General features: G+C 40.7%; 35 protein-coding genes, 3 long non-coding RNA genes and 1 pseudogene across 88 annotated transcripts in view; 17 read left to right on the top strand and 22 right to left on the bottom strand.

The window, feature by feature from the left end:
* Window positions 1–31,913: 31,913 nt before the first annotated feature.
* Window positions 31,914–35,763, bottom strand: LOC135169009 (transcription factor HES-4-A-like). Its single transcript, XM_064133674.1, has 3 exons — window positions 35,399–35,763; window positions 35,106–35,201; window positions 31,914–33,474 (listed from the first exon to the last, which is right to left on the bottom strand). Exons 1-3 carry the CDS (start codon window positions 35,489–35,491, stop codon window positions 32,317–32,319), a joined length of 1,347 nt encoding a protein of 448 aa, XP_063989744.1. The 5' UTR covers window positions 35,492–35,763; the 3' UTR covers window positions 31,914–32,316.
* A 54,419-nt stretch (window positions 35,764–90,182) lies between these two features.
* Window positions 90,183–97,781, bottom strand: LOC135169055 (odorant receptor 22c-like). Its single transcript, XM_064133750.1, has 8 exons — window positions 97,593–97,781; window positions 97,265–97,531; window positions 96,397–97,181; window positions 95,636–96,337; window positions 95,388–95,529; window positions 93,968–94,504; window positions 91,952–92,060; window positions 90,183–91,789 (listed from the first exon to the last, which is right to left on the bottom strand). The coding sequence occupies exons 1-3, from the start codon at window positions 97,653–97,655 to the stop codon at window positions 97,122–97,124; spliced, it is 390 nt and encodes a 129-aa protein (XP_063989820.1). The 5' UTR covers window positions 97,656–97,781; the 3' UTR covers window positions 90,183–91,789; window positions 91,952–92,060; window positions 93,968–94,504; window positions 95,388–95,529; window positions 95,636–96,337; window positions 96,397–97,121.
* Window positions 97,707–103,668, bottom strand: LOC135169053 (calaxin-like). Of its 4 annotated transcripts, none has more exons than XM_064133746.1 (4): window positions 103,291–103,664; window positions 102,874–103,226; window positions 102,379–102,649; window positions 97,707–97,833 (listed from the first exon to the last, which is right to left on the bottom strand). In XM_064133746.1, exons 1-3 carry the CDS (start codon window positions 103,415–103,417, stop codon window positions 102,464–102,466), a joined length of 666 nt encoding a protein of 221 aa, XP_063989816.1. In that variant the 5' UTR covers window positions 103,418–103,664; the 3' UTR covers window positions 97,707–97,833; window positions 102,379–102,463. The 4 variants fall into 4 exon arrangements, with proteins under 4 accessions (XP_063989816.1, XP_063989818.1, XP_063989815.1 ...); XM_064133748.1 differs by lacking the exon at window positions 97,707–97,833 and adding an exon at window positions 101,460–101,900; XM_064133745.1 differs by lacking the exon at window positions 97,707–97,833 and adding an exon at window positions 101,460–101,891.
* Window positions 98,907–100,773, bottom strand: LOC135169028 (uncharacterized; annotated as a pseudogene).
* Window positions 103,669–110,681: 7,013 nt separating the features above from the next.
* LOC135168986 (uncharacterized) lies at window positions 110,682–112,277 on the top strand. The gene is made up of 2 exons (XR_010300130.1): window positions 110,682–111,892; window positions 111,987–112,277. It is a non-coding gene; the product is annotated as an uncharacterized LOC135168986 (long non-coding RNA).
* Window positions 112,278–129,697: 17,420 nt separating this feature from the next.
* Window positions 129,698–131,185, bottom strand: LOC135169166 (uncharacterized). Its single transcript, XM_064133903.1, has 3 exons — window positions 130,669–131,185; window positions 130,151–130,587; window positions 129,698–130,095 (listed from the first exon to the last, which is right to left on the bottom strand). The coding sequence occupies exons 1-3, from the start codon at window positions 131,183–131,185 to the stop codon at window positions 129,808–129,810; spliced, it is 1,242 nt and encodes a 413-aa protein (XP_063989973.1). The 3' UTR covers window positions 129,698–129,807.
* An 843-nt stretch (window positions 131,186–132,028) lies between these two features.
* Window positions 132,029–133,219, bottom strand: LOC135169165 (uncharacterized). The gene is made up of 3 exons (XM_064133901.1): window positions 133,112–133,219; window positions 132,544–133,015; window positions 132,029–132,480 (listed from the first exon to the last, which is right to left on the bottom strand). The coding sequence occupies exons 1-3, from the start codon at window positions 133,217–133,219 to the stop codon at window positions 132,029–132,031; spliced, it is 1,032 nt and encodes a 343-aa protein (XP_063989971.1).
* Window positions 133,220–152,253: 19,034 nt separating this feature from the next.
* LOC135169018 (uncharacterized) lies at window positions 152,254–156,760 on the bottom strand. The gene is made up of 4 exons (XM_064133683.1): window positions 155,688–156,760; window positions 155,293–155,423; window positions 154,975–155,215; window positions 152,254–154,656 (listed from the first exon to the last, which is right to left on the bottom strand). Exons 1-4 carry the CDS (start codon window positions 156,457–156,459, stop codon window positions 152,465–152,467), a joined length of 3,336 nt encoding a protein of 1,111 aa, XP_063989753.1. The 5' UTR covers window positions 156,460–156,760; the 3' UTR covers window positions 152,254–152,464.
* A 7,538-nt stretch (window positions 156,761–164,298) lies between these two features.
* LOC135169004 (uncharacterized) lies at window positions 164,299–167,313 on the bottom strand. Its single transcript, XM_064133670.1, has 9 exons — window positions 166,652–167,313; window positions 166,433–166,586; window positions 166,206–166,364; window positions 165,836–166,074; window positions 165,609–165,691; window positions 165,438–165,551; window positions 165,068–165,366; window positions 164,840–164,987; window positions 164,299–164,761 (listed from the first exon to the last, which is right to left on the bottom strand). Exons 1-9 carry the CDS (start codon window positions 167,222–167,224, stop codon window positions 164,410–164,412), a joined length of 2,121 nt encoding a protein of 706 aa, XP_063989740.1. The 5' UTR covers window positions 167,225–167,313; the 3' UTR covers window positions 164,299–164,409.
* A 29,646-nt stretch (window positions 167,314–196,959) lies between these two features.
* LOC135169256 (uncharacterized) lies at window positions 196,960–384,264 on the bottom strand. 9 transcript variants are annotated; one of them, XM_064134082.1, is made up of 8 exons: window positions 310,943–311,076; window positions 287,146–287,236; window positions 249,078–249,151; window positions 248,826–248,924; window positions 231,785–231,988; window positions 230,433–230,695; window positions 198,296–198,419; window positions 198,179–198,193 (listed from the first exon to the last, which is right to left on the bottom strand). In XM_064134082.1, exons 1-5 carry the CDS (start codon window positions 310,993–310,995, stop codon window positions 231,895–231,897), a joined length of 411 nt encoding a protein of 136 aa, XP_063990152.1. In that variant the 5' UTR covers window positions 310,996–311,076; the 3' UTR covers window positions 198,179–198,193; window positions 198,296–198,419; window positions 230,433–230,695; window positions 231,785–231,894. The 9 variants fall into 9 exon arrangements, with proteins under 9 accessions (XP_063990155.1, XP_063990156.1, XP_063990152.1 ...); XM_064134087.1 differs by lacking the exons at window positions 198,179–198,193; window positions 310,943–311,076 and adding an exon at window positions 345,811–345,947 and having other exon boundaries at window positions 198,285–198,419; XM_064134081.1 differs by lacking the exon at window positions 198,179–198,193 and having other exon boundaries at window positions 198,285–198,419.
* Window positions 212,572–215,207, top strand: LOC135169252 (protein hairy-like). The gene is made up of 2 exons (XM_064134074.1): window positions 212,572–213,133; window positions 213,383–215,207. The coding sequence occupies exons 1-2, from the start codon at window positions 212,885–212,887 to the stop codon at window positions 214,211–214,213; spliced, it is 1,080 nt and encodes a 359-aa protein (XP_063990144.1). The 5' UTR covers window positions 212,572–212,884; the 3' UTR covers window positions 214,214–215,207.
* On the bottom strand, window positions 222,004–224,252 carry LOC135169351 (uncharacterized). The gene is made up of 3 exons (XM_064134295.1): window positions 224,137–224,252; window positions 224,014–224,053; window positions 222,004–223,782 (listed from the first exon to the last, which is right to left on the bottom strand). Exons 1-3 carry the CDS (start codon window positions 224,250–224,252, stop codon window positions 223,432–223,434), a joined length of 507 nt encoding a protein of 168 aa, XP_063990365.1. The 3' UTR covers window positions 222,004–223,431.
* On the top strand, window positions 295,922–298,790 carry LOC135169249 (uncharacterized). The gene is made up of 9 exons (XM_064134068.1): window positions 295,922–296,584; window positions 296,651–296,804; window positions 296,864–297,019; window positions 297,140–297,375; window positions 297,437–297,534; window positions 297,594–297,707; window positions 297,776–298,050; window positions 298,156–298,303; window positions 298,368–298,790. Exons 1-9 carry the CDS (start codon window positions 296,018–296,020, stop codon window positions 298,693–298,695), a joined length of 2,076 nt encoding a protein of 691 aa, XP_063990138.1. The 5' UTR covers window positions 295,922–296,017; the 3' UTR covers window positions 298,696–298,790.
* LOC135169248 (uncharacterized) lies at window positions 299,019–301,953 on the top strand. Its single transcript, XM_064134067.1, has 9 exons — window positions 299,019–299,692; window positions 299,759–299,912; window positions 299,972–300,124; window positions 300,264–300,511; window positions 300,611–300,708; window positions 300,768–300,881; window positions 300,948–301,222; window positions 301,341–301,488; window positions 301,550–301,953. Exons 1-9 carry the CDS (start codon window positions 299,123–299,125, stop codon window positions 301,878–301,880), a joined length of 2,091 nt encoding a protein of 696 aa, XP_063990137.1. The 5' UTR covers window positions 299,019–299,122; the 3' UTR covers window positions 301,881–301,953.
* Window positions 348,382–349,009, bottom strand: LOC135169013 (uncharacterized). Its single transcript, XR_010300137.1, has 2 exons — window positions 348,790–349,009; window positions 348,382–348,619 (listed from the first exon to the last, which is right to left on the bottom strand). It is a non-coding gene; the product is annotated as an uncharacterized LOC135169013 (long non-coding RNA).
* On the top strand, window positions 356,416–358,470 carry LOC135169172 (doublesex- and mab-3-related transcription factor 3a). Its single transcript, XM_064133907.1, has 3 exons — window positions 356,416–356,887; window positions 357,385–357,627; window positions 357,850–358,470. The coding sequence occupies exons 1-3, from the start codon at window positions 356,690–356,692 to the stop codon at window positions 358,468–358,470; spliced, it is 1,062 nt and encodes a 353-aa protein (XP_063989977.1). The 5' UTR covers window positions 356,416–356,689.
* Window positions 359,081–360,507, bottom strand: LOC135169023 (trypsin-like). Its single transcript, XM_064133685.1, has 4 exons — window positions 360,232–360,507; window positions 359,790–360,136; window positions 359,443–359,700; window positions 359,081–359,231 (listed from the first exon to the last, which is right to left on the bottom strand). Exons 1-4 carry the CDS (start codon window positions 360,341–360,343, stop codon window positions 359,088–359,090), a joined length of 861 nt encoding a protein of 286 aa, XP_063989755.1. The 5' UTR covers window positions 360,344–360,507; the 3' UTR covers window positions 359,081–359,087.
* Window positions 360,998–364,626, top strand: LOC135169019 (probable RNA-binding protein 19). Its single transcript, XM_064133684.1, has 8 exons — window positions 360,998–361,129; window positions 361,203–361,407; window positions 361,527–362,522; window positions 362,582–363,557; window positions 363,626–363,742; window positions 363,865–363,970; window positions 364,194–364,317; window positions 364,440–364,626. The coding sequence occupies exons 1-8, from the start codon at window positions 361,094–361,096 to the stop codon at window positions 364,505–364,507; spliced, it is 2,628 nt and encodes an 875-aa protein (XP_063989754.1). The 5' UTR covers window positions 360,998–361,093; the 3' UTR covers window positions 364,508–364,626.
* Window positions 365,569–382,669, top strand: Cht6 (Chitinase 6). 3 transcript variants are annotated; one of them, XM_064133664.1, is made up of 15 exons: window positions 365,569–365,852; window positions 370,543–370,603; window positions 371,108–371,290; window positions 371,378–371,637; window positions 371,731–371,985; window positions 372,072–372,257; window positions 372,464–372,729; window positions 372,866–374,110; window positions 374,196–374,387; window positions 374,669–374,758; window positions 374,833–376,558; window positions 377,944–379,998; window positions 380,751–380,835; window positions 380,909–381,043; window positions 381,213–381,679. In XM_064133664.1, exons 1-15 carry the CDS (start codon window positions 365,844–365,846, stop codon window positions 381,245–381,247), a joined length of 6,783 nt encoding a protein of 2,260 aa, XP_063989734.1. In that variant the 5' UTR covers window positions 365,569–365,843; the 3' UTR covers window positions 381,248–381,679. The 3 variants fall into 3 exon arrangements, with proteins under 3 accessions (XP_063989734.1, XP_063989735.1, XP_063989733.1); XM_064133665.1 differs by lacking the exon at window positions 381,213–381,679 and adding an exon at window positions 381,687–382,669 and having other exon boundaries at window positions 365,570–365,852; window positions 374,833–375,304; XM_064133663.1 differs by lacking the exon at window positions 381,213–381,679 and adding an exon at window positions 381,687–382,669 and having other exon boundaries at window positions 365,570–365,852.
* Window positions 384,265–384,350: 86 nt separating the features above from the next.
* On the top strand, window positions 384,351–447,313 carry Wb (wing blister). Of its 2 annotated transcripts, XM_064134047.1 has the most exons (25): window positions 384,351–384,503; window positions 385,138–385,766; window positions 397,120–397,418; window positions 404,958–405,197; window positions 406,422–406,652; window positions 408,269–408,505; window positions 408,578–408,736; window positions 408,900–409,196; window positions 409,897–410,157; window positions 410,371–410,618; window positions 410,694–410,925; window positions 411,486–411,712; window positions 411,951–412,138; window positions 412,324–412,605; window positions 438,799–438,905; window positions 439,099–439,282; window positions 439,411–439,766; window positions 439,937–440,134; window positions 440,274–440,444; window positions 440,637–440,800; window positions 440,899–441,033; window positions 441,150–441,405; window positions 441,701–445,633; window positions 445,703–446,672; window positions 446,802–447,313. In XM_064134047.1, exons 2-25 carry the CDS (start codon window positions 385,649–385,651, stop codon window positions 446,942–446,944), a joined length of 9,636 nt encoding a protein of 3,211 aa, XP_063990117.1. In that variant the 5' UTR covers window positions 384,351–384,503; window positions 385,138–385,648; the 3' UTR covers window positions 446,945–447,313. The 2 variants fall into 2 exon arrangements, with proteins under 2 accessions (XP_063990117.1, XP_063990118.1); XM_064134048.1 differs by lacking the exon at window positions 408,269–408,505 and having other exon boundaries at window positions 384,352–384,503.
* LOC135169255 (uncharacterized) lies at window positions 419,041–420,114 on the bottom strand. Its single transcript, XM_064134077.1, has 2 exons — window positions 419,705–420,114; window positions 419,041–419,616 (listed from the first exon to the last, which is right to left on the bottom strand). The coding sequence occupies exons 1-2, from the start codon at window positions 419,735–419,737 to the stop codon at window positions 419,116–419,118; spliced, it is 534 nt and encodes a 177-aa protein (XP_063990147.1). The 5' UTR covers window positions 419,738–420,114; the 3' UTR covers window positions 419,041–419,115.
* On the bottom strand, window positions 421,081–422,270 carry LOC135169254 (uncharacterized). The gene is made up of 2 exons (XM_064134076.1): window positions 422,131–422,270; window positions 421,081–422,023 (listed from the first exon to the last, which is right to left on the bottom strand). The coding sequence occupies exons 1-2, from the start codon at window positions 422,176–422,178 to the stop codon at window positions 421,493–421,495; spliced, it is 579 nt and encodes a 192-aa protein (XP_063990146.1). The 5' UTR covers window positions 422,179–422,270; the 3' UTR covers window positions 421,081–421,492.
* Window positions 447,314–447,937: 624 nt separating the features above from the next.
* Window positions 447,938–479,337, bottom strand: Patronin (patronin). Of its 16 annotated transcripts, none has more exons than XM_064134055.1 (22): window positions 478,945–479,336; window positions 477,260–477,680; window positions 465,174–465,269; window positions 463,346–464,016; window positions 462,985–463,100; window positions 462,076–462,186; window positions 461,077–461,158; window positions 460,743–460,959; window positions 460,137–460,656; window positions 459,886–460,022; window positions 459,088–459,255; window positions 457,557–457,693; window positions 457,314–457,470; window positions 456,781–457,206; window positions 455,056–456,039; window positions 454,762–454,942; window positions 454,022–454,141; window positions 453,501–453,596; window positions 452,673–452,771; window positions 451,379–451,573; window positions 450,944–451,226; window positions 447,938–450,829 (listed from the first exon to the last, which is right to left on the bottom strand). In XM_064134055.1, the coding sequence occupies exons 2-22, from the start codon at window positions 477,512–477,514 to the stop codon at window positions 450,685–450,687; spliced, it is 5,196 nt and encodes a 1,731-aa protein (XP_063990125.1). In that variant the 5' UTR covers window positions 477,515–477,680; window positions 478,945–479,336; the 3' UTR covers window positions 447,938–450,684. The 16 variants fall into 16 exon arrangements, with proteins under 16 accessions (XP_063990125.1, XP_063990121.1, XP_063990122.1 ...); XM_064134051.1 differs by having other exon boundaries at window positions 459,886–460,052; window positions 477,260–477,762; window positions 478,945–479,335; XM_064134052.1 differs by having other exon boundaries at window positions 459,886–460,052; window positions 477,260–477,750; window positions 478,945–479,335.
* A 133-nt stretch (window positions 479,338–479,470) lies between these two features.
* LOC135169257 (uncharacterized) lies at window positions 479,471–483,959 on the top strand. Its single transcript, XR_010300183.1, has 4 exons — window positions 479,471–479,882; window positions 481,933–481,982; window positions 482,066–482,142; window positions 483,315–483,959. It is a non-coding gene; the product is annotated as an uncharacterized LOC135169257 (long non-coding RNA).
* On the bottom strand, window positions 479,955–488,315 carry LOC135169251 (protein 60A). The gene is made up of 6 exons (XM_064134073.1): window positions 487,589–488,315; window positions 485,429–485,615; window positions 483,953–484,107; window positions 481,513–481,698; window positions 481,311–481,387; window positions 479,955–481,051 (listed from the first exon to the last, which is right to left on the bottom strand). Exons 1-6 carry the CDS (start codon window positions 488,007–488,009, stop codon window positions 480,791–480,793), a joined length of 1,287 nt encoding a protein of 428 aa, XP_063990143.1. The 5' UTR covers window positions 488,010–488,315; the 3' UTR covers window positions 479,955–480,790.
* Window positions 488,316–489,565: 1,250 nt separating this feature from the next.
* Window positions 489,566–490,884, bottom strand: LOC135169253 (protein CWC15 homolog). The gene is made up of 3 exons (XM_064134075.1): window positions 490,629–490,884; window positions 490,073–490,373; window positions 489,566–489,939 (listed from the first exon to the last, which is right to left on the bottom strand). Exons 1-3 carry the CDS (start codon window positions 490,757–490,759, stop codon window positions 489,697–489,699), a joined length of 675 nt encoding a protein of 224 aa, XP_063990145.1. The 5' UTR covers window positions 490,760–490,884; the 3' UTR covers window positions 489,566–489,696.
* Window positions 490,885–491,016: 132 nt separating this feature from the next.
* On the top strand, window positions 491,017–495,860 carry LOC135169250 (high affinity cationic amino acid transporter 1-like). Of its 3 annotated transcripts, XM_064134072.1 has the most exons (5): window positions 491,017–491,290; window positions 491,382–491,501; window positions 491,585–491,767; window positions 493,883–494,113; window positions 494,242–495,860. In XM_064134072.1, exons 1-5 carry the CDS (start codon window positions 491,239–491,241, stop codon window positions 495,762–495,764), a joined length of 2,109 nt encoding a protein of 702 aa, XP_063990142.1. In that variant the 5' UTR covers window positions 491,017–491,238; the 3' UTR covers window positions 495,765–495,860. The 3 variants fall into 3 exon arrangements, with proteins under 3 accessions (XP_063990142.1, XP_063990140.1, XP_063990139.1); XM_064134070.1 differs by lacking the exons at window positions 491,017–491,290; window positions 491,382–491,501; window positions 491,585–491,767 and adding an exon at window positions 492,828–492,936 and having other exon boundaries at window positions 493,852–494,113; XM_064134069.1 differs by lacking the exons at window positions 491,017–491,290; window positions 491,382–491,501; window positions 491,585–491,767 and adding an exon at window positions 493,363–493,604 and having other exon boundaries at window positions 493,852–494,113.
* Window positions 495,861–496,328: 468 nt separating this feature from the next.
* On the bottom strand, window positions 496,329–504,805 carry Zdhhc8 (Zinc finger DHHC-type containing 8). The gene is made up of 9 exons (XM_064134287.1): window positions 503,984–504,805; window positions 503,210–503,328; window positions 502,872–503,029; window positions 502,497–502,669; window positions 502,179–502,373; window positions 501,926–502,070; window positions 501,061–501,272; window positions 500,772–500,951; window positions 496,329–499,067 (listed from the first exon to the last, which is right to left on the bottom strand). The coding sequence occupies exons 1-9, from the start codon at window positions 504,073–504,075 to the stop codon at window positions 498,395–498,397; spliced, it is 1,947 nt and encodes a 648-aa protein (XP_063990357.1). The 5' UTR covers window positions 504,076–504,805; the 3' UTR covers window positions 496,329–498,394.
* Window positions 504,806–504,927: 122 nt separating this feature from the next.
* LOC135169346 (uncharacterized) lies at window positions 504,928–508,375 on the top strand. The gene is made up of 2 exons (XM_064134286.1): window positions 504,928–505,157; window positions 505,278–508,375. Exons 1-2 carry the CDS (start codon window positions 505,086–505,088, stop codon window positions 508,200–508,202), a joined length of 2,997 nt encoding a protein of 998 aa, XP_063990356.1. The 5' UTR covers window positions 504,928–505,085; the 3' UTR covers window positions 508,203–508,375.
* A 971-nt stretch (window positions 508,376–509,346) lies between these two features.
* LOC135169349 (neuropeptide-like 1) lies at window positions 509,347–518,281 on the bottom strand. 5 transcript variants are annotated; one of them, XM_064134288.1, is made up of 5 exons: window positions 518,084–518,281; window positions 512,944–513,383; window positions 511,784–512,505; window positions 511,090–511,261; window positions 509,347–510,126 (listed from the first exon to the last, which is right to left on the bottom strand). In XM_064134288.1, the coding sequence occupies exons 1-5, from the start codon at window positions 518,159–518,161 to the stop codon at window positions 509,925–509,927; spliced, it is 1,614 nt and encodes a 537-aa protein (XP_063990358.1). In that variant the 5' UTR covers window positions 518,162–518,281; the 3' UTR covers window positions 509,347–509,924. The 5 variants fall into 5 exon arrangements, with proteins under 5 accessions (XP_063990358.1, XP_063990359.1, XP_063990361.1 ...); XM_064134289.1 differs by having other exon boundaries at window positions 511,090–511,255; XM_064134291.1 differs by having other exon boundaries at window positions 509,920–510,126; window positions 511,184–511,261.
* A 1,068-nt stretch (window positions 518,282–519,349) lies between these two features.
* Window positions 519,350–522,295, top strand: LOC135169387 (2-phosphoxylose phosphatase 1). Of its 2 annotated transcripts, XM_064134344.1 has the most exons (5): window positions 519,350–519,537; window positions 519,617–519,743; window positions 519,814–519,978; window positions 520,129–520,694; window positions 520,966–522,295. In XM_064134344.1, the coding sequence occupies exons 2-5, from the start codon at window positions 519,653–519,655 to the stop codon at window positions 521,698–521,700; spliced, it is 1,557 nt and encodes a 518-aa protein (XP_063990414.1). In that variant the 5' UTR covers window positions 519,350–519,537; window positions 519,617–519,652; the 3' UTR covers window positions 521,701–522,295. The 2 variants fall into 2 exon arrangements, with proteins under 2 accessions (XP_063990414.1, XP_063990413.1); XM_064134343.1 differs by having other exon boundaries at window positions 519,350–519,743.
* LOC135169386 (golgin subfamily A member 4-like) lies at window positions 522,211–533,715 on the bottom strand. 6 transcript variants are annotated; one of them, XM_064134336.1, is made up of 10 exons: window positions 533,396–533,715; window positions 532,992–533,102; window positions 530,343–532,793; window positions 529,965–530,099; window positions 528,913–529,849; window positions 528,685–528,812; window positions 528,446–528,499; window positions 527,969–528,136; window positions 527,642–527,707; window positions 522,211–527,342 (listed from the first exon to the last, which is right to left on the bottom strand). In XM_064134336.1, exons 1-10 carry the CDS (start codon window positions 533,453–533,455, stop codon window positions 522,972–522,974), a joined length of 8,481 nt encoding a protein of 2,826 aa, XP_063990406.1. In that variant the 5' UTR covers window positions 533,456–533,715; the 3' UTR covers window positions 522,211–522,971. The 6 variants fall into 6 exon arrangements, with proteins under 6 accessions (XP_063990406.1, XP_063990407.1, XP_063990410.1 ...); XM_064134337.1 differs by having other exon boundaries at window positions 528,446–528,496; XM_064134340.1 differs by lacking the exon at window positions 527,642–527,707.
* A 419-nt stretch (window positions 533,716–534,134) lies between these two features.
* LOC135169001 (procollagen C-endopeptidase enhancer 2-like) lies at window positions 534,135–535,806 on the bottom strand. Its single transcript, XM_064133668.1, has 2 exons — window positions 535,577–535,806; window positions 534,135–535,283 (listed from the first exon to the last, which is right to left on the bottom strand). Exons 1-2 carry the CDS (start codon window positions 535,642–535,644, stop codon window positions 534,194–534,196), a joined length of 1,158 nt encoding a protein of 385 aa, XP_063989738.1. The 5' UTR covers window positions 535,645–535,806; the 3' UTR covers window positions 534,135–534,193.
* A 479-nt stretch (window positions 535,807–536,285) lies between these two features.
* On the top strand, window positions 536,286–538,471 carry LOC135169000 (pachytene checkpoint protein 2 homolog). Its single transcript, XM_064133667.1, has 6 exons — window positions 536,286–536,556; window positions 536,652–536,811; window positions 536,903–537,103; window positions 537,195–537,422; window positions 537,647–537,994; window positions 538,065–538,471. Exons 1-6 carry the CDS (start codon window positions 536,510–536,512, stop codon window positions 538,350–538,352), a joined length of 1,272 nt encoding a protein of 423 aa, XP_063989737.1. The 5' UTR covers window positions 536,286–536,509; the 3' UTR covers window positions 538,353–538,471.
* A 135-nt stretch (window positions 538,472–538,606) lies between these two features.
* On the top strand, window positions 538,607–554,366 carry LOC135169331 (autism susceptibility gene 2 protein homolog). 8 transcript variants are annotated; one of them, XM_064134231.1, is made up of 17 exons: window positions 538,607–539,758; window positions 539,844–540,387; window positions 545,898–546,080; window positions 546,200–546,313; window positions 546,441–546,476; window positions 546,571–546,597; window positions 546,732–546,789; window positions 546,900–547,102; window positions 547,237–547,614; window positions 547,749–547,999; window positions 548,098–548,211; window positions 548,339–548,565; window positions 548,792–549,015; window positions 549,091–549,252; window positions 549,457–549,739; window positions 550,244–550,388; window positions 550,513–554,366. In XM_064134231.1, exons 2-17 carry the CDS (start codon window positions 540,028–540,030, stop codon window positions 551,546–551,548), a joined length of 3,801 nt encoding a protein of 1,266 aa, XP_063990301.1. In that variant the 5' UTR covers window positions 538,607–539,758; window positions 539,844–540,027; the 3' UTR covers window positions 551,549–554,366. The 8 variants fall into 8 exon arrangements, with proteins under 8 accessions (XP_063990301.1, XP_063990302.1, XP_063990305.1 ...); XM_064134232.1 differs by having other exon boundaries at window positions 538,607–539,770; XM_064134235.1 differs by having other exon boundaries at window positions 538,607–540,387; window positions 548,101–548,211; window positions 548,342–548,565.
* On the bottom strand, window positions 553,455–556,002 carry LOC135169335 (RNA-binding protein with serine-rich domain 1-B). 2 transcript variants are annotated; one of them, XM_064134243.1, is made up of 6 exons: window positions 555,861–556,002; window positions 555,597–555,751; window positions 555,379–555,507; window positions 554,818–555,111; window positions 554,162–554,733; window positions 553,455–554,066 (listed from the first exon to the last, which is right to left on the bottom strand). In XM_064134243.1, coding segments are annotated over exons 2-5 (981 nt in total). In that variant the 5' UTR covers window positions 555,599–555,751; window positions 555,861–556,002; the 3' UTR covers window positions 553,455–554,066; window positions 554,162–554,177. The 2 variants fall into 2 exon arrangements, with proteins under 2 accessions (XP_063990313.1, XP_063990312.1); XM_064134242.1 differs by having other exon boundaries at window positions 553,455–554,733.
* A 7,543-nt stretch (window positions 556,003–563,545) lies between these two features.
* LOC135169336 (uncharacterized) lies at window positions 563,546–564,599 on the top strand. Its single transcript, XM_064134244.1, has 3 exons — window positions 563,546–563,736; window positions 564,089–564,388; window positions 564,479–564,599. The coding sequence occupies exons 1-3, from the start codon at window positions 563,706–563,708 to the stop codon at window positions 564,535–564,537; spliced, it is 390 nt and encodes a 129-aa protein (XP_063990314.1). The 5' UTR covers window positions 563,546–563,705; the 3' UTR covers window positions 564,538–564,599.
* A 2,869-nt stretch (window positions 564,600–567,468) lies between these two features.
* LOC135169334 (opioid-binding protein/cell adhesion molecule homolog) overlaps window positions 567,469–576,716 on the top strand; it is a 97,309-nt gene continuing 88,061 nt past the window's right edge. Inside the window, exon 1 of one of the 2 annotated variants that reach the window (XM_064134240.1) lies at window positions 567,469–567,672. In XM_064134240.1, the coding sequence (XP_063990310.1) occupies window positions 567,603–567,672 (70 nt within the window). In that variant the 5' untranslated portion in view covers window positions 567,469–567,602. The remainder of the gene's footprint in view (window positions 567,673–576,716) is intronic. The other variant, XM_064134241.1, reaches the window with a different exon arrangement.
* LOC135168995 (uncharacterized) overlaps window positions 575,485–576,716 on the top strand; it is a 4,445-nt gene continuing 3,213 nt past the window's right edge. Inside the window, exons 1-2 of the mRNA XM_064133660.1 lie at window positions 575,485–575,743; window positions 575,836–576,051. Coding sequence (XP_063989730.1) covers window positions 575,485–575,743; window positions 575,836–576,051 — 475 coding nt within the window. The remainder of the gene's footprint in view (window positions 575,744–575,835; window positions 576,052–576,716) is intronic.

Here is a 576,716-nt window from a genome sequence, read left to right as displayed (position 1 = left end):
TTACACTGTATATATAACTGTACAGCGACGTATCATCCCGCGTTTGCCTTTCTCGATGGAATTGGATCCGTTCGGCCGAAGGTGAAATTTATGTGCATCAATTTTGGCGCTCCGGAGCGTGGTGGCAAACGAGTCAAAAAGAGTATAAAAAATTGTATTCAAGAGCATAATTTTAAAGCCCGGGATGCACTCCTTTTTTTCACTTCAAATATTTTTTTTTATATATTTTTTTAGCTCCAACATTTTTGACGATATCCAATCGCAATACCCGAGGCCTCGCGCTGCTAGCATTCGCCGATACTGAACTTTTCACCAAAGCGACGCAAATATTGGATGCCTTTTTTTCAAATTCAAGAATTCAATCAACGAGTTGATGTTGATTTTTGTTTTTGAGAAAAAAAGAGTGAAACAATGCGGAAATTCCAGTGTTTTTGGATAATCTGCAAGTCAATGAGAAATTGTGAAACAATATTTTGTTTCCTCTTTCTGCTGTGGTTTTTTTATCGGACGGCAGCAGTGGGATTTCTTGAAATTTTTTTTTTCGTCTAAACTCATTTTGAATCGGTCTTAATGGCTGCGAAATTAGTTGGCGCTCTCCGGGGGGTTTTAAATGCGTCGGTTGATAACTGTAGAATACCATGGAATTGTGGGGGATTGGGTCGGAGCGAAAAAGGGGATTCCCATGTGTCCGGGGCCGTTCCTGTCAAGTGGAGAATATCTGTGTGTTGGTAGTACAGCGTCTCCCCCTTTCTAATACTATTGATTTTGGTGCTTAGCATAATGAGAACAGGCGGTGCTGAATAACTCCTCTAGTTTGGTCTTCGTGAATGGGAGTGTTCAATTTCAGTGGAAGGACAAAGGATTCGTTTTTCGCCGGCGTGAAATTACGAATTCGAAGATGAAAGCGGCCCTTTACATAGAATAATTCGGTGTAGAATGTAATCCAGCGACGCTAAATATTTATAAAATTCCTCTCAAATTATCCCGGCGCAATTTAATTGGCAATTAATCTAACGACGGAAAACGGAATTTAGAATGTTTGTGCCCACGTGTCAAGATTTTATTTCGAATTCGGTCAAACTTCATCGACGGGGCAATTATATCAGATAAATTAATAGAAGAAAATTTCTCACATAATTAAAAGATGATGAAGCCTCAAGGCGTTGATTGCCTGATCACTTTACCTTCCTTATAATCCATGAATTACCTCATAAAATCGCCTGCCAGTTTCTTCGAGTCGCACGGTTGTCAGGTTTGCAATTTATCGATTGCATTAATCTGTCGGTTACCCAGAAAAATAAGAGATCAAGACGTGGTATTAAATAAGTAATTATCCCATGATCTAAACATTCGCCCGATATCATTTCGCGTATGGCTGAGACGCACGAGTTTCCGGAGGACTCACAGTGAAATTTAATTGATATAATTTTGCCGAGCGAGGAGGAGAGCCCGGTATTAATAAGATTTTCACGATTTTTGTGGAGACAGGACGGAAAATGTGGTGTTAAACATGGGAGAAGAGCGATGATCAGCCCCCGGGTTAAGTGACAACGACGAAAGAGGAGATAAAGTGGATAACGCTTGAGGCTGTGAAATTGAGGAAGTGCAGGCGTGCTCTTCCCCGAAGGCACACACAACACGACACGGTGGATGCTTGCACTGAGGCACTTTGCATAATAATTTTGAGATTATCAAAACAATGTTTGTGATTCTTGTTTTAGACAATTTATTGACCAGGCATTAATGGAGTCATTTGTCGTGGACGGATATTTGCTGGGGAAAAGCAAATACAAATGCAGTGGTGCGTTGAAAAATAAGTTGCGATAGTGAAAGAAAATAAATGACTCATAACCTTCAGATGTTAACGAAGGAAAAACTATTTCCTACTTGTTGAAAGTGGCGAGGGAGAGTGGAACAATATCCTGCGAGTAGTTGAGTAATTTTCTTCGAGCGGTCAAAAAACAACGCGATAACCAAATGGTTCGGTAATTTCTACCGTGCAGCGTGTAATTTTCTCTTCGTGCAGAAAGCCCTCCGCATTAAAAATGTCCGATAGCAAAGGAAACATCTGAATATTCAACAAACGTCAATATTTTTTAAAGACATTTCGCAAAGTTTCTTTGAAGTCATTTAAAAATTCAGTTCTGAATTTTAATTTTTCCGACTGGAAAAACCTCTCAAAGCAATTACCTCAATCCTCGAACGAGTGTCGTGATTCTGCAGATAATTTTCTGTTTAAAAAATAAAGTTCTTAGAAAATTCTCCTGTCGCATCCTTCTGCACTCGTATTTTCGCCCTGCGCATCCCCCCCGGCTTTATTATTGATTCGTCAAAAAAATATATTCGTTGGCCGTCGTTTGCGGATCGCAAATCTGTCGGAAGCGGAAGGGAAAAGCCCGTGGTGAATTGGAAAGACGAAAAAAGTAAAACCGAAAAAAAATAAATAATATTGAAAAATGAAAAGAAAAAAAAAATTGACGACTGGGTTGTGCACTCTCAGGCCGAAATTCAATTTATAATTTGACAGGGGCTAATCGATTTTAAAGTCGATTATTCGTACGTTCTTCCACGTTTCGTGTATTGTCTGGACGAAATTTATTCCCTTGAATTTGAATAAAGAATTAATAAAAAAAACATCAGTGGGAATTGGACCTGAACGTGCCATTTCGCTTATCGCATGGCGAAAGAGAAATTGTCTGCACTCGATTCCGCTGATGAAGTGAATATTAAATAATGAGACTAATTTACGGTTTGTCGTGCTTTTGAGAATGTTCTTTGGTGATGATAAGACTCCTTAGCTCTGTACTTACAATCAAGTCTTCATTCATCTCTTGAATTCATGTAATTATCCGAGGGAGTTTGTATTAGCTGTTGGAGTTATATAATTATCTCGAATAATAGGCAACTAACGTATTCTCAATGTCGTTAGGAAGGTAGAAAGTTGTGATAAGGGGAGATAGTCCCCACACGAGGAGAAATTTTAATATAAAAATCCCATCTCCTCCTTTCACTTCAACTGTATCACTTTATCGCTCACAACGACCCACTAAATAAATACATAATTATCCGTCCGTCGTCCATCCCATTCTGTCAGACCACAACAAATGAAAACACGAACGGTAAAGAGTTCAATAAAATATAAAATCGACTTGAAGTTTTCAATTAAAACATCAACGTGAAACACAAACGCCGGTGATAACGTGCATCTCTTCACGTATTGTTCTCCATTGCTGCCATCTGCCAACCTAACAGAGACCCATTCTCGTCCACTTGTGACTGGTATTATCCCTTTGACTTCCTCCAACGTTAATTCATCTTTAACGAATTTACCATTCGTAATTACGAGCTGTCGAGAGCTCGGTAGACCAGCGGACTTGAATCTAAATACCACTGAATCCGACTGGGCATTTCTGTTACCCGTACCACTGGAGGTAAAAAAAAATAAATAACACTCCATCCGGACCCACCAACCGTTATCCAGCCATTCAAAGGTCTCATATCAACTACAAAAACGGCCAATGTCCATCCGAGAACGTTCTTCACCTCAAAAATCCACCAAGAACTGCAGTAAATATTTACCAAGACCCTCTGAAATTCCACCATCTCCACAAACCAGTTTATCATCCACCAATACGAGGGATGAACCAACGTGATAAGTCAACAGCGTCAAGATGACGACCCAATGCCTCTCAGTTTGATGCTGAAATGATAGTTACCCAGGATAACGTTTGATTGTACCCTTCCGTATGTCTCCGTAAGTGAGAAGGGTGCCCCCTGGACTCCAGATACTGAAGATCATTATGAGGCTGTGTAACCATGGTTACCACTGTTCACTGATCCTACGACTGTTCTCCCTCTTCCCTCAACACCCCCTCATCCAGCCCCCCCCAGCCACCCTTACCACTCCCGGCCACGAAAACAGGGGAAGTCCCTCGTGAAATGGTCAGCCAAGTATCGCATTTGACTTTACAACTGATTCGACCATTCCGATTGTTATGCTTATGCCATTCCCAGAGGTTGACTTGCCCCAATGTACAATCCACCAAGAATTTTCATTCTCCCTCTGGCGCGTATACACTTCACTGGTATGACGCTTTTCACTCACTTCTCTCCTCCCTTTCTCCTCATCCCAAAAGCACTGACGGTGGCTTGTGTGAGTGGAAACTCCTTTCGAGGATCAATATACTGTATATAGATAGAACCAACGAGTTTTAAAACTCCACAGGTGTCTGACATTGAACTCAGACCCCAAGACTGTGATTCCTTTTTTTTTTTCAACCTATTTTCCGCGAGCTTTCAGGGGTTCTATTTATTTGCCTTCGGTTTGGTTAATCTGTTCCTTTATTCTTTACCCCCGGGGAATAAAGGATTTCCGAGGAAGCACAGGGGTTAATTTCGTCCTTCTCGTTGTTTTATTTATTTTTCGGTCGAACCGGGGGGAGGTCGTGGAGGTGGCGTAATTGTTTACGGAATTTTGAAAATTGGGAACAAGATTTTTAATTCTTGTTGCCATCGTTAAGTGGAAATATCTTCGCGGAAATGACTCCTAGTCCGTCACTTCCATCGACTCCCAAACCAATCGGCAATTCAAAAATGATTTTCAACCCCTCCTCCCAACCCCTCATAACCCAAAAACCACAAGTGCCTGTACCAGCATTCCGGCAAGTTGTTATACTCGTGTCCACAGCGAAATGCATACTTTTAATGTCCACAGCAGATGGACGATGGGTACAGCCTATAAAACTTATTGTTCACCCTTTACGGCCGGGTGGTGTATGTAAATCAGCGCTAAAAAATATATTGAAAAAAGCACAGTGCTCTTTTCGTGGGGAAAGGTATTGTGAATGCATCGAGAGCTTTTTCGTTCTCACTCCGTTGAAAAGTTATTCATTAACAAGCCTTGATTTTCATCCCTTTTTCATCAATTTTATTTTCTGAAAGCATAAAAGCCCCATTGCTCCATCAGTTTTAGTGCGGCTAGAACGAAAAAAAAAACTAATAAACAAATGAAATTATTGTTGACGGGATGAATTGAGAGGTCGATGCATTTATTGTTCTCAAATCTTATTGTACTCAAGTTGAACATGTTCGGGAGGTAAAAAAAAAAATACTGCGAAAAACAGGGAGAAAGGGCGCGAATGCCGGGGGGAGGAGGAGGAGGGGGAGGTATCTGCGAGGGTGCATGCCCAGTTCAATCTGTATGCCCCTCTGTCGATGCTTTGTATGCACTCGAGTGGTGGAGGTGGACGGTACGGATTCACGGGGGTGGAGGGAGAGAGGGGGGAGGGAGAAACATCGGGCCTGGGTTACTCTCTACGAATCGATAGAAACGCATCCCAGGCAGGCGTTAGCCAAAAGAGAGGAGCGAGTGTATGACGAAAAAAAAAAAATTGCGAGTGGGGTTAATGTGCTGATCATGTCACGTCACACGTAGACTGAGGGGGTCTGCATCGGCAAGGGCTGTTGCGACGGATAAAAACATTCTGCCAAAATGAAAACGCAAGAGATTAAAACTGACTGGTTAAACTGAAGAAAATCATCAATTTACACGAAGAGATATTTTTTATAAAAATTCTACAGTTGGGTTTAATTATTATTAGTGGAAAATGTTTGTTGTTGATGATGAGAGATGATGAAATTCAGAGAAATACATGATTTTTTAAGGGTATGACAGGGAAATTCCACAACTCATTGAAAAACGAGATGAATTCGCCTGAATCAGCAATTTTGACGGTCAAATATCCCCAGCTCCCAAAAATTGCATCGGCTCATACGATCCCTGAAGACACCCGAAATGAACTCACATCTGCCAAGAAACTCTGCCACCCCGAGGTCATCCCTTATCACCTCCGTCAGTGTAACGATTTTCCCCGAGGTTTCCGTATATCTCCAATGTAATAATATTTCCATCCAATTCGACTGGACCCCCACCACGAGTGAAAAAAAATGCTCCCTCTCACCACCGTCTCGTGCATCGCGCCTACCACCCACCCACCACCCTCAACCCCCCTTTCAGCTATTTTTTTCCTCTCCATCTCTCTCTCACGTGGGTGGCACGTCGCTCACTACGTCATCTGTCCCCTCGACCAATCGACGGGCAGCGTGCGATTTTTTCCCCCGCATTGGAAAAAAAATAGAGAAAGAATGAGAGGCAAGGCCGGCATTACCTCGTACCCGTGGACCAATCGCCATACGTAAAGAGGCATTTTTTATGGGCGCTGCTCGCGCGCCCGCCCGGTCGGTTTGTGTGATAAAAATTGACCTAAGTTTTTTCATTCTTTTTTTTTCGTTTCATTTGACTTTTTTTTTTATTCCACGCCCGACTATAACTGCCTAACATTAAAAAAGATGGGTTGTGTACGAGCTGGCGGGGGTGAAAGAGAGACAGGGGATGAGCGCGACGGCGCACACACTGCGTGCGGGGGTGTAAGGGAAGAGAGTGAGAGAGAGAGGGAGACAGGGCTTTGGGAAAAATAAAAAAAACGAAGAAGTCCATTGGTTTGATGGTGAACGAGTGAGAGAGACAGCCAGCGGTGAAAAAAGCGCGAAAGACAAGAGCGTGTGGAGTGTACATGTGTGAAGGAGAGATGAGAAAGGGGTGAGAGAACAGCTAGGGAAGGGGGGGTGTATACAGCGGGGGTTCGCACGTCCGGATAGGGAAAGGGGAGACTGTCGGGGTGAGGGAAAATAATGCGCATAAAATGTAGCGTATTTATCATGGAGATAAAATGATGTACTCGAGTCTCGGCCGACCGACGTTACTGGAATTCCGCGGGTACTTTCTATACCGAAATCCTGAGGCTACGGTGAGCGGATTATTTTAAATAGATGTTTATCTCATTTATGTATCCCCTCACGACATCACTAACCACCACCTCCCCCTGTCCCCCTCCCCCCTCCCACTCTGACAATCACATTAAAAACATGAAGAGTCGTTATGCAGTGTCAATCGCGTCAATCATTCAGGCATTAAAACAAACTCCATCGGCCACCCAATGACTGTTAAATTAAAAAAAAAAAAAAGTGAAAATATCATCGAACATGAAATCCCGAGAATATAGCATTCCCACCCTAGTGTTACACAAGCTATTTGCGAAACGTTACTGGAAAGCCCTTCAGTATCGATAGCATCATCAAATCACTGGGTAACGCCACTCGTAAATTCATCGCACGAAGATTACGTTTTATGTCGAGACCCTAAAATCCAGGTGGACATCGGCGAGTGATGGAGGGCGGAGGGGAGGAAGGGGATGAAATAACACAGGGCATGTTGACCAGTTGAAAACAGTTGACATTTGCACTACTGCCATATATCATGGAACACCCAAATGCAGTAACTTGGGTGTAAATCCAGGAGTATATTTACTCCCACCCACCCCCTAACCCCCTTAACCCCCCTCATCGCCATCGAATGTGCGTAATGGTTTGAAAATTGCCAATAAAATTATGAACTCCCTGTCCCCACAAAAATTCGAAGGAAATTGGCGTGAGTGGTATATTGGGGAGGTCTTTCAATTTGACTGAAAATTCTACCCTCAACCCCCTCGATGTACGATTCCCCGGTTACCTTGTAGACAAATTCCCTTCAATCGGTCCTTCAGTCAGATGATCTTGAGTTTCATATATCGAGCCCTCAAATTGCTTTTCAGAAATGAATTTATAGGAGAGTAAATGCACCAGGGAAACCTCATAAATTCTTGTATTCTACGGTGACTCGGGAAAAATAAATAAAGTTGACGGTACTCTGGCATGTATGAACCAGCAAAGTCCATTCTTTTGTCTTTATCAGCACATTGTATTTTCGTTGGACGGTGGGGGGGCGGTGAATCGTTTTCCTGAGGAAAACCGAAAGCAGATAGGGTCCGACGTTGGTAATTCAATCAGAAGCCAATCATGTCCGGTGAGTGAGGGATGGTTGGGCTTGTCTCTTTATATTCTCAGTCTCGTCCTTCGTCTTATGAAAATAGATGACGATTCGAGGATTGGAAATACCACATGTGCACGGTAAAAAGAGTTATCTGCATGTGATGTAATTTTCTGTTGAGAATTGTCTGGCTTTGGGGAGGGGGATGATTTTTCCAATGGTTTTCAGGACAATTGAGATGATGGATAAATAGTGGAGGAGTGTGAGTGTTTCGTGCGCCCATTGAAGGGAAGAATAAAATTTTCGGTTGAAACGGGAGGGGATAACCGAAAAAAATTAACCCTAAGAAGACGAATGGAGCCACATAATAACGTTTTATCTGTCCGGTGTCCGGTGGTATCATTTATCCCCGGAATAATTAACTCTTCTAAAACAATGAATTCAGAAAGCCGTTTGGAGAGGTTGTTAAAATTTTCGTATCATTTTTAAACCTCATCTCCCCATCTCTTTACAATGTGTCGCACCACCAGTTTTCTCCTATAACACGTGGGTTACGAAAAACAGCTACGCGTCATAAATTTTTCGGGTGCATTATCTTGTACGGAAAAGGTGGCAAGTATCGTGAAAAAATAAAATGAGAGAGAATGATACGTGCGAGGCAACATACACCAATGCTTTTCATTTCCGTAATATTTTTAAGTTTATCGTGTCACGTTGAACAAATTTATACTCCAATAAAGCTTTTTTCGCTTTAGTTGGACGTTACACATGGTAAAATGAAAAAAATGAGGCTCCCTCATCCCCTCTCCAGTGAGAGAAAAAAAAAGGAGATCAACAGAGACAGTACACTGAAAATATCTTTAAACTCATTTCACGAAAATTTGACGTGAGCAATATAAACTCAGTAAAAAAGTTTGTTTAATGAAATATGAATGGGAATATCACGTTCTTTTTCCCTCTATTTGGTGCATCAGTTTCTCTCAGTTTTCCGGTATTTGACGGTTCATTCCCTCACCCTCCGTTCTCATCCTGACAGTTGTCAGTAATTATATTTTATACGACCCTAAACATCACTCCAGCAATATACGAATCGTAAAAATTTTCCCCTTTATTTTTTCACTCTCGAAACAAAAAGATACGTCGGTGGAGGATGAAGTCTGGGGTTGAAAAGGAGGAACAAAAAAAAAAAGGACTGTAATATGGATCTCCGTTTGAAATAAGCCCCTCCTTAACTTGTACCTAGTTTGTTGCTTTTGAATATTCAACGCAAGTTTTTTTTATTAGCTCAGCCACCACCTCCCACCCGGCTCCTCTCCCCCCCCCTCCCCCTCCTCGCTCTCCCTACCCGCCCGCTCTCCTCACCACCTCGCCAACAACCAGTACATCTTTATTCATTGCCTTTCCAAAGATATAATTGAGTAATTATTTATAATATATCTCGAATATGCATGCTTCACTTCTCTGACTGAATACATTACTGCTTACTACCCCTTCTATACCCCCTCCCCCACTCCCCTCGACGACCTCAGTGTCTCTCTTACCCTCTTCCATTTTCCCTAAACGTTGAGCTCTTGAAGTTTGATTTCTAGATTCGGAATTCGCTCAGTGATTCTCAACCATGACGAGGGGTACTGCTTCCCTTTTTAAAAATCTCAGATAATTGTCTCCAAAAATTGAAGAATGACTTTATCTCACGATTAATCAAAACTAATGAACCCCTTCTCCGAACAATATGAAAAGTTATAAAATAAATTTGGCAGCCAGAAATGATTTCGACTCACTCATCACTCTGGTCGTTTCAAAGTTAAAATCATATCCCCAAATATCTGCCAAGTGTCGTTGAAAACTTTCCCTGTTTGTCAATAATTGACCCATATCCTCAGTATAATTGTTTGCAGTTGCCAACTGGACGCCAACATTCTCCAGTTACCCAGGGAAAATCGGACAAATGTCTGGTTTAATTCCACCATTTCGAAAATTATAAATTCCAGAGGAATCAATTTTTCAAAAAAATCGAAGATGCCCAGGTGGGAGTCGCACTCACATCACGATATATTAACCGCAGTCGAAGAGATTAAAAAAAGGCGGCAAATGAGAGGGATTTGAAATTTTCACTTGCATGTACAGCATTGTTTCACATTAGTGTTAGGGTGGTCGCGTGTTGTTGAGCAGTTAAGGTCTCTCATATTCTATTCAGTGGCACTAAAAACCCCAGGTCCTCAGCACCTTTTTCCTCTCTCCTTCTTCTCCATGTACCATCAGCATTGAGCTATTTATCGTCACTGGTTGCGCTATAAAACCTTCTTTTCTCCTGCCCTGATTTTATTATACGAGAGAGGCAAGTAGTAATTGCTAGGTTGCATCGTGGTGCACGGTAGCCAATGCAATTTTTAACTGTCAATAATATCCACGCGGGCACACGAATGGGTTAGATATCGTTGAACTGCCGGAGGCACTCGGCAACATTTTCAATCGATCAGCACGACGGTTTATAATGAAAATAAAATTTCTTATAATATTTAAAACCATTAAGAGTGATTGAAGTGTCCATTCGTGCATAATCGCTGAGAAAGTGGTCTGTGATTTTTTCCCTCGACTACTCCCTATTATTTATTCAAACCCCTGAACATTTCGTGAGCCATTAAATAACATTAACTGACAAAACACAAATCTTATATTTGTAAATTATTCAGAAAAATGGCGAAAGGACGGAAATAAATACAATAAAACTGTGATTTTTATTTGCCTCAAATGAACTGCAATTCCGGGTATGCGAGTAGTTCAATAATTCAGATGTTGATGTTTGAAAAATATTTGGCCATAAATTATCCCGCCATTTCTTAACCAGTACCAGCAGCATTTATTCCCGAGGTACTGATTTTGCATTCGCACTTGGTAGCATTATGCCGTACGTAATGGTAGTCAAAGCGGCTGATATTTGTGATATACGATTCGAGTATATCCTGTCAGGATTTGAATAAAAATTCCCTGATTTACACTGACCATTGTTAATGTCCAACGTTGGAATATCTATTGTCCCCCCTCCTCACTCACCCCCTGTTACGTCCAGGGCGAAAGATACACTCCAAACACTGGTGGGTCAACAGCACCAGATAATCTTTAACAAGTGGAACTTTGTGTTTATCATGTAATCCCCGACTTGTCGTGGCTTTCGGCTCTGCCGGATATAATGGAAACAAGTCAAATATCAATTTATATATCGAGAAATGTTAATACAGGACTTGAAACTCGGTTAATGCAATTTTACTTTTATTTTTGGGGACCAGTGGCTCTCGCAGCAGCAACTGAAACACTTGTTCTCTCCTCATTGGACCAGAATGTTAATTAGAAATCAGCTGGAAGTAATTTTCTTCGTCGTAATGTAATTGCGATGCTACTCTTAACATCGTCCAGTCACGAATGCAACTGGTAAGCAGATAAATTAATGAAATCACCGCTTCGATACTTTGGTTTATAACCACTGATTGTTATGCGTATTCAGTACCATAATCCAATGTTGCCAAGACGCGTGAATTGATTAACAGCGAACTCACCTCGCACTGGGCACCAACAGGTACCTGTTTTAATTAAGTTATCGATTTATTTTCAATATTCAACGCCATAAAGAAGGGGAGGGTTTTGGTTTTTTTTATCAAACTGTATTACTTTGAGGTAAAGTGAACATTTGTATGTCACGTCACGTTCAGCATTTACAAGTGGATGGGATCGGCAAGACCATCTCGTTTGGGTTGACGTGTATGAAGAGACTTCACCACATTTTGGTATTAAATTTTTATTAAAATGTCCTCGTTACGAGGCCATCCATAATCACCAGCATCAGGTGATTACAACGATCTCCTGTCGGTTGCCTATCAAAGTGGAGACTCAAAATATTACCCCAAATGATCACAACAAATTATACGACAAAAACATAATAAATGTCCTAATTTTTGCTCCAATTTCTTTTACTCGGTCGGTCCCTCTGGATTATTTACATGATCCTCCAGACAAGACAGTGAATTTTATTCGAGTTCACTGACATCGGACAGTCGATACCAATTTCCAAATGGCATTCCACTGCTCTAAATAAACAGCCACAATTTGGAATTTAAAAAAACAGAACGGGTTTGTTGAAGTTTAAAAACCAAAGGCGGAATAATACAGTTTTGGAGGACAGGCACTCGGTTGCAACGCAAATCGACTAAAGTGAGTAGCGAGTCGATTGTGAAGAGGAGTGAGGAACGGGGAGAGGATAACAGCTTTACGAGTGCAGAAAGTTGGCATTGGGTAGGATATAAAGCAGACGCGTCGCATATAACTTACAATCAGCTCCAGTTGATTCTCGGCGATGGGGATCCTTCGGGCTTCATTTTCAAACTCGTTGGACCGCTGAGGTATTCACCTTGAATTGTGCATCAGCTTCAAGGCTCTTCTCCACTGAAGCAATTGAAGGGACATCACATGAAGTCCGCGGAAAATATTAAACACGAATTTTGATTTTCATTCAAGACGATAATTTACCAGAGAACTAGAACTTGAAGAGTCGAGTTCCGGTCCAACCAGAGGATCTCACGCACTCGATGATGATGTGACCGAGGTCTTCCTGAACTCCACGAAACAAACAACAAAATATATTTTCGCTCTACATCCCCGTCGCAATTGCATGGAAAGTCCAGGGCAATAGAATTTTACCGCTTCTCCATCGCATCAACGCCATCCACATCTTGAAATGACAATTCCCTCCATTCGCGTTACTATAAATTGTCATTCCATAGCAAGAAGTGAAGCAAGGATGTGTTATTCTTCCGGTTCAAAGACACTTCCTTGGACAAACAGCGCCAAGTTTTCGGGTTGGAGAACGGTGGGGTGTTGGGGTACAGTGTTACTTCGAGATCGTCCGGGTCGTTGGTTGATGGCCATAATCTGGAAGGGCCGATTCCAAGGGCTTCAACCAAGAGAGATTCATCCGGTATACGGAAAAGAGACAAGGAGGAATGAGAAATGCCTCCGCTGAGGGAGATGTGCAAGGTGGACAGTGGGTGGGATACCGTGTCTACGATGGAGGGAGTTAACTTATAATAACAGAAGTTGTTCGAGAGTTTGGGTGACTGGTCAGTGGCCAGGAGAGTCCCCGTTTCGATGTTGCCTGGGTAGCCAAGAGGGCTGAGGGCTGAGGGATGGGCCGTCGCCAAGTGTCTGGGAAACAGAACGTCAACTATGAAAACCAACACAAGACGCCCAGCGTCCAGCTTTCCCTGGTACTTCTTGTCCTTCTGCATCCCTCTGCAATTTACCATCGCACCCTCCTTTATTCCAATACCTAACCAGCCTGTCCCCCAACCCCCTGTCCTTCCACCCTGTCCTCTTCCCGATAAACTAGCTCCGGCTCCTCGGACCTCGTACAACTTTGGGGCAAATCCAGAATTTATAACTTTAATGGAAAACGTGGATGCTGGACTATCTCTATCCATCTTTGGATGTGTTGGAAGGTGGCGATGAACCGCATGCAAACTAACAAAGTCATTGACAAGAGTTAACCGTCAAAATTGCATTGATGCACAGCATTTCAAGTATCTGGGGATGGACCAACGATTTTCACCGACATACATTAATGATCAAGTGCAGTTCAGTCGAGTGAATAAATATTTACCACTTGATTTTGGGGGTTGGGGGAGGTGTTTCATCAATTATATCATCTGTGAAGGTGTTGGTATTGTTGGTGAACTATTTTTGAAGTGTTTGAGGGAGGGGCGGTGATTTTTCCGAACGGAGGAAATTTTTTGGTGAACATTACCCCGTCGTTCGGGGGAAGTGGCCGATTTTCTGTCTGAAAAATTGGGGAAAATTAATTTATGATATTATTTTCACCGTCAGTGTCTCACAAAGAAGTGTACCATTCACTCGAGACTAGTGTCCAACAAAGACTGTAAAATTCAATGGACAATTAACGTGTGCATGTAGCTACCCCACGCGAAGACACTGATGAGATTGTGAATGTACTTTTCAGTGTTTATAATGCCTCGAGGAAATGTCTTGTTAAGTGACAATTGGAGAAGTCGAGATAAAAGACATTTCTGTACTGGTGTTGAAGAAAACCAATCGATCCCTCATCCAAGATTTTCCAAAATAACCTCCCAATTTTTTAATTATTTTTAGACTGCGTTCATTGTTAATTACTGTCGCACAAAAATAGGGGAACTCAGCGCTGATAAATGCCGAAGCTCCCCCTCGATCGAAAAAATAAAAATACTCATATTATCATTATCTTGAGTATTTTCACCTGCACAATTGCACCGAGTACATGCAAACATTAAGTACGGGAACCGACGAGGGTACGGCTAACTTCAGCACCAGTGACATTGCATTATAAATGGCTATTGGATCGCACCATAATCCAAGTTTAGCCGGAGGTGATTTAAATACTGGATAAAATCTAATTGATAGATAGGGACAAATTGAATTAATTACGAAAAAAAAATATATATATTCACCAGCGATAAATACACCATAATACTGAACAATTTTTTAACGAGCCAAGATTGCTCATCTGCATGAAATATCGATACATATTATCGTTTTCATATCAAAATGCAATTAACACATATTAAATATGCAATTGAGGAATTTTTTTAATTGCCAGTGAATTTGATACGCGAGGTTAAAAAATCGGGAGAAAATAACGTGGGCTTGGCCTTCTTGGATGACAGCTCTTTGGCCATATGTCACTCGTGCTTCTCTGGCAACTACCCGAGGGCATTTTTACACTCGTTATAATGTCCCCAGTCACACTGTTATTACACCGTGATATTCGAATAACGTTGCGAGATATTTGCGCATAATGAAGTGGCTTCTGGCATTTTGCACATTTTTTTTTTCGCCCAACGACCGGTCTTTTCCCACCGTCAATCCCTGGATGGCTAGTGCCTACCACTTGTCCGACTGACCGTAATCATCTACTGGAGTTCGCTTGATAGGGCATCCGCTACTGGGCGTGGATAAAATCAGCGGAAGGGATACTAAAAATTTATTATTAAATGATGAAGCGTGATGGGGTTCACCTCAGCTGGGGACGAGTCATCGTCGCGGGAGAATTTGGAATGAATGGGGAAAAGTCTGGGCTCCAATTACATTCCAAAAAGTAATTAAATTAAGGGAATTAAATAATTTGGAATTAATTTTATTGAGCACTAAACAGTTCAATAATTTCTGATTTTTCGTGAGTGGACAAAGAAATTTTACGACTCCTAAAAATGACAAAATACCGAATTCCAGTCGATTCCATCCATTTCCCACCTCCATAAAAATTAATCTCAATATTTACGGCTCGACGGACGGAATGAATGACCTCAAACCCAACAATTTCATGTAAATTATATAACCTAATAACAACAATTATCCAAATGAAAAAAAAATCATTTTCATCGTAATTTACCGATATTTCTAGCGGTATAATCATCCACTTGAGGCTGATAACCTCATAATAATGAGTAAAAGTGTATAAATTCGCCGGCGAGAGCACTAAAAATTTCTTATCGATCGGAGATACTGCCGCTTAAACCACAGCTGCCATTACCGTGTCAAAGAATTATTTACCCATTCGCGAGCTCCTAAAAATCAACATACCACGCATTCCCGTCCCTCTAAAATGATCCCTCAAAAGAACAACAACCGAAAAGTCATTATGAAGTTGAGTACAAGGGCCCAAAGTGGGAAAAAAGCCTAGTTTTTGCCGGAGAAGGCCCATTCCCGTGGCGGTCACGTCATTAAGACGACGATTAAAAATTCTCAGCGTAATAAAATGGCACATTAACGTAATGAATAGCCAGTGGTGGCTCATCACCTACGAAGACCCCACGTGCATTCGTGAAACATTGGTTGTTATATTTATTGCATAACCACAATTGGGAACCCGTCCAACTAAAACGTTCCAATGTTGCCTGAAGATGGTTCGGCTCTCGGTGTTTCCCTTGCTTCTCGCATAATTAGCACGTCTCGGGTACTTCCCCCCCTGCCCTTCTGCAAGGGTTTCTTTGTACTTGTGTAGAAATGCCGGACAATCCCAGTGCATTTCTTCACAAAGACTCGGGGATACTTTTATCGGCACATATTCCTTCGGCCCTTTGGTCGTTGTAAATCAAATTTAATCGCAGACGTGATGGAATGGTTCGGAATATTTTTCGAATTTTTACACGGGGGAAAAGGTCCAATACAAATTACCTAGAAGTTCTCGTAAAGAAAATATATTGACAATATAATAATACGGATAATAATCGAAACTAATAATTCACTTGCGAGGTTCGACAACATTTTATTTCTCAGCGGCGCATTGGGGTGGGATAAAAAATTTAATCGAATTCAAACTGATAAATATAAATGTATTTATGTCATGTAAATGTGGATGAATATTGAGGGTTGTGTGGTGGGGGTAGAGCGGGCGAAGATGAAGTTGATTTTGCAGATTTTAATGTAATGTCAGGAACCAACGGAAATGGCAGTTCGGCGGGAAATTCAAACGCGTCCTATGCTCCATTCGATTTCTCATAAATCATTGTTTTTTCCACTCGCCAGGTTTAATCATGTGCATAAATTTCAACACGCAAACAAACTGAGGAAGAGGCTGTCGCTCATTCCAGGTTCATTAAACAGTCTCCAGGAAAATAAACCGAGAATATCAAACCGCCTGATTACCCAGACTAATGCTCCAAAGTAACGAGCCACCGGGGCCCCGAATGTGAATCTGATACTTTACAGTCGCGTTATTACGAGATTCTGGTGGACCCTTCCGTACAACCGTAAAAGTCAAATTTAGGTTCAATGAAGCGGTAGGAATAAAAAAGAATCGAATGGCCATGGGGTTTGAGTAATTAAACTTCACCCTGATTACCCGACTTCGTTTTGTTTGGTAAGAAAACATTCGGAAATTATGCGTACCGGCAAATGTGAGCCCCATCCCCTCGTCGTTTTGCTGATCGGACCGCCAACAATGTATAATGAAGAATTATCGCTGACTGGGAATAGTGAGCACTAACTCGTTAGTGCTCGTAAAAATCATCAGAGTTAAGTGTATGTAAATGAGAAGTTGATTCTGGAATTTTCATCGGGCGAGGAATTTTCTTATTTGTTCAACCTTCGCGGAAAAAATACTCAATTTTTTTTCCCTGTCACAGCAGTAATTTTGCGAGTAAGAAATTTTAAGTAGAATTATATTCTCCGGGATTCATCAATCATTATCCAAGAAAACAACGATTAATAATAAAAATATAAAAACATGATAATTAAGAGAGGATTTTCCTTTGGGTACGAGAGAGACTATTTCCAATAGACTCACCGAACCGGAGGGTAATTTTCATCCAAAATTTTTCTCCCCGTAAAAAAATGTCACATAGCTCTCGTCAGGATGGGAAAAACTACTCGGCTAGACGAAGACCTTCAGGTAAAAAAAAACCGATGGAAGATGGCACGTGCAGAGCTCAAGTGCCTCCGGATGAAATGTCCGGCGTTGAATGTGTGTCTCGATTTTGCGGCAGCACGACGTTGACGGTTCCAGGGCGATGAGTCTCTCACGTGTGTGGCCATCACAGTTGGGCTTTTACGGGGTTGTATCAACGCCATCAGCCGCCCCCGTCGCCCATCCAAGGGTATTTTTTTTTCCACAGTTTCCGCAGTGTAGACGGATTAGGGGCAGTATTTTAGCGGTACTTTTAATTTCGCTGTGATCGTAAACATTTCGACGCGCACATACACACAACATTGAGGAGACAAGAAGGGAAGAAACAGGCGTAACAAAATACTCCGAAGGGGGTTTATATTTGCATATTTTAATGAGGCACTGGGACACCAATGCCTCGAGGTGAATTGCAGAGTAACTGAGTAGCATTAGGGCTTTGTAGCCTTGAGGTAGCTTTTGGTTTTGTTAAGTGTGCGTTAATAATGAGTAACTCGTGGTGAAGATGAGCAGTAACGGGTTGGACTTGTGATTCAGGTAGTCCGGAATATTTTGGGAATAATTTACAAAATTTTGGTTCCCCAAAATAAATGTAACAAGAAAAATTCGATTTTTTTGCCCACTGGACATTTAAAAAATAATAATAATTGTCGAAAATCATATTGTCGTGGTTCCTCACCTCCTGAAATCCATGACTCACTGCTCGCAATCTCCAAAATAAATTAATTATCACTCATGAAATGCATTACTCGTAATGCAATAACACAGGTGTAAAGCACTACGAAATTCCCCTCTCCTCCGTCTTTTCTTTCTCGTGGAGTGAAAACCGACGGCTGTAACGTTGCGTCCACGGGGCGTTAATTATAATTAGTAGCAGGGAGATTAGTAATTAACACTCGAGGGTGATCGGCAGTGTTGCGTATCCGTGCACGGCCACTCCACACACCTCCACTACTCTCTCGGTTTCATCCCAATCCGGCGATTACACAGTCACACACACATATACGAACGTGGGTGTTTTGTGTCTGTACGAGTGGATGGCATATTATAACGTGTATAGATGCATTCAGGGAAGGGGGAAAGGTAGCACCCGAGAAGGCCGCCGAGGCAGCAAGTCACCCCGATTTATAACCCAGATAATAATTGCAGACCCAACTTAATATTCATGAGCCAATCGGATTTGCGTTTCGTGCGACGGTGAATTCTTATTCTTTTCGATCGCTCCCTTCGTACAAAAGCGATTCATCCTCACCGGATGCATTCTTATGTACCAATGAATTTTTTAATCAATACGGGTAATGAATGTTTGATTAGTGAATGGCGTAAAATCTCTCGTTACCAGTTTTATGAATTTTTCATGAGCCCAGGGTGTTAAGAATTTAGAAATTTATACATCTGTCATTGATACGTCGGTGAAAATTTGTAACTGAAGCTTCCGGTATAGGTTGGGGAAATTGTTGGCACGTTCGATGAATATTTGATGCGATTTTCGGGTTAAGAATTCAAAAGTTTAAGAAATTTGGTCGATTAGCTTCGTAGTTTCACATTTTAAAATAATTTTTTTTATTTTATTCGCTCCAACAAATTTACTTATTCAAATTTTCTCACATACTCCGAACTCGCCGATCAATTTTGCCCTAGAATTCAATCAAAGCGCCTCCCGAAAGGGATTGGCTTCTTTCTTCATCGCCAAATTTCTCAACTTCATTTTTCTCTTCACTTTTTGATGCCGTCGACTAGTTGAGCGGCGTCCCCTTCCACCCCTTAAAGAACCCCCTCGACGTATACGATTACACGAAGATATATTCGAAAGCATAAAATTGCATACCGAGAGGAATACATAAACATTTCCCGCATAACGGCAACATAAGTATGCTTGAGTGACATTAATTGTGCATAATTTTCTTACCCGTAAGGCCAAGTTGAGTATTCAACTGCGTATCAACTGGATATTTTCGGCCCTTCCCTTTGTCAAATCAAATGCGTATGTATGGCGACATCATCGCAATTTTTTTCTCCTCGCATAAAAAATCAGCCGATCGATTTACAGATGACAATGTACACGTTTTTACCAAATACGTTATTTTCTGGAGCGGAATATCGGAGGGATGACGCGACATTTTAAATTTCAGACGCCACGTCAACGTGATCTAATTCTTATTTATTAATACTCCCTCATTAATTCAATGAAATCGAAAAATTCTAGCCCCACCCAAACCTTAAATTTCCCCCATCATCATCCCCCCAAAATATGGCCTCCCCCCAACTCCTCCATAATTTCCGAATATCATATTCCAATTTCAATAAGTCCATTCCATTTTTATTTACATTCCTCTGAAAAAAAATCGAAAAACTCTTCAATATCCATTAAAAAAAATTCTTTTCATTCCCCCGGATAAACTAAAAAATACTGACAGCACACAGCCCCCATTAGACTATTGCAGTTTGTTATTCCATCCCTCTCCCAATCTCCCCTCACAACCTTCGTTCCCAAATTACCGGAAGTGTGGATGTTTTTAAGTTTCAGTTAATAGAAAAAAATGATTGCCAACCCCCGTGTGTTAGTGGCTATACTGTCGTGAGTATCTGAACCGTTGGTGCGATGAGGTGTGCTACGGAGGGTTGGAGGGGGCTAGGGGGTTGGTTTGCATTTTCGGCCATTATTTTTATTCCGGTGCGCTTTACCAGGGATGACCGTTTTCGTCGCTCTACCGGCTCGTTGATGGTCGCTGCACTCGCCGGTCGCTCCACAGATTTACACTTTTTTTTTTCCCTCGGCAACTGTCTGTCATTAGGCGCAGCACGCGAAGCGTTCTGTATCCAGCTGAAGGGTTGGTCGAAGGGGGTGAAAGGGCGGAAGGGATTCAGCCGGAGTGAGAGCCACTGGGAGGAGGCGGGAGGCTTTGACTGAATGCTAGAGGGTGCCCCCTCCCCCACCTCACCCCAATAACACCAGCGAGGGGCAGAGGGGTGGGTGGAGGTGGGAAAATGCATTTAACAAGGACAGATAGTGATTTAATTTTAAAAAATTGACGAAACGGCTCTCTACGTTGAAACTAACCATGTCTCCCTCTACCACCCTCCAGTTCCACCCCTCCCGCCACCCACCTCGACCGCCCATTCCAGCATTGATTAACTTTCGACAATGTCAAATCGTTGAGGACGTGGTGGCCGCGTTTTTTAACTCATTTGTCTGCATTTCGGGCACGACCCAGGGTAACACAGACGCGTATAACACATACACGCGGTGTACTTCGGGGAAATGGTCGTTGCCGTATAACGCGGACAAATTACTACGATGCTTTTCCATTCGGCCATATTTCGGTGGAACTGGGAAAAATAAAAATTCGGGAGAATGGAAAAAAATTTTGAGGGTTGAAATTTGAAGAGGTGATTGATTTGGATTGCTGAGATCCTTTGTTGGTGCAGGGGGTAGTTCGGGGTGCTTGGGTGGACGGAGGGACCATTCGAAGATGCCATGAAAGCTACTGGGAAGGATATGAACAAAAAATTAAAAACAATTTCATAAATAGGGGAGAAAAATGGTGAAACGCTGTCGATTCTTCCAACTCATTATCTCAAGATAACTCGTAAACATGCAAATTAATTTTACCCCATCCCCGATGTCCCTCTCGGACCCCTTGAAACCGAACTCGAATAAGCGAATGAATAACGACTCCCGCAATATTATTCTCACACCGAAAAGATGATTTTTGTGCGATTATAAACCCAGACCACCCACCAGCGAGATAAAAACAAGAAAGACCGAGGGGTTGAATTTACCATGTCAATGAGTTCATTAAACACACCCCAATCCGCTGGAAAATCCCATTTTATCTTCTCATTCACAATTAAATACAAATAATAATTATAATAACGGGGGAAAATATAATGAGTCGAAGGGCATTGGAGGTGGAGGGGGAAGTTTTAAGTAGCTCATACAAATGCAAACATCAAAATGCAATATATTTTTCAATTCAAAAATATTAAAGCCCGGGAATACGTACTCTTTTAATTCGGTGAAATCCGCATTAGCGGACAAAAATTTACCGATTCATGACTCACAATGTATCCCCCTTCCTCCACTAACCCCCCTCCCCCCCTGTGCTTTTTTGTACCTACTGTGAATGTATTAAATTCGATGGGTGAATTCAACTTTCCATTAACGAAAATGAATGATAAATTCGAGGATTTTTAACGTACACGGGGAGCAAATAAAATTGGCGTATGTATAACAACTCGTAAAAACTCTTTTGTTAAATGTAATGATTTTCAACAGTTGTAATTATCTTTGTTATCGATTTAATTGTGGATCGAGAGGAATTCCAGTTCGAAGAAAATATTGGAGGCGCTTCATCGAGGAAATCAAGTACTTGAGGAGTGCAATCGACCTTCTTAGTTCGACTATCTAGGGGAGGAAGGGCAATCGATTATTTTTTTAATGTCTTATTCGAGTCAGTCTAACCCACCCTTCACGTCGACCCTTTACCCGCCGTTCCTCAGACCACGGTATGGCCGTCAATAAAATGGCACTGTAACGAAATGTAGTATGAAAATTTGACGGTACTATGAACTACAATATACATCATAACGAAGTTTGTTAGTTTATTGTGAAAATACGATTATACATGAACTCACTCACTCACTCAACAATTGAGGGAATCCCTGGTCTAGTGCGTGCCGGCCAATTCATTTAACGAAGGGAAAAAATTGGTTTATTCGTACAGCGTGTGTTTACCATGTTATGAGAAATAAAAACATAAATTCCGGGTGGGTGAAAACAGTGGGTGTTGTTGAAGGGTTAATACAGTGGAAAATATCAGCATTAAGGGTGGGAGATTTCCTAGAACTTGCGATCGGCGAAGTTGGTCTTCATTTCCCTAAATATTTATTCCCATAAAATAATCTGTTATTCACCAGAATAAAGTGCGGTGATATTTCATTAAATCCGCAATCTCGTGGATGACAATTCACCATCGCGAATCCACCTCAAAGTAAATATGTAAAAGGTTAAATATTCGGATAATCAGTGCATCATCCGGTTCGTAGATGAAATGAAAGATTGAAGAACTCGATGGGGCGAAGGTTTTACGGATGATTAAACCTCCCTCTGTCCAGGAACGATAATTTTTCATGTCCGACCATAAATCACTCCCCGAGGACGTAAGGAAGGGGTTACACGGTGGGTCGGCGAGGTGGTGGCCAGGAGGTGGAGGGTCCAGTTGAGAGACTGGAGTGCAACAAAGAAGAAAGTAGGAATCTCCCTTGCCTTCGGTTTGCACTAAGAGCTGGCCATTCGAGTAACATGAAAAATTCCACCCAGTATTATAATTAGCTATGTTAATTATGCATTAATTTATTATCCTGGCTGCGCGACGTTTTAATTATAATCTTGGTGGGCTGCCCAAGCCCCTGCGGGGGCAGCTTGAAAAGTAGCTTGGTAGTTTCATGCTACTTTATTCATCATGTTTTTTTTTTTGGTTTCGCGATTCTTATAATTTCACTTTTTTAATCATTCTCATTTTGTTGTCTTTTTTAACCTCCACTTAAGTTGCTTTATTCGTTTCCTTAGCCAGTCTCCCTCCCCCCTCCTCCTTTCTCTGGCACACACACTCTTTCTCTCTCGCACTTTGTGTCTCGGTTGAGGAATAAAAATGTGGTGAAAATAATTTAATTCCAAAGGCACACCCAAGAGAGTTAATTAGGTTCCCACTTGCACCGGCAACTTTATTGCGGTTTCGCCGGATCAGAAGACACCGAAGAAGGATTTACTGTGGGCACTGCAATTCCGGGATTTTAATGTTAATGAACAACAAGACTATTCCAGAGATCCAGAGATCCAGAGATCATATGAGATGAGATGAGTTATTACGATTTATTAATAGTATGAGGAAGGCTAATTTGAGAGGATTTGTAATGAGCAAATCATTTATTTTACTCCGTGTTGGTGGTTCAATTAATTTTGTTTATCTGCAATGAAGAACATATTGGAATATTTACGTCCTGAACTATAAGGATAATTCACCCCGGTCGATAGTTGATCACCCGCAAATAAAACCGTTTTTCAAAAACTTTCCAATTACGGTAAAATGTGTGTGAGGATGAACTCTAATGGTCGAATTGGAAAATGCTCCATCCACCCCGTGAGGGACTCCTCCACTTCCCTGAATAGTGAAATTGGATTGCATTGTACATAAGTATTCGACAAATGAAAATTGATTCTGACGCGTTGCCATTAATATCCAGATATTCATTCGAGTATGGGGTGAGGGGCTGGAGGGGAGGGGTATTTAGTGGTCCAACTCTATTCCATCTAAATTAATGCAAGGACTGGATTGGAGTTTCGACCCTCCAGACTTGTGTCACACATTTTGTTGTATCACAGAGGCACCTGAAAACGTCCGAGTGACGTTAAAAGCAGTTTAATTGTCAGTTAATGCCGGCTCATTAATGGAGTATTATCAGGAGGAGGTGTTTGCATTCACCCCTCGATCTATCGGGAGCATGAAATATACAGTAACATTCAGCAAGAATTAGTTGTTTGAATCATTTAAAATTTTGATAAATAAATGCGCTGATTTATTTATCAAAATTTATTGGTTGTTTGGTCTCTAATAAATAAATAAGAAAATACAGATAAACATTTGTTTTCACGCCCCCATGTTTTCAATATTTTCTGAAGTACAAAGTATCCAAGAAAAAAAATACTTTCTCCAAGTTGATATCAATTTGACTACCTCAGTATGCGACCAGTAATGCTAATCCCCAATTTGCAATTCTTTTCCGCATTTTCCCCCCTGAAGAGAGAGAACCCCCACATTCAATTCACTCTGAAGACGAGTGAGGGTGAAAAAAAGTTAAAGGAAGGGAAGAACTTGAAAAAAGAATCTCAGTGGGACAGTGCCACTGGCCCGGGGATTTCTCGCCGACTAACACCCGTACGACGCCTCTTGATTACAAATTGCTTATTATCCCCCCCCCCCTCGGTGCACCTTGAGCCACCGCAGCCTCAATATTTGGTACTTCTCGTCTGTAATTTTCGATGCATAATTTATGGCAAATTTAATGAGCCATAGGAGAGTGAGGAGAGTCCAGAGCGCTGGGGGAGGAGGGGTTATAGAGTTTGCGGAATTATTTTTAATTATTGGGGATAGGGGAAGGGGTTCACCATCACTTTGGCGGAGAAATAGGGGAGAAAATGATGAGACAGACGGGTAAGGGGAGTAGCCACGGTATTTTTGAATATTTTTTTTTCCTCGCTATCGTCCCGTGTCTTCTCAACGTCTGTATACTCTCTCATTACCCACACTCTACTGGCAGAGCGTCGTTATACGGTGGAACACCGGGTTTCCACCCTCCAATCATCCTGTCATTCCGAAAGATCCTCGAGGATTCATGGCCCACGGAGCGGCTCTTTTCGCCTTTTTCGGGGAGAACGATCGATTACACTGTTGGAATAATTTAACGAGGATTTAATATCACAAATGTGAGGATGTGGAGGAATTCTCACTGAGTTTGACAGAAATGTCAAGGTGGAAACCGTCATTATCAGGCTGTTCCACCACTTAATGGTTCCCAATAACATTGAGATGAAAATATTTTTTTTCAAGTTCACTCACTCGAGAAAACGATTGACTTCTTCAGTCCCATTCGCTCAATAAAATTTTGATCCCTTCAGCGAACGTTAGATAACAAATGGTATTTATTTCTACTATTAAAAACCTAATTCTATCGCACCTCATCATCATCCCCAAGCGCACCCCATCGAAATTCACCGGGTGAGGAACAAAAAATTCTCACCGTCGAATAAATATTTATTTTTCTCAATACCGAGTGCAATGTTTGATGTCGATTGCTCAGATAAACCGAGTGACACATAAGTATACACCGGATGAGCAATGGACATCGCCCAAGGGTGATTTTTCTCTCTTTCCCTGTAAAACCCATTTCCACCCCCTAACCCTCTCATCTCGTGAATCCCCGTTGTACGGCTCGTGAATTCCATCATTTTTTTGTCAACTGTTATACTTCTATTTTCATTCGGCTCCGGCGTTCCGGCATGGACGATGGGGTGCGTCCTGGGGAAAAAAAAATATTCAACGGGAGAAAAAAAAAAAAGTTAAAATAGAAATAAAAAAAAAACAATACACACATAACACCCAACCTGAAACACGATTGATGGGTGAGGCTTGGGGCATTGGTAGAGATGCAGACACGTTTTCGTTTGGATACCGGGTAGCACGCGCACTTCTGCAGCCGTGTAAACGCATCCAGTGTCGTATGACGCGGGTGTTGTGAGGCTCCGGACACCAAGGGAATGTATCTCGAGGCATGTGTGAAGGGATGGATGTACACAGCAGTGACGTGTTTGTATTGGAGTGTCGCCGGAAGGTATGGCCTCGGTGGAACTGTTTCAATGCCGAATGTGTGTCTCCCCCAATGCATCACCGAGCCACCCCCGACCCCACCACCACCCGCTTCATCCTCTTCGCTTCTCTCGTTTTTCTAGGTGTTCCGGTCAGGAGGGAATGCCCACTGGGGTAGGAATCATACGTCAATCTCAAGTGGTTGCATCAATCGTCGGATTATTGGGGGATGGCGCGACGCGAGGAGGCGAAGGCAATAGGGATAATTAAGGGGTAACTGCATCCCCCAGGTTTGTATTAATTACATATTAATTTATGATGAGAATGAAAAAATCCGTAACTAAGAAAAATCAGTCTCGCCGAATAAACCTGGAGTTCGCCCCTCGGGCTGGTCACCCCGCCAGTCCTAAATCACCTCTCAATTACCCGGACCCCCTGGCCACCTCCCAACCCCCTCCACCCTCCTATCAGCCACCAAACAACCCCTAAAAAAAATCCTAAAACCCGTCGACACCCGAAGCCCCTCTCTCCACCCATCATCATCGTTTCCTCGACATTTACGACCGCCATTCTCCACCCCCTGTCCCCTTCCCCTCGCAGATCTCGCCAACAAAAAAGCACATGAAACAGGTAAAAAGCTATAATGCCATCGGAACTCGCGGATAGCCCCGTTACTGTACAACTCTGTTATACAACCGCTCCCCCACACATGCATAAATTTTTTTTTCACGCACGAATCGGCCATTCTTTTGTACACCCTATCTCCCACCCCTCTCGATGCAATAGACAGAGAGACACCAATGGCTTGGGTACAAAGAGGGGTTTGGGTGGCTTATTGGTATTGGTAGGTGGCCGTTTCATCCTCGGCCCCGTGCATCAATGTGCGAGTTATATTTTTTACTCTTTTCCAAGCCTCCAAACGTTATACCCTCAACCGTGTGAGAGGGCGAACGATCGGGTGGTGAGAGGGTGGCGCAGGGGGTGGCTCAGGGTGCCTCTCTCTCGCGCCTACAATGAACAAAAAAAATAAAATAAAAATTCACCACCCACTGCCCACCCTCCGTCGCCCTCTTGTCCAACCTCGAAAAAAAAAGCCTTCTCTTCATCCTCCCTCTTCTACCCCACCGTTGGCGTCCCAACGATGTCGACCACTGCACCAGCATTCGTACGCGTGGGTTCGATGGGTATTGATATATTATTCCCAATAGTTCGTGTTCCTTTTTTTTTTTATTCCCCCAAACCATCGCGCACTCTCCCCGGGTTTTTTTCAATTATAATTCTTTTTCGTATCCAATCAATCATTAGTATTTCCATTGTCCTTCGGTATTTTCATTTGCCGTCGCACTTTCAAGCCGTGTGACTCCACAATTCCCTGAATTTGTTTTCTCTCTCTTGTAGGATGAGGAGAGCGCTACGTGTATGCGCTTTTTTTTTCACAATGAGTGCATGCGTGTGTGGTGGAATGGTGTGAGGAGGGAGGGGGGATGGAAAAAAAAATGAGTGGGTACGTTGTGTATGGGCACCCGTCCCTGTTACTGATGGCGTCGCCACCGATTCGTTAATGCGATTGAATATTAATTTTCACTTTGTCCGGTATAGTGATGCTGAGGGAGAGGGTAGGGGGAAGGGGTGGGTGTACCTCTTCTCTATTGAGCTTTTTCCGGGCTTTTTGCATTTCCGACGCTGTGTGCTGACGGGGGTGAGGGGCGCTTGGTCCACTGCTCACTCTTTTGGGGGATGTCGATGCCTTCCGTCTCTCCGAAAATTCGGAACTATAAATCGTGGGCGGGGGCGTCAGGGGGGAGGGGTGAGTGAGGTATTCAGTTGGGTTATTGTGTTGTCGATGAAAGACGAAGAGTTTTTACGTAACGGGGTCTCGTGAGCTGATGAAAAAAAAATTTTGTTGACAGTTTTTAATTTTGGGGTTTGTATAGGACGCGGTGAGAAATTTATGATGATAATCATTCCACCGATTCAAAAAATTCACCCAAACTCAGTACATGATGATCGTAGCTCCAGGGTAGAATTTTTCCAAACATGAAAGTCATAAAAAAATTGTGGGGTAGAAAAAACTAAAAATATCCTGCACTTCCTTTACTGGAAATTGCCTTATTTCCTTGCTCCACCGCTTCGTCGGTTTTTCATTCAGTCACCAGGTCCCACTTAATAAAATCGTACTCCCCTTCTGCTATCCGATACAACCTTCACCCCCATGAACTTCACCGTCTTCCGACCCCTCTTACCTCCCTCCCTCGATCACCACTTTTTTCCAGCTGTCACGCTTCAACGCCTGTCTACTCTCCTCGTTCATTGCCCACGAAATTTCATTTCACCCGTCTCCGCCATCCCCCTTCCACCCCCCTCTTGTGAAAGTTTTCAGGGTGGATTTTCGCCTGTTGGAGAATTCCCACGTGCGCGATGCGCGCGCCTCGTGTGTTAACTTCCTTTCTTACCGTTCTTTCTGTCTCTTATTCCTAGTGGCCTGATTCGTGGATCACCAGCTGGAGAAGTCCCGTGACTTTCAAATAGTCAAGGCCTTTCCTCCGCACCAATAGGATGACCATCGCCCCGCCAAGAGAGGAATTAGCCCTTTGAAAAGGGGCTCCTTAAGGTCTCCCCAGGAGCGACAGCCGACGTCCGGCGATTTCTCCCTCCGCATCCCTCGATTTTCCAGTCCTCCTCATTAAATTCATCCCTTCAGACATCAATTACCACCCCCTCCCTTTCACTAATTAACGCGCGCACTCGTCTAAACGTATTATCAGTTATTATTGAATCACTTGTTCGCCCTGATAAGCAGCCGATTGAACAAAAAGCGCAGCCGGTTTCCGAACGAAAAAAACCATTCAGCCCACGTCGGTAAAAAGAAAAACAATTTTCGTATTTAATTAGCTCTCAGATGCAGAAGCCAAATATACACTGAACCTAGGCACACACCCACATACAAGCGCAAGCCAGAGTTGAATCGTCGAAAAAAAAAAAAAACCTAAAAACGACCAAATTCGTTCAGCCTTTCGATTTCTCACGTTCGCTTGCCGATACCAATTTGCTCGGGCGAATAAAAGCGCCAGTGGTGCGGGCTGTTGTGAAGAAGAGACAGAATGAAGAGAGAGCTTTATAAAAAAACAAGAAATTAAAAATAATAAAAAAAATGCCCAGAAAAATGCGCAGGAACCAGTGGGATGCAGTCGATCGCGTGTACAGGTCCGCTATTTCCTCCCGTGTGCATTAAACAATGCGACTTTTTCTCCTCGGGGCTGTCTCCTCTCTCTCCCTCTCTCACATTCTCATTCTCCCTCTCCCTCTCACCGGTTTAGCCTCGGGAAAATGACGTACGACAGGTAAATACGCGGGAGCCACTGCAAAAAGGCGCTGAAAGAGGAAATACAAAAATGAACGGAGGGTTTCATAAAAAAGATAAAAACAACGCAAAACAGAACATACCAACAAGATAAAAAACATTTTTTCGTGAATTCCAGATCCACATAGGTGAGCCTGGGTTGGCCGGAGTGAGACATTGTGAGAGAGAAAGAGAGTGATGGGGCGTGGACAAACGAGCGGAAAAATGGCGAGGTTTGGAAATGAGATTTGCTTGGTAAACCGACAATTTATCGTAGGTATCTGGCGAGATCGGCCAGCCCTTGACGTATCTCTGACCAGAGTTATAATTAATACGCTCCCTCGTCACACAGTCCAAACGGCCAATATTCATCCTCTTTTCCCACTCCCCCCCGAATTTTCATCCAACCTCGTGTTTTCCTTCTCACTCTATCACCGATTACCACCGATACACGTGTGGGGCTACGGTAAAACGTAGAAAGGACAGTCCCAGGAAACCATATTCGTACGACACACAAATGGACGTACGGTAACTGGCTCGGCTGATTAACTTTGAATGACTGACGCCGCAAAAACACATTAAAACCTCGAATGAGTACAGATGCAAAATTTGGTTGTTGGGAATCAAGTGACCACAGAGCAAATGGCCTGGCGGTTGCACTGCTCTGCCCATCGGAAGCCCATCAAAATATCGCGACACTGGATTCTATAGAAAAAAAAAAAAAAAAGAAGAGGATAGGGTCAACCAGTGATGTTGGTATTTCGAGGGAAAGGGGTGGATGGATTTCGTGGTCACAATGTTGGTTTTCGTTTCGATGGTTGTTGCGATTTTTACGGTCGTCTTATCACAACTGTATTGTTAGTCAGTTTGTTGGAGTGATTGGAGAATCGGTTATTGAATGAGGGAAAAGAGTTTTGGGAATTTAATTTCTGAGGTTTTTATTCGATAACTCGTCAGGGTGCTCCGACCATTACGAAGGTGACGGGATTTTTTATTTATTTATTGCACGATGATGTCAACTGGGGACTTCCGGATGTCCCTGGGCTGACAGAACGAGACGGTCATCGTTGATGAATCAATTTGACTGGAGCTCCGTTAATTATCAGCAAATGATCATCTTCCGATTGTTCGACTCGCCCCGTAGGCATTCGTTCCAAAATTCTGTTCCCCCTCCTCCACGAGGACCACAAATTTCTTAAACGTCGACGGCTCCACGTAATTGGACAGCTGCCTGAGACCCACCGACGTTTTCCCCGTCTTTCACCTCTCCCGCGTAATAAATACGTCAGGAAACGAGAACAGGACGAATCACCTCAGCTCCCTTAATGTCCTTCTCCTCTTATCCGAAAAGATCTCACCAAATTGGACACCACAAAATGAAGGCTCTCCCTTTCAATATTCCGCAAACCTGTTTCACCCGTCATAAAACAATCAATCGCCCGAAGGTTAATCCCTTATTGAACTTGGTAGATCGTAAAACCTTCACATATTCTCAAAAAAGACAGCGGCGATATCGGAAAAATCATTGGAATTCGATTTACTCGACTATCGAGTGCACCTCAGGATACCACTGGGAATAGCTTTTAGTGTAACCCAAGACGATACGTATTTTACAATAAAAATCGTCAACCAGATCGTAGCTCACGTACCGATACGGCCATGTGCAGCCACTTGGCTCTCAACCAATCAGAGTTCAGCCAACGACTAATGTATTCAAATGTAAGCGGTAGCAGTGTTTATGTCTTGACATTGCAAATTGTAGCGGCTGCACCATAACTTATAGTAATTGCTTCGAGCCAGAGTAATTATTTATACTCTTGATATAGGCGAAAGGTCTTACGGTTCGCTAGATGCTTGCCAGGGTGGTTTTCAAGGTGTACCTCTCTTCGTCTTCATTCCGCGAAAATCTTCGTCTACTTTATTTTTTATGATCAACTAGTGTTGATGAGTCCCCTGGGACCTGACGTATCCCCTCCACCAATCGAAGGCATTTGGCAGTGGACCAGATCACGGCACAATCGGTAAGATAATACAGTCGATAATTAAAAGTCTGACGTCAGTCCTAATGAGATGTCATGGCTTTTGCTTTCAGGAGAAGAACCTGAAGAAGAAATTGAATTCCGTCATTTTTTAGCCGCTCTGAAGCTAGTGCTGCCCTCCGTCGAGCTAACGGTGAACTCCTTGCGGTGCAGTGACGTCACAGCTCCGTTGACTGCGATCGGTAAGTGAGAGATTTTTTCCAAAAGTTAATTTGCAAGCGTTGGGTTCCTCTCGCTACGATAAATAATTTATTTTTCCGGAGAAATGTTATTGATGTGGTTTTGTTTAGTCGCGGGGCTGTTTCCTTGGTGGATTTAGCCCCCTCGTGCTATTCAACCCTTCTTGCTCATGAGGTAACGATCAGTTACTTCTATGATAAATCATACATTCGCGTTGGCGCAGAGCAACAACACGCGGGTTATTTCATGAGCTTAGTCGATAAATCAGTGACGGTTTTGAGACGGGGGTGGAAATGCGTTGGGGGTAGTTGTCAGTGTAACAGGTGGTTGAAATTCTTGCTCACTGGATCTTTTTTATTCCTTTATCGGGTGGCATAAGAAAAAGAGAGCAATCACAGCTCAGCTAGTGGGGCACGTTTAACGCCTCTTAAAAGAACTGTTGAGACTTTTTTTTTCGGACTTTTTTCAGTGGAAAGAAAAGAGAGAACTTTTCCCCGGCGAAGAATTTAATTCCCCGAGTGGAAGATAAATACACCCCTTGGTGTTACTCAAAAATTACTTTATTATCAACGACAATACATTTTTTATCACAAACTTGTAATACTAGGATGGCGTTTAAACTGACCCCAAAAAAATTGTATAGAAAAATTACAGTCATTTATGAAAGGAACATATAATTTATGCAATGAAACGTTAATTACGATCAAACATCACATATTTACAGTTGTGAAAATATACATAACTATGGATGACATTTACATTAAAGCTTAAGTCAAGTTTCAGTACTTTGGGAAATATTTCATGTACAAATGATTGAAAAAATACAAAAAATTCTAATCAATTTAAGATTAAATACACAGTTTTGACAACGACAATAATTAATAAATTAGAATATACCAGTCGCATCGCACCTCTGACTGTGTGAAAGAGCTTAAAATCAATTTATCCCAGAATTAATCGGAAAGAAATTAATGAAACCAAGACGAAATGCCAAATAAAAGGGTTAATATAAAAAAAACAGTTTTCAAATAAGTCCTAAATGGGAATGACATAATCGTTAAACACAACGAGTCCCATCACCATCACCATGGTCTCCACATGTCTCCACCCCCCTGTGACGATCCCCCTGGGCCCTGCGGGTGTCCACTACCGAATCCCAAAAAAGCCCTAGGTCTCCCAGACAAATCTTCCGCGGAGGTGGCATATTCATCCCTATTTCTAAAGCCACTTCCACTGGACGTGCTGACCGAGACAGGGGAGCTTGACGCCTCTTGGTACTTCGATCTTTTATCCGAAATAACCAGAAGACCATCCGAATGATGTCGTTTGAGGCCCTCTCTCTTAGTCGGTACCGAGCCTCGATTGTACGCCTTATCGGTGATGACTGACAACGGCTGCCTCAGGTTCGAAATTTTATTACCAGACTCCCCCGACTCATGAGGCCCCTCCCTTCTCGAAGTTGTGACGTCACTCTTTGGTTCAACGAACACAGCGATCGGTGATTTGCGATCGCTTGTGGAGCTTATTTGGGACTTTTGCGTTTCCGGGGAGCTCTTCGACGAGGCAGGACTAGCCTCGGGTATCTTGAAGCTGTGAGGATTGGGGGATTCCGTGTGTCTGTACTGATGGGCCTCAGGATGATGGGCCTCTTCGCCGAAGCTCGAGGTTGATGTTGTGGGACTGAGGAGAGGACTGTGGGCTCGATGGACAGCTGTGAAGGCGGACGTGCCGCTGGTTCTTGTGGGCTCGGCGGACGGAGGGAAGAAGGGAAAATTGGCGGAGATCCTTGCTGACTGCGGTACCAACAGAGCAAGCTCACCCGTCGGTAATCTACTCGGGATAAGCTGTACCCCGGATGGTATTTGAATTCTCGCACTACCATTGTTATTCTCATCTCCGCTGTGAAAGTCATTCTGAAAGCCGACCTTCACCTCCGGAAACAATCTGTCCGGCATGTAAGGGACGAAGTGACTGTAGAAGGGCGCCATCTGTTGGAGGTTAGTCACACAACCGTTGAGGTGGTTCATCAGACGCTGTTTTACCACGGAGTCGATGTTCTCGAGGTGATTTACGTAGCGGGAAACCTCGCCGGCGCATTCCGAAAAACCAGAGCGAAATTTTGATAGGACAGCGGGATCCGTTGATACCGCTGTGCTCAACTGTTGACGTTGGACTGTCTGAAGGTGCTTCACTGTCATCTCCAGGATGTCAGCTTTCTCCAGCTTGGAATGGCGAGCTGGCTGCAATTAAAAAAATAACACCAATTAGTCATTAGTAGCGCTTTGGAGGGTAGTCTACAGGTCATGAGGGTGCGTAATCTTCTGGACATGTTTTGATCCGGAGGAACAGGTATACGATGAGCTAGGATGAATACAATCTATCGTGGGAACCCGTTAAGTTTTTCATGGGTCTTGAGAATTTTTTTCCCCCCCCCCTAGAAACGAAAACTGGTCCATACGAAAACGAGGTTATTCTTTAAATTTCCGAAAAAACTTGGGACAGCCCTTTGGCTACCGATGGATTCAGCGTGGGCGCATGTCCCCTCTGGGATTTTTGTGGTGTTCTATTGTGTCCTGAATACTTCTCACTGACACGGCTTAAGGTATTCCTACACGTATAGATGTTTTCACGATGAACCTCTCGGATGGCCGTCCACCTTAACAATAGGCGTGGGAGATGGGCGCTCGTCTCGGTTACACACGTTGCTGGTGCGTTAAAGAGTTATTGTCTGTGGGAAATATTCCCGACTTGTGGGATTCATTCATAAAAGAGTGGGCGGTTGTCCACTAAATGTGTAGCAGTCTCATGACATGTTCAATGATTTTACTGGGTTCTTCGGTTATTTTCGGGGGAATTAATTGACCCCGGGTTTCCTCATTTCCGAGAATAGAGAATTAGGATTAATTCGGCTGATTAGCACTTGTGAATTTTAATTGAGAAAAGCGCAGGAAAATCGGAACACATTGGCAGTTATTTCCTCGCGATTCTCATTGATAACGTCATCTAAGAGCGATGATGTACCGTAGCAAAAGGACACGAAGAATGCCCTTAAGCACCTGCTAATCTCCTAGAAGGTTAAAACTGGGCGGGCACCTTCTCACCGACAAATCGATGGGAGTCCTTCGAAGGATCTCTTCAAAGATGATACGGTCAACAAAGCCCCAATCTTACTCGTAACCTGAGCCAATTTTTTCATCCCTCTTTGCTCTCAATCTCCTCGGTCTTTCATTTTTTTTTTTTAATAATTACATTGAGGTTCCCACGAATGTGGGGGGCGTTACGTGCGGATCTGGCAGGTAGCGGAAGTCATCTGGATACGCATAACAGAGTTCTGTGGTGTACCTTCAGGGCCCGCTCGGGGAATTGATTCCCGGGGCATTTGAATAATCCTGAGATTCCGATGCTCAAGGGGTAAATTGTCAGATTGATTTTTGATTTTTTTTTTTTTCGCTCTCGGTGCTTCGAGGGAATGTTCCGGCAGTGGTCAGACGACCATTAGATGGAGATCCACTTGAATATTCTTAGCTCCCTTGTTACGCGCTCGAGTGCCATTGTTGGGCCGACGGAGAAGAGGTGGGGGATTGCGGACGCGCATGGGAGAGGAAGAAAGTGAACGATGGGTTCCCACGGCGTGTCATCGAAAATATTAAAAACAAAGGGATGCGGTGGCAGCCGCTACCTCTAGACTCATCACTTGATCTTTGCGGAAAGTCTTTCCGCAAATACAGTATAAAGGGAATGATTTTCGTTTTTGAATTGTATTTAAGATCTAAAAACGAAAAACGTTTTGAGACAAGTGATATAACAGTTTGGTGTTGCGTCATTATTTTTTAAGGGATTATTTATTGGGGGACAATGCAAATACACTTACGTCCTTCTTCATCGCCTCGAGAATTAAACTCTTGAGCTCTTCGAGACACGTATTTATTCGGGCCCGTCTTCTCTTCTCCATTATTGGCTTATTACTCTGAAAAGAGAGATGGGGAATGAAATTATTTAATTTTCAAGAGATGATCGATCGATGCGAGTAATCACAAGAACAAAGGACTTGATTATTGCAATATGCCCGAAGTGATTAAGATTTATTTAGGGGATGATTTTGGAAAATGTTTCTGGAAAGTGTAACTGTAGCTAAAAAATGCTAGAGATCAAAAATTGTCTCACCCTGCGCAGTTCTGCCTTTGACATTCCCGTCTGGGTCTGACTATCGAATTCGTCATCGCTTCCTGACATCTTGTAATTAGCGTAATCCACCATTTACCGAAATAACACGATCACAACACAATTCCAACACTCGATGCGATAATCCTCAAGCGCAGTTACTGCGATAAAAATTTATAAATAAACTTGGGATAATTTTATCAATTTAATTGATTAAATTGATCGGCACGATTGATTCACTTTGCACGTTGTCAATGGTTTGGCACAGTTGAATATTATTTCCTGGTGGACACAGTAATCCAGGGTGAGACCTCGGGTGCTGTTGTCGCGTTGAACCCGGGGGTTCGCTCGTCTCTGGAGGGTTTGGGGTTGAGTGCTGGAGGGTAACTGTTTGACGTTTTCGAATTCGTTGAGGAGGCCGCATGCCGATGCATCCAAGAATCACTGGGGTGGGGGAAGCGGTATTTGGCGTGGTGGAGGGGGAGAGAATTAAGGGAGAGGGGAGCCCTTGGCCCTAGTCAGACCTGTTGATGTGTGGGAATTCGCACCGAGACTGGGGGGGCATTCCATCGCCACGTGTGCTAACAATGAATCTTATCTTTTTGAAAATATTTTTTTTAATGGACAAATTACGAAAACATCTGCAGTCAAAAATCGAGATAATTCAATTGTCAGAAATTTGGGAATTTTATTTTTAATTTACATTTACATTTTAATCGATGACTGCTGTTACCTTTTGCAGTCAGTCTTTGGCCGAAAAATATTTTTATCAGTTCAAGAAGTAAAATGAATGGAGTCACTAATTAAAACCGTTCGCCTATTAAATTAGAGACTGATGAAGTACTCAGGGAGTCCTGAGGATCTTCCAGGGACAACTGCGGGTCTAGTCACGATCCACTTGGATAAATAAATAAATAATACTTTGTAACGTGAAATGTAAGAAAAATATTTATGTGATGTATCTCACAAAAGTGAAGTTGATGATTTGTACATGTGTTGGCGGATGTACATGTGCGCACGCCAGCCACACGTACGGCGTGCGCAAGGCGGTATTCAATGAAATACAAATTCACTCGTCTACGAAAAAATTCCCACAGTCCGAACAATCGGTCTAATTCATCATTTCGCTCGGAATTTTTTCCCCTCATCTTCGGAGGGAAAAAAACAGTGAAATGTGAATGGAGATTCCTGAATAATTCCAGATGTTCTCATAATATTTTTGAGTTGAGTAATTTAGGATACGACTAATTGACGTCGTTTGACGAGATTAGATTTATTGTATGGAGCACTTTGTAATCGATGATCGAGATATTTACTTTGATAATCGATTGGGTGATTGGATTTTTGTTAAATAAATTTAAAAGTACAAATGTTAGTGGCACGCTTATGTTTTAAAACACTACCCTAAAATACTAAAAATATAAAAATATTCGAAGTGTAAAACTGCGTCGGGGTCGGGGCTTTCTGTGACAATAGGAATATTTACGCTATTTTAGAGAATCAATGACTGGCCAGTTTGAAGGGGCATTTGCCGCAATAAAGTGATAAATTTTTACAACCGCGGGATTATAGGACAGTGAAAAACTTGAAGTCGTCTAGGCGCCCCATGTGCCTAGTCAGCCTCTAGCCGCCCACCGACAATATTTTTTCCTATTTTATCTTCACGTTTTACCCTCCTCACAAAGCAAAATGATTTATTGTTGGGACAACAAAAAAAATATTGATATCAATATTTGCACCCATTTCAACTGAGTCGCTGAATTATCACAGCTAACGATCACTTTTTCCTCTCCCCGCAATCTATTTTTTTGTTTTCGTCAGACTCGAACTTCCGGTGGGATACACAAAGAGTTATTGGGGCAATGCAGTTTCTATTTTATTTATTTATTTTTTTCGAGTTTAATCTTCCGATCGGTTTTACGGAATTTCAATAGTTTATTCGACGCTGAATTTTTTCGGCCAAGCACTTGATTCTTTACGGGGAGATATCAATCGCTGGTTTTTTGTTAGCGAAAAAAAATTATTTGCGCAGCTGGGATTTTTCTATTAGCGAGTACTCGACGAAAAATAATCGGATTTATTATTTATTGTTGTAAAATGACTTCAGTCGGGGGAGTTGACGTCGAAGTAATCAACGAGATGATCCGATAAGAAGTTGAGGGAAGGAATAGAACAGAGAGCGATAAAAAATTATGAAATAATTCTGGATATTTATTTCGTGGCGTGAAAAATTTGCAAAATTGTCATTTTTACAAGAAAAACCTTGAGTAGATTTTTCTCGTCTGCCATTAGCTCGTATCGATCGTCCGTCATTCTCCAAAAAGGATATCCCCGTTATGCCGAAATAGTTTATAGTTTTATTTGGGGTACCTCGCTGTAAACTCATAATGCCCGACGTTAAACTGCATCTTTGTCCCTGAGACTGGTATATTATTGCACGAGTTCAGAGGTGGCCCGTGACGAGTCCCTGAAATTTGGCCAATGCTCATGCTCTCTGCATCCCACAAACTGCTCGTCGTAAGTCCCTCCCCATTGCGGCCTCATGAAAATTTTCAGCTCAGAGTAGGTGAACAGTAATAAGTAGTTTTTGAAACCTTGAGGGCTTGGTAAGTTTACTTAACCTTCGTAATGAGGTGAGGAAAGAACTCGGGTACGTTTGACAACGTCATCATCACGATTTAACGCAGATTCAAGTGGGAGGGGTCCTGCGGATCGTAAACAGCAAATTTCAAATATTGAAAACCAAAGAAAAAATATTGCCAGGTTACCATCGTTTTATTTATAATATTGGACACGAGTCTGGTTTATTCAATTGTTAATTAGATAAATCTTATTAAAATTTGCGGACTGGTATGGGCTTTTTTTCGGGGAAAAATGCGTATCAGTTCGACTTTGTTCCTTCCAAAATTAATATTTCAGTTCTCATGATCTACAATTTCTCATAAATATCCCGCCCGAGCTGTCACAACGGAAGGCCCATGGTCAGATGTCAGGACCTTTCTCATTAACCCGTGAGAGAAAAAAATCCGTAAGACCCTCTCACTTGACCGCAAGACTACATCAAGAAGGCCCGAAGGGATCTCATGCCTAAAAGATGTAGCTCACACTCTAAATTTGGAACGCCCACCCCCGCGCTTGTCTGTCTCCCTCCTTTCATAATTTCTCTCTGTCCTCGGGAAAAATTCTCGGGAGATGCACCTGCAGGGTGCACCCACGCTCCCCAGACCCCCCCATCGCCCCGAAAAGATGAGATTCTGGCGTTTCTTCATAGAGGAAATATCCTTCCGATATTCATTGAACCTCAACTTCCGCATTTTTTTCATCATATCTCCATTCCCATTCTTTGGAAATCCATAATTTCCCACGTGACTACACGCAACACTCTTTTATCCTGCGTTTGGAGAAGGGGTGGCGCTCGAAAATTTTTTCGCTGAAAAAAAAACAACCCCTACTCGACATCTGGGCATAACCGGGAATAGTTCATAATAGTGGAAATTTTAACGGGGTTCCCATCGAATTTTCGGGGTAGAGGACTATTAGCCTTCGATTTTTTGATTTACCCCATGTGGGAGTCTATTTTTTAGAGACAAAAAATTAACCGATTCGTGTGAAGAGGAAGTCGAACAGGGGAAGACAAATAGTCCACTAAAAATTCAGCCAAAGTTACGTAATTTTCAATTTCTCTCGACTTTCAATTGCACCCCCACGGAGAACGTACCCAACGAAACCCTCTCCCTCCACCCCCGTTCGATCGTAAACCCGATACCCTGTAATTCCCCAATAATGCTAAATTGGGTCAGTAGGGCCCCGAGCGATATGGGAATGAGGTCGTGTGCTGGACACACGAACCAAAAAAAATACAATGGCCTTATCCTTGCGTCCAACTAAATTACCACCCTTCAGCCCTCTATTAAAAAAACAGTTTTAACCCAACGGAAACTGCAATTTTTTAAATTTTGCTTCTCACAAAAAAAATAATTTAATTTCCAACAACCAATTAACAATAATCAACAATTGAAAATGCTCCATTTTGCCCCCTCCCCCCCAACAAAATAAATTTTCTCATCTATCATCACCGCATCCCCTGCAATTCCTTCATCCCCCTCGTGCCAGCGCACGACGCAATATCTCGTAGAGAGGGCGAATTGAATCGACGACTACCCCCTTACCGGAGCGACTCTTACGTCCATTCCTTCCCTCCTAGTCGATGGTAAGAGGGGGGAGGTAAATCACCTGGCTGAAGTTCCCACGTATCTGCAATTCACATTGGCTGCACCCTTTGGCTTATTCCGGATCGTGATGGTCATAATGCCGTGCATACGACGCAGCGAGAAAAAAAAAGAAACGGAGAGAAGAAAGCGAACGTGGAAGTAAAAACGGAAAACCAGGGAGTCCCAGACCCCCTTGACTACCTCGTGCGTACATCCATTATGACCCTGACCGATGGAGAGAGAAATGCGCGTGGCCGACACACGAGCGCACCCCACCGTATTCCAATGTTTTATTCGGACGGAGGTAGTAAAGGAGTCGAAAAATACCGTGTCAGGTATTTACATAGCGAGAAGCTCAAACAGTTGCGGGAATCCTGGTAACTGTTTCCTCGAAGATACCGTGGGAGGTTTCGAAAACCACTCCAGCTTTGTAGGAATTTTTTCCTCGAGAATTTCTCGACTATTTGACCGACAGTCATTCATGGAAATCACGTAATGACACAGTAAAATAAATTTTTTATAAAAATTTGACCTCCAAAGAGCAAAAATTGGACTTGAGAGACGAATTTTTGTTTTTTAAAATTTCTTTTCGTACACTCTTGATTTTTTGGGGTTTCATGTAAACAAATGAAGAAGTGGCTTTTTGCGAAGCATTTTAAGTGGTAAAACCTTGAAATAAACTCCCGAAAAATGAAAATAATTTAATGCCATAATTATGCTTCTCATTTTAATACGATCCATGACATAATATTAAGTCCCAAAACGATAATATTCCCCTCGAAAAATGGTCCTAAACGTTTTCCCGTATCTCGCCTCGTAATCTAATCTCCCCACCACGTTGAAGTAACTCAGTCTGGGTGGAACGTAACAAACCCCAGATTTTTTCACCCACCAGTAGGCCCCGTACACGAGAATCTGTCCGCAGGTCCGTAAAAATCATACGTCGGTGGATCGTTTGGGAAACACGATATGTTTAGTCTCAGGCCTTATCCAAAAACCTCTCGGACCGTAGCGAAGCCGTGGGACCTCCACTACCCTGACCCTCTCTGTTTTTAAATCCTAAAACCGAGTGATTAACGCTTCTCCCCGTCCGCCCAATTTTTGTTTTTCAATTGCCCTGTTCACTGCCATTAACACCAGTACCAGGCGTCAACACGAACGGGGTGTGAGATGCAATTGATCCGAGTGCAGCTTTCACCCCGAGTCATTAAAGAGGTGATTCGAGGTGATATACGAGGGAGCAGGCTTCACGAATATCTCAAAACCTCACGTAAACTACATTTACACGCACATGCGATGAAAAATCAATTGAAATAACATTTCCATCTATTTTTAAAATCTCCAAAATTTTCCCTCCCCTTTTTCCATTAATTTGCGCCCTCCTAATCCTCAAGTTTGTCAGAAAAAGGTTTTTATCTGTCTTCAGCTCTTCAGACATTCGCCGAACAATTTTTTTCCCATCCACACGACCACAGTCCCCTCATCCAACCATCGGTCCCTCCCAAAAACCCACGTGTCCCAGACACAAGTCCCCTCATATTTCTCATTCCTGAAAAATCAGCAAAACTGACAAAAGCATTTGAATAAAAATTCCCTGTTGTGACCACTGAATCACCAATCTGCCCATTAATCCACGCATGGTCCCCGGCGTCCATTACCTCCTCCCAACCCAACAAATCCCGTTTGGGCCTAATCTCCCCACCACAACATTGCAAGCCCGATGGATAGTGATCTTGCTGAGGTACTGCAATGCCTAGCAGGTTGCATCGGCAGCTCGAGCAGTAGCATTTTCGCCCCAGCCACCTTGCTTTTAACAGTATAGAAGTTGTACGAGAGGGCCCAATGCGCTTGGTGAGAACACTGGGCGCTGCGCGTTCCCACCGGACGCCTCGTGCATCCTCGGTGGAGCTCGGGTTGGGCCGATCGCGGAGGAGCCTGCGCGTGAATGCTAGTCGTCGAAGAAGGGGAATCGCCACTATTGGGGAGCGCGGAAGAGTCCCAAAGGACCCTCAAGTTCCACTGACCCCTGGAATGTTAGTATGTGGAATCTTGATGGGAGAAATTAAAGTGGAGGATCCTATAATTTTCGAAAATGTCCCAAAAAAATTGCAAATTGAACAGTCCGACGGGAATTAGACGACAGATGCTGGATGGACGCAGAAAATTATGTAATGGGCCGTGGGGTGGGCCTTTTATGCTCATCGATTGACAGACCCAATTTTTAATGTCCGAAGGGAGGAGGCGAGGCTCACGTAATCCCTAGTTCCGGTGGTAATGATCGGTCTTCATTAGTTCAATTAGAGTTGGAGTTCGGCAGGCGGTTGACGGCTCTTTCAACAGCGGCTTCGGGGGCAGATTCTTCTTAAAGAGACCTAAAAACCCCTTGGCAATGGCCGATCAAGGAGTCCTTGTACTGGGGGTCATCATTCCTATTGTCCTGGTGTCCTGTTCCCCTCATTTCGCAGGGATTCGATAGCGAGTCACACGGAAAATCCCATAATTTTATATTTTCACTTCCATCCTGGGAATCGTGATCACTAGGAGGTAACGGAAGTCATCATCTGCTGGTCTATCTGTCTTTTTACCCGGAGTTCCTTGTGATCCTCCAACACTGAAAAAACAAAGAGTCGTTCACTAGACTCCGAGATCATCTGTTCGCCTACAATCGAATACATCGAGTACATTTAACCTCAAACATGGACTGAAAGGTAACCATTCAGTAAATTTGAAAACTGAAGAATCTGGGCACACGCCAGACATCACCTGTTGATCGATTCATCGACTCGGAACAGCTGAATCCATTGTCGTCTGTAAATCCAATATTTGCTCGAGGTTTTCAATTCAAAGTCATCATCTTCGAAGGTCTTTCAGACCTCTGTGTCTATCTGCAACTCCATCCGATCCATTGAACAATTACTTCATTGAAAGTAACGGAAAATCAATCGATAGTCAGAACAAAGAAAGAACAATCGAACGCGTCTGTTCAGTCATTCAATCGTAGATAAAATTTTCTTTCGATGTAAATTGATCAGAAATTCTCAGGATGAAAAAATAAACGATTTCTCCCTCCACAACCCTCGTGTTAAAGGGACCGTAACAGTGTGAGCAATGGGGAGCGAGCAAGGAGGGACAATGCATTGCGTTGGGCCCTTTTCTTGAATTCCGATGTAGAGGGGGAGAACCTGGCACGCGACCAACGTCACCTGCCTCTTTAATACGTGCATCATAGAGACTATTTCTTCACTCATCGATTCCCTTATAAATGCAGCTGCAACGTCACGGTAACATGCCCTCTTGGGCCAGCGGAGCGCGACTGTCTTCGCGACATATGGCAAGAACGTTGAGATTCTCACTTGGATTTTTTTTCCACCTCAAATCTACTCAATTACCGTAATCTATAGCTTCACATTTGTAACGCTTTCAACGCTGGGTGAACACCAAATCGTCGTCTTCAAGTACTCGTTGTGATGTCGAAAATTGGATCTACTTTCACATGTCCTGACGGAGCAGGTCAGCTACTGTCAACGAGCGGATTTGGGCCTCACCAATCGGGTTCCATTCGACGTTTTTTTGTATCAAAAATGATAATTATGTTAATCGCACCAGAAAAGATCATAAATTGTATGACTGGTGTTGGTCAAATATGTGGAATTCAGAATCCGGAATTTCAAAAAATTACAAAAAGCCTCTGAACACACCGCAATATCAAATTCGCCGGGCCCTCGTCTGGACGATTGTGGGCCACGTGGACAATCCACCCCAGAGATATAGGACCCAAAAAAAGATGATACCATTGCCATATCGCTCTCACATCATTCACGATAAAAGAAAGCAAAATCCGGGGTGAAGGAATCCAGGTGCACAATCGAGCGGGTCTGAGACGCGTGCCGATTTCCCACGTGTGTGTGTATAAGGCCCCTCCCCACCATCATCGCAATCCTACGTATTATTCTTCCTCGGCAATCTGGTTTTCAACCTTGGTTCTCGCCACGAGTATCTTGGATTGTTGGGGGCCCTTTACAATCTTCAACCCTCCTTTTACGAACCCCTCGAGGCAGTTTTTTTCGGACCCCAATGACGAATTTCGGCTCACGACGTTACAGCCCCTGGGGGTCGTCGTGTGCGAGGGCTCACGTCATCAGCATATGCTCGAGGGTGAGCATGGGAGTTTGCGCGGGAAACGCGTGTGTTTTTCACGTACAATGATTGGAGGTAACAGAGGGGTGGGGTATTTTCGCGCACCTGAAGGAGGGAATTGTGCGAACCGTGAGAGTATCGGAAATTTTCTAGGCAGATGGATAGTCTTTGCAGATGTCACGTGCCGATTTATCGCGCAGCTGAGGGCCAGGGTTGTGAGGGTATGCGCAGGGGGAGGGAGCGATCGATCCTCGATGTTGCGGAATAAATAAATAAAAAATTTGGTCCTTGAAGACTGTCCGAACGTCTGACACCAAAATTAGTTGTCCACATTTTCCTGAGATCAGAACTCATGTCCTCTTGTTAATAAAGCACTGGCGGAAACCCATTACCCTCCTTCAGGGAGAGCTTCGAATCCCCCGGGTTCAGTTCTCCTATTCATCAACTGGGTGTCCCGTCAAGAACAGCTCAGAGACAAAAAAAAATCAGCAGGAAGTGCCTCAACATATCTCCCCCCATTACCATAACAATCAGCGCTCACTCCTCATTCTATCTAAACAACTGATGCCAACAATCACAAACTCGAACTGCCCAGTGGTCGTTCCAAAAACCAACTTAATCACCAGTCCATCCTGAAGTTGTCCTGGAATTCAATTACGTTCATGTTTAAATTTACCTTTCATGCACGTCTGGTTGAATGACCAAAAGAACCGTGGACGATGCAGCAGAAGGTTAATTAGAATGAAATTACTCATGATACCTCGGCATCGTGGCTAGAGGGTTGGTATTGACCATGAGAAATATGAACGTTGGCAGGCCAACGCCCAGCTGGCTCAGACTATCCACCACGACATGCGTCTGATGACGGTGCTATCGTTGTGGGAAAGCGCTCATTCCGATACCACGCAGGGAGCTTCAATCATGTTGCTTTATTGAATCGTCATGCACGATGTACCTGCATATCTCGGTGGAGATAATCGATGGAATGAGGGTACGAACCCACCGGAGAAGACATTTTTTTGATAATAATTTTGCCCATCACCTGGCGCTGGTTGAACTTTCCAAATCTGGTCCGCAAAAGATAAATAAATTATAAATTCAGCGAATTCTCGAATCGTGATTTTATTTTGTCAATTTTAATCATCGATAAGTCTATCCATCGTACTAATTAATTCTTAATTAATGCCCCATTGTGACATTGATATCAAATGCAATCAAACGTCGATGATTGTGGTTTTACTGTCTCATTTGTTGGACCACCGTGAGAATTGCGATGGGTTATCAGCATAATTCCCATGGATGCTCCAACACCTGGTAGAGCGTACCTGTAGCGTAGGAAAAATTGTCCACGATGAAGGGCGGAGCTGGGGAAACACCGGCCTCTCGGGGGGTCAATATTTTTTCAGGAGTGACGTCCGGTATGAGGAAGCACATGGTGAGGCCCTCGGTGCATTGTGACAGATGCTTTTTCAAATATTGGACTATTGCGAGGGTATTATTTTATCCTCTCTATGTTTATTTCATTAGGGCTGGATTAGGGCCGTGGGTGGTTGAAAAACAATTCAAGTATTTGATTGGAGTTCGAGGGAATTACTCGGGGTTCATTCAATTATTTGTTAGAATGTTGATGGGAGGAATTCCGCGATTTTTTTGTGTTCCCGACAGATGCCCAGGCAATTAAAGAATTCGTTTATTATAATTGGGCTGTAGTTAGTTAGTATATTTTTAATTTATAATTTTGTAAGGAAGTTTGTGGGATTTTTCAAACACTTGTTTATCGGAAAATTCAAAATTTTGATTCTACACCGGCTCCTGGTAAAATCCATCGTCGATCAGGAAGGGCTCTGGCTGATTTGTGGTGAGGCATATGTTTGAACGTCGATAACTTACCGAACCGCCTGTACCGATTGATGTTAGCGCATAGGGTGAGTCGAGAATTAATTTTAAAATAATTTAGTAGCTCCTTTGTTGAGGAGATGCCGACACGGATGATTTCTAAAAATAATTAGAAATGTGCGAAAAAGGTTTCAGGCACTTCCGTATTTTTTTTTCGAAGATAAATTTATGGTATAAAATTTTATATTTTACAACTGAACAATTCTAGTCTCCGGAAGGTCACAAAAAAATATAATTTATAGTTTATAGGATTTTTTTAATGATATCATAAGTAGTAGAGGATTACTAATTATGAATGAGATCTGATTTCCCACAAAAAGACCCTTATTGATATTAAATCTGCCCTTAACTGCTCGTCTCCCGCAACATATTTTGACATCATGTTCCTGACATTTCCTGATTTTTTGCTACCGGCCTCTCCATCACTTTTTTTAATACCCCTATTAATCGCCGAAGACAGCACCTCATAATTGCCACCCTCCGACGAAAAAAGGGCCGAACATCACGCCGGCACCAAATGTTTCAAAGCCCCATGTTTTGAACACGAAACCCAATATTTGGTGTCATAACTCTGAGCGTTTTTTACGACATTTCCAAAAACTCAGGACGAATTTCTCTTTCAAGTGAATCGACCTTTGCTCATTACAAACGGGAAGACACTTTTTTTTTATTCCTCCCCCCATAAAGAATTTTGCCCCCATTGACTCTAACAGAAGGCTTTCCCAGTCCTCATTAATTAAAACCTCTACTCCCTGACAATTAAATCCCGAGAAATTAACCGCCCGTTATTACAACAAAATCCCCTCACATAACTCTCATTAATTTCAAGATATTTCCGGACTCATTTGGCTTTCGTTATCTCCACGATTGTTTATCACACACCGTCAGCAATTTTCCACTGAAATTTTCCACGATAGCGGGATTTCCTCCGAGAAAATTGAACTTCAATCGATCGCTTTCCAATAAAATCAGCAAAATTTTATCTGCAGCGCAACCGGTTGCACCGCACCATATGATACCCTTCCTGTGTCATCCCAATACTCTCCCGGTTCGACGCCAGATCTCATCCCCGGAAAGGATTTCTTTCCGGTCCATTCATAAGTCCAGTTACACCCAGAAATGCCGTTATTCATCCCGCAAACTCAATGACAGTATGCATGCAATAAAAAAAATAACAGTAACACAGGAATCAATAAACTATCGACACGTCCACCTGTCCCTTCCGTCGCCTCCAATTCCTGGAGTGTGAAACACCTCACACCCTGCAGCCCACAATCCCCACCTGAACATTATCGAAAAAAGCATCGACCTGGCAACACACTGTGCGGCCCCATACAATAATGAACACCCCAACCGCGTATGATTACCGGTATTTTTTTCCACCCCTTTATAATGAAAACGTGTATTCCAACTTTAGCACGTATTCTCGTTAGGATAAATTTTACGATCTAAGTCGCGCGTAGTCTCCACTTTTAGTAATTTTTGAGGGACCCACCGTGATGCTACTTTCAGGGTAAATGCTCCAGAAGTTGAACTTGTTTTCAACAGCTTAATCGTTCGAATTAACTTAGCCAACCGCACAAATGTAGACCAGTTCATGGAACGCGTCTTTCGTATTCAGAGTGAGGAATTAACATTTTCAAGCGCTTGAATTGTTCCCAGAAATTTTATTCTCCCGGATGAATAGTTCCCCGGAATGGCTGATGATGCTGAGGGATTATTAAGAGGTATTTACTGTTGAAATGATTATGCAAACGACGAAAAGACGTCGATCAATCGCGACAGTACATGCGAATCTATTTAAAGAATGCAGCGGGGGCCTAAATTTAAGTCCTTACTCGATCGGCTTATTTTTTAATCCTTCATGAATATGTGTGGGTTCATATGTAATATATGTATATAATGTAAGAGGCAGAGAAATCTTCGAGGAGGTCGTGTGCGCTGCACGATCGGCGGGTCTGAGCCACGTGGAAGGCATCGTTTCACGGCCCCGGCCGACGTCGTCCGAGCTGATTCCGAAAGGAGGACGCGTGATCCACGTGGGGTGAGCGTGCCACACGTGACTGGCCACCAGTCGAGAGAGGGGATATGCATCGCAAAATCTATTACACGAAATAAACAAATTTCATCGATCAAATTTCTCATCATTTCGATCGATAGAACGACATTCGCCGGTTCACAATTACTTTAACTCCATCAATTAACTCAAATTCGATTGAGGTTCGACCTGGATCTAACGATTTGATATTTTCATGTGCACTCGATGAACATTAATTTTTTTCCAATGGAATTAATAAGAAAATACTGAGTGCTGGAGTGGATTTGTGTGGCCCCTAGTCACCTGTCATTTCCACAGTTAATTAATCATGAAAAATGCACTGGTGTACGAGATCGTTATTGACATGATAACCGTGTGACGGATGTCAAGGGACGAAGTACTCTTACCACCAGTTAAAAATACCAATTGACAAAAACTTGTAGAATGATTTAATACGAACAATTTGAGCAGTCGTCGGCGACGACCTTGTGCAGCACATCACCTTTTTCCCGTAATAAAAGTTAATTATTTTTTCAGCCCCCCTGGGGAGTTGCCAACAACGCCATGTGTCTGACGGTATTTTGATGAGGAGACAAACCGACTGACGGGCCGCACGTTGGCATTGCAATTTGAATTAGCCGAGAAAGCCGAGAGCCTAATGATTCTTAAAGAGCAAAACACCAATTGCAGTGTAAGAAACTCAACGAAAAAACACAACCGCCGAACATATCTCTTGATTTTAATTAATCTCTGAGAGACCAGCGAACGAGAGCTTGAGGAAGACACTTAGCGATAGATCCAAAATGGTGGAAAACCAATTTTTTGAAATCCCTTGAAAAGAAAATATCAAAAAAATTGAACGGAAGACAAAATTATGTAAAAATTCCTAAAACAAACGTCAAATATTTTTAGGACTCAGATGAATCATTAAGACAGTGTTGAGAGGTTATCACATGCCCATTAATAAAAAATCATATCATATCACTCGCTCGTGTTGTGGACCTCCCACGATCCACAATAACTTTTCCGCACTCGTTACGAAATATAGTACTTGTTTTAATGAAGATCGTTAGTACTTCTTACAAATTGCCAATTTGTTCCCGAACGGTCTCTTTTTCCTGATTGTTATTCCCCTATTTTATTTTGTGAACGCTGTACGCAATCTTCATTAAGCCATTTTATTACGTCTAAATTAAGTCTCCATGAACTCTTTATGTTTAATTACGGCCTCAAGCTCCGGTCGTTGCGCAAAGCCATAACAAATCATTACATTGATTGATACAAAAAAAGTCAGTGATAAAATCCGGCGACATTTCGCTCCTGAGAAGACCGCAGATACTTAAACAACAACGAAATTCCCAGTTAGACCCTTTGACCCTCCCTCATAGGGCATCGGTCCTTTGATGTTCCCATCGAACGGTATCGTAACCGGGGAATCCCCAGATTTTCTGGAAATCATCAGAAGAAAGTACAGACAGCTTTCTCAGTCCGGATCAAAATGACTCGCCGTCTCTTCCGATCTCCAACTTTTTTACTCCCCCCCCCCCCTCTCGGCCCTTTCAACATTCGTTCAAAGTTGGCGATGCCGTAGAGAGCACTCGGTAGCAAGACGCATCGTCGTAAATTCATCTTTTAAGCCCTCACCGAGCGTCTCGTGAGCGTCTCTTCTCGCTGAGTCGGGGACTTCTTAGAGGCCGTTGGGACTCATTTATTATTCAGATTTATAGCCATGCTTGGACTGACTCCCACAGATCGGCAGGTCTTTGCCAACCATTGCGGTTAGCTTCTCTCCTCGCTAACGTTTTACCTTCTTCACTCGTCTCTGCCAACTCTTCCCCAGAAGGCACAAAACTCTCTGCACTAAAATTCGACGTTTTGCATACGACACGATCGTGTCGTCGTGTAGCATGGGCTGTTGAATGAAAAGCGGCATGTAACAAGCCATCTACGGAGGTCCATCTTGCCCGGTCCTAGCCTACAGTGTCCCGAAAAAATAACGCCGGCCATTACTCATGAACAGGACGAAATATATAACTAGAAGAGTCCCTTCTGCATACGCCGAACACACCGAGACAAAAGAAGAATTGGACACGAGTTTTTCGTGAATCGTTGGCACCAGCTGTTCGGTGAATTTGAAAAATCCTCACAATTCTCCGCAAATCAATATTCACCAACAGAATTCTGATACATTTTGCACTGATTCGCGGACGGACTCTGAATGTCCACAAGTTGAAGCGCAAGAACCTCCAGTTGTTTCACCGTGAAACAACGAGTTGAGATGGACGGACACGCGATAGACAGTATCGTATTGATCTTCACCGAGTGAACCCAATTACCCGCAGAAGGGCCAGATTTATTGTCCTGAACGGCGCACAGACTGAGGCCCCCGAGATGGTCAGGATGGTGGCAGGCAGGCTCTTTAACGAAATAAAAGAGTCCTTCCGAAGGTACTCCAAGACAGAACCGTTTCATTGTAAAAAAAAAAAAACCCACCACTGGCCAGGTATCAGAAAGGAGTATTGATGGTGTTGGTGGTGAGTTTTGTGTCACTTTGTTCACCCAATTATCAACAGCTGTCAATGACTCTTCTCCACCCGACAATTTCTCGGAGTTTTCTATGACGTGAATGAATCCCATTCCGGGCAGATTGTGAAGCTGAATTTTTCCGATCATAAATAATCCATAATTGACATGATTTACGTTATCTCTGTCTCACTCATCATGACGGTCACGCAAGATTCATCAGAGGTGATGAATCAACCCTATCACACTGAACAATTTCCTCTCCTCACCTCAACGTGTCTTCAGTTCTCCGAATCAATTCCCTGAAATCAGTGAATCCCAAAAACCGAAAATTGTCTCGCCTGTTTATCGGCTGGTCTGGGACCAATGTTGGGAAGTAAAGAACCGTCGAGGGTATCTCCTACGCCCGAGATATGCAGATCAACGAAAACTGAACGGGCCCCAGGTGGCTGTCACTAGGAGCAAACATACTTTACCATAAAACAGAAGTGAAAAGACGTGCGACGTCTTTTGCGAATCGCCGACTGTCTTCAGAAAGAGGGAGTTGCACATTTACCGCCATGAGATACTTTAACTGACGCCTTAGAGGGCGCTGATTGAAGTATTTATTGCTGGCCAACGATGGTTCAGAATCCTGGGGGCTTTTATGCCCGTGTAATGATGCGTTTTGCATTGGCGAGGCCATTTTTGATGGGTTAAACTTCTTTTTCCACAGTTGGTTAACCATTCTGCGGATAAATGCCACTTCTCCACCAATCGCACACCTCCAACACCTCCAATCCACCCCCCCTCCTCCCTCCCACCCCTGCTGTTTGCCTTCTAATTATCGTGCAAACACCGTGAGGAGGAGTTTTTTAACGCCCCCCAGTGACTTCAATGTAAATTAGATCATGCAGACTTCTCATCGCTGTCTGAACTATCATTCATAACGTGTAATTTGAATGTTCACTCAGAATTAAAAGATAGGCGGAGCTGATCAGATCGGAGGGGTGAAAAATATCGGCCATTCTGGGGGAAAATCGAACGGCCGTTCATGGGTGATCGGTTATTTTTCAATCATTATTATCAGCTGCAAGGCCAAAACAATTATCTACCGGTGTATGGCCTCCTGGACATAATCGAACAACTTCCCCCTCTGAAATCACAGCATCCTTTGTCTTCTAACTCCACGGTCCTCTCCGAGGCTATATTTCCTCCCCATTCAGCTCGGTAATTAAAAAAAAATCGGGACGATTATAAATGCATTTGCCCGGTTGTACTTAATAGCCGGTTTTGAGCAAAATTTTTACAAATAGATACGTCTCAATTAGTTTGCCTCATTTTTAATTGGAGCTGTTTCAGTGGAATGCCCAAGCCCAGTGTCCAGATATATTGCTACCACACCAATTTCAACGTATAATACATACGAATCGACCAAACATCTCTCCAACCACGAGAGAAATGAGTAATTACCCTGGAATTAGAGTAGGTAATTTTTCAGTGTGCGAATTGTCCGCTGAAGAAGGCCCATACGAGAAGAATGTAAAGAATACAGACATAAAAATTGACCTTTTTGTGGTAGTTATGGGGAATGAGTGACCACAGAATTCTGCTCGACCGTCCAGTGACAAAGGATTAAAAATATTTTTTTATATTTATTTATTTCAACGTACCACTGAATTCCCAGTCACTCTGGATAATTGATGGATGGTTAAAATAATTTCTTATTTTCAGGCCTCGCTGCAGCCAATCATCATTATAGAAATTAGATTGCAATTCGTGGATATAAAGACGAATAAAACTGAATCGTCACGAGTGAAGGTTCACCGGTGGCCCCCGAGGTGATGAAGAAATGAATCCCGAAAGTCCGTGTGAGTATACCACATGGTCCAGACCAAGTAATTAACCTCCATAATTCTTCAGCGACTATAACTTAAGTCTTGTCTGGTTGAAAATTGCCGAGGAAGAAATTAAAAGCAATCTTTTCGCTTTTGCAGAGACCAAGCGGCAATTCTAGGAATTCGATGGTCGTTTATTTCCGACGTTACAAAGGAGCCACTTTGAGTTAGAAATCCGATGGAAATTGGAGGACGTGAGTGGACGTGACCAGCCGGTGGTTTCTGGTTATACGTGAGAGAGAGAGAGAAAGCATCAGTTGCAATTAATCGTTTGAACGAGCCCAATTGTCCGCGTCTTGATCGACTGACCTGGAGACGCTGAATACGTTTAATGACATCTTTGCGTAATTAAGCCAGGACTATTTGGCGTTTTTCTGATCCTCCGGAGGTTGCTACGTAGGTGGATGTTAATATATTGGTACGATAGGAATCTGGAGAGATATAAATCGCACGTGTCGATCCTGAAGGCCAGTGCAGTGTAAGAGAGCAACCGGTGGAGATGCTGTTAACGACGATCGCCAGTGGTTTTCTTGCCTCTCTCATCCTCGATGTGGATTAATTTAATCTAACCAATGGCAAAGACACACTTGTTTGGGAACACCAGTGGACTGGGGGTTGATCTGAAGATATTCATTGATGTTGAGGAGATAACTTTGTGTACGCCGTTATACGATTGCTCGATAATTGGCTGATTACTGGGTGAGATTGATGGAAAAATGCTGAAATCAAGTGGGGAAACAATTCATTGGAGACGGGGAGTCTTTGTGGGGATGTCTTTGGGCGACCAATTCCATATCATTATCTCATTAGGAGAATGGAGTGACTTCTTGGGGTATAGCTGGAATTAATTAACGGTTATTTGACAGCAGGTTACACTGCCTTTCCATTTTCAAATTCAGGGAATTTCTGCTGACTTTGGTCCCCTCTAGATACCCTCCCCCTCTTTCTCCTCCTTTTTGATTTTTTTTGGGGGAAATTGAGTGCCCCTTCTCTCCTCGTCCTGTAAAATAATTGTTATGGTAAAATTCTCGCTGTGCAGAGCACATTTTTCCTGTCAGCGAGCGAATAAAAATCGTAAAGTGCAATCAAATAATCCCCGGATGATTACAATGCACTGAGTGTACTTTTGGTACGATGTTGAAACTTGAACGGAGCGTGCACAGTTGTTATTACCGAAAATTAAGGGCACAAGTTTCGAAGTTCAGGTACAATGCAAGTTAAAAGACCGAGGGCCCGAGCATGTGCGGGCGAGGCTGGGAGGTCGTTAAAAAGAAATTTGCCAGAAACTTCGTGATGAAGGAGGGGAAACAGATGATGGTGGGTAACCCTGAATGAGTATAATACCGCACACACGACCGATGATAATGGCGCGTGCCTGGGGCTCTAATTTTGAAAAATCCTCGAGTTGACAAAAAGGTGGGTCAAGACGGTGGGAATGGGACGGTGCCACCGTCGATTTACATTTTTATGCACCTCCGTGAGGATCGTCCACTGATATTTCACGTGGGGATTATTTCTCTACCTCCTTATGGTTGAAATTGCTTTCGTCGCACCAGTGGATGAGATTCTACTGCAGCCGGAGAAGGGGCGTTGCGTATCACTCAGAATTTTGGGTTTGAAAAAGCTACCCCGTGATTTTAAATTCATTAGCCGATTCTGAACGCGAGTTAAACGATCAAGGAGCCATGACGGCTGCGTCCCAGTAAAAAAAAGGGGAAATCATCTCGTCTACGGTTCTCCAGACCTATTTTTTGTGAATTCCCTGCACTCAGGAAAAAATTCATTGCACCCGAGAATTTTGAAGAAACTTTTCTGGAGAATATTTTGCAAAATCAATTAGGAAAAATTTGATTTGGGTAGATGACGACTGGACACCCCCTTGGGCATTGACAGACGAATATTAATCAATGAAGAACCCCCTAAAAATGATAAGACGAAGAGAATCACGATGATTGAGGTGGAGCTGTGCTTTCAAGACTGACCCCTGACCCCCCGCAGTAACTCACCGCCTACGTTGCACCTGCCCCGACATCTCCCGCTTTATTGGTTTATCACACGGGCCCCACGTCTCTTACGCATGAATTTATCGACCCCTGACCCCCAAACAGTCCCCGCATCACACCTGCACACCTAAAAATCCCCCCCTCCACCCCCAGAATTAAATAACCACTATTCTCCATCAATCAAATAACCGTTCAATTTATTTTCTGATAAATATCGAAGATATTCCCATCGTGAATGCCATCCCCCATTATTTATAGACCCGATTAATAATTAGCAGTGATGCTATTTCAGTCTGGCCATAATCCTCACCGTAAACGATCGGGATCTCCGCCTCGGTGGACTCCACAGTGAAATTCTCGAGATAGTCGTTGCAACGGCGGAAACTATCTACCCAGAAACACCAAATGTCAGTTTTATCGATTAAAATGAAAATTAATTGCCACGAGAGAGGTCAGATAAGAGCAAATGCCAAACTAACTGAATGGTATTCCGAATTCTGGGTGTTCTGGTTGTCCTTTAAACGTTAACATGAAACCATCCTATACTCACCCGGGTCCTTATCGTTTTTATGGATTTGCGTGAAACTACGGGAAAATTCCAACTGCAGTCGTTATGGCAAGTGCACACTTGGGAGAAATGTCCTCTTGGGAATTTTTGTTTCGCATTACCGTATAAGGATTGTTTTGCCGGAGATATTTGTTAAGGAGCCGTTAAGTGATTTGAATGGCGATTCCCGATTGCAGGGACGTGATGTAATTACTCGAACGGTCTTCTGTTAATTTTTAATAGAACAACATTGAGTGGCAGTCAGAATTTATGGCGTCGGGAATAAATTAAACAAATTATTGGAGCCGTAATTGTGAGCGCGCCTGGAAAATTTGTGAAATTTTTACGTCTCGATTTGAAAATTCTCGTGTTGCCACTGTAACGCCTCGGAAATTCCCCTTTCCCGCATATTATTCACGACCTAAATTACATGGTCGATCTCCCCATCATCCACTGCATCATCCAAATGTGTCTACATCCACCAGAATGACTCTGCAGCATCGCCATAAGCCATGAAACCACCAACATTGTTAAATGAATATGCGCGCGTGTACGCGCAATTATCGATCACATGAGGCCCGATACCATTACACAAGGGCGGTCCTTATCTCGTTGGCATCGCGATATCGCGGATTGATAATTAAATTTTAAAGGATTGACCACACGTGCACCGCAACATTCTCCCTCCCCTCGTTGCTTCGATTATACACGTCATCCGGGTAAGCAGAAATACGTTTATACCCTGGGATGTTAAGTTGAGTCATGGAAAAATTGTATTTAATGTCTTGTATCATACGCACGAGTGGACCCGCGCATTTATCGGCAAGATGTAATTAGCTCGGGGCTTTTAATTGAAAACTTTCACCTCCCACTTCGGCGACTTAATTAAACCTCATTGGCCATTCAATTTCAAGATATCTAGAAAAATTAGGGGGATATTTCTTCAGTCGGTTCATCACTAAAGATTTATAATAAATTTGTGGTCTCTAAAATAGTGAATTTATTCCGGGAATTCATTTGCGTAATTTGTCTGTTACAAATCTGTTCCACTACGTCGGACATTTTCACGTTGAAAATTCACTTTTTCATCGAAATTACTCTCTCCTCCCAGTGCTATGGTACCAAAAAAACTCTCAACCATATCCTCTTGCAAAATGAAATAATTTCCCTCAACTCCTTTCCGCCGTTATAATATTCGGCTTCCGGGCGAATATGCGTCTGCGTTGAGTGAGGCATTATCGAATTTTAGATTCGACTCGGACCCCCTCACCCCCTCGACTCTCGTATGCAACTCGACAACGCAACCTAGCGTGTGCTTCGCATTTATAAATATTTAACATCTCCCTCCCCATCACGGCCGGGATAATTTAATTTTGTACTCTGAATTACGGGTAATGAAAAATTTATTTTTTCGTTAGTCGGGCAAATGGAGTACGCTATCCAACAGTAGTACACCATGTACATAAAACTTTGTTGTTGTATTGGTGTATTTTTCAAGCGCAAGTTTAAAGCCCGGTGTATACCCTGGCACTCACCGTTGCCAGGATCGTTACAGCATCCAACAACTCCATTTCCCAAGTAGAATACTTACATCCTCTCCAGGATATGCTGCACCACCAGCGGTTAGCCTGAAGTACGTAAGAGATTTTGAAGGGATGGAAAATTGGTTGGTGCACGAACGATGTTACTAATAGAAAATAATTATTCATCGGGTGCTACTGTCTCAGAAATGACTCTATCATCCGGGTGATTTTAATCACAAAGCCTCGAACCTTGAGGGAATGTGCGAGACGTTGGTGTAAGGACGACCTGATTAATTATAACTCATGAATATTGAAAGCCAACAGATGGTAACATTCGTTCAACGCCTGAATTTTTTCATATTTTCCCGCGGATATTAATAAATTTTCGCTGATGCTTAACACGAGGGATTTCAATGTTGCGTCGAACAAATGACTCTGAACACTGGCATAAATCACACGAATGTTCGGGTATTGAATATTCGGGATGATAAATGTTTTTGTAGTAATCGCTGAATACCGTTTGCGTGCCAGGAGAATTTTTTTTCAACTGAATGGGCGGCGATTTTTTTTAAATACTCGAAGTGGGAGAGGAAATATTCGTAAGGGATAAATGCTAATGCAGTTTAGATGAGGTATTTTCGTTGGGCAAGTGACTGAGGGGAAGGGGTGAAGGCGACTCGGTGATAAATTGTGACACGAATGCACTTGCCCCGGTCACACCTTGTTTCGCATATCTCTTAACCCCCCCAGGTTTTCTTAAATTAATTGAAAATTAAGAACATCTGACATCGAGCTCGCGTGCTAAGGGTCACTTTACGATATCTCGTTGTGAAATTATCAACGTAATTCGAGCCACGTGGATTGGTCTCTAGGACAGATGAGGGATGGTTACGGGGAAAGAAGTTAAATTTTTTTTTCATGGGCGAGTGAAGGGCGAGACCCACCGTAATCAATGGATGTGTAATAATTTAACCCATGTCAAGTAGAGACTGTACTTCTAGTGATTTAAAAAAAATTTCTTCTTGAAAAAAGTTCTATTTTACTCGGGTGAAAATGGCAGATTAAAATTGAGTCGTAATTTACTTAGTCCGGAGCTTAAAAAACTCTGTGAAATATAATTCCTTCAATTTATTCATTCAATTTACTCGGAATGTCTCTCCAATTTATTAATTCCCCTCGGAATTGAATCACGCACATGAATGAAATGCAGAAGATTGTAATCGAGTCGAAACAATTTGCTGGTGAAATTTTTAACTCGTAGTTAAATGGCCTAACTGATTACACCGCTCAACTGTCCTCGCGAATGAAATATTGTCATAATTGTAACGGGCCCTTAACACCCATCAGAATGACTCTGATCATTCGTTGAACCTGAAAATTCAACGGGGAACGTCAGACACTATCATTAATTTACACTGCGAATCACCGTATCGTAATTAAAGTATTATTGATGGATATCACCGGACAGCCTTCGATTTTCGTTCACCAAAAACATCGTACGCAAAAAATAACAAGTAGTCACCCCCTAAACACCTAATTAGACCGTTCTCAACAATAGTTTTTCCCAGAAACCAAAAAAAAAAATCATCTCCGACCGGTTTTAAACCTCACAATTTGATGCTGCAAATGCTTGAAATATCCACCCATTTGACATAAACATGGCTGAGATGGGCCTATCCACCACCAAAAAAGGTAACCCCAGCAATCGTGAATGCAAAACCGGTCGTCCCTCCTAAGTCTTTCACTCGTACACACCAGACCATTTCTCAAAATCATAATTGCATTTTTTATCCCGAGCTGTCTCCTTCTCTCGGCCAACACTTCTCCCCTCCACCCCTTCTACCCCATACCATGGCATAACTTCAAATGTATATATGAGATTCAGCTGAAAATGCTGGGTACGTGGTACTGTGGGCCCCGCGAGGCAGGCATCCATATTCATGTGGAATAAGGTGCAATTAAACTTCGCAAGGTGTCAGAAGCGAAGAAGCATTAATCAACCGACAAAGCTACATTTGATGCATTAACTGCCATGGCGATACCATTACATCCTCCCTCCCCTACCCCACCCATCATAATACGAGGAATTAAGGTGAAATTTTAATTTCAACGAGGAACCGGTGCCTCACAATTTCGTGGAATACTTCGAAATTGAATTACCCAATTTACTCATTATTATCGTTCTAGGTTATCAACATGGTGCGAGAAGTGAAGCTGCACATCCACCGATGCCAAAAGTGTCGGACGACCTAATTGATCAGCAATTTATTGCGCATAAATACCTCATTATGCCACGGCAATTCATCATTAAAAAAGTATCCATGCAACAAGCTCGGCTCAGTGGTTAATTTGTTGGAATCGTATTTTCCAAGATGATTGATAACGACCAGCATTTGTGGACTAATCCTCCCGGGTAATGCTCCGCGAGGACAGAAGTAAATCAATTTTTTTTATCGGGTCAATTCATCCAACTCCCACATTGTCCTGAATTATTACCGATTTTATTGTAATTCGGGGAGTTTTTTTTTTAATTGCAGATGCTTTGTCTATACTCACGTTGGATGCATGTGGAACATTGGGTGTATGTTGGGGGAACGGCATTCCGAAACATGTTTTTCTAGTTCTCATCCCTGGATGTGGGCCTCTTCGGGGCCCAGCGCGTATGCAAGAAGCGTACAGGGGAAGCAACTCTCTCCCTCGTATCTTTCTCTTTCTCGAGTCTTAATTTATTGCTGGCAACAGAAACCTCACGCAGGCGGCGATTTTGAAAGAGTAAAGCGCGAGCCTCCGATGTATATACGTATATGCCCTGTAGGATATACAGGGATATTGCCGCCAGGTGAAGGGAGAAGGATTTTTGCTGAGATAGAAGTGTGGGGCTTCACTCAAACTCCGGTTCGTCTATTCGATTTTTATTTTTATCCTCTATTACCATCATTTTTTGCGTCATTTGGGCCAACTCGTTGGTGATGGTTCTCGTGGATACCTTTCCTCCGATGGAATCTAATGATTCCATCGTGACGGAAGAGTTTTTTTTTGCAGATTGAAGCGATTTTGGGTCGCTCTTTTGTCGGTCCATCATTCCTAATGGATTCCTAGATCACCTCTTCGGGTGTATGTGACAATAGGGGGACTTTTGGGGGAGTTGGTAAATATCTGGGATTTTTTTTTCGTGTTTTGGTCGAGGAGAGTCCCGATACAAATTGATTCGTAACGTCATGATCCTTTGATGAGGGGTATTCTTCTGCTTTGGGATTCATGCGGATTGTGGGACTGCACCTCTTTCATAGAAATCGGAGAGTTGATCATCAAAGGGGATACACTGCCGACAGAACTAGGTGGAGGTTGATGACGTGGCGGTTCGCTATTTTCGGAGAGGGCTGGTGGCAATTTGGAGGATATGAACGTTGGAGTGAATGGATAGCGTGGAATGTCCTCTTTGAGGATGTGCACAGCGTGAATTGATGGACGGGTTGTGGGTTCCTTAGGCAAGGAATTCTGTCCTTTTTGGGGATCGGAGAACGACGTCATCTTCAGGCAAAAATTCCGTCTCGATAAAACGATTCCAATTGAAGAGATCAGAGAAAGTTTACTGAATTTTGAAATTAATAATTAGTCTCTTCGGAATAATCTTTGGGAAATTTTTGAAAACAATTCCAAAGACTGGTATCTTCGTGAACAGAGAAGATTTCCCTCGGATAACTATCGTCTATCCAATAATCATTTAATCTCTATGCTTTCGACAATTCGTGTAACGGTACTCACTCCGGCAAATTTAATATCCCGCGGTGTAATTAAATGTTTGAATTTTAATAAAATTCTTGTTTCCAAGATTATTATCAATTTTATGCAGCACTTTCGTTTATCTCACTTCATTTCGCAGAATCATTAAAAAAAGTTGGAGTTTCTGGTTTTAAGTGCTACTTTGATATTGCCAAATAGGTAATAAGACGATTTGTGAGGACGTATCTAGTCGGTGAGTGGATGTTACGTGGAAAAATAACATCGAGATTATCTTTAATTGGCATTAATGTGGATCTGGAAATATTGAGGCTAATGATGGTATTGGAAGATAGTTTGGACTATCCTCTCGAGAGATTTCTCCTCGAATTTTTTCCCCCTTTCCCCCGGTGGTATCAACCTATCCACCATTGGACCATGGAATTCAGTCTATACCCAGCGAATCCAGTAAAAGATACGGATTCATCTCGATACAATTGGGCTATCGCACCGATAATTTCAACCTCATAATTGGCCTCTCGTTGGTACTTGAGAAATAAAGGAGAGCTAGTTAACATCGATACAGTAAATTCATTTCAAAGATAATTTGAAAATATATTAACCTCACCCCGATTATTTTCTTGAGTACTCATAAACAATCCCTTTCCATTCTCCCTGTCCCCGCTTTCTTCCTCACCTCATCCCTTCCATCTGCCAGACTCGTTATCTAATGGCTCATATACCCCGATGTATAATTGATCGCGTGCACCTGAGGCTGTGGCTGAATAGACGTAGCCTTATTAACAACGATGGTTTGTTGTGTTTTGCAATCGGTAGCCCAAGCGCACCCTAAGAATCGACGTTATGTATCGATTCTTGATTAAAAACCAGCCGCAGGCGGCAGCCTCATTACGCCCACCCTTCTGACCCTCTCTCATCTACTCCAATGCACTTCGCCCTTCGTCATTCCTAACCACTAAAACTGACGTTTTCAGCGTGAACCCGAAAATAAAAAAGAGCAAAGACGATACGTTATTGGGCCGAAAAATTGGGCCCATTAATTATTATTCACGAAGAGAGAAAGTTTCGATTTATGGACATGAAGTCTAGGACAGTCTTCAAGTTTCTCATGTTTTATTTCTTTTCATTTGCTCAGTCCCTCTCCCTCTCTCTTCATCTGCATAATTTTTTCCTCATGTTTCACCTCCCCTCGATAAATGCAGAACACCCCATGATCGTCCTTCCCTGCAATCCGATAATTTACCATTTTTCATCCCATGTTTCTCGATCCCACAATAAAAATCGGAAAATGAGACACGACCTGTTACATCGCACACAGTACCATGTTCCAATTCGTTAATTTCTTACCTTCCCCCACGTCAGATTCCCGCATTGCGTATAATCCGCGTGGGCAGGAGAACACAGGATAAATAGCCGGAAAATAGTACATGAGATTCGTAGATAACGATTTAGCAGACTTTGCCAAGTGAACTTTTCGATAGCACAACACACCCTATTCATTAACGTAACATGAGACATTTTCTCCAGCAAATAGTTTTTTATTTTTATTCTCATTTGGGTATATCCTTTCCACCCAGTGGTGCTTCTTTGACTTTTTATTCGAAGAAAAATACGAGGCAATGTTCCTGGGTGTTGAGCGTGGGCGACATGTACACGCTCGTAATTATCGTGGAAACAACGGAATGGTATTTACAATTGTAAATATACGCGGTCGTTTTCATTCGAGGACACCTGCGCCCCCCTCTCTCTCTCTTTTTGCATCAAAATCCGCATCATTATGAGAGTACGGGAATTTTTTTCTCATATGCACTCGAGACTTTCATAAATTGCGATGCTTTCATGGTCCTTCTAGCGTGAAGCAATTCACGTCATGTGTGCTGGAATGGTATATAGGTTTTCACGCCGACTATGAACATGTGCGAATGAGAATAAAGACACCACCGAAGGGATTGAAACTCGAAAGTCTCATTTCCAGGCTGATGCCATGAGGCTGGTTATATCGATGTTGCCCCCCTCCCTCCAGGTACATCTTCAAGATGTAAATCGTTCCGTCCTGACGACTTATGACGACAGTCACTGGGGCCGTTTAAACCCAAATGCTCGAGGGTCCAATCATCGTGATCTCTAGGGGGCTTCCATTCGTAAATTACAAATTAAAATTACATTCTCCTGTTGATAAAGTTCCACCAATGTGACTCTAAGCGTGACTGAATCCGGGCCCCATTAACTGAGCAGAATGGTATAAATTTGAATTTTGATAAATCAGTGATTTTGTCGTTTCTCTGGCCTCTTTTACCTTTCGGATCGACATCAAAGAGAGTAGAAATCCAATTTTGCATGGTCTCCCCCCCTCCCTTCCTCGACATATGATCCTGAATATTCCGGGAATTGATTCAAACCCTTTTCAGATGGTCCCCAAGTTATGATAATCCAATAAATCCAGTCGGACCTATTGGACATGCCATTTTACCCCAACTTTATACTGAACCTCCTCTCATTCGAAGCACAATCGACCAGTGCCATGTTTACGATTGAGTTGAATCGAAATTTATGAAAATTATTCGCGACTACCTCGAATTTCACGTATTCAATGCTGCACACGGGCCAGGGGGAAAGGGAGGGGGGAGGGGAAGGCCCTAAATTGTTTTGCGATCCAGATTCGAAAAGCCGTCCCTTCCCCCCATTGTTCGGCACATGTGAAACAACTTGAATGTGGGCCCCACCTCTTCTGAAGAGGCCCGGAGTATTCACTGGTCTGGCGTCCGAATTTCCATGTGCCCTGGAGATTGACCAATAAACTCTCGGGGATTGAATATACCCAGCTACCCGGAAGCCCCTTTACTCCACGATTTCCCGCAACCGCCAATTATCCGAAATATAAAGTACTTACAATGTATTTTGAAAAAGAAAACCGGCGGCACCATAAACTGAACCGGGAAGACAGAATACAAATTGTCATTTTCACAACATCATCAGGAACGTAGATAGCAAAATCAAAAGCTTCTTTACATTCAACTTATTCACACCGATAAAAACCGTCTCAATTTGTTGGAGAAAAACCTGATATTTCCATGTACCGCATTGCGTACGATGTTCAATGTTAATCATTCGATTCCCAAATTGGAGAGAGCCCGAATGCACCTACGAAGCCGGTGATTGCACGAAATGATAACCCATACCTTGCCGAGAACGACTGAAGTAGGTGGAGATATAAAGAACCAAAAATAATCGCGATCCACGCTCGCAAACATTGCCGGTGTTCCTGGCTGGTTGTCCTCCACTGAAATTCAGACCACGAACATCTTCAAGAGCCAGTGGTGAACCAGAATGTGAAGAGGGGACTGAGGGGGAGGATTGAGAGTGGTGTACACGGGTTTCTTTCCTCTTTCCCCCAAAAAAGTTGAACCTGCGTGATTCGCACGGCTCGTGTTGTCCCCGGGTCTCCACGGTTGGAAGGCCCAGATAACACTAATGGTGCCCGCTGAGTTACGCGCATCCGATGAATCCTCTGAATTTTTAACATGCATGTGAATATACACCGAAAAGGATGTGGAGCGCACGAGCCAGGGAAAAAAATCCCTCCCCAATATTCACATGTGGATAAGGACCAACGGAGAGAAGTGGAATTCTCCAGCCACCTGCTGTGTTCTCCAGCCCAGGAGGATGGACCCTAAATCCCTGAAATAAGAAAAATGATCATCTCCCTGGCGAACACTTTACGTGATTCGAAATTGTATATTTCTCGGTAAAAATACAACCTTTCGTGTTGAACACTGGTGATCCCTTATACCTGATGTCTCCGGGTAGTTATCAGTCTCAAGGAGCATTGCGTGCGGTTTTTGGATCCAAAAAAAAAAACGTAGAAACGGTCTCAGGTTCCAGACGAACTCGTGACACGTAGAACATCTGACTGGAGACATTCAGAGGTGCAGTCTCTGGACATCTCCATGGTGAGCACTGGTGGTCCCCTATTCCTGATGTCTTCTGGTAATTATCAGGTTCAGGGAGTCAGAAAACCAGAAAAACAGTCATCATCTCCATGGGAGATGATTTCTCTCCTCCTCGTACTCCTTCAGCATTTAACGACTGGTCCCTTCGAACACTGAACACACTCGTCTATGTCCATTACCAGGAGAATGACGCTAAAGAAAATAGGATAGTCTAGATGATAGAGTATGATCATGTCGATGACGATAATATATTGCATGAGTAACGAACGGGAACGGAGGTAACGAGAGTGCTGTATGTACCAGAGGCAATCACCTTATCTCTTCTTCAGGTCGTCTCATACAATCGTAGCTCTCTAGATCCCCGCAGAAGAATATATGGGGATGTTAAACTGGAGAAAGAAATTTTGTTTTCTATCTCTTCAGTTTCGCTCGTAAAGACCAGTTAAATATTTGAAAGATAAAATTTTCCATTATTCTACAACTCGTCTATTCAAAACTCCATCTCAATGCAAAAACTTTCAGTATCAGGACTCTTCAGGAAGTCCTGATGACTCAAGTTTGACGAAGTGTTAAATTTTGAAGCACTTGCCCTTCCGGAAATACATAAATTATCCTATCATAAAATTGAATACAATTAAATTTTTCCCTCGGTATTTGCTTCCTGGACTTTTACTCCAGGAGACGCTCTAGTATGGAATGAAGTACAGAAATGTCTATTCAGGACATCTAAATCAGACTTGGCAAAATGGATCCAATACAAAGGACGTTTCTTCCCTCATTAACAGCGAGACCTCCCCCCCCCCTCTCTCTCTTCAGGACAATATTTTATCCCTCCCCAGTCTCGTCACAAATTCCAGTGAAATTATCCAGCTCCAGCGGCTCGTTTGTCGTTTTTCCGCACTTGTGTTTCTCAGGAGGTCATCACATCATCAAAGCCTGCATTTAATTTACTTATTCCGTCGGTATGTATGCAATCGAGTCAGCCGGCTGGACGTCTGTAACTTTAAACCGATTGGCCATGACACTAATTGAACGTAGAAGATAATGCTCTCGAAAATACAGAGTTCCAGCGCATGATCCAGAGGTATATGTTCCTCGTGATCGTCTGCGGAAGCCAATCAGACGTTGGATGAGGCAAAAACGCGGATTTATGACCCGTAGGCGGTCCAAACATCGCTGAAGAGGTACAGAAACTTTGGAGTATGCCTATTGTGTGTGTGTATCTGTGTGCTTTTGATACTCAGCTATAATTACATTGCTCCATGGAATATCCACCAACTGGCGTTGAATTGTTTTTTACCCACCAGCATGCCATTCCGAGCGAATGCCTTAATTGAATATCCACTCATTTAATATGCTTTTCAGCTACTCAGTACTCAGGATTACTCCAGTGGTCAGCAAATCTGAATGTTGGAATTCCTGGAGTGGCCATAAATCTCAATGGAGGTTTCTGATTATGCTCGGCTTTTCATTAAGCAAATTGAATCCGTGACGATGGCAATCGCTCCGGACTAATAAATAGCTTGGGGTATTCCATTTGGTGGACAACATGGAATGGACAGCAATGACTGGATCAAATGACCAACGAGATGGACACTGGAATGGCTCGTGGATTGGCATTACATATTTACGGGGTGACGGTAAATACCTCATTTTGTTTAACGAACGAGACACCAGTAAATAAGCTCATTCCACTCGGGGGACTTTCAGTTGTCTCTAATTACCTGCGAGTAATGAATATTGGGATGCATTCTGTGTCGATCGTCGCATACATTTTGAACAGTTGGCATTGTTGTTCGGGAATTGATGAGGATCGTTGGCATAATTTTTCGAAGGGTAGTTGATGCTTGTGTTGGGGTAGGAAACGTGACATATATCAGGGTAATGTGATTGTGCTATCGTTGGAGATATTGATTTTGTTTGGGGGACATCGGGAGGTCTGGTGATAAGTCAGAAAAGGGATCAGTGTTTCGTTGCTGAAGTTGGGTAGTCGATTTCCTAAAAATTGCAGATGGGGCTCGGGATGAAAGAGCTTCGTCGAAAAAGAGGGCTTTTGTTATTCAGTTTCAATTCAGCTGTCAGGCTTATAACACGCAGAGATGCCAGGGCAGGATGACACTCAAAGGCGCACGTCTCGTTAGTGTCTGCAAACGGCAGAAATCAGGAGAGGTCGTAGTTATTCCAGAGGGATCTTGAGAAACGAATGAAGTTCAATTATGACAGAGTCCCTTAAGTTACGTCTAACATTTTTACATTATTCATTTTACCCGGGCGAGACAGCATGTGAGTGATCTATCACGTCATTTACCCCAAGAAGTGGATCAATTAAAATTTCCAGTCTTAACCCCCGAATGGAGGAGACAATATACATTTTTTCTGGGTGGGATGGACTCATTTTGAAACTTTATTCGATCACCTGGGTTAAATGACAAATTCTCCACGTTCACTATTGTTTAACAACTCATCCCCATCCTCATTTCCACCCTCCATTGTTACGTATGAAGCGTCGCGATGTTTATAAATTCATTCTCCCGTTCTCTCCGTTGCATTTTATTTTTCATTGTTTACTCAGACCTGGACACGCGATGCTGCACGCACGCGCCATGTTTACATTTCCATGTACACATCATAACGATGAAGGACCTCCTGGGACTATGCAACGATACTCATCACCCGGGTACCAAGTTAATCTGAGAGCAAACACGTTTGAAAGAAAGTTTAACTTACCTGGCACACTGAATGCTCTCCGAGATTTTCTCTTCACTTATTTTTTATTCCCTTCGCTCATTGGATTATATGCTGTCCCGGAGATATCGAATAACACAGAGTTATAAACCCTCGTCACTTGCAAGTTTTATATCGAGTAGGCGTTTCGTGGAATACAAATTAATAATTTTTTTTACTGCGCCGGTCAATAAAAAGTATTTTCAACTGATCCGCAATTTTGTTTAGATTTTTTTTAAATGTTTATCTTTACGGTTGCGGGGGAGTTCATGCGATGAAAAAACCCGGATAATATTCCCGTCATATAATGTCATTTTTTTCGCGGTCCGATTCCCTGATAATTAAGCTAATTAATTGATAATTTTTTTTCAAATATCAATGAACCAGGGACTCTACACATGTCAGCGGAGGCGACATCAGATAATTGAAAAGCCTACTTTTTACCCTTCCATCTCACCTTTTTTCCACTCCCCCTGGCCCATCCCACGAATGAGTTTGGGGCGCCTGAGAAGAATTATAGCGTTGTACCCCCATCGTACCTCTCCCAGTCGGCGCGCTCATTACGCAGGCCACGCGGGCCAATTAAAATTTGGAACTCCCGGGACACGCGATGGTCGGGTTTTGAAAAAAAAAAAAATCAACAAAGATAGCAGGTATCCAACTTTTTTGGAGATATATTCGCTGTAAAAACAAGCCCCCATAGACCAACTGCCTGGCAAAAAAGGGTATTTTTGTGGTGACTTTATGCGAATATCTCCTCGTCTTTTCGTATAAATTCGAGTGTGATGGGCTCGTTAAAATTCGACACTGAGAAAGGGGATGAATTTCAGCGGGGGGTAGAACGCCAATTACGTGAATAAGATACTGAATAACTTTTTATATCTCGGACCTCCTATTTCTCGAGTGAATGATCATCTTTACCACTTGACACTTTCACGATGATTATCTCTGGGCCATCAAGGGGTTGAATAATGTCAGTTCTATTTCCACACGGGCTCTTTTACATCCTGGGAAAGATATATATTTATATATATGGGTGGGAATCTCTCAGGAGGACCGATATTTCATTTTCAACGACTCGGAGAACGTCTCTGGAGTCGCCTTTTTATATCGTGGTGGAGAAATACCTTTGATGAACGAGGGATTGTACTCATGAACGTCTGCTTCACTCTGATACGACGAATATCAATGATTCCGGGGCCGGATAAGGATATTATTATGCTCAGCATGAATTTTTCAGACTTCCGGCTGAGCATGGATAGGATATTTAAGAGTGTTACGGCTTCGTCGACTGCATTCTAAGGGGGATTTTTTATTTTCGAGGGGGTCGATTAGAAGCCAGACGTTCATTGGGGAAACGTGAAGACTATTTATGCACTTCAACATACAGAAGAGGTTTCACCAATTAAATAATAAATACGGATACACTGGGCGCATTAAAAATATTATGATATCAAGTTTAAGTTCCACTCTTCACTGCTCGTGACTCCGTAATCCCCCGTCAATTATAATTCCCCCCGAATACTGGGGCTCATTAAAATTGAGAATAACATCCCACCGTTGTGTTCGAAAAAGCTGTACTCTCCACTCAACAATGACGGCAAAAATGAATAACGAGAAATTATTGTTGTTAATTTACAGTGCAAACACGATCGTGATATTTCATGATTTATTGTCAAATATAATTGCAGCTGAATCCCCCACCACCGAAATAACACTTGAAACAGGCACGAGTGAGTTTAACAAGATATCGTAACAAGTAGTTTGAACGACTAGCTATTAATTACCAGGACACACACGTAGGACGTGTAACGACTCTTTGTACATTCTCCATAAGACGTGTAATCCACCTCCACCCTGAGGCTGTGGGAGAGGGAAGAGGGAGCTCATCGATTCCTTAACACGTTACCAGTAACGAACATCCATGGAGAAATGTTTGTGAGTTTAAACCATCCTGTTATTCCTGTATACATGATGAAATAAGAACATTTAAAAAGTATATTGAACTACTAACATTACAGGGCTTTTCCATTAATGAATATTTCATTTACAATTCATTTTTTCCTCCCCCAAATGGCCAATAAAAAAATTTCCACTCGATCACTTCTGGATAGGGGTGCGACTGATGGGGAGAGGGGTCCCATCTCCACCTGGCCCAGAATTTCTCCCAACATCTCAATAACCCGAAACCATCAAATCTAAATCAATGCTCCTAATTTCACGTTCGAATTCATCATCACGTGCGAAGAAAAATTTCAGAGAAAATATTTCCATCTTTTTCCCAATGAACCCCCCAGTCCTCCGTAATCCTCCCCCCCCCCCTCTATCCAACTGTTTGTGTACAAACTAATGTATTGACATATTCACAAATGGCTATTATCCGGAATTTAGAATGGCCACCTAGTGGATCTGCTTATGTGGTGACACGCTTGTTGGAGATCCCCGATTTACCTAGGATTCCACTGAGAATTGCATGTCAGTGACGTGTGTTATATGCTGACTTCAAAGCCCATTATCGTAGCAGTAGAATTGGCTGGGAGTTGGAATGCAGTCACGTTTCGAGAATAAACCATTTTGCCCTTCCCTGTTGTTGCAGTATCGATTAAGCCCTGGCTAATGGGGCAAAACATCTCTGTTGTATCACAAGATGTTGAACTCGAGGGTATAATGAAAAGCCATAAGAAATTTCTCCATGACATGTAATTTTTGATAATTGCATTAGCTTTACGATTATGAAGGCCAAAGAATTTATGTTTCATCGGTTTATGTAAGGGAGCACGAAATCCCAAATATTACCAGTGAACAATTACGAGTGGTAGGTGTTTTTGGTTTCTTTTTATCTCTTTTTTATCCATTTCGAGAGAAAATGTGGAACCATTTGAACGTGATCCACAAGTTGTATTCTGTGGAGGTACATCCCGGTCTACTCTCTCACTCAGTTGTGTACGTGAGCGTGGCCAAGACAGCATGCCATGAAGTACTTAAATCTCGAAAGCCTTGAGGGGGATAAAAGTGAGTGTAGTGAGTCCAGGGGAATCAGAATTATTGGGATATTCTTCGTGGTGGGGGCCAATTACAAAAGCCAACTTTCAACGTGGCTTTTTAATTGACCTGTGGATGAGGGGTAAAAATAATTCGGTCATTTTGACAATTCCACACGGTAAATACTGGAGGAATGGGGAATTCTCACTGGGGATATCGAATTAAATGTCTCGAGACTATTAAAATTAATCGCTCTTTCTTACTCGATGGGTCATGTGGGTTTACACACCTGTTTCGCGAATATTTTTCCTTCGGGGCTTGAGATTGTTTTTGCGAGAGCCAACGACGAGCCGAGGATTGTGGTAACGAAGATAATTTTGTTGGATTTCAGAGGGAAAAAGTCGAGGGGGAGGGGTTGCGATGTTGATGAGCGAGGGGAGGGGATGGAGTGAGAGGAGACAGTGGTTTTAGGGGAAAAGATATTCTGGGATTTATGGTATGATTTTATGAGGAATAACAGGCAGGTTCTGGTGAAAGGGATTGGGAGGGGGTTTTTTAGGAATTTTTTGGGTGAAATTACCCTTCCCCGCAAAAACATTCTCCCTGGAAATTAATTTTGCTATCGGCGCAAGGGATAGTCGACGACCTTTAGGCATTTTTTAACCAGCTCTTGATGTGGTCTTCCACCACAACTGGAAGGTACGTCATCCCACGGAGTGTCTGGAAAAATATCACTGATGCTTTTCACAATCTCTTCCACACGATAATTCCCACAAGAAAACGTGACATTTGATGCTTGAAATGAATGATTAATAGAAATAAATGAAGTTATGAGGGAAAAATAGTTACCTGCCACTTTCACCTGCACATGAAGATGGTTTTACCCGTGATTACGACGAGACGTGGGCCGTTGATTTCCCGATTTTATTGGACCCGGTCCCAGTTCGATGGGGAATTTAAACCGGATTAGTTGACCCCACTCGGGCATTATGAGGAGAAACTCGAATCGTTGACATAAAGCAGGAAGTGCGAACGAGTCTTCTCGGCAATAGCCAAATGATTCGAGAATTAACGGTACGGTGAATGATGGTAGTTATCGTGAGGTCATTACGGGGGATTAATTATCGAGTTTCGCAGTTTCTCGGGGACTTTCAGTGGCCTATTCCAAACGGAATTTTGTCAGCTTCATTCAGGTTTCAGTGGAATATTTTAACGGTACGGGAAAACAAATTTGTGATGAAAATTCTCCAGTCACTGGAAATTTTATCGGACCCCGGGTAAATTCGTCGAACTCGTCCAAAAAGTGGGCAGTGACAGTTAATTAACGAGTTGGACGAAAAATTCGTCTCTTTCGTCGACTAATTATCCGGGATGTCTCTAAAATTAACCGGTCTCCAGCGAAATGAACTGCTTTCAACCAAATGTGGGAAATCCAAATCGCCTTACCTCCCACATAGTTCAGGCTTCGGGGTGGTTACTGTGGTCCCCAGTGCGTTCGACAGTCTCGTAAATTCCCCCAGGAATACCTCGAGGTCAAACTCTGGGTTAATCTAGCCGCAAGATATCCCTCCTCGAATTTTCCACTCGTCCGCCATTTAAAATTTACGACCGCACGATTTCGAGAAGCACTGCGACCTACCCTGGCGTTTATATCGAGCAGAAAATTAGAAGAATGTCTGATAGACGATAAAATTCTCCCACAATCTTTGAATCGTACCGCCATTGTCGAGTATAACCGTTGAATTACGCCGTCAACGTTCCTCGAACCAGAAAATCCAAAAATTTTCGGAAAAATTTTGGATTTGACGGACAGTGACAACAAATTACCCTTCAGTGGTCGTTATAAACTTCCAGAACTCACTAAATCACTTCGGATTCAATTTTTTCCCCTCCAGTCTATTCCCATGACGATAAAACATAAACAATGAATTGTTTGAGTAATCATTCGACGTAATCGTGAACGGCAATTTTATTATCTCCCTCTCGGTTCTGGTAAATATACGCAATTTCTCGTGGTACCATGAGAACCTGTATAAATCACTGTCAACGTTAAGTAGAGGGCGGTTTTGGTGGTGGATATTTCTCAACTTAAAATCGCGCGCACGAGCGCTTTACCGTTCACCTACCGCCAATAAAATTCTGGTTGTAATTGATCCTTAATAATCTCGTCATGATACGGAATTACCCAGTCCAGCCAAATGTGGTTTTCCGTTCACGTACTATGTTATTACACACAGCGATTTAATTACAAAATTAATACCATCCATTAAACATCCTATAGTTCCCACCCCTTATTTTTATTTTCTACGCAAAAGGATTGAATTCTCAGAGGCAATAATTTTCGATTATTGGCTCGCGGATGTGGCGTACGATATTTTTCATTTTTCTCACGCGGTAGGTAGCCGACGTTGGCACATGAAATTGTCCACCTCGTGGGTGAGATGATACCTGTTTTCTCTTTAGAATTCATGACGTACAGGAGTCTCTCGTGAATGCCATATCAACTGATAGCTTGGGTTAATACGCTTGGAGGTACCTGGGAGCCCAGCTACCCCCAGTGGTCGGCTTTAATTAGCCGGCTGATTTGTCGGTGGTCTCCTGGCACAGCCAGTCCCAATTATGTTCGCGAGATAGGGATTCCCTCAGCAATACCACAATGGGATCAGTTGATCCCATGATTTACACTTTCTAATCTACCAAGTGTCACTCTAAGAGTCCGGACATTCGGGCGGTTGTTACCAGTGAGATCCGGTGATCAATCCATCATTTAGGGTTGACAAAATCGGAGGGGTTGAGGTTGTTCTGATGTTGGCACTGGCAGTATTCGGTTTATGCTGCCCCTAGACGAGTTCCACCACGAAAACTTGATGGGAAAAATCGGAAAAAAATTGGAATTCTTCAAGTCCCTGGAAAATTATCCTTCCCTCAGCATAAACTCGTTGTTGGAACTGCTGGAGAAATAAAATAATCCCCGACACAGGAATCCACTTGCCTTTTGGTGGACTATTTGATGAATGAATTACAAGACAACGTCCCCCTGGCCGATGAAATTCCCGAAAGGTGATCGCTCACCCAAGATTTTCCATGCTCATCAGTGTCAGGTACAGGTGTAGGGTCGCGTGGCGGGTTTGTGGATGTGGAAGGTGAAGAAAAGCGGCGAGAAGCGTGACCGTAAGGGCAGAGCACTCACCTCCCAGCGGCCCTAAAAATAAATAGAAAAAATAAATGTTAAGAATAAAAGAGGGCTCATTCTTCTTTCTCCCATGCATCAGTCTTCTCACCCTCACCGCTGACACTACATTCAGGCAGTTGAATCTCATGGCGCTCGTCACCCCCTGGGAGTTGGTCGTCCACGCCCTCGTAGTTTCTCTGCTGGTTGGAGAGCAGCCATTAGAAGCACCCCCTTCCATGTAATTTGACCACGGACAATGTACACCACCGAGAGCTCACGGTAATTTTCCTGTAGCACGTTGTGTTTCTCACAGCATCTCGACAACAATGAGAGTTAACAAATAATTGTAATTAAATTTTATCATTAATATCTTATGAAAATACTTGAGAAAAGCAAAACAATTACCAGTTCACTGCTGTTGAAATATTTCTCTCCGTAAATCAAGTACTCCCGTGAGATAATGAGGAAGTGAATTACGTAGAGAATATGCCAGGGGAGACCATCTGACTGAGTTAATTAATTAATAACCATCTAAATTATTCATTGCTACTCATTTTTTGTGGTAACCACCACCGACATCTGCGGATTCTCTAGGCAGATGAGAGGGTAGTCTTCTGAATATTCCTTGAAGTCTCTCTCCTCACATACGCGCGTATAATTAAGTAAAGATTATCATTACTGCGATTCCAGTGATGCAACTACCTCGGTGGCTCGCTGGGGTCTCATCCAGGAGGTGGATTCATCACCTCAGGCTACATCTGTCCGAGATGTGCCAGTGTAGCTCGATGTAAACATGTTTGCTCGGTTGTTGTTTACTGGTTTTTTACTTTCGAATGGTACTTTTGCAATCAGACAATTTTTCAATCCCCCGACTGGAGATAAAAATGCTGGAAAAATTCTCCAACGGTCCAATAAACTTCGAAACGTTTCTAATAATTAATTACCAGTTCTTAAAAATATCCTTCGAATTTTTCATGCGACTAAAACTTCGGATTTCATCACATGGTATCAGTTTGACCCAGTTGGGGCGATCAGATGATTGGGAGAAACCTTTGAAGTTGTGCTATTAAAACTTGGCGATTTTTTAATGATAAAGTCATGGAGAATGATGTTATGTTGAAGTTGACGATGTTCTAGGGACAAAGGTAGGCCCAACGGCATGAAGGACTCGAAAGTAGAATCGACTCGTCAAGTGCTCCAACGTAGGGAGCCAAGTGGCGCCAGGACTTCAAATTATTCTCGTTTCCGCCTCTCTCCAACTGTACCTACCCATATTCGGTGGTATCCACCATTCAGACTGTCGGTGAAGACCAAAAACGGTAGCCCTGCGTGGAATTTTTATCGCTTCACTGATATTCTAATATACTCAATCGTGTTTTCATTAAAGGAATATCGTTTTGGAGGGCCGGGGTACGTTGAATTGTATCAAATGAGTGGAGGCAACTTCGGTGGTCCGAATAGCTGGGGCCAATTAATGGTCAGTATTATGCTGAAATGGTGATCTGAATGAGAAAGATTATTCTGTGATTTCTGGACTGATAGAGAGCGCTCTTAGTTGACAGACAATTTTATCTCGTCTGAATTAACTTTTTTAAATTATTGAGTTCCTCATTCATTCATTTACTCACTGATTTTCCAGTTACAAGGAAAACTAACTTATCTTCAACTTAGATAGGTAATTAGGATTTTACTTTCCTCCCCGACTTCTTTATTAATCCACATAGAACCATAACCCGGAGATCAAATTTCTAACCGAAGTCTGTTCTCTTAATTGGGTTCGCAGAGGCACATCTGAACTGCCGAAGTCAATCTCGAGAGTTGTTTACGATGGCAAAAAACTATCGACTGAAATTGGAGATGGGTTGCCTATTATTGGAACCCAATAGTGTTGCAATTCTCATTCGCTGAGATATTACTGTCGGCCTTGTCTCAAAAGACTTCTCCTGGAGTCAAAACGTATTAAAAATAAATATTTTTCAAATCGCTCTATCGGCGGACAATTTCATGTTTAAATGAGTTTTCAAAATGGTGAATTCGTTACGGTGATGATGCCAAGTTGGCTACTGGGTTTATTGAGAACGACGTGGCTACATGAGTAACTCGATAACCATACGTGATGAGGGATCAGGTGAGGCTGATAGAGTGGCTGGAGTTTATCGGATACACTTCAAGCATGACTGGATACGTGCATTCATAACAAATAAATAATCATTTCCTCTTAGCGAGGCGATGGAAATGTAGATGTTTTCATCTGCGGTGTCAGGGTAATTATCAGGAATTACCATGGGATTATCGTATCATCAGTCTGGCGAGTCTCGACATCAGCTGATCCATTTTCCTCTGGGGAAATGACGGTAGAATTTGCTGGTGGAAACTCATCAAGGAACAATAATAATAAGTTACCTAAACGCAAGTCCTGTCACCCCGAAACAACCTCGACATATCGCAAAACAGTCTAGCAATATTAATCAATTAATTAACTGACTTGCTCCTCATCTCCTCGACGAGTGCGTCGATTCCTAAAAATTATTGATATTTCCCTGGCAATCGAATAATTAATTTAATGGAATCGAACAACTTCCAGACTGGTCCCCATAAATTCCAAAAAACCCTCCCGTTATCACACTCAAAGTGACTAAAAAATACGATTATTGTTATTGGTTAACGCCTCTCCGCAGCATCACTTGAACGTTCACCAACAGATGGGATGCAGAAGCGAGACAATTGCTCTTTCCAATAACTTAAATTGCCCATTTTCAACACAACCACATCCCCCTCCCTCCCGCCCCTCACACCAACTCCATATGTATTTTTTCTAAGTTACGAGGCAATCTAACCATTGTCCAGAAGATGCTACGGTTTAACGCATTTACGTTCAGAGGCAAACGTACCACTTTTCCAGGACATAACTTAGAGCCACCCCAAGGTTTTTCCCCTCTCTCTCATACACCGCCTGGTCACACTCCATATATATGTGCGGTCGAATGTGTTGGAGGGTGGAGAGGTGAGGGAGGACACGAGTTATATAATTTTCGTAGGCTGAGCCGACTGGGCAGGTAGATTTGCTAGGGCGGACAACACAATTTTTTTCTTTTATTGTGGAACCACCGCCGGGTGATTAAATGTCACATAAAGTATGAAAATGCATTGTTGGGGTAGTTTCCAATTTTCGGGAACAGTATCAGAGCCCGTGGGTTCCTCGTACAAGACGTATTACCGATTTTTTCACTCCAAGAATTTACGAGCCAGGAAATTATCCCCCAGGTGGCCGGCAATTTTTCGGAAAATCAGGTCCTTCCGATATTTTCCCTGGAGTATCCCCTGGATGAGATGGTTTCACGCTATTAGAACTCAAAATTTTCACCGGCGTCCAACGAAAGCCCTCGGCCACGCGTTTTGCGCCGTTTGACGCTGCGAGCAAAGAGAATTCGGCGCTTTTTGGCATCAAAGGGCTTCACCCTGAAGAGCTGTCTGTAATTACAGACACGAGGCGTGGCTCCCACCGACCAAGAACAATGGAAACCGCGCTCCCGATCCCGATGGGATCGGGTACTCTTTCGGCTCTTCCATACACCCAGGGCTCACTCCTCCTTCCTTTTCTCTTTCAGGAATGATCGGATCTCGTGGTGCGTGCTCTCCTCGGAGCTGTGGAATATATTGATCCGATGGATTTGATAGAGAGATAAAAACCATTTAGGCACTAAAGACTCTCAACTTGTTGCCGATGAATTAATACTTTCGAAATGAGTGATAGGATATATAATTGTGGCTGGAGCAGACACTGGAAATTATATTGTTCCATTGGTCGTGCCCCGCAGTGATAGAAGAATTTAAATTTCCCAATTCTATGACAATCCATTTGCCAAATTGTTGAGTGAATAATAAATGAAGGGGCCAAAATTACCCGGCTAACTGATGAATTTTATCCCCCAATTTGCTAATGATGAATCAAAAAAACAATTCGATCAAATTCCCGACTCATCAAGGCGTATCGTAAGCCCAATTTAGATACCAATCACCGGGTAAAATGAGAAAATAAATTTTTGAATGAAATTCGAATGGTGTAATGCACAACCGCATAATAATTAATCAACTCGCACTACGCATTTTGCGTTATATGAGCCCCTTGATGATCCTCATTTGCCACGATGAGCGTTATTACATATTGTCTAACACGACGCGATAACCCAGGGTGAATAAAAAATATATCCTCATCACGGGGGATGAGAAGAAAAGGTGCGGAGTGCGCGTAATGATGAGAGGCGAGAGAGGGCTCCTGATTGACCAGGGGATTGCATCCGAATGAATAAAAAAACTAATGCAAAGCGCTTCGCTGGATTTAAATTGAATTTATGGCCATCTGTATTCAAAGGCAATTTAAATTTTGTGAATGAGAGTAAAAAAATTGAATGGGATAAACTCACAAAAGTTGGGTAATTAGTATTCGCGTTTTTACATTTATCATTTCGACGAGAATTATTACTTACTCGTGTTGATTTAAAAATTCTGCGACTCACCGGAGCAAATTACTCGCGATAAAAAAAAAATAATGGAAGAGGTGAGTCAATGATAATGAATGGCACGGTTGGTGAGAGAAGATTCATCTTCCAGTGAAAGTCATTAGTGCATAAAAATCATCAGAATGAAAACGTGAAAATTACTTTCCCAATAACGTCACCAGAAATCTGTAGATAATTTATTTGCTGAGCGATTTTTACGGTAAATGACTAGTGTTTTAATGACAGATTAAAATGGAAGGGAGGCAGAATAATTTCCTCAATTATTTCCATGAATTTTCGCGATTATGTCGTCGGGTCAGGTAATTCGGGTCATATCACGCATCCTCCTGGCATCCAAATAATAGTATTCCCGCACGGACTCCATCAATTACGTCAATACCCCAGCACGAAGGCGAACGCTTGTCACAACCCAACAGCCGTATATCCTCACCCTAAACGACAACACTGATCACGTATCACTCAATTACCACCGACATCAGCAAGATATATCAACTCATTTTTTACCACCGCCTTTCCGATTCAACATTCACCCCAATGTATCTCTCTCACCGTGACACTGTAATTGCGGTCCGGGTATGAATACCAGTACTTCAATTGATGCGACTGAATAAAAAGATTTTTTCCTGACCTTGTGCTGTAGTTGGAAGCCGACACTTCCCGACGCCAAGTCGTTCAATAATACCCCGACTAAGTACTCACGCATCACCTGCGCTCAATTTTTTGGCTGTCGTCTATTAAGTCTCGTAAAACTCTTCTCACTAGAGTTCGCATCACCTGTCGCCGGCATTGCGCCAACAATTCGGAAATATTTCTCAGCAGACGATTGCAGATCAGTTCGTTCAGCTTCATCATTATCACAAAATGACTTTACAATCGCACTAATAGTCCTTGAATCCATTATATCCCCTACACTGTTGTCAGCAACTGATGATGACATAAAATAAAACTGGTCTGAGATGAAACCTTCGTCTCGAGGTTAGCCCTATCACAACTATTATCGACGAATGACGAACCACACCTGCCACCACTTGGGCCAATTATCAGCCTCCACACCCAGAATTCCTAATTGAATGAAGTCAACGTGTGAATTTACCATTCACTGGAGTGTCTTCGAGGCACAAATCATCGAGTTCCTGGCGTTCCAAATGACCGGCCATTATGTGAAAATATACGCCGTGAAAAGGTGTTATAATATCATCGATTCATAACTGGTTTGTTCTCAATGATTTTAACTCGACTTGTCACACCTCATGACCAAGTGCCACAGAGTATTATCTGATGTACTCAGTCACGCGATTCTCAGCTCAAGGGAGGCCCAATCGATCATCCAGCGATTTTAAATCGGGTATTAGAAACATGATTTGATGGGATAACCAAATTTCACTGTTGAGAGGAGATTGGAAGAGATGGGTGAAATTCATTAAAAATAGTGATCAGCCTCACGGCTATTTAATTAAACAAAAACAATTTGCGCAATTTCTCAGACGATCTTCACCGTGAAGCAGGAAAATCTGTACTTCCTTCATAACATAATTTCCAAATTACCGAGTTCATTTTTCATGAAAAAACAAAATCTGTATTTTCTCATTAACATGGCGCACCTTCTTCCGGGGTTGTTTCGACTGCGTCGTCGAGATGGGGTGGCCCATACCCTGAAAACTGCTGTGGTTCATTTGTTTTCATAACAGTGAAACTCCCGCCCCGTTTTTGCAGATAACAACGCACCTTCCACCTTTCCCTCTTTTCTCCACCATAAAAACAGTGGCACAGAATGATTTACCCAGGAGGTAGGGTATCCTCGTAATAACGGCTAAGTAGGATCTTTATATTCTTAGCCGTGAGGCAGGAGCGCCCAGGCATCGGACAGCGAGAAGTCTCGAGATGGAAAAGAAACGAGCGAATGAGAGTAAAAGATAATGAAAAAAAAAAGTAACCAACTTTTTGAGGGAACGAAAAAAAAAAAAGACCGGGGAAAAAAAATGAGAATGAGCCACAACCAAAGTGAGTCTCATTTTAATTAGCATCAGCTGGTGCGACGTGTACTTAACAACTCCTGGAGCTCCAGTGCTGCCCTCGGAAGCTCAGGCACTGAATCTCACTCGGTCTTTATCTGCAGCGTCTACTCTCTTTCTCTGGAGAGCTTAAATTCCAGGCTAGTGGATGTTTTATTCAGAGACACCCGCGGGCCTCTGGCCAACGGCTCTCTCCCTCTCCCGCTCTTCAATCTCCCAACCTACCCCCTCCCCGTTCCACTGGCCACTCAGATGGGCTCTGCGTTCAAGTAGCCGCTACCGTAATTTACATACAATCCACACGGATTCGGCACGAGGTAGAGAGATGAAAAGAGATGAGAATGAGAGTTGAAATAAAGAAAGAAAAGTGGATTATGATGAGATAAATAAAGAAATGAGGGAGAGGTGAATTCACGTGACGAGTTCACGTAGTTCTTCACGACCTGAGAACATCCCACCTTGAGGAGACCTAATAAGTTTAATTAGATTTTATAAATGGGAATTTCATTTGAATTTTGGATGTGTCAAAGGGGTGGAGAGAGCCTTTGGCCACTGCCTTTGGGGTCGTGATTTTTTTTGGAGTTGTTTTCTCTCTCTGCGGGTCGGGTGACAAGTGCAACAACTTTTTAAAGTGTCGAGATCGGGTGAATGATGGCCAGATAGGAGAGTTCCTGAAGAAGATGCGAGCAAACAAGCCGACGACGGAGCCAACGAATTCCACCAAAATTTGGTCCACGTGTTTACAGTTGATTCCAGTGGAAGATTTCGCTGGTGAAAAAACAAGGTGAGGAGAAGTGATGAGAGCCAGGATCAGAGGACATCAAGCCAAAATGCCGCGACACCCGGGATGACTTGCCGACGTCAAGCGGTCGCGTCCGAGAACCGCGGAATCTCGCGTTTTCCTGGTGAAGCATTCCTCACGGTATCGATCCACCAGTATCAACAGTATCCGGTGGGGCTGTTCCCTGCGTCATTTCATCTCATCCATGATTACACAGGAAGAGGTCCGTGTGAGTGATCCACTGGGATATTGTATATAATGTAACCGACATTTGTGGTTGAAGTCATTTCGGATTTTGGCTTGCTCTCCCCTGCAGGGGCCGCGTGCGAGGGGTTAATTTCATTCTGAATGTATGTATCTGGCCCCTCGTCCTCAGATAGTGCTATCCAAAAGTTACATTTGATGTTTGTTGAGATGGCTCCCCAGGGTAATCACGCTCACTCCAACTTTTGTTACCTGCGTTACTATTATATCTCGCTTTCCGGCTCGAGCTAAGCTGTTCTGTTCACATATGGCAGACGGCTTCCTGAGCCTTTTAAATGTCGTAATTAGTAGGTACACCCCGTCCCGTGCAGACCACACTAACATGTCAAAGTAAGAGACAGGATTTTTCTTCTCCGATTTTCCACCTCTGACTGGACGCTCATCATTTCTCCAACTTCCCCATTTAAGACCCATAAAATCCCATCGGCATGAAGTCTAAGAGACCGTAATTATCGGAGAATCAATACAATGAAGTCCAGATAAGGATTATTCTACTTAATTCTTCTTTGTGAGAATGAACCCTCTGACTATCTCCCCTCAACATCTCATCTGGTTCGGGCAGGACCTGTGTCAGTGCATCTCATCGTTCCAATAATCGATTTGACGAATCACAGATAATCCCAATCAGCCATATTGATCGATTAATCAATCATGTGGCTCATTGTTAGAATCGAATTCAATCCCACTGATGGTCACAATTTTTATAAGATAAAGCCGATCGAATATACCAAAAGTACCGCCGACGATGACCCGACTATTTTCCCAGCAGGTTTATAGTTCTTCATTCCTCTCTCTCTAGCCCCACGCTATCATCATGGTGTTCATTTGATTCAGTTGATGCGATGCTTCTAACTTATAGCTGCACCCAACTAATCAAGCCAATTGAATTAATCGCATCAAAATAAATCATCTGGCAATCTCCCTGAAAAGGAGGGATGGTTTCCATTTATGAATGGGGTCATACGGCTAGGTTTACGAAAGGAGTGGGATTCCAGGTACCGTAGGGGTGAGATCCACCGAATATAACAACCCCCCTATCCCCCCCAACTCCAGTATACGACGTGGCGTGCTATGCATGCATTATTCATTGGCAGAATACGACCCAGAGGGGCAGTTAGAGTGAACACATTCAGGTGGATTGGATTTTGATGAATTTAATCTTGAAAATTTGCTCAGGGCATTTGTACAACTACCGAGTGGTATTAACAAGTTTTTTTTTTTCTACCGTCACATATTATTCCCGCTACTTGCCCACACACTTTGGCATCACAGGCCTATCACACTGATAAGTCCTTGAGGGTTGATTGCTCTACGTAATTCTGCAGCATCAACATTGAAAATGAGATACAGGAGCAAGACATCATCAAGAAATCTCCCCTGCCTCCAGGGATTTTATCTTCAAGCACCATCCGCGAGTATCTTTTGTTTAAAATACCTTTTGAACGAGTTTCAGAATTAATTATCGAGTTTGCCAGCTACTTCACCTCACGTTCATTCCCTTCTTAGTTTCTTTCAGCCACCCTTCTTGTGACAATGATGCATCGGACGATTCGTCAATAACTCCTTGGGCCGAAACACATTCGCCTTCAGGCGTCGAGGAGAGACAAACGGTCCGTCATTACTCCGAATCATCGTGAAGAGTGCCACTCGGGGATTTCGTCTCATCCACCATCCATTTTATATTTATTTTATTTTCAATTCACCATTTTGTTCATTCGAATTCACTCATTGGTTATATATCACGAGTGATGTTCAACGATGCACGTGTACAACGTATCCCGAATATGCAATGATGACTGCATATGTATCACGGAATACATATACGCAATAATAAGCATTGCGCAATATTCATTGGGCCCGGGATCCGATAAATCATTGGGTAATGGGTTTCTGGTGAGTAACGAAGCCAGAAGAGCCCACCACTACTTTCCTCCCAGCGAGTGGGTGAATTTTACGAGTTCTGGCTTTTGGATTACCCCACGAACATCTGTTGTCCGATCTAAGATGAATACCACCGAGGATACTATCTGATTACCAATTAGCTAAATGAGGTCAACCCTTCAAATTCAAACAATGTCGTGAAATCACATCGATTCGGCGAGAGAGAATATATGTGATGCTGTTGAAGTCAGCATGAGGGTAATTGGAATGGATATAAATCTCGCCGGAGAGGACAATAGTTTTTCCAATGGCCCGCGTATATTTACAATGCATCTTGGTATCTGCAGCTGCCGCATACGTCTCATTAATTAAGCCTCCACTGGCCGCTTCGTCTCTCTTTCACCTACCGGCGATTCATTCGGGCCCTTCGGGACCCTCACCACCTATCCTTCTCTTCCTGAATACCGGTATCATCGAGGGCAACTGAGACACTAAACCATCCACCCACACTCGTATCAAACATTCAAGCAACACCTCTTGTCTTCTCTTTCTCTTTATGTCTCGTTTTAACTCACCACGATCCCTCAGAATCTCCATCACCGAAACCCGATTAAGTATATGATGTTAAATCTCGCACATGATGCATACGAACCGCGGGTGTTACGGGTGTAATTCAATGACGCTACCGCTGCGCGGCGCCACGATGTCGTGTCACATAATGTCACCTTTAAACATCACCCCTCCATAATGGTGGACCGATGTAAAGGGGTAATTCCATAGCATTACACGCAGCCCTCAATACTTCACGTGACACTCGTGTTTCATGGATGCGTAACATTGATTTTAGCAGCGGTGCATGGGGAGGGAGAAACCTGGTAACTCCTCCGAGTGAAAAAGAAACAACTTTGTCACGTAGAAGATACCTATTTCACTGAGGGAGACCGTGACAAAAATACTACTGTCTGTACGTAAATCAACTTTCCACCGGTTTCTTCGTGAAAGCCACATCTCGTCTCTGACAACTTCCGTCCAGACTCGGCAAATAGTTATGAAAAAGTTGTCTGCACAGGTAGGGAAATATAATAAGAACGAATTTTCGATGAGACAGAAGAAAAAAAGCTGTTAACCCTGATGTTGCTTCAGACTTCACGCAGTGAAGACGGTAACAACGCCAGGTAGAAATTGAAGATAAGAAGCGAGGAAATGAACAGGGGGTGAGTGAAAAAAAAAGAATATTGTGGATATAGATGCCTCGTATTTTATCACGAGTTATGATTGCTGCTGGTGAACAGCCGAGATAGAATTTATCGCAGTCTGCCAAGACTGCCGATGTGAAATCATTTTTACAGATAGCTCTCGTTGGATACTTTAGCACGCCTCACCGCGTGAGAAACTGCAACCACTTGTGCAATATTTTTTCTCTCCTCTCCCGCATTATCCGATATACTATTCAAGTGGTTGATGTTGTTATTCAATTTGAATGCACCACCAGTGGACGAGGATTTTTCTCTCGCTGGGGTGAAAAATTTTCATATAAATATTTTTTTATCGTCACCATTAAAACGCCCTGGACTACGGGCCATCTCGTGAAAAGTGTATTTACGACGTCATCAGTGTGATTCGTCGTAAAACCTGATAAATGAAAAAAAAGGAGGTATTCCAATAGTCGTTGGAATGTAAGTACAAGAAGCTACTAAAGCAAGTACTTGATGGAGAGAGAGAAGTAACAGCCCAGCAGCTGGCCTATAAGACGTCCAAGTGCTCCCGTTATTGATTTACGTTGATAGCTTCTCTCTCTCCTTCTGTAACCCACCCTGAAAGAGGGATTTCCAATACTTCCCCCAGTGTGCACACATGCGAGAGTGAACTTTGCACAGTTAATACAAAGTTGTGTACTGGAGTACTGAATGTGTGGCAGTTTGAACGCCAGAGTCAATGTAAACAAGTGAAATTTTAACAACTTGAGAACGGTGAGCTGGCATTTGAAATATTAAATTTATGATCCTCTACTGGTTATATCGTTATAACCTGACAATAGTGTGTGTACGGTGGCTCGTTAGGTTTTTCATTTCAATCTTCACTTCCTGCTATGAATATTTTACAAAGTTCATTCGTACACTCGTACGTACCTTGAGAGCTTGCTGGTATTCATGATGATGAAAGAATATATTTTCAAGTTTCGGGCTTTTTTCAGGGGCTGATGAATTTCTAACAGCTGGTCTAGCCGCAGTTTAACGAATTTTCTGGAGTTCCAACTAATTGCACCCTGTACAACAACTCGGGCAACTGGAAAATTTACAGTGCACTCAAACCAGAGGGACCATCTATATATACATATGTATATATATACGTTGCAGGGTAAAGGGAGGATTTTGGCGGTATCGCCGGAGCTCCTGGACTGGCAAGCAATTATGCAATGTTACGGTTACTCCGTTGTCTATAGAATTCACTGGGCAACTGTGCATCTGCCTCGGTGAGTTTTCCCACTTCAACAATGCCAACCTGTCTTGAATTTTACATTCGCATTTTGGATTACCATTGTCGATTCAATGTTGCGACGGAGCTCGATTTCCATAGTCCATAGACCACTTTCAACGTGTCAGTTCAATACACGTAAACCGAGAAAGCCACAATTTTGATGTCCATTGTTCTTAACAGAACTGTTGACATCACCGGGGCCACCGGTAATTTTCATAGCGAAAGAAATTATCTCGAGTGATGTCATCGTTATTGTCCGGTATCACCAGCACTTTTCTCCCCTCGAAAGACCGCAAAATCCCCAATGTCTGAATTTCGATGGCCGAAAAGTATAAATCTCATCGAAAGATGTAACAATTACCAGCGGTTCCTTTCACGCTCCCAGTTGGTTCATACATCAGCCAGTGGTAAATTAGCTCATACTATAAATTCTCCAAAGTCCCATTGGGTTTTCAGTCTTTTTTATTTTGCCATTTTGCAAGAGCTCGCGGAGGTTTTACTTTCACTGGTAGCAGTCATTCTGTATGCATAGGGTAGCCAACTAACGGTTGTGATATTTCTTTTTATCTGGTGGGTTGAGTGTAAACCCCAGGCGGGCCAATGGAATGAAACACTCTTTCATCGTACCTCTGGGCGTTGGATATCGCATCTTTTGATTCCAGAGAGATACGGACGCTAGGCCATTTCCAATATCATAATGCCCCGGTCTTAAGAGCCCCGCTGGCTAAGTATCGATGAAGATTATACGGATTTTTGCACCTGTGGTAGAGGCCTTGAGCCGGTCCAAGGTCAATTTTTGCTTCTGTTGGAATAGAAATAGCGCCTCTGGTAAAATATTGTGGCAATAAATAGCCCATAAAGTTTATACTTTTTTTATACCACTTTGGAATGCTAAATCTACTGATTGAGACGTGATTTTATGGAGCATTTTTCGACAGATGCTCTGCGTGACCGTCACGAGCGCTCGTTAGAACGTATTCTCTTTAATTTCATCTCGAACCATTTGGGAAAAAAAATATAATTTTAAGAGAAACGTGTTCTCTAAAGAGATGGCTTTTAAAATCTCTTTTGCACACATTACATTTAAATATATATATCGCGTGAGTGGCAACTGTAACACCTCACCCAGTACCGCAAACTGACATCTGGCACTCGGCAACCTCGTTTGTCCCGTTTGAAATCGATGTAATTGGATAATAAGTCTGGAACTTTCGCGCCAACAATCGTCGAAACACCCTCGGGTGAAGATAAACGGTGTCATGCGCATTAACGTATCGAGGAGATTGCGATTGGCGCCCTCTGGAGTGACGCTGACGAGACGTTTACGCTATGCGAGAGGAGTTGATTGAAAATTGCATAGAAAATTACCCCAGATTTTGCTGTGCGAGAGAAAAATTGAGGAGCAGAATGTAATTTTAAAAAAACCTGTTTCCGCAGGATATTTTACGATTCGTTTGGTTGGAAATATAAATTAATGGATGCGAAAATTATTATCTGGTGCGCAGTTGTAAAATTTTCCAAGATTTCCGGGAAAATACGGCTGTTATTTTGCTACGGTTGCTATTAATTGAGAAAATAATTCGATCGTTAGATGGAATTTCTTCTTTTTTTCACGCGCTCAAGTTTATGCACCACCTTTAATGCTTCGATTCATCACGAACATCGATCGGTGATTTTGTTTCGCTTGATTGGTGGTGTGTTGTTTGGTGTATGGTTACACACTCGCATAATTTTACGTTCTCTAATCCTCGAGTCAGGGTGTAGCATCAATACAGAGACGGTGGCCGATAAATTAACGGCGATACTCCTCCTCGATAAAGCCCGATCGTTCGGCGTGTCGAAGGTATCTTTTCAATGATGGCATTCAATGCTGCGCTGGGGAACACCAGGGGAATGAGAGAACCAGAGACGCGTGCTGTTCTTATGGTTCTCGGAAGAGGATTGAGGCACAGGTGGCGCACCAGGACAAGCCGATGAGTCCTGGCCAATGCCCAATGAATCTTCCAACTGATTCATAAGCGGTGATCGGCATTGCCTTCAATGTCACGTCTGCACACGCGCTATTCAATGAGACGCGTGGGAAAGCCGCAGTGGCGGGAAATTCAAACGCGGAGAGGCACTTAATAAGTCGGTATTTAAATTATTCCAGTAAAATTCATCTTCACTGAAGGGAATAATTTTTTAAAGAAGGACCAATCGCGAATCTGCATCGGAGGATCACATCGGTCTCAAGATAAATCTATTAGATCATTATTAGAGTAGTTTAGAGTATCGTAGGGCCCTCCCGCCTGTCACGCAAACCCATAACCAATGACATTAGTTTCACTGGGTCATTTGATTTTTTTTTCTATCGACTACCGATGTAACAGACGATGATGCGGAAGAATAGGTTAAGCACGGATTTACCACGCCTCTCCATCAAACCTTTAACCTCTCCCAGCCGCGCCTCATATTGTTACCCCCCGCCCCTGCGTCGCCCATCGCTCTGTCAATTCAAAATCATTTTCGAAAGTCCCGCGAGGTGTCGAAAAATCTCTCAACTCCGGTGGTCCCTGGGAAAGATTAAACTTGATTACCACTGATCACTCTGCGTACTCATCAACAATCCAAAAATAATTCCCATCCCATGAATCGGATTGAACTGTCCGGGTGGTGGTCCCATACTCAATGATTTAATTTGAATAAATTTTTTAATAGTCAACTCTCAATTTCACGAGTGATTACTCAGAGTGGGCGGCAGAAGCATCCTCGACTCGTACACGGGATTTCATTAGCCTTTGACACGGAGATTGGAAGCTTCGTACGCGTTTATGTTACACAGAACCGAGGGAGAGAGAAACTGACACGATATCAGTGGGCGTACAAGCGTAACCTTTGAGGATATCCCATACACCTGCGTGACCCCAACTGCGACAAGGTACATCAGATGGACGAATGTTGGCATTTCCCCTCCTTCTCCCCCTGTATAACCCCCTCTCCCCCCTCGACATCCCATTGGGCTTGTGATTTTTGATGCGCCTCGCCCACGCACATCTTTACAACACTCCGCATTTTAATTTTTGCGCAATACACGGGAATAATTTTTTCTCATTTCAAGGAGCTATACAGTAATGAAAAAATGAATTGAATTAATTAAAAAAAATAATATGTTACCAGAAAAAAAATTTATTGAAGGAATTAGAACTTGGAATTCTGGAATTAAAGTTCCACGTTGTTCTTATTTGAGTCGATTCCATGATTTAAACAAATATTATTTAATAATAAATCATTAATAGCGTTCGTACGATGTTATGTATTTCAAATTAGTTGTAGTAATTGATACTTGTCGCGAGAAAAAAAATATCTCAATAAAAATGTGTACAGAATTACTTAGTAAGTGCTCATGATTCATTTCGTGTAGAATACATATTATTTTATATCGAGCAATAAAATTTATTGCACTCATGAAGTTGAAAGGGAAAAATGTTTTATTATTCCCCCCCTCCCCCGTGCCGGTCGACAATTTTTTCCGTCCACCGGTGGGAACTGCGTGTTGAACAACAACGTGAGAGTCGAGTGAGATAAACAAAATTTAACTGAATTTTATGCCCTATTAAGTTTGTTATTTTATTATGATTGAAATTTTATGAGACTACTTTGACGTATTGTAAATCTCGGTCAGGGGATCTTTGAATTCAAATGCACCTCCGTCAAGTGATATGAATTTTTTGCAGTCGTTAATGTCTAATGTTAGTGAGTAATTAGAGAGTGCGTCGGGGAGACGGTCGGCGAGTTGATTAAAATTTTATAGGTGATAATTTCAGGGGACACGTGATGCGATTACCAACTGGGTAATATGGGGGTATTGTGAATAATTTATGGGGGATGAGGGTTTTTTTGGTTTCGTAGAGTAATATGGAGCCCGAATGGAAATACTCATGAAAATTATTTTTTTTACGTAACTTTGAATAATTCTTTTGTTATTATAAAAAATAGTTTTGTAATTGGTATCGGACTAATCACAAAACTATTTTTCCACCTCTCGTGAGCCGCCCATGGTGGATCATTAAAATATTTTCGGATGAATGGAAGGCCAAGTTCATTCCGATCAAAGGCCCTCCACAGGTGTTCGAGTCGAATTGTCTCTAATTCACTACGAAATTACATTAGTCCCGGATGTAACGCTTCGTTATGCATCTCGCTAGGCGTTTAAATAACCTTTGGTGTATCTCCTCGGCTACTTCAATTCTTTAGAAATTTTTGATTCCACTTTTTATCTCATTTCTTTTCGTGCGTCACAGAGCGCCGATTTACCTCCCACGTGAGACAGATAAAAGATGACTGAAAACAAGAAAAAAGGGCCCACGAAGGCCCCCTCGTGATTTATAATATCGTAATGGGAACGCTCGGATGATACGGTTGTTATTGCTGGCTCTCTGAAAAACCTGGATGAAGGGTTATTGCTGACCCCTGAATGAGGCCCTCACGGAACAAACACACGGGACGTACTGGTTTACTCCGCAAAAGTTGACCGCATTATTCGCCCCGGTATTTTTCCCTGACCCCGGGACCTCGTACGTGAGGTCTCTTTCAGGTACCTCGTGAGGGACAATCGATTTGAGAAGGAAATAAAAATTTCCACTCGATTCGAGAGTATTTTCGGGCGCCGGAGGGGAACGAATGGGACAGAGGGAACGACAGATTTGTTAATTCTCCGGATAACATTATTTATCTACTAAAGTGCACCGGGAAAAATTGAAAAAATTGTCCAAAAGTGATTTTTATCGGGCAATAGATAACTCCGGTAGAGTGTGCTTCAAAAAATGTTGCACTGTATTTTTAAAATGGGGATTACATTTCTCTCTGCTATTACCTCTCGACCTACTAGTTCCTCCCCATTTTCTATCGCGAAAAAAAAATTATTTAAAAAATATAATGCATGTGAGCGTGCTTTACCGAGTGAAATGGAATGAGGAAGTTGAACGAGGTCATATTTGATGGTAATAACTGGCCACGGAAAATGACCGATTCACCCAGTGTATGTGTACACCATTCGCCTCTCTCGTTGTATTATTGCCCCGAACTGTAATTGATTGTTCACCACCGCCAAAATATAACCATGATCGATGAGAGCACCATGCAAACTGCTGTACCCTCAGTCTACTGCCACAAACCACCATTTACCATCCTTGTTTTTTAAACTTTCCAATTGCACTTTCCCATAAAGTGGGCGCGAACATTTGCACGATTACACATTCGATATGAATTTAATATGCATTGAAAAACGATTGTAAATCAGTATTTTATTTTCACACGCTTTCTTGAATTTTTACCCCATCATTTGGAATGATATTTTTCACTTACCACAGTTCGCACGGTGAATACTATTTACAAGTTATATTTTTTCATTCTGGAAAATATTTATTGGAAGTTGGGGAAAGAGGAAAATTTGTACGTCAACCGTATAAATTCCTATGAATTTATTCGCATGACTTTCATTTTATTTCATAAACGTTACCATTTATTCCAATTGAATTTCTGTGTTGCATTAATTGAAATGTATAAATTCTCCGGTGACTTCAATACACGTGTGTGGACCACTATTTCATGCGTGAATTGCGAACATAAATGAATTTTTTATTGCTTCACGAATACAGTATTTTTTATAATTAACTCAGTTGACAAAACCTTTGACCTATCACTAATAATAACTTTAGAGTTGGGCCAGTTCCCGGACGATTAAAATTTTACTCAATTTCCGATGAATAATACAGTCGAAACCGGACATGTGTGAAATTTATCCCCGAAATATTGACTTTACAACTGGAATAAAAATAAAAAATTGTATAGCTTCACCTGGATTAGATGAAAATTGATTTCGAATGCTCTGACGGAGTCCAATATTCCCTGGATCGTCCAGCGAATATTGGACTACTTTACCACACATCAAGAGAGGGCACTCATCCCCTGCAGGTGATATTTTTCAAAATTATTTCCAGCGTGTTGAACATGGCCTCCACGTCCTTCAAAAGATTCCATAAATATCCAGCGGCTTTGAGATGACAGTACGGTATTCTATTCTCTCCTTCCAACACAAATAACATCCAAAGATCATAATTTCACGATACGGTAGATTGAGTTTTACGAAATATCATGTCCGCTGTCACGTGTCATGTCCTACGTCAACAGAAAAATATTCAGAACCTTCGGAATGGTAAGAAAAATATTGTATGGCTAAACACTCACGGTCGATTGCGTTCTTTTATGAGATAAAATTGAAGGAAAAATATTTATGAATAACACCGACAGCTGTTTTGGTTTGAAACTGAATTATCGAATTATATTACATGGAAAGAAAAATCAAAGTTCTGCAATTCGATAATATTTTCATGAATATATAATTTTTATTTTCAGTTGCGTCCAACCGAATTTTTTACGATTCCTGAAAATGATTTCAATTCGAAGGTTATTATTCATAAATCAAATGGTTTTTATTTCTACGTGCGGTGTTCTCCAGTCATAAGGAAGTCATCAGGGGCTAATGTGCAAAGGCCAACCCCTCCCTATCACGAAACGAAGTAGCAGACACAATTTACCAAAGAGATATCCAGAAATATATCGTCAAAGTGATCGTTCCGTATATTTCTTTCAATACTCAACGGCCAAGCTCATGCCAATATTTTGCCTTTTTACACGGGCATTATGCAAGTTACATATGCCAGTTAATGGCGGTTGAACTCCCGAGCGGATACACATCATTTTAAAAAAGTACCTTCGAATCGTTTTACGATTATTACCAAAAATGTTTCGTTGGCTTTCACGATTGACGTTAGTACGACCTATTTCGTTAACTGCCCGGAGAATTAGCCAATTAATCATATAAAATTATATTACCTGAATAGTGCGGTGGGAAGGGATTTCCATGATGTTGGAGTAACTGCCGGCGGCACAATTATTGTTAAAAAATTATTCAAAATCTATTTATTTCACCTGCAGCGCCGCAGTCGATTAAATGCCTCTCAGGTTATCTCCCAGAGCTCGAAATTCACTTTCGTCACATTCTGCTGAGACGTCTGCTCACGGCCCCCTCGGTAACTTCTCCCTCGTCAGTCTCTCATTTTGGAGCTTCCCTTCGAAATTATACATTCCACCTTCCTGCAATACACACCGAGGTCACCGGGACTGCACGCACAACCACAGGGAAAGTTAGCGGAGAGGTGAATATAAAAGACGAGAAGGTAAAAAACAACAGATAAGGATAAAACGTGATAGCTCGTATTATAACATTGCAGAGTATACGGTAGAGCACGTGATTACCTGGTCGCTCACCAGCCTCCGTACAGCGCCCAAGGGGGTCAAAGGGTCGTCCCCGCCTCGACTCACCGCATCAAGGGTACCAAGTAATTGCTGAGATGGAGTCAAGCAACTCCGGGATAAAAAACAGAAAATTTCTGGTCAAATAAAAATTGCAATGAAAAATATTGAGGAAACCCATTCTGTCCCGAGCCCATCAACCACAGGGTATTTTTTGGATTAAGACAGATTACCGGGGCAGTTATCTTGATGAAATATCTCGTAATCGAAGTCAATCATCGCTGAGGGAGTTTGTTGATATAACATCCTCCGGTGAGATTGAACTGATAATTGAAACGACGGTAAATGGCGCTGGGAATTTTTCAGAAATCCGGGAATCGAAAAAAATTGCGGCGACTGAGGTGATGATTTTTTCAATCGAAAGTCAATGGAGGTGAGAAGATCGGGCATTTTTTAATATTATCAGTTTCTAAATCTTCTAATGGCTTCGCTACAACTCCATTAAATTCCCCGGAGATGATCCCCGATTCCCACCGAATCAACCGCAGTCGAGAAAAATTCCTTTCCCCTATTCCACCCTTCGCCCTCCCCCTTCCCTTATGTCCCGGATATTGGCTCGGCCTCATAATTTACCCCGATAAGTACCCGATCGGCGCAAAGTCGCGTAAATAATGATGGTTAAGTAATGAGAGTTACTTCGAAAGGGAAAATTGAAGAGTGCATGCGTATGTGTATTGTAATCATGCAATTCTCGCACACTGCCAATATTCGCGAATAAACTCCACCTTCCCCTTATCCCCTGTATCATTACGCGGTATGGCTTAATCGGCCCTTAATGATGTCCCTCTTTAACCCGTTGCCATGAGTACTTCACTCGTATCTCCCTCCCCCCACTTCTATTGAATATAACCAGCGGCGAATATCTCTCGATGATCGAGTCGGATTTTTTTAGTTCATTTGTGATGGACCCCCTCATCGATGCTTTCACGTTTCGATGGGTCAAGTGTTAATGCACATAACACCTAAGTCATTTCAACGAGCATCAGTGTACTATTCATCGACGGGGGACGAGCGGAATTTTAACGGTACATGAGAGAATTATTTTCAAATTTCACTCGGTGATTGCACCATAGAAATCGCTATTCAATGAGCGAGCGATCAGTGTCAAACGGATTGGAAAATATTTTGGAAAATACGGGGGAATGATCGAATTACAATGAAAAAAATTAATTCTTTGAAAAGTTCACGTTTCGGTCAACAATAATAATTAATTATTTTTTTTTAGTCTTGAGATTTTTTTATTTCAACTGAAAGTGGTTTTTTTCGAGAGGGATGATTTTGAATAGGAGTTTTCATGGAAATAATGTCAGTCAAGATGACACGCGTTTTTATTCATTGTTAGAATGTTGGGGCGGTATTCACTCCTTATTTTCACTCAAAATATGAAAATGGGATAATTTTTTTTTGAAATGCGTGACGATTCTGGCATAATGGGATGCTAACGACGGCGCGGGTTGTGTGACATCTGCTTTCGGGGAATATAACCATTTTGCTGGATAAATGATGCTGGAGGTGCATCCTTCCGCAAGTTGATGGTGGCATCACGTGCACCAGTCGGATAACATTAATTTTCCTAAATAAATTTTCTTTCCTGACATTACGGAGCGTCTTAAACTTTCAGGATCGATAGTTAAAGGTACAAGACGATTAAAGAAGATGGACCAGTGCGGGAGTTCACCGACGTTTCATCGCACCCTCAAAAAAATGTTTCTTGAATTTTTTTGAGGAGATCTACAACTTGTTTGGTCTAATTTCCTTTTCTAGAAGAACATCTGAAGGTTCTAAAGGGGCAACACACCCTAATGGTACTAAAACTGTAATTGATACTCATTCAGGAGACGATTAATGATCGGTTCCAGGGAATACAATTTTTCGTGGACTATTTTCTTCTCTCCGGGCATTCGCCAAAGAATTTTAACATTGAAACGAACCCGTGGAATTGTCCTCGTCCTTACTCACCGGAAATGCCCCCGCCGGATATCGCTAAAAATTTGACGTAAAAAACTGCATGAAGTCCATCGCATCCTGATTGATATGCAAATGTTCCTGCGGCCATTAGCACCAGTGGCCGGACGCTCAAAGGAATAAAAAAAAAAGGTAACGATAGTGACCCCTCAGGAGGTGTGACCATTACCGTCCACACGGTATTGAAAAGGGTGGTCCTTCTCACCCATATGCATTCATCGACGTCTGTCTACCCTACCTGCAGTGTGAAAGAAAAGAAGGTGTGTTGCGATGAGTTGATCGTCATCGCTCGTTAAAATGAAAAATTATACTTTCCACCGCGCGCGCTGTCCAGTCCAAAGTCTTTCATGTCCCAGATTGAATAAAAAAAAAGGTACATTTATTTTTTCGAATTCTCTTCCCTTTTCCACAAGTTGCATCTGCAAGTTTGGATGGGCTGTATAAATTTTTTGCTCAGCTGCCCCGAGGTCGAGGGCCAATTAGACTCTTGTCTCGGAAAGAAAGTGGTACAGAGTCCAGCTCGGGTTATGGCTGCAACGGAGATATACTTCAAACAATAATTATTATTATTGGCATCATTTCGTGCCATAACCGACCTCTGTGCTGTACCAAACGGTGAAAGTATGATTTTTCAGGGGGGCGGGTGGGAAGGGGCGAGTCACAATGAACAGTTTCTTCCCATAATTTTTTTTTTTCATGTGTCGATATGGTTCAGTTACAATTACCGTGAAATTTGCTCGCGGGGGAATGAGGCTGATGCCAATTCTGTAAATTCTGTATGAATTCCCGGAATTCCACTTTTGCTGTGAGTTCACAGTGAGCTATAATGCGGATAAATTAGAAAAAAACATCTTATAAATTCAAAGCAGCTGTAATTTATTGGAACAATATATCTCCGAAATGTAAACCCACAATGCGAGGCTTATCCGGATCTTAGCCGACATTGGAATATTGCATAATGTTTGCAGAAGCCTGTACAAGCAGTTTCATTGAACATCCGCTCTCGTGATATACCTCAGCACACGACGGATTAACACCAAGACACAAACTTTGAATTAAATTATAATCAACTTACACGGAGTGGAATTTATGTTGCCGTCATTAGGAATGATAAATGAATACGGTAGATAATCCGGGCGAAATTCTGATTAGGGGATAAAACTCAGTCGTAAAATTTATCATTTTTTAAATCACTTTTTCCTGAGGTGGAGACTAAAATAACAAGGAATGCGCATTAAGAAAAAAATTCTTCAAAAGAATTTATTTCCCAGTGTACCATCTCTCCTCGATTATCCATATTTCACTGTTGTTGTTATTTTTTACTCTTTTGTGAGATTCTCTAGCCTCTGAGGAGGATTTCCCTCAGGGAAAATTGTTTGAACTACTTGGATATTCTTAATTTATGGATCCTTACCCCCTGACTTCCCTGGACTACCCTCCTCCACCCCTCCCAACAACGATAATTACTAGCGCACGTTCCACCGTAGAGTGGGCTGTCAGTCGTCAGCACGATTTCTCTCTCTCTTTCTCGGTGTATCCCCTGGCCTTTCTGGTAGCTGAAGGGAATAATTGGTAGGTTTCGTTAATGTCAAAGGTGAAGACTCCGTTGTTTGCTGTTTATATTCTTGGAATGTGTCTTTAAAAGCTTCAGTCAATTTTTACCTCACTCGTTCGTTTTATCCCGCATTTGGAATTCAGTTTTCTGGTTATCTCCCAATAACCTATTAGTGTGCGTTAAATTTCTGTTGAAGTATGATATTCTTATCTCGGGAATTTACATGTGGAGCCTCAGGAATGGCGAGTCGAAATCATCGACGGCTTTTTCTCTCGTCTCTTTTTTATTCGAAGACCACGAACCGGAGTCTCAATCACTCCTGTCACTGTTAATCCGTCATATTTCACGACTAACCTTTGACCATTGCCCTCCCCTCACCACCCCCCATTCACTGAATTCCCGGGAATCGTTACTACTGTTGGAAATCATGGATTAAAGTTCAATAAAATGCAATCGTAAAACTCGCGCGCTCGTTTTACGGTCAAGGAGGTATTTTTTTTTTATATTCCTGGATTCTTATGGATTTCGCGTATCTCGGATTGTATGAGGATACTTCACGAGGCAAGACCACTTGAAATGTCGTAAATGTTCGAGTAACAATACTGCAATATTCAAATCGAGATGAATGTTTGAGAGTTTTTATTCTCTTGCAGTCACAGTTTCTCATAAAATCAATATCAAATATTTGCTTCCAAGATTTTAAAGGAATTTCCATCAAATAATGTGAACTTTTGGACTGGTTTCTGGAATTGTCTTCAAAGATATCGTTCGTGGAAAGGAATTTTCAATAAAAATGGTGCTAGAGTTCCCTAAAGTGCGATGAAATTTATTTATTGAGAGTAAAAAGTCTGAACGGTGTAATTTTTACCTGAATATTCCAAGATATAATGGGTTCCATGTTTCAGCCCCGAAATTTCAAATTTTCCTCGCCGTCTGTATGACAACAATGGATCAATGAACCACTCGATATGACATTGATGAATGAATAGGCCACTTCACATGTTTTTTTCCCTCATAAAAAAAATATTAAACAAAAATCACCGGATGTGGATAATCCTGTCTGTTGCAGTGGGCACCGAAAAACTATAGCTAAAGAGAAAATACCCAGGGGTCCGACGAAAAAAAAAAACGCGAGAAGCCCGTGAAAAATGGCCCCGAGGATCCCCTGACAATATTTAATCCTGTTGTGGAAACTCGGTGTTGCGTGGCTGCGATGAACACGACACCCTGAGACATTTTATGGCGACTCTCGTCATATCTCGACTCCTCTTTTTCCTCATTCCTTCATCATATCTGACGATAAAAGCGCTAGTGGAGGAATCGACTGCGGAGGAAGAGTCTCCTATTCACGTACGCAAATATCTGTCTGTCCAGGATCTTTGAAAAATCTTCAGAAGAATATCTTCGGACATTTTTCGGAAGGAGGAGTCTAGTGAGGATTATTACGGTAAGAGTTTGACTTTAATATGATTTTCCAATTGTTAATTATGTTGCACACTTAGTTGAAGTCATAATTCAATCGTCAATTCATCTATTTAACACTGACTGAGGCATAAACTTCACTGTCACTAGTGAAAACTACCACAAATACCTTCATTGACGTAACTTGATATTGACCAGCACTGATAGATACGACGTCGATGTGAAAACGTACTGCAACATAAATAAAATATAGCAGGATCAAAAAATCTCATGACTGAGTAAGTGCATTTAATCAAAACCAATGACAAACAAACCTCTCGGAAAAAACTGAGGTCGAGGACAAAAAATTTTCCTGCCGTAAGTTTGAGGGGAACTCTCGAGTAGAGAATAATGAGCATCAAATTACGAGCAATTTTTGGGTCTCTCCTGGTCCATTCGGTAGAGTAGACAATATCACCGAGGGACTCACTCGTCTGTTGGACGATGTCTGCCATCCAACAGTACAGAAGAAACGTCGGAAAGTTCATTAACATGTAGAACGCATATTGTATGAGACGTGGATAGTTCTGATTAACAAATGCCTGAACAGAGACAACATTAAAACATGTAAAATTATTTTCTTTCATTGGTTTGAGTGCTCACCTCTGCAGCAATAAATCCAACAATGGAGACTTGAATAACAGATTGACTGAGCTGCAGGAACATGGTCTTGTGAAAATAACTATCTATGCGTACGACAAAATCGTGAATTCGCACGTGAGTATTAACAATACACTTTAAACAACTGCATCCTGGCAGGATATCTTCTCCTGCTGAGTGACGGATTTTTCCGTCATGCGCTTGTATTGTATTACCCAGTTGGACCAATTGTGCACAAGCATGGCTAGTCAACAAAATAAAACATAGATTGAATCCTATCTCGGTGATCCGAGCTACCAGGACGACTATGTATGAGTTGAGGAACATCAGAATCGGAAGAAAAGTGTTACTGGAGGACTCGGAGTCCTGGTAATCAGTTGATTCTATTGATTCGTGTCTACGAGTGTAGTAATTGAACAGTTCAGCCCCAACTGGATAAAGAAGTGATGGATTATTGCGAACAGCTCATATGGTAAGTTAATAATCAAATGTACGTACTGTTCAGAATAACCCCTTTTCCGATAATTATTATATACGAAATGTATCTTGAAAACGCAACATGTTGACGCCTGATTTCGATGTCCCTATCAGAACTGGCTCTCCAGTTTTCGCGCATTTCTTTTAATATAGATTGCAAAATGTTTCCGTTCAAATAGAGTGAAATTAGAGATGCTGAGTGGATTACAATAAATACCCATGGCGAGATCATTTGCTTGAATTCAGTATTATTCACTACTACCCAACTCTGAACCACAATTATTGTCAGCAACGAATAAAAAAATCGGAAGTGAGTAAATTTTCCCGGCTCTGGCCACACTCCACTTGGCCAAAGAGCCAAACGAGCAAATTTAATTTCACGTTCGTAATTATCATCGCTGGAGTATTCATGAAATAATATATTCCCCAATCGAAGAAGCCGGTGCATTTTGGTATTGGTTTTTTTGCAAATCAAGCGAAGGTCTTCTTCGAACTTCTCACTTTGTAACGTCAGTTTGATGACTGAACCATGTCGTCACGTTGAAGTTTGTGCAGGTAACGTGAATATAATTATAACGTTTGGTATTTTCTGGTAACTAGGTAATTACGAACTCATGAATTGCATTGTGTTCTGGCATTTGTATCGATTACTTCATTATATTTTGTTCAGTAAGTGTCATTGATTATAGAGGACAAAGAAAGGTTTCTATGGGTTTTCCGGAAAATTCTACCCATCCTACTTCACCACATGTCAAAGTGTACATTACTCTGTGTAAATAAAACCGAAGTAAAGTGCTGAAAATTCCTGGGTCTCGTCCTAGATATGAGAGACGTCTCAAACTCATTGACGAAGTTTGATGTTTAGTAGCACTGATATATACGATATTGAGGTGGAGCAATACTGCAACGCAAATAAAATACAGCAGATAATTAGAGAGTTGCATTTCCAGGGGAAGTTAAATGTAGACGAACCTCTTTGAAAAGCTCCAGAGACAGCACAAAAAATTTTCCTGCAGTGAGTTTGAGGGGTATTCTCGAATGTCGAATGATGAACATCAGATTACGCGAAATTTTCGGATCCTTTGTCGTCCATTTAACAGAGTATGCAACATCCCCAATAGCTTCGCTTGCCTGCTGGACCCTATCTGCCATCCAGCAGTATATAAATATGGTAGGAAGGTTCATCAGTATGTAAATCAATTGATGGACAAGACCTGAATAGTCCCTGGCAACAAATGCCTAAACAAAAAAAACCGTTAGACATGATCCTCCCCTATCAGTTTGCATTTTTACCTCTGTAAGGAAATATCCACAAATGGCGAACTGAATGACAGATTGACTGAGTTGACAGAACATAGTCTTGTGGTAATAGCTGTCTATGCGCGCAACAAATTCATAAGTTTTGATGTGCGAATCCACAATGCACTTCAGACAACTGCATCCTTCCAGGATATCGTCTTCCCATGAATGACGGATTTGTCCTTCAAATCCTCGGAGTCGATTGCCCAGTTTGGCCAGTTGTCCACAGGCATGGACAGTCAGGAGGACGAAACACAAGACAAATCCTGTTTCTGTTACCCGTATGTCCCAAATTCCTATCTTTCCCATAATGTGGGTAGTCCAAGACCAGATATTACTGATTGATAAATTTTGGGACTCATCATCTGCCAGCGATTCATTGTTCGGACGACGTCTCTCAACTAATAGAGCCCCAACTGAACAGTGAAATAAAAGCTCGATACTAACACTTGTTACTTAAAATAACTGACCAAGCTTACTGTTCAAAACACCAGCTTTTCCGATAAATACGGCCCAGGAAATGCGCCTCGAACGTCGAGCATAATAATGCATGATTTTCCTTTCCTCAGTTGAATTAGTCTTCCAATTTTCACGCATTTCCTCCAATATTGATCGAAGAATATTTCCATTCGCGTAAAGAAAAGTTATGGCGAATGTGAGGCCGAAGAACACACTCCCCATAGCCAAAATCAGTAAGGGGGGTGGACCCCTTATTATCAGTTTCAAAAACTGCCCAACCGCGGCTAGAACCAACAATAATCGGACCAAAGCCATTTTCCCAGATTCCGGCCAGATTCCCGCTGGCCAAAAAGCGAAGTGAGCAAATCTAATTTCCCATTTAAAATTATCTTCATACGAATAATCATCAAATGATCTGTCCCACGTCTGCCGGAGCCAATTCATTATGACGTTCTCTGTCCAGTTCTACCGAGAGTACTCACTTTGCCATTTCAATTTGGCGACTGGCGTGTGTTGTCGATCTTCAAGCTCATGACACTGAGCTGACGTGCTAATTACGCTAATTAATTTTACCATGTATTTAACTAAATTGATATAACAATTAACGAATGCCAGTTCCGAGTATTGAGTTCTGGATCGATTCCCCCAGTAGTTATTTTGTGAAATAAATGTTGCTGGTTATAAACAAGAGGAAGCGGTTGCTATCGATAGAATTGCAAGTCGTTCACTATTTTACGATTGAACTTTGACAAATAAACAAACTTCTCTGAATTAATGACACTCACTCACCTGTATCAACACAGACTAAAACCAACCCCTGAATTACAGTTACCGGGTTGTCTCACAAGGGGCTGATGTTTGACATTGACGCATAAAATATTCCAATGATCGTTCGAAATTATAATTAAAACCACGTAATTGATCTACACTAATTAATTCTCGAGTCATAAAATTTATTTTTCATTTATTATCACACGAAATTAGTCTACAAAATCTTGACCTTTTTTTCTCGATTCCTCTCATCGTCTCCCATTATACTCCCTAAAATCTTCACCACCAATCCCTTTCCCTCCCCCTCCCCACCCTCTCCTTCCTCCCGAACGAATACCAAAACGCGTGATTACTTCAATTATTCCAGATTCGAATCCCCTGGAATCTCCCCTTCCAAATTTCATCCTCCCCGTCTGGCTCCTCACACACGGATTATCACATGACAAAGAGCACACGCGCACGTGGAATATCTCCACATCCATAATCCTTTTTGGTTATAATAAAAAAACGTATAAAAAAAACCGAGATGAAGAAATGAATCGGCGCGGTGCGTAGCCCTTTGATGCTAGCGCTGGTTGCGTGGGCACACACAGATCGAATTGCCTTAGCGTTTCATCACGTAGTAGTTTACATTTTGAAAGAATAAATGATCCTGGAAATTGTGAGAAAAGAGTATCGTCGGCAGTTGGTATCACGAGAGGTGCGAGACTGATTACAATTTATGTATCAAGTCACCAAAGCCCACCTCCCCTCCAATCGCTCCCCACTGTCTACTCATCGTTCAATTTGAGACGCGAGTTATCATGACCAGAGGAAATATCCTAGTGAAGAGGATAATACATCCCGACGTCTCGTTTACATCCAGTGAATCCACCTCCGAGGGATTTTGCAAACGAGAGTGCGGTGGAAAAATGAGAAATAAAAATGGCGAAATGAGGGGATTATGTTAGCAAGATGATTGACATTAACAGAGGTGCACAGTAAATTTCAACCAGTGAAGATATATATGTGAACTTAAAAATTGATCGCACGTACAAATTACAATGTGCATATGGATACGCCATTGGGGGGTGTTTCTATCCTATGTCTACTGCCTTCATCCGATCCCTCGAAGATGCTGTTGGACGTTGAGCGCGTAAAACGCACGTCGTCGACATGCCACAGGCCTGTTTTCTCAGCTGGCGCCCTCCAGAGTACATATTCTTAGCAAGTTGATCGGTGCACTGGCATCACCGGTTGAAAAAGCCTGAAGTTCCTTTGAGCATCACGCTCGGCTACCCACAAAGAAGCAAATGCCTGCGATCCCTTCAGCCACGTTATTATGCTCTTTACACAATATCCCCGCAATTTTTACCAACCACTGATTTGATCTTTAACCCGGGATTTTATTTAACCCCAGGTACTACCTGGAGATGACTGAATGGGGGCGAAGGGGGTGCAAGGAGCCCTGGAGCTTGTGATATTTAATTGTTTACATGAAAAGCCATGAGAACAATCCCGGGGAGGTCAATCAGAAAATTTACTGATCAACAATTTCCCCAGGAGTCGACAAAATGGAGGAGTGATTGCTTGATTGAATTGGAAATTCGAAAAGGGATTGTGTTCTTCATATTTGATATTTCAAGTTAACTGTTCCGAGTATTATACCGCATCATTAACGATTGCTCACTCATAATAGACGTCCCGATGGTTCGGTAGATCGTGAACAGCGATCGACAGGTATTTTTCAAAATTTAATGGGCCGTCATCGATTCGAGAAAGGAATAACTTCTGTTTGATTTACCTTGTTCAATGCTGTGAACATTCCATTGACTGGGGGACACACATTGGCTGAATGGATTCTGTATCCCTCCCGTGTATTTGCCTCATCAGAAATCCCCCAATTGATCGGTGAACGTCGTTAAAAATGTGTGCTGGGCTTCCCTGGAAGGAAACACCGGTCCCATGCACTCCAACACCAGTGGATTCCTCTTGACAACAATCCTGAACTCGTCCTCATCGACTTTCCCATCACGATCGACATCGATTGTCTTCAGCATCATCTCTATCAGATCCTAATTGACGAGATGAAGCAATGTCAACAGTCTTCGATATCGGTTACACTAATGGAGGAGAAAAATAACTCGGGTTTCTCTGGCTATTGGTACCACAGCCCGAGCCCACGAGGAAATTATTTTTGTTGGTTTCTGTACAGTACAGGGAGGGGAAATTACATGAAGCCATAATCCGGAATATTACGGCACGTAACAACATGAGCTACTGATGGATCGAGATTTACCCTGACTGCCTCGTCGAGATCCCCCTCACCCTCGAGTTTGATCAGGCACCCTCTCATCATCGGAAATATCTGCTCTTTCTTTATCTTGTTCGTTCTCATCTGATCGTACACTGTGTAGGCAAATTTTATGCGTTCGTCCAGAGTGCCTCGAAGGATTATGGACAGACCTTCAATCCACTGGTCCACAGGTAATTGCAGGGATGTGCGTGTATCAATGACTGAGAAGACTCTGTCTATCAGCAAATGTCGGATGTTCTCAGTGTAGTCCAGTCCCGAGTGCATTATGTCTCGAAAGACTTTGATCGTCACTGGGCCCATCTCCCCTCGTATTTTTTTATGAATTACGGCCAATCCTGAACGAAATTATAATCGAAAAGTGCAGGGGAGAGGAATTGGTGGGTCTCGTAGGTTAAATACCTTCAACTTCCTTCAGATTAAAATGCGTCGTTCTCGCCAATTTCTTGAAGAGGGGTTGATTCTTCCTGATGTAGACAGTCTCCTTTGCGGAGTCATTGAGCATATCGATTGGCAATTGCCTCGGCATTTTGTCATTAAAAATACGAAAATTTCCAGCAAAACAATTCACGAAAATACTAAGAGAACAAGTGAAAGTTGACAGCAGTCGTGATGGCTCACGTTGTCCGCTTAATCCTTCGAGAAATCATCATAAAAGTCCTTCGACTCCTGGACTTCCCGAAACAGTAAAGTTGCCCGGAGTCTGCCAAATAATTTGAATAAGCCCCAGTGGGCTATAATCTCAGAAAGGATGAAAAAGAATGTTGGAATATTTTTGTCTCCCTTCAGACGGTAGTTAACCAACCAGATGAGACAGCCCCCGGGTACATTGACAGTCAAGACGGTAGTAAAAACCCGGCGGCTGTAACACCACGAGAATGCGTTTGCCAGTGGTAATAAAAGGACACAGTCGTATAATACGTCGTGATAACCGATGAATTGTCTTTGAATCCCGAGAAGTGTTACGAAAAGCGTTTCAATGTGGAAGACCCAGAGGTGTCGCTGGGGCCCTCGGTTGTACCTCTCCCAAGACCTTCCACAAAGAACGACCAATAAAGTCTCACCTAAGTATATCTAATGACATCATTCCGCCGGTTGAGCGCAATAAACCGGCACAAAAGCCCGCGGGATCCGGACGACTCTGGTCAGGAAGAAACAGTTGATGATAAAAAAAATGTTGATTCACCAGTTAACAACGAATATGATCATCACAAGGCCGACCGACGACATTTTGTTGCTAATTTCCTGGGAGGCAAGAGGAGCCGGTGAAAGGGCGCAGAAATGTCTAGTATAAATGACAAAACTCAAGTTCCCCTGAAATTTGTCACTTGACGTCATGTTTCCATCCTCTCATTAATTTTAATAACAATCACGGGAAATTACCAGACCCCTAGTCATGTAATTTCAATAATTTCGGACTGAGGGAATAAACTTTTAGTAAATCAAAACCGACCATTGCATCAACGAAAATTGTTTCCAATTCCGATCTCAATAGCTTCCCCCAGAAAAAGTTGAAACTGAGAAGACATAATTGTTAAATGCCTGTCTCATAAAATTTTTCACCACAATGGTTCTGTCTGTGGTCTAATAGATGGTACCGTGGACCATCGACTGCATAAACCTCCTTTCTCTTGAGTACCCCAGTGTATTAACAACCTACTCATTACGCACGGTTAAAGATAAATTACTGGCATACGCATTTTGCTGAAGAGCAAACAGGTTGGACGAAGGATCTGCCGCATTGTTTCGCATAAGTGGGCAAGCGAGGAGTACTTTGGGTGGTATTTTATGAGGCAGAGGGCAACGCTGGTGGCTTGCACATGGCATGTGGGGGTCCGGTATGTTCTAAGTGTGCTAAGCCCTCTCCAGAGTTTTGAATATTTAGAAAAATATTTATTTACCACCCACTGATTAATCTACAAGGACAAGCCTCGAGCTCAGGTGACAAGAGAATCCGCAAAATAATTGATAACGTTCGGGGGTGACTGAAGGGGTGCTCGTGCATGAGGAGATAAATAAACTATAACATTTTTAGATAGTACACACCCTAAAATATCAGAGTACATTTCAGTCGAAAATATTCAACTCTTCTTCCGTCACAGTCCAGCGATTTGAGTTTGAATAATTTATGATAAAAAAAAAATCACACTCAGTGGAGATAAATCACAAAAAATAGTTATTCGGCGCCCAGTGTTGTTTGATTTACAACCCGTCACTCCTGTTCCCGAGATTTTTTAACACGATTACAAATAGAATCCCAGACATATTATATTTCACAGCTGATGCGAGATGAGAAACCTCTTTCTCTAATTTCAACCGGACTCCCACTGGCACGCGCGTTGTTCTACACCCATACAAGTAATAACTTTGGGATTTGATTACCCCCAAAGTTAATGCCCAAAAAAATAATTCAAAACTCATTCACCAAGGTTTGAGGTGAAAGATTGGGTAGGGGTGAGTGTTGGACAGTCTAGCCGCAGGGTGGAGTAACAATAAATGACGGTTAAACCCCCACCTCAAACCCCGTGGCATCAACACCCACGCGCCCCAGTGGTCTTCCCCTGGTTATAATGGGTTAGAGCCAACGGAGCCGTAAATAAAAATGAAATTTGTTGAACGGTCCAGGCGTTGTTTAAGGATAAACAAAGACCCTGCAGGACGTCCGGTCCTTATCTTCGAATCTTCGCGAGCCTCGTCCATGCGCCGACAGGATTGGACGAGGGGCTGAAATATTATCGAGAATAATTATTTGTTAGATAAATATGATGGGGAGATAATGGAGGATTTATGGATTGGCCCACTAGCGAAATACAAATGGCGGAGCGTGATCGCGCATTAATTTCCAGGGATTTTTCGGCGGTTTATGGGGTCGCCTGATGAGGTGATAATGCACGGCGAGAAATTTTCGGGAATAATTACCCTTCCACTCGGTGAATGTTTTCCCTGAAAGTTACAGAAACATCTTGACCTCAAACAAAACCTCATTTTGCACGATTCAGATAATATTATTCATCCCCTTCGAATGATTATTTTGGGCGGGAAATATTTTAAATGCAGTATTTATCGAGGCGAACCCATATTTATCCAACTTGAGTTTTCTATTTTCTATCTGTCACTCGACACATGATTACTCACATCATCGTGGCAGCTGAAGCCATTGAAAGAACAACAGCCAGCACTTTCTTGCTTAACCACAACCGATGATTAGCGAGACTAATTACCGGAGGCTAGAGTTGGAAGAAAAAACTTGGTGGAATGTTGAAAAAAAAAAACATTAGAAAGCAAATATGAAAATATTCTCCGGGTGAAATCACAGTGTGTCCCAGTCTTTCGACTGAGGCTGATTAATTACCGAGATATGTAAATACTCGAGTTGTTTCTTTAGGCGTTGCATTGAAAAACGTCTTGCCCTGTTGGATGGTAACAAGACACGGTAGTGTTGTATTCAAAGTGTGTTAAATTCATCACCAGAGAAAACACTAATCTCCAACTGTGTTTTTCAACCCAGGACTTAATGACTCCATTTCGCACTGGCCGACGTGTACCAGTGACACGCAAATTTCAGTGATTGATGGTGGGTAAGTGAATTAGGTGTGGGGAAATTGGTCTCTCAGCTGTTCGTTAATCGTTTTGCTCATTCACGAAAAACATAAATAAACTGCTGAACGATAATCGATTACTGAGGGACAATCTGACTGTTTTTATCGTCAGGAGGACAGTGGATTCGATTTGACAATAACGAGGAGGTAATGAAGTGAATTTATTTGCGAATAAATGGACCCAGGACAATATAAATAAATAAACATCGAATGAAGACATTCACTTCCCTCGTGATGAGCCTTCCAGGTACCACCCAGGCCGCCAAAGAATTCGAGATCCTCAGTTGCAGATCATGAATCTTCGGGAAAAGGTGTTGCACAATGAGCTGCATGAGATCCAAAGGTGTCCCATGACAATGGCACCCCCTGACAGTTCGAATAATAAAATCCTCACAAATGCCCAGAATTCACGGTTCACTTAGTTCGAGCCCTAGTTCGACATTTGTCGCACGACTCACTATGATATTGTTACATAACAATCCTCCTTGTTCGTGAGATCCATAAACTGGGTCTGCTGGTCAACCAGAACTATTGTCCCTCTGACGACGGGTGAATGTGAGATACATTCTCGATGCTTTATTTATTTTCAGTCTATATTCTCCCTCTTAGTGACTGATGATCCTCTTCCCGATTTCCGAATTACTTTTCTGCGTCCCTGAGTGAAAAATATTGATTTCAATGGGCATTTCAGACCTCTGGTACCACATCGAGACATTTGTGTATCAGAATTTGATAGTGCCACTTCTCCTAGAATTCCAGGAGTAATTTTAACGATCAGGACTCATTTGACGAAATAAATATTGAATTATTTTCTGTCTCAACGTCATCCTGGAGAGCTCCGTAACAAATGATCCTAAATTTCCGATAAAACACGATGTGGGGTGTTGAATGTCTCGTGTCTTCGACCTGTCTGGCCTCTCGACGCAGCAGCTGCATCATCCATTCACGCCTTGACGAGGACGTCCCTATCGTCTCCTATCACAGTATGAATGCCTCTGAAAAATCGTCGGGGCTTTACCCTCCAACGTCTCTCTCCACTTTTCGGCCCTAAAATATTTTTTAATTTTTCATTTTCAGGGTTTTCAAGGCGTCAGAACTCACACGACGAGAGAAACAACCAGGGCACCTCACAGGATTAATGACGAATGTCACTGGGAGAAATAGTCGAGCTTCTGGAGGAGGCAGAAGAGCCACTTTGTTCTGAGTATTCAAGAGTCATTATTTAACGGTGTAATTTTTTTTATTTGACTATTCGATGTCGCTGTTTATCCAGAAATTGCCCGCATCGAAATCTGCAATTCCACGTGGATTTAACCCGGCAAATCCTTACTGATATGTTACTCGTGTAGGAGTCTCACAATGTCACTCTATTTTCCTGACGCGTATACAATCACGTCAGAGTAATCCTGTTAGGTGACGCTCCACTAGCCTCCAGCTACCCCGCTGAGCCGAGGGCGGTCCATGTTCTCGCATATAACTGGAATACATCAGACTACCCCAGTCCCCTTTATCCCGGTGACTCCCCCGACGTCCGTTCCCTCGAGAGCTCCTTCATACACAGAATTAATTCAATATTCTGATGTTTATTCGGGTACATTCGCGGGATAATATGGAAATGGTGATTAGTTTGGGTTTTCAGGTGACTCCCTTTTTCCCCAATTTCCTCGACAGCAAAAGGTCCTGATGAAAATCTCTCTTGTCTCCAGGATATTGAGGAAAAACTCCCGAGAATGTATTGGAAACAGAATCAAAAATGGGTAAAATGTACCGGATCACATTTATTGCTGTCGTATCGTCTTCGCTGATCCCCAAATCCTAGCATAATCCTCTCGGTAGTAAATCACACCATAAGCAGTGATTTTCGTTGAAGTATCGGAAAAATCCGTGACAAAAGTCGAGCCGCCAAAATCTGAGAATTTGCCTGTAAACAAGATTTAAGGATTGCCTCATCGAAAGAAATAAAATGAAAAATGTTCATAAGCCGTACCATCCTGCCCTTACTTATTTTTTTTCATGTTTATGAAACATAAAACTGCGAAAAACTTCACAAAGAGGATTCGAAAACTCGCCTCAAAATAATCGGCAAGGATTTAACATTCCCTCTTTATTTTTTATCGTAAAAAGAATGAAGAGTAAAAATATGAAAGTATAATATCCCGGAACTAAATCCCTTTAATCCGTCTCGTGGATTATTATTTGCCATTTTTTTTTCTCTCTCATTTTTATTGAACATCAGAAACATTAACGTGAATGCATGATATTCAATATTTGATTGGATGGAGTTGGGATTGTATCGGTAAGGACTCGTGGATGGGTATCCAATTCCCCTCTCATTCGCATATTATTTTTCTGCATAGGCATGAGGCAGATTAACTGGAAATTTCAATGTATATTTTATAATCCTTAACAGGTTTCTCACACGAAATTGGATATTCGATGCCTTCAGAACGAGGTTTTATCGATCTTAAATTACTGTATCAGGGTCGAATATATTTAAGCCTCGGATATAATTTTTTTTATCGACGATAATGCGTCTGAGGCGCTAGAAAATGTGCGGAGAGCGGGAAAAAAATCGGTTGTGCAAGTTGTTGCATAATTTTTCACTTCAATCAGTGAATTTAAATTATGCAAATTAATTTCATTATAAATTAGGCATTTATTTATTCGGCGTTGATCCTGGGAAATATTTTTTGAATTAACCGAGAACTGTAAACGAGGGTCAAATTAGATTGCCAATTGGTGGATAAATATTTCGATAATGATATGGAATCTTCTCGCCACCGACTGATTAATCAGTTATGCGCGTGACCATACCCTTAATTAACTCAGTGCATACAGAATAATGAGAAATGCCAGTTTGTGTACTTGGCCACCACTACCCGGATATCTCACAATGGCCGAGAGGGAACTCGATGGGGTGGAGTGATAATCTATCTTGATTTGAAATTCCTGAATGTTCGCGCCATAGCCACCAGCCGTGGAGGAAATATAATCCAGCCGGTAGCATTACACATCTGGTGGGCTCATATCGGCATATGAGCATCGATTATAAACCTCAACTGCGAATTTAACGGCGGTACATTGCGGAGCCTCCCATCAGTTGGGGGCTCACAAGTTTTCAACGCTCATTTCCAATTAAATTCGTGAGATTAAATAATTCACATTCGCCTATCGCTGTGAAATGAAATTGTCCTACCGATTGCTGAATCCCAGATGTGTATTTCCCTGCCTCCAGGTGACATTCATCTGGAGGGTGCAGGGGGCTGGATTCAATCGGTGAGAAATAATGTATTCGTCGCGGTAAAAAAGTTATGCGACGCGACGAGCCATTCCATTTTTTTACCCCGTCGTAAATAAATAATATTCGGTAAAAACTATGGAATATGTTCCGGAAGACATTTCCTGAAAATTTTACATAAAACCTCGGGACAATTGAAATTTTTCTCCAGTCTTTTTCACTCCCAACGAATTTTTCCCGAATTTCCCCATCCGCTCACGTTCGAATTTTCATTTTTGATTCGAAACATTGTCCATTTTTTTTAGAATGAAAAATGCGGATGACGAGGCGCGCGGACGGGGTGGGTTCGAATTTAATCGTCAATCACCGTACGCTCAGTCTCCCGGCTTCGCTGATGGTGGTCAATATACAACCCAACACCACCTGGCCATCTCGATAATATTGAATTAATGTTTTTTGATTCACTGCGATGGAGATACCGAGGTGAGAATCACCGGTCTTTCCTTGTGCGTCTGAGGGTGCGCCAGGGGCGCTCACGTATCGAATAATTGGACAAATAAAAATTGCAACGATATCGGGACTCGAACCGGTTGAGATCCTCTGGTGCACAACCGTGGAATTACGGTGCTGGGATTCGTACTTTAATGCCGCGTTATTGCTCGCATTAAACAATAATAACCTCCAATCTTGACGGCATGTGCGGTGGGCGCACCGAACAATGTATTTCAATTGGTTCGCAGGGGGAGGGCTCAGCGTGGGTGCAAGCCAGCCATTGTCTTGGCGAAAATTTCATGTCTTGGGGGGGAGTCGGGAGGGAGAGATGGATATCGTAATATCGTAATACGTATCCTGGTTCAAGAAATTTTCCGAAAAGTATTTTTGCGGGGGAGTGCGGAAGGCTAGCACTGGGGTGGGGGGGGTTGGGGTGGGTTCCGCGTCGGTCTAAAAAAATTCTCTTGACTGTGATGCACTTCATAAGACCGGTGAACTAGTAGTACAGTAACGTACACTAGGGGAATACAAATTATATACAAATGAACGTGAGAATAAATCTTTTCGAACGGAAAACTCCTCGACAAGTTCAAGGAAGATGCGTCTCACTCGCGTGGCTTTCGTCCTGGAGATCTGGACCACCCGTTGACTTCGCGGAAGCTCTGAGGAAGAGAAAAAGAGAGTGAGTGCACCCCATGACTACGAAGATTCGAGATAGGTAACGTGGACAATGGATTTGCGATTGGAAGACGAGGCGTGTGCCAGGTCGCTCCTCGGGCGTGCGCCTTCCCCTTCCCACCTTCTGATCTCTTTGTTCTCACAGTTGTGGATTTTTTGTTGGGCCCAGCATCAACTGCATTAGAATATAAAGAAAACGTAATAAGGGAGAGCGGAAAACCCCGGGAATTACAGCGCTGCTCGAGCTTTCTACGGGTCCATTGTATCGTCTTTTGGTTTTTATAGCCGACGGGACAATGAGCCTGTCACTCTTAACAAAATCCACCTCTTGGCCACACAAATCGGACTTTTTGTTCTCTAGTAGGCTTTTCGGAAATTTTTTCCTGTTGTTTCGGTGTTCTAGCAGTCGAAACTGCGCTTTGATACAGTAATATTTGGATATCTAATTTCATATATCGCAGTCCAGAGAGTGAAACGAGGGATGAATATTAGTTTTATCACGTAAATTTCATCCCGTCCAACCCTCGTCTGGTTCCATTATTTGCGGATTTTTTGCGGACAATGAAGACGAGAATTTTTACCACTGCAGTGTATATATATGTAACAACTGGATGTGATAATAATGTCGTGATTCATAAATTTGTGAGAACGTGTTCTAATATTTAAATGACCTGACAACAACGAACTCCGACAACGCGATTGTGGAAAAACTATTCCACTTATTCTCTCATAATTTGCACCTTGACGTGCATATCAGTTGATAAAACTCTGCACATGTATATAACTCCATTTCATATTCCCTTACAAGTATTCGCAGTTGGTGGTAGTCGAGGAGACGTAGTAAAACTTCTTGCAAAATGTACGCTCATCAAGTAATCAATATCGCAATTATTCTAATTATCGCATTTGGTTCTGGAGAATTGGCCGAGTGCATGTTTTGTCCACCGGCCTGTCAGAAAGCTTGGCATGAAGGTTGTCCCGACATATGTGGCATGTGGTAAGTTTTAATGGCGACGGGTACGGGATCAGGTCAGAATTTCCAGGCACTTTTTAATGACTTTTACTCCTCACATAATTTTTTAATATTACAGAGCTGCAGCTGGCCAGAGGGGGGATTATTTATGCAACTGCTGGAGGATTTAACAATTTCAGTTGATCACTAAATTCACTGGATATTCGAAATATCACCGAATCAGGCCTTCAGTAAATATGAATGGATTCCATTAGGATTACATGGATTCACACAGACAACAGTAGTCCCTCGTTATCGGTACACTAATATCCTATAATCTACTTGCAAAATGCTTTCATCCTATTGAATTAATCACACATTCATTCAAAAAAAATAAACAGTAATGCGTGAATGTTATTGTTGAAATATATTCCCTGCAATAACCGATTTTCCCCAAACAATTTTACTGCGAAAAAAATACCGAACGATTTACGATAGAATAATTTACGCCATACGATTGATCATGTTTGCATGACCAATCGATGCGGCGCAATGGAATTGCCACGAGAATATTTCAACGATTTTACGCAATTGAAATGGCAGAAGTGCCCGGTGAATAAAGCATTCGTCAAATTTTTATTCGAACATCACTTATCATCGGGATTTTTTGATTACACCGATGGTACACTGACTATTACATCACCCGCATTGAAACATTGAACAGAAGGTACATTTTACCATGTGATTAATGATGACTTTCTCCACTCCCGTGACAAATACTGATTATCTGCACTGATAGAAGAATTCAGTTGATGTTAACGAGGTTCGATAACTACCGAATGGCGCCGTTCATGTAGAACAGCTCAATATTCATTAACGATTCGACTTTTGACGATAATAACAATCTTCCCTTTTCGTTATTAAAGTTATTCAACATAAACGCAAGTCCGGGAAAGAAAAATATCCGGGAAAAAATGGTTCGATAAATATTTGTCGAGACGGAAATGACGGGCCAATGTTCGTCCTCCTGGACTCAAACTCCTCCCCTGTAAATACATATATAATAAACCATTTCCTTTTCTGGACGTTCCTAACGAGCGTAAAAGATCCTCCGTATTTCATTAATCCTTAATTTCCCTTATTCATTCAGTGCATTCATCCTCAGCTCTTCATCTCAAATGCAGAAAGAAAATGGAGAAGCGAAACAAGAAAAAAAAATATAAAAATTAAAGTACGAAGTGAAAGTCAATGAGCTCGTTAAACCTTTTATCCTCCCTGATTTACATTTACCTTAGTCAGGAGGTAGGATTCAAAGGGGTTGGAAGAGCCTGTCGACTTGTATCAAAGGACATCAAGAGAAGGAAAAAATTGGGTAAAATATCGGAGTAACAGGAGTCCAATATTTGAATCTGTCGACGATGATCAGCTTAATATACAAACTTTTCTCAATCGAACTCATTAATCCACGATTATCATTATCCCCTACTTACTCACCCCCCCCCCTCCACCCCGGCAAACTCACCGACTTAATTGCGGTTGCATGACTCGGAATCTTCAATCATAACTATAAAGCCCCGTAAAGTTAATTCTCAACGTTTATTTCTATTTCACGATGAGAACCAGTTCTCAAGGCAGACATTGGGACCCAAAGTGAGAGGTGTGTACTGAGCGTGCGCCGCGCGTGCCACTCGCGTGTGTCACGTGTCTCTTTCTTTCACTTATAGAAACTGTAGACAGTGTAATCTCGGCTACACACCCAGAAATATTTTTTTTTTCTTACTTTCAACGAGTGAGAATCATGAAGTCGAGTGCATTATCCTCTCGAGGAATTAATGGTGTCATTCACTGATGCGGTGAACCCTGAGAGACTCGAAAATATTGTTGCTAAATATTCATTTACTTGAGAAAAGTATCTACTTCAGGTTTAATTTATGATAATCACATTACAGTACGTGACCTTGAACGCGCTCCATTCATAATTATCTCGTTTTTCTAAAGTTCGGAGTTTCTTGAGAGACGAATTTCGATGGATTATTTACTGCTCATAATTACCGCAGCACGTCAGTCAACGTTATAATTAACATGATTATGTTATAGAACAAAATAAGTCGCGCAATTCAAACGTAATCACAATCGTCAGGGAATTACTCGATTTCGGAAATGGAGGATTGAAAAAAAAAAATACTTTTCTCTGTGACCAATAAAATAAATCGTTGACCCAAAGAAAATTGAGGTCAATCATTCTGTGAACAATCAACGCGATGGTCGCACATGTTCGCATCGTTGAGAAATCCTCACTCCCATTCTATCTCATTATAATTTTTTTGGACTTCCTAGAATCGAATAATCTTCGCGTCTCCGTATCACATCCGGTCATTTCCGATAGGCTCAAAGGTCTCTCCCGCCTCTGGATAATCCAGGGATGCTTGTTATTATTCCCCGAAGCCGGGGAAAAACGATAGGTGGCAGGTACTCCACCGTGGGAAGCCAGGGGCACGTACAAGCAAATGCTAATGCCCCATGCGATACTCCACCCCTTCACCCCTCGCTCTCAGGTCTTTATCTATCGCCGCGAATAGCCGCTACTATATACAACCTGGCGTGCGATACATACGCCTGCGCACGTACTCATGCAAAGCCAGGGAGTTAGTGCGCCTGCGCCCATGCGATAATTGTGAGAACGTTACCGGTTGGCGCGAGTAAATCGGCACGATCGAACGATTCGACGCGGACTTATTTATGGTGCCTCGTGACGCTTAAGAGATCGGAAAGGAGAAGTACTTGATGGCGAAGGCGAGCTGTTTTACTTCGTTTCCATTGTCCGAGATTTGTGAGAGAGATTTCACGATATTTTTTATAAAATATAATTCCGTCATTTTGTGCGATAATTTTTTCAAAGAAGCTCAATACATCGTCTTCAAGTACCTGAGATGGAATATTTAATGGGAACGATCGTCCTGTCAGGCCCATAATTACTCCGAACTACGAATTCTCCGCATATTCATTCCCCCGAAATTTTATCAAGTAATTACATCCGGTTTGCAATGAATACTTTCCATGAGTTAGTGCACGGAAAAGTTTGCTTACCTATGAATAATCCAGAAGTTGTGGAGCTTCTCTCCAACTGTCTTCCCCAGGACGTCGTCCTGTCTCCATTCGCGCTTGCCTCATCGCCTTCTGCTGTCCTCAAAATATTAACAAAATCTCAAGTGATATTATTGCAACTGTTGAGACGTCCCGATTATCCGTCGTCTCATTCCGAGTTAGTATTGCACCAGTGTCACGAAGCTCGAAAGCTCCTGGCTGCGGAGCTCAATGTCTCACCGATTATCGCTGCCGACTCTCAGGTGGACAAATATATTTGTCAGCCGGATTACAGCAAAACTACGAAGTTAATCGTTTACTTAACATTCGAGAAGGGACGATAATGCAACGAGTTTTCACACTTATGTCTTGAGTGTCTGATAAATAAATGTCGCAATGGCGTGAGGACGACTCCTGCTCGCGTCCAACGAGATAGATGAATATTCATGGAGTTGAGGTCTCGTGTGATGATCATGGCGTGAGCTTATCGGGCTTTCCAAGCTTTTATTTTCATTTATTATCTAATAGCGGCTTCATGGCTATGCAAAAGCCTCTGGCTTCTTCCCTCAGCCCGTTGGCTTGTTCTTTTGCAATGGAAATTTCTTACATTACAATATTTACTCGACTCTCTAACGTATTATCAGATTATTCTTGAGAGCTCGAAAGGTATAAAACGAAGGACGAATTATTATCCTCGAAGGTGACTACAACCAACGGAATTCATCGTTAACCAGCAGACGTTCCGGTAATATTTACCCATCCGACAATATTTATTTCTCAGGTCATTTTTGTCCGCATAATTTATTCGTTATAACTGTCCACATTTCTGAATTAAAATGTGCGTTCTATATCTCCCTGGAATAATCAACAAACCATTGAAAATAATCGCATACCGAAGTGTGCACTTCTATTATGTTTAATAACAGTCTTTCCAATCACCTCAGCCCACTCAATTATCAAAACTTCGAATCTCAACTTCTCACGTTGAAGGCTCGAATCAACGCCTCTGGTTTTAGCACTCAGAATGATTTTATCAGATCATTGAGTGGGTGATTCTTTCATTTTTTTTCTCCCGTCTCGACTGACTGTTATTTCTTCCTGAAAATTAAACCAACCGACAGGTGAGACCCAGCCAAGTGGGCCTTTCTCTGTATCCACAGTGTCCTAATAACTGGGTTTGTGTGAAACGATCGCGATATAACTCATGGATGGTCCCCAGTGATATCCAAAGGGGTTTAATTACTGGCTCTAGGATTCCGGCCCTGTCCAATTATTTGAACTGGCTGATTGCATGTCACGGTGGGTGTCTTCCACACGGGGTGAGAAGCCCAACGCCATCATAGTTAAGAGTCTTTATCCAATCAGCGATCTACACAAAAGGTATACAGAGTGAAGTAATTTTCATCACTCATTCTTTTGTAAGAGGTGCTTATTCGAGTTGACGGGAAATTGAATTTGATTGGTAATGAAGTATATTTTTGATGAATATATAATTATCATAAATCATGTCAGCTTTATTGACGTCTCGACATTTCCAAGTTGCTGTGGATTTTAGTTTCTCGGTGACAAAACAAATGCATCGGACTTGAGCAATTGCCAATGACATTTGGGTATGAGTATGAGGTCCCTAGATTGGGCTGAAAGTTTTCTTGACCTGTCATAGTCTGGCAGCTAGCCGACAATGACATGACTGATGGCAGTAGTTTGATAGCACTGTCACTCCGAGTTTCCAATGGTTGCCTTATAAATGTGTCTGAGGTATTTCGAGGTGAATTCCATCAGAAAACCGTAAGACCAGGCACTTACCTGTCAAGAGCCTGAAGAAGCTTGAATTACAGGCAAACCATCGTGTATTGACAATAACATTGTACAGTTTATTGTTTCCTCCACTAGTTCACAACCTCGATTTTCCGATCTTCGCATTATCTCGAAAATCATTTTCTCCGAGATGTATTCTACTTATCCATAAAACCAAAAATTCAGACACATCATCTTGAGCAACGGCCTCAAGCATTTACCACACCATTTTGCGGCGTTGAATGCATCACATCTGAGGACAACAACAATTCAACCACCCGGCAGTTTATTTTTTATTTTTTATTTCCCCCGTTGTGAAGAGAACACGTCATCAATCTTCACCTGGTAGACCATAAATTCACAAAACGCTTGCACACGCACTGATGCTGTACCAACACTTACGTTGGACATCAGTTGAAAATGATTTGTGCGTTGAGTTGTGATAAAAGACAAACCGCAGTGGACTGGCAAGAAGAGCGGTTAACGCCTACTGTTTCACATCACGTACAAGACCTGTAAAATATCTCACTATTTTGTAATAGGTATGTTGATACATATGTGCCTTCACACCTGACAATCACAGGCACTTGAGAAGACAACACCCCGGTATCTCCAATCTCCTCAACTCAACACCTCCTCTTATCGATGCATTATCTCGCAGCTCGAGTGGTAATGACATGTTATGGTGCCTGGCTCGGGGCTGTATTGGTTTTAAAAAGACCTGGTTTGCTTAGTAACCCGATACAAAACCGCAATATCCCACCCTTTGACGCATTAGATCAGAAATTTTGTTTTCATCTGTCCCCCCCAGGGCTCCTCTGGTCATATCCCGGATCAAAATTTGTCTTTCTCCCCCCCATCGAAACAGTTCATTAGCATTCAACTGAGAAACCAAATAAAATAATTGATTTCACTAGATAAGGTCAAGTTCATGGGGTGTGTGGGGTTATTTCAAGTGGGGTGAGACCAATCTCACAATTTTATAGTCCCTTCTTACCTAATTTCTTACTGCAAAAGTAAATTGAAATTCCACGGAGGAGTGATGCCGAGTTATTGGCTTGTGGCTAATTCCCATCACGTCTTCAGGAGCTAATTTCTATCGGCGGCACGCCAGACTCCCCCCACCCCGTCTTTCTTTGGTCCACCAAGTGTAGAATTAAATCCAATACCAAAACTACTGGCACACACGCATATCTCCCCCCCTCCCCACCCTGTCTCTTCACCACACTCACTGTCGTTTCTAAAACCAACACGTAATTATCTCGCTGGCGGGTATTTGTGGTAATTCCTGTGGGACGAAAAATCTGGAGCTGAGAGAAGCAAACACTAACAGGTCTAACCGATATTTACATGGGCAGGTGATATCAATTAACTTTTTTCTCGGTGAATTTCTTCTGCGAGAGCCTGGGAATACTGTCAAATGACATCATAAATATATTTGCATTTTTATGTTCTCCAAAAGTAAACAGTTCCTCCATAAAACGAATTTCATGGAGAACAAATGTTCAATATTCGTGATCACACGAACGAAAAAAATGACTAGATCGATCCTTCAATCCTGTGAAATAAAATAACTGAGGGGTTCATCAGGAAAATGATGACTTTAATTGAAAATTTGGGGGAAAAGATCGAAGAAGTCGTGCTATTCTTCAATTTTTTTTATTTCAAAAGACGATTCCATCGATATTTATATAAAAGGACCTCCGGTGGCCACCTGACGATGCAAAGCAGGTCCTCCAGTGCCTAAAAAATAAATTAAAAAAATTTTCATTGACCGTAACGGCAGGTGATCCGAATCGTCCGATAAGTACCTCATGGGGGATGTGATCGCACATAGTCAAAAACAAATAATAACGTCTGCTGTGTCGAATCCCCAGCGGGCAATCTGTCAAAAAGATGATTGCACCCTGAACCATTCCCAAAAGCCCCAATCTGCTCTCATTTCGACTATAGGTATATCGAGGGCCAGCATCCTATCCCAATTTTGAAAATGCTTGTCCCATCATCGACAGTCCTGGGCTATGTTGATTACAGGGCGCGTAAAATCCCCCACGTATTACGGTGTTGGTTTTCGAGCCTTTTGTGTTGAAAAAGACACGTGTAATCATTCCCCCTGCGGTGCCCCCTCCCCTCCCCCTCGTTCCATCAGGGGTACCTGTGCATGTTTAGTCTGGCTATGGCCTCGAGAGTCTCCTGCCCATCTCGAATGGGGGTTTATCCTTTTTTTTGGGCCTCAGGGCTGATGGTCAGGCCCCACTGTTGCATAGCAAACGATTTTTTTTAAAAGCACCTCTTGTTGATACTTTGCATAGGAATCCTCAGTGTCAGACGGACGTGGTTGGGTGGTCAGGTGGTTCCGACCAGTTAACGTAATTTTTTATGATCTCTCATATTTTTCAATCGAAAGTTTAGGGAGGAGACTCGCTCTCCTGCGATTTTTTAAATTAAATTCAAAGATTTTTGCTGTGTCAGAGTTCATTACCCTTCGACCGTAAAAATATTCCTCAAACCCTTTCCAGAAACTGATTCGTTGTAACTTCAAATTCAATATTGAACGGACCCCAGTCCCGTCAATAGAGATTTCCAATTCATCACCTAAAGTGATAGAAAATCGTTATTCCTCCAATTAAAGTCTATGCGAATTGGATCGGATGATTGAATTTGTCAATATGTCCTCGAAATCGAAATTCTCAATAAGGAGATTACAATTCAATTTTCTTCCCGTGGATTATTTTTTATTCTTTATGGAAAAAAATCAATCATAATTTCTGTGGCAGTGATTGCACCACAGGGTATTACGGTATTTTTTTTTCATCCATTTGCGAACGAATGAAAAACATTTGTCGAACGTTTTTACCAGATTAAATCAGTCAGTGGTTACTTACTCATGATTTATCTTCCGTCTGATGAAACTCCTGTGGCGGCACGCACATGAGTATGACAAAAGCCACAACCCACCTCGTTTGCTCGGAAATTGCCAGAAATACCATTTTTTTATAATGGTGAGTATGTTTTTGAAAGATGTGATTCGTTTTTGCTGAAGCACCTCAAGCACATCATTTTGTCGGCAGCATCTACCCAAATGTGTTGGGTCATTTCGGGAGCAGGGGAACTCCTAATTCAACTTGTCTCGCTAATTCATTTTCGCCTGAAGATGACAAATAAACGCCTCGGCAAACCTCTCATTCTGTTCAACTCCATTCAACTCCACAAACTAAAACAAAACATTGAACTAATATTTCTTGGAGAAAATGAATTATTTACTCAGACGCAGATGCCTTTGCGGACGAAAATCATTTCGACGAGGGCGTGGCCAGAAGTATTAACCGTTATCTTCCCATACTTCTGAGAAGGGCTTAAATTTTTTTTAATGCAACTGACGTAAAAAACCCGAGTAGTTTTCACCGAGAAATTTAAACAATTGTTTGCTCTAAACCATATTTATTGCGAAATTTTGGGAAAGAATTTCAAAAATATTCTGGTCGTCCTATCGAGGCCCTCTCAATGGGGTAAAAAAATTGATGGGGTTCCTATTCGTCAGAAAATTGAAGGGCACTCTCTCTCCCTCCAACCACACATCCTCTCTTTTTACATCGTTCTCTAACTAATGAGATGCGATTCGTTGGAGCATGAAAGATGCCGGTTGGCATATAACACCCGTAGGCCGAGTACTTTCTCACGATCGCACCGCAGACGAGCTGTTGCTTAAGACGCCTTCCAGCAAAACTAGACGGCCTGTAGAATCACGATCTGCCCATTGGCCCTCACCCCACTCTATGATTTTTGTTTCCATTCATTGTTTGCAGAATAAAAAAAATAAAGACCATTTCCGAGAAAACCGCAGGCATGATTCAAATGGCTGCACGTGGCTGAACACCTTTCAGAAACCGTTTTATGACACCCAATACCTGACGTCGGTGTTGAGATGATTCTGACTCAGAGTCAAATCTCCCTGACGAGTCATTCGAAATGAAAAATACCTTTTTCAAAATGCTCTATCGCACTTCATCGGAAATATTTTATGATTACTCCAACGGCCCTTATTACCGAGATAATTCAACAGGAGGAATGTATTCAAGATAGCAAATGGCAAGTAAATTGGAATCAAATGTAATTGGCTTCACCCCAACCTTTCCTTATCATTTTCTCTCATCATCGTTCCTGGCTCAATACTTTCCTTTCATTATAAAAGAAGTGATTGTACAGAGCGTATCGTAATGGATATCATTGTAATCCTCCAGTCTTCACTGTCTGAGTGGTAAACCCAGCAAACAATCATTCCCATCACTCCCAAATCGGGCTAAAACCCCCCGATCAATTACCTCTCACAGAAATAATTTTAAACGTTTCCAAATTCGATGAAAAACGAGGGAAAAATTCCATTGAACTCCACTACAATTTAATACTGGATGAGCTGATTTTTTTCATTTTAAAATTCCCCATAAATACCACAGTGCGATCTGTATCTCAATATTTTTTGGCACGTGAACAATCTAACATCTCACACCACCCATCATTTATTCTTACACCCAATTCCCCACAGATACCTCGGGGATGTGAATTTGTTTGAGATACAGGACTTAACAATTTTCGCTAACCACGACGTGCAAGCGTGTGGTTTCAGCGATTCAAAGATTTTAGGTGGTGCAAGGTGGTTTCCAACGTCGACTGTGAGATGCATCTCCAGTGGGCTGAAACCCCAGGGCCCATCTACCCACACAAACGCATTCACCTCTCGTTCATGACTGATTTTTCGCGAGAAAAAAAAATATTCAAACGAAATATCAACTTTAATTACAAATTTTCTAATTTAAAAATAACTTGAGTTATTAATATCCCTCCCCCGACCCCCTGGACACCACTATCTACTCTATTATACTTATTACGAGACCCCAGCTCCGCATGAACTCCAAAATACCCTAATCGGGGTATATTCACCTGCTATTGAAGCTGCCCTTTCATTGAATCCCCAACTTGGCCGCCTGTATTTAACCACCTCAGTTGAGCCCTCCTCATGTTCCAGCTAATTCCATCTCATTGGCAACATCACCCAAACTTCCCCTCAAACCACCAGCCAACCCCCGAGGAAGTTTATTTATCTTAGGTCCAACGTTGGAAGGCACTTCGCTCCAAAACGTAAGCATTCCCCTACCCCCCGAACACCCTCCGCAAAAATATTTTTACTGTCCCCCTTTACCGCCCCCTCCACCCCTGGGTCTCGTCTTCTGGGCTTCTGTTCTGTAAACCAACACTGGAATTATCACGGCTGCCTCCACCTCTCGAGCCCCCACAAAGCCCTAAAGAAATCAAATAAGAGATCTCCAGAGGTGCAGAAAAAAAGGTTTTGAGTTATAATTTAAAAGATTTCCGAGTCCCTCTCACGAATTCGATCCTCGAGTGGGGTTGTGTACATGAATTGTGTGGTATCAAGGTGCCGACAAGGCACTGATGGATGTTTCATAATTGTAGGCCTTGGGCAAACACAAACGTTGTTGGAAAAAAAAAATTTTTTTTCCAGCTCGAGGTGTATGAGTATATGCATGAATAGCTACCCACCCCCTACCCCTCAAGAGGGCATAAATCCATCCTCTTCAATATTGGCCCGACGAGCCATTGCTCTGAAGATTAAATAAGAGCGCGTCATAGACACTGGAAGACCATTTAAAAAGGGTGAATTTTTTTTCTTCCAATTATCCACAACCATTTCTGACTCGAAAGAAACAACCAGACGATGCGTGATAAATCTTCCACTTGGACGAAGGTGGATGAAAAAAAAAATATATTGAGAGCCTTCTAGCTGACCAAAATATGCACAGCGAGATGGATGGGTGGAGTAGCAAGGGCGGTGCCGACCGACTTTCGTCTCAGAGTTTGTTTCTCAAGCCCGTATGTGCCTTCAATACATGAGTATATATATTTTTTTTTGTTGCTGTTTTCTCAAACCATCGTCCCTCCATTTCGTTAATTTTTTTCACCGGTGATTGAACGATTAGAAGGGGGCGGCCACTCGTCAATCAGTTCGACGTATGCAGATGTCTTTTGTCGGATTGATGAGGGGGGGGGGGGGAAATAAGGTTGGAGATGAATATATCGTGGTTGTGATGGTGGATGGTATTATCGATTCCCCGAGTTCATGTAGAGTTGGAGAAAATTCTGATTTCAAACAACACTTGCACCATTGCATTTCAATAGTTCTGAGACGATTCGAAAAACAAATGTTCAACTGTCAGAAAGTTTTTCAATTACATCTCGAGAAATACTGAAGCATAATGGAGTTGCCGGAGGTAACTTTGGAGTTGGGGATTTTTCCGGCTTTTCAATAAAGTTATTTTCACAAGTTTTCTTGTGCTGTTCTCAGTGAAAATTGTGTTAGGGAAATTCTTTCGTTTGATTTTTTTTTGCTGTGAAACAGACAGACATTTTGCTTTTCCATAAACATATGCCACCTGTATTTACACACGAGTTATTTCAAGGTCCAGCAGAAGATGCAGCAGGCCGCATCCAAGCTGTCCATCCTAGCAAAACATCCCGGTTCGGGTAATAACTCTTTCCGGCTGACTTCAACTAATTTCACTCTTGTACGTACAAATGAAAGGCTTCACCGCTTCTACTGGATGTAGCCAGGCGGACGGTGACTGTTTACATCCGTCAAATATTTATTATTCCAGAGGCCCGGATGTCCTTACGAGGACCCCCGAAAGAATTCGGAGTGCACACAGGCACATCACCTCTCGAGGAAGAGCTTCTTCTGACGCTCCAAGTGACAGCGAATTTACCGAGTGCTATTTAAGCAGAAGAAATTATTTCTGATAAATCGAAAATCAAAAATCGTCTCCTGGAGATCATCTGGACGATGTCTTTGGTGTCCCGAAAATCCCCGAAATTTAACGGAGACACCAATGCCTTGAAAAATCAAAAATCCATGTGATCATCTAATCCTGAAGGTCTCCACCACCTCCACAACGTCAGGACAGAATCTCAAATTTTTCTCTCTATTTATCAACTCAATATTTGGCTTTCGCCAGATTGCACCGTAAACGTGTGTCCCTTTCCCGTTAAACGAAGTGCCTTTCCACCGTTGTTTGCCATGAATCTCCTCTCACTTACGTTGATTTAGGCTTTACGGATTTACTTCTTTTTCGTTTGTTGCTCACCGATCACGTGGACAAATACACTCAAGACTTACTCAAGGCTTTGCCTCCATCTCCACCAAATCGCGCCCAAATACATGACTCCCTCGACATTTGATAGATTCTGAACAGCTTCGTGCGTCCCCCCAACCAATTCACAAGTTTTTTTCTCCAGACTATCATTCTCACATTCTCAATCTCCCCCCCTCCCCCTAGTTGACCTGAACCTTTCAGCGCTTGTAACATGAATCGAAGTGTAAAGATTCATCCGGTTTTTTGGTCTGCGAGAGGGACAGGGGGAAGGTATGTGTGTACACAGTAGGGGCATTTAGGATGGTCTTCAACTGACCATTACACCTGAATGACCAGGCCCAGTAAATGATGAAAAGACCAGCCAACAGCCCTTGATCTGCCCGGCCCACTTCCGGCCCTGACCTTCAAAGAGAAAACGGTGTCTCTTTCCCATAAAATACAACGGACACAAATGCAGTAATGACGAATGTTTCTTTCATCGTTCATGAAAAAGAAATATACAGGTTTGCAAAGGATGTTATGCAAATTGAGGATATGAAGGGGAAGTTGAGAGGATCTTATCTTCGGTGGATTTTACCTACAGGAGGAATCATGTGCTACAGGCAATTTACGTGAAGAGGGTTGCACTTGTTTCCGGTGTTTTTCTTGAGTGACTCTTGACGAATCAACCCCCAGGTGGAGACGATGCTGAAATGTTCAACTAAACCAGCCGTAGAGATTCAAGATGCTTCGACAAGAGTGAGGAGCAATCTCCTGACACTTGGGTGGAAGTTTTTCCAACTCAGGGAGGTTTTATCCCTCGTGGGGTGCGATCTTAGATGTGAAATGCAGCGGTAACAAGTTCTGCGGGGGTGAGCAACATTTGTCTTGTCATTGTTGAATGAGGAGGGGTGGATTTGGCCAGGATATCACGCAGATTCGGGGTATTTAGGGGATGGTGGAGGCATCTTGGGCTCTGAGGATATTTTGGCAGGAGTCATGCTCTAGAGGTAATTTAGGAGAGAGGGTGCACTTGTTTCCGGTGTTTTTCTTGAGTGACACTTGACGATTCAGCCCTCACAGATGAAGGAAACGGTGGAATGTCTGGGACAAGCCAACTATGCACCTCAAGATCTCTCGGTAAGAGTGAGCGGAGCAATCGTCTGACACTTGGCTTCAAGTTTTTCCAATTTACTGTCGACCTTTTACCATTCAAGGGCTTGATAAGTGTCAAAGCACTGAACTGTAATTGGCCTTCAGTATTTCGATGATCGGACTGTTTTTGTAGGATAAAAAAAAAAAGTTACTTTCACTTTGGCCTTTGTGGATGGGCTATCAGCCAGATGGGAGCTCGGCTTTTCAGGGCTTCGATACTTCGTGTTGTTACTTCATGATCACAAATTGGTTTGCTCGATAAAAAGTGGCAGGCCAGTTAGTGAGAACGTGTGTCAAGGTACGGTGAGTTTCTTTATCCTATCACGATCAATCATCTGACCGGTATTTCTTTTTCACCGGGTTTGCACTCGTTTCGAGCATTTTATTCTCACTCGCTGTAGGTCCAAGTGTCACTCGTGTCCCATTCAATTCAATCCCTTTATCGAGGGTTTTTCGGGCGAGAATTTTTAATGTTCATTCCTTTGTTGGATTTTGAGCGAAGGCAGCGGACGAATTGGAAAATTGCTCTGGACTTTAGAAGTGGATTTTATGGAGTGACGTATGCACAAGTGACATAACTGGGGAGAAAGGAAACATCAGTTTCTATTCATGTGTTTTGGGGGAGGGTTTGGGCCCGCACCTTTTACGCCCCTTCTTTTTTTTTTATGCACATGAATTCATCCTTTTTCTGGCACCCGTGCAGGCTCTCGTGGGATTTTTAGAAAACGCTTCGGCATCCACCTACTACTGGAGGAGTGAATGCCGTGTATTGTTGATTCTTGTTTGTTCAAGGGCTGGTTTACTGGGTGAATTGAATGTGTGGAGGGTACGGGGGCCTTTGGATGTGTCCGGGGAAATTGAAATAGTGGGGATACTGGTCGTGTGGCTGTCTGTGGTGATGTTTATTTAGGATCCGGGTGAGGAGACGGGTAACAGTAATTCGGTGATCCTTTTGGTAGAGGAAGTCCCCCGCGGATTAGGATGTTTCGGGGCGAGGATTTCGACCTGTCTATCATTTTCAAATATGGAATCAACGGTTATTACTTTATTACTGTTCGTTGAGGAAAAAATCGTTCTCTGGGGCGGGAAAATTGTGGGGAATTGATGGGAAATTATTTTTTACTCCGCGAATAGGACAACGGTGGAGTGCGATTTTCTACGTTGCGCAGCTGTCGAGCTTTCTATTGTGCGATAAATAAAATTTATGGTAATTCATCGGACCCTCGGGATAGATTCAACCGATGTGCCAATCTCCAGATATGCCAGCGAACCCACAGAACTGCCTCATTAAATAAATTTTCAAATTGTACTTGTGGCTTTTTCTCGATGCGGTTTTCCGGTTTTTGTTGACTTCATGGAACTATAAATATTACAACACCAGATGGAAAATCGGATTTCTGAAGCCACAGTTGGCGCTTCCTCGTGTTCAGAAATGAATTTGAATTTGTATGTCTGTGGTTTCGTCATTTTTATTCGTTTTACTATGAAATTGAAGTGCATTGCATCGTATCGAACAATAACCGAGAAATTTCATGTTGTTTCTTATCGAAGCTTTGGGTTTTTATCGGAATTGCTTCGATATGTACACGAGCAATGTGTTTTGTACGATTTCCTCGTAACTGTCTCGAGTGGAGCTGTAAAATTCCTCGTTCCATCCTTCTCACTTTAATAAAATCAGTCGTCGCAGAACTTTTCTTCCTTTCATATTCATATTTTATTTCCCCTCAAGTTTTTACTTTTACGTCGAAATAGCGGGAAGCCCCTGCTTTTATGGGAGAAGTTCGCTGTATATGAGGTGCTCCACGTTGATCTATCTCGTGGCGAAGGGGTAAAAAAATGAGACTCGGTTATGAGGTGACATCAATTACTAGACTGTTCAAGTATAACTATCACATCGTAATTTTGCAAACTCATCTTCTATTATCCGAAAGTGGGAAGTATATTCTCAGGTCATCTCCGAGGGCAGGGGGAGAAGCCCAAAATTTTGTAACGAACCCAATGATTTTTTTTTGGACGTAAAAAATCTGGTCGAAGACTTTCAAATGTGAATTTGAGACGAAATTTCACGCTGATGAGCCCAGCAATTTTCAGAATGAGTGAATGCTGGCCACGTGCCAGTAAACTGACAGCAGTTTCACACGTGTGACCCACTCAAGCGACATCGGGAAAGTTTCCAGTGACTTTTCCTGAAAAATAATAGAGTCTTTTTTGGAAGTAACTCCCAGGGGGACGATAGTGCACTCTCTTCTAGTTCGAAAAGTGGGTGGCACTGGGTGGGCTACTGCACTTTCAAGTTTATCGGTCAACTGTTTCTTCCCCGATTTTTTGGGCGATATATTGACTCTCGACTCACAGGAGATTCGATAAATAAGCGATTGTGGGTGGAGACGACACGTGGAGACGAAACCTTCAGTAACAATTCGGTTAAATTTTTTTTTTAATTATAATTTTGTCAGGACATTCAGACAAAAACTTTTAACATCGTCCGGATGCTTGACAGTCGACTGTTGGTGAAATAATTTTTTTTCCACTAGAATTTCTTCGGATATTTCTTCCCCCAATGGCCTCAGGAGAACTCAAGTGGCGTAAACAATTTCTGGAAATCGCAACCTCTCGATTTCCTGCTTACGCAGGGTCTTGCATCACACGATTCAACAGCACCCGAGCTCAATGCACCAGTGATTTCTTTTCTCGTTGGAATCTCCGAAAAAAAAACACGTGAATGAACTATCCAGAATTTTCTCAAGCGAGAGGAACGCGCATTGCTGCGTGGTGCGCTCGTTATTACGGAATTACGGATATCGAATGTCCTTTTTCGTCGGTGGAATACACGCATAATGCAGTAGAGTGGATTCTCGAAGTAGGGGGAGCAAAATTCGTGAGTTCACCAGGGTACAATGCAGAAGCACTGTCTGGCTGTTCCGCCCACTTCCGGGCGCCTTAATGCATCCTCGAGTCGTTTAACTACTCGGCAACAGCTAAACCACGTGAAATGCAGACATTTAGTTTTTTTTTTCCAGGACTCAAATTCTTGGAGCATTTCCCATTTGTTGTGCGATGAAATTACGAAAAATTTGGTACTGAAAGTCGAGAAAATGTCCGTCGAATTAATTTCCCCAAGAAATATCACGAGAGTTACGGAATAATTGGGAAATTCCAGATTTCCTGATTCTTCCAGTCAAAACGATTTTCAAAACGAAGTTAACTGTCGGTAGCGGTTTTTTCTTTGATAGAAGAGTCAAATAAAAATTTCGGAACACCCAATTGCACTCTCACCATTTATTTGTATCGACAGACCGCAGAGGATACCATACGGTTTATTTCCTCCGTTTTTCATCTGACGTTTGAGTGAAAGTTGACGTCATCTCCGTGAAAAATACCGTTACTGAGTTGCACCGTTACCAGATTGCATAAGATTCTTAACAAAAGGAGAAATGATATATCATTGGTGAGGTAAGGAACTGTAACGGAATTTTGAAATCATCTCCCAAGTTTCACTTTCAATTGTCCGCAGATTTGTCACAATGGAAAACATCCTGACATTTTCTGCGGTATTTTCACTTTTGGTCCTGACAGATCGTATTGCAATCGACAGCATTTACCTTCTCAACATGACATAATATTTCGAATTTCTATATTTACCGCAGCTGCAGAAAAATTACTTCTTTCCCCAAAATTACCTCTTTCGTGATTTTCCTCAAAAGTACTAGATAAATTCCAACGATATTTATTCCATTTCTTCTCTCAAAGTCTGCAATCTATTCCTAAAACTGAACAAAAGCTGACAAATATTATGACATTTCCATTACTCACTGACTGAACCTTCAGCCCCACTGGGTCCAGCCTAATACGTCCTAAAATCCCCACACGAGATAATCTCAAAAACTCATTTCGAACCCGTTTCTTTACACACCAATTTGCTGAATGGCACCCTGCTGGCATCTCCCAAGCATCGGAACAAACGCCTCATGCAAAAAAAAACATGGAACATCAGTAAACGGATTCGTAGAAAAGAATTCTATAACAGAGAGTTTGCATTAGAATCCGACGAGACAATTTTTTCATTGTCCCAGAACAATAATAGAAACCCCAACAATGAAAAATAGAGCAAAGCGAAGACTGAACTGCAAAAAGATGCGTCAATATCGTTTTAACCCAGTGCTCATTACCCTCCAATGTCCATAAAGCTGTTTCATCCCATTCAATGTCCAGTTGCTGCTTGTGATGAGGATTTCGGCATAGACCCGGTCAAAAAACCGTTGAACAATGTAAATTGAAATTGAAAAATCGGATGAAATTTGTTCTTCCGACCGAAATTTCTGTTTCTGCACTCGTGGAATTAATTACGAGAAGACGAAGGGCTGTTAACACTGTTAATATTACCAGCCTTGAAAACATTAGCATAATGACACGATAATATTTGTATGTCATGGAAGGGTGTGACAATGCAGAAGGTCGACACGTCATGTATTTTCCATAAACAACTAGAATTATAATCGATCGTCATGACATGGAGACTCGAACTGCAATACCCAACTAGTCTGGCAGCTCACAGCAGTCTCCAGTCATTTAACTTATATTTTATTAATTAAACAAACAAGTGCCTTGCTATGAAAATTTAAATTGTTAACACTGGTTAATGCTCCACCCTCATCCCCTTCATTTCCCTAATTTGATAGTTACAAGTGTTGAGATGTATGACGCCGTTGTGAGGCACAACTGCAATTAAAATTGATTCCACATAAAACATAATCATCTTCCTGACATAAATATCTAATTCATTCAATTAATTAATGAACTCACGTCCTTAAAGTGCCCCCGACAAACCACAAAATAATTTCCTGTAGTAAATTTCAATGGCATTCTCGCGTAATTAATAATTAACATTAAATTACGACGATGGCTCGGGTGTTTTGTCATCCAGTCAGTGGAGTACGCAGCATCACCAACAGCATAACTCGCTTGTTGGCACATGTCCGCCAATGAACAGTTAATAAACACAGTCAAGAATGGGATGAATGAGAAAATGAAGAACATCATGAAATCTGCGTAGCTGCTCTTCACAATTGCCTGAATACATACAAATATTGAGCTATCGTTTTCGTCTATTACTTTAGATTCTCACCTTCGATACCTCGAATCCACTACAAATCATAACAATCCCTCCTGCAATCAGCCTCATCAGCATAACGACGTTGAAATGGCTGTTGATTCTCCCAACAAAATCACCGATTGCAACGTGAGAGTCAACTATGCACTTCAGACAGCTACACATCCTCGGGATGTCATCTCCAAACTGATGGCGAATTACTCCTTCATATGCAGCTACTCGATTTCTAAGTATAACTAGTTGTCCACAAGTATGACTAATGCAAACTGCGTAGAATATCTCGATTCCCGCTGTTGGGGCGCAAGATATTGCGGTAGCTGCCATGAAAACTATGATACTCAGAGCATCGAAGATTTGGCTCGATGGTAAAAATGGATAATTCATCACGTCTGCTCTAGCACGCAAGTTCTCGCTGCCCACTGTTGTTGCAATGATTATATTGAGCCAAGTGACTAAATTAAAAAATAAGCTCCGACGTTAATTCAACGATCTTCAGGGAGAAAAGTGTTTTAATAAATTTGTTAGATACTTACTAACGAATATTCCCACAAATGCGGCGAAGATAATGATTGAAAGCTTCCTCGAATATGCGGCGTAGTACCGCATAACTTCTCTATCCTCCGTGGAACGAGAGCTTTTCAAATTACCATACATCGCCGTGAGAATGGATTGAGGAGCTTTGGGACTGAAGCGAAGCAACAGCATTAGCACGATCACATAGAACCGATAGGCGGTTGAGCCGATGTAATAGAAATATTTATTGTCGTTTACGATGAAGAAAAGTGCGATGAAGCGAGATAGGAAGCTGAAGAGCGTCACAGCAGTCATCGAAATGATAAATTTGATTGTATTGGACCCTCCAGGCTCTGGCCAGACACCAACGCTACTCAGGAGGAAGCGAGGGATTTGAATTTCCCGGTTGTAATCATGATCACAAAGCTGATCAAATTCTCGGTTCAATATTTGCCGGAGGCGGGACATGGTACCGTGACTCCTGGTGTGTCTCGACATTCCAGGTTCAGTAGCGCAACTGAAGGATATCCACGACATTGAGGATCTCCCAGGTAACAACCGCTAACACCAGGACTTCAATTCACGACTTTGGAGACTCATTTCAGGGAATTTGTTAATATTTTATTCGGAATTTTGTATTGAGTTGCGGGTCGATTATTATGGGAACCGTTTTTCCAAGTAAATATCGATGATAACAGGGAAAAGGGAATCATCCTCACGTATAACAAAACCCGTACGTTATCTACAATAGCAGACTTTCATACCCACATTTTACGATTCTCTCGATCGATGGAAAAAAAAAATTACAAGAATATTCCTGTTAGTGGATCCGAGATAGAAGTGGAAGAATTCTCTCGTATTTATTTATTGAAAGTTCTGGGTGTGGTATTTACATATTTCTTCTATATACCTGTGTCTATTTGCATCAACTACGTAATCCTCATTTGTTTAATTTCATCGTTACAAGTGTTGAGATATATGACGCCGATGTTAGGCACCACTGTAATAACAATTGGTTCGATACAGAATCCAATCATCTTGGGGACATCAATATCGAATCAATGAAATCGAATCCTGGCCTCACCTCTTTAAAGTGATGTCGAGAAGATACAAAATATTTACCCGCAGTAAATTTTAAGGGACCTCTCGAGTAATTAATGATGAGCATTAAATTCCGACGATCTCTCGGGTGTTTTGTCATCCAGTCAGTGGAGTACGCAGCATCACCAAGAGCATAACTCGCTTGTTGACACATTTCCGCCAATGAACAGTTCGTGCAAATTGTGAAAAATATGATGAACGTGAAAAGTATAAAAGTCATCAGATCTCTGTACTCCCCCTTGACAATTGCCTGGATAAACAACAGCAGTGGAGTATCGATTATTTATTATTGTGGATTCTTACCTTCGATACCTCGAACCCACCGCAGACTACCCCAACGACCCCCGCCACTAGTCTGAAGAATAGGACGACGTGGAAATGGTTATCGATTGTAGCAACAAAATCACAAATTTTCACGTGAGAATCTACGATGCATTTCAGGCAGCTGCACATCCCGGGGGTGTCTTGCTCAAATTGATGACGAGTTACTCCTTCATATGCGGCTATTCGATTCTTCAGTAGAGCTAGTTGTCCACAGGTATGACAGACGCAAACTGCGAAGAACGTCTCAGTTCCCATCGCTGGGAGGAGCGATATGAAGCTCGCTATCGTCACGAAGATGATTCCCAGAGCATCGACTAATGGCTGGGATTGAAAACTCAGCGCACTTAGTGCAGCATGTAGTTCCATTTGGCCTGTTGCTAGTCCAAGGAGTAGACTCAACCAAGTGACTAAATGCAACAATAAATTCTTTGATAACAACATTTGTTGTACTGAATTTATTCGATACTTACTGACGAACGTTGCAGCAAACGCTGCAATGATAATCCATGAAATCTTTCTCGAATAATCGGCGTATCGACGCATGACTTTTTTATCCTCCAGGGCCTGAGTAGTTCTCCAGTTATCACCCATTTCCTCGACAATTGATCGACGAATTTTGAAGTTGAAGTGGAGCAACAGAATCACTACGATGATATAAAGTCGATAAGCGACTGAACCCAAGTGATAGAAAAATAGTCGATCATTTGCGATGTTGAATAGCCCCAGGAACCGGGGGAGAAAGTTGAAGAAGGTGAGGAGCGTAGCAGAAAGGGCACATTTCAGTCTGCTCATGGGTTCAGGCTCTGACCAGATACCCAGGATACCCAGGAAGCAGCGGGGAATGTGAACTTCCCGATTGTAGTCATGATCACTAAGACAACCAAATGCGGTATTCCATATTTGCCGGAGGCGGGACATTGTACCGTGACTCCTGACTGGTGACTGTGTTGATCATCCGGGTTCAGTAGCGAGACTGAAGGATATTCTGGGCATTGAAAATCCCCCAGGGAATCACCGCTGTCATCAGCACTTTTATACGTGACTTCGGGGACTCATTCCGGAGAACTCGTTAATATTTGTGGATCGATTGCCGTATGGGCCATTTTTCCGGGTAAATGTCGGTGATAACAGAGAACAAGTTGTCATCTTCACGCGTAAAAAAACCGTACGTTATCGGCGATAACAGACTTTTATATTTATATTTTACGATTCTCTCGATCGATGGAACAACAGAACGCCCATAGCTATCCTCTTCGAGGGTGTGAATCAAACCCATCAATACATAGAAACATAAACCCCATGATAGAAAACACTAATTACCCCCCAACACACCTTGAGAATCTAATTACCTTCGTGTGATTCTCGTACTCTTCCGCTGAATGGAATCGTCTCGCTTCATCGGCGCACGCCACATTCCCACCTCCAGGTTTCTAGCCTCCTGAGCTCAACAATTAGAAGTCATCTTTCACCAATTAGCCCTTTCTGCTTTAACCCCACCCTCGGCCCTTTCATTATATCACCGACAAAAAACTCACCGGTCATTCTCAAAAAACGGCAAGGCAAAAATGAATTAACGCCCGTCCCTAGTGTTCCTCTCCAATTTAATTTCGTATATTTTTTTTTTTTCCTTCAAAAATGTTTTAGGTGTTTACGTCTCCTCCTTTTGGACTTTCTGGAAGGAGCGGATATCTCGGGTAATTACCAAAGTATTTTTCAACGCGTGACGAATTACAGATGGTGAATTTCACGCGAAGGATTTTTGTCCACTGGGTGGAGCAGAGTGAGTGAGTGAGTTTCGGGATGCCGATGAGCCCATGGGAAAATTTACCCAACATCGTCACCTACCGACAATTAAGGGGAAATATCGGTGTTAAGTATCGGAGGTGTGGCCCCACTTTGCAAGGAAAAAGTACTTTTTTACTTTGACGAGTCGAGTGCCGAGACGTTCGCCATATGGCGCACCTGTAATTATCAATTATTCGTTCATTTGGAGCTCGAGAGCTCGTCCGGATAAACGTCAGCCGTGAGTTCCGTTAATTAATTCATTTCTGATAATAAATAATCGAGACTGGAATGAACGTTAATTTGTAACTCGTTCTGTTTATTTTCCACGTATTATTTATCGACGTCATTATACCCTGAGGATTTGTGGGGCCAGCGGGGTTCACGGGGTCGCGCACGTCCCAGCGGGTCTGGAATTAATATTTTCCGTTCGGTCATTAATAATTAATTGATTCGTTATATTGAATACGAGATGGAAACATGTCGGATGTCTTATTATTTATCTGTTTAGTAGCAGTTGATCGTCTGGAGAATCTGTCGGAAGGGAAAATGGCTGTATTTAGCCAGCGGGAATAACGATAATTACTCGCCGTTGTATCAGGATAAAAATCCGTGCAACTCAGGGATCGATTGTTTTTCTTGTCGATCATAAAAAGAGCCGACAAGAAACAGTGAGATGTGCACTGAGGTCCCTGAAGGCTCCTCTTATAAAATAAAGACTGCCAGGGAGCGTGTCTCATCTAAAGTGAGGGCAGGTGTATTCCATTTCACCAAGAGCGCAATTTAGGCCCTCGGGACATGTACACAAAACGCACACACAGATTTATCATCGGGTCAGTGGATTTTTTTTTTTTTTTGCAAAGATTTTTGGGTTGAGAATAATAGGTGGTACACAGGGGGGGAGTCCCTCGGGGATAGAACTATAAGAGGCTCTTTGGTGGAATCTTTTGTGGTGTCCCGCTGTCATTATCTGCCTCGAGAAACCGGAAGCCAGTTGTCGTTGGGGTCACTTACCATTGGCAGAACGAATCGAGGAAAAAAAAATTTGAAAATATCGGAGTGGAGATGTGAGGCGAATCGTGGAGTGAAACTAATCGGTGATACTACCTCGGCCAAAACATGGGACGTCCAGAAATTGGAATTGGGAGGGTTTGATTGGGGGATTATCGCTGTTGGTGGCATTGATTTTTATGAATTTGGGTCTCTATCATCAAAACCAGCGCCATTAGCTGGAACTGAATTTTTTATTTTTATTTGAATTTGAATTTCTTGAATTTGAAGGACAGAGGAGGTAATGGGATTCAGGGGGTGGAGTAGGGTGTAATATAAACGGGTAATATTTTCCCAAATCATCAGAAATTTCTCTGAGTAAATTGGAAATGTGCAAACATTCGTTCATTTATTATCCAAACATGGGGATCTTATAACCCCAATAGATCGATAAAATTAATAATAAAATTAGGGATCGAGTCAGCGAGTGAAAAAATTCAGTGGGCGAGGGGAGCCTTAAAAAAACAATGAATCCATTAGTAGCCATAAAGGATGTGCAAGAAAGAAATAACACGGCATCCGCCCAGTTAAAAGTTTATTTCTCTCATCGATCACAGTTTATATCGTTTTGGGTCGAGCAACCGCAATCGATTCTCCCCGCGGCATCGCCCACTCGTGCCCAGAATTCCTCCCCGTCGCTCCCCTCCCCATCGAGCAACTGAAACCTCCGACAAAAGAAAAGATCTAAAAAACGAGTCCTCAACTGCCTCAGTACTCCACCTCATTTGTACACTCGACCAGCGATTTTCAGTTTTTGTAGAGTCGAAGACTCAGACAACTCGTAACCCGATTCAACCAAAAAAGTGAAAATAAATACCGAAAAACCTTTTATTTATGACTGAGTTGAGATGACTGGACTTGAGTCCCCGGCTCTGACGAATGCCGATTTCTTAAAAAATTGAAGAGCCATTTAAAATCGAGCGATCCTCTGATCGTCGAAGCTGAACGACCATCGAGGGAGTGACGGGAAAAAAATTACGAGGCACGAGGTGCATTAAATCGCACTCTTTATGACACCGAGTGGAGGGTATCGTCAGGAAAATTACAAAAAACAAAAAAATAAACTACAAACTTTCTAGTCCCTTTCCTAATCGATAATCGAACCTGAATTTCGTCATTTCGACCGATCGTGTATTGGCTCGACGATTACAATTCACCTTTGGAGGGGTTGGTGGTGATCACGAGGTGATGATGTGGCTCACCAGACTCGTACTTTGAGAGTCCATCACATTAATGAGATCGAACCGCAATTAGAGCAATGAGACTGCCCTTCGTGCGATATTCGGGGCTGTCTAGTGAGGGCTGATCGATATTCACGGAATAGTAATTGGTTTTCGGGTGCATAGGTGTTAGCAGGAAGTTGGAGGTAGCAGGTGAGTGTTGCCCTTCCGCGTACCCCTAATCTCCCCATTAACATTAACATTTATCGTCTAAAAATTCACTACTTATTCTGCATCAGTGCGATTCATCCACAGGGGGGGGGTGGGGTGACGAAGGGGGGCAACTTTCACACGGGCACGCGCTTTGATTCCGGCTGCGCGTGCCTCCTCGATATTCCCTCATGGTGCACACCTGCGTATATATTTACCTCTTCTCTGCGTGTGATCACTCCCTCCTCGCCGACCTCCACCGCTCTCCACCGCGATTTAATGCACTCACCGGTTTTCTCGATGCATACACTCGAGCTTCACACGTGTGGCGTTACCCCCGGATGGCATCTGAGGAAAGAATATAAATTACGCGAGAATACATTGAGAAACGCGAAGGTATATAACTTCGATACTCACCGGGACCGAAAAATACAGGAAAAAGTACGTGACTCCAGGAAGCGAAATTTTCTATGAAAAAACTCCTACGAAAATTGGAAGAACCGCAATTCCTCGGTGCCGGCCCCTCAGGTGGGGTGAAAATCCTCAGGATCTCCGGGAATATTTCGGGAGATGTCCAGACAACCTTCACTCGTCCCAAATCTTTGGAAATCCCCAGGTGATTTCCCGCTGACGATGGATTTTCCTGAATATTCGTGTCGTCGTGTTCCAAAGGACGAAAAAAAAAATCGATAAAACGAAGGAAGCGATAAGAAGAAAAGAGACGAGAATTCCTCGGTGAATGGCACTGCCCGGAGCGATCAGTCCATATGGCATTATTCATCTCCGAGGAATTCCCGAGAGTGACTGGGCGCAAAAGACGGAGTTTATTCGCCTTTGGGCAACAACGCATTCGGCCAGGAAGGAAAAAAAAAATACTTTTGCAAACGTTTGTGAATATGTACACTGTGGAAATACATGGGACAAGCAAATATGTATCAACGCCCGTGAATCTCCCCCCTCTCCCTTCTTCCCTCCCCCATGTGCTGCTCCCTCGCCCCCGTGGACTCACGGGTTTTATGTACCCTTCACTCGCCGCAAGGGCATGAAGCCAGAGGAAGAGCCGAGGAGGCAGGTGTTTTCACTGCGGACTTCAGGTTCTCTCCTTTAACGTTTATACTCGCGCACGTGCTTTATATTGCCGTCTCGGTGACTCTTCCTCGGGTGTGTATACGCCCTGGCTCGTCAATCAGCGGTGTGGCATCATGGACCCACGAAGACAGAGATGAGAAGACGCCAAGGATATTCACTGGTGTAGATGTACGTGTGGGGCGTGAGTACACGAGGTGATGCCCCGAGGGGTCGAAACCCCGTCTCCCCGACCCCGAGCAGCTGCCCAAGATAACCCTGGCCACGTTCTGAGTACTCGATCGTGAGGGGGGCCGTCTTTTTTGGTTCAAGTGCTCCTCCGGACCTGCAGATCAACCTGCAGAATCATTCTCATGTGTTCATTGACATGTGAAGGAAAAATTTTTCATTGACAAATCAATTTTTCTGGGTGGGATAATTTTTGGGAAAAATCGATCCGATAGGGCCCGGTCTTCGCCTCAATTTTTCAACTCTGACGATATTTAGTGTGAACTTACTTAGGCTTGGATGGGTGATGGAAGGGGGTGGGACGAGGGGGCGGCTTGAGAAATGGTGTTGCCCGCGTTTCAACCATTAATCAGCCTCGAGTGCTCTGAACGCGCGGTAACTTGATTACGTCTATGCGGTTGGAATGGGGCTTTCCTGGAGAGAGACTTAGAAGTGGATTTAGAGGGGGGTGAAAGGGGGGAGGTGATTGGTATGAATGACGCGAGCGAACTGATGACGGATGAAGGTTGTGCGAAATATAGTTTTTGATTGAAGAGAAATTTTTCAGAAATTTATTGAAATAAATGATTCTGTCGGGGATATTACGAGCAGTCAATTCATCATACCATGAGGAGGTACTATCAATCGATTTTTCAAGATCGAAGGGCAGCGAAGCGGCTCCTGATAGAGTCTTCACAAGAAACTAATTGCAGACAGCAAAAGTTTTTCGTAAATTCTCGGAGACGTCTCACTGGGGGATCAGGATTGGATTTCGATTATGAGAATCTTATTGTCCTTGAGTTGAACTTAAAAATCTGCCTCCTGCGCCCTAAAAAACCTTAAATGACCGTCATTTCCAGTCGCCTCACTGTAACCACTATCGGAGGTCACACCGTCGCCCAAAAGCCCACCCCATAAAACCGGCAAAACCGAGTGCACCATGAAAAACCCGTCCCAGTGAAGCAAAAATGCGAAACCGTTTGAAAGGAGCGGGACAGAGAGAAGTGAATCCTCTCTCGTGCGACTCGAGATATAACGCCCACATATATATCTTCGGTGTGCGCATTAAGAGGTCACGCTCCGGCAGGTGGCGTGCGCGTGATTCACTCCTTTTCCCTTTCGCCTCGGTATATCCCCCTGGCCTCCCCTCGTCCCTCCTCCACGTCCCCTAACCCGCGCCTAACGTGATTCAACTTCCCAGACATTATAGCCATCTATTCACTCACACTCGCCGGTTAATTGTCTCAGCGGACATTGATTTAAACCCTCTCCTACCCCTGCAATCCTCCACCCCCGTGCAGTCCTATTCTGACGATGAAAGGTGCCCAGAAATATAATAACAAAAATGTTGATCACCAAAAAGATTGCGGTGACGCTGATTCGACTCCCGGCCAGACGAGAATAATAACGAATGCCCGAAAATCATGAGTGATTACACAGTTCGGATGGTATTATTAAAGCCCTGAACAATTTCATGATGATCTTCTCATTTCAGAAGTTGAAAGCAGTTAAATAGTGGGTTGAAAACCCGGTGAAAAGTTCAGTTTTATTTTCCAAGAGAGTGAGCCTGAATTTATGACTTTTCTTTCCAACTTTCATTTTTTATTGGTCATTAAATTTGATCCCCAATTCAATAGTTTTGTACGTTTTATCGCAGTGTCCTCATCCCCCATTTGATACGATCTGTTTCCTCATAAACTTATTAATTAATTAAATCGATTTTCCTGCAAAAAATCATGTCTGCTAAACGCTAGAAATTTTTTTTCCGACCACATGCCCCCTCCTGCAACCAAAGTCAGCATGACACACCTCATGATCCCCATTTCGTTAAAATGCTCATGAGTTTTTCGTCGCAGAAGGGCTCTGGATGTAGCTGGTAACGCACCGTGGTGAGTCCCATAAATCTTCTTAAATATCTCCTCTATATCTGGTCATCATTCTCTTTCACATTGGGGCGTCGAATAAGGCGCCTTTAAAATATCCCTTTTCAGCTGCTGCACCGAGTGCTCGAAGGCTACACCAGTAGTTGTAATGAGCATTCAGGTGAGTTTGTGCGCGGGAGGTTGGCAATCAGGCGTAATCTCGTTTGAGTTTCTTCTCCTTCCTCCTCTATCAGCTGAATGGCCCTTCCCCTCGTGCATATCATCACACAAGTGAATGAGAAGAATTTATCCTCATTGTTCTCCAGCTCGACAGCACAGGGTATGGTATGGATTATCCCCTGGAAAACGTGATGAACGTCAATTTGTCTCCCTGGACTGGTGGGAAAAAGGGAATGAGAGAAGGAGGAAGCACGCTATTTCTTCGATATACTCTCCAGGGAGGGTGGAGGGAGGGCTTTCAAGGCTATTCCCTGGTACAGGCCAACTGGCGATTCCTCGGGACACAGTTGCAATTGCAACGCTCACGGATCTCCGTTGCCTTTATCTCATTCTTCGTGAATGCCTTTTTTTTTTATTCTGCAACTCGTTTCTTCGGAGAACAATCACGACCCCTCGATTGCAGTCTCACTGGGCACGAGACAGACGCAGCTGTGTCCCGCTGAGAGATTTTTCCGTTGCTTTGCATTATCAGGTTACTCTCGGGTTCAGTAACGACATTCGCGATAGAATAAATATTGGGACTGGTGAAGTTGTTCGGCGACACTCTTCAGGGAAATAACCTTCAGCACGTCCTGGAGGAGATTCGGTAGAATACACAATTAATTTAGGGGTTGGAAAAGGGCCCGGATGGAAGCACAATTTTTTTGACAGTGTTGAGTCCCATTGGATTGATGGTGGAGGGGCAGCTAAGGCCCAGTTAACCTGGAATCTCGTGTTTTACATCTCTGGGGGAGAGATACATCGTTTTGCTGGGGGACCTGGAAAACCCACGTTATCACGAATTATTGGGGGAGAACACAACGTTGGGCCTGATCGGGTGGAGGTGGGCATGTTTGCAGGTATGATGTCGTGGCGATACCGGGTGGGGCCCACCAAGGGCTGCATTGGCTGATTGTCATCCGACTTTTGTCTCCTTTTTTAATCTCACTTTCACCTGTTCCTTCTACGATTGGAGGTGTTGGGCGTCGGGCACACCGTAAAATGGCTAATGCGTCAGGAAATGGGTGAGTATATCTCCAGACTACCATCTGGTACCATCCTCACACCCTGGGTGGTTGATGTTTTTAGTGAAGATATCAAAATGGACGATCTGAGTGTTGTCGAGGGACTTTATGCCGAGATGTTCTTCGAGAATGAAGGCCAGAGTGGTTTTATCGTGAGTAATTGTATGGATGAGATGCAGAGAGTCGGCCAGTGGTGTTGATAAATAAATGGTGAAATAGGGCGATGAATTAAAATTTTTAATGAGAAGCTTTACGTTCAGGGGATGAACGATGTAATTAAAAGACCCTGTGCCAGTGAAGATCAGGCAAATGATTTGATCTCCAAGAAAATGAAGGACAAACATTTTTTAATTTTAAGAAATTATATCACACAGATGAATTTGGGGTGGAATTAGTTTCTTCGCTTGTTGATGTGACCCTGGGGGGATGGGGGGTGGGTGAGGAACGATGACCATTTTAATTCTAGATCTGGCGTCTCTCGGTTCGTCCTTCTGTCGAGGATTTGCGATTTTTACGGACCAGCGGGCGTCCACTCACTAATTCCTCGGAATTGTTGACTATTTTTCATGCTCCTCCGGTGAAAAGTCCACCCGGGGATATCGGTCGACATTTTTTTACGAGGGAGAATGCATCGGTTTAACGGAATAATTTTTCGCCTTTGAGGGGTATGATATGAAATTATTTAAGCTTCGTACTTTATCGGGAACGATAAATTCCGGGGATTCATTCCTTCACTCGATGGACTGGAAAACTGGGTTTCGAAACGCCGTTCCTGAAAATTGGCTGAGGGATGAAAAATAAAACTAGGTCGATACACACACGAGAGAAACACAGAACGGGAGGATCTCCTTTGCGGGGGGTGGAGGTTAACATTTTATCATCGATCAATTTTTTTAACGCTGCGTTAAAAATCCTGGATATAGATAACATAAAAAAATTAATTATCCACTGTCAAAGTCATTCGATGAATTATCGTTCCCTACAAACTCCGGATCTGGATAATTTTCGTAGAAAATTTCTCGGTGGGTGGGATGACCTACACTCGACTGCAAAAAATTCTGGACGATCTCAAGTGGATATTTCCGATCATCTCTTCTCATCAATGAGAAAATGAAATGATAAAAGTTTACATCATCACGATGTACAATCGTAAAGTCTCAAGGACCGCGATATAAGACCAGTAAAAGCCAGTAAGAAGCATCTTGTCGGCGCAACTCCTTGCACTCTATTCTTAGACCTAGAAGATGGGACAGGTGGTCGAGCCAGCACTTTCCACATATAAGATTTTTTCAACTCTTCCCTTTGCCATTCCAGCCATCTCGCTCTTTCCCTCTGCACAGCATCACTTGAACGATATTTCGGTCTTCGTTCTACACCCGTACATTGGCCTCGTCTGTGCCATTTGTGGGACGGGAGATGCACATGCCCCCCACCTACGTAATACGCGGAGGAATTCTCGAGTGTATATACCATCCAGGATCTTCAATGATCCCTAGCTATTCCAAACGAGGTGCGGCTAAGCATGGAGTAGGATTACGGAATCCCAAGCAGACAACGATCCTCCCAACCGCACGCACGTGATCTTTATTGGCACATGTTTATGATGGTATTTAGATTTTGTATAGATTCCCGGCTTAATGAGAAAATACTCGAGAATCATTGGAGTATATTGTGAAAGGGTTCAGCGAGAAATTGTGACTGGAAAGTTTCTCAGAAATTAATTACTCAAATTTCCAGCCGGAGCAACACAATTTTCCCCGGGTTTTTATCCGCTTCAGAATGTTGTTTATAATTTTAGTATGCAAACCACTCGGTAATATTTGCATACTCCGTAATTTTTGCATTCCCATTTGTAATTTTAATGTCTCTTCATTTGCGGGCATTTTTCTACCTGATTTACGGCGGGCGGTCACGAAGGGGAGAAAATCAACGATCTTGGGGGTCATCACCGGGTTTTCATGCATCCCAACATCCTGGAAAGGTTCTCCCAACGTGCACTAGCCGGGTGGCCGTACGGAAAGCCTGACCAATGCAAACATTCAACATTTTCCCGCACCCCACACTGAGTCCATCCGAAACAGGGAAAATTTTTCACAATTTTTCCTGCGTCCCCGAGGAAGACATCACTCCACAATAATGGAAATTCTCTTCACCAAGTCAATGGATTTCGGTTACCGTAGACAATTAGATTCACACAGTTGTCAAAATGTTGGGGAACAAACTTTTCGTTGCTGTCTCTCGTGAATTTTCATTGTTGTCAGTGCCAGCCAACCATGTTTTCCTGGTCCACTGTAGGTTCATTGTCGGGACAAACTCTCGCTGCATGGTGTCCAATGCACACTTATGAAACCCATAGCGTTGTTGTTGAGGAAGTAAAAGTCCACAACAATCACGTTGAGATGGGATCGAGCCCTTCCAACGTTCAATGGAGAGTAAATTGCGGTGCGAGTCAGCCACACACTTCGACGTCGATCCGATGTACACGTCACGTCCATCAATCGTGACGTTAATTACCCGCTGATTATAATTACTTTTTCCCGGATTTTTAATTGAGGAGAAGAATAATACAAGCGTCTGCTCAATGGCAATTCGTCGGGCTGAACGACGTGGATGAAGAGGCTGTCATATGACTTCTGCAGTGAAACAACCAATTTTCCTCATCAGTTTATTGTAATAAATAATTTTCGTATTGAGTATTTTCCAAAATTAACCATCTGATGGCACATGCAGGAAGTATTTTCCTCTCCGTCATAAATAACACGTCGAATATATCTTTCGTCAATGGTAAATGCATCAACGGAATTCCCCATGTATTTTCGAAAAAGTCTTAGATTTAATTCCGAAGCCTTTTACACGTGGGAGAACCTCCCATTTTGATTTATTCATTCATTCCTTGTCAGCTGGGCGTGTTTTTCCCTTTTCGATCATGAGATAGCGGTTATGCTGGCATTTTCAGGGCTGAAGAGCAACTCTGGGGGATTCCAATGTTAGACCCAGGAGTTATGCTACTGCCTGACCCCTAATGTTAATAATAGACAACACAACACAATTCATAATCATTTTTTGGGCAACTACATTCCTCAACTTGGGGAGTTTCATTTATATTCTGATGTTTAGATAATCATCCGTTATTATCCCAAGTGTGAGGATATTTATTTTCCTCTGATGGAACTTCCTAAACCCATCATTAACTCGAATTAATTAAATGAACCGTGAAATCGCTTGATAAATGTTTGGTTTTTTCAACCAAACGTTTAATGACAAGAAACACATAGTAAATTACAATGGGACTCGGTAAATTGTGTTCATCAACACAAACATTGGATGAGTACACAACCGTCAAGATTGATAATAGACAAGCGAACAGAATCCATTATTATTTCTGACAAATACATTCGTTAACTCGAACTTTTAATTGACTTTCTCATATTCAGGTGATTATCCACTCCATCCAGCCTCCGCTCAACCCCATCATCACCCCGAAATAATTAAATAAACAATGAAATCATTTACTAGACACCCGATTTGACCAGAAATTCGAGGTATTGATTTTTATCTAATTAATATATTTTTAAAATTTTGTACAATGTGAATGGGTTCAACATCACCGTTCAGTAATCAGTAATTTTTAAATAATTTTTTATTTGTCCTGCGGAAAAAGTTCTCAAATGCCGAAGCGATAAGGGGGACCCCACGCAGCGAGTGAGAAGAGCGTGTGCACAAGACCCCATCTTCTCCAACGGCGACAGAAAGGCGCGCGCGTGACGCTGCACATCCTCGTGTGGTCATTGTCCAGACATTTTACGGGGTGCTGCTTGGCACACTGTCTGGAATACCATGGAGAACGGGGAGACACAATCCAGCTCCAGGAATATGTCTGAAAACGGACCTCACGCCGTGATCGAGAGCTTGTCAAGCGGGTCGGGACCGTGACCGCGCTTCCAATGAACACCGATGTATCACTGGTGATTGCCGACCGGAGGGGACAATAAAACAAGTGATTGGAGTGGGTGAGCTGTGTTTAATCGATGTCATTTATATAACAGTATTATTCCGAAGGGTGACGAGGAAATATTCGACAAATCGCGCCAAGATCAAATACTGCCACAAAAATTACAATAATACGGGGGTAATTATGCGCGGGTAATTATGCGAAGAGCAATTGTCAACACCGAGGGGATGATGGGGAGAATTCCCAGTATTTTTTTTTAAGACTTCAGGAAACCACCGGAAACCCTTTACAACAATCATAAAAATCCGGGATTAAGTCGAAACAATTAGCACTGACCATATGGAGACTTGTCTTATGAAGAATTCATTAAAAAACCCCAGAGAGGACACATTAAAAACACTTTTACAACCTTCTATTGGAAACGAAGTCGGTAACAGGGAATGGAGGAGTTGTAAAAGAACGAAGGTGGTTAGGAACCACTTTTGCATGGGAGGGTTAAAGGACCATTGGCGATATAACGACGTGACGACTGTGTAGGTGGACAACTATCCCACGTACAGTGAGGACCCAACTTGGTGGGACATTCATTGAGGGCCAAGACAGTCATCCAATGCCTTGGCACAGCGTGACTTTGGATTATTTGGTGATAGTCAACGCCATGAAAAATAAGAAAATCCACCGGAGCATTCATTGACAAAGGAATTCGAATCGTTAGGTCCCCCATTCAGAATCAAGTAGACATTATTTTTGGTACCAAATTCTCACAATTGCATTCATTTTTCATACCGAGACGGCATCAATCAGATGCGGAGATAAATAGAAAAAAGTGGCGGGATTTTTTGAATGCTCTCTTTGGTTTATCCGTCGGTTTATTAAAATTCCTACGAAATGGCTGGATGTTTATATCCGGGGAATCACAGACGATCTATTCATCCTCAGACACATCATTATCCACTGATGAAGGGGCACATCAAGTGCAGTTGACGCACTGGCTGATGGGCTTGTCCTCGACAGACAACGCAAGCCTTTGAGCTCTTTCCTATCTGCTCATTTTTTTTATTTTTCCGAGTGAAATGGAAAGTCATTTGGAGGGGGAGAGACTTATTGAAGATTAGGTCTAATGTAATTTTTTAAAATTAAACAAGTCCACTCATTTTGTCCTTCATCATCACCATCAATTTAATTTTCTATCGATTGAAAATCCGAAGAAATTACAGATCGTAAAAGTTTAAATATAAAATAAATAAATCGATGCCATGATGCCACTTGACTTTGAGCACTTCCAATAAAATCTGCGCAAACGCATCTGTTCACATTTCATCCCAACAAAGTCCGCCGATCCCCATTAAATCGAGAATATCGACTCAATATATAATAATAGTTTGTCTAGCGCACGTATTCCTAGAAATAATGTAATAGCAGATGCAGATTCACATTTGTAACCCGTATAATTGAAGTGCAGTGGTAATAATATCCACAGAATCGATGCGATTAAGTTCAATTCACGAAGATTCTATTTCCTACCCCACTCGGTCGGTTCTATTCATCGAAAAGAAATTGGATCCAATCTCACTCCAATCTAAGCGGCTTGAGTGTTGTTTGGGATGGAGCCTCCACGAGACCGTGGCGAAATGATGCGTAGAAGAATATATAAGATATTATTCATCCTGGATTAATGAAATCATGGTATTGTTGTACTCCCCAAGGATTTCTTTGCCAATACAATCGAATGAGTGCCACAACCTATTGTGATGAAGGCAATTCGTGAATAAAAAACATAAACCTTTCGCTTCGAGATTAGAATCAGAAAAATAAAGGTCATGAATTTCAATCGCAGCAAATGTAGCATAAAAATTCAAAATGTGCTGTAACTAATGGAATTCTTGGCTGAAAAACATTCATTGTTGATGCAATTTGGCGAATTAATTAATCTCTTCCTCAAGATTTTTTTTAATTGAATGAATTGTTGGGGTAATGAGGCTGGATTAATTTTTTTATAATGAGCACAACTGCATTGATGACAGTGGACGTTCCCCCCTAAAATTATGTTCACCCCTAAAAAATAGACAACTCCTAGCGAAATTTAATTTATTTATTTCGGTCGGTGTTTCGTATCTTCAACGTCGGCTGTACCCGAATTATCCGTCGTCCTTGCTCACGCATTCTCGGAGGTCAAGTCCGGTTGGTGGAGTGAGCGTCAACCGTCGTTTATCAACCCCTTCTGTACCATAAAACCAGCGATTTTATTTCACAGTCGAGGATCACATTCATATTGGTTATGGTTGTCCACCGAGGTTGGGCAGTTGGGCTATTCAGTGGGCGCAATTTCAGAACAATCTTGGGTGGGGACAATGCGCCCATTGGGTCCACTCGAATTCTCATTGAGCCACCTGTGCCCGAGACGGGGCATTATGTTGGGGAAAAAGGGAATTCATCCGTGTGTGTGTGTGTGTGTGTGTGTATGTGTGTGTTTAGAAAAAACGAGATGTAGAGAATGGGAGAAGGTGAATGAGAGAATGGGATTCTCAGGGTGAAGTATAGCTGTGCATTGGAATCAGTGAATGTTTCCTCAACAATGAGTGTGTATGTCTTGGATGAGTGAGCCCCGAGGCGTGTAGAGGGGCTTATCCAATGGACCACACGCGTATCATGGATCGAAATGCTATCCAAAGGGGTTTAATTCATCCCACAGATCCTGATTCATCGGTCCCACAGTCAGTTCATCTTTTTGGGGATTTGTTTTTTTGGACAGGAAATCGAAGCCGTTTCTTTGCGGATGATCTAGGATTTCCTTTGTCGGATTTGGAGGGCGAATTGGGAGAATGGAAATGGTCGAGGTGTGTTAATACATTTTTTTTTTGTTGCATTACACGGTGAGAATGTTCATAAAAGCAAAAACCGACATTCGCTCGGTAAAACACTCAAACTTCGAATGATTTTCAGCAAAATTAACGAATAAATTATCGTCATCGGGGATTTATTTTTTTGCATTAATTAAAATTAAGCGTCTCGTCTCTGGTAATGTCCCGAAACATTTGGTGAAAGCTTCAACAAATGAAATTAATTTGGCTTCCGGATTTTACGATGATCCAAAGACACCGCTCACATGCGATGCTCCCTCATGCCGAATAAATACAGCAATTAAACTTTACCGGTTTTTTTCTCCTGTCCCCGTGTGCTTCACACCAACAATCTTCGAAATATCCATCGCATGTTAGCCGAGTTGATTAACTCACCCAAATCTTAATACATTCATCTTGACAAGCTGCGCATATCCTTTGAGTGTGTGAGAACCAACGAAATAATTATCCGGTGGCTTAAACTCCTTGAGTTTCTCAGGCTCATCGGTTACACTCGCGTCAATGTCGGGTATTTCGAAATTTCCTTCGAATATGAGTTGATTGCTACAACTTCTGGTACTCCTGGACTTACGGTTATTCATCGTCTCAGGGGACTGGCCTTATTTTCGGAATCGATGAGATCTCGGTGAGTCTTTCCGGTTTTTTAATTGACGGAATCAAATATTTTTAGTTGGCTGACTCCTGCGCTTTTAACGTTATTAGTAATTGTTAGGTGAATTCATAACTGTTTAATAAAATATGTGGATGAGGGATTACGGAGTGGGGATTAAAAATTCTACGTGAAGATGTGAGATCATTACGGGTAATACACGGAAACATCTTTCTGCAAACGATTTCAGTCCGTAATTGCATCTGCGTCTGAGAGAATAATTTTTTCTCCTTAAGTGAGGGATATTCCATAAATGGTGTTCTGAGTTCCGCTGACAAGAGCAAATCGTATTTGGCAAAGAGCCTCCGACAGATTTGCGTGCGAAAATACACATTTTTCTTGACTTTTTTTTCACCATCCACTTTAGCACTCTACCTTCGATGTTGACTTTCTTTTATCGCTACACCATAGTGATGGCTTTTTTATGGCAACTACCTCGAATTTTCTCTCATCTTCATGAAAAATCCAAAAGAGAAAAGAGAATTTTATATGTTTTGTTTCCGAATGGAGAAAATTACAGCTGTTACTCACGAAGAACGGTCTCTAGACCCAAAATTCATTCCCGGAATGAGCAGCGAGTTATCGCGAACACACAACAAATTTTTTTGGAAATAAAAATAATAATATCAAGAATTAATTATCAAAAATTTCTACAAAAGCCCTTTCACCGTATACAGTGGTAATTTCTCCGGAAATTCCCTCTCCTCTAGCTCCCTTAACATTCGAGGCATGTATTGTGCTCCACGTTTACTTTTTTTAATAATTTTTCTCCAACTTTTCACTGCTGAAAATCCCATTTCGCTTTTTGGCTAACTCTGTGCTGCCGCTGGTTCCGCAGCGGTCATTATCCCGCCATGTTTGGCGAATAAAGTGGAAACAAAAACTCCTCGCCGAGAGAAAGAGTAGGAAACTGGGAATTCAACAGAGGTATATTCTCCAGGTTTATTGAAATATTTGGCTGTTGTGAAAAAATAAAAAAAAGTGCGAGGCGGTGTTAATGGCTACCGAGCACTCTCGCCCCAGAAAAGGTGGGCTGATTACAGAGCGGCGGAGAGTGGCGAATGGCTCTTACCCGAAAGCGCAAAACTGGCAATATAAAGGAGTTGAAAGAAGGAAAAATGGCGAGGAGAGGCGGGGGGGAGAGGAAAAAAAAATTGAGACCACCTATTGGGACCCGGGACCCGTGGCGTTAGCCCACCGTCAAAATCTCGCGCACTGATGAACCGAGTGAACGCTTCAACACCTCGGCCGGATGTACAGACAAAATTTCCTAGTGTCATAATCGTGGGATAAGTTACCGGCTTCCGACGAATCACTGAGGCATGAAACTCATCCATGAGAGAACGTGAATGGGCGACATTGGTGAATGTTTTTGAGTATTCTCGAGTACAATTCGACTCGAAGGGACACACCGCTCGGTCAATACTCGGTAAACAACCTCTCCAGGGGCTTATGATCATTACTGGAGTCTTATACCTGCAGCAGATGACAGGGAGATATATTTTTTTGTATTTCATCCCGAATCAGCTCTCGGAATTTTCCCGGTAACAATCGCGCATCGGAAAAGCTGCGAGTAAATTCTCGAGTAATTTTCTCTTTACCCTCACCCGTAATCACCTCTACATTATAATAATAAAATCGATTTGACTTCTCCCATTACAAACGTTAAAATGTTTACGAAATAATCTTTGAAATTCTCTTCCTCAGATTTTCCAAAAAACTTCCCCCAATCCAACGAATCGGACTAAAGCCCCCGCCATAAGCAAGAAGTACTCACTAAAGGTAACTAACATTCAGTAAAAACACTTTCGTGTTTTCTCCACCTTGTAATTTCCTCTTTCCCATTTACTTAAAACCCGCGGAATTCCAGTATTTTTATCTCGAAGAGTTTTTCCACCTCAACTCCCCGAGGAGCGTATTTTCTAAACCCACCTGGCGTTTACGTGTCTTTTTCTCAGAATGCCACCTTATTCCCAGGTTTTTTCGCGAGAAACTGAGGGCGAGGGGTGGAAGAAGAAGAGAGAGAACAGCAAATGGCAATCTTGGATGAGATCTCACTCTCCTGGGAGACGTTAAGAGCGGGAGGGTTAAAATGGCCATACTCAAGTATTTCCGGAAAATGGTTGTGATTCTCCTCGCCTGAGTTGGCTTTTGTCGGCCGTCCAACGGCCAACCACTGGTCTGTCCCCTGGACATTGTCCTCATTTACGCGCGTCCTGAATTGAATAAAAAAAAAGAAGCGAAAAAGACCGGTTGCATTGAACTGCCTGAATATTGTATCGTTTCCAATCTGTCCCCGTGACAACGCGACATGTCTCTATGAACTCTACACTACTACTTCATTCATGGATTTTAAGCCAGGACAATGGCGCACGCCTTGCCAACCCCACCACGCCCTATCGACCCGTCTCAAGGCGAGAGTGCATCTAGGCAAATCCTGTTGTGAGATGTAAAGACCGTTTGCTCATTGATGAAATATAACTGGACAATTTTTAAGACGCTGGAGACCATTCATTGATGGAACACTACCATTGACACCAAGTGAATTGACAGGAAGCCCGCTTAACTCCACTCGGTGTAGATGGTGTTGCTTCAATGAGATTATCATCAAAGTGGTGGGTTAAGAGCCTTCGGACACCTCGGGAATTGCTCGGAAATTCATTCGTCTTGTGGCTTCTCTTTTCACTGTTCATTCATGATTTCCGTAGCGTACGATACGCGGAAGAGACGTTGGAGAAAAATTACTACACAAGAGAAATCATTCGGGAGCAGCCCCGATGTCCAGGAGAAGATGACAAAGGATGTGCGGTGGGACTTTCAGTCTGGGATCGGGTAAATTGACTGAACCAGTTCACAATGATTAGCAATCGTCGATTAGTATCAATTACCTAGAATTTACAGAGCCTCCGTTATGAAATCATCTAAATGAATTATACCATTACGTGTATGAACATGCTAATGACCCACGTGCATTGAAACGCCGTTGATAGTCAATCCCAGTTAGATATAATCTCCCGTCGATTAAAACCCACACTATCGTGAGGGTAAAATATCCGTCACAATTCGGAATCAGAGGATTTGCAGCGTAACAGCAGCTCCATTACATCACTTTTTCAGTCGAGATATTTTCATTGATTTCGCTGGGCCCCTCCCCCCAACCCCTACACCCCCTCCCCTCGTAATCGTCGCTCTGACGGTAAAAGGATTTTTTTTTAATACTCAATACAAACCCGTTAAGATCAATGTGTGCGGGTGAAGGGGGCGGTGAAGAGGGGTGGGATTATCGGTATAAAATGAAAGCTCATGTACGAAAATCGCGTATCATCGATTCCTCCCATGTTTTAAAATCCCCAACCCCACCCCAGCAATCTGCCAACGTGTCCACCCATTTCGGATGTGTTAACGAGTGCACCAGTGTATCCGCACGAAGTAGCTCCAGATGATATCGCCATTTTTCTTTTTTTCCCTCCATTTCAACTCTCACGTTTATCTTCTCCTCTCGTTTACCGTATCCACCAACACATTTCAACCCACTTGCGCTTTATAATTGGCTCGTAATTAATGAAACAGCGACTGTTTGACAGATAAAATTCTGTCTCTCCATCTGAACTTTTTTTTAGTGTTCCCTCCACGTCGAGGAATTACGCACTGATGCATGCGCGCGATTAATGTTTATAACCACACCTCGAGTTATTTTCGAAGTCAATTATGAGGAGGTGTCATTAAGTGGGTGCAGTTGACCAACGATATTGTAATAATATTTATACCGAGGTAGTCTCCATTTTTTTTTCTCTTAGAACCGCACGCCTACTCAATATCATTTGAGTATCGATGTTTAATGATACGTAAACTCGGTAGCGTCTACAGGAGTAAGTGTAGCGTGTCCGAGCGATCGATACACGTCCAGTGTGGCAAATGTCACTGTGTTGTGAGATAATTACGGTGCGTGAACTCGCGATAACGAATTCGGTGATGTGCCCAGGGAGAAATGATTTTCTGGGATTTTTTCGAGAGGAGCATTTGTTGTAAACATTATTTAAATAGTACTTACCTAGTGGATCGATGAGGCTTCATCCCTGGCAACAATCGAACAATGACTGGAGACCCCCGGAAAATCTCTCATTTAGTTCCCATTTTTATTCAAAAAAGCAGTTATACACGTTACAGTGTTGGAAGGTGAAAGGATTAACCATCAACTATTGTATAATATTGTGTATAGTCACCTAAAATCATTCATTTTCATTCGATAATTGGTAAATGTTTTAATAAATTGTTTTTGAATTATTTTGTTGATTTTTCTTCATAATATCACAAATAAATTATTCTCCTCACTTGATCGAATAATGACCGAGATTACCCTTGCGACGCCTCAGAGCTGTCCAATTAGCGCGTCCACTGTCCTGTGTAATCGAACGACGAACATTCGCCCTGTATTCGTCCTCGTAAGCATTTAGATAAAGATTCTTAAGGAATATTTGATTATCCAACTCAGATGGTGGTAGGAACCTCTTTGTGCGGCTCTGCTGCTGCGCATCGAGACCATTCAGTGTAAATTGCTTTGATTTTGATAATTGGGCGCTACTAGTGTGTGACGATATCTTTGAGCTGCTCAACGGTGAATTTACCGACAAGAGTTTGCGATTTTGATGGGGTGCACTTGTTGTCTGTTCACTGGCATTTCTTATTCTCTTGGTACGATGTTTAGCTACTTCGCTTTTATTTCCCGAATTCGGTATCTCATTGTCCAGATGAAATTCAGTGGTTGATGATGGTGCAGTTGATGAAATTATTTCATTATCGCTTGTACCTGGACTTGTGGATGTTGGGGGTGATGATGTGGGCTGTGGCATTGTCACGATATCCTCGGAATGCAATTTATTATCTATGATATGTTTGAAGAACGCGTATATTTCGCCGACGGTGAAGGTTGTCCCGTTGCGTACGGTAAATTTGTCAATGTTCATTTTTCTCATGAGCTCGTCAGTTCCATTCTGTGACTCCAATATTGATAATTTTTCATTGACATAGCCATTGATAAACTCGTAGAAACCGCGGTAATAACTTTTCAATCTGGCTCCCTTCTTTCGTTTCTTTTCTTTGGAAACTTTATTATCATCACTGTGTTCAGTCTTTCGTCGCTTGGAGTCTTTTCTACTCTGTTTCTCACTCCATCTGAGTGATTTGTTGTAAAACTTCATTATCCTCTCGAATTCACGTTTTAATTTGCTGAATTCCCGTTGATTACGGATTTCAAAGTTGTCGTGATTGCGATTTGTATTGTTACGACGAGACTCAGCGAGATCAACGTGGAAGAAGTTTTTTGTCATGAGATTTAGTAGTTCGTGCATGGTTGTGTTAACACCGGTGTTGTTCCTCTTTGAATCAATACGCTTAAGTTTACGATAAACAATCTTCAGGAAGTCTATCATCTTATCATCCTTGGAGCGTGATTTATTACGATGAGGGGAATGCTTCTTCCTAACAAACAAACTCTGGATAGTATTGGTGGAATTTATCGGATGAATCTTGATATCGAGTTTATCGGAGCTATTCTGCGGTTTATTATCAACTAACTCCAAGGGTTTAGTTGTGAAGTTGGTGAATTCTTCAGCCTCCAATTCACGTCGTTCAGCTTCTTGTGCTTTATCCAATTCCATATGTAGCAATTTCTTGCCAACACGTCGAAAGAACTCAATGAACTTTTTGAAATTCGTCGTTGAGTTGCCTGTCGCCTCCAGTTCATTAATGGATCTTCTTCGCCGGCTCCATCGAATTCGTGGATGTTGTCCGGGTAAGCATTCCGGTAATTCTCGTGGACTCCAATTGCCACCGACGCACGTTGCACCAGGAGGCCCCTCACTCAAAACATATCCCTTGTCGCAGTCGTACATAATCTGCTTGTTGTTGGGCACCTTCTTGACGTAGGGCCGGTAGTCGTAGACTCCCATATTCCCGACGAGAAGAACCTTTCCGTTGGGAACGTACCCTGGAAAGGCGCAGTAGACTTCCTCGCAATACGGAGTGTGACCAATCCAGGTGCCGTAGTGACACTCCACATGGAAGGAATCATTCTTAGGGCCACCGATCAGTACAAACCCATCCTTACACTTGAACACAGCCTTCATTCCGTGATTCATTTTCGGGGCAATCACCATGCCGTTCTTCGGTGTTCTTGGCAATTGTTTGCATCTCGCTGGTGAACATGTTGGAATAATACTCCAGGTTCCATTGTTGCAGACAACTGGTGTACTGTTCTGCGCAAATTCATAGTTTGGTATGCAGAAGACTTTGAGCTTATCCCCGTGTTCAACAACCGTAACATTGTTTATATGATCGGGTGATGTATCGTGATGGTCCACAGTAATGTGGCCTTTCTCAATCTGGGGAATGATACATGGTGCGAGACAGTGGGGCAAAGGATATCGCCATTTGCCATCCTTCTGACACACCGACGATGTGTTGCCCTCGAGCTTCATATGAGTCTCACAACGAAAGATTATACTTGCCCCGAGACCGGTCCCTTTGAACAGAAAATCATAAGAAAAAGGTAACATCTTCATCATGAAAAAGGTCAGACAGTTCACGTGAAGGAGTTTATCTCTGGATGATAGTTTTTTGCTTCGCTCGGATGAATGATAAAACTACCTTTCAGACACGGCAAAGGGATGTGAAAGAGTTTGAAGCAGATAAGTGTGAAAGTTTAAAAAAAACAAGTGGAAAAGAGAGGTGAACTAGGAAAAAAAAAGTCTATATTTTCCGGGACAAAGAGCGACTGATAAAGGTTAACGTTGTGGAAGCGACGGGATCGATCAGTAGTGAAAATGCTTTTCAAACTCACCCCCATCAATACCCTCGATCCATCCGTTGTACAGAATTCCGGGTGAGCCACAGTCAATTTCTTTACACATGGGAGCTTGCCCAGACCATTTCCTATCAGCCTGACACTTCCTCGTTCCCTGTCCCACTAATATGTAACCATATCTACATTCGTATGAGACAATCGCATTGTAAGCGTAGGACGTGTAAATGGCTTTGCCATTGGTTGGATGATCGGGTAATGGGCATTGAACGGCCGTTACCTGTGACAGATTTCAGGACGGGATTTGCACTCAATCACTCTCAATGACGGACTACGGGCATGTCAATGGAAACTTACTTGAACGCACTGGGGAAGATCCTTCGGTGTCCAAGTGCCGTCAGCTAGACAAACTTTCTCCGCTTTGCCGACTAGTTCGTGCCCGTCAGCGCAGTGATAGGAAACTCGACAATTGTAGGTATGACACTCACCTTAACAGAAAGGTAAGGCAATGACCTTAATGCAGTTGCTCAGAGGGCGGAAAATGCATGAGAACTTGACAAATGGCATGCTGAAGACACCATCAGTGAGCATGACGCTTCTGACTCGGAACTGATTGATTGACAGTTGATTACCAAGTGCCGGACAGAATCGTGGTGCTTACTGAATGTGCTCGCAGCACTTCAAGGTCATAATCTATTGGGGAAATCCACCTATGGGCTGTCCTATGATATACTTCCCCGACTGAAACCTACCCGCGTGCCATCCGTTCGGTATATCCGGAGGTGAGCCGCAGTTCTTCGGGCTGCATGCTATGTCCGGTCCAAACCAACTGACCTTTCCATCCATCATCAGGCATTTGGCCTCTTGGAACAGCGTCATCGTTTCATACCCGTGATCGCAGTAATACTGAACCGTATTCTCCACATCAAATGTCGTCTGATCCTGGGGTGCACTGTTCTTCGCATTAGCAATTTTCGGTGGCTCAGTGCAGAAGGAATTGGTATCCTTCTTGCAAGCCGGCACGGTACCACTCCAAGTCCCGTCGCCCCGGCAATTTCTCTCCCCGAGTCCCACCATGAAGTAATCCGGATCGCACTCATAATGCACAGTATCGCCGAAGAAATTACCAGTAACTGTCATTCTACCGTAAGATATCTCCTGCAGGATAGGACACATTTTCTCGGGTTTGAGACAGGACATACCGCAGATACCATCGCACCGGCACTTCTTCTTCGAACTCTTGCAATCCTCATCCGTCGAGCACTTCCTCAGACACTTTTGCCCGAGTAATTTTGCCTGGCTCTCATCCCTCGGGCACATAGCCGAGGGTGAATTTCGGGGATTTTTGTAGATTCTCCCGTCGTCATCGATCTCGGGCTTTGAGTAGTCATCGTCGTAATCATCATCGTCCTCATCCTCCTCGGTCACGTCGATCGTTGCCTGTTGCTGGAGTTTGGCTTCTGTGATAACAACCCGAGTGCACACGAACAGCACGAGCACTGGCAGAATGACACTTGGTCGCATTGTCAGACTATATCTCTCTCTCTCTCACTACTGAATTTGTTTATCAAATGACTTCAAGATTTACCCTATTCAAATGTTGATTGTTTACTACGTTCACATTTTACATCAACTTGGATCTTTGCAATCAGATATGTTTCGATTTAGGACGATAACATTGCAGAACTGAGTGATGATGGAAAATTTATCGTTCAAATTTTCATAATTTCAAATGCAATTCTCCCGCTCGGAGCACACGACGATTGTAATCGCGCTCAGCTATGGCTCCCCGGGCGTACTAACGTTTTTCTGCAGACTGCGGTGCGTCGAGAGCGTCGACTGACAGTTCATAGGGGTTGGAAAGGCGCAACCCCCGTTGCGCATTCGTGACTGTTCAATACATCTTCGCGAGTTTAAACCCAACATTCGCCAGATGGCGTGAGGATTGTTCAACCCCTTTATCAACACACACTCCCCAACTGCAACGATGAAATAAAATAAACGCAGATTCATAACACGATTTCCATTTTAAATAGTCGGGGGAAACTTGCTGGTTGAGTAAATAATTGGAAATGCTGATTGGATTGAAAACTTTCATTCTGTGTTCCACTCGGTTGTATTAGACAGATGGGAGCGAGGGATTATCATACTGCGCTTGCAGCACTGAAACTTTCAGATATTACGATTGAACGGCTGCGAGTCGGAGATACTTCGATTTTCCTACCGATATCACCCTCTTCCGTACTATTTTTAGACAACAAATTTAGCCCCTCTATTCTACATCATCGGATAGATGCACTGATGGGAGTTCCAATTTCCGATGCTCTGTGTACCCCACCATAAATTGTTTCATCGAAACTGCGCCCCTGGAAACTATTCAGTTCCACCGAATTTCCTGGTAAAGGAAAAAATGAAGAACTCCCTGAGATCCCAGTTTCCCTGTTTTTTCAAGTTACATACTTGTCCACCGACTATTTGCATAATAAAATAGTGAATTTACCGTGCCCTATCGCAGTGAACCCTTCAAACTACTACGGATCCCCCAGCTTTTTGCCGATCGCACAGACCGGTAATGTGTAGCGAATTATATATGAAGTTTGCGAATCAAATTTCACCGGATACAAGAAACTTCGAGTAGCAGAACCCGATGGCGATGCCTCTAAGCCGATTTAATCCGGATAATCTTGAGTTTGTAGCCCACGTGAAACAGGATCGTTAAGGTAGGTCTTGCCTGCCATTGTCTCGTAACGATTTCAATCAATCGATCTGATGGATGCGTCGTAATTGTACGTTGTGGAGATGTTCAGGGACACAGGCGCGATAATGCGTGGGTTTGGCTATCGGTGGGACATCACCATCATCCAGCAATCGTCATTCCCTGGCAGAATGTCTTCATTTGTCTTATTCAAATGAGGGGAAACAGCCTAGGGCCACGGAATGCATTCAGCATTGTGAGCAATCTCAGAGACGTATTTGGCAGACAGATTCGAAAAACGAATGTATCTTTCCAGGCCGTCGAGTCAGTCTCGTCTTGATATTTTTCGTTGGATAAAAATGAGAGACAAAAGAACGCGGGAAAGAGATGTAATATGCGAAATTTATCCAAGCATCGTTGACGTCAAGTGATTCAGAATTGCGACAGTTGCATGGGGATAAGGGGATGGAGGATCCTGCTCGGAGAACCTCTGACAGCCACTACAGGAGGTGAGTCTGAGTCTCAGGAGTTACCCTGAAAAGTGGGAAGAGTTGGTGGAGAGACAGGGGACAGCTCTGGCCCGACGACATATCTTTCTGCATCTCTTTTGCTTGATATCCTTGGAGATGTCCGGAAGAAGGGGACTCGAATCGTTTCTATCATCGTGGGGATGCGTTGAGTTGGCTTTGACAAATATATCGTGACTGATGGGGTTATTTCCACTGCTGCCTATTGATGAAGAACAGGATGGAGACGTTTTTTAAGTCTCCGTTGACCAGCGAGTTGTTTTAAGTCAGATTTGATTTATCTCGCGGGGTAATCAGATTAAATAATTGTTTTACGTGAAATTCTACGGATATACGAAGTCAGGGGATAATTGAGATAAATGATACGAGAGCTGAGAAGTGGCTCCATCATTTAATGACTGATTTGAATCATCATCTCAACCACCAACAGGACGACAACAGATCAATAGGATATTTTTAACCTGAACATCCACCTCGTCACCACGGAATGTGCTTGATTGCAATTCAGCAACATGGTGAAGTGTTATTGGCACGTGCATAACGAGGAAATAAAAGACGATGCCCTCTGCCATTCACTGGGCTCGAGTGTGCGAATAAAACCTCACTTTTATCGTCACTTAAATGGCACAACGAGAAGACGTTGAAGGCACACCTCCCACCCATGAGTTGGACTGACACCAGTGCCCCTCATTCCCCATCAGCATTGGCCCAGTGGACAGACTACCATCGTAACTGGTCGTTGATCAATTAACTAATGTAATTCAGCTCTTCCTCCGAAATGAACGAAGGACACCTCCTGATCGTTTATTGATTGAGTCCCAAAAGATCCCCAGACCTGTCCCTCCTGGCCGTCAAAAAATGTCTGTTGTCTCTTGAACTCCGATTGACATGTGGCTTCCCGCAACCGACTCCAATCCTCTCCCCTTTTGCAATGGAAATTTTCGTAAACCAAGATTTGTTTATACGTTTGATGTTAACAGTGCTGGAGTTAAATGCTTCGTTTTTTTTTCTACCTCTCGACTCGGTAAATATGTACATGGCAGGGTGAAAGTCTCCGGGTTTATATGACTCGAAGATTGGTGGCTTTGAAGGCGTTTGTTACATATACTCGAAAATCTCGTCTCCCCGGTTTCATCTCACTCGCTCTTCCTCTCCTAAGCCCTCTCTGTTTCCTTTTTAACGTCAGAAATTGGAGCACCGTGAAGTCTCAAGATCATAGTAATTATGTGGTCCCAACACCGTGCAAAGGGAATTTGCGCTCATGCAATTAAGTCGTCGTGTGGAGACGACAGTTTGGATATTCTTTGGACTAATTTCTCCATTTTTTTCCCCCCCGAGAGATGAATTCTACCCGGAGCATAACATCACTGAGACTGAGAATGGAATTTGTTTCTTCATTTCACATTATTTCGACAGAGACGAGTTAACGAGTTTTTGAGGAGTGACAATTAGGAAGGAAGTGGAGGAAATTGACGTTAAAATTTCATTGAATTATTTTTGGTCGTGGTGGAAGGATATGGCGATGTGGGTCGAAAATAGAGAACGCTGTTGGACTATAAATTCAACCACAAGGAGACACGAGAGTTTGAGGGCCCTGTTGACGGCGAGTGACGCTCATAACTCTCTCTAACCCTCCTGACTCTATTTGACATTCAATTAGCGAGACCAACCCGTGGATCCGGCAGCATGTGCTCATTGTACCTCTTTCAAATGACACCCGTCACACTGACTATATCCGTCTTGCCTTTTTCGAAGTCAAATGATTGATCCCTGAAGAACGACCGATTACCCAGTGAGAAAATATGTCCCACGGAATATTGTTCCCCCCATTCGGAAGGAAGAGTCACGATAATTAAGATCGCTCCCCGATTACTCGACTCGTTCGGTAATTCTTCACCAATTTTTTCCCCCGAACAAATATTCAGATCCGGATCATTCGATACCAACCCGCAGGTTCATCCCCATCAAGATTTATAGAGGAAAAATACACGTGGTGTATGATGATGGTCGACGTACGATAAAACGCTTACACTCCACTTGGCCTTGAAGATGGAGGTGTTGGCGCAAGATCAGCGCCATGATAAATTTTCCACCGCAGGTGGTGGACACTTGTGTGGAGATGCGATTACCAGTGCGATATGAGAGAGAGTTAACCGCCTCAAATAAAGTAAATAAGTTGATAATTTTCCCATAAGCACGAGGTTCAATGTTTAGCGGGACGATCAGTGAAATAATCCCCGGAGTGGCCATGAACGAATGACCGAGGGCACCAGGAGGGGGGGGGAGGGGAGATTATTTGAGGTTTCTCATGATTGTCAGTACATGGCGGTGCTGCTTATGCCTCAGGTGCTCATTCACGTACAAATTACCTTCTCGTTAAATATTTCAGTCAATGCGTTACACCCTCACGCCCCCAATACACACGTATCATGAGCAACACTGGGATGATTATCTCACTGAGATGCTTGCGTGCAGTTCATGTTGAGCTGGGGCAAAGAGAGGAACTGACTAAGGTATAAACAGCCGCCGCTTGAGCCTCAAACATTCCGAAGATCCATCACGATCTCTTTCGCACCGGGGGCTATTGGCGTCGGCATTTTTTATTGACTTCATTTCTTCCGAAAATTGATAATGATGAATTTTTTCGGATAATATATAAACAAGTGTACTTTCTTCACCGTTTTTTGCGAGAACTTCTTGTCTTGTCGGATGGAAAAATATTCAATAAAAATTACGGTTTTTTTTCGGTTATTCCGGAGCTTAATGCGGTGGCAGGACATTTTTACCGAAGTTTTCTTTCAGTGGGGTAATTTTTTCTCCACCTGCATTATAAAAATAAGTCATGATAAAATTCTGCAACAGCCTGTTTGTTCAATTCCTCCGAGTTGTACAAGTAACTCGGGAATTAAACGGCGACTGGGGGGAAACGTGACATCCCTTGAGTAGACTGCGCGTAAAAAATGTAATTATTTATTTACAGCCGGTAATAAACTGGCGCAAAGCACTGCATTCCCCACTCCACCCCTGCCGCATATCTGAGGGGCAAAAATTAACGTCATATCTCGTTAAAAGACTAGCATTTATGAATATCATGTGAAATCGCGTAAAACTGTGAATGACTTTCAATTTATTCTCCTGTCGAAAATTCCCGAAATTTTATATTCTTGTTCAATTAACAAGAATGAGTATTTCGCGATAAAGAAAAACCCAAGAACTAATCGAGACGGCAAATACCGAGAGCTTGAAGCGAATAATTTCGATTTCATCAGTCCACCTCGTCAAGCATGACTAATAGCGAGGAGTAATAAATATTTGTCGATAAAAAAAAAAATCATTAGTCAATGTGTATTCTCAGCCCAATGCATTATAGTTCAACACCCGATAAGAATCTCCCCCCGAAGGCCAATTGATCTTTAATGCCTCCAAAAACAAAATTATGAAAAAGACTCTTTCAATGGCTGTGGAGTGGAAGGTGTTACTTTAATTAGAAATTCGATAACCTATCTATAAACGGCCCCTTTAGCACTTCCTCCCCGTCCCTCCCCCACATCCCAATCGGCCCAAAAGAGTCAGAATAAAATTGAAAAATGATTGTTCAGCTTCGCGAATGAATTCAGACCTGAGAATGAACGGTATCGGAGAAACCGAAATTGAATTGAGTGCGATTTATCGAAAGGCGTAAAACCTGGGGGACTGCAGTGTTGAATTAGGAAAAAGCCTGGCCTGGGGTAGTCAGTCTCGGGGAGAAGTTGAATAAAATAAAAATAAAGTTAAATGTAAGAGATAGAGGTGAATTCACTTTAATGACTTGGTCTTGTGAAAAGGCTGAATCAATCCTTTCACGTTTATTCAAAATTCCGTGTGGAGCGTCGGGTGTTTAATTCTCCTCGTTCGTGGACTCGAACAAGCGAAGAAGACGATCATCAAGTATTTATGGATTCACCAGGGCTAACAGCTCTGGCTCATGCAAACGCATTTCATTAGATAGTGTTTCTTCGTCCACGTTCGGGGTATGGCAACAGGAGTGATGGAGAAGCATCGCCGGGTCATTATACCATATGTTGGTTTTTGGCTAAATTCTCTCGATATCGGAGCGGGAATATTCCCCAGGATGAGGGAGATTCCCCCCAGGAAAATCGCAGGCATATCCCGAGACGAATATGGAGAACCGACAAGTGGTGTTTAGAATTTATTTTTTCGGGAGGGGCTGAATGATGCGAGAGAACATGTTTAGAACTTCTGAAGGCAACAGCTAAACGTCTGTTCGATGGGAATAAATGTCGATTGTGACAAGTGTCACGTGCGTTTGCATGTGGATGATTGGAGTTCAGACACTTGTGTTCCAGCATTTCCCGGAGAGCATTTCCGCTTCCGGCTGATGTACACGTGCATCATCAACCAATCGAGCGTTTAACACCTGAGGGAATTCATAAGCGGTTGGAACACATGTTTCAGCAGGAGTTTATTCAGTTTATGATAATTTTATCATTCACAGAGACATTGGGATGCATAAAAAGTAAAAGGACTGAGAAACTTATTATTTTTATTACTCCCAGGGAATGAGCTGATCTATTCTGAGCAGATACACTCACAGACACTTGAGAGAAGAAAAATATGGCAGGAGAGTCCTGTTCATTAATTAAACAGAGGATAAAAGAAAAAAAAAAGTAAACAGACATCGCAGCCACAGTGGCGCTCACAAAAAAATTATTAATTAGGTTCTATTCATCCGACTGCAATGAAAATCTTCATTTTATCATTTTTGTCCATTTGATTCATTTTTTTTTCTCCTGGGCCCTGGTCGATATATAGGGCATCATTTTTCAATACCAATTTCTCTGACTGCCGAGCGAAAAATGAATAATGATCTGTCATGCGATACAAATCGCTGGTGATTCACTATACGGGTGTATCAAAGGATTCAAAGACTTTAATTAAACCGGCGCGCAGTGAGTTTCTACGAAACTACGAATTCGTTGTCCCGTTTTTTTCAATTTAATTGAATGCTTTTGACGCAAGCTTCAAGTAGTCTCTGCAAACACGAACTATTTTAAAACAGACAAAAATGGATAACAAAGCCGGAAAAATGAGAGGTAGATAAATTATAATATTATGCGAAGCCATTTAATTAAAATTCACAGAGGGTAATATCCATGGAAGTAATTTGGCTCTTGAATTTTTCGTATCGTCGTTTGAACTCGGGAAAAAATTGGCCTACAGCCACGTACCGGCAGTTTTTCGCTCCGATGATTGCGATTAATAAGAAAAAACCTCTCTTGCCACATAGATTTCTTCGGGCGTGTACCAGTCGTACAGGGGGAAGTTTCCCCACTACGATAGTCTTTTCGTTATCCTGAAGAGAGGAAATAAAAATTTATCACCTTCTTCTACCCCTCCTCACTCTTCGTGTACTCAGCCTCTTCCGCTTGGTGGAGAGTAAAGCTGTCCATTCAATTTTACGAAATGGTGGAGAGCGGAAATTTGGATCGATCGTAATGTACCAGACTTTTGTACAAATATTCACGGACCATAACATTTTGGGAATATTTAATGTCAATGGATCGATCACAGCATTATTATTAACCCTCCGTAAATTTATTGAAATAGCGCGAGATAAAAATACTTCTTGCACCAAAATCTATTCAGATGCGAATGAATAATTTAATCGCAATAAATAATATTCATACGGAATTCTATCATCATCTGACATCGACCATTATCTCGTAACCTCGTGACCCGTATCGTGACTGCCACCTGCTCCCAACGACATACGGATAATAATACGTGATAAAATTCCCCCTATTTTCAAATGCTGCGAAAATAGAATAAATGAGATAAAAATAATAGTTATAGCGTGGTGGGAAAGCACGCTAGCTTTAAATAGGTTGGGTCGCGTGCAGGTGGCTGGGCAAGTAGGGGTCAGGGTCAGATTAACCCCGATCAGGTTACCCACAGGCGTGGGAGACCAGTCCCATGGGTAATAATAGGATGGCAGAATGGCCTAGTGCGATTGAGGATGCGCTGGAGTGTGGCTTTTATGCACCGGTGCAACATCAGATCTGGGATAGACACAATTATGTTGCAGGCGTTATAAAATCGTTTCGTCGCTCTTTGTGATATATCGAGATGTCGGGAAGAAGATTAAATTGAAACAAAGGTTTATTTGTAATATGCCATTATTTACTGTAGAATATTTAAAAGAGATTAAACTGTTTGCAACTTCGAATGTTATTTAGAATCTGAATACTCTCCTTATTCAACCGACTCGTCATATGCCTCGTAGCTTTGGTCATTAGCATAGTCATTATCATCCGGAACTACTTCGTGGATAATATTTTGCATATCGATACTGCGATCGATATCGAAGAGTTTTAACGAAACTAGTCCAGTGAATGATCCTGATGTCTTGTGAAACAGCCCCAATCCAGCCAGGGCAGCTGGTGGTTGGCTTAGAAGAGGTAGTGCATCGAAGAGGGGCAGTGTCGTTTGACCCCCGTCCTCCTCCATAGAGGATGTGGTGATAACGACATACTGGTCTTCTTTGGAATTAGGAGTTGTAAGATAATTACCCTCAATCGGATATTGACTCAAGGGGTATTTTTCTCTAGAAAAATATAAATATAAATAATTGTTTGAAATCATTTTTTCGACCATTCCCAGCCTTGTCTCTCCATATACATACCTATGGATTATGTCAGATTTCACGATTGCTGGTTCGCATGTAGCGCACAAATTTCCGGTCAATGGGTTGTACTGCGTTCCTATCACGGAAATTTCTACTCTCTTAGGCGATTTTTCTTCTGGTTTATTGGCCAAGATAAATCTAACTCCTGAAAATGATAAAATCCAAACAATGCTAATTGTAGTTATCACTACATGGTGCCTGCATTTGAAATCCTGAGTTACTAACCAGTCAGGACATATCCACTAGGAACCTGCAGGTCATCGAAATTAATGCCATTATTCTCGTCTATCGTAATAATTAGAAAATCTTCGTTCTCTCTGATTGTAGGCTGTTTCCAGTTGTTGGGTGGAGGATCTCTTGTCTGGACTGGGAGCCCCTGTCGCTTTGCACTTATCTCATCTGCCTTATCGTCGATAGGTTTCATCGTAACATTATATACCTGCCAATACCTATCTATACGTCCTTGCTGAATTTGAAACTGCAGAATCCCATGTCTTACGACAAATTTGATGCCTGTTATAACCCTAAGAAATATCCCAAATCAAAGCATTAAAATCATATGCGAAATATTGAAACTGCGAAAACTTTAACGTACATGTTATTCGCTACATCAGACTCTACAGGTAGTAAACTAATGATATGAGTAGATGGAGAAAACTTATCATTATCCTGGCATTTGCAAAGGCATGCGCCACTTCCTGATGGGAAACTGAAATAAATGACAATTAGCTGGCGAACTAAAACATAAATAATTCGGTATATTTACTCCAGACGAATTCTATGAAAGTCATCGCAGTTGAGCTGATTTTTGGAGGTCCGGACCTTCGTGTAACGTCGTGGGCCGTGTGGCTAAATAATTTTGAAGAAAAAATTATTAGAAGGGGTTTGATACGTTATATATTAGGTATTTTGGACGGATCCACAACTTGAAGGTGGGCTATCCCAATCTACTTAATATATTCGACCCATGTACTATTGTCACATGATTCTCACATCCTCACACGCCTCGATGTAGGGGTAACTTTTGCATTGCCAGACACGACCTCGACAAGCACGATTTTTTGGAGCAGCACAAAATTTTGTTTCAGGATCGCAATAGAGAGCGGGCGGGCCGTTTTTCGTATCCAGGCTCTGACAGCTTGCATCCGAATTATCCAATATGCCAATATTTGCGTCCGTGCTCAGCTGCAGAATTCCTTGATACAGCCCCTCCAACTCCAAGAAACTTTCGTCTGAAATGAATAATTCTTTTCAGAATTCGATTCATCGAGACGATTCGCATCAAATTTACGAATCTCCCCTTTCGATTTTTCACTGACAAACTATCTAATTATTTATTAAATAATTGTGAATGTTTACTCACATCTTACGAAGCTATCCGCGTTATCACAACGACGGAAGTCCCTCGATAGCGACTTTATTTTCTGACTGAATATGTCTTTAGAGAATTCGACCGCTTTTAAAAAGTTATCTGTTTCATCGTCCAACACTGATTGATGATTATTTTTGTGCTTGTATCCACCTGAAAAATATTTTTCTGTGTTATCAAATTACATATGAAGATCGTCCCTCTTGTGTAAAACTGCATACAGGTTTCCTCAGATCCATCGGAAGCGGCTGAAAAATATATCACAAATGTTTTCATGACAAAGCCCTTCACTAGAATTCGGAGCAGTTGGTTGTGCATTAAGTAGAGAAACCTTGATGTTGACATTTCTGTATCACAACCCTCATCTCCCCTATCCTGACAAAGAAACGTAAATAATAATATTTATGTGATGATAGAATAGCCAGTAATGTAAGGATTACCTTGTAGTGCTCCACCATCATCTGCAATGTCCACCGTGCATCGTCAGCTGGTAGGATAAAAGCGTATATCTTACTGAGTTCCTTGGTCATACCATTGTAATCAAATTCTTCACTGCTTGATGAGTCACACAGACTCCCTGTCTGGGCTATTGTTGATAATTTTTCAATGAAAATTTTATATGCGGAGGGAATATCTGTGATATATAAATTTTCAAATAAATTTGTCTCTTCGATGAATTTAGTCTCAGGCATCTGAAAGTTTTCGTTGCTGGCATCGTCATTCGTTTTACTTGAGCTTTTTAACCCACTCTCCACAGGATTTGTCGCTGCAATAATCTGTTCACATACACTTTTCAAAACAGCTTTTTGATATTCAGTTGATTGTGAACACTTGCTGGACAATTGAACTTCGTTTTTGCGTGTTGAGCCGGTGGCGAGAAAATTCAGGAACTCCGAACTCCATCTTTGGACCTCACTTACGTGATCAGGCATTAACAAAGTTGCTGTACTCGGCACCCATTGGATACATGAGATTAACACTGTTATGAGAGCTGGTCGGTTATGAATTATCATTTTTAGGATCTTCGATGTTCGTTTTCAGTTTTAACGAAAATTTTAGAAGTCGAATTCTTCAACGTCAGTTGAATAAAACAGCTCATGAACTGCAGAACCGGTATAAATCCTTTTATACTCGGTGATAACGTAGCTGATTGCCCCTACGATGAGTGAACATTGAATTCTTCAATTTTATGATACCATATCAGACACGACTCAATGTCTTCTATCAGGACACGAGTGTGTATGCAAATGAAAAAGTCCTTTGCCTTCATGTGAAATTCAATTTAAATTTAATAAATACGACACACTCATTTGAATAATTATTACGGAAATTATTCAGAAATAATGAAGGAAAAAAAACGTAAATTTTGGGCGGTTGGGCAATTGTTTAATGTAGATAGGGTTCCATAAAATATTCCTTGACAAAACGGCTGATTATCTTGTGGCAATCTATTCATGATTTCTCGCTGAAGTTCTCTATAAAAATTCTCTGATTTTTCTCTTCGAATGGAAAACACTATTTTCTTTGAATTATCATTGAGAAAATCAGGCGACGTTTACAGACATGACGTCTTGTCTATAACCTTCGCAGTCTTATGCTCCGATGTCCAATCACTGGTTGACATGTGCAGTACGTTCTAACGCTTTTTACTGTCCCCTCCGTTCCCCTGCCGAACTGCGTAGCAACAAACATTATCGACAACCAAATATCGGCAGAACGAAATTAAGTAAAAAATTGTGGAAATTATTCTAGTTTCGCCTGAACATATGGTCTCAACTCTCCCATTTCATGATGGAATCACTTGCCCGAACAATTCGCTGAATATCAATCTCTGCCGTTCGATATTCCCCCATAAATAATTAGATAATTTAATTAATTGAATGAATCAACCCCCTCCTTTATCAATCAAGTAAATGATTGATTCATTAATTAATTAGGGGACGCACTCATTAACGTCATCCGTTCCTCCCAGCGACATCAAAATTCGGAATTCCACGCAGATTTCCCGCAGTTTACGTGACTTCGGGGACGACTAACGTTTCAGTTGTGAACAATGTAACTAATTTTACTCGTCTGACTGCATCAACTTGTGGAGTTATCGGAGAACAGTTTGAAGAAGAGGACTGCATACAAGACTCGATGGGCTGAAAGGCGCTGCGGGTGGATATGGAGGCGTGTGCAGATTTCGCAATGAGACCACGAAGTAGATGGCGAATGGACCTGATAATCCATTTTAAAATTCAAACCTTACCTCTCCGCGGTATTTCTCAAGCGTTGTAATATGGCCTCCTTCGGTGTTCATGCCGATCAGGGGCTGCGATCGGTTTTCTGTACATATTCCTCTCCTCGGCACTGCCCGCAGCGGGCTTCTTCTTTATTCACCCACTATGGAAGTGTTCTTAATCGGCCGTAAATAATTGCATTTATCACACCTCCATTGGGCCCGCCGAGGAGGCCAGTGGGGCCGCTTCAACTGGGGAAAAATAAAATTATGATTCCGCTCCTCTTGGTACCCGGATGGAGCCGTATCAATTGCAGCGGATCAACGGTCTATCGTCAGCTCATTTCAAGGCCTCTTCCGGGGAAAGGGAGACGACAGTCAGGATAAAAAATTGCTGAGGATTATTTCCTCGGACAGCTCTCATTATTCGGGATTTTTCCCCCTGACGAATGCAGAATTTTTAAAAAATTTCCCTTCTTCACAGTCGACCAAATACTTCATTCGGATGACTCAACGTTCGACGAATCGTGTGGCCTCTCCCCTTGAATGGTGTCCTGGAATGAGCCATAAAAATATCACCTCCACAACCACTTACCTCGAAATATGCCTGGTAAAATTTCACATTCCAACTTCACCATCATTTTCTTCTTATGAATGTTGTAAGATGCTCCACGATTAAGTTGTATCAAAATCCACGATTGAGTGCTTCGTGCATAGCAGCCATAAACGTCCACCGAGAGTGGTGTTCTCCCATAATCTATATGGCTTCACCCCGGCACTAACATTCATTGGAACAAAAAAGTTTCCCCTTGAGATGAAACGAAAAAACAACTCCCCAAACTGCCAGTCGCGTAGGTGTTTCACCAGATATTACGTCCGGAGATGGAAACCTTTGAAAGGACTTCGAGTGGAGCCACGATATCTGATGATAAGTAAAACTTCAGCAGAGAGGGAGAAATCATCTGGTTAATGTCCACCCCCAGTCCCTTCCCTCCCTTAATTTTATTATATTTTATTTTAATATATTTTGCAGCTACTTCTCACTCATTTTTCCCTCCCCAGGGAAGAAATTAGTAAAAACTACGTAAGGCCCTGAAAAAGTGTCATGACAGTCCCATAAAATTTTTATTAAGTCTCCGTACCACTTCGGAGTAACGAAGGACTCGTAATGTTAATGAAATATTTTGCTCCGCGCGTCTAAGACCCCTGAAACCTCGAAATGAGGTACGATTTTTTTTGGATGTAATCTACGTGTCCAAATGAATCGTGAGATTTACCACACGATTCAGATATGGAAGGTTAAACCGGACCTCATTGTGAAACGCCTTTTGCGCCTCATCCTTGTGGCCTATCCGTGTAGACCTTGCCTCTCTGCACGGTACTAAATGCTCCAGTTTATAAGGGGTTATCTCGGGTGGAGATCCTTCACCGCAAATAAAAGTATGCGAAGAACCAAAAGGGCGTGTCCCTTTCCATCCACAGAAATATTTATTTATCTCTCTCAAGGATAAAGGAAAGAAGCCCACCATTCCGATGAAAGATTCTCATTATATTTTCTTTCCCGATAAAAAATGAGGGAAAGTTGAACTCGTAAAATTGGATTGTCGAACTCGATGGGGATTTCATTATACGATTTTTAAAGCGATTATTCAACTGCCCGGGCGCCGGTGCGTGGGCCCAACTGTCATATCAATTTACCCATTCGACAAATTGGTCCCCAAGTTTCTCTCCTTGTCAGTGCTGAATTTCCAATGGATAAAAAAATAAGTCAACGGCAGATTATCGGTAATATCGATCATCAAAGTGGTTCTTGCGACTCCTCGCACCGAAATATAATTAATCGGCGTTCATGATTTCAATTAACCACAGAATGACGTATTAAATTTTTAATTGATTTCAGCCGAACGAAGAGTTAACGCGTAATTAATAATTGTTCATGGTTATTGGGGTAATTGAATATGTCGGGTTCATCGAAAATTGCCAGGATATCGCCGGCGACACGACAACTCAGAGAGGATATTTCCGACTCGAGAGTAATATAATTAAATAGTTTCTGTTCCAATAATTAACGATGCACAAGGCCACTCGATTCCACCGGGCAAATTAACGTTCCAATTATGCCCGAGGCGAATTACTAGACGTAATCGTGGAACAGGAGACCGTCTCTTACAATTGGCAAATTTGATATTCACCCAGGAAAATCGTTGAGTGGTCATTACCAATGTCCCAATGCAACTGACGATCAGAACGTTCTATAACCACAACTCCCCCACTTCTAGAATAAACCGACCAATACCTACCTACCAAAAATAATTTCCCTGAAAACACATACAGTCAATAAAGGAGGGTTTCTTTAATTAAAAATTTCTCCAAACTCCCCCAGGCTAATACAAACCTCAAACTCACCTGGAAAAATTCTGAAAGCATCACAAGTTAAATAATCACCCCCATAAATTTCCTGAATTCAAACCGTCCGACCAATGCGGCCGTAAACTATCCTCCACTACTGCAGGCGCGATATTCAAGTAGAAAAATCCTGAAATAAACTAGCGATAAAGAAGAAGTCTCGAGTGCTCCTGGACTACGGTAGTAACTCGAGCAACGGCCGAGAGTCACACGGTGAGCCACACTTGGTGCCCTTTTAATTACACCTCAGTCTAATTTATAGCGAAATATGCACCGGTGGCAATTCGATCAGATAAAGCCCACCGCCATAAACCACCGCGTCATATAAAACTCGTCATTTCCCCCCTTCATTTCACCTCTCCCCCTCGTCCTCCCCTGCTGCACCCCACCACCACCACCATCCGCACCGTGTGAGGAGGAGATCTGGCCCTCGCATCTCTTCTCGCATCCTTTCCCACACGTTATACCCACGTTTCATCTACCCAGGGGTGAGGAGAGGGGGAGGGGAGTCCTTCTTGTTTCGTCTGCCTCCTCTTCTTCGTTCGATAAAGGCATGAACTCTTTTATTTATCCTCTGCACTGAGTTTCGCCTGTTCTGCTCCTTCTCTTTTAGCTCGTCAGGACGTGCGTCCTGCCTGCGGCCGCCCACGCGCCGACCCGACGCCCCATTCTTTCCCCCAGATATACCCCGTACATTCGCCGACGAGCCGGCTTCTCGCACTGCCCCATAATGCATTCTCTTCTTGTTCTCTTCGTTTGGATATTTTCGGCGCGAGGGGCAATATTTATTCGCATCGATTGCCATGTGAAAAAAATGTGGTTTTGACATGCGCAGAAGAGAAATTGCGATAATTCAGAGGTGAAGAATTTCGAGTTGGAGAAAATTGATGGCACACGAGGGAGATAAGTTGAATGCAAAGTAATTTTTACTGAAAAATCTGTTAAAAATTCAACAGAATTGAGTCATTGAAATTGTCAGTTCTTTTAAATAATTTTTATTGGAGAATTTCCACTGCAAAAAATCGACACTTCGTTTCTATCAAATCATCTTATCTCATCCTCAGCTCAGGGTCGAAGGAGACTCGCGAGATTCAAGTGAACGATACCGTCGATAACTTCGGAATGCGGTTTAATAAATTTAATATTGTTGAACGTCGAGGGGGGGGGGGGTGAGAGGTGTAGGGAAGACATTGAAGGCTCAATCGTCGAGGATCATGCGGGTATCCTGGTAGCCATGTGGTGCTAGTGACAGTCTGAATGCAACCCAAACAGGATCATCGAGCCACCGATATCGACCAGGTGGGCTTGGTGAAGTGGGAGGACTTGATTGGCTCTAGTGTGGATATTAATAATTCAAAGCCCATGGATCCACTCTCATCAGTCTCCACACAGAGACAACTACAATCTGTCTGTATAGCAAACGTGCTTTGATTTACACAAGCGCTTGGGGAAATGGGCTGTTTCTCCACCTCGGTGATGTTTATTCATGAGCTCGATCTAGATAAAAATTAGAATTAATTTTTGTGGAGTTGAATTAAACGAGCGTTTGAAAGTAGTGGGGCGGGTCTAGGCTATGAGACTACTAAATTGATTGAGTCGGCTGCAGGGAGATTGTCCTCAACGATTTTTATATTATATTATCCATCAAGCCACCGTTGTTCGTTGAAAACCGTTCAATGGATCGATTGACGATGAATTTTTCGTACAAAAAGTTCTCGTAATTTTTTTTCCAGCGAAGATTTTTCAAAATAACAACCAACGTGACATTTCAACTGGTACTGTGAAAACACTGGTTATCAAATCGACAAGGATAAAAAAATGAAGTGAAAACAGTCCCCAGAATGCTCATTTGTCATTCCAAATTAGCGGATACAAAGTGCGATAAGCAGCTTGACAGTTGATTGGAGCTGAAAACCGAATCCCCCAGTATCCAATAACGGTTGACCTGTTTCATTTGTTTGATTTTATTCCGGGCAGGTTTCCAAGTGTATTGACGGCTACAAAAAAAAAACCCGCACAGACGTTTAACAAAATAAAATCCCAAAAATACTGGATCTCTCATAAAGGCCAGTATTCACTGAACAATTTCCAATCTACGAATAGCCGGAATATTCGGTGGAAATGGGGAAGCATTGTGGCGTGTGGCCAGACAAATATTTACCAAAAAGGGCTGAGAAAGTCCGGAAAATAGTAGAAAATTGTCCTACACGCAGAGGAAAATGCAATGGAAATTTCATAAAAATAATCGAATGCTCAGAAGCGTTTGGTCCTGACCAAAAATAAAAAGTAATCGTCGTACATTATTTTTTCCTGAATTTCAAACTTAAAATGATGAAGCGACGTCTCAAAAAATGATACAGTTTCACAGAAAGGTACGGTAAGTTTATCAAAAATTTTTCTCAGTGTACCTTTAAAAGATATTTCATCTCCACCGACGTTCCCTACGTTCTCTAAGAATCGAAAAAAAGTTGTTTGCATGATGGATACAGGGAAAAACCATTTACCCAAATGCACAAGCCAAGCGTCACGTACTATCCCGCATTTCTGCGATGCTAACATTGGATTTACAACTGACAGACTGAGAGGGAGAGGCACGTCAGCCCTCCGGAAACCCTTCAAAGACGGAGGTAAGAAAAGAATTTCCGCATCTCTCGGAGTACACGAATCGAATGGAATAATCCGGGAGATGAAAAGATCAGTGACATATTGGGGGTGGGATCAGGGAAAAGGGGGGGTAGAGGAGGGGAGAGGGTGAGACGTGTGTTTGCAAGTACATGACGTCACGTAGCAGTGGTTCGTGGGGGTCGCAAAGCCACTGGATAGTGCGACGCGCTTCGCTCGTCCACTGGAATGCCGTTCCCATGTTCATCGTCTTGCTTCACGTATTCTTACCGACCACCATCAGCATCATTCGCATGTTCTCCTGAGTACCGTGAATTATCCTGATTGCCAGAAATTAAACTAATTTTATTACACGAAAATTGATCGTTAAAATCTTAAAAATCAGACGATTCGAGAAACGATTTCAGTTGTCTCTTAGTTGAGTTTGCGATCAATATTTGTAAACAATTTATTTATTCCTTTTGTTGACGATTCTGAAGGCGAGGAGAGCTTGCACGTGATAGCAGGTCGCCACCCTATTGGTAAATTCATGGGAAAAGTCGGCTGATTAATTTTAATTAACGTGAGCGATAGAATTATTGATGAGCTCAGCTGAGGAAAAAATGACCGATAAACTTCTAGGGTTTCTGCGGTGAAAATATTTCGCCGCGCCAAAACCAATAATTGCCAAGGGGAATTGAACATTTGGTGAGGGGTAGGGCCTGAGGGCACAGCAACAATGGGAATAAAAAAATATTTGCAAAAAGTTAAAGGAGTAAAGTGGAAGGTTGAAAAGAGTTGATTTCTTGCTTGGAGATTCACCGACAGTTCCAATGGAAAGGGCAATTTGCGGTGCACCAGTGAATGTTTCATTACGGGCTGAGGCACTCTCGAGAGCTACCGAATTTCGAATGAGAGGCCCGACCATGGGCGCCCCCTGTCAGCCGACTGCTGGTCCTCATAATTGAAATTCGTCTGGGTATATATTTTTCATCTCTCTCGGGCTCATTGACGTTACCCGATGTATCTCGCATACCTCGGAAATGCCAACCGCAAATTGAGCACGAGGGCGGCCTTTTGTTTTTCGGTACAGGGGCCAATCTGCATTTTCTCCTGCTACCGGGCGAGAAGAGGATGAAGAGGATCTCGTGATGAGGAGCGCGATTCCAATATTTTTGAAGGCTCCTGGGGATTTACCGCGCTGTAATTTTCGGCGAATGCGTGAGAAAGTTTATTCAATACTGCGTGGGAGAGTTTGCCAAGTCGATTCCTTTTTACCCAGCGCAAAACATTTCCCCCGACTTATTAAAATTTTTTGATGTGCGAAATGAACAGTGGAGATTATCTGGGAGGATCTTACCCTGAGAAAGAAAAATTATTTCCGCAGAAAATCAGAAGCGAAGAAAAACGGAAAATTCTCCACCGCAGGTCATGGAAAAATTCATTCATGTTCGTGACTACAAGTTAAAAATATAAAAATTGCTTATTCTTAAAAAACATTCATTGAATTCCGCCCACGCGGTGGATTCAACTTCTCAATAGAACGTGATGTATTTATTGAAGACGGTAAAAAGTTTCGAATATTTTGTCGCTCTTTCCAGATGAATCCAAACTTCATTGAATGCTATACCTCCCGAGGGATTTTCCTTCGCCTCGGAAAAATCTACTCCCATCCATCCTGAGAAGAGTAAACTTCTTTTCGATGTCGGCTTCTTCCTTTGCTCCAGTTTTTTTTATATGAGAACAAAATCGAGATGCTTTTTACGGCTTCCAGAGGTGGGATTACCGAGATCCATTCCTTATTCCATTGAACCTAATCTTGTGACTAAAGTACTCCACAAAACGTTGCAATAAAATTACAGTTCTTCTCCAGTCGGGAATTCAGCTGCTCTGAGACGTGAGTTTGCTTTTACAACGCCATTACACCCGGCAAAGTGGTTCATTTTAATCAAATAAAATTTTTTATCTGATATTAAGAATCAGATTTCTACGTTCTACGATTTCGTGAAAAAAATCTAGAATTATCTATTTATTCGTATTGAATAAATTACGCTCAGGTTCGAGGGAACAACGCGTCGTTTAGTGCACCCGAAAAAATTCCCTTAATATCAAATGGATCAAATGGAGATGAGCAGAACCGGAAGTAAAATACATCACACAATCAGAAGGCATTGGCACCCGCGGGGGTATTTTCTTTTCACATTTGCATGCGCAACTCATGATTGTACTCCTCAGCCCGTGAATACTCGAGTGTATTGAGGTCCTTATATGGCGCGGTTTCTGCGCTCTTCCTGCTCTCCCAGCCGGGGAAAGGTTTATTGTCAATGACAGTTGAAAACTTTTCAATGAAGCACGCGTGCCGCATAAAGAAGCCCGGCTACGAAGAACTTGGAAAAGGCCAGCGCCAGAAACAATTCGCTAGTTATCCTCATTTCGATCCAAAAAATTAAAAAAAAATTAACTTCCTCCGATAATCAAATAAATCAGTCACCTGTGACAGAAAATCTCCGCAGTTATCACACCATCAGTTTTCCTTCTTTTATGAGGACCAAGGAATTCGTTTCCTCGACAAAATGCAACCGCTGAATGTTTTCACCTTCGAATACCCGCCCCGAAAATCCTCAACCCCATAAACTTTCTTCTTATCTCCCATTTCACGGCTGAGCATTTGTCTCTCCGGGTCTTGATATTTTTTTTCAAGAACAATCTCTGGAAGTATTTGTAACCTAACGCTGTCGCGGTGTGTCACACGGCAGGAAGATAGCGTACACTAACGCAAAAGAGATGAAACCCAAAACATGAAAAAGGGAAAAAAGTATCCGAAGTTCGGACAACGTCCTTTACACGCGCGTGTCTCGTATCCCTTTTTCAGTGACAGCGAAATGAGCGGCAAGGGGGAGGGGGGGGATGAGCCCACACGCACTGAGCTTGTAATAGATACCCAGCTTTTCGAAAGAAAACTTTATTTCAGAAATGACAAAACCCTCCAAAATAAATTCCACAAAATTTTCTTCAACCCCTTTTCCCTCAGGGATTAAAGTCTACCACAAGTCAGACACTGAATCACTGGACTACGAGCTTAAATAGCATTTAATTTCGTATCATAAATACTCTCCAATCCCTTCGAACTTAAAGTCAAGATCCTCTGCCCACCCCCATCACCGGCCCGACAACGGGAACCCACCCCAATGGCCGATTCTCGCGCTGAAAAATTATCCAGTGAGTAATGATAAATGATAAATGTTCAGGTTAATTACAGATGGCTCTGGCTCATGTATACCCGGCTGAGCTTACTCAACAAGACCATTGTACATCGAGTGTAATGAACTCACGTGAAGATAAATAAAGAGATAATAGCCATTGTTAAGTGCGCATGACCGTCGACAATGTTTCGCAATAACGATCCAGCCAGTCTCTCCATCTCCCTCCCTCCCTCCCTCCCTGCCCCTTTCTTATCCATACCTCCAGTGTCCTCGACAAAGTCGCCGACTTTCCGACAGGTGCATCAGCAACACGAAACCTCAGTCCACGATTCCATGAAACTTGATCTAAACAAGATGAGAGGGTGCGGGGGAGGCGAAGAGGCGAATAAAATGAAATAAAATGAATGGAGCTGAGAACAACTCGAGAGAAATATACCGGGGGGGGAAAATTACCATCGCTTAGCCTCCTACAGTTGTCTACTAGGTCCACGTTTTACGATCGATTAAATACGTAAATAGCCGATTCATCAGGGGTAATAAAAAAGAAACAGCATATCATCGTCGGTAACATGAATTTTCTGAAAGCCATTGGAGGCACCTCAGGCGCCCGATCGTGTCTTCTCTTCCTCATTTAAATATTTTATTGTTATGAGATTTCAACGGCATCGTTTCAACTTCGACGGTGACACTCCTCTCCCAGAAAAAAATTCAGGTGCCATTGGAATGAAACCGGAAATAAATCGTCCACTCAATTCATTGGGGTTAATTTACCGTATTTTTCTCGCTCCAACTTTTGCCGGATTATTTTTAGTTTCTCTTCGTTTTTTTTCATGGTCCCAGGTGTAGTGACTATCAGCGTCGATTCATAGATACGTATTGTCTTTCGACATTAGTTGTTATCCTCGAAGGAAAAACCGTAAAAGTCCAGGGCAACGCATCCTGATACCGATCCGTTATCAGATGGTGTGTAGGCGGTTATATGTGGTATGAAAACGATGCCGGTAAAAATGGAAGACGCGAAAAGGTATTCCGTTGAGTGAAGGTGAGGGGGTAGAGGAGGAGGGGGGTGGGTGGTGAGGGGGAGAGTACAATGTTCACGACGTTTATGGCCATGATACAGTGCCTGGAGGTATTCCAAACACATTGTTCTCAGAGGTGGTTTGAGTGGTTTGAAGTTATTGTCGTAGACTCGTCTCTCTTATGTTTCCCTCGTGGAATTGTAATTCGGTAAAGGCGCACTTTTGTTGGTTTATCTATTTTATTGGATGTAAGGATACTTTGATGGATCCTGGGCACTTTATACTGTTATGGAGATGGAGAGGGGGGGGGGGTGATGGTGGTGAAGTGCTTCGGTGTGTGACACCTAGATGCCGCACTGAGACAAAGAAATTCCGATCGGAAACTGGCTGGAGCCCTTCGGATGCTCGAGTGGTGAACTGATGGATAACAGGACACCTTCTTGAGTCATAGAATCTTAAGATTTACCCGCTCAAGTGCCTGTCGTTTCCACCCTCTTAACAATCTGTGATGATCTCCAGTCGTGGGTTGATAAATTGCTGGGGAGGGGCGGGAAGAGAGAATAATCTTGAACAGATTCTTTATTATTAGGGGAATGGCTTTTGAGGGTGTGAATGCAGGGGGTAATTGATTGGCGATTTTTTATAGAGGATTTAACCCTCCGTAAAAAATGTTTGTCGTCCGGCGAATTTCGTTGAGATGATTTTTTGATTCCCAAAAATTTTTTTTAGTCGGTCTCAGGATGTTTATAACATAGTGATTACCCGATCACTTCATCCGTCTCTTATCTCTGGCACTGACGTCCCCAGGTCGGATAGGATTCCATTAACAACCTCCCCCCGTCCCCTGCCGACAGCAAAAGAGAATGCGAAAAAAATTGGCAATGTCGAGAGCACATAATCCTCGGGGCTGCAGTTGAAATCCCGTCTCGTCCCCCAACTTCCACAAGAAAAATTCACTCCCAAAAAACGAGCAACGCGAATGAATCGACCCTGGAAGCACCAGCCACCAGCGAAGCACATCCTGTTTCCTCTCCGACAAGCGTATTTATCTATTTCCCGAGAAAAAAAGATCCTTGACTAACACCCAAACACCTTCCACTCTCTCAACCCCCCAAAAAAGGTCGAGGGGTTTGTCTCCCCCTCGGGATGCATATCTCACTGGTTGAATCTCCACCAAATCCAACAGCACGCGCTCCGGGAATTTCTCATGCCAACACTTTTTCTTGGTCAATTCAAAAACATCACGAAATCCTTATCTCTGCCCTCGGTGTGCCTGGAATATTCCTGAAGATGTGGAAGTAATGAGGAAGAAAGGAGAATTTTACCACCGGGAGAAATTGGCCATTTGACAGGCCCTGACAGCATCAGCTGACAGGACATTTCTTCCGTCTGATGTATCAAATCAAGTCGTCTTCGAGTTATTAATTTTTTGACACAATAGAGTTGATTCTCTCCATCCAATTCACTTCGTCCCAGTTAAGAGATGAACCTCGGACAGTTGTAAGTAGTAAGTCCTGGAGCTATTCTCCCATACATCGAAAATGTTAAAACGCAAGGAGATATATCCCAAGGAGAAGAGACACCCACGCGCAGGTGAGACCACACACGATGCCGTCGCGTCATTTGTTGGACACCGTTGCGTGGCAGCATGTGGATATTCCATTCCTCTGGTTAAAGTCTTCTCCGTAAGTATGGGTATACAAGTCAGTGTAACAAACACCTCTTTCTCATTTATCCAGTGAACAACGGTGTCTTTGCTTGTGTCGTGGGGCACTTTATGGATCATCTATTGGAGTGTTGTGTTGGAGGAGTGATAAAGTCTTTTGCTTGGGGTGAGTTGAAGAGACATCTTGGCCCAGCGCGTTTTAGATAAAGTCGTTGGGTAAAAATATATTCATTTTGTACACAAACACCAGTGATTTATTCGGATATTTTACATGCGAGTGAGACGCCTCATTTGGAGATAAATTTGCTGAGTTATACTGGGACTGGGAGAATAATTTTCGACGGGAAATTGGCGGATGGAGATTAGTCTGAAAGACTTTAATCTTTTTTCGGAAAATCTCTCGACTGAAAGACCCAAAAAAAATTTTCTCCGATAAATTCCTTCCGAAATTCCCCAAGAATAGAGCTAACGGTTTCAAAATAGTCCCGAAATGCTTTATGGAACGCTCTCAGGCCGACGAGGAGAGGACAAATTAATCACTCGGCAATTAAGAAATAATTAATGTAAATTCTGAATGTTGAAGTCGATCCATCACGTTGTCCTCTCGTTCTAGACCCTCCAGAAACTAGTAACAATCGTGAGATACGCATCTTCCGATAGAATCCTTCCTCTCGAGAGAGGCATTTGTAATTCACCACGTACCACAAAAGCGTCCACACTGGCCAAAGGCCCCAATTTATCCAATCGCATCCCAACGGAAGACGTGAGCCCGATTAATCCTCCTCCTCTTCGAGAGTTGCGGGACCACCCAGGTGATACCAAACACCCTTTACCAAAGACTCTCACCCTGGATGAGTCGAGTCGTAAAAGTCTTTTCGGTTCCACTTTAACAGCGTCCCAAAGTGCCTAAACGCATCCCAGACATTCGAGAAATGTCGATGGGGGCAGCTGCGCTCGTGCTCTTCTTCATTCCACTTTTTCAAGTTTTTTTTTTCATCACCGAAACTTCTTTCCCGGCGAATTTGATAATATTGGAGATGAGGTTTTAGCGGGGGCGTTAGTTTTATGAGAAAACTTTGTGGTGATTCTATATTAATATTGGATTAATTTTCGGGAACGGGAGGTCAGCAGATTCATCAACTTCCTGGTGATGTTCCAGGAATATTTTCTTCGAGGTGATGAAAAATTGCTTTACCAAAGAAAAATAGGAAAAAGTTCAGAACTTTTCACATTCCGATGAACGATTTCATTACTGTCAATGAGAGTAGGAAAATATTTTTTCGGGCCCTCGGTCAAATAGACAGACAAATGTACTTTTCAGTCAGTCTGCGATTAAAATAAAATCTGAAGGAATGAAATTCTGAGTAATAATTTACCATTGCAAAAGATACCCATGATTATCCACTAAATGGCACTTGAATCTCTGGAAAAAAATATTAAATAATAATTTTTAACGTGAAAAACCTGGGAATTCTGCTGCCCCGTCGTTTCCCATCAGGACCTGCATTCGCGATATTCCTGGTAACGCCTTATGCATGTTTCTTAACCGGCGCATGAGGGAGTTAATGCTGTGTTGAACCCAACTATCCGTTCTATTCCCTCACTCGGTCACCCTCAAGGTCAGAGGTCAATCCAAGACCCTTGCCAACACTACATTTCCTTTCTAATATCATTGCGTAAAAAATGACGGGAGGGCCCGAGGATATTTATACAGAGAAAATACTCTGGAGTTACCGTGCACGGACATTCTGGTATTTATGGAACCCCAGTCCTACGTTTGAGGTCATTTTCCTCATTACGTAAACGTTTCTGCTGAGATAGAGAGAAGAGAGGGGAGATTGATGTGGATGACTGGATGAACCTGACCCTGTGATTGTGGATTTATCCTGGGGTTCATCTTCCATTGGTGGACATGGAAGATGATGGGCAGCTTCCAACTGTTTATCGAATGAAAATGGCGAGGGAAAAGACCACTTGCCCTTGAGTTTCAATCAATAACTTAATCGATCCCCCTAACAATTGAATTAAACCCTATGACATCCACTTTTATCATCGCAATCATCAAAAAAAATTAACTTGACCGAAAGAGGAATAACTACAGAATTAAAATTGAATAAAAAAATTATTGTTTATTCAATTTCCCTCATGCGCTGCTTTTGTCGTGAGTGAATTCCCGCATAGGGCCCAATCATTCAACCGGCAACGTAATGAATAGCTGGCATTTACATACCAACATGGCGAGTATCTTATTACAACCGATGCAGGGGTGGATTTAAAAAGGAAAATAAAAAGAATTTTTGAAAAAAAATGAAAGGAAAAAAAAGAACAACATTGTGAGGGAGATGGTATTGCGGAGTTTCGTTGAAACGTCAACGGGAACAATGCTCACCGAGGTGGTCGCCTCCTGGACCCATAGGTAATGCCTGGGGGAGCAAGACGCGCCGCTGAAGACATGATTAACATCCGTTAATAAGATGGATGCACGTGTGACGGCCATTGTTGTTCCAGGATCTACGTTGGGGATTCCCGAAGGACACGAGGTATTGACTTTTCAAATTTTAGATCTTCAACCAAAATTAATTCCTCATTTACCCCACCAAAAAAACTCTCAAACTCCCCAAAACATGAGAAAAACCGTTAATTATCCCCCGAAAAATACCAGCAGCGGCGCACGACAGAATATTCGCAGTGTCCTCCTGAATAAATGTTTTCTTATAATTAACCTGACATAAAAAAAAATAAAAAAAATCATTGAACGCCATATGCCGCGCACAACGCGTGTATTCATGGTGGCAGAAAACAGAAGAGAGATTGGATGAGGTCCAGGGAATGGTGTGTATATAGTTATGCACATACGTGGGATAGGTGAGTAGGCATCAACTCGATGGTTCTCTACCCCCAGGGCAAAAACATTAAAGCCCCCCCCTGCCCTTCACCCCACCTTTTACTCCCTTTTCCACTCATATGTACTGAGCGCTATCACGGCAACAGCTGCTATGCGCATATACCCAAGCATTGCGCTATCATTCCATCTTGCGGTTTTCTCGGTAAATATCTTTCTGGTGAACACCGACACAGGCCATGAAGCATTTGCGAAAATTCATGAATAAAAAATAACCGGAGAATTAACATTAAAATTTTTTTTAACCTGAGAGAACATCGAAATGATGAATTTATGGTGAGGAAAAAATTCTCAGCAGTTTAAAAACGATAATATTTCATGTGAAAATTACTGGCTCGTCTCGGAGTTGTGATTTAAGAATTTTTGCGAATTCATTTTTGAAAATTTCAGCTGCATCGGACTTTGGTATCGGGAGGAGGAGAATTCCGAATGCTACGGTCACGTTCTTTTTTTTTCGTATCGAAACTGGTGGTCCGCGGAATGACAGTGAAAAATGTCCACTTGACTCTTGTTACTTGCCATGTTATGGTTGCATCAGAGGGTATAAAAAATAAAATAACTCCATGAAACAAGTGGGGAGGTAAAAAATCCAAATGCCCTACATGCTCATCGCACGAACGGTGAAGAGGAAAAAATAAGATATATGAGACTGATATACGGGGCGGAGGACTTACAAGGTTCGTTAGAGGTTCACAAGGGGTTGAAGATGATGACACAGCAGACGATTATGTTATTATCGGGTGGGTGATCAAGGAAGTTTAGCGCTGGTATTATTTACAGAGGGGATGGTATACCCTAGAGTCGAGTTAGGAAAACATTTTCACTAAGTGGACCGGCAATTTTCATTAGAAAAATTAACAGTGGAGTAGATTGGTCCATTGAAGCCAAACATCGACTTAAATCCAGTTGACAATCGACATTTTTCGATATATTTCACTTCTCGAACTTTCCAAAATACAATGGCCGATGGTGATGCATATTCCCGGGCTCCTGGAAGCCCATACGTCAGTTTCGGGGGAAAAAAAATGTCTCTAGAATCGTTTCGTCCTCTCGCCGACGAACGAGAGGAGAAACTTCTTGGTGGTTCGATTCAATCCTTTCCGCTCGATCGAGAGAAGACGAGTAGACGTTGGTCGGCGAACTTTCAACAAACACATGGAGTTTAACCAAGCGTGACCCGTCCAAACTCATTCCGACATTCAATTCCATGGAGACGTTACAAACTCGGTCCCACCCAAAAACCAAAGAGATATATATTACCCGAAGATTTCATTCATATGTATGCGTCAACTCGTGCTCTCTCTTATTTTTTGTCAAGTTTACTCGTGCTTTCGCTCTACTCAATTTCACTCCGCGTGCACTTTACGACGGGTAATATTCCAACATCCACCCAACGTACACACGAAAATCCCATTAAACAGATTAGCTCCTTGATGCAGACAGGGCGAGTTACACGTATGTGCCAACTGAGTTTTGATAGAGACATAAAGTTTACCGAGGGAAGGACATTTCGGAGTTTACACACGAATGAGAAAACCGGAGGGTAAAAAGATATTAAATTTCAGAAGTGAGAGACGGTCTTTATGGGCGTCAACTCGGTTTTTGGGGGGAGTTTATAATTAATTTTTGTCATTAGAATGAAATTATTTTTTTGGGAGTTTTCCCTTCGTCTAAAATGACTTGTTTGCCATCAAAAAAAGGGGGAAAAATCCCCAGATTAATTACGGTTTATCGAATCACATGCAATGTTGTGATTGAATGACACTGCCCCCTCCTCCCCAAAATCACGGTAAATTCACGTAATTCTCATGACATTTCTTCGTCTTTTTTCCTCCATCAAATTGAATGAAAGCCCGTCGAATCGATAATTAGCGTGTCAATTAGCGTTAATACACCGTATAATTACGCATATATTCACCTCTGGCAGAAACATGCAGGCATATACAATATTGTTATGAGCTTACTCCTCCTCACCTCCTTCTCTTTCACTTTTCGCAATTTTTCCCTGGTTATAACGCGCGTCGCTCATGCAACAACGGGATTAATTGAATGTGGTAGGGGGAAATGTCTGCTGTGGCTCGCCAGTACACGTGTCACAAACCTGCATCGGAGAGAGAAATATTAATTTAAGGGGATTCATGTGGTCGGGGTAATTGAGAGAAAGTCGCGTTGCCACACGTTCCCCGCGCTCATAAGAAATTCTAATTGTTTATTCACACAAAGTGTACTGTATTGATTCTGATTTTGAAGGGTAACCCATGTCCTGGCGGCAAAAATGACCCTCGAAGAAGAGCGATGTGCTCCAGGTGACACTATTTAACTCCTGAAATAAATTTACCCGAAGACCACCCGCTGATTATAATTTTTAACTCAACATTTTCGCAAACTCCACGAAATTTTTATCTCCCTCGAATGTCCCGTAAATTAATTAATATAAATTTGACTTTAATTAACAGTTGAGCTTTGCCGACAACAAGTTGTTGGAATTCCGGAAATAATTGTCTCCGGGTTTGATAGCAGTTCATCATCGCATCCAGGTGAGACCCATTATTTTTTCCCATGAAAAATTCTTTCTCGAGTGTCCTCCTATCCATTATATTTAGTTTACGACTCGACCAGGCCCGTTACGCCGATTCTCGTACATTTCACCCACCTCTCCACCCCCACCCCGCCCCACGATATTAAAAATAATGGTGACATATATTAGTTTTAACGAAGTAGTAACTGGAAAAGAGGCAGACGAACGTGAACGAGGAGGGAGAGCTCTCGAATAGCCTTTTTCACAACCACTGTATTTCTCCCCCAACGGGTCATTCGTTACCCCGAGGAACAATGGGTGCTTTTGGTTTCACGTGAACATGAAAATGTATGGAAAAAAAAAATTGCATAATCAGGACTGGGAGAGACTGTTTTGTGGATAAACATTGAAACCTCGAAGATTGTCTGGCTGCATCAAGCGCCAATTTCAATTTTAAATTAGCCAATTGTGGTGATACGGGGGTGGGACAAAGGTGGAACTCCGTTGGTGGAACAGAGAGGGTGTCGGTATGTGAAGGTACTTGGGAATTCGTGGTACCACACTCGATTCCTATTGAGGTTTCAAATACACAAATGGTATTCGGGAGATTCTGGCTCTTGTGTACAATCGCACAAGGAGCGTGCCAAGAATGCTTTGAGTTTGCCAAATTTACACAGGTAAGTGTAGATGATTATTCGAGGAAGATTGGGGATTCCATTGTTGAGAGGAAGAGCGATTTCGGGGGTGAGAGAGGTTTTTTATTCGAGGGGGTGATTTATGAGAGAGCGAAACCGTGAATTATCAGGCGCTGGACGAGGAGAAATTTGTTGGTAAAATATTTTCCCTTTTTTTTGAAAACGAGCGCCAGATTTTTAATGAAAGGGGCGGCCCCTGCCTCTCAGTAAATTAAAAATTAAAGGTATTTTACCCAGTATTTTCCGGTGCAACCCTTTCGGAAATCTTGAACGACTGTTCTGCGCAGAGGAGCCATTGAAGTTCCCAAATTGTAAACAATAGAAAAGAAAATGTGTCGAGGGGAAAAGTCGAGGTTTATCCTGTTAATATTCACCAAATCCCTGATAATCCCTTCAAATTTACAGCATAATCTTTCGACTTTGGGAAATGAGTAAGCAAGGGGTGACTCTTGGCCGATTTCCACCGAGAAATTTATGACAAAACTCGTCAATACTTTTGGTCACTGTGACCACTGCCAGCTGTTGTCCTGCAGCGACAGGTCACCGAGATATCCTAGAAATAATAAACTTTTGGGTCGAAAGGGTTGCTCCTGGGCTGGTCCAACCGATGAGGATTAAACTCCTGGTAATCCCATAATATTTACGGCACACGCTTGCCTCCCAATATCTGTAAAGATCAGGTAGAACACCCCCTCTGGTACTAGACACTGACAATGCTGACGTGCATGTGTTTATGGTCGGTAGAATCCACATTTTCCACTCCCGTAACTCTCATAATCCTTTTAGTGGCACACGATGAAGACATTAGGGGGCCAAAATGAAATAGCGTGATACCTACTGTTGGGGGGCGGGGCTACATTTTAAGGTACATCGTTGGAGAACAGCCTTTTGTCAGGTTTCGTCCGCAGGTTTTTCGTAGATAATATTTATGACTTTCCTCGCTCTTAAATTTTTCTTCTCACCCTTTCTCCCTATTCGTCATTCTCTGCGCGAGATTCGACTCTAAAAAACGAAAATCTCGTCGGAATATTTTTTACTTTGATGCACCCAAACTGACGTATGAATTTTGCTAAATAAAAAATATTGGGAATAAACTTTTCAATGGAAAGCACAAGCACATCCGATTGGATAGTAGTTTAGGAAGAGAGTCCCTGATTTATGGTGTTTGCGGTGACACTCTCTCACTGGCGAAATACTCTCGGATTAACCCCACAGGAGTTGCTAAAATGTACTGTTAACTTCTGCGTAGAAGCGTGAGACAGTAAATGGATGGGTTCCAGGCTGTTTAGTCTCTCTAACTTCTTTTTACCCCATCCCCATCCTCGAACGAGCGGTTTTAATTCGATTGCGGTGGTGAGAATGAAGACACATATGACAAAGTCTCGTGCCAACGAATTTTTCATACTAATTGAGTTCACCGCTCGTTGGAATCAAAATTTTAATTCTCCTCCATCAGGGGAGACCTCCAGTAGATGACGCCTTACATCCGACACCTCCAGCGAGTCCGCAGAAACCCATAAACAGTTTTCATGAAGTTTTTTATCACTCACCAGTGTGGCGCAGGGTGATTTCCCTGTGGGAGGTCTGCACTTCTACGGGTTATGACCCACAGATGAAAATATATACCAACGACGCCTCTGCGAGGTGGATGCTACCACCTGCGCTGTAGGAAAAACAATTATTAAGGTACTGTACCCCTGGAATTAATTTATTCACCTGAAATTACTCGAAAATTCGTTGAAGTTTCACCTCCCCTTTTTCCACCCTGTGAGGTCAGCTCTTCTGATCGATCGTCAATCCCTCGGATTTCTCTTCCTGAGAGACCTCGAAAAAATGATTGTTTCCTCGATTGTACACGCCCTTCAACCGTTCTCCAAACGTCATTTCGAGAATAGAAATCGTCAGATTTTCCGGAGCAAATATTTTCCGGAAAAATGTGGTCATTCCGTGAAAAAAAAAACATTCTCACCAGCAGCCGAATAGTTTGCGGAGTAATACATGAACAATGTGGTATTTTCGGTAGTAGTTCCCCAAACAAACTCTCCAAATTCTTCGCCCCCGAAGGTCGAAATGTCGCATCAGAATCCTCGAAAAGGTATCCAAAAAATTATCATCAACTGTGTCGTCGCGTAGCTTCTCTGCCGCAAAAATACCAGGGAAAATGAGCGTGACGATGGTGAAGCTTCTGCTGGGGTCCACCGCAACAATTTTAGCCAAGGCCACTGGAGCCCAACGAATTTCATAAACATCACAGCGAGAATCAGACGGTGCCCTGTGAGGATCCAGCAGGGTACCCTCACCTCGAGTTTTCCCAACATCCACTGGCTGTTGTCATACTCTGGCCACTGTCTGGTTGTATTTATGGCCAGAAATATGGTCAACTAACGTTAGGAGGTCGGTAAACAGTTGTTGGAAATATCTCGATGGAACAGAAGAGATTTTTAACAAAATCGCCGCATTGCGCAACTGCTGAAACGGCTTTTTTTCGAAATATGTCATTTTTTGAGTTATGACGGACATTGCCGAGCGTTGAACATGAAAAAAAGTGCCTCGGAGGGTAGGGTCGTAAACATATTATATATTTTTTCTTCTTAAACAATTTTTTTTAACGACTGGCCATCTCTCTACGGCGATGTCTAGGCTCTCTGTTGGGGCCTCGGCGGAGCACCGCAATAAAATTGCATAAACTGCGTCCTCTGCGTGGACCATGATATACGAGCCCAGACGAGTTTCAATTGTCATTGGAGATACTTGGGGACAATCCATAATGATCGTCAGGGTGGATGACTGGCCTTCCAGTTAGTGGCCATGGGGATGATTTTTTTTCGACTGTAAAACTATTTTTTGTTGCTCACACACACACGATATCGTGGGCTTTTGTCTCCGCGAAGGAATCACGAATTTATTTTGGGGCTCAGGATGCCTGGGGGACCGTCGGTGGAGTTCGGAAGGGGAAAACGCTTGAGTTCAGTTGATAACATATTTTTTTGGCAGTCGCTGGAACAGCTGGTTTTTCGTGAAAATCAAAAACGGCGACGGCCGAAAATTACGTCAACAGGTGAAGGAGTCGATCATCTCACCGTGAATAATCGTAAGATCCTGGGTCACGAGCGGATTCCATCTGCTAACAACATTGAAGACCTGAAATAGGTTTAGCTCAGCCCAGGATTTTCCTATTTACTCTTCGGGAAATCAGCGTTTCGAAAGGTGCGGAGAAATCGGTTGAATGGCGATGGAAAAACCGTGACGGTTTTGGAAATCGTTGGATCTCTTTCAAACACCACAACAAATCAAATCGTGGGTCAGCAGTTGCCTCTTTACTCCGGTCAGTGGAAGTCCCGATAAAAAATTATTTCCGAAGTTTTACTGGTCAGGAACCAAAAATATTTACCGCATTGGGGCCCCATTTCATCCAGGTGACCTTCGTTAATTACTATTCCTAACGAGATTCATTGAAAATCAAGTATTCCGTCTCTCAAGTACATGAAGACGACAACGCGGACAGGAGCCATTCATATTCTATTAGATGTCCTAATTTAAATACAAAAAATCACTTTTGTCGTGTTTTTCGCCTGAAAGCAGCTGCGTAGCATTTCGAAAAACACGAGTTCAGGGGATATTGTAAGAACGAGAATGGAGGAAGTGTCTTGTGGGCGGAGAACCACCACAAATGCCGGATCGGTCCCCGTGAAATTGACAATTCGATCCGGCATGGATGTTCTATACACTTGCATATGGCTCAAAATCCCTCATGGTCGCGCGACCAGTCTTTTCCTGAAGAGAAGAGAGGACTTGAGTACCACAGTCAGAGTCAAATATCTGGCTGTGATTCAAGAAACGTACGGGTAAACTCGGGAACAAATTTTCCAAACGTTTCAGCGATTAGCCTCGGCCGACCTGCGACTTCTTGCCACCATTGTCCAATGATTTCTTCAAGGGGGCAAAAAAGAGTGTCAATGCGTGCCTCGGTAGCCAAGTCCTGGCTGTGTTCAAATGCAGGTACGTGAGACGTCGCTACGTGAGCCTCTGTACGACACACGTTGCATATGTCGGCGTCTCTTTGCTTCTCCTTTTTTTTTTTTGCGGCTTTGTTTTCCCCACCGACGACGACCTCACCGGTTATTTCGGTGTTAACACATGTCATTGGGGAGTGATGGAAGCGAGGAGATGGCGGGACAGCGAATGAAATCATCAAAATACATCCCGACCCGTGTTTAGCCATCAGCGCTCCCCGATTTCACGAATATTTAACGGATTAAAAATGAAATTCAGAAATTCAAAGCTCAACGCCCCTGAATTTCCACGGATAATATTGAATCCATGTGACTGGTTACTCTGCCCTTGTGATTCTCAAGGAGTGAAGGGAGGGACGGTGTCAGCGCTGACTGACTCCGTTGATTTTTTGCCCGGCCCAGGGCAGACCCCCACAATAAACCACCCCATGCTGTTCAAGACCCAACAATTGGCCATTGTCCCCCTCCACCGAATATACCATTCTATGGAAAAAGCCCTCTGACTTCAATTAAGTTTCCGCACGCTTTAACCGCTCTCACGTCAGCATCATGTATTGAGCCCCAACTCCGCCCCCATCATCCTGAGTTCTCGCCCTCTTTGAAGTCGTGGGAGTGAAAAGAAGGCTATGAAAATAAAAAGAAGACTCTTTGTTGAGTTGCAAAGAATAAAAATAGAGAATTTAATAATGGTTGGGGTATAAAAAAAAAGTTTTACTTGGGAAGAAAAATTCTCTTAAAATTACACTGGCAGCATAAAAGAAAGTGGATATCTTGTCTCACGGACTTATAAAATTTCACCGAGTTCGTGGAGAAGATGTTTTTCGCACTGCGGAAATTCAATTCGATATGACGATGCTGGGGGATAATTTACGCTGGTTTGTACTACCACGGGGGGTGCAGATGCCCTCCACTGGTGTTCTCATGGGTGTGATAATCGGTGAAAGTATGAAACTTCACTTTACCCCATCATAACGATGCAAATGCCATCCTCCAGTAAATTCCCAATATTTTTTCATGATTTATTTCGATTTTCATCAGTGGAAAGCAATCAATGGATAAAATAATACAGAAACAGGGGTTTCTCGAGAGGGAATTCTTCCCTTAAAGGAAATCCAAATGAATATCTTGCAAACGTCATGTTCCAATCACATCCGAACGAATAAAATGAAATCTCTGAGAAATTCTCACCTCCACCTGTTCGCTTACAGGTGCTAACTCACCATTCCCATCAGAATGAAAAATCGTTCTCCAGCTCGAACGTCTAATTGTTTTCCGGTGGCTCAAGCTCAATATTTGCAGTAACCAACACGCAGCTTCTCCCTAACCCACAATTCCGGTTCCACCCAAATTTTCATTGAAACAAAGAAACGAAGGCGAGTGCGGTAGGAATGTTTCTCATCGTTTTAGGGAAATCCAAGGGCCCGAGAAATCAGGGTGTTGAGTGGAGTTGGACAGCAGTAGCACTAAAAGGCGGTGAGTTGAAAGAGGTGTTTTCTTTGAAAGGAGTGGGCACCGAAGAGTCGGCTACCTTTTGTCGAAATAACTTTTTTGTCGGCGAGCTGACCAAGGACATCCCGATACAACTAAACCAATCTCGAATATATCGTGTTCTTCAGAGTTACGTTTCCAAACTTATTTTCAAAGAAAAGTGTGAATTCACTGGCTTTTTTCCTCCTCAACCTCTTTTTTTATCAGTCGACTTGAAAAAATAAAAACTGTCTCCTCGCGGCCTCTCTCTTATCGCCCGGAATCACCGAAAATCCGTGAAGAGGTGCATCAATAATTTAGAAACTCACTATAACGAGAAAGTCGATAGTTCTATATTTTTTTGAAAAAAATTCCGAACGTAATTGGCGGTAGGAGTCGCCTGGATATTCCGTTTTCAATAAATATCGAGCCCAATGGTCTACGAGCTACTAAAAAAGAGCAAACAGCGCGTGTCCCGAGTAAAGTTATGGTCATTGGGAGCGAAAGTGGAAGCCCATCTGCAAACGTAAGAAGAGAGAGACACGTGGGCGGTGGTTTTTTCACCAGGAAAAAAGATACGAGGGCACACAGCAGCCTGTTCTCCTCGTTTTTACATCTGGTTCGCATAGCCCAAGTGAAAAGTGTGCTCTGAAAGAAGGAGGATGACAGCGAAGAGCCTGAAAAAAGGAAAAAAAAAAACGAGGGATGTGACGCCCCTGTTGGACACTTCACATGATAATTCTAGTGTAAAGCGATGAGAGCGATCTCTCGAGTGGATAATAACAGTGAAGTTACCCTTTAATTTTATGATCAATGCACTGACCGAAGGGCTGATAAAAACTGCCCTTAAAAAGCGAGAATAACTCGCGATATTGCCCCTTTTTTTATTAATGAGGGAAGGGTTAATTGAATCGTTCTTGAGTAGTTTAGGAAGTCGATAATACGATGCCATGAACTGTCGATTTGCTGGTGCAGTGGGGAGCTGAGGGGGTGGAAAATGAGCGTTGGATAATTCAGGGGATGGGGAACGACACCCTCAGGAGTTTCTCGGGGACGACGTACGTGCTGACAATTCATGAAAGAATGAGACCTGCGGGATCACTGGTGGTTGGGGTGAAATGTCACGTATCGAACTGTTCAAGTCGACTCTATCATTTGGGGTATTTTGCAGGCGATGGGGAAGAGGTCGTGATGACAATGGGATTTCCTGATGGGGCGAGCAGTTCTGGGGGATATTCAGGGATAAGGGATCTTCCCGAGTCTCCCCGAAGGGATGAGCTTAAGTCCCCGTTGACCCTTGGAATATTTTATTATTTAAACATTCAAGGGCTCACCTCACATTTCAATTTCGGGCAGTTTGCGAGCAAAAAAAATTATTTAATTAATTTTAGGAGACGATTAATGAAATAATTAGCAGATTAGCAGATGTTTCTGCCTTTTTTCTCCCCTCCTCAACGATTATTAGGTACATCCCAGAAAAACTTGTCGTTTTTTATTCTCCCTCGACGATGACGAGAGTCTTTTCTTCCTAATGCCCTCGTTATTCGTAAGATTTTTTTCACTGAAACTCTGCCCTCAATAAATTTCAATACTGAATGGGACACGTGACTCGGGAACGAAAGCACGCGACAAAAAATTGGCCTAATAATAGTAAAAACTGGAGTAGCCGGGGAGAATAAGAGAAAAACTCTGTTGCGAGCGGAAAAATATCCAAAAAGAAGACAATTGATGTTTTACGGGGCTTAGTTACGCGGGGGTGAGAAGGATCCGGGGGGTGTAGCCACCTCCGGTTGTTTTGTGTTCCCCGGAACCAGGACTACAGTCCCGCGCACAAAATTTTTACTACGTCCGAAAAAAATTCTTAAAAAACGGTCTGAGGACTTATCCACCGCTCGCGAAACGGTCCCTAAAAAATGTCACAGATAGATATTTTTCTGGGTCTCCCCAATATAATATTACGATCCCATTTCTCTCGGAAATAGTCCGTACTGCGTTTTTATTTCAGGGTGACCGTAATAACACAAAAACTGTACCGAAAAAAGACGTAAAATATGCAGAACGAGACGACCTTTTTAAGTCGAGGTGGTATATTACATGTATTTTAGGGCGGGAGGTGACTTACAAAAATCTGGGCCTTGTTCGGCAATTTTTATGGCTACCGATGGCGGATTGTAAAGGCACCCATCCACAAAAATGGTCAATTTTTTAGCCTAGAAAACGACGATTTTATTTTCAGCAAAATACACAAACTGAACGCAAAATTTACCTGAATTTTTTTTGTACCTGCGAGGGTGCTCTGGTCTGAATTACATTTACCTGTATTTGTATCAGGGTAAGTCATTATCGGTTTACTGCGTCGGCCAGAGCAATTAATATTGAAGGTCACAGCAGGCGTTACGACGTTGGAGCCACTGTGTCCACGATTTTTTTAATAATTTTCGTCTTCGAAATAAAAAGAGGAAGAAAATTTTGAAAAGTGTCAAACCTGCGCCGGAAAAGATAAAATCTTAAAAGGGGAAAAGCCATCCGACCATTTCACCTTTCGTTACATAATTTAGGACAGACATTGAAATCCTTTTGCATAACGTGAGTTACACAAAGAAGAATCATAATTCATGCCATCATAACTTGCCAACACTCGAACATTTTCAGGGTTCAATGGCTAATGTATTTTGAATAAAAGTCGAATACATTGTGAATATTTAAGAGGGGTCAGACCGGAGAAAGAGTGCATGCCGGAAACTCGAAGGTCTCAACCCAAGATTTACGACGAAATAGAGTCAAACCAAAGCCCCCCAGTGTAATGAAGTGTGTTGGGTAATAGTCGAGCGGTCGGTCAGGGGTATTGGAGAACCCCTTCTGGGAAAATAACTCAAATACTGTAGGACCAACCCTTACTGAGAATTCTTATTTACAACTGGAGCAACAGTTCTCCGAGGGAGATAATTTGCATTGCGCGTGACAGGCCGAACGCTCCAAAATTGCGCTTATAAAAGACAACTCGAAGGATCGGCCTTCCAAGGGCAAAAGGGAAGGATTTTTAACCCTAATCGGTAGTTATGTTGTAAAGACAAGTTCGGGGAAGACAATACCTGGTCGTGCTCCAGTTGCATAAAATAATAAAAGTCAGGGGACCTGGGGTGAAGGTTAAAAACCCCTTTCCAGATATTTTCAGTGATGGGCACTGCTGGGGGTTGGGTTCACCTTTCTCGGAGGTTGGAGAAAAGGGGGACTTACCTGCTCCAGTTTGACATCAGTTATGTCGACTTACCTAACGGAGGGACTGAGCTACTGTTGGAGAAGGATGGGCTTTACTCTTCGTCGTCATTCTCCTGTTTCTACGGGAATTCCTGGCACTTTCCCGGGGGGAAATTGACGTCTAGGGATGACAGGGTCCAGCGATGCTGTCCAGCTTTTTTCCAGTTCTAATATGAAGATAAAATGTCGGAGGGAAAGTGTTTGGGATGTTCGACACCTCTTCAGCCAAGATTCATGTTTATGGACCATAAAAGTGACTGTTTTTAATTGGAGAATTTTATTAGGAATTTAGGAAATAATGACTTTTGGAAATTCTCCAGGTTCGTGCTTGTCCTTGATTCACGATACGGATTTCTGTGACTGTAGTGTGTGAGATAATTTCCGCGATCTCTTGGAAAATCGCCAATTTTATTCTATTTCCTGGAAGAACGAGAGTTCTCTTGAAAAATATTTCATCGGAGAAATGTAAAAAGTAGCTCAGTGCTGGTATAAAAATTCTGAGCTCTCTAGAGCCCCTCACAGAAGGCCCAAACCTCCTCTTTGTCATCGCTTTACATAAAAATAAAGCGTGCCTCAAAAATACGGTCGTGTTTGTGGGGCATTTTTTCCGTAAAATACGAACAAATCCCCAGCGCTCTGGTCTAGCTGTAAATAATTAGACCTGAAATCGGTTTACAATGTTTTAACCCGTTTGTCCGTAACGGGCCTCACTCCAATTTTAGCACAATGGCCCAAGGGAAAAACGTTCGGTGAAAATAATTTATTACGTCGAACCGTAACACAGCAATAGAGCAGGCAAATATCCGTTTCTCCAACTGTTACAGTTTAGATCGAGTCAGCTTTTGTTTGTGCCGGGAAAACTGGACTCGACGGATATTTGGGGGAAATTTATGATTGGCGGTACCTCGGGCTCGAGCCCACTGTCAACATCCCTCACGCCGCAGATTTACCTAACTCTGCGGCCCTCCAAAAAAGCCGAAAAAAAACTGCTCTCGTTGCTACATTTTAGACGATGGACTATTGTGCGCGAAGGTCTGTTACCATAATTATATTCGGACTTTTTCGGGCCCTCTTAGGAACTTCTTTGAATATTTTCTCGAGGTCGGCGGACTATTTACGTGGACTTTTTAGTGGTGTTTTTCACGTCAATCACTCGGCGGTCGAAACTGGAGCGAAAATTTTTATGTCTCTTTACCGCTATTTTACGGATCGGGGGAGGGGGGACTGTCATTGAGGGATTTACGTAATTCTGGGATGCGAGGGGTCCTTCCGGGTTTCCGGACGACAGAGAGGATTTTTTTGAAGGTGAAGCAGTCTCCCTGGACGGAAAATTGGATGGTAATTCAGCCAGAATTTTGTGGAAAAAAACCCAGTTGGGATTTGAATGTGCGGTAAATATCAGCAGATTGATCTGTCCTAATTATTTAAATTGCTGACGAATTATTTTTTTTTGCGAAGAGAATATTTTCGACAAAGATATTTCCTAAAATCTCCGTCAGGAAGATCTTCTTCCGACGCTATTCAAATAAAATATCTATTCTGCAATTTAGTCAATAATTTCAATTTGATCTCCCCAACGCATTATGTAATCAGGTAATTCGATATTAATTCCGCCCACAGTGTTGATGAATTATGCTCTCGCCTGTCCGGCAAATGCGTTTTTGAGTGGTTGACGGCGTGTACGTACCTCGTTTGTTGTTACTGGTTTTTCGTCTCATACGGGACATGACACCCCACCATCTCGCCGGCATTCAACTCTGGTGGTCCTCCACTTTGAATCATCCAAAAGTTTACGTATAATAACGCGTCCTCCCATGCCGCTCGCATTAAAAGGAATCAGGGAGGTTGGTACAAAATGACGGGGGAGCGATTAAAATTACGATACTTTTATGTTCGCAGCTAACTGAAAGTTAATGCGCCGTCAAATCTTCTCAACCATATTTATACACGTCTCATCCTTCTCGCGGGGGCCCTTCAGCAAACCTAACTACCTATTTCGCGTCGTCGTCGAGTCGTTCGCGGAACATAGGCTGCTACCGCGGTGCGTAATTTGTATCGGTGGGCGGTTACTACTCGACGATAAAAAAAATTTTTAGATACTTTTATGGGACTTTGGGATAACTATTTTCAGATTTTATGGAGGATTATGGTTTATGAATCGTTAAAACTTGACTATGATTGTAATTTCTGATTTTAATGAATAATTTAAGTTGTTCGCACAAGTTTTACTACATCAGGAGCAAATTCAGCGGGTTTTTATACAGCAATTTTAGTGCACTAGACTTCAATAAAAAAATTTCAGCAAGTACAGTATAAAAAATCGTCTTCGAGACATCTCATTTAAGATGTTAATTAGAAAATTCGGGGTTAATGGCTGGCTGTGTGCGCTGAGAAGGAAATTAGTTCTAAATTGTTTCCCTTAAGAAGATTTTAATTTCAGAAAAATTATTTTTCAATGGGAAATAATATTCTTGGACTCTAAAAAACTCTCAGAAACTCCAACCGCACATCCAGCCCCTCCGAAAAATGTGTCACTCACTTAACCATCAATAACTCTCGGTTAGGAGGTCAATTTTTTTTTCTCAATTTTTTTCCCCCTTGAAAATTCCCGAATGCGGGTTTGGTCACAGAATCAGTGGAACGCACCGTAACCCGTAGCGGTACAATTTACACAAAATGGTGTCTCCAACCCTTCGAAATGTCCAGACAATAATACACGGGAAATATGGGAGTCAAGATTGGGATGTTGGAGTGGTGAAAAAAAAATGGTCAGACGAAGAAAGTTTACAACAGCCGTATGTATTTGCCCCTTTTCCTCCGGAGGGAAAGGCTTTCGTCTGAGCTACCCTTCCCCCAGGCAATAACCCTTCAAAGTTTATGGAATTCCAATAGTAAAACGTTGAAGTTAAACGGGAGAAATGGTCACTCAACCCTCCGGTTTAAACGGTACATTTTTTTCAGCCGTTGAATTATTGAGGCTGAAAACCTTTGCAACGAAAACCCCTTTTTTTCCATCCGGAAACATCAAAATTACCCGCAATAAAGCAATATTTTGACTCAATACGAGACGAAACACAGACGGACGTCCAACGAGTTAAAAATACATTGGTTTAAGCCCCTCATAAAACCACCCTGTGACTTTATATGTTTTTACTGTACCTTCTCACCCTTTTACCTTCGTGGAGGTGCAGCCAAAGGGTGAAGAAATACACCGTTCTTTTCACCTGAAGGAGTCTTCTGTCGGAAAACTTATAAATCAACTTCACTTTTATTTTTATAGTGCAGTTGGACGTACCGTAAAATTTTTCACAGCAAAAAATATGTACCGTATTTTAACCCCAAAATCGACATTTCGAGGGAACTGTTGGAGTTACCCTTTTCCGCCGGTGAAAGTGTCAGAAATATTTTCCCTCAGGCACGAGACGATTCCCTGAGCCACAACTGGCTTCATTATTTTATAACAAATACAAAATAGCTCTATCAACATCGTATGCAATTCCCCAGTCACATATTAATTGAATGATTGTAAAAAACGTTTAAATGTCACATTGAAAATACTGTCCGACATCAGTTCATCCCATTGACTGTTTTGAAAATTTCAGGATGTGGCCACACACGCGAGGACCGCACACGATAGTCACATACCCAAGAAATTACATTTTTATATACGTATAATTCCACGGGGTTCCACAAAAACGTCGACGAGAGACCCAGCGAGTGTCCTTTTTTGTAACTCATAAAAATTTCGGTGATTGCACATTTGGTGGAGACCAAGAGGCAAAAAAATTGTGGACAAAAAAAAAGTGAGATGAGAGAACAAGTTGCATTTGCACGGTTGGTATGCAGTTACCGTAGGATTCTCACGTCTGGTTAACCCCTGACCCCTTCTGGAGAAGCGTCGCGTGGGCCGTCACTCGTTAAGTTAATACGCCCTGGCGACACACGCCGCTGACGACAACACTGTTTGTATCGCCAAGAAAATGGTTAATCTTTCACCTTTCCCTTATTTCCTCCTGCAAAAAAAATATGAGAAATGTTTTCACTTAATTTTTTCTCACAGAAAAATGTGACGAGTAATTCAGTCAATGAAAAAAATCAAAAATACCTCAAATCACCTGTCTGCACTTCCCCTGTCCTTTACCCCTCAAGTGGACTCGGGGGAATTATTCCAGAAAATTCATCCCCAATTTGTTCCAATGGGATTCCGTTATCAGCATCATCAGCATCACCATTTCAATTCTGAAAGCAAGAAAATAAAAACTTCATACCACTGCCAGTTCCGTCACGGCATTCGACCCTGCCAGTAATCCCACCTCTGCACTTCACCTTTCTCACCCCCTTTTCCCCGTTCACCGGGTCCCCACCCTTGACATCTCACCACCAACGTGAAAGGAATTGTTTCTGTGTCATGACTCAACGCAACGTCTCGTTGTCACGGCTGTCTCCTGCTTCTCATCTCAAGCACCTTGATAACATTAAATTATTCCCTCTCAAGCGATCTCCAACGTCTTACAAGACATCTGGCGTGCCGATCAGTATCGATGCCGTTCGATCTTACTCGAATCCACACTGGGTAAGCAGTATTCATCGACTCTGTGTCTCAATCTACCCAGGTAACGAGGGGAGACGTGAAAATATGAGTGTTGATTCGGGTGAATGGAACACTCGACATCGGGAATTGAAGAATTCTCAAGATTGAAGAATAAAAATGAATGATTTTTTTTATGGAGACATCTTCAGCGCATGGGATTGAAACATTAGTGTTTCCTCGACTGATCGATGGGGCTGCGTATGTGCTGGGTATGGAGTTTCTCGTTGAATGAATAATTCGCGTGAAAAACGTGGTACACGATTCATCGTGAACCTTGACATTACGCCACGAGGAGGAATAGAATTTCCTGGGGAAGTCGTGACTCGATCTCCCGGAGTAATATTTTCTTATTGAAAATTGTTTTTTTCTACTGTCGAGGAAAAATCGTAATTGAATGGTAATTGAGGTAATTGAACATTGTAAAATTCTTGGGATTACACGGAATTTATAGGAGGTCCTCCGAGAATAGTTTGTAACTATGTAATGATGTTAATCGCCATTTAAATGGACAGAAGAAAATTATAAAACACAGAAAAATAACTTATTCAAATATATTGGGGTCGAAAGAACGTTTGCGTTTCTAGTCCATAAATTTTTTCTTAAATTCAAAAAATAGAAAATACATTTTCGCAATCACCGCGAGAATATATTTAACTTCATGAATATGTTTCAATAAAACTGTGGGAACATTCATGCGGGACTAGAACTCCCTCGTAAATGTTACAAAAAATTCGACCCACACGACCCGAAGCGAGACAAGGCGTCTGATCCGGGCAATTAAAAGGCCCCAACGGTCCTTGTCGTGTGGCATCAGCGTAGTTTTATTCTCGAAGAATAAAAAAAAAAAAATATGAGTGAGAACGTTCGAGTGGCTCGATTGGACAAAGGCATTTACGACTCATTGCTTATGCCGGCGTTTATAATACTAACCACTGCTGGCCAACCATCATGGTGTGACTCAAGTCCCTTTTTATTCTGACGTCATTGTGAAGCACGCGTACACGTTTCCCACACTTGATGACCTTACCTAACCCAACGGGGTCTCTCGAGGGCGTACATTTGCCTTTTAGACAGTTACCATAAGTCATGCCCCGTATGTTCATCCCGATAGGCGTTCGTATCAAATTGTATTAATTATCAGAAATTAATTAATCGACAATATTTTTCTCCACCTAAAATAGACACGTTTTCCTCTTCAACTCAATAAAAAACCAATTTTCGTTGAAGAGCCCGAGAACAAATCAAGAACTCGAATCAAATGATGATGAAAATCATAATTCGATCCCTGATTTCATCCACCAAAAAATTGTACTCGAGGCCCTCAATTTCTGGGTCATCTCTCGAAATAATACTCCATTAAAATTTCGTCACGCCATTCCCTGTCTCCCGGGTAATTGGGCCTTCCGAGCTGCCGAAAACGGGCGTCTGCAATCACCATCGATACCCTGAATCCTCAAGTACTGAATTAGGGATAGATACGTCTTGATGAAAGTACAGCGAGGATCCGATTTGCCCAGAAGGGCTTTCTCGATTCATCCGTGCATCCCCTTCAGCTTATAAATATCAATTATACACAACGTAATTCCAGGTATTAGCATAATTCTTGGACCAGTGATAAAATTATTGTAAAAAAGAAAAAGAAAATTCATTCACGTTATTTATGCTGACCACCCAGGATCGAGAGTCAACGTTCAGTTGGTATAACGTACAGGAAAATGCGGATTCTGTTTGCGGTGAGAAAAGGGGCGTTGATTCATTTGAAAAAAAAAAATATCTCTTAAACTGGAAGATTACATGAATCGTGAATGCAAATTACCGTGTCACCACATACATCCAATGTATGACTTTCAAAGTTGACTCTTTGGTAGCCATGGATTTGCATAATGGTGCGTTACTGAATTGTTTAAGGGAAAAGGGAGAGGGAGAACTAATGAATATTTATTTGCGGTATGTAAATGGCTACAGAAATGCTATTATTGAAATAAAAATTGTCAAATTGACAGGAAAACCAAATTGTCAATGACATCAAAGCTTTTCCGAAGAGACAAAATTGTACGATATAGTAAAATGATTGATTTGAATCCCTCAAACTTCTCATGAAAAAAAATAATTTTTCTCGATAGATTTTCCTAATTACCTCCACGACAATAATCACGTCATTATGTCACGCAGAAGCCGCAATCAATTGGTGATTATTCCTCATGATACACCTGCTTCCCATCCGCAGTCTAACGAGATTGACATGAGAAGTCGTTTCCGTATTCCTCGTTCGTGTGAACATAACGTGAGATAATCACTCGGTAGAATCGAGAGCTCTTTAAACGTGCGCATGTCTATTCCCTCGACTTTGATGAGGTTCAAGTCGAAGTACTGACACAGCTATCGGTTCAGAATGTTCCTTTTATGGGTAATATGACCGGATTACAACCGCAGGGAGCATTTGGATACCCTGTGGACCTCCAGGGAGATATGATTGTCTCTTTAACCATCAGATACGTCAGGTATTAACCTGATAGGTTCCTCTCACAGACTCGAAGAATTCAGCTGATGTGGGCGAATGCGATAATCGTAAAAATAATCGTGATTAAATTCGAATTTATTGACATAATAATTAATTAAAGTCTGCGTTCTGTGGATTAAATTAGTTTGCAATTCTCTGAGAAAACCCCCACACGCATTTTTTCTGTTTTTAATCTGATGAGATGGTACAGTATTTCATAATTAAAAAGAATTCCCCTCCCCCTCCCCTCTCCCTTCGCTCATACCGTTAATTCATATGAATTAATCTTCGATGTATTTACTCAACATTATCACGTCCTTCCCTCTTCCTAAATGTTATTCAATGGTGGGAAACAACTCGTGAAGGTAAACAGAATCCCTCTCCCCTATTGATTTGATTTCAACTGTAATTCAGCACTCGTAGAAAATTAGCATGAAAACCGCCGTTGAAAAGACGCCGGTGCATCCTCTGTCGGCAAATATTGACTCCGAAAATAAAAAAAAAAAGACCGGAATAAACTTGGCCAGTTGAGACGGGGTAGAAATCACTAGACAAAGCGCAACTATACCCTGAAAAAGTGGCTTCCCCCTCGATGAAAATTATCATATTATTTCTATTAGACACTTGGCTACCCACAATTAACGCCGAGAACTCACCAAGTTAACGAACCAAAACCACCGGCTCGCAACCTCTCGCCTTTTCTCAAGAGAAAAACACCGGGATTTCGTTACTTTTTCCATTGTCTAATTTTTTTCCCCCGGGGAAAACCTGTTTTTCAATGAGTAAATTATTTCAGGGAGAACGAGGGGGTTAAAAAATTGTCGACTTGTTGAGGGGGAAATGTACATTTTAACAAAGTGACTTTTTATACCAGTGTACTTGCTTTTTTGGGAGAGGTGCTTACGGAAATGCTAATTGATTTCTTGTTACCCCTGGAGATGGGGGAAGGCTAATTGAAGTTACCGTCGGGGAGATGAAAATAAATGAATGGAAAAACTCGGAATGAGAAATGAGGAGTGACACCAGGGATTAACTGAGGAAGGATTGAGTTAAGATGCATTTCGTACACGAAAATAAATTTTGGATTAACAATTAGACCTTCGGGGGGTGAAACGAGGGCTAAAGGTCATTTTAATCGCAAAAATTCGCCTTCCAAACCTTTTCCCCCCAAAACTGGGCCAAAAAGTGTTTGATTATCACGTCATCCCACGTTACGTCCTGTGGAGGGTGAATTTTTATCCAAAATCCTGCTCCTTCCCCTCAGAAAATTAGAGGGGGAGAAAAATATCCTGCAGTTACTCGAGAAAATGTTGATACAAAGGTGGACATTTTTCTGATGCCTGGAACATGCCAAACGGTTAGCATAAGCGATATCGCTTCCCATTCGATACTTGAAACGACGATCCATGTCTCACGCAGTGGGGGGGTGTGAGGGGGGCGGCCGGAGGGGTGAAGCGCACCTGTACAACCTGAGACCCCAAGTGCTCACACACACGGTTATAACTCGTCTCTTTTCCCCACTCGGTGGATATTCCACTCGAATACGGCATTTGGTGTAAGGTGATAAATTTTTATTCACCGGTATCTTACTGATGTTAACCGTGAAGAAAAAAAATTAACATAAATGCGTACACGAAGTAGTCGCACTGCTGTGTGAAATCGCCGGTAGATGATGGGGTCTAATCGATCCATAATTTTAACATGTTTGTCAGTTATTTAGGCAAATAAATTAAAACCTGTGTTGAATTGATGATTTTTTTCAAAAGAATTTCTCAGGTATTTTTTCATTTTTATCGTTACATCTTCTCACGATTTTGGCTGAATGAAATGTGGTGAACATTTCGTTTGAAATTGTGAACACACGTGGGGCATCAAATATATTTTACAAATTTTGCCTGTGATTTTTCCCCGATGGATGTCTTGTTTGTCTGTTGTAATTCGAAATGAGGGGTTTCTATCACATCTCTGCATCGCTGACATTCCCAACTGGCCCAATTGGATGCCTGAACCCGAAGACGAGGAGGAGAAGTCACGATGGTTATAACCAGGGTGGGATTAATGCCTCCCGTCGGTTTAATCCGACAATATTAATGATGGCGATCGCCTTTATCCTTGAGCCCTCGTATCCGTTTGTCCGAGAGATTCGAGGATTCTTCAGGGACTCTTTAATACGCCAGACGACTCTCAAAACCATGGACGAGGGGGAACATGGGAATATCCAGTCGCTAAGAAAGGGTAGTCTAAGCCCCATTCAGACCTGGATTATGTGCATCGCCAGCTACTGGAGTTTCCTGTCTCAAAATTAATCGAGGAATTATCATAATAATTTCATACATTCTCACTCAGACGTTTTAGAGGGGAGAATGTCATGGGTGGGTGGGCAGATCTCTAGAATCACGAGAGAATTCCAGGACAAAGTGGCACAAAGGGAGACAATGGGAATTGTTTGAGAGCTAATAATATTTTCTCTCATTTATTTACAATTTTTTCATCATTTCTGATGCCCCATAATTGGTAATTCATCTTATTAACAATTATTTGACCCCTACTTTTTAATTAATAATAATTCTACTTTTGTCTCCCCCTCAATCAGTGAATCCTTCACACCAACAAATTTTTTTTCATCCCCTAATTATTATAAACATTTAATTTTCAATCTGTGGTCGTCGTTTCGTCATCTCCCGCCTCGACCCGCACCCGCCATCGTTCGAGCAGTAAAATTAATTTTGTAAACAGTTTATTGTTCGCCGTAGTTTTACTGCAAGGTCGTGCGAATTGTTTTTATTGCCAGGAAAATTGCTTGCGACCGTGTCGCCCAGGGTATATTGAAGACTCCAGTGAGAGAGATAGTCAAGAGGGGTGCGTGCGAGGCGGAAAGGATGGGACAGGGCGAGGGGTTGTGGGGTGAGGGAAAAATATGGAAGAAGTTATAACCAAGAGGGCTCGTGTCATGCGATCGTTCGGTTATTGAGTCCCACCACTCCACCCCCTCAATTTAGCCAGATGTTACATTTATTTGGAATGCCCATGTGGAGCGAGAACCCCCAGTGGAAACTCAAAATTCACTGGCCATGTATCGATTACGAGTAGAATATCCGGGGTGGGGGTGAATTGGAATTTGAATTCGAAATACCTGCACAGATTGCTCGCTTGCTTCTTCTCTTTCTTTCACTCTGGGTTGAAAATAACCATCAGAATTCGATTACGGAAAGCGCAAATGGAAATTGGAAAGTGCAACACGCGGGAATCAGTGGTACTCGATGTGGAGTGAATTTTTATTGAAACGATTTAATCAATTTAATTTATTGCCACGGAGATATATTTTTTATCACTATTATTATACTGTTCTGCAAAGGCACTGGGTGACTACAAAGAGGAGAGAACATGAAAGCCAATTAAATTATCCTGCGACAGAAGACAAAAATAAAAATTATTGTTCTACTGAGGTATGACAAGACAGGTTTAATCGCTGGTTTCTCACCCTCTCATCAACATAATTTGGGAATTAATTTTTTGATTAATTACGGTCGTATTTTTTTACAGTCGGACTTCAGGGAGAGGAGGATGGGAAAAGGTTAAAAATGTTTCCAAAAGAGTAATCGAAACGAGAGGATGTTGTAGTTGTATCAGCGATGATTCCTCGCCCACTCGCTCTCGCCACGCGCGTTCGTAATCGCCTTTGGGTTTTTACACCTCATGGAATGTGTAGGATTTTTATTTTTTTATTTTTTTCCTTTTTTTATGAAAAAGATACAAAAGTGAGTAGTTTTGTATACAAGTTGATACCCCCCGCGGACAGTGCCTAATCGCTTCGGTCCCATGGGAATTCTCGTGTAGTCGCGTCTCCACGAGACACACGATACCGGCTCATACGATTGGACGCCCACGTGTGTGCCAATGGGTCGCGGTGTACAGAATTATTATTATTTTTTCATGATGTCTGATCAAGTATTTTTGAAGTTTCATACTGAATTTATTGTAATTGACTAATATTTTTCAAAGAAAATCCCGCGAAAAATTACTGGGGACATTATGGGGAGACTTATTACCGATTAAATTATTGTTATTAATTTTATTGATGATGTCGGCTCTGTAAGAGTGATTTTTCAGCTCTGGAATTTTCACTGGATAGTTAGGGGGACGTATTTTCCACCGCTCCATCAGCCGTCACTTTTGATACCAATCGTATGCGCCAAAGGTCACTTTCCATCGGGTCTGTCAGGATGATTCCACGCGCAGCCCCAAAAATAACTCGGTAACACGACACCCCGGTGTCAAATCATGCGCAAATTGAACAAAGAAAAAAGCCGCCTCCCAGAGAGTGAGAGACAACTCGTTTCTACTCAAGTGGACGATATTACCGTGTAGATGAGTATGAGTTGGAGTCGTTCAGACGTGAGACGCAATGCGATACCCCTGCGGCGGGAACTCTACGGAACCTTAAAAATCGTATTTAATCGGATTTCTACAGAGTATGACACGCAAAGTGCCCGGAATTTCAAGAGGAAACTCATGTTGGAATTTTTTATTTATCCAGGTTGTACCCCAATTATTATCCTTACACCGCACCGAACAATCCTAAATATTTTATCTGATTACTACTATGTCATGCATTCTATTGCAATGAGCGTAATCAGATACGTAAAATTTATATTTTTGAATTTTTTTGCCGATCAAAACCGCAAAATGTATTTTTTACTGGACATTAAATTCCTATCGAGTCGATTAATCCCTCCTCCGCCTGTTCCATTGTCATTTGTTGTCCGCATATAAAATCGGATAAATTGGCCCCTCAACTAGAAAGGTTCCTCTCCAACTAATCCCACCCTCGTTGACCAAAATCCCTTAACCCCATGTCCTTTTCCTCCGAATCCGTCGCGTGTCAACTCCAGCAGCTAGCGCGTGCCGTCCCGGTGTTTTAGGGTTGGAAAACCCCTTTTAAAAAATACAAGGCAACATAAAAAGGGCTATTGGCGACCGGGTTAGCAAACACCAGTAGTAAAACCTCACTGATCACCAATAACGGGTTTCCTCCCTTTCCTCAATGATGAGAGGGGTGTCAGACTGGTAAGTAACCGACACCTAATCCTTTCTAACCCCACCCCCAATCCACTATACACCGATCCCATTGGTCGAAACGTGGATTTTCCCAGACAACCCGTTTACAACCCCCTCAGCTCATCATTTACCCCCTCATGTTTTCAAGGATAACAAAATAACCAGCAGTAAAATGAGAAAAAGAGAAAGTCAAAATTTTTTTTCTTTACAACTCTTTTACAGCCCTTCAGGTAAAACATCTCGGAGAAAGGAAGGGAAAAAAAATGCGCAAAATATGCCGTACGGGTTTATGAGTTTTTTCTGAGATTTTAAAAATTTTATGAAGGGATTTTAAGCTTTTCCGATTCTCTACCCCCACCTTTACCACCCTTTTACAACCCCTTGTGAGAGCTTGACCCTTCTGAATGCATTTTTTATGGCTTTACCACCCCATCCCAGAGGCCTTGAGCCTCTTCGTATTTTGCCCCTTCCCATAACGACCATGTTTTTTTTACCTGGGGTTGAGATGAAAGAAGTGAGGAAAAATATTTTGCGGTTTTCGTCGTATCCTCTGGTGAAACGGGGAGAGGAATTGGTTGTATCGGTTTATTGAAACCGGGCTCTGCCCGGAAGAGGAGAAAAGGGAAAAGAAGACGAGAGGGAGATATTTTTTTTTCTCGCTGCACGAGCCAAACTAGCGGTTTTTATGGTGGCCAAGCCTTTTTACGAGGGGGTTCGCCTGAAGGTCTTGGCCTTTAGCGTCTGCCTCTAGTGGAGACGAGCGCTCACGAGGTTGTTCAGAAGAATTGTTTGTGATTTTTCAATCGGAAAATCGAAGTCTGCCGAATGTTCTACCATTCCGTGACTGAAATTCCGGACTTCTCCCTAAAATTTTACGTCCTCGAAAAAAACAACGAGACAATAGTTCGGATTCTCCTGTTCCATTCCCATAAAAACCACCAAAAAATTCTCAGCGCAAATTACGTGAACAATTCCCCAATTTTCACTGAACATCTCCGTGTATTTGGACGTGACATAAAATTTGAACTAGTCCTTGATGCCTCACAAGTGTTACCCTGGAAAAGCTGAACCGACGAGAAGACCCTCGTGCCTCAGCCATTGAATACCCGGGCCCATTGTCTAGAAAATTTGTTGAAAGGGATGTGAACTGGGCGATATCGAGTTGTCTGGCCGATTCGCATTCGGTCATCGTCGTAAAGGGTATGGGTGAAGCCAACACCGTAATCCATCAGATTTACAACCCAACCATTTGCATACACCTCACTCAACCAGGGGTCCCAGAGGTCTCAACTACCCAAGGACGTGGGGAACCTCTACAAGACTTTATGAGTTAACCCTAATTGAAGAGGTAAATCCTAGTATTTGGCCAACCCCATGAGGTAAAGTCCCCTTCGATGGTGGTAGTTTTGTCAACACTGGCCAAAGTCATTTGCCGAGGCCTCTGTCAACTCAATTTCAATATTTTTCATTGATTTCTCCATTTTTTCATCTAAATAATAATTAAGACTAACAAATGCTAATACATTACCTACCAATAACAATCAATTACATTTTTTTGAGCCTCTGAATAGAATAGTTGACTTGATTACTGACTTAATCCACCACTTTTTTGCATAATTAATCAATTATTCCTAGCAAATTAATTATAGATTCCAAAAATTTTCAATTTAATTCACAATATCGTACATTTCCTATTAAAATGCTTCACTATTTCGCTGGAAAGAAAATATGGATTCAAATGCTTTATGAATGAAAGGGTCGGTGTTGAAATTTATACGTCAACCCTAAATTTCCAAAATTCTCGATAATTGCATATTATGAAGACCTGGGTGACGCGTGGCGAGGACCCTAGTTTCCCAAGAAGTTCTAAATTTCCGAGCTCCTTAATCCTTTCATGAAACTCAAGCCCCATGGGTACCTCACCATAATTGTTCTGGTTTTGGAATTACCCCTTTAGGGACAGGGTGGGGGGCGTATCACTGTCCTGGCACCCGGCAGCGTGTCCCTATTCATTGCGGTACCTTGCAAATTCCTCTACCTTCAATTTGCTGTTTACATAAACAGGCTGTCCCCAGGTAACCCTTTCTGACCATTAATCCCAGTAATTCGACTTAAACCCAGACCCGACGCCGAAATTTTGGGTATATTGTAGCTTTCCATTTTCGTTCATAAACAAAGCTTTATTATTATCAATCTCCTTTCTCCGATTGAACTGGAGTTGAGAACATTAGAAATTCATATTTGTCAATGTCACGTGAATTAAAAAAAAATTCTCAGCGAAACCCTTCACAGCGCTGTCAACATTGTCATTTTTCACTTACTCTGCACGTGCAGGTAAACGGCTCCCGTTCAGGGAACCCCCGTAGTCACGAGGGATGAGAATACCCCTTCCATTTCTCCCGGAACAGCATCAATGACTGCCAATTAGTCGGCTCGAAATTTTTTTTCCAAACCCTTTTTTTTCTTCTCACTTCCAGTTGATGCCAGAACAAATTTTCCAATTTTTTTTTCACCCTCCAACCGATGGATTTTATGATGTTAACTGTCTCTTTAATTTTTTTCAACGTGTTTGAAGGAGTAGAACAACAGCAATGACATTTTTCGTCCGAAATATTTACGAGGATGACTTTTTTTCGATAACACGCCACTATTCAGCATGACCGATGGATATGCGAGTGAGGGTGGATGTTTTCCCCTAGAAAAAGGGTAAAATACAGCCACGTGAAATACAGTCGCCCAGCAAAAAGGTAAAAACATGCGGCAAAGTGTCTCTTTGAGCATAAAAAATTGGTCATATATTTTTTACCAATTTTTTTCTTCACGAAAAATAAAATGAAAACTCGGGAAAACCCGTGAGATCCTGCGGGTTATATTTTTTAAGGGTTCGGAGGAGTGGAAAAAGCCCCATATTGGCTCCGTAAACTCCACGATTCGTGAAATATGAAATACGAGGGGCACATAGGGGAAAAAAATCAAGAGAAACTCAACTGGAGTGAAAAAATGTCCCCTGGGACTGACTAAAAGCTCGTAAAACCCTCCTCTTCCTACAAACTTTATGGAAATTAAATGAACAACTCATTTCCCCGACGGAGTCATTAGAAATCCTCTAATCGCGTCCCCATGTATGTCCCGTCGAGAACTGACGTACATTTTTCGTCGAACGAAATGCCTTTGAACTTCGGATATGCGATTGTAACGGTATGGCCGCCCGATCGTGATTGCGTGGCCACGAGCGGCTCGTAAAGTGGCCCCTGGTCCATGCACCACATGTGCACTCTCATTTTTTTTTTCTCAACCAGCGACTACTAATTTAACATTATTATCGGTTGTGCAAACAATGCCGGAGGCAATTGTGCGAACGGCGGGGAGTGAAGGTGGAAGTCGATCATCAAAAGTGAATGGAAGAGGGGAAAAAAATTTGCATGATTATTTTGCAAGAGTTTTTGTCACTCATTGTAACAAAAATATTCAAGATTGGCGTCCTGCTGGGATCCACCGATAAATAAGATCTCTTCATACACAAATACGGAATATTTTCGGATTTTCAAGGCCATAAATTGGGGTTTTAATTGCAAAATACTGGATTTTTTCACGAGAATTAACGTCTTCCAATAAAACCGTGTTTATGAACATACCCCAAATAATTATTTATAAATAATCGAAGGATAATTCGATGGTTCTTTTCAATTTATATAAAAAATCATGAAAACTCACGATTTTAATACAATTTTTTCCCATAAATCCCACCAAATCCCGGCCCTCTCCCTTCAGAATAATTTCCCCCAGTCTCTCGTTCCTAATTAATTTCACGATCAAAATGAACCCCCCTTCCCAACCATAAGGAAACCAACGTGAGAAGCCAATCTCCCCCCCGAATGCCACACGCAGTGACGCATTAAATTAATGCATTTTAACCACAGGCCATAGTAACGAGTAAAGGGCCGCGGTCTCGCCTTTATCCTCAGCAGCGGCAAAGCACCAACGAAACGCACTTGTACCCATAAAGCTAATGAATCAAATGCCCTAACCTCCCCACTCGACAACAGGTGGTAACGTACTCATACGCCCCAGCGAAACTGTTGGTTTGATAATACCCCCTTGGTAAATGCAAGTGCCCCATATTACCCTCACACCCGTGAAAACCCACCAAAGGTTCCCAGCATGAGCAGCTCATAATCCCGCAAATATTCCTCACGTTCACCTCCCCCCGTGAAAATTTATTGCAAATTAAATTAACAACCGCTCACCGCATTCCGCGCTCGGCTGTTCAAGTAGCTCCCACTGTCTCCGAATTTTCCGAATAAATTTTCATTCTATTCCTAAACCAACTATCGCTAACGCAAATTGCCCGCGATGTGCGCCGTTATGAACCTGCGAAACCGGAAGTCGTGCTCTTATAATTCGCTCAACGAGGGCACAGTAGCATCGGCCGAGCTAAACGTCCGTTTATCGCCATTAGGTGGAGGGACAAGTGGTGTCAAGTCATTATCATGCGGTGCAATCACAGGGGTGATTGGTGAATAGAGGGGTTGACAGGTGGTGTAGGTGAAATTGGGGAATTTCGGGGGTAGTTGAACCTCTGATGCATTCGACGCGGACATCTCATCCGACCGTGGGTCCACGGCTCGCCCGACCGAGACGACAGTTCGCCGAGGGACCGCCAGGTGGTGCCAGTTACGCGTTATTGTGTTTTCCGATGAACAATTGTTTAAATATTCTCGGTCTCAGAAAATTGCTGAGGTGCCACACCTTCCTTGGGTGGATAAATATAAATAAATAAGAACATAAGGCGCCCTGACCCCACGTAAATTTCCCTCTAGTCAACGGACGCACTCAGATGTGTTATAAACATTTGAAAAATACCCCACGTCAATATATAAATAAAAAAACAAATCAGGAGACGCCAAGCAGTCATTAAAACCCATTCATCACTCCGCAGTTATCATTTCCCCAAGAAAAGTCAGTAGCTAATTATTTCCCAATTAAACAAACACTGTACGCTATAATTAAACAATTAACTCGTTTCAGCTCTAACGCAAACCCCTTCTTCATCCGCTCTATATCCTCTCCTGCAATCAAACATCCCCCTCCCCATTTGCGGTATAAAAAAAAATCCCACCTCCAAATCTTTCAAATCACGTCGTTCCACGCGTCGCGGCGCCGAGTACTCGGGGATTACGTACGCCTCGCATTAGACGTGAAAACGCTAGAACTTGAAATTGACGGATTTTTTCCCCTTCCCCGGGTTACGAGCGGGATCGCGCCCGGCACGCTCACACACTACAGTTGTATTTTCCCTGGTGGGGGTGGATATAGTTGTATCGACCAATGAGTGTGCGTCTGTCGCGCGCCACGTCGATTCCCACCACTTGAATTGGCGGCGTGGCTCTAGCCTCTCCTTCTCGCCCACTCCGGACAACGTCGATCTGTCTCTCTCCCAGTGAAGATGCCCCAGCGCTCGGTGCCGTCTCTTTTTATGGATAAAACCTCTTGTGTATTCCTTCTCCTCCGCCAACTCCGGATTATCCCTTCTCCTCATTTGCATTACCCCTCCGCCGTCCGGGTGATGAAAAAGGAAAATTTCGTTCTCCTAAATCCTCTGTTCCATTTCCCCTTTTTTTACGCTTTTGACGGTTTTTATTGGAGTGTAGGCGAGACAGGAAGTAACGACGCGTGCCAACAAACCTCCGCGTCACCACACCCCGGAGCATCCTCGAGTTATTTCAGCACTCGAGGGAAGCAGAAAAAATGAAATCCGCTGATATAAGTCTATTACCTCTGCACCTCCCGCGAGTCCCCGAGATGGCAGCAGTTGTCGTCGTCAAGTTACTGGGCCGCAAGGCCCATGCCCCCTCCATCCCGCCCCCGCCCATTGCATAATGTTTTCTCAATAATTTGAAAAAACTCTTCCAGCAAAATACGGTTTTTCTTGGCGATGAGCATCGAAGCGAGAAGTCCTTCGATTAATCGCCGGCACGCATGCCCTCGGGGGGCCCAACGGGGATCCAACGGGGGTCCCCGTTTGGCTCCCAAGAGTGGGGGTAATCCACGAAAAAAAGTGGTGGGGGGCGCTTTGGAGCTGTCGGAATTCCGGTGACGTTGAAAAAGATTGGAGCAGTGGGGGTAACAAATGCACGAACCATCCAGGGGTAAACGTCACGCGCGCTATCCCCACTAGGTCTCTCCATCGTCTCTCCCCACTCCTGAGGCGGCTTTTGGCTACCTCTCGGGGCATTCCAATGCTCCTCCACTCCGACTGAGGCAACACAAATCGTTTCGCTGTCTCGTTGAGTCAGTCGAGCTCTTGCGCGCTTAGCGAGAGGTCGAATCTACATCGCGTTCATCGTATTAATAACAGATTAAGATCGAAAATAACTCATCGGGGACTGAATTATTATCTCATTACTGTAAAATCCTCTGATTGGACGTTTTGGGATTAAATTTCAACGAAATTTGTGCTCAAGTCAGACGACTGTTGGATTAACTGTGAAAAGTGGTGGAAGAAGTGGAATTTATTAGTGATTATTTTGCGAATAAGTTCATTGATATTGAACAATGGTGACTGGAGTGGGTGCTACAATGCCATCCGGTGGTGTTTCAGTGGGTTCAACACCACCAGCACCACATGTGCCGCAGGAGGCTGGACAGCCGCCTGCGCAAGCTAATACTAGTGGTACGAGTACCAGACGATCGGGGGAGAATAGACGGAGTAATAAACCGATTATGGAGAAGAGAAGGCGAGCGAGGATTAATAATTGTCTTAACGAACTCAAGACACTCATACTGGATGCCATGAAAAAAGACGTAAGTGTCCTCATATCACGTCTAGGGGAGTAAGCATTAATTAGGGCAGACAGTTCGATTCTGCGCAATTTCAATTTTTCCGAGAATCGAAAATCAGTCGGGGGGAATTCGATTTGTTATTTGCAAAGTCCATTTGTACTTGCTAATTAAGTAATATGAGCAACGGGAAATTTTGCGTGGAGTAAAAAAATTAATTATCGTGGGAAAAATCATTTGATTAATCGTGTTTTTTTCTATTTATGATTACAGCCAGCGCGCCACTCGAAACTTGAAAAAGCAGACATCCTTGAGATGACAGTGAAACACCTAGAGACCCTCCAGCGTCAACAGGTAGCCCTGGCAGCAGCGACCGATCCATCAGTTTTAAACAAATTTCGCGCTGGTTTTACGGAGTGCGCGAGTGAAGTTGGCAGATTTCCCGGTCTGGACGCCTCCGTAAAACGTCGTCTGATGTCCCACTTGGCATCTTGCCTGGGACCAGTAGAGAGTACAACGGCTACCCAGTCAACTCCACCAGTGGTCCAGCAATCGCCACCAACAACCCAACTCCAGGTTCACATTCTCCCTCAAGTGGACACAACACCGCGCATTCAAGTGCAGCAATCCAACGGCATATTCTTCACAAATGCCAACGGTACCGGTCTACAACTGGTCCCAACGAGGCTCCCCAACGGTGACATTGCCCTAGTTTTACCAGCAGGTGCCAAAGCCACCCCAGTGACATCACCAGCCTCGTCACCAGCTCCATCGTCACCCCTGCCAACGCTCATACCGATTCCCCAGAGAACAGCCAGCACGGCGTCAGCCTCGTCGTCGACCTCGTCAACCAGCTCGACATCGACATCGGCAGCGAGTCCTGTCGCCTTTGAGGCACCACCCTCCAATTTTCGGGAGCAATCGCCGGCCTTCACCACCAGCCATCGAGATGTTGCAACATCACCAGCGAATGGCTACACCAGTGATCCCGAGTTCGATGCAAGGGCGACCCTCTACAGTCCACCACTCCAAAAACCCCTCGCCCTTGTCATGAGGAAGAGTGTCATGCCCGAGATCGAGGGCAAACCCTGGCGGCCCTGGTAAACCAGAGCCTGGAGATACCTGTGAAGTTTTGTGTTCTCGATGAACTAGTGATTCGATCGGGGGGAGAACTCACTCGTGAAATTTCGTCGGCCGATGACATTGGAATCCCACGAGACGAAAGGAACAAAAGCCCTCGAACAGTTCAATTCCAGGGACTCTGGAGTGTATGAAATAGCTCGGGGTGTCCTGGGAAATTGTTCGAACACGTTTTTTTGGACTCCATGGAATAGCGAATATAAAATTTGTCAAATCGTCTGGTATCAGTTCGTTTCAAAGTGATTATCCCCTTCGGTTCAACTGACTGAAACCGCTAGTCGGTTACGTCGCAAGTCGTTAACATTTATTTAAAAATAAAAACAACGGTTTAAAGCTCGGGAAGCGTTTAAGGGTTGTTAGAGTTAGTTTTTATTATCCGCTGTCAAGATTGTTCTTTTCAATGGTCAGTAGCCTATGAGGCTGTGCCTTATACAGTGCCTTGTACATAGTTTCCTCGGTTGAGATTAATTTCCATGAGTTTAATCAATATATTTTCACGATTACGATGAGTTTGGTGGGTGTACATAGGATGATTTAGAATTATCGTTATGTTTAAGTGCCTTACGCAACAAGAATCACCGATGTCTTCCATTAATTCATTTTTGCGTTTCTTGTAATGTAGATAGAGGTTGGATGTAGTTAACGCCGAAGGAGTGTTGAATAATGAATACAAATGTGTGTATAATATTACCGAGGAATGCAAGTATTGGGGAATTTTTCTTTTTGTATATTATTGCACTAAGTTTAGATTCTATTTACGTTTAAGGATTTATGGATGTTTATCAGATTTGTATGGAAGGTGATATTTTTCCAGAGAGAGTGTTCTTATTTATATTTATGAGTGCAAATTGAAATGAAGATTGAGTTTATAAGGTTAATGTGACGATAATAGAACAACACGCTTAATAATACTTCACGAGTATCAAATAAATATTGATCTCTGTTCAAACTTAAATAATATATTGTCAATCAATTACCCTGACCCTTTACATCATAAGTTTTGCATAAAAAATTTTTTTTTTAATCCCGGACGATGGAGAGAGAGAGAATAAGATTGATTTCATGAAATAAATCGATCCCTTCGAAGTTTCTTCCGCAGCCAAGTCAGGGCGACTGATTCAACAAGGTGCTGCCACCCAGCGTCGATCCTTCCAACCTTCAGGCCCTTACCCCCACTCCGTAGTCCCGAAAAATCCTGGGCCCTAACCAAAGCCCTGCTGCCACCTGGCACCAGACCCCGGAACCCTATCCTGCAAAAAAAAAAATAGACAAAACTACTTTCCCTGAAGGGAATGATCTGATTACGAAGTCCATAACGTCCACAATTTTTCTAGACTGAAGTCGAAATTAATATCAACACTTTCCTGGTCATCGTGGAGCCTCCGCTCACGCGATTAACGATTAGAATTCCTGGGGGTGTCGAAGAACTACTGATAACCGCATTAATCAATTTCTTTTTCAAGAAATTTCATATCTCCGTGCGTCACACAACACGCGTCGCGTGCACAACACATGACGAGAAATTGTCAAAAGTGGCTCATGAAAAATGTCTCTATGAATTGAAAAGGCCGCACGTGTGGCTATTATCAAGTGTCTGAGTAATAAACTCAAGGCTCTTCATCATCGTGCGCACGATAAGACCGAACAGATCAATCAATTCTATTGCCCGGGAATGAACACTTGGATCCAGACTGATTGAGAGATATTGGTGTCGTTCCACGAACGATAAAATACGTCTATCATTTCAATTTTTGATAACTCTATTATCGCATTTAGACTTCGCGTGCAGGGCGACCGTGAGAAATGTCCACAGAACATTGACAATTGTCCCTAGCGATTTTAAATTGGAGCATGTCAATGGGCTCAGGTGAATGACAGTGTCAACATGCTCGGATGTGTTCAATCACCTTTTTTGGTTGAGAATAATTCAATCGCAATTAATGTACTAATGCCTGAAGTGCATGGCTACGGTTCACGCTGGAAGGGGCTCTTAGTAGCATATAAAAGCGCTCGGGTGGCATACGGTCGCGGTCGCGTGGTTTCAAGGACAAGGCAAGGTTGACACGCGCCACGACTCGCGAGAGAGTTGGTGCTAGTGGGGGGTCCAACTCGCGGGCTCTAGCAGTCGTGTTCAACGCGTGAATTTTTTTTTTTTCACAGGAGAATTCGCGGTTATTAAGACTGATAACGAGGTATTGATCAGTTGATTGATTCCTAACGTTTTTTTTTTCATGTAAATTTATGCGATTGCGTAGTTACGACGAAACGCGAGGAAAATCCAACGATTTCGGGGGAAATGAAGTGGAAATGTCCGAAGTTCAATGAAATTTTGTGCAACATAAATTTACATTTTTTGCCGACATCGAATGAAATATTTCCCGCCCTTCAGGTGCGACAGACGAAGCGTTAATGAGCGATTATAATAGAAAAATTCATTTCCGCGTGAAAATTACTCCGGAATATTCAGCGGAATAAAAATTCGGGGACAGGCAGCACCATTGTCAACGTCCTGTGACTTAGTCATGCATTTTCATTGAGGTATTGTCACAAATGCATATTTTCCGAGATAACAGACGTATGACTAGTGTGACGGAGCGTCTGGCGACCTACGACATACCAGACACTGTATAATCAGCAGTACATAAATTCTATGTACGCCAAAGAAGCGAAAAATACGTCTGTTGATCGTCAAGCAATAGTAGCAATACACAGTGTCACGTGTCATAATGTCTATCTTGATTATTCGTCAGTTGTCTTGATATCGGAGAATCTTGTCCAATGAAAATCGTTCATCCATTTGTACCTTATCATTTCTTGTTCTTCTCATTTGAATAATTAAGCTCCCAACAGCGAGATGGTCCTAGATCCATCAGGACCTGTCTGTTAATTTTGAAAATATGCGTTTAGAATGGATTATGAAAATTCTATCCCTGACGTTTATGAACATGATTGATGAACTGTCAATTACACTGGTCTAAAACATCATTACATTAGTCATGAGCGTAGACGAGGCCCCTGAATAATTACCCGCTTCAAACTTTGATTTAAACAAAACACCCCCAAGTGCAGCAGATCACCTCGACCATATTAATTTATTTAACAATTCCATATCGGAGAATACCTCATGCCTATTAACACGGTTACGCGACGTTAGCTGTGTTGGATTAATTCCTCGTCTAATTAATCCCCTCGTTAATAACTGCTCACTATTGTACCCAGTTACAAAAGAGTTGTGAGGGATGAGAGAGTGAGCGAGTTGTGAGAGGTGAGGTCAATGAACCCGAGGGGGAGAGAGAATACCGCACACATTGTCATTGGGGCCACTCTTACGAGTAGGAGAAAATAAAAGCTCTTGAGTTGTACAAACGAGGGCAGGTGCGACCTATTTGCACTCGGTGGTTCTGATGGACCCGTCCAGCCTTTCCTAGGGTTGGTTAACGGTCTAGGATGTGGTGTCCCTTTCTCCACGGCATTCTGGTGGGTCTGAGGAGCCCTTCATTCGCTTGATTACACCGTCAATTACGGGAATTACCGGAATTTTCAATTCTGCAAACTCTAAAATCGCCCTATCACCGCAATTTGGAGTTATAGCCTAATTAGCTTCGTTAGTTTTTTCATTAATGAGATGAGGAAATGTAGGAAGAAATGAGGTGTTATTATTTTTATTCAGGGGGAGGCACTGGTATTTCGACATTGCAATTTTTCCCACGATCTCGTCATTTTAGTTCCTGTACTGCAGGGGAAATAATTAGAATGTCGAACTGCGATAATCGCTGAGGCAGAAATATTTTCCCTCTCTCACAAGCCATGTGCAATCATCAAGGTTGAATTATTAGTTGAGTTGACAATTTATTCCAATGGGAGAGGGAATTTATGGGGATTGAGGTATTTTTTTTTACAACAGCCAGAGGGAATGTTCAGTAAAAAAAAATCTAATTCTTTTTCGTCCGGTATCGAGGCACATAGACGTTCTGTATTAATATTAATTAAGTCGCCAGCCATCTGATGTCCCAAATCACGTGTTTTTTTATAGAAATAACAATTAAATAGTCAGTCGGAGGAAAAATTAAAATGTTAGATAAAATTTGTTCGCACTGCAGTGCTAGCGCGTGGGCAAAAGAGCAAAACCTAGACTGGGCCGGCCTAGTCGAGTTATTTATGAAGCGACTAGGTACCCTACACATACACACACATATGCACACCCAAACACGTGTAACTACCTCACCGTCTTTTCCTGAGGTTGACGCCACGGTTAGATATGCATTTTTATCTGATGCCCTTGTTTTTCGTTTTATTCGCCGCTCGGAGCTGATTAGAAAATCATAACACGTGCTTACGTGACTCGTGTCACAGTGTCAACAATTCACTGCTCCTGTTCATTATGCACTCTTCCTCCCCCCTGTCACCCTGCCACCCACCGTACCATTGTACCGTGAGAAATGATATATTTTAAATTTCGTTGGAGTTGCGGTGAGAATATTTAAATCGCGTGAATAATGGAAACTGCACGTTGTTTTATTTATTTTCTCTCGATTTCTTTTATTGTCGATAGTGCGATACTATCGGTGGGCACTCAGTGATGCCTATTGGCCAATAGGAGGAGAGACAGGAGTATTTATAGATCGCCTGTTTTTTTCCAATACATTTGTCTTGTTGTAATCGCTGGGCAGTTTTGCTGCTCCGATGCATTTGTTTTGAATAATACTCGGGCTGATAAGAACACTTCCATCACCCCCTCGTGTGGTAATTTTCCACTGTACGCGGAATAATATTATGTATTTTTATACTTGGCAGAGAGTAATCCATAGTTGGTACGAATTTTTCGGACTTTTTCGCTGTCTTCGGGTATTTATGGTGCGGTTATCGCACATCTGCGAGACACCCAAGGGGGTAACGAGAGCTAAATGACTGGTACGTCCATGAGGGCGATAATAGTTCAGTTAATTAGGCGGCGAGGGGAGGGTTCAAGACGCGGGGGTCATCAATTCTGACTTGAGAATTTTCTTGTTTCATTTTCATCTCGAAATATTTTCACCCAAAACCTTCAGCTCCAGAATATTACGACGCAATAATTTGTAACTCTGATATCTAGCGCAATCGCACAATTTTATTCTCTTGAATAAAATTAAGTTTAAGATGATAAATAAACGATCGCTCAGGGAATGTGTCCCCGGGAGAGTAATCGTCATCCCGAAAATATCTGAAACTTCACTCGTCCGCTAAAACAGTGACCCCCGCCCTCAGCCGTCATTTCCACCCGTAATTAAGTCCTAATCACTCGAGAATAATTTTTAAAAGCCCCTGGGACCTCATCCCCTCTCTCCCAGCTCATTGTTATGCATAGAACTCGCTTCGAGAATTTTTGTCGACAGTCGGTAATTGATTTCCATCCCAACCGTTTGTATTTACATACGCTAATGGGTGGAGGGCGAGGTCACTTAGGGATTCCAACGGAATTCTCTCCGTCTCGTTTCGACAAAAATCGTCCTGATTAGCGCCTGGAAATTAGCCAAATCGATCGATCAATCCATCCTCCCCTCTTCCCTCTTCAAGGCGGTAATTCAAAAAAGAGAGAGTGAAAAATTGCGGAGTTCGGGGAGTGGGAATCCCCCATTCACTGAGTCATTAACGTACAACCTGTCGCGTGAACGGGCTCCAATGGATTTTGCTTGAGTTTAAATTAAATGGGCACGAGAAGACGACACATTCCATGATTTAAATCCGTATAATTGTAATCATTATCTGTAAATTTTTTGTTCTGAATCAAATATAAACTCGTCGCACTCGGATTATTGAGTCACATTCGTCAGATAATACTGTTGTCGCCTGAACAGATAATGCATTATTTCGGCACGAGGTGAACAGCTGAGAGAAAACAGTACATTATAATTGGACGATAAAAGTATTATCTGAAGAATGGGATTTCGTCGTCCGAGCACAGCCGAGGATTACAATCACATGAGTCAGATACTTTTATCACCATGCGACGTACATTATATTATGTACAAAAATATGCGTTCGATACGAACGGAATTCTTTCTAAAGGAGATGAACAAACAAAATCAAATTAAATTTTTAATGAACTTTTCTCTCTGTTTGTGAGCGGAGTTAATTTTATCTCGTATCGTGCAATAAAGTGTGGAGGATCGATAAAAATCAGTGAAATGTGTAATTCCCGTATGGACTGACAACGGGGAACAAATATCACTCGTTTTGTATATTTTGTATTGTCCATCGGACACTAATCCCAGTTTTACAATTGTGAAGGCAAATGTCAGACTTCACTGTTCGACATGTCCGGAAAAAGAAGAAATAAGATGAATATAAGCGCAAGCGATAACATCGAGGACTCGAGTTGATGGTCTTGAAGGAGTATGGGGTTAGCTCCAGTGTCTGTCAATCAAGTCATGGACTAACAAATACATGGGCAACTGGGTGAAGAAGAGTACGAGGCGTATGTGTCTGGCGCTTGGGTACGTTGTCGGCTCACGGGAATGACAAAAAAGGGGGAATTGAGGGAAAGGAGAAGTTTTCGAGAAGGGGAAGAAATAAATTCCTTCATTGGGCGACGATGCGGCTTGGGCACAACAAAACCCCACCAGCTATCGCTTCTTGGGAACGCGTGGCCGGATCGTGGGACAACAAACCCGGGGATTCGATTCAAGTACCTATAAGGAGAGGACCGAGGAATCTTTCGCTAAATGTGGATTCTTCCCCTTTTTTATTTTTTATTTAGGAAAGTTTTTTTCTTGCAAATGACCAAGCAAAGATAGACCAATTTTTTTGTAAACGTAATACAAAAATTGCATAAAATCCATTGAAACGTGTGACGTGTGTGTCTTCAAAATTTCATCCTTTGAGTATTAAATTCGAATAAAAATGTCCTTTATCGTTCAGAACAAAACTTGTTTGGAAACTTGTTTGTTTTGTACTCTTGCAGCCGGTGAAAAAAGTTCCCCCGAATTTAGTCCCTTAAAAAACTTTCCGCCAACATGTTTTTTCACTCAAGAAATCTAATTCTCCATTAGTTTTTTCACCGTCGATTCCCCCCCGAGTCTCAAAAATATTTTGAGACCCCCAGACACACCCCGTGTCGACAAAAAACCGGTAAGAATGCAGTAGTTACAAGCAGAGAGGCGCACCTAATCCTTTTATAGAAACCGAATGTGGAGTAGGGCTCGATGATCGGACGAGTTGTATCAAATATTGGGTCTTGAGTCTTTCGATGTTGAATTTAACCAGCCAGCTGCCACTTCTTTTATATTCCCGAATAATCTCATGACTCGTTTCTCGTTGGTGTAATTTTTTCCGTCAAAAACATAACAACAAGCGTCCACCCCAGGTAGGAAAAAACGAATGGGCCAACCTTGGTACAAGCACGGCCGCCGAGCTGCCGTAGCTCGGCACCCGGGCTCCAGCCAAACTCGCGCCGAACTTGGCTAGACCCTGGGATGATAACACGGGGCCAGGCCTGGGACCGAACTTTGGCCAGACTTCGGTCGCCGTACTTTGGCCGCACTCTGGGCTTACCATTCGGCCCGAAATTGGCCCAGGCCTGTTGCCGAACTTTGGCCGCACTCTGGGCTTACCATTCGGCCCGAAATTGGCCCAGACCTATTGCCGAACTTTGGCCGCATTCTGGGCTGACCATTCGGCCCGAAATTGGCCCAGATTTACGACCAGAGCTGTGGCCAGGCTCCAACCGTTGCCTGTATTGGGTTCAGAATCACCAATAAATATATGAACGGTATATCTGATAAGCAGACATGTATTTATTACCTTCAACATTATACAGAAAACAGTTTTATTATGTGACAAAACTTATATTTAAATTTATTAAATCTATTGACAAAAAAACTCAGCCAATCAAAAACTTTTTTCCTCCTATCGACATAGTACATGTTTTCATCCGATTTTGGTTGAACAGTTAAAGATATGCAGTGTTTGTATCTCCAATTTTCATGAAAGATAATCACAACTATGAGATTTTTCCGCGAACAGAATATGAAAACTCAAAAAAATGATTGCAGGTATAAATTGTAGAAAAATCTTTTGTGGATTATTTTCATCCGCTTTTAAAATAAATAATCTACGTAGATCATTTGAATCCGAAATTTAATACGACATACCATATTAAGTCTTAATAAACTCTCTCTTACAATCTAATAATATTAGCAGTCAGTCTTCAGAATTCGAAGATTGTATTAACAAAATATCCAACAAAATAACGCACCAATGTTATTTTTTAAATTAGTAGTTTAGAATTGATAAATTATCGTGCTTCAATTCAAGCATGAAAACAGTCATTATAATAGCAATATTATGGATAATTTATTCCGCTATGGATGATAAGAATTAATTCTTATATCCATAGACAATTGCTGATACGAATTATCCTGATAAGAATTATTTTTTCATCTCGGAAAGACGTCCTTTTTTTACAATAATGTTTTCTCCATCTGCAACTCCGGAACACAGAATGATATTTAGTTGCATTGATTGTGTGCTAGTTCTATATAATATTGCTTATTATATTCACTCTTTCAAACAAACTTAGAAATATAAAAAAGTCTTGGATAGGATTACATATAACTAATTAATTTCAACCCTTAAATTTGAAATCTTTGGGGAATATGGACGCAGTCCGATTGTGAAACTTCAACCTTATAAATATTATTTGACTTGAATCACCAAATACTGAAAACAGCTCTCAATGGCTGAAATTACTTTCATTAGAATTTTTCTTAAAAATTAAAAATCCACTTATTATTTTTCCCTTTAAACTTTTGGACATAATATTTAATCCCTGAACCAACAACGGATATTTATTCCCGTGATCTAACTTATGAGGAAATGACATAGAAAATACTTTATTATGCTAAGATACATCACATTTTCCAATTGTTATTTCCATCTTCTGGATTTCCGACCTCGCCAGGAGAAATATAATAAATATAATTAATACTTCAATGACAGCCGAATACTAAACAATATTCATATATTAATATATATTCTGCCCAATGAAACGCCTCGCGATAAAAATATATTGATAATATAAACTTTTCCTATTAATCGTACCTTTTATCAAGAATATCACAACTAATACAATTACGAAAATGAACTAATGGAGTCATATTAACACAGTGATTTTACAATTCCATTTATCCCGGAAAAATGAAGTATTATCGATTGGTATCAAAGGAACAAACTGAATTATTCTCGTTATGATGACTTGACCCGCGTTGTCGTTCCTTACGCCCACCCTCTCGATCGCCAGAACGTGACAACCAAGTACTTACTTCTGACATTATCTTCTTCTCATCAGTGCTGGATCCTATTACCTCAATTATCACATCAATCAGTACTTTGCATACTGTAGTGTTATAAAAATTTTTCTTTTTCTTTCCGCCAGCTTCCTTTCCGTAACCAGAATAGTGCAGTGACACTGTCTTCCTCAGAACCGCAGATAGGATAGTGGAAACACATATTTTCATCTCTTTTTTATTGCTTATCAAAACTCTCATGAATAATCGCTAAAAATAAAAGAAGGGAAATTTTTTTGAATTTATGAACATGAGAAGACATCTTTGGGCTCATCGCCAGCGGGTTGGTTCTATAACCAAAGCGTTCCAGTGACGTAGACTTGAGTCCCGGTGATGAAAGATTTTTTCATCACCAGAAAACGAACCCAGTGCATGTGTCACCGCCCAATTTATTGATTTTACATAAAAAAGAAGAAAAACGATCAATTTCAGATATATTACCAGTGTTTCTACGAGATTTGGGTCCGTTGTCAATATCGCCCTGGCTCGTCACCCACACGTTGTTTGATCTTTTTACTTATTAAGGCAGGTAAAATTGTCTATCGTGACGGGTAAAGTCCCCACTGGGTCCTCGGACGCCTCCGTCGGCCCACTTGAATAAAAATTATGCGAGAATAGAAAAAAAAATGTCCGAGGGAGTCATGTGTCTCATTAGTCACTGGTCCGTCTCCCACGGGCATCGATATCTCGGTAAAAAATATGTTTTCAATTTGGAAAATTGGGGGAACATGAAATTGAAAAGTTTTATCATCATCGGAAATAACGAATTGTCCCACGATTTTTCGGGTCCTACTTACAATTTGAAATAATGGCTTTTTACGTGGAATTTACTCCTGATTTATTTGCTGGGCAATGGTACCAGGTAGGAAATGCCAATGTCCACGAAACGGGCCAGGTCTGGCACGAGACTGGCTTGCCAGATCTGGGCCACCAAGCTTGGCCCGAGGCATGGCCAGACCGGCAAAGAGCATGGCTTGCCAGGCTTGGGTCACTAAGCTTGGCCCGTGGTATGGCCAGACTGGCAAAGAGCACGGTTTGCCGGGCTTGGGCAACCACGCTTGACCCGAGGTATGGCCAGACTGGTAAAGAGCATGGCTTGCCAGGCTTGGGTCACCAAGCTTGCCCCGAGACATGGCCAGGCAGACAAGGGGCATGGTTTGCCAGGCTTGGGTCCCATATGGAACAGCATTCCAAAAATTGAATTCTCATGGGGAATGTTCCTTCACTAAATTTTTCGTCCTTTGATTCTCCTTCTTCCGAAGGTACCATTATTTCTTCTGAACATACTATTTCAGGGGAAAATATGCGTGGATATCACCGTATACCACACATTCTATGACAACAGCCCGTAAGATGGCGTGTTGAGTAGTCTGATTGTGGCAGTAGACATGAGTGTCGTGTGCGGCAATTTATTATTTTAATATTACTCTTTTACTATTGTAATATGTCTCAGAGTTCATATTCACGGGTTAAAAAATACAGACATTTTCATCAACTGAAGAAAAAAGAATCTGTAAACGTAGAAGGCGCTAAAGAAAAAACTCCGGATTACAGTGAACGCAATAATGCCGATGAGGAAGAGGTTAGTTTGCCAACAGCCAATGAAATAACTATCCGTAGTGGATCTATTGTGGATCAAATTAGTGGAGATGTCGATGTTCGACATCTCGATGATAATGCTAGTGCTTGTGGTGATAGTTGGTCGGGTGGTGATGGTGATTGTGGCTCGTATAAGCATCTTAATGATTGCATCAGTGAATCCAATAGCAGCGTTGGAGACAGGGATGAACCAATTCTTGGGGGCTCAGGTTGTGATGGTGATTCAGATGACATTGACAATGATTTCAACAAAGTATTCACTGACAGCATTGGAGACAAGAATACACAAACTCTGGACAAATTGGAACCGCGGGGAATGGAGCAAAAAATTAATCAATGGGCAGTGAAATTCAAAAGAGCTACAACAGCAGAAGCAATCGATGAATTGTTAGCCATTTTAAGAAGTGAAGGTTACACATCAATACCCAAGACTACACGGCAGCTCCAACCAACCAACCAACCAACCGATACCAATCGATAATACTTCATTTTTCCGGGATAAATGGAATTGTAAAATCACTGTGTTAATATGACTCCATTAGTTCATTTTCGTAATTGTATTAGTTGTGATATTCTTGATAAAAGGTACGATTAATAGGAAAAGTTTATATTATCAATATATTTTTATCGCGAGGCGTTTCATTGGGCAGAATATATATTAATATATGAATATTGTTTAGTATTCGGCTGTCATTGAAGTATTAATTATATTTATTATATTTCTCCTGGCGAGGTCGGAAATCCAGAAGATGGAAATAACAATTGGAAAATGTGATGTATCTTAGCATAATAAAGTATTTTCTATGTCATTTCCTCATAAGTTAGATCACGGGAATAAATATCCGTTGTTGGTTCAGGGATTAAATATTATGTCCAAAAGTTTAAAGGGAAAAATAATAAGTGGATTTTTAATTTTTAAGAAAAATTCTAATGAAAGTAATTTCAGCCATTGAGAGCTGTTTTCAGTATTTGGTGATTCAAGTCAAATAATATTTATAAGGTTGAAGTTTCACAATCGGACTGCGTCCATATTCCCCAAAGATTTCAAATTTAAGGGTTGAAATTAATTAGTTATATGTAATCCTATCCAAGACTTTTTTATATTTCTAAGTTTGTTTGAAAGAGTGAATATAATAAGCAATATTATATAGAACTAGCACACAATCAATGCAACTAAATATCATTCTGTGTTCCGGAGTTGCAGATGGAGAAGACATTATTGTAAAAAAAGGACGTCTTTCCGAGATGAAAAAATAATTCTTATCAGGATAATTCGTATCAGCAATTGTCTATGGATATAAGAATTAATTCTTATCATCCATAGCGGAATAAATTATCCATAATATTGCTATTATAATGACTGTTTTCATGCTTGAATTGAAGCACGATAATTTATCAATTCTAAACTACTAATTTAAAAAATAACATTGGTGCGTTATTTTGTTGGATATTTTGTTAATACAATCTTCGAATTCTGAAGACTGACTGCTAATATTATTAGATTGTAAGAGAGAGTTTATTAAGACTTAATATGGTATGTCGTATTAAATTTCGGATTCAAATGATCTACGTAGATTATTTATTTTAAAAGCGGATGAAAATAATCCACAAAAGATTTTTCTACAATTTATACCTGCAATCATTTTTTTGAGTTTTCATATTCTGTTCGCGGAAAAATCTCATAGTTGTGATTATCTTTCATGAAAATTGGAGATACAAACACTGCATATCTTTAACTGTTCAACCAAAATCGGATGAAAACATGTACTATGTCGATAGGAGGAAAAAAGTTTTTGATTGGCTGAGTTTTTTTGTCAATAGATTTAATAAATTTAAATATAAGTTTTGTCACATAATAAAACTGTTTTCTGTATAATGTTGAAGGTAATAAATACATGTCTGCTTATCAGATATACCGTTCATATATTTATTGGTGATTCTGAACCCAATACAGGCAACGGTTGGAGCCTGGCCACAGCTCTGGTCGTAAATCTGGGCCAATTTCGGGCCGAATGGTCAGCCCAGAATGCGGCCAAAGTTCGGCAATAGGTCTGGGCCAATTTCGGGCCGAATGGTAAGCCCAGAGTGCGGCCAAAGTTCGGCAACAGGCCTGGGCCAATTTCGGGCCGAATGGTAAGCCCAGAGTGCGGCCAAAGTACGGCGACCGAAGTCTGGCCAAAGTTCGGTCCCAGGCCTGGCCCCGTGTTATCATCCCAGGGTCTAGCCAAGTTCGGCGCGAGTTTGGCTGGAGCCCGGGTGCCGAGCTACGGCAGCTCGGCGGCCGTGCTTGTACCAAGGTTGGCCCATTCGTTTTTTCCTACCTGGGTTGTGAGAGTCTTACGCTACCGACGAGAAAGAAATTTCTGCCTCACTGGGGGGATTTGCGGCCACACCAAGATGGGATAACCAAACTTGGAGTACACAGCTGCCGGCCAATGCTCAGATTTACCGACGAATAATTGCCATTCCGACTTTTCCACAAATGGTTATCGAGAGATGGGGAATATACGCCATTGACCTGATATCTTATGGGGACGAGGGGCGACTTAAAGACCATTGTTTCGAGAATGTGAAAGTTTGAAGATTCAGGGGGGAACTTCTCCCGGCGTTAAATCATGATGATTTTTTTCCGTGGAATCGTGACTCGAATATTTCTCGATTTTTGCGATTTTTGCCGACGTTATTTACGGATCATGAGGCCATGGCTTCGAGGGAAATTGCGAGGCTTTTAATTTTGACGGAATAATCGAGGAAAAAAATTAAGGACTCTTCACAGAAGGATTTTTTATAGTAATCCGTCTCCTAATTAATTATGAGAAATCCCACAGTTCTGGCATTACCAGAAAAATACTAATGAGCTTAATTTTCCTGAGATACCCTCATTTGAATGAAATTTTGGCAGAGCAGGCTATCAGAATTCAACAAAAACTTGACACCACTTTGAATTAACAAAGAACCCGAGTTACCCTGGTGCGAACACACCGGGTGATGGGAATTTTAAATTATTACCAATTACATATAGCAAATATGGTAGAATTTTTTTTCAAAATTCCTTTAAACCTCTCTCAAAGATATTTTCCTCTGCGACAACTTATGGCATCCAAAAGTCTTAACTTGACAGTCAGAATCGACGATTCATTCACATATTTTTGATGGAATAGCCAAAGCCGAGACCTTGATATACTCAAGTCGCGAGGGTAGGGGCGGGAGGGGAGACCCGGTGTATCGCCAATGACATTTCAATACTTGTAATCCACCTGATGCCTATCCCCACACGTGGCCCACAATAATTCAGCAACAAGTATCAACCGAATATCAGCCACAAACATGCCATGCATCATAACGATGGCACAAGGAGAGACTCAATACCAATAATGATAAATAATGATTTCACATTAACAATCGTGTATTGAATTGGCATCGCCCAGTGATAAATCAAATAACCGGGCATTTGTTAGTGGGCACGCCTGGTGTGCGGTTGTTGGGTTTTGTGACGTTGAAAGATGCATAACTACACCCAATCGTTGGTATATATTTCAATATTAGTTTAAGCCATTGTGTCGAGTTCGTGGAGGTGTGCCACCTAAAAAGTGCCCGTTTTGCATTTGAAAAGGGAACAATTTCCACGAGGAAAGAAATTTTAGGTAGAAATTAGACCTCCAGGGGGCGAAACGAGGGACGAATGTCAATTTTACCGCTCCATAGTAATTTTTATCTGGAATTCAATGCTCATTTTACCCCGGTGAGTCTTACAAAAAAAATCCAGGTTAGCCTCTGAAAATACGTGACATTATCCCTCGAATAAGTGATAACACCCTTGCAATATCAGACACACACCGTCAATCACACAATCCATTACGGAATTTAAAAAATCTTCAATATTTAACTGTCTCTCAACTCTTCACCACTGACAGAATTTTATCTCCCCTTCGAAGGTCAGTGATCAGTGAAATAAACTCGACAAAACAAACTCCCAGTTCTCCACACACCAGTGGGAAAAATAAATGTAGAATACTAGTAGAATTTCATGAATAAAATCCTTATCATCGATTTAAATCTCTTTTACGAAGTAGCCAGATGAAGAAGAAGAAAAAAAAAACCGTATGTGCCCGGAGCGCATCCCGAGTGGCGTGCGTAGAAGTAGTAGTGGAGTAGCTCGATGAGGTGGGGGACGCACGTCGGCCACGAGGAGGCACGAGCCGACACGTGGGACTAGAGACCTCTCTCGACTCACGCGCTTCCACTCCACTGGCGCCCCCTCTTCACCCCGTCGTGTCGTTCGTCTCGCCGTCGGGTCTCAGGCACTCACACACATACTCACACGTGTACATTTCTAACCACCCACGCACATGGACATGGGAAGAGAGACGGAGAAATTGAAGAGGAGCGTGGGCACGAATGCAGTGACAAACTCTTCAGGTTCCTGCCAAATCGAAGCTATTATTTTTCCCTTTTCCTCCCCCTCCCGGTCGGTGGTTCTCCCCCCGCGAGGGAGAAAAATATTTTGCATATGTATGGGTCATACGATATGTAAAATACGGAAATTTTCCTGTAGTTGAAATTATGATAGGATTTTCTTTAATTTTATGTCATATTTTTCCGTACACATACACACGTAATCTTGACATATGCGAGTATTGCTCTTCGCGTATTGTGACAAGTGTTTGCATCGTCAATGAACGATTGTCGTCTAAAATTTTCCTATGCGAGGCAAAAGTCAAATGTACTAAGTGCTGTCGACGTATTTAAACTACACCAGAAGCTACAACTGGCGCCAAAACTCGTTGTGTCGGTTATTGTCTAGCGGGGGACAACTTGTTTTGGGTGATATTTAAATTTAGAGATAATGTAGAGTTGGGGGGATTAGCTGAGTGCGTGTGTCAAGGTGAATGATGCGTCGTGTTGGCTGAGAAATGACGATTTACCGAATTATTCATTCGGTGGGAGATAAAGAAGGCTTCGAAGCTTCAGAAATTGGTAGGAGTCCGATAAGATGTTAAATATATCTCGGAAACGAGTGTTCGAGTGATATAAAATTATTGTAAAATATCGGAACTCCAGGTCAAATGGCTATCGCATTAAATCTCTAACGTTCGTTTCAAAAATAGAAACACAATTCACTAGAGAAAATAAAACAACGTACGTCAATGAAATTTCAAGTTTCTCTAAATATTCTAATTTTACGCCGATAGTCAGACGAGAAGTTCATACTCTACTTGAATTTTCTCAAACAATTTTCACAACAAATATTAATTACTCACATGATAGAAACTCCAGAAGTCGGAAGTTAGAAAATTCCAGTGACAAAATTCATTGCAATTCTCGTGGAACGTGTGTTGGCCTCGCCTACAATCAAGATAAATCCTCCACCCTTTATTTATCCCAAGGAGGCGTTATTCCAAGCTGATAAAAATTCTTGTCCACTCTTCATCGTGGCAAAACTCCAATCAAACCGCAGGCACACGGTATAATCACGCGCCTCCGGTTTGTGTGGTGCGAAACCACGAACTAGACGAAATACCGTCTGCAAAATTTAAATTGGCCTAGATTACTTTCAGTGTTCTCTCACTGTGGGTAGAAGGATATATGGCAGGACAGATTAGATTTTTAGGTGTGAGGCAGTAGCAAAGCCCTATTCCACTCTCCCTTGTGCAACACCAAAAATTTCCCCCTCGACTCTCTCATCGCCAGGCGGTGAGGCCTGTGATTATCTGAAAATAAAGAGAAAAAAAAGGAGGAAACGAATTGCTCGGGTTGGGGCCACCGAAAAATTGCCCTCGAAATACCGCGAGACATTTTTATGGGCTTTGATTGGAGTGAATCGTCGGACATCTCTCTCCCTTTCTCTCTCTCTTCTTCGCACATCAGTGTAGACAAGTGTACATAATTACCGGAGGAATACTTGTGCAACAAAAAATTGATAAATTTTCCGGTACCCGATAGAGGTGCAGCTTGTATTACAGCAATTTGAAGGTTGAACATACCTCCATGAAATAATGCCAATAGATAATCCACGTGACGCCCCAAAATTCCCCCGACGACAGTAGAAAGTTCGCTGTTGTCACGATAAAAATAAAAAATAAGTAAATTAGCTCTTGAAAGCGAAATGAAGAGATTTTTTTTTCTAAAATCTCCTGCTCCCTCCCCCAAACCCCCACTCGACCGGGTCTCGCCGGATTGAACTCAATACAGATTAATTCCTCAACAATCGAGTATCTATCTAAATGAAAAAATTAATTGGAAAGCGATTATCGAGGTACGATCTCCCTCCGCGGCGTATAATGATTGTTCTAGCGTAGCTAATCCATATTAGATTGGATACCGTATGCATGCGTGGCTTATTAATCGCCCTGAGCTAGGTTTCACCACAAAAACATCATCGAAATGAAAGTAAAAAAAGAGGAGCATATGAATCATCAAATGAGAGAGACGAAGGGGAATTTCTCTCGGGGGCAAGTAGATCGTTGCCAAATTTGGCGCGACGTTGTATTCAGTGAGCAGATGTTTCTCCAGGGGGCAGGTACACTCTGATGCACCATCAAAGACAATTCTATGATTTATATTTATGAGTCGAGGATTTAATAGCTCCCGTACAGTGGATTATTGCACTTACCCGGCGTCCAGAGCTGCCGCCCTGAAGGAGATACTCCTCGCGGTCTTAAAACGTTGATCATAAACTCTGATATACACGAAGTCAAGTGATGAACGATCCAGATCGATGGTTTAATGGCCAACAATCGCCTGAGGTCTGATTTTCGGTTGTGTAAAAAATTTTTCATTGAATATTAACATTCTTGCTCCTGAAATCGTCTCGGAGCTGAAAAAAAACAAAAATTTTACGGTAAATTGAATCATCGCGTCCTCATTTAGTGAGCATTAATTTTATTTAAATCGTGCTAATTGAAAATCGCAAATATCGAACAAAATACCGGGTCGCTCACAACCACCAACACACAAGAGAGAATCCCTTTATGAGAAATTCTACAGCTGTCAGGGAGCGAATAAAGCCAGTAATTAACGAGCCACTCATTGACAAGCCCTCAAAGCTACCTTTAACGAGTGCCCATTAAAGGCGTCGGTCTCGTTTGCCTCTCCGATTAAATTCATCCCGATGTCAACTGTTGTTCCGACCTCCCCCCTCACCCTCACCCCCATTGCCCCTCGTCAGACAAAAAGATCCCTCCACCAGGGTAGCTTTCACGAAGGACACAGCTCTTTTATTTGCATATTACAGAGAAAGAATCGGGCCACTGCATCCGTTGGTGTCATTATGATGCATATGATCCTCGCCCATTCCTCAAGGACACCAGGAACCCTTTGATACAACTTAAGGAGCGGAAATTGGTTTTATAATCCCTCAAACTGGGTAATCGTTACGCAGTGTACCCTCCCGCTGTACCTCATCATCTCTTTACAAATCACATTCTCTGATTGACACTCAATGCTGGCGTTCCACCACCAGGTGATTCGATCGGGCCATCATTGTAATAAGGAGCCTGAAGAGGCCTTCGTGCCTTTTTTATTTCGGTCTTAAACAGATGTCTATCTAATGAACCGTGCATACTGACAAGTCTTTATCGTGTCCTTGCTCGGCATCACCTCGGATTGAATGAGAAAAAAAAAAGACGATCGTGAACATCAATTGCAGACACGTGGAGGAGCACCAGAAGGTGCAGGGGAGCAAAAACAGCAGGTGGAGTTGCTTCACTGAATGCTCGCAGGATTTTTAAAGGGAATATCGGTTGTCATTGGGAGGTGAAGTGTCTTGTAGGACACGCCTTTTCAGGTTATGGTGCACATAATGGGGTTGGGAAGAAGCGCAGTATCAGAAGATACCCCGAGTCGCAAAAATTTTACCGGTTTACGAAATTGATGGGAACGGGGGACGAGATTCGGGAGAATAAAAATTCGAATTTTTCCCCAAATCGCTGAAGTGTTTTTCCCTATTTTCTAGGGGATTCCCCGTGATGGGGAGTGGGCTCTAGGAGCTCCTTCGTTATTCCTCGTGTTGTAGTTGCGGCCACGTTCGACAAAGTGATTTTCTCTTCACGGATCGAATTTATGATTCTCTCAAATCTCCGTCCAATTCTAATAACACATTTTAACCTCTCCATTAAGGAGGATGTTTCATCGGCGACCACACGCACTCGGTGGATTTCAATGCCACAGCGAAAACCTCCGGACGCCACCGATTTGACCAAAATTGATTGACATGTCGGCTTAATAACACATTTTTCGTCCACAAGTTGACCCGCCCCCTCTTACCTCGACTCCGGACCACTGTATTTCCACCCGGGGCCCACCCCTGTTATAAGCCTCGAGATCTGTATCTCATGAGCAGAAGTATCCGACTCTCGTTCAATAACTCGCCGACCCACTGCCAATTTGCTTCGGTCTTGCAGTTAATATTGTCTCTGGGCGAGCCCTTCAGCATCATTTTTCTTCCATTTTATCATTTTAGAATGTAGTGACTCCACATATTCAGAAAACAAAAAAATCCCCATCAGAATCATCCGAAGTAGTTCAACACGTGAGACGAGAAAAAAAAATAGAAATTTTGAGAATCGCTTGAATATTTGCGGATCGACCTGACTCCTCGGAGAAGACTATCCCCGAAAATTCTCCGTAACTCTGTCGTTAAAAAATTCAAGTGAAACTTCCCAGCGGTGAAGCTGCTTTTTGTGAAATAACGACCCGAATTTTCATGGTTCCACTTCAACACATGTCACATCCGGCATCCGTTTCCCCGGCATCTGTTGAACCTGTCGGGAAAACTATTCAATCCACCATCAAAGCCAAGATGCCGGCCTCTCAACTCTTCCACCCCCGAGATATTCGAGAATAAATAATAAAAAGTAGAGCACGAAAACAGACGTTTTTTTTTTGGTCCCCAGGAATCGGGCGTCCTGACGTTAACCGAGTCCAGGACTAGACGTCAGTGTGGTCCACAACTCCAGACGTCCGCCCCACGCGACCTCAATTTATTCGACACCTCCCCTCGCCTTGAGCGTCGAAAAAACGTCAGCATCACCCCCTCTCGTCGGCCCTTTCAAATCGACGAGAGAAAAAAAAACGAACCGTGAGGAAAGCCGCGGGTTTCAGCGCTTGGACTCTATCTCCCGTGCGTTTTTGGGAGGTTAAAAGAGTTATTATGCTAATGAAGTGTGCAGCATCCTAATTACCGTTTCGATGTGAAGGGGATCCGTCTTGAGATCGAGGATGGGAAGGGGTGGAGGTGAGTGAGTCGTCAGTCCGACTGGGGAATCATCGGGCGATCGCAAGGGGAAAAATCCTTATTATCTACCTGTGCGGTTGCACCTGCCTTACAAATACTCGATTTTTCACGGGTACGCGATCTTCGGGGGGGGTGGAACATCCTCTACGTGGATTCCATTATCTCAAGACAAGTATAGCCGTTCATTACGATAATTAAACACTCGAGCGACAAAAAAATACAACAAAAACAAAATTTCAATAAAACAATTGCGTTCAATCAAAGACCGGACATTCCCAATCGGAAAAAAATTGATGGCTTTTCCTGTATCGGAAAATATCACATCTTCACACAAAAAAAATACAATCCGAATGCTACACGTGTTGAACCCATGTAGACACGCTTATACCCTATTCAGGAAGAGGCGGGTCAGTTGCTCGAGGGTCGAAAAACCCCCGGGGAGAACTTGCGAATGTCGACGGCATGTGTTTTATTTGAGAGCCAGGTCCACCAGTGGCCATCACGTGTTTGGTGGTCTTCACTGAGGTCCAGTTCAAACTTACGTCAGTGAAAAATCACCGACAAAGAAAGCTCCACTGACATTCCCATTGTCCTCAATATTTAACTGTGAAAATGTGGGCCTTTGTCATGTGTGAACGTTTCCTGTCACGCATCCCAGGGTGGGATTAGGAGTTTATTTTTTCGGGAGTGTATCAAGATCACTGAAGTGTCCCCGGAAGCACCAGAGGTGGAGAAAAGTCCTGAAACGTCATGGACCCGTCCCAGAAAAGGAAAAAGATTTTTTCCTGGACTTCCTCCGCCAAAATTATCCAACTTTTTTTTTCTCGGGGCATCACCTTCAGCAGTACCGGGCCCGTATGGGCCCAATAAATTCACCTTTCTCATTTACAACATCTCATACTGTTGATCTGCATGCCCACCAGTTAAGAACTTCATCCGGCCGGTCCCAAAATCACTCGGAATGATTCAATTAGACTTTCCCCAGCACATAATAAAGCAATCAGGCTAAATCGCCGGCCATATTCAGAATTGCATTTCACTCCTCCACATGCTCGATCATCTCTACGCCCTGGTGAAAAAAAAAATTCACTGTCTGGCTGAACGTGAAAGAAGTCTTTCACTAGGCCTGGAAGCGTGCCATCTTGGGCGGTCGTAGGACTCCGGCGGTGTGGGACCCCTGGCCATCCCTAAATATGTTATTAGTTCGGTCGTATAACTGCTTCATTTTGAGTGGATTGCCCCGGGGGCGATCATCTGCTTCATTGCAAAAAGCCATTTTTGCGCATAGAAACACGACAGAGATGATCAAAAATCCTTTTGACGATCTCTGGTGGGCCCAGCCCTCCCAGAAGTTTCGACCAGGGAGGCCTAGATTGTTTAATCGTACTCCCCCCTAATCAATGCTCCGCCACCCTGTAATTTAGATAAATTGCTGGAGACGATGCTGGACATCTGACTATGTGCATCTGTGGGCTGAGTTCCTCAGGTCCTGGACAGAGGGTAAAGGGGTGGCGAATGAATGGATGGAGCCACTCAAAAATCCAAACCGGAACGTCTTAATTTCACCTGCCTGATGCTGAATACTGAAACCTGGGACATCGGGGTAGAGCTGCTCATGCCTTCACGTGCGTGGATTTAATGATTTCAATCGGGAATTATATGCAAAGACTAGAAAATTGCTGTTCTAACGTTCGCCGAGGTTCTACCGAAATTAATAAAAGGCTTATGATGACATAATTGTTGTTAATTGAGTAGTTGCTATCCTCGGGGAATCGGGGTGAACTTCTGGGGGAGCTGATTGGAGTGAGTCAATTGGGAGAATTGTTTTTTGGAGATCCACCACCGGGGGCTACTGGATAATCATTGTCTTGTGGATAATTGTGGAACCAATTTTGGTGATAGCTACACTGAGGAATATTCAGGGAAAACATTAAATTTAAATGTCATTAACTAATAATCATAGGCATCTAATTATGGAATCGTAAAAATTCATTAAAAATCAAGTAAATTTGACATTTGTACCGACCATTGCTTTACAGCCCCATTTCAACCTTTCACTTGCGCCGTAAATTACTGTTATCATAACAACATTCGCCCCCCCCTCCCTCCGCGATGTCAACATCACAACTTTTCATTTAATTTTTTTTCTCCCTCTGAGACCTTGAGGCCCATTCCAAGGCGAACCTTATCCGTTTCATTTTTATAGGAAGTAAAACCGAACTCGTCTGAAACTAGTCTATTAATCTACATCGTCAGTCTTCACCACCGACAATCATTCAGCAAAAATTAAAGGCCCCAAGCCCGAAGGTACTTGGCTTCTCCCCCTCCAGAAAAAAAAATCACGGACGTAAATACATTTTTCTTATCCCTCGCGGTAATTGTGCGTTACCCATCGCCTGTACGGAGGTCAAATTACTCATTAGATGTGTTATTATGAAGAAATACTTTGCCCTTATACGCGAGAGGTCCAGCGAAAGTGCAACGGTAAAACAACAGAGCCGAGATATTTATAATTTTCTTCGTTCCAACCTGCCGTGAATCTGGTGAAGAATATCACGAAAGGCCACACACAAACCCCAAGAAATTATGGTTTTTAAATCTCTCGGAGTTTCGAATTGAATTTGCAAACTGCTGATGCCGGATCAGAGGTGGAAAATCATCGTCACGGGAATTTAATCAAAAAATCTGGAATTAGTCCCTATTTTTTTTTTCGCATATGTTGCCAGATTGAAATTTAAGAGCTACCCTGATGCTAATTTGCCGCAACATATGGGCAATACAATCAGTTGTTGGTGTTTTATCAGGCCAAAGATCCTCGAGAACCTGATTGCATGAATCTGATCATTTGAACAAATTAAATGAGCAATACTGGGGGGATTCGGTGGTTTTTGATGGCACTGGCAGAATGTCCACATCGTTAGTTAATCGATTTTCTCCATCTCCGAAGGAAGAAAGTATACAAATGGTAGAAGTGAAATGGGGACCTCACAGGACGCTCCAGCCCATCCAGATCGTATTATAAAAGATTTTATTCAGCCCAGTGGATAATTTCAAGTGGCACTTGATGCAGCATCAGCCCAACTAATTGCCAATATTTGAATGGCCACCCGAGGGGGAGTGAGGCAAATCAGTGTTTCTCAAATGGTTGAACAAAATTAAATAACTGGAGATAAGCGCAAATGCTGTTGCTGCTGAATGGGAAACGAATTCCGACGATGTTTTATTCCACAAGCGAAATACTCGACGAGGAATTTCGAGAATACAAGGATATCGCTGAGGCATCCGGTGGGAGAGTCCATCTGAATTCACCATTCTCAGAGTGTTTCCACTTATAATAACATTCGAGGACACGTAAATATACTCAGAGAGGCCTAGGCTGTGCTGTAGGTCGGCAACACTTGAAAAGAGTTCCAAACATTTTGAACGTCTGTTATTTAGGGGTTGTTGTGTCATATTTTTTTAGGGGTTTATGGGAAAATATCCGAGGAATTTTGAGTGCTGCGTTCGAGAATTATCCGGGGAAATTGACTGATGGTGATTAATCGGGTCTAACGATTTTGGTAAAAATTATTTGAAATTAAATAACTATTCGATCGAAGGGATTACAGGTGGTCGTTCATCGTTCCCTTTCCATTGCCAAGTTGATAATAAAATCTGAATCTTTATCGATCTACATTTCCGTTAAATACTGCAAATGAAGATGTAAATTAAGAAGGAGCAAGTTACTAATTAACGCTCCGGGTACGCGAATCGCGAAATTTACGATATCATTTTTTAGGGTAAAACAAAAAGAGTCTCGGTTTCAATTTTGTTGATGTCAGATGTAAAAAATGAATGCAAATAAATGCGGGATTCACTGACAATTTAATATTTTGGTGCATGTGTGGAACAAAAGTCCCCGTTTAATTCCGAATTCGCTGGTGCCACTTTCGGAACCCGCTGCTTACATCATTCCTCCGGTCCTCCCACTCCACCAGGAGGTACCACACATCGGATGAGCTGTGATCCAAGGTTTATACCCCTAAGCAGCCATTAATATTCAGCTTCCAGATTTTTATGGTCACTGCAACGTGGCGCCTTGGATTTAATGAAAAACTTTTTCTCTCTCTTATGTTTTGGGGCGTATTTTCGAGTCTTAAAGTGTCTTGGCGCCGTGATATTCACAGGATGCAGACAAAGGAGAGGGGGACAGGGACAGACGGGCCAGAGGAATAATTTTTCGAAGGAAGTGACCGGTCCAATGCATTTTAGGATACTAAAACGTTTTTTTTTTCCCCCGAATGGACTGCGTCACGTTCGACTGTTTTTTATCTCAGGAGGACGTGAGGTAAGACGATGATGGAGTCTGCATGGGTGCACTTCTGGTTTGAAAGGAAGCAGGTATTCGGGTCAGGGGGAACCGGAAGGAAATTGCATGAATCGGTACTGAATTCTTCAAGGTTGCGTCACAAAGCCGAGCGTCACAAAGCGGATCTTCGTGGAATAACCTCTGGAGGGGGTGGACGAATAAGGGTTCGGGCACGTGCACCCGGAGACGTTGTCTCCGAAACTTCGGGACTGAGTATTGGTGAGGAGATGATGCAGGAAAAATTATTTTCACCTCCTGTTGTCCGTTGAGACGGTACATCCCCTGCAGGAGTTCCAGGGAGGCCCGGGCGAGAGGGTGGGGCTGGCAACCGTAGCAAAAGGGAATGAACTACTGTGGCCGATTCTTCGAGGGAGGTGGAAAGACGGGGAACTTGGTCTAACACAGCCATCCGTGAACATGCTCATAATCCTCGGTAATTGCTTAATTTATGTTTTGTCCCGGTGGACTCCTCCAGGGTCTCCAGACCTCTTGCTTATTAAAATCTCGAAATCGTCCGAGTGTTCTTTATGCACTCAGGCCAAATGAGAAAATAGCCCCGCCCTGCTGTCACTATAATTTCCATGTTTGTGGGGGAAGACGTAAAAACGTCTTCGTAATTTCACGTCCTTACGGGACGAGCCTCCTCGGCAAACATAATAACTTTTTTCTGACAAGATTTTATCAATCGAGATTTCCATCGAAGTGACTCGAAAACTTTCAACAAGTTGTCGAGATATGACGGCTGACGACCGACCAACATTTTAAATAAATAAAGCATTTATTCAACAAATCAAACCGACGGTGGAAGCAGCCCAACGTCACCTGTTCGGCGGCTCTATTTATTTTCAAAACTAGGCCGCAAGGATCTGCCCCAGTAATCCCAAAATACAGTGAGAAACGTAACAAGGATAAATATTTACTCGAGTAAGCAGCCGACAATGGCCCGAGTATGGCCTCATGAATGAATCGTCGAAAAACTATTTTTGAGATTGAGATCTCAGGTTTTTTCGCCGGCTGTTGAACTTGAAGCGCTCAACCTCGAGGCTGTTGGGCGAAAGGGTAGTTTACGATGGTTTCGAGGAATATCACCGGAGAATAAACGACCGGGTTTCACCTAATACCTAGTGGATTAGGGTTAAAGGCTTTACACTGCTGCCCTATTCATTCGGATTACAATAAAGTGCGCCCTGACAATTGAAGCGTCTTAGGCGGATCTTCGCGCCTCCCTCCAGCGGATCCCGTCGAAAAAATCATATTATCGTTCATCTTCACTTAAACCCAACTAATTAGACAGGGAGGAATAGTCCAGGTAATTTTATGTACCCCCGAGTAAACGAAAACCATTTTTTTTAGTAATTTAACGCTTTCTTTACTCAACGGAAAACTTTATTTGCTCAAAAAACTTTCCCACGCGATTTCAATGGGCCTGACACGCGACGCTAAACGTTTGAAACTCATTAGATCTAGCGAAAAGGACTAGACGCTAAGTTCGCCGAAACGTAGAGCACTCGATGGTGAAGATGTTCGCACGTGTTTCCGTCTATCGCTGTCTTTATTGTTTGACGATGGCACGCAACCGAATGCACCGCCCCGGGCCATGTTACCCATTGCGATAACACACATGTGTGGAGTTTCTCGGGGAATACAATCCCTATGGTAACGTCAGACCCACAGCCTCCCTCCCTCCGGGGATTAGTGCATGCACGAGTGTATGGGTGGGCGAGAGTTTTGAAATAATACCCCTGAAATGCCTAACAAAACACTTGGAGATCCATCACGAGAGGTTTGCAACGATTTTACCCCGGGAAAATATATAAATATTTTTTGCCAAAAGAAATAAACACGCCTCCATGGAGAAAATTATTTGCTCAGCTTTAACAACTGCTTGTTGAAACAATGAATTGCCATCCAATTATTGAATTTCAACTACTCGCTTGTGAAATAATAACTGGTAAGCGATCGAGGGGAATTTCGGTTGCGAAATTTATCGGAATTTTTCAACCTCCAAAATTTCCCAAAAATCCTCCGACTCATCTCGCGACAGTCTCCAGGAAGAAAGGATTTAGATATTTCACCGTGGACAGGTGTTTCTAAATATAATCTCAATATTCCCCTGGCCTGATTGTACCTTCAGGATGATAACCGTCCAAATCGGCGTTACGAACTTCTTAATTGCAATTCGAGAGTGAATCCTTCGTGGCGACTACTGTTTGACGCTCTGGGGCATATGAGGCACGAAAGTTGAATCCAATAAATTGAGCCCTACCCCCTTGTACAATGTCTGAATCTTAATACCGTAGCTGAATCAATTTTAACGTGGGTGGTTGGGATTATTTGATTGTGAATATGTGTGGAGAGTTTGTAATTAAATTGTTACTTGAGGGGCTGCAGTGAGGAAAACTGGATGCATCGACATGGGCGGCTTGGTGGACACCCACGCTGGATGTTCATGGATTTTATGATGAGGGTATTAACATATGGCTGTTCACATTGTGCACAATATTCAGAAAATTTTCTGCAACTAAATACCCGCAAAATACTCCAGAAATTTCAAACGAAATTATTAATCCGGCTGAAGTAAACCGGTCCTTTGTGTGGAGTCTCGCGGAGTGACTCAAAATATTTTCGTCTAATTAGCCCTCCAGCCCCTGTCATTTCATTGAGAGAGGACAAATAATTGGGAATAATGAGCGATGGTAGTCCCAACCTGGCGACACTGAACCCCAAGTGGATGCGACGGGCGTAGAGAAGCCCTCGACAAATTGAAGGGTCTCTGGTCTTCCCTTGGGGTCTTTGACGAGCATTTGGAATAGCGCGTAACGAAACGGAGGGAGAGGCCAGGGGGATACACCGACGAAAGCACGTGGATAGCAAAGGGTAATGAACACTCCAAGATTCTCACAAAAAGGATCAACAAGAAAGGACAACATTTGAAAATAAAGAAGGAGGAGCCGGAGGAATCCGTGTCGCTCCAGCGCGACCACCGTGCCAACTTAATTAAAGGAATCAGTTCTGTCAATTAGTAGATCCAGATTCATTTCCTGTACGATGTAGACGGCCATGTTTGCTTACGGTATCGCCAGTGGTTTTTATCTCCATCGTTTCAACTATGGAGTCTAACCTAATCATTGGCTTCGATATTGTGACATCTAGATTATTTATGGGGATTTTTTTTGTGAAGTCAGGGGCGAAGGCATTTGCTCGGGGCGGAATGCCCGGTGAACCCTGAATAACCGGTGATATTAATGAATGAGCAAAGTAATTAAGCCAAGGGACAGTATCTCCTCAGGACAACAGCCGATACCAAATGTAATTTTATTCAGCCCTGACCAGGGACATCAAGTCTGATTATTTATCACTGCAGTGGAGTAATCTCCAATCACATTGGAGTTATGATACATGTTCATACGTCTGGGGGAGAAAGGAATTATCAGATTAACCGCTGCAACCGGGTATTTTCGGGTTGAAAATATCGCGTTTCTGGGCCGGTAAAATTGATTGCTGAGTTTAAAAGGGGAATCACGAAATTTTCAATTATCTGGATGATAGGAAATTTGGTCTCTCTCGTCTAGACCAAATACCTCCGTCTGAATTCAACTCTGAAATGTTTAATCATGCAGACATTTTTTTTGCTATTTGACATTAAACTCAGACGGCTTTCAAAGACCCAGTTTTTTCAGTGTTTCCACTGGCAACAGTTATTCTTGTTTGCAAATGCCGTGCGGCTCGATCCTTCAAGAATGTATCAGCGATTATGCACGCTCCAATGCTCGCTAAATCTCGCGAAAGTTATCTGAGAAATTTGACACAGGTCGGATACCGTGAAGACGACATGAAAGAAAAACCGACGGTTATTACGAGGTTTATAACACCACCGGTTTCCTACTTCGTGCCAGATGGTACAATAAAATTGAAATTGTATTGTGCTCTTGGGTTAAAAGCCGGTAGTAAAGGTTGATAATAAAAGCTGTGAGTATTGGGATGAAGATGAAACGATGTTTGGAGCTGAAAACGAAACGGTCTTCATTAAAATTTTAAAACATTTTAAGACATGACTCGTGTGATTCACAACAATTGCCGCTGATTGGACGGTAGTACAGCCCATTGTCCACCACTTCCAATCAGAATGAGAAAGAGGGAAAATCGAATGATCCCAGTGCTTCCACTGAAAAGTATTTTTTTCTATGACAATGACAATTACCATTCCCCATAATGAAATGCAATTAGATGCAGTGCACTTTCCATTCGTCTCTCGCCGAGTGCTGCCGGCTAAAAAAAAAAAGTCGAGCACATTTTCATCCACATTTACCAACCCCAAACAGCCTTGAAATTGCCCACAATTTTTTCTCCCCCAAATGGAGCCGCTCTCTGGATGCAGCGCACACTCTCGCGCGTCATCACGTTCTTCAGAGTAAGGAGACACGCTTCTGCGGGCCATCAAAACCCCTTTTATGACTCCCTTGTCTCTCCCTCCCCCCGACCCCGCCCCCACTGGTCCATCACTCCGAGGGATCGAATTTTTGTTGGGTCCTGCCGAAATATTTCCCCCTCCTGCCAAAGCACCCGAAGGACGTTCTGAATTCCAACTCAGTTCTTTGTATTAAAATACCAAGATGAGACAAAACCACTGAAACGTGTCGATAGGCGCCGATCATCGGTCCCTCCTTTGTCGGAAATCGATTCCCATCGTTATATCCACAACACGATGCCAATCGATCGAATTTCAAAAAGCAACTGGAACTCCCTCCGGTTCCCCAGAAAAGTGTACCTTTCATTAAAATTATTCCCTCATCGCAATGGCAGAAGAAGGAAGATACTACACTCATGGTAGGCATGTAACACTGATGCCTTTAAAACCCACTCGTTTCGATCGTATAATTTCATCGTTAACCGAAGGAACGACCGGTTGTATTTCCTCCTGAGCAAGGATACCTGGAGGTGCCGATCTTACTCCAACTGAAAATTGAAGATTGTTGTCTAACGTGCAAGTGCGTGTTGTGAATTTGCCGTATCCTCATTTTCCGTAAAATTTCAATGGGAGAGAGTTGCAAAAAAAAGTACGTCACGTGATATAATACCGCAATGGATGTGCGCTAATGGCAAACGATTTATACTTAATTTCTTTCATTAGTTTCATTGGCGATGGAGAGGAGGAATCGATGATCATCGCTGTTGGTTCATGTCGTATCGTTAATCCCACCATCGGCATCTCATTACTCCACCGATCGATTGACATAAATATTATTGTCAACGTGAAGACCGGAATACATTTACGAAGAGGTGAAGAACAGAGGATAAAGGAACAAGATATTTTGGAATGTCTTCTATTGTAGAACATTTCAGCGGGGCCTCTCGATATCGCAATTTCTTAGGAGCCAAATGCCTTTCTGCCTCTTTCGTCGCATTTTTTCCCGCCATTGTCCAGCCAAGTCGAGCGCAAACTGCCTCAGACTATTGTACCCCAGTATGGGCACGAAGATGCCTCATTCCTCTACCCTCTTCCTCCACCTCCTTCACCTTTCTCTCTAAGAAGTTGTGCGCGAACCAGTGTGAATTTTTCCAAAAGGATTGCACGTTCCGATTGTCGAATCCACGGCATCCTCGAAATCCCACCAGTGGGCAAAGGTGCATTTAGGCGATGCCGGCAAAGGAATTAAGCACCCGTAAAATGGTGCAAGAAGCAATAAATGCCTTTTCGCCAGGTGCCCCTGTCTTCCCCTCGCCACCTCGTCTGCTTCCTGAAGCGGGAGATCTGCTTTTTCTCGCGCCTGTATTCACCCCACGAGATTCTTCAGCATGACTGGGATTTCAAGACGGCATTTGTTGGAATTATCCTCCAGCCATACGCAAATGTTCACGAAGGATTATTCAGGATTAAAGAGACGAGTTTGTAATGATTATCAGGACGGTACTGGTGAAGTAGATAAATTAGGAGCCGTGGATTATTGCAGTTTCATAGGATTTTGCTAATGCCAAGGACTAGCGGATTGATAGATGTTCCTTAGACAGCGGTCAAAATCTATGAGTCTCCTCCTTGGATTTCCGCAAAGGATAATTGATTCCTCAGAAGATCATACAATAAGTTTCCCCGGAAGTCCAGCTGCACCTGTTCATGACCCACGAATGGTGGACGAAATATTTGGCATGTGCCCGGGTGTCCTAACACGTCCCTGAAGATGACTGACCAGTCCAAGGTGAATTAGCAGAGCGGATGCGGAAAAAAAGCCAAGTCTTCTTGACAAATTGGTCGCCCCAAAAAATTCGAGACACTCGCGATTAATTCACCGGTTGGCCCACTGAAATTAGCATTCGATCATCAAAATTTAGCCTGCAGGTAAATCCCAAGACCTTTCGGAAATTTCTTGTCCCTAAGTCGAGGTGCACGCAATAGGACCCCTAGCTGACGAATGGTACCGCTCCCCAGGCCTGGGGGCTAGATACTCAGGACATGGCATTAGGAGGAATTATCCGAGCGTGGAGGCCTCTTGATTATACCTCTCTCCATAGAGTTCAGAATCGGAGCACAAGGTGCACCTGTATTTGTTGGTTATATTTTTACCCTTTGATTTTCCCTCCCCCTGGTTCTGTAACGAGTCGAGTCATTGATCGACTATGAGAATTTCGGAGGGCCGAGAGGGTCAGCGAACAGCTTCCAAATTGCATTAGTCGAGGGGGGTCCAGCGATAGAGACGGAGAAACCCGATGGTCGGTCTAATTAATTGTCCAGAAACCACAGAGGGATGCGAGGATCTACCCCAGAGATGCTTTTCGTTTGATCTTGTGATGAGTCAGACAAGTTCACCCAACTTCCTTTTGCTCCTCATGTCGTTACCTCAGGTCACCATACCATACCATACCATACCATACCATACCATATTGTCCCTCGGAGCTTTCCAATAATCTTCGTGATTGAAATCGATTCCAATCCATTCGGCGATTTTTCAGACATCTGCCGATGGAAACCTCGGCCCTTGTCGATCTGGCAATTCCTCACGACATTTCGAATTCCAACGGAACACTGGGGGCAGCTGAGCACGTTGACTTAAAGACCCCCGGTTCTGTGTGCGTGATGGTATGGCTCAATGGGAGACGTTTACGGACAAACGTCTGGTATCTACCAATGGCGGAAGTCTTCCTCGAATGCGAAACGAAAATGGTTCAACTTCTTTGTGACATTTGATCATTTAACTCAGCCCCCGAGCAAAACCCATCAGCAGCCATCAGATCGCTTGATTCTTTTTACGAAACATGACTTTCACATTAATTTTGACGATGGCCTCCTGACAATTTCGGTCGATTTATTAATGTCCTTTTGGCATCATTCCGAGGACCAAGAGTCACGTGTATTGTCACAGATACAATTTTTTTTTTAGAACACAACGCATGATTCATGACAATGGTGAAGCACTACAGGACCACCCAGATGAATGCTCTGGTATAACCGAAGGTCGAAGACTTGGCAGATCGATACGGTGGGCCTCGCCCACGCTTCTCTCGCTTTGTTTTTTCCCTCTCTCTCGTTCTCCTCTGGGTTTATGCTACGCGATGATGGTAACCAAAGTGGCTAGCCCTTAGGTGTCCCATGGTACAGGGTACCCTGGTATCAGTTGTGGCCCACCTGGGTGCAATCACACCAGATATCAGGGATAACGACCAACGGCAACGCCGAATTAGAGAAGCCCAAGGGCTTTAATTGAACCTCTGAATAATGATGACCGATTTCACGATATGAACGGGGTCCAGTGTCACTGGTTGTGTATTCAAGTTGAGCTGGGGTGGCCCTCGGTACCTCCCATCGGGTCCTTCTGGCCTGTCGAAAAGGCCAAAAAGATTAATGAGCGTAGGACCACACGACCTTTCAACGAGTAACTGGAACTCGTTTAGCCAACGAATGGTTTAATATTAAATTCTCGCGAAATGATGACCATCAACCCCTCTTGGAATCACCATTCAGTGAGCGGATGAATAAATTTTCGGTTCGGTGATAAGTAATCAATGGTTTTCCCCCATTTTTTTATGACGTTGTTTCATCCAAATGAAATGGCCAGTCAGCCAATGGTTAATTTTTGCCAGCGTGAGAACGCCCACCGTGTTCGTGATAGGATCCATGATGCTCATGACCGGCGATCGGTAGAACACACCAGAGGCAACTTATGGCGATCAAATAGTGATATCGGCTGGAGACGAATGGGGAAGAGGTACGAGGAACGCCTGCTGGTGTAATTAACGAAAGGATATGTGCGAAAGAACCATGATTGTCTTCATGGTGGCAGCTCAGCGTGAACCTCCCAGCGCGCTGATCTCCAGTCATTGCCTCACGGTGTCGATCGCAAATTGGGTATTTTGCAATGGAGATCGGTTTCAGGAGATGTGCAAATGAGAATTCCAGTGAATAAAAAATTCCCCTCGAAATTCGAGAGCAAAAAATCCATTTTTTGATCAGTTGTCTCTCCTGATCATTTGTGCTGTTCTTTGTGAGGCTCATGTTGCCCTGCGAAGCGGCGATTTTATGCCGATATCCTCATGATCGGCGGATCGATTCAAATGGCCCAACATCAACCATTTGGTTATGACTTCAACGATAGATACCATCCTCGTAGATCAGCCAGACAGGATGGTGGAAACGATCGTGCGATGCCAGAGTGAGCGCGTGCCATGCATTAAATCACTTATGCCCTGTTGTACAGAGATCCGGTTTTTGATATCTAGATCGTGCAGTCTCCGGGGAGATCGGTGAATTCACTCCGCCGTCAGTGATCCTGATAAAACTATACCCCCCTCCCCCCATTTTTACGGATTTCCAGGAAGCCACAATGAGCGAGTTAAGCTACAAGTCATGAGAAATGTCCATTGATCATGAGCTCCCGACGTCTTCGGGTTAAAATCGATTCATAATCAATAAGTTCTGTGGAAACAGCTGGTACGTGCGCTCAATGTAACTCTCACATCGTCTGCAAACGAGGATCATTAGTACCCGTGTAACCACGGGCGAACCGCTGATGTCTCTAATTACGAGGGTATGACAGTTATAAGAGCAATTATCCGCACTCGAGTCATATGCGATGAGTATGCGGGGATTAACATGACTGCAATCGTCATTTGCCATTCTGGTACATCACCCGAAGTTTCTCACAAAATTCTCCGACTTTTCCCTGCGCTGGCAATTTATCACGTTTCGCGATGATTTTTATTCGACTTTTCTATCTGTGCGCGTGATTCATTGCTCAATAATTTTTTTTACAATATCGGGAAAGAATCGACGGTGCGTCAAATCCCGGCATTTTATTATCTCCAACCCTGCACTCTCCCTCATTAATATATTAAAACCACAATAAATCCTCCAACTCTCGCTATCAGTATCGCCCACACGCGCATTTCTAACCTATGAGAGCCTTTAAACTCTCCCTCCCGCGCATGATACACGAATGGGTCAGTTGTTTTTGCCGCACCTACAACGCAACATTTAATGCTAATCAATATATCAACATGCTGGGTTCATTTCTAATTAACAGATAAGCATCGGACCACTAGCGACGTGGGTGAGAAGAGAATCGATTTGTGTGTCTGGAGCCAGTCTCACACCAACCGATCTCGATCATTTGCAATTTAACTGGAATTATTCGTCATATCGAACTGTACACGATCACGCATTTCCTGTCTTCGCAATATATCAACGAGTTTGTACACCACATGCAAGAGCGGATAAATGAATGGCGGATATTGTCGAGGGGAAATTTTGGGAAAATTCCTTCGCCAAATTAGTCATTCTCCAGGTGCTCGGCCACTTTTATTGAGGTATTTTCACCGTGTGAGGTTTTTCGCTGTTTCATAAATATCCAGCTGCGATTTAAAGTGTGAATGTAATCGCAAAAATTACGGTAACACAAAATTCAAGACACTCGATACTGAATTATCGCGCATAATATATTATTGTCCGGTGGAAAATAGTACCCGAGATGGGACAAGGTGGAGCAAGTATTCATCCGATTTATCGATTCACATACAAGTAGTACATATTCCAAGCAATACTGGCTCATTTCGATCGCTTCCAATTCCAGTTATAATTCATACCGATTCCCGTGGTGTAACGCACGTCCCGCTGTGTCGTTAATTGGAAAATTAATCCTCGCAGCAAACACGAGAGTCTCTAGCTGTGGTGTTGCCAGTTCCCTCCGTGTCCAAAAAAAAAAATGATATCAAAATGTGCAAAACAGGAGAAACGGTGAGCGTCAAATAATTTTCGAGGAAATTAAGTTGTCAGGAATTATGACACGTTCAGTTGTTAATCCTTTTTTTTTATTCTTTGGTACTTTCACGTCTTACCTGTTCTGCGGCTGCTGCAGCTTGTCATCATCTTGTTGATGATCAATTTCAGGTTGTTGAGGCGGTGGGGTGGGCTGGAAAAAGGACGAATAAAAATGAGTGATAACATATATTATGAAAAGGAGCAAAGTATCCTTCATGTGCTCAAGTGAATTTCATGATTCAACTGTCAGAAAACATTCTCGGGGAACGATTTATCATCGCTGGGCGTCATCAATCTCGAGTATAAATTTTAATCGATCTCTCTATTCGGCTCCGGCTATCGCAAGCTCAACTTCAGGTTGACGAAGGGGTTTGGTTTCTCCGAATGGTCGAATGGGCCCTTTTATTTTGGTTAAATAAACGCCGTAAAACTGGGTAATTTAATGACCTCCTGATAATGAAATCGTGATTATGCCAAATTATTCAAAAAAATGGGCTTCGCCATTCGTGGGAAAAGCTCCGCCTGCACCTTGGGAAAGTACCACTCGCCTTCGGCTGTCAAAAATTGTCAGGCGAGCAACGCATTACCAATAAAATTAGATCACAACAAGTGGTGTAACGAGAGCCAGTCACACGGACGTGTGCGCTGTAGTGAGGCTTAACAAGAGCCCATTCGACGTTCGACCGCGATGTTTTATGCCTTATTATGAGCCAATTAAAATTCATACTATTGCAGATGGTGTTTTAGTAGTCTGTGGTCAGGCAATTCTCCGAGCGTGTCGGCTATGCCGTGAGATTTTATTAATTATCTATTAGGTTTACAGCCAGCCAGTAATGACTTTTAAAGAGATAATGGATAACATGTTGGTTGAATCGCTTTTATAAAGTGTTATGATCGTATGGAATTGAGTCGTACGATGTTATCGTCAATATTTGGTCACTTCCGTTGGAAAATTACGTGTATTTCCAGTTAATTTAATTATTTGAATTGTTGTCGTATTTTAAATTCACTTGGGACTTGGTGGGATCGTGAAATAATTCGGTAAATAGGTAATCACCTTCTGGGAATAATAATTCAGGACCATTCACAACAAGATCCTTGTTCCAATAATACCGATAAACGGTGTTAGAATATAATAATAGTTCTCAGTATGAATCCAATCAATTTCTCCCCCCAGTGACACTGGTGGCCCCGAAGGCTATCATTTATTATGCTCAGAGGTATATAAAGTGTTCACCTCCTTTGTGAACTCAGGCCTGAAGATTAATAGACGTCCTCTCAATGCGATCTTGTGTTGTATGTAAACGCGGTCGGTGGGGAATTACGAAATTTTCGATGGTGGAATTATTGTCCAATGGCAGATCGCTCTAACGGGGAATACGCAATTCACCCGGTGATGAATGATACCTTTGAGTTATAGACAACTTTATTGAGATGATATTTACGGGATTTTCTTTGTTAGATAATTACGGTGATTAATGGGACTCGCACGAGATTATGAATGTCACTGGAATCCTTGAGTACTGATTGTTGATTTATGCCATTTTTTTTTTTGCGCTGATAGCTTTTTATTTATTGGAATATTTCCTATCGGGGGTTATGACTTTTTGTCGAGGTGGGGGAAAAAAACTCGGGGACGATGTAATCATTTTTGGGGGAAACACGTCGTCGAGGGAAAGATGAGAGGTCTAGGCACGTGCCAGAGCTGCTCGCTATCCCCTGGTGAGCTAGAACCATCTATTTCGGAGTGACGAGGGAATTGTCTCTGCGTCACGATGCGGGAGACCAGCTTTGGTGATGTTGGGTCACCGCAGCGGGTGTCTTGACAAACTCAAAATTAGATATTCGAGTGGTAAATGTTTATTTGTAAAAAAAAATAATTATTTACGATGCGTTCGGCATTTTCCCTGGATTTGTCCGGTCATTGCGCAATTTTTCCTCAAAGTAGAGGAAATATTGTGATACAATTATTGAGTGATTGATGAAAATTTACTGTAATTTGGAATTATCGGAGGGTAAAAATCATTTTCTCGCACAGATGTGACGGAGAGGTCGGGAAAATTCCAAGTGTTTTTTGCAGTGCACCTCTGCATTCCATTGAATACTCGGGAATCAATCAAGTCAATGAAATTCGACCCGGACGTACCACAAAGAGGGGTCAATCCGCACAGGAAAAAACAATTGACTCGTAATGCCATGCGGATTCTCTCAAAAACCCCGGGGTTTTGTGTGCAAAAAGCCAGTGTCTCGTAATCGTTAACCCATGACTCCGGCGATGTCCATTGACAATCAAGCACGTAGCCGTGGAGTATCCAACGTGCATGATCCCCCGAGACACTCTCACATCCGGTCAACGCAAAAAACCAAAAAGACAACGTTCGGCTAAGAAATACCTGAAGTAACTGAACGAGTCCGGCAATCCGAGTATCCCGGTTTATCGATCGAACGTGCCAAGAAATCATGTCGTTCATATAAAAAAAACTGCCCACTGGTATTTGTTCCAACGGATGTCAGGATCATGGTGCAGGTGATGCAGGACCTGCTAAACGAATTAGCGAGGCTCTCCCGTGTGATCGCAAAAAAATTCCCTATTCCTAGGATGGGGTTATGATGGGCAGGTGCCAGACGAGAATATTCAAAAAAAAAAATCGGCCCAAAGGTTTACAGAACAGTCCGACTAATTCCATAGACCAGATTTTGTGACTTCTAGGGTCTCAATGCCGAATGGCAAAACACGCGATCTAGTTGCGAGGATTTCTGCAGCTGCGGCGTCTCCTTTATTCTCCGCTTTTGCAATTTTTCTTCTCGTTCGACTGCAGTCGCTTCCGAATGCAACTTCGATTGGGGGGTTCGCACTGTATTTGCCAAATTGCCGGGACGCGTTTTGCTCCATCGGAATGAGGGAATTTTCGGCCACTCGGAGCTGCGAGGATGAGGTTCTTCGGTGGGTGAACGTTCCACTGGAAGCGAGGGATATCTTACCCTCGTCACGAGGGGAAATATTCTCGATCCGGAGGTTCTACGACGCGGTATCGTATTTTTTTCCAAAAAAATCGAACCAAAATTACGGAACGCTTCGGGAAAAATTCCAAATCGACTGAATATTCAGTAGTTAATAAATATTTTCGTTCGCCGTAGCATCAAACCCATGAAAATCATTTCATAATTCCCTCTAATCCCCAGATGATAACCCTCGTCAACGTAAATCCCACCGGTGACGTCCTGTGTTTCACCACATTATCCCTAAATTCCCAAACATTCTTTCTCCACTTTTCGAGATGATATTCCCAAGACACGTGTCCCCACCCCCTGGCACTACCCGACGATCCCCGGGGATACCCCAAAGCCTTTAAAACCGAAAAGTCACAAAGTCAGAGGCCGAATGATGTCAGAATTTCCCGAGACCTCCAACCGCCCAAGACCTCCAGATCCTCCCTCCATTGGCTCCCATCCCCCGGGGGTTTTTCTCAACTCCATATGTGCACGATCTATTCTAGATTCTCATCCGCAAAATCTCCCATTCTTCACCCAGACATTGAAAAAATATATATAACTCGGTGTCACTTTCTGACCTCGCCCACGTCGCCTCCACCGTACCACCCATACATCACCTCTAGATTGATAGTTTTGATGGTAAATAAATGTAGACCGATACCAGACCCATGTACAAGATCGCAGATAAACGTGAAAATATCCGATACTTGTTTATTCCATTCAAAATTCCATCTCCCGGGTGAAATGAAAGAACAATCGTTCCTTGTAACGTCCAACATTGACTTGACATTATGGGTTACGTTCCAGGAAGCAACACGACCCGGCCATTGAGAAAACACGCACCAACTGATGTGAGTGGAGTGAAAAAAAATTTAAAAATCAACACGAGATACGAAAAATTGTGGATATAGCGCCCACCCTGCCTACGCAAATGGTGGCCTCTCGATATAAACGTATTATGAGCTTCGGGCGATATTCCATACTCCTAACCCTCAGTTTGTGAAACTCACATCTCTCCTTCTTCGTATAATACTCGCCCTCGTTCCTTCACGTTTCATTTGCACGAACGCCTCTAAGGTATGTATAGGAGATACATATTCCGATGGCTTTGCGAAAGGGAGTCAGCGTGAAGTCACGTATGGAAACGACTGGCTACGTATCAGCATTTCAAAAAAATCATGTGAGACACGCACAATATGGCCTCCGGGTGGGTGAAGAATATTTTATATGGATTTATGGGATTTTTTCTCATCGAATGCGAAGAGGGGGAGGGCACTCCATTGATTGTTACATTTTTCAACGTGTCCATGACCCTAAACTACACGTCTCACCCCCAAAAAAGCCCCTCACGACGTCTCGGAAAAATTTCCCATCAGGATACGATTATTTTCGAGTTATCCATCAGCAATTGCGATTCGAGAGTTTCATCTGCTTCGTAAAATTGAGTTATCACACTCCCAACCTTCGCGCATGCTCAAATACTCTCAAAAGAGTGGAACGCATCAACATAAATACTGTTTGACGGTCCGTATCCCTGTCCCCCCCCCCTCCTCCCTCACAGGTATCATCTTTCAAGGATCGTTTAGGTCTCCACCGGAGCACGTCGCCGGGCAAAAATACCCCAGCGATTTAATAGAATGCGATGAGTAGAAGTTTAGGCTGCAAAAAATACCCCGACATTCCTAGAGTCAAGTCCAGCGTCCTTACTCCACCTCAGTCAGTCAGTCAACGCTTAGTCAGCCCCAGGATCCGCGTATCGACAGGGGGAGGAAAAAAAAAATGATTCTCCGATGGAGGAAACCTTGACGGATACGTCAACGTGATGTGCCTTTTTTTCCTCCTCCTCCCCCCTCCCCCCCAACCACTTTTATCTTTCTCTCCTTTTGGACTCGTTTGATGCGCCTCGGATGAAAGGTAATCGCATGTCCTGGGGCGCCGAACGCGTCTGCGCACGTCTGCCACACGCGCGTGCGCCTACCATCAGTTCGTTTACCGCACGCTCCACGTTCCCCACCCGCACACGTTAAAATATTCTCCCCCTCGCACCCCCAATTCCTCCACCCCCTGAACTGTTATTATTTTCCCAAGGATTCACTCCGGCGTTCTCAATTATTGGCAATTAAATGAGACTTTTTTTTTTTTCCGGGTAAATAAGGAAAATAAAATGACTCCCATTGGGTTTATGAGTGTGTGGGGTACAGGACGGGTTATGAATCTTTCTAGGCACTGATAAATTCCTCCTCAGCGGCTGCAATGCCTCGGGGGACTCTTGTCTTTACGGTAATGTTGACTGTACCTCTCTCCAACTTGTTCGCCCCCCCCTCTGCCCCCGTATTTTTAATGTTTTCTGAAGTGGAGTTGGGGCCAACTTTACGATTCCTTCATTTTCATCAACGTTTATGGGGTACACTGGGCGCTTCTCTGTGGTCCATTTATAGGTTCATTAGACGACAATTTCCGTTATTAGTGGGGTACCGTTTGTACCGGTGGTTTATGGTTTTGCGTGGGCCTTTTTTTTACAGGCGAGGGGAATTTTAAGTTTGCGATTTATACGCGGAAAGACATTTCGGATGAAAATTAAAGCTGTAGAGGGCGAAATGTGGGACGAAATGACAATTAGCTACTTTTTTGGTGAAGTTCTGCGGGAAAAAGTAGATTTGGGAGACCAAATTTTGGAAATTTCTTTCCGGGTATCGGGAGGTTGTAATCGGGCCCGAAATTCGAGCCGGAAATTTTGAATTCTCGCGAGGTATTTAGGGATTAAAAACAATCTACTGTTAGTCCCCATAACGAGGCATTTTGATGGAGAATTCACGTCTCGGTGTGTCACTTTTACCCCTCCATTCCAGGCGAGTCGCGAATCATGGATTTATTTCACTGTATTCTATAGCACTTTGAGAAGTGATACTTCCAATGGAAAGCATAAAAAATCGCACTAAATTTGACGGTGAAGGAGGAGTCGGACAATTAAACGGTTCTTAATTTCTGGATTGGATGGGTCGGAAGGGGGAGAGGGAGGAGGAGGCTATTAATCCCAGAGATGGAATGCCAGAGTAATGTTTCGCTTTGAGCGATTAATTGTTTGACAGTTCGGTCAAATTAATTTTTATAATTGTGATGACGTGGAACCGATTGGTATTTATAATTAGAAATCCATAGCTCGGTGGAAATTTCCGAATAATTACTTCGTAAAAATCGTTATTTATCGAAAATTAAGGTGTATTCACTTGAATTTTACTCCTGCTAATTAAATGTACATTCCTTTTAATTAAATAAAATAATTAACTGAAATTCACAGTTACCAGTAATTGTGGGGAATTAAATCGTTAATTGTTAGTGATGAATATCCCTGAAATTTCCAGGGAAGTGTTACGCGATAAATTGTTGAGCAATATCCAAAGTTTTTGACCAAATTTTTTTGACAGAGTAGTTTCCAACAAATGGATGATTTTACAACTAAAAAATTGTTTCAATTGACGTGTACCAAAATTTACGGTAGACCTGTTAAACCAAAAAGATCTTGAAAGGTCGCAGAGTCGAGCCGACACGCAATTTTCATGTAATCATTGATTTACGCAGCTAATAAAGTTTTCAGGCGAAAATTAACATAACACAAGCGATACACAAGGTTCAACGTTCACCCAAATGGCCGCCAAAACACTTGCCTCATTCTCTGTAATACCCTGTATTCATTTATTTTTAACTCCTTCACTTGGTTTATAATCAAACCCATGATTTATGCCCCAACAGTCTCAACATTCCCCTCTCTTATTTTTTTCATCCGCAACAAAAATTTTTGGGCCTCATCGTGTACCACAACTTAATTACCCAAAATTATTCAAAAATATTTCACAATTTATTTCTCGCGTTTTTTTATTTTTCAGCAATTTTTGCGGATTTTATTTGCAGTTCTTTTTTCATCGGCTGTTAATGCTGCACATCTGTTGATGATCAAGCTCCGGAAAACTTCAAACACTTGAGCATGAGTGTTAATTGAATGCAATTAAAATCGAACGGCCTGGACGAACGATGCGCATGAACCGTCGGTAAAGCATTTACAGGTAAATATCGGGAATAAAAAAAATGCCGAGGTATATTCGAGGATTCAGATGAATTTATATCTCTGAGAGGGATCGCAGTGATCCTCGATTCAATTCTCTCTCATTAGTTCGCATATTGAGGTAATAACGAGGCTAAAAATTTCAAGCGGTGATGGAATTGAATTTATGCAAAACCGGTTGGAGCCTCGAATGTCAATTAATGAGATCAAATTTGTTTCTCTCCTAATTATTTATTCCGTTCCTCTAAGAATATTTTTGATTTTTTTAATGCAGATTGATGCATGTAATTGATGCACGTGTCACGTGACACAATTTTATGGAAAATAGCGGTGGAGAAAATAGAGGAATGTAGGAGTGGAATAATTATCTCTGAATAAATACCGTCGTATGAATAATTTATCAGTGACCCTCAGGCCCCTGACCCACTGCCATAATCTCAATTATTTGCCAGCGTAATTTCAATAATCTCTACGACGAGGGGATTTTCAACCAAAAATTTTGAACTGCACAGCAAAAAATGGACAAAAATGGCCAAGTCAAGACTGACGAGAATTATGATAAAAAAGCAAATAATTAATCTCTAAATAAATACCAGCATATGAATAATTTATCAGTGACCCTCAGGCCCTGACCCACTACCATCATAATCCAAATTTTTTTTCGTCACAATTTTGATAATCTCTTCGACGAGAGGATTTCGAATCCACTGGGAGGCTTCATAAATTTCAAATAATACTTTGAAAAAATGTTAAAAATAGAAATGCCATTTCTCGCGGTCCTTAACTACCTTATTATGAAGATGAAAACGTAATTATAGTCGGGTTTGCCGTTCTCCCGTATTTGTTTCTGTCCGCGCCCACGAATAATTATTCTAAATATCGAACTGATCACGCGATGTCTTAGACTGGTCTTTTAATGCAGTTTTTAGGGCTCGAGTTTTTGTTGGCATCGCTGAAATACACATTTCCCACGGATTATACAGGCGTTCCAACTCAGTGGTATATCACGGTGAATCCCATTCGCGTGTACATAAACTTTACGGGCCAATTAATTGTCGAACACCCAGGCTTAATTACCGCGGTGATTGTATTTTTCTCTTTCTTGCTTTTAATGGAGAAGAAATTGAGAGCTGAGTTAAATACTGAGTATTCGGGGAAAAATTATGGCACGAGTGGAGGCTGGTAAATGAACAGTGTCACTATCGTTGAGAGAAAATAATGACGAAATGGTGGACATAAGGAAATTAATTTTTTTCTTAACCCTGCGCAAGGACGTGAGACAGTTTGTTTTTAGTTAGATGAAGGAAAGTATTTTCCTTTCATCTAATTCCAGATGATGTATCGAATTATCTCCTCGTGTGAATGTGATTGTTTGGATTTTCGCTGGGAATATTTTTTTTTCGGCTAATTGCAACATTCCTGAAGATATGGAAGTCATCATATGCCCATTTAGGTGGTTCTTTCGTTTTATATCCTCCAACGGAATTCGAATTTCCCTTAATCGTCCAGCAATTGGCCTCCTCACCCCCCATAAAGTCATTTTTCTCCACGAGATTCCGAGAAAATGGGAACGAAAAATGTTGAAAGCCTTTGCCATATTTTGTTAAATACTAATGGGGCAGAATGGTTCATCCGGTTTTTATTAAACTTTTGCATCAGCTTCACCCCTTACCTCACAAAGAAAGCCATTCACTGGAATGATCGTAATTTATTGAACTAAAAAATGAGAAATATTCTCTCGAGAGCGACTAATCAGTTTCAGTGAGCAAAAGAGGTTCCGGATAGTGGCGAGTCAAACCTCGTAAACCCTCATGCCCTCCTCTGTCTGGAGGGCACCGCGCATAACCCGCATATGCACTGTAAATTCTCCTTGAAAAAGAACTCGCAGAAGAAAAAGAAAAACCACTACCTAAGATACCTCGGAAACTTTTTGAACACGGTAATATGCTCATGTTTCTTTTTTTCATTTTCTTTATTTTTTTTTTTTTCACCAACTCGTGCAGGCATAATTTTCTCCGGGCATTGGTTTTTTTCTCGTCGATGGGGCGAAACCAACCATAAATAAATGTTGTTTTTACGGCTGCCAAATTGGCCGTTTAAAGTACATTGGACTTTTACCGTCGAAGGAAAGAGTATTTTTGACTAGTGGCTAAAAATTTTTATATTCCTGTTTCAACGTATGTGAAAGTTATTCGGTGAAGGAGTGGATTAATTATATTTCTCTCCGATTCACGACGATTCACGAATACAACTACCGAAATATATTTAGCTAATAATTTTTTATATCTCATAAATGAGAAGGAAAATCAGTTGTAGGAACCGAAAATCACAGGGAGAGAAAAAAAATTGGCTCAGCCAGGAAATTATTAATTAATATTAAATTAGAAATTTTTTCCAGTCCCCATTGTGACAGTTTTTTGGTCTCTGGGGCTGCGTCCTTCCTCACAAATCCAGGACTTTGTAAAAATCTCCATTATACTAACGAAAAAAATACCGAAACAAGTGGAAGGGTTTTGAAACCTCGAGGTAGCAATTTTTCCCAACAAAAGCGTAATGCCACACCGGAACGTGTGCAAGTCCCCCAAAATTAAGCCGAAGAGAATGAGCATCAGGTGGTGTGTAAAAAACCTTTAAACTGTGAATCCACGAATTATTGTTCGCAGTAAAAATATTTTTCCCCAGTTCCGGTACGTTTTCGAGAATATTACAGGTCCCCCGTCTCCCCATCAGGAATAATATCATAACTACACGTTAATAAATAAAATAATACCTGTACAATGATCTCCATTTTTATCAGGTTAACATGTCCCTAACCAGAAAAAAAATCCGATTTTCATACAAAAATTCTGTCCCTTCAAAATTTTTTATCGCGACAAATTGTCTCAGGATATTTTGTCGACAAATTTCTGTGATTTCCACTTTACGTGAGACGATGCCATTCATTTAAAAACCGTAAATCATGGCCTCCCAAAAAGAGTAATCCATTACCGCCCCATCCACTTCTGTTTATCCCTAACGAATATTCACCTTTTTTTGTGCCATATGGCACAGGCGTTAGCTCCTGTATTACGTACACCTGTTGCTCATCACTCGATGAATATAACGTATAAAATATTTCCGGTTTCTTGAGTGAGGTTCCCATGATCCCAAGAATCCGATAAAGTTAAAAAAAAAAAAAGCTTGAATTAATGAATTGAAATTGCCCAACATTTCCCATAATTCATTCATTTTCTCTCCATGATTTTTCGTCCCCGCCAATTTCAGCTTTTAATGTCGAAATTATTTTCCGAGAACTCGGACCATTAAAAGGCATTAAGAATCATCAACAGGTATTCGAATACTTCGCGCGTGGCATTCACTCGGTCGTGCACATATCCTCATTTAAAAAAATAAATAAAATGATTGAAAAATATTCCCCTGTTTTTCTCTGGATGTTTCATTAACCCCTGACCTCGCTGGATTTCGGTCCAGTCGGCAGTTAGACCCCATGAGAAAGGGACAGAAGTCCAATATGAGCACGAATATGCATATCGTTCAGACATAAATATCCCGCGCTTCAGAGGGTACATACGCGGAATTTCTAAATTTCAAAAAATAAATAATAAAATAATGAAATCGAATTCTCAAGAGGTTGAAAGCGATTCGGTGACGCTGGACCGATTATGCCGACTCTCGAGGGTTAAATTGCTCCTTGAAACGGATAAAAAAATTGCAAAAACTTGCAGGAACTCCTGGTTCGCGAATTAACCTTCTCATTCTTAAATTAGTTATTTAAAAAACTCCACAAATCACAACTGGCTTTTACTCTTTATACTAAAGTTGAATCCACGGGTCGTTAAAAACGCGGTTGTAATGTCCCGGCTCATAAATCACGGAATTATCATGTCGCGAATTTTATACATTACTTGTAACACCGTGAAAGTCGGTCCAGGTCGGAGTTTTGTTGGGTCATTTGGTGGTTGAGAACGCGGGTTATGTCCCTAATTTATAATCAACGTCAGGGCGTCGTGAATTTCGGTGAAGCGAAGAAAAAAATGTCACATATGACTTAAGTTGGATTAAAAGGGCCTCATCTGCGCTCCTCCAGTGATCGATGCCCTCTCCTCTCGTGACGAGGGCGAAGAGATGATCGACGTCTGCGTCTGCCGGAGGTGAAGCTAAACGGCCGACCCCAGGGTTCATCCCTTTTCCCTTTGAACCGCAGGCAGATAAAGCCCCCAGGTATTTCCACGGCTCGAGTTACTCTCAATCGACGGACCTCACAAAGATTCTCACTAATTTACGTCATTATCTAATGAATCTCGCATCCGTTCGCCCAGAAGCATTCAACTCTTTCCATATAACCCATCAATTAAAATATTTTATCGAAAAAAAATTCCAGAAATTTCTCAAAATTCTCATTCAGTGCAGCTCATTGCCTCCAATTCGTTAATCATGTGCTACAAATGAAATTGAAATTGAATGATGCACGTTCTTTCCCCCCTCCCGTCCCAGGACTGTCAGCTACAGATTTTCGAAAGTATCCAACCGTAAAAAACCAGTTTTCCTCGAGAAGAAAGCCCAGATATCCACATTATAAAGCAGAAAAAAAAAAGGACTGCCAGTGCGCTCCGATTACACTTCTCAAAGTATACATGATGGTAAAATTGGCATAACTTTCCACGCATTCCATCCGTATACACATGCATCTCGGATTACGCTTTTTAGCGTCCTCACAGGTATGACCGCGAAATACCTCGTTACGCCTACCGACTCCTCTCGTTGCGGTTCGTTGGTTATCTCTGGGGGGCAAAGTCATGCCGTCGGGGTTAGGTGTAAAAGTGGATGTGTGTCTCGCGATATGAGAATAAGATGAAATGATGGGGGGAAGAGCAGGCGGTTATTGCGATACAGATATGTCAGGACGCAGCAACATTGAAGCGCGAGGGGGATCGCCTGCGGATAGGGCCCCCCCAGTAATTCCGGATATCAAAGAAAACCGGAGGAGATGAACAATTCGATACAATTATTTCTCATTAATTTAAGTTGGATTTTTTACTTCAGTTGTTATGCGTTTCTCCTGCGGAGATGATTCCGAATTTGTCGATTACGCTGATGTTCTGTCGCGTTCCCACGATAATTCTCTCATAAACTACTGAAAGCCTTGAAATGAGGAAAAAAACCATTAAATATTTTCCACCGGCTTTTCAAAGCACACATCATCCTCGTGTCTGGTACAAAGAGCCCAGTCATCTCCTCTGCTGATGTGCATGCGCCAGTTTAAAGCGTCGAGTGGTTACCAGAGACAAAGGTAAAAAAAAATGAATTTCCGTATATTTCGGACCACCTGTAGTCTTTAAACTACAACTACCTCTCAGCGATAAACCACCAGCATGACCATAGTAGAACTCGTCAGGGGTAATTACGTCGTGGGGCCCTCAAATGCGAACAAGTAGACAGTCCAATGGACACCAAAGAAACGAAAAAAGATGACTCGACTACGTGTGGTGGGGGGGGGGGGGGGGATGCAGCGAAATGGATGAAATAAAAATGAGAAAAAAAATACTGAAACTGAGCGAAACGGTGAAGCCACATAAAAAAGCACTTAATGGTCAGAGAGACGCACAGTATTTTTCGGCAATGGGTGGATGGAGACGGGCGAACGAGCGAGATGGGGTGAAAGGGGCCCAGAGGGACGGGCAGGGGGGAGGGAGAGGAGGGGGAATGGAGTAAAAATGTGAAACAGGAAGAGAAGAGGAGTTTTGCGGGCACGAGTGCACTGAGCGTGACAGTGGGCTTGCACAGACACCTGCTCATTCTTTGGAAGTTTCGGATTTACAAGTGCTATTGTGACTGATTGAAATCAAGAATAAAGAATTTTTCAATCAGAAAAATTGAAAGAAAAATCTCATTGAAATGCCGTTTTCGTAGTGGGGTTATACACGCCACAAAGACACGTTCAATCGTTAATTTGATTTTTTTATTCATACCCTTTGTTATGGAATGGCACAACATTTTTTCAGGTTAGGAAATGATAAATGGGAAATGTTGTTTTTTTTAGAAGAACATAAAATTTTACTCATGAATGCATTCGAAGAATTTACAACTCATTATTAACGTTCCAGTGTGAAAACACGGGGACATTAAAAAATATTAATGCGATAATATTCATGCGGCGTTTGTAGAGAGTCAGTGGTGAACAAGTATTCGTATAAAATCAGCCACCTATCGATCGTTTCAGTCAAGAATTTATGTCTTACGAGGCTCGTTGTCTCGGATTTTACGAGTAGAGAGAGAGGGAGAACGGGATCCTAGTGTCGCCGACAAGTCCCAGAATTTCTGAGATATTCCACTGACATGGAGTCACTCGGGGTCTTCTAAGTTTATAAAATGAGAAAAAAAAATCAATCATCAGGAGCGATGATATGACGGGGGAATATTGTTGCAGTTGATTTTAATATTCACTAAAAATTCTATTTCCATATTTTTTCTGGTAAAAGATTATTATCAAGCAAACGGAGTATTCAGGTCATAAACTGGGAGTAAGAAACGAAGAATGGAGTGGGATAAAGTTTCTATATTGAAGTTATTTAAACGGATTCAATACAATGGAAAATATATCGAAATGGTGAGTTGCATTTTAACTGAACTGGTCACGCGTGCTCATGCAGATGGGGTGAGGAATTTTACGAGCAATTGCGAATCCCGCAAAGTAATGATCGTGCAGAGTCCCTTACATCGGAAGGGCCACGCCCACGCTGAAAATCCCGGTACAGAAGAGTGCAAGAAGAAGGGCATTAGCGCTCACAACTGGAGCTGTAAAGCCAATGCTAACTCTGGCTTTTTACTTTTTGTTGGAGCTTTTATTCGCAAAGGCGCACGGAGTGACGGCTCCAGGGCTATCGTTTACCCGGTGTGGGCCAATGTTACGATGGAGAATATTCGTGATTTTATTTTTCTTCGTCCTTTTTTATTCAGCGGGAAATGTTTTTTCGAGGCACTTACCATGCATTCACTCGAGTAGTTTTATTCTGTCTGGTTGTGTAGGCGAAGGTAGCGTGAGGGCTCCATGCACCTCGAGTTTTGGAAGTTAGAAAGATTCGATGAATATTATTTACTTCGGTTATTGAATCAATCATTTATAGAGGGAATGGCCAGTGAAAATTTGACCTACAGGGGGCTAAATTGAATTTTCAAGGCCCAATTTTTCCAACAAAATGTAGTCGGAGAACAATTAATATTCCTAATAATTGTAATGAGGATCAATTAAATAGTCTATCTATCAACCCCTATTTCCCCGACAATGAAATCACAAATTCCTTGACGTTTCGTCCCCTAGAAGTCTAATTTTCGTACGCGATTCAATTTGTAAAATGGACCTATATTATATTATATCACATCCTGTCGGAGTACGCCCGCTCCATTCACAATTAATGAACGAAAATCACGACTGCTCAGCTTTCACGTGGGAACGAAAATTAAAATTCCCCCCGTTGAATGGCCAACTCCCATCACCACGTCATTACTCAACAAAAGAGCTCTCAGATACAGATTAGTGTGACAACCAGATCCATCAACAAATTCAAACTATCGCACTTATAACTCGATGACAGTAATATGGCGTAACATTGGCACTGCTGACGAAAGAGTCCGTGCACCCGAGCTGAACCCATACCACCAACGTACAGCGCGTTACGAACAGTGGTTTTATGGTTTATGGCAGCCACGTGCGGCTTATATCATAATACCACTTGGGTGATATGTCTCGGAGGCAAGCGTTGGTGTGGCTTCTTTAGCCACTCTCAATGCTCCCTCCTCCCTTCTTCCCCACCCCCTTTAAACCCCCCTACTCCACAATCATTGGCTGCAGCATCCCATGACACCCGAGAATAATTTTCTGAGATGAGATTATTCCAAATGTCACTTTCTTGCATGCCATTTATTAACTCTAACAGCGGATTATATCTCCAACGCCCACATCTTTGTCGTGAATTTTATACCACAAATTTTTTAGTACATTTTATCGCGTCTTAAAAGCATTTGCGCACGCCCGAGAGACTATTTCGATCCAATAAAATTGATAATCGTTTCTGAGAATGAATTTTTAAGATTTAGGCCAATCGGGAACGTATATTAGGACTAGTTGTTTTTTAAGTGTTACAAGAGAGGGTGTGGAAATCATGATATCATTTGTCACTGATAGAGGCTTTTTGGCATTTGAAAAATGCACCTTTGGGAGTAAAAATGTGGGGAGACACCAAAATTGAATCGGGATATTTTTTTTTTTTACTTGAAACCCATTACAGAGGTAATTAATGCAAAAAGGAGTTTGAATTTTTTTTCTGGCCACTTAAAAATCAAATAAAACCTGGTAACAACTATTAAAATGGTAAGAAATGGTCTCAATATGTGGACGTGCGCACGCGCAAAGTGCCCACCTGCCTCGCCAGGGGGGCCCTCTTACCTTCGCTTTATTATCTATTATTACACGCGTGCAATGTTTTATTTTTCGGTAAAAAGGGCCAATGAGTCGGTTCGGTCTGGTTGAATTTTTTGAAGGATGGTCACCGCCCTCTCATGTTTAGAAATATTCCACGGATATTCTCAGTCCCTACGTCGTTACCCTTTTTTTCAGAATTGCCTCCGTGAGAGTTCATTAATCTCTGGGCGTAGCCTAAACACGTCGAATAATTCTACCGCAAAAATCCAGAACCACTTCCCAGTGAAACTGACCGTCAATATATGGCTTTGGGAATTTTTTTTACGACTATGTTTTCGCTGAAGTTTTATATTTTAGCCGAATGAATTCAGGGGGTGAGGAGGAGACGGGGGGGGGGGGGCGGAAAACAATGAGGGCACTGTATTGCGAATTTCAAAGGTTTCTAAATATATCACTTAATATGTTAAATAATTAGCTGGACGAAAATGATCTCGTTACGTCTGTCCTCTCGTGGCTTTCCCACCCCACCCAGCCCCCCCCCCTCCGTCCGTGGAATTTAATTTTTTTTTTAACCACCACCCAAATGATAATCCATCGATATGTCCGCGGCTACCGATGCGAACGCAATTTGTCTCGACGTGTTATCTCGCCGCCACTTCAGAGGCGCTTCCATTTCGCCCAACAGGATCAATATTAGTACGATATACACCGACCGGACGTGGATAAGACAAAACGATCTCCGTTTACTCCCGACCTAAACCTGAAACCCCCGAGATAAGATTAGAAGATACGTGAGATCGGAGGGGGAGAAAAAATTCGAGATCATCTCGGTTATGCTCGGTACATAATAAAATTGAATTTAAAGGGGATTTTGATTTTCTCGGTTTTGCAATTAGGTGTCAGGGGTCAGAAGCACTTCGTACACTCTGACTTGAGCAGAGGAAATGGCAATCTCTGGGCACTACGGGGTGCCGAGATAGAGCCAATCTGCAAACACGAATTGGCCATTTGGCAGCCGTGGCGCCGACGCTATGCTCCGCTGCACAGGACTAAAACCTACCCTCACTTACACATCAAGTTGGATTTTTTTCTCTCTCTCTCTCTCTCTCTCTCTCTCGTGTTATGCGCCCCCGCGTGATTTCCTTTTTCTCGTTCCTTCGGCTGTCTTGCCGAGGTATGGCTAGATATCTCCAGAGCAACTCTTAACTCGCGATGACGGAACCATAGCCTTATCTGAAATTGAATCTCCAGCAAACAAGAGACTCGAAAATTGGTCCTCCAGATGAGTATCGGGGGAGGGGGGTGAGTGATAGACTATTTGGGAATGATATTTTGTTGGTCTTCACATTAATTTCGCAAAATGTTCAATTTGGGCCCTAAGTCGTTTCCAATTGGGCGGACAAACAATTTAATTTCATAATTTATGGAAGAAAAAATCCATTGGATTGTGACGAGAGTATTTCCCCACTCAGTTTCGTAATTAAAAATACTGAGAATTAATTGAAGGATGAAAAAGGACAACTTTAATCGCCTAAACATTCGAACCTCCTCCCCCTGGTCATCGCGAGTATAACCGATTTGGCGTGGAGTCCGCTCCCCAGGGAGTGCAGCCACCCCCCGGTGAGCCGTGGGCCCGGAGAAAATGGGCCAGGCCGATAGAGGCCGAAAACCAGTGAAATAAAAATCTCCACATCATCGACGAGTCACCTGTGATTCACCTGCCCGCCTGTCACTGAAGCAAGACAATTTTTAGTCCCCGCTGACCCACTTCACTCCGAATCAAAGTCAAAATTTATCCCGATGACAGAGCAATTAATTTTCATAAATGACGATGTCACGGATGAGGTTCATCACTCCGGCAAATTTTCGATGGTGAAATATCTGGAGTTTATGTCTCGTGCTTTTTGCCTTCATCACCGATCGCTGTCCATATGGTAATGCGTGGGCATCAACTCCTGGCAGTCCATCACTTAACTCAATCCTTTGAATGTTGCTGTTACCAATGGGTAGTTTCGGCTTCCACGGTGCTGAGATTAATGGGGGAATTATTAATGCCAGGTAGGTGGATTAATATCATTAATAAGCGTCTGTGTGGATCACTTGAGTGGAACGAATGCAATTTATGGTCATTCATGAGGTTTATGATGGTATTCAGGACTTGGAGGATTGTTAAATTGCATTTGTCATTTATTTTTGTTGTTATTTGGCCGAATGAAATACGCGTTTATCTATTTTGCGGGGAAATAATGTTTTTCGTCTTGAAGAGATGATATTTATCAAACCCCAAAGTCACTCATTTTGATTTCTTCAAAAGTGTGTGAACCTCCGCGTGTGGAAAAAAATGAGAAAAAAAATCGGGTATGCTCTCTATTTCATCAATTTTTTTCTCCCAGACTAATCAACTAGATCATCAACCGATATTTTTTACCTCACCCGAACCATCAATATCCCCCTATCTCGTTATACTCCTCAGAACTCAACTCGTTCCACTTCACCTCGCGATCCAAAAAGGAGGTGATAGAAAAAAAATGACTTATTTTTCCCGTATAATCGAAACGTTCCGTGGTCTTAGATCCATCTATGTCCCATGATACAGGAGAGGCACCGCCCCTCGAACCTCGCACAATTCCTCAAAAGATACCGAGGCCATCCTCACGTGCCCACGAGCCTCATTTATCACACGACTGAAGCCAATGTCTAGGAAACACCTGCATTGTCTTAGTCCTCCTGGCGGTATTGTACCAACTAGCATTGTTGTTTTTCCCCAGGTTGGCCCTGGATGTTCAGTAACCGCTGGTGCTAACGCCAATTCAAAACCCGGTGTCGGAAGGAGCGAACAGAAGGTCTGGGTCAGTCCAGCTCGCCCCACGATTTGCACATTTTTTTGTTTCCAAGAAACCGGAAAAATTGAGCCCAACGATTGGGACTTTTTTTCACCGCATTGTCTCACTTCCACGGTGAATTCAATTCGACCCTCTCCAGGGGGTGCTTGCATTGTCTTACGCGTGCCACCGAACAATCAGATTGAATGAGAAAAATTACCAGTCGAGGGGTTCTTCACAAATTTGAGACAAAACGTTCGTTACTTTTGATCTTTTGGAAGTGCTGATGAGAATCTCAAAGTTTATGGTTAATTAGCTCCGGAGATTTATTATTTCTCGGAAAAAAAGTCGACTGCGTGGAGAGATATTTTAAACCACAACATTTTAAATAGACATCAGAAATTATTTATAATTATTTACGGTGGATTAATCAATTAAAAAAAAACTCATTCCAATATTTGCGATTTTCCTTTCGACTCTTCTACTGAATAATGATTTTATGTCGCCATTAAACTAATGACCGACTTTTTCTCATTTCGATACATTCAATTTATTGATTCAAGTTTTTGTCGTTTACCATATCTATCGGTGCCTCCCCCTCCCCCCTTCACCGGCTGTCGGAGAAAGAAGGGACAAATGATGGACCATTAGGAGACGATTCGTTTGAATTTTCATCATCATCCCTTCCCCCACCACCGGCCCATTTTGAACCTATGACTGAATCACTCAGCGAAAATTAACAACCCAATTAAAACAAACATTAACGTCTCCCCCTTCTTCTCCCACCCTTCTTTCCCATACCTCATTAGTTCGGAATCGTTTGCAACTTTTAATGGAGAACATTCTCATAATTGTTTTTATTTGTTCGCCTGGAAATGAATTTCTCTCTTTGTTGTGGTTCTTTTCGATGCACCGAATGGTACGAGATGGATGAATTCTCATTACCTCTCGGCTTTATGAACGTTTTTCTTATCTTGTATATGGTATTTGTCTGTCCAATGCGATTAGCCACGCTCTGATATCGATTTTGTCGAGTGCTGAGGGATTTTTTTACCTTCAAGAGAATTGAGAGGAGGAGAAGTCAAGTACGATAATTACTTGTTTTTAAGGCTTGAAAACGTGAAATAAAATCATAGGACTTCCAAAAAGAGAATCCCCTTTCCGGACAAAGGGAATTTATTATCGAAATTCTCGGTTCCACTCCTCAATCTCCGTATTTTCGAATTTTTCGCTGATGTACATTCGGAATCGTCAAACGATAAAGTTTTGGAACGAAATTCAAAGTTCAATCTTTCCCACCTTAACAGCTTTCCGCTGTCGGCGATTAGGCGTCGAGTGGTTTCCCCCATTCGCTGTTTATTACTCTTTTTATCTTCGTCGCGTGTTTTTTTAATGCACCATCGAGTCTCGGAGTGTTCCTCGCCACTCCTCACTCCAACAAACTATCGAGTGCCGCCCTATTGAGGCCGAAAAATCGTCCGGCGATAGATTATTTTAATCGAGTCCTGTCGATGGCGCGACAAAACGCTCCTTTGTCCCGTTGAATATCCCGCCGGTCGCCATCACCTCTCCCAATTTCGCGGCACTTTTTTTTTGTCATTATTCATGAATAAAAAGGGGCTTTATACAATTTCAATGGGTCCTTATTCACTTTTCACATCGAATTTTACTTTTTGTTTCTTTTCTCGTAGTTTTTTTTTTATTCCTTTCGGCTCATTCTCACCCGCACCGGCACTCATTCTTCTTGGATTCTTTGGCAGTGACTGTAGCCGGTATTTACGAGGGTGGGAGAAGGCCTTTTTTACGCACCAGCAGCGGAAAAAAACTCTGTAGACTTTTTTTAAATCTTCAGTTGGTGTCGTTCGCATTTATGTTCGGCGTTTCCTTGTGTTGTAGGTTTATTGCGTTGCTGAAAGGCGCGTGAACCGCGCGACCAGAGGATATTGCGATCCTGACCGCAGGAGAGAAGCCACAAGTGACAAACTATTACGGGGTATACCACTTCCTTCCGCCTTCCAGCCATGTCTAATTTCCCATGGAGACGTCCAGGGAGCAGTGAAATGTTTATACATTGTTCGGAGAATAGCGACAAATATATGATCCATGTGCTCCACGTGCTGGACGAAGCCCGCATGGAGGCGGGAAATTTAAATACGGAGACGTAGTTTTATGGACCAATGGGATAATTTTTATTATTATCACATTTCTCTTTACGCGTTTCTATGCAGCAGGAGCCAATTTATCGCCCTGGTACTTGTCGCGTTCCATTTTCCCTGCTATCGCGTCAATTTTTTCCTCAGAATTTCTCACCTCGTCGTAAAAAAAAATGGAATTGAGGTGTGAAATCAACAGATGAAAAATATTTCTCAAGTTTAACTCCCCATTTCGCGCGAAAATTACAAATGAGAAGTACTGGGAACTGAAGAAAACGGTAAAAATCGTGGCAGGTTCGTATTCCATCGAGAACTTGGCGCACGACTGACTCGCGTCGATGGTCACACCCTGCGGCTTGTTGCAGAGAGAATAATTTCATGAAATAGCTCGAGTTTTTTGTTTCCTCGGTCATTTTACATTTTTTTCTTCTCCGTTCTCCGCTCATGCTTCTGGGGATGCCACCGGGGAGATTGTGGAGGCGTTCCACAAAATTTAACTCACAACATTTATTGTAATTAATACATTTAGTCGCGCTGTGGGAACCGGAGGTTGCGGTTGTTTCGTTCGGAGGGCTATGAAGTGAAGCCTCTGACTGCGCCATCAGGGGTCATGAAAAAGTGGTCAATGGTAAAATGCCCTCGGGTGGTCCGGTTCCTCATTGACGGACGAGAAAATCTATTGTCTCTATTGTATCTATTTCTATTGTATGGAAATGTGACGGTTACTTGACTCGATTGAAGGATCGAGTGTGCGAATAGGTCTTTCGGTTGAATCTGAAAAAAACTGGGTGGGGGGAGGTAAATATAGCGAGGCTTAAGTGCGAAGTATTCGGTCTAATGAACGAAATTATGTCTTTTATAATGGCCACCAGAAACCGAGGATATCTCGTGGGGCACCTCTCCATTCTTTTCTCCCAAACTTCACGAGAAGTTTTATCTACCTCTGACTGAGTGAGACTCATGGGAGTCGCCCGAGGGCACTCGCGAAAGAAAAAATAAATACAACAGCTAAATAATAAGCATTCCACTCTCTTTCCCTGACTCTAATGCTCGCGCTACCGTTGCGTTTCACTTGACTTTATCCTAGGATGCGCAAAATTGCGGACAGCACACTCCAGTCCAACTATCTGAAGAGTCCATCCATGTAATTACCAGTCCGAATTCCAGGACTGAAAATGACGGAAAAAAATAGATTGCCTTGTTTCTTTTTCATGAAAACATCAGGCGAGAGGAACGAGTTAAGAGAGCACCAGTAGCATTCCACGAATTTTTTTTTTTTCAAATTAAGCGATGGTTCAGAATAAGTAGCTCTGCGGAATGAAGATTTAAATCCTGTGGGTTTCACGTTAAGGATTCAACGTTCATTCATTTGTGGATCACACAATATAATTTGTTTTATTAAATCCAAACATTTTTGAATTCAATAATGAGATCGTTCGATCATTCGGGGAAAATTTCTGAGGTTTTTCCGACGATAAAATTTTTTTCACCTGCAAAACTATTTAGGAATCTGCCTGTCCCTATTCGCCTATTGCCTCACCACCTCAGACTTACGTTTCAATTCAATGGTCTCGATTAAAATCCCATTCGCCCCGAGGTGTTGAGTAATCATTCATACGCGATCATTGGTTACCTCGGCAACTCTTGCACAATCCCGAGAATTTTTAAGCGCACCTGTCGCTCTGCCCCATGTGTTGTGTATTTCATTCGATAAGAGCAAAAATACCAACTGCGAATCAGCATCAACTGATGACTTATCTCGGATAATCAGATGCGTCTCGACGTTCCTCTTTTATCGTAATCTCCCCCTTGCGCAATCCAAATTCCTCTGGTTCTTCTCGTGTCTGGCTGTCTTCCTCATTCTGAGGATCATGTTAACTTGTCTCGCTCTTCATTCCCCTGTTTTTTTTTCTCTCGTATTTTCGTTTTTGAGAGAAGAAAAACGATGCACCGTGGGGTATCTCGATAAAAATACTATTGTCAGTGGGATGTGACTATTATTACGAGGACAACGTGTGGGCGATTTCCCGGACACGTTGGGAGACGAGACCCAGGTTATTTTCAATGGTCGCATTTCACGTTGAAGATACTTTCTCACGACCCCGTAAGACTGATACTATTGTTTGAGATTATCGCTCCAGGGGAGGGGTGAGGGGAGGAGGAGGAGGAGAGCGAATGGTTCATAATCCTAAATGACAGCTGTCCCCAGCTTTTGCGTATATTCACAAATTATTATGATTTTTTCACTGCAGATGAACTCGTTATCCACAGTGTGGACTTGAGAGCAACTATGTGCACAACTATACTCCAATAGTTTATTACTCCGAGCCTGTGATTCCGTTGGAAGTTAATTCTCCTCCCATTTATGTGCGAGAAAAAAAAAATTCAGACGATGTTGTACGTTCAATGTGTTATGTTTTTCGACGTTTCATTAACATGAAGGTTAATTATAATTACCCTCCCCCTTTCGGTATGCCGTAGACGTTTGGTGCGTATCGTTGCACTCGGTGCAGCAATTACCCGACGCACACAAGAAGAATCCTCCAGCGTTCCGGTTTCGTTGTGTCCACGGTGACGCTTGGCGTATGCCCTCCAAACGCCCGATGCGTTCGACTCGCTCATTAACCTGTTCATTATTCTCCATCCACCCCGTATTATTCACATTCGAAGTCTTTATTTCAACATTAATTATGTGGAGTGCCACAACCGCCGAGGACAATCCCCAGCGCAATCCGCACGTCCAAATGATCTCATTCATCTCTCTCCAGGGCCAATATCATCGCGTCGCCGGAATTTCCATCGCTCCACCGGGCAAAACGGCCGATTGGCCACAGTCCAGAGATCGTGAGGGTGTGTCGCACTCTCTCCCGACACAATGTTTCATGTCTCGGTCAGCTACTCCACCTAATCGCCTCAAAACTCGAAAAAAAAAGAGAGACGAACAGAATTGACGGTACACGGGTTCAAAATGATACACTGTCCCGCATGATATACGCACAAGATAGATACCCCACCTCCGCACCACATCTGATGCTTCGACGAGCACGTGGTAGGATTCACACTGACCGATTCTGCTGATAGATATACTGCCGTTTCCTTCCTCCAATGCTTTTCCGTTTTACCTCCACTCGCTCTTGTGTATATATTTTTTTTTTGTTTTCCACAGTCCCGTCTCTGTCTTGTTCCTGAATATAAATTTACGCGTACCCTAGGCACCTCCTTCTCTCTTTACCGACGATACTGTGTGGTATATGCAAATAAAATGGTCGACTGGGATGCGAGAGATGGTCGCGATGACTGCTCCATGGACGGTTCCGGCTAGTGGTGCGCAGTTCCCGCTTTTTATTTTTCTCTGTAGTTTCTGAGAGGGATTCGAACCATCACATTCTCTCTTTATCTCTCTCACACAGGGAGAAAATAATCGGACTATTTTTATGGGGTGATTTTGATAGAAATTACGGTGGTGCTGGACGATCTCGGCGGAAAATGCAGGACTGAGGACAATTGCTGTGCCGCGTGGTAAAATTTCTTTATCGACTTGGGAAAACTTCTGTATCGACCTATAGGTAGGGCTGTTCCAATGAGCACAAACAACAATAATAAAAAACAAAACAAAAGGAGAATTATTAAAATAATATCGAGAGCAGGGAATAATTGAATAAAAGTAATCATTTGAAGTCGATCATCCCTTTGAGCCGCCATCGGATCCAACTTTTTTTGGGCCTCATGCTTTGTGCGCAGTCCTTGATGAAGAAGTTACGATGATTGCGTGTGTGAGTGTGCCAGAGACTAGCCAACACGGTCACAAAGCGTGCCACGTACCGACGGGCGTGCTTCCTCCGGGTGTTCGCTCCACTGGGCCAAACCCAACCGTCAGCCCCCGCACTACAACTCTACTCATCTCTTTACCCGGACTACCCCGCTCTGGCGACTATTCAGATTGCACGAGTCGACTCGCTTCAGTCGGTTTCGCTCACGAGTTGACGTATTGTAAATTGCTGGTTTTTAAATTGTTTAATTTTTAGGGGGTAGAATAGGTGAGAAACGAACTCACTAAATAATCACGTCAACGTGGATATGCGGTAGTGCATCGGCCAAGTCAATTGTCAAGTCTCCGAGAGTCACTATATCATTAGATGGATTAAAAATACCCATCATTACGACACTTTTAATTTGTTATTTAAACACTTATCAAGGACGATACATGTGAACAGGAAGGAAGGATATATTATTATACCCAGCAATAAATAATGCAGGACAAACTGAGATAAACAATTCAGATGGCGTCTCAATCAGTGACTGGTCAAAGTGGCCATTTTTATTTACTCCACTGGGCCAAACATACCCAAATATGATCTTGTTAATTCATAACTGCTGATTAAAAATCAATCGCGATAAATTATTTTTAACTTTGTTCGTCGTTGCGACATCTCCGTGCGTTTTAACGCGATTACGAGCTGTTTTCATCCCGTTAAAATTACGAGGACCCGACAATCTGGTTCATGACAACCACTATCTCCCCGGCTCTCTTCTCTCTTCACGGCGCGTAAGCACAATAAGCGTTTACGTGTTTCGAAGATAAATCACTTACGCTTTACCACGCGAGGGATTCCGATAATTTTGCGATTGGGACACGCGTGCTGTGCGATTCTCTATCGCAATTTTTTTTTTCCAACTCGGGAGGTAGAAGTGCCCGATTTTTTTTCTGCCTTATATCTCTTATCATTCATTACGGCCATCGATAATTCCCCTTGATATTCGGTAAATTAATTAATTACATTTTTTAATGGTACATACCCGGAGACAAAATCAGTAAAAATTTACGTAATTTTTTTGTGCCACAAATCCATGAAGATATACAATTTAGACAAAATTTTCACGTGTCGCCGTCGGAATCACCGGAGGTTATCAAGAGGATGTAAGAGCGAGGCGTATCGTTCACGATTAGATTGCCCCTTTAGTCCCATCCGAGACGAGCTGAGTGATGGAATGAGACGATAATGAAATGTAGATAAGAAAAAATTACACAACTCGGAATGAAAAGAAAAAAAGTCTAGCAAACACTTTTGGTCTTGATTTCTCTCGATTCCTCTCATCCACAAGTAAAATAAAATATTTTACACGTCTTAAATCATTCGAGAAAGAATAATTTCCACTCAAGAAGTTGAGCCAGGAGATAGTATTATCTTGAACAGTTGTGAGAGCCGCGGATGGGGGTGGGTGGGTGAGGGGGGGCCGAAGGGGACGATGCGGCTGAATGTGAGAGACTAGCGGGTGCGGGCGGACGGGAATAAAAGACGGTTTGCGTGCGCCCCAGGGCGGTGGTATCTCCCGACCTCTTGACCCCTCGTATGCTGCCTCTTATTTCTCAGAGGCACGAAAAACATGGCGTAACGGCCCGCAACGGAGAGCGTGGTTATCGCGTGCGCGCAGGGGGCATCGACGAGGCGCTTTTATCCTTATCCATCCGCACTTTTTTCTTTCAAAGAGGCTCTGCAATAGTTATTCGCGATATAAACCCACGATTTGGACGCGGAAAGGGAATTTGGGGAGAAATCAGACTTCGAGAGGGCGAAACGTGGGAGAAAATGACAATTAACAATTTTTTAGGTCAAGTTTTGTGGGAAAAATTAGACTCGAGAGGATAATTTTTGTGATAGAACTACCCTTTGTCTCTCAATCGATTTTGTCAAGTTTAATCATTCTCAATTTTAAATTTTCGCGCGCAATAAAATACCGAAGCCCGTAATGAAGTCCCAGGACAGGTGACAAAACAATTGTTGGAGCTACTCAGGAATCCCCCAAAAGGATAACTGAGGTTAACCTGGTAAAGCGAGTTCCCCCCTGACCGGAAGAAGGGTCCAACCCCAGGGCTGAGGTGCATCCCCTCATCACACTTTATTACCCATCCGTTTCCGGGGGCCTCTTTCCAACAGGTTAAACTCAGGTGGCTCATTCATTTAATCGATCTGCCCCGAAAAATTGGGTTTACGATTTCACGTCTTCACGAGGTGCGTTTACCACACCTCGCAGAGACACAGATTTCTGGATAATTGGGCGTGGCCGTTTATTATCGCTTACCCGGGAAGCACCTGAGGCACTCATCAGCGAATAATGTCAAGGATAAACGCTCTTTTGTGCCGACACCTCCATGAGCAGGTGTTATGAGCGAAAACAATAATAAAACTTCTGGTGCATTTGCGCTGACAAAAAAAATCGTGTGGAGTGAAAAAGAAGCGGACGGACATTTCCAAAAAATCCAAATTCAACTGTTGCAAATGAGAAGAGCCAAACGACTCGATGATAGCAGAAAAATATACATCATCCTGCCAAAACCGGTATATTAAAATTAATGATGATTCTCGACTGCATACGTGGGCTATGCCTCCCCATTTCCATACAATTATCATTAACCTCCCGGCATTTTCAGCGGGAGTAATCTCAATGAAGGGGGTGAGAGGTATTATTTAATTATTCAGTCGAATAATTTTCAACGATCACTAACACGATTTTCATCTGCACCGGACGAGACCCGATGATAAATTTCTCCACCCAAATGAATTACTCCACTGCAAATTCTGAATTTAATGAATGGAGTTGGGGAGAAAAGAAGATATGGTATTAATTCTGATTGTCGAAGGCCAGCGGTGGATTGATAATGAGACTTCACGTGGAGTAATTTGGCACATGCGAAATTCATTCTTGGGCTAATGGCTGAATCGAAATCTTAATGATGGAATGGGTGGCTGGGGAGTGATCGTTAGTCACCGTCTGAGTGTACATGCTGCCTATCGATTCGCGAATTAGCGCCATAGTTTGGCGGGATTACAGATGAGGTCCGTTGGTGCAAGCGACAATCAGTCTTCATCGATTGAGCCATTAATCAGAAGTCGCCGAGTCGTGGAGGCCTATCTTAATCACTAGTTTGGTGAGACGTCGAGGAGTTTTTTATGCCATCGTTTCTTCGTCGAGTGTATCTCGAGTGGCTGCACGCAGGGGAAAATCTGATAATTTTTATAGTGTGATTACGATTAAAATTACTGTGGTGCGTTACAATCTCGGGGCAAACTGTACACCTGAGGAAAATTACTGTGCCGTCTAGTAAAATTTCTTAGACAAACTTCAGTCATTTTTACAGAACATTCCTCTGTGTGTACGTGTATGTGTGTGTGTGCGGCCATTTTGACGGAATTTTCTCCCCTTGCGTAACACCTCACAATAGATTGGAAATTAACGTCTCAACAGACTGTCGCATTTACCTAGAGAATGCGTGTGAGTCAGTGTGAGTGGTAACGCGGGATATCCTGAATGCAAATCTCATCGCTGGACATCAACCGACAACAACCGGAAATAGCCAGTGGTTTGCGCGTTCATCAAGGAAGAAGGGTCCGAGGGGGTGAAGATTGTTTTTTAACGGCCACCTGTTTCGCTGATACGGAAATCAAAAGCGGATGTCTGGCACCGGTTCCAGTATCCACCGACACGTAACGTCAAATAGTGGAGGAGTTGAGTGGAATAACGATAGGCTATTGAATCAGTCATATTCCAATGTTTACAATTATCGCGTTATGAAGGCACGAGATAACGAGAAAAATGTGGGAGAATTTATGCTGAGAGCTTTCATTATCCGAGAGAGGATGACTGAACACTTGGAAAATGTTGCGTCAGTCGACATGTGGAGAATTAATTGTGCCAAATTGTTTTGCTCATGCGCTGTCGCTCACTTAATAATACCCAATAGTCCTCCAAACGATTAAAGTTCATCAGGGAATTTTTCCCTGACTGACACTTGCGCTTCAGAATTACCAAACTTTTCAGGTAATTTCGTCAATCCATAAATGTCCAATTTCTCTCCGCGTGTGCGATTAAAATTCTTTTTAATTATCACCTCTCATATAATGACCCGGATGATATCTCATCATCCTGCAGTACTCCCAGCATTCAAAGACCCCTCGAAAAAAAAAAAAAAAAACAAAATTTCGAAAACAGTGAATTTTTTTCCACATCTCCCCATAAAACGAACGTTTCCGTTAAACGCGGGATAATCCTGAAGCATAACGATAGCCATATATCCCTCAGCGTGTAGTCACCGATAGGGGAAAAAAACATTAAAAAGTCACAGCGTGCAAAAATTTAATTACCAACCACCGGCAGAAACGATTATCGCGAAATCGTAGCTTTCGACTTTATTTATGTACACTTTTAAACCTTCTCTCCCCGTTCCCCGTTGCCGTCATCCACACGGAGTTGGCTGCGTGTCCCCGCAGTTAAATTAATACGCGTCCTTGTGGCTAATTAATATTTGTCGCCATTAGCCATACCAGTTGAAGTGGTGGGGAAAGGGGAGAGGGGTGACGAGAGGGGTAAGGATGTTCTTTTAAACTCACAGCCCCTACTGTGAATTGGAAGCCGACAAGAACCCGCTTGAACCTGTCACATTCAATAAACCAGAGAATTTCTGGTGATTTCGAGAAAAACAAGAATTATAATTAAGAGGACAACTTTCCATCTGCCTCACCCCATCCCCTTCCCAACGCGTTCATTCGAATTAAAGAATTTTTTACATCTCTTCAATTATCGAAATTAAGATGGACATTTTTATTATCAGTCTTGATAAACTCGTGATAAAAAAATAATTCTGTTAATTTAAAAAATTTCAGCTGAACAATTACTGGGCTCGTTGACGATGGCGGGGGGTGAGAACTTTACTAACACACACATGTGTTAGTAAAGTTTGATTTTAGGGGATCAAAAATATTTAGAAATATTTATATTTAGATTTATAAATAAAATCGTGAAAATTTCGCAAGATTTGCGCACCATCCAAGCGACGTATGACATCTAAATGTTGAAAAAATTACAGATAAATATTTTTTCGAATGTACCCCCAGTAATGTATGCGACACGTAAACAAATTCATGCGTCTCTACTACACGTCTGTTTGTCTGTTTGACTTTCCCAGACGTGAGGTAAGAATCACCTCCACACATTCATGTAAACGTTACCTGCCTCTGAGGCCCCTCAAATGTTTTCACAGTCGGGCTAGATATTTTCCACCCCTCTCAGATGATAGCACGTCTCGACCTTCCAAGATTACAGCTCCAGATATAGGGTTACGCATTCGGAATAAAATGATTTTAGACCGAAAAAAAAAGAGGATAAAAATACTCGACTGGGAAATTCACTTTCCTTCGGCTCGAGTCCCCCTTCGGCCATCGAATTCCTCAGCTTCGGCGTTCTCACGCGTCTCGAGGCTTCTTTTACGCACGCGTATAGGTATCTTCGGTTAGATAAGGCCCATTCCCCCGTGGAGAGTTATCGCCTCGCGGGGCATAATTAAAAAATTTAATGAAAAATGTAGTTTCATTTACCGAGTGATAAATTATTGCAATTCTATCTCATTAAATTACCCATAAATGCACTCGTGTGTGTTACACCTACATTTACATTGTGCCCTTATATTTGTTATCAACCAAATTAAAGTTTCCGTTTGTTGTCGTTAATTAACGCGCTGCGATCGGAAAATCCGCGAATTCGCGACAATTTTTAATCCCGATCGTCCGACTGTTTTGATTCATCCGCATTTTCCGGGGACGTGAATGAAGTTTAAATAAACAAAACAAAATTTGGAGGTGCGTTTTACTAAAACCGTTAATGTTATGCGAGCGATGAGACCGGGGAAATGAGAGAGAAATTATTAGTTCGAAGTCAACGCACGCGATTCCATGCCCTGCATTCCGTCGTGTTCGGTCAAAACCCACGTCGAACTTGAAATATAAATTATGGATCGGGTGGACCTGGACGCGGTTTTCAATTAGAGTAAAGCTTTCTCCTGAATGTAGATAAAATATAAATTATTGGGGGATAATCACAATGAGAGAGCACGTTAAATTTTGAATGGATATCAAACTACCGTTTTGTGGAATAATATTAACAATAATTTCAAGCATGGGATGATTCCCCTGGAGTCCTTGGAAGCCGACCCCGTGGTAAAATACACACATATTCAGTGTGTACTTCGAGAAAACGTTGAAGCGAAAATACGCCGACGAACACTAACCGGGGGTTCTAACGAGACGAGAGAGCCTTCGTGGCCTGGAATATAAATATTAAAACGCCTTCAAGTACTTAATAAGGTGTGGTCTACCTGACGGATGGTCTCATTATAACAGGTGCGAGGTACTGAGTGCTGTTTGATCAGTCCCTTTCAGAATTTTACCTCAACGTTTTTTTTCTTATTATTATTTCAGTTTATTTCGCCTTCATTAGCATTTTATGTTTTTTTTTACCATATGTTTACAGTACGTGACACGAACGGGTCTCCTGTGTCACGTGGATTATTATTATTTTTTTTTTGAAAAATATTTCATTCTCCGGGAGATATATTTCAATTTACGGTCTTCCGGGTGTGGCTTACCTGGTTTAAATTACACGAAAGATAGAATTTTTCCCGCGAATGCAATTACGTCATCATTTTTTAATTAGGACGACTGAATTGTTCTCTACGCCGTCTCACAGAGAAGGAATAATCCGAAAAATCCGTTAACAAAAATTCAGATTAATTGCCTCTAAATCCGTAGTCTTTCACCGACATAGGATTCATCCGGTGTCACGCCACGCGCCCTCATTAACAATATCACCCCTCCAGCCCCTGGCAATCGCCCCGAGAGACCGTTCTGGTGAAGGGCGAGTGTGGACGATGTCTTCCCCCATGACAGGCATCAAAAAGCTCGCGGTTTTTTTTTTTTCACTTTAAAATGTGGTTTACCTACTTATCCCCCAAAGCCCTTGGCCCATTCATCAGTGTTGAACTTAAAACAGTTCAACTGGGCCGAAGCCACGCTCGCTCCATTTTTCAGCCTTCCACCACTGATCAATGCGATCTTTCCGCTCATTTTTTTTACTCCTCGTCGATCTTACACTCCATTTCCTTTATTTTTTCAAGCTAACGTAATTAGTATAACTTTCTTAACCGGTAGCTGTCAATTTGTCAAGCTCGAATCCAGAGGAACCTGGAAATATATTTTTGGCCCTGTATGATCGATCGTGGCCTAAAAAATTAATTGCAGCTGCCGATAAAATTGAAAATAATTTTTAACGTCGGATAATGTTATTAATATTAGGCTTTAACCGTTAATTTTTCATTCGAGTCAGTAGTCGGAGAATTATTATTTATTTATTGGTCATGTAGCTGATTTTATTTTCCCGCGCGAAAGAGCCCTTCGTATTCGATTCGTTAAACTGAAGGGTTTATCCCTCTCCCGACGACCCCTTTCGTCACTTCACTAGTGAACTCACGGATAATCATCATCAGAAGTCATGACAGTCTCGACCGGAGGCAGCTTGATCGATCGCAGCCCATTGACTTCGATCAACTGTAACTTAAAAAAAATTAGAGCTCACCCATTTCCACCCAGTGCCACCCATTTACAAGACGACAAGGGATTTTATCGACAAACAGCTGCCCATTGAGTGTAACATAACTGTCGGTACGTGAATGTCTTCGCGTCGGTATTTCTTGTTGAAAGTTCCAGCCAACATCCACATTTTCCACTTCAATCTCATCAAAATCGTTACGTGTCATACGGCATGTGGAGTCCTTTTTGGGGTTATAACGAGAGCAGGTGCATTGCGAATATTCAGGACAAAGAGGGGAATCACAACGATCAAATCCACGAATGTCAATGATCCTTCAAGCATTGATTTGTTTTCATTATTAATTATCAGTTAAATTAATTGTGATTATGGGGAATAACTGAAAATCAACGGTCTCTTGAGCCGTAATTTTGAGGAGGGTGACATCAGACAATGTTGAGTAACAATAAAATTGTGAAAAATAATATGTCGAGATGAGCCTTGAAGCAGTGGAATAGCCAGAAAAATTGAGACAGTTGAAAACAAATTGGGAAATAAAAAAAATGTTGTTGAATTGAATAGCGTGTATCGGAGTGCATCGAGGGGTCTACTGAGCGAAGTAATGACTGAAGCTTCCTGTGCACACACAAATCAACAGGGCCAAACGTAAAATGAGATAGGGCAATGTTTGGGAGGGAGAGGGGAGAGGAGAAAGAGACGGGAAATAAATGAGTGGCGAGAGAGGACGACCCTATACAGGATATCCGACATTTAATCTGATTTCTGGATTATACACCAGTGAGTAACGACAACAAAAGCCCCTTTGCCTTTTGCCCCCTACACCCCTCTCACCACATGTTAAACCACCATTTGCCCACTAGCCATTGCCGTCATCCAAACGGATGTTTGTCACAGTGTTAGGGCACCACTTTCATTTTACGCTCATTTTTATCGTTCGATCATTTCCGGATTTTACACAGATAAAGAGTTCAATGAAAATTCTGGGGTGAGGGGGGGTCAACTCTAGACTGGAAAACAATTAAAAAAAAATGGTGACAAGCCCTCATCAACCCTTTAACCTGCCATATCTTTACAATTTCTCTATCGAAATTGTTTCAACTTCAGGGATAAATTCATATAATACTGATCACGTCATTGAAATATTATTAATCACCTAATGACCCACCGGACGCGCTGTAAGATTCTGTAAGAACTCGTTCCAGAATATCTCGACATATGTCTTCTTTCATTTTATTTCATTTCCCAGGGGAATGCCACACCAAGACAGCGTAAATTCTCGCTGTCGTGAGATTCACTCGAGTGTGCGCTGCCGGTACGTGTCGAGATCTCAGTTATTCGAGTGTAACAATATCGTGAAAAAGTACACCGAGTGGCTGTTTCCTCGTATGAAAATTTATCGATTATTGATGTGAAGATTGATTGGTATTGACTGGAGATTCATCAAAATTCATCAAAATTTGCAGTTCATTAGAACGAGCTGTTCTGTGATGACCAAAAGCACTTGTTCTTTAATTATGTGACATTACCATATTATTTGTAAAATTACCGGTGCGGTGGGAACACCAATAAGAGCCCACCTATTTCATTGCCAATGGTTTGTAAACTTTTTTTTTTTTATCGACAAAACACTCCGCAGTCTGGATCGGATTCCAATGAATTGAATTCCCGAGTGATTGATGTCTCGCCATCGACTAGGAAGTCTGATCTCCGGGATTATTGCCAGCTTAATTGGCCAATTATTTTACCCCATTGATAATTTTCATGATTAAAAAAAAATGGGTGAACGTCGCGCGGAGATACGGTACTCGGTCAATGTCCCACGAGATTCGTAATAAAAGCGCACGGTGGCTGCCCATGACACGTTCACATGACCCTTTTTTTCCTCTCAACGTCACAGTTCTCATGTGAAACATTATATGCGTTATGTGCGAATGGGATATACGTGTCGTTGTGATACTTCCGCCGGATAAATCGTGTCTGTGACGAATCGTATTGAGGAAAATTGTTGAATTGTAAATTAAAAGGCATTGAAGATAATTTTATACGATAGTACACTTCGCGTAAATTGCATTAGCATTCCCATAAAAGATTCCAAAATATTCGAGTCTTTGTTCAAGTTGACAATTGCACAACTTGAGAATAATGTTTACATAATATTTTTCATTTATTCCTTCTGATAATTTTGATAAATCTGGGAAAATAAGACACGGTAAATAAATCCGGGTCGAATTACGGTGCGAGTATCGCGCGAATAAAATCAAATATATTCCTATAAATATATTTTAAAAATTATCGGGATAGAGGAAAAAATCTTATGTTTGATGTCTCATCAATCTTATCTGTCGATAATTTTTTTTCTCGACATTGTAAACAGACCAATGCATGCGCGTGAAGTCTCGGAAATCTTCCAGCTCTCGAAGTCAACTGATAAACCCTCCGTCGAATGACATGTAATAGAAAGAGGAAAAATATAAATGAAAGCAAACTCTCACAATCGATAATAGAAGTTCTTGGAGATATCGATAACCAGTCGGATAACAGTTTGTTCATTTCTCGGTGACTACTCGCGATTGGGTTATTAACTCCTTTTCATCGGACGCCGGCCTTGAGACAGTAGATTAAGCAGATTATAGTCATACATTTTTATACGCCCTCACAGTTGTTTAGGAGCGCGAGTATTAATCCCTGTGTTGCCCGTTTCTTTCCCCCTGAATAGTCAGAGACCTGTCATTGTCATGATCGTTCCGATCACCCACATCTCCACAGACAATAATTCTGGAATTCCCCACAAAAAATAGCGCAGTGGAAAATCTGCGAATTAGATGACTTCGTGTGCGTCTCCAATAAATATCTCCACCACGATGTCAAAGTCCGTGAAGCAAGTCACGTGCATTCTAGCTCCCCGATCGCCGAAGAATTAACAATAAAAAAAAAAAACCGGTCATATTCTCTCCCGATGTGGTAAACCTTCTGTACCACCGATAACCCGATTATCGAATGCGTCAGGGAAAATCTAACGTTTGAACTCTGGTGTGACTTTTATCACCAATAATTGCCGATTCCCCCCTGTGGTGCTGGATGTCGCAAGGGGTCACCTGATAACGAAAGTCATGGGAGTGTAAAATTCACCGACGAAAGAAGGAAACCGGCAACCGGAGATAGTTCATCATTCAACGCACATGATGCATGATCTTAATGAATATTATTATTGCTAAACTGTTTTGATTTCTTTATTGAAGAGTTTTATCTCCCCCGCGACGAGAGCATGGAAAATAGCTCATCGCATAAAATTAAACTATCAATCTTTCATAATAGACTCGTAATCGTTGTTTATTTGTTATTCACATAATTTTCCATTCAATGGGTGAGTGGAGGGCAATCACGGATGATGAGTGATGTGGCCTTGTCCGATATTACTGAGATATGACCGACGAGAAATCGAAGAATTGTATACCGTTCATTCCGAGGAGATTTGGAAGAAAGTCCAGTAATTATTGTTATAATAATAATTATTCTGGTGGCGCAGGGATTTTCCGATCAAATGTGGGGACAGTCAGTGGAGGAAAATGATTAGAAATAGCTCCTCGAGGATCTAAGTCATGCTAAATCCGTCCGCTTCATAATCTCTCGCGAATTACGCTCATACGACTATCCTCAGTCTGTTTACCCAAATTATAACCCTCCAAGTCACACGACTATCTCGGTACATAAACTTCAAAAGGCCCCATGCGCTCCGCACGTACTCGCGTATACCCCGATTATTATTATTATTACTTTTTTTTTCAAACCGTACAACCTATTTGCGCGACTCATTACCAACAGAGAGAGAAAGCCCACCAGTTACGAGTCATTCACTCCAAAGTGGAAAACAAGACGATGATAGAGCACTAAATGTCAGACGAATTAACACTAAAACGTTGAGCCTCGTGATGTTTATCTAATCTCTTAAGACAATCCTGAACACTGAAAATAATTTTATTACATTTTTTATGAGGCAATTTCAGTTGATCCATCTTGTTCTCTTTTTTTTTTGATAAATGGAGCTATCGATTGGCGTTACATGGAAAAGAAAATTTTCTACGAAACGTGACAGTTCAGCACGTCCACGGAAACGACAGGAGAGTTGTATAAAACAATATATTTTACTTATCGACAGGTTACACGAGTCGTGGGATATACGACTTCTACGTGACTCCATTCAAGTTCATTTTTCATTTTTCAATTTTTTTTTTGCATTTAAAACGACGTGAATTCTTGAATGTCTTTAAGAACATTTCCCCCATAAATGCGTGAATGACCTTGGAAAAGCTGTTGATAATCGTATTTATTATTTTTTTTTAATAATTGTTTGTTTTCGGGGAGCAGTGAATTTTACTGGGGAAATTGTCGATGAGAAAAATCACTAGGGAATAAATTGAATCGCGTAGTAAGCGGTCAATTTCCGCCACTCCTCGTGTTGCTCGTCGAAGCGTATCGATTCACAACACTCTTTCACCCCCCGCACCCACCCCCTTCATCCCGAAAAAAAACCTCGTTGGCCTCGCATTACCTCACGTGAAAACGCGTGCCCATGAATCCGTTTCGCATCGCGTCGATCCACGGGAAAAAAACAGATAGACCTCCGGCAAAATCGTCGCACAATTTCCTTTTACGTTTTTAGTCGATTCTTTTCGATATACCACACACTCAGAAGGCTGATTGTTACGGAGGGAAAAAATGAATTACACGGTGGGTAATTGTTTGGGCGGTGAAGGGCCCATACGCTTTTGATAATGAGAAATTCGTCGGGTATTCTTCACGGGGTTAATAGAGATGTTCGGACCCTTTCACTTAAACAAAATCCTCGAGAGTGAATAAATAAAATTACGTTACTTCCGGAAATATTTTTTGAAAATTCCGTGACAGACGTGGAAATATCTTAGTGTAAATCGATTCCGTTATCTGCATTTTTAACAATTCAAAGTAAAGCGTGAGCTACATTCAGAGTCAATTAAAATTCCTCTGTGAAATTTATGACTCTAATTACCTCAAACATAAAAGTCAATGAAAAAAAATTTAATGCGACAAATTCGATCGAATTTAGTGGACGATATGAAAAATTCGAATGACTATAAAGTATCTGGTGAAATAAAAAACAAGGTGGGTGGAAACTTTCACTTGACGAAAATTCGGTCAGCAAACGACAGCGAATCTGAAATCACTGGAGTGTACACGCGCACGCGAGTGAACGTTGTAACAGTGGCCGGAGAGTGTTTTTGGTTGCAGCTGATGCACTTTATACCCAACGCCTCTTGATATCGACTTTTTATTTTCATTATTTTTCTCCACCATCCGCCAACTGAGAGTTTATTCTCATTAAATGAGGTAAACACGACGGTGGGATGTGAAAAAGAAATCGGGATCGTGCCAGGTGATTTTTTTTAAAGCCCGTTAACGGAGAAGAAGTGAGCAGGGACATTTTTATAATTTATAATTGCGTGATACAATTTCATTTCCGACGTTTTCACCCAATTTTCGGGAGGGGGATCAGGTGGACCCAACGATGCGGATGATTATTGAAAATTAATGGTGTGTTGTTAATTGTAATTTTCAGCCTTCGATTTTTTTTTGTGAGAGAAAAAAAGGGGGTTTTCCTCGCATTTATTCGCGTCTTAGGGCGTTGTTGAGGTTCAGGCAAACCCGATGAGTAATTATGGAGTAACTGCGGTTTCCAAATTTTTAAAACATTAAATAGAAAAAAAACTCGGAAATTAGGAGCTCAATAAACATCTCTGATCGGTCAAAGGTTTTGCAATTTTCCTTTTGGAAAACAGTAGTCGATATTATTCCCCATAAAACCTACGCCATAAAAGTTGGTGTATATGTTAATGAAATTCATCGCAGTGTGCAGCACGGCAGGCGATGCAGAAAGTACTGAGAGAATGATTCCTCTTACACGTGGACTCGTGTTACTCCGCATGGTTCTCTCACCCCGTCGAGAGGCTTCCTCCTCCCTGACAGTGTAAATCGCATATGCCAAATGTGAATATACACGCTATTTGCGAGGGTTTATATCATGAAATATCCAGCACCGATAATTCCTCACGGATGCTCCGCGCCTTTTAGTGTCCGTTTGCTGAGTTCGCGGCATTAGTCAGTGTTTTAACGAAAATACTCCCTCGTCATCAAAATTTACACTGATAAGAGGGCAAAAATCCCCCCCAAAAAAATATAACCCCTGATTTTCCCTCCATTCCTCCCTTTCCTACGGGTATTTTTCCTCTATTCAGAACGAAAATCGTCAACAAACTACGGTAATCCATAATTTCTCAAGAAACTCACCCATGTCGTTAACATCCAGAAACACGAGATGCAACATAAGATCGGCGCCAGGAGCGGATCGCGTGGCACTGCAGCCGTGGGATCTTCACGACTGAAAAAAAAAAATCCCCATTAAAAAAAAAATTGAAAATCAAGATTACAGTTCATTATAAGAGCGCCTCTCGGTGCAATCGTACAATCGAAAAAAATAAGAATGTAAATTCGTTTGATCTGCCCCTCAGGTTAGCGAGGAAGTGTGGCTCGACTAACCAAAAAAAAAAAAAAATCAGGAGGGCAGAAAAAAAAGGAAAATTTTTATTTCAAAATTATTGCTCATGTGGCCAAAATGTTTTTACATGCGATCGGGGGAGTGCGTATATTCGATCGGTAAAATGCGATCGTGGGAGCGATTTATTACACCTCTCAGGACGCCTGGCCAGGGTGGACAGAGAGGCATCGGTCCTCCACGCAAGACCAAGATATCTTATCTTCGAAACACACACAACGTGCCGCTTAATACCTTTACCTCTTTTGCCCGTTGGCTCTCTTTCTCTGTGCACATCTCCGTCTCACTCTCGCTCTCTCTACCTCCCTCCCTCCCTCCCCCCACCCCTTCTTGGGCTTTTTTTTTCTCTCGATACCAATTCACGATAAAGCCTCACCTCTGTATACAGTACTGTACACAAGTAGAATCAGCAGAGACAAAAAAAAATTCTCCCCCTTCCCCCTCATCGTTCCCCCTTTATAAGAAAGTTCCTTACAATCGACTCGAAAGAACGTAATGAGGGCCCTGTCTCATTGCTGAATGGCTTTATCTTTTTCGCGGTTAATTACAGAGATTTTTCTTACCAATGGAAAGTACAGACAACTTATTCGTTGTATTTATACCGAGGATTTTATTTTCGGGGCAATTAAATATGGAAACGTGTAGAATAAAAGGGAGATTAATAATCTTAGGTTGGAGAATGAAATATCGTCAGTTGGTGGGGAAATTCACGGTTGAATGTCATCCAAAATTAAGAGAAAGATATTTACGGCTCAAGGATATTCATGATGACGGAAATTTTTCATTTAAACTGGTAAAAAAATTAAATTTAATGAATTGTTAATTGACTATCAATTTTCCGGATAGTGGGGCTGAAAAATCATTTCCCCGGTTGATGGAGGGGTTTGTCGGTGTGAAATTATCATTTGCGAAAGCATTATTCAATTATTTAAGGCATAATTCAAAATTATGAATTCACAAATGAAAAAAAGGAAGATTTTAAGACTTCGGCTCGCGCGCGACTGGCAAAGACCCGAGGAAAAGAGCGATAAATTAAAGTGAACCTTATCGAGGATCGTTTTTGCCTCCTCTCGGGCAGAAGCTACACCCCCCCTATCCCCCTCATCCCGTGCCGATATCTACCCGCACCAGATATATACAACGATTGGGATGTGGCTGCGAGTGCGTTTTATACACAAAAACTACTCGAGGGCGCAAATATCGTTTGTACTTTTTGTTTTTCCTTTTGGATGAGTGTAAAAGACCCTGGTATTGGTTTTATGTCCTCGAAATTTATGATCATCATAAAATTTGTATTTTGCGTGTGTCTGTGGTGGAGAGGGCAGACAGCGGCAATCTACCGAACAGTGCGCATGTGCACTTGTCTGGGGGATTTTAAAGGGGGATGAATGGAAGATGTTGTCTACCGCTGGGGGGCAGAGAGGTAGTGGGGAAGAGGCACTGGAAAGTTATTAACGAATGCTGGAGTAAGTTAAGACAATGTCACCCTAAGTTGGATAGAGATGTTTACGTGGAAGGCCTTCTAGGTACAGTGAAATAAAATGTTTATTGGTTGCCAGGTGATAAAGGACATCTACACATGCATTGGCTACTTTACGTGGCTGAGGTGTGTTAACGGAAGGCTATCGGGGATTGGTATCGCACGCCGGAAGACGTAATGGAAGTACTGATATTATTTTAAATGAAAAATGTATATTTGTGGAGTACAAGGTGGTGCAAAATTAATATTTTTTACATTAAAAAAAAATATTACTAGTCATTGTGGGTTCGCATGCCCAAAGGTCCCAAATCTCCGGGCGAAAACTCTAAATTCTTGACAGGAGAATATTTAATGGATAGGATTATATATTTTTTTTCAGTGTGCTCGTGTCATTGGACAACCCACGTTTCATAAAAAAAATACTGAACTCATTTGTCTCGTTGAAAAAATAAAAAAGAAGGGGCTCATTCGTTTGTACAGTTCATTCTGCCCCCAGGTGTTATTTTGTCCTGTTTTTCCTTGTATATCACCAACTTGTGACAAGTTTCATGACTTGATATCTCTCATAATTCGTGTGGTGCACGTAAAAACCGTTGGATCATTGACATTACGTTAGTTTCCAACGTCAAGGCCAGCCATATCCAACCAACGTTTCTACGACACCTGTGGGAACTCAAACCTTCTCACGTATGCTACTCCCATTGCCCTGGCCTTCTCCACGCGCCTCGCTTTTCTCCACCCCCTTCTCCCCCAAGTCCGGTGTTGAATTCTACATATACCCTAGGACATTATGAATGTGAATCCGTTTCAGATTCGCATTTAGGGGTCTCACTCTCCCCCTCGTCTTCACCCTTCCCGCCCCCTTTGCTCTCAATTCTCTCGGTTCACCTTTCTCGGAACATCTTAAATGGATTTCTATTCAGGTATTTTTCGGGGGTTAATTAGTAGGTGTATTAATTACTTCACCACAAATATAGTTCTGTTAACAGGAAAGAGGTTGGTATCCTGGGGTTTCGTGGGGTCGAAAGTTTAATCGAGTGCTGTGTAAATCGCTGAGGAATTGCGGAGAGGCGGTACCTGTCGCCCAGGACGCACCATTCCCAATTAAAGTTAATGATTTAATCATTCGTGAGGATGAAAAATTATATAAAAAATGACGGGATCATTGAAAGTAATTAGCCCTTACATTTTCACTGAACATTCCCTCATTGAGGCGACAATTCAAAGGAACAGTAATTACGAAGAACAAATATTTATTCATAAAATGGAGATATTTATCGCGAAAGAATTTTGGCGCCAGTTTGATTCTGCATTCTCCACTCCCGACATTGAGTCACATACGTTACCCATCGGCACACGTACACTCGAGTGAGTTGGGAGGATGCCGCAAAAGGCGTGGGCAATAATTTACGATGCCGCAGTAACTATCCGTAAGTACCCCATGTTCCAGCAACGGTCGAAACTCTAATGTTCAACCGAATGTGGGCTGTTTTACTGGCGAAGAGAAGGATGAGAGTCGGAGCATTTCACTGGCTTGAATTCGACGCTTTTTACTACGCATAAATCTGCGACTGGGAGGGAGTTTACTGCCTCACTTCCATCGAAAACCCACAGATTTTAAATGAAGGGTAGAAGAGAGACGGCTTTGAATTGTGAATATGGGTCTCTGTGTCGATGGTTTATATTCGTAAATATTTTTTGCAATTTAGTTTGTGGTTTGGGTACGTTGAACGAACGAGTTGTCCATTTCCTTTGTTTCGGAGATGGGAACTTTTATGGATTCGCATTCTAAGTACGGATGTATCGAGGGAGTGTGGGGCAATGCGAAATTCCAGAGAAGAATTAATGAGGAGTGAAATTTAAACGACAAACAAAAATTTGCAGCAATTTCTCAGTGCTTATACACCTGGCCCAAACAACAGTTACAAACAGCAAAATCCTGGCGATCCCCCTCACCCCCTCACCACCTATTTATATATTTCGACTCTCGGCCAATTAATTTGGGTGCACAATCGTGTCACGTAGCTGGCCCTCCACGAAAACAAAGCAATCGGACGGTTGTATCAGGTAGATAAGTTTGTGTGGTGTATTTGAAACTCTGGGCCAGTTTAATTAGCGTTAGTATTGTGCCACAGGGTCCAGGGGGCCTTCGTCGGTCACTCGACTACACTTCTTGGGGCCTCTACCTTGGGTCAGATATCGGGTAACAAGATCTTATTCAGTGTTCGGCTTCAGCGGGTGGGTTAATGATGCTATCTACCACACAGTGCCAAAGAACCGATCGCATTAACCTGATATATACCATCCCTCGTGTATTTCAGTCGCATGCACATGAAGGTAAACCCTTGACATATACCGATTACGATCGACTTCGAAGGAAATCCAACTACTTCCGACTACTCTCCTTTCCCGCAATTCTTCACTATTATTTTCATCGTCGTCAACGGGGGTGAAGTTCTTCCCAGTGAATCACATGATACTCCTACAGAGACCACATCGTTAGCTGCTAACTCATAATTTTCACATTTGTCCCAACGATCCTGACGATCTCCAGGAAATCTTCAACTCGGGTCACAAAATTGTGCACCTTGCGCTCTCACAAATACGAAAATAAAAATGAAACTTTTGGAGGGAGCGATAAAAAACCGTTGAAGGCGTCTTCCACTTGCTGCGCACGAGGCGCACCCGGTGATCTACCTCGGAGGGTCTTCAGATCCGCAAACGTCAAAGGACGAAATGATAGCAGATTCCAGGGAGCCCCGCCAGACCTTCACCCCAGGCGAAGAGAATTATTTTATTTTATGCTCGTTCCCCTCGAACTTGACATTTTGATAAGCCGAATGATGCAGGAGCCCACCTGTTTATCCACCTTCCACCAGACCCGATGAATATCAACCAAAAATAACCGGTCGATAGCGTCAAAAATCCAATATTGAATATTGAAATCTGTGAAAGTTTGGAAGTCATCACGTCTCCCATATCCCACATCCATAAAATTCATGTCGTAAATAAAAATAGTCACGACGTGAGACTCGTTTCATCCGAATGAGACAGGTGTACCCAATGAACATTTCGAAAGATATAAAAATGGAAATGAAAATATCCAGGTATTCGTTGATAATTATCATCATTCAACTCGTTGCCAGATTTTTCTAATCTCGATGACAAATTCTGGTGAAAAGATTTGGGTAAAAACAACCCGTCATAAATCATTGTCACTTGTACCGGGCTGAATGTGTTGTTGCTGGAGGTAAAGCCTCAGGGGCATCTGTACTTCTTGCTGCAATCATGTGGGACGTCTGGTTTGAGGGAGTGATCTTCTCCCTTCGGTAAGACCTGTACTTAGGTCGCACGAATGCAAGCCTCACAGGCATTGTGATAGTAATTTCAACTTCTTTCTCTTTTCCTTCCTTCCATCACTGGTGGCATGGGTTAACCGAAGAACCGGATCAGTCTCCACTGGGGAACAATCCGGATCAGCGATAACCGCCACCATTGCATTCGGCCGGAGTGTACGATAATATAGTTGGGATGCATGCAGCCATTGGGTCACGAACAGACAACTTTTCGAAGAAGTTGAGATGACCAAGTATGGTCACGAGCTCTTTTCGGTTGGGATAATGGCTTTTTGAGAAGATAATATAAATAACAGGCACGATTCAACCATTTCAGAGCCAACTGAACAATTAATCATTTTTTAAATTCTCAAGCGTTGAGTTAATTGAGTCTAAACAATTGATGAAGCAGGAGGATGGGATTTTGGAGATGTTCTTGAGAGCCTTCCCTCAACGGTTAAATTTTTTTATTCCTCTGAATCATCAATAGTTGAGTACAAGCACGTGCATTCGCACCACTACGATACAGAATAGCATTTTGACACGCGAGACAGCTTAAAGAGACCGTAGGTATCAAAGAGAACCGAACCGCCTTGACCCTTGACATTGGCTGGAGCGCACTGTAGCCCCTGGGTGTGAGAGAGTCTGGAAAATGTCGATGCTCCAGGATAGCCATTGGTGGTATCTCATTGGTGAGTCAATGCCTACCACACAGCCTTGAACTCGTTTGTATCGTTGTTGGAATGTTTATTCTTCATTTTATTTTCTCTCTTTTCTCAAGTTCCATCTGTTGATTCTTAGTTAGCCACATGTTATTGTGTTTGTTTTACAGGTTATATACGGAGATGGAATAATCGATGATGAAATTCAACCGGAGATATCGCTGGAGACAGCCTAGATACTCTACACCGAGTGCACCTCAAATTGATCACCGGACATGTACTCGTTGACGGCGAAATTGACTCTCTTCTGTCTTTCTCTATCTGGACACGGGGGATTTTGCAACTGTTCTCTCTTGAGTCTTTCTTACCCAGCACTGCAAATAGGAGAATTGTGAACGTGCCGCGTGCATCAGGGAGCCAGCACCGTCGGGAGGCTGTGAGGTGCTGGGTTCCCACACTTTGAACGAGAAAGGTCCTCGGGCGATGGACCGATGGGTCAAATTATGCCCACGGCGACTATCACCGGTTTTGTGAAAAAAAAATCAGAAATTATTAGCTCTCGAGAGATGTAAAAACCGAACTCCCGGGGAAATGAGGAAACTAATCAGTGATAGAAAGTTGAGAAAATGGAAATTTCTAACGGAGAATTGGAATCGCTGGGATTTTCAACGATTTGGAAATTTTGAATTTTTTCAAGCGAATCGTTTTGTGGTGATTGTACTCCCCCCGGGGCCCGAGAAAATCAGTTTAATATTAATTCAGTCGTCGGGTGGACGAAAAGAATTTCATGTATATTCAACGTATATCGGAAATAATTTACATAAATCTCGGAAAAAAATCATTTCCCCGACTATCGTGTAACACGGACGTAAACGTGTGGCTCAAGGCACGCGCGAGCAGCCGGTGATTTTGTCCGCGATCTCTTCTCCCACCTCGTGGCAATCTCCCACTTCGTTATATTTTCTTGTGTCGCACGCCGGCGTAGCCCCGACCATGCTACTCACCACACATCCTCCCTGCCGATATTTACCCTTCCCTCTGGGACACCCACCCCAACGCTTCATTTTTTTTTTCCAAGCGAGTGCTCGCCATTCGCATCGCGAGATACCGTACCAGGTCGCCTCCACCCGGAGACGACTCACAACAAGCAGCGACCTCGATGGACTTTATTGTTTCGAGTTTCAGAGTATCATTGGCGTACACTGCGATGAAAAAAAAATTAGTAGAAGGAAAAAATTTGGGTCTCCTGATATGAAGAGACTCAAACCGAGTGCGAACAATACCACATTACGCCACTGGTGTATCTCCTGGTGGAGGCGCGTGGCTGGAATGCGGTGGTATCGCGAATGGTCGTATATACATATATCTATACGTTGGATTGGTACATACAGTGTACTCCACTGTAGCTTGTATTGGTATACTCAAGCCTGAGTTTCTCGCGATGCCCAGTTGAAAATGTATACCCGTACTCACTAGCAATGGCTACGGACACTAGTCGGAATCTGGCTCAACACTTCCAGAGACATTTCTGCATGTTCCCACGACTCGTAAATGCAATCTTGATGGTCGCAGTGTGGCCTTTAATCAAGTAATAACTGGATACAGTTAATTAGATAGATTTTTATTACACTGGAGCTGCGGGGAAATCAAAGGTGATGGGGGGTGATTTCCAGCTCGATTTTGAGGAAAAAATTTGTTCCAGGATTTTTAAAAATGGACGAACAATTAAATAATCCAAAAAGTTCACACGGTGTCTCCAATCACACGAGTCTAGGAACGCCCTGAAGCTGTATTATTTCTTCTCATATTGTTTTTAATGTGATAAAATCTTTTTTATTTATTTTCGCGCTTCGTCCGCGTGAAATAAGTGAGAGATATTTTTATCTCACATTTTTGGGCGCAATCTGTGGACTAGAAATTTAGGATTTATCTGATATCCACATCTGCGTTGGCTGAAATGCCCAAGAAACATCATTGTTGACCATTCACAATGGCGCCCATACGCAATACTCGTGCTGTTATCGTTGTCGGGCTTTCGCATAATGTGTCATAAATAGGCGGGGGTTATGCGTTGTTGGTATAGGCACGTTGCTGAGACAATAACCATTGTGGTCAGTGGTACTGTTTATAAATAAGCACGTGTGTATAAGAGGGACCCACCCCCTCGATGGCGATGAAACAACACGGAGGAATAAACAGGGCACACACGAAAGAGGAGGTAAAATGGCGCGAGATTTTTATCAGTCTTCACCCACCCTTTCCCGGTGGTCTTCGATGTATCGATTTCAACTATAAAATTCACGGAGAGAAGATTTTCTCAATATTGACATTTCCGGGGGTATAATTACCGGTGAGTCGTCAAGATGTTTTTCAGATATATATATATTTTTTTTCAAATTCTTCCGGCATTCAACGACCGCTCTGTTTGCTGAAGGTTTTCGACTAATGGCTTCCATTGAGAATTTTTATTACGCAATGAGAAAAACAGAGGTAGGAGTTTGGCGGAGCATTGGGGGTCATAAAGCGAAAGAAAACTAGAAGGTATATACACCAACGGTATGTCTTATACGGAGAATGATTAGGAACACTCGTCTCATTGCAAGAAGTGTCGGGAGTTGGCTGAAGACGTACAAGAAATGAAATTGCTTAGGAGGAGTTTGCCTTCAGCCTCAGACTACCTCTAATGCACAGATCATCAGGAGTTTCCAGGCACTCCCACTGAGCTTCGAAACTTTTCCCAGCAATTAATATCGATGCAAAAAGTTTTGCTGAAGCATTGCGATTTTTAAGATTGTTCGTTGGGTCGGTTTTTTTTTTTAATGCATTGAAATTCTTCGGAGGGTAATTCATTCGTGGCCATGAAGATTATGGTGAATTTATTGCTACGACATTCGCCGAGTACCTGGAGATATGTGATAAACAGTGCAGTTGTACATGGCAGTCGTCTATTGGAAAATCGACCATTGAAAAAATCGAATCAGAGCCATTGGATTGTCGGTCGTTATCGTTGAACATAAGTATTGCTCACACCATATGAAGGTTAGTCCTTTGGGTTGGAATGGTGTGGAAACATTGATATTTCTAATTTATCACCGAAACCAAAAGCTAAACATCGAGTTTGCTCATCATCATGATGAGAAAAGCAAATATCTTCATTATATTGTCGTTATTGTTTGGTCAATGGACACCAACAAAAGGAATCCCAACAATATCTCATGCGGAGCACGTGCCATCGTGGACCACGAAAGTTTTTAATTTTATACTTTCGGGAATTACAGAAGAAGTAACTTCCAAGTTATTCGACACCTGTTCATCAGCATCATCCTTTGGGGGAGCGATTTTCAAAAAAGTAAGCACACACCTGTATGAAACCGATGATGGTCTCGAGTCAGCGTCAGATGCTTTGGCTATTCAACATGCGAGTCACCAAAATCCGAGCTATAATGTTACTCAAGTAACGAAGTTCAAAGACACAGTGTACAAATTAATGCAATCAACAGAAGCTGTCGAAGATATTTATCTGCAATTCGTTCGTCAATTGCCACTGATGTCTGACGATAAACTGTGCGGTTTCATAACTGATTCACTATATGGCCCCAAAGGATTGATGTCACATGTTCAGAATAAAGGTGGTTCAATTTCGCTCGTTACGGAAACTACGCTGAAGACATTAGAATCTGTAGTTCAGGGCTTCCAAGTAATTGTTAGATTATTAACCATTGTTTGATAGACATAGACAAATATTATTGATATTTTCTATCAGGACCCGGGACATAAAGCATGCGGTAATGGGCATTCGCCATTAGAGTATATTCATAGCATTTTCCATGCGATGCTCAAAAGTGAAAGCAAGGCATTAATAATGCTGACATACGTACAACGTTTTTCATCCCTATTCGGACAGGCGGGCAAGAGCTGTATGTAATTTAACAGTTGGATACCATTGACATTCAATTGAACCGCATCAAATTTTTAGGTGGAATCGGAAAAAGGCTGGGAGATGTAAAATTGGATAAGTTAAGGAGTAATTTTGAAAGTAATATCGAGAGCTATCATAAGATATTCATCCCCAAAATGGAGGGTTTGTCAAGAGATTTTCGCACTTGCGATCAAGACGAGGACTTTATGAGATGTGAGTATCGTACATATAATTTTCAGAACATAAATAGATTTTTTTAGGAGAATTGCATTGACGTCTTCCATAATTGACAGTCACAGGTACTTGAATATCCTGAATTAATTTTTTTGTTAGATGAAACTTTTTTGGAATTAGAGGGCCTGTACCAAGGAATTTTGCTACCGCCTCGTAGTCTAGGTATTGGTAACCCGGAGTCTGACAAGTCCTGCGAATCAGTTGATACCATATCCGGTAACTCCAAATATTATTGCGATAGCAAATCCCATTTTTGTCTCGTCCCTGAACATCATCGATGCTACGGACGTATTTGGCAATGCAAAAGTTATGAGCGAATAGATGCATGTCAGGATGTAAGTTTAACGTGATTGTTATGCGATTGGTGAACTTTATATTTGACATTATATTATCCAGAAACACGGACCACGACGATACCGCTGGGTTTTCCTCAATCAACACAGACAACGAGAAAGAATATTCGACTGTCCTGACGATGAAAGAATAACTTTACTGTAAATCTATTTACTCAGAGTTAATGTTAATTCTGTAACTCATTTTCATAAATTTTTAGTACCGAGGACAAGAAACAGCCATGCTTATGTCAATGTTTGGAAAATACGGTTGATTCTATGTCAACACATTTAATTAGTTTACAACCTGTTGAATCCGATGTTGAAAACAATATGTACGTTGAGACTTTTGGAGAGAAAGACAATTCATGAAGAGATATGAATGATTTTTGGAATTTTTTAGGGTAATAACGGGAATAAAATTCGTAATAAAACATGGCATCTTGCAATTTCAAATTCAACAAGGAGAATTAAAACCGCATTGGAATATTGATACGGCTGAATGGAAACCCATTAATGACATTGGAGAAGAGATACGTGCAGCAAGATTAGGGATTAATTATAATGGAAAGCCTCCTAAAGTCAAGGAAAATGAAGATTTTCTGGTCATCAAATTGGGCGAAAATAATGGAATTAATTTCGATGAGCTGGAAGTACCTTTTGGATATGTACTGACTGGTAAATACAATTTTAAAATATTGTCAAGGACAATCGGAGATCTCCAAAGGCACCTGAGATATTTCATTTTTGTTTGGAACATGTCATGTTTCTCTTGACTTACAGGAGTCAAATTTATTTTGGCGGATAAGAAGAAGGAGAAATCGCCCAAGAGAGTGGAAATTGCTTTGATCGCAACCCGACTCCATCGTAGTACTGGTACATTATGTCTTGACTGCCGAAAGAGAACGGTTAAGTCTAATGTCGTGCATGAGTATGTCAATAGATCTATCAATGTTTACGATAGGAGTAGATACTCAATTAAAATATTTTTTCAGCCAAGAATATAAGCTGAAAACCGATCTGGACCCTCATTTTCCAACATTCCCTGATTCTGGCAAAAATCAGTATGTTCTCATTCAGTCATCAACTGTGAAAAAGGAAGGGGCTCAAACCACTCTACCCCTGTTTGACGCTGTACCCCTTGTAACTAACCCACCAACTCCAGTGAGTGGATTGGGTATTTTTCAGAAGACTCCTGTAAAAGGTGACTTTACTGGATTTGTCGCATTGAAGTTCTTGTCACTTGATTATGTCCAATATATGAAAAATTCAATGGTTGGTGCAGACCGATGCGTTACCGTATCTAAGCCACGTCGGAATTAATTAATAAATAAAATCGTTGTGGATAATAATGTATTGTTTGCCACATAAGATAATCAAATACAAGTGAAATAAAAGACATGAGAATTTGAATTGAAGACTATGGTATCATTTAAACTCCTCGTTCCACTCCCATTTTTCATTCGAAGTCCGTATTTTTACGACAGTCAAATTTTTCCGTCTAAAATAATCACTGAGCAATTCCGCAGTCCTGGCGCTCATCCGTTGGCAATTCGATCATAAACAATACAGCTTGAGAGCCAATTGTACGAGGTCTTTCGAACATTCCTCGATAAAAACTGTGATATATTGTTATCACGAAACGTAAAAAATACGGATAGCAATCCTCTGTGTCTAGTCGACGTGGAACCATCGATCCTCTTGCCTTTTGGCCAAAACCAAACCCGAAAAACAATTATCAACCCTCAGAATGATAATTTATCAAGAAATTAGTCTAACAATATTTCTCCTCTTGTGTACTCAATCGATCGCGAACGAAAGAATTCGAGTACCATCGCATCTTCAGGATGTCAATTCATGGAGTTCGAGATTTTTGCATTTCATTCTCTCTGGCATCACCGAACAGAGAAATTCTACAATGCTTGAAATGTGTTCAAGTTCGCCGACATTTGCAGAATCAGTTTTCCATCGAGTAACCACAGAAATGCATAAATTCTCGGGTGATATGGAGGACACGTCGAATGCGTTAGCTAATCGTCAGCGAAGTCGAGTAAATCCACTGAACGAATTTGTGCAGGACACCCTGTTCGACGATACCGTTGGGGGAATGCTTGAAGCAACAGGAGTTATCAAATTTGTGTACAAACAATTTCTTCAGGAATTACCAACACTAACTAAACAAGACCTGTGTCGTTTGGCATCTGAGCTACTGTATAGTGAGAACGGATTGAGCGCAGAACTCGATAAGTTGCGGGATTTTATGGAACCGACTACGAAGAACTCGCCGTCGACGTTGCAGTTAATGATCAGGAGTTTCAAAGTGATTGTTGTATTATTAACGATTCTATCATAATTATGGGGTCTGAATATCTGAATTTTCCTGCAGGAGCCGGCACAGTCGGCATGTAGCACCGGCCATTCATCGATGGAATATTTTCATTCGATTTATAGTGAACTTTTCTCGGCCGAGGTGAAGGCTTTCGTGATGCAAACCATGGTCCTTCGTTTTTTATCTTCCTTCAGTGATCCTGAAAAGACCTGTATGTTGTTCGATATCACAATATTATGGATCATCAATTGTATAATATCAAATTTTTAGGTGCAGTCAAATCCAAAATGGGAAATATAGCATTGGTAGATTTACAAAAAAAATTCGAGGACCATATCGCGATATATAACAATGAATTTATTCCAAGGATGAAGAACCTGTCGAGGGAATTTCATTCTTGTGATGAAGGCAAACTTGTAAGATGTGAGTATCAACCTCCTTCTCATTGATAAATTTATAAATTGACACTGTCACAACTATCGATCAAAAGCTTGACAATCACTCGAGTCCTCTGAAGATTAAAAAAATCGAAGATAGAACTACAAAAGAATATTTTTTTTAGATGAAACCTTTTTGGAATTAGAGGGCCTCTATCAGGGAATCCTGCACTTACCCCTTCATGCAGATGTTGGGTACCTGGACTATTCAACGACTCTCTGCGATGTAGTTGATACTTATTCCAACAGTTCAAAATTGTCAAAATTTTTTTGCGATCCCACAACCAAATTTTGTGTCATCCCTGAACATCGCCCCTGTCATGGACGCACTTGGCAATGTTCATCTTATGCTTGGGCAGAGGCATGTCGAGATGTATGTTTAGTATAACATTGGACTACCCAAACTATGACAATTTCAGATATCACTTTGTTATAATCTAATATGATTTTTTGTTCGTTTGATGGTGTCTAGAGACGAGGGCCACGTCGGTACCGCTGGGTGCGGTTAAACAACGATGAACGACCAGAAAGTTTTTTTCAGTGTCCTCCCAACGAAAAAATATCATTATCGTAAATATTATTGATTGTTTAATAGCTGGGCCTGCAATTAATATTGATATTTCCTTCAGATTCTGGAGATTAAAAAAACCATGCATTTGCCAGTGCATGGACAACACTCTTGGATCTTTTTCAATTCATGTAATCAATTTACAACCTGTCAAGTCTGATGTGGCGAATAATATGTACGTTGCGATTTATCTGAAAGACCATGAGGTATTATGACTACCTGAATTGTCTATTTTTCGCAGGATAATCACAGGCATTAAATTTGTGGTAAAGAATGGTATTCTGCAATTCCAAATTCAACAAGGTCAATTGGGTAGGAATTGGCAAGTTGATAATGTAGCATGGAAACCCATCAATGATATTGGGGAAAAGGTACGAGCAGCTAGATCAGGAATAGAACCAAAAAAAAAAAAATTCGGAGTTCAAGAAAATATAGATTTCCTAATTATCACAATAGGAGAAAATCATGGAATTAATTTCGATGATTTGCAAGTCCCTTTTGGATATGTACTCACTGGTAAGCATTCCCTTACTTTCAAGTTCTGATATTGACTAGAAAAATGTCCCCCAGTTTGTCAAGTCCAAGGAATGTAGCTTTGTTTAGATGACATTCACATATTTCTCTGCACTTGTAGGAGTCAGATTTATCCTGGCCAATAGGACATCAGAAAAGCCCCCCCAGAGAGTGGAAATTGCTTTGATAGCATCTGAATTCGATCCAGTCTCCGGAAAATTATGTACCACATGCAGAACGAAGACAATTCGATCTTCTACCACACATAAGTATGTGTTAGAGCCATTTCAGGTTCCTGATATTATGTATTGAATTGTCACATTTTTTCAGCCAAAAATATCCACTAAAAATCGACATGGGCCCTCGCTTTCCAACAATTCCTGCTTCTGCTACTAACCAGTATGTTGTTGTTACAACATCAACTTTTGAGGACGATGGAGCTCAAACGACATTACCCCTCTTCGATGCTCTACCTCTTGAAACTAATCCACCATCACCAGTAGGTGGATTGGGCCTTTTTCATAAGGCAGCACCACCTCCAGCTGTGTTTACTGGGTTTATATCATTGAAATTCTTTTCACTTGATTATGCTAAGTACATGGAAACAGCGAAACTAAATGTATCCCAATATGAAATCCCATATAACTCTCCTGTTAATTGAGGAAAATTTATAAATAAAAAAAATATCGAAAGGAGTAAAAATATTCTCCTCATTAAAGTGAAAATAATCAACAGTTCTATGCACAAGTTCTTCACCCTTTGGTGGAATAATTTAATTGAAAGTACAAATAAATTGTTGGGTTTTCTATCCATCTCTTCTCACTCGTTTTCGAAAAATGAGGAATAAAAATTAAAGAGAAAAGGAAAAATTCAGCAACAGCTACCAGAGGAACACAAAACGTGGTCCCACGATTATCGTAAAATTTTTTTTTCTCTTCCTGTGGTAAATTCCGCACCATCAAGAGAACCGAGCCACGTGGGTTTCCGGATGTATGTGGTCTCGAGCATCCTCGTCGCGTAGGCAGTTTCATTTTCTATTCCTCCTCATTTCCCCTCATTCCTCAAAATGCGAGCAAAGAGACGGAGCCACAGGGAACACAGTCAATAAAAATATCCATTCTTTTGTCAAAGTGAAGGCGGAAAAAAAGTGGCATGAAGATGTCCTGGTGGTACCAAGTGGGCGTTTTGATATTTCACAGTTGACATTCATGAACTGAGTCGCATCCCCCGTCTCCTAAAGCCGTCTGGTCGTGCCCAGGAATAAGAAAATTCCGCGGACAGGATTAAATCATAAAATTGAATAAAATCATTGATTGCTCAACACCAAATATTATTCAATATTATTCCCTATTCCTTTGTTTATCTTTGACGATTTAGTTTATGGTAGAATGTGAATGGTACGGAGAGGTGAATGCACGTATTGCCCCCCTAGTGCCATTACAACGTGAGTCATTTACTCCGAATGAAAGTCCCCCCCGAAGGACATTACGGTTAATTGCGTTCCATGTGACACGATCTCTTTAAAATACCAGATCATTCCACAGGTACAAACCATTCCAGTGGGCGGGGGGAGAAAATCAAAATATTAATTTTAAATCGATCGCACTAGCACGAGATTGAATAAATAACTGTTACAATCCCTCCGAACCTCAATCAACGAACATGTGTATCACTGCAGTGACTCGTCGTTTTTGCTCCAATCCCAAGATTTATCATCACGGGATAAAAAAAAAAATTTAACCGATGCAGTTAATTTGGCAATGCAGCCGGTTGCGCTTTAATTACACAGAGGGGCCAACAGTTTGACTCTGAAAAGCTGCGATTGCAGCCGCATATTACCGCTCGAGGCGGTGAAAGTAAATACCCAAGATCCCTTTGACGACAGCAATGCTCTTTGCGTGCACTGTCCCTCATCCCAAATAACGACAATTTTCGAGTGAACGTGATTGCGCACGTGTCGCACGCGCCTCTTTACACCAATTTAATATTTTTCAAACGTCAAGGAAATATGATGGTTAATACCTGTGTATCCTGTCACGGTTACAAACCGGTGAAAGCGAAAATTACGAGACATGATTTATTTCTTTGACATGTTTTTGAGAGCCAGCTGTGGGGGAGGGGGATTTATTGGTCGCGTGTCATTACAGTCATTCACTGCTATATGACAAGGAGTTTTAAACGAAAATTAGTCCTCCAAGGGGCAGAACGGGGGACGAAGGGTAATTTTTTTTATAAAATTATCCTCCCAGGTACAATTTTTCCAACAAAACTTGATTAAAAAAGTGGTTGAGTGTCATTTTGTCCCACGTTTCACGAATAATAATATTTCCAGGTACTACTCATGTTAATCACTACGTTGACGATGTTTCATCACTTAATTAATGTTATTCATTTACTCGGATGATACTCCCAATGAAAACTGATCGTTACATCTATTTAATCAACGTATTATCCCAACTGACTCAGACTCCGTCTCTGGCGTCATCATTAGCGCGCACAACTTGAACTAATGGAATCGTTGAGTCACATTGGACTGCGTGGGCATTGGAAATGCATGTCTCCTTGATGCATTCTGGACAGCCATGAAATGAGATGCAATGCGCATTATATCTTTTTGGTTGTTCAATGAAGTTCGTCATACCGCGACAAATTGACGGAGCGAACGACCAGAAGAAAAGAAAAAACACGACAGTTTAGTCGAAATAATTATTCAATCATACGAGAGTAGCTCATAAATGCTACGAAAGTAAACATAAATTTTCCATAATTTCTAGTGTCAACCGATAAATCCATCGCTACCTGTCACATCGTCTCAGCCCCCTCCCCCCTCCCCCAACCGGTAAATTATTTTCGAAAAATTATCGTCACCAGTTCAGTAGCCGGACAATTTTTATGACAAGCCTTCATGTTCTTCTTATTCAGTCTTATCTTCTCTTTGATGCTATATTTTGTTTTTTTTAAACATCTCGAAGTGGATGAACAAAGTGGGTCGTTCAGTCCATCAGTCATTCCCCCATGAGACACCACCGAACTCTCCCCTCATCAGTCGATAACGTACAGAAGCCTATCCACAGCGTGTATAGTACACTGGCATTAACCCTCCAGGCACATACACCAACAACGCCATGGTACACGATGGTTTTGCCCATACCGAATGTGCATACATTAACCAAAGCGAAATGTCCTGGTTATGTACGCAGTTTAAACCATCAACTCCACTCACGTGGTAGAGTCTCTTGCAGGCACTCCATATGGGCCTGAGGCAACTCAGATTTATACCATAAAACGGGTGCATAATAACCTTCAGCTTTTTCGATGGCATTTAATTGCCCACAATTCAGCTTCTTGATACTTTGAAAAGAGTAATAGTTGATGCGCGTGAGAAGACTGAAGGGAATTGATGGTAGCGTGAGTGACTTGGGAAAATACCGACGTAGACGAGATAGACAAGACGAAGCGATTTATTTATTCCAAGTGAAATTTGGTAAATATTAACCACTGGCATAGTTGAAGGTGATTTAAATTTATTGACAGTGCTGACACCGCTGTCCTTAATCCAACAAAATGTCTTTTAATAATTAACAAATGAACGGATAATCATCCGCAACCAACACGACCCTTCCCGACCCTCCATGACGATGACTGCAGTACCGATCATCAAATGATACCCCTCCCACCTGCCCTATGTCATGAAACATTGTCTCATATCTCAGAGTCGAGTCGGTTACCGCAACCACTACTGACATATCTCACCGATTGATCTATCATACGTCATTAGGGTACGAGCATTCATGACGCTCGTACACACTAGCTCAACTTGACACCCAACGAAAATACTAACACGAGGGTTTATTTCTCCTCAACATATATGTTTACTTTTTTTTTTTTCTTTCTTGCAACCTTCTGTTACATACCGATTGCCATTCCCAATTGCGCACTCTGGTCACGTACGTGACGGATAAGCGTGGCGGTGAGCACCTCTCCCTTGACCACAGGGAGTCATGCACGTGTTAAAGAGTTGACTATTGAAATAGTACTGGATTCAACTAACTTCCAGAGTCGTAAATTCTCGAGAAAGAGTTGAAGAATTTTTTTTATTCGAAAATTCAAATCACATGGAAATTTTCACTTTACCGAACAGTTCTGAGAAGGATTAATTGGGATAGGAATTTTCGAGGCGTTGGGTTCCGGAATTATGTAATTGAAATTGAATACACGTCAGGAATATTAGAATTTGCAGGTGAACATTGTGGGATGAATTATTGGGGAGTTTTTCGACAAAAGCCAGGGGAGATCAGAACTGTCTTAATTTCCGAAACAAATTTTTTAGGCCCTGTCCATGCAACGAACTGAGAAGTTGAGAATCGTTAGAATACTCGGGATCAATAAATTCCCCAGCGATTATAAAATGAATCATGGCCAGTGGCTGGATGGCACGCAGTAGCGACTAATTTTCCATCTCCCCCATATTCCCTTGATGAATGATTTTGTGTTGATAGTTAGTGGTACCATGAGAAAGATTCCAAGCCCGGAGTTGGACCACATCGGCTCTCACATTTTGCGCATATCTCGATAATTCGCGCTGAATCAAGAGCAGACCCGATAAATCAGAATGATGTAGATGAGAGTTGCGAAACCATGGGAACCAGTTAACCCAGCCCTCAACTGAACACACGGTACATGAAAAAACGATGATATTTCAAAGTGAGAAACAAAAAAAAAGTGAAATGAATGAGCTTCTTCATCCTTCCGAGCTTCTGGGCCCATGATTTGTCATAGGTACGCCAATCCCGCCTAATTGTAGGCCCCCTGTGCCCAATTACCCGGTGCTTACAGCTAATTTAGATGATTGGAACTGTCCCGCAACTTGATCGCCATCGAAAATCACTCGCTCCCCCTATATCCATATAGATTCTCACTGTGCTCCTGGGTTTAACCGTTGGATAACCAACTCTCACCAATTATTCTATTATAGATTCGATTTATACGTACGCGAGGGGTCAAAAGTATCTCACGAAAATGTAAAAATATCATTTTCTCACTAGTCTGACTTATCAGATCATTACTTTTCCACTGTCAACCCAATGTTGGAAGGCGTTTCTCCCATAAATCAATTATTTCATATATTTACTTCAACTACACCTCGAGTTTATTTATCCTGAATTAAGTTTCAGTAGTTTACGCTTTACAATCCGGATTTTCCAACTGCAAAGCGAGAAACCACTCCCCCATAATCCCTCCCACTTCTTCCAAACTTGCTAATCCTCACCCTGTGATAGATGGTAGCTTTTAATGATATATTTCCACCAGCTTACAGCAGGTGTACTCCACCCACAAGGCCGTTAAATCCACCAAACCAAGATTTATCCATCTCCAATAATAAACAAAAGGCCTTGGCAAGTCTTATCGATTCTCCGAAGCACGTACTGCACGGTAGTAAGATCTTCCTCTTTCTTTTTGTATCTAAATGGAAGTGAGGCACATTCCCAAGGCAATGAAAGGCTCCAGGGCGAGGCCCACAAAGCCACGCCAAACTCATTGGTATTCCGTTGGTGTTACCGAGGGATGGGGGGAGAGGAGGAAGGAGTAGTGCTCTATTTTACGAGCAGTTGTATATGATCCAGACAAATTGGTCTTTGGTGGATTCAGTGGGAGTGAGAATGTTGAGAGAAAAAAAAAGAACTGCATTGCTACAAGGATCTGATAGATAAAGAGCAGGGAAACGATTGAGAGGGGAATCTCAAAGTGATAGGAATCGACAATCAGAAATTCTATCAGCACAAGGGACAATGTCACTGGTCATTAGACTCACTCATTCAATGGTGAGGGCTCAGAGTAGTGATAGATTCATTTATTTTCTTGATGGAGCGACAAAGGAAATTGAAATGGAGAATCAGAGGGAAGATGGGGAGAATGGTGACTTGGTAGCCTAATTGGCTCTCACTGCCCTCACTCTGATTCCATCGACTTTTCCCGGGTGAAGGGCTGTCGTCGATAGCGGCGCGTTTTTCATCTCTTTTATGCAACAATAACAAGAACAGAAAACTGGGAGAGACGCTTTCTTGTGTGAGAAGAAATGTACCTTGGGAATAGGCTATTCAGACGAATGCACTCATTCCTGATCATACTGGTGATGTTTTGTTGCATTATCAATGGCAATGAGATTGTCATGGGGGCTTTCATGATCCATGTGAACTAGATAATTGTATAATACAGTCATCAGGGTCAGGAGCGGAGAGTTTGATGTATTTACGAATGTCTTAATTATCATATTACCATATAAACGGGTCTGGTAGAGGTATGAAGGCCTTATACAGAGGCAACTTGACAGGACAGAAATGCGAAGCGAATGGGCATCGCAGTGGTTGGTCACATGTCACTTTGATACTTTCATGAGTAAAAAGAAATCGGAGGCAAGTTGATGAACCTGTTCGATATACCATATCAAGAGAAACAAGAGGTCTATATTTTATCCGGTTGATTTTTGTCAGTGTTAATAGGTGAATTTATCCATTGACTTTGGGTGATTATTTCTTTGGTGGTAGAATTCCTGGGGATTTTTGGTAAAACAGTAGCTGGAAATTAGAACAAAATCCAAGGGTCTAGGGTTTCCTCACGACGTCGTTCGAGGCGATGACAAGGGTATCATTTTCTTGGCCAGCACTGTCAGCTGGCAGTCGGTGAGGATACAAGTGCCTCGGTACACTCTGTATAGAATTCCACGGGATTGTTGGCACTAAATTTATACTGACGAAGGGGATAAAGACGAAAAAGGACGTGCAGGTTAGATGGCATCGGGTTACATGCTACTGGATATACACTTAAGCTATTTGATATGTTCAACATATTTTTAACCCGATGAGCCACCTGTCACCTGGGCACGTTCCCCGTGATTTAAGAAAATCAAATTTATCGGCTGTTGTCAGGGTTTAATGACACATCAGCAACTGGGTCATTGACGATTGCTCTGGAGTATTTCTTGTCGTTATACGCTCACCGCTAGTTCCTCTTAGACTTGTAGGTTACTATGTTGTGACAGTATTTCAAGTGAATGATCAGACAGAATGCAATCACATACGATGGTGAGTCAAGTAGAGTTATCTTCTTCAGGTACATGAAATTATAGGTCGTGGGTGTATTATTCTCTTGATTATAACGTTTAATGTTTAATGGTGTCCTTTGAGAGCACGTGAGGATCTCCAGCTCTTCTAATTAATAATTCATTGACGAGATATATTTTAGAATTTCGATTTTAAGTTAGAAAATTTAAGGTCATCAGTCAAACTTCTTATTCAGAAGTTATTGGCTGATGTTGGGACTGAAATCAGGAATTTCTGGCCCAGTAGGCGGACACCCTACCGATTTCGTTGTACATCCAACTGGGATTGAATGTGCTGTACGTCATTCTCAACTATTTTGGTCCAATCGCGAGGAGTCGTTCTCTCCAAACAAAAACCAACAAATCCAACCTTTCCAAATGTTGTTCACAAACTTCACCATCTCATTCTACTGCCTCAGCTCCCCTGAATAACGAGCTCAACGTGCTTACCGGTTTTCTCTCACACACAACAAGGCAAGAGAACCAACAAATTCTCCTAAGAACTCACCGCAGTCTTTCCGAAGCACCCACAGCTGGACGCGTTTTACAAGTCTACAGGAGCTCCCACACTTGCCTCCCTCTTCACCCTTCCTCCCCTTCGAATCCACCTCGTTATCCACCTAAAATCGGGTGCACCCGCGCACAACGTGCCTCACGGAGAGATAAACTTTGGGCGTTCGAGAAGAACCAAAAGGAAAAAAGGAAGGGCAAGGATTCCAGGACTACCGTAGCTTCTGAGCCATATAGTGGTGGGCAACACTGGGCCCAATTAAGGTGGGCCTTCAAGATGACTCTCCCCTATCTTCATGTGTGACTAAGCGCCAAGAACCCAAAAATGTCATTCGGATAAATGTGCGTTCTCGCTTAGGACGAGGATCGTTAAAATGCCGTCTTGATGTACCTCCTCGTGACAATGGTCACTTTGATTTCCATTGTGACCACATGATCCATCGTGTCAATTCAATTTTTCTCCTGATATTCGTGAACTTACACTCCGAGAAAAAAAAATCCCTTTGCCAAATTGTATGAGTTCTCGGTGAAGGGACAAAGGTCTGGCTGATCGTGACAATTTCCAGACACCCGTTAAATCTTCCCCTTTCAATCTCGATTAATTAGTCACGTTTTTCGGGCAATCATTTACCCCTGATGATCAAGGATAATGCCGGATAGAATATTACAAACTTGTTTTTAATTAAAATTCCCAAAAATTAATCCGCAGATTGAACTAAAATGTCGTACTCTGACACGAAATTTTGTGTAGAAGATTGCTTAGTATGCAGAGCAGTTGGTCTCTGAGTGGGTTTGGGTGCTGGGCTGGGCCCGTTTCCACCGCCAAAATTGAATTTCTCGGTGACCCTGGACTCGAGGAGGCTTCAACGAATACGAGGAACTGTTAGAGTGTAATGAGCACTCTGCGTTAGGGTCTCTTCTATCTCTCCGAAGGGTTATGGAGTTTGAAATGAACGGTAGTGGCCTTTTTCTTATCTCCATTGGCATCCTGTCCTGACCACTCCCATTCCACTCGATGTCCTTCAAGCGTTATTTTCATCCCCAGATCCTTTCCTATTTTTCCTTTATCTCACGCTGATGATGCACTCGAATTGATTTCATAGAACGATAAATTCACTCCTTCATTTTCGGCCGGAATATGTATGCGTATAATCAATCCATATTTCGCCCATTGACCATTTCCCATGATACCTTATATCGTCCACTTTTCTCCCAGCGTAGTTAAAAAATGATGAAATATTACGAACAATAACTTGGATAATGTTTTTCTTTAGATTCCCATCTGGCCAACGCCGAGACGACAGTGATCCACTGACAAGAAAAGATGAATTGAAAAACCCGCATAACCCATCGATTCCGTTTCCACCGGCGAGTGATAGAGAGAGAAGACGATACTTCAAGGGAAGGCGATTCATTTTATGGGCACGACGGGCGTGCGACTGCCAAAGAAACCAGCAGACTCATGCATATAGAGGGGATACAAGACACAAGTTCGACTGTATCAATAGCCACCGATCCGAAAAACTGGTACAATCTTCGAGTCCTGGGCTTGAGACGATGCACACCAGGTAACCCATCTCATCCCAATTTCATAAGATATATCCTCAAAGCCTTACCACCACCTCATCTTCATCTCAACTCATGTATGTTTGAATTTTGTAGGTGCAGGAGGGACTAACCTGCTATGGTTTTTGCTGTCATTGTATTTGCACTTGGGTTCGTGATCATATTATTAATTGTACGGTGAATACTGGATGTGACATTTTCAGTCATGTGAAAACAGGTATACATTTTTGACTCGGGCCTTTGAATTCATCAACCTGACCAAATGTGATGGAGGAACTGTGTACGTTGATTTCTATACTAGGTAGTGTGGCTTCCGGACGTGTACATTTGTCGTCGATGCACCATGAATTTGAAATAACTCGTGGTATTTAAGACCGTTAGACGAGCTCGATGTGTTCAGTATGGGGTAATTCATGGAAATATCATGACTACGGTGACTATTGTGACAGTAATCAACTTCCTACTTGTTAACCTCATATTAAATTCTCACCAGAGCACGTCAAAATGGAGTAACGAGGCATTAAATTGATATCGTCACCGATACTCACCAGTTTCCCCGAAATTCCGGATGAAACCGAGAGAACCAGTTCTCGACTATCATTCGCGTCAGTCCATTAGGACTGCTTAGCACGTAAAATACGCTCGATGATCTCGTTTAGTATGTAGTCAACTTTGAAAAGACGAAAAGGAATTCTCATACTGGTCTATATGTTACGCCAGTCGGTTAATATAGAGGGATCACCAACACACACTGACCCTCGTTTCATTGTAGGCAATTAGGACCTTTCTCGTGCAACATAATTAACGCTTGGTAGTGTTAATGAGACCATGGAGGTGTCGAACGCGATTTCGGGCCCGCTCTACATCCTTTCGGTTCCTTAAGATCTTTGAGACACGCTAACTCGGAGGAGATTTTTTTTTTATTCCCAGTGATGAATATTCTCGTGTGAATAATGAGATTTTTTAAGACAAAATGATACCTCACTTGGTGTCGTGGAATAAAATGGATAAGTGAATGTCGATGGGATTATCGTTAGTCAATTTTTCAATAAACTAGAGAAAAAATTCATCTCTGAGAAAAGATCATAAACCACCAGCTCCATCGGCTCGAACAATTGTCGAGATAATTTGAGGTACAACGAGGCGTGAAGACGTGAGTCAGCTCGTTTTCCCATCTCGTCAAACTCTTGAAACATAACTTTTTTACCCCATTTACGTTTACGTACATCCACGAGCGGTAACAGTGGGAAACGATCACCCATGGAAAACACCCACTAATCATCCGAGTCCGATGGACACTCGGGAATCTTGCAAACCCTGAAAACAAGACTGCAATTTGAAGAAACGAGGCGAGAGGTGTTGAACCATGGGGTATCGAATGCTTGAATACGTATATTTTCTGGTTAGGTACCATCGTAAAAGTGTTCGTGGGGGTAAGCGGCTCGCGAACATTTACGTTACCTTTACGAGTGCCAGAAGCATCTATGTACCCGGGTGTATCCAGGACTGCTGCTAACCCAATAAAATGCACACGAGGATTCAGGGGGGGAAAAGGTAGTCCCATCGCACTGGCTTTTACGATTCTCAATATGATTTTGGAAATGTTCCCAGGGTATTGCGCTGTATTTCCGGCAATTTGGATACCATAAAAATTTGATTTTCGTAGATGAGGAGGGCGTGGACAGGTTGAATAATTTCTATTGATAATTTTCACCGATAATTTTTGGTTAACTATTCTCTTCACGCAGAACTAATTTGTTATCATGCCCGGGGGAGTTACGAGTGGCCAAACATTTGCAACATTTATTTACGAGTTATTTCTCTCAGTCTCGTTGGGCGCATCCTCAGGTGGATGGAAAAAAAAAATATATCCATGGGGTTATAAGTTTTTTTTACAGCCTCTCTGAAAGGCGTTACACTGCCACCTACGCGTCTGTCGTAAATGCAAATTTTTGGCCGGTTGGTGCTCTACGGTCCAATGCACAGCCTCCAGACAAAATACCCTTGTGGTTTTCGAGGCTTAACTTTTCATTAGAGTCGATGAACGAGGGGTTAAACAGACCAGAGATTTTCACATCGTTGAGTAAGTGGTGCAATTGTTTCTGGTTGATCTGGTTATATTTTTTTTCTTGGAAATGTTGATGTGGGGTGAGAAAAAAATGTCGGAAGTTATTGGACGAAGGTTCACAGGGGGGGGGGGGGAGAAAAATCACATTTATGGAGGGTATAATCCTGGATTTATGGCCCACACACCGGATGATAGCTGTACTTAAAGTCGCAGGTGTTGCTTCTTAGAACGTTGGGATATGAAAATTCCAAAGTCGAAAGACTCATACATTTTTAAACTCCATGAGTTATTTATCATTCTTCCGCGGTAGTTCATTGATACTAGTGGGGATGAAAATTCCGGATCATGTACAGTCAGTGCTGTCATGTATAGTCAATTTAAAATTGTTTATGAATTTATCGGGTCGATTGCAGTTCTGGAATTCATGCAAATGCACATTTGCAAATCCAAGTTATTCAATGTAATGTGAAAATTACAGTTTCGAAGTAATGCGATAGCCCACAGTGCGAAACATAGATGATCATGGTGCTGTAAAAACATCACGAACGTCTACAGTCAGGTGTCGATTTGTTCGATTAGCCCTCCCATTAGTGGAGTTACCAGTTACCAACGGTTGCCACTTAAAGTCGATTGTTCTTCACCACCAAGTAGGTGTTTAAAAGATCTTCACCTCTTCTTTGATTATATCGCGTGCGAGGAACACTGGCACTGGGTTATATGGTACGTAAGAACCGTAAATCAGAAAGAAGTGTGCTGTGTACGATGTAATTGTTGGTATGTGTGCTTGATATGAGAATGTGTCCACCGAAATTGAAGATTTCAACGTGGATCCAGTGAGTGAAATATATTCCATCTTGAAAAATTTCGCGTACCATTTTTCGAATATTATTATGCCAGATACTTATCACCAGTGTCTGTCCGAAAATTATCCGTCATCGGATGTGACCCCCAATTTCCTCTCACTAACGATGACTCCATCTGTCTGACGAGCAACATCTCCACGAACCTGAGTCAATTTTTCAGTTGGCGACAGTCGAAAAAAAAAATACTCAAGTGACAACCCAAAATCCTTCGGTCAATATTCCCCAGTTTTTGAGTAAGCGGAATCTTTTAACAATTTGTCAACTGATCCCCCACCACTGACCTCCGAATATTTAAACTAAAATGACAGGACGATGATGAGAGGTCCTCAAAATTCTTCACGGTCGAGTCCCTAATGATCGTCATTCATCCTCAAATTTTCTGGGAACCAACGGAAAATAACATCCTATTTTCTATGCAAGACCTTGACCGAACAGGTACATCATTGTTCTATTTTTTCTATTGCAGGTGGGCCCATTTTTTTTGAAATGCCGTTGCTCTTTGTTGGCGACAAACAATGCGGATAAAAAATGAGGTGTGTCCGATATAGATTTGCATAGGTTTGAGACTGGGTGAGGCGAGAGAGTGTCAAGCATCAAGGTGTCTTTATGCATTGTGCATAGCTCTTGACTTTGAACTGACTCTCAATAAGCCGACACATTCTTACCAAAGTGTCAATGCATTCTCCCATAAGGGGCACGTGCAAACAACTATTTTTTATCTTCTTCCTGATAATATTTGTCCCTTCAAACGATTGCCCATTTTCAACAATATTTTTCACTCCTTGAATAACAACATCCACCTCTCGATGCACCATTACTTATTCAAATGTCTCCCCATATTTTCGTGTCTTCCACCAGGTCATCATCACTTCGATCCGCCCATTCCACCTTTCTTCCTATGCCCGTTCAAAATCAGGGACTCTAACGTGAAAGGTGGACAGCGAGTAAATGAGGTGTTCATTAGCGTCGATTAAGATGCTCAACGTTCAACACTTTAACAGTCATGATGGCAAGCCTAAAATAAATTCCACAGCTGTTTTCCAACGATGTCCTCAACCCCATAAACACCATACTTCTCACATACGTAACATTACAACACACACCCACGTTTTGTTCATTCACGATGGCCTCTAATTTAGAGATCTTAATTGGAAAAACTTTACGGATTTCAAGTTGATGATCAATTTTTAAGAGGTGTCAGAAGAGGGGAGCGGGGGGTGAGATAACTGGCAGGTGTTGCTGGGCCATCAGAGACCCAATGCCTTCTGAATATTGGAGATATAATTTTATTTTAATCAGGTGATCAAACCCAGGGGCCTGATCATCCAGAGGTGGAAAAGTATTAGTTACGATCACCGCGGCTTTAAAGCACCTTATTAAGGACTCTGACCTTATTTTAGAAAGTCGTTGAAGATTATACGTTTGAAATATAAAATTTTAATACAGATAAGAACAAGTCAATCAGATGTTTTTACCACTCAATGAGCATTGAATTTACTGTGAAAAAATCACGTCTGAATTTTTGATTTTTTTATTGTTTAATTTTCCACTGAACTTTCTCGAAAGCAAATGAGATTAATTTATTCTCCCCGAGCGTTACATTCAGTCATGATTGAAGTGTCAATATCCAAAGTCCATGAGAGGCCAAAATATCATCAATTGCACTAACGCACACTCCATCAAAATATCAAATGGCGTGTTCTGAGCCAGTGATGTCCCCCTCACCCCCCCCCCTTCCACACGTACGTGTACGCGTAATAAGTCGATAATAACAGTAATGGCAGCGATAAGCGTCGAGCTAAACGCCCCTAAATGAGGGCTAATTGCAAGCCGGTGTCGTCTTCCAGAGCGAAGAAACATCACCCGTCATGATGTGGGCCCCCTAAAAGGGCTTCACTGGTTGGCAAAAGGGGACAGAAACACCGCCATAACATGGTTGAGAATTAAGCGCACATCATGACAGAGAGGAATCATAACAACGTGGCGATATCTTGTCATTAATTCGGCCCACTCTCCGAATAAACTGAGAAATATAAGAGGGAACACACCTCTCAGCTCTTAACGAGAACACCTAGATTATCAGCTGGTTAGGATAACGAGGTTCCAACAAAAACTCATTTGATCGTTGCAAAAAAAAAAAAAAAAAAAGAATATTAGATGGAATAAAAAAATGGAGATGCGCTAAATTTGTTGGGCTTCTACGAAACATAGAGAGCAGGTTAGCAACGCTTCTGAGGTGAAGCAAATTGCTGCGTTGGATTCACTTTTCAACACCTGCCCTGTGTGCTCCAAGATTCCTTACTTCTTTTCAAACTTTTTTTCGAAAAAAAAAAAAAATGGAAAAGAGAGGAGGAGGGGGGAATGAGTGCGGCACTGGAACGTCTCCAAAATCGCCTTCTGTGATACAACTCATTTCCTAAGGTCTGAAATTACGAGTTTGGGGGGAGGAGGGGGGGGGGATGAGGACGAGCTTAGGACCATTTTACGGAGGACTCGATGTTACACTTGGAGGTTATTATCAGCGATTACTGGGTATTACTTGTATTTAGGGCTAAACACTTTCGCCGCGCGGTATGTGGCCGTGTCTCGCATCAGTAAACTCCGTAAATTTTGCCTTGGGCCAGACACATTTGAACGTAGGGAGGTAGAAAATTGGGTTGCATTATGCAGGGGCTCAAGAAGAATTGATTTTTGCTGCAGAAATAAATTAGAAAATAAGTGGAATTTCATTTTCACGCACTCACTGACGAAAAATATATAAACAACTCACGCTCGTTGTTTAATGTATTATTAAATGAGAACAAAATTGTTTTAACCCATGAATTTCTTCAATTATGACCCGTTAAAATGGGGAATTTTTTAGTTGACAAGTATAACGTTTGCATTTGGACACGAGAGTGTATTCTTCCGTTATTTATGCAATTGTATGGGTATAAAATACCCCCGATTGTAACCATAAAAGTCTTTAGTCTCCAGTAAGATTTTTTTTTTCCTCAAGTTGCTCTTAAAATTTTAATTAAAATTTTTTTTACTCTCCATGTCGTATTCTTCAGCTCTCTCAGCTCTTCATTAGCCAAATTAGAGAACTCTCTACAGCCATCGAAATACCCCTCCATCAGGTAGTACTCCAACTTGTTAGGAGTAACGAAATCCATTGTGATTCGGGGTTTTTGGTTCCTTCATGGCCGGGGGACACGCGAATCACGCATTGTTCACCAGGTAGACAATGAATCCAAAGCAACAGTACCACCTTGCATCATCCAAATGGCCCCCGGCCACTTTCGCCCTTTCACCCCCATTGTTGTATCCAGTGACAAAGAAACGTAAAAAGAGACAAGAGACAAAGAACGGACTGAAGGTTTTTCAGCGGCTCTTCTTGCCTTTTATATTTCATCATTGTCTTGAAGATCAGAATAGGGGGAGAGTGGAGGATGGTGATCCTGGGTGTGGAGACAGGTGAGCATGGTGTCCCCGGGGAGCTATCGTGTCGCATCAAAAATGGACAAAAATTTCACGGATTCTCCCGCTGGTCACGCCTAGAATGTCGGCAATGTCGACATGTTCCCAAGATGTCTATCACCAGTTTTCGGAGATTGAAGATTATATTGTTGACTTGTCACCGGAGTTTTCTCATTTTGTTATCGCGGTAAATTTTTCTAGTCTCGTCAAATCGATTCCCAACCATCGACAATTGAAAATAAATGTGGAGGGGCGACTAATCGAAATTGACACAGATCTCTATTCATGAGTTTTCAATGACATCGAGAAAATTTATCGTGATCCTCTGGGCGTGTGATGAAGTGAAGGGTCTCTATGTTCCTTCAATGAATGAATTTATTCATTAAAATTCGAATGAAGTAACTTGATGGTAGAGATGATGCATTATTATCCCAAATGACCTCCGTATCGGTGTCTACTTAGGCCATCTTTATGCGGTACTCAAGAATCCCTCACTCGTTGGCTCCTCATCATCGCCGGAGGGTACCAGTCATACCTACATCAGAATGACCAACCATTGGATCGTAATCAGCCACTTGATCCACCTCACCACCCCCGGATCTTCAAAATTACATAGGTAATGGATTTGTTATAGGCACGTTCTTATTTCAAACCACTTGTTTTAATTCTAGTCATCGAAGGTAGATCTTCATCTTCAACGACGTTCATCGATGCATATAATCACGAACAAATGATGCTTAAAAATCGATTGTAATCGCCACCCTTGACTCCAGCAACTTTCTCAATAAAAACATCACTACGTCCTGTATAATAATTCATACGAGTCAAAGAAAATATCTTTAAATATCAGGAAAAATATTCTGATCGTATTAAAAAAATATATTTCCTATAAAGATTTTTATGCGACTGAAATACCCCATATTTCTGACTGATAGTATCTTATCACTTGTCGCAATATAACCCTAATGGTAAATCGTTGAAAATTTATTTCACTCACTCGTGAACGATTTTCCTTTACACCACAAACTGATACTTGATATTCATCGACACTGTAATATTCTCGCCGTGGTTGTAAGACATCGATTGACGGTATGGAGTAAAGTAGAGGGAAGCTCAATTGCTGTTGAAACGATAAGGGAAATAACAAATTACAATTATCCATTGGGATGAAAATATGAACAGGTGAAAAGAGAAAACGTGGGATAAGTTATGATCTTTAGCAACAACCACCTGACACATGTAATGATTCAAGGTCACATTGGTTATAAATGTTTGGAGTCGTTGTCTGTATCATGTGATTACTTCTGTCAGAATTATGATGGATCGAATTATCTTGAAATCAATAGCGTCAACGCTGAGTAAATTACAGGATGAAACTGGATGGTTGGGTTGCGAAGACCTCATGCCATCATGTTTTTTTACTCTCAAACGATTGTATCGCTTGGCTGATAGGTTCATGATGAGATGATTGATGAGGAATTTTCCGAGACTGCCAGAGAGAGAGAGAGAGAGAGGGAGATGTGACAAAAATTACAACGAAATGGGGCAAAATGGTACGTTAAAAAATTCAATAATTTTTCGAATGTTTGCGTGCTGGAATGTCTAGCATCATGTGACACTCATTGCACCCGGGGTATTAACGCAATTGGATCTAGGTAATGACCACTTACCGTGATATTTAATACGGTTCTGCTCACGGATGGCACACGTTGGCCGGACAACACGTTCCACGTTTAATGGCCGACTACCACGCCTGTCCCGTTTGCTAATTTCACCTACACTATTCTTACTTTTTTTTTTTTTTCTTCTACCCATGAAAACTGAATTCCTGATAAGTCCAACGCACTCACCAGGTCTACCACCCAATTTTTATACGAGTAAACGACGAGAAGAAATAGATTTAACCCTAGATCGATCACCGCATGAGGAAAACGCCGCAGTGCGTCGTAATTACACGCGTAATTTAAGTAATTATAGCCAGAAAGGCCCGGACGATTAGTCTTTGACGGTTAAAATCATCGTGTTAATTATTAAATTTCAACTGAAAATCCATTGAACAGAACTGGAATATCGTGTCAAAAGACCGAATGCAATATCTGTAATTAAAGTCTCTAATGATACCCTGGGTTCCACCTCCAATACTTCTGCATATTTTCTGATTACTGGGGAATGGGCATTAACTCCCATGACTGTCAAAACTGCACGTTTCAATCGGTCGGTGTTCACCAATTACTAGTTAATTATCAGGAGAGTGATTCATCAGTTGGAACCGAGACGAATATTAAAAGGCGGATGAGATCTTTGATCTTGAGCTGCCAAAATAGTGATGGCAGAATTTGTCATGAATTATCGGACGAAAATATTCAATTCAATCACACGAATTTAATTCACCCCAACATCTTCCTTCAAATCATAATGATAAAGGATGAACAGCCCTTGTGACGAATTTTGCTGAACTTGAATTCATGGTGAAATCCAGCTGCTGCTCCATAATCCTCGTTGTTGGAGTCTGCGGTGAAAGAGCAGAGGACTATCTCAGAGGCCATCGGTTGATCGTTCTAAAGATTATTCCCTAACAGGGCAAACCAATGCCCTAGGTCCCTTGTGGCCCATAGATTTCACGAGAGATAAGAACGTTCTGCGTTGGCGCGCGCAAGGCCCACCGCGGGGGAGTTTCCCTTGAGGAGCTTCCCTTATTCGTAGGGACCATTGTTTGGATACTACGCGTGTCCCGATCGTACCACCAATGGATAAATAAAATTCTTACTGGTGTACACGAGCAGCACATATTATTCTATTTTTTACGGGTTGAGAATGGATTTGGGATCGTAAATGAGACATTCCCGAGTAATTTGGTGGTATAACAATGGATGCACAGCTCCTGAGATGGGTGAAAAGGGCAGATGATACTTGGGGGATGAAATGGATCTTTTTCACGTGTTTGAGCTTGCATTATATGTTTATGAGAGTGGTTACCTGAAATTTTCCACATCCATACGCATCCGTATTCAATAAATCGAATCGCACATTTTTGGAATAACAAATATATGCAATATAATAGCAGGGATTATTTTTTTAATATCAAATCATTATTGTATTATGAAATAATAATTTAATATTTAATTATACGATGAGTTGTCCTCATGCAATTAACAATTTTGGATTTGACAAAAAAACAATGACTGTGACAGCAGTAGAGAAATAATAGTATTTCACAAGGTAATCAAGTGTCAATGGTTTTCAGTGTTGAGTATAAATGTTAATGTTGTACTCGACAGACGTGTATCTAAGATAACTATCTGGTCGCAGTGTGGACTTTTTCAATGAATACGGGACAACTGAACGAATGAAAACGTGAACAAAATGATCAGATATACGACCCGACGAGTGAGACACTTTTTACGCGGGAGTTTATTGCATTGAATAAACGTGTGGAGATCTTGAAGAGATTTGTTTAAAGACTCGAAGGGATAAATTAAAATTTCAGAATTAAATTTTTTATTTGTTTTGGTACTCATTTATGAATTGATCGTATCTTGTCGGTTGTTCCGAGTTCATTATGATTTTTATAATTGCCGAGCTGTTGTTACAACTTCCTTGATAATTATGATTATCCGTCTATCAGTAGCTAATATTGATTTCACCAGAAACCTGCTTGGATACTGAAACCAGAGAGGGACTATTTTCAGACTTAGTCGAGTGTATCTACGAATCCTTTCACGGTTAATTTGATCTTGTTGACGATAAATACGTGCAATACTGTCTAACCTATGTTACGAAGGAGATCAGATAAATGTGGGGGATAAACGATGAGATTGTACAGACTAATTGCCGATTTCTCGAGAGGGTCTGCACAAACTGTTCGTTATAATAAAAAAAAAAAGATATTTCTGTAGTTGTCCCTGAGTAGATAAAAACAGTTGCTAAGACATTACTCCAAAAGTCAATGATGCGATTTTTTCTCTCAATTAATCAAAATAATATTTTGCTTCTTAAAAATTAAACGCAACCTTAAGATCATAGCCGACACGAGGAGAAGTAACATTACACATTATCTGCAAAGTTTTGGATAATACTTTCACGTCACACATAACATTTTCCAATGCCACAACAAGTCCCCACGGGGCATTAATGTTGCCACTTCCGGATAGCCTGTGGGTGAATTTTATGAGCAATAAAGTTCATCCCTCTTCAGAAGTACCGGCCACTTCAGGGAGAGATGACTTAAATTTTCCGAAACGACGGAAACACACCGAAGTTGATTCAAGTCGTTATGTCTCCCGAGTCATAAAACCCATAGGCCCTAATATATACGTGTAGGTGGTGGAGTATTTTTGGTGAACTTAACTAGATATTTTATGAGTTTCTAAACGTGCGTCACAGGACCCGCCGTTGAAATAATTATTTTTAAATGATTTGGGAGGATGTTGACGGTGTTTGGACAAGATTATTGTACTTCCGGTACGAATGACATTTAATAGCGAAAAGAACTGTAAAAATTTGATTTACGAATGACCAAGTGAATGCACTGGGAGATAAATATTGTGTTTAAAAAATGAAAAATAAATTTCCCTCATTCAAAGATCTTTATAAAACGATGGGCAAAGTCATTTGAATTCATTTGATTCTATCACTCGTATCGTCAATACGATTTCGATCACTATCGCAGTTACTCGAAAAATACCCGTAAATATTTTTCCCCAGCATCGCTTCAAACACCATCACCTACCATTCTTTCAGGCTATACCCATTCCTTCTGAAAACCGTGCAGAAACGTCTGCATAGTAGCCCATAATCCTCGGATTTTCACATGTATCGAAGGAAATCTCGTAGGACTGATCTTGAATGGAGGAAGAAAAGATCGTAGATAACGCCTATATGGTAGGCTTTACCTTTCAGCCGCCTCCACCAAAGGACTCTCTGTACTTCTCGGGGGTCGAAAAAGAAAATCACAAGTATTCAGCCAACATTTGCGGTGAGTGTCGAGTCGTGGATCCAACTCTAAACCCATAAACAGATCGAGTTACGGTTTGCAATGTTGTCACACATTTGGTGCGTTTTCACATCCCAGAGGTAGTCGAGGTATTGAGAAATGGCTCAATTCATTCGGATCACTGTCATCTCACCCTTATTTTGGGAATTTTAATGATGGGAGTGTCATCAAGAGAAAAATTAACGAATGAAAATTAGTTTCCTGCGCAGAAGAAGGTACCATATTGGTGGAGATGTTTTGGGATTAAAAAATTGTTGACTTTTTAACGAGAATTGATCGTCAGTGTCTTAAATTAGATCTCCAGGGGGTGAAAAGAGGGACGTAGGTTAGTTTTATGACAAAAATTAACCTTCGAAGTCGATTTTTCCCAACAAAACTCCACCCAAAAAGTAGTTGATTGTCCTTTTGTCCCACGTTTCGCCCTCTAGAGGTCTAATTTTTATTCAAAATTTTGTTTGCGCGCATTTCAATTTTCTCTTTCTAACAATGTACTTCCATTCTAATGTAAAAATACATTGGCAAGCATAGAATCACTCGATTGAGAAGACGCAGCATTATTTGTCGGGGATGGTGGTCCATGACACGATGACAAAGACGAATGGTAACATATAGGTAATAAATTGTCGACACAAATGTTGAACAGTTTTTGAAATAAAAAGAGAAATGAGAATAAGACCCTGAGAGTGAAACAGCCCATGGCCGTAGAAGCCACTACAAATGTGAAAGAAAACACTCTGTAACAGTATTTTCAACCGGATCATGTGAAATTAATTCATTTTGGTACACGACAAGAAACGCGAATTGAAATGAACCATTTCCGATTGAACTGAGATGATGGTACTGAGACTGAGTCGATATATTCCTGTTCTTTTGGATTTATTGGAATGTACTGTCATCTGAGACAAGTGGTGCAAGTTGTTCAGAATCATTGAGAGTTTTGTGGAGATGTGAGGGAAGATTTAACGTCTACCATCGTTACAACAATATTTTCAAGGACATAATGTACCCTTTCTACACAAAAATTACGTAATTTTCCACTGAAAATGAAAAATATGGAATAATTTGACTTTAATATTCATAAAAACTCGGCAAATTTCCAATTTTCCACCTTCGGAATCACTAATAATTTGTCTCATTCAACCTATTATTAACCCGAACTAAGAATTCCGCAATCCTGAAAATTACATGGTGGGTGTAAACAATCAAAATCCCCCTTTTCCATCAACTTCTTACAATTCTCGTAATTCCACCACCTAGCGATGCATGTAAATTAGCTTAACAATTTCTCGAGAGTCGCACGCACAGTTGTACTCTTAAATGCAAATAATATTCAAGTGAAACGACCTCGTATGGAGTGAACGAATGACGGGATAAAAATTGTTGAGTAAAACTGTTTATTTCTACTGGTTTTCTCTTACCCGCCATTCGTCACTCCAAGAAAACTCCTGATTTGACCTGGTGCTTTATTCTTTTCCCCTCAGTCTCCCCAAAATTATTTACCTAATTGGTTATCTCTAATTGAAGTAGAAACGCTCTAGTAAATTTTTTTTTCTCCTCAGTCCACCGCAGATCGCTATCACTCAACATTCCAAAATGTAACATCAAGATTTCCGCAGAAAGCGCACCATTAATCTATATCTCCATCATCTGCCTCCAAAAGCCCCAACATCTCCAAGATCTGTCTCGATTTAGCCAGTGTCCCGTCATTCGTAGCTGACAAAAACACGAGGGAATCCACTTGCTTCCACCCACTCAAGACTATCGATGTGAATCTTTTCCCATTTCTTCTTGAATTTCTAACCGCCGATTGCCATAAGCTGTTTAGTATTCCAGGGTTCGATGGGGTGGTACCTATCGTTCGCCATCTCGGTAAAATATTGCGCTTTTGGTGACGGCTCAATCCGGCTTCGGAAATTACGAGTTGAGTCGTGCGACGGCCTCGAACAAGGGAAAAAGATAAATAAAATGAATTCTTTGCCCTTCGTTTCTTCTCTCTCGCCCTTATTACCTTTCTTTTCGTTAAATCATCCAAAAAAAAATTTTTTTCCTCATCATTTCACGGTTTCATAATTTTTTTTTCCTCCGGGAAAATGTGGGAAAGACTGATTGGATCTGATCTAATATCTTCCGAAATTAGCCGAAAAATTAACGAAACTGGTCCATAATGGCAGACGGCACTTTTACCCCAAGCGATCAGGAATATGAAAATGAAATCGATCGGCGGGAGATCGTTGAATATGAAAATCAAATCTATTACCAACGCTTCTCTCATCGCATCGACTCGCCAACGCCCGCCTAAAACCCAACAGCTATTAAGCAAATTTCAAATTACGCTTGCAAATTTGGGGATGTTAATGCATGGGTTATCGGGGGGGATGGAGTACACCATTGAATGATGCATTCACCTGTGACTTTAGATGGTTACGCTTCTACGCACTTTTTCTGACCATAAATTTAACCTTTAATTGGAATGGATTATTGTAATTCGTTGGGTTATTTTATTGATGGCTCCACGAAAGCCAGTCTTTTCGTATTAAATTTCGAGGGAAATAAGTTATGCGGGAAGTGGCCATTAAATTTCGATTCTTCGATCATTTTAGTTTTTTATCGAAAGGGAAAAACAAGTTACTTCATTCATCTTTGGTTGGGATATTTCTTAACGGTGGCATTATAACTCAATTATGGAATAAAAATATTATACCCCAAATGGATGGAACGAATTATTTTTTTTATTTTCCCAACAATATTTGCAATGAAAACATCTGTTTCTCCTGTGTGTAAGTAAAATGTCAGAATTAACAGGCCCTTCGCACGCATTTTGCCTCAGAAAAATCTCAACTTTCAAATTATCCATCTAATTGGAAAAATAAATCTTTATCGATCAACAAAACATCACAAGCGGCTGGTGAAAAAAGAAAATATTAACCGTCATTAACTCGAGAATGACCGATGAACTGCGTTACAAACGGACACAAAATTACAGGACCGCAAAACTCACGCTCACCACAGCGGTTTTTTATTATATCCTCGAGGTGGAGATTTTCAAAACCTCCGAAAAAAAAATTCACCACATCAAGTGGATCTCACGCGTTCTCGCTGAATAAAGCCGCAATCGTGGTCAATTTATCGATACAATTTTTAACACTTTAAGAGTCAATATATGACATTAAATGGATGAAGTTATATGGTGATTTCCAGTTGGTTGGCTGCGCCAACGGTAGTTTGTCCTGGTTCTGTGAATGGAAATTTATGCTAATTGTTGTCTAGTGAAATTCGAATCAGAAATTGGTCGAACCCTGTCATGATTGTTAGCTCGAAAATCACTGGCGCAGTGATAATAATAGACAAATTTATTGCTCGATTGATGATCGGGTGAGGAGTTGAATAAAAAATTATAGACGGAATGAAATTTTTGATAAAAATTCAACCCCTAGAGGGCGTAACGCGGAACGAAATGCCAATCAGCCTTCAGTGGCTAATTTTTGTGATAAAACTAACCTGCGTCCCCCCCCCCTGGAGATCTAATTTTTACCTAATTTTAACTTCACAACACCATTAAAAAATAATTTCCATCTCGTAGGAATTTTGAAAAATAAACTCTCTCAAAAATAAATAATATGCATTCACCCTTCGCGCTTCATTACAATCCTGCATGCTCCAGCCACGAGCCAATGGTTTTTACACCTCTCTCTCACTCTCTCGCACAAAAAAATTCCCGGTTGTATAATACACAACACCCAGGGAACTATTCTGCATGACTAAACATCCTGCACAAGACGCCTTAGACCCTTTTATAAGCCATCAATCAATGGGACTAGACGCACATCTCTGCACTGTGCACCACCGACAATCCCAACGCTTTTTTTTCCCACATTTTTTTCCGCAACCCGATGACTTGCAACAACGATACCCCTTCAGGTTCGAAGGATAGAATAAAAAAAAAACATCAGATTCAGAAGGAAAATTTTAATGACACCGTTTCAAACGTTTAGACACAATAAACGTCAACAGAGGGTAGCGCCCTGTTATAACCCGGCCTTTTATTTTCGTCGACAATTTTGATTTTTATTTTTTTTTTCAAGAGTCATTTGAATTCGTGGCAATATCTGCGAAGTAATACGCAATTCATTATTGAATCTCCATTCTAATTTCGGTGAATACACCCCTCTCTCATCCATTATTAAAAATCGAGGGTCATTATTGGGAGGGAGGGATTTAATGGCGAATGTCCTGATTTCCCTTATTGCGTACCGTATGTATCGTGATATTCAAATTTCCCGTAATCGCTTCATTGGATCGTGCAAATGGACGCTTTCTCCTTTCAAATAAAAGCCTTTTGTCGGATATTAAAATTCACGAACCATTGAATTACCCCCACTGCATCTTCCCACGAGTGTTAAATCATCGATTATGTCCCCGCGTACATTATAAATTTTATTATTTCAATGTTAAAGGAGAAAGAATTAATAGTCATCATCATCTGTACCAGACCGGGCATTACCAGATGGTGAATTTATTCAGGATGCGTGTCTCTGATTTTTTTTCATTCTTTTCAGTGTGTGCGCATCTGGATGATGGCGATATCAACCGGCACGTCCTGTGATTCCCCATGTTCTCCGTCATAAAGTTGTTGCGCAAATGTCTTATCGAAGGTACAAGGGAGAACACACGATTTTGCCTTTTGACGGTGCATTCCACCCGATCATCTTCTGTCGGAAGTTGTGGACGAGATGATACAATCGATTGACAACCGCCCAATCGAGATCGTCATCCTTTTCCTGTAGATTTCCCTAATTTTTATTGAATATTTTTGCCGTATTTCAGGTGCATAATTAATCTTCAAGAAAAAAAAAAATCACCGAACCCATAAGAAATAATGGTAATGCAAATTGGGTGTTGGGGTATGTATTTAATGTAACCGGATTTATCGACGGCGTTGATCACAACTCAAGTAAAATCACGGGCTTATTAAAGTAAGATAAATCATCGGATGATTATTGATCTACCAGCCCAACGCACCCTGCTAACCCAGTGGATAATTTAAATGACAATGCCGAGTGGTATTAGAGGTTTCACTGTGGGATATTTATATTGACTTTGCAACATTTGATTTTATGTTAATTTCAGGCCTTTCTGATGACGAGTCATAATATTGGGAGAATTTAACGAGCCATTAAACCGATCACATGGTGTCATTAATAACTCTAATTGAAAGCAATTCAATATTTTTCTTTTCAATTTTTTACCTCTACGATGAGAACATAAAAATAAAAAAAATTATGGACCATAATTTATGATGCAATAATTCGGAGTAATTTGGCAATGTATAGATGGGACAGACTTGAAGACGTATCCAAAAACCCGTAGAACAATAAATAGAAATCGTATTAATTCAGAACATCAAAACTACCTCCAACGATATTCAAAAATGTTAATTGTCAAAATACCAACAAGCGAACTAGCCACGGCATCTGCCGACTTCCCAGTATTTCGTTCTCTTCCCTGGGTGGGTTAGACTGTTTTTACCACGACCCAATAAACCCTCGAAATGGTGGTTTATTAGCATCGAAGGCGAACCGTAGGTTCACGTGAAAAAAAAAGACAAAGCGGATAAACTAGAAATTCAGGAGCTGAGAGTCCCACTAGGCTCGAAAATAGCTGAATTGCGAATCAGTTCCCTGTACGTAAATGTATCACCGAGTCTGTATTGTGGGAATTCAGGGGGGCCCAAAATTGTATATAAATGAACTGTCCCTTTTTTCGGAAATGTCTGCACATCTCACGTCTGTGTTGAAACACCTACGAATTTTTAAATCGTCATACAGAGAAAGGTATTTTGGATAAAAATTAGACCTCTAGAGGGGGTAACATGGAATGAAATGACAATCAACTTTGGGGATAATTTTTGTGATAATATCTTGCACCTCAGAACAGAAAAACATTTTCTTCAGCTGTGTAAAGTATGAAAATCGATGAAACCAGAACTGCTGATTATTCTACCTGTCAGAAAAAACCGACTAGACGACCCCATGTGGTTCCATGCAAAGCAGTATATAATTTCGAATACCAAAGGGTGAAATAGCAAACGGCAAAGGGGTGAAGTGACACCGAATAAGAACCCCTAAGTCATGGCACACGTGTCAAAGGTCCTCCTCGATTTTTTTCCCTTTTTTTTTTTCATCCCCGAGAATGAAACGTTATTCTCACCTGCTGGCAGTTTTTGCCGATTTCTTTCCCTCCGATATTTTTTTTTTCTCATCTCACCTTCGAAGTTTGCCATTTCGCTTAATTGTACAGCTAATGCGTTGACACACTGGCCCACCGTTGGCCTTTCACCGGATCATGCATACATTAAAATTAATTTTACATTTTATAACACCCACCATTAAACGTATACCTGTTTATATAAAAGTTTTTTTTTTTACTAATAACGGTTTCTGGGGTGAATTGTACCGGTGAAGTGACGCTAATGGTGAGCATAATTATGAGAATGAATGCCAGTTATTTTTAGATGATAAATAATTCCGAGTATCGCATCAGTAAATTAAATTCTTGACTGAAAATTCGTTTCCCAGTTATTTTCCATAATTTCATGAATTATCGGATAAAAATTAATACTCGAAACTTTCGATCGTTACTGAATTTAATAATCGATAATATGTATTGATATGATTATTGAGGTAACTTCGTGCATTATATCAATTAAGATCATTATGTATTTTGAAATTTTTATCCCCATATTAATTTTTTTTCCACCAATAATGTGAATGCCCACATTCATTAATACCTAGAGACGAATGAGTATCATTATAATAAACTATGGGAGGTATAAAAAATTGATTCGAGGGATTTAACAAAACGTCCTCCACAAAAAAAAAACCATCAATCTGAGTTATTTTTATCTATTAAAAAGCGAAAAAGATCCGTCCGAGGATCGAGTGGAGCGGTACATTTATAAAAATTAGTGGGTAAGAAATAGAAGCATCAGCTTTTGGATGGAATAATTTACCAAAATGTCTCAGATGTAATTCGAGTATTTAGATAATTTGAAAGCTATAATGCGTCGTGTGGACCTGTCTCGGGAGATATACTACTGATGAGGCATTGATCTAGTCCTTATGGTAATAATACCGAGCGCATCTTTAACAAAATTTTACATTAGATTGGCTTCTACGAAATTTTTTGACGTTCCTTTAGTTGCCATATGTAGTATTGAACACACCGGTGATGAAGAAAGTTGGGGGGGGGGGGGGGGTTACTAGATGTTGGCTCAAGCATTTTGAGATACCTCAATTTTCGAAAATCACTATGAAATCACAGTGAGTAGGGTGACCTTTACGTGATCTTCGTGTTTGGACCCTTAATTGTGGATACAGTCTAGCTTTACGAACCCGAATTTTTTTGATTTCTTTTTTTCATCTCTCCTCTGGCCTCTAAAATTTTTAAAACTATTTCACGTGAAATTTACCGCCACTGACAGCTGTGGATTTTTTCCCAGGGATTAGAAATGGGGAAACAATGACAGGGAAGAGTTTTGCTGAGGCGTCGGGTCAATTTTTGGATAAATATTGGGAGTATTAGGGCGGTGATGCGACACGTGCAGACGATTTACCAGGCGCACCCGTAGATTTTTTACTTTATTTTTTTAATAAAAATTGTGGAGGCCGGTTAAAAAAATTCGGTGTAGACTTCCCAGTACACTGATTGGTTATGAATTAACAGTGAATTTATGTGCGATGTTTTGTGACTCGATATCATTTTTTAATACCTATTCTATACCAACAACAGAGGGTAGTACCTGACCTACCGATTGGTGGAGCAGGAATAACAATTTTTTATACTGATAATGATCCCGAAATTATGATGATCAATGCTAGCAATATGAACATATTTTTTTCAAAAATGGACTACCACCAAAATGGACTATCCCCCCTTAAATCCCCCCCCCCCCCCCAAATGCTTCATAAAAAATTTAATCAAATAACTGCAACATTGCAGTGTCTTCGCGATAAAATTTCACTCATATCTTTGTTAGCAGTTTCACGTCAAAAGGAAACGATGAACATAAACGTCCTAGATAATAGGAGGGGTGAGAGCTCCTCCCCCTATTCCCAATATACCCGCAGACATTTAAGGAGTCATTTTCTCCCGCCGAGTGGCAATTACCGCAAGGTGCAAACCCGGGAAATTTTCCGTCCCTCAATTCGATTTTTTATCCATTTCTATTATCCATTTATTTTTTTTTTTTCAGAGTAATTCTAGGTTCAGTTGGTGCATGCACTCGTAGCAAAGGGTCTCATGCTGCTCATTCAATTCATTTTCCAACTGATCATGGGTGGCTTTTAGTTTTTCCATTTACGGTTAATAGATTGTGAGGAAGTGGGCGGAGTACGGAAGATGGAGGTAAATATGAATTATGGGGTTATAAGAGACCGGATCGGGTGAGGATGTAAACCTGATTTTCACGTCAACCGGTGCACGTTACATCAGATCATCGAGGAATGCTGGATGATTACGTGAATCAACTGAATCAGGGATGATTTTTGAATTATATATTTTAACTTGTTTCATAACTATGCGGATGTGACGGTATCACGTAAAGCGTATTATTAACGATATCAAATTAAAAAATTAATCGCTAAAAATTTACGGACATTCGCATTCAGCTGCGGATTGAAATGACTCGGGGACACCTTCTGCAAACTGTTCACCACGAGATTCTCACGACTGAGATGAGAAATCTTGTGTCAGAAATAAAATATAAATTAAAATCATTCATTAAACTCGAATTAATCATTTACCCACGTGCATTGAGAAAGGAATTGATGTATTGGATTTTCTCGACCAAATTTCCCTCCATCTAATTATGAACAGTTCAGTTGATTATTCTAATTCATCCTTTTAATTCAACGAGTGAATAATTACCATTCCCCTTTCAATTATCATTCCATAAATCTTCCTAATAACTTTTCAAACTTTCTCCTGAAATATTTCGATGAGATCTTGGTGGTGGGTCCACCAGGATTTTTCTCAAGTGCACCGCCTTATGAAATTTCCCCCTGGACCCTCTAATTTCCGTTAACTAAGCATCAACCACCCGGAAAACATTGCAAAATGTCACTGGGACACACGTTTCATCCCCAACCCTGGGCGTTACTCAAAACCACTAAATTATGGGTCATTTCGACCGCTCATTTGAAAGACTTTTCTGGACAATTAAATTCGTATTTCGCTTCAAATTTTGGTCTTTAGTTTCAAATTTCCAAGGGAAACATTCACGAAAACCCTCAGTGACATGGCATTTACACATTTGACAGAACTGCGTGAAAGATGGCCCTCTAAATTTGACAGGCAGTTGTTCGGTTATTGTTTTTATAAAAACCTTAAGGGAAAACCGTAATTTCATTGGTCATTACACAGATATTCATTTTATTCCAGATTAATTGGTTTAATTGATTTTTTAAAATTATTTTACTAATTAAATCATATTGTCCATGAAATTTCCGCTTCTCCTCAATGTTTCATGGGGAAGATAATGAAACAATTATCACTGCCACGCGTCCCCACATAATATTCAAGACGACCTCGAGGCTCTTCCGCCCATCGTGGGAAGTCGCCGCAGTAGCGCCAGGAAACAAAACGTCAGGCGGTCATGAATCACGGAAACAGGAAGCCTCGCCCCCGTACAAAACGAGCCTTAAAAGACTATCACTCACAATGAGGAAAAACGTGCGTGTCTTATAGCATTAGCGACAGTCATGAATATATACATAATACGCCTGTCAAAATCCGCGCGAAATTTGAAAAAAAAAAAACGAACGTTAAATTTACTGTTCGGAAATGAATTTCACACTGAGACAAATTTGCGAGATTTTCCGGATATTTAAACTCTATATTCAGGTGGATAAGACAATTAATTTGGGACTAAACACTCCAACAACCTCTTGGCTGAGTGAACACCGACCGAGGGCTCTTAGCGAACCTGACCATCAAAGGGTGTAATTCAATATTTTTGGGTAGAATTGCGACAGAATGAAGACTGGCAGATTAGAGGGAGACCCTCACTCACGTAACTGGATGAGACAGTGGAGATGTTACGAAATAGTAAGATGAAACCAGTGGACCACAATATATTTTCATCTCAAAACTTGTTTTTTTTTTAATTAACCTAATTGGAATGAGTTAGTGTACATTTTCAAGAAAATAATAAATTTATCTGGGCGCAAACTCTACTGGATAAATTCAGCAGGACACCAGCCCCAATTCACTAACAAAATCACAAGTCACTAAATATTTCATTGAAGATAAACGTGTAGTACACACGCAAATGGGCCGCAGGGGTGAAAAAAAAAATAATATGAGGCAAGAAGTTGGATGAGAACAGAAAGACTGTTGCCAGCGGGTGCGGGTGTCATTGTTGATATACAGCATGGTAAGTGTGCGATAAGTAGGGCCCATAAATTTAGCCAATCAGACGTGCCGCCTTGCGCCAAAGTATTCGCGTATGTCTGAATCTGGTATAAACCTTTCCAAACTCGGTATTTACCGTGTTAACGCGGCTCAAGGGAGAACTGAGAGACTTTCGGTAAAACTGTTGCGTGAGACATGTTGATAGAGAATATTAAATCACCTTTATTAACCGCAAAAAAAAAAAAATTCAAAACCGAATTTCTATAATTTTTCCTGTTTCCCCATCACACCAACCGAATTTATATTAATTATTCTGACGCAGACATTAAATTAATTTTTTTATTGGGCCCATTGACTAATTGTTGAGTCATCAATTGCGATAAATTGTTACGTTTCATAAATTTTTTTTAGATTTAAAAAAAATACCGGCTATTCAATTCCAAAAAATAATAATCTGTTTCATGCGAACACCTACAATGTACTTAACTGGACTGACTTATGACCAGTGAAAAATAACTTCTGACTTAGTGGTGAAGGAAACCAAGCGGATGTGGTGTATCGTGTGGTAATTTTTAGGGTGGATAATAGTAGACAGCGTGCAGAGGCTTAGCACCTCTTTTCGATAGCCGAAATAAGAGTTAAATGAAAAAATAGAATTTAATTTCCTGCTTGGATGGGACCCGAGAGGGGGAGAAGGGGAGGGAGAAAAAGAGAGAGTGTGGATAAATGAGAGTTATGTGGCTCACGAGAGGTCGAAAGGTGGTTCGCGTTGTGTCGGTGCCAATTACCTTTTCTCTCATTTCTTTTTTTTTTTTCCTCCATTCGTTGAATTATTGTCCAATTTTTCGCACCAACTCAAAATAACATCTCACGATCTCTCAGATTTCATTTTATTGTTATCCTCATGCGGGGGGATGAAAAATGGTACCGTGAAAAGCGTCGATTTTCCTGACGTGAAGGGAATCCGAAATTTTCAGGTATTTACTCGATTAAAGTGTGAAATGTGCGATAATATGAGCTCAAATTTTAAGGAAACATTAGGACATGTTTTTTAGTTCATGTGGAAAGAGAAATATTTAATAAAAATAAGTGGACGATATAAATGAAGCATTGAGGGCTTTAAAACTCGTGGATGATATTTCATGCTCCCTCAGATCTGCTTGAGAGTAAAAATCAAGGGCTAATAGGTTGGCAGTGGGAAAGGGTAGTGGGGTACACACGCGAAGGACGATAACTGAAATAAAAAGGGTTCTGCAATTTCATTCGAAGCAGAACACACGCTGGCAAGAGCACCAGTAATAATTCAACATCGTTAATCCTGTCGGCACATTAGTAATCCTTAACTCATGACCTCTCCATACTGCGCTGTGTAATATGCCTCCTCATTAATTGCAATTAAGTTAATACGTGGATGAGGTGCAGATGTGGAGTTTAAATGTATTGGTAATATAATTTTCTGAGGGATCGGAATCGCATGGAATTGTTGGAAATCCAGAGAATTTCATTGATTTCGGATACTTTAGATTGCAATCACTTGCTATTAATGACATCGCATGAAGTCACAAACTAAGGACCTTATGGTATGTTATGAAATCGATAGACCACACGAAAAAAAAAATTTCTATAAAGCCCCAATCGATGAACCAATTGATCAACTAATCGAGATAATTAATGAAAGGAATTTGCATTGAAAATAAAAATTCACCTCGATCGAGTATCGAATCGAGGACAGTTTGATGTATACCATCAATGAAATTATATTTTTATTCCCTTGAAATATCATGGATATGGATTGGCAGTGATGGATGATTATACGTAATTATTAAATAAACGCTTGAAGTAGTGATTCCAGCACTAGTCAATTTCTCGTCAATTTTATCGACAGTCTTTCCCCACGAGCTTCGATCAACTGGACGAACAGTATCGAGTGTCGCCACAGGCCTTTTTATTTCCCCTCTTCTCACCCCCCCCACCCCTTGACCACCGGGCCGCCATAAACATCACTTAAACATCAAGCATGTACTCTGTACATTGCGTGTGTAAGAGTGGTCACCCTCGAGTGGTCAGCAATAAGATCCACGGGTCATTAGCTTACGTGTACCACAGCGTAATATCACGCGATAAAATTCAAACGGGCGATGGGTGTCGAGTATCAGTGTAGTGGTGGAATAGAGGAATGGTGAATCGAGACACACGAGACACTCTCGATTATCTGTCGAGTGGATATCTTCGGAAATTATTATATTCCACCCTCTCCTCATTCCCTTCACTCCCCAACCCCTCTCTTATTTTCTCTTGTAAACGTGATCGCTCAACTGGACACGATGCATGTGGCAGATGTTGTCCGGTAAATCGCGCACGTGCGAGCGTGTATCGCAATTTTTTTTTTACAATTTTACAGAATACGATCATTTCAAAATGATTATGGAGTTTTTACATTATTAAATTGAATATTTTTGAATTAAATAACACTTGTCTACGGGGACAATAGAATTAACAGAGGGGTGAACTCATTGTAATGCCAACGAGACAATTTTTGACAACTTGATCGCGAGTATTGTGAAATATTATTTCATGACATCTCATCTTATCTCCATGAAATTTCAGAATTAAAAAAAAAATCAAAAAAATCGTAACTTCCAATCAAAATATGTTGATCAGTGTGTTTACAACACGCACTCGATAATTTTCCCCAGGACTGACTCTCAACGAGTCAACGAAATTCCCCCCATCGATCGAGTATTGTGTGTGTCCTCGAGGCATCACACGGCAATTTCGTGGGCGTATGGACACGAAGAAATTTCAAGACCGAAAAAAAAAAAAAAAAAAAAAAAAAAAAAGGAAATAACGAAGAAAGAGAAAATAAAAATACAAAACCAAAGTCTTGGTATGTAAGATGCAGATCGGATGTATGAAATGAGGCGAAGAGTATCAGGGGTTCGGTGAGGGGGGAGGAGGAGAAAAGGGGGAGGTAAATTTTGTGTGCTCTTGCAAATGAATGGCCAGCAATTACCTGCAATTTGCTTCGTTCTCAATGCAGTCCATTTTTTAATCTTTAACGTTACTTCTACCTCCCTCCCCCTCCACCCCCAACACACTCACCACCTTTTTTTTCCATCCACCTGACAATAGCTCACCGCTATATATACCCCCCACTCCAATTTATGCATATGGTATAGCTCACGAAATGCGAGAGAGCTCTCTGTGTGTCCTGGGGCCAATATCCATCGATCCTGGGGTAATTGTCAGCGCTCAGCGCCCTACGTGAGCCACGCAGGTGTAACTTGCACTGCTTGGGGTATAACGGGTTGGCATTTGGTGTGGAGGGAGATTAACTGTTCGGGGCCCCTTTGGGGAATATTCGGAGACGTCGGCTAATGCGATAATGTATTCTTTGTAGGGGGTGGAGAATCACCCGAGGGAAGTTTCGATTTCGTGACGATGGGAGAAATATCAGTTTTTTTTTTTTTTTTTCGACGGCTGGGGGTGGACTTTTGACAGGTTTACGGCGGTGGTGGAGTGAATGATTGGGGCAATTTTTTTTGGATAAATGGATTTGGATTTATTGACTGGTGGTTGCAGGATTATGTATTCGTTTTTTATTTTGATGGAAAAATAGTAATGTTTTGAGAGCCAAAAGACAACTTTTGTCTAATTTTTTTTTCTCTCTCTCTCTCTCTCTCTCTCTGGGAAACAATATTCGCGAAAAAAAATTGAGATTCGTATTTTTGGGGAGTGGGAATCTCCCACTCCCCACTTATGACATGGGAATGATTTTTTTTAGATCTGAAAGGGATGAGAGACTTGTCTTTACCGAGTGGAATGGGTTACAGCGCGTGAGTTTGCATATACCGAAATGAAAATCACTTCCAGGAGATGACTCTTTGAAGAGGTGAGTCGTAAAGTTGGTAGATATGAGGGTCCTTCGACCAACAACTCTTTTTGTGGGGTGAGAAGTGTGGGCTTCGTTCACCCACGCTCGAGTCAAGAGTCTCGCTATAGAAAAGGATAATTTTCTGAATTATGCACGACACGTTGTTTTACTTATTCAAACAATATTGAAAATATTTTCGTTCGTGAAAATAATGTAAAATTTTTAACCAAAATTTCACGGAATGTCCTTGAAAAATGCGGGAAATTTCTTTTTCACATGTGGAGACTTCAGAATAGATTTTTTTTTGTCAAGTGACCCTTGAGGTAATATCTCTGGGTGTTTGGCACAACGGGGTGCGTCAAATGCGCCTAGAAATGGTCAATGAATTGACCACTACAGAGTCACTCGAAAGAAGAGTGGTTCGAGTAGAAAGGATGCTCTCTCCATGCGGGAGAGCACGGCGGTGTATCCAAAACCATTCATGAACTTATACGGATTTTTGAATGACTCAGACGGTGGATGGTGTATAAAATGTATACTAGTGTACTTGGAGCTTTTTGTCACCAGTGACGAACGGAAATTGTATTTTCAAAAGAAGGGGAAGAGCCAGGAGGGGGGGGGGAGTTTTTCTCCTCAAGATTTGACACGGGCAGATGCTCTCTGCCTCAATGGATGTGTGAATGCCTTGAGAGTACTTGATGCCGATACTTTGTATTTCCCTCCCTTTGAAGTGTTTACAAAGAAAAATACAATTCGCTAAAAAATGGAAAATTGGTGAAATACTTCGATGAACAAGTATTCGATTGAATTTAATTAAAATTCTGCAACTTGGAAAATTTTCTGGTTATGTATTTGTCAGCAATTGAAAATATTGAATTATGCTACCGTTGAAGGAATTCAGATCAAGTTTGTAACAATTACAAAATGTAAAAGACTCCAATTTCATTATAAAAAAGATCCAAAAAAGATTCACACTGAAATACTAAAAATTTCCATCGATGCGTTCACCCATTGATCTCACCCTCGAAGTATTTTTCACTCATCCCAGCCCTCAATACCTCCACTTCTGAATAGCTAAGCAATAAAAACACCAATAACCTTTTGCTCGTCCTGCAAAAGCCACAAAAGTCGCATGCGACCAATTTCCAACAAAAAGAGCAAAGCGAAAAAAAAAAAAAATCTCAGACAATTACTTAGCGTATAATAGAAGACCAATGGTGGGCGAATTCGTCTTCCCGGAAATTTCAACCCCCACGTGAAAACGTTTCTACCTGTGACTGTGAATGACTAGAATTGGTTTATATGAGTTGAACGTTTAACAAAGTGACTGTGAATTGGCTGCAGATGGATCGTATCGTCAAAAATAAACTACCATCAATGAAGTCGAACAGATTCAGTGGCAGTTTTGTTAGTAGTGGACATGAAAACGATGTTTGAAGAAATATGAGGGACATAATGGTGTTACGCTTGAGAATCAATTTGGTGATAAATGTCATAGGGCCTCTGAAAAGGGGAACGCCCACGACGAATCACCCAAATTCGAGTGCACTCAGATTCAAGTTTTTTTTTTAAAATAACTCGGCAATGGAGAGCTCTTGAAAAGGCTATTTGTAGGGGGAGGGGGAGGGGGGAGATCGAAATCAGATGTGAGAAAAAAAAAAGAATTTTTCTCATGTGATGTCTTGGATTTTACAATAAAAAATGTTATATGTTATATTCATTTCAAACAAAGAACATTATTTATCTACATATATCACCTCTCTCCACTCGACTTCATAATGTGGAATGTGAAAATGAATATTGACAAGTCCAACAAATTATCGCTATTTTTTTTCCCACATTTTCAATTTGATTTCTTGATTAGACACGATATTAACATTGCAAACTACCTGAATAACTCGCAATCACTGAATAAATGATAATTACGACACTACTAATCCAAGGATTAGAATGAATACGCGTTAAAGATTTAATTAGGTGACGTTGATAAGGAGAGAAAAACCGGATTATTACCTCTCTCTCGCCCTCGAGTGGTTAACCCTCGGTGTGATTATTACCATGTACCTGATGTAATTTACTGTGGAATTCCAGGAATCAGTTTGTCGTTACATATACGACGGTTGGATTTTAATTTTCAACCATCTTTTATGGAGATTAATGTCCCAATCGTTGGTGGTGAGACTTAATTAACGCAGATTTTAGTTGAGATGAAACATACGTTATTCGTCATCATTTGAATTTAAAGAGACATCGATTGAGTCATTTTATCAATTGTCTCGCCAATTGAAATAACAATTGAATTCTCCCACTATTATCCCAATAACTCAATTATTTAAAAAATCCTCCATTGGATATCCAAAAAAAAACGATCTAAAAATACCGACCAATTAGCACGTCTCATGCAATCCAGATTCATCGGAATCCCTCGGATTCCGATTTATTTGTACCGATAAAATCCCTCCAATAAAGTAAAATTCCCCTGACAAAGCAACACCCATTCATCAGTACCGATAATTGCACCACCTCAACCACGAGAAATCTCATTACGTGTCCCTCCGATTAATTGACCAAGGTCTGAAAATGGCTAGTGGTAGCTTTTATTGGCTCCAATCATCTGCTTTTTTTTTTTTTTATTCCCCATAATTCTCACGATAAAAAACCACGAGACTGATGATACCGTAATCTCCACCAGGAGTCACCAGCACTCACTTGTCCCTCAATGACAATTTTTTTTTGTTTCCCCCCCCAATTTTTTATTCCATCAAAAATGGCCTCAATCCCAGGTGAACAATTGCCGTATACTTCTATGACTTTCTCCCGAGTTTCTCATAGCTTTTTGTAACTGGTTTTAGATTGAAGGGTGAGCTAGAGTCACGCGAGTAAAACACCTATCATCCAAACTTATCTGGACGTCTGGTTTTGTCCCACGTTCAGGGTAAAAAAAAAAAAGAGACTACTCTTCCAGACGTACCATCAAGATCCTCTAGTGCCCAGTAACATTCCTCTGAAATTTTGTGACTTTTCTTCTTCTTCTGATTTTGTTTCTGCTTTTGTTTCTCCGAGTGTTAACGATGATTAGGGGAGGAGATTAGAGGGATTCTGGGGGAAGGAGAGGTTGCGGTTTTTTTTTTTTAAAGTTAACTGGTTGTTTTGAACAGGAGAAGCCTTGGAAATAGTATACGTTCGACTCAAGCAGTAAAAAAATCCAAATTTCGAATCCATAGAATATTTATATTTTTTATTCTGGTATTTTCGTTAATTGGATGGAAATTTTATAACGTGTATTTTGGTAGCTGGTACCTCTCATCGGTACAACGGCAAGATGAAACTGAAATTTCTTGACGCCTCGAGGGCGATGATTGAAAACTCTATCTTCTCTCAGCATCTCATCTTCACGATGTTGCGTACAAAAGAATAAAACTTGTTTCATACGCGGCCCTTTCGAATTAAAAAATAAACAATGAAGGTAGATCGTTAGTGTATGAGCATGCTTTTGTAGTTAGGGTGATACAGTGTTGAGGCGTGAAATGAAAAATATCACCGCCCATATGAAATTCGGGAAATATTTTAACACAGAAATCGTGAAATTTTCCCATCAAAATATGAGACAGTTTTTTATAAAAAAACGTATTCCATTTGAAAAATCCACTCCACTAGCCTTAAATTAATTCTTCACTGTCTATATGTTAAAATTAAATATCATAATTTGAAATCTCGAGGGGCCTTTTCCTTTCAACAACCTAATTTCATCTTCACATTCAACGGAAATTGAAAACGTCAAAAAATTGAGACAACAGACATTCAATTTTTCGGTTGAGTTTACAATCTCACTGAAATATATGGCTCCAACTTCGAGTTTTTTTTTCACTCCCGAAAACAGTGGGGCGGAAAAAAAAATGAAGGCCGGTCCAGTTACATTTTCAAGAGGGACTGATGGATGTTCGTGAAGCCTGAAATATGTATTTATTGATGGCGGCTCCAGCATGTTATGAGAATTTGAGAAAAACCATGGGTGGTTTGAGAAAAAAATTGAGAAATTATTCCAACTACTTTCGACAATGTCGGAGGATAAAACACTCGTAAATCATCAATTTCACTTTTCTCATTCGATTTTTGATTTTGTTTCCATCTCGTTCCATAAATGAATAACATTCGACATGAAAATTTGAAGATAACTTATCGACACACGCAAAAATTAAGGAATTATATTATTTATATTAACAATATGTCTCAAAACATCTCATGGAAGTGAACATAACCAACACGATGACTCTTCCCCGAAACCAGTAAAACTTCTTCGGCAACTCTGAACGACACCCTGTAATCGACCCCCAACGGAGATCGAAATCCGGTTGAACAGTAAAAGAAGCAATTCGTATACAAATGTTATACCAGAGTGGTGACACTCAAGTAACAAAGCGATTTCGTGGAGTCTCGAGTTGCCGAACACCCCTGGAGCCACCCCTTGCCAATTTTCAAAATGCAAGGTGCGTAACGGACGACTTTACTCCACCAGGGGGAGGGAAGAAGGAGGTTTTGATGACTCTGATCGAGTGCATTATTCAGTGGAGCTAACCCACTCGGTTATTTCAATGGGAAGTTTATTTTGTCAACCACATTTATGGGTTCGAGTGAATCCACGAGGGTTAAAAGAGATGAGATACGAGGAGCAAGTTCTCACCACAGACAGTACGTAATTTCAAAGATGATAAATGCACTTTCTATTCAAATAATTTCAAGCTCAATTTAAAATTTACTGGGGGGATCGCGAGATTTTTTATTGACAAGTGTAACGGACAAATGCTGGACATAACGGAATATCTCACTGTCCCATGACTCTACCACGAAAAACCCCATAAAAAAATTTACCCAGTGATATTAATGAGGGTTAGAATGAGATTTTAGACTGACCAGCTATTAAAACTTTCACGGATTATACAAAAGTCTTAAACAAGATGTATAGATCCGGTCAATAAGGCCCAGAGTCCTACAGATTCAATAAAATAATCTACAGATGTGAAATCAGGATTGTCCTGCTCTGACCGACCGCTTCATCACCATTCCCATCCTCGTGGAGATGTCTACCCCTATTCGCAGCCCCTTGATTCCTCTCCCAAACCGCGGGTATTCGGCCTCTGAACCCCCCCAGGGTCGTGTTGAAAATTTACCACCTTTATACCCCCCGGACAAACCCGTTCAATGACTCGAACCTCCAACGGTATCAAAATATAACAATTTTGACACAACAAAAAATAATTCCAATGAATTTTTCCACTTTCTCTGACCCTTGAATGCCACCAAATATTCCGAGTAATAATGATCCTCATTTTTTCCCATACGACAGATTGTCCTTGACGATGAATCTGTCACATCGGCAGATCTCATTTGAGGTATCACGTACCACAACTCAAGCAAACGTCTAGACGCTGTCTCGTCAATTTTACCCAATTGACCAACCGCCGATATAACGACTGATGTCTGTCTTCGTAATAGTTCAAACGGAAATGCGTAATATGGTACCAACAAGTGAATCCAAACATCCGGTTAATTTTCCTGTTGATGAAATTCATCAATCGTTCAAAAAAAATTATCTCAATCTCAATAAAAAAACGTCACTGACGCTAACCACAACCAAAACGATAGTGAAAAATTCGCTTAGTTTTGTCCTTCAAGCACAACGACATTCGCCAATTTTTATGGCACCGAAAGAACCCCCCGGACCTTCTAAGAATCATCGTATGAATAATATAAAAAAAAAACATTCCCAAGGACGAGGAACAATGGAGGCTTGAGGATTCCCCGAAGCTATATCATTTCCGTCAATTCTTCAATTCCCCTTTCCCTTTCCCTTTCCCAACTTTACCCACTGAATTCGAATATCGAAAGGGCTTTGATATTACGACTCATCCACGTCATAATATACCACTGGAGCTATAAAAATAACGACTGGAACTTTATTTATATACTCAATATTTATTTACATACTTCAACCATCCAGGACAATTGTTTCAATGTCCACATCCATCGTCTCCCCAAATCGATAACAAATCACTGGACACAAATGTTAGATTTTTCAATTAGATTATAGACCACTGACTGTTTACGATAATTTCCAATTGAAATAAAAAAAAACTATTCAACAATTCCGTTGGTATTATTTGTATCGGTGAGTTGAAGTGGTACGCTTGCATGTACCTAACAATAACAGTTTATGGTTATAACCATTTGGACACGTACAACAAACACACCATGAGAAATCAAAGGAGAGAAGTTGGAATCGAAAGGACTTGAGCCACTGTAATGTTGAACTACTATAGACCTGTCACGCCCGCATATGGGAATACATAAACGTTTGAGCTGTAGTAATAAAATTTATTGGTGTGTTATTTGTCGTAACTCGGAGTATTTACTACTACCCAGGAATTTGATTTTCATTCTATTGCCAGAGTTCACGATTTAGATCGATTCCAGGGAAGGTATCAGCTGGAAGTGATTGACGAGTTCAGTATCAGCAAAGACCAACAGCTTCAACATCAAGTTAACGTAGATGATCTTACTTTATCGAATAAACTAACCAACGAACTAATCCCCCCCCGTATCAGTGCAACCAAACCTAATCTGCTTCTACCAATCTCCACCTTATCATCAGACTGCAAATACTGCACTCAATGCATGCGGTGTAATCGAAAAATATTGATTATTTTTAACAAGTCGACGTGAACGAAGAGTCATTAAATATCTGAATTTAAGTCCCTGGTCAATGAATCGAGGACCAGTCGTAAAGACGATATAAACAGCCCACCTTTTGTGGTATGAAACGCCTCCACAATTTTTAGTAGAAGAATTACTTTCCATGTGTATCGTATATTCGCGCTTCGTGGAAGGACAGGAATTTTTGTTTTATTTCAATGTTTAAATCGCGATTTGTGGTTAGAAAGCTAAGACTTGAGTGAATTACAGATGGTACACAAGTGCTATTTATTTCACTTGTCTACCAGAGTAATGTACTACTCATGAAGCAATTTCATTCTTTCAAATGCATGAAGAAGAAAGGTACATTAAAGAGAAGTTTATTTCACGAAGAAAAAAAAACTTAATCGCACCAAAATCAGTTCCAGTTTTCAGTGACAGGAGACGAGGGGGAAAAAATTCAATATTTTTTGTCTTGAAAAAAAACCAGAAAATTTTTCCGGTGAACACACCTCTTAAATTATTCACTTCATCTCTAGTAATGAACGCGATTGAGTGCAAGAAATTATATATAAACTAGTGAGAATAATATTGATAAAAAATTATCGAAAGGGCATTAAAAATTGATGACACGTAGAGAAGTGGAAATAGTCCTTCTCGAATGGGCCTCTTATATATACGAAAGGATGGACATAACAACGAGAAGTCGAGAAGGTGGTTGCGACCAAAGATGGCAATGAGGAAGAAAGAGAATATATCCACTGGAGTGATGAGGGAGGAGAGGGGGGAGGCAGAACGGGGCCACAATCTACGTTTCCATCTCGTGGCGCGCGCGTGTCCGTCGAGATTCTCATCCATGGTGTGTAGGGCCCCCATTCGGACCCAGCGAGACGGGGCCACCTGCCGGCCACGGACTTATTCCACATGGTGGGGGTATATATGCGGTATACCGAGGGCACCCGAGGGGCCCTCTGCGGTCAGCGTTACTCTTCTTCTTTTTCATTTTCATCTTCTCGTGCTTTATTTTTTCACTTTTATTTTATTCTCCCCCCTTCATTCTACTTCATCTCTTTTCCACTGGCACTCGCCACGAATAAACGCACTCTAGCAGTACCAGGTTATCACAAACGGTGCGATCTCTATGATTATTACACGAGAACGTGGGAAATTTCGTGAGAATGTAGTGACACGATGATGAAAAATATTTACAGATTTTATTTCACTATTAATATTATTCATAATGGGAATCGAATCGAGTAGCTAACACCCGATTAAGGGTTTTTCGGTGAAAGAAATATTTTATCGAAATTATTTGATAGATATTAGATTGAATTTTGATTTGAGCAGTAGCAAAAAAAATTATGTAAATATTGATTGAAGAAAATTGAATATTTTTTTCTCCTTATTTTCATTGGTTGTGATTTGTACGGAGTAAAAGGGAAATTAAATTGAAAGGGGGAATCGGGGAGAATGTGATATTATAGTGGATAAAAAGAATCGAGTGATTCGTGTATAAGAGGTAAGTATTGAAGGCAACGGGCACACGCTGTAGCCCCCTGCTAGGGTGACCCCCAGGGCAACAGCCGCAGTAAATCGCTCTGGGTGATTCGAGAAACGCGAGACCCGTAAATTACGTACTTTGCTCATGCAGAAAGGATCGCATTCGGGGTCCCTGGTTGGGGTCAGACTTCTTCGGGGATAATGACGACGTTGGGAGGGGGGGAAGGGGGTTGAAATTATCTATCCTGAAAATGCCCGAGGTTTTGCCTGTACGTGACAGACTCATTGCTGCTGTATCAATTTTCAAGTTCAGATTCGGATTTTCATTGAATATTTACTGTAATTGTCGTACGATGACAAATTTAACTTTAAATTCGTTTGTAATGAAATATTGTCTTGTGTTGAGAATAATAAAAATTTTTATTGAAACAATTCCTAACGCGACATTAAAATTCATATTTTTTTATTCCCTCTAATCTTGTTACCCCATCTACTTTTCTATTCATTCATTCGACTAGATTCATTCACACTCGCGTAAATGGCTAATGAATACCGCTACTATTGAATGAGAAACCCATCAATATTTATAATTTCCTGGGATATATAGAGACAAGGTAAAAACATGAGCGGATACATTGAGTTGTTTTGTTACAAACGTGTAGATCCTCTCTTACTATTCGATTACAGTGTAAAACTACTTGAGGTAGTTGGATCCGTTGAATCCAAATGACGTGAATCAATTGTGAATTCCATAGCTGAACACGATTGTATACATAAAAATGCCCTCGATGTCGGCTATTCGTATTCACAAGTTCTGTCTTTTTCATAATTTTATGTGAGCGCTTGTTGATACGTGCTTTCGGAATTTTTACGAATTTTCTAATAAAGATCAGACAACGCGAAAGAGTGCAACCCCCGAAATTTCACGTGCCAAGAATTTTTGAGAGTGTCCTCTCAATCTCAAAAAGTGGTCCCTCAATTTTTACCCACTTTTTTCGATTATATAGAGACACAACGTATATTCTCAAATGAACTCTACAATAAACTTGATTCAATTTTTTTTTCGCAATGACATTCATTCAGAACACAAATAATATGCAAATATCTGAAGATTAAAAAAAAAATTCCACTCATGAATGATTGGCATATGCAAATATCCTAATGACGGATCTACGAGACACGCATGACGTCATGCTGCGTTTGACTAGTACGAAAAGTGGTTTTGATGAATCCAAAATACCACTGTCAACCCCCTTCCCCCTTCAACCCTTCCACATTCTCAGTCTCTCGATCACCAACTGCGATTCATCTATCAGCATTAACATCTAACCGTGAGAGACCCTATTTTTGAATTGTCATTTTGCTCACGGACAACGATGTCTAATGTAAGGAATGAAAATCAACGAATGTGTGCGCGCGATTTGATCCGTTAGAAATAAAGTAGATAAAAAATAATAATAAATAGCTATCAGTCATCAGAGATATTTTTACTCGTCAAGGCAACGAGAAGGCTCACGTTATCAGTTGAGATCGAGTAGGTAAAAATTATCATGACTCACCGACTCCGGGATCCCCTTATTCTCCACAGGAGTTATCATACCTCGTAGACTATTCGTATCCTGCGTCGACTTGTGGATATAATTCATGGCGTGTGATAGCCATCGGTAGATTGTGCCGGTCAGGAATCCACCCGGATACTGTAACATAATTCGTTAAATTTCAATTATTTATCATATTATTGTACTATATATACTAGTGGTTAAACTAAATGTTACGTTAAAACCAATGTTTATTATTCGTTATAAATGCCTGGGACCCGAGCGTTACCGATCAAGATTAATGCACGTTGCATTCGAGCTTATGACTGATCGATGATTCTATTGTACAGTGAAGAGATGTCTTGAATGTGTGGTTAACGATGGAGATAAATATTTTCATGGGGACTGTGTCAAGCCTTGATATTAATCCGGCAAAATTGTGAAGTGCAAATTCAATGGATTAATATTTATCTATCATTAATAATAACCTCGGAACCTTCGAGAGGTATCTCAAGGGTGAAAATATCACAGAATAATTCTCGAAACCTGGGGAAATCACTTCAATATCCTACGCATGTGTCACAAATAAATTCTAAATTCAAACTGAAAAAGGAGAATAATGATAATACTCCTCTCCCACCACTCACGTTTTCATGGATCCCTTTAAAAGAATGCGAATGCATATATTTGAAAGTAAAATGTCGAAATGGAAATTTCAGCTGTTGGGGTGCGCCTGAGATGCTCAAGTGCACCTACACAAATCCAAAAGATGCCATCAATCCGCCTTGACATGCAAATATCTCGACTGAAAAAAAAAAAATCTCCATCTCTCTCTCTCTATCTCCGGGCCCTTCTTTTTCGTCTCCTCGGTCGTCTCAGGACCAATTAATCACTGCCCCTGCCCTTACGTCCCATCGCTGGATGGACATATGCGCATGCCCTGTAGATCTCCAGGGACAATACGTCTGCGTACATTGTACCAGGACTACTGGGCAATTTGTTATTGCTGACGGTGAACCTTGAGAATCGTTGATTCGGAATTTTTTTTTTTATTCGCCAGTCACGTGGAGGAACTTTTGTATGAAATGCCGACGATAAATATGTATATGTAGATATACATATTTATTCTCTTACTCTTTTGGTTGGCATCAAGAGATGAACAAAAAGTTGATGATTTCGAGGAGAAAGAAGATGGAATTTTATTCACTGAACTGAGCGTTCTGTCTTTGTTTTTTTTTATGATTAACTCATTATTTGAGTGATCACGATGGAAATATATTTTTAATCAGAGAAATTTATGAAAAATTAGGAGCCCACACGAATTATTTAACTCGACAAAAAATTTTTTTCTCTCCCAGCGAATGGAAAAATCAAGGAAAGATATTAATTGATTATAAATAAATTAAAATTTGACGTTCAAGTATAACAGAGGCAAGTACTCAGTCATTGAGCTCTTGCATAAATAAATAAATAAATAAAGGGAGAGATCACAACATCGATAACATGGGATTTTTCATCGAGTCCCTCTTCTCTCACTGGTAAGTCGAGTCCTGCGTATACATTTACATTCAGAAAAAGGTGAGGGGCTGGTGTTTGTGGGCACATGTGACCCGGACATGTTCCCTCATAGTAGCTACTGCATAAAAGACTGAAGTATAAAATCCTCACGTGTATATTAAACTCCATTTCGCTTGGCATAAAGTCCAAGTGTTTAAGGGTCACCAGACATAGAAATTCTTATGTTAGCATCTTCCGAGTGGGATAAAAACTGGTGCTATGACACTCTCTACCCACACATGACACTCAATAAGTGTGGAAAATCCCATTGGCTGATCGGGAAAGATTACTAGACAGTAATTCCCTGTGGGGATTTAATTTGCAAAATGTTGACGGCGTCCAAATAGTACAAATGTCAAGTTACAAATTGACGTAAAAGATGTGTCCAAAAAATTTTCCAATTTTTAATCAAATATTTTTTCAAAGTTACCCCCAATCCCACGAGATGCAAATGCCGGAGAGTAAATATTTTGGCAACGAAAATTTTGAGGATTTTTGTACAAAATAATAAAAAAAAATGGAAAACAATGGCGACACCACAACTCACAGGAGGGAAACAAAAGCCCCCAAGTTGGCGGTCGGCCACCAAGATGATATCACATGTTTTACGATCGTTCTGGGGATACTTTATGCTCACCCTCGGCGCCCTCTCCACTCCCTTTTTTTAAAACTCCCTCATTCATAAATTTTTTTATCTGGCTCGCAAAAATTCGCAACAACCGAATGCCAAGTTCGACGTATACCCTCTCCCCATGTCCTCCATTCCCCCCGGGGTCAAAATGAATATTTTGCCTTCAATGGGACAGTTCATGGGTTCTTGGACCAATTTCTGAATTATGAGGACCTATTGTCTGGGTCTATTATACCACATGAAGAGAGAACTCTTCATTCCCACCTGAGGTTCACTCCCTTCAGACTTCTACAGAAATACCACACACAGCATTCCAGAAATTGTTAATCTAATAATTTATCATAGGGAGATAAGCTGCAACAGTCGTTGAAATACTCCACAAGAGTTTCTTCATCTTACGCTCGTTTATTAGTGCAGACAGTAATTTTCATGAGAAATAGAAATTTGTGAATAAACTTCTGAAATAATCAATTACAAAAATTCAACAATAGAAGATTTTTTTTCAATTTTTTTTCAGTTACTACTGCTATTGCGCCACACCACACAAACATATTTTTGGAGGTACACCAAAGGTTGCTCTGCATAGCTTTTCAACGTTTGGTGGACAAGGTTCTTCACCACAATCGGCAGGTGTTTCACACACTAAAAGAACAATAATAATTCAATCAGATGAATCGATAACCACCTAATTCAGGAATCTACTGACGACACTATCATGAAAAACATGACCCAATAATTGAACAAATCTAGAAGTGTATATAATTTAAAACAAAAATAAAAAATTATAAATATGTACGGATATAGAGGCTTACGTCTCTGTGTGCCATCTTGCCCAACGACCATCGCTGTGTATGAAATAATCATTACACAGACCAACGAAATTCGTACGATATCAACCTTGGAAACCATTCTAGTAAAAAAAAAATACTCGAATTTTGCACAGCAAGTCAACGGTTCTGAACTTGGGGTACCATTGGCGAATGAAAAGAGAACACTTAGGTGAGGCTTTTATAGCTGGAACAACCTTAGCTGTATTCCATTATCTAACAAATAATTATTCCTTTGGTGTATTTTTTTCACTTCTAACACAAAAGTTACGTGCAATCAACAGCAAGATAACGAAAGTGGATATAATTATGTGGCACCTTCTGTATTAATGGTAAGAATGCAAAAAATTTATGCCATGAGAAACTAATTTATCCATCTGAGGAATCAGATAAGATTGGGCGAAACTATACATAATAATAATAACAGATGAAAAATGACAATAAATAATCTATGATTCAGCTCATCATCACGTCAATTTCCCACAGAACATACTTTGTTTGCATCAATATATTTAATTACCAAGACAAACGGTCGTCGGTTGTTATCGCTTTTATAAAATGAGACGTCCACAGCAGTGGATAATTGCTAACAATTATCGATAACCAACATAGAGGCAACAGGACAAAAATTATTTTACTTGTAAAATGGCATTGCCGATATGACGAGAAAAGGTGTTAAAATTAACACCCAATTTTTATAAGTATAACATCGAATGGTAAACGTAATTCTTGATGATCCTATCACAAATGTTGACCAAGACATCCATAACAGTAAATTCCATCACGTGCCCCATTCCCACAACAATTTCCTCCACTATCTCTCGGCGGTTTGAGAACAGAGAGACCCGCAGCCTTCAAAGGACATTGGACACCTCTCAGCACTTGACCACGCGTCCCATCATTCCATATTCCCATCACGTAACTAATTTCCTATGAGATAATGTAAGGGAATTCCCATCCACCTCGCCCAAAATGAATAAACAACAAAAATCCTGTCAAAATTTTTCTTTTTAATCGTCAACCTTCGATGTTCAATAATTTCCGATTATTTTGACATAATTTCCATGATTTTTTTTTCTCATTTTGTCCATTAATTAAGACATCCGTGGATGGAATGAAAAGAGAAGTATTTTCAAACCCACTGACATCTCTGACGTCAGTCAACCGCGTTGGAGCACGTGAGAATGAATAAATAACATAAACGCATCGTCAATAGAAGGAGAATCTACGCTAACGATGCCTCGACCCTTTCATTCTGGTGATAATCGACACTTATCTACCAACAATGAGGCCTCATCGCCAACGTCTATTACAGTTCAATGCGTGTGATGAGCATTGGAGATATCAAAACGTCGAGGAGAGTATATACCGATGGAATATCCTGACCAACAGCCGGAGTCTTCATTCGTCATCATACGGACAATGAGAATTTTTTTATGAAGAATTTATTGCACGTTGATTGAAGCAATGTAACCTCGAATATCATCATTTATTTTTCGCGATCGCACATTAAAAAAAAACATAACATTTCATTTTTAAATTCCAAAGAATAAAATAATATCTTTAAATACCTCAGTTGGCAGGCAATTTTTTCCCTGTTGTGTCCCTCTCACACACATGAATTAATTGACAACATTATATGAGAAATTAGTGAAATTTCGGAAACGTAATTTTCAAGTTATCGGCGCAATATTTTTTTATGAATGAACATCTGGTTCTGTTTGAAAGATAATTAACATTAACCGAATGTTAACGAGTCGAAAAAACGGAAGAATGTGATTATGGTATTTCAGAAGATATTGAAGTGTGTAGAGAGGGGGGAAGGGGGGGGAGCGGTAAAAAAAAGAAATCTGAAAAAACATAAAAACCCGTAACGAACTGACATTATGAGATGTCTTTTCTGGTGAGCAGTAGCGCTTTTGACCCAACGCCGAAAGGGAAGTAAATCCTGGGGAGATTGTACAATGCCAATGGTGATATGCTGGGCACACGTGTGTCAGTCGAGCAAGTGATGTTTGCCGCTCTGGCCGACAGATGAATGAAACTCTTTGACGTTAGGGTTTTCTGGAGCGTCTGGAAGATTCTATTGGCTATACCTTGAAACTACACAAATGCCTCCAGTCACCGTTTTTCTTGAAATTTGAGGGAATTTTAATTGCCACGGGGTTCATTAACGAATAACTTCCTTGCACTGTTTTTTATTTCGGAGAAAATAACTAATAAAAATTTCTCAGTTAAAAATTTCAGTGAGAGAGCGACCTCCACATTCTCAATCGATTAAATTTTTCATGTTTTCCAAGCACCCGCAGCTGTTGTAAACTCAATTTTTTTTTTCTCCCATCCTTTTCCCCGATTCTTCACCCTTACCCCATTTTCGCTGCAAATAGATCCCCGGGTAAACCCCATAAAAATCCTCCCACAATGAGCCCTTTGTCCCTTACCCCATTCAACCGATTCCAATTCCTCGATTTTTCCGTAAAAGAAAAAAATCTCAATGATTCCACGGAAATCTGGAGTTCGGTCATCGTTAAAGATTCCTTTGTATATCATTGCATTGAATTTAGATTCATAAAGAAAAAGCCCATCCTTACATAAGAAATCGAATGAAAAAAAAAAAATATAACTTCGTTGGACCGTTGAAGATCCCTCGATCCATCTGAATTTTTTATAAAAAAAATCTCAATGATCCCAATCATCTTAAATTCTCCAATGTTCATGTAATTATCAATGGGGATATACTCAAGTCAAGGCCCTGATTAATCTCTTTTGTAATCAATGTGTGAAACTATAATTTTCATCATGTCATTTGAACAATTATAAATTGCAGAAAGAAAATTGTTAGAAGGGATGACATGTGGGTAAGCGATGGGAGAACATGTACCACGTGAACACTAGGCTCCTGAGGAATGTTGAGAGCGTGTTCGGTGCTAATTGCTGATGGTCAGCCATGTTTTTATCTCGCAAGACTTAACAACACCCTTCGACCCCACTGATAAATAAATTCATACCTGAATCGGACTGGGATGGTTCGATATCTCACTGCCAGCTGCTCTCAACGGCCGCCTCATCCAAACCTGGAAGACACAAAATAAAAATTATAAAATTGTAGTCAATACACAGCTGGAATGTTATTGAAAGTGAAATCACTTAATACATATCGTAGTATATATCGAAACAATTGTACCATAAATATTCGTGAATAAACAGGTGTTCAATGGAATTAAAAAATGTCTTCTGAATTTTAATTATTTAACGTTAGATTTCGTCCGTTAAAAACTATTCTGAGCTTTGAGTCGTTGGAGGTAATTTTTTACTCAGTTCGGCTTCGGGAATAATATATCCTCCCCTTTCTCGCTAAATTCCGTAAATATCGCGATCGATCGATTCCCATAACGAAGGTATAAACGCGAAGAACGAGAAAATCAATTCGTAGATCACAGACAGGAAACGACGATAGTCGAATGATTCGTCTCGAGCAAAAGTCACCAAAGGCCTTCAACGAGCCGGAAATGGAATATGGCGGGATGGGATAAAAGCACGGGTGAAGAAATAAAAAATTGACAAGTAGCCACTGTGCATACATCTCCAGTATTTTGTTTCTCTCCTTTAAATCCCATTGCGTAAAAGCGACAGTAGAATGTTTTCGCTTCTACGTACCTCGTGAAATGAATAAAAGATGTTTCTGAGCCTTCGGCATTACTCATTAACCATCCGCGTCCTTTATCCTCGTGACCACGTACAAGAGCTATTCATTTGTGTGGTTTAGAAAATCGGGAAATGCAAGTCAAGATCGAGGGAAAAATATTGAAAGCTGAATTTCAAAACCAATGAGATCTGAAGGCTCAGCTTCATCAAAATCTGGATCAATGTTCAATGAACCCTTTCGGATCGTCATCTAATCCACAAATATTGATGAACCTCGAACTGGAACACATCAAAATTTCAACCTAAAGCGGATTATAAGGCCCGAACTCCAGTGGAAAAATTTCACGGTTGGTTCACCAGACCGAAACGAAGAAATCCAAGAAAACTCGAAGGTTCCTTTCACCAACTTCAACAAAAGCCCTTGCTATCTGGCCCCTGTCATCCCATTCCATGGCACGTAACTCAGACCCACGAAAAAAAAAAAATCGGTAGCTAATACCTTGCGCAGTTGACGCATTATCGAAAGGGGGAAGACCATCTAGAGTTTCCAAAAAACCGAAAACTGGGGATTTGAAGTGTCTTGAGATTCGAATCAACCAGTGGATATTTTATTCACCTCCATCCGAAGGGTTTTGATGCCTCGAGAATAGGGCATTGACTGTACTCCCTCATCTCACCTGTTCACAACCCCATTTCTCCATTTTTTTTCCCTGTTCACATTTAGTTAATCGCGTGACGCTTTCTCACGATTTTATGGGAAAATTCTGACAAAAAAATCACATTCAACTGTTGGTTGTGTGGTACATGAACACGATATCACCGGCTCATGTAATCCTACCAATATGTCATATGGAAAATTCCGATGAATTGAATCACGTGACAGAAACCATTCGATAAAAGTTCAAAATAATCAGTTCAACCGTTTTTGTATTTTATTAAGATCCCAAAATATTTATTCCACTCATCAAATTCATTGAATCACGGGGATCGTCTCATTCAATTCTAAAACCGTCTGGACTTCAACCTACTGATATTTTAATATCTCAACCCGTCATAAAGTGACAACTTTGTAGGAGAACATAAGAGAGAAACGGTGAAGAGAATGGAGAAGCTGATCGTAAAGTATTCTTCCCACTCTTGTCATATTGTTCGTTGGGCATAAATTCATCGGGGAATAGATGCAACCACTGCGTGCGTAACTTACACAACTGAGAGCTTGAAACCCAACAAAATCGGCCATTAAAAACCTTTGAGTACAAACTAGATGGGATCAGTGCTGGCCCCTTTTAGCATTCACATATGATATACGCGTTGCTAATAAAATGTTACAAATTCATTGGATGTAGGGTAGTTTATGACCGGGCGAGACCTTCATCGAAAATGTTTCGTTTTTGTATTTCACCTCATGTGTGACCCCTTTAAGCCCGGGATTTTGATAGTCGTTCATAAAAAAAAAAAAAGCCGTTTTGTTGCAGCTGAAAAAGGCATGACCGATTTATTATTCGTCATTCGAACACTCGAGACCTTCTTTGGTGACAATTGTCACAATAAACTGTTGAATAAAATATTTCTACAAGTTTATTGCTGATGGAAGGTACATGAGAATATCATTTTAGAAGATTATCGTTTTCATTTTGAAAATAAAAAATAAATATTTTTACTAATTATTCATTCAGTTGTGAGAGGTATTTTTTAAAATAATTATTAACAGCTCAATGAATTTTTATTGTTGTCCTTCATGCCACCAAATGAGGTACATTACAAGGAGAATTCCTACGAGCAAGAGTTTCTTTGATGATCGCAGATGGTCAAGTGGTGTTGACGAGTGAGAATCGGTCTTCAGGTCTCTGATAAAAAAAAAAATTGATAGAGCCACTCAAGGATTTAACGTAAGGAATAACGGATACGATAGTTACAATTTTCTAGGAATGCCGATAAGTGGTGGTGTATAATGTAACTTGATAAATTTAATTCGTAGAAATTTTCATTAAAGAGAACAATTATTTGACCAACTGAGACATTTTGTGAAAATAAGGCATTGAATTCCAGAAATTCTGCTCTCATTTTTCAATTGGAATGATCACCTCATAAAAGTGTAATCACAGAAACTATTTCTTCAGCCTGGAGAACAGTTCTTTGACCTTCCATACAATTCTCATCCACCCTTACCTATCAGTTCAATAATAATCACGCCCATTAATTATCATTCATTAAAAAATTAACAGCGCAATGATTTCCCTTTTTCATCGTATGATGATCTAGACAGGATCAAGAACGTTTACATCGTCCGGAACAGGATCCAATTTTCTCACACCTCTCCCGAGAAGATTAATCGATTCACAAGGTGTTATAACCGAGATATAATGATCAACCCCAAGTGTTAATGCCCAATCCTTGCGAAATAAGTTCTGTATATCAGATGAATGGAGTATACCGTAATTATCGTGAATGCTAACCTGCTATAATCCACTTTCTTCAAGGGAAAATTTCAAGATTACGATGATCCAATTCACAACAACTTTGAAATGAAATAATGATGTTGAGAAAGTTGATTACAATATTTTCGAAATAATCTGCTAATTTATTTCGTCCACGTATTCGTCTGTATGAGGCAATATCTACAGCAACTAATTAATTTCCCTACAAAATATTTAAACATCACATAACACGTTCAGACAAATGCTTCGCTAAATTCATTCGAATTAATTTTTTTTTCTCAAATCTAATGAACAACAATTAACTTCTTCATCTGTCGTAATGATCCTTTGATAAATTCATAGACAGTATCAACATACTTTTCACTTGACTCAAATCAAAAAAATGTCTGTGACTCACGTTTTTCATTCTCCCTCCCCCCCCCCTTTGGTCGGCTCGTTTCGCAAATCCTTTTACGTTTAGCCGTTCGTCGTGTCGCGCGTCTTGGGTTAATGGCCCACAGAGAGTTAACCGAAGGTAAAGGGAGGATAAGGAGGAGGGAGTGATGGTCACACGGTACGTCATCAAAGTCCCATACAAACAGTACAGCGTGGGGGCCAACACACACAGGCCAAATGGCTCATGACCATAAGGGATACTACATTGACTGACAAGGGGCAATCCCTTCTGAAGGTGAATTCCACTGGTTGAATCTCAGCAATAAATCCACCTTGGTGTTTACGGGTGGAAATAGGTGGACCATGGGGACAACGTGGTACAGTGATCCTGATAGTGGTGGGCATTGCCTTGGGGCTATGTAGGTACCAAGTATGGTAGCCAACTGTCCATGGGGACACTTGGTTAGGTAGATTAATGCATTCCCATACCCTTGGATATATGAAGATATTTCAGATTTTTATTATTTTTATTACGTGCCCTAATTAAAACTTGCGAAATTCCAATAGAATATTTTTTTTAATTATTCCAAAATTCTCCCAGAACTCCCGAGAAATTTTCGATTAAATTCCATATAATCCTCGATTATTGTTTTATTATAGAATTTAAAATAGAGAATAAATTTTTTTTTTATTTGTGAAGCTATAGTTAACATTGGTTTAAGTTATTGGATGTGAGATGGCAGCAGATGCTGGGGAATACTCCCTACGACATCTGTCTACGCTCTCACTAAGTTCTTCGTCATGTTCAGTCCATTCTCTACGTGTGATAAGTTAAATTTAAAGATAAAGTACTCATCTGTTGGTATAACAAATACCTTGACCAAATTAAAAAATAATAATAGTAATAGTTGATGATAAAAAAATCGCAGGAATTGATAAATTAAATTGTTGACACACAAACTCTAGTGGCTATTGATTGATAAATTAATTCAGACTTTGAATAAGTCATTGCTTATGGGGATAATACTAAATAACAATCACGATATCTGGATTGTTTAGATCAGTAAAAACTTTCTTATGAAGAAGAATGATAAACAAATTTTGTAAAGGTGGGGTATAGAGCAGTAGGAGTGGCATAGAGAGTAAACAAAATTGGAACCAATCGAGAAGAAAGGGTGGTCCAGGGTATGTTTATCTTTCCACTTACTCCAGGGATGTTGGAGGGATGCCTTTACACCTCATTGGGGCGGCGCACAAACGTCTTTTCGACGGAAACTTCTTTAACTCTCAGATAGTCTGATAAAATACCCTCAGTCTGTGATTAACACCGATAGAGATCACCGAAAAATTAATCTCCTTCCCCCATTTACTATCGTCTCCCCTCAATTAACTATCGAGTAAAATTTGTGACAGTTCGGTAAACAAAAATGTTGCGAGGGAAATTCAAAAAATCGAGGGACAGTGAAGATTCTGAGGAGAAGCAGAGACGTCCGAAATGTGCGAGATGTCGTAATCATGGACTGATTTCTTGGCTCAGGGGGCATAAGAGGCAATGCAGATACAGGGAATGTCTCTGTGCAAAATGTGCACTAATTGCCGAACGACAGAGAGTAATGGCTGCCCAGGTAATAATTTTATTATTAAAAAATAATTGGCCATCATATGAAAAAAATATTTGTCTTCATTTCTGATTATTTTTCTGGTGGGATATTGTCGATAAAAATTTCATGTTTTTTGAAATTAAATTATTGTGAGTCTGACACAACAATCACGAACTATTTACTGAAATATATTCCGTGGAAATAGCTAGTGAACCCCCTCTCCCCTCATCGCTCATAAATATTATCACTTCGCGATATTATCACATCGCCTTGACACATCTTTCGTCCTCAAATGATGAATATACTGGACTCAAGGAGAATCCATTAAGCTCCAGGATTGTATTTCATTGTGTACATTTGCTCAGACATTATGATACTTGATCCTAAGTCCATATCAGGGATTTGAATCCACCCCTTCACCGTACCATGACAAACATCCTCTCATATTCATTCGACGAGGAAGAATGTCCACCGATTTTATCAATCCCAATGGAAATTACCAATCAATACACATTACACAGGTGGCTTTAAAGAGACAACAGGCAGCTGAAGACGCCATTGCCTTGAGTATGGCGAAAGTCGCGACGGGACAGAGACTTGATCATTTACCTCCTGGGAAAATTTTTGGAATGGCGGTCACAGCGCCCAATACAAGTCCACCATTTCAATCAAATTCATCAAAATTTAATTCTGATACTTCGAATGAGCAGAGTCCTGCCAAAGATAAGGGTGTCACAATACAAAATGAAGATGATAAATCAGCGGTGAGTACCATAAAGACGATCAGATATCTTCGAGAATTTCATTTTAATTAAATTATAGATTCAACCAATTCCCCTTAAAATAAACAAATAAATTGAAATATTCCATAATAAATGGTCCAACATCAACAACAAGGACGTGCTACACTTTTGAAATGATTTCTTCTACAATACCGCCAAGTTATACCAATTTTTTTTTTCCTCAAGTAATTCCTTCATTTTAAGAAACAGCCCCTTGAAGAAGATAAAAATTACCCAGAAAGAACTCAATGCAGTCCTTCTCAAAAGAAGAAAAATGAAGACGAAGTTCAGAAAGAGACGACAGAAGTCTCAGAGAGTTCGATTGAGACCCTGGCGAGGCTTTTCCCCAGCACTAAACTGTCAGTGATTCACTTGGTCCTCCAAAGATGCGGACAGGATCTACTGAAGGCCATTGAATATTTTGCAACCAACAATAACAGCGGTTTCATAGGCTCTCCACACTCAGCATTTCGTCCCCACATTTCCACATCATCAGAAATTAAATCAACCACCGACATCAATTCACTATTCCCTCTATCCTCGATCTACTCGAGTTCCTTCTCCAGAAATTTGTACAGTAACAGCTATTATCTCCTCAACATGCGGGGAAATCAATTGCCTTGCAACTGCATTCCCGATGCAACTTCATCTCATGAATTGGACAATAGTCTGTTCAACTTTGGGTACAATAATTATGTTAATGTCAATGCTTTGCAACAACTACGAGAGCACAGTGGTGAGCCTGAATTGCTCCATCTACCGTCTGTCATCCCCGGAATACCGTGTATTCAACCAAATTGCGCACAGTGTTACAAATATATTTAATTGTCTATTTAACAAAATGAAGTTACTCTTCAATAGTAAATACGACACAGTCTAAATAATTGACAGGCACTGAACAAAGTACCTTTACCATCGATGTATTTATCAAATTCCCGATAAAATCCACCACAGCCCCATATTTTATAAAGCTTACCACAGGCCAATAGACACTGCAATAATAAAATTATAAGACAGTAGCTATTGAGCCCGCGAATAATGTACTTTGTATTCGATAATGTATATTGTTCGAGTGAAATAGACCACGAGAAATTGAATTACGATAATCGAATAATTCATGTAAACAGAAAACGAAACTTATATCCACCCCTACGGGGTGTATAACCTACCACAGATTTCTATTTACTTAGACTCTGGTTTTTGGAGTAAAGAAAATAAGAGTTAAGAGATATCGCCTCGAGGTGCACACGTATCGCTCATGTGACTTGAATGTTAAAATTTTATCGAGTTAAGCAACTCATAATGTGATTTTGGGAAGTGGAAACGCTTCATCGATGTCTCCCCATGTTTATTATTTATTCTACGCATCGGATATGAAAATAAAATAGACTATCATCATATGATATTTGAATTTAATTTATAATCATTACATAATAGATATGCTAATGTTTAATAGCTTCGATCCATGATATGTATGCGAAAACATCAGTGAATATATTTGCGTCAGTACCCGAGCAGCTGTAGCTGTAGGAAACAACTCCGATAACTTGTTTATCCGCATTGTAAAGTGGACCACCACTGTCACCCTATAAATAATAAAAAACAGTCAGTAAAATAAATGATAAAATATCGTAAATTCATTAAGTAATTAAATTGTTTTTATATCCATCATGAGCCAATTGGGATGACATCGTCTGCGAATATACCCGACCCACAATGGATTATTTACCTTACCTTGAATACAATATATTTACCCCAATCAACCGTAATTATATATTTCTGCCAAATTATACTCACAGCACAAGTAGAAACTTCACGTTTCATTCCCTCTGCACAGATAACATTTTCTGGAGCAAGCGGATCACGATGAGCTTTGCAAAAATTGTAGTCAAGTACTTTCAATGTGACTCGCTGAAGTTTATCAGCTGGTGAGCCACTCTCGTCTTCCTGAGTCAATCCCCAACCGACAGCTGTAGCTACAGACCCAGGTTTTGGTCTAGCACTTGGTAGTGAAGCAATTTTTTGAGATTTATTTTCAGGAATTTCTGTTTGCAACTGATAACAAAAATATTGACATCAATATTATTAGAATATTGAATAAGATATTTCACTATTCCATTAAATATATTCCTGAGGATATTCACAGTCACAATAGCAAGATCTCCACTGCTACTGTCAGCTTCTGGCCCTTGCCATTCCGGATGTACATCAATACGATCAGCCAGATAATGTTTGAACTTGTTACTGTCTGATAAGTGATCCTGACCTGGGATTATTCTTATCCCAGATGCAGGGGCTATGACAAAATCTCCATTGGACTTGGAGCCGTCAGTGAAGCAGTGGGCGGCTGTCAACACATGTTTATTGCTAATCAGGGTGCCTCCACAGAGGTGACGACCTGATGACCGTTGAATAACCACTGTTGAGGGAAATTCACTGATGCTGGCGTCCTCACCATGGACTATTTTTTGAGGAGCACGAGCAATGACACCTGCGTTAAATAAATCAAATGAGAAGGACGACCTGGTCATTTTTATTGAATATTTCACTTTATGTACAAGATTTTTATTGTAATTTTTTACTTACCTGCAAATAACACAGATGTGAGTACAATCGACAAACTGAACATGTTCATGGCTATCACTACGTTCCACTGCACAATTCGGTGGGAGATACTGAATGTTTGGATTTTAACCATCACTTAAATACCCGATTATGCATCAAATACGCAGATAACGATCAGATAAAGCATCTGTCCTAACAAAATTGCTCTAAATTTCTTAAATGCTGTGTTCAATGACCTATTTATCAATTTGCAAATACGTTATTCACACGCGTAGTAATAAATCGGCCATTCATGAATGGAATGGATTGATTATCTATTGACAGACATTTCTCATTCTCCGTCAGACTAACATTTCCGCCTCGACTATTCCCAGGATAAACAGTTTCGATTTTTTTTCGGAATTATAAACGTTTGACGTATCGCATTCATTTTCTGTACTCGCTCATACGAATTTATATCCTAAAATTTATGATTTCGGAAAAATCGATGAGATGATTGAGTAGATCATTGACACGATCCACATGAGTTTTGATATAACTCTTAGCAGTGATCGAATTGTCTAATTTTCTTCAATATTCCAAAAATGGAAATAAATTTCTTTCAATTTTACTAAAAAAAAAAACAGAGCCTTCATAAATAACTGAACAGGCTTTTGAATTTAAAAACAAAATTGGTAACTTGACACCAGTGGTGTCAGCTAATATACCGACAGCTGAAATAGACGAGTTCATCTATCGGTAAAAACAATTTCCCCTTTTCCAAGTCATTGGCTAGCCATGAGGTTAAGTACACGTGGGGTGAAGACATGCTGAAGTGTTTACTTCGTTCAATAGCAATTGAATCACCTAAATTTTTATAAATACGTATCAGTGACATGTGAAAATGTCGAGGCTCATTGTGAAGAATTTACCCCCCAGTGTGAGTATCAATAAGAATTGAAAATTATTTCTCAATACTTGAAAATGTACAAATCTTGGAGATTCTCTTACAGGTTAATGACACTAAATTGAAAGAAATATTCAGTGAAAAAGGAATTGTCACTGATGTTCAGCTAAAATATACGAAGGATGGAAAATTTCGTAGATTTGGCTTTGTGGGTTTCAAAACTGAGGAGCAGGCACAGGCTGCCTTAAATTTTTTTCATAAAACTTGCATTGACACTGCGAGAATTACTGTTGAACTCTGTGCCGGATTGGGTATGTAATTTGTTTCCTATTATTCAATTATTTAGCCAATAGATGGATGGACTGTTCCAATTTTTATTGCCAAAGAAAATCCCCCTTTTCATATTCAATTCTGCAACTGTCATCAACAGGAGATGCCTCGAAGCCAAAATCATGGAGCAAATATGCTCAAGATAGTACAGCCCACAAGAACCTGACGAAATCGGAAGAAAAATCTCAAAAACCCGAAGAAAAGCCCCTAAAGAAAGAAAAACCCATAAAGCAAGACGACGAGATAAAGTCTCTCCTAGAAAAACACAAGGATGATCCCCTCTTCGCTGAATTTATGGAGACACATGGAGCTGATGGTTCTAAAATCTGGGGAAATGACACAGAAAAATCCGCAATTGATTCTCAAGAACACCAAGATCCTTCAGAAGATGAAAATTCAGAAGATGAGGAAGATTCCAGCGACGATTTGGAGGAAAAATCCCCAAAAATTGCCGATAAAAAGCTCTCTGATCTCGAGTACATGGAATCCCTCAAGAAAAAATCTGATGTCTCGACCCCTAAGTCTAAGGACTGTCCAAAGAGCTTGGAGCAACCTTCGACTAAATTCTACACTGTAAAGTTGAAAGGTCTTGGCTACAACCACAAGAAGAAACACATAAAACAATTTTTCAATCCGTTGAAAGCAAAATCCATTCGAGTTCCTCAGAAAATCAAGGGAATTGCTTACGTAGGTTTTGCTACTGAGAAACAACGTAACCAGGCATTGAACAAAGACAAGAGCTTCCTGGAGGGTAAGAGGATATTCATAACAAAATACGAGGATGATAAGAAAAGTGAATCGAGTGGAGTGAGTTCCATTGATGGAAAAGCAGAGCCCAAATGGAAGAAACAGGAAGAAGCCCTCAAGGATGAGGAGGCTATCGCAGAGTCCGGGAGAATGTTCGTGAGGAACTTATCGTACTCGACTACTGAAGATGATCTGAGAAAGGTCTTCGAGAAATATGGACAGATCACAGAGGTAAATCTACCAGTGGATAAAGTCACCAGAAAATTGAAAGGCTTTGGAACAGTGACGTTCATGATGCCGGAACATGCAGCAAAAGCTTACTCGGAGCTCGATGGATCGATCTTGAATGGTATGTTTATCATCGCCATCATTATGAATTTATGATAATCACATTCAATTCTTTAACAGGTAGAATGCTCCACCTACTTCCCGGTAAATCGAAAACCTCGATAACGGACCTCCTGCAGACTCCCGGTTTGACGTTCAAAGAGAAGAAAGAACTGGAAAGAAAAGCGACCGCAAATTCCTCCCACAACTGGAACACCCTCTTCCTGGGTCAGAATACCGTGGTTGAGGCCATAGCCTCTACCTACAATACAACCAAGGATAAAGTCCTGGAGGATGGAGGGAAAGGTACAAGTGTGGCAGTTCGCTTGGCCCTTGGGGAGACCCAGCTCGTCGCAGAAACTCGTAAATTCCTCGAGGAAAACGGAGTCCAACTGGATGCCTTTAATCAGGCATCAGACAAGCGCTCTAAGACGATTATTCTAGTGAAGAATCTTCCTCCAGGGACCAAAGCCTATGAATTGAGGGAGAAATTCCAAGTTCATGGGGAGGTAGGACGTGTGGTGATGCCTCCCTCAGGGGTCACTGCTCTTATCGAGTTCCTTGAGCCTTCGGAGGCTCGCAAGGCCTTCACCAGATTAGCATACACTAAATTCAAACATATTCCGTTGTATTTGGAGTGGGCACCTGACAACAGTCTGATTCCTCGTGTGAAAAATGAGAAAAATAGGAAAGAGCTGGAGAACAATGAAGCGAAGGATGAGAAAAACGAGCCAAAGGTAGCGAATAAAGAAGAGAATGAAGACGATGAAGAGGATGAGGAGGAGCCAGAGCCTGATACAACCCTTTTCGTTAAAAATTTGAATTTCTCAACCGACGAAGAGACTCTCAATAAATATTTCAGCAAATGTGGAAGACTGCATTATGCCACAATCACCACGAAAAAGGATTCCAATAATCCTGGCCAAAAACTCTCGATGGGGTATGGGTTTGTCAGGTATAAATTCAAGTCTGATGCTGATAGAGCTCTTAAAGAACTACAATCAACGACTCTCGATGGAAAAACACTGGAGTTAAAACGATCGGAGAGGACACTCAAGTGAGTTTTGGTATTTTAGAGAGGGGATTTCGGTGGGACTGGTTTAATTGATTATTTTTTTTTTTTAGTTCCGATGTCTCGACGACCAAGAAAACGAGCCAGATGGGGAATCAGACTGGAACCAAGATTTTGATTAAAAATATACCTTTTCAAGCGAATGCTGATGAAATTACTGAATTATTCAAGTAAGAATTTATAAATTTAATCTGAGTATATATTTGTCTGTGCTAAAATCGCCAGGTTTTTTGCGAGTGAATGTTCCTCCCAAAAGACAGATATATGTTTAGCATTTATTATTTTTTTCCAGAGCTTTTGGGGAACTGAAAGCTGTGAGATTGCCCAAAAAACTTGTGGGGCAGGAAAAACATCGAGGCTTTGGATTTGTTGAATATTATACGAAGAGTGATTCTAAGGTACATAAATTAAAGATTTAGTGGCTGTGAGGTCTAAAATAATCTTAAACTTCAGTATCTGGAATTAAATAATTTGATAAATTTCGAAATACATGAATATAAAGAAATTCAAGAGAAATTAATCAAATCATTTTTTTTAGATACACCAACTTCTCCAACGTATTTTTTCTGACATTCCAAAATTACTTTCACTATAAATTGTGAAATTTTGTTTTCCATTTAGAGAGCCTTCAAAGCACTGTGCCAAAGTACTCATTTGTATGGCAGAAGATTGGTACTGGAATGGGCGCAGACAATGGAAGACGTGGACGATATTAGAAAGCGAACAGCAAAACATTTTCACCAAGGTATCAACATTAATTCATTCCACTGATATTAATATATATATCCCCCGAAAAATTGATCAAAGTTCTTAATTGTTCAAGCCTATGAATATTTAATTGAAAAAACTCATTTCTCTGCATTCCAGAGCCACCGAGTAAGAGGAGTAAAAAAGCAACACTGGATCCTGAGTCAGTGGGTTTAGATGCTGAATAAAAATATATCTATAGAAATATTCATACTGTAAATAAAATGACATTTACATCAATTGACTAATGGATTATTAATGCATCGAGGAATCTTAATAGATTAATAAATTGTTTTTGAAAGTAAAATTGAATGATGAAATTATTGAGTTGTTTATGACAAAAGGGATTTACTATTACATTACTATTTATCATGAGTATTATGTGCTAAACAAAATAACTTGAGAGAAGAGTTATAAATCTTTCTGAATCAGTGCCAAAATAAAAACAATTGTCATTGACTTTTACTTTGAATTTTCAGTGTCACGTCACGTCGTCAAAACAAGAACTCTTTCCTCAATTTATTTTCTCACTCTACCGATTGAATTATCGCAAGGCGAACAACCTCAGTTTTAATGTCATGTATCTGGGATTCGATTCTCGCGAATTCTCGTGCTATTGAATACATTTTTAGTCCGCAATCACCACCGCTAATTAACATATTCATGAGAATTGTAGAAATTGCGAATTAAATTCGCGCTCAAGGAATCAAATCGATATTTCAGTTTTCATTCGAAACGATTCTTTCTAGATCTAGTCAAAGGGATCGATCAGTTAAAAGACAATTTTTGGTTTACTTTCCCCGCTGCTTCTTACGATTTTTGAATCAGAATTTTGATGAATGTCGGCCGAACCGATGTCAAACATTCGTAAAATATATTTCGTTCCATGAAATCAAGTAATGAATCGTTTAACCACTAAATTTTCAAGATGATTGAGTTCAGTCATCACCGGTTTCAATAATCGAATGTGTCCATGGAAAACGCCCACTTTCCATTCTCATCACCTCGTAAACCTCATTTTTATAAATTCATCACGTTTAAAGGACAAAAGTGCAGTTGAACGTTGTATATAACATCTAAAAATATTCAATAGGGAAGAAAATGTCTTCCTTTCACCTCTCTCATCGTTTAAAGAACGTGCCCCAGTACTTCGGATGAACGTTTGGAATGGGAAACTGGCAGGATCACGATGTGGGTACCCTGGTGGGGCAACTAAGAGGTGGGGTTGAGCCGGCAATGAACATCCATGAAAGTAACAGTGCTGTCTAGCGCTTTCGTCCATGCGACAGGGATTTACTCTCGACTTAAGTTTTTAATTCTGTGATATCCGAATAAAAATCAGTGATTTAAAAAAAAATTAAATTATTACTAGTTGTTCTAATCAATTTATTCCCACTACCAACGGTAAATCGTCACAGAAAATAAAATCATTAATTTATTAAGTGAAATTTCGTGTTCAGTTGTTATCATGAAGATATTGTGATTCAATTCCCATCATAAAATAGGAGGAAATCATTATCCATAATGGATTGGGTAAGTGTATTTTCTCAATTCAAATAAAAACATTCCAACACGAAGGAATATCAATCGAGTGAATGGATAATTATTAATTAAAAATTTATTATGTATTTTATTCCCGAGTATTTTCTTCATACGAGAGATAATTATTCCTGGAAAAAGGTGAAGAAAAATTCCAATACCCTGGGAAAATTATTTTCTCTTCTCTCAGGGTGAATTTTTTTTCACTTCATTTCCTCATTGAGTTATGAAAATCGTTTGAGCTCGGTTGAGACAACGGATGAACTTTCATTGCAGCCTTGAAAGGGTATTGTAACGGATGTATTTCGCCGTTAGAATTGTTTATTGCCATGTAATTATGCGTTGTATACGGAAATTTCCCAATGAAGAATTTTTTTTTGCCCAATTTTTGAATGATGAAGTTTTAATGTTTCCCAAGTGACTGGGGTTCCTCAAGACCCCAGAAAGACCATTCATATGGAAATCAAAGATATCCTTTCGTTTCAATCTTCTCAACATATCTATTCATGAATTTCCAACCAAATTTAATTGAATAACTGATAACAAAAATTTTGTAATTTGTTATCAATGTGTAAATAAGCAACAATTAGTATAGAAACACCTCATTACCGTCTCATTTCCATTGTCCCACATGTGAAAAACCTTACTGTTTTCCCAAAGTTGAGGGACTAACATTGCAAAATCATAGCGTAATGACAAAACTCCATTCTCTCACAAAAAATAATGATTTCTAAATTGTTCTACAATCATGATGAAAAAAAAAACTAAATGACAGATGCTGACTGTTTTCATGATTTAGAAAATCAACACAATTGTATAACAGAATAGCTCTCTGGGTCTGTAGTTTAACGCAAAATTAATGCCGCGGAAATAACAATAATTAGGAAGAAGTAATGTTTGTAAAAAAAAAAAAATACTATCGGTGGCTTTCGAGGAAAAGAAAAGTAGTCAATCGTCCACGTGCGTAGTTCCAGTGAACAGTGAAAGCTAGACCGATGATCTTTTATTTATAAGGGAAATAAGTATGTAATCTAGGAAGAGATCATCCCCACGACCTTCCTTACTTCATTAATATTGATTAATTGTAACGGAATCCCTCCTGTGATTAGTTGAAAAAAATATTTGTGTAATGATACGACTCTCGTGTTCCGATTTGTCATTAACTCGAACGATGACAATCGATGATGGATCGTTAGAGAGAAATTTTCAATAAATTGTCAATGATGATTTGCTGAAATCAGCCATGTTCATGAATAATGATCAATCAACTGTAATAGCAGTGAATAATCGAGAAAAATAGGTTCAAAATATTGTCGGGAAGTATAAGTTGAAGAAATTGAAAGAAAAAGTCAAGAGAAATTTAATAAAATTTTCTAACGAAAGAAATAGGCTTTAACCTCGATTTTTGGTAGAACCTCTCTAGCCGAATCTTCGTTAACTTTTCGCGAAAAAACCATACGACGATTTATTCTCACTCTCGCATATTCCACCGCAATATTGTCTCTCTTGCGAATGAACCTCTGTAATTACCATCCCCCACCTTTACGTCACCACCCGCCGATCGTCCTACGTCGCTAATGAAAAGTGATCGACCTTCCCAATCACAAAAAAACCAATAAATTCCTTTACATATGAATAAAATCGATAAGAAAATAAATCGTGAAAGGAGAACACGTCGAGCTGCAACGAAAGTTTGTTGCTGTTCTTTTAAAATATGGATAAAATAAAATTGAAATTCCCGAGGACGGCCAGCTGGTTGACCTTTCTCTAGCGCCTTCGGGCATTTATTGCTTTCAAGAATTAAAGCCTCAAGCTTCCCATTTCTTCACACATTGACAGTTCTTCCAGGAACTTAAATATTTTTAATATTTTTCAGCGTTCACCTAACGCACGAAATATTATTAAACCTCACGATAAATTATTTCACGTTGCATTGAACCCTCAGACTTGAACTCCCCCTGGAATGTACCCAACAAATCCGGTTTCAATTTTTGTGACAAACAAATTCCAACTCTTTTCGGTTCATCCTCACTTTTTGTTGATTCCTCTTCCCCCACCCCCTCTAAGAGACACATGTAGCCGGGCATAAGTATTTCCTCGACCTTTCGTCGTCTTGAAAAGAAACCAGAATGCCAGAGAGCTGTGATTTCCAAGGTCATTCGGCCAACAAACCGCGTGGGTTTCAAAAGATGCAAATTATCAATGATAGAATTTCATACTTCTATTTGTACAATAAGTGAGAGTTTCGCGAATATTAAATTCATCTGATTATTCTCATAATCTCAGGATTCGTGTATTTCGATAACTATTAAAGGTATTTTGAAATGTATAAAATCCTGATCTCAGGTCTTACCGCTCTCTCAAGAGGCTCGACTTGGCCACCAGAGATCTGACTCACTTTTACTTTTAAACAGGAATTTACCAACGGGTCTAAGAAGACTATTACATCGTAGGAAATAAATAAACTCTTATTATCATTCAGATATTCATTCAACTACAACTTACTGAAACATAATAAAAATTCGCAATATGAAATTGAACTTTCATTGATATTTAAGAAATGTCCATGATTTAAATAATAAGGAAGCCAAGAGATGGACATAATTGTTGTAAAACAACTAAAATATTACGTCATTTTACGGTTCATTTTTCTTTTCGTCTTATTTTTATCTCACGGTTCGTTAGATTATTACTCTTCATAGCCTAAATCAATATCAGACAGCCACTAATTATAAACCATAGAATTCTCAATTATTGGCAGAACGAGTTCCTAGTTCTCTTATTAAGATTAATAACCAGAAATCACGAGGGAAAAGTTTCCATATTCAACTTGAAATTCTGAACGCAGAGACCTCCAAGAAAATATTCAATCTATCGGAGAAATGGAATCAATGAAAAATTTCGTAATCGAGTTAATTGATACACGCAAAGCCTCCAGGTATTCCACAGGTGAATTCTCGCACGATGCTCTCCAATGCGTGTTACATTCATTAAAACTCCCACACGTTCATTACCGTATTTGTAACAAAGTAAGAGTCAACGATAAAACCACACGAATAATATTCACAAGAGCATTCTATCCAAGAAAAAAAAAAGTGTAAAAACAACACTGTTATAATAACCCACTTAACCACTACCAGACGTATTAAAGAACCGATATTTCACACATTGATAATTGTCCCAATGGTATGCAATGCTCCACTTTCTCAACCAACAATCATTGATTTTTATCTCTATTTTTATTCAAGAGATTTGTTTTCTTTTTTTTTTTTTGTCAAATTCTCCAGAATGATTTTTGCCAACTCCGACATTCGACAATTATTTTCCCCATAATTTTTAAAATTCAATTATGGGACATTCGGTGACGAGGGAGGGGCTGATAATCATAATCGCTATTTAATTAACATTGGCATGAAGTGCCACACGACGACGTAACGGCAGTTACGTCTCCTGGACCCGAAACACCAGCCAGAGAAAGTGGTTGAGTGTCTCGAACTCACTCAAACCATTCCTTCTTTATTTTTTTTTTCTTCAAATTCTTTTTCTTGCTTTCTCTTTACACACGAATTGCATAACGTCTCTAGTGCGGCATCGCCCCATGCACTACTGACTGTATAATAAATGTAACATCTAATGTGTCACGGCTATTCCCTCATCGTCATCGGTTCCTCGTTGGTATCATCATTACAACTCTTTAGATCGTTTCCGATGATTATTTTTTTCTACAATTAAACGCGTTTAAAATGGGAGAACATTTTTAGATTTTTATGGAGTGGAAAATTGATGGAAATTACTTGCTTGAAGTAGTGTTGAGGAAAAAATTTAAATTACATGGATAGTTAGTGGTAATTTTCAGAGGAGGGACAGTGAATTTAATTCAGGTGAGAGAGGCAGTAAAATCGTTGATCGCTTTTGACTGTTGGCGAGTTCTTCAATAACATTGTTAAAATAACAGTCTTTGAAATTTTTTTTAACTCTAATTACTTTTCATACAACAATTAGTTTATTTCAAAGTTTCTTTTACATTGCTCGATTCAAAAACCTCAATTAAATCTTATTTATCGAAAATTTCTTCAACTGTAATAAAATATTCTCCCATTTTTTTATAATAACGGCGATTTTCTAGATAAATCGATAAATGTGTCGAGTTGAAAAGAATTTCACGTTATAGTTATTCTTTTTGTGAGAATAATTTTACAATTATTCCGCGCATGAGTGATTTTACGAAGAAATGGTGAGAGACATTTCCATTAGAAATTTCTTAAAAAATTTTCTCGGGATAAGTGAAAAATATTGTATTAATGTCAGTAAAGTTCAAAGACACCTTTTTCCATGTCATACCCGGGCCTGTGATTATTCAACTCACGAAACACGTTTTTAACGCGACGGTAATATCAATTGATTCGTGAAACAATCCATATCCGCATTCCGTTTTGTCGACAGAACGGAAAAAAAAAGGAGGGAAAAGGGCCGCAGACAGGCCCCTTACCGCTGGATTTTTCAAACGGATGTTGCAGGTAAAAAAACGCATGTAGAAATGTGAGTGTGACGTGCGACGAGGCGTGTCACTTCCTCCGGAGACCATTGCCCAATACAATTAATGTAACATTGATAGTCAATTGAGACGGATATTATCACTAACAAGACACCTGTAATTATTCCACCAATTTTTTTTTTAATGCAGGGACTGAGGGTCACGACACTAGCTCTATGGATGGTAATAGGACTCACTGCTATCAACGACTGTAAGTTTGAGAAATGAAAATAAATCTATTGGGAGCAATTTGAGACATGAGATAATGACCCCTAAACGACCACCTCTAGACCATCTTCACCAAACGATCTAGTCATCATTAAAAAACCTCGTGGAGTTTCTAAATAACAAAATATGCATAAACCCCAGTAGTTTAACGAAAATTACCCAATAATACCGATGATTTACTCATCGGGAGTGCCTCTAAAATGTCACAACTATACCTCCACCATTAACAAAATAAAAAATAAAAGACTATTTAAAATGTTTTTTTTAAACGAAAGTCCATTGGAGTTTCAATTTCTCTCTCCACTTGCAGTTTTCTCCACCGTCCATTTACGTTCACGTGTAGAAGCCTCAATATTTTCACTTATTCGTTCCAGAGAGTTAAGCCAGCATAAAATCATGCATATTTAATTAAACATTTCAATGTCTCCGTCAAACTAGTAAATTTCTCCAAATAATTTCTCACAATATAATTGGACATTTTTCATAGGCAATGGTGACCAGAGAATCATATGTTATTACACAAATTGGTCAGTGTACAGGCCAGGTACAGCAAAATATTCACCGCAGAACATAAATCCATACCTATGTACCCATCTTATTTATGCCTTCGGTGGTTTCACCAAGGACAACACATTGAAGCCATTCGACAAATACCAAGACATTGAGAAAGGTAGTGAAAACATTGGCATGATAAATTGCCCTGAAGTATTTGAAGGTGGAGTATGAAAAATCAAGGTTTATGGATAATTGATTTTAGGTGGATATGCCAAGTTCACTGGTCTCAAGACCTATAATAAAAATCTGAAGACAATGTTAGCTATTGGTGGATGGAATGAAGGCTCCAGTAGATTTTCACCTATGGTAGCTGATCCCGAGAGGAGGCGGGAATTGGTGAAAAATTCTGTTAAATTCCTCAGGCAAAATCATTTCGATGGTCTCGACCTAGATTGGGAATATCCGGCATTCAGGGACGGTGGAAAGCCACGGGATAAGAATAATTACGCTGATCTTGTCCAGGTTTGTTGATTAATTATCGAAAAATATTCAAGAGAGGGAGGGAAAGGGCGAACCCCTAACAATATAAAAATTTAAAATCTTGAATATTCACAGGAATTAAGAGAAGAGTTTGAACGAGAGTCTTCGAAGACAGGGAGACCACGTCTCCTCCTGTCAATGGCTATTCCCGCTGGTATCGAGTACTTGGAAAAAGGATACGATTTACCGAGGTTAAACGAATACCTTGATTTCTTCAATCTCCTGTCTTACGACTATCACTCGGCATTCGAGCCCGCGGTCAATCATCACTCTCCACTGTACGGATTGGAGGAAGCTAATGAGTATAACTACGACAGTGAATTAACTATTGTCAGTATACTATTTGTGGTTAATTTTCCCCGTATCCTCTCAACTCAGAAATTTAATGGAATTTGTACAATTTTTTTTTACTCCAGGATTATACCATAAGTTATCTGTTGAATCACGATGTCACGTCTGAGAAAATTGTACTCGGTATACCAACCTACGGAAGATCATATACACTTTATAATGCTGATGCCACAGACATTGGGGCACCTGCTGATGGACCTGGTGAAGAAGGAGATGCCACGAGGGAGAAGGGATATTTGGCATATTACGAAGTGAGTTTGGAATGGCTTAAAGAATTTTTTTTTCCTACGTCTCACCCCGTCTCACCGTACCCCCAGGCCCATTAAATCACCATAATCATAAAGTAAAAATATTCTGGCTCAATTTCTACAGAACTACCTTTATGTATCTTGATAAACTTCGATGAAATTGAAATTTAAACTCAGTGACTCAATACAAGTTATTCTACCCCTTTAAGATATGCGAAAATATTGCGAAATCTGATGAATGGGAAGTGGTCCAGCCAAATGAGAAAGCTATGGGTCCCTATGCCTTTCGTGCGAATCAATGGGTCGGTTATGATGACGAGAACATAGTTCGAGTGAAAGCTTTTTACGTCAAAGAGAAGAAACTGGGAGGCATCATGTTCTGGTCCATTGACAATGATGACTTCCGTGGGAAATGTCACGGACGTCCGTATCCACTCATTGAAGCTGCCAAAGAGGCCCTCCTCTCCGGAAGCCCGTAAGAAAAATAAACAATGATATCCTATTTTCCGTAGCCTAAGAAATTCTCTATAAAAAGTCCCCGCTCAATTTTTCATAAGTCCTAATTACCAGGATAATTAGCCAATCAAACAAAGATTAATATGTATCTCTAGAAAACCTTCCGAGAGATCAAAGCCACCAGCGCACCATAAAAAAACTAAGTCCCAAGGAAGTCAACGTACATCGGATACCTCCATCGAACGAAAATACTCATCTCCACGTCGATCGGGTTCAAAGCCGACTCGAAAGCGTCTTTCCACCTCTCGTTCAACCCCTCGTTCTACTACCCCAACCCCACGTATCGCAGAAGATCGTGAAGATTCCCCCGAATCATCTGAAGAACACAATACCCTTAGTCGTCCCCGAAAGACTCGTGTAAAATCCCGCTCAGGCACTCGACGACGAGATCAGACAAGAAAGATAGATAAAATAGAGGAAGACGCATCCTCCTTCAGCAACAGTATAACAACACCGGAGCCTCCAACAACTCCAGATCCAGGATCTGACTTCAAATGTGAGGATGAAGGTTTCTTCCCTCATCCTCGAGACTGCAAGAAATACTTTTGGTGTTTGGACAGTGGCCCTGGTGGTCTTGGAGTCGTTGCCCATCAGTTTACCTGTCCCTCAGGTCTGGTATTCAACAAAGCAGCTGATTCCTGTGATTATCCACGCAATGTCGTCTGTCCAAAGGTCAAGACCGCACCAGCTACAACGACTTCTAAACCCAGTACCACAAGTAAAACCACGAAAAAAACAACAACTGTAAAACCAGTATCTGAAGAAGAAGAGGAGGAGGAATATGAGTATGAGGATGATGAGGTGAATGCTGCTGAAGATAATGAAGAGGTACCGGTCAGTACGACAGCGAAACCCCTGTTGTATAAGACGATTAATAGGAGCAGACCTACCACGACTACAACTACCACTACCGAGGCTACCACGACTGAAGATACCATTGAGACAGCTAGAGGTTTTAAGGGTGACGAGGGAGAGATTGAGGACACTGAGGATCCCAAAGTCCTCAAGGAGCTGATAGATCTTATTAAAAAAGCCGGAGGAATCGAGCAGCTCGAAAAACAACTGCATCTACAGGAGAAAACATCCGGAGATACCACTGAGGGAAATCTAGCTACCCCTGCTACGATCAGTAGGAGTCTGTACGAAAGGGTGTTGAATCGACAGGCCACAAAATTATTTGGAGGTGCAACTGGAAAGGATACGAAGCAGGTAGCTAACTCTAGGGGTTCTTTCCAGAATGGCCCTGGGCGATCCCAGTTTGAGGGACTCGATGAGGTGCCAGAGGTGAAGAGCCTGAGGAGGACTAATAAACATCAGTATGTTACGATAGCACGACAAAGGTGAGAGACTTCTCTATTTATCATCGAGTACGTCGACAGTGAAATTATCAAGTCTTCCAATTAAAAAATATTATTATTGTTCTAGATCATCCACTAATGAACCTGCAGTGAGTGAAGAAGAACTGGGTGAGGAGGAAGAAGTTGAACAAGACAACGATGATGCATCATCTGATGATCAGGTAGTCAGTAATGTTCATGAGAAAGAACGAAATTCTTCTCCAAAGCGAGTGACACCGAATTATGTTAACATTCGGAGAGCGAGACCAACGACTGAATCGTAAGTATAAAAACTTAATGACTATCATTCTGTAATGTACGTGAATTATGCAGAATCGTATATATTACGCGATCATTTCACTGTGAAAATTTGCAAGCTAGTTTTCAATTGAATCATTGCTGGAATTATATACAGGAATGACAACGATATTGAAGAAAAATACACACAAGAAGAAAACACCTCAAATTTCTTCCACAAACAACACAACATAAAGTAAAAAAATTTCACTACCCCTCACCTTCCTTATTTTTTTCTCAATAAATTTATTATTTATTGTTCAGTTCTCCCAGTGAAGAGGAACCCGAGACCTCATCACTTTCAACTGAATCGGTTGAAGAAACATCCCAAGACTCAACTACTGCAAAATCCAGGTATTTATTCCCCCCCTTCCTCTCCCTCTTCCAAAGAATCTCCCTCAAACGTCTAATTATTCTCATAACTCTAGATATACCAACATCCATCGCTTCAGAAGTACAACATCATCCTCCAGTGAGGCCGGAAATCCCTCAAAATCATCCGAAGAAACTTCAGAATCACCTTCAACAAGCTCCCTCGAGTTTACCCCCACTGAGCCCCAGGTCTTCTCAACCCCCTCCCCCTCCTCCACAACAGAGATTCCAATGACCTCCACGGAGTCTCTCCCCGATGCCACAAACCCCACAATAAGCACAACTCACCAGCCAGCAACAGAGCCAGTAAAACTGGTAGAGAACTCAGTCACTGATATACCACTAACAACATTCCCAGCACCATCAAACCCTCGCACAACTCCTTTACCAAGGACAACAGTCTCAGTAGTGTCTTCACCCAGGCCCTTTGGTTATCCCCGAAGAACACGTCCAACAACAGCCTCATCATCATCATCATCAACAACAACGTCATCAACACCATCAACAACTGAGCAATCAAGACTCAAGGTGAGTAACAGACCAACGAGAAACTTTGCGAGGTCGTCGAGTTCGTATCAAAATCGGGTAAGAACACGAACAAGAACATCAACAATATCCAATGACATCAATCAATCAGTGGAGAATAATTCCAATGAGATTGCTTCAGTGGAGCCTGAAGTTCAGACAATCAGTAGATCGCGACTGGGGACGAGAAGAGGGGGACCTAGATATTCGTCAAGAAAAACGACGACAGAAATTCCTAAAAGTACAGTATCAACACCTGATGTCGTATCCACGTTGAAATTCAGTTCTAGAAGGGGAACAAGACCAACTCCCACTGCTGAAACTACAACGAGTTCCTCTGGGATATCTCGAAGAAGAAGACCCACAGACAGCAAAATAATTCGAATCGCATCGGACAATTCTGAAGCCTTGAAACATTCGAGGTCTGAGTCTCTTGGGGATAATGATGAGAAGATTACGAAAATTCGTGTATTCAAAGTACAAGAGGATGTGTTGAATGTAATTGAACCATTAGAATTCGAAAATGAGACGAAAAATCAGACAGAATCATTAGGTACCATTACAGAATCAATTTCTACTGATTCTCTTCCAACTTCAACTGCATCTACGCCTACGGAGGCTTCGACGACTATTACGGAAACTGCTGACACTAATTACACAACAGAGAGTATTACAACAACTCTCAGTAGCACAACTCTAGATAATAGCACAGTAAATAATGAACAATTCACGAAGGAGGATAAAAAACAATTGAAAAGAAAAGTTTTATTGAGAAGACGTCCAGTCACTCCTTCCACCACGCCAGTAGAGCCAACGATAGAAATGAAAAGACGAAGAAAAATTCTGAAACGTATTAGACCGCATTTGGAAACTGTTTCTAATGAATTACCAACGGCTGAAGACCCCGAGGTTTTATTCAGTTCGAGGTATAACGGAAACTCCACTACCCCATTGATTTTCTTATCTGAGGAGAAGACGGAATCGACTGGACTTCCAACTGAATCATCAGAAAACGAAATTACTACAGCGCTGATCGACAATTTAACAACAAACTTCGATAATTTTGAAGATACAACAGTAGAATCCACTACAATGCTCACGGGTCCCAATGACGTAACGACAATTACTATTGAAACAACTTTGGAGACTGAGCGACCATCAGACAACGATAATCTCTTAGAACCAACGATTACAACGACAGAACTTGATCTTGATGAACCAACAACAATTACAACAACAAGTCCAACGACAACTCCAGTAAGTACAACATCATCAGATCCAGTTTCCAGGTTTGTGAGACGAAAATTCGTGAGAAAACGTCCGGCCTTCTCAACAACAACCACACAAGCTCCAACATCAGCGCGGAGATTTGGTATTTCAAGGTTTTCTGGAAGATCAACAGTAGAGCCAACCAACTCTGTTATAAATTCTCGTAGAAAGGGTTTATTCGTGAGGAGAAGGCCGGTACCTTCAACGACCTCCAATGCCAATGATGACACTGATGTCAATGAACATCTCCAAACATTTTGGAGTCAACATACAACATCACCAACGACAATTGGACTGACTCCAATCTATGATTCAGAAGTGTCATCCACTCTAATCTCCAAAGAACCTGACTCATCTCCTGAAGAATCCTCCGATAAACTGGGAAACGCCGTTGGTTTTCGATCGGGTAGAACTCGTTTCATTGGTGAAAATGAAGCAGAGCCCACGGGTAATGAAAACGAAGAACAAATCATCAAGTTTCCAGTACCAAAAAGCCAAATTAATCCATCAAAGAAGCAGTCAAATGTACCCGTGGGCTTTTGGCAGAGTCAAACCCCAAAGAGCCGATCCTACCCTCGAAAGCCAACGACAACCGAATCATCAGTCACTGAAACCCTCATTCCAGCCCGTAAATTTGATTACGTGGCTGATGCATTACTCAGAAAACAACAGTCTCAAAAACCACCCTCCAATACCCCATCAACACCTAAACAATCAATAACAAGATTAGTAACATCAGTCGTTGAGTCTGGAACAACAGAACGACAGATAATTCTCATTAAAACTAAATACTCGTCATTAACATCAGCAACAAAAATACCGTATGATAATTCCCTTCATTACGACAAGGATTATCCCTCTTCCGAGGAACAGAGATATTTTTTACTGAATGAAATTCATGATTCAACTGAAAGAACAGTTGAAAAATCAACATTACCCATTGAACGAGTATTTGCAAGACGTGCTCGATATTTTGTAACTGAACCCAGTGTTGAGTCATCTACCATCGAGATCGAATCAGTCTTCAGCGATCTCGTGGGTAGAAAATGAAATAGACTCCAACAAATGCCAATTAGTTCTAATATTTAAACAATTTTCATCATCTTAATCAAACAATACATCCTTCACGAATGTAACATATTGCCATGACGATAATAATCACGAGCTATGCTTCAAAAAAAAAAAAAAAATCACCACCAATATGGCGACCAATGATCTCGACCTTGAACGTCGAAAGTGTCGTCGCACTTTTTTGGCAACCCATACTGAACCAAAAATACATACAAAAAATCTGCACTCCAGAGCAAATGGAACATCTGAGAGATGATTTTTTTCAGTGAATTCATGGCCACTGTCTATATGATATTTTTCAGGTGAACCTGGAAATTCCTGAGAAACCTGATCTACCAACATTGAAGCAGCTGATTGACACTAACTATGGAATCACAAGGTCGTTTGATACTTCAGTCAGAAGTACTCAAACGTATGAGGTCAATTCTCTTAATGACGAGTTTGAAAATAAATTACCCCATATTATTGATTCTGATGGAATTAAAGTGAGGGTCAAGATTTTAGATGATTATGGGAGTGGGGAAGTTAAGATTAACCAGTTTGCTGTACTGACTTTACCCCACGGGGCATTGAATCCTAATATTACAAGTACTGTTTTAAAAATTGAAGTTATCAATGATCAGAACGTGGGACATCTGTCAGCTGATGATGCTGAAATTTTGGATAATCGATTGTCGAGAAGAAGAGTGAGTGATAATAACATTATTAACGAATCATCACCGAGAAGTTCTAGGCGCAGAGGTAAGGTTGACCAGCACTTAACAACCACCAATTGGACGAATAGTAGACGAAGAAATGTAAGAAGAAGAGGAAATTCTATTACTCATACTGATCAGCATGCTCAGAACACAGAAATTGTTAATATTTCTTCAACATCTCCAATGAATGAGCATATCGTGACTACAGTGAAGCCAACGACACTCCGAGGAAGTTCAGTGGTGATTCACAATAGCGATGACCCTGTTAGAGGGTTCTTCATAACTAGAAGCCTCGACGATGTTCCTGTAGTGACTGATAAAATTAATTTAGCGGAATATACTACGGAAATGGCTTCAACCATTACTGCCGATGTGATGCCAACGACCATTGAAAACGATGAAGTCACTACTCAATTTTTTACTACAGAGAGTTCTCACCTATGGAATAATGAACTTGATGGAACGAAACTTACAACAGCTGCAGAAACAACCACTACCAGACTCTTTGACAATTATTTAACAACAACTTTCCAACCGACTGAAATGGTTCTCACTCCAGGAGTGATTGAAGGCCATGAGGGAACTACCATTCGATCGGAAATCACAACCTATACGAATGATGTCAATGATGGACAAGGAAACAATACGGAAACCACAACCTTCAGGGAAGAACAATTAAATGAATCAAATGTCACAGTAGAAGAATCTACCGAAGCCCCCACTACCACCGAAAATAATTATGAAGCAGTAGCATCTACCACACCCTACAGTTTGATGACAGATACAAATAAAATTAATGAATCGTCAGAAAAAATTTTACCAGATGTTGATGGCACCACCTCAAAAATAAATGATATGGAAGAAGGGACTACGGAAACTCCAGACATAATTTCAACAGGTTCACTTGCAGATATTATTGATAGAACTCCTGAAAACAGATCGACAATAATTCTGAAAATCATTCCATTCGTTCAAGATGAACGAACTGATTCACTTTCGAAATTACAAAATCCAACCACTGAAGTAATTCCTTCAGTAACTCATCTCAACCCTGGAGATGTCCAGAGTTCTATTGCATCATCGACAATACCGTATGCATCAACTCATGTAACTTCTCCATCAATAGTTTCTACTTCATATTCATCAATAAATACTGTCTCCACCCCCCCTACCACGACATCACCGCCTACCCCTGAAATACCACTAAAAAGATTTCGGACAAATGCTCGAACACGAGGAAGAGTTCGCTATTACCCTTCATCATCATCAATCACATCAGCTCCTACAGAGCGAAAGCCTCGTCCATTTTTATCAATTCGCCGACGTCCGTATACCCCCAGAAGTCGCCTAGAATCATCAGAATCATCAGAAGAATCGCTTTCTATAACTGCGTCATCACAATCTACAACACCAGTCCCACCTCCACCTTCCCCAAAAGGCCGAATAATTCGTCGTGGTAGAGGACGAGGTAGAACTCGCCAAACTACGAGTACGACGACCGAGCAAAGTTTCCCATCCACAGAAGTACCAGAAGAAGCTTTAAAAATCGAAGAAGATAATCCAAACAATGAAGCTACCCCTAAGTATCCTCAAGCGGAAATCACTAAAGAAGACGATCAAATCATCGCTGAGAGCAGTTATGCAGAAGTCCTTGGGGAGGTCAGTTTAAGCAAAAAAAAAAATGATGAACAAACGACTAAATTATAAATAGAATCCAGAAGATGCCTCTGATGCAAATAAACACGCCTATTGCTATTGCTGTGGGTCTCTTCTACGAGCCTTAGTTCTAGTCCCACATCTTCAGACCAATTGGACATATAAACACAATTTTTTCCCCCACAAATGCTAATAACAGTGGACAGTCTAACAATGCCGAGATGATGGATCTTGTCCTGTCACCTAACGCCTCAATAATTGAGCAGCATTACGGGACATGTTGGGCTTCGTCGAACACAAGAAATGTGCCTACTTCTCGAATAACATTCATTCTGATTTTTTATCACTGAATTTCTGTTACTGTCCTGTTTTTAATGTTTTAGAGTGTGTGCTTCGGATTATGTCACGCTTAAATGTTTTTTTTTTTCATTATAACTATGCCAAATTTTATTATTTTCCCTTTACTCCTTTATTGTTCAAGGAAGTCTCGATTTGTTCAAATTAGAAAAAGGAAAATATAAATTTAATCGCACAGTTGTAATGAAAACGTCTCATTCGTAACCCGGGTGCAAAAATACGACTTTGCATCCTGGTTGCACAATCTACTATTTCCTTCTATGAATAGTTTAGATATTTTCTATATTAACGCTTGCGATTAGTCTGTACCTTCTTGTCTAATCGATCATGATGAGGAATATTATCGTTCCAGGAAGGTTCCTGAGATGGAGTCTTTTAACTGTGTTTGTCATGTTTAGGTGGGAGGCCCGAGACACTCGGGGAGCTTTTTGAAAAGACCTGGCACCATTGCTAAGCCCACTACGTTGAAAAGCTATGCTATTGGTTAGTCACACTTAAACATTTTTTCGTTCGAGAGGAAGGTTTACGTCTGAACCAAAAATTATTATAATTCCAGAATACGAAACCGCAGATCGTCGTTATTCGAGTAAATTCGTAGTTCCGACAACCGAAAATACAGACCAAACTGGTCGTGCCCAAGAGCTCGCAGTATCCCTGATAGATCCATCAGTAGCTGCCTCTTTCGAGACAGGTAAACCTCACCATCATCACTAAAAAGCCATTTGGATTGCAAAAAAAATTGGATTACATCAAAGTTAAATGAACGTTACTTTCATCATAATTATCTATCTTTCACGTTTCTCTTGGTATTGGTACTCTGTGTCTCTGAATTAATTTTCTAATTGATTTCTTCCCTCCAGCCATGAAAGAACTCAACGTTTCATCATTCAACTAACAATCTAAAAAAAAAACTCTCTCGACTATCATCATTTAAGTCTCCGGATGGTGCAGAGACTCCTCAACAAATTCTACGTAATTAATTGTTACATCATCTTCATTTGTCTTCCTGAATGTTAGAGTGGAAGAATGTTTTTGTATAATTGTGTCTATCTACTAACGAATTCTGTAATGAAGTGATAAGAGCAACATTAGAGGAAATGCTTTTCGTTATATTTTTTAAATTAGTCGGTTTAGAGGAAAATATCGGAGGAATATAGCACATAATTTATTGAGTTATCAAATATATCAACATTTTTTTGCCCTTCGACATTTTTATCTGAACAAACTAATTGCATTCGTCTGAGATTTCATTTCACTTCACAATGTTCAACTCCCTAACGACCACCAAAGTATTAAAATGAAAAATAAACATGAAGAGATTGTCTTATGGATAGGTAAAGAAATGTCGAGAAACCGGGGTGGACAGAGGCATAAACTCGAAGAGTTCAAAGGTATCACTGAAGCACCAACCACCAGAACGACACCATCGAGAAGACGACAAAGGCCCACTGCTGGCTCACAAGAAGCTAAAGGAATTACCAACAAACCCCGACGTCCTGCCATTATTGATTACGATTACTATGTCGATGAGGAGGTGCGTATTTCGGTGAAACCCGAATTGAAGAACAAAATATATGTGACAACCAGTGGAAGAATCGGTTGCTTGGATCAGGGAACATTTGCTCATCCGTTTTCATGCAAAAAATTCATCACTTGTGCTAAGATGGTGGGGGGCCAGGTTGTGCCCACTGAGTACTCTTGTCCCAATAAATTGTCTTTTGATCCTGTTGGAGGTATTTGTAATTGGTCCGCTGGACTCGGATGCAAGGAGTCTTTGTAATAAAGCTTTGTTTCTATCGTTTGTATTTGAGGAAAATCAGAGGATAAATTATTGAATTGATAATCTTATCGCAAACTTTGGTCCCCATTCATTGGCGATATTATCGAGAATTACCAAAAGGACAAAACTATTTGGACTCACTATTGGAAATTATTTTTTTAACTACTCGTAACTTCAGTGGATTCCAAAATATTTATGGAGCATCGATTTATCTAAAAAACAAAGTCTGGAATTTTTTTTGGATCTTTCCGAAGCTGGCTTCACTAATTTATAAAATCACGTTCCAGAGATTTATCTTCTTGTTTTACTTAATTGCAAAATTTTACTATCATTCGCTCGTTTTTTTATTAAATGAACTTTCCCATAGGCATTATCTACTGGATATTAAAGATATTTTTAGTTCTATAGAAAACTGTTAGCCATATCTAAATCTCATTTAAGCACAGCGTCGTGATATTATCAATAAATGTAATGATTCTTATTAATTCGTCAATTTTTTGTATATACTAATTGATTGTAAATAAGACTTCAACTGTGAGAAATTTTTGACGATGAGTTACACTTAATTTATATAATCCCTACCAAGCGTCGTGTCTAAGGATAAATATGGAGTGAATCCAGGAATTAAAATCAATTAGAATCATCAGCATTTTCGATTTTGCCCAATTGTACTGTAAGTCGATATGGCAAAGCCCTGTTTTACTTGCCTGCCATACAGACCCAAGGATCTACCTTTTCACCTGACGACAATGATTCAATTCAGGATGAGGAGACGAACCAATCGTCACTCATCCAGGTACGAACCTGATTCAGCACAAACTCAAAGTGCTGAACAACGATCATAATGTCAAGCAAATAATTTCCAACTAATTAGAAGTCGAACCGTAAATATGATTTATATTTTACGACGGTGGTAAATTTACACGAAGTTTAATCTGTTTAAAGACACCGTGAAGCTCTTAAATCACAAATGACTATCGTTTTTCACCCGCTTGACCATCAATGCATTTAATTTTCCCCTGATAGACGCGATTCATTATCGATTAATTGTGGAAACGGACATTGGATTCCAGGAAATCGATACCACCCATTTTTACAAAAATTTCTTTTTCGAGTGTACTTGATTCCTGGAATTATTCTCGCTTACATCTCTAGTCAAAACAATGAAATTGTACTGTCGCTTACCCCACGATGTGGCCTCGTCTCGTCTCTCGTGCTCCCTGTGCTCGTCCTCAGCCGCGTAAACACACACACACACAACACTAGCACTATAAAAACATCACAACACTGCACTGAATATTTTTTCATTTTTATATTATTTCCGACTTCTAACACCACACGAAAATCACACCGCGTTTTCACACTCGCGATAAAGTTATTGATAATTACTGAATTACGACATTGTTTGATAGTCGATTGTTCGAGAAATATGATCATGGCGTCGGTGAATTTTCTAGACGTTCGGTAAAATTTATTCAACAGTTCGAGGAAACTGGCCGATTATTTAATAAAACGTTTTCCCTACTTAATAATCACTGTCCCAAACGGCCAAAATGCAGCTTAATTACCAATTAATGCGATAATTTTGATTAAATAATGTCTCTCCACGAACTACACTCGCGAAAGGACGTTGTCGTCAACGATCCCGAAAAAAACTGTTACATTTATGACGCCAACGGCAACAAAATGGCGGCCGGACCGGCATCGGCTTTGTGACGCCAAGCCGTTGATGAAAATGGCGTCTTTTCCCACCCCCTCACGACAACCGACGCTTGCCGGTGTCCATCGGAAAGCACCTCGACTTCCCCAAGTGCTAGACATGTCTTCGCCCTCGGCACAGAGGTCAATCTCGCACTTGGACCAGGTCGATCTGTTTTCCAAGGCTGAATGCAAAAAATTCTATTCCATTGTCCAATAAATCTCCCAGCGTCGGTTCGTATTGTTCCCCATTTAGAACCACGGAAATTAAGCTCAGAGAAAAAGAATTAGAATGTAATAGTCCTTTTTGAATACCTGGGTGTGAGGTAGCAGTCAAGGTGGAATCAGTGGGGATGGTGAGGACTGACTGTCGAGGGTTCAGTGGGAAATAAAGAGAAGGTTTACAACGCCCCGGCTCTCGTGCCTACTGCGTCGAGGGTCCCAGCACAACAGACCGCTGTGGCGTCGTTAGTTGGCTCGCGGCGCTTACCACGCGCGGCTGGTGGGGGGAACGAGAGCGCTGCGATTTTGTCACCGGTCTGTGTGTGCAGTCGCGAAGACGCTTCGGTGGATGAGGGACAAGTCCTGTAGAAAATTATTAAGGATTGTTTACTTTGGTTGTTTACATAAATTGTTTACCTCGGTGAGATGAGAAGTGTGCTGCCTTGGACATGTGAGTGAATTTTTGGATTATTTTTTGGGGGGAGGCTGTGGAGGAAGCTGAGGGTGAAAATTTTGGGAACTGAGTGAGATGTTGATTACGACCGTGAAAAATGGCGGAAAGAGGATCGGTTGGGAAATTCGCGGACAATATTATTTTCAGTCATAATCGTGATAGCTTCATGCAAAATAATTTGTATTTCAAGCACTTGAGAATCCAGGAAATGTTGGAATACGTTTTTGACTGGAAAAAATTTTGAAGAAATATCTGTTGGTGGTTTTTTGTCCAATGAGATATTATTATGATTGTTAGTAAAATGACGCCAGCTTTTGGAAAATTGAGAACTCATTTCATTTTTACGGAAATAATACAGTCGCCTGGAGAATCAGTGCTTCGATCAGAAAATATCGAAAGTTATGGAATAGCTGACGAAATTAAAAATAAATAATGGTTTTTTATTGCCAATTATGGAAATAATTTAACATTGCTGAAAAAGGGGTACAGCCATTTTTTTTTGTAAAGCTCTAGAAGTGTCGGGATTTAGTCAGTAATCCTTATGATCACCGATTAATCTCCGAACTCTCACCCTCGGCATCGACAACGTCCACAAAATCCTGTCTAATCTTCAAAAACAACAATTTTTCAGAGTAAATCCAATGAACGTCAGCAAGCCTAACGAACGAACGAACGACTTCCGAGTAATCTCTCCCTCGCAGTCGACGATTTCATCGTTGCAATGACGCTGAGGGTCTACGGAAGGGCACTGAGGCGAATGGTGAAATTGAGAGGCCCACAAGACTCACCAGGTTTTCATTTACGATGATTGATTATTCCCCTCGTTTTATTTAATTATCCGTCAGTGAAACGATTCATGGGAATACTGTGTCCATTGAGTGAAGGGGAGTGAAGTGAAAAGTAAATAAATAATTTCCCAAAAAATCGATTAGAATCGTGTGAAAAATTTCGGTAAAAAATTCAGTTTTTTTCAATCTCTTCTCACAAAATTGTTTCGAGTTAAATTCGTCTCGTATATCGGGAGCAAAAATAACTGTTCTCACGTGATTTTTAGTGTCTTTACGCCGACAAAAATAATTTGAATAATTCTGTCAACGAGTTGCAGTGGATTGGAGTGAAAGTTTTGGGGAGATAGAAAAAAAATGGTGTCACTAAATTTTAACAGTGCCTCGGGACTTTGCAGTCTGTTTCTTGTGTTTTTTGTGCCACTCTGGGGAAACAGTCATGCTGCACGTGGATTTAAACGGAATTTCAGAAATGGTGAGTAGTTTTGGATGTTTTTTTTAGTAGTTAATGGGAAAGGAATTGGTTCTATTCGCAAATTTCTTTATATATAATAATATCTGCGACTCATGCGGTGCGAAAATGGTTCTTGGAAATTCCGTAGAACCCAAGCACTATCAAAAAAATTTTACATTCAAAACAAAATGTCAAGAGTGTTGGAAATGTAGTGCATACTTGCGAAAAATTCGTTAAGGGAATGGGAGGAAATCAAAGGTTGAGCGATGGCCAACGGGGAATGGGGGTGCGACGTGCCCACCCGTGCTTTCTTCGATTTATATTTAGAGGTTGAGGAGAGGCTGTTGTTTTTGAGGTCTGTGACACGAGTTGGGTAATTCTGGTGGTTTCTCTGAATTGAGAGGATGAGTTTCAAGGGGTATTTGAGGAAATTAATGCCTAATAATCATTAAGGGAATAGCGAAATACGGAAGACAGATTTTCATGGTGTGTCCCAGTCCTTTGAACAGTTTTTCAGACAATTGCAATTAATTATGGGATTTGTGTGATAAAAACTGATAGATTTCCCCCGGATAATAGATCAGAATCAATTCGGGGATTTATAGATTTAATTCCACTATTAATTCGGTTTTTCGGACAAAGTCAATTTGGTAATAATCAAAAAATTGTCTTCCCTGTGCACAGAAGAGAATAATTGCACAAATAATTTCAATATTTTGGAAAATGAAAATCAAAAGTCGTCAATAAATCGTTGTAAATAATTTTAAATTCATTTCCATCAATATGATGGATACAAACTGGACCCTATCACCAATGAATTGATACCCGGGGCACGTAGATTCCCGCGCGAGTACCTCCACCGATTTATTCGTTTTACATGCGCCAACGACGGCGGCATTTAAATAAGAACAAGGTGACGGGGTGGAGAACGAGAATGAGATTATTTCGAGAAGATGCCACACACAAACCCAGAAGGTGATCTCGTTCACGCGTGCGACTGCTCGAGCCGTATCGCAGGCCCAACCGAGGGGTGTTAAGACCCCTCAGGCCCTCTAGCACTTCAACATTTCATTAAATCCTCTTTATTTTACGTGAGGATGTATTTACTGTCAATATTCGCACTCCTCAATATCCGATTTCTGTTGGGGAGAATGAGTTTGATTGGTTTGGGTAATTTTGAAGTGTCAATTGTGATGTTGCAACATCAATCTTCGATTTAATTGGGTGAGGATTTTTTTAGCTTAATCCAATCATAAGAAGAGTCGAAAATTTATTCTTCGTGTATTCTGTCCACATGTGAAACGACGTAACAATAACCACCAACAATTTTTCCGTCAATATTATTTTTACTTTCCATTTACTTTTTTATGAAGAGCACGAATACTTGAGTTGGAGAATCGGTGTGGGCCCACTCAGCTAACCGGGGCCCTTAACCCCTCAGGCCAATGTTGCTTTATTGCCGCTTTATTATCCTCCCTCAGACTCCACCAAGATACTCGTCTTCACCCGGTGTTGTTTCTCCTCGTCGTTTCTCTCAAAATCCAGCGCACCCAAATGTCTTCAAGTGTCTTGTATGTCTGGGTTATATCCAACATACTCTTGAATTATGAAAGGATATTCAACAATTTTCAGTGGTGAAGCAAAAAATAAGTGCGTTGAAGTAGCTGGAATAATTTAGTATAAAGATTGCAGTGAGAAATTTAACAGAACTGAAACATGAAGGCGTTCTTCTATTCTTCATTTGTTTTTAAAAACTTTTTGCATTTTGATTCCAAATCTGTAGAAGGTCGAAAGCCGTCGAGTTAGTCGTCTAGATTGTAGAGTGCGTTGAAATAAACTAATTAAAATGAGTGATTATGTTTTTTGGGCGAATAAAATCTTCAACAGAAGTCTGCACTGTCTATCCACGCCTGTTCTTGATTTTATTGGATAAATATAATGAATAGGACTGAATGAAGCAGAAGTTCATGGTGCACATCAGTAATTAGCATTGATCCCAAAGAAAATACGTTGGAAATTAATGGACGATTGAAGAATCGGTGCTCTTAAGAGAGCCATTCATCCATTATTCCATTTCTTAAATTATTTAAAACGTTGAAATCTCTGCTTCAGATTTAATTTTAATTTATCACCAGAAAAAATAATAATAATCGCTACAATAATAAATTATTGTAAGGATAATTATTATTTGTAATGCAGAGGAAATAATTTTTATTCAATAAAACTATGAGTTGCAGAAAATTTCGTCAGTTGTGAAATCGTTTCTCTGCTGTGTATAGGGATGGGTAATTCCACCAATGAATCATCTACCGGGTTGTCAGCTTCCACGTGCTTTCTTATTTTTCTTTCATCACCCACCTGAGTTTGTGAATATCTTTTATTGCCAAGGTACATTAAACAAACCTCCCAAGTAGCCAATAATTTTGTTTTATCGACTTGCTTACAAGGCCAGTTATTTACACTGGGAGCTATGGCAAAAAGAAATATTCTCGCACCTGTCGTGATGAAAGAGGTAGAGCACGGGTCAGGAATAAATGCTACGGTGGAGGTCACGGATTAACAGCATTTGCTGGCTCCCCAGTGGAAAAAATTGAGCCGTCATGGGGCCTTATGGTACCTAGAGCCTTCAGGCTGCTGCGCCCTCAATTCTTGATCATAACGATTTTATTTTTGTTGGGTTGGTGTCAGGTAATTATGAGGATTCAGGAAGGTCTAATCGTTCGGAAAAAATGGATTTCCAAAACTACTGTTTGCTAACTTTCAATTTGATTAATCGATTCATGAGTTGAATTCGTAATTCGTTATTCGTTAATTGTGGAGAATTTTTTTATCGTTTTCTTCCAAACTCAATGCTCCTTTGTTATTCGTGCAATAATTCTCGGTAAATTTTTTACTTAATTATCTGTTTCTGTATCTCCAGCGAGTTAATCACTGTATGAAAAATTAGAGGAAAAACAGGGGAAAGAATTCACGGAAATTCCCAAGATGGCAGTGTCACGTAAAACGATACTGCGGTAGCATAGCCTCCAGAAGAGTGCAGTTATATTTATATCTATTCGCGAAATGGGCACGACCCGCCGCACTTGACTCTTTCTTGTGCACTAGGTGGAGCACCACCAACACTCAGCTCTATGGACTCTTGCTCTTGTTGTCCTTCCCCTCTGTTTCTCAACAAGACGTCCCCATTCTTCTCAGTTGATGTGCCTATTATTTCTCTGTCATCTCCAGTTCACAATATTTTTTCTTTCTCCTGGGGTAATAATTCTACCGTTCTCGAGGAATTGTGGAGGAAAACCGCGGAGATGAGGAATAAAATCAGCCTCATGTAATTACTCAATTACTTCGGAACTAAATAGCCGAATAAATGTTGTCAGACTAGTCAATGAAAATAAATTTACAGAAGTCTAGACCTAGAGGTCACTTGACACTTGGAAATACAAATTTCATTTAAGTCCCATCAAACAAAATGAGTTTGACGTACAACAACCCCTTCGTTCTCTACCACTGACGGGCTGAAAGGATTTTTTACATTTATTTTCATGCCAAGGTTGACATCGATGACAATAGAATGAAAACGCGTCGCTCCATCTGGCACACTTCCGGTAGCCGTTGCATTATATTAGTACACGTCCTGCGGTCCATTTACTCAGTGGTATCATTCCCTTCTGTAAAAATAATAATAAAAAATCACACATTCAAGACATTAAGAAAGGAGTTGAGAGGGACGAAAATCTCTTTTTCAGCATCACGCGTAACCTTCGACTTCCGGTTGAATATAACATACATAATAAATGGACGATTGAGACGTCGGATTGTATCCCACTCTTTCCACCAACGTCACTCACGGTTAATCTAGTTTTATTAATGATCTCAGACTGTGGGGAGGAAGTTCAATGTCTTTTTATCTATGGGAATTTTTCACTCGTTCATTATCAATATTCAGCTGCATAAATTAATCTTTGATGAATGGTCAATTATGGTTTTATATTGGATAAATATTTTATTCGACAAGACCCTTAACTAATTAATTCTTCAGACTCATTTTTCCCAATTTTTTGTCAGTATCGTCACGAGAAAAAAAACGTCCTGAAGAATTCTAGTTCTTTCACGTCCACCTCTGAATAGTTTTCATATTTTTTACGCAATTAATTGAAAAATGATGTAGGAAACACTCGATATTTCAAGTTCCCGATATCATTCAATTTATTCATAGGGCTGAATGAGCTCAGATTACATTTAAATTCTTATCTGCATCCTCATACATAAAACAAATACTAAAAATTTGCTCTGACTCTTCCTCTCCATTTGGCTGGTTAGTTTTCTCTCTTTGTCGTCCTGAGGCATTTCAGGGAGTAACAGATTTATCGACTGACTTCGTGGTATCGAGAAAATATCCACACGACGACTGTCATCACTGCAACAGCTACCGTTGAACTGAAGACGATGGGGGGAATGAAAGATATGTGAAGCAATTGGGATTGACTGATGTGGGTCAATTCATTGACAGTGCCAATGCCAATGGAATGATTTATGGGGAAAAATTGAATGACCCAGTGACAGGTTTCTGGGGGAATTACATTGAATGGCTGGTTGGTATTGGATATTGCCAATTATTCAGATTAATTACACAATATTTTTTGGAATTCTCGATTCGTTGAGGGGATATTTTATATTCTGTCGCACCCTCATCTGCCCCACCAACGTTGATAAATCATGATAAGTGGATGAAAATAGTGTTGGACTCGTTTCTATGTAGATTCATCCCCTCAACTTTTCTCGCACTAATTTGTATTCTGATAAAGTTTCACCACTTATGTGCACCCAACATTTTATGACGATGGGCTGGCACATGAAGCCGTCTACTCGTCACTATTCCATCCTGGGGGGGGGGGATAAGAATCTACCCAGCACCTCGTATGCAACTTCGTCATTAGCGCCTTCGCCCGATTAATTTTAGGAGCGGTGATATCGCTCTCGTTCGATCGACTATCGATACCCGTATCCCCGTATTTTATGTTGAAGAAGATTCCCGGGGGCTCCTAAACCACATGATTATGTCGTTTTTGGTCTTCACACGGTTGGAATTATTTTTTTTCACGTCAACCAAGGCACGAGTAAGGGTTTTGTTTTTCTAAAGGTGAAAAATGACTTTGAATCCTTCGAAATGTCCCATCAGGGGGAATTTTAGGGCCGAGGGCATCATGGGTGGCAGCCATAAACGCCTGAGAGTAATGAGGCGCCGAGATAAAATCTTTCATTCTTGATTTTTTTTTTTAGTGGCGGCAACTACTCAAACGTCGAATTATTATTGCTAGGAGAATGTTTCCGTATTGCTGTCGAGGGATGAAATATTCCATTCAGAGAATTCATGGAAATGGCATAAGACCTAGACTGAGGAAAATATTCAATAAAAATGAGGAAATTCCACGAGTAAAAATGCTTGAGCATTAACGCACTAAGAAAAAACAGAAATAAGGTGGAAAAAATAACGATTGGTAGATGTTTCGATCGTCTCGGCGCCTTTTTACCTATCTCACATTTGCCCGGACCGTAATTATCGTCGGTTGTGTTCGATTACAGGCCGCAGCACCTCACCAGGAGGTGAAACACTCTCGGCAATCCACGAATTTTGATATTTCTTGTCAAAATTTTTTTTACATCAACTTTTAAAAGCTTCAGTTTTATTTTGTGAGGTTTAATTTATTGGTCGATGGCAGTTGATGATTGAAAATCGATTGGCAGAGTGAGGGGATTTTTTTCAGTTAAGATTTTTGGTAAAGAGTGCATTGCGTGAGTGACTCCAGAGAATTTTCAGACGTTTAACGTCACGGAGGTGGTCCACAATGCAACACCCGACGGGCTTTAAGGGTCTGGTGAATTTGAAAAACTTTTCTTTTTTTATCTCGTGAGAGTCGTTCACGATTTATTTAATTGAAAAAATTCTAAATTGGCTCGTGTGACAGATAAATATTCAGGTGAAAAGGCGTATGAGCAATCATTCGCCTTTGGTTATCAATAAATAATATCCATCGAGTTTTATCGATCGCAATACCTTTTAGAGTTGAATGGACCTCATTTACCTCGATAAATAGACGGATACAAAGTTGAATAGAATGTAAAACACGGAGTGCACTTAATCCGTCAATTTGCAGAGGTGGTGAATGTGTACTCGAGTATTTCTGTGTGCATACAAGGGAGGTACAAGAGGATGGATCGTGTAATGGCGTCAAGTCTTCACTAACATCGAGCCACTGACATCTGAAAGGGATCCAAGAGTCATGACTGGGCTGATCTGTTCGGCATTTTGCCTTTGTCGGTCGATACAGAAGTTTTATACTTTATTTTAATCATGAATACTCCTAACTCAGTACTCGAATTAGACGAGAAAGTCTTCTCCTTCTTCTGCGTCTGTTATGTCATCATTTTATTGCATCCTCTTGTCATATCAGTTAGTTTATCCAATCAATAATTTTAAGTAGCTCGAATGACGGTGCCATTTTTTTTTAGGAACAAAATGGGAGAAATTTCGTGGAGAATAATTTAAAAATTAATTTCCTTGGCTTGAATTTCTTGTTTACTTTCCGGTGAAAGCACTCTCATCCCGTAATTGCATTCCCAAGATGAATCGAGGGCCCCAAAAGACGATGGCATTGTGCACACACGTATAACCGAACCGTTAAAAAAAAAAGAGTAGAAGAATTTCAAGAGGTGAAATACTATATGGGCATACTCAGTCCCCACACTCAGTGACAAGTGGTTCTCAGGGCGATAAGCTCTGTTCACTTGACTGCTAAGTTTTCCTTATGGTGAGTTGCAGGGAAATATTAAAGTTGTTGTCGCGTGACAGTCTCGGTAAAAAAAATTGGATTGAAGCACAATCTTTTGACAGTACATAGTCTCACTTGATTGGATCCAGTGGTATTGCCCAACAACTGGCATTGGAGTGGTGTGGAATAATATTTTTTATCACTCAATCTCTTTTCATATCGAAAAAAAAATATTGACGCTTTTAAACTCATTTAACTCCGTAAGAGAAAACGATTCGAAATGTCTTTTTCTCGTTCTGATATCCAGATGGAGTTCGTTAAGTTATTTTTTTCTCTCTCTCCCTCGAAAAACCCCTGAGGTTGCTCTTAATTAATAGCTCCCTAGGTTCACAGCTGGAGCTTACGTAACCCCCTGGAAATATCTCTCAGATAGTCAGCAAAGGATCCAATGATTTCATGAATGAATGGGAATGGAATTGTGGATAAAAATTGTGAGTGAAATTTCGATAAAATCATTGATCACAAAGTTTAACGCTTCGACTTGTTTTTAGTTAACACCCTTTGCTGAAAGGCCGAGTTTCAGGGCTTTAGCTATAGCTATCAGCATCACACACTCGTTTCACCGGCAGTAATTCACTTCCTTGTGTACCACACCGCGCGAATAACTGCGGCGCTTCGCTCGCTTTCCTTCTTGTGTTCATCTCTAACCCCTTTACCCCTCAATCCCTTTTAGTCGTTCTCCTCATCGGATGCTTTATACACGCGCAACTTAACGCCGACAAGGTACCATGCACGTTCCTCTTACCACAAGCTCGAGTACCCACTCTCTTGTCAACTCGGTGGTATACACTACGTGTGGTCGTAAACCAACGCCGTCGCGTTAACGTCCAACCCATCGATTCCCTTCACGATTATAACGCACATTTAATCCATTCCTGAGGGTCTACGACGCACATTAAACACTAACAACAATTAATTATTTCTCTTTAATTGTTTCTGGAATTTTTATTACCTTTTGCATACTTCATTGCACATTTAATAAGTCTTTCCCCTATTTTATCATCCACCTTCAACCCCCACCTCAACAATCCCTAAAAATTGTTAAATGGTAAATGATATTTGGACAGTTAATTATCCCCTAATTAGTAGTGTCTAGAATCCAATACAGAAACTGATTTCCCATTTTTTAAGTCTCATTTTTCTTGGATAAATCGCGAATATGCGTTAAAAATTGGTAATTTACCAAGCCACCACCAACGGTACCCAAAAGTCATCCCTCGAAGGGACTATTGAAAAAAAAAAAATCCCACAGCGTCACTCGAGCACGACAAAAGCCCTCTCGACCCTCGCGTCAATTTATACAACAGGTACGGAAACCTCTGGCATTCCCGTCGGCACGAGCCCCTTCACAAAATAACAGTGGGGGCGGCATTGGATTCGTGAGCCAACACAAAAATGCGCCATTTTGGGACACAGTCGTAAAATTCTCTTTACCGTGAAAAGGAGCCACTTCGGGGGACAGTACATGCGCCTTCCGGGGTCGAATTCACTGGAGACATGACATCTTTTTACTCTTTTCGGAAAGGGGGGTGGTGGGGGGGAGAACGAAGGGGGAGACCTTTCACTCTATTTATGACCGAGACGAATCCCTTGGAGTGGCTGCATCCATCCGGCACTTCAGTTGGAACTATAATTGCTTGGTGGATTTTTTTTTTTTTTTCTCACGTTGATGACAGTTTTATGGATTTTTAAAATAGATAAAATCGTCAATAACTTATCCGGGAATGGATAAATAATTATTAAAAGTTGGATTATTTGTATGGTAAGTTGCTCGGTACATCATCTGCATGGGCATGTCAAGAATGATTTTCCATTAACATGAGAAAATGACATGAAATATTCATAAACTCTTCCTTTCTTCTGCTCCCATTCACCGCGGAGAGCCATAAATCTCGGGCTTTTGATACTCGAGATGCATTTAAAATCCGAGAAATGCACCCACGCGGTCTGCGCCGGCGCCCCACGTGTGAATGAAAGTCATCAATGGAGTCACTGGCACGCGCATATATGTTGTATATCCTCAACTATGCCCACGCTATACGTTTATGTATCAGCATCACGCTGGGCACATTGATCCTATGATTTTGCGTTACGCATTATTACAATGATAATAAGGAAGCCGGCTGATCATTTGCGGTTGGGAAATTTCAGATCTCGGGGATAAGTACTTCTGTGAATAATTGAACTGCCTCTGAGGATATTAAAATAATAGTGCATTAGAAAGTTGATAAATTTATCTTTAAATTGTTTTAGTTTTTGAAAATTAATCGTTGGGGGTAATTGACAGGGATATGTACGAGGATTGAACAAAATTATTTTGATAATTATTATTTCTCATGTCGGGGGTTGTTGATGATAAGGATCAGGTGGCTGAGGACGTGATTGATGTGATAATTGAATTTAAGAGGTAGAGGGTAGGGTTTTAGCGCAAAATTAATGAAAACAATTGCGAAAAAAATTGACTGGGGGATTTTGCGAGGGGGAGGGCGTTTCAGGGGGGTTCTCTGATCACACTGGAGATACTCTGGACGTCTGGACGATATGGAGTGCATCCAGGTATAGGTGGATGCGCTCTTCAATGCCTTATAAGGCCGAGAAACGACGAGGCAGATTCACGTCGTGTGTGGGGACTCCCGGAGGCATCGATTGTTGCTTTGACCATTAGTGTATACTTTTAATCCCGATAAAATTCACTTTTAATTGACAAAAAATGGAACTTTGCTCACATTAACATGCGCTAAAATTTTTGTTTATTCTCCGGAATAATTGAAATTGAGATAAGAATGATGAATGACGGCATGGAGAGGGGGGTTTTGACAGTTATTTTAATTTCCTCATTTGCTTTACATATTTTTGTCAAGACGGCAAATTTCGGAAATTTTTTCGTTCAATTTTTGGGGATTCGCGCAATTTGTTCTACATAAATTAAGTTAATAATGAATTATCTACGTTGACATGGTCGCACGTGCACATTTACCCATCGTCTATCGTCGTTTCCGTAACTCTCAGTTACACACACACATACACACATACACAGCATAGTCAGGGGGTTTATTTCCGTCGTCATCAGTCACTGGTTTACTCGCCACAGTCCTCACCAAGTTTTCACGGTGTCTCGTACATGTCCTCACCAGTGTACAACATCACGTCACGTAAAATTTTTCAGTTTAATTCGATTTTAGACACACAACACCTCTTGTTGTCTGATAATATTTCACTCGTGATAATTTATCGTGGGATTTGGGCAAATGGATAATCACAGTTAGATATAAATTCTCGATTCTAATAAATTTAATTGGACTTGGCATTAATTCCTCAGGGGAAATCGTGCTAATTTATTTATTTTAATGTTTATATTTTACATAACTTCATCCCATTTTTTGAGGAATTATCAAGTTAATTTATTAATTATTTTGAGCTTTGAAAATGTTGGTTTGATTTCGATGATTTATTCAAAAATGGAAATCTCGGAAAATCACGTGAGTGTCTGGCTAAGTTTTTGGACGACGAGTCATCCGGTGGACAAGCAGGTGGCGAGTACCGTTCTAAAATTAATTTCCACGGCGAGTCATCTTCTCCGTGTGTCTCTCCTCCTCTCGCTTTTTTTCTGGCTCACTTTTTTTTTCAGAACCGGCTTACATCCAGACAGAGAGCCACCGAAATCATCGTCGAGTTTCCCTAATGGCAATGAAAGCACTAACGATCCCCCTCACGAGGTCGTTTCCCCTGTATTCACCAGGTTTTTCGTGACTATCGTGTAAAAATATAGGTTTACACCATATATCCGTCAAGATTCGTCGAACTTGACGGATGGAATCCTTTGTCGGAATTTCTTTGAGTGAATTTATTTATAGATAATGGAGGAGGATAATTTCAATCGTTCATCTTTGATATTTTTCTCTAAATTTTGTAATTTCATAGAAATTTGGGAAATATAATTCCCATATGATTTTGAAATAATTTTAGATGGATCGCCGACATAATCGACATCAATTTTTATCGTCATCTCTGTTTCATGACATAGATTGACCCCAATAGGATTTATTCAGTTGTCCCTTCAAATTTCCTTCCTCTTGAGGTTGAGAAACACCGGTAATTGTGTATAAAGTGTAATTATTGGGTTTCACTGGTGATCGTGGGATGAATAACATCGACCTCGTGACTCTTTCATCATAATTTCATACGATCTCTTTATAATTCGTATGAATTACCCATGCCAGTAACATAAATACCATAAATAATGACTAATGCCACTAAATTATGATTTTGGGGAGATATTTCGTGATCAATGAAGCATAGAAAATCTCTAAAAAAATTCCAACTTCACATCATAAAGAAAAATAAATAAAAATAGTGAATGCCATTTTTTTCTATCAATAAATTGTCCAATTAATTCTCTGGAGAATCTAAAAAATCATCCTAAAACCGCATGTGGTCCTGATTTACATGCACCCTCATCAAATAAAATTTAATTGCCTGGAGAATCCAAAAATTGAATTAACGAGACCTTCGTTTTATTTATTTATCTTTTTATTTACTGTTTCCAGAACCGTTTGGTGTGAGCAAAAGTCCGAAAAATGGTGGGTTATTTCCATCGACTTTCAATGTCGCAACGAAGGCAGACGTTTACGTCAATGCAACGTGTGGAGAGGATGGACCAGAGACTTTTTGCAAGCCCTCAGAGTCTGCTAGATGCGCTGTATGTGATGCCAGAAGTCCAGATCTTGGCAAGAGGCATAATATCAGCAATGTTCTTAATCCTGATCCTGGAAAGTGGTGGCAGAGCCCCACCTTAGCTAGGGGCGAACGTTTCGAGTTTGTTACTATTGTGCTGGACCTCAAACAGGTAAGTTGCATAATTTTATCTGACTATTTTCATAACTCTTTCATTTCCTTTGACAACTGGTCGACTTTGAATTTTTCCTTCAACTGATACACACATGCGAATGCGGATATTCGTGTAAATAATTTTTTTTACTGCGACTATTTACGAAGTTTCAAGTGAAACGAATTAAAAATAATAATTTTCATAGTTAAGAATCCAAAATGGGATTTTTCATTGGTGCTCTCTAGTTTTATTCTTCATGTCGTTGTCCTCTCATTCGTTAAATTTTTGGTCAACTCTACCCCCTAAAATTCTTCATCAAAAAAGGATTTCTCTCGTTTTTTCTCATTGTTATCCCCATGTATCTCGATTTATGTGTCTTGTTTATTCGATTCCAAGTCAAGTTTCGTCTTTGGGAATTGTTGAAGAGAGGGAGGAATGACATGGAAAGAGAATAAAAGGTGCATTGGCCAGGGTGAAAGGGAGGGGGGGATGAACAAGGGAGAGAGAAAGATAGAAGTGAGTTAAATCTTTTGATCCTTTCCCGGAATTTACCGGCAGAGTATACCCCCTAACCAGGTATACCTTTTATACGTCGTGCGACGGAGCCACTCCTACAAATTGCAAGAGATGGTGGCATAACGTTTTAACGAGGAACCCCCTGTGCTTCTCCTCGTTTTTTATTCAAGGGCCGAAAGGGCTTTGTTGTGTAATGGGAATCAAGCGGGGCCCTTCATCGACCTCTCAAACGGACGAAGTAAAATACCATTTGATAAACGAGAATAAAAACAAGGGGATGTGGGCACGTTAAAATAGCCCTTCGATACACTAAAATTATTTATAGATAATTTTCTGATGACTCTTGATCGGTAATGAGAAAAATAGTTCCTCTCGAACACTCGAATAAATACTGAGAATTGACTGGATGATTGAAAATAGACGATATCGAGTGGACTGTTGGGTTTATTGGATAATTTCAGATGAGAGCCACGTCGTAGCCAGACAACCACTTGAGGGCACTCGGTGTCGGGTTCATATCACGTGTCAAATTAGTATTTATCAAGGGCTCGTACAAATTAATATAATCGTCAGAAAATCACTCTCACAATTAATTCCATTAATTTATCGTAAATATGTTTATTTTATTTTTTTTAATTCGCATTCAATTATCGCTATTATTCATAATTGAACCGAGTAAATTGCGGTCCTGTAGGCTGAGCACTGTCATCCTCAGTCTGACTTTTCAATGCATACGTAACGACGCGTTGAGGGCAACGGTTGAAAGAGAGGGATTAACTGGGTTACAGGGAATATGAAAAGAATTTTTGAGTGACATGCTACTTGACGTCGCACACACGATCGAATAAAGTACTCCATTGTTCAGGGATTATCTCCCTCTTGATGATAGAATGGGGAGAAAAAAGACACCAAATATTGTCGTCCAACTTTTCAAAATATTTCGCATTATTTTATTCATTCGGTTGATGATCTTAAAGAAGTTAAAATTAAAATTTATATTAAAAAGGGCTGAAAATTTCCATCTCTGGTCCTTATAGTGTAGGGCATTTACAATTTGAAATGATAGAACTACAAGCCATCGTATTATTTATTAAACTGGCTTATCGTTTATTTGTCGCGAGTGAGATTTTTTCTCCTCGTGGAATTCCCTCGACTTTCGCAGTCTCCCGAAGGCCACTGACGAATTAGGGAAACGCCAAGTATTGGCAGCAAGAAGTTGCCACACGGCCATCAAACACGGAAGATAAATACGAGGTGAAGACAAGAAACCGATGGACATTTGGCTCTTCTCGTGCACATGGCTGAATGCCACGACTACTTCACGTACGGCCAATTACGAAAACTCAACGCGATTCCGGGGAATCCCTGGAATCTCTCTGCTCGCTAATTGAGCACCTGAAGGGGAGGTTTCAAGCTGAAAGGGCTCTCTATCCACAATCATTAGTGCTTTTAACCTATAGGTTTTTCATTTTTTATTCAACACCAGTTCGTGATCGGCTCTAGCGTGATGATAGGCAATAAGAGAGTTTACCTTCTGCGATTACGTTCACGCGAGTTAGACTGAATTGAATTAATTTCGTATTACAAATTTGCGAAATTCGGAACGAGCAATTTTTTTAATCAACAAGATACTCTCAGGTATTTAAATGTGCTGGAGATTACTCCCGCAAAAATTTATTTTAGCGAGGGAATAGTTTTTTTTTTTTTAGTTCAATTCACTTGTTGGTTTATCTCTGAAAAAATAACAATTGATGGTTATCTTATTTTGTTCTTATGTCGAACATAAACACATTGTAATCTCCAACCACTCGAAACACCCGGCGATAATACTCCTCTTATTTTACATTTATAACTCCATGTGAATTTCTTGCTCCTCTTCTTTCCCTACACACGTGCAATCCTCACACCGGGTGCGAATGATTATCTCATACCGGAGAAAGCGCAGAGCAATAAATGCACAAGCCACGCGAGCACGTATACGGAACTCGATACTTTGAAGAATTTTAGTTGATTTTTATCCTTTTGGGGGGGGTGACTTTTTTTTCGAGATGATACATTTTTGCAGACACATTGACGCCGTGAATATCTTCATCCCTGGGGTATTTTTATGGGGTAATGACGAATGACGAATACGAGGAGAAAATTAATTAATTTCACTTCTTCATTCGCCAGAAAGAAATTTTCTATCATTTGAAATATCAGGGGAATCGTTTATTTTCATCTCACATTTAATTTAATCATCTTCATTGAGTGAGAATAATTGTTCAGTTGTGAATTAAGAACAAATCCTCTTTTGATCTGTGATATTTTGAAATTTTTCGTCGGTTAATTTATCGGAGTTGAGGTGCCGCGGGAGATAATCGGATTACGTCGTCTCGCATTACATTTAATTCCACCTTGCAATTAATACCTGCCAGGCCCAACTTTCCGGCTTTATCAAGCCAGGATATCAGGAGAGTGCCACTTGAAAGTAGCGCGAAACATCGAACAAATAGAATGAGAAATTGTGTCCTCCTTTTTTTCCAGTGATTTATTAGATTAGAATTTCCAGCTGAAAATGTCTCGTTCTCTTTTCCTCGCGTGTTGCCCAAAAAAAGACAATTTTGTCTGCAAATAATTAAGTTCTTTAGTGGAAAGGGGGAGAGGGGGGGGGGAGAATGTCATGGGTGGTCTCAGCACATCGATTATCCACTGTATACACTATTTCCGGTGTGAATTTACTCTTAGACTCCTCCACACGTCGGCAAACATCCAAAAGTCGTTTGTCCGAGTCTCATCTGAGGATAGACGCAAAATAAATGGAAATAATAAAAATCGTCACGCTGATTGCGGTGCTTGTGTGAATTCGTCTAAACTGTTTCGGAGTTAAATTTACGAGGACGTGTGACGAATTGTCTCGCCAACGCATGTGTCGTGAGAATTGCAATTTTTTTTGTTTGTTTTAATGGCATAAAATCTAGAGATTTTTTTTCCGGAAATTTTGATCGAAAATTTTTTTCTGTGACGTTTTAATATTTTCGTGTCAAAGCCACGGTATCACTACACACACATTGTAAAATTAAAATTTTCTAGTTTGTCTGTCAAAGTAAAAACAATATCTGCGAAAATGTTATCGTAAAAAATTAAATAACAGAGGTGGGCGGTTAATAGTCAATATAAAAGCATCCAGATAGAGCTCATGCTGCGAGGGTTATAACGAAAGAGTCTTGTCTGCGTAATTCGTACTGGGTTACATTTAGCCTCGCAATAATACCGAGGGGTTTGGAATTGGATGGCGTGGGTGCATCCACGGAATGATACAAAGAGGAACGGGTAGATGCGAAACCTCATGGTGAATCCTGTTAAACAGACAGGGGGAACGCACGCTGAGAGTGGTCAGGGATTTTTAAACGCCTGGTAAACACAGGTAACTCGTGTGTTCGTGTTACGAAGGACTTCTCCAACGTTTAGTTGTGACATTATGTGTGTGGGCGAAATGAGGGGATTCATCTCACCCTCGTTAGGAAATCAGTGTCACAGGTGAATTTTTTTTTTTCATCTCGTTGTGGCCGTAAAAAATTAAATACAAAAGTTATTCTTTGAATCCATCATCTGGGGGAATGTTTAATTTTTATTTGAAATGTAGGGGATATTTTTTGATCCAGCGATTACTCCCTCAATACGATTTTCTCAATATGAACCGTCGAATAAGTCACTTGAGTTTCCTGGAAACGCAGGAGTCGTGACGATAAGAATAAAAATGGGAGGAAGGGGGAGGATGGCTTGGAAGTGCTGGCTTCGTTGAGTTAGTTGAAAAAAAAAAAGGAATGTTAAATAAAGGTTTGAAAAAAGTATTTTTAAAATGCGAAGGAGACGCCGAAGTTCTCCTCCCTTGAGCAACGTGCAAGCCGGTTGCTCCACTTCGCTAAGAGTCTCACGGTGCCGTCTCAGGGCAGCCCTTTATGGCTTGTACACGCTCAACTATACGAGTCTCTCAAGCACTTGCAAGAAGTACTTTTTAACTAAGGGCAACCATAATACTTGTGGAAATACGAGGTTCTGAATTGTTTTTTTTTTTCCTTTGAGTTCTGTGGCAGTTTGTGAAGTTGTGGTAATGGAGACGATTGAAAAATAAATTGCAATTTTTTTTTAATTCGGTGATACGAAGGAGTGTAGTGATATATTTATTCAATTGTTCGTCCCACAGAGTGCTACTGCGTTTAAAAATAAATAGTGCTAAGGGGCGAGTGCACATGAAGAGAAAATACAGAATTCTCGGCACGTGACTTCTTTCGCAAATGAGCTTCATCGCCCACCGAAACTCGTTAGTCATAGGTCGTTTACGTGGTGGCAATTAATTCTCCCTTCAATTACGGTTAACCAGACTCAGGGTTAATTACATTCATCCACATGAAGGTTAATAAATCACTGGATTTTCTTTGATTTTTTAATCTAACTGGAGTTTAGTCGAGAGTGCAACTGAATTTATCACTAACAATTTATGACGATCTCAGGTTTTTTTTGTTTTTTAATTAAAAAGCAATGGGCATTACCGAAACATGAATTTCAACAAAAATGAGCAGTAGCTGTCAAGAATGACAGATAAAAATTTACTTCCACATGAAGTCATGATTTATACTAAAAATCATGAAGTACCGTAAAAAAAAATATTATTTCGCATTGAATTCACCGGTGACACGGAAATTCGCGAGAATAAACGTGAGTCGAGGGAACAATGTGCGTAGGACGATGTCATCTTGAGTTCAGATGGGGTTTGAGCATCAGCAGAGATGGTGGGATAACAATTTCCACTCTTATCACGCATTCAAGTCTCCAATGAAAAATTGTTTTTCAGTACTCCATTAATTTTCCTTTCTCACTCCGTCTCCACTCGACTTTTTGTTTGCACAACGCTCGTGAGAAACTTACTGATGAGTCTTGTGAATCGCGATGATGGTCAGGGGGATGAGGGGGAGGTGGGGGGAAGGGGAAGGGGGGAAATTCAGTTAAACCGATCACCAAGTTTTCCAAGGCTCGATTATCGATTTGCTTCATCTCGCTCTTCGGCTATAAAGCCATTTCTGTCATTCGATGCTAATGCTCGGGTGCGAGCATCCCTAACATGGTATACAAGCATTGCATTCACCTGAGAGTACTTCGATACAGGCGACTAACAGTCGCCGTAACGTCGATCGTGGGATCCACGACATCGGAAGATGGTGAAAAAAAACCTGGGGATTCACATTTTGGTAGAACAATTTTTTTTCTCCGCTGATTATGATAATTTTTTTGATAGTGAAACCGGCGAATGACCAAATCGAACGTTCGATGCACTTGATAAAAATTGTAATGAAGATATCGATGTATTGGGATTGATAGTGATATCAGTGTCGAGATCAGGATCATTATAAATCCTCTATCGACTGTGGGGTCAGTGGGAGCACCTCAGTCAAGGCCACGGTCATATACTTTCGACTTTACCAGTCACTCCGTTCATTCCCTCGTCAAAACCCAGTGAAAGTACTCTGCCCCTTGTCACATACACTCCCTTTTCCCTGAGCTGTTCCATCGTTTGATTTTTTTGTCATTTTTTTTTTACGAAATTCAAAACTTCCGCGAGTTAGTTTAGCACACACGACCTGCCCTCACAGTGGGCACACGTGTGCACACATAAATATTTAAGTGGAGTCGTTTTTCCCTTTTTGTTTTGTATTTTTCTCTTCTTTCTCGCCTCACGTATTTTTATGTAACTATTTATCTCGATTTGTTCCCAACATCTTTAATATTTTATGACTACGTGTCCTTGGAGCACAGGTTTTTCCTGACATAATCACTTTTCCCCGTTGGCGAGATCAATGTTTTTCACAATTTTCCAATCAGCAAATTGATGGCAATTCCGGAGAGAAGACAGACTTCCTCATAGGGTGATCAATCTAGGGGTGAATCCCTAGAAAAATAGAAAAAAAAAATCGAGTGACAGGATTAATGGTTTTGCAACTTCCCTCGGACATCCTGGACATTTCCTGCCTGAGTAATTAATTCGTGGGGAGGTTAGATGGTGCGGGATAACCCTGGAGTGAGGTCAACCCTCTCTCGAACCACCTGTGGCGCCAAAACTAGCAATAGAGCTGCCGACAATCACAAACCCTCGAGGACTCTCACTCAAGTCCATTCATAACGTACATTACCTTCATAATCCAGTGACATGAGCTTTTACTCACGGATTAGTCTAATCTCTCGATTACGTTAAAAATCACTCCGAGAGTAATTCCCCAAATTTTTTTATTCCCCATCATAGAACTTCAATTCAAATTATTTCCCAAAATAATTCATCGGGCGTTTTGCCCGTGGGTGGAAAAATATGAATTACCACTCCCCATTATCTCTCCAAACCTAAAAGAAGTCGAAAAATTTCTTCCCATGACGTACCATGAAATATGATGTACTTGAAAAAAATACACGAGATGAATTTGGAGAGGAAGGAGAATAAATAAATCGAGTGTATAGTCGATTTTTATCTCTAAAAATTTACAAAACCAATTGGAGATGAGCCCCTATAGTGCTCTCAAAACGATCATTTTACTGCTATTATCTTTGATGCGAATCGACGAAGTAACGGACGAATCGACAACCAAGAATTAACGAGCCAATCTTACTTCTGTCCAAATGATTTTTTTTATTCTTCTTCTCCACCTCGTCCTCCCCCTCTCCCACCACTTCAATTCCCATTGCGTTGTTTCATCCTTGGGTGTCTCGTGCACATGCGAAAACGACGCCCACTTTCGGTCATAAAGACAGATCACGGGCCAAAGATACGTGCGAACGTGCTCCGCTCATCGCCATTTAAGGAATTGGCCGTCGACTCCAATTTTTTATTTTTCAAAATTATCAAATTAATTTGGTGACAATTTTGCTTTTAAAAAATTGGCTCATGTGGCCGACTCTTTGATGACGAAATAACATATTGCATTTTATCAACAATATTTTATGAATCCTATTTTTTTTTCTGAGGATATTTTCAGTGTAAATGTCCAGAATAAATACCTAAAATGTTATTTTCAGATTTACCAAATTGAGAACGTGATTGTGAAGGCAGCAAATTCACCACGACCTGCTGCATGGGTCCTGGAGAGGTCAGTCGACGGTGAAGAATTTCGTCCGTGGCAATATCATGCACCCAGCGACGAGGAGTGCTGGTCCAGGTACTCTGTTCCGCCTGTCACTAAGCCCATTTACATCGCCGATGATGAGGTCATATGTACCAGCATGTATTCACGTCAAACGCCCATGGAAAATGGCGAGGTAAATAATATTTTTAATTCCCACTTGAGCGGGTGGTGCCTCTATCAAAATTCCTTGACTGATTGCAATTTTTTGTTGAGCTAATCGAGTTCTACATCAAATGTTTATTACAAAAATTTCACTACGTGTCTTATCCGGTTGTACGGCTTCACTACTGAATGAACATGAGTTTTTTCGAATAAAAAAACTAGAAACACGTTTTCTTTTTGAATGCGGTCCCTCAAAAATGAGTAAAAACGATAATTATCTCGATATTTCATAATTCAACTTTCATCAAATGAATTTATAATACTAATAATAATAAAATTTAATAGAATGTTTTCACAATTTCACCGTCAAAACGTCATTGACTCGAACAAGCCGCTACTCGTCGACATGCTGCATATCCCAACAAACCCAATCATTAATTATCATCCGGTTTACGAGGTACGCGTGTAATTACATGATTGGATGATTATCGAGCGTGATTTTAGCGCCGGTTGTTATCGCTCTCCCAGTCTCAAGATTGTGGATTCAGTGAATGAAAATACTTCCGGTTGTTCTCATTCTCATCCAACGAGAAATATCAGTTTTCTCAAAATCCTCATCACCTTCTTCAGCTCAATGAACCGTTAGATAAACTGAATCATAATCTCTGGTCCCTCTGTTAAAAAAATAACGTTAACATTCGGGATGATGGGGGAGAAAAAAGATTGAGGGGGAATTTTTTGAAACAACTGCATGGCAGTTTAAATATTTCTTCCTTCAATGTCGGAGTCGAGAGTAAAACTGGCGATTCTTCCTCTCTCCATTCTGGTCTGGGATCGGGTGCGCGTGGTACGTGAGATCCCTTACAAGGGTCGGCAGTTACAGCCGTACATGGCCGGAATGTAGGGATCTCACTGTTTTTTGCCATTTTGGCCTCCACTCTCGTTGAATACTCTGTCCCTTTTACGTTTATCATCATCGTGTCCTTACCCTGTGCAATGACCCGCAATTAACGCCTTTTTTGTGTTATCATTTCGAGAAATTCTAGGTATATTCGACTCGATATGCGATTTACCCTCAATCAGGACAAAAAGGGATGTGAAAAACAGGGAATAAATTTTTTTGTGGTACATCTTCCACCAACAATGACTGGAATTTATATTTTGAGACGTTTGAGCCAAGAAAACATTGTCCTCACTTTCGTCCTGATTATAATGGACAAATTATTAATTAATTTCCGTTGTTTTTTTGCTTCAGATTCACATACAATTAGTGAATGGTCGTCCAGGTGCTCAGAATCACAGTGAAACCCTCCTGGAGTTCACTCAAGCCAGATACGTACGACTCAGTCTGCAGGGATTGAGAAGAGCTGGTGGTGCATTGGCTGACAAGCGTCGGGCATTCTACTCAATAAAAGAGATCAGCATTGGTGGTCGCTGTCTGTGCTCAGGTCACGCGTCTCGCTGCCGTTACAGCGCTCGACATGGGGTAAATTTTCCACTTTACATCATACAACAGATTGATTGCTCGAGTCACCAATGGCTTAATCCTTTTTCTCGGAGGTATATTCCCCGCGTCTTTCTCAATTTTCTCTGATAATTCCCATTTTTATGCGTCACTATTTCCTGACGATTATTAATGATCGCTGGCAATGAATGATCATTGAGTTAATTAGGAATCCGAGAAAATCAATAAATCATTGGACTCGAACATTTTTTTTATCATTTTTGCGTTTATCGCGTGAACAAGATGATTTAGGGAGAAACGTCGTACATTTTTTTTTTCGGAAATCATATTTAAAAAATCATGCATTCAATTTTCTTCATGTATTCCTCGGAATCTTTATAAACTTTAGACTCCCATTAATTATCATTGTCCAAAGCCATAAAATACTTTCTCCATAACTTTAAGAGGACTCGTATTCTCAGTGTTTCAACGTGTGCACACGTGCTCACGTATATGGTCATTGCCATAGTTGGTCCCAAGTGCAGGAGTTATCTTTCGCCTTGTGTGTACCGTCGTGATGCACACTTGCGAAATTTCTCGCTCGACTGTCGGTCACGATCTTAAGTTTAATGTTCAAACGGTGAAATATTTTTGGTGATAAAGGCAGATCAAAAGACCCACCGACGGATTTTATTTCAATGGAATTATTATTCTCGCCAACTTGTGAATCGGAGGGAGTTATTTTAATCAGTAATTTTTTTTAAAGACAATTTGTTTCTCAACAAAAACAAGTTAGTCAAAATATTCAACTATTGCTTCTCAGTATAAATTTTCCTGTCTTTTATTCACGATAATTTTGCAAAAATAACGAATCACCGCTAGAGGCATTACACTACGCAATATGTAGCAGAATACTCCCTCTCATAATGTATACATTATGCATAATGTGCACGAGTGAGCGTGTACCAAGAGGTACAAAAGGAAGGACAACCCATTCTCGGTGGTGCATAATTTTATTGCCACCTATAAACGACTAGTATAGGGCGAAAAGACTTATCTCTATCCACCCGGTGCATCACCACGTGTTCACCCCATTGTGATGTACTTCCGTAATTGTTCGGTTAACGTGCATTTGAGATTTTGGAACATTACTCATGACGAAGTAATTATTTTCCGGGATTATGTGTTTGCGGAGAGTTTTATTCCATCATAAAATACCGGAAAAATTCACTGCTAGTTGGCAATTACTGGAGATGTGGAGAACACTCATTGGAGACTCTTGCAGATGACTAGACATACACAATTCTATTTTACTAATCAACATAATTTTTGAGTCCTCCAGACGTCAATCCAATAGAATCGTCGACATCCGCCGGAAATGAGACACTGAGGCAATGAGAACTCGTACAACATTTGTCATTTATCAGCCTTTCTCTTTTGAAGATTGATCGAAATGTTATTCATAATCTTCATGAGTTTGAGTAGTAAATTAACGAGCGATTCAGTGTAACGAAGCCATAATTCTTTTAGTAATTTGTCAGTTAGAAACGTCTCCAAGTTTAATACGACATAGACAGTTACAAACGAATAGTTTAGTAATCTTAATCGAATGAAAAATGAAAACATACGATAGAAATGGAATATTAATAATCTTGTAGCATCAAGAATGCGAGTGTGAGCGTCACACATGCGGTGAGAGATGCGACAAGTGTTGTCCAATGTTCAATCAAGTGCCCTGGAAGCCAGGGACATCGGGCAAGGGTTTTCACTGTGAAAAATGCAACTGCAATGGTCATGCTAACTCCTGCCGTTACGATCCGGAGATAGCGGAGAGACGTATGTCCCTGGACATCCGGGGAAAGTATCGTGGCGGTGGTGTATGCATAAATTGCACGGTAAATCAATCGTTTAGATGGATTTTTATATTGTAAATTACAACATCGATTGCTGATTCATGGCTGTTGCAGGATCACACAACGGGAATAAATTGTGATAAGTGTCAAGTGGGCTATTATAGGCCTAACGGAATACCGACAGACGATCCGTCGCCCTGTATACTCTGCGATCATTGCAATATGAACGGGAGCACTGGATTTTGTACACCTGATGAAACATATCCTGGAAAGGTAATGACATTGAATGATTATAATTACTCTCGGGTTATCTATAATTTTAATTTTTTTATTTTTTACATTTTTGTGTCTTCATAATTTTTACAAAGTCTATGCGAGACCAAAGTGTCTCGTCACCTCCTCGTCCGCTAATCTCCAACTCTTCCCTCAAATTCAGGTAGCAGGTGCTTGTGAATGCAAACCAGGCTACTCAGGCTTCAGATGTGACCAATGTGCAGCTGGTTATCGTCAGTTTCCTGACTGCATGCCCTGTCCCTGCGACCGACGAGGGATTCTCCCGTCCCACGACTGCGAAGGAGATTGTTTATGCAAAGTAAATGTCGAGGGTGAATTCTGTGACGATTGCAAGCCGGGATTCTTCGCCCTGACGCGAGACAACCCCGACGGATGCCTCAGGTGTGACTGCTTCGGCATGACCACTGAATGCAGAGCTGCTAGACTAGTCTACGACTCCGTAAGTTCAACAAATCCGTATCTTTTCTCGTTAGGGGGCAATTACAACTGACGTTTCGATTTACCACTGTGAGATAGACAAGTTATTGATGGAAAATTGGTTATTCGTGGGGATAATGGGCTTTTATCGGGAGTTTTGTCAATTCGGAGTGATAAAGGAGTAGATCAATAACTCAGGGACATGGAGATATCCGTTAGAAGATGAACTGGATAAGGTTGGTGCACTGGTGACTGTGCTCATATCTTGGAACGACTGAGAGAGGCCTCTCATAACCCGTAATTACGTCGCACGAACGATTCTACGTAATAGCATACTCGGGATAAACGAGGGTGGACGCCTTGTCCTCTATCTTTTCCCATATTATTATAAATATCAACGCCCAGCCATGAAAATGTGACGTTTACATTAAAATAAAATTGTTTCGTGTTTATCTTGCCCACACGAACAATTTCATTGTTATCTTTACGGAAAATAGATCGAGATTATGTAATTTGAAAATAGAATCGGTTTCGAAGGACGTAATTAATCAATTTTTGTCATTTCTCAGACTCATAGTTCGGTTTATCCCCCAAAATCACTAGTCCGCCCCTTTTCGGAACGTCCTTGTGGCTAGAAGATGCTGTTAGTACGTCTTAAGAAAACATCTTGAGTGCGTTTGTCCGTGTGAAACTCATTCTTCTCACCTTTACCCTCAATACAGATATCCACATTGGATGGTTGGCTAGTAACAGATGTAAATGCGTCGAGGTCAATTGTACCCGGATTGGACCCAGACAACGGATGGCTGACACTTGCATCCTATGAGGTTGACTATGAAAGTCCATTTTGGCTAGCACCCAAGATCTATGCCGGAAATCGTCTGTCTTCATACGGGAGTAATCTCACTTATGCTGTAACATGGATTGTCATGCGTGGTGACACCAGTGGTAAACCAACCACCGAGCCAAACGTCATTTTAGTGGTAAGTATCATTTTACTTGCTGTCACTGAAGAATTCGTTATTGCTAGTTGTAAGAGAAGAGAAAATGAGCTGAGAAAATTTTTCATTTCAAATATTCATCAGCACTTGCCAGTAAATTTTGGAGTTTGTAATTATAGACGTTTTTAAGGAATTGTAAAGATATTTCTTGAAGACATTTTGCATTTTACATTCTGTGGTTTTACTAATGTTTAGGGCAAGAATGGAATGAAAATTGCATTTGGTGAAGAGCCATATAGTGGTCAAGAGGCTGAGATCTCGGTACCACTGCAGGAGGAAGGCTGGTTTCACGTGGAGACTGAGGTGAAAAATATTCAAGTGAGACCTAGGAGAACTGAGTACGGAGGGAGGCCTGTCTCCAGGGGGCAAATGCTCAGGATTCTTGCCGATGTAAAGTATATCATGATCAGGGCGCAGTATCACTCGGAACAGGCCGAAGGAAGGTAACGAATAAACAAAATCCCTTTATTAAACTTATCAATTGATTTTTCCTGTAATTAATAAATATTGTTCTTCAGTTTACTCTCTGTGGTTCTACCCATCGGTGAAAAATCACCTGACGGGGTGGAAACATTCGTGGAGCATTGCACCTGCCCCGAGGGATACGCAGGCCTTTCCTGCGAATATTGCGCCTGGGGATATGTTCAGGTGACTTTCAATGGGACTGATCATCAGGATCATTACGAGTGCATTAAGTGTGACTGCAATGGACACGCTGGGTCCTGTGACCTTATTATGGGTGAATGTAAAGTGAGTATGATATATTCATGGTCTTAGCAATGCTTTTGTTAATTGAAACAAATACTTTCGCTCCCTATATTATCGACGGTAGATTTTGCTTGTCGTTACCATTCGTTCGGTAAACAGAAATCAAAATACTTGAAGTGACTCAATGGAATACGAAGAAATGTGCTTTAGCAGCTTAGGGAAATGAATTTTTCTTTTTATCATAATTAGTCACCCAACCCGTTACCACGGAGTACGTGGTATGCTCTTCGAGGCAGCTCCGGGTCCGGGAATTTTCTACAGTCGATTTTTCCAGTTTTTCGCGTTTTTCTCGGCTCCTGGGTCTCCTGCCGCCAAAAACGGCCCGGCCCAGTTAGCCACGTACTCCGTGGTGATGCCTTACCGACGGGCACGTTCAGCGTTACTAAATTTTGCGGGTGAAGCCATTCTTTAACCGTCGGCAATCTGCCCTATAATCTCTGCTCGTAGTGCCGATCTTTGATTGGCGTAGGGGGGATTTACTTTCGCGGAAATCCAGTTTTGATTAATTCATTTTCATTATGAATGATTTTTTTAATCCTCAGATTTGTGAACACCACACAACAGGACCCAAATGTGATCGTTGTGCTTCTGGATATTATGGTGATGCTACTAGGGGAACCCCAGGTGACTGCAAACAGTGTGCATGTCCCCTGACCATAGCTACCAACCAATTCAGTCCCAGCTGTCAGCTGGATGATCCTAAAAATTCCACTGGGAATTACGTATGCACCCAGTGTCCCGTGGGATATACTGGAGATCATTGTGAAAGGTAAATGAAAATGGTCGACCAAAAATGATTCTTATTCCCAACAAAAATGAAAAAATAGCTGAAAGAATGCTTTTCCTAGAAACTTTTCTCCTCTTTGTTAATTTCCTTTCAACTCAATCATGTTAAATTATTAATATTCGTAGCATCTAAATGAATAATGCTGATTCGTGCTGCAGAATGTTCAAAGTTTTTGAATTATCAAGTAACTCTCATTTCTCATCGTATTTTTATTGTTAAGTTGTGATCTCGGATACTTCGGTGATCCCACGACGCCCGGGGGCACTTGCCAGGCCTGTCCCTGCAATGGTGGTACTTGCGACCAGGAAACTGGTAGATGCTTGGAATGTCGAGGTAATACTGAGGGCTGGGCATGTGATAGATGCAAGGAGGCACACTACGGGGAACCGCTAGACCAAAGTTGCCTGCGTAAGTTTCTTATTATCTGAAAAAACTGGATGACTTTATTGACAAACCTTTCATATTGAATTCAGATACAAATATCTTCATTTCAGTAATTTAATGTCCATAAAATGGGGAATTGATGGCTCCCGCCTTAACAATCCAATAATCTTCATTTCTGTGAAAATAAATCTATGAAATATTGCTTTCAGCTTGCAATTGTAATCCCAACGGCAGCATCTCACGATTATGTGATTCAGTTAGTGGCCAGTGCCTCTGCAAACCCCTATTCACTGGTCGTGACTGTTCCACCTGCATCGAGGGCTATGGCAATGTAACTGCTGGCTGTCGTGAGTGCAACTGTGACGTGGGTGCTATCACCAATGCCTGTGATCAAATAACTGGTAGCTGTATATGTGCACCAAGTGTTACCGGAGATACGTGTGATAGGTGTGAAGAAGATCATTATGGATTGTCCATCGATGGCTGTCAGGGTGAGTGCCAACAATATTTTCTTCATTGATTTTATAGGTATTTTATTCTCCCCTCGGTATTCGAGCTTATTCGAATTTCATTTTATTCCTTATTTTGCGGTGAAAAACCCTCGAGCCAAACTGTCTGCCAGCCTACGCGCGCAGAACTACTCCCACCCACGTCTAAACGGAAAATTAACAAGTTTTGAAGACACCGATAAATAACTCGTGTGCAGCGAAATGCGCAGAAATGAATTTAGCGTAACACTTGTTGATATCGAGCGTTTGCACGGCCGGGGAATTACTTTAGTCTTTTCATCTGAGGAGACGTTGATTTTTTATTCATTTTTGGGGGGTGGGAGGCGTTCGGATAATACCTGAGGAGTTTTATGAAATTCCCAGTTTCGTCAACTACTAAAAATCGTAAAAATATATAATATCAAAAATATTTTCACTTGGGAAGTGACTCCGTTAATTTAGTGAGGGCAGATCATAATGAAATAGCCAAAGACGCAGTACAAAAAATTGTTGTTGCTCTCTCAGCTCGTTTCGAGATGTTAATGAACTTCCTATAGAGGTGGGTGACCATGAGCATATCTCCAGGGACTTTTCACCAGGTTTATTCTCACCTCAACGGCCCACGTGTGTGGACAGTAGATTAGTGAGTCATCCAGAGGCAATTGAAAATGCCAATGCACTCACTCCCTTAGGTTTTTTCTCCATTGCAAAAACCAAACATCTCTCGTAGTTTTAATTGTAATTTCAATGATTAAAAATATAATTAACTGTCTGGGGGCAGGCGTTGAACCTCTGATCTTTTCTCATAACTGTTATTTAACTTCACACGTGCTGCAAGCTCGCACCTCAAGTGCTCGTTTATAATATTCGTTTGTAGTAGAAAATAAGTGTGTGCATAGCGTGCCAACGTTGCACGACATTTTCAAAGCATTAATTTACGCGCAATGGTGATACCCCTGGGGGATGACGGATTTATAGAGGTAGAATTTTACATCCGGTGGGATGCCGTGAAGTTAAGTTTTATAAACAATGAGATGCAGGAGTTGGCAATATGAAATAAGTATTTAGATTATTTTTGAGGCACTAAATATTAAAATATTTATGTCAATCCACAATTTCCCAATTAACAAGAATATCAGAGCTCTCGTGGAGTTAGTATACGCGCTAATGATGCAATCGGTCCATCAGATAGCAAAATCAACTTCCTTCCCCTACTTGAGTGCAGCAGTACTGTGCCCACCTGACTGTCGATGTTTCCCTGCCGTAAACGCGTGGGCCGAGTCTGTACCGGGTGTTCTCAGTTATCGTATTCCTGTCTCATCAACACCCTCAACACTTCCATTGTCCCCAGGGAAGTTCTCTTCTTCCCACACACCAATGACATCAAGCATTGCGTACTTTAATGACTCCTCAATCTTCTTTTTTATCGATTAAATTGAGTTTTAAGGGGAAGTGGAATGGAATCGAATGGAGTCACCCGTTTTATTACCGTCGAATCAACACCTGGTTGTAGGACGACTTCAGATCCTGGTAAAGATCCCCCAGGAAAATATATAGGTATCAGGTTTCTCCAACTCCTCGAAGTTCCATTCATGAACCGAGTTCAAGTCTTTCATGAATCAATGCGAAATGAATGAAAAACTCGTAGAAAAATGGCCAGTTTCATTTTATCTCATTCAATTGTCGTATTCGAAATTGAAAAAATTATTTATTTTTCACGGTGAAATTCATTGCGAGAATGAGAGACATGACAATGATGAAGTTTTTGATCGTGGGGATTGATAAATACCAGTGTTTCTCTCCTTCTGGTGCAGTCGATCAGGGGATTTGGTTTTGGTAGTCTTGCCGGGGCGATACAAAAACTCGACGGATCGACGGAATGTAGTCTTGTGAAAGTCCAACGTACGGACAATTTGATCGCACTCGAGAGACTCCGCTGCATTGACATCCCTCGTGTTTAGAGGATTCTGATTTTTCAGAATTGATTTTACTTTTTTTGTCCGCATTGTTCTCTCATTTTTTTCATTGAAACTGTTTTCGTTATCGATTCTTGTGCTACTTATATTGATAATAAGTGATTTTAGTAACGAAACTCGTGGTAATATTACAAAAATCACTCATTATAACCAATTTAGATTCACCATAACATAAATAATTCCGTAGTATAAATTATTGGTACGTGTTCACTGCCTCATTCCACTCTTCCCCCATTAAAGATAAATATTGGAATAACTCTCTAAGATTATTGCAAACCAATATCGCCGATCAGATGTAAATTTTCCCCGATAATTTTCAACCTGCGAGACAACTCATGCTCGATAAAGATAGCGATAAGCGCGAAAAGGGTGAAGAAATCTAAGTTGGGTAAAAAATAGGGAGAATGTTAACATTAATTTCAAGAATCCACTGGCCAAGTAGAATAACAAGAAAATCAATTGCTGTAATAAGGCTATTTTCCAGTTGAATCGTAGATTATAATCTTCAGGATGTCGATTGACACAGCTTTCCCACTGATTCTTGGAAATTAATCGAGGGAAATTGGCATCGAGGGAGAATATCGTGGGGTATTTATTGCACTTGAGTAAATGTCCACCCACTTCTTCAATTCCACAGGTCACGTGGCATTTGCACGTGATTTTGGAGAATTGAGGATGGAGAAAATGTCCCAACGCAGACAGAACTCGATTCCTGAAGAGGAGGTCTGAAGTTGATAAAAAAATCTGAGAGAACCGATTCAAAATATCGTGAAATTTTTATTTATTATTTTCATTATTTTGATTGGGTCGAAATTCAGCTGGAAATACCATCGGGATACTTGATAGAATAATTGATTGTCGGCCATTGACGCAATCTGTACATTGGACACGTGCGCCGATGGTATCTCAACCACTTGGCTCATTGTGTCCATTCTTGAGGAAGCATTGCATATCGGTATGCAGGGGAAGACGTTAATCCCTTTTCCCTCGTCTGGTGATGTAGAATTTTCAATGGAAAATCAATCGAACGATCAGCCACATTAAAAACTAATGATTTTCCCGGGGAATTCCGGCCCGAAAATTTTGGATAAAAATTAGACCTCTAGAGGGTGATATACGGAACTTATGTTAATGACAATCAACCTCCTCCCCCGTTTCGCCTCCTGGTGAATTAATTTTTACCTAAAAATCCTTTCCATGTGGAATCATTTTTTTCTCTGCGAAGAGAAAATAATTCACAAAATTCCCAAATGAACTTCAATATTTAAATAATAAAAGACAAAAATTACGGTCTTTTCCCGACAAATGCAGTGACTTTCGTATAATTTTTCTCTAACATGTCCTGGGGATTATATTCACAACCGTGATGGGGATACGGTGCGATTGTGATTGCACGCGCGACGCTCGATCCTCCCCCCGGCAGCTTCATATATCTCTGTTATCTCGATCAAGCACCCAGTGTATGCACTGCCACTTGTTCGCCAGAGACTCGTATCAATTATACACATGAGAGTTAGATGAGAAGTGAAGTCAAATAGAACTGCGTTTACGATTGAATTCGCAAAATCATTACAGTCATTATGATCACAAAACGAGAGCATTTAAGCTCAACGGTCCTCATTCTACACACGATAATGAGTGCATTATACGATTAATTATGAATAGAAATTGGGGTGAAAATTAAACATCTTATAAATAGTTGTCTCGAATTATGCATAAGATAGACATAAAAAATTCCCTTCGCGATTCTCAGAAGTAATTAAATATTCACCTTAATATAACTTCTTTCAGTTATTTCAACTAAACATAAAACATAATTGAGACATTTCAATTAACTTTCCAACACCATCATCCTAAACCAATAATCACACTGAAAATTTATCCACATGACGGGAAGTGAATGAAAATTTTCATTACAAAATCGATTAACTTTTTCTTCACCACAAATTATTATGCAAATTCTTCGTAAAACAGTGAAATCTCAAGAAACTTGAATTTACTTGGTCTATCGCTCGGTTTTATTTATTTTGCCAATGAAAATTATAGGATATTTTCAATAGCATTGAATGTGTACAGGGTATTCACTCTGATGGCTCTCCTTGGGGCGATATATACTAGAGATAACGTCGCTAATGGAGTCTCAAACCCCAAGGTCTAACTAATTGCTAATCAGACTCTCGCAACAGCCGTACCAGTGACTTTTTTTTATTCATCCCTAATGTACTGGAAAAAAAATCATCAACTCTCACGCGGTTGATGAATTTACTGATGTTTCAGCTTCATTTCAATTTTGGTTAAAACGTTTTAACGATTAAAAAATCGTAAAATAATTTTTAGTATTTTATTCTGAGCGTCTCAATCCTGCCACGCGCAGTCATGGAGGAACTCACCTTCTGGTGGGTTTCTCGTGACCGGATTTTCAGGGATTTTGTACCTTGTCATACAATTGACCCAACTAGGGTTAATAAATATTGAAATTCTCATTTTGGAGGGGTGATAAATAACTTATAATGCTACACGATGAGTGTCCTTACTATTCAGCTTTGAAAAATGGTGACTGCAGAAACAGGACAAATTGGGTTCGGTCAAGTACACCTTTGAGAATAGATGAAGTAGTGTAAGGTATTTTAAACATAAATCCGGGTCTACAGCTTCGTTCATAAATCAAGAACCTCGGTATATACTTCCGTTGAGGTTGGCCTAGCAATAGATGAATACAATTTCCTCACTTATTTATAAATCATGAAATTACAATATCTCATTCTCTCAACATCAGTGCTTCAATGTACTTCGAAGAATCATTGATATGGCATGACTTAATTGGTATTACCAGTAATTACTGAACTGATTGATTCGTCAATAAATTAATTGAGGTGACCAGTGGAAATGTTTATGGAACCGTCGAATTTTATATTTTTAGTAAAATATTTTCCAACGTTAACGGACAGATAAGCGCGATGATAAATGCTCTTACTTTAGGTGAATAATTCCAGCGTGATAAAACAACTGGTTACATTAGTCATCTAATACACAAACCACAAGGTATGAATGCCAGGTCTCTCATGGCTTTGATACCTAAGATCCTGTGGGTTCAGGTTTTCCAGGGCTCCTCGGGGCTAGAGGTGTATATCAAGTAGCTGACGAGATGGTGATTCGGTCTTAAATGCGAAATTGCTAAACATCTCTTCGGGATATTCTGCGGTGTCCCGACTAGCCACACTAATTCAAGTACAAATTATTGATCTATTTATTCCGTACCCCTATTTCGATTTTTAAAAATTAATAAAAAAAACTCGGTGGATTTAACGAAAAGAGAAAATAAACAAAAAATAATTCAATGGGGAAAATATTATGTTATCTTATCGAGAATAGGAGTTGCGAGACCAGACAATTTTTTTCGGGTTAATCCTTATCTTTTCAAGAGAATTAATGTTGGCTGGGGGGGGGGGGGGATTATGAGTGGCTGGGGGGTTTCCCGAATTTCCCTCTCATCTATAAGAAGGATTATGAATATCTACTTGTTTCAGCAGGTGGTAAACTGAGGGATTATTTTTGATTATCTCCCAATATTCACTGAGTGTCGCGACAAATCCTAACTCTCTCCACTCCAATAGTCTCCCGTCATAAATATTGCAAAGTATGTTACTATCCCTGACGGTCGAATGCTCCTCAATGATGCTGAAATACGGGTCAACGTGCGATTTTCTACCTGTTTTTCATTGAATGCCCCCTCATGCCAGGTGGGCTTTCGCACTAAATATGGTGCTCAGCTTTTCGATAATAGTATACTTGGAGACTAAACATTCCCCGTGGTAATGAAGAAAGTAATTTGCATCAAAAAAATATTCGGTTAAGGAGAATTGAAAAACTTGTGTCCATGGAATATTTAAAAATAGTCGTTTTCCCCGCAATGTTTTATAATAAAAACAAAATGATTATTTTTTATTGGCGGACCGACTTCAATGAACTATTGAATAAGAGAACCGATTGTCCCATTGTGTTTTTAAAATCACCATCACCGGGAGAATATTTGAAACATGACTCGAAAGAAACGAATAAATTATCCATTTTGCATCTTCGACAGCAGACAAATGACCCCGTCAACCGTGTACATGTCTGGTTACATATACGTTTGTCAACCCCTAGTGATTCCTGTAGATTCCACCTCGATATGTAAATCTCATGCCCAAGCGAATTCGTTATTCATCATTATCAATTTTCTATCTCCAGCATATCCTTAGGGGAAATGATTTCGAAGGAAAAACATCTGATTATTTTTTAGGAAACAAAAGGTTTTTTATTTATTACATAACTGCATTGGAAACATTAAATTTTATTTCTATAGTATTCACGAAAAATCAAAGCATCGTCACATTGGTGTAAAACATCATATTAATACATTATTTAATAATCCATATACAGTTGAAATAATTTTAAGAAACATATAGTCATATGTTACAAATACTGGGACATATTTTTACGGGATAAATGAAAGCTATTATTACAAAATATACAAATATACACTAAATTTTCCAGTCTAAATTTTCCAGTGTTTTACACACTCGATTTCATGTCGTTTATGTGTCATCCAATTGCGAAAATGTCGGTTACATTTGCCACAACGATAATACTTAACGTGTTTGAGGGCATGCCTCCGGTACGCAATTTTGTTGAAGAATATTTTCACGCAGTAGCTGCACTCGATGATTTTGGGCTCCAAAAAATTCTTGTCATCCTCGGATTTTTCCTTCTTTCTCGTATCACTCGCGGATTTTGGGGGAACCTTGGATACTGGAGCTAGGTTGAGATAAGCAAAAGTCTCGGTCCTCCGTAATTTGTAGGCAGAAATGTCCAGATTCTTTTTGACCTTTTCCACGTTACGTTGCCTAGGAGGTTGATACAGACTTTCATATCCGTCAACTTTGTCAGACGGGGCATAGGACTCAGGCATCTTCTTGGTCCTCTTTAAAAAATATCTGATCGCCAAACGTTCCTCCTGTGCCGCGTCCGTCAGTTTCCGTTTCCTCTCCTCGTTCGCCTGTTAGAAAAAATGTAAAAATTGAATTATTCTAAATTAAAAAATTAATATTATAAATTTTTTTAAATATTAAGGATGAGATATTCACCTGTTTCGTAGCTATTTCCAGACGACTCGACATATTTGTCGTTGACAAAAATTCTGGCTAGTTCTTCAAATGTTCAGATAAGACTGACAATTGGAGTTGTGACTATGTCAAGCACTGACAGGGAAATGTCCAAATATTTTGGGGAGCATAAATTTAAAGCATTCTGCAGACACGATCCCGTAGCCAATCATCATCGAGGAATGATCTTAATGTACCTTTAATCCCTCCAATACCTGCTACACTTACCCCCTCTTTGCGCCCCCCACCATTACGCTATCAGCAGGGGGTGGGTAAAGTAGCTGGTCATTAATGACCCATAGACACACATTGCATGAATTTTTGCAATTTCAAGGAAGGAAATGAAAATTTTTACTAATACTTTATGGCGACATTCTAGTGGACGATAATTTCTAGTTTTTATGATTTTGTGAAAAAATATTACAACAGAACAGAAAAGATATTATTTTTTATATAAATTGAAAATATCAAAATTGATAACTCTTCTTATGATATCGTCAACCCTTCGCGGATATTTTATTTTCATGGGATAGAATCAAAGAGAAAAGGGTTTGAAAAATCATAATTTTGCAATCGTTTCTGTACCTGCTTAAATATAGTATCACTTTCAGAAGAGGGGGCGGGGTGTTAGTGCCCAAGTGTTGGTGCGTTATAGAACAGGTGCGATAAGGCACATCCCCAATCATAAAGCCATGAAGAGTGGGGGTCCCACAAGATGAAGTAGAGGGTTATAACAAGAATTTTTAAATGTAAACTTTTTTGAAATATTATTTCTGGAATTATCGGGTGGAACTCTCGACGATACAATAATAGATAAATTCTTATATAAGTGAACTTTTTAGTGAATAAATAAATACGTTATGATCACAAGACATACGCATAAATCGCTACGGCATCAGGTGTGCGCCCTTTTCTTTAAATGATGAAAAATTTGGGCCAAATATTATTATTAAAATATATGTAAATTGAAATATTCGTTCGCGTAGAATAATCGAGGAAGACTTCTCCCGAAAATTTCGTCATTTAACCGATTTGTGGCGACAGAGCAATGAGTCAGGTAGTTATTAGAAGGTGCCAGGCAACGACGCCGGACCGAGTTTATTGCCTCCCTTCGCCTTGCTAATCTGCCTAGCCAGCCAAGACCCCATCAGTGCTCTGCCTGGAGACTAAACAGAATATTTTCCCCAAAATATTTGGAGACGTTTAAACAAATCCACTTTAAACTGGCAGCCGATACCCGGTACATGTTTTATTTTCTTATCATCAAAATTAAGGACAGCGTCAAGTCCTAGATACATGAAGACCTGTTAACTTATGGGAAATGGAATGAAAACAATTGACATTATAAATTTCATGGCATAATGCTTTATTCATTAAATTTGTACGAATGCATAAAAAATGTAAAAACAATTAAAATAGTTTTGCAGTCTGCGTACAAATTTAAATAGTAAAAAATAGAATATCAGATAATTTTGATACAATTTGCAATATTCACTATGTATTAGTAAATAGACTTTGTCAATATTTGGTACATAAGCTACAAAATTTGGCGTTTTATAGTAGTTTAAAAATTATTTTAAAATAGTCAGTTCTTCCGTTAAGTTTTTACTTAAAAAAAATAAAAGTAAGAAATGGCATAACTCTTCAAGTACGGTATCTTCTATAGTACTCGAATTGAAGATCGATATTTACAGAGAATGCATATAAAAATCACATAAATATTTAACAATTCAATCCATCACAGTGAATTGTCCAGAAAGCAAGCTCCATCTAGTAACTATCGAAGAAGACAAAACGTTTTCTCGTGGCGCCGTGATAGTACTCATTGTGTCTTCTAAAAGCGCTCAAAGTTCTGGTGGTGTGGTTACACATTTTGCATTTCAAACTAGCCCTGATGTGGCACACCTGATGATGATGCCATGCAGCTTTGCTCAAGAATTTTCTGCAGTAGCTGCACTCGAATTTCTCAGGTTTTTTCCAGAAGGTCTCCGTTTCCACCTCCGGATTCTCCACTGGCCGTGCTGGAGCTAGAAAAGTTCCAGCGTCGATCTGCATCGGTTCAGGTGCTGTGGCAACTTGAGCAGGAGCCGGTGGTGGAGATGAGTTTGGGGGTGATGACACCTGCACAATGGCCATCCTGTTGACACAATTCTGGAAGATGCTTTCAAAGATAGCGTCATTGCTGATGTCAGTGATGGTATTGTCCATAGAGAGTATCTCTTCTGCTGGAGGCATCGCTGGCAAAGGATGCAGCTGAATGTTAGCAAAAATATCCACATTGTCATCAAACAACGCCAACATCTGCAATGATAATAAAGACACATAATTAGGACAACGCGGTAATTGGGAAAATTTTTCTTAACAAGACAATAATCATGACTGCTGATTAAATTACAAATTCTACGTACCTCCATGTCACTGGCACTGGGTCTGGAAGATTCAGCGGTAATCGCCATGTTGAATTATCAAAAATCGTGTAATTACGATAATTAATGAAAAGTACGAAAGCTCTAGTACACGGATGTCAAGCAAGACCGATATTACCGGGTGTCAATACTTGAATGATGGATTTTGCCCAATTTGGGACTTTCGTCCCTTAAATCGGTCGTCCATACAGTGGCGGTAGTAGTGGGGGGGGGGGGCCTAGTTGAACCAGTGAGCGCACTTATACCTGGTTTGCACAAACGCTTATTGGTCATTACAGGGCTGCAAGTAAGGTGTTTTGTAGGGATGGTGCCTTCTGTGGGTGTCCTCTGTGGACTTTGGGGAAAACAAGTGGATAGCAATGCTAGGTACACTAATACCAATGCTGTGAATCATAAATACAAGATATTTGAATACTCTGTTAACTAGCGTTCAATTTTTTCACACTGAAAACATGAAAAAACAGGAAAAATGGGCCTTATGCAAATCTCGACGACTGCTAAGTCAATGATAAAAACGATATGATTGTATTCTCATAGCTATTGATTTTATGATACCAGGAAAATTATCTCTTCAACTAGAAGTTTTTGTTGGGAAGGGTGAGAGACAGGGGGAGGGAGGGAGGGACTCGCCAGTGGCGTGCCAGGATTCGGGCCTTTCGTTCAGTGACGTCATCAGCCCCATTGCTAAGCTCACGAGATCACGTGATTCCGAGTCCCCGGTTAATTTACTTTAATTGTTTATCTTTAAATTATTTCTTATGTAATCATGATATCTTCAGGGGTAAATCACAGGGGAATAGTTTTGCGGAAAGCGGGTGGGGGTATGATCATAATGGCCCATCCGTCTGCAACTTCCCCTACCCGATGTCATGCACCCCCACTCTCCTACATGGCTTGGGTCACGTGATGCCCGGGCCCAGAGAGTTGCAAAAATATTGAAAATATTTTCATTTTCAATTTTCTTTTAGGATTAATATCCCATCGAATTAAATAAAAAAATCAGCCGTTTGTTTAAGGGCTCTATCAATTCTTTGGAAAATGAAAAATCCTGGGACTGACGCTGGGTTATCGTAAAATGGCGACGAGACTTGACAACGCCTCGTCGCCATTTTAATTCTATTGATATTTTCAACTAAAAAAAAAGTTCATTGACAAAATAATTTGCATGTGAACCTGTCAACAGTATTACGCCGGCGTAATCAAAGCAGTTCATGAAAAAAAGTCCCATAACTCCGTAAAATCACGAAAGTCTTTAACCGCTTTATCAGGATGAAACTCGTCTCGGAGACGATGCAGAGCTATTAGTTTCCGGTTGTTTGGCTGCCGGTTTGCGATCTAGGAATGTACGACGTGAAATGGGGGTTGGGGGGTAGGGGAGTTTGCCACACGAAGAGATGGATCTTCACCGTGGCAATCACCTCCTGGGTGGTCTCAGTTCCCTACCGCCATCGGCATTACCCTTCTTTTCCGTTCTTGCACACCCAGTATTGAGCCATTTCACATGCGACTCTCGTTTTGCCGAGGCTTAAATACTGATTTCTGTCATGCTATCAATATGTACATCTTCATCGATAAATTGTCAGTTATCCATTTAGCTTTTAAAAGGAATGAATAATTATCGCGTTATTTACTGGTTTGAAAATTTTTATTTTCACGTAATTACTTCGCTTTTTCTGCTTCAACAAAAAAAAATTCATTTCCAATATTCTATTCTATAAAACTTTAATTAAATTATGTATTTTTCAATCAATGATTTATGTTGACAACAGTGCCACTGATTTTGATTTCATTTTTATCTGACGTTTATTTTCATTATCGGCAATTGGAAAATCGAATACATCTTTTTAAGTGGAATAAAAATCATTAGTCGAGTCACAACTCCTCGTGTCAATAGTAGAACGCTAAAAGGTGCGGTAAATAAATAAATAATATATAAACATATAAATACGAAAAAGGAGGACTTGTAATAGGTTCAACATTTATTTTTTAAACATATAATTGACCTTCTAAAATTGAGATTATCATATAGAATCTCGTGGCCCTCGGAGGCATGAAAAATTGGAGTGTCGAATGCTATCCATAATAGCCCACCAAATTCATATATTCATCACACCGCAATGAGTAGTCGGAGATGGTCAAAAAATGCCGATAAAATTGGAAGATCGATAGTTCCACTTACATCAAAATAACTCCATTTTATTCACCTATTTTACCGATAAATAACACCACCCAATAGCTACGCTGAATGGGATAATATATTTTATTCAATCGGGTTATTACCATAAACTTCAAATTCCATTTCAACTTAACATCGTGTAACCGATCACGATTGTGCATAATTAGTCCACGAACTTGTTTCCAATCGGTCCCGCACGAATTTGTTACTGTCGATTCTGTCTTACCGATTTCTAATTTCATTTGCTCATTTATCCTCCCCCACGATGATTTAACTGTTAATAAAAAATGTGAATTCTCCATAAAAGGGAACTGCAGAGATCAACAAGTCGTTTGAAAATTCAGGGAACAGGTGTATCACGGATAAAGGAAACACGGGGACTCCTTTAACCGTGGAAGGGCCCTAATCTCCCTCGGTTACAGCGATAATGATGTTACGTGTAAACACTCATGTTCCCAGAAAATTATCAGCCAAGGGACAGAATGGTACAGGGACAGGGAGAAGCCATGAACGTTGGTATTTACGTGGAGACACTTGACTGTGTCATCTCCGCCCAACCTCGTGGGGTCTTTTAGGAACCGGTATGGATTTATGGAGATTATAATGTTCACCTGGCTCTGGTGGGTGCGATATTTATCATTCAAGCTCTGGGTCACTCGCTTAAACTCCAACTATTAAATTGTCATAGTGTTTCTGAGATTTGAATGAGAACTACTCTCTCAGCAATTTTTTTCACTGCATAATTCCGAGTCTCGAGTCAATGAAAATGTTTAATTTCCATTGACTCAAGTCGTAGACATGATATCAAAATCACTGACAAATGATTTTGTTAAAATTCCAATGAATCAATGTGTCATTCCCACTTAAGATTCTAATCCTGTCTCCAATCTCCGGATCAGGGCTCCCTCTAACATGACTGGAAGAAATTCAATATTAAATCCAGGGAATCAATTTCCATCCCTTGCGCAATAGCAACAATCAGCAATTTTAATAGTTGATCTATTGAATTAATAAGACCGCCCAGTCGTTCTCAGGTACCAGAATGTCTCAGAAATGGTGGTTTTCATGGTTGATAGTACTTCCTGATAATTTTTCTCAACTTCGACTGGAAAATGAGAGATCAGTTTAAGAATTTATCAACTACTTTATATCTAATTAAATCCTCCGCAAGAAGTGCCTCAATATTATCTTCTCAATCCACTGGAGAATAGTTCGTTATTCCGCAAATTTAAAAAATCTGATCCCATTTTATATGTCGATTTTCCTCTAATCCTTTTATTTATCGTCTCCCTAATTCCTGAGCCCTTCAGATTGGATACCCTGATGCAAGCGTTAAAGTCGTCGTTTACCCGAGAAATAACGATACGACGTAAACTACGAGTCAATGAAACGTGACTATAACGATAATAATGTACCAGGTGGTACATTCGTAACGATATTAAGGTATTCCTCCTATCGAATAGTGTCGGCGGAGTGATTTTATTGATCTCTAATCCATGCGTACGTTGTACATACGGTTAATGGCAATTTTCACCTGAGGGCGTAATTGCCTTGTATTATCTATCGCTGACTAGTTCAACCTGGAGGTTGGATACTGCGTGGGCTGTGGTTTAATAGACTAATAATGCAAAAACCTGGAGAATCCATTCCTCATAATTGTTGGATCTCATTATTTAAGGATCGATACATCATGCTTCTTTCGATTTTTATTTTTTTACTATTAAACAGTCAACAATAATTAATTGTCCATTAACTTCATATGATAGGGAATTGTTCTCTTCTAAAAAAATCACTTCTAAAGGTCTGGAGCACTCGAATAAATGGAATTGGGGGACAATAATTTTGACTTCCACAAGTCAGTTGGATATTTCTCACTCCCTAGACATTTTAAAACACAAGGGGTTCCTTTGATCCTATCTCTTTCTCATATTCCTCTTTAGTGACAGTTTTTTTTAAAATTCCATTTCGTGTCAAAGAGGAATTGTCAAGTGTCCATTCGTGGTTGGATGGACTCTTCATAAAACAGACGTCTCCGGTTTCATTTTTTTTTTATTTAATATCATTTCAATTTGGAGGTCACGTGTATTTTTGGAATAACAGAGGGGGTGGGGAAGGAGATAATCGAGGAGCTAGTCTCGTTGACTGGCCTCCAAAATATTTATTTCATTTATTGCCACTGAATTCATTTATTTTATCCAAAATATTTAAGTATATTGAAAGAAAAGTTTGATGAAAGAATTTATACAGAACACCTGTTCTTCGTCACTCTGCTCTCCTCAGCGTCCACTCCAGTGTGTCTGTGACTAATCTTCACCTCGGCTATAATTGAATCCGGAAAACCGGAGCTGCATAAATATGTGTGTATGCATATTACGCGTACTGAGAGCTTTATGAAGTTACCATGGTGGTCCAACACTTGGCCTTTTACATTATTCCCGGTACAGCCCTCGGTTAATTAACTCAGTGACTTCATTTGCATGGAATTAATTAATGATTTTTCTCCAGTTATTTCTGACTCTCGAATTCCACAATTTTCGGATGATAAATAATGTTTTCTACAGTATTTCCTCACCTGTGTGATAATTGAAGTAAATTTTAGTTAATGAATCAGTTTTTCTGCATTTTTGTCACTTTTACAATGCAAATCCGATTCTAATTTAACGATTCAAGTTATTGTTGTGTCCGGAGACGTTTTTCTCGGTCGGACATCAAGGAAATGTAATTTATAGTAGGGATTAAGGACTTTAAATGATAAGACAGAGTCTTATCGATGTGGAACTCGATAAAATAACGATTTTGCTCGTTATCAGTTAACGCTTTGGCGCCCTTCGGCTTTTTTATTCCCTCCTTGAAATGCGGAACAAAATTTCCGCTCGACTCTATCACGTTTTTCTAACTAAGGAAATTTGCAACTCATTTTTAAAAAATTGAGGAAAATAACCCTCCTCAGGTTTTGTTGTTTATGTTTTTCACGAATGAAAAAAAAAAAAACCTGACGAAAGATGTGGGAACAACCAGGGAATGCCTAGAGTGAACATTGAATTCTCCCATCTCGGTGCAGGCAATCCTCGTTGACAGGTAACGCGAGCGTATGTCCGCCGATGGTTTCACGTTGGCATACGTTGGTGAGTATGCCCTAACCAGCGGGGGGAAAATACTCCAGCGAACTCTCCCCCTTCTCAAACATAAATTAGTGTCCCGCAACGAGTAGACGCGGAGGCAGCAACCAATGCCGGAAATAAATTCCACTCGCTGGTGTCTACCTGCCACGTGCAATTAACACGTGATAAGCTATTTATCATTGACAATACTGTGGACGGCGCGATAACAAAATCAACACAACAAATTAAAAGAGAAAATACTCATTCTCGTCTTCTAATGAGTTTTTCGATACTTCGATCGATTGATGATAGAAAAATTATTTTTTATCGGGGGTTGCGTCGCTTCGAGGGGGTACTGGGTTTCCATTGATCAGGATGATGGATCACATCATCCAATAGGTCAAATAATCAAATTGGCATTGTTGTTCCTGTGGTACACCCACGTGTTGGACTCGCTGGTCAAAACTCCGTTGAATTCGGATTCTTCGTGTTGTTACTCGGGGGAAAAAAAAAACCTTCGATACAGCACTCGAGTCTCGGAGGAACTTTTACACATATGTACGTTGGTGAATCGGTGGGGAAGGACGGAGATAGCGGAGCAAACCCGCGGCTAATGGTAGCGTGCCAGTGTCTCGAGAGCCGCGGTCCAGGAAGGTGCGCTCACCTCTGGCTCCATGAAATTTCGAATATTCATCCAAAAATTCTGAACGACTTCCATTATCCAAACCCTGGAGCAATTACTCCTTCTACCAATTTTTTTTTTCCCGACTCGACAATTTAAAAAATCCTTGAGACGTCCCAGTGATTTGAAAATTATTTCTTCGGCCGAATTTTCCCGACTGTTTTTTTTTTTTTTAAGTCGAGGTCATTTCTCCAGTTGAAAATTATTCAGTTGAAAAATGAGAGAGATAAGGAATGATGAGTGAAATAAAAGTGTCAGGAGTCATTAAAAATTGACTATGGGGATGGGAAATGCAGGCCGGAAGTGCGAAGTGGATACTGGCCCTTGGACTGCTTGTCCTGGCCCAGTGGACATCATCAGCGGACACCCACCGCCACCGTCATCATCATCATTTGTCGGGAAATGGTCCTGGGGTGTCTCGGGGCCATGAAAAGAGGGATAAATCACAGAATGGAAAGGGTGGAGTGTGGAGTGATGAGAGAATCAAGAAGTACAGTGGATATGTGGAGTACAAGTCCGAACAACAGCCCATGGCGTACGTTCGCATACAACCCGTGATTTCACCACCCACTAAACGAAAGTGTGTGCGGTGTATGGTTGTTTATAAACCATGCCCACCACCCCCAAGAATCGTCTTACCTCCGAATAGATATAAAGAAGTGGCGAAAAACTGGAAGGGCCTCATGTATGGTGAGCTTAATTTTTTTATTAACTGTTTGACAGAATATAAAGGGCCGACTGCATTGACATCATCTCCTGGAGAGGGGAATTGACCAAGAAAATGTTCTAAAACCTTTTTTGCAAGAGATAATTTCCGAAAAAATTTTTTATTATTTTTTTCCCTCATTTACCCCCAACTGATTATATAATTATCGAAGGGCCGCGTATTTTCTTCGTTCGAAAAAATTTAAAAATAAAAACCATTAGACTCGGAATCAATCCGCCACTCCTCTCAGTGAAAAGCCACCAAATGTCACGCCTCACAATTAAAATGTTATTTCGTTAGACATTGAGTCTCATTCTAAAAATACAACTGGACATTGCATATCGACACGCGCCCGTACCTCCGTGACGATTCAGAGACTAATAACACGCGTTGAAAACATGAAATAAAAATCATTCCCATTCAAACCATTTGGTATTAACTATATTTATAAATATATGACCTTGGGAGCGAGCAAATCATCTCCATGAGGGGAGGATTTGAAATTCCTTCGGTATTTCTCCCTCGTCTTAGTCATAGAAATGGGAATGATTAATTGAGAACTAGATAAAAAATAACCGAAAATCAATTAGTGATCATTGGCTTGTCCTCGGCTGCACGTGCCTGACCGAGACAATTGGTAATCACCCGTTGAGAATTCACGTCGTGGGTAGGCCAGTATAAACTATCTCATTCCATTCACTCTGAGTATTTACTCATCTCCACTTAAACCCCAGTATTTTCCATCATTTCAGTCAAATAAATCTACCCTACGATGTAACTACACCTGGATTTATGGGATTATCTCGAGAACCAGGAAGTGAATAACAACGAAAATCACCTCATTGAATAGCCTGGGAAATTTCCGATATAGTTCACTACAATTCAAACCACTTTACCCCATTCTAGCACATGAATTTTTCTCAGAAATTTCCCCCCCTGTATTTTCATCATCGAGATAATGGGTTAAATGATAAAATAATGAGTCAAAAGCTCATCAATTAATCATCCTCAGTTTGAAACTATTCAATTAACGTGTCACAATTTCAATTAAATCCCCCCCAGACGTACCAACAAATCCATACCTCCAACTAATTGTGTAATTATTACTGTCTCAAGCCCTCGGGGTGTTCGTATATCCCTGAAAGCCCTTTTTTACCCCATGAAAATGGCACTCCACCTGTCCTCAAGCATGGACAAGATACCTCGATGACTATCCAACGGTAATCGAGTCATTACTTGGATAATTAAATACCCTGGTCTACCAAACACATGAAAAAATTGCCGTTGAGTAACACGTAAACGTTGGTTTTCTGTCATCCACACGATGGGACTGAGAAATTGATGCCTCACGGCTATTTAATTACACCGAGATCTAATTGCTGTCTAATGGTGTAATGCATTGGCTATTGGGTGAAGTTAACGAGCAGCATTTTACTGATTTCATGTCAATCATTTTATTTCAAACTACATGACAGAATTATTTTTCAATGAGCGAACAACCCTCTCAGTTTTTTTCATTGAAATCAATTCAATCGTACAAGTGATTTAATTAATTTTCCAATCACAGTTTTACTGATTGTCTCCCTAAAACAAATATTGGAGGAATTCTGATGATACCCGAGGTTCGTTTACACCCCTGGGGTGCATTAAACACTATGACAATGTATCCAATGACACAGGAAGTACTAAACACACCAAAAATGTCATAGTTACGACTGCGGAAGTTCAAAGGTGCCGCACATGCACGTTTTACCTCAGTGTTGGGTACAAAATGCTCGAAGCGTCCGGCATTGTTGAATCGAGCAGCAAGTTACCCACATGAAGTCCTCTGCACATATCCACATCCCTCGACCACCACAAACCCAGTGAATTCTCCTCACAAGAAACGCGACCGCAATTTTATTTCGGCATTCGTTGGTTTTTATGGTCATTTTTTTTTTTTCCTCTTTGTGTTCAATACATCCTCTCCACCTATCCTATATATCTCGGATCCTCGTGACTCGCACAAGCACGATTCTTCTCCTCCGTGTGGCTATGTTACTCCTGGCAATGCCCACAAATCCGTTAGGGAAGTACCGAGATTGTTGCGGTGTACAAACACTCGTTTCACTTGATTTTATGGTATTTATGAGTGATTCAATAGTGAATTAGGTGATTAAGGGAATGCCGCGTTGATATTTTAAAATCACTGGTACCGTCATCTGTTGTGCTGATGAGTTTAGTACTTTTATCTTACCGCAAAAAACTAGGAAATAATTAGATTTTATGTTTTTTTTTTCCTGAAGTATTTTCATGACACTATTCTCCAACGGTTCTCTCAAATTTCCATTCAAACATGCGATTTTGTCTTTGAATTGATGACGATAAAAAATTGATGGTCATTTCACCCCCTCAAACCACCAAATTCCAACGAAAAAATCCACACTCCGCATATTGAAACTAAAAATTACTGAACTCAATCGAGAGACCATTGTGTCATAAAAATATTTTTAAATATTCAACCAAACTAAATTCTTCAGCAACGAAATTCCACAATAAGCGCGGAATGACCGCAAGATGATGATCATACCGTTCCCCCACCGCCTCAAGAGTATCACGTACCCCCAGGTTGGCTTTGGGGTTACATCTACCCACTACCGGTTTCTCATAATCCAAAATTACCGCATTACTCGTTGAGAAACATTCGAGGGAATGAAAAATGAAAATAAAAAACTTTTGCGTAGAGCACATGTGGCACATGCAATTCAACCTGGCATTCAGAGGTGTGCACGCATGTGCATTCATGCATAGGTAAGATCATGGTGAGATCGTTAGATGTTGGAGTACGTGCCAGTCGTTTTTCCCAGTAATAGGGATTTCTTGCGAAAATATAAAGCCCCGTAAATTGATGGGATTTCATGGGTTTAAAATTATTGCAAGTTGGAAATAACCGAGTTTCACTAGCTTTTACCATTTTAAGTCTCATTGGAGTCACTAATTACGGCCGCTACTTCCGCGTCAGACCCCTAAATCACCTTCTAATGAAGAGAGATTGCATTAAGAGGCCAAATGAGTTGTGCCAAAAATTTATTGTCATATTATTTATTTAGACATTTTTTTCCATGACATCCAGTGCTGATTTGATCTCCCAGTGAATTGTAACGAGTGAAAAAATCGTTCTGGGTCAGACATGCAGATGAAAATATTTGTTTATTTCATTTTTTCTTGGCGAGTTGAAGTTTAACAACCCACTGTAGCATTTAATCACCCTGGAATACTGATGAGAGCCCCTGTGGTGATCTCTCGAGTGCTTAGACAACACCTGTTATTGTCTAATAACACGTAACCGTATCGACTCTCGCTCGATCTCATTCAAAATTCACCCCGGGAGATCAGCTCATACGCACGTGCTATGAACCAGCTTTCTATCTTCCTCTTTTCGCATAATGTTGACTGTACAAATGTCTGGGACGAGATTATGTGGTTCCGCTGTGCACCAAAGTACATACTACACTCCGTGTATTTATTATCGTTTTCCTTCTCATTCTTTTTCGTATCAAATCTGAATCCTCCAAGTGCCATTATTTTTTTTATTCCCGAGCAAATGCCGGGACAGTCAGATTTAGGGAATAATTTGCATAATTATTCTCATGACAATTACGTGATTAACACACTGATTGGGAAATACCGATGGGGGCAATCAAACGGATCAATAAAATTCACACAGGTAACACAGTAACATAGTAATAGTGTAATTCGAAACGTGAAATCATTCAGTTAGAGTCGAATTACAATGAGTTACCTCAACGGAATATGTTGGGCGAGAGAATAAAAAATTATGGATTTTTAAACAATGGAATAAAAAATAAATATTGACCGCAAGGTGCAGTCACTGGCCTGAAGTATCGAATCATTTCGTCGTGCTCTCGTGACCGCAGTTCCATATTGACGTGTGCCAGCCCGGATTTTACCGCAGTTTTGTGATTTATTTTATTAAAAATTCCTGAACTCCGGTGTAAAGTTGATAATTCTTTCCTGACATCGTAAAATGGCCTCTGAATAGATCGACTATTTTTCATGTTTCGTGGGATAGGAATCACTGTTATCTAAACTTCTTCTTCAACATGTTTTTTCTTCATTCGTGTTGGCTTTTGTGCCAGCCGCAGTGAGGCTGTAATTCTCGTAGTAAATCTTGTCGAGCATCAAAAGAGAGGGCGATCGTAACCTCGTGAGTATACTTGCTCAATCCTTTCTACACAGTGGAGATTCCCGAGGGTCACTTCCGGTTTAGTAGTTGTTCAAATTGTCAATTACTAGGCCATTCTCATTTTTTAATGCATATTATGTTTCAGTTCTCTCGAACTGATTTATGGCTTCTATGTGTCATTTCTTGACGATTATTTGACCAATATATTGACAGCTACATCTGAAGAATAATGTATTTCGATGGAGAGTACATTTTGACGATTTTTCCTCTTCATTTTACACTTCAGAAAACATTTTCAACGTTGATGCGATTAATTTCGCTCAATGTCAGCGCAAAATGCCCGCGATTCACGCAAACGTAATCGCAATCCCAGTGATACTATTCCACACATATGCAGCAACGAATGGTAAATGTGATCCCAGTTACATGCTTCAGCAAGTTATACTCTTATCATTCTGGGAAATATCGAAAACAGATGATAAAGTTATTCACAATAATTTCAATATTATTTCCTGACTCCTGTATTTTATTATGCGTTAAATAGCACAAGGAGTCTAATTTTCCTTGAAACGGGCATTTAAATTGTTTGATAATTTTTTCACTCACTAATTATCATTAAGATGAATTTCTGAGTTTAAAAAATCAAGTTAATCCGCAATTAGAGTAATTACACCCTATGATGAAGAGCAATAATTCACAATCGTAGACAGTGGTGATGCTGGTGGTGTTGAACTAGCACAGTGGCTTAATCAAGCCACTGGCCACGTACCTAGACCACCTCCCGCGATAAAGAATCCCTCGATAACGATCGCCCACAGCACTACAGCCCCTATCTCACGATCTCCATCTCGATACCTCCACCTTTCATTAATAAATAAAATTGTCGGTTAAAAATTTTTGATTTATCTCACATTCAGAGGTAAGATACCACCCTAGAGCTAATAATTTGTAATTAATGATGAAAATTATCTTTGCAATTAATTAAGGTATTCATCATCGTGAGGATGAAATGAAATATTCCCATTAAAACCAGTAGAAATCAAATCATCAACAACGATTTAATTAATTTTCTTTTCAATTAAAATTTCTTTCTGATTTATTTAATTCACCGATGTTCACATGCAACTCGGTTATCTCGTGATATTAGAGGAAGAAAGGCGTAAAGATTTTACCCTTTATAATTGAATTACACCCGGACTTTGCAAAAATCTATCATTCGAATCGTTGAAAAAAAATGAACTGTGTGAATAATACGAAAAAAATTGGAGCTGAGTCGATGATTAATGAGTTAATGGCGTCTGACCACATGTCCATATCCTCTTTATACTCGACAACGTCACCATTCTTATTACCAACCAATAAATATTATTTAATGACCGGTTTGGGAAGGTGTTAACGATATTTGAAAAAGACTGTTAACCCAAAATCTTTATTTACAGGGCTATTTATCAGGCGATTTATTTAAATTGACTTGTTGTGAATTTATTCATAAAAATCGCGATATAAATCAAATAAATTCATTCCCCGAGAATTTTCGCTGTCGTCTGCGCGGTTGAACGGTTTTTAAATATATTCTCGTCGTTGAAAATTTTTTATTACAACTAGGAAATGATTTTTACAGAGATTAAATAAACAGTAATTTTTAAAATCATTTTATTGCCATGAAAAATCAACAATTTTGTTCTCAACATTTTTCCTCTTGTGAACTATTATCTACGATCAGATTCTTCGTATGACTGGCAGCGAAATAACGTAATGATATAATCTCAATAAAGGCGTGTCATGATAGGACGAAATGCACCTTATGTATCGTTATCTTCATCATCGTTATAATACCACTGTGTAGCACCTATTGATGGCCCCTCGATGATGGCTGAATCCCTTCAAATTGCCTCACGTGCCATCTTACTCTCGAGGAATTCATCGATCACTTCATTGACCTCCTCATTACGTTTTTTCATTTGTAATGGATTTTGTTCTTCATTTCTACTACATTATTTCATACACGAGCACTGACGTACTCGATAAAAAAAACCGAAACTTATAAAATTCCACAGACAATATATTCAATATCTCAGGTCTGATGAACAATAATGACAGTGACTGCGCAATTGGTGGGAGATTTACGATCTCTTTTCGTTGAGATCAAGCTCCGCAACAAATTTTTCAGGAATATTATTCAAACATCCTCCTCTTTATTTTGACTCACCGGTGTATTTATTTTGCCACGAACTCCTCCGGTTAATTCGAGGGCGGATGGACGAGAAGAAGAAAGAGCCCCCCCGGATGCCTGTGGTGAAGGGCCCCTTGGAAATCGGTAGCAATTCACATCGTGGATTAAAGAGTTACGATAAAACAGAGACTGTTGGATTTACTTGGGAGCCACTTGGCCTACAGACGTCCAAGAAATCATGGATAATCGTAATGCGTTTGTACAGTAACATCTGAGGATAGTTTTGATACATTTGATGCCAGTCTAGACGGTCTTTGATGGAGACTGTGCAGACGATTGATTATTTTTGTTGGGTTTTCTTTAGAACGATATTATGATGTGAGAATTCAATAACAGCAGAATATCAAGATCTGATCAGACGTGGAATTAATTCTCGAATTGTTTAAGTAGATTTTTATTAAATCATGAATTTATTTCTTTTTTAGTTAGACATAATGGTTTTCTTTGGAAAATTTCCTTCGGGTCTATCCACTCAGCGAATTTATTCGCGAAATATAATGAAAATGGTTAATAGTCATTCATTTTCGTATTAGAGCATTAGGGATGTAATGATGATGTGTTTACGAGGGAAACGCGGGACAGAAATTCATAAAGACGTTTTTTTTCAACCGGCAAATGGATCCATTTAGAATATTCTTATTATATATCTTCCTTCGAGAGCAACGTCCATTCGACTTCCATTACTCCAAGTGCCTGCACGTATAAATGATAAAGCCCGGACTTGTCTTTGTTTTACAGCCTTCTGAACCGTCACGACTGTCACATTAAATTCATGACTTTATTAGATCTCTCAGCAATACAATGTTAGAAGTTGGGAAAATTTAACAATAACTCCCACATGTGAAAGGCCTTCCCCACATTTTCTCAGATTTTTCTGTCCCGGTTCTGAACTCCAAAACTAGATCACTCCGAGGGAACTAAAATTGACAGAAAATATCATTTACTAAATTTGGTTTTCGCGGAAAAAAATCTCGTATGTTAGTTATAAACGGAAGATGGAATTTTTGAAGTAATCCGTCTGTTTAGCATCAGCGGAAGACTTCCGGTACGCCCACACGATTGCGAATCACCGAGGATATTCTCCCAGCGGGGTGGATCGGCTCGTTAAAGCGTCGTTCACGCGAGACGTCGTCTTCGTGCTGGCGGATCTTTTAAACCGACACGGTTACACGCGCCATCAGTTAAACTCGACGTTCAGCCTCTCACGGTTAGACTCTCGAATCTCAATTTTGTTCATTAAATAAAAAAATCCCCCTGTATTTTCCAAAATATCTCCATAAACATCGACTGTACCAGCAAATGAAGAGCTTCCCCAGGAAGTCTTTCAAATTATTGCCGAAAGAAATTTTTATTTAAAGAATTATCAATAATGATCGCCTTCTGCTGTACATCGCATAAACTTTTTATAGGGACTGCCGCGCGAACAACCTTAACAACCTTAAGAACCTTTATCTCCCACACGACACGTGAATAATCCTGGAAATTGGATAATTCCCAAGATTCCCAATTTTCGGACTGAAAGTGTCCGTTGATGTCATTTATCGTCCGGCTATAGTTGTTGAATGCTAAGTATATACGTCAGAGGCGCCTTCCTCGTTTTCTTATCTCAAGTATATACACTTGGTCCACCTACATCCCCCCGAGGCGTGCCCGTTTACGCACAGTGTCTATAGTTCATCGTTTCAACTTTTTTTTTTACAATTTGTTTTTTTTCCCGTATGAAAATAAACATCTAGGCTTTGAAAAGTACTCGGCGAATATTCTGCGTTAAAGATAAACATGTAGAATTGCTTGTGCAATCCGTTTTTGCGGCTAAGTGGCGACACCGGTATTCCAGGGAGTGCTGGAGTCTCAGTTACGTTCGATCTTTTGAATGTAAATTGCATTTTTTTTCCCTCTAGTCTTTTTTTTCTAATCCTTCAATTTTTTCCATTCATTCATTCGTTCATTCGAAGTGAGAAATTACGTCTGTTATTTTGCGACTGTTTTGTTACATATTTTACATTCCGTTCCGGTCGATTCGTTAACGATTTTTCAACGTCTTCTGCTCTGGTCTGCGTTAATTTCCCAATTTTCATTTATTCTCGCGTGACGTTTATGGTACTTCATATTTATTTTCATCTCAATTTATTTCATTTTTATAATTCTTATTTCAATGATGTCATCACTCTGATTAGTTCAATGAAGTGTTAGCACGCATACAGTGCCCTCATTCAGAATGAAATACATTGAATTTTTAGATATTTACAATTTCGCCATTCGAATTTCCATTAATTTCTTGGAGTTCAAAAAACTGGTGCACGTGATGAGGAAGATATAAACCCATGGTCCACCTTCAATGTACCCTTGTGGCACGTAATAGCCCGCAATTTATCGTTCAATAAATCGAAAAGCGGTCAGGTATCACTTACTGCGTAATGCTACCTTCAAAACGTTTAATCGAGAAGAGGCCCATGCAAACGGGGCATCCAACTGAAAGCTTAATTTTTATTTTTTCATAAACGACAAAATTATAGGGCCCCTCGTGATCGGGCGTTACTCATTATATCCTTGGATACAACCGACGAGCATAAATAAAGGGAGAAAAATAAATGAGAGACAATTAATTCTCTCGGGTGATTATTCCCTCTCTGATTTTTTAAATCTTAATGATGAAAAAGCTTGTGACGAGTTTGTAATAATAATCTGCAGTTATTATTCAATGAATTTTCAGTCACAATCGCATTTACTAATAATCTCAACGACGAAAATTGACAGCAATTTGGAGTAATAATAATAAAGAGAAGGTAAGGTAGTAGCAAATGGGTAACAATAATAAATAATCGTTCGATAAAAATCGTAATTAATTGAAACTGTCAAAATATCCGAAGAATTTCCCCGAATGAGACTGACATTAGCCCTGTCTCCTGGAGCACGTTAATCCTGTTTTTCTTGCATAACATACATGAGTGGATACAGCTGAAAATAATAAAAAAATTCCCACTCATTGCAGTGAGTTTATGTACTCCCTCGTAACAAGTGCCCCGGAGGTAAATAATTTATATCTCGAGCTCGTCGACTCAGCGATAAACAGTCTTTGATCCATTGAAATGGATTTATGTCACTGGGAACACCTGCCTCCACCGATAATTAATCATTTTTATTTAAACAAAAGCAGGACGATAAATCACATTAAATCACTTAACATTAAGATTCCGGAATAATTTGACTCAATCAGTTCCACCAGTCGATTTTTCCATTCAATATATTTCTTATCGAGCCAGATAATTATTTATTCATGTGTATTTGATTGAATGATGCGAGTGAAATGATAAATCGCTACGATTTATTCAGCATTTATTTGAGGGCTTAATTGAGTGTATGCGATGATCTATTGATCTTTGAGTTTGTCCCTCCCCTCGTCCCCGATGATTTGCATACAATGCCAGATGGGTGATAACTAATTGTAGAACTCGTCGGGGGCGTCACAGCCAAAATTCAAATGCCGAGGGGAGATTACTGTTATTTTTTACTTTATTCTGGGGAATTTTCGATTTTAAATTAATCCTGGGGGTTCTTTGTCGCAGAATGCCGCTGTAACATGATTGGTTCCACCTCCCCGAGGTGTGACATCGTCTCCGGAGACTGCCTCTGCAAGCCCAACATCATTGGACGACAGTGTCATCAATGTCAAGTGAGATTATTTATCATAAAGTTGACTTAAATTTTATTTGTCTTGCCATTGGTTCAACGTTTTAAATTCCAGCTCCATGACTATGTTTTGGAAAAGTCTTGAACGAATTTGCGGTGTCATATCCTTGTCATTCACCTGGATATTTATTTTGATTTGTCGCGTCTGTATTTATCTGATTTGTCTGGTGTTGTAGGTCGGGTATTGGGGGATGGCGAGTGGGGCTGGATGCGCCCCCTGCGGCTGCGACACAATGGGCTCCACAAATGTCTCCTGCCATCATGATACAGGACAGTGTCATTGCCGTCCTGGTGTTGCTGGAGTGCGATGTGATAACTGTTTATCTGGATACTACGGATTTTCAGAAAATGGATGTCAAGGTATTGTATTGAAAAAACTATGGAGCAGTCATGATCAATTACAGAATAAATTAATGAATTAATTATCAGTTGTTCTTCCACCTCAGTCAGATCACAATTAGAGATAAAAATAATATCGTAATTTTTAGCGTGCGATCCGTGCACGAAACCTGGACACGTATGTGACCCAGACACTGGTAGATGCGTGTGTCCACGTTTGACCTTTGGCGAGCACTGTGATCGTTGCAGGCCAGATTCGTACGATCTGATACCAGGTATTGGTTGCAAGGCATGTGCATGCACTCCAGGCTCCACGAGATCCCAATGTGACTTCAACGGCCAGTGTCCATGTCGAGTTGGCTTCGAGGGCCTCAGGTGTGATAAATGTGCACCCGGTTATTATGGATACCCTAAGTGTAAACCTTGTAACTGTCATACTGGTGGTACCATCATGTGCGATGATGGACTGTGTCATTGTGATCAGAATGGACAGTGTCCTTGCAAGGTATTAAAATTTTTTTTACTCCATTCCCTCATTCTAATGTCACCAGCAATTATTTTCACTCTCAATGGCTGCGTAAATTCACAGATTTATTGTTATTGAATACTTTTTAAATATTATTATTTACTTTTTCATGTTTATTCAGGATTTTTTGCATCTAAAACATTTTCCAGGAATATGCACTAGGAAGGCAGTGCAACCAGTGCAAGGAAGGGACCTTCGGACTGTCTCAGGACAATCAAAAGGGCTGTACTGAGTGCTTCTGCTTTGGAAGATCAACCCTCTGCCATCAGGCAGGTCTTGCCTGGGGCCAGAGGCGCCTGACCAGACCGCGATTACTCTACATCAATGAGTCTGTCAATGACGTGATCGTAAGTGAATATGACATTAAAAAAATTTAACGAATAGATGAATGAATAGATGGTATGGAACGACTGGAACTGCTCGACAAATTGATTAGAAATAGTAGTTCAAGTACTCTCTCCAATACACTTTTTTTTCTTTCCGCAGATATCGAACTACGGCTACTCCATCGCTCTCCCGGCCTTGAATGGCGGTCTGAACGTAACCAATGGTTTATCAATCATACCTGGGAGCGAGGGTGACGTCATCCTACCCGCAAATCTCTATTACAGTTATCCGTTGTACTGGCAATTACCGGAATCTTTTCTCGGGGACAAGGTAAACATTTTCACCAGTTACTCTGGGTTTTTTACGGTTTGCGAAGACGTCATTTATTTCGACATTCAGATATCGACAGGAAATAGCGAATATTAGCTGATTCTCCTTTATTTGAGCAGGGAGATCTCATTGATATACGATTTCTCTTCCTGATGTTTAAACTTATTTTGCTTTTGTTATTACTGTCTGCAGGTCGTGTCATACGGTGGATTCTTGAAGTTCAAAACTTCTATTGTCGGGGGAATCCCACTGAGATCTAGCCTGCGATATCCTCTGGTTCAGATACAGGGGAATGACAGAATTATTCTGGAGTACTACCAACATCTACCAGTCGATGATAATAACTTCAAAATTAGGTAAGAAGTGCACTTAAACATTTGCCCCTAAATCAGCCCATAAAATAAGTTGACAAATAATTTATTAATATTTATAATTTCCCTGCAATTCTCTCTAGATTCCACGAATCCCTCTGGCAAATTCAAAACCGCCCAGACTACAAAGTATCCCGTGAAGTATTGATGGTGGCCCTTCAGGACATTCAGCACATATATCTGAAGGCCTCCGACCACTCAGAATTCCACGAAGCCCAGTGAGTAACACCGTCTTTAAAGTCCCACTGAGTAACGCCCAAAATTTGTAATTCCCCTTTTTTTCAATTTGAAAAGCTGTAAAACAGAAAGAATAATGAATGATAATTTCACTCAGACTGCTGGAGGCATCATTGGATGCCGCCGTCCTGATTCCCACCCACACACCAGCCCTGGCAACGGGAATTGAAATCTGTGAGTGTCCAACTGAGTACAACAACACATCCTGCCAGGATCCCAGTATCGGTTATTATCGCTGGTACAACAACGAAACAACAACAGCCACGATTGTAATCGATCTGGTGGGCCAAGCAAGGCCATGCCAGTGTAATGGCAGATCGGAAATCTGTGACATAGAAACCGGTTACTGCTTGGTGAGACAAAAACACATTCAGACTTGAGAATTATATTTACATTTGAAGATATTTCGAACAAAAGTTCATAGGCAGAGATGATATTATTGCTAGTGCAGAAAATAGATTCAGACCTTATCTATTTTTATCAGTGTTGAGGCGTTCAATGCACATCTCATTACTCGTCTACTGGCCTAATCGTATTTATCCTTTTATCACCAATGCAAAGAATAATTCTGTCATGAAGACGATCACATTGTCGATGCCGTATGGAACTGATGATGATTTTGCTTTTGTGCATGATTTTTATTTGCAGAATTGCAGAGAAGACACAGCTGGTGAATTTTGTCATGTGTGCGCCGAGAGTTTTCATGGCCATCCGGACCAAGGGGGCTGCCAACCCTGTCCCTGTCCACATGCTGATAAAAGATTTTCTAAAGGATGTGTGTTGAAGGGAAATGAAGCTGTTTGTCACTGCAAACCTGGGTACACTGGCTCCAGATGTGAGCGCTGCTCCTACGGATATTTCGGCTACCCGACTCAGACGAATGGCACCTGCAGCCCCTGCAATTGCAATCCCGCTGGAAGTGCTTCAGACGAGTGTGACGAAGAGACTGGCCAGTGCAACTGTCGTCCAGGGTCAACAGGACGAGATTGCTCACAGTGCACAGCAGATCGTCATGTCTTTATAAACAATATCTGCACCTCCTGCAACGACAATTGCACAGGACTTCTCTTGGACGAATTGGGAGAATTATACCTGAACCTCACTATGGAGACTACCCACATCGCCGACGGTTACGTCCCTCCTCCTTGGGTGGAGCTGACGTACATCGACTCAAATGTAACTGAATTCTTCCAAGAAATCGATCGAATAGACCAGCTGAAGGACAGAATGAGGAGCGTTCCCTGGGCTGACTATCAAACACTAAAGGTGAAAGTCGAGAATTTGCTGAAAAGTTTTTCTGAAGTCAGTGGGGCCTCCTGGGAGTTGAAACCAAAGGTCGAGGATTTCAAGAATAATATGTTCAGTTCTCATGTGGAGGTGAGGAATCTGCGAGACCTTCTTGAGGCAATCACCACGCAGTTGATCCAATATGGAGATGATGTCAAGAGGGTTGGAATCAAGAAGGCCCTGAAGGAGGCCAGAATGATCCTGAGTGACATGAAAAGTGTTAACTTGACCCAGAAGACGATGGAGTGCCAGGGAATTCTGGACAAGAGTGAGGATTACATCGGCTGGTTAACTGGGCAGTTGGACCTTGTTGAGCCCTTGGGCGAGGTTAGGAGGAGAGCGGAACGGGTTGAGGTGAAGGCTCATGATATCAAGCAATTACTGGAGGACAACATGGAGACACTGTTCCAGTATGACACGTTGTTTAATCAAATAAATGGAAGTTATGCTGGTGTGAAAATTCTGAATGATAATATAAGAATTCTCACGGCTGACACTGTGGGAATAATCGAGGAAGGGCTTATGATGAATGAGGAGGGGAGAGGGCTCGTGCTGGAGAGCCAGAAGAGTCTCCAGATGATTCCTGAGCTGAAGCAAGCCCTCGATCAGTGGACGGAGAAGCTCACGATCAAAGAGGGCATCCTCTATCGCCTGAACTATGAGTATCAGGAAAAATATGTGACAAAAGCCGTGGAGCATTCCCAGAATCTATCAGACTACGTCGACCGTTCCGTTGCCCTTTTCGATAGAACCAGAACACAAGCTGCTAATCCCCTGAAAGCAGTGGAAGCCTACAAGAACATCGTGGACAATCTCCAGAAAGCAAAAGTGGCCGCAATAGCTGCCAAAGAATCAGCTCAGGAGGCGTATTATAAGGTTTATCCGAAGGGCTCCAACGACAAATCCTTGCTGGACGCAGCAGCCGAGATATCCGAATCCTCTGCAGGCCAACTTGACCGCGCCCAAGCCTTGAAGAGTCCTCTCGCTCTGACTCTGTCCACATTGGAGACCCACCAGCACTCGATCCAAAATTTGAAGTCCTCACTCAACTCCACAGGCATCAAGGACAATCAAATAAATATCAAACTCCGGGAGCTACAGTCCTCTGCGACACACCTGGAGGACTCCATTCAGTCCGTTAAGGAGACTCATCAGAGTCTTCTTGACTCTATTCAACAGTCAGAGACCTTGATTAATGACTACCAGCTGGGAATTCAGAATAATCTGGTGCCTCAGCTGTCGTCACTGAAGCACGAAGGAGACTCCAAGATCTCACTGGCTAGTGAACAGATCACAGAGGCTCAGTCTAATGTCAAAAAAGCTGACGCCAAGTTGATCTCCCTGACTCATGCATCTCAAAGGGGCCAGCAAGAGTTCTCGAAGTGGAATAAAACACTTTCAGAGAAGTTGAAGAATTTAAAGGACAAAATAGCAGAGGCCAGGAATACAGCTGAAGGGATCAGGGTGTCGTTGAAGTCCTCAGAAAATAAAAAGTGCATGAGATCATTCACATCGTCGTCAATCCAGCCGTCCACTACCAATAATATCATCATTACTCTGGCTCTGATGCATCATAAGACAGAGGGAGCACTGTTCTATCTCCCCAGTAGTGTCAATGATGACTTCTTGGCGATTGAATTATTCGACTCGAAGATTCGCTTTCTGTGGAATGTGGGGGGAGGGACTGGGGTGATCGTTCATCCTGAGGAACTGTCTTACGGAGATCCGCAAAATGATGAGTCCTGGTACAGGATCGAGGCGGAACGAGTGAGAAATGTGGGGAGGCTGACGGTCAGGAAACAGATGGGATCTGGAGACTTATTGCCCATTTCTAATTTCACGAATCCTCAGTTCTCCAGATTTGACGTGGCGAGAACTGACAGAATTTGGCTTGGAGGGGCCCCAGCCTCCCAACGACGTCCCGCTGAGCTCCTGGCCTCCAACGGGCTCCCCGGCTGCGTCCACCAGGTCCTCTTCGATAATAAACAAATTGGCCTCTGGAATTTTATCACATCCGCACCTGACAAGGCCTGCAGGGCCTGCGTGGAGGGCGTCGAGGAGAGCCGCAACGAACTCTCCTGCAGTTTCAATGGTGAGGGCTACTCTGTCCGGAATCGAGTGGCCTCAGGCCCCTACAATAAATACACCTTCGGTGTTTCCCTGACATTCCGGACCTTCGATGAATCGGCTTTATTATTCTTAGCCATCAACGAGCAGACCCACCAACACGTCATGATTTACCTACGAGGAGGACGAGTTGTCCTTCAAATAGATTATGGTGGCAACATCTCCCTGGAGATGTCCTCTACCTTCAAGTACAATAATGGCAACTGGACGAAGGTCGACGCCTTCAGGCAGTACCAGCTTCGAAAGAACATTGAACAATGTTCGTTGAGTGTTGGCGAGAATGACAAGAAGATGGGGGCGCCTACGCCGCAGCCCAAGAAAGAAGACATTCCTGATCTCTCTAGCTCTAAGTACTACTTTGGAGGTGTGCCACCGAGTTTTAGAGCTGAGAAACTTGTGCTACCGTATCAGGTGTCGTTCCTGGGCTGCATGAGCAACATAAATGTACAGGAGGGCTACGATCCTATGGCGGAGATATTCTACGGGGTTGAACCATCCTGTTCAAACAAACCCATGAAAATCGTCGGGTTCTATGGGGATGGCTATCTGGAGCATAGATCATTCCCCCTGAAGAAGAAGTCTGCCAATGTGACCATTTCCTTCAGAACTATGCAACGTGAAGCGGCCTTGCTCTTGTCCACATTTCAGGGCCAAGAGGATGGACTGAATACTGTCGGCAGTGGTGACAAGGACAATTACTACTCCATAGCTCTGGTGAATGGACAGGTCCAGGTGAGGATCAACGCGGGGGTTGGAGAAGTTCTTCTCCAGTCCAATAGCACATTCAATGATGGAAAATATCATACTGTGACCATCATGAAGAAGCGAAAAAATGTGGAGCTGAGGATTGACGATGCCTATCAGGATGGAAGTGCTTTACCGTCGGCAGCTATCGTCAGGGCTCCAGAATTCGGAGGATTGTTCTTCGGAGGGCTTCCCGCCCTCATTAATGACACCAGGATAATCGGCTCTGTGGTGCCGCTTTATGGCGCTATCAAGGAGGCTATTGTTAATGAGCAAGTCATTCGCTTTCAGGAGGCTGTTAGCTTCGATCATGCATTTATTGGGCGATCTGGACCCATTATGGGAAGAGACCCACCGAACTACATGCCTTCGGCTTCTTTGTCTAGGGGGGGAATGTCGACAGAGCCCGAGGGCTGCCAAAAGGTAAGGATTAATAGATTTTCAATTTTTAATCAATTGTTTCGTATCCATTTTTATTGAATGAATCCGCAGGTCCCTTACTATTCTCTGGAACCCGGAGCCCTGAAATTCGGTGACAAACAGCACAGCCATACCCAGCTATACCTCAATTTTAAAAAGTTCTGGGAGAAAAAATACATGATCGAGTTTGACTTCAGGACCTACTATCCCAGTGGCCTATTATTTATCACCCCCGGGATCAAACGAAAGCAATATCTCATGGTAGTCATCAAGGACTCGATGCTCAGTTTAATCGTAAAGAGCAAGCAGAAGAAGGAGATGATTTTCAAGACACCGTTTAATGACGGCAATTGGCATCACGTGGTGATCAGCCACGAGGAGAGAAAGCTGACTCTGGTGGTTGATGCACAGAGTCCCAAGGTTATCAAGGTCCCCAGGAAGATTGGGCTGGAATCCATGATGTATATTGGAGGATTGCCGGAGAGTGGAACACCCTTTCCTGATCAAGTAGTGGCCAAGTTGGAGACGTTGAAAGGATGCATCAGAGGACTGAAGGTCAATGGAAATGTTTATGATATGGTGGGGTCTACATCGAGGCCGTTTAACGTTGGCCAGTGCTTCCCCAGTGTCGAGAGTGGGGCGTACTTCCAGGATGATGCTTATGCTGTCTACAAGAGGGATTTTGAACTGGGAGCTGTACTGGAATTGCAGCTAGAATTCAGGACTTCGGAGCTCTTTGGAGTATTGTTGAGTATCTCAGCACCTGGTGGGAGTCCATCGTTATCACTAGAAATTAATGCTGGAAAAATTGTGATGGCGGGTGACCCTGGGGACAGGAATCCCACGGTCGTGGAGCAGAGTTTCAGTAGCACTTACACCATCTGCGATAATCGATGGCACAAAATTCAGGCGGTTTACAACGAGGAGGAGCTCACTCTTAAAGTCGATGACCTGGATCAGAGGTTTGGGCTGCCTGTTGGGGGGGATGAAAGCTTTCTCGTGGAGGCAGCCAGTTTTCCGTTGTTTATTGGAGGATTGCCAGGTGAGGATATTGATGGCAATTATTTAGAATTTACAGTTTCATTCATTATTGTATTTCTAAAATTTTTTATTTCTTTCGATTCACTCGGACCATGAATTTAGGGACTCAATTTAATTTTCTTCTTTACAGCATCAGCACCTAAAGGTACTCTACTCACTCGTGACCATTTCCACGGTTGCATACGAAACGTGATGATTGGAGGGGAAAGGCGAGACTGGACAGACATGGCAGAACTCCACAATATTCACTTGAGCTCGTGTCCAGTTCAATAAACCGTTGATTTATAAAAATTAAAGGAAATTTATTAAAGCACGTTAAGACTTTATCGAAGCCAAAAGAAGCTAAACCGTAACAAATCACTGTAAAGTATGTAATTAATGAATTGAGTCTTGAGCTGGTGATGTGAGGTTTATTTTTATTTGAAGCCATTAGGGCTCTCTGTATTTTTGGAACTCGAGAATCCTAATGTAAGAGATTTTTACACTTTTGTCACTGCCATATTACGATAAATAATAATAATAGTTTAATTTTCCCAGAACCCAATTTATCCAACAATTGTACATCAGTATTTAACACTTTATTATTTATTTATCAATTATTATTATACAGAGGTAAATGAATAACTGATTTTTTGTAAGTTATGAACAGTTGTATTTTTTCATTCTTCCAATATCTGTAGCCTTTACGATTGTTTCCCCAGAGTAAAGAAGTTTTACACGATTGTTACTCATTCGATATTTACTGGATAGAATGAAAATTTTCATAATTTTATTTGTCCTTGATCTACATTTCGAGTAAAAGAAAATTAGAAGAAAAAAAAATTATTCATTTCAAATGTAGGTCAAGGCCAAATAAAATGTCTATCCATGTCTAATATAGGTCAAGGTTACACCGCATATTCAATATGAATAAAATTCTGAATAAAAATAGATTAATTGAAAAAAAAATGTTATTTAATTCAAATTTTTTGCGGCAATGAAGTTGGCGAGGCAGAAGATGGTATAACCCTCCGATGGTAAGCCAGGAAATTTTTTATTGACCACGTAATGGTGGGGGTTTTTGAATAATAATTCGACTTAAAGTTTTGTAATGGTAGAATAAACCCTAAAATTATAAATAAAACTCATTGAAATATGGGTTGGGTGAGCTTCCCGAATATTTGTATTGACTAGTGGAGGATTTTCTTCTTTTTTAATCTTAAACAATGATATGTAAATCTAAGATATTTATGACGTTACCGTTCGTTAAATAAAGACTCAGAGATATTGGGTTATTGGGTTTTTATTGATGACATTTGTTTTCAAGACACTAACAGTAAAATATGACCCAAAATTTTACTTGACTTAGTAAATATATCATCGAGTAGTAGTTCCATCTTTTTTTTCGTTTATATGTATATATAAAAACATAATATTTACAGACATGGGTAAATTGAAAAATTATCAACTCGACAGAGGTCACATTTCCATCCACATTTTTTTTATTCTCTTTATTTTCCCTAGTGATGACGATAAAAATTTATGTTTGCATAACTGTAATTGGGTAATTGTTCATCTTTCATTGAATTCTTCATTAATTAATTCTTTTATGCCTTTTATTTATTTATTTGTCTCTATTTGTTAATTAATAAGCGATTTACGGCAGCATTTTCATACACTCAACATCGCACTCGAACATTTATCCCTCTCACAGTAATATTTTTTTATTGATTCGTCGTTTAATTAGTTTTTTTAGGTTTTATACTTAATTGCAACATATTTTATGCATCCTTCATGGTCGCTCGTTCTCTTCCGAAGTCCTGTGATTTCCAAGAATTAATTAATGTATTTAATTATCCTTTTTGATGGATTTTTATTGAAAAATATACACTCAAAGCTCTAGCAATCACTCCGAGGCTTCAGAATTTATTCAGATTTTTTTAGAGCTTTTCAGTGTCCGTTGCTCCTCTCGGCCGTAATTTTGAAACTCAGTTATTTCAATTGTTCAGAAAAATACGGGTGGTCTGTGCCCCTTTCAAAATGTTCTCACAACTTTCCAAAACTTCTTTCTAATTTCCATTTTCAAGCCTTGACAGTTCATGACGGCATTAATAATTATTTTTATTCGGAGACTTTGTTATCAGGTCCTCGAGGGGAGTATTTTTTAAAGAGATAAATTTTTCCCATCATTCATCGAAAATCTCAAAATATTTTCCATGCAAATTTCAATTGAGTTGGGAAACGAACTGATATTGCTCATTCTAGTCTATTAATAATGCAATTACTTCTGTAATTATCATTTGCATCAGGAACTATCGGAATAATTTTTCCTCCTAAAGTCACTCATTACGGAAGTAATTACAGAATTAATAAGAAATGTAATCAGACGTTTAGCCATTCATATGCAAAATTTCATTCAATCAATGTCTATATTGTTCGAGGGACTTGAGAACGTTCATAAATTTTTTATGGCATTCAAACGCGCGTATATTGTCATATCGGACTGTTTCAATAACTGAAATTACGAATTTACATGTTTAATCCGTGCAACAATTCTGATGGATTCTCTCTTTACATCTGAAGATCGTCCCGAGATAATTTTTCATTAACAGATAATCTGCTTAATATTCTCCATAAATTTTCAAAATCTTTGTTAATGAAATTCGACCAAAAACATTGAGATTTTTCAATCGATATGTCAGTTACATTCTTTTGCATTATTTTAAATAAATATAAACTCCAATAATTTGTGAGAGAATATGAGAATTTTACGAGGAAATTGGCTCGCCCATTTATGGCACAATAAATTAAATATCTTGGGTTTTACATACACAAGCCTGGAGACACTTCCCTCGTAATTAAATTCATGATTTTTTCGAGTAATTAACCCGTGCCTAGTAATGTTGGGCTGTTCATCGAAAGAATACTGCCTGAAATACTGCCATCATTGAAACCCAATCTTTTTTTTTGGTAATGGATAATTTCAATATTAAATCCAAACAAACATGAGAGATAAGGAATTCTGGTAATACAAGGGGATTAAGGATTTTTCGACAATATCATTTCGTTCTGCCTTCATTATCTCAACGAGATGAATAATGAACTACGAAACACTTCACAAATCCAAATCCACTCATAACAACTTGTAAAAAAATGAAAAAAAAAAAAGAAATGAATTGCGTTGCGTAAAAAACAAGTGGAAATTCAATGTGATTTCTTCTCCCTACACTCCACGTATAAAACAAAAATGATAAATGAGGAGGGGAAACCTAATGAATAATGCATCTCAACGCCCAGATTGACTTTAAGGCTTGATTTGGTATTCTCTCATTAATTTTTCAATCACTCCATCACTCAATTATTTACAAAACTACGTTTTTATGTCCATGAATTGCTCAACAAGCAAAGATCAGTTTTTCAAATCATTAATTCTTTATTTTTATTTTTTTTTTGTTATGAAGTAAAGCCCCAACTGTCAACAGCTGAGAGCTAGAGAAAAATTTGCTGACAATTAAAAACGGCGAATTCTAATGTATCAATAAATTTAATGTGAAAAATCTGAATAATATTCTCACGATTATTTTCCCATTAGAATCAGCAGTTTCAATTAATTACGACTTATGTAATCCTCGTGTCATATCAATTGGAAGCCAAAAAATTTGCTTCGATTCTTCTTAATGAAAAATTGAAATAGAAAAGATAATCAGAATAAGAATTACGAAGCTTATGTCTTGGTTAGTCTTTAATCAATGAAACATTGACATTTTTAATTCTTTTGATAACTTTGATGAGAAAAAAAATGTATCAATTGCTCGATCGACACCTCAGTATAAAAAATTAATAAAAACACGAAAAAAATTTTTTTTGAGAGCTTTTGAACGTGAACGATCGATGAAAATGATAACTGACTAACCATTTAATAACCATTGACTGTCGATAATTAAACAGTGGGGTCTACTTTTTTGTATTAAAATATGATAACTATGAACAACAGAGGGGTTTTTGTTATTTTTGGGTGGTAATTGAGGGTAAAACTATATGACGAGGGCCATGTCCTTTTTGTTTGGTAGATTGTTCTTCTTTCCTTGCCACAGGCTATTGTGTATCGTGAAGGCATCTATGGTCACTGTCAGATGCTTTGTATGGACTTGGGAGAAACATTTACCCCCAGAATTATATCTGTAATTATTCAAATAATTTCCCAAAAAAATATGAATAATTATGGAAAATAATTCGTCAATTGATTTTAACAAACATTTTGACGTATGATGTCACCTATTATTATTCACTTACTTAAAAAATTTGTCGAACATATTTTCAAGCACTTGTTTGGGCCCCGTCCCACAAAGTTTAGCAACTTCCTCTGTGTCCGGGCAGTATGAGTAGAGAGCACGAAATTGACATCCGGCATCCCTGAATAGAATGAGAAAGTGTTTGCTCTCTGATCTTCCAATTTCATCCAAAACACGTCTTTTAGCGTCTCTGTTAACAGTCCCCGGGAATACACAGTATTCAACTGCATTTAGCATTATTCCACGATTGGATTTGGTAGTTGGTTGTTTATAGAGTCGAGGGCCTATAGAAAAAACCATAAAAAAATCTTATTAATTACTTTACCCCCTCAAAAACATTGGTATACCCTCTCCAAATAAATTGTGAAGGACTTTCTCGGTTAAAAAACGATCTAAAAAGTAATTACTTCATTCAATCAATTAATTAATCAATTACCATTATATTCCATCATAGAACTAGCTGTGCTACTGATATCACTACTGCCGTCATCGAATTTTCTCTTGGACATGAGACCAGGTGGCAGCGATCCTGGCCCTGAAGAAGGTGAATTCAAATGTTTAGTACTTCCACCCATTCCAGGACTCGGTGCCCTCCTCGGTGGTGTTGCACGCCCTAAACCACTATCAGTATCTGTGAAGAACACAAATGTGATTTATTAATTGATAATAATTCACCTCCAATAGGGAAGATAAATTATAAATGAAAATGAAACGAAAAATGGCAGAATTAATCCACGACAACCTTCTCCCAAGGACGAACAAGATGATGTATCTATTTGTGACCCAAAACCTTTACCAAATTATAACATAATTAGTGTGTGTTATTTGGAGTTTCTAGATTGGATATGATTATTAGTTTCTAACTAATTCAATAAGATTATTCTATCTCTTTTGTAATAACAGAGTCAGGGGATTGTTTAGCAAATGTCTCGGCAAATCATGAATTTAATGAATTCTTTGATTAATTTAATTAATCAGTCATATGAAAATCATGTCTACGAATATATGAGGAGAAGAATATGTCATAAAAGACTTTTCGTAGAGAATTTCGTAGTTTCCGAGATATTCGCAATTGAATCCCCTAAAAACTCCACTCTCCTCCCTTCATCACCAACTTAACCACCTAATTAATCCACCGTTATTAATAATGAACCTGTAAACACAAATAAAAATGATTCTCCTACATTCACCGAATGTTTATGACCCTCAACATCGAGTGAAACGAGTAATGAAAGAAATTATAACCACATCCAGTTCGATTAATCTGAAAAATTGTGAAAAAAAAATAAAGTATCAATTGCAAGAACCAGTGCTGTACAAGCCCAACAAGCGTTCGTTACCATCTAGTGAGTGAATGTCCCGAGCTGTGTCAATCACATCAACAAACTATAAACAATTTCCTGCAGCTATCACCAATTTTTATTTTTTAAAAATTGTTTATGTCCTGTTGACGTGACTGTTGTACGAGAAAAACGAAAAAAAATTGTGTTCTTGTGTGGAAAATTCCTTCCATCCTGCCACCATGCGTCTAGTGTTCTAAATTCCTAATTAATCACCCTAAAATGAGCAATCAGTGAACGATTAAACCGAATTAGACAACAAAAAGACAAATAAAATAGGCGAAAGTAATGAATCAAGGGTGTGGGATTTGATTTCTCTCTTTGAACACTTGTTCTTCCCTCACAATTTGAATTGTGATTTTTATTTTGTTTTTTCGTTATTATCCTTACCACACAAATTCATCAACGAATTTGATTTTCTCCCTTTAAAGTTTTGGTAAGTCGGGTATTTTGTCCTGCCTCTAACCTGTTGCTGAGGCTCCTGCGTATCTGTAATATAATCCAACGTTTTTCGTTGTTACAAGCCTTCGAGGCCCATGAATTAATTAATGTGAATTTATTTATTGGTTTTGTTATTCAACGAGGATATTGCAATGTCTTTCTTGCAATTTTTTTAAATCGATGATTATGGGTACTAGCTACTTGTTCTTCATTGGGGCTTTTTCAACTGACAGTCAATTATGAAATTAATTGATTCATTAATGATAATTTCAATGTAGCCGGTGCAGCTTGGTGCGGAGCAACGTTGCAATCAACTGGAAATTCTACAGCAAATGCTCTACATTTTCATTTCAATTCTAGTTATTTTCTTCAACTTTAAAAATCACTCGAAATTTATTCTAATAATAAATAACAAATGATAAAAATATGATATTGACTTTGTCACGTGTCAATTTCGGTGATTTTTCAAGTAAAAAAAAATATCGATAATTTTCTTGAAACCATTGAAAGTTAAAAACCACTAAAAATAAATTTCAATCGGAAGCTGAACAAATGATATTGACAAGATATATTAAAGTCTCCGATATTATCTTTTTAGTGATTCTCAAAAGTAAAAACACTTTCAATAAAATGCTCGGAATGTTTAGTGAATGTACAACCAAACGTAATTTTTCACTTATGAAATACGTGAAAATGTTCTGCCACTGACATTATAAACAATAAATACCAGTAATTTTAACGATTAAAATGAATAAACACGGAGTATCTAGGACCCACCTCTCGATGTCTTGTAGGAGCCCCTTCGTCCCAGTTGAGTAGTACTGCGACACGGTGAACAACCTCTACCATCGTCTGGCGAATCTACGGAAGATACTAAAATAAAAGGGTAAAAACTATTACAAAATTCATCGGCAATTTACTGGATAATTTGACAATCGCTATTTTTCAGCTAAAGCTATTCGTGAAGTATGAGGAGAAAGTTTTGGGGAATAGAAACGCATGCTACACTGAAGATTAATGAGTTTAGATTTTGTTGAGTGGAATAAAACTTGTATTTCGAAGAAAATAATATGAATAATCGAATTGATTTGAAAATAATAATTTAGTGTTCGACATTCCAATTTTAAAATAATAAAACCAAATGAAATTATGAGTTGAGCATTAAAAAAATAACCGAAACGCCTCAAAATTAATCTAAAAACAATATGACTCTTCCACTCAACGAAAAAAAAAATGAGAAGAAAAAAACAAAACCTGTTTTGTTTTTTTGTGAGTGATAGAGTGCGTGTAGTGCGTACCCTTGAGACTGCCGCCCCTATAGAAGGGCCCTGTGCGCCGGTCATCGTAATGGGCGGCAATGAGAGTATCCTGCGAGCCTCTGAAGTAATCTCGCTTCATTGTTGGTGAGATCAGCGTCGCTACATTAAGTGTGTTAGTGCAAAAAAAAAGTACAACATAAAATAAAGAAAACACAAAACAATCGACTCAGGTATCACTAGCCAAACTTTTTCCCCTGGACTAGTCGTAATTACGTTGGCAAGAATATGTGAAGGATTTTTTTTTTGAAGAAATTTTTTGTTCTTCGGAAAAATAATACACATAAGTTGCTGGTGATGTACTTTGGATACTTTTTGGTCATAAAACTGGCCATGCAGAGAGCGAATGCAACACTGAGAACGTGAATTCCACTTTATAGTTGTAGAATGTTGAAGAGTATTTGTTGATTCATGTGGAAATTAATTATTGAAAGGCAGAAGAAAAATTGAATCTCTGAATGTATTGGTTTGAGAGAAAAATATCACGGGAACTTTTTGTGGAGAATTTAGTTTCCTATAAAAAATGTTATGTGAGATTTTTCTTCAAATATAGTAGATTCAGAGATATTTGTAATGTTGTGTGTAAAGAACTGTCTCACCGACTTAGTAATCAAAGAGTTATTGCTTAATTACACATTTATATTATTCAATTGAATTTTCACGATGAAATCAACATTTAAAGGAACAGGGAGAAAGGCAATACTGACCCTAATCATGCTTACCTGTACTGAGATTTGAGGAAGATCCCTTCTTCCCACGACTAGGCGTCAGTGTACCAGAATCTAATTCCGAGTGATCAACGGCTATGGTTTTCGGTCGTGGCCTAGCCGATGTTGCAGTCTTACTACGTAACTTTGGGGTTTGTTTTATGGCATTTAGAACTTCCTTATCAAGAACCTTTCCCTGCAAAAATTAATGAATTTCACGATAATTACTTATATGTTGCCTTGAGTCGGCTTTAAAAAATACAACTGAATAAAATGAAAGAAAAGTATAAATTAATCTACAATAATCACCTCACGTTCAGCCTCTTCCTTCAATTTTTTCAGCTTGTACTGTTCAAGAATAGCAGCTCGTCTCTGCCTATCATCTTCCTTCTTCCTGGCTCTCTCCTCCTCCTTCAACTTCTCCCTCTCTCGTTTAGCGAGTGCCTCAGCCTCTTTCCTCTCCTTCAATTCACCCTGCTGCTGGCGCCTTTGAAGAGACGCCAGCATGAACTGCTTTTTCTTCTTCTCCATCTCGTCCAGAGAATTGGGATCTGGATTAGCCAGTTCATTACCAATAACCAGGCCAACCCCAGTGGGACGAGTTTCTCCTGTACGTTGTCTGTCTTCTCTGTATCTCTCCTTATCTATCTCCCTTTGGAGTTCACGATCCCTCAATTCCTGACGCTGCTGTTCACGCTCCTCTGCTTGACGCTGACGCTCACGCTCGAGATCTCTCTGGACATCCATATGCCTTTGGCGATCTATGGGATTGACTGGTGGTGAGTCTGGGCGGGCTGAAAAATCCTCGTGCTCGATGAATGCGGAAACTGTTCTTTCCTTTTTAGGTGATCTCTTGACTCTCAACGCTGGTTTCGGCTTCTTAGGGGCATCATTGTCGAATGAAATGTAAAATCCCTTCTCTCCTGCATCAGCAGGATCCAACGGAGTGATCTCAGGTGTAGCTGAGGGAGATGGTGATGCCTCGCGTAGTGATGTGTGAGGTTGAAATGAATTACGAGAGGGTGTTGTTTTCGTGGGTGATGATATTCTGTACGTTCTACTGCCTGATGTGATATGCAGTCTGGGAATTCGTTGTGCGAGATCATCGTCATTACCAATGAATGATATATTTTGTGGCTCCATATCGTCCACCGGTGGTGCCGGTACTGGCGTGTGCAACAGCGCATTGCTAGGACGCTTTTCCGTTGGACTTTCACAGGTCATTGGGATGTGGTGGATTATCGGCTTCTTCGGCTCCGGGCTCTCACCCATCAGCTGACTTATCCGATGCACCTGTAATTACCGTGTAATCATTTTTCACAAACAATTTCATTATAATATAAACATTAAAATTAATTTGAAAATCACTGCACCCATTTTTTCAACATTTCAGTGTTTAAAAAACCCTTTGATGAAGAGTCTACTCTCCGCAAATAATTATAAAATTTATTTTCCGCACTTTTCAAAGTTGAAGAATATCTATTTCACTTTTAAAAAATCACAACTGACGTGTACAAGATTCCGAGTACAACAAACCTCATTCGAGTAACTGAAACTCCTTCTCGTGGTAATTGAAGAATGAAACATGTGCATTTTATTAAGATTATGGGTATTTAAAACGTTAAGTCGTTGAGCCAGTAGGTCGAATTAAACTGTAGGTGTTCTCTTGGTCAGGTAAAAGTATTCAAAACTTCGTGTGGGAAGATCCCTCCCATCTTGGGTACTACTAGCATATGATATCGAAATGGTGAATTACATCACCAACTGGTTTAAAGTGATGACTCTATGTGCTCAGAGTCGACAATGAAAATAAAAAAATTCTTTTTGTCCGTTAATGATTTGTTAATGAACGGCGGCAATACAAATGGATCTAAAAACACTGAAATATTCATCTGAAGAATTTGACTAATGAATACAACCTAACATTATTTTTTTTAACGAGTTCCAAGTACCATAATAAATGTATCAATTTTTTAAATTCCTCAAAATGAAAATGATTCAAATATGAGTAAGAATAACAAAAAAATTACTCACAGCATTTCGATGCTGAGGACTAGCAGACGCAGGTGGTGTTTGTGTGAACAAATTCGATGGTTGAGGATAATTTGCTGGTGAATGATGAATCTGACTGTTTATGAGGCTGTGATCACCACCATTGTGGTACCTCTGCTCTTGGGGGTTGTCATGGAGGACGAAGCCCTTCTGCTGAGGTGGAGGACCAACCCAGGTCCTCGTGTCATGGTATAATCTTGGATCCTGTTGATAAACAGGTGGCTGAGGACTGTATCTGGGATCCACGGGCTGTTGATAGCTCACAGCTGCCATTTCATTGGCTAAATTTTGCGGTGGCCTTGCCCACGTTCTTCTCTGCATTTGGGGTTGATCGTGGAGATAAAATTGACCCGCTTGAGGATCTTGAATTCTTGGTGTCATGGGATTTATAGGAGGCATTCCGTAACTCTGGAGAATTCAAGAATAAACAATTGTTGATAGGAAAAAATTGAGTAATTCAATTCATTCCAAGGAATTACAGAGAATTATTAGACTTAATAACTGAAAAATCTTACTGTCATGTGTTGCTGATTATAACTTTGCAATTGTTGAAATTGCTGTTGCATGTGCTGTTGCTGATTAATAAACTGATTTTGTTGCATTTGAGTTTGCTGACTAGCGAGTCTCTGAATGTCGGCGTGAATTTCACTGAGACTGCTGTTCATTCTGCGCCAAAAGGGTGGAGAAAAAATTCAAGGATAACACGTCCGTCAAAATTCAGGAGTTTTGTTCATGGAAAAATAAAATAAATAACTTACTGAGTGATAGACTGGTGATACTGCTCGAGATCCATATTCTCAAGGTCTGGGGTGCGACGTGTCTCGATGAAAGGAACTGTACTACCATCATGCTCCAGCCACTTATGCTCAACATCTCTGACGTCCTCCCTTATTTCCTGGATTGGGAGAACACAAGAGATCAAAGAAAAAAAAATTATTTCTTCATTGTTAATTATTGTCTTTGAAAGTACTGGGTTTACGGAAAAATATGTAACATTTTTTGTGGGAATTTTCCGCTGCTGTAAAAAATTTTGACGTAGAAAATCTGTCACTCTCAGTTTTCGTCAATTTCGATCTCATCTTCACGCTGACGCACTCAATATCATTAACTAATTTATGCTCTGAACTATCGTGACTCTCCGCAGTGAGATAATCAAGGATCGAACAATTTCCCGAATCCAGGGAACAAGTTGAGCCGTAAATCGATTCGATAGACTCGCGAGATTCGTTTCTCATTGGTAATTCAGAGCTGTAGACGTATCTGACTGGTCCTGAGGGTCTGGAGCTCATGCAGCAGTCGACTGCACGTGTTTGAAGTTTTCTTGGTATTAGGAACGTGAAGATATTAATTATCATGTCGATTACCGCATTAAACATTTTTTAAATGACCCAATTAACTCCGAAATGATAGTCAATTAATTTGAATGGTCTGAAAAATTGTGGAATCCATTAAAAACGGAGAATTTCGACGCTTTTTGAATCCATAAAGCTCACAAAAACCGAAAGATTTCCGAAACAATCTTCTCTCTAACAGATTTTCATTTTTTTGCATAATTAATAACAAACTTCATGAAATTGGGTTATTCGCGGAAGGAATAGACAAACTATTATTCAAAAGATTATTTTTAGTGAGCTGACGTTACCTGGAGTGAAAAATTGTAATGGTTGGTTATTTAATCTTAATTTTTATTGATTATTCAATTTAAATTTATTAGTGAAAACTAAGGGCGGATTTTAGAGTGAACTTTATCTCCAACAGTTTGAAATACTCTGAAACGTAGTCAACATCTAGGATAAAATCCCAGTGTACAGCCGCATTTATCTATTTTCTGTTTGATCAATATCGTATCTCGTTCGCCTTCGGCACTCCACATTGATATTCACAAAAAATATATTCAATACTACAATTTTAGTGTGACACGAGAAAAATGAGTACCAACCCCCCAGGCTTAAATTATCGAGAACCCTGAGCTTTAAGTATCAAATATTTCCACTAATACGCCTAGTAATTATTTATCAACGCGTCTGTCCCCTAAACAAATGGATTGTAATGTATTTATGGTTTGTAAAATTTTGGAGAAAAAATATTTTATGAGATATTCATCTAGCTTCATTCACAGCCGCTATAAATGAATAGTGAGAAATACGAATAATTTCCACAAAGCGAGTAACCAAGCCACATGCCAACAGATTTGTTTTTCCAATTGACGAATCAATAAAAAAAATATCACAGGTAAAAATAATCCTGTGAAAATAAAAAATCACTGCAATTATAAAAATTCAATGATACCTTGAGTGTGAAAGGGCGCTGGGGTTTTTCTGGTATATTTTGATGTGCCGAAGACTCCTTACACGCTGTTGTATCACCTGATGACCCTGGGGTCATTGGAGTGGGGGGAGCATGCTCCACGGGACTGTCACCGCCTGATGCCGATGACGAGGGTGATTTAACCTTACCCTGTAACCAGCCCAACCACCAAATGTGCCTTGTTAGGAACACCAGAGTCCATCACCACCATTCCAAGTACCAATAATTTAACACATAAAGCTTATAATAATTCAATTGATCATGCATACTAGCAGTCTAAATAGTTTCTACAATTTTTCAGGGCTATTTGTTATGAAAAACTCGGAAAAAAAAATTTTCTCAAGAATCAAACACGATAACGTGCAATTATTACCGATAAGTTGTTGAAAAAAAATATATTTTAGGATTTGAGACGTCCCAATCGCCACCAATTATTTCCCTTCGAATAGCTTTCTCCCATATTTGCAAATAAACAATCTCAAAATGTATTTATGATGATAGAAAATTTATTACTGATTTTTTTTTTCATTTTTCTATGTCATTTAGACCGATTTTTTAATTTGTCAGTCAAGTTTTTGTGAATTTCAATGTATGTGCAATAGCATGCACTCACCCGTATGCACAGCTGAAAGATTAGAAAGAGTAGTTGGAAGAAGAATAGAAATACTCCTACTGAGTAAAAAAAAGAGCAGCATGTTTTCTAGTTTTTTTTCTAAAGATAGTTTCATTAGTTAATTAAGTGATTAGTCAACTAAGGTTGATTAGGCTAGTGGGACTGACCTTTGTCACTGTCTGGAGAAAAGCCGCTTTCCCCACTTGTTCCCTCTGCTTCGAAGCTTTCGCCTCCATTCTACGTTTTTCAGTTTCTATCTGTCGACGTTTCTCCTCCAATTGCAATCGAATGTTGTTCAATTGAGCTGCAATTACGATATTACTTCCATCTCCATCTTTATGAAAAAAATTAGTTAAAAATAAATTTCATTTCCTTTAGCAAATACTTAAAAAAATTCATCAATTGAATTATAATGTACCACTAGAATGTGGCTCTGCCTGTTGGCTCTGCAGACTGCTCTGCTGTTGCCACGTTGTTGTATTTGGTAAAGTAGCAAAAGTAGTCTTCTTCTCCCCAATTCCATTGCCATTGCTCTGTCCATGTTTTTTACTAACAAAATTCCCCCTCATCTCCGTATCACCGCGCTCCTGTTGCTCACCATAAGTAAAATTAATTCCCTTCTCCGAGCTTTGTCTACTCAAATTAGCAAAACTCGCCATTTTCGTTGATTCACCGTCAATTTGTTCATTATCAGTGGAATGTAGAAGGTTCTTTAGTGCTACGTTATTGAGACTTGAATTGGATGCTTGTCGCCTGAGACGAGGAGTTGGTTCATTGTTACTGTAACCATTGTCAGCTAAAATATGCTGAACATCACTTCCATAAACATCTTGGACACTCGAACGCACTGGGAGATTTGGCTCGGGAACTGATCGTTTCCCTGTATGCACTAGCTCTTTGTCAGGATTTCTTACACATCCAAAATTGTGCAAATTGTCCTAAAATTAAATATCCAGCAAGTTTTTATTGAATATTATTGAACAATAATATTAGCAAATTGAAGTGTTGAGTGGTGTTTAATTACCTGAGATCCACCAAAATTTTCAATAGTCAATTGAGAATCATCAGTGACACTATTGCGTCTGGATCTTCTACCAGCATAAGAACTCCTCCTCTGGTCCTCCCAATTACTAGGCCGTCCAGCAGCCTCTGCCTTTATCATCCTTTCGTCACTCACTGAGCTCAATGTTGGAATTCCCCTATTTCGATGAACTACAAAACTTTCCTCCGATGGACCTCTTCTGAAATAATAAAATCCCTTTCAATTGCACCACTCACTTGTCTATCCTTGGTTTTACTGTCAAATGATTCAGGTGTTGACATTTTGATTGATTTTCCAACAATTTTTAAGTAATTACCTATCGTCATAGGAGTGAGCCTCAGCAGTTTGCTGCATTGACTGGGATTTTTTAACGAAACTCATGGCCGTTGGTTTTGCAACTGTAAACAACAAGCATGTCGAATTAATCAAACAAATCAAAATTATTTATCCCTTTACCACAATGAATAGTCAAGCTCTACATTCTCTATGCACTAATGGTAAACACAGTGTAAGAAAAATCTGAAAATCACCAAAAATAACATGATAAACAATGAATAAAATCAATAAAAATCGATATACGAATGACAAAATAAATAATAAAAAATCAGAATGATTTACATAGCAAACAATACCAACGAACCAAATGTGGATCTGCCATGATTGACGAGGTTTTGCTCAGCAGGTCAGTGAATACAATATTTACATAATTATCGTGCTCAAATTAATGTGAATGCAAGACTCAAATTAATCTCATTCACCAGTGATAAATCGAGTGATAACTATCGGAATGTTAATTTGTTATAATTTTAAATGTCTCTCTCACACCATGCATTCACTCCCATATTTCCACAATTTATGCAACTCCAATTAAATGAAGAAATTCTATTTAATATATGAAAAACAAATAACATATAAATCTTCTATCCCGAACCAAGAGAAAAAATTCTTTAACATGACTCTAAAAAATTCTAAAATTTATTTCGTGGACAACTCATCAACTTTTTGATTCAGTGAAAAATGTACCAGAAATAATTTTTTTTTTTCGACATCGTTCAATGAACCTGACAGTTAACGAGATAATCTGCAGATAAATTTGATTGTTCATTAAACTACGGTTAATTATCCCCCCTAAAGTGATTAATGATCCAAATGAACGAGCACATGATGAAAAACCGCCACAAAATATATCCATAATGAACATAATAAAATCGCAAAAATCAATGAACCAAAAGCCACATTATCCTGAATCATCAGGTTTTATTCATCTCTCTTTTGATGCCTTCATATATCTCTCCTTGATTTAACAATTGGATACCTGTGAAACCTGGCGCGGAAATGGAGAGGTTGCTTCTCAGATCAGGTATTGGCGCTATAGACTGTGGTAGACTTCTTTTATGTGCTACCCCGTGACTATTACGTGGGCAAGCTGCACGAAGTTCAACCCAACCAACCCCATTGGTATTCAGGGATGAATAGAAGTAGGTGAATAGCGGCAGTTGATTTTGTTCAAGCATCAAGAAGATTTAGGCCATAGAAATATAGGCAAATATTAAGTTTTTTTATATAAATTATTCAACTTTCCAAATTTTTTTTTACTTCAAATTATTCCCTCCATTATTCAGGATTAAATAAGCAATATTTTGAATAAATTTCTTTCCAATTTCCTTTCTCCATAATTTTTTTCACGGAATTACGCAATTCAACGAAGGTAACAGCCAACAATTGTTTTTTAATGTAATTATAACAGTAATCAGGGACAATTCTCCGTGAAATGGGCGACAGACTGTACTGACATTGATAAAAAGCCTGATACCATAACGATTGTGATGAAAAAAATAACATTTCAATGTTGAAAGACCAATAAAAATGCTAATGAGGTCAATCAATGATTCCCATAAAAATTCATAATAACTTAACGTACGTTTTCTCTCACAATCGTTGTGGATCTTCGTGAATAACTCAAATAAATTAATAATTAAACGATTATAATCATTTTATAGTGTTTCAACTTGGAAACTAAAAGTTGTGCGTAGCCTTCACCGATCAGTAAAATTAATCCCTTCACCATAGACAGACCCAAATACTTGTAAATTAACTGTAATAACATCACATCCATGTAGAGGATATCAAGGTCGGTGTGGACAACGCAATATTAAATATAAAATCATCGAGTGATTGAACGAAATTTTTTTAGTTAAAATACTTATCTCGTAATTGTACATACCATCGAGATACTGGCTGGCCCGTTCTTCCCCAGGATAACGTACACACTTTACTGGATGAATTTCCAGAACGTTGTACATGTCAGCGAGAAAGACAATAAGATTTTGTTTCATTGATCTGAAGGAAAAAAAGAGAAATTACAGTGAGATAAATTCGATGTCTTGCCGCAAATGTTCAATTAATCTAGTTCATTAACGAGTGCATCATTAAAATAATCAGGATCGAGCTCAAACAATTCACTTCCGGGAATCATTTCTACCTCTTAAGAATGTGGATTTTTTTTTACAACTATCAGTCCCACATAATTAGACAGGATCATCCCTAATGAAACATTAATTCAAGCCATCAAATACAATAATTACCCTCTCATGTACGTGACATCCTCCGGTAGCATATGAAAAATAGAATAAGGTAGACACCTCAGGCAGAATGCATGCACTAGCGACAGATTGTGAAGTGCATCAGCAACAGACGGCCTCTTGGAAACCCTTATGTCCATCCAGTTGAGTTCCCCAGGACAGTAGAATGCAACAACAGCAGCTAGGCCAACTCCATCGCACAACGACTGAAAGTCCTTGGCCGGTGGTAATTCAGGAAGTTTTGTCCTGTCCCCCTGGCCCTCCTCAGCCTGTATCTTAGCAATAAGTGCATGTGAAGCATGGCTTATCCACAGTAGAAGACCCTTCTCGTGATCTTGAGGTACATCTACCAATGCCTGTGGATCAAATCTACGAATTGCCGCTGCAACACGATCACCAGTAACCACTTCTTTAGCGTACAAGACCATCAGACCCGCTATCACAGCCATATGTGCAGACATTTTGAGAGGTGAATTCTGTATGAGAATGGTCTCGGTGAGGGATGTGTTGTTGGGCTCATTGACAAATACACCCTTGCGAGCCAATGCTTGAAGGATACCCAAGTGATTCTGATTGTGATAGTTGGGATCTGAGTAGATGTTGGCGAGGGCCAGGCAGTAAAGTTCGGCATTTGATAAAGAGTGGACTATCTGGGGTTTCAAGTGCTCCTGATCCTGAAATGAATGTACTTATACATTCATGTATTCATATTTTCATGCAATATTTTTTTTCTTTTACATATCCTCTACAATTTGTACAATTTTTCCTATCATTTCACCCTTCCCACCTCCCCCTGTTAATGAAGACATTTTTGTCAGTAAAAAACTTTCAATTTTCTAAAAGATCATTTTTTTTACTTAAATCCTCTTCAAGAATATTCTCCTCGACTAAAGTAAAGGAGTAAAATTGGCAACAGGATAACGATTGATTGGCGACTATCCAAGAAGTCTTGGAACTAAAGAAAATAGCGAGACAATATCTGGTTTGACACTCCCAAAGGACAAAAACTCAATTTCAGAATGCAATTGCAACCTCTCGTTTTTTTTTTTTTTTTCAACACAATAAATATTAAACAACACCTCGAGACAGCTAGATCTCACGATCACAGATAACTTCGACAATGTCTCGTGAATGCCACTGTACAATTCACTGAACACTAAATCTTTGATGGGACACATCACAAACTGGGAACACATCAGTGTTAAGAGTTTGCAGGCAACTGCTATTTGTTTTGAGATAGAGAGACAGAGAGTAATTCGATTTATATAATTGGATCTTCGCCAGTGCTAACTGGTGGTGTGGAGGTCACATGTGGGTGCAACATGTGCAGCAAAGTATTGGACTTATCTTTAATGATTTTAGAAGTGTCAAAAATTATTACAGGGTCATTACAATGGAACGATAATGCATCAATGCAACAGGTCAATTCATTTTATTTCGCTAATTAATCCTAATAATTAACGAGATGTTGACGAGGTAGAACCCAACGATTTTTTTGCATTTAAATTTTCAATTTTAAATTCCAATATTTCCATTGATTGCTCTATTAAATTGAAGAAAGTGAATACATGGTGTGAAAGTTGACAGACGTGATCACGACTAATTAACATTCTCATGTTTATCCTTCATCCAATCGCACGTGAACGAGATTAATTTCAGATTACTTTAAGTCGATTCATTCAGATTTTACATTTGTCATTCGCATTCGCTATTTTCCGCATTTTTTTTTAATAATTTCCTGACTTTTACACTTTGTATTTACCCCTTGTGTCCAGAAAATGTTGCTTAACTATTTCTAAATATTAAAAAAAATTTTGTTGTACATATTTACCTCAAGATCACGGTAGTACGGCTCCCGTAGGTTTTCGGGGACTCGATTGTTGTATGCCTTGGATAATAGCCATTTCATGGAGGCACGTTGTTTGGCCTGCAATAAAAATATTACGAAAAAATTTAATAAACATTCCTCTGCATTTTCATAAAATCATTCATTACTTTCTGGCATCTTGGAACAATGAGGAAAATCGGAGAAAATATTTGTAGTTAATATTTCCGTGGATTTTAATTAAAACATATCATAAATGTGGAGATCACATCGACTTTTGGGTAATTAAATCATCATAAAGACCATGGTGATAATTTTACACCTCACAGACGGCTAAATCTACTGTCCCCCGGTCGTCTGGGCACTCGGCAACTAGGCCGAGATACTCTTAGAAGCCACTTGTGCCTTTTCACTTTAACTCCAAAGCCCATACACACGTATGGAGACTACATGGATTTTGCTATTCATAGATTTCCGTTTTCTCGCATTAAATGCAATTTCCACGTGAGTAAATTCAGGTATTTGCATCGGTGTCATTAGTATCGACTTTCGAAGTCTCGAGTGATTAATTGATCTAAGATAATAGATTAACTGATGAGGAAAATTATTGATATTAATACAGAATTTTTGCCTGAGTGATTTTCTCCAATTTACGTATATCAGAAAAATATTAATTCAAGATGAAATATGAGAAGATATTTCAGAAGAGAAATTGAATTTGGATGAAAAAAAATTTGATATTTTCCCAGAAAATTACTCGTTGATGGAATAATTAAGAAATTTCACAGTTGAAGGAGACGATTTGGTGGAAAAATTAATTTTTTCAGGTGTGAAATCTCGTGGAAAATTAATTCCAAAAATTGATCGGTAATAGAGATGTGTTATCGGGGTCAAAGACACACATGCAATTCTGGGTAAAGGGGGTCGCTGTTCGTATGGAACAGGTATGCGATTATTCTATCGATCCACGAGTTGGGAGCTAAACCTCGACTGTTATTCGCGCAAGTACGAGAACTCACCAACCGGAATATCCGGCCCGGCAACTATAAACAATTGCAAATAAAAGGTAACAATCATATTTTTATGAGTAAATTATTTTCTCATTTGTCTTGAATAATTTTTTTTATCATTTTCCCCCGTAAATTTTCAATTACAATTGAGGTGAGGAGAATCCCAAGGACGAATCGTTTATTCTCTTCGGTTTTGTGGAACAATGATGAGTGGAATTGTGCGAAGAGAGAAATTCTTTAAGGCCGTTGAGGAATAAAATAAAAAATGCGGTTTTAACAGCGGTAAAACGTGAAATAGAAAGATTCAGTTTTCCAATATCTATAAAATGTTGAAATATCTCGTCATACAATTGACATACAACAAAATGTCATGAGAACTTATTTTTAGGAAATTTAATTCCCTACAAAAAAGTATTCGACTATTTTCCTCTGAAACCCTTCCTTAAGGCGATAATTATCCAATTACTAATGAATCGAATAGAGTAAAATTTTCTGATTGTCATAAGTGAAGTCGTTTCCACTTCAATTCTCAAAAAAAACCATATTCTTCTTCTTTCGTCACGTTAATTTTATCATCCACACTCGCGCACATATATTTGAATCGTCAGTTATTCTATAAAAAGACACTCAGTCATCCTCGGTAAGACCGGGAAGGGCGTTACGACAACGACACGGGGATTGCATTACAATAGTAACCACGACGCGATTCATTCGATGAACTAGTCCCGGTCATTTTGCCCATTGGGTCAATTGTTTCGCATCATCAACAACTGACTTACGTCATTCGGTTTCCATCAGTGTACGAAATACCTCAAGATTTCAAAGGGCTATTATTTTTACATTCAAAATTCCACTCGTTCTCCAACTGAGTACTAGCCCCTCGAAGGAGAATATTGGATTAAGACACCTGGATGATGTGCAATTTGGATAGAGTGCCCAAGGGGCCTTTGAAAAGTCTATGGGCCAAACTCCAATCGGCCTGACCCGCTTTCCAACTGACCCTGTAGGCTTTCAAAGCCAAATTCAATCATCTGTACTACAAAATCGTATGAATCCCTGAATTGTTTTCTTATTTCAATTTTGATAATTATCTCTAGATGGAAAATGCTATCGTATTAAAGTGAAAATATGTTTTACATGGGACATGAATTTCTAAAAATATGTTGGAATGAAATTTTAAAATATTTTCCTTCATTCCATGTAGCAATCTCACTCCACTCGTCTCATCGTCATTTTCCGGGCCAGGAAGTTTACGTTCACCTTTCTGAATCACTGAATTCTACCTAAGAATGATATTTTCGTGAGAAAACTTGCCTCCCTGTTGTTGATTAAATTTACTTCATTATCAAGATATGAGACGAATTTCAACCGCACTTCACCCAATATTTTTCGAAGGTCAGAAGAGCATTTTTAAATTTTTCCACTTTAAATTTTAAACTTTATTTTCTAAGAATGTGCAAAATTCTCCTCAAACAACACTCCTTCCTCTTTTCGCCCCAGATATTTATAAATAACTCTAAAACTCCGCTCATTTCCCTTCCCATTTTATTTGACTTTTTTCTTTCTAAAGAAAAATATTCTTCACCCCCTTTACCCCCAATCCTCTCGTTATCGTGATTCTATGTAGAGCAGGTGCTCTCTCTCTCTCTCTCTCTCTCTCTCTCTCCCTCTGGCCCCATAGCAATAGCCAAAGGACATTGAGGTGAGCGTGACCCATGAATGTGACTTCTCCTGGACTTTCTAGATAAATCACTTAATCCATTCCCCTCTCTCTTTCTCTCATAACCTGAGACAGTAGTAGGTTGGTAGGTTGTGCCAGCCGACTCCTATTTACGTTTAAATCACCGGTACACCACCATTTTTGGTAAACCGCACGTAATCGTCATTAACGTAATTATCACCCAAATTTGGTGGTATTTTATAGAACGAGAAATAGTTGGACTATACATTTCCATGCATAAATGCAAATGTCGGTTTCTTGTCATTGTATTTATAGGTTTTTTTGACATGGAATATGTCAGCATTGGATGTAGAACCGTCATCCGGTTGAGGAGCAGATGCCATCGTCACGAAACAACGAGTCGTTGGGAAAAACAAACGCTTGACAGTGTTAAAGTCAAAGGCTTGGGGAAGTTGAACACCATTGTTTCACTTCTTGGAGTTTATATTTTTACTGGCATAATTATTTTGTTTATACTTTAACACAGAGGTGGTGAAAGTATTTAAGGAAATCCAGGAAAAACTTTCTCAATTTTTTTTCCTCTCGAATAAACCAAAAATTCGCAAGTTTGTCTTCAATTTTTTTTGGAATATTGTGGAGTGAGATTGTCATCTCGTTTAATTTTTCATTTTTTTTATGAAGAGAAAATAAGGGAATGTTGGACCCATAAAACACATGAAACGAGTTCTCTCTCGGTGACACCGAGTGTTCACCATAAAAAGAGTTTCGAGAAAACGCAACGATGCAGAGTTTAAGGTCCATGTGATGTGCTGTATTACCTGCCAGAAACTATGGGAAAGTGATCGATGTCAACAGTGCTAATGATGAAATGAGAGAACATTAGTGAGCACCTGAGAATTTCCCCCCAGGGCACAATATCAAAACTCTGGTCTCACAAATATCTTCGAATAAAAATCACTGGGACATAAAATTTAACGCTGAGTCTAATGAAAAATTGAAAACCTCCTTTCCAAAGACATTCGAATTGCAAGATATGTGAAAATAATTTTCTTCCATTTTGCAAATCTCCCAAACATTCCAGATAACATAAATAACGAGACAAATTAATTCCTATTTCAATCCTCTCACAGACCCAAAGGCATTGACCCCAATATTTAAAGAACGTGACAGTAAAAAACGTCATTCATTTCTCATTCACTTTTATCTAATTCCTTGCATCCAAAACAAACTGAATAACAAGCAATAAATTAATGTTTTGACATTTCCCCAGTGATGTTGGAGTGGTAATTGTGGTGCATGAACAAGCGAGATTCCAGTGAGATACGATACAGTGAATATCACAGCCCACACAGGGTTAGGGATACCGAGGTTTATGATATGATACAGGCCCTTGGGGAGTTACTCAAGTTTTTGCTATACATGTTGAAGCTTCCTGTACCTCACTACCTGAGCGTAGGCTTGGGAAGGTGTGGGATGGTACCTCAGAATCGCCAACGCCATCATTATTTCTCACAGCAATGAAAAGACCATTTTTCACGCAATAATCAAAGAGAAGGACAATTTTTTTTCATTTCTGCAGTTGAATTGTCAAAAATGAACGAAGAAAAAAATCACCAAAGCCCTTCCCCCATCTCCTTCACATAATTCGTATCAGAAAAAATTTTTTTGTCAATGTGTCTTCACTTGTTGGCTTGAAATTTTTTAATGCTGCAAAGGGGCTCCATTGAAATTTTTCACCAACAATTTCTCTGACTTTCTACTCGAGATGATGATCTTCCACGATTTTTTGCACTTTTTTTTTCTTCATCTGAAGTGAAGTTCTCACTTCAATTAATTATGATATCGAGGTGTGAATTATTTTCCGGTACTACTAGACAAACTTCCGTTGTGAACGGTACATTTTGGGGTGCTCTATTCACTGCACTTGGTGAATTAATTCACAAGCCTTTCAATTAACTCCCACCCAAGGTGTATATCTTGATTCCATACAGCTAAAATTAACGTTGGGTTGCCAAAGACACGCAAACACGGCATGATATTGAATCCTGGATATTCTAGGAAGAACTTCCAGTTCACTACAGCTATTTTATTTTCTCATTCAACATTTTTTTGTCATTCAATCCATCCATAAACAAAACTAACAAGATGCAAAATATGGTTGAAGATACCAGGGTTATCTCAAGGGCAATGAAAACGATTCCACGTGTTACACCATCAAAACTCCCCCAACTGACCTCCACCAGTTCCCCCCAGGCGATTAAAAAATCTTTTTTACAATAAAAAAAAAACCCTACAATTTCCATTTTTCAAGGAATCCCTCAATGACGATAATCATAACCCATCACCAGAGACTAGTACCTCCTGCACCACTGCAATTATCCACCTGAGAGCATCTTCCAACATTCCTTTCCCTCGAACTGGTTGCAAGACTCGTCCACCATATCAAATAAATCGTACGAATATTCATAAAAATCCCAATAAACAATATTTCCCAAAAATAAATAATGAATAATCCCTAGAAAGTCTCACCAGAACTACTTTGGGTATCCAAATCATCTGTCCACCACTGCAATCCCCAACTCAATGATCAGATCAATCAGAAAAAATAATAAACAGCACATGATTCAGAACCGAATGTCAATAACAACTTTAAATCAATAATTAACGAATTTTCAATGGTTTTATGGCATTGCCATTAAAATTTATTGTTCTGAAACAACGAAAACCATCAAATGTACTCGAACATCACGAGCAGACTAGTTTTACACCGAAGAAGAAGAAGATGGCTCGTGCCTGAGGAACTCGCACTGTTTCGTATGTGGATCGTCATCGCACGCGCCGATGATTACGTTAACCGTTTAACGCGGGGTTGTTACTCTCGTGAATGCTCATGTTCACTGATAATTTTTCAATGTTTAAGAGTCGTCTTAATGTTATTGGGCAATTATGTCATTTTACATGAATGCTGACACGATGAAAAATGAGAGTTGAACATGAAAATTCCCCCAACATCAAGAAAAAAATCTATTCCAGCTAAAAATAGAATTCTTGACAGAAGAAAATATTTTTTGAAGGTATCATCTCTCCATGAAAGGTATCTCCAGCTAGTCCTGGTGCAATAGCAGACATTATAACTATGAGAACGACTGATTAATCCAAAATTTTAATGAAATAATGATATAATCAATTTAACACGTGCGAAGGACATGAAAAAATTGTTGCCAACCGGAAATTCTAACGAACTATGTAATAATCATCAAACCCTAGAAGAACCTGGCAACACGGAAAGAAATAGGTAAATACTATACCTCCAGGAGGTGAAAAAAGGACGAATGTTAGTTTTATCATAAAAATTAGCCCTCCAAGTGGAATTTTTCCAACAAAACTCGACCTAAAAAGTGGTTGATCGTCCTCGAGAGGACTAATTACTGTCCATAATTACTTTCCATGGACTGACTAACCGACCCAGTACTGATGAGCACTGGAGGTAGTGGCTACTTCATTCGTGATCTTGGCAAATGGTTTTAACGACCGACTGGCAATTCTGACAGTGAACACACCCGAATTAAATATCAACCTGGTGAAAGCGGATCATGCGGAAGGTGTGGGGATGATATTGACTCTGGGAATACCAGTGTAAGATAATACCGTAAATGGTTCTGTTGATCGCCCGAGGAAAAGTATTTTCGATCGTACCCATTGGCCGGAAAATTTCAATTAAGTATCGATATGGTTTACTAGACAAATAAATTCAACAATTGGAGGAGAAATAATGTTGGGAAATTGTACAACTGAAGACTCTTAAGATTGAAATTTTCTTGACTTAAAAACAAAACTGGGAATTTTTTAATTAATTTTTTAAGCAATATTTTAGAAGAAAGAAATGTCATGTCTGATAATTATACTCCTTCAACACTGTCACACGCCAGTAATTAATCCCCTGGTCACCATTAACATGATTGGTCTTGTCTCGTCACTTCGATCATTGCATACACCCTTGATTAATCGATACAGCCCCTTCTCCACAAAAATACCCAACACATACAACAAATATTGATAAAATCCGTAGGAAAATATTTCTCTGAACGTCATCTTCACTTGATTTATGAAGATAATTGACAACGTGTCATTAGAGTATCCTTTGCTAGAATTTCACTTTGAAAGTGACTCTCTGAAAGACAAGACAAGAGTCTAAGATCCCCACAAACCCGTGTCCACGTATATAAATAGTATCGATTGTCGATCATCGACTGAGTGAGTTAAAGTGGATCCAATCGCCTCCTCGCTCCTCACTCCAGGCATTTTTGCTTTATTTTTTGTAACAAAACCTTCCTTCCGGTTCTATGAGCCCCAGAATTCCGAACACTCACGGTATTCATCTCGATGTTTTTTTTCTTTTTCAAAGCCAAATAAAAAACATCTTGTGGTTTTTCTCCTCGCATTCACTTGGATTTAACCACTTACTGTTATCCTCATTCAGATACCGTTGAGATTCTTCGGTTTATAATGCACTTTGTTGTACTCCGATTATTGTTAATTAAGTCTCAGGGGCAGGAGGTAGATTAAATATATGGGTAATCGTCCGTGAGGTACGTAATTAAGTATAAAATTATTATTTTTATATAATTTAAAGTTGCGATAAATGAGGAAACGAGAGCCTCTTCATCTCCCTAATGCCATAATTGTTTAAAACGAAAAAAAAATCAAAGAAACGATTCTATTTCGAAAAAAATGTAAAATTAATCCTACGATAATTGAAATGGAAAAAAATATATCGATGAATAAATTGAATAAATAATTAAAATTCTATAAAAACCACCTGAGCCAAATTCCAACGACAATAAAAATGCCAAAATATCATTGAAAACCTCTCCAATTAATCCCGAATCATTTTCCCACACATCTCATCGAAAAAAAAACTTCACTGATGAGTTTCAATGCAGATAGAGATCACCAGTGATCCCACGGAAATGAGCACAAGGTGAAATGCAAAGTCACCGACGTTATTTTCAATGAATTTCATCACCACCGAGTGATTACTTGAAATTACCGAACAAAACCACAAAGGAATTAATGAAAAGTGGAGACCAGAAAAAGAAAAAAATATATTTAATATTAACATTGTGGAGGTCGCGTGATATTAGGAACTTCTCGTGGAAGACGTGAGCATACCGTGCACGCACGGAAGTGACTCAACCGGAGCACGAAATGCAGGGAGAATTGAATGAAAAATGTGAATGAGAAAATTTTTTTTAATGATTTTATAGTCTCTCAGGGAGATATTATCCTCAAGTATCGACACTAAGACGTATTAACCTGGTGAATTATCATGACGATTGGGAGTGTGAGTGGCTTTCTGGTGGAACGTAGGAGGTAACTTCATTCCTAACCCACACGATTTCGACAATTCTTTAATTAATTTTGTTGTCCGAAACCAAATATATCTTATTTTTTTTTCTACGCGAATGTTAATGTCATTTGTAAGTCCCCTGTGTTCTGGAAAAATTTATAATACACGAGACTGGCCCGTCTGGTAATTCAATGAGGCATTCGAATTCCCCGAAATGTTCTCATATTATTTCTGCTTTGATCCCCGTACCCTGTTCAATGCCCATGACCGCATCATATATCGTATGAGTGAGATCAGTGCCTTGACATTCCCATTCTTGGTCACACGTGAGCCACAGAACCGTCATATTCTCAGTTTAACAAAGATTATTGTTTCTCATATAATAAATACTTAACAAATGTGTGGGAGTATCGAAATAATTCATTCAAATAATTCGGAATAATTTTCGTATACTGTAAAGTCCCTTAAAAAACCAATAAACATAATCGCAAACAGAATCGTATCGATTATTAATAAATAATCGATGGAAGACGGTAGTTATGCTCTCGACCGCGTTACTAGGCGAACTAAAGTAGATCTTCACTTCCTGGTGAAGACCTCGAACTCACCACTCGTCATTTATTTACATAAAACAAATCCAGACAACATCACCCAAGTGCCAACACTTCGAAAAATTCCCTCACAATCATAAATTAGTTTCACGAGTGCAGAAATTAATCAGAAGGTCCTACCCTCGAGATTAATTAAAAATATAAAATTCCATGACTAATTACCCACGTGGATTGATAAACGGGATAATGATTGAAGGAATAACTCACGTAAATGGTAGACACGGAAGCATTTCTGAATATATCAACGACATCGTCAATGTCCCCGGGGCAGGACGGCTTTGGTGCCGTCCTCGGTGCGAGCATGACCTCGCTCGCCATTTTCAAATGCACCTCCACAAGATAATTAAATCCAATTATCGAGGTAATAGCAGTATCACTGCACTATCGCACATCAATTCATCGTCATTATCTGAATGAAACTGTCTTCCCTATTTCACACTGAAGATTGTAAAAACATCACTGATAACCCAACACTTGAGTCGTCGAGTAAGAAATGAAAAAAATTTTCAAATAAATAATTTCAAATATCACGAAATTGTTGGTGAAAATTATTGCGGCATTTGAGGTGTCTCGATGGCTAATGAACACGAGGGAACGAAGCGGAAGGTGAGGAAGAGCGGAACCGACTGGTAATACAGTGGCTGCATTGGCGTTTGGATAAACTCTCGACGATTGTGAACGAACGAGAGGATAAGGAGGTGTAAAAAAAAAAGGAGAGGGGCATATTGTATGAGGTGAGTGTGTGTTGTTGAGGATTGATTCACGACGGGAACGATAGAAGTGGATTGAGAATTTATGTGGGATTTATTACAGAATTGTTTGCATGTGAAATAAAAAAAATACAAATGAAAAATACAACATGTCATTTTAACTCGATGATTCCACCCGAATCCTGAGAGGGAGGGAAATAATAATAATATGATTTAATACCTTAAATAGTTCTAGAGATATTTTTAAAAATCTGATGCTGGGATATTCAGGATTTTTTTTTGTTTCTCTGAACTGTCCTAAATCGATTGTTTCATTGTCTATTGAGGAGTTGGAGAGAGGTAATATATCGAGGAAATTGGAGAGGATGTTTTGTTGATGTATCAATGCCAATGAGGTTGTGGGAATGCAGAAATACCACTGTATGCCCCGAGAAATCGAAAAAGGCCCATACACAACGCTCTTTAACCCATACCATCGATAGACGCCTCCACATGAGTGGCAATAAACCTGAATAAAGTGTAAAACTTTCGCTTCAACACCCACATCTAGACCCTGGCACTTTTTTTTTCATCATTCACTGAAGAATTTTGAAATCAGAGCCGAATTATGTTGGCTCAGTGAATTGATTTGAGATAATTTTTAAAATTCTCTGCACTTTTATCAGCACAAAACTTCTGACCAAATTTTTTGATTCTTTGGGCAGTTCATTAAACCGAAGAATTGTCTCAAGTACTCGGTGTTTGATTGGCCATCATGAGATGTAATGACAAGTGTCATTCACATCTCATTTCACCACAAACTCCACTTACATAATATTCAAGTGAAATTAGTGGAGACAGGTTCACTGTCCGACAGTAATAGTGACTCGTAAAATCAATAGGATTCATCTGAATAAAGGAGGTAAAACACTTCGAAATCAGTGGAGCAAAAAAATTTAACAGAATGTAACTGAAGAGAACGAAAAGAGCCGCTAGAACTAGTTCAGTTGAATTCATGTGATTACTTCCCTTCCCTGAATCCACAAAAAACATTTAATGAAACTCTAAAGAGAAATTGAAATGCTCTTTCCAATTTATATTTCTCACAAAAAAATCTTTTGATTTTTTCTATCATCATCTATCGAATTAATATTTAATTATTCAAATTGTCAAGAGATATTGCTTTCCAGGAAATTGAATTCAGTATAAAAACCTCCCTAGACACTATCTCTGAATCATCTAGATCCTGAAAATAATTGGGAAGGGAACAAAGTTCACGAAACCCATTACAATTTTAGGGTGAACTCTTGAGGCCTGATCAATGCTTCTATTCACTCGCATTGTCCTCCGAACCTATCGATTATTGAAACTCTCCTTCTGCCTTTCATCCCGGATAATACCGTTATAAAATTCACCAAGGTGGACCAAGGATATCCCCCAAATCCCAGAAAATAATCTCACAAAGAGAAAAAAAAAATTCCCTTCACACTTCAGATATCTCCTTAATTATTACAAAACAAGTTTATTGTTTGTTAGGTCAGCAATGAATCACGAGTCGCAAAAAGTTAATTAGAGTGAGCTACTGTGCTGCACCTCGTTGTTATATATCCATTAAAATTGTAACTGGAACAATTAAAACAAGAAGAAAGAGTGTTATTGATTTCTAAAATTACATAAATCTCCTGACCCGATCGATCTAAATAAAAACCGAACAAATGTTCGCAGAATATTTCCAAAACAATCTCAATCAAATAAAAAACTTTCACGTTCCAACCACAGTTTGTTGAATTTCTGCAATTTAGCTAATTCCCTCAATTCCCCAAATTAAAGTCAACAAACTGTTCCATCAACGTCGATAATGCATCCTGGAATGATTAAGGGCCTGGAGCCTTGCCAACCCCCCTCCCTCTATCTCCCTCATCACCGAGAATAGTTCGTCTGACAGTCAATAAGTCAGAATTTTTTTTCTCGAATTTATGAAACAATTTCGACCAATAAAATTCATCAGACGTATGCAAAACGTCTTAATGATCATGAACAAACTATTGTACACACCCATATTGTCGAAGATGCAACTATTCTGATACTAAATAAATAACCTTGCCCACAGGAAGTACATCACCATATACGTGTTACATGCGGAGGACTATTACCTCAGGAAATAAAGACGATAGGAGGTGGGATCGATGTCGATGGGATTCTACGCACGATTTCTTCAGGGGAAATGACCTGATAAGTTTTTTTTTTCAAGACGGTGGAACGTTTTGGGGGGGGACTTAATGACCTTTTATGAGGTCAAGATTGAATTCACAATGAAGGAGTGATAAAAAAATAGTTTGTCAAGTTAATAAAATTATTTGGGATTCAGAATTTATTTTTCAATTTTCCAAAACAGTGAGAAGACACCATCAGAAAAGGTTGGGAACCCTCTGTCAACTGGAAATTGTTTTTGGAAGTCATTCAATTCAATTAAGCAAATAAAAAATTTCGATAATTGCAGGCAGACAATATTTTTAGGTCCATTCGAAAGATATTATCTGATTGACGAGGTAATAGGATTAACGAAAATATCCTCAGAGGGACAAGTGTTCAGAAGGTCATAGAATGAATCTAGAGTTCTAGAAAAATTTTTCCAAATCAGAAAAAAATACTATCAATATCTTAACCGACATCCAAAGACCTGATTTTTCAATCATCAAAGCAATTCACCCTCGAATCCATTAAATAAATAAATGAATGGTAAAAACTCACTTGTCGTGTGTCATTGGTTTCCCCAAAGTACTCAGAATCCTGCTGCTGTTCACCAGTGATCTTTCGTCTATCATCTCCCATGTTACGGTCCATCGAATCGAAAACATGGACAGCCGTATCGGCCTCAGCCACGCAATTAACGTTCTGCCAGTGGTTACTGTTGAAGGATGATCGGCCGGCTTCTTCACCCGGCTCCAGTGTCTTCGTCGACGACCTTGGTTTCGCGACGAAGAGACGCGATATAGCACTCCACATTCAACGAACAAATCACTTATTTCAATACTGTTCTCCTTTTATCACTTTATGGTCCTTGATCCCGTCATTTCATGTTCAACGATGACGTTTTATACTTTATGGTATCAGGCCTCGAGGTCAATGGGACCGGTTTATGCAAAGTTAATTCATCATACGACGCATTTTACTGAAATATCAACTGGGGTGAATTTTACCATCATTTTTACCCCTTGCACCGGAAGAAGTAACCTAAAGGTCTAGTAACCACCCTGTGTTGAGACAATTTGGGGAAAATATATGGAATTATGGAATATATAGATTTGGGGGAATATTTTTCTATAAAAATGCGCAATGCAGAGATATTCACAGGACAACATGGGAAATATTCCATGTCATCCTCTTTAATCCCTCTGTTGAAGAAATTATTCACGATTTATCAAAGGTCAACGGGTTTGAGTCCTTGCCGATGGTTAAACATAATTTCCCAAATGTCTGTGCTATTTTCTTCTCCACTATTTCACCGAGAAAGACAGTCCGGAAGAAGTGACTCACGAAAACTAAAATTGAACGCTCTAAATAACCCGAATAACATATATCATTTTTCAGACTGGAATCGACAACAAAAGATCAAATGAAAAACCTAAACATTGGGTACTGTCTGGTGTACCTAACCTTGGACATCCCTCAACGTTGATAAACATGCCCACTTTATTGAAGGCATAACAAAATGGCCTTTCCAGGAATTCCTACCGATGCGTTGGGAAACCCGAGCACCAAAAATAGTAATAGTCTCAAGAGAATTACTTTAACCAAAAATCCTGTGTCCAGAAATCTCCAGAATATAAATCAGTCATCAAAAGAGTCATCAAAAATGGCCAGTGAGGGATTGCTATGACTCCAGAGGTGCACAAAATACTCTCAAATCGTGAACAATAGATTATTATCCAAACGTAGTGTTTGTTCGTACAATTGTTGGCCCCTGACCCCACGATAATGTCGAAATCAACATTTCCAAAATCAACTACTTCACTAGTTTCAACATGTCACCCTCAAAACCGTCGAATCCAACCTCAAAAACCCTTCCCACCCCCACGACCCCCAGTCCGAACCCTGGAGAAGTCAGGAATGGCCCTAAACCCTCGAAACCCTATCCTGCTGAGGAAAATCCCTCAAATCTCTAACAAATCCCAAAACAATGAAATGCAATGTATGTGTACCTCTATCGATTTTGCGCCCAAACGGAAAGTGGCACGATTCCACGATGATTCCGCGATGCTGGGAACGAAAATCAAGGTGGGTCCCCTCCCCCCCGGCAACGGTCGAGAAAAATAGCTGATCACCTCCTAGAGGTCGGCCTGAGCCCTTACAAAAGTCGCAGAAATCCGGAAACACCGAAAATCCAATGGGAGAGAGGGTTTATTGACGTTGGAGACAATCGTAAATGGGCGTACCTGTTCTGCCCAGCGATTTTTGGGCCACGAATCCTTATACAAATTGGCCACGAATCCTCATAAAAAATCCTAATAAATACACTGTCAACCACAGAACTACTAAAAACTGTTGGCCAATCACTCTGAATCACTGGTAATCACTTGGAAAATATTTTACAACGTCGTTTGACTTAGTAATCCACTGAATTATCCCGAGTTTCGGGAGACACTTCACTGTTTTCACCAACACTTGGCGCAGAAACAAGGGATCACCGGGTTTTTTGTGGGATAAATCGTTTATGAATCTGATCAGGAGGATTTTGGACTGTGTTTAACCGCTTACTCGGGGCTCTGACGTTTTTTTAGATTGTAGGGACGGGATACACCGAGGCGAGGTACTCCATGATCACGGCACGTTCGCCGACCATGGTGATGAGAATGGATCAGTGTGGTCGAGAGGTTGGAAATCGATTCATCGAAGGGATTATGAGGAACTTCACGCGAGTCGGAAAGGGAGTGATCGCGTCTGTAAATGCGTAGCTTGGGCACAGGCGCCATCTTGGGTACGCGAGAGATACTCGGACAAAGGGGCTGCGTGCGCAGTCCTAACGTGTGCGCAGAGCGAGTTGCGTGAGCGTCTTTACCGGGAGTTATTTAAAAGGAAAATAGACTGGGATCACACACATTCGGTGTTACTTTTTGAGAGTACATAAAGAAGTAAATGCAAAGTGGAAAATTTTCATGTGTTTATAGTGAGTTTAAATAATATAATGGATTTATGAGCCTTGTAAACCTTTTGGGCACGGGACAAGGGTCAGGTATCGTCCTCCGTCACTTCAGTAGTGAAGGCGGTAATAACAAGGGCCTTTGTACCTGACACAATAGGACCTCACCCCAAGGCAATGACAACATCATTAATCGACATGACCGGAGATTGTTATCTGAGAGGGCGGCAATAGGTCAGTGTAGATTTTCATGAAAATTTATAAGACTTCGGTGGGGGTGGGATAAAAATCAGATAATTTCAAATATTTGTTTTTCATGTTTGTTGAAAAAATGATATATTGTACGTCATACATCGAACGTATTTACATAGTATATGTACAGTAATAATCATTACACATGAAATGAAACAATTATTTAATAAAAACCTTACCCTAAGCATTTGCATTGAGTCGCCGTCGTCACAGAGTAATAGTGGAAAAAATATAAAGAAATCTTAAAGTTTATACACACGAAGATAATAAAAAAAATCAAATTTCTGCTGCACGAGTCATGAAAGCCTGAAAGATGTCCAAAAAATCCTACCACCTACGAAATATTGAAAATATCATGAGCAAACTTGAGGGATGAAAAATTATTTTCATCAGATTGTGCGTAACGTGAGTTTTCCAGGTCGTGTGATTAAAAATATGACTCGACTCTCGTGGGAAAATAATTTTTTATGACTTTTCCGCACATCGAATCCAGTGATTATAAACTACTAATAAATTCTACTCACTTGACACCTAGTAATTTTCCTATTTTCAATTAATTATTGTTGATTGAGACGTGGACATGAGAAACACGTGCAGCAGCCCCTCACGCTCCCCTTGAATCTCATAATCTTCTCATGAATGTTTTTAGTACTTTAGAGCAGTGGAATCACTGAAATATGTTTATGAGAAAATTATCCTCCTCTCAATCTTTATCTTTTTTATTCAATTACGTTTTTCACGTTAGTCGGCCTTGACGTTTTTCTTCAATGGGTTTAGGGGAAAATATCGTACCCTCATACCTTTCTCTCGAGAATTGAATTTTCGATAAACAATGAAAATTTTAAAGCCGTGCTTTTTTTTATATGAATGGAAAATCAAAGTGGGCTAAGTCAGTGACACCCACAGCTCTTCACTACCATGTTCTTATACTTTTTAAGAATAACGTTACTCTCATCTAGAAAATATAGTACAGATATGGCGGATAATTTAGTGGGTGCACAGCAGGGTTTTGGTACTTTTCCTGGATTAACCAGGTGCACAAGTGTCTGCACAATGGCATGATTAGTTGCATTCATGTGTGCATTCAACGGGAAATTACACTCGCCACTGCAATAATAAGCGTCGTAACCATCCGGCGCTATAATCCAATCCTGGAACATTGAATATTCATAATGTGACACGTGTTATCGATTTTTCCATATTATTATTCCCACTCATTGATTCATTATTTTTAGTCGGTTTATTTTTTTCACTAGTTTCACTCATGTTTATTGTATGTGTCATACTCATGAACTTTTATTCATGGAGAGGACGTAGAAATGAATGAATCGAGGGCCAGAGTGAAGATTTGGGATTGTGAAAGGCCAATGTCGAAATAGAATGAACATTACACAATTAAAAATTAATCACCTGCCACTGGAGATCTCTGAAGCTGACGTACAGTGTCTGAATTTTACATGTTCTCGAGTTATATTGAACTGCTGGATCTGCAATAAAAAAAAAACATTATAAAACAAATAATTATCTCGAGAAAATAATCAGTTTTATGTGGGACAAAATTTTTTTGAACTTCAGATAACTATTTGTTGCATAGTTTTAGGGGCTTTTTTACCTGTGTAGGGGTTTCTGTACTCCAAGCTCGAAGCATCACTCTTCTTTCTTCTTCTGGCATCTCTCTTCTGTCTGACTTTCTTCTCACGTACCCCAGAGCTCTTGAAGAAACCCACCATAAAGGGCTGCTTATCGGCATCACCCCGAAATCCAACGATACCGACATCTTCCGGCTTCAGTTCGTGCACTGTAATTAACCAATCATATCGAATTAGAGAGGAGAATGATTTTTCTTCATCTCCAGCACGAGAAGTGATTTCTGTCCGATGATTATTACAGTCACCAGGTGGAATTACAGTGTATGGATATGGAAAAACGTCACGTGCTTGAGTATTAATAGCACAACCTTCATAAATTATTCATTCTTAAGGACTATGCCATTCACTTCTACTCGTCAAATCAATTGGTAATTGATTTTCAGGTTGAAAATTCGTCAGGATTATTCCACTGATATGTCCAGATCTTAACGAGGTAAAGTTCGAGAATAATTTAATAAGATGGAAAAATGGTCAGGTGATAATTAATGATTTTCTCATTATGCCATGTGGTTACAGATTTTGATTGGAGTACCGATGGAACATCTAGCTTCCGAGACGCAACTTGGACAGGTAGTCAGGTGTTCGCAATCACGGTAAATGCGCATTCCTCAACAACCAATTTACTAGCTTTCACGTTATACTCGACTCCTCGTGGCCTCTTCGAGTCATTTGAATATACAACACACGTGTAGACAAGTTACCAATGGTACCCTACCATTTTCCCATCCATAAAACTAGAGAATACATGTTGTGGCGTATTTTCCATCGACCAGCGGTTCATTCATTAACCGCAGACTCAGAAAAATCAGCAAAAATCTTGAGTCAATAGAAATTTGCTCCGATTTATTCTGATGCATTTCAGGAGATGGATTTTTTTAAAATACCACAAATATTCATTGAGAAAACGAAATGGTAATACGATATTCCACGTTAGGAATGCAAATAACAGGAGATGAGCGAGTGAAGACCATTTGGCTTCAAAAATATTGAAAAATCATTCATAATTGCTTAAATGATTGAAAAAAAAGTTGTCCCTCAAGTTTCTCATGACTCGAGGCCTCTCCTCTCCTTCAGAGGCCCCTCTAGATCTCCCTGGTCAACCGGTTTACCTTTGATCATTCAATATAACGAGATATCGAAGTATACTATAACCCAGCCATGTAAATATCATATGCACGTTTATTAATACATTAAATGCCAGTGAGTAATAATCATTTTCACTCGATTATCATCGGTGCAGATGGACTTATTCCCTCACCATCTCGAATAAGACTGTCTGATCGTTCGTAATTTGAGAAGTTTATTTATCGTAAAGTGTAAATTGATTTTTCAAAATTTCCCATTGCCATTCTGGGAATTTTTATTGTTTATCAGGACTGGGGACACGGTAAATTCTCGCTGTTTCCATTTTAATGCCTTTCGAAAGCAATCCTGTTTTTCAAACTAGTGGTCACACCTCTCCTGACACCCACGTACATTCTTATCTCGATAAATAATTTTTTAAGTTTTTTTAAGGATTAAATTGCTCGATTTGAACGATTAAATCCAGTACTGGGGTTTGCGTTTTCATTTTTCTTTGGGAGATGATTGTCTACGAATGGAAATCTTTCTCTGTCCAATCAAATCGGTGGCTAAATAATTCAGTAATGAACCCAACGAAAAAAATTAATGGGTTTGTTGTGAGAAAGGGGAAGTGCATTTTTGTTTTGCGAAGTTTAAATTTTAATCAGTAATTTGAGATGTTTTTTTATGGTAAATCCAACAGGTGTACTCGGATTCGCTTATCGCATCGTACGATCGTATCTTCGATGAAACTGAGTCACCTCCACCACGTTGGGACCCTTTGGAATACCCTAGGGGTATTCAATTCAGAGGTTCTCGCTGAATTTTATCTCGGAGGAGTCATCTGTTAGTCTTGTTGACCCTGAAGTAGTTTATTTCTCATTTTCAACGAGAGGTATTGTCTCAATTTCAAGAGACACTCGTTCAATAATATTTTATCCAATTTAATGACGCAAAAAATCGAGTAAAAAATCTACACAGGTTTCACTGCAGATTAAATTGTCTAGAGAAGGTGAACAAAAATATAAATATTTTCTGAAAATTGTTCATTAATTTTCCTGCAATAATACTCACCGCCCATTTTTTTCCCCGTCAAATAGTTTGAATTTCCCAGATTGATTTCTTCGAGACAACTTTACCCTAATGGTCATTCTAATTACAATGAATTTACCCGCAAAATAATAACTCAACCACTGTATGAGTAGTTAATGATCGTCTGAGACAGCAGATTGATTGATAATATTTCTCATGACCGAAGGAAATACCGATGATTCTTTAATACAAACGTGTCACTCGACATAATGAGTTAACGAGATTTTTTTTACAATATTGTTTACTCACCCGAACGATCTGCTGGATGAACAGAGATATAAAATCCTCTATTTCCTTTTGAGTTGTTCACCCAGTGGATTAAGGGCTCTGTTACATTTAACGTTAACCAGCCTTCCTTATTCGTTGTTGTGTTAACAGAATCCACATATTGAAGCTCCTTCGTCCTTCAACAAACAATATTTTAAGTCAAGAGTAATTGTCGAAAGAAAAAAAAAATCTCCAACAGCTGTTGTGAGACGTTGATCTTTAAAAATGATGTTATGACCCAAAATTAGTGTTGCTATTTATTATAGGAATTTATTTAAAGATAATGTTTATTAAACTTCAAACAACGGACAAGTGATCTCTAAAACGATCGTAAAAAACTTCTTTTGAGGCAAAAAAAAATGGAAAATTAAATTTTGAAGGACTTTAAAACGGTATTCTCGAGCGAAGACCCTTTCCCCACACGACTCCTAGGAATTAACCGTCATTTTAACGACCCTCTTGGTCTCTCTAATTAGCCGTTCCTCTCCTGAACGCTGAGAAAGATATTTAACTGTCTACCTGGGCCCCCGAAATCACCCGGAATTTATTTTTCATGACTCAAATGTTTGTCTGTCATCCCTCTCGTTACGAAAATCGACGAAAAATATTTGGATTTTTTTTTTTCCTTTTTCAAGAAGTTCAAGACTCTTGTTTCAACGCAGGAAACGCTATTCCGTAAATTGAGATGAATTGAAGGAGTAGACAGTGTCTCTGGAGGTAGGCATTTGGCCTACGCAGTTAACACTGAGAACAAAACATGACGCATCATTGTCTTTATCAGTTAATTCCTCGGTTGTTTTTTTTTTTCTCTGGAGCTGCGATTTTCTCGCGCTCGAGACAAACCGGCGACGTTTGAAATGAGCATCACGAACACACGCACCTGTCCTTTGACTGAAGGATCAATTTAATGGATTTTGATTTAATTTTTCTTTGAGCAGAATTTTTTTACAAACAAATCAAGTTGCGACTGCGATGGTCGCTGACAGGTTATCTGACGGTCATCGCCCTTCGGAATAATTAAGAGTAAAAATCGTGGTCTTGGATTACTAATTGATTATCGGAATATATCGATGAAGGGACCTATTGATCGTCGATTTTCCAATACTACAGAATATTATGTTTATTTAAGTCTTTACGCGACTTTAATTTTGTTGAATTCTCTCCACTTTTTGAAGGTTCGACGCAGTTGAAGAAATTGATTAATGAAACGATCGAAAGATTACAAAATCCCATTGAATGACTGAAACCCACCGTTACATCCAAGAATAGACACTTGAACTCACAATGAATCGAGTGGAGCGGAAACGTCTAAATCGAGAATGTTGCGTGTTGAAAATTATGGCGTATCGTGGGTACAGGGGAATTGAGAATTGGATTTTCTCCGACAAATGAAAGTTTCCAGGATCCGCGGATTGGATTAAATTTTCGAGAACAGGACTACGATGATTTTTGTCTTACCCATCAGCTGTTCGAAGTACTCGATAGGCCGTTACCACGAAAGACCCCCGATTCCTTCGATGTTTTACCTCCATAGTTCGATAGAGTCGCAGTTCCCCGCCGATTACTTTTTCCTCCGGTGGCACTTCCGACACGTCGAACCACAGTCTTTTCCCACGCTCGTGACGTACCCCGGGTACATGATGATCTGAATAAAATAGATATTTTTGTTTATTAGTATTTGTCGAATGTCTCAAGCTCTTCAGAAAATTCAGTTAATTTTCAGTCGAAAATTAAAATAAAAATCAGGTGGGTCTGAGGGTCAAATGAGTGGGAAAGGGTGATTTAACCCTTTAAGGGTGTTTGGCCCTCAACCCTGAACATCTCCCAGCCTGATTTGACCCTTGAGAGTGGGTCGAAAACCCTTAAAACCCTTTGGATATCGTTTCTGCTCCACATCATCGGAAAATGTGATTTTGAAATCCGATTAATAATCACTTTTCCTGTGAAAAAAAATGTCTTCTCAACAAGACGTTGATTTATGATGTCATCCCCTTACGTATATCGAAAATCCTTCAATTAAAAAGTCAAAGCTTGAATAAACAACGTCGAGGTGAATTCTAAAAGTCCCTAATCACATAACGAGCTGTAGAGGATTCGCAGCGTGAAATCGTTGGAGGCCATTCTCCCATTCCTTTCTCTCTCTCTTTTTTCCTCCCTCTCTTTCACTCTCCGATTCACCTCGAAAAAAAAATGCCGCCCTCTTGCCCCGCTGCCGGGCTCCCTCGGGTGCCAGGAGTTCCTTAAGTAATGCCTAATGTTTCAACCTTCGGATAAAGCGCACAAAATACCTCTTATAAATGTGTTGGTGGTAGTTCTTCGTTTTTTTTTTAAAACCATCGTTGTTTCACTCGTTTTAGTTTCTCCGTTGGTCCCAGGACGGTCGCATTCTTCCAGAGGCACCTGATTGCCCTGGCCCCGGAACGCACTCGGGGTGGTCTCGAATACTTTGGCCCCCGGGGGACCCTCCGCAATATCTTTTCTTTGTGTTAGAAAATTTTTTTCGCTGTTTCTTTTCCATTATCGAATCGTCTGATACACAAATTGATATTTAAAAATTCAATAATTTTTTGGATTTGTAATTGGACCGGGTCTAACCGTCTTCCACGATTTTAAAGACATGAAAAGAATTTTTTATTGATCAGTAATTTTTTCTTCGAGCTCATTCATTTTTTTTTTATCCACATTTTTTTAGCGTTTCTCAATTAGTGGAATATTCCTCGCAATGATTCAGCGGACACAACTTATTAATCAGTGGTCTTTAATTAATGGAATAGGAAAATTGTCATATATGAAGTCCATTCATATTTTTAATGATCAAATTTACATTTTTTTTACGACAATATTTTTTTTATTTGGTTTACCCCGTCGAAGAGGAATGTCGATCGTGCGATATAATTTCTTCATTAATTGATTTTCTTTTAAACTTGAGAATACATACAGCCGATATTTTTTTTTTGTAAACTTTATTACTCCTTTTTTCTCCCGGGGCTCCCCGTAATTTATGACCCAACGAGGGAGAACCAGAGGAATTGGGGGATCCACTTTGCGTGTGCGTTTGGAAATAACTCAATTTCAGGGTGATATCTATCGGTGATACCGCTAAAGGGAATGAAGTCATCAAGCGCGTCTCTGCCTTTTACTACTGAGCAAACAAATTAAAAGCTGAATTTTTAATTTGCGAAGATGTGTGAGAACATTCCTGGAGAACTGATGTGATTATTCAAATGATGATTGCCTACATCACGAAAAATTTACATAAAAATTACGATAATTTTCAATTGAAATTCACAAACGGAAAAATGCAGATAAACGAACATCGAAAGCAATCAAAGTAACTAGTTTGCTTGATTACTGAATCATCTGGCTAATGACCAATATCATGGAGCATGCCAGTAAACAATTAATTAATCGGCTAATCACTTAATCAGTCAATTAATCTATCAACTAATTATCCGGTGATTAATTATTTCGGCGATGAAAATAGCGGAAAACTTTTCTCTCTCGTCTTCTTCCTGTCTTTTTTTTTTTTTAATTTGAAAGCTCTGGATGACGTAAAATGAAAATAGGGCCAGACTTCGCTGAATCTTCCGAAAAAAGGTGCCATTGAAATGTACTCACTGTGCGCTTGAAAAGTCATGATGACATCGCTCTGGTCGATGGCCCTGAGATCCTGACCCGTGAGGTCGAACTCACCGTCGCTCTTGCCCCTACGTGCGACCGGTTTCTCATCCTCACCGAGTGCATTTTTATAAATATCAAGTAGAAACTTTGGCGCTGACCTCTTAACCTGGGGTACTTTGCCAACGGTACTCCTTGGCCTGTCCGGTAGCCCAAGAAGATTGAGAATCTCATGTTCAACTTCGCGCTTCTCGCGCTGCGTCACAACACGATGTACCACTGTCTGATCCTGTCCATTGTCGACGTAAAGACCACTTGTGCGAGTTGCCCGCACCCCGGACAGTTCACTTATGGTGTGAAGAATAATTAAAGCACAGAGATTCATTTTAAAATATTGAAAAACCATTTTTTCCCCCTTCATTTCACTCTTTCACTTTCACTCTGGGGTGGGTTAAGGAGGAAGAAAGTCTTCCTCCTTGGCTCCTGGAGACCCCCTCGTGTTACCTCACTACAACTCGCGATTAATCAACAATTTGACTGATTATTAATTAATTATCGGTTGGAGAGGAATTTTTTGTGATTAAATCCCTCGATAAATTGGATTTCTGGGGGTTTTCGGCCCTTTCTGTGCTGATTTAGACCTTTTGCGAGGGGTTTTGAGGGTCAGGGGTGGCTTGAGGGTCAGATGTATCCTCCGGAGTGCTCCGGTGCCTGGAGAACGAATGGGAAACGCGGTGACTGCGAGAGATTCCCGCATACAGTTTTAAACGCGCGCTCTCCACTCGGCTCTCACTCCGGACGTGTCGTCGCCTTTTGCCTCACCACCGCCTTCTCCAGGAGCGTAACGAGAGGCTGGAGGTACTCTCGAGTGATCAGAGTCTCTCATTAGAATCTGGAAAATGCTCCAGAATTTTTTGCCCTCTTTGTTGGTCCCATACAGTCGAACTAGGCGAAGGGGGAGGTTTTTCGGGATCGATGGGGTGGAACGTGCCAGGGGTTGATCATCAGCGGAATCGGGTAATTTTGGGGACAATTGCACACACCTGGGGAAATAGAAATAGGACACGCCCAGGGAGATGGAGTAGGCGTGCACAAAAAGCAAAGATTCAAATGTTAATTCGAGAAATCCTGCGATGGCGACTGCTCTAGGGGTTTATTTATCGTCTTTGGACATTCAAAATTTCTCCGAACGATTTTTTATTCGAAGAAGATAAAAATATTTGTTAAAGCCCTTCATCCCCCGATGAATTAAAACCCATGGAGAAACAATGGAATTAATGAATGATTAATTATTAGTTGTTTCAATATCTGAAGTGCCGGACAATTTAATTTAATTGAAAAAAAAAAGTTCGTTTATTGTTGAATCTCAGTTCTGTTATGACGAAATGTCAAGTGTTTTTGTTTAAAATATAGAAAGAAGATAAACCTGTTGAGCCATCGGGCAAGAGTAAAATAAATGAAAAGCGGGTGGCACATTGTGGGGGATAAGAGGGCGGTAATAGCCCGTGGGGCGAATTCCCAGTGGAACGAGTCCGCGAGTATCTTCGTTCACTGGAACGAGACTGGAACGTCGGTTTCACATGAAGGACAGTCGAGTGTACAAAAAAAAATTGAGAAGGTGGAGAGAGAGATGATAAAAAACACGACGGTGGGAGGGAGATATGATGTATAAATGAGAGAGAACGTCAGGTGCCACTCGGTCTATAGTGGAGATCCGAGAGGTGTTGCCCTCGAGGCGAATTCCTCTTACGTCAACATTTCACGAGAATTTTTGTTTCTTCATTTGAGGACTTACTGCGAGAATTTTTATCGTTCAATTTTCCTTGATTTTTTCATTCTCTACCGATTATTTTGCATTTTTATTGTTGGAGAACATGGGTCGACGTTGGTCGCGTATAATATGTTGGGAAATATTTGGTTGAAATTTTTCTAGATCATTCAATAGAGAGTTGACGTGAAAAATATAACATTTCACGATCTGTCATTATTCAATGATTCCCTTTATTGATTCTTATCGGTCTATTTACAATGCCACAAAATTAATGAGTAATTACCTTCTCTAGAGGCGTACGAAATGAAATTAATCATAGAGAGAGTAACTATCAGTCTTATTTAACATATTTCTCCATGAATTTACGGTGAAATTCACTCCTGAGGGAATCATTAATGAAGACATCGTGTTTCTTCTTCGGTTCTGATCTCGCGCAGTTCTTGAAGACGACATCGTCGTCCCATCGTCGTCTCACCTTCATGTCTGTGCGAGTGGCTTGAGCTGAGTAATTCAATAAAGGATTCCCTGACAAAATGTTCTCCATTCTGATCCTTTCCTCTTCCTGTCGCTTTTCCATTTCCTGACAAAACAAAACACAAATCGTAATCTCCAGTGTAAATTAACTTATTTTACATTCCTCCACAACTATTTGCAATTTTCTGTAAAAATTATTTTTCACTTTCTTTACAAAGATATTCCATGAGTTTTGATACCTTCTTGGCGTTATCAGCAGCCCTCTCCTTTTTAATCTGCTGCAGCTCAGCAAGAAGTGCTGCGGTGTCATCCTCATCACTGTCAGAGTCTGAATCATCCTCATCCAAAGGATCGTCAGCATCGAGACTCGCTGCTGGGACTTGATCGACCTTCTGGCGTTTACTGGGCTGTGCTGGTTCCCTCGAGGGTTCGATCATCCTCCGGTTGGACGATTTACTTGTCTTCTCCACTTCCCTCTCCTCCAATTCCTTTCTGAAGTCTTTTGTGCGAAGTTCCTCAGTCGTCCCCTGTCCATGTTCTCTGATATCCAAAAATATCCTCATTAATTAATCACCGCATTGTCTAGACGACTTTTCATTGACATAATAATAATTTAATTGATGATTCCAAGACCACACGAATATAGAAAACAAGGGAGTGAATTGAGGTTATGTTTACAATTTATACCACTGCTGTTTGGTGAACGTATATCCGTTTTTAAAGAACCACGAAAGGTATTGGGAGTTCGAAAATAACTAGAGAAATAATTCAGAGAGTAAGAAATAAATCAATTACCTGTATTTTAGTTTCGTATGTCCAGGCAGATCTCTGCTACTGTACTGCTTTGAAATAGCACTAAGATCCTTTTCCCCACGTCCTTGACCTCCTCTAGCCCCATCAAACGTTGGTCTAGCAGCAGTGGACATTTTTCTATTAAAAATCACACGGGGGTCCGATTGAATTAATTTCCAATTGTTGCTAGATCAAATAAACTACTCTGGAATGGTGGAAAACACTTCAATCCGGCATTGACACTTCAGAAATAAAATGGCGAATGTGTTAGCACTCTATCGCCCTCTAACGATCCCCACAACGCACCAGGTAACAACAATGCAAGATAATTATCGGTCGATATTCATTCAACGGTCAATTCTATGACAAAATACCCTAAACTATTTTTTAGGAAGAATTTAATTCTGCACAAAAAAGTGTCATGACCTTTTTCTCTGCACCCAACGGTTCAGTTATTCATCGACGATAACGAAATGGTCATTGATAAAACAGATATCTGTACCGACTCCAGTCAATTTGAGTCCCCACCCACAATCAGTCATCCTGAATCATCCAACAAAACAAACTGTCCCCTGAACCTCTCCACGAGCATCAAAACCAGAATCAGTGAGAAATGTCTAGATTTCTCAGAATCCTACTGCTCCTCTCATGCTGGGCTGTTATCGGTAAGTACTTAATGAATGTCTCCTTGATCACACATCAATCCTGATTCCCTGGATCACGAATGCCCACCTTAATCATTGGTTTAACCTCCAGGCAACGCCCTAGAGTGCTATATCTGCGATCAACAAGAGGATAACACTGACAAATGCCTTTCCACAATAAATCCTTGTGAACATGGCGAGGACGCGTGCTTCACAGAGGTCAAATGGGGCAGTGAGTGTCACCAGAAAATCATAGAATATATTTTGAGGTTTGGTAGGTTGTGTACATGCCCACGATTTCGTAAATTGTTATAGGCACTCCCTACTGGTCTCCGCGGGCTCAGAAACAATATTACATATCCAAGAAGTGCATGTCGAAAAAGGAATGCGAGAGGATCAGGAAGGCGAACATGCCTGACTGCACGTATTTGTGGTACCAGGACTGGAAGTGCTCCGAGTGCTGTCAGGGAGATCGGTGTAACTACTACATATTTGTGAGTATTTTCACGTTTTTAAAATGATTTACAAATTTCTTTTAAATAATCAAAAAAACTGCTGTCTACTGACTTCAAAGAAATTAATCCTTCGTTTGGATTTTTGTTTCAGTCTGGAGCTAGTAGATACACATCCTGGAGTGCCCTCACGTTGACAGCAGTCATCTCCCTCCTATGGAGTTGGATAACTGCATAATATTATTGGGAAGTGGTCCACACTTTTCGAAAAATTGAAGTTCAGTCACTCAACCTCTTCGCGGGGAGTTGAATTCTCCAGGGGAATGTCCCCTGATAAATGCCTCTAGCACCACTCATTACCGCGCTAGTTAAGTAATTACGAATTGATGAGGTTAGCATTGATGAAACATGACCAAAACGCCAAGAGAAAACTTTTTAGAAAATCAAATTTTCTACTGTACGAACTCATCATATTCTTCCCTTGAAGTGAACTTCTGTTGTACATTCAGCTTCTCTTAAAGTGCCTTTCAGAGATTTAATCGAAACTCGTTATTACAAAACTCTACTACTGCCCTCGGAGTACATTTTTTTACTATTTTACATTTTTTAAGAATTTTTCTGACGTTATTTTTTGATTAAAAATGCAAACTCAAAGTATAATTTGGTGAATTAGACATCAGTATTAATTCACAGAGATAGATTTTACATTTTTTGGTTTGAGAATGTAAATTTTTTAATATTAATGTTTTAGCTGTAAAAACTTAGTTGTTGCGAACAAAATGTCTAAGCAATTACATCCGTCCAGCATGTAATGTACCAATTATCCGTCCATAACTATCTGATACCGAGATTACTACTCGATATTTTATAAATAAAATTTGATAAAGATATTTAAACGAAAAATTTGTGTTATTGAATTCATTTATCAGTTAATCGAAGAAAGTGGATGAATCAGAGCTCATTCCACGAGGGATTACCCGGTTTTCCCCTATAATCGCCGTGAAATGTGATAGCATCTCTATGCCCACAATAATACGATTTATAATGACAACAAAGGAATGTCCCCCGCCTCTGCTTCTTCTTGCAACGCCCAATTAGAGCCTTAGAATTATCAGTTTTAAGATAACGAGCATCGTTGAAACAATATTATCCCAGTTGAGGTGTACGAAGCGAGGATTGTAGTACTTCAGAGATAATATTTTTCGGCTGTCACACGTGAGTATCAAATTGAAATACTGGACAATAGATTATCTTCTATTGCAATTACTTCACTGAAAAATTGATTGAAAACTATTCAGACCAGTGTCTTAATTTTCTAAAATATTTGTGCAACGACAATGGCCATTCCAATGAATTAATTATCGTTGAGCTTCTATAACTGAAAGGGAATTGATTCTATGGACTAACAAAATCTAATGACGAAATTTCACGTCTTGTCCACGTGGAAGCAATTAATGATTAAAAGTTACTGAAACGTACGCTCAAACGGGCGCAAAGAAATTTCGAAGTCCCAATTAGTTATATCTGTCTGCGGGATATGGAACACAGATCAGATCCCACTGATCTTCTATAATTGAAGGAGACAATTCAATTCAATCAGCTCAGTCTATCAATTGAATAGATTGCAGAGTCTCACACGGAGCGAATGATTCTCAGTCTGACGAATCACTCGAATGGAAGAAGTTCATTCCCAAATCTGTGTGATAAAAAATTCGATGAAAATAATCTAAAAATTTCAGAATTAATTAACTTATTCGAGGGAGACCCATTCGCTATTCTCCAACCATTCAAATGATCTGAATAAATACATAAATTTATAAATAACCGAAAAGCTCCACAAGAACAACAGAGAAATGGATATAGACGTGAAATTATTTAGATCAGTGAGTGAACCCCCAGAAAATTCAGCTAAAAATCGCTTCAACTAATTTATTTATTTATGTTTACGATGGTTGAAGTCATAAATATATAAGATCAACCCCTTCATATGATTAGCGACCCCTAGACTCTGTGAAGGGGTCGCTAATCGAGAAGAGCAATTCAACGATTCTCTGTCAATCGAAATGATTAATTAATTAGTTTCCTGAGGGAAATCATTCATATTCACGATAGTTGGGTTTTTCTGTGAAGGCTCTAGGTAACACCAAGACGATGCGGATAGGAAATATGATGAAAACGGTGATAAAGACCTTCACGAGAAAAAAACTCGTCGACTGCACAGCGGAGTCTGGCCTAGTTCGGTGTTTATCTACTTTGGACTTGACTGCCCTTGGAATAGGCTCCACACTGGGGGTTGGGGTTTATGTACTCGCGGGGGCGGTAGCTAGGGACGTTGCAGGACCAGCTGTCGTGATTTCATTTGCAATCGCAGCAGTTGCATCGATGTTCGCAGGTAATTAATGCAAAAAATGAAATAAAATTCTAAAAAAGGAACCAGTTCTTCCCCAAACCCGTTCTTCAAGTCTCCAATTTGCTATCAACAGACTTCGACCGAAAATCCCAATAAATTCGATTTTTTAGGTCTTTGTTATGCGGAATTTGGGGCTCGAGTGCCTAAAGCCGGTTCGGCTTATGTCTACAGTTACGTTACGATGGGAGAGTTCATCGCGTTCCTGATCGGTTGGACCCTGATCCTGGAGTACATTATTGGCTCGGCCAGTGTTGTCAGGGGTCTCAGCACTTACGTCGACGCACTGTTCAATAATTCTATGAGAAATGCCTTCGAACATGCTGCACACATCGAGGCGGATCACTTCTCACCGTATCCGGATTTTTTCGCCTTCGGAATAACAATCGCATTCTCACTTGCGTTGGCATTCGGAGCTAAGGAATCATCCCTGGCGAATAACATCTTCACGTTCGTGAATTTGGCAGTGGTTTTGTTTGTCATTATAGCTGGGAGCTTCAAAGCAAACGTAAAAAATTGGAAACTCGAGACTCCCTGCACGAAAGGCCCAAAAGACGACTGCACTAATGGAATCGGTGGCTTCGCACCCTTCGGGATTTCCGGTATCCTGACGGGCGCTGCGACCTGTTTCTACGGGTTCATAGGGTTCGACTGTGTGGCCACAGCTGGGGAGGAAGCAAAGGACCCCAAGAAGTCAATCCCCATCGCCATCGTAGCGTCATTGACAGTCGTGTTCCTGGCGTATTTTGGAGTCTCAGCTGTTCTGACGACAGTTCTCCCTTATTACGAGCAGAATCCGGATGCCCCCTTTCCTCACGTCTTCGACAGCATCGGCTGGAGCTGGGCAAAGTGGATAGTCTCCGTAGGAGCCATCAGCGGACTCTGCTCAAGCCTCCTCGGTGCCATGTTCCCGTTGCCGAGGGTCATCTACGCTATGGCTAATGATGGATTGATCTTCAAGTGGATGGGGACTGTCAATTCTAGATTCCACACCCCGTTGATGGGGACTCTGTCCGCTGGATTGTTAACTGGTGTTCTTGCTGCAATTTTTGAGCTTGGACAGCTCGTGAATATGATGAGCATTGGAACTCTTCTGGCTTATTCGATAGTCGCTGCTTGTGTCTTAATTCTAAGATATGAGGAAAATGAAGCTTATGAGAAACGAGACAACAGAGAACCCAAGACGTTCAACTACGCAGCAAAACAACTCATAAACCTGAATAATCTCCACATGTCAACGAAATTGACGAGTCAAATCGTCAGTTGGCTCGTCTTCATTTACGTGATTCTGTGTTTCTGTCTGACCGGAATAATCCGCAATTTCTCGGGAGAAATAATGAAAGGCTCGGTCTGGCCGATAATTCTCCTCGCAGTGACCCTCATGTGTCTGGCGTTAACAATATTATTTGTTTATCTTCAACCGAAGTCCGACAAGAAGCTGACGTTCACAGTTCCACTGGTGCCCTTCCTCCCGGCCTTGAGCATTCTCATCAACATTTACTTGATGGTGATGCTGGATATTATGACGTGGGTACGATTCGTCGTGTGGATGGTCTTGGGTTTATCAATTTACTTCTTCTATGGGGTATGGCACAGCACACACAGAGAAAACCCGAAAAATTCGGAGACAACGTAACGTATAACGGGGCCATAGTCTAATAAATAATGATAAGATATTTTACATTGTTCGACAATAAATTCAAAAACTTGAATAAAACTTTGAAACAAGCAAGCTCAAGCCTTCTGACTTCATACTTGATCCCAACAAAAACACCTTCAGCAATCTTCAGCTTATCATTCTGCAGATTAAGAATTCCTGTCAATTGTCTCGATATTGCTAAGCTTATGAAATGATCTTGAAGTCAATATTATTTTCAAAATGGGTTTAATGATTTCTGTAGCTTATTGACATTATTTTTGTGATACAGAACACAAATTTGGTACAATTTTTGTGAGCTCCCTTTTTACAACGAACCCAGAGTACTCAGGGAAAGGAGAAATTATGCATTATTCAACTCTTTGTGGACTTGTAACCATAGAACTCGTATATTACATTCCATTCACTGTTCTCACATTATCTAGTCACTTTTTAACAAAAGTTCATTCACATGGGAAAAAAATCTGTATTCTATTTCATTTTTTATACTTTCACATAAATGGAGTGTTTTATCTCACATTTTTAGATTAACAGACGCACTTACTTTACACTCGTACTCTTCACACTCACCCAAAGATAAAAAAATAATGGTTTTAATTGCTTGGTTGGGGGTGAAGAAGACAACTGCGTGGAACGATCGTGGAAGGATATGCTGTATCCTGAACTGAAATTATTTATTTGGAAATCATTAATGAAGTCGTAGATCCCACTGTACGACTGGAATAATGAAAAATAATATCAAAAATGCCATGAGAGCAATTATCTTCTTCATGCCCATCGCGATGTCTATTCACAACACAAACAATGACTGAAAAGTAAATATTCTTGTTAATTGTACACATTCAATGAGAAATAATAATTTCACCTTCACCACTTCAATATCATTAAATATGTATTAGAAATTTTGTTTACTACACATTTGACAATTATTTATACACAAAAAATTCGTTTCCTCGTTAATCCTAATCTTGATAATGACTTGAGTTGATTAAGTAACTCTGTTATATTTGTTTATGTTTTTTTTTCAAATGGACAATTCTTTCTCCCCTTCCTACACCCACGCACACACACACTTGCACAAAAATGTTTTTAATTCTTCTCCCACTGATTTTCCTCCTCTTCTTTGATTAAATATTCCACATAGTCATCGTTTTCACGTATTTTTCGAAACAAGAAAAATAATAAATAAAAAAACGATTTCTTCTTGTAAAAATAAACAAAAATGTTATCAACGAAAATAATAATTGAATGCAATTAAATATGTAGTTGGGAAATTATAATTGTTTCAGGTTTATAAATATTTCGACAACAATTATTCGGAAACTATCGAGCAAAGAATAAAGCAACCCGAGCAATTTTCGAATTAAGTGATGAAACGTAATTCAACATTTGATTTTTCACATGTCATTAGCGGTTCAATGATGTCACGAACGAATACCATTAGAAAAAAAACATGAAATATTTTTTGTAGGAAATTTTTACCTCTAGACAGATGTTCATTTGCATTGCTTGGTTTTCTGGGTTAAATCTCATGACTTTTTCCCCTCAAAAATACTGATTACAGAAGCAACTGGCGATTAGAAAGAACGAAAAATGCAAATTGTTGTTGATAACGTATCACCACAAGACAGAATAATTTTCAGAAAAAAAAACAATAAAAACGTCGATGTAAGTAGCGTGTCCTCTCGAGTCACGTGACCCTATATAAAAATCTAAACTGACCTTAACGTGTACTAAAAAACGGGTGTTGCTAGTAGATACATATCTCTCATTCTCATGGTTTACTATTAAGGTATTTGGACATTTTTTATCATTCTCGTCAACTTAATAACCATCGTAATACCATACAGTGGTTTTAATTTATTATTCGGCTGCCACAGTAGCATGTGATGTTCTCGTTATAACGATTAACTAAATTTAAAAATATTCCTAACTACAGACGTGACAATAATTAACAATTGTCAGTAGTCATTAATCTGGGCGATAAAAAGAGGTCCCTGTGTTATGATTTTTATTGATTATAAATTTATAATTTTATTGGGATGAGGAAAATATTGAGGTGGGCGAGTCAAGATGAACAATTAGGTTTAATTTCTATTTATAATATAATATCTCTGGACCTAATCGAGATATCGGCTCTTTTGAGTAGAAATTTTTTTCATCAACTCATTTTCTCCACAAATTTTCCATGAAAAATTTTTTTTTAACCATTGATATCAAAATTTTATTACGAATCATTTCGCTAGCCCTGAACTACCCCTCTCCCCTCTCCAAAAATGTTATCGGTCTCTCTTGGATGCCAGAACGTAATTTTTTAATAAGAAACAATCATCGAAATATTCTAATGAAGCCACCAAAATTTGCGCAAAAGAAATAATTCCCCTGTCACCCTTGAGAATCCGAAAAAACTGGAAGCCAAAAATGAATCGAAATAAATTGAGCTCTCGCAAAGCTGTTTAATTTCTCTCGCTTGAACAAGACCCCCCACTGATCGTATGGTTTTTATGAAAAATGAATAACACAAATATTTGGCCAAATGAAAAAGATAATTGCGAAAAGCCCCCTCACACAGCCACCTCGGCCCATTGCCATTTCCACCTCCCAAACCGTTATACTGATATCTCATAGTTCATATCATAAACACTTCCTCTGTCAGGGGTTGGAGTCGTTGGTCTCTGATTACTCCTGTTGTCGCCAGGCACAGCAACCATTTCCATTGAATCAGTCATTTCGAGGGCCCTGACGAAGGACATGGGCCTGCGTCTGGCATCGTTTGAGGTCGGAGTTGTGGGTGTTGCCATGGTCTTGCGTTTGACCTGGGGCGACTGATGAGGTGGAAAAACTGGCACTCCACCTCGTGTTGCTGGATGATAAGCAGCCCTGGGAGGATTGTAAGGCTGCTGTGTGGGGCTGGTGGGATTGGAGCAGTAGTAGTCGTAAGGGGGTGGTCTTTGCATCGATGCTAAAGTGGGATGAGGCACCTGGACACTCGGATATGCCGAGGGTGAGTGATCCTTCCACATGTAAACACCCCGTTGGGGAGAGCCGGCCAGCTCGCGAATATTGTCAACAGTGTTGTTGGTGCGAGCGTAGTGATGATCATTACTGCGGATCAATTCACTTTCAGAGAGAAAACGACGCTGGGGACTGTAGCCCGGGACCCCTGAGCCGTTGGGGCCCACTGGCATGTTGTTGTGATGCTGCACGTCGTAGTAAGTGGGTGTCTCGGTCACTCCTATGTAGTCCGGCCGACGTACCTGCGTCGGGGTACCAGGATTTGATCTGGAAACAAAGGAGATAGTTTGTCAGATGGCGGAGGGGGAGTTGCCGACATTCAGCAATTTTTTTTTGTATATTTTGGTTTTTTGGAAGGTAAGGGAGATTTGGGGGAATTATTCTTTCGAGAATTCGAACGGTTGAAAATAGAAAATGGTCTTGATGATTTTGTGAGAAATCAGTTGTTCAGATAAATTTATCAATTTATTTGATATATATTTTCCGGTTTTTTTTACAACAAAAGAATTCAATCTCCATAAATGAATAAAACCCCCACTCACCGAATAATAAAAAAAAATAAAAACAACAATAAATCTCGATAATTTCATGAAATCCGCAACAAGCGCATGAAAGTGGATTTATTTCAATGAATGCACGACTATTGATGCAACATCGATTTATCAATTTTTTTCATCTAAAAAAATGTTATGGCGAGAAATTGATAAAAGCTCCCCTCAATCAATAATGAAATTAATTGAACGTCACAAACTGATTGAACTGTTGTCAGACCCAAAAACTCCAAGAACAGAAGCACTCGTTACACTTAAATAGCAATCACGCAAATATATTCTCTACAAATAAATTAACCTACGAACACCAACCAAGATATACAAAAAAATGCGATAAATTGAGCATTTCAAAAATTCATAGCCATACAATGTTCATAATACGGCTAGAAAATTGCCATCAACATATACAGGATAGCCAGCGCGCTTAATTTCACTGAGTAAATATTCATTCCTATAAAAAATATTTTCAGTAAAACCAACATTAGCCATCTAATTATCGAGGTAAATTAACTAAAATTAACGGATAACAAAATAAACTGGCAAAACCTAGAATAAAATATCTGTAATAATGATTTTTCTCTTCAATTTTCACTTTTTTTCAAGTTTTTATGCAACAAAGCAGAATTTTTATTTAAAAAACACTACGGTACGGTCCTTCATAGGATGAAGTTCGTGTTTACCTGCAGTTGGTTGCAACATGTTGGCAGAGAGCAGCTCCTTGTCAGTTACCACCCCCTGCAGTGGGACACAAACTTATCGATATACCACTCTGTTTTGATTTTATTCATCTTTTTCATGATTAAAAAAAATATATATTTCATCTTTACGTGCAGACTAGTGACGTCACACTCCCTGCTTGTGCATGAAGTCTATTTTTAATTAAGTTATATCAATGATTATGGTTATTATGATTTTTTTCACTTGATGAAATGAAAATGAGATTTTTGTCGTTTAACGGAATTTCCAAAATTACAATTGCCTTGGGATTCAATGGAAAAAAGACAATAAAATTGGGGTTGATCGAGGCATTATTAAAGTTTTCCACAGCTATCGGGCATTTGCAATATATTTTTATTTTTCATAATTTTATGAGAGCACTTTAAGGCATGAAAGTTAGTATTTTATATTGGAATTGAAAAAAATAGGTTTATCTCGATAATTAGTAACTCGAGGAGAATTACTATTTACGATTTATCGAGAAAATTCACGGAGAATTCAGTGAAATTCCACTAAACTGAAATAAATGATGAAAAATAATTTCAAGTGTATATTTATCAATCATGCCACTGATAATAAACTAAAAAATATGTATCTCTAAGAAGGATTATGTGCATATCGATAATTGCTCCTCGACCTTCCTCTCAACGCGCTGAAAATCAGTGACACGGTAATATCGAATCGCAACATTATAATCATTTACCTGCGAATATTACTGGAAATGGCAAGAGGCGTTGGCACGCCTATAGCTTTTATCCGTTGCTGCATCGTTGGACTAGCACCACCTCCAACCTGTCCCTGACCTCTCTGAAGTCCACATGATCCTCCTGCCCCCTCGGGTGAGAGAACATCGGGGGTATGGCTTCGGGAACCATTCATGCCCCTGCGGAACATGAAATTATTGAAATTATTTTAATTACCGAATTTATTGCGCCTCCGAAAATATAAAAAAAATCGGTGCAAATGAGCTGGCGACAAGTTTATAATATTACCTTGGCCTGGGGTGTGAACTACCCCTTGGATAATGAATAGGATGATGATTTTGTGGTAATGGATGTCGCGGTGAGTCACTGGCCTCAACCGGTGGTAGGAAGAAATTGCTCTTTGATCCATGTCTTTGTAATGGTGGAGTCGGCTCGCAATCGGCTGACTGCGAGGCCGTCGGCTCCATATCAGTGTCCGAACCGTCCCTCCTTGGTGACAGCTGTCAAAAGAACCCGAGTTAATCACTCCCCCAATCTCTCACTGCCGTTGGGAATGGTCAGGAGGAAAAAAGTATGAGAATATTTTTTTTTTACTTTTTTTAAAGCTCTGTGATCTATGCGAGCAATAATAAGGGCTTTTCATTCATTCAATTTTCTTAATGGGATTCATCTAGGATATTTCAACTCAGGGAGGAACTATCGTCGCTTGATGTCGTTGTAATCTGCATACAAAATTAAAATCCATGGAAACAACAACTTATGAAGAAAATTAAGTGGAATGAGAAGATAATTTTTTCTTTCATCTCAATTATTTGACAATTGACCGTGAAAAAATATTCTGGGCGAGAACGGCAATTATTTCAGTTCGTGTGAGAGAATTTCATTTGTTCAGAATTATCTTTTCATTATGGTAGTCATAAATGGGAGGAAATATCAACTACTTGTTAAACATCATCAGCCAGTCGAGCACACAAAGCATCCTACTCTACGATAATTGCCTGTGCAATTCTTCTGGAATTATTTTCAATACGTTGGTATCGTTGATGTCCAGTTTCGTAAATCGTTAGTTTGCGAGAAAGTAAAAAAAATTGAAAAATAAAGAGACAGAAAAAGTAGTTAATTTAACTTGGCCTGAGTTTTGCTAGCGTCTTACCTTATTGTAAGCATTTGAACTGGCATTTCTAACACCATTGCTGCTATCCATGTAGGTTTTTACCTGGTTCTCGCTGTCTGTTGGAGACATCTCTGAAGCACACGCTCCACGACGTTTCCCCAAGTACTTTTCAGGCTTCATTAAACTTGAAAAGAAGAAGTTTAATAATTAAGCTCTTGAATTAATCCTCAGTGAAAGTAGGATTTATTTTTAAAAATTGATCGTAAGTGTTGCTTCCCCAATTCTTGATTACCTAGGATATCGTGGTCCAAAGTGTGTGTAGCAGCAATTACGAACACAGCCCCGTGAAAATGGATTGTATCCACCATTGAATTTACCCGTGACTTGTTCATTCGTCGTTCTTCCTCTAAATATAAGCACCACATGAAAACCTGTCAATCCACAAATGGGGAAGAACAGCAGTGTAACCACTCCCATCAGCACCATCCTGTCATACCAATCATAATTAAGGAATGATATTCATTCAAAAAAATCAACTGGATTATTCATGCCCTATTACTTTTCAAAGAATTAATGAATCTATTATATTCTGAATAATTTTGAAGGATACGCCACTGTGGTGTCGACCTCCCCCAGTTTCTGCTTGTGCTGTAGCACGAAGTACAGACATAGTCCAAAAATACTGAGCATGTGGCAGCTCAGTGATAATAGGAAATAGAAGAAATATCTGTAGTTCCTTCTCCCCACGCAGTTGTTGACCCATGGACAATGATGGTCGAAGGTCTGTGAAGGAAAATTTCCAGAGTAAAATAACATTTTTTTTTAGTTAGAGAGAGAGGAATTTGATGCGTTTATGTACAGAAAAAGGGACGTGGGGAGTCATAAATTGCTGGAATCTATAACAAACTGAGGAAAAAGTTAACGAGATCATTAAGGAAGTTTCAGCTGAAGGGATTACATTTTTGTAGCAATTTTTTTCATTTACCTCGATGCAATGGTCACAAGCGCTACAGTGTGAACATCTGGGTGGCCTGTAGAATTTACACGTGACACACCACTTCATGCGAACTGTTATTCCATTGATTTCGACGTTCTTAAAAAGAGGAGCACGAAACTCATCTTCTCTGTCTTCATCTGGAGGTGCTAAAAATCATTCAAGAGTTTAAAAAAAATCAGTCAAAAAATGCCATTCGTAGCAAAAAAACTCGTTGATGGATATGGGAGAAATTATCGGGGCAATGTGGACAGCCGGAAATGTTCCTGGCTAACCACTGGAGTGACTCTCACCCCACTACACTGATAATTTCCAAAAATATCTCGTACCTTTTGGTATGACACCAGGATCCATAAATGTGGCGAGGCCAAAATTGGTGAGAACGAGGAAGGTAATGACTCCTTGGAGTGCTGGAACCCATGGATACTCGAATATGTAGTATTGGCACCTGGAAATAATATTTTCAATTCACACACACACGCCACAAATATTGTAAATGAACGATTGATGGAAGGAAATAAAGTTATTCCGCTTTCCATGACGTGTTAATTAATATCAAGAATTTTTGAGGAGTTCATGAGTTTTTGGGGTTCGAGCAGGACCCTGTGCTTGTCTAGCTAGGATGACAACATTATCAGTCTCATATTTCTATCTAAATGAGGCAGAAGTTGCGATGATTATTGATTGCTGGGACCAGTGTCCATTTAATTGTTAATGCTTCAGTGAAGTATCAAGATATTATTCTAATTTATGCATTTTTGAACTCTCGACTCATCGAAACGTCAGCCAGGTGAACCCCTGATTGTAAAATTTAATTGTCTTGAGAAAAGGCATTCAAGTGAAACGTCAGATGAATATCAAACTGTCGTGAAGACTCGGACTACAGATCGAACAAATGTTCGCAAAAAAATGAACGTGATAAAATCCCTCAGCTCCTGCCATCGATCAGCTTATTGGCAAACCGATTATCAAATGGATATCACTCCGAAAATCAGAAGTGAATCATTTCTTTGCAAAACATTTTGATTCTAATTTGCATTGGCAATATTGAAGTCTTCTCTTCTACTTCATGAAAACTCTGCAAAAATTGCAGTAAAACTCACGGATAATAGAAATACAGTGTCGTAGTGATGAGTAGAAGGCTCCAGGCAAATGTTGCTGGCAGACATTTCGTCTTCACGTTGCATATCGGCATTATGATGTTTACCACCTCACCAAGACCCCTTTCACAATGCAAAAACCGCCAAAAATGCACTTCTGGTCACTTTCACAGTAAAAAAAACGTAAAAAAATAAATACTAATGGGGAAAATTTCTGCTACCAGAGAACATGGCCGCGTCCATCGATTGTCTCAGCTCGTCAGCACTCTGAGCCACATATTCACTTCTAATCACCAAACAAATCAAGAATCGTAGTCTGAAAAAAAAATCTCAACAACTTGATCCTTCACTGGGCCATCCGGTGCTCCTTGAGATCCTGACAGCTATTTTTATCATCACAACCACTCGATTGTAGTCCAACAACGTGTCGCTGTAAGATTCATATCGGTGATCCACGAGACACGTACGAACAATTATAAATTCTCAACACAACGCCCCAGGGTCTCCGGTCACTTTGGTTTTGGAATTGTTTCTCTCACTTTGCTCCTCGGGGTTGTGATTACTCTGGGCTTTGTCGGAGTGTTCACGCGCGATGGAAGGAACACCTAGATAGGTACTTGAGGCACTGGAGGACTTGGATAGGTGCACGGAGCGACCGAAGCTCTGGGGTTCTATTCAAGCTATGAGAAGATTGTTTGATTTTCCACCGACTTTCTCCCTTTTTACTGCTCTTTGAAAGCTCTTGGAGGATTATTAGCTGTTCGATCGGGTTTTTGAAGGTTTTTGGGTTTTGGGAGAAACTTTCGGGTTCAAGATGGCGGTGGGAAACGAAGCGGAGCGACATTTGCATTACCCTTGGGTGATACCAGTCTCGCCTAAGCTGATACTCAACGCCACCCTAGATGTCGCATGGTGTCACGGACAATGGTGATTACGCCACATTGTGTACATACAAAAGTTCTTTCAACGGTTTCTGTCAGACATTAGTGTAGAAGTGTAGCTCCTGACACGAGTGACTGTTCTGTGATATTAATCTATTTTCCTAATAATTGTTTATTAACTGCCGAATCAAGCTAGTTCATTGTTCTTACGTACAAATCGAATAATGGGTTTCAAGTCGATAATTGTGTCTCCTGTGATTCGTCCTGACCAGGACTATCATCGACGAGAGCTTTGGGTAAGCTCATTTGTCATTTCGGTTAAGGGCCGGCTTATAAGAAGTTTAAGAGGACTCTGCAAGAGTCCTCTTAATAAACTTGTCTATTAATAATCTTCAACTCTTCAATAATAATTTCAGAGTTTGAAACAACAAATACGCAGCCAATTCAAGAAATACGGAACTACCTCATGCACCTACTTGTTGCGCAATTCTGAGTCATCATTCCACGGATATCGCGATAATTATGCGATAGTCGATTTCAAGAAGAGAGAATGCGCTGCAAAAGCTCTAACAGCCGTTGAAAATGGAGAAATCAGTATTAATAGATTAACGATAACAGCAACGTCAATAGAACTGACTTATTGTCCAATAAACACATTGCCAGATTGCTGTCTGCTGGCGATATTCAAGAATTTGTCCACCTACGAGCGACTAAAATTGTCGTCAGTCTGTAAACGTTGGAGTGAGGTATCTCGATTTCTCTGGAGAACAACAACGAAGATAGATCTGCGTAACAATTCCCGCGTGAATCAGAACAAAAAGTACATTATGAACAGTGGTTCACACCTGAGGGATATTTACTGCTACGACAATCATGGATTGAAAATAATCGGAGATAACTGCAAAAATCTCGAGAATGTTGCCATCGAGTTTCGTAAGTACACGACGAGAAACGGATTGGACTATCCTTGCATCAAGTACCACTCTCAGACGTTAGAAAATTTTTCCAATCTGACTCGACTGATGCTGAAGATCAGAACTTCCCAGTACGCGTTTTTTTCTTTTCTTCAAAATCTTCCATCGACGATGATCGAGATTCACCTCTTGAACGGTTTTCCAGACGTTGATGTTTTCTCTCTCCAGTGGAGTGATAGAGATCCCGCGTTGAAAAATTTTAGTAATTTGAGGGAAATATACGGGAGGAAGAGCTTGGACTTTACACGATTTACTAATTTACGAGCTTTGACCCTCAAACGCTACCATTTCACCGAGGATTCCCTCATTGGCTTGGAGACACTGGAAAAACTGACCTGCTTATGTTTGGACAATTCCAAACTGTCCCAGATCCACTCGGAACAACTGAAACTGTTAAGGAATTTGGAACGATTGTCTCTGAGGCGTGTTACGATGAAATACGAGGATATTGCGGTTATCCTCATGAATAATCCGATGCTGAAGTACTTGGCTTTGCCCAAAATGGCAAATGAAATGCTCAACGAACGTGCATGGCAATCAGCCCTAGAGTTACGACACCTGAAGGTCCTTAGTTGGGTGGACATTGAAAACAAAATCAGGGAAACCGGTAGCTCCACCACTGTAGAATATGTTGAGCTTCATAATGTCACCTTGTCAGACAGGCGAACTACTCAGCTACTGGACAATTTTCCTATGTTGAAATGTCTGAAGAAAACGGGAACCTATTACTCAAACTACAGCACATCAACCATTGCTTTTTTCATTGAACGTAGAGTTGATAAATCTCCATTCAAGTACTACCACGATCCCGTACGAATGACTCTGAACCCTTTCGGCTCTGAAAATTTCACACCCAGCGAGGTAGTGAGTGCTGAGGACGGTAGACTATTCAGATGCAATGAGTGGGATGGCTGGTATATCGAGGACTCACCGGACATCCGTGCTCTCCGGAAACCCCTGGATGAAGCACCAATGGAGCCCATGACAACGATCTCGTTGATGCTGGAAAAATTACCTGACAATTGTCTCAAGAGAATTTTCTATCATCTCCCACTGGACGATAAATTAACTGCAGCGGATGTTTGCAGAAGGTGGAAGAAGCTTTTGGGAGAAAATATTGAGAAATGCAGGAAGTTAGATGTGCGAGAGCTCTCGTCTCATGAGAATATGAAGAAATGCATAGCTCAGTATGGAAAGTACCTCCACGATATTTACATCTACAAAAGCTGTGACTTATCGACGATAAAGACTCACTGCCCCAATGTAACTGACCTGAAAGTGGACTTCACAATGAAGGAGTGCAAGTGCAAGAGACGGTGGCGTAAGGAGGGCTACAATTTCTTCCGTTTGGAACCGATGTTGATGGAGTTCAAGAATCTACGTCGAGTCATGCTGAAGGACGCTCCTATTTTCCAAACAAACCTCCTTCAATATTTGCCACAGTGCATGGAAGAAATTCATGTGTTCAACAGATGTCCAATGTGGTTTGTAAAAAAAATGCAGGCCATAGCTATCAGTCCACATGCTACCCTAGATGTATCAAGATATCCAAAGCTGCGAGCTCTCACTTTGGTTCATACTGAGCGAACTGAGCGAGAGTCTTCCTCGCCCTCTATTAAAATCTTTGGTGTCGAAAAGTTAACGGAGTTGATCTACCTCAAGGTGAGTGGTGTGATCATTTCTGAAGACTCTATTGATCAGCTAAAAAGTATTAGAAATTTGGAATATTTGTCGGTGCGTCTACCAGCGGTTCCGGCCCTTAATGTTAGGTCTGTAATCGAGGCTAATGTAGACCTTCAATACTTGGAGATCACTGGTGAAATAGAAAATATTCCCCTCGAGGTATTCCAACAGGTTTTCACTCTACAACGACTGAAGGTCTTACGATTGGTTGATGATAATATTCATGATGCCGCTGAGATCGTTCGAGGAGTTCCCCTGGACCCCTCGTTCCTCATTCATATGCCACAATTAGAATATCTCGATTGTGAAGGATTCAGTACACTCTCCGAAGAGTTTTTCCTTCAATTGATTGGAACTTCGCCGAAATTAAGGATGTTAAATGTCCCTGTAACGAATGTAAATTTCGTTGAGGAGCTAGTTGCTGTTGCTGAAAGTAATCTGATTGCTCGCGGGAGAAGAAATGGGAAAATAAAAGCTTTTGTGGGTGCGAGGGGATTCAAATTCTGCAAGAATTTTAGAGTGCACGCAGACGGTGTCGTTATCGACAAGGCTCTACCTATACGATATCGCAGAGCAGTGCAGACAGACCACTGGGAGATGTGGAGCACTTATAATGGTCGCAGCAATATTCCGGGATTGTTGACACAGCTGGAGGACATTTTTTCCTTGAAGGGAATAGAATAAATAATACGAGAATGGGGTATTTGGTCCTGACGCACCATCCCGATATTTTCATATTCAAAGGGTACACTGAGACTGAAGTCGAGTCATTACTAGGCAATATAGTATAGTATGTACATATTCTTATATGTACATGTGAAGAGATTTGAATAAATATTTTTTAAACAAGATCAAAAGGATTATCGTGGTTTGAAACTTATTAGACTCCTTTGGGAATGGGGGAATTCAAGGGTGAAAATTGTGAACAACAAATGCTTCTTTCACATCAATAAATATTTGACAACAATATTTTTTTCAGCGTAGAGTAGGAGAGATAAGAGATGTTAAAGAATGAAAGCACAACCGAATAGTTTTAGCCGTTTATTGTCATCAGATAAATTCCATTATTGTCTATTTTGGTTTCATTGTAATGAAATGAATAAGCAATGAAAATACATTTGAGACACCGAGAGTTTATATGTCATTCACAGCAAATATCAATACAATTATAAGTATCCTAAAGCACCTAAGCGAACTCATGCGCGTACTACGGGTCGTTAAAGCTGATTCTGAGTGAAAATGTGTTATCAAGTTGGACTGATTGGAGTGTATCAGTGATATGATCAGTTCTGAGAAAATATTTCCTCACATTTTTGGGAGAATTATTCGGTATATGAACCTCAGCAGATGCTAGTCTCGTCGTATAATTTTTCTGCTTCACTTGATAACAGATTTATCATTTCTTGGATCACAATTTAGGCAGGGAAAATTGTGATCCCACTCGAATCTTTTTCTCTACAGCAATTTTATACACATTTAATTGTTTTTTACGTTTTTAGAGGGTTACTAGACATTACGGTTACTGATAGAAGACAAAATTTGGAAAAATCTGAGGCTTTAAAATAGAAAATGAATTTTTAGTACTTGTTGAAAATATTCTCATTATTTATATATCAAAGAAGTGAACCGTGACACGTCCTCGCGATAATTTGTGATTAAGGATTTGTATTTTTGAAGTTCAAGAGTAAAGTGGAATGAAAAAAAAAATCTAATTGATACAATAAATTTTATTAATCTCTAAAACAAAATGTAGGCAGATCTTCTTACGGAGAATTTCCTCAGTTTGGCAGAATCTATTATTTATTTTTAACTATGATTTATTTATTGAGAATTTAATACTATACTGAATCGATTGTGTGTCCCACTTTACTCCTGAATATTCTAAATAAATATGTCAATTTTTTTTAATGATTAGTTGACTCTCTGACTGTTCTACGGAATTGAGTAAAAATGTTTGTAACGAGTATTATAGAATCCATAACTCTCTCCTGCGCTCATTTAATCACAAGAACCCGCCATAGCAGCTCTGACATTTTTCTAATTAAAAAGGTGAGACACATAAACTCGACAAGAAAAAAGGGGAGGAAAGAAGAAATAATGAATAATTCATGCGGCTAATTTCGTGTTTTCATAAATTTTCTTGTGTCCCTGAAGTTTAATTTTTATTTACACTCGGTACTCTAATGAATTTCTGACTAGGTGTAATTTACAATTAGACTTTAATGAAGTTTTTTGATTAAAAATTCAATTACGTGGATTAATTTCAACTCCAGTTATCAACAATTCAATGGGAAATGAGTTGCGATAAATTATTCTTTTATTCTGATCTCTGATCGATTAATTAAAATTCATTGATTAACTTTTTTTTCATATTTTTCTCGAGATTCAGTTATTGATCAAGTGTGATTAAAAATCGATGGAGTAACGTAATTTTTTATCTATATAATTATCATTCGTTGGTATCAGTAAATATCGCCTGAAGCCATGTCGACAATCACCCTTTGGTGATTGCTCGTAGCGGGTCCCTGAGCCTCTTCTCTGTGAACTTAACGACCGAGTCGCCGAGTCGGAGGTGTTGTCGGACGTGGTCCCATCTGCGGAATCCTCCCTGGAAGATAATTCATTGATTGAGATAATTAATTCCTCGTAATGTCTAAAATAATGAGATAATCCAGTAGTGAACAACGGAAATTAACTGAACTCCAAAAAATTCTATAAACACACTCCTTCATATAATTAACAAATTAATTACTGGATGAAGATTTTTATATCTCAACTTTATTTTAAAACTTGCTAATAAAACCGCTCCTTAGTAAAATAATTTTGAGATTAATTGCTGGCAATAAATTATCATAAAAAACTTGACTACTCAACGAGGCAGTTGACAAAGTAATTAGTCAGCTGAACTAATGATTCTAAATTGATTTGAATTGTGTTACTATTTCATTTGTTCACTAGTGCATTAATCCATTGCGATCATCTTTACGAGAAACTGCATTAACAATGAATAATACAATGATTGTCATCAACTACGTTGATGTAATTGAATGTCAGAGATAACAACTGATTTTTCAACATTATTCGCCCCAAAGTCACCAGGAGCTCATCCAGTTATCTCATTTCTTCAATTAATATTCACGATTAGTAAGAGAAGGATTGATCCATGCATCGTCGACTCACATAATTAGCAGTGAGATAATATCCTACAAATGGGGCACAGATAATGAATAATTTTATAATGATCAGAGGACCCCAAAAATTCGAGACACATATTAACAACACCAATCTACCCAAAAATCTACCACAAAGATCTAAACATCAAACACCGATCTACCATGTAGATAATCTCGTAGTCAACTGTGATCCGGCGGTCAAATAGGCTTATTGAAAATGATAACCAATTGAGTGAACGTCATTGGCTTCTACTGGAGGTGGGGTAGGTTGAAGACATCGTTACAACATCACACGAATTTATTTAGTTAAGAGTGAGATTGATAGACTCGAAAGATAATTCATTATCTGATTTGTCAGTTAGTTTCTTTTGATGATTGGACAAGCCTACTGGTCTGACCTGCCGACCAGATATCTCGGGGAGCGCGAGAATCGTGCTGCCCTGAAGGATGGTAGCCAACCGAGGCGTGCCAGAGCCCCGATATGTCTCTTACTTGGTTGATAAAGCCCGTGATAAGCCACTGGCACTGTATCATCATCATCCTGCCAATCGTCCAATGAGGTACCTGCTCCTAACATTGTTTTTTATATTTTTTTTCTATCGTAATTCCCTAATGATCGTCAATCAATCATCTCCGTGAATTTTCCCAACTTAATAATCACGTTAAAGTCAGATTAATCAGTAGAAACTATATTTTATCCGAGAAAATATTTTTTTTATTGATTAATGGGGTTGGGGTGAGAGAATTCAGTGGAGAAGGGGCAAACTAAGTTGACAGTTTCGGAATTAATGACTGAATTATCTGGGTAATGAGTTGATTTTGTAAATAACTTCTTTAAAAAATTTTTTTCGCACAACGTGTCTGTTTCAATGACTTCAATCAAAAGATATTCCATTCTCCAACGTTCCTTAATTCCCTAGCTCCTAAAAATAGTCCCAATTGTCCAAATTGATTCCCATAAAAATCCAAAGGGCATTCAGTCTAAATAAGAAATTAATTTCCTCAGAATACCCAACAAAGTCCCCTCCAGTCTTCGTACTCAACTCCCCCAATTCCATTTTATCAAAATAACTTCAAAAATCCTCAACTCACCCATAAATCTCTTGGTCGCCTGTGGAAATCCATTAGCAATGGCCTCAATGATATCCTCATAATCCAGTACATTAGTGTTCTGCATAACCGGAAGTGGATATTCATCAGTATAATCTGCTTGTCTCTTCCCCCTCGCCTTGACATCATTGAGTTGTGCCTCAAAGGGACTCGACCCATTGCTCCCCTCGTCATCCCCAATCCTCCGATTGGCCACGGTATCCTTCACCTCTTTTTCATCGAGTGATCTTCCGTGCCTGGACTGCGGAAGACTCCAGTCCCTGGCCAATGTCCCCACGTTCCTCTTTGGAAAAGGGAAATCACCGTTTTTAGCTAAACTAGCTATTCCCCGTTTGCCATAAGGAGGAAGCGCCGAGTCTCTGGCCAAAGATCCCAAATTACGTTTTCCGCTCACGGGAATTACGAAGATCCTCCCGAGGGTGTAGGGGGGGCTTCGCTTTCCCGAGGGGAGTTGCCTGTCGCGAGCTAGACTTCCCACATTTCTCTTGCCACTGGGAAGACCGAATTCACGTGCCATTGACGCGATATTTCGTCGCCCGGGGAGAGCGTAGTCTCGAGCGAGGGATGCGATGTTCCTCTTCCCATTGAACCGGTCCTCGGGTTCTGCGTCCAACGAGCTCCGGGGGAGTGGGTACCCCATGTCCGTTGATTTCTCCCCGGATGAGTCGCCTACGTACAGCTTCAGGAGCTCCTCCGGGGTCATACTGAGGGCCAAATGATTTTTAAAATTTTTTTTTCAGGACCAATTTGTTGGGGACTTGGGGGATGTTTGGGGGATGGTGTGGATGAGTGGACACCACCACCGGTGGAGGGGTAAATGAGTTAATAGAAAGCTGAGTGCTACTTTTGAATTAATTAGTCAGTAGAAGAGTTCGTAATTAAGTTCTTTAGAGGACCCGCAAAATATTAGGGGTGGGAGGATGAAATTAGGGGTGCTTTGTTTGAATACACCCACTGGTGCTTCATTAGAGTCAACGAATTCCCATTCTAAATATAAATCCAGGCTTCCGGGGGTTGGGGGGAGACAGTCGAGAGCTACTCGACAGCCGTTTGGTTGTTTATCGATAAAACAAGGGTCGATCGACGATCAATTGGAGAGCGGTCGATCCGCCAGGGTAAGCCGGGTTGTTATCGCTAATTACCTCGATTCACTTCGTTTCTCCCCATCCTCCTGCCTCTCCTGCACCCTCTCCTGAATGGAAGCCGGAAGATCTCCGTTTTTAGCGAGTGTAGCAAGACTCCTCTTCTCCGAGTCGAAAAATCCGCTGTCATCCTCTCGCTCCGGCTCCTCGATCATCTTCTGGACGCGTTCGATGGCATTGAGGTGCGCCTGCATCGTTGGATCACTGAATATATCGTAGTACACCATCGCCGGAAGGCAAATCCTCGTGTCATCGCTGTCTTCACGGCCTGATGCGCTCAGGCTTTTCAAGTGCGCAAAATCATTTCTCGCGTCTTGCATAATGCGAGCGGTGCGGGAATATGCAGCGAGGTTTGAACTCACTTCCGGTAGACGAAGAAACGCGTAAAAGGTTTTGCGGGGAAGACAACGGGTGGATACGTCATCCTCTTGACACGTCACCTTTGAAAATAAATCAGGAGTTATGGATTTTTACAAAAACATCAATTTTCAACGTATTTGTTAATCAATCAGGAACGAAAAAATTAACAAAATAGTTAGTACGTAGAACATGACGTGCGGCAATTTATTTATGTTTTTTTTCTTCAATTTGAAGGGGTGGGAGTGTATTGTAGTCAACTAGTGGAACAGCCATGCACCTGTCAGACATGAATATCCCACAAATTGTTTTAAATTGGCAGATGCACTCGATATTTAAACGGGAAAATCAAAACTTCATTTCAGAAATAGATGCTATATATATATATATATATATATATTGATGATGCATGTGGAAGGTAGGATAACACGATCCATCATAAAATAATTTTTTTAGTTTATTTATTTCACTGAGTGGGAGACGGGGGAGAGACAATTAATCCTCGCTCACTCCCGCAAATGTTCAGTCGTCACCGTAGGTGATATCTAATGATTTTTACAGGGCTAAAAGGGTGCGAGAATGTACACGCCATTCATTTCATGTCACCTCACCCTTCAATAATTAATTAAAATTTAAGAACTAGCGCAAAATAAAAATTTTGAACGAGAGAATTTTTTTTTCTATTGTAAATCCGGTCGAGTTGTGTATCTAGTTAATTAATGACGATTAATTATTAATGGTTTGTATTATTCTTGTTCATGCGTCAAGTCATTTATTCACGATTTGTTCATTTCTGTTAATTAATTCCCGATTTTCATCGCCTGGTGACATGAGCATCACATGTTCATGACGTTAACTGCACTAATTATTCACCCCTGCACTTGGAATTTCTCATCTCTCCGGTGCTTTTCCAGTTTTCGTATGTACAAATACATAAATTCCACGAGCACATGTACATGCTTGAGAATCCCCGGTGTTGTCACTGGTTGAATGGGCACAGAACATATCCCTGGACTGAGCCCTGGAATCCCGCAGTAGGAGAAACCAACGTGGTTTTGAATCCATTCAATAAACTTTCCCTCAAACAAAATACTGAGGGAGATTCATTTATTCATATTGGCGGGTTGTGGATCCTTTGAGAGCCTTTGATATTCCCCAAATAATCCCGCAAACCCCCGTGAATTCACTCCCTCGTGTAACAACAATTTAATTGTCATTGTAACAATTAAAAAAATTTTATTCTTGTCCCTCTCACTCCAGCGGAAGCGAAAGTCTTCCGACGATCAGATGGGGGTATTATCACTCGGTAAATTCCATTCTCAACCGCGAGAGAAAAATTCTTTAAAAATTATTTTGGAAATGTGGTAATCTCCAGGTGAAAACAATATTCAATAAAAAATTAAGGAAGAGTTACGCATTTTTCCACTCAATGTTCCATAATTTTTCCTGAATGTAATTGAACCGTAATTTTTACCGAATATTGTATGACTGGCAGATGACGGAGGAGTGACGTAATTTTTAAATAATTTTTCGCTCCGTAAATCATTCACGACTGGATTTCCCGGAAAATACTCTTGAAGGGGAAAACGTGCGTGGAATACGTCGGTGGAATTTTCAGGAGAATCCCACGGTGGTCTATGTGTCTCATAACTCAATAAACAAACGGCCAACAATTTCATTAAATCAATGTCATGTTGCACAGATGCACTCCATAATCAACGCCCATGAACGTCTCCCCTTTCCCCTAAATTGACGCGATAATTTTTTTCACTTCATTCTCGGAATTAGAGCGAGTTAAAAATTCAAGTGGATTCACCGCGTGTTCTCTTGGTTCTCGATTCATAAAACCATAGAGACGGTTAAGTCCCTCCATTAGCTGTCGAAGGACGGAGTATTCGGACATTTTCCATGAATGGAGCTTTGCTCGAGTGCAAACGGCTCTGATGAAGAGAATCCGAGAGATTAAAATTTTCGTATTCTAATTTTGATAGCTCTGTTCCTAATGGAAGTGGATCTCGACTATCAAAAAGTAAATTATCTGTTGAAAATTTTCCGTTTTAAGTGGAATAGGTTTTACCAGCTCAGACATACAGTGAGAGAGAAATTCAGGAGTTGGATAAAAGTTTTCATGAGGAATTCATCTGGATCGATTGTTTAAATATTATTTTTCGTTGGTAAATGGAGTTTATATTTTCCTGGAATTTACGGAGCAATTTCACAGACGGTGGAGTTTGGAATTTCTCGTCATATCCTTCTGCAACTCCCGGAGGGTATCAACGTCCAACAATTTTGTATCTTTAATCTGGGAAAATAAAAATCCTCGGTGGTATAGGTATTCCGGGGCTGATGGACCTATGAATACCTGGTGCCTTTTAACATCTGTGAAATGCCAAATTTCATGGCCGAGCAAACAGAAATGACGCAGGAGTAAAAGCCTCGCCACCGGAACATGGGATAATACATGAGAGCCGGGTTAAGCTCTCGGTACATATGTGCTGACGCTTTGGTGGAGAATCAGGAGGTGCAGATGTACTTGGAATTGCACTATTGTCCATCCAAGAATCCGATAAACAGCGAATCGACTCGCAGAAAGAGGAATTTTTTCTTCTACAGATTAAAAAAAATTCTCAAAGAAAATTCAGGAAAATTCAAAATCAATCTCCAGTCTCTAAGACAATTTTCATTTGAGATAAATCCTCCACCTCAACTGCACCGCCCACAGATTTCCAATCTCCTTAATACCCTCAGTACCAATTTCCAGAGGACCAATTCCCAAAAGCTACTAACACCTGCACCAATGATTAATGAAAACCCCAGGAAAAGCATTCGCTGAAATTTCCACGAACAAATAGACTCAGACAGCATCCAGACGCGAGACAATTACCTCCGGAAGACTATAAATACAGACTCCAAAAATAAATACCTCAATAACTATTGTGGATTAAAAATATTCCGCGAGTGACTAAAATAATTTTCCCCACGAGTTGAACAAAATATACGACAAACTTTGCAACGCATTGTCCACCAGTTGGTGGTTTTAATTGTTGAGTTTACTGCTGCATGAGACTACGGGCAGTTTGTGTTCCATTACACCGATGGAAGGGACAGGAAATTTAACTTTTCAATGTGTTTGTAATGTTCGTGTTCGTAATAATCGATTCTTCAATTAGGGGAGAGGAGGGAAGAGCCAGACGGCTCTGATCGTTAATCATTCTTTATTCTTATTGTTGATATTTTTGTAGTGAACTGGTGACCGAGATAAGCCACTTTTACTATTCACAGTATTTTAATAAATTCCTCGTAAACCACATGTCCCCCTGACACTTGACAATTTGAAATTAATATCTCGCATTTGCAAATGATAACGCACTTTCGTTCCAAATGTCACCGTTAATGATCTGCGTTTGAGATTTTCAAGTTGTGAGGCTGAACACTTCCTCTCAGAGGAAATTACTGATTCACGATAAGAAGAATGACAACGTTCTGAAAGCTCTGATCTTAAAAGCCTCGCGTTACGACTGGCTATGGAATACGGTACCAGAAGACGTCAGAGGAATGACGAAATTGAAGAAATTAAAATGGGAATTCTAGTGTCGATGTGTCAGGGGGGGAGGGAAAGGGGGTGGCAGTAATAAAGGGAGATTGTCGGGTGAACAATGGGCAGTGTTTATCAAGGTACTGCAAGTACAGCTCCTCAGCCTGATGTAGCTGGTGAGAGGCTTCAACTGTCTCCACTGTAGGGCCACTCTTTTGTTCAGTGATAGAGACATTTACTGGTATAGACACTTTATGTCGTTCAAATCAAGAGGCAATGTTAATGTTTATCTTTCCTTATCGATTCAGTTCGTCCCTCGAACATTTTTTAAACTATAAAATAAATGTAAAAAGGGCCCTTGAGTTATGTGTATATTATTCTGTCTATAATTCTGTCTGTGATTCTGGTTTTTATGTGGGAAAAAATCGTGCGAATGATAAGGAACGAAAACAAAATAAAATCCATAAATTCTTGAGTTTCCGAGATTTTATTTGGTTTGAGAAAAATTGGAGAATATGGTGAGGAATTCGGGACGGAATGCTCTCGATTGGATCTATTATTTTGGTTTATCTCGGTGAGGAACGAGTAGACGTTGAACGTTTACTTGGACGTACCGAGTGAAGAATTAATTAAATTCCTCGAAGTTGTAAAGTATTGAGACCCGACTTTATCGCCATGAAATACTCTATCGTATGGAAGAAAGGATCGATGGGATAGACAAAGCTCGGGGAAATATATGTGCAGGGATTTTTTACCCCTGGGAAGGGATCAAAAGATCCCATGGAGACCACTCGGAGAATACGAGGGACTTTGAAAGACAGGCAACAGGTTTCTATCCAGTGAAAAAGTTTTACATGTCAATATTAAAAACCCTATTCAGCTGGTCTCTCTGGGGGGCGGAAGAGTCTTAATTAAAGTACATTTTATGCAGTTTTTTTATCGGTGGCTTATGGGGGAGTTCTTGACACTGATAAGGATGTTCGATATAAGAGGAATTATCGGGAATTCTTTCATTAGTTCATGTGCTACAGAAATTTTCATTAAAAAATTGCTTCAACTCGGAAAAATTCGATTTTCTCATGTTCAACAACAAAAAACAATAATTTTTTCCCAAATAAATTACGGTGGCTCTTGAAAATAATATCAATCCTCATCAACACTCGATACGTCTCGCAAAGTTTCACACAAAAAATTTGGCAAGAAAATTATGTTAAAAATTATGAAAAAAATTAATTAAGGATCACTTACCACAGGTATTCGCAGTTGATTGCCCACAAGTCCCAGAACAATCAGCAAAAGACAGTATCTTCCCTTACAGTTCGCCATGTCCCACCTCCAGGATTTACTATTTAAAAAAAAAAATCCCCAAACTCCAATTTAAAACTAAAAATTTTAAATTTTCAATTCGTCGATCGTGTGAACCCGGTCAGAAGAAAATCCACCGATTTTCCGGACGTGAATAGCGATTGGGGTGGCGTTTAACTCGCTTATATAGTGCGCGGGGCTGATATAACTTCAGAACTGCGCAGGCGTTTTTACGTTTAGTGAGAAATTTGTACGTGTATGATATGGGCATGATAGTGCACCACCGCACTATCATAGAAATGAGGGATTGAGTATACAAACCCCTTCACCCCTCCCCCAGGACCTCCTCCGCAGTTGTATATTTTTCGCCGTTGCGACGAGAATTTTAAGAGGATAAATAAAGGAAGAGATTCATCGAGTTTTCATTTATTTTCGGAAAACCCCACATTTTTCTACGGTACCCTAGACCTGTTAAGGAAAATTACCCACAGCAAAAATATTCAATTCAATTAAATTTATGTTACAAATGTTTTTTTTTGTTTTACATCGACTCCTGCTCTTCCCTCCATTCACAGTCTCCCCTTTTATTTTTCGTCTCTCTGCAAAAATAAAATAACTTAAAATAAATGTAGGACGATAAATGTATTTCTAATATTGATAAGATGCAATAAATAATACCCTGCGCTAAAAATATTCAGAATAAATCATTGAAACTCGAATGTCACGATCCCTGGGGTCCCAATGAGAAGAAATTAATAGGAGGTATGACGCAGGCGGTTTCGAATTACGACACTCCCTTAGTTCTTTCGGGAATAGGGTAAAATGTCACGAGTGTAATTGATCATGTACTGCATGTATTTCTGGATGATCGAGGGAGGCAAATCATCCCGAAAATGGATACTAGCGTTCGTTGGGTCGATATCTGTTCCTAATAATTCCTCAAAATGATAATTTATCTCTAAAAATCTTCAAGAAATATAATACCAACAACAAATGTCCGTGAACACCCGCCATTAATGCTAATTACTCAGCTAACTAATCACCTGAACTTTTACATCTTCATTTTTACGGCCAAACATCATTTCCGAATAATAAAAAAACGTGTAAAATCCCCATTTGAAATAATTAAAAACATCAACTAGTGGCGCCCCTCGTACTTTCACCCCAATTGCAGCGTTTGCGCATTGAAATCCGTTAAACTACCCTCACTGTCCTCGTAACCTGTGTCCCCTCGATGGACGAAAATAAATTGAAACATCGTCCCCAAATTTTCTACCATTTTTCCACTCGAAAGGAAGAATCCAACCAATTTTTACCCCCCAAGTGCGTCCGGTCAAACTGTTCAATACGTCATTCCAACTGAATCGAGCTCACGTTATGCCAGTGGAAATGGTCAGGTGCGTGTCAGACACGAGTGACGATGTATCCACCTGTGCTACAACGTGAAATCAATTGTTGGATGTTTCATGACAATAGGTGAATGTTTTTCCCCCGCGATTTGATGATAACAAAATGCTCATCGAGATGGTCAGGCTCTCGTATCAACACCGGGCATTTTACTGCTACATTATACTCACCATATGGATATTTCTCCTGGTTGCTGGTAATTATTGTTGCCTATTACTATTGGCTATTCGTTAATGAGTATTTCTACATTTTTTATGGACCTCCAGGGATGTACAAGTACATAGGAGCTGACGAGAAGAGCTCTTCGCAGAGTAAACAAAGCAGTGATCTTCCAATTCGCGAATTTGCACGACACCTTAAACCGGATGTCAAAAATAAACGAATCTTCAAATTTTGTAATTCGGTGGATGACATTAGCATCGGAGCCGAGGGTAATTATGCCACCAAATGACAACAATTAGATTATTGAACCCCTCATTTTTTTAAATTTACTGGGGATTTTTTTAATTTTTAACTAATTACGATAGGATATGATATATCGTACTTGTCATCAGAGTTTCAATTGAGTAAATTGTCCCCAGGTAAGATTGATGCGAATTTGACCCTAGAAGGTATAATAATCCTCGTCAGACACGGGGACAGAGGTCCCTTATCACATATCAGAAACATCAGCACAGTAAATTGTGCAGGAGACTTCTCCATGAATCCTCGTCTGGAGACAGTCTACCAGAACTACCAAAATTTCCTGGAGAATGCTTCCCTGTATTACCGAAACGCCTGGGCTCAGTTCCTAGGCCCCTTCCACGGATTTCCAATGCTCCCAGCAAACACCAGAGATTGCAAAATCGGAGAACTGACGACTCTGGGGATCAGCCAGCTTCTGAAAACCGGCTTGCTCCTCAGAAACGCTTATTACGATAAGTTAAAATTGCCGAATGCTTCCATTACTGCCAAGGACGTCGTCGTGTACAGCACTAGGTACAGGAGAACTGTCCAGAGTGCAGTCGCACTGTTGTACACTTTCCTGGAGGAGAATGGGTATCAGGGCCTGGGGAAAATCAGCATGAGGGAAGTCTCGAGTTTTACTTTTTGTAATAGTGATTGTGCCTGTCCTGCTGCTGAGAAGTACTCGAAGCAGTTTAACAAGGTGAGAGGAGTCTAATTTTTTTAAATAAAAAAATTATCTACTGCTGACATAATTTAATATTTATAGCAAAGCGTTTGGTTTATAATTTTTCTGCAAGTGTTGCTCGATATTGCGGCAGTAGTTTGAACGGTCAGTCAGTATTTACGACTTCAGCTTCACCTGATTATTGATTACAGATAATCATATTGAATATTACCCGAACTTCTTGAAATAGCTGCAGTCTGTCTAAAAAATAATCACCCGTTGTCCTTCGCTACTTTATCAATTCCAGGAAATATCAGATCGCCTGAAATCCCACCCGGCAGTGACAAACCTGATAAAGCAGGCGGCCAACGTTGTCTTCGACCTTCCCGAAGACTCCCCGAAGCCCAACAGCCTGAGGGATGCCCTCCTCACGTACATCTGCCACGGGGCCAGCCTACCCTGCGTGGACTTCGACAATGCCCAGAGGAGTTGCGTGAAAACCGAGCACGTGACAGGGCTCTTCGCCTACACCGAGTGGGAGTCCCGAATAAACCTGAAGAGCCTCAACAGGAAGAGGCACGGCCTCCTCAGGGCCTACGGTCTCCTCAAAACAATCGTCTCCCACATGATGCAGATTGTCTCCGAGTCGAAACCCAAAGTCGTCCTATTCTCAGCCCACGATAAGACCCTGGAGTATCTGGCGATCGCCCTGGGGATCGTTTCCGATCACCTAGTCCTGCCTCACTACGCCTCGAGGTTCGTCATCGAGATCTGCAAGGCCAATCCCAAAAGCGAGAGCCACAGTGCCAACGATTTTTATTTCAGAGTTCTGATTAATGGTAGGGACGTCACCCAGACCATCCCCTTCTGCAAGAACTCGAACTACTATAGTGCTAGCTATGGGGATAGAAACGATGAGGGGGAGTGGTACAGGAAGGAATATAAACTGTGCTCGATTGAGTCCATCATCAGGCAGCTCCATGACGATTACTTTGCAGCATTCAATGCCAGTAATTTCAAGGACGCCTGCTTAGGGCGCTAACGGAAGGGCTCTCCCCCAGGATTTTTGGAATGTTCATATGTTGAGTCTTGCGATGAGAGAATACGGCGAATGTTTAATTATCTTTCCGACAATATCTTATCGAATCTGATGGAGATAATTGAAGATTTGAATGAAAAAATGGATAAAATCATAGACTATGGACATTTCTCATCAATTATCTCCGGAATATCATCCACTCTTGCCTGCAAACCCCTCGCAAATATGTATATTTTCTAGAAACTCCCTCAGATGAACTATTTCTACTTGTAAATATGTAAATAGTCTATCAAAAAATGTTAATTATTTTCGAGACTATATGTGAGAGTAAATTCGTTGATTTCTAATGAACCTAGATGCTAGAGCGAACATTTAACTGTCATAGATTGAACTAAAGCCTCCAAACACTCTTTCTACCGTAGGAAAATCATGACTAATCAACGAAAACTGTCAATAGTGCAAGTCCGTCATTAAAAAGTCAACGAAATAGTGAGAATAAAGTATACAACCATCTTTTCATGAATTCAATTTTATTATTCAATAAGGTAACATTTCATTTTATTCACAATTGTAAAAAAGAAATACGACATAATAAATACTGGACAATTATCATTAACAAGGCACAGGTTTCTGAAAAGAAAAATCTTAATCCACTATACTATTCTCTTTGTCCCGTACAATAATGTGGCAAGTGGTTCACGACCATTGAAAATCTAAAAGAGTAAAATAGAAAAAAAACTAACTTTGGTGCAATTAATCTTGTGCAAACGGAAGATCTATTTCACATACACATCTCACATGTTCCTAAAAATATTTTCTATATAGCACACGTTATCAATAAAAAAACCAGCTGAAAAAACATTACATGAGTAGTTTAACTAAACGATAAGTCGTACGTTTTTTTGTACATAAAGAGCATTTAGAAGGTGTACGAAAATATTTGGTCCTCTTACTATTAGCTCCATGGGAGAGATATTAATACTAACCTGGTGAAACGCGAACCGAATCTATTTTTTATTATATGAAATTGAGTAATTCCCTAGACAGTCCCCAAAAACCCCTCATTATCGAGATAAGTGATCGAACAATGACAGGGTGAAATAACTCAATTTTTTTTCAACTATCAAATCATCTTAATAATGATAAGTCAGTTTTCCGGGGAAGTCATGGCACTGTTTGTACCCTAAAAAATTATCACAAAAGATCAGTAAACATTTTTCTTACCAAATATGGTCAAGACGTTTCACCCTTCACCACCCCTCCCTACTCCTCCATCACCCATCCCTCTTCTGTCCTGCCCCCATAGCCAATCCCAGTGTTTCCTGGACGTGGGAAATTCTCTCCAAATAATGCTCATAATTAACTCCCCCATTGGCCCTCTTCTCCCTAACTGGTGGTGAGTGCCCCAGTCCCCTTTGAATCCCCAAAAAACTCTTGTCCGCATCTCCCACGACCCTAGCAGCATTTCTCCGGACTCCCTGTCTCCATCTTCCTACAAGCCACTTCATCCTGATAATGGAAACGACAACAAGTGCAACCGACCTGAATTTTCGTCTCCTCGCGCTCCCATAATCCACGAAACTTTTCTCTGAATTTGTAAGTTTGGCAAGAACCGAAAGAGTATTCTCCTCAGACACCTGATATCCTCCAATGACACAGAGAAGGTACCTCTTCTGGAAAGCAAGGGCCTTCCTCTTGCTGTCGACCCTGATATATTTTCCATACAATTTCTGAAACTTATTCGACAGATCTGAATCCTCGAGATTCCTCTGAATGGTGACGACTTCGAGCTCCCTGACCCTGGCCTCAGCCCTCTCCCTCTCGGCGCGTTCCTTCATCAATTTTTCATGAAGAATTGTCTTCTCGTGTGCATACCTCTCCAATTTTCCACGCAACTCACTAATGCTCTGAACAAACTGTCCATCAACCACGTCCCTCTCCTCAAGACTCCTCTGTGCCAACAGTTGTCCTCTGAGTTCGTTAATCACATCTTGCAACTTCTCTTCTTGAGCCCTCGCCTCATTAACTTTCTTGTTCAACTCTTCCTCGCTCTTTCTCAGCGCCATGACAACTTGTGTCAATTGTGCCCTCTCGGACAATGAAACCCTCAACTGTTGACTCATCTGATCAGTGTCAATCTGCCAGTCGTGCATCACCTCTCGGACATTCTTAATCTCCTGACGAAGGCTCTTGAGTTCGTGCTCGTCGTCAGACCTCTGCTGCTGTCTCTTGTCCTCGGCATCAGTCAATCCCTTGATTCTCCTCTGGAGCCACTCAATCTCCTCCTCTCTTGTTTTAATGGTGTCCTTCAGACGTCTCTGAATGATCTCCAGATGATCCTTGTCTCCCTCCACAATTGCTAGGGTACTGAGGAGCTTCTCAGTCTCCTCAATGGCGATCTCCAGATCCTTCTTGTATTTATTCCTCTCAGATTCCAGACTTTGAAGAGTCGACCTGAGGTCTTGGTTCTCACGTTCCAGGTCGGATATCCTCTCCGGGATCTCTGGATCGGGTGAGGGAATTTCTAGGGGTGGAACACCAGCCCTCGACTCTATTTGGAATTTTAACGCTGATAACTGAGACGTTAACATTTTATTTTTCTCTCTGAGACTCAAATTGTTGTCTCGCAACTGTTGTTCAGTGTTCAATGACGACGTCAGCTTGATCCTCAACATTTCAATCATGTTGGAGTCCTCCATCTGGGAGTTATGGTGGGCTGTCTTCTCCTTCTTCACCTGGACCTCCAAATTTCTCATTGCTGCCTTCTTCGATGACAACTCCTCGGACAAATTATTATTTCTTTTACATTCTCTTTCGAAATCTGATTTCAACTGAAGAATTCTAGATTCGTATTCTGATATCTGGCACTGCAGCATCTCCTTCTTGATTTCCAGCTCATTTTTATGATGAGTCAGCTCATTATTGAGTTTGCTTTGGGCCTTTAGTTTCGCCCTTATGTCCAAGTACTGTTCCATGATCTTCTCGAGGTCTTGTTCTACTGGTTTTATTGTCAAAGAATTGCAAGAATGAAGTTCTATTTTCCTATGGGACAAGTCTTCTGATTCTGATTCTATAGCGTCCATAATTTTTTTGTCAAGATCTGCGGACAGGTTCAACTCCCTCTGTACCATGTCCTCGAGATCTTCAGGGTGTCGTGAGTCTTCCTTAAACACTTCCAGTTCTTTCGAGAGCTTCGTCACCATCTTCGTCAGTTCAGTATTGTACTTCTTCTCCTGCTGCAGCTTCTTACGCAGCTCCACGACATTTCCAGGCTCTTTCATTTTCCTGTGGACTGTCTCCAGCTCTCGGTGAAGACTCTTGCTGTCGTCAGTCATCTGTTGAATGAGCTTGTCCTTTTCTTTAACGAGATCCTTCAAGTGATGAATCTCCTGGTCTTTATTATCTTCTGGCGATGTGGCAGTCGATCTTCTCGCCATGTCCTCCAGTCTCTGGATGACGACGTCCCGACTATTCATCCCCTCGCTCAGTCTCTTTACCTCATTTTGATTGTCCAGAAGATCCTTTCTAATCATCTCGAACTTTGTTTTGTACTCATACAGATGCTTATTCTCATCCTCGATCTCCATGTTTCGGGTTTTCACTGTTTCAATGGTGATGTCCTTCTCGAAAATGATCTGGGTCAAATTGTTCAGTTCCTCCAGCTTCTCGGACAGCTTCTGCTCATAATTTGAAATGATATCCTCAAGTTTTTTAATCTCTTTCTTTAATGATATGTTTTCGTCCTTCGATTCGGATAGAATTTTTTCATTCAGTTGAATCTTCTCCTGGTACAACTCAAGCTCTTCAGACCTTGCCTTGAGATAATTCTCCACTTCCTCCATATCTCGTCTGATTTTCTTCTCAGACTCCTGTGATAATTCGTACTGACTCTTGTAAAAGTCCTTGTCCCTTGTCAGTGTTTCGATAGAATCCTTCGATTCCGTTCTCAGTTCGTCGAGACTTTTTTTCAGTTCATTCAATTCCATCTCTCGTTTATTCAGAGTCGATGATTTGGACTTCAACTCTTCATAAATATCTTTCAACTTATCCTCAAGGTCTTGGATTGTTTTCTGATTGGCTGGAGGGGATGGTTTTGTCACCTTTGAAGTAGAATTCAGGGACTTTCCATCATCGGAGACTAATGTCGGAGACTTCAAATCGAGACCACTCATCATCGAATCGATGTTCATCGACTGATGACGATAATGGACTGGAGTTGTGGTAATGGAAGGCCCCAAATCGAGAGGAGGTACCAGGAGTTCAGATTTCTGCAGCTCCTGCTCCTCATGACCCTCTCGTCTGAAGGAGGAAACATTGTGGTGAAAGTTGGTCGATGGAGTATCCCTGATCGCCTCAGACATGTCCTCGCACTCTGAGTGGATCGACAAGATATCACTCAACGTTCTGGCCGAATTTTTTGGCTCAATGGGGCCTCGAGGCTCCTCAATATTCAGCGAGTTCAGTGCCTCCAGCTGTTTCTCCCTCTTAGATAACTGCTCCTTCAAATGATCAATCTCTTCGTTCTTGTCAGCAAGCATTGAGTCGATTAACTGGGGAAACTCTTGCTGGGCTCGTTCCTGAACAGAAAGCTTGGACTCCAGGATCTGCTTCTCGTGCTCAATAACCTCCAGCTTTTCCCTCAAAGCGATAATCTCATTATCCTCACGATGAACTACACCATTCAGCTCCTCTTCCTTCTCCTTTAAGAGGAGATTAGCTCGCTCCAACTGACTCCTCATCTCCTTCAACTCCAGGTCTTTATCGGAGAGCCGTTGCTCGAGGCTCTGGACTTTCGAGTTCACTTCGTGCAGCTCGAGCTCAAGACGAGACGTCGCCTGGCGTTGAGCAAAAGGAGCTGACTGCTTGTACTGCTCCAGTCTTCCCCTCATTTGTTCGATCTGGAAGAGCTGGTCTGACGTCGTCTGTTGGAGAATGTCTCGCTCCTCCTGGAGTTCTTCATTCTGTATTTTCAAAGCTGACAGCTGCATGTCCAGATCTTTTATTTTCTTGAAAGCTACTTCCTCGGTTCTGGAGTGCTTCAAGAGCTTCTCCTTGAGTTTGAGGAGTTGATCCAAGGGCAGTGTCAGGGGAGAATTACCATCTTCATCTGGAGTTGGGCACCTGGATGCGTCAATCTGGTCCCGGATCGAGACGTCTTCAGACGGTTGACTGATACTGAGGTTGGAGCCCGTCATGTGGAGGGCTTCCAACTCTTTTATTCGTTTGTCCAGGTTATTCTGCATCTCTCGTAGCTCCGACTTCATCTGCTTCAAAGCTGTGGAGTTCACCGTGAACTGTTCGTTACTCAACTGATGACGCTGGAGTTCCGTCTGGAGGTGGGAAATGTGGGAAAGTAAGTGAATATTTTCAGCTCCTGATTTCAACTGATCGAGCTCTTCAACGAGTTCTTGGTGAGTGATAGTCTGGCTGGAGATGACTTCCTTCATGTGGGTTATTTGGGAGACTAGAACTTCCTCTTGATCGATTTTTGATTGAATCTGCTGTTCGAGGTCCATTATTATGTCTCGCAGAACCCAGATTTTGTCCACTGCTGCTTTCAACTCCGATTCGGTTTCGGTTTTTCTTTGCTCAGTGTCGGATATCTGGGAGGTCATCTCGCGCATCTGGTGCTCCAGGGCCTCCACCTGGAGACGGAGATGACGGATCAGCTTGAGGTGATAAGTGGGAAATGGGAATTTAAGAGACATTGAAGGTCATTGGAAGGGATTGAAGGAATTTAGAGCAAAATATTCAGAGATTTTGAGTCAATGAAAGAGAGTAATTTGTTATATAATATTTTCCCTGAACTATTCTACTCCAAAATTATTGCTCCAATTCACCTATAATTTTTTTACATGCAGTTGAAAAACGTTCTATGACGAAAAAATATATTATTTGAAAAAAAACTTATCAAATCCACGTTAAATAAAAAAATACCACTCACAGTTGCTCTGTAGTCAAGATGAACCTTCGAAGAACCCAGCGATGAGTCGGGTGTAGGTGAAGGCGACTTTATTTAAACGTGTTTTATGTGTATGATAAAACCAAGCCCACAAAAGTGCAGAAAAAAAACACCAGTGTTAATTAAATTCATCAAAATTGAATAGTGAAGGCGTGTTACAATGTAAATCGCATTAATTGAGCCCTTCAAGCCTCGACTGAACACCAGAAAAATAGTTAGACCAAAAAAAAAAAGATTCATCTATTTTTGCTGAACCAGAAGTGATTGAGAATGAAAATGAAAATGAGTAGTTAATAGAGATGAGCTCACCTCAGAGGAAATTCGAAGATCTCGTTCTTTGTCGCGTTCTCTTTCTTTCAGCTGATCGTGGAGGGATTTTATTTGCTTCGCAGCCTCATCCCTCTCCATTTCCCTCTCACTAGCTTGTTCCTCCAGAAATTTACGAGTACTCCTGAGTTGTTTGTCTGCTGCATCGATCTAAATCCATCAGAAAGAAATCTTAATAAAAAGAAAACTCTTCGAGGAATAAATTACATTTTAATGCAGAACTCCATTCTTGAAAAATTAATTAACAGCTTTACTCATCGCAAATTTTCATGCACAAGCCGCAAAAACATGTTTCATTGAAAAATCATTAAAGGAAATCCTAGTTTAAAAAAAAGAAACAATCGGGTGAAAAATCAAAGATAGATGAGAATAGAATGAAAGGGCAGAAGAGTCTAGATATGAAAACTAAATCAGAACTAGGATTTCCTGAATAATAGTAAATTAGGTGGAATAATTTACCTTGTCTCTCACCCTGTGTATGCTTTGGGAAGGAAGGGGATCTAATGACACCTGCTGGCAGTTATAATACGTCAAAAATCCCAAAAAACGATAATAATCAAGCACTTTTGGATATGAACGTTGGAATGACTATGAAAAACCACTCTAAAGTAGCTCATCCCAGTTAAATCAATGTGTTCAATGTTCATGCAGTGCAAAACGTTCAGTTCAACATGTCTCAGTGAAGATCTAGCAATTACCTGCTGCTGAAGGTCCTCTTTTTCGCGTTTCGAATCCTCTAGAATTTTTTCTGTACATCTGCAGAGCTCCTCGATGAGTTGAAGATGGTAGGCAGGGTCTGCAGCTGCATTTACAGTTGCTAGACGCGCTGGAATGATCATTCATAGTGATATTTAAGAAAAGTAATTAAAATCTCAATGAGATATACTGAGATAAAAAAATTAATTTGTTCTCAAGTCGTTCCCCACCTTTCTCCAGCAATTGCGAGAAATCTTGAACTACGACTTCCCCCCCGGCCTCATCCTGCTCACCATAGCCCTCAGAAATGATCTCCTTTGCTCCCTCGATCACTGAAATCTTCTGCTGCAGATCAATGATCTTCATCTTCAGCTGTTGATTATCAACCTGATAATCCTCGACAATGCCCTCAGCCTCCATGAGCTTGGCACTGAGTTCCTCATTGACTTTAGTAGTCCAGAGAACTTGTTTCGATAGAGCTTCAAGCGTGCTCTCCCCAGGAGTCGACGAGGCAGAAATAATTTCCGCACTTTCACTTCTGAGTCTTTCCAAACATTTCTCCAGCTCATCCCTGAGCTTTTTCCCAATGTCCTCCTCTTCCTCAATAAGACTCAAAAGAGAATCAGTCTCCGAATTGATAATCGACGAAATCTCCTGGGACTGAGGTGCAAAATGGACCCGTTTGATGATCTTCTTCGTGGAAATATCCGGGACTTCACGTTCTGAGATTGTCGGATTTTTGTCAGTCTCTTCGTTGCTTGAGTTCTGCTCCTCTGACATTATTCTTCTTTTAATTATTTCCGTTATAAATGTGTTGTTGAGTTCCTCTTCACAAGTTACTGTGTACTTAATCAAGTCCACGACAAGTCCCTTCAGAATGAAGCATATCTTGTGGAGGCTCTCGTATCTTTGCTTGACGACATCATCCGGGCTGGATAGATGTCCATCAAACTGGTAGTTCATTCTCCTCTGGGTCAGGCCCTTCATCTCCGATTCATAATTCTCCAGGGCCTTCGTATACTCCTCCTTGAGCTTCGAGATTTCAATCTGGTGGGACTCTTTCAATTTCTCCACCTCTCTCCTGGCATTGTTCGTAAATTTATTACGCAGTTGGAGAAGCTCAGGGGGCCAGTTTTCCTCAGGGTCGCCTTCAACAGCCAGGAGAACCTGAAATAAATTTTTTAACGAGCTTTTTATGACACAAGGACATAAACATAATATCATAGACATTTGCACAATTACAATTCATGGAGAGACAATGAAGACAATAGGTCATGGCTACCTGAATCTGCTCCTGTAGTGCGTTGACAATATCACATCTAGCAAGAGCAATCTGCTCTTCAAGCTGCACACTGTAAGCCGCCCTTAGGTCACTCAACTCTCCATTTTCCATTGGCTCCAATTCAGTTTGAGAATGCTGCATGCCCAACGAGTAATTCACCACAAATTCAATTGGTTAATCACAAATGGAAATATTAGTTCTATTAAACTATCAGGCGACGATCAAGCATGCAAAGTAACAAGAAGACCACCAAACGAATTATTTAAATAATAAATGTGAATCGTATCGACATAAGTAGAAAAGCATTTCACTGAAGACAAATAAGATGAAATGTTTGGATACCCTTAACTAATAAAATAATAATAAATTAAAAATTACCTGTTCAGAGGTGGTAACTCCGCGACTTTTATCACAGCTGCCCTTGCTCTCCTGCTCAAGTACCTCTCTCCCCAGTCCCCCATCCTTGAGATTCTCGGCATCTCCACCTCCTCCAAAGTATAAATCGTCAGTCATGTCTTCCACCTCCGAGCTATCATCACTCAATTTCTTAGATTGACTGAAGATTTCCTCTGAATACTGCTTCTCAACATGCAGAACCTTCTGCTCGAAGTACGTCCTTAGCTCCTCCATTTCCTGCGCATGTTTTCCCTCCATTTCTTCCTTCCATTCCCCACTGCCTCCAAAGAGTTTCTTCAGGACATCGACGTCCTCGGTGTGCTGCTGTTTCATCCCCTCGATTTCTTGCCGGTGCTTTTCTTTCAGGTTGTCCACCTCCTCCAGGAGACCTTCCTTCTCCCTAGCAACGTGTTCTAGAGACAATTTCACGCTCTCCAGATCCTGTCTCAGTTGATTATTGACATCACACAGTTTCTCACATTCAGAGAAGAGGTTTTCATATCGATTGAATGCTGAGTTGATTCCACCAACGAGAGTAGTAGCGATGTCTTCAGGCCTCGTATGATTAAAGGTTTCTTCAGAGAGCAGAGTAGCGTCGATGAGATCCTCTCTGACACAGCTCAAGTTGATGCCGCTGGGCCCTAGCTTAGACTCGTTCATCAGGGATTCACTCATCTTGAGTTCTCGTTCTGCACACTGATTCCAAGCCGCCTGCAGACCTCCCATGAGCTGCCTACAATCGTTCTCAAGTTGTTGCACCTCAGCCCTCAGGCTCTCCATATTTCTATCCCTCTCTATCAGAGCCAGGTCTTTTTTCCTAAGAATGTCCTTCATCTCTTCCAACTCGTTCTCCAATTGTTTCATCCTCGTTGAACTTGAGGAGTTGTCTGAGTTAATCATCTTATCAAAACTATTCTTCAAGTCCTTCAGCTGCTTCTCGTAGTTGTTCTTCTGGAGGTTAACGTCCTCAAGCTCCTTCGAAGTCTTCAAAACCGTTTCTTCCAGATGCTTGATCTTGTTGGTTAGCTTCCTCTCGAGCTCCTCCTTCTCCTCGAGCTTCTGCCGCGACAGCTGAATCTGAAGGGCTAGATCGTCAAACGTCTGATAAGTCGTCTCGTTGAGCTCACTGAAGAGGCTGTTGTTGACCCCTGACATACGCCCCAGGGATCTCTCTAGCTCGTAAATCCTGGAGCTCATGGATCGCTCGTGAATCTGATTGTTCTCGATCAAGGCTTGAGCTGCTGAATATTTCGCGCTCAAATCATCGTATCGCAACTTCAAGTTCTCATTCTCCTGAGTCAGTTGTGCGACGTTGGTCAGCGCCTCCTCCAGACTCTTCTCGATACTCTCCTTGGAGTCGAAAACAGTAGTAGCAGCCACGTACTTCGCAGTGAGCTCCTCCACTTGAATCTTATGTAGTTTAATTTGTTCTACAAGGAGTTCCCTTTCGTGATGAGCATTTCTCAGCTGATTTTTCAAGCCCAGAACCTCACCCTTGTCCCCCTCTGAATGGCTCTCCATCTGTGATTTCATGCCCTCAATAGTTTTCTTATAACTAGCTAATTGGCTCTGAAAGACACTGAGCTCCTTCGCGTGTTTCTTCTCCACCTCCACCAGCTCCAGATTATAACTATCCTGAAGCCCTTTGACCTGCTCTTCGTACCTCCCCCTCAGGGCAACCACCTCCTTCTCATGTGCTTCACCCAAATTAATGATCTCCTGGTGATGAGACTCCGCATTCTGTTTAGTTTCAACAGCGAATTTGTCCAGGATCTTCTCCATGTCTTTTTTGATTTTAGATATTTGTGCATCATAAAGCTCTTGTACCTTCTGACGTTCGTCGAGGCTCGAGGTGCTCTCCACCTCCAGGGATTGGATTCTCTGGTTTAATTCGTTGATCTGGCACTTGTAGGATTTAATTTCCTGAGTTTTTTCATCCTCCAAGATCTGGAGTTTTGCATTGAGCTGTTTAATCGTCTCCTCGAGAAGGTTCGAGGCGCTCGGGGGACTCCTGGGCTCCTCAGGGCCCTTCTGGGGTGGGTTCAGTATAGGCAGAGAATTCAGGAACTGGACCTGGTCCTTCAGAGCATCCCTGGATGCCAGTGCTTGCTCCAGTGAAGACGTCAGTTCTGTTATTAAATTGTCTCGTTGGGCCACCGCCTGCTCGAAGTCCTGCAACTTGTGTTGATAGGTTGTCAACAGGTCGCGGTATTGCGAACTGCTCTGGCTCTGGGAGGAGTGAGGAGAACAGGCTTCACCTCTCATGTGGTCGATCTCTGCGCTCAGGGACTCGATCATCGCTTCTTTTCCCTGCAGGAGCTCTTTCAGTTCTGCCACTCGACCTGCCATGTTCTCGATGTCTCCCTCACCCTCTCCCTCCGAAACACTCATGCTGGACTGCGTCGTGTCTCGCAGAGAAGCATCTTCGAGGAGCTGAATTAATCCGAAGAATTTCATGAGTTTAATTAGTTTAATTGGGACCTAATGGGACTGTTTGTGTGTAACTGTCGATGTTTTTTTTTCCATAATTTAATTTAATAAAAATTCTGGACTCCGTTGTCCTCATGATTGTACATCCACTGCCATAAAATCTCCTCAACTTTTAACCTGAACCAAAATAAAAAAACTTACACTTGAATTTTGTGTGTCAATAGTTTCATTGTGTCCAAATGACTCCTCAACATCCGATGGATCAGTCCCCTGAGTATCCATCCGTCCTTGTGATGCTTTGTACCTAGCCAGCTGCGAGAAGAACACAGAATTATAATTCCCCCTAAATTGATGTATTTTTGGTATCTGAACCCTAGAAGGTCATTCCCTACCGATTCAAAATAAACACAATCAGAGGAGGAAAAAGCAAAGCCCCGAACATTCCTGAGTCCCCGAGGACTGCAAAACCTTTGACTCCAATTTTATGACGATAAAATTGATTTTTTTTGCTAATGCTCAGGGTAAAAAGATAAAATGTCTCAACGGTTTCAAATGAATACCGAGATTTACAAACATTTCGGGGTATTAATGCACATAATACTCACTATTTCTCGTCCAGCCTCGAGGGAACGCCTCTTGGAGGCTCGTCGCTCGTCCCCATCCATTTATGTCACAAAAATAAAACAATTTGGACAATTAGTCGTCGGCATTTAAACAAATATCATCCGTTTTGACCGTTGGTTTAGCTCTCACCCACTCATGATTGTATCGCGGGACATGAGAAACTGAGGGGTTTGGGGCCTCAATGTACCTGACTAGTGAGAGCTTGCAAAAGGTCAACCTAACCGATGTACATGATTGTACGTTGTTAGTACATCATTGTTCATCCCTTAATGTTGATGAGGAACGTATAGAAAGCTTTTTAATTAGCACTCGAATTTTTGGGAAGCCCATCCAGCCGCCAGAATCGACGGTGGCGCTTCTCACAGTCGGCACCTGGTTCAAACCCAAAACTTGGTATTTTCTTCCCGTTTGGTGGCGCTTTTGACCCTCCAAATGGTCTCTGGAGGGATATAGCGACCACAGGAATGGTTAATCTTGAATGTCCGCCATTTTGCTTCACCAATCCCAATCATCAATCCCCCAATCCCCTCTACAAGGTCATGCTGCCATCGCTGGCGCCTTTCAGCAGGAAAATTGATAAATTTCAGTTGAAGAAAAGCTTTGGCAGCTTCCTTTGAGTGAATATTTAACACGACAACAACCTTGACATCAGCATTGACCAACAGGTGCATAAATCAATGTGAATGAAGAACCAAACAATTTTCTTTAATTACTTTCTTTATTCAACCATTCCGTTAGCATCGTCCCCCCAAATACAGTACGTAAATCCCCTCTCCCCCTCACTTATCACCCTTATTATCAACAATGGAATAGTCAAGCTTGAATCCCTTCAGGAGGTCCTTCGTCTTGCTCCTGAACTCGACATCCACCACCGAGGTGTTGCTGATGATTGCCCCAGGGATTTCAGGACCGCAGTGTTTACTGGGCATTCCCCTGGTCCCATTGGCATGAACCTCAGTCACGGCGACGTAGTCGTTCTCGCAGAGTGGATCCCAGGCGATGTTGAAGCTCGAGTATTTCATCGTGACGACCTTATCCTTGGGCGCTTGGATCCTCCACTTGCACCTGATGTTGGCCTCGTGCTCGGCGCCGAAGCCCGGGTTATGGATGCTTCCGTTCTCCTTCAGCAGTCCTCCACATCTGTTGTCAATTGTCTCGAAGACACCGTGGAAGCCCTGGTACTTCGCCAATGGTGTCTCCGTGATTATTCTAATGGTCATGTAATTTGTACTTGAATTGAATACTCGACTGGGTACGTAGTACTTGGAGTCACAAATTGAAGCAATCATAGTTGGATTCTCGTCATCACCGTCGTATATGTTCAAACGATTGTTACAGGTTTTATTGTCATTAGTTATGTGGAGATCGTTCAGGCTCAATTGGATAATTTTACCCGGCGATTGGATGATCTTGTAGGTGCAGTTGAATGGCAGGGGATTACCGTTGGGGTAATTCGGGGACATTAGGGCACCGGAGGGTTCGTTGATGGCTTTTGAACATGTCTGGGTCACGTTGGGATTGTCCAGGGACATCCAGATCAACTGGAAGTGGGAGTTTGTGGAGTTCTGGAGCATCGAGTTGTTGGATTGGAAGGTGATGCGTGCGGTGGAGGTGGTGGTTGTCAAAGGGAGTGGGGTGGAGTCGTTGCAGAAGAGACCGAGACTTGAATCGTTTCCATTGATGGTCTCGTTGATCGAGAGATTGTTGATGCAAGAGTTCTCTGGATTGCGCATTGATACGCGGGAGAAGAAGAACTTTATCAACTTGGTGGGAGGGAGATTTATGATCCAGGTGCAGTTCTTGTTGGCGGTTGTCGCGTTGGAGGAGATGATTGTGCCGTGCTCCTCTGTGAAGTTCACCTTGCAATCGCTGGAAGAGATTCTGAGAGGTAAAATCGGTTGGACAGCAGACAGTAAGGGAGCTGGGGTTGGAGAGGATTCCTGGGGAAGAGGTGGGTGTAGGGGGAATGTAATAATTGTTTTTTGTGGTTTTTAAGATGATGGAAATGATTGAAAATGGGGGATGATACGGGATTAGTCACTTGACTATTGAATAATTTATCAATTGATTGGATACCACAACCAATATTTTGACAAAAATTGCGCAATTTCTTCTGAAAAAACGAAACAGTTTTCGAATGCGGTTAAAAATTAATTAGTTACCTTTCCGATGCCGATGTACTATGAAAAACCGCACTAACTAAACACAGCGTGAATATAAGAAGCTTCATCTTGAGTTGTGCTGATCTATTAAATCCTAAAAATTGGTCTTTTGGTATTAAAAATTTAAGAAACACTGTACTCTCTCCTGTTGTCAGGCGCAAACTGAGCGAATGACGCCCGGTTCCTTTTATAATATGCGAATGAATCGCGACCGGTGATTTATCGTTCAGATGAATTCAATCAGCGGACCATTATGTTATTGAATTCAAAATGTGAACATTGTAAAGAGTGTTGACCATCAATCTACAGAATAAAGAATGCACCGATTGCGCAGATTGCATGGAATTAGTGTAGAGTGGTCGGATGGTGCGTAATAGTGGTGCAATGAACCTCTATGAGGAGGTTTTGCAAATGAAAAACCTTCCAGATAATTTTTAAAATAATTTTTTTGTACATGAGCCACCACAGACGATAGACATTTAAAATAAATTGTTTGTTCATTTCAATTTTGATTTTTTGGTCGATCATTTTATCGCACAAATGATCGAATTCCCTTTTCCTTTCAAAACGTTTTATCTATTGATTGATTAATCAATTAATTTTAATTGAAAATTTCTGAGGAAATAACTGGACTTTCCATTGGCGGTAAACATTTTTAAAAAATCCAGAGGCATTTTAAACAGTCGGTAAAGTCACTCCCTCCCACACTCCCCATTTTTAAATGCCCCTAACGAATTAAAACCGTTGACATGTGCTCCTCGTAAATAACAAGAGTCGGAGTGGTTCGATTAGATAAAAAGTATCAACAAAGTAGTGATTAACAGAATCAGTCCTCGATTCCCAACGAACCAACCGAGAAGTGAAGTGACTGCAGACCAATATCACTAATTATTATACTCTCTGGTACCTTGTCGTACTTCTGGGGCTTTAAAAATGCCAACACGAGCTGTTGACGTCGAGATATGTCAAAGGAACGAAAGGTAATGCTCGAGGAAACACTCTGTTCCTCGAAATAATCTGCACGACAGTTTCTATAATTTTGGTTTATTGTCAATGGTCAATTGTATTGCCCCAGCACTCTCAACAATGACAGAATAACTGAATTAGTCCACTTAGAGTTGATGAGACTGGAGCAAGTGGACGTGGACATTCCAATTTCAACAAATAATTCACCGATTGAACTTTTGAGGGATCATGTGGCTTTCGTCAGTTGTTGCTTCAGAAATAATGGCAAGGTAACCTAAATTAAGTTCAACAAGCTCTGTACATCAAGTACCTCAAGTGTCGTTTGAAGTTTCTGATTCATTTCTCATAATTTCCGGACAGGACACTAAAGACAAAATTGCAATTAGTGACAGTGGGCCCTTCAGATACTTTATCTACAGGCTGGCCCTGGAAGAGGTGTCCACTGAGACAATGCAGGCCGATTCTGAGGAGCTCCCAGTCTCGTCTCACTGGATTCTACCAGCTGCAGAATTTAATGGGCTGTGGGAAAACCTTTGCTACACAACAAAAATCAAGGAAAACGTACAAAAAATATTTTCAAATCCTTCAAGAAAAATTCTGTATCATTTTTAGGGACATCCAAGGATATTTCAATCATCGTTTGACTTTTTAGCTTTTGAATTTCATCGAAACAACGATGCTCTTCTCGGAAAAGAATGTAGATCCCAACATCATCACCTGGAACAGAGTTGTTCTTCTCCATGGGCCTCCAGGCACCGGAAAAACTAGTTTATGCAAAGCTCTAGCTCACAAAGCTGCAATTCGACTGAATAAATATTTTCCTCGAGGAGAACTAGTCGAGATAAACAGCCACAGTCTATTTTCAAAGTGGTTTTCTGAGGTACATCAAGCGATTCCCCTATTACCTCGCTAACTGTTGATTCTAAGAGAAAATGTCATGAAAACTTTTTTATGAGGGATTAAAGTCTCCATAAATAATATTATATGACATTGCCTCGTAAATTCGCTCATTCTCGAGAAAAATGTGGAATAAACTCAAGCTGTCGAGTATGTAAATTAATTTTTTAGTTAAGAAAATGTAAAATAGGGTTTTTATGTTTTTAGAGTGGTAAATTAGTGATGAAGTTATTTAACGGGGTGAAAGAGCTCCTGGACGATCCCCAGGCACTCGTATGCATCCTGATTGATGAGGTGGAGTCGTTGGCACATGCCAGAAAGTCATGCACCAGTGGATCTGAACCCAGTGACGCAATAAGAGTCGTCAATGCGCTTTTGACGCAGCTGGACCAGTTGAAACGTTACAGAAACGTTCTTATATTGACGACAAGCAATGTGACAGAGGCAATAGACTTGGCATTCGTGGATAGGGCTGATATCAAGCAGTTCATTGGGCACCCTGAGCCCAAGGCTATTTATCAGATTTATTCGTCGTGTTTGAAGGAGTTGATGAGGGTAGATGAATTCAAATAGAAATAATTCTGGGGCTGAGTTGCGTTTTATCGAAGAAACTTTGAATTTTCAGGTAAATTTTCTGGAGTCCTTTGAGATTCAACCCTGGGAGGTGTACGACTGCATTGGAGACGTCTCAGATCCGATCTACGAATGTATATCATCGCATGGCAAGACGACCGTCAATTTCCGCAATTTAATCTACACGAGTGTGGGCCTGAGTGGTCGGGCCCTGCGGAAAGTTCCGTTTTTGGCGCACGCATTGTTCACTGATAACACCGAGACATCAAATTTCGATGATTTCCTAGGGGCTATGATGATGGCCGTGAAGAAGCAGAAGGCCGATGAATTGCAATTGTAATTTTATTTACATTTTTTAAACAAGAAATTGTGAATCTCGTCATCTATTTTTGTATTGATTGTGTATTAATCATGAATTAAAATGAGAGAGATCTATTGAATAAAAACATCTGCACTCGATCTTCTGAATTAAAATGAATGAACCGTAACTGTCCAGTCCATTACACCATTCGCATTTCAAATCGCCCGCGCCCTCCCCACCACAGCTTCTGTACATCTACGCCACCAATCCCAGTCACTCTCAAACTCCACAAACCCGATACACACGCAGCCTCCAACCTCAAAGCCCCCGAAAAAAAAAACAATAAAAACCCCTTTAGTCCAGTTCTTCGAGCAGCCGCTGTGAGTTGCCTGAGGTTCCTCAAACCTCAAAATCTCGATCTTTTAATTTTCTACCACTCAAGAACACTGCCCCAGTGCCCGCTCGCCCCCCAAGTGGCGACTCCACCGAAACCCTCGAGGAATCCCAGTGACAAATGTGAAAACCTTCAACAATCACGCCATGTTCCTGATGGATTTTACGTATTATCCCTCGGTGGATCGACACATCATCCCACCGGACCATCTTCCATCCCTCCAGTGACCCTCTGGTGCCCCCTCCGCCCTCCGCTTATAAAAAAAATTCCGAAAAAAACTTAACCCTCTGCCCAAAGTGTCAAAACACTCGTGAAATCCCCGAAAAAAAAATCCCTCCTCCTCGAGGATCCCTCCACCTCCTGTGCCCCCTGTCCCCTTCCTCAAAACCCTCTGTACCTCAAAAAAAATCCCAATCACCAAAACTCAGTGTTCGACCCTCCAAACCTCTCATTTCATCCAAGTGTGTGTTAGTTTGCGGACGGCCATTTTTACCACACGATGCGGCAACCGTGCGTGCCTGTTCGATCCGCCATTCCAAACAATCGGTGTACGTGCCCTCTACTCACTAAAAAATTTTACATCAACAATTGTCCTGTAAAAACCATCGATCCCTCATCAGTGCCGTAGAACCCTCCCCCGGGAGGCCACGAAAAACTCCCCCGAAATACTTGGAACAAAGTGAAAAAAAAAAAATTGACAGTTCGACGAATTCTGGACCGCGGGGTCACGGACCAGTGTCTCGATACATAAAAAAAAGAGTCGATGCTGGTGGACTGTAAATCTGTGACAAAGTGATACCCCATTCCACACTAAAAATACTAAAATTTGGTAATAAATTGTTGAAGCCCTTGTGCCTGAATAATGAAACAAAATGGAGCATAAAGAACGGTGAACTATCGTCAAGGTGCGTACGTGCGTACAATACGTATGCACGTACGTACAGAGCCCTGAATCGCGCGTACTTGGGTCTCATATTGAGAATAAGACGCGTGAATATATTCCAGGGATAGTCCAAGTGTTTTTTCATAAGTGGAGATATCATTATTTTGGGTAAATTGTGGTGTATGTTCACGGGTTTTCGTCAAGTGATTTCATCTCCAGTTGGTGGTGTAACGCGTTGTCTGTCTGTCCACAGGGCGATCGATGCTGGAAACTGGAGGAAATTGTGATTTTCACTGTGAAAAGTGAAGATAAAAAATAGATAACTCCACAGTTGTGGGGTTGAAGTGTTTTTTTTTTAAACTGAAATACTCCACATGATTGTTTGATTATGGACGGGTTTGACGTGCACCTGTCATCTTAGACGAGTCTAAATCACAATGGAAATCGAGGTTAAGCAACGAAACAGTCAGAGAAACAGGCGACGCGAGAGGGCTCAGAGGATTTTGGCACAGAGAGAGAGTTTGGCAAGTGCTAAGAATCATAATCTCTCCCATCAGGTGAGACAGAGGCCTGGGGATGATGAGGATAGCCACAGTGGGGAGGATGAGGAGACGTTGGGATTGTCAAGGTCCAGCGGGCCCAGGGATGGTCATCAGAGGCCTGTCAGGCCACCGAGACCTCCCAGGCCCAGGAAAAAGTCGAGTATTGCTGGGGGTGGTGCGAAAGAACCCCCTTTCGAGGAGGACATCATCGATGGATTTGCTATTCTTGCGTTTAGGAGTTATGAAGACCTCGAGGTAATTTTTTTTTCGGTGATTAGTTAACTAATTTACAACGATGTTGATCGATATTTCACAGATTGAAACTCTTTCCTCTGGAGATAATTACGGATTCGGTTTCTGGACTTTCCCAGCTGTCCACTGAAATATGAATCGTAAACAAACGACTTTCTTTCGAGGGGATTGAGACAGTGTTTCATGAAGTTTTATTGCTTATTTTTGGAGATAGGGAGACCGAATTGGTCGTGCCGGCTTTATTTTTATTCACTCCCTCTTGCTACTATCGAAGATACCCCCGGAGACAAAGGAAAAAGCGTTTATTATCATTTCACCCCACTCAGACATTCATAATCTCGATGGAATCACAGAATCGTTGCTGATCTTATCTCGAGTAGTGAGTGGCTATTAATGGGAGATAAGTCTGTAGATTACACGGTGAATCTGGTTGTAGCAGTTGGAAATACAATACACTTAATCTCGGGAGATTTAACAAATTGTTGTAGAACATTTTTCACTTTGATTGACAAACCTATCGCGATCGTGAGTAGTGTGAGAGAGAAAACGTCTAGACATTGGTTTTGTGGGGAGTTTCATTACATGGAAAATTCAACGAAGTATTTACCTGAATCCACTGATTTCTGAGATAAATCTGAAGTGAATAATAATGACAGATTTTCTCATGGTAATTATTTGCCAATGATTCTTTTATCGTTTCATGATTGATTATTAATTTATTTATAAAGATTTCCGCACTTATATCTTCATTACAAATTGATTTCCACCTTTATTGTCTCCAATTTATTAATTGGCCTGGGGAGCCGAGCGTTAAATTTTCTAGATGTTGAGAATTTTACAAGCTCGAAAAAAAATATCATTCATCACGTTAATTTGCTTTTGATGAATTTTTAGTTATCAATAATTCAAGTTTTAATTCACTCAAAATGATTTCGATTGTCAGATCTTCGGTACAATAATTCTACAATCAAAATACTTAATGTATTGGATTTCCCTAATTAAATTTACCAGTATTTACCCTTTCTCCCCATTCTCTCTAATTTATTTAACTTGTTATTATTCCACCAATGACTCCGAGATTCCGGAACAACTGGTTATCTACTGGTACTTTTTTTTCATCACCCCACATCTCTCTCACACATTTCTCGCTTCCAAGAATGTAATTTTTGTTCTCAAACAATTTTCCTTCTTTTTTTTCTTCATTCTTCCTTTTTTATTTTATTTCAACGTTAGTGTTGTCCCTCTCCTCTAGCTGTTGTATCCAGAGGATTCTTTTTGCCACTGGTAGATGGGACAGCCGATCCTTTATACTTCTTTTCAGCCATTTTCTATCCTTCCTCGACTTCCAACGATCTCCGCCCCATTTCAGTTTCAGGAGTTTCTCCACAGTTTATATGACATGGTTTATTAGAGTTGCAGTGAATTGATTTTTTTTTAACTCAATTTTTTGCACTATTCTCTTCGTAGTTTTACTGACCCTTTTTTTTTTTTTTTTTGAAGGTATTTTTCACTCGAGAGGGAGACGATACTCGAGTTTATTTGTACTGACATTTTTTCGTGGCGAGGGTAAACATAAAATAAAGTGGCAATTGGAGATGTATCGCGTGCACGTCATTTCACTGTTACTTTTTATTAGTCTGGGGTTTCAACGGAGACGTTGTGATTTCAGCGAAATTGTGTGTTTGTCAATGTGATCATTCAATTTCTAAGATTATTGAGTTGATATATTTCTTTATTGAATGTGATTACGAATATTTATTTGATTTCTCGTCCTCTTCCGTTCATTTTTTCGATATTTTTAACGAAATTCGTTGCGAGACATTGGTTATCGCGAGAATTTATAATTTGTTATAATCCCAAAGCCTTCAGCCAACTATTTACATCTTGCGTACATAATTTATTTGTATTTGTATACATAATGATTCTGGGACGAGTTTCATGAGCAAAAATATTTTTTTGTCCCCATTTTATAATTTTATATCATTAGAAAAACTAATTCATTCACAATTACGTCGTCAACGGTCCCAGAGATTTAATTCAATTAATAAATTCTTTGCAGTGAATAATTTAATTGCTTCAAACAGCATAACATCTCCAGTCTCTCGACACCGAGCAAAAAACTCTGAAAATATTCTCCGTTGAAACTGGGTAAAATTCCGTGGAAAATATCTTCAATAAACCTCCGGGAATAACTCAATTCCACCTGACGGTCTTACATAATACGTCTCTATTAGATGAATTAATATTCCATGAAATTCAATCGTCACCTCGGCGACGCTGCATTCTATTAAAATCAATTCCCTGGGAATTTTGTTTTCCATTGTCGCAATTTTTACAGTGGGCTTGATTCAATAGTCATAAGGAGTATTTCCGGACAACAAGAAAATCACACGATCTATTTATTGTTTCGAATTTTCAAAGAACAAATGGAAAGATTCAACTAAAACAATTTGTCCCCAAGAAAATTCCATAAACATAGAACAATCCAATTCTCCGCCTGAAATGAATTTTTATCACGTGTATATTGTCAATAGGGAGGGAGAGGGGGAGCGAGATAGTCCGATATTTTAATATTTTCATCCCCTAAAAATTTTCCACCCCCTAGAATTCTGCCAATTATTCCAACAAGAGTATAATCAGCAGTGAAGAAGAGGGAAAATAAATCGTCCGGAACAGGGGAAAAAAAATCGATAATTTTATTGGTGCAGAGGGGACAAGAGACATTATATGTTTAGTTTGAAGCGCTTACAGCTGATTAATATGACAGATCATCCGTGTTATATATCCCTCACCCCTCTCGCCCCCTCTCCACTCCTTACAATTGGTAGTTTTGATTAGAGCACGCGCCAGAAGTATCATATGGGCATCTCGACCCACACATTTGTAAACGATTATATCCGAAAACATAGGGCGTATGTAGTGGTAATGCTCGGTGTACCGAACAATGTGGCAACGTTGTAACTGGCTGGCATGGGTCTCCGATGGTTCTCTTGGTGCGCGCGACGTGGGAGATGGTCCTGGGATGCTGGTGGATTTTTTAAAGATTTTTTTTTCAATTATTTTTATTTGACAGGATTTTTTGTCATCAGTTCGACTTTTGCATGTAAAAAAGTGCTCCATTCAGTTCAGATTCTTCCCAATTATTTTTATTGTTAGAAATTGTTTTGTCGTTCTTTCACGATTTTGATTCGATTGCGGTTCAAATTCTTCGGTAATTAGGTAGAATTTTATTTGGGTAATTCTATTATTTTATTAGAGGAGATTTAATTGGAAAAAACTGTCATGTTATTCGGAGAAAATTAACTAGACTTTTTGTGCTGGTTTTGTGGTTGAATGGAATTTTCCAGTGATAAACAAATTGATGACAATGAATCGTGATAACAAAATTATTCCCTAATGGAACCGAAATTTATCATCCAGAAGTAGCAGTTTTCGATAATTTAATTTTGTAATGAAATGATTTTTACATAATTGGAAGAATGGGGACAGGTGTCGGTGAATTTATTACCTTTAAATCAATTCTATTAATAATTAAAATTCTCTATATTTTAGGTCACAAGAATATTACCTGTACCCGGTGACATTTTACCTCTGGTACAGATTGTTTTAATAACTGAAAAGGCAGTTATGTGCTTCGATGCTGTATTCATTAGTATTTTTTATTTGCCTCTGTGCAATTCACCTGGAAAAAAAATTACATACATCGGCTTGGCTTTAATATTCATCAAAACTGCTTTTAGAAGGGAAACGTTCAGTGTGAATTTGTAGCTTCTCTCGTTGATAGAATTTTATAGCATTCCTGAAATTTCACAAGGGAGGCATTTCCCCCAGTTCTTCTTATGCAGTGATTTTTTATTCACAAAAACGTCGGAAAATTTTTGCTAATACTGCACTTTAAACGAAAGAGCCAGTGTCTCAACCCTTTTAAATGTCGCACATTAAAACGTAATTATTATTATTTATTATAACGAAATGCGTTGCAAGAGCTCTCCCTGCAGCAGCACTTTTTAAAATTATTGTCTCTCGCCACCCTCCTCCCTCCAAAAATGTCAACAGTCCACTTGTCTCTCTTCTCCACCCCTTGAAAACAATTTACCAGCAAAATATCTTCAACTATAAGCCCTAAACATCAATTCCCGCAGGTGTATTGCCTTGTTTTGGCAATGGCATCTTGTACAACGTGTTTTTTAATCTCTTATCTCCTCTCCACGTTTTTCCCCTCAATAAAAAAAATTAAAAAAAAAAAACGAGTCCGATGGGATAGAGACGGGTTGGGCTTTTAAAAGGTGAGGGGAAGAGGGACAGAAAAATGAGACAAGAATCTTCCCAGCTGGCCAGATATCCCTTGTCGTGTGCGGCTGTTTAACTTCGGTCAATGTCTTCTCCTTTCTTCCATCTTTTTCGCACCCCTCCCTCGGGCACAGTCGCGACTCCGCGATTTTCCCCCTGCCATCCTCCACTCCCCTGTCTTCACTACTCGCTCGATGCTACCTTATTCTCTCTGTCCCTTTGCCTCTTCCTCCCTCCCTTCCCCCAGTATTTGGTTTTTTTATTATTTTTACACATCTCGTTTTTTCTCACTCTATCGCCCATTCGACGATTTTCTCCCCCTCTCTCGAACACATTGCAAACGGGAAACACATACCCTGGAATATCTTTCAGTATAACATCAACCGTGGATGTGTGGAGAACTGCACGGCTATAACGATACTATCACCACCACGTTGCCATGATAAACATGATATATTTTTACTTAATTCTTTAATGGAGTGTAGTGTATTTTTTGGTGAGTGCTTTGGGGGAGGGATTTAGGAGGGAAGTGAATAATTATGAATCTTCAATCAAGTGCGGAGGCAAAATTCAGGATTTGAGGTTTAAATATTTGAGCTTTTGTAGTGTCAATTGTGACGAAAGTTCATCTGTCAAAAAAATTTTTGGTGGAGATTGATGACTCTAATTAAATTTGATAGATCCCTGTAGGAATTTTAAGAAGCTTCGGAGAGACAGCTTTTCACGGAGAATTCATTATAACAAAAATTACCTTGACGTTTACTCTTGAGTCGAATTAATTTTAAAAATGAAATGAGAGAGGGAAATTTTTTCTTCTTTCGAAACTGGGAATTAATATTTTTACCTTTCTCGTTGAAGATGTAGGCAGAGAGGGGATGGTATTCATGAGCAGGTTCTTTTTCTTTGTCTGAACTTCCGTTCGGGAGGGTGAATTCATTGATATTTTCAGGATTAAATATTGAAGACAGTGGGATATTTTTAGACGGTAAATCCCTTCTAGTTTTCCTTTGTTGTGGGCCAGATAAAATTGTGCAGATAATATTGGAATATTTAAATAAATTTTCGAACGGATATTGAGCATAATACAATCGGATTATTCAATTCAATTCACTCACATGATTGTAATTGTTAGATCCGCTTTCAATTTAACTAGTTTGTAGTCATTTTAATTACAACGCGATCCAAAGATTTATTGATTGAAACATTGTTTGTTATTTTTACAGAGTGCAATAAAGTTAGCTGGTAAAAACAATTTGAAGAAGCTACACACGCTTCTGACAATAGAGGAAAAACCAAAAGTGGATACCGGCCAGAACAATCGTCACAACGATCATCACATTAAGAATCACTTCAAGCCCAACCATTATACCCATAATTCCATACTGACACCCTCTACGCTCAATCAGGTACGAACAAAATTTTCAGTGTTCACAATCTGTTAAGAGGCCCTCTCAAACAAGAATTTTAACAAAAATTCCATACAAAAGTCCTTAAAATAATTTCTCTTAATTAATTTGATTATCAGGGCCTCGATGCAGGAACGAGTGACGACAGCGGGAGAGCGTCGGAACAACTGCATGGCCCTGGCATCCCTCGGGATAGCCAGGACGCTGATAGTTCCAGGGACCACCTTAGTGATGTATGTTCAATGACAAAGAAAATAGATGAATTTACTAGGGAGGAGTGAGAGGAGAAAAATCACCTTCGATTATTGCTTCTCCCAATTATTATCACTGTTTACATTAATAGATTTGTTTAACCAACAGGCCAGCAGCCACTGCAGCTCGGGCAAAGGCTATATCGTAAGTATTTAATTACTCGAGTCATACAATAATAATAATTGAACAGACAATGACAATTGATGGATTAACAATTTTTTTATCGATTTTTTTCTAGTGTGATAGTGAAGGGGAAGACGATAAGGTGCGTTGAATATCTTTATCACTTCATTTTTTTTTCTCACCAGAAAAATTATTCAATTTTTCGCAATACACAGATAAAGAAAAATTTTGAATGTTAAAATGACGTCAAAGTAATGAGAGTATTGATATTTTCAGGGTTCAGATGCAGAATCAATTCTCTTTGAATCTTCTACCCCACCTCTTCCACGTAAATGTAAGTAAATTGATTTATCCACCACCGGCGCTTATTAAAACGTCCCGGCCCTCCCCCTAACAATTCTAGGGAATCTGATTAGATGAACTAATTGATTACTTTTTCGGTAGACGAGTTGCCATCGTCATCGCCACACGTATTGCCACCAGCAAATGGTGCTGGTGGAACGCCTCCAGATACTGGGGGACAAATTTCAAATCCAGCAACGGATGCACCAGCACCAATACCCCCACCTGTGCCTGCCTCAGCACCTGTACCAACGGCGCCGAGTCCACCAAGTCCCACATTGCCACCACACATATCCCAACCACCCGTAAGTATAACTTGTGATCGATTTTTCTAAATATAAGCGTTTTAGAGACTAAAAGTTCAACCTTCCATCTTCATTTTTCGGTTATAAAAATTGAAAAAAAGATCATTTTATGGATTTTACTTATCTTCTTGCAGATGACTAGTCCGCTAGCAGCGAATCCTCGTGCAATAGCTCCCCAGCAGCGTCCAGCATCACCAGCTCATCCACCGCCATCACTGCCTCAGCAGCCACACACAACAATACCAGCTCTCCATCCACCAAATGTACCGCTGGTATCGTCGAGTCACAATACAACTAGTCCAGCAGTTGCTAGTCTAGGTGTAACCCCAGCAGCTCCATCAAATGGAGCAGCTACCACCAGCTATCCACCTTCATTGCCAATGGCTGCGTATCCGCAGAGTCAGCCCTCTTATCCACCTCTTTACACTCCTTACGCCTCGTTGAATCACAGCCCGTATTTGTCACCTGCTGTACCATCACCATCCCATTCAGCCTCTTCAAGAGCTGATGTCGTAAGTGAATGAATTTACTCTTTCATTTTATTTTTATTTATTCACTTTTTGACCTCTACATTCAATTAATCATCTAATATTTCTAATCAAGTCAATGTACTCCAATTAACAAATCGTTAATGACAAACTTACAGAGAAGCAGTAGAGCATCGCCCCATACGAACAGCATAGCAAAACCCCCATTAGGAAACAACGTAACAACTCACAACAGTTCAACTCCCCTCTCAGCAGCAACAACAACGTGTGTATCAACGATAACAAATACAGTTACCACAGCTAATACAATAGCACATCGGGACATTGTCACGTGTAGTCTTGCTGGACGTATCAACAATAATAATTCACCAAGGGGTCACAGTCCTAATCGTGAACGTGACAGTTACAGGTAACAATCGTTATTATCTATGGGTTACACTGTTTATTTTTATCCTTAAGTAATTGACATTTTTTTTATTTTCACGTTTTTACGGAATTAATGTGCAGCAGTAACGTAAGTACGTTGAGCAGAGGGAGTATAACGCCAGTCAGTGTGCCAAACACGTCATCCCCAGCCAATTCTAGTCTACCCGCTTATTCAAAGGCTCAAGGATGGATCAGGTAATTTTTTTTTTTAACTCAATATCTCAGGAATGGTCCGGTTAATGATTCCTCAATTATGACTTCGATAAATCGGCTAGTTCGAATTATATTTTGTTGTTAATACTGTGTTATCATTTTGTTTCAGTAGTAGCACGAGTTCTCAATTATCACCTGCGACTGGTACATCAGTGCCAAGGCCAACACCCCCACCTCCCTCAGCAGCCCTCGGAATGCACAATTTTCCACCACCAATGTTTGCAGCTCCTTTACCACCCCCAGTATCAAGTTCCAGTCCTCACACTTCGTTGCCTTCATTACCACCACCCACCACCAATCCCAATCCTTTCTCGGCTGAGTCACTCTTCCAGACAAGTGAGTTTGCAAATCAATTTCAGACATTCATCAATTTATTTTCAATTACATATTTATCTTGAAATATCTGTCAAATTGTCAAGATAAATTTGACAACTTCACCTGTTTTATCTCGGGAATATGGGGGTATCTATTTTTATTATCTTACGATGAAATTTTAGCTTGTAAAATTTTCTATTAATAATTGTGTTAACTTACTAAAAATACTGATGCGTAAATTATTAAGGGGTGACCCATGTCACAGGTCAAACGGATCTGTTGAGACGGGAGTTGGATAATCGGTTCCTAGCCTCTTCCCAAGATAGAAACGTTGCAGTGAGTAATTTAGGGCCTCCACCGTATTTAAGAACAGAGATGCATCATCATCAGCATCAGCACACCCATGTACATCAGCACACGACTCCTCTGCTGCCTCCACCAGCTGCTACGACATTGTTTCCACCCCCAATCGTCAGTATCTTAATGATAATAATATTTGTTTTGTAAGAGATAATTATTATTTTTAATGAAATATTGATTGAACAGTTTAAGGATATTCCAAAGCTGGGAAGCGTTGATTCGCCATTTTTTCGTGGCAATCTCAATCTTTCGAGTTATCCCGGATTCAATGCTGGACTTCTACATCCAGGAATGGGTCCGTCTACACCGTTTGTGCCACCTAATCATTTGACATCATATGCACCAAAAGTAAGTGATTGAGTGCGTTTACTGCTTAGAAATGTTTATGCAATTGTCGTAGGCAAATCTTAAATTTTTTTTATTCAAGATTCATACTCAGTGTTGATTAATTAATGGGAAGGGTTGAAGAGAAAAATTCCAGTTAATTATTCCATGAGGAGCAACAGAAATTGAGGTTTTGCATGATAATTTAAAAATATATGAATTTTTCAGAAGACTGGTAAGTGGAACGCAATGCACGTGAGAATAGCCTGGGAAATTTACCATCACCAGCAGAAGCAACAGGCGGAGGCGAAAGCCGGGGGAGTAGTGGCAACCAAGACAGAACTTCTGAGGCCACCAGGACATTTATATCCAGGGGGGCCTCCAGGTGGTTTAGGACTGGGTGGGCCCTCTCTGGCGCCACCCTTTCCTTCCAATATGCCTCCTAGTCATCCTGGGGCACCACCACCCCCTCATCCTGTTGGGTTTCTGTCCACATCTGCGTCACATTTAGGTTAGTAGAGAAAAATATAATTATGAAAAAAAATACCGCAGCTCGGATTTGAACCGAGAACTCCAGATTAGCAACGATGATGGTCAAGATAGGTCCGATTAGTAACCCTGCTTTTTGAGCAATCCCGCATTTCATATAATTAATAGTGCCACTCCATCTAACCCTCTGTAGACAAATTAAGATACATCTGTTGACACCGGCGCGTTAACCAATTTCGCCACTGCGGTAAGCCAAATATGAAAATTTGTAAATCAACGGGGAATCGAACCCCGGTCGCTCAGGTGACAGGATTAGTATAATCGTTGGTCACCAATTTGGCTGTTGTGGATCATTCCGCAAAGATTGCAAACCTACGAAATTTATTTGAGGGATAACGGAAATAAAATTGCAAAATTTATAATTCAATCGAATCTAATTTGATTGTCATTTTCAAATCTTTTTTCTTATGATTTATGTAAATTTGTGAGTTTACATTTTAAATGAATGTTGTATTTTTTATTTTAGGAAGTGGAATGTCACCATTCGGGAGATATCCAGCATCATATGGTGGAGGAAATCCAAATTTCCCGACGCTGTCAGCATTTCCACCTACCAGAGATATATCGCAGTTGAGCGGACTCACGTCAGCTGTTCATGATCCTTGGAGAGGGTAAAAAACTAATCAACATAATATTTAAATCAAAATGGGAGTTCCCCTTCTCTGCTTCACTGATAATCATAAATAATTATCCACAACAAAAATAGGCCCCTCCCTAAATATATTGTTTTTGCAGTCTCCAGCGTGCGAATCCAGGCTTTCCTCCAACAACAGTCTCTTGGACTCTGAAACCCGAGCCCCCTTCCATCGATCGTCGTGCGGAGCTCGAAGAGCGTGAACGTGAGCGTGAACGTCAGCGTCGTGAACGTGAGGAGCTCGAGCGTCAACGTCGCGAACGAGAGCGTGAGCGTGAGGAGCACGAACGTCAGCGTCGAGAGCGCGAGGAGCTCGAGCGTCAGCGTAGGGAGCGTGAACGCGAGGAGCAGCGGGAACGAGAACGTCGTGAACGTGAAAAAGAGGAGAAGAGGAAGCAGCAGGAGGCAGCAGAGCGTGAGCGTGAGCGTGAACGACGTGACAAGGAGAGGAGGGAGTTGGAGAGACGGGAGATGGAACGAGAGAGACTGATGCATCAGAATCGTCAGCATGCGATGATGGGGCGTGACAGATCGCCTTTGAGAAATGGAACATTGGATCCCAGTGAGGTGCGAGTGAAGGAGGAACCCAGGAGCAAAGACGACGATGTTGTTATGCTGTCAAGGGGTCCAAGTGTACCAGGCCCTGGATTGTCACAGGGCCCCAGTCCCATTCCAGACCCGAGATATCATCATCCTCATCATGCATACTTGGCTAGGCATCCTCACAGCATTCCACATGGAATGTCGCGGACAATGATGCCACTGGGTCATCCTATGCAGCACTTTCAGCCCCCACCACCACCCCCATCGGCATCAGGACCTGGACAACCACCTGGCCCATGGACACCTGATCCATTCAGGGATCCGTACAGGTACGATGCACTACAGCAGCTGAGGTACAATCCTCTGATGGCTGCTGCTGCCTTCAGGGCTGAAGAGGAGGAGAGGGCGAAACTCTATGCTGGGTACAATCAGAATGTGGCTGCACTCAGAGGAAAGGATCCCAGTCCTGGACCTCTCAGCAATCTTCATATGCATCATCGGGCTGGCCCTGGGCCTGGGAATGCATCTAGACAGGTTGATGGAATCATTCATGCTGAGATGCATAAGAAGGAGGACTCCTCGCAGTCTCGATGATAAGGGGGCTTTTGGGGAGGTTTTGATAGATGAGGAATTTAAAAAGTTGATTTCTTTGGTTTTTGCTGGTAAGGGCTGAGGGGTAAATTTTTTTATATCAAATTCAGATCAATGGCTTTGAATTAATCCTTCGAATGTTGTTTTTGGGGATTCCTCATCTCCAATGAATTTCAAAGTACGTGGCGGTGAAAATTTTTAATTGTGGGCATACGTGGGCTCCCTTTGACAGAGAAATTTCTAGCTTTTTATATTCCACAGAGAATCAAAACTAGTTTAAAACAAATTTGTAAATAATGGAAAGAATGAACGGTGAGTGCAGGTATCTTTCCGTCTAAAAATAACCTGCAGTGAGATTTTTTTTTTGTGAAGTTTCACGAGGATGCATTCAAAATGGATCCTAGGGGATCTGACTGTCTATAGAACTATATTATATATACGACTTATTATTACGGTTATTAAGTAACAAGTAACGTTAATATCGTGTGTAATATTACGAATTACTGTAGGGACAAGTGAGAGGGAATACGTAAAGCGAATTGTTTTTTTTTTTAAATCTCTTGTTTGAGAGGATGAATGGCTAGACTCGTCTGACAGATCTCTAGCTTTGAATAAGGACCGAGGGACATGTTTTTGAGGAGAACCACAAATTATTTAATTATTTATTTATTGTCGAGTCGTACAGATGAATGAATCTCTGTTAGTGGCGTCGAGGATTCGGATTTTAATTTAATTCTTGTAATATAAAGAGCAAGTATATAAATTCTAATTTTGTTTTTAACCGTTTCAAGTTCCTTTTTTTTTTCTTTGACCGAGTGAATGGGGGACGTTATTCAACCATTTCTTTTGGGATTTCATGTTTTAATTTTTAATTTATCTGGGGACACTAGAATTTTTCCTGTGATAAAAAACTTTCCAGATCAGTTCGAGGGATTTTATTGGGGAGATTTTACTATTTCAATTGAGATTTTAGAATTTTTTTAAATACAAAAATACTCTATTTCTTGTACGAGAAACTAGTTTTGAGGGTTGCTAAAACCTTTGAATCTCCTCAGTCGCCCTCACTATTATTAATTTATTAATTAAAAAAAAACAATCGTGTCCCCAGCGTTTAATAATCATTAATCTCTTCCGTTAAAACGAAAAAAAAATTGGTTTCAGGAACTGAATCAAAACCAATTGAGTAATTTCAATTACATTTAGTTAGAATGTCATTGGCAAGTGCCAAAAGATGAGGGAATTAGTAGACAACACTGAAGAGCAAAGCATTACCAATTTTTTTAGTAAAAAAAAATCAGCTGGAAAGAACTGACTAAATGAGCGAAGATGCGAATGCCGTACGTTGTGGAGTGAATTGAACTAAAGTGAAAAAACCTTTTGACTAGGGATTTTTGCAATTATTTAAAAAATGAAAATAAATTGCTAGCCCCACCCTCCTCCTCCTCCTCATGACCATTTAATTGATTTATTCACATTGTAAAAGTGACTGTGAAATTGTATATTGAATAATTATATAAAAATCTAGCGAATATATAAAGGCTAAACAACAGATTGTAGATATTTTTCATCAATGAAGATTTAAAAAAAACAAGTAATTTCAGCGATAAATTAAATGAAGCTGGCCCAAGAGGAACTAAGAAGAGGAAAATATGGAAATTAAAAGTGGTGATGCAATGGACATTTTTTTCTGTTTTTGTAGATAAAGGAAAAACGAGTATAATGGAAAGTTTTGTGTGAATAGAATTCTTTTCTAAAAGAAAATGAACAAAAATGCGAAAATTGATTCTTTGTAAAAGGATCCAATAATCAATAGTTTCTATCAAAGTACCAACTTGTCGAAAAATGAAAGTGTCTGTTCATTTTTAATCCCCACAGTATTTCATAGTCCGAATGATTTATTTCCTTAACATTGACAGTGCAAAAAAAATACCTATCGGTAATTTTTTATTTTTATTCGTTTCACAATTTTCTTAATTACAATTACGATATTATTGGTTCATCATTCTCACTTCCTTGGCTTTACTCCGATAAATGATTTGGAAATTTTCATGTTGTCTATCATTGAAGGCATAGTGAATTAAATAATCCATCATAACAGATATTTACGATTGAATTAAAAACGATTGAGATTTTCCTTTTGTTGTCGTTTTCAATAATTGTGCAATTATTTCGCTAACGCTAAATTTTAGATAATTCCGTGATCGTTTTTTATGGCCTTCTTGCATCTCAAATTATTAACTTCTCGAAAGATAATTGATCCCTTATTTTTCCATTCAAAAACAGATACAAATTTCCATCAGGGATCAGTGAGAGGGTTATTTTCAACCCTCACATGTTTAAACGTCACTAATACAGTATTGAAATAAATTAGGAAGTGTGATCCTCTTGAATTCAGTTTTTTAAAAACATATTTGGATCTAACGCAGATAGAAACTTGATCACGGATTTTTTTTGTACTGCTGTCATTCTTGAAAAAAAAAATCCTTCTGCCTCCCTCGCACCCCAAATCACTTCTCAAGAACTGAAACTCAATGAAAAAATTTCATCCCTCAATCACTAATTGATTTTAATCCACTTTTTTTTCTCCCATGAGTCACGCCAAATGATATTATTTACCCAAAATTCATCGATTTTATCGCGAGCTGCTGGAGCTGGACCTGGTGTATCTTCGATGCCTGTGACGTGAACTATTAACAGGACTTCTTGATCTGGATCTCTGCCTGCGTCTGGGTGGTCTGGGGCTTCTGCGACGATTCATCGGAGGCGAACGTCGACGATAACGCGGTGGTGAGTTTCTCCTGTTCCCTCCCCATCTCATGGGTCCACCTCTGCCTATCCCAGGGGACATTCGTCTCATGGGCATGGGTCTGGGCTTGGGTAGAAGTACTGGAGCTGCTGTTATCTCCTGTCCGTCGATCTGTCCTCCATCCATGTGCTTCATAGCGTTCTCAGCCTCATCAGCTGTCTCAAATTCAACATAAGCAAACCCTCTACCATGATTTGGATGCATTTTGTCCACTGCAAAGTCTACCATTTTTATCTGGCCGTATGAAGAGAATATTTCTATTATGTGATCCTTTGTTACATTTCTCGTTAAGTGACCGATGTGGATCTTGGTAGGGCGAGGGATCGGTGAACGCTCCCTACGCTTTCGACGAGGAGAAACCGATCTTCTTGCTGATGGAGACCTGGAGAACATCGAAATGAAATTTTTGCTTTTAATAATTCCATTTTTCCTAAAGAGGAAAACAAGTAATGAATTTATCATTTACCTAGATCTTCCTTTGGGTTTTAGTTTATCAGCCACGGAATCATTCTTCTTCTTATCCTTATTCCTGTCTCGATCTCTCTCCCTCTCTTTTTCCCGATCCTTCTCCCTTTCCTTCTCCTTGTTGTCATGCCTTCTGGAGGCATCAGCACTCTTACTACGACTGCGTTTACGATTTCTGTCCCTGGAGCTTCCTGACGAGCTTCCCGAGCTACTTGATGAGCTACTGGACGAAGAACTGGAACGAGAACTGCTGCCACTGCTGGAACTCGATGAGCCTGAACTACTGTCTGACGAGCTGAAACAATCAGAACAATTATTTGATCTGAAGATAATTTTATAACGGGTTAATAACGTGGTAAGTATTCTTGTAAATTGTAAAATTGTTTTTGTGCAAATATTTTCTAAACCCAGGGAGCTAGTGGAATATTTGTAGGGAGTAACCCCTTCCTCCTATGGATTTCATCATGATAAATGAATAAAAAAATTGAAGAACAGTTGACACTTCATTAAAGCAGACCGGAAACCATTTCTGTCCATAATAAATTAAAAAATCTTGTTGTACCTGCTTCCACTGCTCGAGGACGATGCAGTACGTTTCTTCCTGTCCTTCTCACGACCCTTATCGCGTTTGCTATCTTTATCGGTCGCCTCCGAGTCACTTTTTCCATTGCTGTCCTTACGACTCCTAGCCCTGATGAGAAACAAATAAAAACACTCACGATAATCACTCCCACCCTGACTAACACTAGTCTCCTGTAAATAACGTTGAAAAATACTCACATGACTGGCTCCGGTGATCACTGAATAGTATTTCTCAGATAAAACACAACAAAAAAATGCCCGCAAAGGGTTTGCAAGTAAATACTGAAAATGGCGGTCAATCCCGGCTGCCGAGACACGTTTTCCAGTGGTGTGGTAAAAATCACTGAGTGAACCTTCAAAAGAGAGAAAATTGTTCGTATATCGACTAATCATTGCCTTCCTGATACCTCTGACCACCGAGAATAATTCATATTTTCATTAAAAGAGAAGTTTTATACTCACAAATGTTGTTTCTATCAATTTGTCAGAAATACTGTTGAGCGTGAAATTCACGCAGAGGCTTCGAGTAGTTCCATGTTGGTGGCGCTAGTGGCCCGACGCCATCTTGGACGAATTGTGCGCACGCAGCACAGTGCAAGGCATGCCGGTCAGTGGCAGTTGTTTGGGACGCAGTTACAGTTTATCGATTTTACGCAGTGAAGATCAGTCCAATAAAGTCGATACAGTGAATTGTTATCGTTTCGAAAGGACGTTAGTGATAGTGCATTGACAAATCGATGTCATTTAAGGTAAATGCAACAATTTCTAATCGAGAATAGTCGCCGGTTACTTTGACGCAGTTGTGCATATTTTGAGAGTTTTGTCGGAATTACGGACAGTTTTGTCATGGGACAGGGACATAATAGTGCTGCTGCTTTCATTCCCAGTTAAAATATAAATATATACGATATCAACACGTATTATATATATGTATATATATAATTAATGTTATGGAAAGACCGCCAAAATAAATAGGGGAATATTATTGGCCTGCCGGCCGGCAGCCATTTTATGTCGCCTCGCGTAGCTCCCGTTAGTGGCGCTAGTGGGACGACGCCATCTTGGATAAATTGTGCGCACGCAGCACAGTGCAAGGCATGCCGGTCAGAGACAGTTGTTTGGGACGCAGTTTATCGATAATATCGATTTTACGCAGTGACGATCAATCCAATAAATTCGATCAGGTGAATGTTGACTGTTTTGAATGGACGTTAGTGATATTGCATTGAAAAATCGCGGTGACGTACGGTAAATGGCACAGTGTCTAGTCAAGAGCAGCCGCCGATCCCTTTGTCGCAGTTGTGCATATTTCGGGAGTTTTGTCGTAATTATCGTGAGTTTTATTACGGAACCGGTACCTAATAGTGCTTCTGCTTTTATTTTTAGCGAAAATATGTACATATATAAGTAGAGCCATCGAAAGACCGGCAAAATGAATAGTGAAATCTCATTGGTCCGCCGGTTGGCAGCCATTTTCAGTGTTTTGTTGTGGAGTGAAGTGTTTACAGTGGTAAAACAACAGTGTCAGTGTTATAAAAAATTGTGTCATCACAGAGTGAAGTGCCCACACAGGTGAATTTCTAGGACCAGTATTTCATCGTAGCAGTGACGAGTGAGTTTACCCATAATTTATATTATATTTTTAATTAATAAGAAAATTTTCGGAATAGTAAAAACCCCACGTTAAGCAGCGTTTCAATATTTTTCAAAATTTTGGCCTCTCGTGTCTGAAAGCAGACGAATTAAACGCGAGATAAATATATTTAAGGCGAACGAGATGAGGTTGAAAAGAAACGTAAACATGAGACATTTCTAACTGTTTAGAAAAACCAACAACAGCTTAAACGCGAATCACCGTATTTTCGCGATTAGGTATCTCATTTCGTAAACAGAAACTGCTTCAGATACGGAATTCTTAGAAACTCATTTCAATGAAATATCGACTGCGTAATTTTCGAAATTTTATGGACAATCATTCATTAATATTCACATTTCAATTTAAAACAAGTTTTAGTCAGATCTAATTGACCTTTCTATTTTTTTCTTTATTCACATGCGATGATACCACCAGTAGGTGTGTTATCATCAGTCAAACCTCAAGTTCTCCTTCTAATGTGTAGATGAAGTCATCAGTCACTTCATCCCCTAGAATAATTCCTTCAAATTCAAAAAGCCAAAAAAAAAAATATCACTGAAAATAATAGAAAGAAAAATTACTTCATGACAAATTCTTTTTTTAAACAAAATCATTTCAATCAACTCGATCTCCGTGAATAATCCTCCCCCTTCCCCCGTAAAATAGACCCGTACCCTCTCATTACCGACAAATCAAACAAAAACTTGTCGGAAATCTCTTCGAACACGTCAAGCCATTACCCCCGGGGTTGAACTTTTCTAAAACCGATTGAGAAAATTATTTCTCCCCGAGTCCATTACCACCTGGTGATTTCATACGTCCCATTACCGTGAAAAGGGGCGAATCGAAGGAGCCAGTGAAGACCTTTTATTTTCCACTCCCCCCCCCTTCTCATTCTTTTTTAGAAAAGAAGAAAAAAAAATTTTGAAAGGAGGAGTAAGTCGACCTCGCGTGATAGCTCATGCCACCTTTGCGTGTCGAACTCTGATTTGCTTTGTTGAATCGAGTGTATGCCCCACTCTTAGCTCTGCAAAACCGGATGGTGCATTTCTCCTTTTTTTTCCACCCCTCTTCTTTCCATTTTCACCCCATCCCTCCCTCCCCCCCTGTCGCCCTTACCACCATCCCTCTCTATTTATTCCTGATTCGTCAATCGTTTTGTTTTCCTTCTGTCTCGATCAGTATTCGTTTCGTTTTATCTGTTTTCTCACCATTACCAGTATTTTCCATTATTACTGAGAACTATCAAATTGACGACAGAATTTACGGCTGTCATATCGTCTAATCGCCCACCCAGTTCAATGTAAAAATGATGAAAGACGGGTGTATATCAATCGTTTAAGCTGAAAAAGCTTTTTGGTGTGATGAGAACAATGCATTGACGGTTGGATAATGTTCCTGGGGGATTTACAAAGCTATCACGATCAGAATACTTGTATTTATTGAGCTGAAGACAATCAGACAATTGATATTTATTGAAAACTCATTTCATAATATTTTCAATTCAAGTAAAAAAAAAATCTGTTTATTATTTTGATCGGAAAGGTTTTTGAGTGGTGGAGTGGAATAGCAGAGCCTTTATTTGTGTTTCATTAGACTGTTAGCATTTATTTATTTATGGATAGTTAATGTGTAAAAAAATAGTAATTGCGGGGAAAATATGATTTAAGTGCCGCCGAGTGGTTGTAACTCTTTGCGATGTTTTTTTTTTTGCATACAATGAAGTTGACAAAGTTTATGATTGATCAGGGTTCAATTTATGTCGCACTTTAGCAAATTTTTTATTGATTTAACATCAAAAAACCATTTTTGTGTGATAGATAGATCAAAAAGAATTTAATACTCAATCAAGTCTGATAATGTGTTTATAATCACTCTTGATATCCCTTAAGCCTTGAAAAATTTCACCTCCCACGTTCCGGTATTTAACCCTAACAATCGGAAATACGTCGACCCGTTAGAGGGAAAATTGAACACCTCGTGGGGGTAGATGGGGGGACTTGGACATTTGTATTAGATTCACGTAGCGATAGTAGTTAAATTAGTTTCATCAACTTCTGCGTCGAATGCTTACGGCAATTGCGTGGCTCTGATTCCGCCGAAATTACCCCCGATTTGTTGAAAAAATGACAAAAAAAAATTGGGTACATACTTTTTAACGAGAAATGTTTTGTTTGCGGCACCTAATGTTGACTTTTGATCGAAATTGAGATATTGTCGTGTTTAGAAATTGGTATTTTTGTTTAACAAAACAATCACAAGCTTCGTTGAAGGTCGGAGAGTAAAATGACATTTACAAAGATGTATTTTACCATAATTTCCAAAAAAAAATTACGAAAATTTGTGAGATTATGGTGTTATTTCAAGAAGCGAGTGAAGCCAACACCTCGAGAATAAAAAAATCTTTTCTGTCTACAATGGGGAAACGAGAATTGACGGCATTTTCGTTTGGTAACACTGTCTAGGGGACGATGAACTACTGCGGGACAAACCTGACGCAAATCAAACCGTGACTCGCATGCATACAGTTTACAAACACATGAGAGAATGCAAAACCACTGGAGTGAGTGAGCAAAATGTAGGGGGAAAAAAAAATGCAGGAAAAAAAAAATGAAAATAGTAAATCCTGGGGTTGGAGTATTTCGGGGGACTTTATGCTGGCTGTGGGAACTACAGGAGCTTGGGATTTTTTTTTTTCTTGAATATTTCTTAGATATTTGCGGGAATGCAGGTGCATATAAACTGCATTTAGGTGTTTGAAAAAATAAGGGAGTGGATATGGGAGAAGGACAGTATCTTATGAGGGGAATGTTTAGGAGACGCTTTGGGGAAGTTTCTCGCGTTTAAAATTTTATGCGACGGTATGGGCCTTCTGGGAATTGATCCTGCGATGGGTGAGGATTATAAATGGGCTCAGACAGACGTAAATAATTTTTCTCTATTTTTTTTTGTGTTTTTATCTGACGGGAATTGGTGGGGTGAGACGTATGTGTCGAAATCTCAACGGATATTACCGTATTTTCTTGTTTTTCATTTTTTATTGGGCCCGAAGTGTTTTTCCCGTGACCATTGAATTATTAATATTAGTAGTTGTGTGGTGGGGGTATATTCGTATGAAGCTGGTGATATGGGTCCTGGGATTTTACTTATCAATTCTGGATTAATCTCACATACCAATTTGCAACCACCGCTATCTCGTACTAATGGGTATAGAGGGTAATGAACGTTGGTCGTCAGTCGGCGTCACTAGTATTACTCCACTATTGAATATGCCATGTAATGTAACCACTCGACGATCTATTAACGTTAACAGTTAATTCTGACGTAGTTTTTCCGATTTTATCATTCGGATAATTTTCAATAAAAATTATAAACTCGAAAAATTAATTCCATTTCGAGATAAAAACTATTGTTTTTCCCGGCTACTTAAAATCCTATTATGTCCTCGATAAATTTATTTTTAATCTCTCAATTAATCAACGGATGTGAGGGATTAAATTGTGATTATCTGAGAATATAAAAAAAAAACGTTGTCACTTTGATCTTTAAAATAAAGTGTTACGAAGTCTAATTAAATCCTCATCAATGGTGTGCATACAGGTGCATCATCAGCATTAACGCGTAGGTGTAATTATCGATTAAACCGTTAGCGAGAAATTTCTCTTATCGTTGATAAGGTGACGTAAAACGTGTACTCACACACTACGATGAGGAAGGAGAATAGGGTGGACGATTGAATGGGGTTAGTGTGTGTTGGAAACAACGTGTTGGCCTCTTTCATTCAGTGTTATCCCCCCCCTTCGGTGCGCCTGTGTCAATTCTTAGGGGTAGTAACTGGTGGCACGTGTCTTCGACAAGCCACGTGTGTATCCTTTTGTGGGATGACTATGGTTAATTACCAAAGGTTCTAATGAATGTGTTATAGTCAATCTGCGGACAATTTTTTTTTACCCCGACAGGGGGTTTTCGAACGCAGGGGATTAATTTTCTAGGGGTAATTATTGGGGAAGTTCGTCATTCTTGGTGATTAAGGATTTCATTCCTCCGCCTGGGGAATTATCAATTTATTAAATAAGAATATGGAGTGCAATCCCCAAATTTTTTATTTAAACGATAGTTACTCAATCGGAAGAGCCTTTACATTTTTAATTTTTTCCAAATTAATAAATTAAAAAAACTGGATGAACGAGAATTAATTTTTTTCTTTTGGTCTCGCGATTGAACTGACTGAAATCACCTGATTCAAAGGACACACTCCCCTCATCCCCCGGTGCTAGGTACCTCTGATGTTGGAGTAAATCCGTTTTAGAATACAAACTGGACCGTATGGGATATAGTGCCCTCACCATTCCACCCCTTCCAGGTGTAAAACGGTCATACTCATATGGCTGGATGTAATCACGACACGAAAATGAAGAGAGATTGGATATGACGAGAGAGTGAATTGAACTGGGGTACATCCACCGAATCGTATTTACACGTCTGTGTTTATTCCACCATTCACTACTGTGATTGGTACATAGAATGAAAAATTTTTCATTTCGTGATAAATGAGGATTATAATTATTTGTTCGAAATTAAATCCACATGTTGGGGATTGCACTCCAGACATTCTTCAATTTCACTCCCTAATAAGGAACCTTCAAAATTAATTAAATCAAAAAATTCATCCCCCAATTTTTTCTTTCCCTAAAAACCAAAATCTGCCAATTAAAACCCTATTCGGTCAAAATTACGGAAAAATTCCCCACATTTCAGGAAAATTCCCCACATTTTTAGGAAAATTTACGAAACACGCTGTAAAATCATTCGTCAATTTACCGTAATTTTTACTGAATAGTAATTTAATTGACCAATTACAAATCGATGACGTAATTTTTCAAGATTTTTTTTTTTCACTCCTCATAGTTGATGTTCTATCCCCTATTTTACAAAACCACCCCTCATGCTTCATCTAACCGCCTGGGGTTAATCGACGTGTGGCAACATTTCCAGTAACAATAAACCACAAACAATAGCTAGGGCAAATTAAAATGCAAATGAAGATGAGTCGAGGAGGATGAGAGTGAGAGTTCATGAGTTGCCAACATTTCTCATCCCCCCCGCCCCCCTCACCATCATCTGTATATCTGTACCATTGTCATCTCTGTAAGCCCGTGACTTACAGGGACAGGGTGATAGGGGGAAATAGGGTGAGATGGGCTGTGTGTGTGTGTGGGGGGGGGAGTGAAGGGGTGTGAGGATGACTGACTGAAGCAACGCCGTGCGGGAATTAGTATACGGCGTCCTGGAATACGTACTGACAGAGATTACGTGCCTTCAAGTGACATTTCAACGGGGATCGAGGCCAGTGTGCTACTGTGTTTGCATATCGAATATATATATTTTTTCGTCCCCCTCTTCCCCTCCCCCCCCTCACTCCGCTGCCCACCCCTAACCCCTTTTTTTTATCCTACATTCGTTTTTTCTTCTGGGGATCAAGAGGTTAACGCGCGCAACGTTTGGAGATATGAACGTAATCGCTGCCTCAAGGCCGATTTAAATAGCATGATCCATTTAAACTCTTTTTCCGGAGTATTTGTTTTTAGTGAGTGCTCGAGATAACGCTGGGAGATTGAGAAAAATTCTGACGGTAAAATTATGATTTTTATTTTGAAATTTTAACTGTTATTTTTTGGTATGGAAAATGTTGGTTTATTCGGGGTGAGAAATTTTTTTTTGGTTGAAATTATTGTGAGGGGTAGTTGTGGTGTATTCGGGGGTGATTGGAAATAAATCATTAGGGGAGTAATTTTTATTGAATTTTGATGTCTACGTTGTGGTACGAGGGAGAGTTTTGCAGAATTTGGAATTTATTTTGGAGATAGAGAATATATCGAAATTTAGGGAAATTATTTCGCTTTTGAGGTTTAGATCGAAGATATGATTTTCATTTTTGGATAATGTGGGGCATTATGGAGGTCTTTTTCACATCACATTTTCTTCCTTTTTTAATGAAAAAAATAATAAATTTACTCGTAGAGAAAAATTCTTCAAAAATAACCGAACAGCTACTCATTTTTTTATTGAACGTTTCATTGAATTTTGTTACGAAATCGAACGTAATTTTTAACCATTTTTTTTCTCCCTCTACCACTTTGAAATGTCCAACATTAGTTAATCGAAAATTTCTTCCAAGTATTTCAACTCATCCCATCAAGTTTTAATCTCGTGATTGCTGTGGCAATATTTTGTTGACACATTTGACTTGTTTTCCCTACTACCTCATAAGTAATTTCCCTAATGCCCTCGTTATCATTTTAAACTTTGAGAGGGGGCCGGAGGGTGGGGAGGGGGGTGTGATAAAGTTACTATGGTTTTGATGTGGCCTTTGAGAAGTAGAAATTTAATCACACGACCTCCTATTCGTGTTGCACAAATAAGCACACTCAAGCTCATTCCACTCTCTAGATCTTGAGGAGAGTCGTGGGGGGGTTTGGGGGGGTGGTTGGGGCGATGGGGGGGGGCAGGAAGCCCGGGTGATTCAGTTGGTTTCAGCGGTTTAGTCGAAATCAAACTGGACGTTTGATATAACCCCTTGGAATCTGTTTGATCCGTTTGCAATTTGCGTCTCTCATTGGTGTACAGTAAATTCGTGAACGTGTGTTTACCACGCGTGACAGTTAGTCGAGATGAGATTTCATGCTACCGTAGTTATCATTGGTACGTATTGATAAATTTTTTTATCAATTTGTGGTGATTAGTATCTCAATGGATTGAAATGAATTTCTATTTCCTCTTGAATTCTGGGGATTAATTAGAAAAAAAAAATTTAATTCATGGGAACTATTGATTTTCCAAATATTGATTACAGATTTCCAGTTTTGTTGATAGAATCCGATTAATGGATTAAATTCGAAGAGAATTTGAAATAAAATTTTTTAGTTCTCCTGTGGATTTGTGAAATTCGATGAATCGATGTTTTGGGGTGAATTTGGTAGAATTGATTAGTTGGATGATTAGGGGATAATTGGTGTAATTTTGGTACTGGGGTATAATTGAATTATTCCACCAGTGATTTCAGTTGGCAATTTCATTACATCAGACGCTTGTAACTGTATCCATTGTGAGGATTCAGTCAGGTTGATTGGCATTGAGGAGAACGAAGACGTTCAGTCAGCCGAGAATGGACTTGATAAGGAGGATCTTGATGGTGATGGGAGTAGAACAATATGCGCTAGGGATAGGGATCACGAGGATATGACATTTCCAAGTATTTGTCACATGAAGTGCTACAATGGATGTAGTGAACTACATGTGAGAAAACGAATGGAATTGGGACATGAAATTAATCAATATTCACTTTCCAGGACTAGTAAGAGAGCTTACTTCTTCATGTATTAATTAGGGTGGGATTTACTTGACCTGTACATGACTTCACTAGGATTATTTATTTATTTTCTAGATTATTATAAATTACACGATGGACCATGTCCCAAGAGAATGAAGAAAATTTACTCGTAACAGAGAACAACATATTTTATTCAACTTAATGATGATTAATAAATGTCCTTGAGTATCTGGAAGGTCGTTGTATCGTTTTCTTCGGGGTCATATCGTTCCTCATGTGAAAATTCATAAATCTGTGAGTCAGAGATAAAATTCGAAAACTATCGATTGAATGTTACGAGTGTCTTAGTGCACGGAAACAGGGGGGGGCAAGCCCCACACAGCAGCAGCACATTAGACACTTTGACTTGCTAAACGGGTTAATTTGAATGTTTAAATTCCACCGTCGTGCAACTCAATTTGCAAAGACTCGGTGTCTAGTTAATTCGTTTTTTTTTTCTTCCTCAGTCGGGGGTTTTTTTTTTTTTTCGTCTTTTCCCACTGCCTTGTTACCTCAACGATTGGACTGGACCGGGTAGACTCAAGACGACTAGCCAATTCTCACGTTTTTCTCCATATCATGTAATTAGTAATTGGGGCATTATTAACTCGTGAACATTGAGATACCGGAGGTGAAAGGTATTTTCTGTTCATTTAAGTTCGATCGTTTTTTCGCGATTCTTTGGAGACGATGAAGCGGGGAAAATTGCGGTAATTTTGATTGAAGGGATGATAATGGTCGTGGAAGGGGTGGTTGAGGTGATCGGATTTTTGTAGAGGCGGGGCTTTTGCAAAATGTTTTTTTTTGCGTGATTTTAATGTGCATTATATTACGGTGGGTTCATTACTGATTACTGATTTAATTTTTCAGTTGATTCGTGATTTTTTGAGCTCGTTATGGAGTGACAAATTACATCAATTAAAAAATTGTGTTGTGAAGGAAAATTTATAAAAATTGTTGTGAATATTATTTATTACTGTTTGTATTTAGTTATTATTCATATTAGAGGAGATGTGAAGTTTCTTAATTCGTCTTGCGTGGTGGAAACTAATTTTTTATTTAATTAAGTCCAAGTTGATATGGTATCGTCTGTTCGCGTTGGTGTTGGGATTCCAGTTTAATTAGGGCAGGCGCTTCCGGAAATTTTTCGAAGTTTCTACGAAGTTTAAGAAATTTTTCGGAAAGAAAAAAATTGTTTTTAATGGTTTGGGGAGTTGATGAATTTAATTCGAGTTGACAATATCAATTTTATATTTAGTTATGAGTTTTATTAATATTGATGGCTTATTTAACTCGTAAGAATTAACTTCTTTATATCGTTTAATTTAACTTTATATGGCATCACCTGGTGGGATTAGTCTCTTGTGAAAATAAACAAACTCCCGTGAGTGATCAGGTGAGTTTGGTAAATTTATGGTGCACCGGTGGCACTCAAGTACCCTAGCCCTCTGTCTCTGACATTATCAAACGACTTACATGAAAAGTTTCTGTTGTTTTAGTATTTTTTTTTTTGACTAGCCGGAGAGAAAAATTATTTAACATTTACACTATTCAGTAAAAAATGTGGAACAGTTGTGCATTTTTTCATTGAATATTTTATATTTTTTCTGAAATATTTTGTAATTTTTATTGAAAATTCACTGAAAAAAAGCTCAACTGTTTCGCAATTTTAATTTCAATTTTAATTTTAATTTTCGTGATTTTTGTGAATCCTCGAGATTAAATTTTAAGATAATGACGTGCAAATATCGGATTTGCCATTCGATTATCACAGGTTTCTTTGTAAACATTGCACCAAAATTTTTGAGGGATTTTGCGGTGTAGTAGTAGCTCAGGGGGATGGGAGGGGGGGCGGTGGGATTCACGCTTGACATGGCTTCGCTTATTCTTACCTCTCGGCTGTCACGTGTCGTATTTCTTCAACCCCCGTTGTGGGACAGGTGCCATTTGTCTGGCTTGACTTGCCACAGCTAACAACGCATTTTCTACCAGTTGAAGATTTTCAAATCTCCGATATTCACTCAACTAATTCTTTAATTTTTTGGTGAATATAAATTCAGGGGATAATTAATCACGAAAATGCATATCACGACCGGGGTATCCGCTTCACGTTCCTGCTTCTTGCTACACGGATATATTAATCTCCGATACACCGAGACAGTGAGCTTAATCGAGCGTGAATACTGATGATGAATCATGAGAAGAGAGGTACTGAGTCATTTAAAGATCATGGTGGAAGGGGGGGAGGGGGAGGTGGATTGATTTTTATCGGTAAAAATTATACAATAGTGGGTCGAACGTTGAACTCAATGATTATGTTATTAATAATTTGATAAAAATTACGTGAAGGTTTAACGTGACTGAAAAATTAATTGGATCAATAGAATGAAAATTGTTTTTCAAGTCACAGACGGAAAGAAAAGTAAATAAATGTGTAATAAATTTTGTAATTAATTATATGTGGCTTCGTAAAATTGACTAAACAATAGTATAAAATTCTATAATTTTTTATTAGAGGTTTAATGAAAAATTGATAGATTTATTTAAAAAATGTTTATCGAGGTCGATTTATTCTATTGACATTTTCTTAATTTTTTTCGTTTCGCCCTCTAAAGGGCCAATTTTTACCCAAAATATGACGCCAAAAATCATAACAATAATTTTTATCGAAATCAGACTATAAAAATTCAAAGAATTTTCATTCTCCGCATAATTCTAAATACAAATGACTCCAACGTCAATAATTTATCAACAGTGTAGCTGTTGTTAAATATATTATTCACCACCTACTCGTGGTAAAATGGCACTAGTGGAGGGAACAATGTCAGGATCATCGAAGTGTTTAACCGATATGAGCGACAACAGGGGTGAATGTAAGTCCACTGGATGATAGCCGGGATATTTGTTCTACTCTTTAGCTCCCACGAGTGGCGGTTTGGGGGGATGCAGTGTGTGAGTGGGGGGGGGGGGGGGGAGAGAAGGAGGGGGGGGGGGTAGTTGGATGGCGCGCGCTCTCTGACCGGGTGAAAGGGACAACCCTTCCCTCGTGTTGCATTTGTAAGGGGTGGGAGAAGATCCTACGCCGGGTTAGAACAGACGTTGGCGCCAAGTAGAAAGTTTAGTCGTGACGCGAACGACAAGCGCGATACATCTCGGGGACTAAACGGGTCGGTAAGGACTTTGAGGTGATACTGTTATCATGATAAAGGGGTGTTTACTCGCGATTTGTTGTTGGTGTTTTGTTGATCGAGTGCGAGGACAATTGACTGGTGAGTAAAATATTTATTTTATAGTTCAGATGAATTAAGTTATTTATTAGAGAATTAATATTCTCTGGGGAAGAAATGACGGTCCGGTAATTTTGTTATTATCTCGGGAATTAGTGGCTTTAGGTGAAAATGTCAAATAATATTTTTAACGGGTCGTTAAGTTTGTTAGGAGAAATATTTTGGGGCATTTAAACTCTGAAATTACTTAGGAAGGAGATAATAGCGTAATCAAACTTCGTAATTGGAGGTTTTTTTGCAATTAGGAGTTTTGGGGATTTAATGGGATGAGATTTTAATTGATAATTAATAAATTTATTCAGGTTTTAAATAGGAATGACAGTTCGTTTATTGGTTGAAGACAATGGTATTTTTTTTATCGGAATTTGATAATGAGATTTAATGTTCAGTCGTTTTGTTTAATCCAATTGGTTATCGACGAGTACTTTCCAACGAGTCGGTGAAACTTTGGTAAACCTTCCGGCAACTTCATTATTTCAAACAGGGCTCTTTATCAGTAGGTCGTACGGCGTCTCTGATACGCGAATTTCTCAAGTAAGATGCAACGACAGATAAATTCTCTGTCAGAACTTATAGATTAATTTTAACTTTGATTTTTTATCGTTTTTTTTTTGTTGTAGTTTTGAATCTAGAAATGAGTTTCATAACAACTTTCTGGTGGCACTGATATGGCAACTTTGGAAAACTATTGGAGATTGAATTTTCTTTTTTATTGCACAGCAAAACAATAAAGTAAACGAGGGATCAATATTCAATTATCGGGGAATATATTTATGAAATGAACAAGTTTCACGATTTTATCATTTTTTCTGAACTATTGAGATGTTCATTTTCATATTTTTTATCGTTCGGGGGATGTTTAATAGAGTTACATCCCTTTTACTATCCCGTGGGCCACGGAGACAGTCACATCACCCTGTCAACTTCAATTAACTACGTAAAAACTGAAGAAAAATGTGGATAACAAGTTAAATTGAACTGAAAACAATTTACAACAGATTAAAAAGTAAATTTTCCGTTGTAAATTCTCATTCAACTTTGATAATTATTTTTGGAAAATATTAGATTGTTGAGGAATGATGTACACATGAATTTATTTTGACAGTTATTTTTATAGTCGAAAATTATTTACTTGAATATCACTTTTCAATGTAACTCGATCACAATCCTCCGGAACTAAGGCCTCGGTGGGATGTGCCATAATGTTTTTCGACATCACGCAATCGTGTTTTATTACAGAGGTCTATAACATTTGATGTGTGTGTAAGACATCGGGGAAAGTTTGCTTATGGGCTTCGATGTGACGAGGGTTGTATCTTGTAAACAAGATGCATAATTTGTTGTACAAGTTCAGTCAACCGTGGCGGACACGAGGACTCGGCTCAACATGTGATAGTTTCAAAGTAGTAATTCAATTTTTAGTTACTCACTTGTTAAATTGTTGAATTGAGGATTTGCATTGTCTCGACTTTGCAATATTTTTTTTTTCACTGTCATTGGAGTGAATGTGGGGCTCGAGATTGAATGACGAAACATAGTGTTGGATATGTGGTGAGGTGATGTATTATGGTCCTCAGGTTTTTGAAAAAATGTTTTTTGTACTCGTATCGAAATACAGTATTTTCACGTTGTTTTATTGGAAATACACAGAAGGGATAAATATGTGTGATAGGATAATCCACTGAAGTATAGCTTTTATCACTTTGCGAATCGGTATTCAGCTGATAAACTACATTCCCTGGTGACGATACATCATTTTATCCAAAAATTTTATCTGATGCAGAATATTACAGTAATGTTTTGCTGTAGTTGGTGGAGGTGTACGGTCATTTTAACTGAATGTTTCTCTTCACGTAATTATTCCTCTCCATGTAATTACTTTTTTCATTATCGGGAAATCCCCCGGAAAAACCGCGTTTTGCAATTTTTTCCATAATTTTTCCCCCAACTGTTCCCTCATTTTTTACTGAATACTGTTTTGACTAGAAAATTACCGAACAGCTTCGTAATTATTAAATTAATTTTCTCTCCGTCTAGGCATATTAATCATTTATTAATCATTTCTGAATGAAATGTTGTGATAGACAATAAACGATTTCCATAAGTAGCCGCTAGGCCCCCAGGGAAAAAGTATTTACTATCAAACGGGCAATCGAACTTGTACGATAAAAAAAATGTAAAAAAAAAAAACATGTTCCATGGAAACGTAGACGCGGACAAATACCTGGATCGTGGAGGTAGAAAGGTAATACTCATATCAGGGCAGATGGTCCAGGGGTGGAGGGAAGAAGGAAAAATAATACTTCTGTGAAACCTGGCCTTTTTCAGATGTTTACCATCGATTATTGTCCATGTCGTTGTAGCAAATAGTCTCGTGATGGGGGTCTCGACGGGGTGGGGGGATTCTGGGGGCAGGGGGGTGGGAGGGAAAGAGGCTGGGGGGTAACTTGAAAACATGTACTATCGTGCTACTTCGACGCTTGGTTCAATGGTAAACGATCAACATTCTTGGATGGGAGAGCACTTCAAGAGGTAATTGCATTCGTATTCGAGATGATAGTAAGTGTCACTGTTATTGGAAATTGTTGAGACTTGTGACATCTATTCCTGGGATAATCGGCTATATCAGAATCAATTAACAATTGAAAAATTCAAAAGAGAAAGGGGTCACGTTGTCGATGTTTGATGAATGAAATTTTTCTCGTAAATTGTTTTACAATTGCAACAAATATTTAAATTGATATATTTCACATCTGAAATCAGTTTTCATTAACAATTATTTCCAATTGATACCACTTATCGTGATTTCTATTTATAATTTTGTGGGACAACCGGAGAGATTGGAATTTTTTGCAGCTAAAAAAAAATATCCATATGACCCAATTAGTGATATTCCAAATTTACATTTTAGATAATTGGCGAGACTTTTTCAAGCTTTCGTTGATATTTAACTAGACACGAAACTGTGAGTTTTATTTTATTTTTTTAAATCGCTTGGAATTGATTGCGGCTTCGTGAACATTTTGTTTCCCTGAAAAAAAAAACCTGGAAAAAGGTGACATCAGATATTATTCATCCCCTCTTTAAAATTAACACGGTATCACTCGAGAGCTTCCCCACCTTCACTGAATAACTTTCCAATAATAAACTAACAAAAAATGACTTTAAAAAAAAAAAACCAGAGGAAACTGGTTACCCATAACCGTTGACGTATTCTGAATTTAAAACTAGTCCGGTTTCATCGTTATTGTGAGGGTGAACAAAAAAAAAAGTTGGTGAAGGGGGAAGGGGGTGGAATAAAAATGGAGTACATCTCGCAATAACTAACTGGAATGGTATCGGATGGTCTGTGGGTTCATGTATATTGGTTAGTGGTTTACACAAGAAAAGTAAATGTGAAAAAAAAAAAAAGGATGGAACGATTTGTCCCGGTGGAGCTCATAAAACTGAATCGAATCATCGACTGTACGAAGGATTCAGGAGGTACCTGAGGATGTCCCTTTTACCCTGGGGCCAATTGGTTGCGAAAATTGGAGTTGTCGGATGTTGACTGTGGTACAATTATCGATGAAAGAAGAAGGAGGAGTTGTGATAATTTTTTTGAGAGTAAAAAAAATCAGGGAACAATTTTTAATTAGTTTTTTCTTTTCAATAAATATTTAAGAAATTATGGGCTTCGGTGGTAGTTGTTTATAACGATTTTTTATCGGTGTAAAAAATTATTACTGGGATAGGGTTGGTTGTATGCATGGACTATAACACTAATTAGCTGGGTAGAGGTATATGTTGATAATAAACCACCGGGATTTTCATGAATTAACATGACGCTATCGTGTAATTATCTAGGGATTGACGTGCTTGAATAATAAAAATCAATTTACATCATTAAATTTAGATGGTGGTACTATTAGAACATTGGAATATGGTTGGTTCATCAGGGGAACGATTGTACTCTATAATTAATCATCAATCAGAATATTCCCTTTTCATGAAAATTGTAGATATTGAGATGCGATAATCATGTGAATATCATCGTATTATCGTTCCATTATTTTTTCGTTGTTCGATATTTCTGAATAATACAATTCAATTTCCATTGACAAAATTAGTTATTTGTCTGTGTCGATATCATGAGTTATTAATAATCTATGTCAAAACGGAATTATAACGATAATCATATAATTATCAAAAATTATTCCTCATGGAACTCTGACCAGTGGTTTTAACAATTTCGAAATCGTTTCGATGTTCGTCAATTTTTTTTTTTCATTCCCATTCCGGTAACTTTTCATTCAATTGGACAATTGTATTTATTGTTGTACTGAATTCTCGAGGCCTCTCACCCAGGTAGGAAATGCCAATGTCCACGAAACGGGCCAGGTCTGGCACGAGACTGGCTTGCCAGATCTGGGCCACCAAGCTTGGCCCGAGGCATGGCCAGACCGGCAAAGAGCATGGCTTGCCAGGCTTGGGTCACTAAGCTTGGCCCGTGGTATGGCCAGACTGGCAAAGAGCACGGTTTGCCGGGCTTGGGCAACCACGCTTGACCCGAGGTATGGCCAGACTGGTAAAGAGCATGGCTTGCCAGGCTTGGGTCACCAAGCTTGCCCCGAGACATGGCCAGGCAGACAAGGGGCATGGTTTGCCAGGCTTGGGTCCCATATGGAACAGCATTCCAAAAATTGAATTCTCATGGGGAATGTTCCTTCACTAAATTTTTCGTCCTTTGATTCTCCTTCTTCCGAAGGTACCATTATTTCTTCTGAACATACTATTTCAGGGGAAAATATGCGTGGATATCACCGTATACCACACATTCTATGACAACAGCCCGTAAGATGGCGTGTTGAGTAGTCTGATTGTGGCAGTAGACATGAGTGTCGTGTGCGGCAATTTATTATTTTAATATTACTCTTTTACTATTGTAATATGTCTCAGAGTTCATATTCACGGGTTAAAAAATACAGACATTTTCATCAACTGAAGAAAAAAGAATCTGTAAACGTAGAAGGCGCTAAAGAAAAAACTCCGGATTACAGTGAACGCAATAATGCCGATGAGGAAGAGGTTAGTTTGCCAACAGCCAATGAAATAACTATCCGTAGTGGATCTATTGTGGATCAAATTAGTGGAGATGTCGATGTTCGACATCTCGATGATAATGCTAGTGCTTGTGGTGATAGTTGGTCGGGTGGTGATGGTGATTGTGGCTCGTATAAGCATCTTAATGATTGCATCAGTGAATCCAATAGCAGCGTTGGAGACAGGGATGAACCAATTCTTGGGGGCTCAGGTTGTGATGGTGATTCAGATGACATTGACAATGATTTCAACAAAGTATTCACTGACAGCATTGGAGACAAGAATACACAAACTCTGGACAAATTGGAACCGCGGGGAATGGAGCAAAAAATTAATCAATGGGCAGTGAAATTCAGAAGAGCTACAACAGCAGAAGCAATCGATGAATTGTTAGCCATTTTAAGAAGTGAAGGTTACACATCAATACCCAAGACTACACGGCAGCTTTTGCAAACTCCCCATTGCAGACACCTAACAACCATGAGAGGAGTTCATGAGATTCCAGGTGAATTCATTTATTTGGGAATCGCCTCGGGACTCAGAAAAATAATTTCAACTCAAATTTATCGAGAAAACGACATTTCTCTTCTGGTTCATATTGACGGTATGCAGGTATACCGGAATGCTAAGAAGGAAATTTGGCCAATTTCAATAAAAATACAGCATCCAAATTACACTACCAAACCCTTTGCTGCCGCGATTTATTGTGGGGATGGGAAACCATTATCAGCCACAGAATTCATGACTGATTTTGTTGAAGAGGCCAATGAACTCCAAGAAAATGGTTTGCGCATTGATGACAAGGTTTTTGAGGTGAAAATTGTAGCAATAGTGGCTGATTCGCCAGCTCGAGCATTCATTTGCTGCCACAAAGCTCCTGGAGCCTTCTATGCCTGTGGAAGGTGTTTCACCAAGGGCATTACAGTAGGTTGTGGAAGACGAGGAAAACGCATATATCCAGTGACCAATGCAAATTTACGCACTAAAGTATCCTACGAGACGCGAGTTCAACCAGAACATCATTATGAAGGTTCTGTGTCCCCGCTGCTCTCTTTGGATAGATTCGATCTGACAAAACAAGTGCCATTAGATTTAATGCATTTATTCTATTCTGGTAATATGAAATGGCTGCTGGATAAATGGCTAACGAGAAGTTCAGCCCAGAGGATCAAATTAGCTGATGTTCGTCGGCTTGATGGTATTATGAGGTCATTAAAAGCCGATATCCCTATTGAATTTCAAAGGAAAGAATTTGATGTGAATAATATCTCAAGATGGAAAGCATCACAATTCAAGTTTTTCCTTAATTATTGTGGTATCGTCGTGTTACAAGATTTCTTACCGAAACCTTTACGTTGTCATTTCTCATTATTTGTCTTTGCTAGCAGAATTTTAAACAGTAAGGAATTCGTTAAGGATTTGAGTGAATATGCTGGATCTCTGCTAAAAATTTGTTTCGAGACGTTACCTGATGTTTATAATGATGAAGGGGCTCAAGTTCTCAGTTGGCATAGTATCATCCACGTTGCTAATGATGCCCAATACTTTAAAATTCCTCTGAATGAGCTCTCAGCGTTTTGGGGAGAGAGTTACATTGGTTTATTTAAAAAACTCGTTCATTCTTCGATAAAACCACTCACACAAATTATCAACAGACTAACTGAGATGGAGTCTGGAGGAACCATGGTAATTAATCAGAAACACATACTGAGTGATTGGGTTATCGCGAGAAAGCCTACAACGATGATAATTGATGGGGAAATTCATTTAACATCAAATATGATCAACATCAATGGTCTAACCTTGACGACAAGTCATCCAAATAACGTGGTACTCCTAGATATTGAGAAAGTTTTCGTAATTTCACAAATTCTCGTTAAATCAGGAAAATCCAAAATTTGTGATGATCTTACTGGTATATATATTTTCGGACACCAGGAAAGTAGTAGGGAAGAGGCGTTTAGTTATCCAGACTTTTCCAGTCGAGTAGGAATATTCTACATTAAGTCCTGGGCAGCTGAAATGACATGTAAGAAGGCACACAAAATTAAACACAAATGTGCTTTATTAAATGTAACTGGACGACAATACGCCATATCCCTCCTCCACTAGAAAATAACGTAAAAATTGTTCGCATTGTGAAATGCAGTTTTTTTTTGGTAAGAGGGTATATGAATGAGGGTATATGTTTTAGTTGAACTCGTGATTAAAATTGTGGAAGAAACAAACAATTTTATGTTTTAAATCAACAATCGACATGAAAATCCGATCATCGAGGTCGTTAGAAAATTTCAATAGTGGAGTCGTTACATGCAAGTGGGACATAAATCGGTTAGATCTGGCGTCCGTGTACATAACCTTTCATAATTGCTCGTATCATCCGTTTATCGGGCTTTTTGTCTCAAATTCGGATTTCACCAACTAAGTTGACGGTAAATTACAAGAAGTGAGAATTTAATGTGAATTAAATGTGTGTTAAGTGTTTGACAGATATTTGTGATATAATCGTTTTGAAGGAATAGTGGCGCTAAAAAAGAAGCATCAGTGGGGTGATGACAAAAAACCGTTCAAAACACATGGAAATAGAAACGCAATTTTTTCTGTTAAATAATAAGCTATATGCATCATTCTGCAAAGTTATCAGTTTATATGAAACTACTCGAAAACACCAGGTTCAATTGTACGAATCGTGATTTTTTTTCATAACCTAAAATGTCGGAAACCTCACATCCATCTCGCGATCCAAAAAATCTCAGCGAACCATTCGCAGTCATCGAATTTCTCGAGAAAAACGAAAAAGGGCTACCATGCATTGATTTGGTGCCGAAAAAATGGTTTAATAGTGCAGAAGAAGACACCTGTAAATTCCCACCGACAACTGAATATCATCTACTTGACGACTACTTGGAAAAATTGCACTCGCCCAAGGACTCTTGGCAAAGTTATCCATTTTGCTTCATCACCGGAGCAGGTACAAAAATTGAAATGACTCCACTTATAACTTGATGAATTGCTCGATGGGTTCATTTCAATATTAAAGGATCATATGTTGATTGTGTTCAGCTGATTTGGATCAGGGTCGCAGAAGATTAAAAAAGGCCCAAGTAACTCTCAACTGTGAGACAACCGATGGTGAAAATGATCGAAAGGGGGGGAGGTCCGAAACTTCCTCGAAAGCAAAAATTTCAGCAAAACCCTTAACTGCATCAAAGTCTCAACTAAACAACATCTTTAGTACTAAAATCCCGATTCCACCTAGAAATCAAACTCCAAAGTCTGGTAAGTCCTGTTAATATGAAGTAAAAGTCAATTATCAACAATTATAACCACTCTTAACCCCAATTATTCATCCCCAATTTATTCAACTCTCGTATTTAACATCAAAAGACCCATCGTTCCCTAAATTGGGAATTAGATTGACCGAATTTTTGAAATCTTTTACAAAATAAATATTAATTATGTATCTGTGCAGTCATTACATGTGTATTTGTCTCGAAACATCGTTTTAAGAGAGAATCGCATTGAATGATTTTATAAGAAAATTTTTATTATGTTGTGGTCGAAAAATATTAGGTTATTTTTTTTTATTGCAATTCTTTACTCATCAAAAAATTGAGTCGCTAACAGAAATCACTACGTGCGAACAAGATAAAGTGGAAAATTTATGATTTACACTTGATATGATTGTTTATACATAAAAGCATTGGAATGTTGAGGGGACGAGAAACGTTCCATTTTTCCCCACCATCTCTTATGTAGGAAAGCATTATAATTCTGTTGTGAAGAGGTAAATCAAAGTGAACATCTACGGAAAATGGTAAAATTTTGATAGAAACCTTTTTTGTAGGAGCGATAGGTTCTACAAAAAAAATATTTTTTCAAATGCATGCATTCTTTCCCCACTTTGAAATAGCTATAAAAAACAAAGGCTGGAGACAACTTAC

Source organism: Diachasmimorpha longicaudata, chromosome 14, assembly GCF_034640455.1.
Source record: "Diachasmimorpha longicaudata isolate KC_UGA_2023 chromosome 14, iyDiaLong2, whole genome shotgun sequence".
Lineage (NCBI taxonomy): Eukaryota > Metazoa > Arthropoda > Insecta > Hymenoptera > Braconidae > Diachasmimorpha > Diachasmimorpha longicaudata.
This window is presented reverse-complemented; position numbering and strand designations above follow the sequence as displayed.

Excerpts from the sequence above, each read along its gene's own strand:
- LOC135169009 (XM_064133674.1), bottom strand. The coding sequence starts at position 35,491 with ATGGTGGATTACGCTAATTACAAGATGTCAGGAAGCGATGACGAATTC. Across the intron at positions 35,202-35,398 it reads CAAAGGCAGAACTGCGCAGG|AGTAATAAGCCAATAATGGA; the intron begins GTGAGACAATTT and ends CTCTCTTTTCAG. Across the intron at positions 33,475-35,105 it reads TCGAGGCGATGAAGAAGGAC|CCAGCTCGCCATTCCAAGCT; the intron begins GTAAGTGTATTT and ends TTTTAATTGCAG.
- LOC135169055 (XM_064133750.1), bottom strand. The coding sequence starts at position 97,655 with ATGTTCCTGCAGCTCAGTCAATCTGTTATTCAAGTCTCCATTGTTGGA. Across the intron at positions 97,532-97,592 it reads TTGGATTTATTGCTGCAGAG|GCATTTGTTAATCAGAACTA; the intron begins GTGAGCACTCAA and ends GTCTCTGTTCAG. Across the intron at positions 97,182-97,264 it reads ACCTCAGTTTTTTCCGAGAG|TACGTTTTCACATCGACGTC; the intron begins GTTTGTTTGTCA and ends TTTATGTTGCAG.
- LOC135169053 (XM_064133746.1), bottom strand. The coding sequence starts at position 103,417 with ATGCCGAGGCAATTGCCAATCGATATGCTCAATGACTCCGCAAAGGAG. Across the intron at positions 103,227-103,290 it reads TAATCTGAAGGAAGTTGAAG|GATTGGCCGTAATTCATAAA; the intron begins GTATTTAACCTA and ends AATTTCGTTCAG. Across the intron at positions 102,650-102,873 it reads ATCTCGACGAGGCAGTCAGG|GATCTGATAGAGATGATGCT; the intron begins GTAAATCTCGAT and ends CTCGTCAATTAG.
- LOC135169166 (XM_064133903.1), bottom strand. The coding sequence starts at position 131,185 with ATGTCGTGGATATCCTTCAGTTGCGCTACTGAACCTGGAATGTCGAGA. Across the intron at positions 130,588-130,668 it reads ATTTGTGGGAATATTCGTTA|TCACTTGGCTCAATATAATC; the intron begins GTAAGTATCTAA and ends TTTTTAATTTAG. Across the intron at positions 130,096-130,150 it reads GTGGATTCGAGGTATCGAAG|GCAATTGTGAAGAGCAGCTA; the intron begins GTGAGAATCTAA and ends GTATGTATTCAG.
- LOC135169165 (XM_064133901.1), bottom strand. The coding sequence starts at position 133,219 with ATGACAACTTGTTCTCTGTTATCACCGACATTTACCCGGAAAAATGGC. Across the intron at positions 133,016-133,111 it reads GAATGAGTCCCCGAAGTCAC|TCACCAGTCAGGAGTCACGG; the intron begins GTATAAAAGTGC and ends TGATCAACACAG. Across the intron at positions 132,481-132,543 it reads GTTTGCTGCAACGTTCGTCA|TCACTTGGTTGAGTCTACTC; the intron begins GTAAGTATCGAA and ends TGTTGCATTTAG.
- LOC135169018 (XM_064133683.1), bottom strand. The coding sequence starts at position 156,459 with ATGCGACCAAGTGTCATTCTGCCAGTGCTCGTGCTGTTCGTGTGCACT. Across the intron at positions 155,216-155,292 it reads ATCTTCCCCAGTGCGTTCAA|GTAACGGCCGTTCAATGCCC; the intron begins GTAAGTTTCCAT and ends AATCTGTCACAG. Across the intron at positions 154,657-154,974 it reads GATCGAGGGTATTGATGGGG|GGACCGGTCTCGGGGCAAGT; the intron begins GTGAGTTTGAAA and ends TTCTGTTCAAAG.
- LOC135169004 (XM_064133670.1), bottom strand. The coding sequence starts at position 167,224 with ATGATAATTCATAACCGACCAGCTCTCATAACAGTGTTAATCTCATGT. Across the intron at positions 166,075-166,205 it reads CGCGGATAGCTTCGTAAGAT|ACGAAAGTTTCTTGGAGTTG; the intron begins GTGAGTAAACAT and ends TATTCATTTCAG. Across the intron at positions 164,988-165,067 it reads TAGTGGATATGTCCTGACTG|GAGTTAGATTTATCTTGGCC; the intron begins GTTAGTAACTCA and ends TATCATTTTCAG.
- LOC135169252 (XM_064134074.1), top strand. The coding sequence starts at position 212,885 with ATGGTGACTGGAGTGGGTGCTACAATGCCATCCGGTGGTGTTTCAGTG. Across the intron at positions 213,134-213,382 it reads TGGATGCCATGAAAAAAGAC|CCAGCGCGCCACTCGAAACT; the intron begins GTAAGTGTCCTC and ends TTATGATTACAG.
- LOC135169351 (XM_064134295.1), bottom strand. The coding sequence starts at position 224,252 with ATGCCCGTGGGAGACGGACCAGTGACTAATGAGACACATGACTCCCTC. Across the intron at positions 224,054-224,136 it reads CGGAGGCGTCCGAGGACCCA|GGCGATATTGACAACGGACC; the intron begins GTGGGGACTTTA and ends GTGACGAGCCAG. Across the intron at positions 223,783-224,013 it reads CAAATCTCGTAGAAACACTG|CGATTATTCATGAGAGTTTT; the intron begins GTAATATATCTG and ends TTTTATTTTTAG.
- LOC135169249 (XM_064134068.1), top strand. The coding sequence starts at position 296,018 with ATGATGAGAAAAGCAAATATCTTCATTATATTGTCGTTATTGTTTGGT. Across the intron at positions 297,535-297,593 it reads GATGAAAGAATAACTTTACT|TACCGAGGACAAGAAACAGC; the intron begins GTAAATCTATTT and ends ATAAATTTTTAG. Across the intron at positions 298,304-298,367 it reads AAGTCTAATGTCGTGCATGA|CCAAGAATATAAGCTGAAAA; the intron begins GTATGTCAATAG and ends ATATTTTTTCAG.
- LOC135169248 (XM_064134067.1), top strand. The coding sequence starts at position 299,123 with ATGATAATTTATCAAGAAATTAGTCTAACAATATTTCTCCTCTTGTGT. Across the intron at positions 300,882-300,947 it reads TCTGATGTGGCGAATAATAT|GATAATCACAGGCATTAAAT; the intron begins GTACGTTGCGAT and ends TATTTTTCGCAG. Across the intron at positions 301,223-301,340 it reads TTTTGGATATGTACTCACTG|GAGTCAGATTTATCCTGGCC; the intron begins GTAAGCATTCCC and ends CTGCACTTGTAG.
- LOC135169172 (XM_064133907.1), top strand. The coding sequence starts at position 356,690 with ATGTTGCGAGGGAAATTCAAAAAATCGAGGGACAGTGAAGATTCTGAG. Across the intron at positions 356,888-357,384 it reads AGAGAGTAATGGCTGCCCAG|GTGGCTTTAAAGAGACAACA; the intron begins GTAATAATTTTA and ends CACATTACACAG. Across the intron at positions 357,628-357,849 it reads ATGAAGATGATAAATCAGCG|AAACAGCCCCTTGAAGAAGA; the intron begins GTGAGTACCATA and ends CTTCATTTTAAG.
- LOC135169023 (XM_064133685.1), bottom strand. The coding sequence starts at position 360,343 with ATGGTTAAAATCCAAACATTCAGTATCTCCCACCGAATTGTGCAGTGG. Across the intron at positions 360,137-360,231 it reads CACATCTGTGTTATTTGCAG|GTGTCATTGCTCGTGCTCCT; the intron begins GTAAGTAAAAAA and ends TATTTAACGCAG. Across the intron at positions 359,701-359,789 it reads GAGATCTTGCTATTGTGACT|TTGCAAACAGAAATTCCTGA; the intron begins GTGAATATCCTC and ends TTTTGTTATCAG.
- LOC135169019 (XM_064133684.1), top strand. The coding sequence starts at position 361,094 with ATGTCGAGGCTCATTGTGAAGAATTTACCCCCCAGT. Across the intron at positions 361,130-361,202 it reads TGAAGAATTTACCCCCCAGT|GTTAATGACACTAAATTGAA; the intron begins GTGAGTATCAAT and ends ATTCTCTTACAG. Across the intron at positions 362,523-362,581 it reads CGATGGATCGATCTTGAATG|GTAGAATGCTCCACCTACTT; the intron begins GTATGTTTATCA and ends ATTCTTTAACAG.
- Cht6 (XM_064133663.1), top strand. Across the intron at positions 370,604-371,107 it reads ACTCACTGCTATCAACGACT|GCAATGGTGACCAGAGAATC; the intron begins GTAAGTTTGAGA and ends CATTTTTCATAG. Across the intron at positions 379,999-380,750 it reads ATGCAGAAGTCCTTGGGGAG|GTGGGAGGCCCGAGACACTC; the intron begins GTCAGTTTAAGC and ends TGTCATGTTTAG.
- LOC135169256 (XM_064134080.1), bottom strand. The coding sequence starts at position 383,569 with ATGATCATATTTCTCGAACAATCGACTATCAAACAATGTCGTAATTCA. Across the intron at positions 351,879-383,317 it reads AGACGAGGCCACATCGTGGG|GTTTGGATGAGGCGGCCGTT; the intron begins GTAAGCGACAGT and ends TGTGTCTTCCAG. Across the intron at positions 345,949-351,812 it reads ACCATCCCAGTCCGATTCAG|TATCCGGGTGGATTCCTGAC; the intron begins GTATGAATTTAT and ends ATTATGTTACAG.
- Wb (XM_064134047.1), top strand. The coding sequence starts at position 385,649 with ATGGTGTCACTAAATTTTAACAGTGCCTCGGGACTTTGCAGTCTGTTT. Across the intron at positions 438,906-439,098 it reads GACAGTGTCATCAATGTCAA|GTCGGGTATTGGGGGATGGC; the intron begins GTGAGATTATTT and ends CTGGTGTTGTAG. Across the intron at positions 446,673-446,801 it reads GTTTATTGGAGGATTGCCAG|CATCAGCACCTAAAGGTACT; the intron begins GTGAGGATATTG and ends TCTTCTTTACAG.
- LOC135169255 (XM_064134077.1), bottom strand. The coding sequence starts at position 419,737 with ATGTCGAGTCGTCTGGAAATAGCTACGAAACAG. Across the intron at positions 419,617-419,704 it reads TGGAAATAGCTACGAAACAG|GCGAACGAGGAGAGGAAACG; the intron begins GTGAATATCTCA and ends TTTTTCTAACAG.
- LOC135169254 (XM_064134076.1), bottom strand. The coding sequence starts at position 422,178 with ATGGCGATTACCGCTGAATCTTCCAGACCCAGTGCCAGTGACATGGAG. Across the intron at positions 422,024-422,130 it reads CCAGTGCCAGTGACATGGAG|ATGTTGGCGTTGTTTGATGA; the intron begins GTACGTAGAATT and ends TTATCATTGCAG.
- Patronin (XM_064134051.1), bottom strand. The coding sequence starts at position 477,514 with ATGTGGAGTGCTATATCGCGTCTCTTCGTCGCGAAACCAAGGTCGTCG. Across the intron at positions 465,270-477,259 it reads AAACCAATGACACACGACAA|GCCAAACAACGTGCCTCCAT; the intron begins GTGAGTTTTTAC and ends TTTTTATTGCAG. Across the intron at positions 452,772-453,500 it reads CTCCTACAAGACATCGAGAG|ATACGCAGGAGCCTCAGCAA; the intron begins GTGGGTCCTAGA and ends ATTATATTACAG.
- LOC135169251 (XM_064134073.1), bottom strand. The coding sequence starts at position 488,009 with ATGAAGGGGGAAAAAATGGTTTTTCAATATTTTAAAATGAATCTCTGT. Across the intron at positions 485,616-487,588 it reads CATGACTTTTCAAGCGCACA|ATCATCATGTACCCGGGGTA; the intron begins GTGAGTACATTT and ends TATTTTATTCAG. Across the intron at positions 481,388-481,512 it reads GTACAGAAACCCCTACACAG|ATCCAGCAGTTCAATATAAC; the intron begins GTAAAAAAGCCC and ends TTTTTATTGCAG.
- LOC135169253 (XM_064134075.1), bottom strand. The coding sequence starts at position 490,759 with ATGTCCACTGCTGCTAGACCAACGTTTGATGGGGCTAGAGGAGGTCAA. Across the intron at positions 490,374-490,628 it reads CATACGAAACTAAAATACAG|AGAACATGGACAGGGGACGA; the intron begins GTAATTGATTTA and ends TTTGGATATCAG. Across the intron at positions 489,940-490,072 it reads CTGCTGATAACGCCAAGAAG|GAAATGGAAAAGCGACAGGA; the intron begins GTATCAAAACTC and ends TTGTTTTGTCAG.
- LOC135169250 (XM_064134072.1), top strand. The coding sequence starts at position 491,239 with ATGTCTAGATTTCTCAGAATCCTACTGCTCCTCTCATGCTGGGCTGTT. Across the intron at positions 491,291-491,381 it reads CTCATGCTGGGCTGTTATCG|GCAACGCCCTAGAGTGCTAT; the intron begins GTAAGTACTTAA and ends TTTAACCTCCAG. Across the intron at positions 491,502-491,584 it reads CACAGAGGTCAAATGGGGCA|GCACTCCCTACTGGTCTCCG; the intron begins GTGAGTGTCACC and ends AAATTGTTATAG.
- Zdhhc8 (XM_064134287.1), bottom strand. The coding sequence starts at position 504,075 with ATGCCGATATGCAACGTGAAGACGAAATGTCTGCCAGCAACATTTGCC. Across the intron at positions 503,030-503,209 it reads TCCTGGTGTCATACCAAAAG|CACCTCCAGATGAAGACAGA; the intron begins GTACGAGATATT and ends AATGATTTTTAG. Across the intron at positions 500,952-501,060 it reads AGTTCACACCCCAGGCCAAG|GGGCATGAATGGTTCCCGAA; the intron begins GTAATATTATAA and ends CATGTTCCGCAG.
- LOC135169346 (XM_064134286.1), top strand. The coding sequence starts at position 505,086 with ATGGGTTTCAAGTCGATAATTGTGTCTCCTGTGATTCGTCCTGACCAG. Across the intron at positions 505,158-505,277 it reads ATCATCGACGAGAGCTTTGG|AGTTTGAAACAACAAATACG; the intron begins GTAAGCTCATTT and ends TAATAATTTCAG.
- LOC135169349 (XM_064134288.1), bottom strand. The coding sequence starts at position 518,161 with ATGGCGAACTGTAAGGGAAGATACTGTCTTTTGCTGATTGTTCTGGGA. Across the intron at positions 513,384-518,083 it reads ATCAACTGCGAATACCTGTG|GTGACGTGTCAAGAGGATGA; the intron begins GTAAGTGATCCT and ends TTATTTTCAAAG. Across the intron at positions 510,127-511,089 it reads CCGAGATATCTGGTCGGCAG|GGAGGATTCCGCAGATGGGA; the intron begins GTCAGACCAGTA and ends ATTATCTTCCAG.
- LOC135169387 (XM_064134344.1), top strand. The coding sequence starts at position 519,653 with ATGCTCATCGAGATGGTCAGGCTCTCGTATCAACACCGGGCATTTTAC. Across the intron at positions 519,744-519,813 it reads GATATTTCTCCTGGTTGCTG|GGATGTACAAGTACATAGGA; the intron begins GTAATTATTGTT and ends ATGGACCTCCAG. Across the intron at positions 520,695-520,965 it reads ACTCGAAGCAGTTTAACAAG|GAAATATCAGATCGCCTGAA; the intron begins GTGAGAGGAGTC and ends TATCAATTCCAG.
- LOC135169386 (XM_064134336.1), bottom strand. The coding sequence starts at position 533,455 with ATGGATGGGGACGAGCGACGAGCCTCCAAGAGGCGTTCCCTCGAGGCT. Across the intron at positions 533,103-533,395 it reads TCGAGGCTGGACGAGAAATA|CTGGCTAGGTACAAAGCATC; the intron begins GTGAGTATTATG and ends TTCTTCTCGCAG. Across the intron at positions 528,813-528,912 it reads CTCGCAATTGCTGGAGAAAG|CGCGTCTAGCAACTGTAAAT; the intron begins GTGGGGAACGAC and ends TGATCATTCCAG.
- LOC135169001 (XM_064133668.1), bottom strand. The coding sequence starts at position 535,644 with ATGAAGCTTCTTATATTCACGCTGTGTTTAGTTAGTGCGGTTTTTCAT. Across the intron at positions 535,284-535,576 it reads AGTACATCGGCATCGGAAAG|CGATTGCAAGGTGAACTTCA; the intron begins GTAACTAATTAA and ends AATCTCTTCCAG.
- LOC135169000 (XM_064133667.1), top strand. The coding sequence starts at position 536,510 with ATGCCAACACGAGCTGTTGACGTCGAGATATGTCAAAGGAACGAAAG. Across the intron at positions 536,812-536,902 it reads GCTTCAGAAATAATGGCAAG|GACACTAAAGACAAAATTGC; the intron begins GTAACCTAAATT and ends ATTTCCGGACAG. Across the intron at positions 537,104-537,194 it reads CAACAAAAATCAAGGAAAAC|CTTTTGAATTTCATCGAAAC; the intron begins GTACAAAAAATA and ends TTGACTTTTTAG.
- LOC135169331 (XM_064134231.1), top strand. The coding sequence starts at position 540,028 with ATGGAAATCGAGGTTAAGCAACGAAACAGTCAGAGAAACAGGCGACGC. Across the intron at positions 546,314-546,440 it reads CCAGGGACCACCTTAGTGAT|GCCAGCAGCCACTGCAGCTC; the intron begins GTATGTTCAATG and ends TTTAACCAACAG. Across the intron at positions 546,598-546,731 it reads GTGAAGGGGAAGACGATAAG|GGTTCAGATGCAGAATCAAT; the intron begins GTGCGTTGAATA and ends TGATATTTTCAG.
- LOC135169335 (XM_064134242.1), bottom strand. Across the intron at positions 555,112-555,378 it reads TCCTCGAGCAGTGGAAGCAG|CTCGTCAGACAGTAGTTCAG; the intron begins GTACAACAAGAT and ends TGATTGTTTCAG. Across the intron at positions 554,734-554,817 it reads AAACCCAAAGGAAGATCTAG|GTCTCCATCAGCAAGAAGAT; the intron begins GTAAATGATAAA and ends GATGTTCTCCAG.
- LOC135169336 (XM_064134244.1), top strand. The coding sequence starts at position 563,706 with ATGAGATTTCATGCTACCGTAGTTATCATTG. Across the intron at positions 563,737-564,088 it reads TGCTACCGTAGTTATCATTG|TGATTTCAGTTGGCAATTTC; the intron begins GTACGTATTGAT and ends TTATTCCACCAG. Across the intron at positions 564,389-564,478 it reads ATATTCACTTTCCAGGACTA|ATTATTATAAATTACACGAT; the intron begins GTAAGAGAGCTT and ends TTTATTTTCTAG.